The 576,716-nt window shown below is 43.3% G+C and overlaps 10 protein-coding genes and 1 long non-coding RNA gene across 18 annotated transcripts; 4 read left to right on the top strand and 7 right to left on the bottom strand.

The window, feature by feature from the left end:
• Positions 1 to 49,312: 49,312 nt before the first annotated feature.
• Positions 49,313 to 63,243, bottom strand: SSR1 (signal sequence receptor subunit 1). Of its 2 annotated transcripts, XM_028737779.2 has the most exons (9): positions 63,053 to 63,243; positions 58,737 to 58,855; positions 57,114 to 57,201; positions 56,719 to 56,981; positions 55,606 to 55,682; positions 54,619 to 54,697; positions 53,567 to 53,660; positions 52,892 to 52,906; positions 49,313 to 50,732 (listed from the first exon to the last, which is right to left on the bottom strand). In XM_028737779.2, the coding sequence occupies exons 1-9, from the start codon at positions 63,138 to 63,140 to the stop codon at positions 50,665 to 50,667; spliced, it is 891 nt and encodes a 296-aa protein (XP_028593612.1). In that variant the 5' UTR covers positions 63,141 to 63,243; the 3' UTR covers positions 49,313 to 50,664. The 2 variants fall into 2 exon arrangements, with proteins under 2 accessions (XP_028593612.1, XP_028593613.1); XM_028737780.2 differs by lacking the exon at positions 52,892 to 52,906 and having other exon boundaries at positions 63,053 to 63,242.
• A 1,536-nt stretch (positions 63,244 to 64,779) lies between these two features.
• CAGE1 (cancer antigen 1) lies at positions 64,780 to 84,683 on the bottom strand. Its single transcript, XM_028737766.2, is given in 18 exon segments — positions 64,780 to 65,045; positions 65,739 to 65,781; positions 66,930 to 66,998; positions 68,961 to 69,031; positions 69,915 to 70,019; positions 70,550 to 70,657; positions 71,344 to 71,424; positions 73,598 to 73,708; positions 76,612 to 76,761; positions 77,543 to 77,665; positions 78,695 to 79,906; positions 80,732 to 80,935; positions 81,452 to 81,900; positions 82,811 to 82,907; positions 84,104 to 84,216; positions 84,219 to 84,241; positions 84,464 to 84,494; positions 84,497 to 84,683. Coding segments are annotated over 18 exon segments (3,291 nt in total). The 3' UTR covers positions 64,780 to 64,931.
• Positions 84,684 to 85,432: 749 nt separating this feature from the next.
• Positions 85,433 to 106,316, top strand: RIOK1 (RIO kinase 1). 2 transcript variants are annotated; one of them, XM_028737777.2, is made up of 18 exons: positions 85,433 to 85,556; positions 86,782 to 86,898; positions 88,490 to 88,688; positions 89,167 to 89,257; positions 91,379 to 91,448; positions 91,533 to 91,575; positions 92,033 to 92,125; positions 93,765 to 93,877; positions 93,996 to 94,076; positions 94,535 to 94,621; positions 95,992 to 96,129; positions 97,708 to 97,811; positions 98,446 to 98,552; positions 99,588 to 99,653; positions 101,815 to 101,934; positions 103,391 to 103,444; positions 104,966 to 105,115; positions 105,781 to 106,316. In XM_028737777.2, exons 2-18 carry the CDS (start codon positions 86,828 to 86,830, stop codon positions 105,889 to 105,891), a joined length of 1,698 nt encoding a protein of 565 aa, XP_028593610.2. In that variant the 5' UTR covers positions 85,433 to 85,556; positions 86,782 to 86,827; the 3' UTR covers positions 105,892 to 106,316. The 2 variants fall into 2 exon arrangements, with proteins under 2 accessions (XP_028593610.2, XP_028593611.2); XM_028737778.2 differs by lacking the exon at positions 85,433 to 85,556 and adding an exon at positions 85,620 to 85,800.
• Positions 106,317 to 134,414: 28,098 nt separating this feature from the next.
• On the top strand, positions 134,415 to 183,543 carry DSP (desmoplakin). 3 transcript variants are annotated; one of them, XM_077933300.1, is made up of 24 exons: positions 134,415 to 135,205; positions 151,193 to 151,295; positions 153,247 to 153,395; positions 154,236 to 154,407; positions 156,785 to 156,913; positions 157,666 to 157,716; positions 158,433 to 158,594; positions 159,369 to 159,473; positions 159,944 to 160,039; positions 160,773 to 160,898; positions 161,491 to 161,643; positions 163,618 to 163,772; positions 164,613 to 164,739; positions 165,170 to 165,386; positions 166,700 to 166,911; positions 167,772 to 167,938; positions 168,571 to 168,709; positions 169,079 to 169,272; positions 170,624 to 170,786; positions 171,131 to 171,214; positions 172,380 to 172,487; positions 173,497 to 173,595; positions 175,311 to 177,605; positions 179,635 to 183,543. In XM_077933300.1, the coding sequence occupies exons 1-24, from the start codon at positions 134,985 to 134,987 to the stop codon at positions 182,845 to 182,847; spliced, it is 8,640 nt and encodes a 2,879-aa protein (XP_077789426.1). In that variant the 5' UTR covers positions 134,415 to 134,984; the 3' UTR covers positions 182,848 to 183,543. The 3 variants fall into 3 exon arrangements, with proteins under 3 accessions (XP_077789426.1, XP_077789427.1, XP_077789428.1); XM_077933301.1 differs by having other exon boundaries at positions 134,417 to 135,205; positions 175,311 to 176,276; XM_077933302.1 differs by having other exon boundaries at positions 134,418 to 135,205; positions 175,311 to 175,808.
• Positions 172,009 to 185,667, bottom strand: LOC144328728 (uncharacterized). The gene is made up of 2 exons (XR_013394017.1): positions 185,410 to 185,667; positions 172,009 to 172,478 (listed from the first exon to the last, which is right to left on the bottom strand). It is a non-coding gene; the product is annotated as an uncharacterized LOC144328728 (long non-coding RNA).
• A 2,568-nt stretch (positions 185,668 to 188,235) lies between these two features.
• Positions 188,236 to 213,221, top strand: LOC114600920 (enoyl-CoA hydratase EchA19-like). The gene is made up of 6 exons (XM_028737760.2): positions 188,236 to 188,566; positions 192,920 to 193,087; positions 197,203 to 197,300; positions 199,282 to 199,426; positions 201,927 to 202,076; positions 211,523 to 213,221. The coding sequence occupies exons 1-6, from the start codon at positions 188,518 to 188,520 to the stop codon at positions 211,744 to 211,746; spliced, it is 834 nt and encodes a 277-aa protein (XP_028593593.2). The 5' UTR covers positions 188,236 to 188,517; the 3' UTR covers positions 211,747 to 213,221.
• Positions 213,222 to 219,649: 6,428 nt separating this feature from the next.
• Positions 219,650 to 307,254, top strand: BMP6 (bone morphogenetic protein 6). Its single transcript, XM_077933299.1, has 7 exons — positions 219,650 to 221,257; positions 283,050 to 283,242; positions 295,599 to 295,747; positions 297,698 to 297,895; positions 302,163 to 302,239; positions 303,422 to 303,532; positions 305,212 to 307,254. Exons 1-7 carry the CDS (start codon positions 220,615 to 220,617, stop codon positions 305,359 to 305,361), a joined length of 1,521 nt encoding a protein of 506 aa, XP_077789425.1. The 5' UTR covers positions 219,650 to 220,614; the 3' UTR covers positions 305,362 to 307,254.
• Positions 307,255 to 307,688: 434 nt separating this feature from the next.
• On the bottom strand, positions 307,689 to 334,623 carry TXNDC5 (thioredoxin domain containing 5). Its single transcript, XM_028737759.2, has 10 exons — positions 334,305 to 334,623; positions 329,891 to 330,040; positions 327,279 to 327,384; positions 326,281 to 326,377; positions 324,321 to 324,436; positions 318,726 to 318,812; positions 317,461 to 317,604; positions 316,136 to 316,218; positions 312,072 to 312,201; positions 307,689 to 308,078 (listed from the first exon to the last, which is right to left on the bottom strand). The coding sequence occupies exons 1-10, from the start codon at positions 334,508 to 334,510 to the stop codon at positions 307,956 to 307,958; spliced, it is 1,242 nt and encodes a 413-aa protein (XP_028593592.2). The 5' UTR covers positions 334,511 to 334,623; the 3' UTR covers positions 307,689 to 307,955.
• Positions 334,624 to 344,679: 10,056 nt separating this feature from the next.
• Positions 344,680 to 374,302, bottom strand: BLOC1S5 (biogenesis of lysosomal organelles complex 1 subunit 5). 3 transcript variants are annotated; one of them, XR_013394016.1, is made up of 7 exons: positions 374,113 to 374,302; positions 370,700 to 370,782; positions 367,928 to 368,057; positions 366,781 to 366,839; positions 362,447 to 362,639; positions 352,708 to 352,873; positions 344,680 to 346,015 (listed from the first exon to the last, which is right to left on the bottom strand). XR_013394016.1 is itself a non-coding variant. In XM_028737758.2 (6 exons), the coding sequence occupies exons 1-5, from the start codon at positions 374,231 to 374,233 to the stop codon at positions 362,463 to 362,465; spliced, it is 570 nt and encodes a 189-aa protein (XP_028593591.2). In that variant the 5' UTR covers positions 374,234 to 374,302; the 3' UTR covers positions 361,519 to 361,714; positions 362,447 to 362,462. The 3 variants fall into 3 exon arrangements, 2 of the variants coding, with proteins under 2 accessions (XP_028593591.2, XP_028593590.2); XM_028737758.2 differs by lacking the exons at positions 344,680 to 346,015; positions 352,708 to 352,873 and adding an exon at positions 361,519 to 361,714; XM_028737757.2 differs by lacking the exons at positions 344,680 to 346,015; positions 352,708 to 352,873 and having other exon boundaries at positions 361,519 to 362,639; positions 374,113 to 374,301.
• Positions 374,303 to 380,691: 6,389 nt separating this feature from the next.
• EEF1E1 (eukaryotic translation elongation factor 1 epsilon 1) lies at positions 380,692 to 385,390 on the bottom strand. Its single transcript, XM_028737756.2, has 4 exons — positions 385,239 to 385,390; positions 382,777 to 382,977; positions 382,011 to 382,106; positions 380,692 to 381,309 (listed from the first exon to the last, which is right to left on the bottom strand). The coding sequence occupies exons 1-4, from the start codon at positions 385,347 to 385,349 to the stop codon at positions 381,172 to 381,174; spliced, it is 546 nt and encodes a 181-aa protein (XP_028593589.2). The 5' UTR covers positions 385,350 to 385,390; the 3' UTR covers positions 380,692 to 381,171.
• A 118,752-nt stretch (positions 385,391 to 504,142) lies between these two features.
• SLC35B3 (solute carrier family 35 member B3) lies at positions 504,143 to 529,161 on the bottom strand. Of its 2 annotated transcripts, XM_028737754.2 has the most exons (10): positions 529,014 to 529,161; positions 523,168 to 523,423; positions 521,196 to 521,317; positions 519,953 to 520,107; positions 517,727 to 517,834; positions 513,692 to 513,789; positions 512,813 to 512,905; positions 512,209 to 512,320; positions 506,876 to 506,945; positions 504,143 to 505,234 (listed from the first exon to the last, which is right to left on the bottom strand). In XM_028737754.2, exons 2-10 carry the CDS (start codon positions 523,366 to 523,368, stop codon positions 505,084 to 505,086), a joined length of 1,110 nt encoding a protein of 369 aa, XP_028593587.2. In that variant the 5' UTR covers positions 523,369 to 523,423; positions 529,014 to 529,161; the 3' UTR covers positions 504,143 to 505,083. The 2 variants fall into 2 exon arrangements, with proteins under 2 accessions (XP_028593587.2, XP_028593588.2); XM_028737755.2 differs by lacking the exon at positions 517,727 to 517,834.
• Between the last annotated feature and the right edge of the window lie 47,555 nt (positions 529,162 to 576,716).

Genomic DNA, 576,716 nt, shown 5'->3' with positions numbered 1-576,716 from the left:
GAGTTGTGTAGAGGCTCAGTGTGGCTTTTAAAGATTAGACTTTTTTATTATAAAAAAAATTGAGAGGAAAAAATCCATGCAAAAATCTTTGTTCCTCCAGCTATGTTAATTTAACTTTCAGAAAGTTATGGTTATTCTTAGGCTGATCTGGACCTTTGTGCTGCTGGTCCCCTTCTCAGCTCTTCCTCGGTTCAGTTTTACCCAGAGTAACATGATAGTGAGCAGCTGCTCCTCTGCATCTCCCATAGTGACATCCCTTCCTTTTCATTTTCGGCTGAGCATTCCAAACCTAAAGCCAGCCTTTGTCCAGAATCCCAGAAATCTCAGCACATGTTACAAAATAACCCCTCTGCTCCCAACTCCCTTGCTCCTATAAGGTTATCCATGACTGTATATATAGTAGATGGCGATTCAAAATTTCTTATCTCCAATCTGGGTTTCCTATGCACGTCCCCCTACCCACCCCATCTCTTTCCTGTGTATCTCCTCCTCCTCCTCCTCCTTCTCCTCTTCCTCCTCCTCCAAGGAACCGCTGTCTTCTCTGCAGAAAAACCTTGCGCTCTGTGTTTTTCTGGCTGCTGCAAAACTCTGGTGAGTTTGAGAAGTTCCCGTTAATCTGCTCTGCAGATGGATGTTTCTGGATAGGGCTCAGCAGCCAGACCCTCCCTTCTTTGTGCTTATCAAGTGAAGCAGGAAAAAAAACAGCACTAATTTAAATATGCTGACTGAATAGCCAGCAAGACAAGATTGATTTGGATCTCACCCATGAGTAGTAAAAAAAGCAAACGGACCAGCCTGGATGTGGCCTCCTCCTTGCAGTAATTCATTACCAATAAGGTCCGTAATCAGTTTTAACAGAGAGGCAGTAGGGAAGCGTGGGTTAATTATACGCAGGGAGAGGTGCCATTGACTAACCTACAACTATTGAAAGCCAACGCCTTCTTGTTGCTGGCACTATTGTGCATGGGCTATGGAAACCTGACTTTAGGTCCCCACAGGGTGACCTTGGGCCGGTCAGCATCTCAGCCTGACCTATTCGCATGGTTGTTTTGGAGATCAAATGGGCTAATCCCGTGTGTGACCTTGGAGGAAGGATTGGATACAAACGCAATGAAAAGATTCCAAAGTCTTGCATCACTTTATCCTTATGCTAGGAAACTGCTCCACCTGTTACATGTCTGTGTTTCAGGCTGCTGTTAAAGGCACAGAAGCAAGGTCCTTCAGAAAAGGCTATGCAGTGGTACCTCGGGTTATGAACTTAATCCGTTCTGGAGGTCTGTTCTTAACCTGAAACTGTTCTTAACCTGAGCCACCACTTTAGCTAATGGCTGCCGCCACGCAATGTTTGTTCTCGTCCTGAAGCAAAGTTCTTAACCCGAGGTACTATTTCTGGGTTGGTGGAGTCTGTAACCGGAAGCGTCTGTAACCCGAGGTACCTCACCATTTTTGCATTATTGTTATTGTTACTGTTAATTGATTGATTGATTTTTACCCACCCTTCCCCATAAGGCTCCAGGGTGAGATGCAATGCTATAAAGAATACAAGGAGGAATTCAACATAGCTCTATGGCTATTGTTCCATTGGCACAAGTTTTTCAGTGTGCCAGAGGGGATGGTCCTTCCCATTCCCCCCTGCTCAGTATTCTGGGTGTTCTTGTGACCCACCCCACACCAATTTCAAGGGTCATGGGGGGAGAGACAGGGGAAGCTTTGTTGCGTTAGCAGAAGTCCTTCCACTGGCTTCCGCTAGCAGGATCTGATTAGCTGAGCCCCAACCACAATATAAAAATCAGTTAAACCCAGGCCTTTTTTAACACCAGAATTGTTCCAGCACCTCTCAGGTGGGCATCATCGCTATTATAAGAAGGAAGGCGTTCATGGTGAGTCCTGGTGTCTCTTTTTCTAGGAAAATAGCATTGGTTGAACCAGATTACATGCTTTATAGCTCAACTGGGGATTTGAAATTATGTTTGCCGAGCTATGCACTAGTTTGTTCCGGAGCAGCACAGTCTTGTGGCACTTTAAAGTCCAACAGATGTATTAAGGCATACACTTTTGTGAATTGCAATCCAAATCCCATAGACCTGGGAGTAAGCCCCATTAAATTAAACAGAACGGCCTTTCAGCTAGAGGCTATTTTACTTCTAGATTGCACTGTAAATTAGTCTTTAAGGTGCCACAAGGCTCAGTGTTATTTTGGCTGCAAGAGACTAAAGCGGCTGCCCCTCTGGAAATAGTTATTCTCTCAGAACTAGCCAGGATACATTTATGTTCCTTTCAGGGACATAGAACTTGCCCTTGACAAAAGTTACCTTGGTCCGCTAACGTTGTTGTTGTGGTTAGGAGACATTTTCACACACTGGCTGTGATGTAATCTCATGGAATGTGAGCCATGAAAAGGTACATATGATGTAACGATTTAAAAACGACGACTACATACCAGACGATTTAAAAGCCTGAAGGAAAACAGAGGAGAGCAGAGATGAGAACGGTAATAAAGCGTGGACTTTTGGACTTTGGCCAAGGTAAGGCTTTCCAGGGAGCTTTGAGGATGCTCTGAAGACGTGCTCCAGTTGGCATTTGCCTGCTGTCCAAGTGTTTATAAGGAAAAACAAGACGGATGAGGCTGTTTTCAGTTTCCCACATTGGCAGGAGCAACACGCTGCGAGATTGCCGCAGTCATCTGAGTGACTAACACCAACATGTGGTGCTTCAGATGGGTACATTCAAATCTCATGCCAAAGCACAAAAATACCCCCCCCCCATGTTGCGCTGGCACCATCAAGCTTTTATTGCCCCCCCCCCCCCGCCTCTCCCCTACCACATCTGGTCCTAATCTAAAGTGTGCCTCTCGTCTCCCGTCTCCCCACCCTGCTACATCTTTTGAATAAGGGCACACTAGAAACAAAGGAAGCCTCGTATTTCTACATTTGATCCAGCAAAGGAGTTCTGCACACTGAATGAGGGAATCTCTGATATCACTGCGATTTCTTTCCCTCAGTTGTAGCCCCGTCCTTTCTGCACCATTACAGAGAGTCTTCTGAAGTACAGTGGTACCTCGGGTTACGTACGCTTCAGGTTACATACGCTTCAGGTTACAGACTCCGCTAACCCAGAAATATTACCTCAGGTTGAGAACGTTGCTTCAGGATGAGAACAGAAATCGTGCTCCGGCGGTGCGGCGGCAGCAGAGGCCCCATTAGCTAAAGTGGTGCTTCAGGTTAAGAACAGTTTCAGGTTAAGTACGGACCTCTGGAACGGATTAAGTACTTAACCTGAGGTACCACTGTAGTGGTGGGGGCACTCAAGGGACCGAAGCAGGAAGTGGAGAACCCCAAAACGCTGCTAGCCCTTCTCTGACTCCAAGCCAGAGTTTACTTTCTTCATCCAAAGGATGCCAGAAATGTTGGTTTTATTCTCACAAGCTTTCCTCTCAGAGTTTTGTGGAATGGGGACAGCTGCTCATGAAGAAACTTGGATTTGTTCTTGGCATCCTCCTCTCCCTCCCCAGCCCTGCTTTTCAGTTATTCCATTTCTTCTCATCCCCACCCTGCTTCTTCTTTTCTATTTATAACATGGTTATTGCCGCGTCATGAGGTTGTACGGTCCCATGATGTGGTTCTGTGCCTGCGTTGTATCACAAGGTAAAAGAAGGCTACAAGAAGAGACCGTCCTCAGAAAAGGGAATGCAAACAACTTGCTTCTTGACTCAGGAGTGCTGCAGGCATATTGGCTTCCGCCTAGATAGTTTCCTCACGATCCTTCACTTCATATCCTCCTCTTTCCTTGCCCCACCCAACCAAAGGAATGTATCCATGTTAAAAAAAACTGAGAGCTGAGAAGATCGCCTGGTCTAACAGACTGCCTCCACCAGCACCTCTGAGAGAGGGACTGAAAATGCCCTTTTGACAACAACATCTGTGAGCTGTCAGTACAAGATTTGTCCAGGCTGAGGAGACTTTCTGAGACATTTTTGACCTTTCCAATGGGTCCAGCTTTTAGCAATTATAGTGTATGAGTTTAGTATGCAACGCTGTGTGAGTGCATGAGTTTGTGCATGTTTGTACACACACACAAACACACACCCAGAAGCGACAGTATTACTCCTGCTATTGGGAGTGGGCCATTTAAGTTGCAATCCTATACCTGCTTACCTGAGAGTAAACACACTGAACTCAACGGGTTGTACTTCCGAGTAGACATGTATATAACATAGCTGTCAACATTTTCCTTTTTTTAAAGGAAATTCCCTTATTCTGAATAGGATTCCTCGCAAGAAAAGGGAAAAGTTGACAGCTATGGTATATAATTCAATTGCCCTGTGACTATCAACATTCCACTGCCATCCTTTTAATTTCCTGCTCGGTACAGTTTTCAATTCCCCCTCTCCCCAAGAATGGATGGCAGCATTCCACTTAAATATGGGTGAAAGGGTGTTCTTGGGGATGCTACTGGCATAAAGTTAAACTGCCCCTGACCTTGGTAACACCAGCTGCTAAGAATCTTATCTACGTAGGCCTACATCCTGGGTTTACATTTTTATCACAAAGTGGGGTGGGATATTTATTTAATTTATTATTAAATTTATAGCTGGCACCTGCCTAGATAATGGATTTTGGCTGCTGGAGCTTATATAGAAATTAGATAAGCATCAATTACGTGTTGAGAAGTCCCTTGTGAAATCTCGGCCACAAATTCCGTAGGTGGCATTAGGCAATTTGTTGACTTCACCTCTGCAATTTTATATACAGTATCAGAGTTGGAAAGCCTTCCAGTATCTCTGGCGATGAGCCATGCTAACTGGGACTGATATCTTCCTGAAGTCAAATGATGATGAGGATTTTATTATTTGTACCTCGCCCATCTGACTGAGTGGCCCCAGCCACTCTTGGCGGCTTCCGACACGTATAAAAATATAATAAAACATTACACCAACAAGATCCCAAGGGCCACAGGTTCTCCATTCCTGATGTATTCTAACAACGAACTCATTCTTAAGTGCAAATCTTTAGGTAACCAAAAAAATGGGAGCATTCACGCTTAAGAGGGAGGTGTCAGCAGGCTTAGGGAATCCTAAGGCTTGTAGAACTACAAATCATATTTTGGCAGAGGAAAGGACCCTAATGGAAGAGAATATCAAAACAACCCAATTTCAATGGGTAGAGTGGGGCCGCCCCTACCGTTGGTCAATAGACTGTGTGTGCCTGCCCTCCACCCCCTAAGCCAGCCTGCTGCCCTCAGGTACAGTGGAATTGCCAGGGTTTAAGTAAGTTTCAGTCTTGTTGGCTGGTGCATGGGATGGGGGGAAGCACCGTTGCTTCAGGCAATGAGATGCCTTGGGCTAGACCTGGGGGACAGAATGGCCAAACAGGTGTTTAAATGAGGAAAAACCACAACCACAATGCCGTGATTATGGATTTTGTACCCGACTGAGGTGCTAAAACATTTCGAGGACTTTGGCAAGTTCGGTATAAATTCTCAAGAGTTATCATGCTGCTGTGAATCCAACAGTGAAAGGAAAATGGCGGATAATTACTTTTCACCCTGAAAGCATCCATTATAAAACCTTCAGCTGCCGTCAGTTTTTTCAGAATTTATGAGGGGGGAATATCATTGCCTTACTGTGTTACAGTCTCTAATCTCCCTTCCCCCATATAGAAAGCGCAAGGTTGTTGCCTGCAGTCTGTTTTCCATCGCTGTGCTCAATTTATTTTTAAGTGAATCAAGATGGGCCCAATTTTAATGCTCCGAATCACCTGTTCCCTTCTGCTGTTTAAGCAACTCTGTTAATGCTCCCATAAAACACACATCCATATTTTATTATTTCTGCAGTATTTTCCCAGGGCTTTAATTATATTCTAATAAATTGACTGTTGAAATTTAACAGCTATTGGCTTTTGGCAGCAGGCCCTGTGGGCAACACCTTTGGTGTGTGAGAGCAGCAGACAGTAGCAGCCCTTTCAGGTGTAAATATAAGAGGCAGCCACACAATTTACACTCTTCAGATTTTATTGCACTATTGTTTGGACTATATTTAAAGTTACTAAAATCTTGTTTGGGGCAGGGGAGTACAAATGAATTGGAAATCAGAACGATTTGAGTTTGTGGGCTGGAAACTGGAGTGACCAGGTACAAAAAAAGGGGGGGCAATTTTTGTGCGTGTGCCTTTCAGTGAATTTTGGCAGGTGCAATTTTCCTCAGTCTCTGTGACAAGCTGCACCTGCTGAAATCTCCTCTTCTACTTGACAATTAAAGACAACACTGACTCCCACAGCACCTCACAAACTCGCCCGTTTATTGTGACAGAAACTTTCATGAGAGAAGGCCCACTTTGTCATATATCTCATTCAGAGATGCTTACCACACTATAAATGTGTTAGTTTTTAAGGATTCTCTGTTGTTCTTCGTAAAGCACATTAACACAGCTGTTCCTCTGGAATTTACATCTATTAAAGATCAAGAACTATGTCCTCCTTTGCCTCTAGTTACACCGACCCACAGCGCTGGCCAAATTTCGCTGCCTGAAGCACAGGACCAGCCCAAGCTTCAGGATTCTTTGCAGTCATCACCCTCTGGTCAGAGTTATTTGTTGTAGCAGCCAATACCTTAGAACTTAAGCTCATCTGGAACGTTGTCCTCATTTTTATATTTGCTTTTTCACTCTCTACTCATAATAGAAGCGATAAACAAATCCTTTTTATTCAAATCTTCCTCCTGCATCTCGCTGGCATTTGGTTTTTCCTTCCCGTGCCTCCCAGAACGACAGCGTAAGTGACTTTTTAAAAGGATTAAGCCAACTGAAAGAAGACAGATCTGTCAATGGCTATTAGTCGCGGCAGCGAATTAGGACCTCCACATTCAGGAACAATATACCTGTGTGTGTGCATACACGCTGAGGACAAAACAACAGAGAATGGCTATCATACAATGCTTTGTTTGTGAGCGTCCAGAGGCATTTGACTTGGAATTGATAGAAACAGTGAGCAGAACCTGCCAGACCGTGCAAGGCGATTGCGACGTTCTTATTTTTATTTTTGCTAAGATAACGTTTGCTGGTGAAAGAACCAAGATGCTTGGATGACACAAAGTGTCTCTTTTTTTATTGGCATTCTGAACCCATCTGAGGAGTAGCTCAAAGCTATAATTTGAGACAGCCAGAACCTGTTGCATTCCATTATTCAATTGAAAACATAGAGCTCTAGGCATTTCAAACTGGTTTAGTCTGATTATTATTAACTGTCTTAAAGCAATTTTCGGAGAACAGAAATAACAAGCATTCAAAGCAAACATACAAGCACCAATAGAACAATAATGTAAAATTCTCATCCATAAATATATATAAAGGACAACTTCACCCCACCAAAAGGATGAGCACAAAATAGGCTACAAATATAACTAATTGCAGTTCAAATGAAGGACTGAGGACCTGGGTGAATAAAAATGTTTTTGCCTACCACTTCAAAGCAGACAAGAGGAAAGCATTCTACACACGAGGAGCCTTCACCGAAAAGGCCCTTTTCGTTCATCTGAATGAAGCAATTAATACGTTGGGGCCAAAGTAAATGCAGAAGATTTGCAGTAAGGTAGGCAGTTTTGCATCACACTCAGACAAAAGAGAACAGATTTCCATAACATATGCAGGTGCTAATTTGTATGCCCAGTAATTTACCCAAAAAGAAAATATTATAATTCAGATTTTATTATTTTTATTTTTATACTGCCCTTAAAGAGGGAAAAACCCCAAGACGGTTTGCACAACAGAACATTGAAATACAGTAAATACAAGAAAAGTCACGGTGAAATCTAAATGTAAGACATTTCACTGTAATGAGGAAGGCCATGTCAAGCTGACCTGTGTTCCTGTTCAGTCTGCTCTTCAGTTGCTGTTGATGGGAAACTTCAAGGCTGTTGCTATCCTTTCTTACGGTTTAACCCAGGATTGGACCAGACGGCCCCTCAAACAGGCTCGGAAACAGAGCAACTGGAACTGGAAAACTACCAATCACAAAACATTTTATTCCTTCTCCTGCATATCTTTTCCTCTCCAATAATTACATGGTCTCTTTTGTCTGTTTTTCTAAGATTGGAGGAGAGAGAGAGAGAGAGAGAGATGTGCTTTTCTTTTGTTGTTTAGTCGTTTAGTCGTGTCCGACTCTTCGTGACCCCATGGACCAGAGCACGCCAGGCACCTCTGTCCTCCACTACCTCCCGCAGTTTGGTCAAACTCATGCTGGTAACCTTGAACCTAGGGTGCTTTTCTACCACCCTACAAAAAAAGTAAATCTCCTGAGTTTTTTGTTCATTAAACCACTTATTTTGAACAGTGCCCCCCCCATTTTTTTGTTCATTTATAACTTTGTTATATAACTTTTGTTCATTTATAACATTTATAACTTTGGTTCCACTTCAGCAGAAAGGCAACCATGAGATTATGGTTGCAGTTCACTAGGGGGGAAACCCCTCTCTAAGCTGCGTTCAGTTTGACCCCCTCGTTCTTTCAGTCCGTCCTGCAGCTTTCCTGCATTCCTGGTCCCCTATCTGGAATTCCTCCTTCTGCCTGCTGCCTGAGTTAAGTTATTGCTCTGCTTCCAGTCTTGTCTGCTTATCTGCTTCCTGCCTTCAGTTCCTGGGCCTTCCTGATGCTGGTTGCCACCCTGCTGGCCTTCCCAGAACAATCTGTCCGGCATCTTATACCGGCCGGTCATCATAAACCTCAAGGGGTGGGGGGAGACACTTTGTGTATAGTTCTTTGAACTAATAATGAAATCTGATTCTGTTCCTTTGGGCCAGTAGCTTTCGGACCTTCCGCAGATGTTGGTTGATTCAGCACTGGTAAGACGATTCTGCTGTAACCAATTACAGTGGTACCTCGGGTTACATACACTTCAGGTTACATATGCTTCAAGTTACAGACTCCGCTAACCCAGAAATAGTGCTTCAGGTTAAGAACTTTGCTTCAGGATGAGAACAGAAATCGTGCCCCAGCAGTGTGGCAACAGCAGGAGGCCCCATTAGCTAAAGTGGTGCTTCAGGTTAAGAACAGTTTCAGGTTAAGTACGCACCTCCGGAATGAATTAAGTACTTAACCTGAGGTACCACTGTTCTATACTGCTGTTGTGAATGGTCACTTGTACTTACTTTGCAGACATCTAAGCTGCCACTGAATTGTCACAGGCTGTCCTGTTTGCATGCTGTTACCATTTCACCTGACCTTTTCTAGTTTTCCAGCCCTTGGCACAAATACGTATAGCTGACACCAACTGACATTCTGTGCATCTGATAAAAGTGGTTGGCGCTGCTCCACAAAAAGCTTATTCCGGTCAGTCTTTAAAATAATTTTGTTGCTTTCATTGCAGCAGGTTTAATACCGCTACCCTCTGGAAGTTTTTGTAACTGTGGTTTCCCCCTCTGTCGCCTGGAGTCAGTCCTGCGTTCAAAAGGAACTCTGGTTCAACCTGATTATCTTCAGTACCTTTTTAACCTGCATTCTTAAAAGACATTTCCTTATTTTCTCTGGTTCTTTCACTATGCATAAACCATCCCGCAAAGGCTAAACTGTCATGGTGTCATGTTTTGATTGATCACCAGGAAAAACTCTTAGGTATGAAGTATTTTAAGTAGCAGCAGGTACATGGAAGAAGAAAAAAACAGATTCTGTACCTAGCTGCAATAGAGAGGGTGTGCTGTATTTCTGCAGCACGGCAGTAAAGGTAAAGGTACCCCTGACCATTAGGTCTAGTCGCAGACGACTCTGAGGTAGCAGCGCTCATCTCGCTTTACTGGCCGAGGGAGCCGGCGTTTGTCCGCAGACAGTTTTTCTGGGTCATGGGCCAGCATGACAAAGCCGCTTCTGGCTAGCCAGAGCAGCGCACAGAAACGCCGTTTACCATCCCGCCAGAGTGGTACCTATTTATCTATTTGCACTTTGATGTGTTTTCGAACTGCTAGGTGGGCAGGAGCTGGGACCGAGCAATGGGAGCTCACCCCATCGTGGGGATTCGAACCGCCGACCTTCTGATCGGCAAGTCCTAGGCTCTGTGGTTTAACCCACAGCGCCACCCGCATCCCCAGGCAGTACTAGTGATTAAATCAAACCAGGAAAAGCGAACCAGAGGTAAATGAACAAGGCTCATGCGGTGTGCTTTAAGTTCGCTGAGATGCACAGAGTGACCAGCTGCCAAGAGAGGACACCCAAAAGGCACAAGCACTGTCAGTCATCTAAGGAAATCCTCACTGTTAGATGTGGAGGGTGAGAAACTTAGCTACTGGCAGGACATGCCTTCTGGCTGATCTGAGCTGCCTGGCTGGGCACAGAGGGGAATTAGCATCTCAGGAGGAACTGCGCTTCAAAACCATGTGGGGCCTTAAGCAGCATTTGTAACATCTTGGGCTGAGCCCAGAAGTGAATGCAATAAATGTACAGGATTTGCTATCATGCACACACTATGTACTCGCATCCCGTTGGGCATTGGCCGACCCACCGCTACTACTATTCTGTAATAATGTCATGACTAAGGTTACCAGATTTTTTTTTCAATGAATCCGGGGACACTTTTCAACTTCAATGGATTTCGTATGGGGACTGATTTGTAAATCCGGGCACTGTCCCTGGGAAACAGGGACGTCTGGTAACCTTAGTCATGACATTATTTAGCTTCTTAAGGAGCTCAACATACATGGGCAGGAAATGGCCGGAGCTGTCATTTAGAGAAGGCCAGGGAGGATATCTGAGTTTCAGACCATGCATGGTCGTTTCTCAGAAGCGCCACAATATTCATTATTCACTTATTTGTCAAGCAAATCTGTAGACCGGTCGGCAGCATAAAGCCATCGATATGATGGTGTACAAGGTAAAGCCAGAATAAAGAGAAGAAGCACAAGCACCAAGAAAAAGAAAATGAATTCAGTGATCTCTAAAACACTACAGCTCTGTAAACAATGACAGCATTTCACCAAATACACCCCCCCCGAACTTCCATAAATGACTGGGGAAATCTTCCTAAACAGATAGCTACAGTGGTACCTCGGGTTACAGACGCTTCAGGTTACAGATGCTTCAGGTTACAGACTCCGCTAGCCCAGAAATAGTACCTCAGGTTAAGAACTTTGCTTCAGGATGAGAACAGAAATGGCGTGGCGGCAGCGGGAGGCCCCATTAGCTAAAGTGGTACCTCAGGTTAAGAACAGTTTCAGGTTAAGAACGGACCTCTAGAACGAATTAAGTTCTTAACCCAAGGCGCCACTGTATTCAGTAGGTGCCTAAGCATCACCGGACAAAGCACCAGTCTGATTTTGGCCAATATGCATTTGCTGGTTTTGTTTATTTATATTTATTTCCCACTAGAATGTCTAAAAAAATAAATAAATGTAAAGCGACCACCTAAGTGGGCCTGTGCCCTAATAGGATTACAAATCCCTTTGTGAAGGAAAGAAGGGTGACAAAAGTTGCTGTATAGCAACTAAAAAGGTGAGCAATAAGTTGGGAAGACCCTTGTCCAAATCTTGCTCCTTATAAAAATCCCTGTGGGTTTAGGCTTATCTACACTTCACTTTTGCCCTGGGCTTTCTAGGTTCTAGAGCAGGTTTCTGCAGGGGGAAAGCCCAGACCTGTACCTAGAAATGCAGAGCCCTTAGACAAATCATTTCCTCAAGCTGAGCATGCCATTCGCAGAGTGGGAGTAATAATAATTTCCACTGGCCGACCTTGCAGGGCTGTTGTAAGAATTTACTGAGATTGTGCATGTAAAAGTGTCTGAAACAGGCTACATAAAGTCACTAGTATTATTTTTCATCTCACAAAGCTTTAAAAATTCACAGACACAATCTAAGCTCTCGAAATATGTGTGTGTGTTTCTTTTTGAAATTTAATGTTAACTACCGTATATCCAGAAGGGACGCAGGTGGTGCTGTGGGTTAAACCACAGAGCCTAGGACTTGCTGATCAGAAGGTTGGCTGTTCGAATCCCCGCGACGGGGTGAGCTCCCGTTGCTTGGTCCCTGCTCCTGCCAACCTAGCAGTTTGAAAGCACGTCAAAGTGCAAGTAGATAAATATGTACCGCTCCAGCGGGAAGGTAAACGGCGTTTCCATGCGCTGCTCTGGTTCGCCAGAAGCGGTTTAGTCATGCTGGCCACATGACCCGGAAGCTGTACGCCGGCTCCCTCGGCCAATAAAGCAAGGTGAGTGCCGCAACCCCAGAGTCGGTCATGACTGGACCTAATGGTCAGGGGTCCCTTTACCTTTACCTTTTACCGTGTATCCAAGAACAGGTTTTTGTTTGTATTGCTGTGAATTGTTCTTCCCCACTGAAATATCTTTGCACTCCTCTTCTGAAAGTGAAATGGGTGTGTTACAGGTGCTGCTTTTTATATTTTTATTTTTTGTTATTAGCATTTTATTGCAAGATGCATTTTTTTATTGCACATGTTACTGCTTACGCACGCAACATTAGCCATTACACCCCTCCCTCCATCGCCCCATCAATGCCACGCAACAAAGTGTGGACACTGGGCCAGTGTAGGGTTAGGATGGTCCTTAAAAACCTGTGGTAAATTGCTGCTGCCCTTACGTGACCCACGGTGGGGGCCCTGTGTGCTGGGGTGAAAAGCAGGTGTTATCCAAGGCACCTCATGTAGACTGATTTACTGGGTGGACTTGAGGGATGAATAGAGGGCACGGAAATAGCCGAACACAGTGAGATGAAAGGGGCAGGCGAAGTTTGCGAATACCAACCGGGATGGATAGGAATAGCTTTGTGAAGTTGGTGGAACTCTGGGAAGACAACAAGCACACAAGGATATCGAGTGGCTGCTGGCAGCCCAGTGCCCTGGCCCTCGTAGCACCATTGGCTTAGGGGAAAGAAGATAACACATAGACAAGTTGGACAAGTATGGGTTTCATGGGCACATTCTTCCCATTTCACTGTCAGTGTGTGAAAGGTCTTGAAGGCTATGGTTGCCTGCAGTGCCCCAGGGGCTACAGAACTCATTGGGCTTTCTTTTTTCTAATGGAAAATTAAAGCCCTCTAAATACACAAGGACAAATTCTCTTGAATTTTTTGCAAGCTTGATGAATTTTCACTTGTTTTCTAGGAAAACAGAATGCGTGATACCTGGGGGGTTTGCTTTTCCTTTCGCCCTTTCTATTTCTTCGACCACTTGCTTCGTTCCGCTCCTCTTTTTTTAATTTCTTTTTTTAACGGCACCTCTAAAGTATTGCACATCCTGGCCAGACATCTACACTATCTGGAAAAGCCAGTTTGAATATACAGGAATGTTGTTAGATGGGCTGCATGGGGGTCATAGAGCCAGGTGGGTGACCCGGTGAGTTTCTGAATATCTAATAGCCTGACCACCTGTCTCAAACCATCTCACACGAGGGTTTAGGTGGGGGGAAAGGGAGGCGGAACTGCACATTAAAGGCACAAGGCAGACCAATGCAAGCATTTTAATGGCACAGATAAATACGCACTTAATGATTTTTTGTTTTGTTTTAAGTGTCCAACTCAATCATGCCTTAAGATGCTATGAGGGGTGTGCAGGAACTGCTGCCACTACCACTGCTGCAGTTCAGACCTGCGGCTCCTCATGCCCCAATTTTCAGCATTTTGCACCATCATAATGATGCGGGTGGCGCTGTGGTCTAAACCACTGAGCCTTGGGCTTGCCAATCAAAAGGTTGGCGGTTCGAATCCCCGCGATGGGGTGAGCTCCCGTTGCTCGGTCCCAGCTCCTACCAACCTAGCTGTTTGAAAGCATCCCAAAAAGTGCAAGTAGATTAATAGGTACCACTCCGGCGGGAAGGTAAACAGAGTTTCCGTGTGCTGCTCTGGTGTCAGTGTTCTGTTGCGCCAGATGTGGCTTAGTCATGCTGGCCACGTGACCCAGAAAAACTGTCTGCGGAGCGGACAAACGCCAGCTCCCTCGGCCTGTAAAGCGAGACGAGCGCTGCAACCCCAGAGTCGTTTGTGACTGGACTGAACTGTCAGGGGTCCCTTTACCTTTCTAATGACATGAAGCAACTTCAGGACTCAGAAATGAAAGGCATCTCACCCCTTTCGTTCGTTTCTGTCTCATCCACAATCTCTGCTAGTATAAATATCTATACTGGTACAGGGAAACAGCAGAGCAAGTCAAGGAATTCGACATTAAAGATCGATCCACATCAGTCAAGGTTTCAGGCTTTATGTTGCCATGGAAGCATATTTCTAGTTTCTAGAGGTGGCCAAAGCAGGATATAACTCCACCAAGTCTTTCTGACTTTTCAGCTGCTTAGCTACCTGAGCTAACACCTTGGCGTTTGCAGGTAGCCCTGGATGAAAAGAAAGCAAAGAAACTCCAATGGCCAAGACAAAATCCCATTTTGAAGAAGAAAAGCTGGTGATGATCTGAAACCCCCCCCCCCATCCCCTATAAACAAAAAACTCAGGCAAACCATCTACGTACCCTCAAACAAATAAAACCCAGGCCAAACAGGCAATATCACGCCCCAACCCAGCAATGTAGCATTTCAATGGTTAAAACCTGACTTTTTGGGAAGGCACATAGTACTGACTGTAGGTGTCTGGATCTCGTTCTTTTTTCCACTGCTGAAGTTGTGGATGCTTTTATAGACATTTTAATTGCAGTGTTTTAATGGCTGTTATTAGCATTTTAAGTTTAATTTTATGGCTATGATTGTATTGGCATTTTAATTTGTTCCACATGGCTCTGGTTAGCATTTTGCGAACACAATTTGGACGTTTTAGCAAAAAGCGATTACAGTGATGTAAATAAATTGCTCTATTGTAAACCCTTGATTACAAAATGGGCACGGCTATGAAAGCAGGAGTCAGCATATCTAAAGGCCGATGACATTACCATAGTAGTATCAAATGCTGACTTCTCAAATGAAATATCTCTGTGAAGGGAACAAGATTGGAACAGAGAAACCTTGGAGAATCACTGAAGGCAATCTTAATTTCATTTTCACACTGTCATCTGTAAACAGTTGTTGCAGGCTCTGCAAGGAGAGTTGGCTCTATGACCTATTATTTCAGTGTGTCTGTGTGTTATTGAATTGCTAAGCCATTGCTGAAAGATGATATAATGTCAACTGCTTGTGTTGTTGTAACTAGCAGTGCCCGTTACTTCAGGCATAGCCCTTCTTTTTGGACTAAGTTTGCGAAATCTCTGGACCTGCTGCTGTAGCTTCAGAATCTCCAAGCAAAACAGTAAAATCTTATGATGGGATCCAGAAGCAAAGGGGGCAGATGATTATCCTCACAGTCCATCCTTATCCTTTTTCAGCATTTTAACTGAAGTCCTCCTGTTCCAGATTCCAACACATCAGCCACACCTTCTAGAATACTCTGTTCTATCCTACTTCACCATCGGGTTTTTCCCTGTTCCACCACCCACTGAGTGTGTTTGGTCTTCACTGGGCTATTTTTGCAATTCCTCCCCCTGAGGATTCCACCCCCATAAAGAATTGCCTGCTGATACTCCCTTTTGTGCGGGCTGTTTTGGCTACATAAGGATCAACATTCAGAGATGGAGTTTACTGTTAGTATATAGGACAGACAGACATGTGAGCAGAGTACTTTATATCTTCAAGAAGATTAGAAGCCCCCCTTTTTTTGTTCCCTCTAAATCCCTCTAGGTGTGCATCTCTCACTTCTTCACTCTCGATTTACGCTTTTGAAAAATAATATTTTATTAGAAGAATTTCAATTGCAAAAATAAAGTGGTAAAAGAAAAGAGAAAAAGAAAAAGAAAAAGAAGGAAAAAGTGTGAAAATATGATTAAATGCTATAATGCAATAAGTATACACAGTGCAAGGCTATAACTGTTTATGTAGGAGTAAGTTCTGCTGAACTCAGTGGGGCTTTTTCTTAGTAACACCAGATATTGAAAGTGTATGGCTTCCCCCAAACAGTCTTTGGAACTCTAGTTTATCTCTTACAGGGTTACAATTCCCAGTACCCTTGTTGTTTAGTCGTTTAGTCGTTTAGTCGTGTCCGACGCTTCGTGACCCCATGGACCAGAGCACGCCAGGCACCTCTGTCCTCCACTACCTCCTGCAGTTTGGTCAAACTCATGCTGGTAACCTCGAAAACACTATCCAACCATCTCGTCCTCTGTCGCCCCCTTCTCCTTATGCCCTCCATCTTTCCCAACATCAGGGTCTTTTCCAGGGAGTCTTCTCTTCTCATGAGGTGGCCAAAGTATTGGAGCCTCAGCTTCACGATCTGTCCTTCCAGTGAGCACTCAGGGCTGATTTCCTTCAGAATGGATAGGTTTGATCTTGCAGTTCATGGGACTCTCAGTTCCCAGGATTCTTTGGGGAAAAGTCATGTGCTTTACATGTATGGCATAGATGGTAGTTGTGTTTAGGGTTGCACTGCCTAAACACTGTATTGTGCTTTCATTTGCTGGAAGCCACCCAGAGCAGCTGGGTAACCCTCAGCTCAGTGCCCTATGTGGGAGAACCGCTTGCACTGCCCTAAATCCAACACTACGCTGAGTAAACCACAAACATGCAGGATGAGCTGGGGCTGCAGGAATAAGTGGGAGGGTGCCAGCAGCAGCAACCACTGGACTCTAAGACCCACTGGCAGCACTGCAGGGCTGTTGTGTTGCGGTTGGGCAACGAAGGGAGTGAGGGAAGCTCTCTTCCCTACAACCCGCCGCTGCTTCGTCACAGGGACCACGTTGGCTACTTCTGCCCCAGGCCTTCCTGCTCCATCCCCACCTCCCACCCCATTTTGGGGTTTGAACTACAGAGACTTGGCCAACTCTATTTCATCACTGTACTGTGTGGTTTGTACAGATCCGTAGCTGGGAAAGACTTTAAAACGAGAAAGGGCATGCCGGAGACCTTTTAAACAGGCAGCTGCCTCAAGATACCTGTTTCCCAATCAAACACCTGTGTGGGCCTGCAGCAAAGCTTTTGACTAAATAGGAGTGACAGGAGGTTTGCATACATTATTTATTTCTAAAGATGTGTAGGTCATCCTTCAGGTTGTTTTTTTTAAATCTGGAGTAGCTTATCAGTAAAACAACAAAAAGAGGAATAAAATATATAATAAACTAGAATAAGGTCAAAAGACAGCAGATATTGTCATTGGCCTCCTTCTGTCTCGAGAGACAATGGAGTCCACCTCCGGGGGTGAAGTCAAACTGCTGAGTTAGCAGCACGAAAGTGACCTCTCTGGGCAGTGTGCATGGAGGTCCTGGGCTGCCCAGACGACAAGACCCCCCTCTCAACCTCACTGATATGGTCCAAAGGAAAGGAAAGCAATAGGCTGGGCACCAGGTTGGCTGCAGGAGTTGCCAGAAGGAGGTGTACAAGGCACCATCCAACCATCTTAGAGACTCCTCTCTGGATTTGTGTAGGGTTTACTTTTTCTTTTCCCAAAGGTGTCCCACAAGACAGCAGAGGGTTCGGATCAGAGCGGTCCTTCTCATAGATGGGCTACCTTCCCAGGTTGACAAGTCCCATCTGCGGATATAAGCAGTGTAAAACAGAACAGATGAATCAAATGGTATCAGAGCAGGCACAAGGGAAAACTCACTGAGAACACTCCACTCCACCACCAGGAAGGCCTTTGTAAGCCTCTCATCACCCACTTCACCTAAGACAGTAAGTGCACCGCAATGGCCTTGGGCAGGCTTACAATAGAGAAGCCAATTCATTTGAGCATCATCTGTGTCAGGTAGTGGAGAATCCGTATCTCTCCAAATACTGGAATCCCATCACTCCCAGCAACCACAACCAATGGTTAGGACAACAGCATCTGCATGGCCAAAAGTTCCCTGGCCCCAATATACGTGCTTGTATTTGCAATGTAAAACCCACCCAATGGATTAAAGTTTATCAGTTCTGGAATGGATTGTCGAAAGCCCTTGTGACATGCGCATGGCTAATATTTAGATTCCCAACCTAGCAACAGGAGTGGAAGTACCCTTCTGCCTTTACTAAGCATGAATAAACTGTCCAGATTCTCTCCCCCTTTGTATACAATAGTCATAGAATCATAGAATCATAGAGTTGGAATAGACCACAAGGGCCATCGAGTCCAACCCCCTGCCAAGCAGGAAACACCATCAGAGCACTCCTGACATATGGTTGTCAAGCCTCTGCTTAAAGACCTCCAAAGAAGGAGACTCCACCACACTCCTTGGCAGCAAATTCCACTGTCGAACAGCTCTTACTGTCAGGAAGTTCTTCCTAATGTTTAGGTGGAATCTTCTTTCTTGTAGTTTGGATCCATTGCTCCGTGTCCACTTCTCTGGAGCAGCAGAAAACAACCTTTCTCCCTCCTCTATATGACATCCTTTTATATATTTGAACATGGCTATCATATCACCCCTTAACCTCCTCTTCTCCAGGCTAAACATGCCCAGCTCCCTTAGCCGTTCCTCATAAGGCATCGTTTCCAGGCCTTTGACCATTTTGGTTGCCCTCCTCTGGACACGTTCCAGTTTGTCAGTGTCCTTCTTGAACACTGGGCCTGTTCGTTTTCTCCACTGGTTGATTCATTGGTACAAGGCCTTCATGTTTCTGCACCCTTGGCAATGTTCCCTAAATCACACACCCATCATGCCTTTGCAGCTGCGCATTGCAGGGCAAGGGGAGCAGTGGACAAGCAAACTTTCTGGAGTGCTTTTCAACTGGCTGCCACTGAAAAAACATCAAAGAATTCCCAAGAACACAGTCTGTAAAACAGCTTCTTCTTTATCAAGCTTTCTTTTCCCCCTTTATGCTATCTGCCTTACTCAGTTTGTTAGCCTGAGTTATTCTGTGCATCATTTGCCATGATGCGAGCGTGCCCTTGCGCGTGAAGCATGTGCAGAGTGCTCTGCTCAACGATTTACTAGAAATCACCCACATTGCAGGTCAGAATGTGTGACTTTCCACTGGCCTCTCATAATTCTCCAACAGTTGCTTGGAGTTTATCTAGACAGCCTCCCAGGTGGCTGGAATAAAAGCAAGATGCGCATAAGCATCATGGCGCAGCCATAGCATCAGCTCACACGACAGAGAGGGGCTATTGTGTGGTTACCGGATCCTTGCATTACACCTCTAACAACAAATATAAATAAAGCAAGCAACGACAGCATGCACAGAGAGACAAGAGACCAAATTTGTCCGACAAGTGTGGTCGGACCAGGGGTCTGAGGGTGAGGAAGCAGGGAGTCACAAAGTCAAGGGTCCGAGGGTCGAGAAGCAAGGAGTCACGAAGTCAAGGGTCTGAGGATCAAGAAGCAAGGAGTCAAGAAGCTGAGGTCCGAGGATCAGGAAGCAAGAAGCCAAACGCAGCAAGGCAGGAAAAGTGTTGCTGTGGCAAAGAGCCGAAGGGAAATGCTGACCTTATATCCCTTCCCAGCTCTTGCCACTAGGTGCAGTGAGTTACCAAGCCTTGCCTCTCCAGAACAAACTTAGGAAGGCCCCAGTCCTGCAAAGCTCTATTGGTCACAGGGGCTGGCTCCTGCATGCACTCCTGACAGTGGGAATGCTAAGGAAGGTAGAAGAGGATATATTGTTTTGATATTATCTCTACTCACGCTAGTGAGTGAACAGCAGAGCACATTCCCTTTGCAACTTATTGGAAGCAAGTTGATGATTCGTTAGAATCCTTTAATTGTCTCTCTGTGCCCTTTTACCTGGTCAGTTTGGGTCACACCCATCTACCTGGTCACACACAAGGGGAGGAAATTTCAGAGCAGGTATGAAATGAAGTCCTCCCTGTCTGGAGCCACATTCCTCTATGTGCCCATTCCAGACAACAGGAAAATGTTGTACTTGACTGCTCTAGTAATAAATACATCCCACGAAAGCACACTGCCAAGAGAACGCAGCTTTGCTCTGGCTCCTTGACCCTCATTTCCACAAAGAATGCGAGGTCTTAAAAGAGCACATCTGTGGCTCAAACTTTACAGTTTGAGGGAACTCTGTCCTTGGAAGTGCTGAGACGTGTGAAAGGGCCCCCTCGGAGGAGGAGACGTGATCCAAGCCGCTTCCTGCCTGGCAGGAAACGGTGACAGAGCCCTGATGAGCTTAGTGGTTCTCCATCTCTGCGGCGAAAACAAACAGGCAGACAAAAAAGCTGGACCAGCTCATCCTCCAGGCTGCTTTGTGAGTAAGAGGGGAGTCTTTATTGTCCTTTCAGTTGGGAAGCGTTTAGCAGAGAATCCCTCTGCAAACTCCCACAGCGTGAGCTGGCCTGTCACTTATAATCACAGGGCTTGTGAAGTGGTAATTAAATTGTGCAACGTGTCTGAGTAGCTCTGATTGGGATGTTCTAGCAAAGCAGGCAGGCAGGGCGGAGTTCCCCCGGCTTTCTCTTCCCCCACCCGAATGGAAAGGTTCCAGGGAGGGAAGGGAGTGCAGCATGTGAAAGGCTATTACTGAATTAACTGGGCACCTGCTGTTGCCATTCTTCCAGGGCTGTAAAAAAACACAAACCACCATGTAAGCAGTTTGCGGCGCACTGAGAATACCCATCGGGGGATGCTGCAGCTACAGAGGGAGAAGCTGCAACTTGGCTGGCAGGCTCAGGCTCAAACTTCACAAGGGCCTGGGTCATCTATGGTCATGATCCCAAAATAGATCCAGTTTACTGACCATCGATAGTCAAGGCCAGGGTGACTGAGTGAGCACGCACCAGAAGACTCATTCATGTTGGCAGGTGTTATCAGCACCCAAGATATACTCCCCTTTGACTCAAAGGCAGAAGCATCTATGATTTCAGCTCCCACACAAGAAACTATGCCATCTTTTGTGACGGGCAACACTGCTGTGTGTGCGGGACTGTAGCAGACGCCCCCCCCCCCATCTTCATATAATTGCAAAGTTGGAAGGGAAACCCCCCCCCCCGGGGCCATTCCTGCAATGCAGGAATCTCAGCTAAATCATATCTGCGAAACCTGCGTTCTCATTTTCTCGATTCTCGTAATTTGTTTATTCCTTATTTCGTTTGTTGTGAAAAGCATCGCCTGACAGGGGATGGAAAATTGCAAGAAGTAGGGGAACTCTAAAGAGCATCTGCTCCCCTTCATTTTGTCCATTTTGCATACACACTTTGTCTCCATCCATGGCAGGCAGCAGGCAAGGGCTGACTGGTGCAAGAAGCTATGCAAGGCTAGCTGCCCAGTCACCACCCTCTATTGACATGGAAAAGAGAAAATCCTGACACTCTGTGCCTCAGGCCAAGTAGCTTTCGGATGTGCAGAGTCCCCCACCCTAATACAATCAAAGACAAACCTTAGACCCCACCTGCATTATAAAACAGTATCATACACGTTTAACGGCTTCCCCAAATAATCTTGGGAACTGTAGCTCGTTAAGGGTGCTGAGAGACACACACACCCCGCTCCCCTCACAGAGCTGCTATTCCCAGAGCTCCTTGGGAAGAGAGATTTACTCTGGGAATTGTAGCTCAATGAGGGGAATCGGGGTCACCCGGCAATTCTTGCTACCTTTAAACTACGGTTCCCAGACTGCAGCCATGGCTGTTTAAAGTGCTGTAACATTACATTTATAGTGCAGGTGGGGCTTGAGAGCCTGGAATTATTCTTTGAATTCCAGCTACCCATCACCAAAACACACCAACACACCAAGCCTCTCTTATGCTAGCCTGTTTCCTCTGCTGCGTTACAGGAGTCTATCCCATCAGCAGTGGGATATAAATAAATATAAATATAATAATAATTTTGGGCATTGGGGAGGTTGTTGCTTTCAGTGCAAGCTTGAATGTTAAAACGTGGTGAGAACTTGGAAGAGGTATTAAGCTGCCCACTTTTCGTCTTACAATAAGGAAGGAAGGGGGCAGAAAAAGAATGGGAAATTTCTTCATGCCCAGGCTTTTGTAGTGTTCCTGGTTCTGCAAGGGGATGAGGCAGAGGGGGAAGAAGAATCTAAATGCATAATAAATAAGAGCGTACTTTGAAGATCAAGGGGGAAAGGAGGAGAGAGGCAGCTTGCTTTCATCTACTTTGGGGGTTCTCACACGGTCTGCGTTCCTTGAATCCTTTGTCAAGCCCCTCTCCTCTCCCCACCCCCAGTCTACAGATTATGAAGCGGTCCAGTGTGTCTGTAGCTCTCTGACACCCTGCAAACTGGTCTTGCTCTACCTCAGGCTGCCCTAAAAGCTAAGAGGGAGGTTTTACTGCAATACACGAGCCAACCAGATTGCAAGCAACCCTTGTCCGTGCTTCTTTTCCTCTATGCGAGAGCAGGGAATGAGCCAAAGTTGTGAGATTACGGCTGCAGTCCTGGCAACGCACACTTGGGAGTAAACCCCATTGATTTCAGCAGGACTTAACTTGCTTCTGCGGAGCTGTGGTTAGGGATGGCACTGCGAATCTGTAGCCAAGCAGCCCTGAGAGAGCAAGGCGCAGGCATGGTGATGCCAAATGCTAAAAGAAATGCAAAAGGGGAAGCATATAGAAATGGACTCTTCCCAGGCTGTGCCCTTTCCCAGACCACAGCTGCCCCCCACCCTGCCCCAAGGCTATACGCAGCCTTGATTGCATTGCCTGGCTGGAATGCGTCCCTGAACTTCTGCATGCCTGGAAGCAAGGATGGAAAACTCAGAGAATCGTCTAATTGGCGGTGGTGTGAGAGGCAATAGAGAAAACTGTTGTTAAGTCCAAGTGCTAATTTTTCTCCAAATCACATTTGATGTCAAAATATATCATAGTACTTCTTTATTACATAAAATGATTACTCGCCCTATAGGATGCACCAGCCCATAGGCGCACCTAGTTTTGGAGGGGGGAAATAAAGAAAAAAAATTATTTCCCCCCCCAGGTGCGGGGCTGGGGCTGGGGAAGCCCGAGCTTCCCCCGACCCCAGCCCACAGAACAGGCAGCTCTCCGCAAGCCTTGGGAGACCGTCGCGACTTCCCGCCGGGCTCCCACTGCTTGCGGATATCTGCCTGAAGCCCAAACCAGGTCGGGGAACAGCGGGATGGCGGCGCTGTGCCTCCCCGCTGTCCCCTGAGCTTGTGGGGCTGGCGGCGGGGAGAAGCGCGCTTCTCCCCGCCGCCAGCCTCCAAACCAGGTCAGGGAACCGAAGCCCGGGGCGCGCTATGCAGCGCGTCCCGGGCTTCGAGATGCAGGCTGCTATCCGCAAGCCTAGGGAGACCGACGCGGTCTCCCAAGGCTTGCTGAGAGCTTCCTGAAGCCTGCATTCACCCCATAGGATGCACACACATTTCCCCTTCATTTTTGGAGGGGGGAAAGTGCGTCCTATAGGGCGAAAAATACGGTAATTTTTTTAAATGAAAGTTTGAGTTCATTCCCTATCGGGGAACATTCCTTTTAGAGCCAGTGTGGTGTAGTGGTTAAGAGCAGTAGACTCGTAATCTGGTGAACTGGGTTCACGTCTCCGCTCCTCCACATGCAGCTGCTGGGTGACCTTGGGCCAGTCACACTTCTCTGAAGTCTCTCAGCCCCACTCACCTCACAGAGTGTTTGTTGTGGGGGAGGAAGGGAAAGGAGATTGTTAGCCGCTTTGAGACTCCTTAAAGGGAGTGAAAGGCGGGATATCAAATCCAAACTCTTATTCTTCTTCCTTTTATAACGCACATTCTGAGCAGCATTGGTGAAATGGGTATTTTGTGGTTCCTGCAACAGATTTCCAAATGCGCCAAAGACTGTGGACCCCTGGCCCGTGGTGACATTTAGCGAGGGTTGCCAACTTTTCAGTTAGTCTCTGAAGTCAAGCCTTTCACAACAGCAGACATAAGCGCATGATACCTTTTATCTCCATAATGTGAAAAGCACCATCTATTTATTACTACGTATCAAGCTGCTCCTAAAAGCATGCATGTAAAGCCCGGATTGAAAAATTGGCACAGCTAGGCTTATGAAACTGACTGGGAAAGTGGCCTGGCTTGCTTGTGTGCCTTGAACAGTACATTGATCTGCAGAGAATAAGCAGCAGAATATTTTCCCCAACATGGAGGCTTCCCCTTCACTGAAGCATTGTACTGTCATGAGAAAAGGGGGACTGGTGAAATTCTTGCTTCCATGCAACTATTTAGAGGTATAGGAGTCTTCCAAGGCTCTGGAGCTGGCAACTGTGTAAGTTTCTGGTTATAGCATTAGAGAAGGACCAAGTATGCCTAGGTTCGAAATAACTGTTCAGAGCAACCTACATCACAGGGTTGTTTTTTGACTAAAATGAGGAAGGAGAACTGTATGCTCTACCTCTGATAATAAACAAACAAACAAACAAAAATGAAGTGACAAATAGTCTTTCAGAACAGCTGTAAGCTTCTTCTGTCTAGTCTTGCTTTTGCAAATGCAAACCAGATGTAGATTTGGGTTGTGCCTGTGTTATGTGCAACAGGATTTCAGCTAGATTTATCAGTAGCATGGCCAGTTATGCATTTGCTAAAGAAGAAATACAATTTCCCCCAAAATTGGACAAAATAGGGCACAGATTTGCATAAAATGCGCACATGCTAATTTATGCCTATTTAGAAATGATTACAGGCAACTCCCCATGTAGGTGGAGGTTACATTTCTGGGTACCGTGCATAAATGTGAAATTGCATATAGTGGGGAACACCATCTAAGAAGCCTATGAACACCCTCTAACCTTGGTGCAAGGGCTCCTGGGATTGCTAGCCATTTCTCTGCTTTTTCCACACCATTTTTTTTTTTTTTTTTGCAGTTTTCCTACTCTTTTTGGGCCATTCCCCACCACCACCTTTTTGTACAAGTCAAATATGCATTAAGGGGAGACATATTGTATTTCTATTTAAATGGTAGTAGAGGTGTTGGGGGAGACAGTGAAGCTGTGGGTTTTTCCAATCTGCTGTTCAGATGCTGTCAACTCCAAGGCCCCTGCTGTGCTTTCCTGTAGTTATCTTTAAACTGGATTAGACCTTCAATAGATGCCTCCTTCAGATAAGAGGACTGCCCTTTTATAAATTAGGACAAATGGCCTCACTGCGGTTGGCATGTTCAGTTTAGATCACAGTTCCTGAACAGTGATCAGTTCAAAAGGCGAAACTGAGACCACACAAAAAGTGCTGTTTTTGCAGAAAAGTATTTCCTTAAAGGACTCCCTTTAAATGCTTATCTGAAGCAGTTAATTTCATCATTGTCATTATGGTGAACTGGGTTGAACGGAAGCAATGGAGGAGGGGGTTCCTATATCTTCCACGGTTGCACAGAAGAGGAAATTTCAGCCAGAGGAGAACTAATATATTTCTGTGCCTGAGGCAGAAAGTCCAAGTGGCCTCCAGCAATGATACAATCCCATTAAACAGCTGACAAATGGTCCTCTAATGTTATCACAATATCTGCCATTTGAGACAGGCTGAATGACAAACAGCTTTTGACAAGATTCCTCCTTCTGGACAACTTTTAGAAGTACAGATCTGTGTCCTTCTTTGCCTGATGCACAGGAAAGAAAAATATAAAGGTGGGGAGGGTAACTTAAAGGCAGCAAGCTTCGAGAACACTGTCCAACCATCTCGTCCTCTGTTGTCCCCTTCTCCTTGTGCCCTCCATCTTTCCCAACATCAGAGTCTTTTCCAGAGAGTCTTCTCTTCTCGTGAGGTGGCCAAAGTATTGGAGCCTCAGCTTCACGATCTGTCCTTCCAGTGAGCACTCAGGGCTGATTTCCTTAAGAATGGATGCGTTTGATCTTCTTGCAGTCCATGGGACTCTCAAGAGTCTCCTCCAGCACCAGAATTCAAAAGCATCAATTCTTCGGCGATCAGCCTTCTTTATGGTCCAGCTCTCACTTCCATACATCACTACTGGGAAAACCATGGCTTTAACTATACGGACCTTTGTTGGCAAGGTGACGTCTCTACTTCTCAAGATGCTGTCTAGGCCTGTCATTGCCCTTCTCCCAAGAAGCAGGCGTCTTTTAATTTCGTGGCTGCTGTCACCATCTGAATTATCTCTTACTGTTCTGCTCCAGAAGAGCACCAGGGCAAACTAATCTCGTTGAACTGAAAGAAAGCATGTTTTTCGCAGAAGCAAAGAGGTTTATATTTTGCAGGTGCCTACGACACCCTTGGAAAGATAAGAGCAGCAGGCAGGGATCCTATGATTTGCCCTCTGGGTCTAATTATATTATATATTCATGACAAAGACACTAATTGCTTAATCATAATTAATTGTTATTATAGGTTTGATCTGGAACCCAAAGCAAGAGTGTTTAGGATTGGGGAAAAACAAACATCAAGCTAGTTGTCTTCTTTGAAAAATCCAGGCTAAATCATTAATTGATGTCACAAGCCTGCCTGAGGGCTCTGTGGAGGCTCACGACTTTAAGAATAAATGTAGTCTTCTTGGCTCATAAGAAAAATTCCAAAGGAATAACAACAACAAGGTCAATGCACAGTTAGGGAAAAATATTTGACAGCAAACATAGCTTATTGGCTGATTTTCAATACTTATATTTATATCCTGCACATTTGGTCCAGTGTAGCTTAACACAGCATATTTGAAATAGCAAATCATATTAAAATAATAGTGGTGATGATGCAAAAAGCAATTCAGCTTTGGAAAACCAGGTGACAATTTAAAGCAGGTCGGCATTCAAACTATTCCCAAAATTCTAGACCCAGAGAGGGCCTAGTAGGCCATTCAGTTCTGCACTCACCCTGCTGCAACAGATGTGCTCTCCAGCTTCAGCTTAAAGATGGACAGTCCACTCTGTTTCTGGGTAATAGTTCCATTGTCAAACTGCTCTTACTATCAATACGTTTCTCCTAACGTTTCACCAAAATCTACCCTCCATTAGATCTAGTCCTCCTGCCCTCTGGGGGCAGCAGAGGTCAACTCTTTGCCCCCTTCCATATGACAGATCCAATAGCCCTTGCAGCATTCAACTGGCCATCTCCAGAAAGCAAGCAGGGAGGAAAAGACTTGAAATATACACCATTGTAACTTCTTCCTTAGACATGTTGAAGACATGGGGACTTCCCAACGCGGTGAATTTCATAACCCGGACACTGCTACCAAGAAGGCTACAAAGAGGAAGGTACATCTCCTGGAAGGAAGAAGATGGCCCATTGGAAAGCCTGGTCCCAAGCAGTTGAGGTCTTAAGGCAATAACCAGTGTCTTGAAATACAGTGCATTTCCTCTTGCATAAAATGGGTCTTGGTTTAAATTGTTACCTGGTATTTCAAAGCAATAAGGGCCCTTTAAGGGTCTGAACACCCAAACCTCAGCATATAAATATTTACCCAAACACATCTGCCTGAAGACTGCTCTAAAAACGGCCAGCTTTGTGGCCTAATGTCGGCATGCTTCATCTCTGGGGACTTCAGTGTGACATGGAAAGTATGCACATACAGATGCATGCACGCTGCTCTGAACACACACACACCATCCAATTTCTTTTTTTTTTTTAAAAAAGGATTGGGTGTAATTCAACATCACCAGGGGTAGACAACCTAAGGCCCATGGGCCACAAGCAGCCCACAGGGGTCGTTTAACCGGCCCATGAGCCGTGCCCAAACAGAGCTGCCTGCTCGGCGAGTTCCCGCATGCTGCGCTAAACCGGCGCGGCGCGGCACCGGGACTCGCTTCTGCAGTGCCGGAAATCGTGTCTGTGCAGACACAGACGCTGGAAATCACGGGTGCGTGCACTCACGCACGTGATTCAGCTCACAGAGGGGGCTCCAGGGCAGTGAACTGGCCCAGGCAAGGTAAACCTTGCCGACCCCTGAACATCAGCTAAGATGGCCAGTCCGTCAGCACAAGCCTTTCTGGTTGTCAGACAGGATAATTTCTCCTCTCCTCCACTCCATGCCATGTTTTCGGGGTTTTCCTGACCTTCCCAAGCAGAATTGGGGAGGGCGGGGGGGAGGTGGGTGTAGGGGGAAAGTCCCATTGAACTAGCAGGACTCATTGTACTGACTTCCGGTAACAAGGATTGCGGATATGCATCAAATACAGGGTTGCCATATTTCAAAAAGTGAAAATCAGGACACATAAAATTGTTGAGCTCCCCCCGCCCCCAGCAAATCTCAAAAGAAGAAGAAAAAGAAGAAGAAGTAGTAGAAGTAGAAGAAGAAGAAGCAGCAGCAGCTCTTGAGCTATTTTTAGGGGAAATCGCCAAAATTTAGACTTCTGACATGGATTAGCCATACATCCGGATTTTCCCAGACATTTCAGCGATTTCCGCCCGGACAGTGTTTCTGACTGCCATATTCTGGATTTGTCCGGGAAATTTCAGACGTATGGCAACCCTAATACTACAGCATACATACCATGGTAGGCCTGTGTATTTTGGACTGGTAAATGCATGGATTTGAGCTTCAGACACAACTTAATCAATGTTTTTAACAGCTACCAGACAGTGAACATACATAGATGGATATTTACTATTCCCAACTAATGAATCGCTTTATATATAAATTTCAAGGGCATTTGCGATAAGAACAATTTAAGAAAAAGACAAGGAACAGCTAAAGATATGAATTACAGATCCATACCCAAAGCAGCTGGAACAGCTTGTTGAAACAAAAATTTTCCCCCAATTGTTTCCAAAAAATACACGTAGTAGGTGCAAGTTGTATCTCAATGGGAATTCCTGCTCTACAAAATATTCTCTGTCAGGGATGTAGCTGAGCATTGCTGCCTCTTTCTATGAAGAAGAAGAGTTTGGATTTGATATCCCGCTTTATCACTCCCCTTCAGGAGTCTCAAAGCAGCTAACATTCTCCTTTCCCTTCCTCCCCCACAACAAACACTCTGTGAGGTGAGTGGGGCTGAGAGACTTCAGAGAAGTGTGACTAGCCCAAGGTCACCCAGCAGCTGCATGTGGAGGAGCGGGGAAGCGAACCCAGTTCACCAGATTACGAGTCCACCGCTCTTAACCACTATACCACGCTGGCTCTCTATGAGCAGCGATGTCACCTGCTAGAACACATGGGGAAGTGCAGAATGTTGAATGAGCTACCGAATTCTTCCTGAGAATTTTAGCCTCTTTTTTACTTTTTTTTAAAGTAGGTTTCCAGCACTTAAGACTAGAAAAATATGCATGGAAGTGAACGAGCAATGCCTCTTTCCATGATTAGCTAAAGCAGATTAAATTATGCAAAGTGAGGAATTCGTCCCTTGAAATATAAAGCAGCTGCTTCCAAGACTGAAAATTCATTAGTGTTTCATCCTAGAAAATAATGGCTTTTTAATGAAAACAGAATAAGAAACAGAGGGCTCTTGGCTGATTTGCTATAGCATACAATATAGCATACAATAAAGTTATTGTTTTGCTTCCTCCTCATCTAGGGGGCCTTTCTCCATAAAGCAAACATGAATTGGGACATTGCTTGCTTGCTTCCTGTAGCAGATCTTAAAAAGGCACCACATGTCTTCATATGCAGCGCAAGGAGTTTTCTGTCCATTCAACAGCTTTCTTTTGAATGGTATCTTTATAATTCATCTGATTGCTTAGTAACTTAAAATGCTGGCTGCATTATTGGTCAGATATCGGGATTTGATTTCGGGCTGCTCTTGCCAATAATTGGCCAGAAGGAAAAAGAAACCCGCCGCAACCTGGTCTGCTTCTGAGCCCAGTGAACAGAGTTTCGATATGCAGAAATAAGCAGGTGAAGCTTTTCCCAGCTCAGAGGATGATCACCCACCAAATAGAGGCCGTAGATCAAATGACAGGGACAGCTTTAAGAGTTGGCACCCTAACTACATATAGGCTGTATAATATTATACAGGATTAGGGCTGGATCTAGACACATCAAATAAGTGTTTCCGTTTAAAGCGTTGTAAATTTAAACAGGGAAAACAGGTGGAGAAAAACAGGGCTTCACGTTGCCATCTGGTGGCACAATATTATATTGCACATGCAACGCATATGCTGTGGTACCTCAGGTTAAGTACTTAATTTGTTCCGGAGGTCCGTACTTAATCTGAAACTGTTCTTAACCTGAAGCACCACTTTAGCTAATGGGGCCTCCTGCTGCTGCCGCCACGCCGCCGGAGCACGATTTCTGTTCTCATCCTGAAGCAAAGTTCTTAACCTGAAGCACTATTTCTGGGTTAGTGGAGTCTGTAACCTGAAGCGTATGCAACCCGAGGTACCACTGTAAATGACTTTTTCTTTGCCAGTCAATATATCTGAAGGAGTGAGGAATGGAAAGAAGAACTCTTTTGAAGCACCAACACCAAGAACTCCCTAATTGTGCTTTCAAGATGACTAATGCAAATTAATAAAATGCTGCAATGTTTATTTAATTTAAAACAATGGGTTTTTGATGTTGTTGTTGTTTTTAGATTTGTGTGTGTGGGTAGAGTTAGCCTAGAAAGTCGGACTTGGAGACCAAAGACTGTCAAGAAAATATATCGGAATCAAGAGAGAGGAGGGGACTGTTCAGGCTACAGAAGTTGCCAGGTCACACAATCCAAAGATTCTTGTCACTTTCTCAAGTCCTCAGCTGCTGAGAAAGATACAGCTTCTGCAGTTCTGCTTCTCCCTCCCATCCTTGTGAAGGCTAAAACAACAAGAGTTTTCCATGTTCTAGCACAGGGTGGAAAGGTCCTCAAGAAGGTCCTCAAGAAGTTGAAGGACTCCAAACTCCCACCATCCCCAGACAGCATAGGCCAGTGTGGTGTAGTGGTTAAGAGCGGTGGACCTGTAATCTGGTGAACCGGGTTCGATTTCCCACTCCTCCACATGCAGCTGCTGGGTGACCTTGGGCTAGTTACACTTCTCTGAAGTCTCTCAGCCCCACTCACCTCACAGCGTGTTTGTTGTGGGGGAGGAAGGGAAAGGAGAATGTTAGCTGCTTTGAGACTCCTGAAGGGGAGTGAAAGGCGGGATATCAAATTCAAACTACTCCTTCTCCTCCTCCTCCTCCTCTTCTTCTTCTTCTTCTTCTTCTTCTTCTTCTTCTTCTTCTTCTTCTTCTTCTAGGCCAATGGCATACCTTCCAACATTTCTCCAATGAAAATAGGGATGTCCCATTCTATAATGATAATTTTACTATCTAAACCCCACATATCTTATTGGGTTGCTCCAGTCACTCTGGGCAGCTTCCAACATATAAAAAAAATAAAAAACATTAAACATTTTTTTAAAAAAAACATTTCCCTGTACAGGGCTGCCTTCAGATGGCTCGTGGGTTGGATAATTTCCATACCCTCCAACATTTTTCCGATGAAAATAGGGACATTCTAAGGAAAAGTGGGACATTCCGGGATCAAATCAGGAACCGGGATGGCTTCTCTAAATCAGGGACATCCCTGGAAAATAGGGACACTTGGAGGGTCTGCAATGGTCAGGGTTGATGAGCACTGCAGCCTAGCAACATCTGAAGGGCTCAATCCTGACCTAGAAAAGTGGTGGGGAGGTGTGGGTGTGGTGAGAGAAATAAAAATTTGGGTGAGACAGAAGAAGCTGTAGCTTTATCCTCTTCCACAGCCCCCTGTTTTAAGACACCGCAGGTTCTCCAGGTTGTCATCTGCACTAGCTCTAAATACTATTTCTGTAGCAAAATCTTTTTGTCAGTATTGGAAGAGTAAGGTTGCTGGTAATTTCCTCTGCCAGCTCTAGAGTAATGGAGGGGAAATTTATTACCCAAGTTGTGTTGTTTCCTAACAAACCTCTGATAAACCCAGATCAGGCACAGCGATTACAGCTACCATCCTACCTCTGTTACGAAATAGCTCCATTGAATACAATGGGACTGACTTCTAAGAAAACACGCATGAGGCTGTTGGTCTAGAACAGGGGTAGGCAACCTAAGGCCCATGGGCTGGATGCGGCCCAATCGCCTTCTCAATCCGGCCCACGGATAGTCCAGGAATCAGCGTGTTTTTACCTGAGTAGAATGTGTCCTTTTATTTAAAATGCATCTCTGGGTTATTTGTGAGGCATAGGAATTCGTTCATTCCCCCAAAAAAATATAGTCCAGCCCACCACATGGTCTGAGGGACGGTCGACTGGCCCATGGCTGAAAAAGGTTGCTGACCCCTGGGCTAGAATATACTCCTTCAGGAACTAATTTTGAATGGCTCTCGGGTATTTTACCTTTCTGAGCTGCAGTCCAGTGTTTTTGCTTGATCTCAGCTGAATCCAAAACATGTGAAAAAGTACTTTTGATGGAATTCCCTAAGCCGGTGGGCAGGGGGGAATCCAGTTATCCTCTCTCCGTTTTGCTTGTGGTGGGTTGTGGGGTCTGTGTGTATCACAGGAGCCAGCAGTGCTGTGTCTGATCATGCTTATCAACCCCATACATGCAATTGCTGTTGAAAGGAATGGGAATTATGTGTGTTTTGATGTGATAACTGGAGTTGACAGATGCCAGGCTAGAAGGGGCCTCTCTCTCTCTCTCTCTCTCTCTCTCTCTCTCTCTCTCTCTTTTTACCTTTAAGACCTCAGGAGCAAAGACTTCCTGCCCCCGCCTTCCCCAACCAGCTGTTGCTGCTGCTGCTGCATTCTCTACACTCACCTCTCTGGGTACAGGCTCTGCAATTCACAACCTCTGTGGTTTCAACAGTCTTATTTTTCTCGAACTCCTTTAAGGAACCTGGAAAGCAAAGACCTTGAAAAGTGTTGCTATTTGTTTATGAGGATTCAGCTGAACCCAGTCAGGACAAGCTATTGGAATTTCTGCTCTGGGCGGGAAAGGAGGAAAGGGCAGAGGGCCTGGCTTTCCAAAGGATGCTATCACTTAGCGCAGGGGGTAAGGGGTATCTTTTTATAGCCTGAGGACCACATTCACTACTGGACAATGTTCAGGGCCTTTGCCTCTTTTTATTCCCCCCCAATCTTGTTTGACGCACCTGAGCTTGCTCCAGCTGAGTAGCTGTGTCTCGCCCCTTAACAAAGCGTGTGATCGTCACCTGCCCCCCCAGCTTAAAAAAGCTGAGTGACTGCAAACCTCCTCCTGGACCCAACAAGTCTCATGATCTCCACCTGATTGGCTAGTAAGCTGGACTGTGTTCTCTCGCCTGCCTCAAACACCTCAGAGCCCATCGTGTTCACGGAGAGAGGGGCACCTCTGGTTCTGGTGATGTGTCAACTTTCCTTGGATCCTGCGAACTGTCAGTTGCGACTTTGATGTCCTCTGATGTCCACTGAGAACCTCTTCAATCCCCAACTTCCCTTTCTGCTTCTGCATCTTCAGCTTGTCCCGGTTTGTACCAATCTTGGCTACACCCCGCGTGTTTGCTCTAGTAACGGAAGAAGGCTTTGTGGCGCTGGGTGTTTCATTAGAGCATTAGTTAACTAGAGCAGGGGTAAGCAACCTAAGGCCCGTGGGCCAGATGTGGCCCAATTGCCTTCTCATTCTGACCCACGGACGGTCTGGGAATCAGTGTGTTTTTACATGAGTAGAATGTGTGCTTTTATTTAAAATGCATCTCTGGGATATTTGTGGGGCATAGGAATTTGTTCAATTCCCCCCCCCCCCCAAAAAAAAAATATAGTCCAGCCCACCACATGATCTGAGGGATGGTGGACCGGCCCACAGCTGAAAAAGGTTGTTGATCCCTGAACAAGAGCATTTGTGATTTCAGGATTGGAACTTGCTGGCTGACTGGGGAATGGGTCCGTGGGAGCCATTTCACATCATGCAAGGCAATGCAGATGCCTTAGTGCTTCCCAGGTTTTTGCTCAAGTGCCGCTGTGTAGCACAGTAGGTTTGCAAATTCACATGACCAAGAGCAGCTGCTGCTCCGTCTTCCGCTCTGCCAGGGAATGTAAAGACACACCTCAGATTACTGGGTAGATGCAGACTAGCACCTAGGGCGCTTCAAAACTGTCGCTATTTTCATCTGGGATTCAATCACATCCTGGCAAATTCAGGTTGCACAATTGTTGCTGACTGGGAGGCCTTGTATGATGAACTCACTTCCCAAAATAAATAAAAAATCAAAAAAGTTGTCCAGTAGCACCTTAGAGACCAACTAAGTTTGTTCTGGGTATAAGCTTTCGTACGCATGCACACTTCTTCAGATACTTCCCAAAATACTGGGCTTTCCAATCAGCTCAGAGGAAACAAAGTAATTCTTTGGAGACTTGAGGGTGGAAGGGAAGAGAGTGAGAAGGAATTTGGTTTAAGATCTCAGTTGAACTTTTGCAACAAGGGAAGGAGCAAGAAAATGCACCGGAATGTGTGGGATAACACTGGCTTTGATGCAATGTCATCTAACCTCCCCACAATAAAATCAGGATGAATGCTCGGTCTACAAGTTGCCTGGAGGCGCCCATCACCAAAGTGTGGAGCTCCCCTGCAAACAGTGGTGAACCTACATTTTGGGGGGTCCCGAAGCTTGAACTGTCATGGCCCCCCCTTTGCATCCAGCCACGATGTCTGTTATCTTCTTCAACGGAGTTCTTCCACAACAGATGACCACAAATTTATTACACCTGTGCTACTGACTCTCAAACTTTGGGATTGCTGAAATATATCCAACAACAACAACAACAAATCAATTGATTTGAGTTCTTCAACTCAAATTGGGTCTGCTTGCTAGACCCAAATTTGTTAAACAATGGGGACTAAAGTCACTTCTGGGGCCCCTCCAGGATTAGAGGCCCTGAAGCTTAAACGCCATTACTTTCCTACTAGAGCCTTCCCTGCCTGAAAGTGCTTACATGGCAAACAGCACATTGGAAAGTGATGGCATGCTCAGGTTGCCACACATGTCAGCTCATAGGGAGCTGCTTTATGTGCATTTCGTTTAGTATTATCTACTCAACACAGGTGGCGCTGTGGTCTAAACCACTGAGCCTCTTGGGCTTGCCAATCAGAAGGTTGGCGGTTCAAATCCCTACAACGGGGTGAGCTCCCATTGCTCTGTCCCAGCTCCTGCCAACCTAGAGATTCAAAAGCAGGCCAGTGCAAATAGATAAATAGGTACCGCTGCAGCAGGAAGGTAAACAGCGTTTCCGTGCGCTGCTCTGGTTCACCAGAAGCAGCTTAGTCATGTTGGCCACATGACCTGGAAAGCTGTCTGTGGACAAATACCAGCTTCCTCGGCCTGAAAGTGAGATGAGCGCCACGACCCCATAGTCATCTTTGACTGGACTTAATCATCCAGGGGTCCTTTACCTTACTCTGCACTGATTGGCAGCAGCTCTCCAGGGTTTCAGACGAGCCAGCTGGAGATGGCAGGGATTGAACCTGGCACCTTTTATAATATTATTATTATTATTATTATTATTATTATTATTATTATTATTATTATATTTATTTATTTATACCCCGCTCATCTGGCTGTGTTTCCCCAGCCACTCTGGGTGACTTCCAATCAAGTGTTAAAAACAATACAGCATTAAATATTAAAAACTTCCCTAAACAGGGCTGCCTTCAGATGTCTTTTAAAGAGAGGATAGCTGCTTATTTCCTTCACATCTGAAGGGAGGGCGTTCCACATGGCGGGCGCCACTACCGAGAAGGCCCTCTGCCTGGTTCCCTGTAACCTCACTTCTCACAATGAGGGAGCTGCCAGAAGGCCCTCGGTGCTGGATCTCAGTGTCCGGGCTGGACGATGGGCGTGGAGACACTCCTTCAGGTATACAGGACCGAGGCCGTTTTGCATGCAAGCAAGTGCCCTGACACTGAGTTATGCCCCCCCCCATGTCCCCACTCACTGTGTCAGTGAGTGAATATGAGAAGCCACCCTCTTTTGTGTGCAACCAGCAGGATCAGACATGTGACACTTTCTATTGAAATGGTTAGCATGTTTTATTACCTGGTGGGAGCAAAACAAAATAATGGCTCCCAATCTTGTGTAGAAACTCCAGATGTGGCAATCCCTCTGCTGGCAAGCAGACCTGTTTGTCCCCATGCACTAAATTAGCCCCTGCTACTAAAACAAGCTGAAACTTCCTTCCACCCCATGTAGCCAGATGTGTATAAAATAAGCTCTTTCCCCCCGCCATTCATTCCCCAACTCCTTAACCGCCCTGCTGCTGTATCTAAAATGCACTTTCTATATAACACAAGGCAGAAAACTGGAACATTTGCTTTCAGAACTTGGTTGTTGCTATGAAAAGATTTAAGTCAGGATGACAACAAAGTCTGAACAGACATGATGTTTAGGAACAGTTCTTCCCACGATTTTGCTGGCGCTATAGAAGAGCAGCTTTTGCATTCTGTTCTTGTGTATCACTTTGATCCGACAAGCTTTGACCTGATAATAAATCCCACTGAATGAAATGGGAATTGCTTCTGAGCGGACATGCGTAGGATTGCAGGCTAAGTTGTCCTTATTTAAAGAGTTGTCTCTTATTTCAAAACTCCAGGACCTAACAGACACAAAATGGTGAAGCAAGGTTTCTGCACGTTGGCTGACATGGAAGGGCGAGTCAGGAGGATGGAGGAGATGGGGGTGAAGATCCTGGTGCGCCCTGGGAGAAGACTTGCAAGCTGACCTGGAGCATGAATTTTTGAAAGACCCTGAACATCAAGGCAGCCCTCAGTGGGTCCCTGATGAAGGAGCACTGCAAAGTCAGTTGCAAGCTCTGCCACAGCTACTGCCACCATTGAAGGAGCTGCAGGCAACTTCTCCTTCAAAGGCAGCCTCTGGGATGAACCAGGACACACTGAAGAGTCTTGTGGGCAGGCTCCAGAAGACCATGCCCACCACTGAAGAGAGGGTGCAAGTCATTGAGCAAAAGAGGAGACATCCTTTCTCAGCTCACCCAAGAACTCACCCAAGTGTGGAATGAAGCTAACTGGATTTGAATGGTCTCATCCAAGTAGCTGAATAACTGTCATGGTTGCCATCCAAAGTACCTGATTCGTACCTGACTTTTCTATTTGAAGTTTCGGCTTAGCCGCAATGCTCCCATCACCTAGAGAGAGAATTCACTGTATAACGCAAAAGCAAAAGATTCTCAGAAAGAAAATGAGAAAACAGATCCAAAACCACAGAGCTACTGTTCCTTATAAGAATATTATCGCACCATGCAAAATCCATGGGAAGGGCTCCTTCTGTGCAATCCTATGCACCCCACCCATCCCATGATTGCAGATATGTGCATGATATTCCTGCTTGCGCAGCCTTCCCTTTGATCACAAGGCAGCACACAGGGAAATTCCGCCAGTGTTTTCCGCCTCCCCTCCTTGCAATCCTTCTGAAACACAGACCCCAGTTATTGGGGATTAGATAGAACAGATGCATGTAAGATGCTTAGCGCTTTGGTCCAGACAAGGCCACTTTCCAATCAGCTCAGAGGAAACAAGGTAATTAGATGGAATCTTGGCCAGAGAGAGAGAAGGAATTTGGTTGTTACTAGACCATAAGATTCCTGTTCCTGCCCCTTCCCTCTTTTCCCCGTGTTTCTCATTTCCCTCCCCTTGTACACAGCAGCTGATGTCAGCTAAGAGCTGCTAAACAGGTCGGGTCTCTGCTGAAGAAACTTGTGTCACTTAAGCAGGGCAATGAATCAAGAGTGTCCTTTTAAAAAGCAACAGCTTTTGGATCGGAGACAAACGGCGCTGTGTGTCCCTCTAGCTGTTTCTGGGATGGCAGGGAAGTTGGCAGGAAAGCTTCTCGATACAATTTAAGCTTTGTCTGACGGTCTCATCGTTAAAGAAATACACTCTGCTAATAAAGACAAAGAACATCAGTGCTGGGGAAGTGGTAGCATGCGGAGGGGAGATGAGCCACAATGACTGAGTTTCTGGTTATTACCAGATAAAATGGGTTGGGAGCATGTGAATCAGACAGACTGAGATGGTTTGAGTTGATTGGCCAAACTTTTGAAGACTTGTAGCAGAGAGAGAAAATGCTGTTTTGGTCGCATGTAACTTTGACCCTCTGAAAGCCCAGCTCTGCACATGTTTAGTTTTTTCACTCAGAAGTAAGTCCCACTATGTTTCCTGGGTGGCAGGATGGTCTAAACATGTCTCTGTCAGTGATGAATACCTATGAACCTGAAGCAAGCTTCCCTTGTTGAGTAACAGAAGTAGAGAATTCCCATTTCTCTTGCCTTCCCTGCAGAGCTATTGATCGAAAGAGTGAAATAGTAATAGTCTGAATGTGAGTGAGGGAAAGAGAGGAGTAGGAGACTGAGGTTTGGTGGGGCAGATCCTTCAAAGAAGTTTCTCCACGAAATGTTGCATCTGATAATAATAATAATAATAATAATAATAATAATAATAATAATACTAATAATAATAATAATAATAATTTGGGCGGCTTCCAACAGAATATTAAAATACAATAACCTATTAAACATTAAAAACTTCCCTAAACAAGGCTGCCTTCATACGCCTTCTAAAAGTCTGATAGTTTTTCTCTTTGACATCTGGTGGGAGGGCATTCTACAGGGTGGGTGCCACTACTGAGAAGGCCCTCTGCCTGGTTCCCTGTAACTTGACTTTTTGCAGTGAGGGAACCGCCAGAAGGCCCTTGGCACTGGACCTCAGTGTCCGGGTAGAACGATGGAGGTGGAGACACTCCTTCAGGTATACTGGACCGAGGCCGTTTAGGGCTTTAAAGGTCAGCACCAAAACTTTGAGTTAGGCTGGGGGGGGGGACCAAAAACATTCAAGTCTACTTTGGGAAACGTGTGTGCTCTGCCTTCACTTATTTTATTATATGAGATGGACAAAGAAAACTAACAACCCCGCCTCACCCCTCCAATTAATTTTCAATTAATTGTGCATAGCTCTATGGATGCTTACCACACTTCCAGTGCCTCTGGCAGAGGCTTTCCAGCAAACAAGTGCTCATCATAATCTGCAAGCATCCTCCTATGGCCAAGAATGGACAAGCTATCTATTTGTTTTGGGTATCCAGTGTTACCTTGCAGGAGAAATTGACTTTCTGGAAGTAATTAATTATTTTGTATTGAATGAGGGCAGGAAAGAAAGTTTTAATTTGAATGGGTTTGTTTATGAAATGCTTGCAGCTGTGTTGGAAACATTAGAATAAAAATAAGCAGAACCACTGACAAGATAATGCCTTTATTAGGACCAAAAAAAGGTGCAAAATGACCAGCAAGCTTTATAGAGCTCTTCTCCAGGGTTGGATGCTCGTTAAATAAAAGCAGGAGGGGGGAAAAAAAAAGGGGGGGGGGAAACGACATAGTAGAAAGCCCCCAATGTGGGCTATGATGTAATTTCAGAAATGTAGAAAATGCAAATCCGGAATTAAAATAGAAACTTTCCTGACATTATTCACAGTATTGTGTGTGAGAGATAGGAACTTGATGCAGAGGGGAAGCCCATGTTACAAGTTTATGCTGGTCTGAAAAAATGAAGCTAGGCCCCTGAGTGCATTTGATTTTCTCACCCCCATCCCACTGCCCGCCATGATCCAAGTGAGCCAACTTTATCACAGTGCTGCACTATACTGAATAAAAAATTATATTGTGCCTTCTGTAGGCACCCACTCCTTTTTCCTTCCTTTGTCACTTTGTATAGCCCCCTTTCTTAAGTATGTGAGACCTTGCTCTCCGCTCCTGCACAAATAGGCTTGTTTCCTTTCACTTCTGAAAGGCAGATTCTGCTGCAAGGTTCAAGGTTGCAACCAGCCAGCCTTCCCTTTTTACATGGATCCCCTCTCCCAACATTCAGGAGTTGCTGGTCACAGGCCATGTTCGGGTCCTCATTGGGCTGGGGTGGTTTTTGGGGGGCAGAGGGTCTCCTTTGGGTTTTACCCTTCAATATTTTTGCACTTCTGTAAACTTTAGGGTTTCCTGAAGCTTGAGACTGTGCTCCCCCTCATGTTTCGATGTACATAACCCTGTTTTGGCTTCATCGTTGCTGGTACTTGAGCTATTAGTGATGATGGATTGCATCATCATAGTTCTTTCAAGTGGTCAAAGCTCTTTAGGTTGATTTATGGAGTTATAATCCTTACAGTGGGACGCGGGTGGCGCTGTGGGTAAAAGCCTCAGCGCCTAGGGCTTGCCGATCGAAAGGTCGGTGGTTCGAATCCCCGCGGTGGAGTGCGCTCCCATTGTTCGGTCCCAGCGCCTGCCAACCTAGCAGTTCGAAAGCACCATCGGGTGCAAGTAGATAAATAGGGACCGCTTACTAGTGGGAAGGTAAACGGCGTTTCTGTGTGCGGCTCTGGCTTGCCAGAGCAGCGATGTCACGCTGGCCACGTGACCCGGAAGTGTCTCCGGACAGCGCTGGCCCCTGGCCTCTTGAGTGAGATGGGCGCACAACCCTAGAGTCTGTCATACGGGCAGGGGTACCTTTACCTTTTAATCCTTACAGTAAACCTGAACATGAATATTAACCCACATTGTTGGAATTAGCATTTTTATATTGCAGATGAGGGCTGAGTCTGAGACTGCTTTGGCCTTTCTTTCTTTCTTTCTTTCTTTCTTTCTTTCTTTCTTTCTTTCTTTCTTTCCTACTTACTTACTTACTTAGGGACCCCTGACCATTAGGTCCAGTCGTGGCCAATTCTGGGGTTGTGATGCTCATCTCGCTTTACTGGCCGAGGGAGCCGGTGTATAGCTTCCGGGTCATGTGACCAGCATGACTAAGCCGCTTCTGGCGAACCAGAGCAGCGCATGGAAACGCCGTTTACCTTCCCGCCAGAGCGGTACCTATTTATCTACTTGTACTGCGTGCTGTTGAACTGCTAGGTTGGCAGGAGCAGGGACCGAGCAATGGGAGCTCACCCCGTCGTGGGGATTTGAACTGCCGACCTTCTGATTGGCAAGCCCTAGGCTCTGTGGTTTAACCCACAGCGCCACCCGAATCCCTTACTTACTTACTCACTCACTTACCTATCTACTAAATGTGTGGCAGGAGTTTTGAACCACTCCCTCATATGTATCTGAGTCGATTCAACCCTCTACACCAGAATATCCGGGTACCAAAGCAACAGTCCCATGAAGAACTATTGCAATTTATCAGGGATGCATCTACAGAAACAGAGCAAAGGGACATTTATGGACATCATTTACAATACTACATCTGAATCGAGCCTCTGTCTGGGTCTGTGGATACTTTCATTGAGGCCTAGGCATGTGTGTCCATCCCCCTCCCCCGGTCCACTTCAGTTTCTGCCAAAATCTGCAACCAGCTGTCATCTGGTAAATGCAGCTACTTGTAGAGGAAAATAAAGTTAATTCTTTTGAACCAGCAGCTTCTCTATTGTGAAGGCTCAGGCTGGCAGCATTTCTCAAGCTGCCACTTGGAGAGTACTTAACAGTGGCTCGTTGTGGCAGAGTTTTGACAAACAGCTGCAGCAGCAGAGTCCGTGTGTGATTTTTCTTAACACCCTGTTTTAGTGCTGGCACCAAGGGTCTCTTATGCCCCCGTGTAGGAGTAGGAAACTGTAGAAGAAGTGTACATAATAAAGCTTTAAGAACCTTTGAAGATATAAAGTACTGGGAGTTTAAGGCTGCAGGATTAGTTGGTGCTGCACTGGGCTTTAACCCCGACTTAGATCTAGGTATAAATGTCACAACTCTTTGAAATCACCATCTTCACCATCTTAGTCCATGTTGTGGATCTGAATATGCACTTGTCTAAAACAGAAAAATATGCTAAAATTAGTAATTTTAGTAATTAGTAATACATGTCCTGCAATCCTAACCAACCTGATTCTGGGAAGACACACTCCTGTCACGCCACTTTCATCATGGCCACAGGCAGAACCTGCAGGAGAATGTTTGAGCTCACGCCTTGCAAGTTTAGGCTTTCTGGTTTATGAAGAACCTAAGACCAATGTAGGCCTGAGCGCCTAGGCTGGGTCTTCTTAGGGTCAGGCTGCTTTGAAGTGCAGCTCAGTGTGTTTTTAGGGTGACATAGTTTGTTTTATTCTATTTCGCTACTGCAGGTGCTCTTTCTGAATTTGCCCCTTTCCTGAACTATAATTTGCTTCCAGATGGCGCCACTGTGTGGCAACCTCTGATAATTTACTGTTTTCTAATCGCTTCTGCAAAATGCTGTTCGCAAGCCTTTTTGCCACTTCCTGTGGCCTCTTTTTAGTGTTGGAGGCGCTATTTCTATTCTGCTAGTAGAGCTGTCCCTCTCCACTCTGGGAAATACAATGCTGTCGATCCCACTGCTTAGTGTCTATGGCCGAAATTGAGAAAACCTAATCCGCGACTGGACTTAACGCTCAGGGGACCCTTTACCTTTTAATCAGTACAGTGGTACCTCGGGTTACATACGCTTTAGGTTACATACGCTTCAGGTTACAGACTCCGCTAACCCAGAATAAGTACCTCGGGTTAAGAACTTTGCTTCAAGATGAGAACAGAAATCGTGCTCCGGTGGCAGCAGGAGGCCCCATTAGCTAAAGTGGTGCTTCAGGTTAAGAACAGTTTCAGGTTAAGAACGGACCTCCGGAACGAATTAGTTCTTAACCCGAGGTACCACTGTATTAGGGGAACTTCTGCATGTTTCTCCTCTGCATTTCTGCCTTACTGCTACAGTACAAAACAGTGGTTTGTTTTTTTTTTCTGATCCTGAACCCGCACAGGAGTATTTGCACAGTGAATAGGTGTCTTCTTTTTCGCCCTTTCTCTACAGCAGAGGTCACCAACTTTTTGGGTATGTGTGCACATATAAAAATGTGATGAGTGAACAACCACCAGCTGCTCTCCTTGTACAGTGGTACCTCAGGTTAAGAATTTAATTCGTTCTGTGCAACTTGCTGAAATGACTGGCAGAATCCGAGATTTAGGAGAATAAACAATTGAAGAGGATTGGAGGAAATTTAAAGATTATTTACAAAAATATTTTAAGTTATATGAATGTTAAGAGTTTGCATGATCCAGAAAATCTAGCTTCAGCAACAAGATTCGGAGATTTGGAAATTAAGTTTATAATTATGAAAGGACCAACGTTTAAAGTAACATGATCTTTATTCGAAGGTAAAGTAATTAGACAATGAGTTTTAAACATAAAGTATAACTATTGGAAAGTACAAAGGAATGCATGAAACAAGGTAATAATTTGCTGATATCTTTATTGTAAAGAATGCAGGGTGGGGGAGATGTGGGGAAGTCCAGTTGGTTTTGAGAAAAATATCTTGGAAAGTTGATTTTTTTTCTTTCCTCTGTTATTTTATTTTCCTTTCTTTTTCTGTCTTTTTTTTCTGTAATCTGTATCTGGAAAAACCAATAAAATATTGTTGGAAGAAAAAAAAAAGAATTTAATTCGTTCTGGAGGTCCGTTCTTAACCTGAAACTGTTCTTAACCTGAGGTACCACTTTAGCTAATGGGGCCTGCCGCCGCGCAATTTCTGTTCCCATCCATTCTGTTCCCATCCCTAACCCAAGGTACTATTTCTGGGTTAGCGGAGTCTGTAACCTGAAGCGTCTGTAACCTGAGGTACCACTGTACCCTGAATCAATTCCTCTCATCCCACAACCCTGGTATTAAAAGTTGTCTGGATACACACACTTCCAAGGGATCTGAGTCAGATCCAGCAGAATTAAAATGGATCCTCTTGAATTTGCATCATTTTACACAGCGTTTCCCCCCCCCCTCGCCCCTTACCACCTGCAGATTAACACTTGCAGTGGTAGACTACATAATAAAAATCGCAGATCCAGTGCTTGCTAACACCACAAAAACACGTGATTCAAAGCACAGATCCTCCTGATTTTCACATAGGCCAACAACAAAACTGCCAACAAATTACAGAAAGCACTCACGAGTACAGGTGATCTGTGATTTGATGGTGCTTTTTGGGGGGATTCGTAAGAATCCACGCTGCAGTGTTGGGAAGGATTGGTTTCTTTCCAGAAGCATGGCCTTGAAGAAAGGACATCTGGATCTTATGAAAACAATGGCATAGCATCTGTGCAATTATGGCAGGATGGGGGAGAAAAATCATCTGGAAAAGGTCTCAGCATTTAAGGGAATTAGATGGCAAGTGTCAGCAGATCAAAAGACCCAGCTGGCCAGTAGCTCATATGCAACAACGGCCAGAGGATGTATGTTGCAAAAGAGGCATTGCAAAATGAAGCAAGTCAGGCTTGCAAGTCAAACCAGCATTTGCGCCTCCAGCTTAAATATACTTGCACTATTGTTATGTACTCCAGTTTACCTTCTACAGATTTCAAGTGAAATGTGAGCCAGAAAGTCCCTTGAAGTCACCAGGAAGCCTTATACTTTTCCACATCTACACTACTTACTGTAGACCTGCCTCACAGGTCAATGTTTTCAGAATTACTGGGAAAATCTCCACAAATCTTTACAAATGCAAAAGCATCAAAATAAAAAAATGAAGTCTCTACTTTCCCCAGTGCTTGTCCAATGTTTATTAGAATTCATATGGAGCGGATTATTTCCAGGATTTGAGCAAATCATCATCATCACATACTACCATGGCAAATATAAAAGTGACGGATTCCAGAGGAATAGTGGTGTTAATTTCTAACAGAGGCGACAGACCTGTGGCTCATTAAAACCCAAAGTACCAAGAGATTGCTCCCCCAGCAATTAAATTCAATAGTTCCAAAGTACAGCAATGTTACAGAAAGGCTGTTTTTAAAACCAGCACTAACCATCAAAATTACAATTATTCTGTGGGTTCAACACTACCGTTGTGTAGTATTTTTCTCTCCAAATAAGCATGTCACCATTTGACCTGCAGTGTATATAGAAGCTTTTCCTATATATATTTGGCCGGCCTTTTGAGTGGTCTGGTTCAGGGGTTTGCATTATTTGATATCCAATGTCAAGCTCTTTGTTTACTAAGATTTACTGGAGTCTATGATTTCTATCACTGACAAGAACTTCAGAATCTACTTTTAATGTGTTCTGGGGCCATTTGCAGTAGATACAGCCTGATGTTGCAGAGAAGATGCTTACAGTGGTGGGTCCAGCCATGTGAGCCCTTCCCTTCCTGGCTGGTTAGAAAGTCAGCTGAAATGAGGTGACCAGTAAACACTTTTGTGTGAGGGTGTGGTGCCAGCCACACTTAAAAGAGGTAGTGGTGAGGCTGCTGCTTAAAAAGCCCACCTTGGACCCAATGGTGTGCCATCAGCCAGCCATCAAACACCCTTTGGGGGGGGGGGCGCAGGAAGGTGGTGGCAGAACAATTAGTAGAGTTCCTGGATGACACTGATTTTCTGCATCTTAGTTTAGGCCTGGTTGACCAGATGGATGGACCAGTAAACTGAATCCTTGGAAGATGTAGATTCTTGAGGCTAGGTGGTTCCCATGTTTGGAAGACAGGCTAGTTGCTTGTTCTGAATGGGGCACACCCTCTAAGACTTAGAGGAGGGGGAGTACTCCTGGATATACCAGTCAGTGGAGGATCAAATGGTCTCTGTTACTAGGAGTGCCTTTTACCAGCTTTGTCTGGTACTCCAGCTATGGTGGCATCTGGATTGGGGTCATTTGGCAACTACAGTTCGTGCCCTGGTTAACCTCAAGCCTGGATGGCTGCTCTACATTCTGCGTGGGACTGCCCTTGGGCTTGGACCAGAACACAGTGGTGAGACAGCTAAAAGGGCATGCAACAGCTCTGCTAAAACATCAGCACTGACTGCCCATTATACTAGGTCAAGGTTCTTGAGCTGATATACAAAGCCCTGAACCTGAGCCCAAGTTGCTTCAAGCGCCACCTGAGCCTTTCTATCGGGTCATCGAAATTATCCAGGAGTGCTGTAAGTTGTCTCCCGTGCCACAGATGCCCAACTGGCCTCAACTAGAAGCCAGGTAATTAGTGTCAATGATCCCATGCTGTGGAAAACTCTTCCAACAGAGATTTGGCAGACATCCTCGCTTCTGACTTTCAGTTGTCTCTTGAAGACTTTTTCATGGCAATAGACCTATGCAGCTGTTTAAACTTTTATTTTTAATTAGCCAGTCACCACGCTACCCAGATATGATGATATAGGGGTATAAAAAACTATCCCAAAAGCTCATTATATATAAATGGTCTTTTGAACAGTATTGCTCCTCTCCCCCTGCCGTTTACATATATTACCAGCTGAGACGTTAGCTTCACATGCAATTATGAATTGTAATACTTTCAGCTTCAGCGTCGCTGCAAAAACTTAAGCATTTACTGTGACTTACAACATAACTGGCACAGTAACACAGCATTCTAATTATATACCAATGCTTTATTGGAAAAACTTAACTGAACAGGGCATGCTTTTCAGTTGCAGCAGAATTCAGGTTATCAGATATCCAAACTAATGAGAGCACAGTCTGCACTTCTGGCAAGAAATCCCACCAACCTGGCATTATAAATTACCTTAGGATGATACTAGCAAGAGCTAGAAGACAATTTAACACAGAATATCATAGCTTAGTAAATGACAGGGAAGGTGGATCTACCTCATCAAACCAAGTTTTACAATGCCATTGACATCAAGATTGCTGTAAACAATGTATTCTACTTCAGTGCAGCACACATTAGTAAATGGCTAATTTGTGTCAACAGAAGTGGAATTTCAATGATCAGTACACCTGGAAATTTGGTTACATTGATGAAGACCACTGTCCCCTCATGCCAGGTTTGGCAACAGTATCTTGAGAAGTGACCAAACCTGTTCTTAAAAAGTGACGCTGAAGTTGTGTTTCGATCCACAACCTTGATATAAGAGGGAAGAACTCAGAATTCAAATTGTGATGAAGTCTGATGCTCCCACCTCAGGAACCTTCATGCCAAGTTTGCCAACAATATCTCAAGAGGTAGCAGAACTGATGCCAAAAGATGTGTGAAAGTGACATCTTGATTCAAAATGGCAGCTACCATCCAAATCTTGACTGCCACCCCCTTATGCAAAATTTAGCGAGGATATATTGAGAGCAGCCAAACCTATAGAGAACAGATGGCACAGACAAATCACTCCCCCCAACTAGATTTTGATGTGAATTATTTGTGAAATAGGATTTTTTCATTTCTTCCCTCTACTCTCCAAAAGTAGAGATTGACACTTTTTGTCAGTTATTAACAAAAATACATTACTAGTAATGGAGCAAATCCTGAGTTTCAGAACCTCATTTTTAACAGCCGACAAAAAGCCTCAGCGCCTAGGGCTTGCCGATCGAAAGGTTGGTGGTTCAAATTCCCGCGGCGGGGTGCGCTCCCGTTGCTCGGTCCCAGCGCCTGCCAACCTAGCAGTTCGAAAGCACCCCCGGGTGCAAGTAGATAAATAGGGACCGCTTTCTAGCGGGAAGGTAAACGGCGTTTCCGTGTGCGGCTCTGGCTCACCAGAGCAGCGATGTCACGCTGGCCACGTGACCCGGAAGTGTCTTCGGACAGCGCTGGCCGCCGGCCTCTTGAGTGAGATGGGCGCACAACCCCAGAGTCTGGCAAGACTGGCCCGTACGGGCAGGGGTACATTTACCTTTTACCTTTAACGTTCCAGGAATCTTACAACTTTGCACATGTTCCTAGTACTCTAAGGCAAGAGGAGTTGCCATCTTCTTCAGAAGGAACCCAATCCCTTGGTATGTGATGTTTCACAATACAGCTATTATATACAAAGATTCTATGATAGGAGTATAGATGTGGTTTCTGCCCTGAGGGTATTAAAATACTGTGGCTGAACGTAGCTTTTTGCTGGTTCAGCATCTTTCTTTCTTTCTTTCTTTCTTTCTTTCTTTCTTTCTTTCTTTCTTAAAAGGAGTAACAGAACAAAATAGGTTAGACTTCATTTTCACTTTGGCAAAAGTATTTTTAATAATGCACTTTTTGACATTCCTGCAAGCTGCAAGGTACTTCAGCTCAACTTCCCTCAGAATGTTGTTTTTATTCTCTTAAACTTTGTGGAGTCTTTCCTCAAAACAGTAGATGAAGTAAACCTGTGTCTGCATGTATTACTTCTGAGTGCAATGAAGGCTGAGTGTTTTCTTCTTCACCCCTCAAAATCTCTATAAATAGAAAGCAAGCACATCAAGGAAAAAGGCTCTGTTACATTCTTCCCAACTTGTTTTTCTATGTGCAGATCTCTTTCTTTCTTTTTTTTAAAAAGCAGCATCCAAAATCAATGGGGGAAACAAAATTGAGGTAAATACTCAAGCTACAATAAAGTTAGTTTGAAATAATTGTCATTTGTGCTTTATATTAAGTCCATACAAGTTTAGGCCTCATCCACAATTCTGAGTCACCATACTATTAACAGGAATTGTGCTGTTCACACATTTATTTGATTTGCCTTGCAGTGGGGCGATTGTGCTTTAAAAAGTTAATACGGAAAAAAGTTACCAGCTTTTTTGTGTGACATGCGGCTCATTCACTGAATGGGCTCATTCACTGAATGGATGGAAGACAACAGAAGTAGTTCTGAGCAACTTCAGCAAGACTCATTTGGACAGAATGTCAAACTGACTTTCAGAGTTCTGAACAACATTCCCACTTGCAGTAGCAGGGTAATGTACAAAACCAGAATAAAGCTTCCTAGGATTCCAATCTCTTGGGTAGGAAGGAAAACATGAAGTCAAATACTATAGGCAATTAGAGTGTAATCAACAACAATAGAGTAAAATACCTGTCATAAGGCCCAAGTTAGAATGCAAAGGTGACGTGTATAGCTATTAATCCAGTCACAGATTCCTCTCTTCCCCCCATCCCAATGTTGAGAGATTAAACACATCCTTAACTCTGTCAACCTCCGTTACCTGTTTGCTGAATGTGACAAGCATGAATAATCCAAATTAGAAGATTGCCAATTGATGTTTTCAATGTTTAATAAAACTTTGTAACAGGATATTTGAGCCACATGTATTTTTTTTGGGGGGGGGAATACCATATTAATTACTAATGCATAATAATTAAAATATAATGGTTTCCCATTTAAAGCTCCATTTAATAAGCTGAAAGGAGCAAAATGATACTGCCAAATGTAAACACTATTTAAAAGTTATCCCTTCCATGTCTACTATTTCAGTGAAGGGGAACCCTAAATGTAAATGGCAGCACATGACTTTACCTTTTTTTTTAATATAAAAAACAACTTTAAACTTAAGCAGTAAGGTGACGTGCAAGTATTCCAAGGACTTTGGCTTAGATATGCATCACAGGTGATCAAGCTATAATTATTTTCTGATGCAAGGCGGAAAGACAACTGAAAATGACAGTTGAATTTCATGTACGAATGAGCCCTTTGAAGGTATACAGAAGGTATACAGAAGATTTGTTTCCAATCTTCTAGTCCACTTTCAGCTGCTGCATTTCAGGCTACCACAGGATGTACATTATTAACAATTGCAAGTTAAGCCAAAGAGATCAACATGACTTTAAATTATGAAATTAGCATACTTTTAGTTTCTCATCAAGTCAAGCTTACTGAGGTTAATAATGGAATTGATCCTAGTTGGGGGGTTCCCTTCTGAGCAAAATGCAGAGCTGAATTTATCGCTAGTCATTTCTTTAAACAGGTAAGATACCAATAAGAGTTCAAAAAGGGAAAAAGGCACAAGACTAAAAAAAACCAAACTTAATTTATGTTTTTACTGTCATTTTAGAACTTATTCTTTTGTATACAATCAAATATGGGAACAGAAGAGCACAATTCCACTGTACAGGTTGTAAGTTGTTGCCCAAAGACATGTTCATGAAAGTCAAACCTTGTATCCAGCTTTATCTAAGAAATTCAATGCATTTTTCTATCCATGATTGGGTTTCAAATGGTGGAAGAGTCCCATCAATTATAATGGCCTGGTCTGCATGACACGCCAAGCCAAATTATAGCTTAATGGGACTGGAGGAACATGCAGGCTCCTGGAGAGGAGCTTACAGGCTCTTTGCTCCTCCTGCATCTTTTTCACTCACATATTGCGCTCAACTAGGCTTAGCTTATTGTCTGAACCAAGCCTTGTGGGTAAGCTTTCTTCCTGCCAAGGCAAACTATGGCCAAGAACATACCTGCCTGTGGGGTGGGTGGGTGCTACAAGTTACTTTCTAGGAGCCTGCCTGTTCCACTGCTCCTAGTAAGCTGTATTTTGACTTAAGAGTGTCATGCAATCCAGGCCAATGGTGAGGACCAATTTGCAACCATTTGAACTAGGCATTCTAAAGTTACCCAACTTGCTATATTCACCAGATCTGCTGACCAAGTCAAACTACTAACAATTTATACAGATGTACAGTTATATCGCAATCAAAAAAAGGGGGTGATGAATGCCAAAGTGAGCACACAATTCATATTTCACAAGTGCAGCTGCTGTAGAAATCCCTTATTTGACACACATGTAAGAACATTTGGGATCTCAGACTCAGTGTGCGCTTTATGTCAAACAGCAGCAGCAATATTGTAAAAAAACAAACACTATACTGCTAAAAGCAGTTACACCGGCTTGTGCCTTTAGAATACTAGCTACACAAAAATGCGACTCAGTGCTTCATGAGAGGTTCCAACATGCGTACCAAAAAGGAGCTGCATACATGTAGCAAAGAATATGATAGATGACTCTGAGTAACAGATAGGAAAATGCATAAAGACCTTCTTTTATGACAGGATACAATCAGAACAGGGTAGGAAATGACACATTTGCATTTCTGACGTCAGAAACAAAAGGTGTGCAGATGACAGATCAGCATAATGAAGAGACTCTAAAGGCACATTTCAGATAGCACAATGATTCTTAATTGTTTCTTTAAAAGGAATGAGAAGTGCATTGTTAGCAGTGTTCTCTGAACACAGCCAAATGCTTATAGTCCAAATGTTTTTCATAGTATTCTCCTCAGTCGATATGGCTTCTCAGCACAACTCCCAATTCAAGCAAAAACAAAAGGGAGGGGGTTGGATGGCTGGGTTAATAAAGGCTGACTGTACTAACAGTATTTACTCATCAGATCCTACTGATCTCTTCTGCGCCCTCTTCCGGGGCAGCCGTCTTGGGGAAGCTTTGTCTGAAGGAAAAGAAGAAGAAGAAAGGTTACTCAATGGGATAAGTTAAATGAAATATTTTGGGGGCGAGGGGGAGAAAATTATTTTCTAATTTATTCCCTCAAAGAACGATCATGCAAAAGGCAGATCTGAGAAGCATCTTATATACGTTCTTCAGTTATGGACATGCAACTAGTAGCCTATTAGCGAGATGTTCCTAAAACAATGCAGGATCAAAGCATTCAATCTCAGCTCTGTGATGACAATGGGTGGCTTGAGCAAGATTATTTTGCTCTATTTCAGTTTCTAAATATAGAACAGGTGTGTATCTGTTCTAAGGATGAAGGAAACATCATGCCCTACTTCCCTCTATGCTCAAGGACAGCCAAATCAAAAACTAATCTTTACATTCACAAGCTCAAGTTTCAGTATCTGTAGAATTCTAAATCATACAAAGTAGAAAGAATGCTAAGTATTCAGGCAGCAAATCCCCCCCAAAGGTAACAATATCAGTGTCTTATGGGCAAACAAAAAGAGAACTATGGCACCTTACACTAACATTTTAGCAAAAGCCACAATAAGTAATAAGCCACAATAAACGTGTTAATCTTCAATATTTAATTAGTATTCAGTTTTCTAGATGGTTTACAAGTAATTGGCTGATTAGTTGTGGTGACTGAATTTTGTACACTGATTCAAACCACCTTTTGGTCTTGATTGCATACAGACAACCTTAACGAGGCAAAGCAGAAGTGAATGAATGTAATTGTGGGGTTCCAACTCTAGACCTAGAAACCTTACATCTTTTCTCAGCTCCCTGGCCATCCTCTAAACCTCCCTTGCTTCTCTAATGACTTCCTACCTATTCACACAGCCCCTTCTACGTATACAACCTTTGTTTTGCCTGAGTCCTACTTTCCCCTGGGCTCATTTCTTGAACTCGATGTCTCCACCATCTATTGTTTTCTCACATTCCTGTTTTTCGGGCCTCTGCCCACTTTGCAACATTTCCTCTAGCTAGTTTCTTGTTGAGCCTCCCTCTGCCCCCTTCCCTCACCTCCATAGCAGGCAGCCCTTCTGCACTTTAAGTGGTATAATGTTTCTTTTTTTATAAAAAAGATCCCCTTCTCCATCTAGCTATCTTGGCTCAGCTCCCTGTCACCTTTATCCTTTAAGCCTCATTCTCCAGACATTTTGGTTCTGCTTCTCAGTCAGCTCCCTACTCTGCAATCTTTCTTCAGCATCCTTCTTTCTCAGCAATCCGTCACCTATCTTCCCAGAATATAGCCTGTCCCTGTGTGGCCTTTTATTTCCCATGCACACTTGCAACTTCCTTGGCACTCACACAGGTTGGCCTAACTTTTTAGCTCCTACAGCAGCTGGATATTGCACTCCACCACATCAACTCAGTCAATGTCAGAGGCTTCACTGCCACAAACACAGTACAATATATATTAGTAACTATTTGCCGCTTTATCAGTTAAAGCACCATGATCATGAAGTCCAAGCAAGCAGCAATCTTAATGCATTTTAAAAGCCCTCTAATGTGTTAATACTTATTTTCCTATGCAAAGTGCTGTTTAGCATCAATAGTTAGTATTCTATGCTATGGAACAAGTGATGTGACAATTAAACTTTTCTATCACGTGTTCTGAAAATTGTCGGTGGTCTATTTTGTTTCTGGCAATCTGAAGAATGTAGCCACGGTTTCCTTTGGGAAATCAGGCATGTGAATAATAATAATAATAAAAAATTTTATTTATATCCCACCCTCCCCAGCCGAAGCCGGGCTCAGGGCGGCTAACAACAATAAAACAGTACAAAAGTACAGCATAAACAACATTCTAAAATCATTCATTATAAAATTAATTAAGTAGATGACATCCCAGTAAGTGCAGATACCACTGAGTTCTGGTGACTGAACCATGTTAACAGTGTAACTAAGTTAGTATCTGAACATCAGCTCCCCCAAGATATGCAACAGTAAATGTACCAAGTGGGATTAACTCCAGACTTCTGTTGCATCTTTCAGATACTGGTGAAATCCTACAAACCTTATTACTTTAACACCGCATGCAATTATGTGAAGTGTACCAACTAAGCAGAAATGGGTTCAATGTATAAGAACCTAATTAGTGCACAATATACATTTCAGAAGCCTCAACCCAATAAAGTGTCTCACCTCTTCTACTTTGCACTGAAGCCACAGGAAAAGCAAAACAGAAGAGACAGTAAAGATATTAGAAAAGTCCACAAGCATTTAAAAGATCTAAGAACATATTTGGACTAATTTTTGAAATCAGAAGTCACCCAAACATACAGCTAAAGCTCCACAGCTCCCAACCCAACAAAAAACCCTGTACACTAGTCACAGAATTACAGTTTTGTCCTCACCTAATGCTGTACAGATTCAGCAAGCATGCTTTTAACCAGTATAAGAAACAGTCAGTGATTTCACTATTGACTTCACCACTGATTTCAATATTATTGAATACTATTATCTTCTTCAAATTCATATGCATTCTCAATTTTTGGTTAGAGTCTCATTGAAGTTTATAAAACAATCTAACAGTAAAGGAATAATTCTTTCTGGAAATAATTTCAAGTGAATCTGGCAGAGTAAAAAAAGGAACATTTAGAACAATCCCTTTTCTAGACAGTTAGAGGCAGGCATATTCAACACTGCAGTTAACATTGTTCCTCCAGATGTTGCAGACTACAACTCCCATATTTCTGACCACTGACATTCTGACTAGTGCTGATGGGAGTTGGAATCCAAACATCTGGAAAATGTTGGTTATCCTTTTATAAGAAATTCATTAATGGACTAACAACCTATGGTAATATGTATACTTACTTATCTGGTTTAAAGTTTCTTGAGGAATCCAACTCATGTCAACATCATTCTGATTCGATGTCCCCATCTCTACTTTTTGAGCTGGTCTTTTCCTCTGGAAACATTAAGCACGAGATATAATAAGGGAAAGAACTCCACTGAACTCCACTTAAGCCATTCAACTTGTAGCATGTTTTTGTGATCACAACAGCAGTTAACTTCAAACCCAAAGCTGCTGGCTTTACATTCTAGCAGCAGTTCTAATACATGGTGGCAGGAGCATCATTAATTTCTTAAAACAGTGTGCATATTTTACAAACATTTAAAGGTAAAAATCCTAATTTGTGATAAATTTCAACATAACACAGATAATTTCAACTTAATTGATTGAATCAGTATTAGGGTGAGCCATAATCTATGAACCATTTTTGAAGTTATATTCCTGTATTCGTGGCAAATATAGTTGGTTAAACTAAGCCAGTATGAAAAACGCATGTTGGGAGGATCAAATATAGGCCTGACATGTGGAACTCTTGCAAGACGTCAAGCGTTACATGCTGCACTTGTATCTGATCTTTATGATGAAATGAAAAATGGCATTTTAGCCACTTTTCACTCTCAACTGTGGCTAAGATTTGCAAATGTAGTCTTCTATTACAGCAACTCAACATCTGAGCACATTTTACAACATTCTGTTTATAAGGAAGTGTGTGCAGATGCAATCCAGTTACCTCCCAGGTGCAAAGAGAATACCACTGCATGAAAAAAATCATTTAAACAAACAGGAATTGGCCTACGGTCTCTAAAGCAAATATTAGCTACACTTCTACTGCATGGTAGCTTGATCTTTGTGTAAAATTGCCTTGGATTAAGGCTTGCCTCAAGAAAAGCAATGTTCTAATATATGACATGATCTTTCCTTCCAGGTAGCCTATAGCAGTGTGTACAGGTTTCAGTCACCAGCCCATCCACATATTAAAGAGAGCCAGTTAGTTTAACACAGTGTCTTGAGACCACCGTCTGGGTCCAGAGTAGTATCTATAACCGGAAATATGACCTGCAGAGTTTCTTACCTTCCTAGATTCCAACAGCTGGTGTAGACCAACAATGACAAGCAGGCTAAGTCCACCAAGGAACATATACATAAAAATCCTTGTTTAGAAAAAGAAAAAGAGAGGTCCAGTAAGCTTTCATTTCTTTAAATAGAAGAAAACTAAACAAATCATCCCTGAATACCTTTACCAGATTAAGTAGACAGTTGCTGTCCTAAAAATGAACACGCTCATATGCCCATCCCAACATCAACCCCAACTATACTTTGTAGAACACCTTATGAAGGACTCATCTCTTGATAGGAGATTAGCCAACCAAGGGACACCAGTTTCAACTCAGTAACTTTGGTGGGACAGCTAAGTGCTCAATCTAGATAAATTCTCCCCACCCAAAGCCAAGGTGACAAAAAGAAATTAAGAATGATCCAAATTACTGCTAAATCTTAAATCCTGCAAATAAAACATGTACCTAATGGAGCTATGTGTGGGAAACAAAAAAAAATCCTTGTCTTTCATAGCACTGCAAAGCACCTATGAGTTACTACTCTAAAATCAACAAAGGAGATTATATAGACCTGCCTCGGTGTTGAGATGCCTTGCTGGTTACAGCATGGTGATGATAATGCCAAGGTTGCATGTTCAATCCCTGAGCGGACAGCTGCATATTCCTGCATTGCAGATGGTTCAACTATATGATCCTCAGGGACCCCTCCAACTCTATGATTCTATTAGAAGTTAGTGGGACAGTGGTGCTTGAAAGGGCATTTTCTCTGGTGGCTCCTCTGAGGTATGCTCACCCTCATTACTATACATGTTTTGTTTTTAGGTCAAAACACATCTTCCAAAGGCCCTTGGGGGTGGAAGATGCTACACAGTTTAATTGAAGATTAACAGTAGATAACCTGCTCTAGGACTGCATGATGAAGGGGGGCAATAAAAGCCTATGAAAGAATTCATAAATAAATAAATAAATAAATAAATAAATAGGTTATTTAAATTAAGTCTTACGTTTCACCATCTAATCCATCTTCCTTTTCAATAATGGTAACAGTCTGGTTGAAAACAGCATCTTGAAAGAAGTTTCCCTAAAATGAAAAATACAGTAACATTAAAGGCTGCCCAAGATAACAGATTCAAGCCAGTATGTGGCAGCAATGTTAAGACAGTGGAACCTTGGTTCTTGAATGGCTTAGTTGACAAACAAATCTGCTCCAAAACGCTGAAAATCCATAAATAACTGTTCTGGTTTTCAAACGTTTTTCAGAAGCCGAATGTCCGATGTGGCTGTCAGCTATTGTTTCCGGGGTGTCTGCACCAATCGGAAGCCACACCTTGGTTTTCAAACATTTTGGGAGTCGAACACACCTCCAGAACGGATTAAGTTCGAGAACCAAGGTTCCACTGTATATACCTCCAGGGATGAACTGCTCCTCAGCGCTTCGTTCTTGTCTATAATTTCCATTCACATTGCAAATCACAATAAACAAAAAGCTAGCTTACAGGACTCAGTGTCTTGTAGGCCTCAGGTTGTCAACACACATTTTCAAAGCTTTACTAGCAGAAAATGTCCACAACAAAGGGTTGAAAAGTGACCACTCAAAGTGGAGTTGGTCTAGAACTTTTGAAAAGGACAAATAAAGTTACATTTGGAGATTGATGAAGCTTTTTTTACCTGGGATTGGGAAGGTGAGGGGAGAGAGAGGAGGAGGCAAAATCATAACGATAGCTTATGTTGACCAAAACAACAAGAACAAAAAAGACCTACTCAGATTCAGAAAGTGTCAGAACAGTCAGATATTGAGGAGTGTATAATGTTGTTGTGAAGAGTTACAAAAAGTAAAGGCAGTATTTTAAAAAGCAAGACTGCACCAGTTCAAATCAGGCTCCAAGACATGAACTCTAATGTCCCCTTCCAAAACCACTCATCACAAACCTTAGACTATCATATTGGAATACTATCAAGGATTTGGCTATACCACAACTTGCAGAATAGATACCCAAGCCTAAGCCAGATAAAAATGGCACACTTGGATAAACATCACTCAATACTCCTGGATAACATCAGCAAATGCCTAGTTTAACACTAAGGAAACTTTGCCAAGCTTCCAGGCTGTCACTCACATTTTGGTCTTTGTAGTTCAGATTGATAACCAGTCCAAAGGGGCGACCACCCATAGGCTCTGCAGGAATGAAGGAGTATTCAAATGTGGCCTGTCTCTGTGGTGGAACAACCGTGTTCAGAGGAAGAGCAGTGAAATTCTGAATGAAAAACTGGTAATCTTGAGGGTACCGGAACGAAGCATCTAGAGACTCCACAATGAAGTCTTCTGTACCCTTGTTAGTAAAGCCAACTAAAAACTTTACAATGTTGTTTGCTGGAAAATCTAGGAGGAAATTAGAAAACTGGTTAAGCTGAAATTGTGTGCACAACTCAAAACTTGCATAATGTTGCACTATAATTAGACTAAACTGATAAAAGTGTGCTGGTCTGAGGTAAAAAGGAGGCCATTTTTTACCTTCTCCTTTCACAAACAAGATGGTTGTATCAGCGCTAGGGGATGCTTTCGGTTCTCCCGATAGATCTTCTTCCTCTTTCTCTTCTGTCTAATACAAGAGAATGTTTTTGAAAAGCCTATGACGAACAGTGAAGCAATGAATATCTGAAGTAAGACCACTATTGCAAAATCCCACATTAAAGCATTTCCAGGCAAAAACATTAATGTTGCAATAAATATTTGGAATTTCTTGAAAACAATTATTAAGAGCACAATCCTTTGTGTGTCTGTTTGGAAGCAAGTCCCATAAGAAAGCAGAAGCCCCATGTGCTGCCTCTGTCTAACAGGGCTCCTTTGGAAAGATGCTTGCTTGCAAGCTGGATTCATGTTTCTTTCTGTTTAGTTGAGAGAAGCAGAAAGAAGTGCAACCACTGAATGCAACATGACTGCTTAGACCTGGTTTCTCCATCTTTGTCCATGACAATTATGTATTTTTTCATGTTGTGAGCTGCCTTGAGTATGGTGTGAAATATGGAAGTGCGACATACAAATAAAATTATGTATGCATGTATTATGTACTCCAGGAATGGAGAGGGAAAAGGGTGGGGAAGGTGAACAAATCAGAGGTGAGCAACTTACCTTTTGTAAATAGAGTAGGTATCAGAAAGCTAATGTTCATATTATCATGTAACAAGAGGAGGCCAATAGACAACCTTACAAAACAGCTACCAAAACACCAAAATAGGTACTTGTACACCAAACCACAACTAAGAACAGCCAGCTTCATGAAAAGCAGAAGCGGTCAAATGTACAAAGTATAGAAAAGCTTAGAGTTACTAAGTAAATTATCAAATACACTTTTGATAATTGTGTCTAGGAAGTGATATTATACATAATCAAAATCAGCCTTCTGCTGTTGTAATATTTACTAGGATTAATGGCAATACAGCCATCAGTAAGATTTGCATACCACTTGGTGGCAAACTGTGGCCATCAAGCATTGTACTTCCCTTTGGGCTTTTGATATACAAGAGGGAACCGTTCTGGAGGAGGGAGACCTGTTGTGGCAGGCTTAGGAAAGAGAACACCATAAGCCTAATGCAGATATTTCAAAGTGTGACTCTTCCCTCCACAACTGACCATGTGGTCATTCTAACCACTCAAAAGATATTCCCTCTCCCCAATATACTGCTGCATTTCTATCCCTGCTGCACATTTTTTTGACCAGCAGTACAGCTCCTTGGGTTTAGCAAAGGTCTATTTTTACTATATCCTACTTACAGTGGGAGCAACTCAAGCATTATGATTTGTGGATGTTCACTATGGCAATTAACAGGGCTAGCCCAATGTCTCAGCATGGCAGCCTAAGGACAGCTTGGAGGAACAGCAGAACTGGCCTCCAAGGAGCATGCCACATGCCCCCCTCTTCCCAGCCTCCTTTTCATCCCACCCACTGTGAGTGGGCTATGGCAGGTATGCAGATGAGGAGAGGGAGGAGTGGCATTTTATGCTTTACCTCAAGAGCAAAACATCCTGGGCAGACTCTGACAATTGAGTACTCTTGATAACAGGTTATCTGCTGTAAAAATAGTAATAATGGACAACATAAGCTTGTGAAACAGAAACAAACACTTGTAGATGTACCAATTCTGTGGGTTCATCTTCTTCAACTTCAGCTTCATCATCTTCATCTTCAACGACTGTATCTTCCATAGCTTCTTCATCTTCTGTGGCATCTTGAGCAGCCACCAGCAAACTAGAACCTAAAGACAAGGTAAATGAAAAATTATTTTAAATGTAGGCAAAGTTATTCTCGTGTTTAACTTTGCTTTTGAAAGCTTTCATTACACTTACTAAGTTATCAGTTTAGATAAGTTGTGTGTTGCATTCATGTCTCTAGTGAAAAGCATCACTAGAAGTTCAGTGTAAGAAGATACAGAGTTTACTTTGATATTTATAAAGCAGTTGTCAACATTAATTTTATATACCACCTAATATTGCACTAGGCACCATACAGATTAGAAACATAAAGGCCAATGACACTGGCTTAAATCCTACCAAAATAAATTATAGAAGGGACAGAAATAATTAAAATAAAGATTTCCTCACAAAGGTCTTTTTTAAAAAAAAAAACTATTATTGCAAACACACAGAAGTCATCCCACAACTAACACCCCGAACAGAACTTTAAAATATGGGCATGTTAGTCCAGCTAAAAAGTAGCAAGTATCCACTTGGCAAGGAAAAGGACCTCTAGTGAGCAGCTTAGGAGCATGCAGAATATTTTCTACCCCACAGTGGGGTATATCTTGGCAGAAGCTACAACTGAAGTTGCACTATGGCAAGCTAGCAACTTTGATTTATTAAGGTTAAGTACTCTGGAATGTGGAGGTATGCTAGTTTGTATCAGCCCACACCAAGTTACACAATCACAGCACATAAAGAGCTATTTGCTAAAATAGAGCATGACAATGCATGAAAGAGCTTGAAATAAAGGATTTTAGGACACCTCCTCCAAATGTATGGCAAAAGCAACCCCTCTTTTTTTGGTCACGGGGGAGACTCCAAATAAAATTTCCCTTCCTTTCAGAATGTTACAAAAGGAAAGGTCTTAGTGCCATCAAGCAACCACAGCTCAAAAGTTTCATTACAACTCAGTTCAAGTGACTTGAAGAGAGCTTAAGATCAACATACTGGTTTAATTTAGCTGTCTGTTGAGCAGAAGCGTTAAACTAAATCTCTTAAATTGTGATAGTAGACTTTTATAACTAGGATTTGATACAGATTCTTTAGTGATTTCCTTGAAATGTTCATTATGCTAAAAGCACTATGGCAGACCACACAAACTTTTCCAAGCAGTAGCATGCTTTCAAGATTTCATGATCTCTCCTATATATTTGAGAAAGAATGATGATGTGGCATTATAGTGGAGAGGAGGGAGTGTATTCAACATCTGTTATCGCAGCCAGGAACTAACTACCAAGAATTGAGAAGTGTAATTTTCCTGTTATCTTAAACTACTAATGCTGAAAGAGAGCTACCCTGAATTTATTTAAATATTTTGAATGGGGAACAAAAGTGGAAATGCACAGCAATTAATTTGTGGAACCAGCTCTCAATCAGAACACTTTGCTAAAAACACTAAGCACATGCTATTGCAACTGCATAAATTCTCTCCCATTCATCAAGGAATGCAGGTATTTGACTTTGTTCCAGAACGAAGAACACTAACTAGAGGTTCAAGAAAACTGAATTGGAGCCAAGAGAAGAGACATGCAAAATCTCCAGAAGAGCTACGTTATAACTGATTAGGTCACAAAACGAAAGAGAAAACACACATGTATCTATGATATTGTACAAGAAAAAATAGTAATACAAAATCACTGCAAATGAAATTAAAAGAGTGCTAGCTTTAATCTGAAACTAATAAGCCTATGCCAGTAAGCCCAAATGATATCTGTGTTGTTACTATGAGAAGGGTCATCCATAAAACTATAAGGATCTTTCCATTGAGGCAAATATAATTCAAAGTGTAAAGTGATGCACAATGAGACAACCCCCCACCCTTTCAAATGAACACTGGTGGGGTCTGAACTAGCCGTTACTAAGAAGGAAACATCTTGGGTCTGTGGTGGACAGCTCAAAGAAAATGCTGACCCAATGTATGACAGCTGTGGAAGGTACTTGGTATGTGAGGGACCGCTGGGGAAATAAATGAAAATAACTGGCAGCATTGTAATGTGGCATTATACATTACAGTGGTACCTCGGGTTACATACGCTTCAGGTTACAGACTCCGCTAACCCAGAAATATTACCTCGGGTTAAGAACTTTGCTTCAGGATGAGAACAGAAATTGTGCTCTGGCGGCAGCAGCAGGAGGCCCCATTAGCTAAAGTGGTGCTTCAGGTTAAGAACAGTTTCAGGTTAAGAACAGACCTCCGGAACGAATTAAGTACTTAACCCAAGGTACCACTGTATATGGGTGGAATCAATCCACCCCCTCCCACAGTTCTGATATGCAAGTTCATGCTGTTTTAAGGTGGATTCACCTTGTGGTTGGTGCATAAGGCATATATCAGAATACATATATATGCATAAGGCATATATAACACCCATCCTTTATGGTATCTGCATATGATACCAGCAATGTTTTATTTCATGTATGAGCTTTATAATTTATGTGATTTTGTTCCAGAATGTTTAACAATTCAAATACCCAATATTTCTGGATTTATGTTTTAAATGGAAATAATGCCAGTGGTCTGCCAGGAGTAGGCTTCGTGCTGGGAGGTTTGAAGAGACAAGTGTTACTGGCAAATACAGCATACCTTTTAAACACATAACCCTCACCTAGACGTCCAGCTGTGTTACCGCACCCTGTATAATTAACCTTGGAAAGCACGTGCAATATTTTCTGCGAAGTATACCTACCCCATAACCTTGATCACACCTGCATATCAATAATAGCCCTACATAAGATCACAAACTTGTATTCTACACTAGCTGCCCCTGTATTCCTTCATTTTGTACTCAACCACATGAGACTACAACCCCAACCACAAACATTGTTTCAAAAATCAAAAACAATCTACGTTTATACCATCTGGTTGAGTTAAGAATATGTTAATTAACTACCTAATTAAACATTAATTGAACTCATTTGCTGGTATGACACACAAAATCAAATCTATGCTGGTCTCAATTTATACTGATAAGCTTCTTAAGCTTCTTGAGCAAGGCCTTCCCAAAACTTACTTGACCTTGGCTTGTACTGCTGCAGAAACATCCAAGAAATTGCAAGTAATTTGTATGATAATGCAATTTAAATGCTTTTATTGGTTTTACTCAGCAAAAACATGAAGGTCTCAACCCTGACCGTGGACAACCACACTGATATGTTCTTAGTTGTCAAATGAATTCAGGAAAGTAATTTGATTCAATTCACACAGTTCAGCAGACCTCTACCAGTTCAGACACCCAACCTTTGAGATCAGTAATCTCCAAGCTCTCCACAATTTTATTAGCTGTAAAATCACTACTGAACAGAACCCAACAGGTTTGGGGAAAACTGTCTTCAGTTACAGACTTCCAAGGTTCCTTCAATCTGGCACAAGTTTCCTCTGGGCACGAGTTTGCTCTTTCTTTACCATTCAAAGCAAGGATCTCAAAGCTGCAGCTTGTACACTAGTGCAACAAGTTGATCACGAGAACCTGAAATGTTATGCTTCCGTGTGAGTTGCCTGCACTTCAACTCTCCCTCTCCTCTCTTTAAAGGGAACAAGAGAAACGGGTTTCCCGATAGCTGTCCATTTGGCAAAGGTTGCCAAAGCGTACCGAGCTTTTTGGCTCGCACGTCTCCAGGTGGGGTCAGAGGCCGAACCTGAACGCTGTGCTGAAATAAGAGGAACTATGTGTGATTTTCCTCTCTTTCTTCCCCTTCAGCAGCAGCCAGAAGGAATCACAGCTGCACCGAAGGAGACACATGAGCAACGTGAAGAGCTGCGCGCTCCATTCCCACCGAAGGTAGAGTTTGCAGGGGGGAAAGCGAAACTCCTCGCACAACCTCGGGCTGCTGACACGTGTCAGCTTTCGAGTCCCTCAAAAAGGAGGTTAACGAGAAACGTAGAAGTCAACGAAGCTACGACCTGCCAGACCATGTGGCTATCGGAGGTCTGGACTGACACGTCAGCCTAGCGAATAGGGGAGGGGGGAGAGAGAGCAGAGGAAAAGGAGCCCCCCGCCCCACTCAGAAGCCTCCGCCCCCGCCTTTCAGAATTCACCAGCCGAAACGGCACGCGCGAAGCCGCCTCACGCGCTGCTTCCATTTCAAAAAAGCACAGGAACGTTCCTCCCGCCCCCCACCCCCACGCCCGGCCCCTCAACCGCCGCCTCGCGTACGCGCGCGAGGCGGAGATAAAGCGGGGCTCCCCCCGCTCGTTCTCTGTCGGCCAGCCTCACCTGGGCCGCTGCGGGCGCCGCCCAGAAGCAAGGCGGCGGGGAAAGCCAGGAGCACGAGCAGCAGCAGTTGGGGAACGGACCTCCTCATGGTAGCGGGCCGACTAAACGCCCTCGGCGGCAGTTACTACTTTTTCCTGCCGCGACGCAATGGCGAAAGGAGCTCATCCGGCCCAGGTCCCGCCCACCGTAACCCCGCGGCGCCCTCACGTCACCGCCCTGTCACGCAAGGCCCGCGGAACTCCGCCCCTCTCCTGCCCCGCCCCCTCCCCACCGCCCAGCTTTGCACGGAGGACGTGGCTTCCCCTGGAAGGAGGAAGGAGGGGCACGTGACTGCAACTTGGCTGGTTTCAAGCGCGCATGCTCCGCGCGGCCAACAAGCTCCTTACGTTCCTTTTCCTCAAAACAAAAAAATTTCCTTCCAGTAGCACCTTAAAGACCAACTAAGTTAGTTCTTGGTATGAGCTTTCGTGTGCATGCACACTTCTTCAGATACACATTCCTTTTCCTCGTCAGGCTTGCTTGCCAGAGCGCAGGCGCGAAAAGTTTTTACCGCGTGGAGCGCCTCAACCACGGGCTCTCTGGAGCGCATGCGTGGAATCCTATCGCTCGCTACAGACGAGCGGAATCGTGCAGTACCTTTGAGTCTACATGCGGACGGTAGCGTGTCTCGTTGCGTGTCAGTACGAAAGGGATACAACCCTCAACCGGCGACCTTTTAAAGACACGGCCGTGGGAATGCCTCTTTCAAGATCCGCAATAATCAAAACCATTGTTCTTCCGCAACGTTTTGACACGCAATGCCCCTCATGACACAATGCATTGGATGTGTACACCCCAAAATAATACTTGAAGATTCCCTCCCACGCAAAAAAATTATAAAAAATCATGCTCCTTAGGGTTTCGTCGTGGCAACCACATTAACAATGGCCAGGGGTAGATTTTGGGATTGACTCATGGCCCCTGCTTGGTCCGATTGCAGTGGTACTTTTAATTAATTGATCACAGTCAGTTACAGGTTTCTTTGTCCGTTCTCCACTCCCACTGCTTCACTTGAGCATTCTTTTTAAAAAGAGAGACTTGTGGCCCCTGTCAGCATTTAAATTTCCCTGATGTGGAGGTGAGCAATGCACGTGGGACAAGCAGGAAAACAAGCTCCTTCCAGTGATGAGAGTCCGGGGAGTGAGATAATGGGGTTGCTCCAGTAGGTGCCTCCTTACCCCACAGAAGCTCCCATATGAGCGGAAATGAGATTCCCCCTTTCCCCCCTGTAAACCGAGTGGTTTATTGCACCCGGGAATGAGGAAAATATCCACTACTGCCATCACACAATCCTCTTCAGTATGACAGGACACAGAAGCATCTTCCTCTTACGAAGTGAGAATCACTTAAACAGGTTGTGGGGCTCAAAGGTGTGGTTTCGTTAACAGTGTCTTGTGCCAAAATGAAGTGCTGGGCCAGACAGACTATTATTATTATTATTATTATTATGGCAACAAAGTAAATGCATTACTTGTTTTTCTAACTAGGTATTACAGTATTTCTAGCACTGGAACTTATTGGACAGCAGAATCTATGTGGATATAATACTGCATATTGGAAAACAGATCTTGGTGTCTGGGAAGTAGAAGGTGTAAAACTTCAATGTACTTGGGTAGGTTAAAAATCAGAAATTTTGGGATCAAACAAGGTTAGATATCTCAACCTGAATTATGTGTTAAGACATGAAAGAGGGTTCATTCTTTAATTCACTTAGCAGCATCTTTGGAAAAGAATTCACTGTATTCAAACATACTTCAAACTGTTGTCTCCTAATAATAAGAAAAGAAAATTATACTCACAAACCAATAAAAAAATGAAGGTTTCTATTTTTTAATCAACTTTAATATGTCATTTGTAAACCTACTTTGCTGCAGTGACAATGACAATCATACTTGGTATATTTAATTGTTTGTCCTTTAGTAACTAAATGGGTTCCACTCAGTTTTTGAAAATCCTGAAAATGGAAGGAAAAAGATTAAAGTTCAGATTTTCCTTCAATTTTAAGTCACTAAAGGTGATATCCAACTATGTTGCATGCAGAGTAAACCCAGTGAAATTAATGGAGTAACTTAACCCCGGTTATTTCAGTGGGTATACTCTGAGAAGGCCTAACAGTGCAATCGTACAAGCTTACTCAAAAGAGAGAGCCCCACTGTTTTCAATGGAACTTACTCCCAGGAAAATTACACAGGATTACAGACTTAATGTTATATCTCTCTCTGTTTATATAATTTTGATATGTAATGCTGAAAATTGCAACATGAGATTACAGATAATGATCCAAAGGAACTTAAAGTGCTTTGTTTTGTCTTATGCTGTTAACAGAATTACGGTAAGTATGTTTTTGATTCTTCTATGGAAATCAATGAAAGAGAAGTGCTTAACTTTGGACTGTGTCCAATACAACCACACATAATATGCTATATTTTCTTAAAACATCTGAATAAAAATGATAATTTTTTATTTAAACATTTGCAGTCTGCCTTACACTAAAGCAAAGTAGTTTACAACAGTGCTGTTCGGGGAACAGATGGCATTAAAAACCTAGTTGGCCTGATAAGGGACCAGCATTACCCTTTCAGGAGCAAAATTTGGACCCCAGTCTCCAGTTGCTGATCCTTATTTAGGGCAATATATCTTGACTTACCCCCTGAATCCACATTTTTGGGAAAAATGAAGACCACCCTTGCCTGTGGAAACATAAAGAAAGTGCTCACTAAATGCTTCCCCACTTGAAAATGTAACTTCTGGCCATGTAAGTTTGGGGAGTGAGACAGCAGAGAGTAAAGTTACTGCCCAAGATTGAATCAATACCCACAAGTACACAGGGCTAACAGCACTGAGGACTAGACTAGATGTTACAGGCAAATGCAGGCAATATAATCTCAGATATATATTTTTAACAGGAAACAGAAAGTGCAGAAGGTTCATTCCCCCTTCCTCTATTTTCCCTAGTCCGATTGTCCTCCTGGCAGCATCTTTTCCTGTTTAAAACGGCTGTCATGGTACTGCTATGTGCAAGTATATGGCCACTATGGGTTTAATGGGCAACTTCAGGCAACATAATCATAGGTGCATTTTTCATGACATATATATGCACAGTAACAGTAACGGTCTCGGTCCAGTATACCTGAAGGAGCGTCTCCACCTCCATCATTCTGCCTGGACACTGAGGTCCAGCGCCAAGGGCCTTCTGGTGGTTCCCTCACTATGAGAAGCCAAGTTACAGGGAACCAGGCAGTGGGCCTTCTCGGTAGTGGCACCCGCCCTGTGGAACACCCTCCCACCAGATGTCAAAGAGAAAAATAACTACCAAACTTTTAGAAGACATCTGAAGGCAGCCCTGTTTAGGGAAGCTTTTAATGTTTAATAGGTTATTGTATTTTAGTGTTCTGTTGGAAGCCGCCCAGAGTGGCTGGGGAAACCCAGCTAGATGGGTGGGGTATGTATGTATGTATGTATGTATGAATGAATAAATAAATATTATTACTACAGAACAAATGCAGGCATTTTAGCCACCTGATAGTTGAAGCCTGAAATTTATGTGATGGTACTGGGACTCAACATTTTGGAAGGTATGCGTAACTGTCCCAATACCCTCCTGAGCAAAAATTATGAGAATACGATTTTTTGTGCTCTGGAGGGCCCCCCAATATTAGCAGATGGGAGCTATAGTTAGGTGGTGGCCACATTTTATTATTTTATAAGAAGCACTTCAAGATTATGTTTACCTGTCTATGCAAGTTGTATGTAAAGGAAGACATTCATAAGTTTGATAATAATGTGAGCACTTTCAGAACCCTCCTCTTCTTGAATGTGAAATATATATGAAGTTTACCTCAGCTTTCTGGTATTCATTTTGAACTTCTTAATTAAATCTTCCAAATCCTGGTTTCTTTTCTCTAAACTGCCAGTAAGAGACAATTTAACCAATTGGTACATTTGTTCCAGTTATATGCAGTATGTTCTCATAGAATTTATCAAGATATAGGCTGTGTACTATGTCACCGCAATGATGACTTGCAAACTGCTATTCCAGTCTGAAACACATTTACTTGGAAATAAGTCCAATTGATGACAATGCAGTTTGCTTCCAAGAAAAATAAAAAATGTTTCGAGACTCGGGATACAAATGCACTTTTAAAAAAACAGGCAGCTAAAGTTATTGGTTTGTAGATAGATTTGCAATTTCACTTTTACAATCCAAAAAGAGTTTCTTCATATGTGTCTGAAATTTGTATCTGAAATAATAATGGAATTGTCATAATTTTGATTTCTTACCCGCCCTTTCCTAAGGGCTGAAAGCAACATCACATTTAAAAAATGATCACACAGCAAACCCCAATAGAAAATATAAACTACTGCAATAAATGTATGAAAACTCCAAATGCGTGCCTTGAAAGCCGGTCTACAGAAGAAGGTGTTGCAACATTTCCTGAAAGTCCTTTATGTTCAAGTTTCAAAGATTCCCCAAGAGAAGTGAATTTGGGACAGTCATAAGATCACCTCTACATGCCTTCGCTGTTTTGATTTAATGCTGCGGATTGTACATGTATAAAGTTCACTCTCCCCCCCCCCCCCAGACTCTTGATTTGCCTGTGACCATTCACAAAATACCTGACTTTGCCACTTTCTTTTGGGTAGGAAGAAATAAGCTTGAGTATACTGAAATTAATGAATAACTCCCATTTACTATTTATTTATCAGTCAGCATTTGTATGTCTTCATAGAACATAAACTTCTCTGGCAGTTTAACAAATAAATAAATATGGAAGCCACGTAAAGGCGAAATAAGGCACGAAGCCACAAAATCAAAAGCAGCATAAAGAAAACAAAAATGAAACCACATCCCCAAAGTTAAAACACAGATTTAAAAACTGAGAGGCTCTTTCTCTGTCTTCTCTGGTTCTTTCTCGGTCATAAAGCACCCTTAGTGTGGGGCACTGTTGTGTGAGAGAAGGAACAGGGCAAGCATCTTTTTGCCACACAAAAGCACCTGAGGATGACGTGAAGTGCGACCCAGGACAGTGCGGCTACGGGAAAGTCCTGAGGGACAATTATTCTGTCTATTATGTTTCTTCCTGTCGCTCAATCCCAAAATCAATCCCTGGCCATTGCTAATGTGACTGCAGACAGAGGGGCCTGGAGAGCGACCTTTGGCCCTCAGGCCTGAAGTTTCCAACCCTCCAATATAGGGAAATGGCCTGCTGAATGCTGCTTCTTCCATTTTGTTTCCCCCTGACACTACCCGACACTTGTTTTCCTGTGGGATTCCAGACCCCCCATTTGAGAGGTTAATAAAATTCCAAAACAGTGGCAGAATTAAAAAAAGGGGGGGCGAAGGAAGCATTGATCTATCTGTAGCTCTACTTTGGTGAAAGGCACCCCCCTTCTTACTGAGGCTTCTTTACACATGGATGTCGTGCCATGCATCATTTGCCACTGAAAATAGTGGTGTGGTCAGGTGTGAACCTGGAATAGACTAAGCCCTGAGACTGCATCTTTAGGCTGCTTTCACACCAAAACAGCCCAAGTTAATTTGCAACCCCAGAGAACATTGAGCTGAACACACTTCCAAGAAGCAGAGCAGCTATTTGATTTAGCTAGAGAGCAGTGACACCACACGTCTCTCTAGTGGCTGCCAAAACTGTATCTAATGGGTGCAGCCATGTGCTTTAATATCAGCCCAGCATTTGGTTTGAGAGTTCCTAATCTGAAGTGGCTCTATGAAATACTGCAGTGCTAAAACACCTGATTACAAAATTTCATTTAGGTTTCACTCAGTTTTCCAAGTGCAGGAATTGTCTCTTACTATGTGTTTCTGGAACATATACAACAGAAAAGAATCCAGAAGCAGTGCTATACCTACTCAGATATTTCTGAATTGGCTTGTTCAAGCCTTTTGTCAGCGCATTCAATAATTTCCTCATATGATGTCACCTTTTAAAATAAAATCAGAAAATGATTTAGCATAGTACAAAAGAGAACACAGCCAGTGAAATCTCAATTAAAGCACATTATCACATCTTTGATTGTATATGATATTTTATTAATTGTGATCTGCCTTGAGTACACTTGTAAATCCTGCCCTTTTGCAACATTATAGCAATATATAAATATCAGCATTATCACTGATCTATGGAACTTCATCCACATGAGCACTGCATACAGAAATAATTTTTTTTTAAATCACTGCATATAATCCCAGTGAATCCACTGGGGTAATTAAATGAGTTAAATGGGCTGAAGGTGGATCTTACTGGTATGTTTACACTATCACTCTGCACTATGACAAGGGTGGAGCGCATCTGATCCTGCAAGTGAACTGCATCTCTCCAAAAAGAGATTTTTACAGCCTGCATCTTTGCCATTCTTTTTGTAATGAAAACAAGTTCTTTCATTTTAAGTCATTTGCAACATTTTATTCTTTATTTTACTGCCAATAGATGGAGAGTTGCTTGCTCTTACTTCTGAAAACTCTGTGAGTAAAATCTTTGCAAAGTTAAGTGTCTGTGATTTATTCTAGCCTAGGCATTTTTTGTGGGGAATGTTTGTTCAAAGGTGGATGAAGCTAGGTGTAAATCTAACCAAGTTTCAATGTGTTTGAAGCTTTGTTTCAGGGATGTCAGTAGATCAGTAAAGAGCTTCCAGACACATCTGGCCATGGTTGGTAGCAGAATGCTGGGCAAGATAAACCTGCACCCAATCTAGCAATGGAGTTAGTACTACTGGAGTTAGGACAACTCCAGATTACAGTTACTATGTTTTGAAAGTGAATTGAGTTTTTCAACCTTGTCAGAGTAACATCAGCTCATGCTCATACCTTGCATGTCAAGCTGCCCAAGTCCTTCTGAAGCTTGACAATTTCTCCAGTGAGCTTCTTGCATACTTCTTCTTTGGATGCCAGATTAGCTTCCAGTGCTTTAATCTTTCCAAAGAAAGATGTCTCATTAAAATTAATGGATATAACTTGACCAGGTTGACTCATTTTAATGGGTCTACTCTGAGTAAAAATACCACCCATTATTTTTGTGTTCTCCAAAGTGCCTAGCACATTACTAGTGCTAGTCATGTTCAGCCATAGATTAAGCCTGTCAACACCAACTATTTTTCCTGGGATACATCCTGGGAGTAGCTGGTATAATCGACACTTCGACACATGGGGATTGAACCCATGACCGTGGCGTTATCAGCTTCACACTCTAATCAATGGAGTTGTCCATTATGAGGGCTAATTCCTTTGTTGCTGTTTTGGGCTAAAACTGATCCCTTTGGACAACCATGGGGGGCAACCATCCGGCATGTAACAGAATCGGGAACAGAATTCCCACAGATGTCTTCTGAAAACCTTGCAAGGATTTAGGTCTTGCCAACGATAACAGGAATCCCAGTTTTCTGGAAATGGAAGCAATTTCATGGAAATGATTCCTGAGCCCTCTTTCTCTCATATCTACTCACCTCAGCTTGGAGCTCATCAGTTTGCTTGTGGTATTCACTCAGCTTTGTTCTCAGAAGATCAGGCAGGTCTCCGCCATTTTCTGATTCCTCTTCGCCAGCTTCTGTAGCCTGTGAATAAGTACACATTCAGAAAAAGGCGTTAGCCTTTTAACAGCATAACCCTAGTATGTTTACTTGGAAGTAAGTCCTGCTTACTTCCATTTGGCCCATATTTGTTACTTTTCTTAGCAACAGTTGGCCTTTATTATGTATACATAGCAAGTCTACAGTATTTACTCCATGGTTAATTACCCCCAAGTAAGTATATAGGTAAAGGTAAAGGGACCCCTGACCATTAGGTCCAGTCGTGACCGACTCTGGGGTTGCGGCGCTCATCTCGCTTTATTGGCCGAGGGAGCCGGTGTACAGCTTCCGGGTCATGTGGCCAGCATGACTAAGCTGCTTTTGGCGAACCAGAGCAGCGCACGGAAACGCCGTTTACCTTCCCGCCGGAGCAGTACCTATTTATCTACTTGCACTTTGACGTGCTTTCGAAGTGCTAGGTTGGCAGGAGCTGGGACCGAGCAACGGGAGCTCACCCCGTCACGGGGATTCAAACCGCCAACTTTCTGATCGGCAAGTCCTAGGCTCTGTGGTTTAACCCACAGCGCCACCCGCGTCCCTTTTAAGTATATAGGACTGCAGCCATATTAATGGAACTTCTTGTTTTAAATTAATGCTCAATAATACACGAAATCCAATTCTCCTTCAGATTTTCTTTTAATTTCTGTTCTTTTTCATAATATTGAACTCACCTCAGTATCGGGGTCTTCAGACGCTTTCTCATTAATTATCAACTCCCTCATGGCTGCAATGTTTTCCTTGTGTTTCCTCAACTAAATATTTATAGTGATGAATTATAGGCAAGAGAGAGGGAGAGGTAAAATTGAACATATTTCATTCAGTTGTGTTTTGTTTCTCCCCAGACTTTGTTATATGCTATACATATATCCCAAAGCAAAACTGACATATTCAAGAAGTGGTAAATTTTATTCATGTTAAATCACTATCCATTTTGCTATGGCACATTAATTGATCCCAGCAGACTGCTCCTGTACTTGTGGCAGGGCATGTAGTTCAGTTTATCGCTTATTTTGTAAGAAATATGGGAGTTGATGGTTGAAATGTGTTGTTTTTGTCTGTATGACAGAATGTAGAGGATCCTTATGAAGTTCACCTGCCATTGCACAGCATTCTCATGAACAAGACTCAGACGTGCAAACCAACCTCCCATCGAGAATAGCTGTATGTGCCCTGAATTCATAAGTGGTACTTTATGGATTTACTGTATATATTCTCTATCGTATGCAGACCACAGAGCTTTTTCTGAGAACATAACTATCAATCTCAGAGTGGTTCCAAGGAGCACACTGCAGCCGTCTCTGCCATTGCTACAGCGGCAGCAGCAGCAGCAGCAGCAGGTGATTTATTCCTTGGAAGCTGAATCTGCTGCCCTGGTGGATCCTGCTGCCTGAGGTGGTTGCCTCACATTACCTCATGAATGGGCCGGCCCTGCAGAGGGGGCATCTGGTGAAGGACCTCGAGTGATGAACACAGGGTCTGGATACAGTGGTACCTCGCAAGACGAATGCCTCGCAAGACGGAAAACTCGCAAGACGAAAGGGTTTTTTGTTTTTTGAGCTTGTGCTGGTCCCAGGGGGAATAAGGTACTATTACCGTAGCCCAAGATCAGTCCAGAGTCTCTAGCAGGGTAGACGATCACTAGATGAGACGCGAGGTCCGAGACAGGGAGCCGGGCGGGGTAACAGGAACGCTGGTAGAGCAGAAGCAGGAAGCCAGGCGAGGAACAGGAACACTGGTAGGGCAGAAGCAGGAGTCCAGGCGAGGAACAGGAACACTGGTAGGGCAGAAGCAGGAGTCCAGGCGAGGAACAGGAACACCGGATAGTCAGGAACAGGAAGCCGGGCGAGGAACAGGCACACTGGGAGTGCAGATCAAGGACTGGGTAAAGCAGGTACTCCACAACGACGTTGCTCCCGCAACCTGGGACCGGGCTGCCTGACCTTTATCTTCTTCTAAGGCCGGGGGCGGTCCCGGCCCCCAGAAGCCCCGCCTCTCTTGGCCTTAAGGCGAGCACTCCTCCTGGGAGACACCAGTTCCCTTCGCCTCTCTGCCCTAAGCCTCTGCAGATCAGGAGAGGCCGAAGGGTTACTGGGCCCCGGGGGAGGCTCACCTGTAGCCACTGAGTCTTCCAGCACCTCTGGGGCCAGAATGGTTTCATCTGGTGCCTGCTCTTGAGGTTCCTCAGCATCTAGGCCTTGCCCCAGTTCAGCCGGCCCTGGAGGCAGGGACTCCTGTGCCGGCTGGGATTCCTCCAGATCGCTCTCAGACTCGGAATCCCAGGCCATCACAGAGCTGCTTCGCAAGACGATTTTCCCTATGGGCTTGCTTCGCAAGACGGAAACGTCTTGCAAGTTTGTTTCCTTTTTCTTAACACCGTTAATACAGTTGCGACTTGACTTCGAGGAGCAACTCATAGCATGCGGTGTGGTAGCCTTTTTTGAGGTTTTTGAAGACTTTGGTGATTTTTGAAGCTTTTCCAAAACTTTTCCGACACCGTGCTTCACAAGACGAAAAAAATCGCAAGACGACAAAACTCGTGGAACGAATTAATTTTGCCTTGCGAGGCACCACTGTATATTCAAGTTAGGGGAAGCATTCTGTTAGATATTGGGGTCCTGAGCCATATAGAGCTTTGCAGGTTAAAACCAACACTTTGTTCCTGTCAGCAGTCTTGCCGCTATATTCTGTACCAGCTGCAGTTTCCAAGCTGTCTTATGGTTTTATTATTCTTTATTAGATTTATATACCCTTCATCAAAAGAACTGAGGGTGGTTCACAAAACAAAAATACAAAGTCTCACAATACAGCACGTTTAGAAGATAATTAGCTATTTTGACATGAGGGTTAAGGACGATAGGAGTGTTCTTACATATGCAAACACAAAAGCAGGATGTAACTGGGAGGGAAAACAACCAGTGCCCCTACCTCTTTCTCCAAGCTTTTCTTTTTAAATAACAAGCGCTGCATTTTCCCCTTCACTTCAATAACGGTTTCACTTTCCGTGGAACACTCAGCAATTGCCTGATTATCTGTGTCCTATCAAACAACAGTGACATAAAACGAACATTGTTTAAACTCCAAATGGACGCCAATTAGTTTCCTAAGAATTAATGCATCACTTGTAATAAAGTGAATTTCTAAACATGATGGTTGTAGAGCAGCAATTCCCCGATTGCGTGCTGGAGAGGAAGCCATTAGACTGTGCGAAAATGGTTTGCACGTTTCAAGAAGTAAGTCAATCCAAATAATTCAAGTTTGACCCCACAGGAAGCTGTTCTGCACACAAATCGCTCCCCTGGTCTTGCCTCCTTCCTGGTAGGAGACATGGCTAGATGCTCATGCAGAAACAGACAAAACGGGCTCTTTTGAGTAAAGTGATTCTTACTCATAGACAGACTAAAGGGATGCCCATATGAACCCGCTCCTGCATTTACTGGACACATGAAGGAGTAGTGGGAATGCAACTACCGGCCACATCCCTCCCAAATCATTGAGCATTGACATTAACCAGAAGCGGGACATACATGTGTACACCTGTATACATGTTCAATTGACCAGCTGTCCTGGACAATCAGGGCTCACAATTGCACAGAGAAGCCCAACACAATTGGTCCTGCACAGGGTCCCTTTTTTCGTAATGCAGAAGACACAGCTGCTGGAGAGGCTTGGCCAGCAGGCATATTAAGTTCAGGGGAGGATAGCCAGTGAGGGCCTTCCTTGTATTCCCCTCAAGCATTCACTGAATGCTTGAAGGAATTTGTAGGGACACCTCTTTAAAAAAAAAAAAGCCCTTTTGCGGGCAAGGAAGAAGCGCAGCTCACGGTTTGAATCAGACTTGAAGTGGGCCTCAGGTATCGGAAATTTAGGTAAAAGGTAAAAAAACAACCAGAGGAAAGCTTATAAACATCACTGAAAACAGTAGGGAAATAAAAGGTGAGATTCAGAGAAAAGGAGGCACATTTCAGCCACTGGTTTCAACAGAAGAGTTTTATTGAGTAGTGAATTTGCTCCGTAGCAAACATTCTTAGGATGGCTTAACACACGCACAAAACCAAGGCAAGACTGGGTAGCCATTTCCATCAGGGAGAAGCAGCAAGCGGCCTTGTCTTTAGAAGGAAGGCGGTTGTTCTTTCCCCACTGCTTTTCAGACTCGCTCACTCATCAGTTGTTTCCTTAGCGTACTTTCAGATGTACTTGGCCTGGCAATCCACATATGGATTATGGTGATCCCCATTCTGACTACTGGGAATCCAAATCAACTAGCAAGATATACACAATGGACACATCAACCATTATGCATAACCAGCAATGGCAACTCTAACCTTAACAGGTGAGAGTGCACCTCTTTGTGAAGTACATCTTCTCTCACTTCCTGTTTAGTGCTACCAGTCCTAGGGGAGGTGACTCTCTAGAAGCACTCTGAGGAGTTACATAGATCCACATAACCCGATGGAAAAGCACTTCGTATTTTCCACTGGTTCCTTCATGAGACTGAAGAATGTAGCCACATGTGAACCAGGGTGTATATTCATTGGAAGGAATCAGATTCATTGACTGCTGAGGCATGGGTGGTCTACTATGTAAGGAACACTATTTCCTATAGAGAAATGCTACTGAACATTACATCACGGTACAACATGGCACTCTTCTTAACCAAGTATCTCCAACAGAACTCGAGAGTTGTTACTCAGGTTGCTTCGAGTTGTGATTCCATTCTTTTCAGAGCTGGAAAAAATTCTTACTCAGCTGGTTTAGAACAGGGATTTGATGTTTTCTGAAGCTGTTTTGTTTTGTTTTGTTTAAAAAAAAAAAGATGGCAAAATGTCAGGATGCACCCTGCCATTTGAATATGTCACCAAAGACGCTAATAAGCAACTGATGCTCTGCATTAACAAATACTTCCCCTTGTTTAGTCCTGTGGGAAATGTGAATTGTAAAGACTTTCCCATACACTTGACTTCGATGCTCATGGAAATTTAATGTAATTTTAACGCAAGCTATCGCTTTGTGTACTATATAACTCTTCCTGTACCTTTGCAGGCAAAATAATATAAAAGCGCACCCATGCCCAGTCCACACCAGAGATTACGCTACACATTTGAAGAAAGTACCATACACTGCACTAACAAAGATACCTTGTCATGATTGCCTGAACTCTGCCTGCAAAGGTATTTTCGTAAAAATGAGGGATGGAACCTTGGCATTTACGAAGCACAAAAAGTTAGTGGGTAGTATACAAAAAGGATGGGGAAACTCACAAGTACACATGCAGACATTTAATTAAAGCTTGTGTATACCTTGCTAGTTATTTGTTCAAAGTGCACCACTGGCCACGGAGAGAGCAAGAGGAGATAACTGGGTGTTTCCTATGTGATCCATAGGTGTCCAACTTTTTAAAATTGGGAGGCACATTTAAATGTACCACAATCACTGTGTAGGCACTATCCAAGGACTCAAGGAAGAGCACACAATAAAATACAAAAGTAGTCAGTACTGTTTCTGTCTGATGTACTTGTGTGAACAAAATCATGGTTGGTTTGGGCAGGCTACCCCTGCAGGCCACTGTTCAGTTTCCCACCCTCTCTGAACCCCTGAAACAAAACAAAACAACAAAAACAACAACCCAGGCAGAGAATGCTGCACTTGTGTCATGTCTGATAGTTAATGATTTAGGAGCCAGAGAAGTGCTACTTCCTAAATAGCAACATCTATGTGATCTGCCTGCATAATGGTGATGGAAGAAAAGCTGGAGGGAAGGGAAACATAATAAAGACTGATTTGTTTTACTGGCAGAGTTGAAAGATCCTTTATTTCAATCTTGTTGGAAATATACAGTACAGAGTATACTGGGTGATGGGCCGCTCTGGAAGGACCATAGAATTCATCTTTTAGGTGCTATCAAGGTGGCTATTGAAAAGGGCTGTGGTATTTTGCATTACCTGGCAGGTAAGTAATCCTTCTGCAAGAGCCAGAAGACTGCAGATTTTTGACAAGAGGTGAGATGCTTTCTGGACATAAGGAGAATTGAAATGGTCTTCTTCACTGTGGAGATCTCTGATGGACAAAGCTGAATGCACTGACTTCATGTTCTGTTTTGACAGAGGATACAGTGAGGTACATTAGATTATAATAAAAGAAATGAGAAAACAGGTTGAACATAGAATATCGGCACTGTAAACCTATTAAAAAGCACTATGGAAGCAAAATATATCATGGGGTTTTGATTGCCTGCAGCAGGCTTCCTCAACCTCAGCCCTCCAGATGTTTTGAGACTACAATTCCCATCATCCCTGACAACTGGTCCTGCTAGCTAGGGATCATGGGAGTTGTAGGCCAAAAACATCTGGAGGGCTGAAGTTGAGGAAGCCTGGCCTACAGCTATGGATGGGGGGACGGGGACTTAAGCTTAAAACTTGTGTTTCCTCCTACCCTAAGTTCAATATTTTATTTAAAACAAACACCAGAACAAGAAAAAATATATATAAAGATCTCTGCAATAAGTATTTTTAATACAATAAGCTACTCCAAAATCATTGCCATCTTTTGTCCAACTGCCGCTTACTGTTCATAATTGTATGAACATTTCCAAAAGTATGTTTTGCTTAAAAGTAAACATTCCAGGAGCTTAAAAAGACATTCCAGTTTAAATGCATGTTTGTGATTTTTTAAAAGAGAAAATAGGCTAATATCTCATCCTTTTTTCCTTCTTCTTTCTTTTAAAATGGAATGCAATTCTTATTACTTCCATTTGGTGCAGTTTTGACAGAAACTGAAGGCTGAAAGCACCCACACGTGCACTCAGACAAAAATTCAAAATAGTAATGCTAAAGCTCAGGGGTGTTGCCCTTAATGGTATAAAACTGAGCATACCAAAAGAAACCTTCCCAGAATGTGCATGCTCCACTCGATTATTTCTTCTTTCTTTCTCAACTCTTCCCTCTTTAATCCAAGTTCATATCTGAGAATCTGGATCATTTGGGAATGCAGCTGCTCCTAATATGAAGAGAGTGCAAGAACATTAGCTTAGGTTATTTGAATATCCCTGAAAACAAACACTCATAATTTGTCAATCTTCACATTCAGAGTTACTGTTAGGAATCAAACTAGATGTGACCTGGGGGGGGGGGGGACCTCTTCCCTACAGAGGAGAATAAAAGCAGGTTTGTGTTGTACCTGAATTTTCCCTATGGCCAACATCCTTCTATAATGTTTACTCACAGCTAAGTCCCATTCTGTAATGGTTCCTTTCCAATGTTATTTAAACATTTCCTGTTTTCTAGTCCCATTCATTTCGTTGCCTTTTATTGGTGACACTCAGGGAATTAAGTTATATTCTCTTGACTACTCTAATGTTAGTTTCTGATCCTGGAGTTGGGAAGGCTTTAATTTCCCTGCACTGGAATAATGAGAGGAAATCACTAATTAACCTTTCTCTTGTGACACTGTGGCCATTCAGACATGTTAAAGGGGGCGATTCATTACTGATCTTGGCAATTAACAGGAAGCAATTAAGTACAACAAACAGATACAAAACTGTTAACTTAAGGTACAAGAACTCTGAAGAAAAAAAATTAATATGCTTTGACCAATTGCCCACATTAACGCTGCAATTGCATTTGATTAAAAAAAACAAAAGATCAGATCTGGGAAGGAAAACCAAGGACGGTGCAGAAAACACTGGACTGCAATCATAGCTGGATAATAATGGCAACATTAATTGGATCTCTGTGAGTGAACAAAGGATGATAATTCCATAGTAAAAGGCTGGTGTGGAAGCATCTGTAATTTTGAGCTAAGAGCAAATCAAGACCATCAGCATTTTGGAATACCTACTTCTCATATTAGCAGTGTACTTCCACTAGCCCTGATCCTGTAACAGGAACAAGATGGAGCAGGGAATCTTGCCACAGGGAATGGAGAAAGAGAAAGCCTGTTTGCTCCTTTAAAAGTATGTGCAAACCTTTAAAAACACACACACAAAAGCTATGTGCTACTCAATGATTTCGAGATAGCCTTGTATACCTTCAGCATTTGTGGCTCTCTAATTTGTCTGCACTGCTCTTTCCACCTGGCAGACTCCAGCTGCAAGAAGCGATTCTCCTCTCTGTTCTTTGCCATCTCCTCCTGCAGCCCGCTCGCCTCTGTTCTGAATGCACAGACCTGCTGTTGCATTTTCTCCATCTCGGCCGTCTCCTTCTCAAATTCCGCCTGCAGGAGTTTAATCTGAGCAAGCAGCGTATTGTACCTGCAGCCCAGCCCCTCCCTTTCTGCCAGCCTCTCGTCCTTCTGCCTCTGCAGTTCTGCCTCCAAGGACAAGGAACGCTTCTGAGCGTCCTCGCTTTCTCCCCTCAGTTTGTGCAGAGCCAGCGTGGTGCTGCTGGCTTCACGCTCCAATTTTTGTACGGCGCGATTCAGTTCTTGTATCTCTTGCTCTTTCTTGCGGAGAGTGCAGTCCAGCTCCTTACACTGAGCCATATATTTGACCTTCTCTTCTACCTCTGCCTGGTGCTTTTCTTGAAGAACTCTGTAGTCTGCACTGAGCTTTTCCAACTGCAGCACCAGAGCTTTCTTCTCAGACCCAAAGTCCTGGAGGTCATCCTTAGGGTTTCCTGAAGCTCCCCTCATGCACTTTGGGCATCCCTCTGCCTCTTCCTTCTTCCCTGTGACTTTGCTCATTGCTTCTATGAGACCAGCAGTGTTCTCCTTCAGCTTCCTGATGGTGTCAATGAAGTCGTGCTTCATGAAAAAGTCCACCTCCTGCTCTTTAAACCTTTTCGCCAAAGAAACATCACAATGATAAAGGTCCATTATTTGGATCTGTTGCCTCTTTTGGCCTTGCTCTAGTGCTTGGATGATTATGTTCAAATCCGTATCTCCTTCTTCAAGAAGGAGTTTCTCAATTTCTTTGGTCTTCTCAGAAAATATACTGCCATACTGAAGACCCAAGATATGGGGCAGGTGCTTCTGCTGGTCCAGTTCTAAGTCCTTCATGGCCTTGCTGAAGTCCATATCGCCTTCCTGAAGCAGCAACTGCTTTGGACTAAATTCCGGGGTGTTCCAGAGTTTGTCTGAAGCTCCATAAGGACTCAAGCAGCAGCTCTTTGTTGAATGGGTTGAGGAAAGAGCTTTGTCGCCTCTGTCCCCTTGTGTAACTTCTTCTGCCATGAAGGAGGACTTCTCTGAATGGAGAGGTGAAGGCTCAGTGTTATGTTCTCCTTCCGACACATTTTCAACCTGTATTAAAACAGATCACGTGATAAGCAAAGATTTAAGTCAAAACGTTGTGGGTGAAAAGTAATTTCTATGAGATCTGCTTTCTGTAACAAGCGGACTGACGTACTTTAAACTGTTGTAGATGCTATACACAAGGTATACAAGGTATACAAGCTGGGCAATTGTACAGATTGTTTGTGGTGGACATGATCTAAAGTCCACCAACAGATTTATACTTAATTTCTTGGCAGTGCCTTAGTATTAAAAGGTGCTTCACAAATGTTTTACATATCATAATTTAGACCTGGGATGGGGAATGTTTCTCCCCCTGGGTGCTTGCTGCCTTGACTTACAACACATGAAGGTGTTTTGCAGAGTCAGTCTATGAATCCATTTAGCGCAGTATTGTCTACTCCGACTGTCAATGGCTCATCAAGGTTTCAAATGTAGTTCTTTCCGAGCCCTGCTTCCTGACATCCTTTTGCAGGGGGCATTTTAAGTGAGAGTGAAACTGAGACTTTCTGAATGCAAATCATCCCCTCTGGTATTAAACTACGGCCACAACCCAATCATGTGTACATGACTCCACTGAAAGCCATAATATTTGATGTAATCATCTGTGGGGTCACATCAGCTATTGCTCACTCGTACTTTCAAGTCATCAAGTGGTGAACGTCAATATAGAACCAATTCTCATTTAAATTAGATAAAACTATAATTTTTTATTTTTTATTTTTACTGATGGAACAGATTGATGCATTATGATAGTACAGCCACTTCTCATGGTTGCTTTTACTATGATCAATTTCTACAATATTTATTACGTTATAAATTTTAAAACCTTACATTTTCTGGTAGAAGTATGCTATCGTCCACTTTCTCTTCGCTGATGCAACATGCTATATTGCTCTTGAGACGTTCTTTTAAATGTCTGTTTGACTGCACCAGAGTGCGAATGTAATCTAGGTTTTCATCCACAGCATTTGGCAAAACCGTGAGCTCAGAGTCCTGGAAATCTTTCGTTGATTCGTTGTGGTGCCCAGTCTCCATCTGTCAACAAGAGGGATTCAAAACTGGTTCATTGTATCAGAATGAAAATATACTACTACAACCATATCTTTGCCAGACACAAAGTTCCAAGTAAAAAAATTTAGTCAAACCTCAGTTTTCAAATACCTTGGCTGCCGAACAATTCGGAAGCCGAACGCTGAAAACCCAGAAGTGAATGGTTCCGTTTTCAAATGCACCTCGGAAGTCAAACGGCTTCTGCAGCACATTTTTTCATTTTCACCATTCACTTTGCCAACAGCCCTTTGATTTTTGGTTTTTGAACATTTCAGAAGTTGAATGGACTTCCAGAATGGATTTTGTTCAAAAACCGAGGTTCCACTGTATGTACATCCCATATTTCTCATTATAAAATATCATAGAAACAGCACAGAGCTTAGACCTCCTGGAAATCTGACAGCATTCTTTGAAAAGGGTAGTTAGGGTATCTACTTTTTTGGACTTAAGAATTGACACCACCATCCTTCCCATCTACAGCCCAGCTAAAGGAAGGCGTACCGTATTTCCGTCATCTGATGCTTTTTCAATCGCATTTGAGCCATTCCATTGGACAATTAAGTCTTCATTAGCCGCACACACATCTGTCTTCAATAAGGAACCTCTGGGCTGTGTGAGAAAACTTGACACAATGGGCGATTCCTTAACAATACAGTCCAATAAGGACTCTCCCATGATAGGCACATCTGATGTGTCCACCAGTAACTCCTCCGCTCGCATGGCATTTTCGGCTGTGACTTCCAGTGAATCTTCTGGATCAGATTCTTCCCCCGTTCTGTACCATTCCTCCGGCCAACTCTGCATCCTGCACTGTTGCTCTGATTCTCCTTGGTCCAATAATCCCTCGTTGCATTCCTTCCACTCAGTGATAAAGGAGGAATCTTTCATTATAGGGCAAGGTCTTAGCATGCTCAATGGCGACATTTGTTTCTCCGAAGCATCTTCAAAATCTGCACAATTAAAACAAAAAATACAGTCAAATTCACGGAGAGAACTGGTGGTACTTTTCAGGTGTGCAGGATTAAAGGTGGTTCTCCTGCTTTCTGTAAGGCAGCTTCTAAAGTGAGACAGCAGTTTGAAATTCTCAATCCAGTGATTTAATCCAATATTGCCTCTCATCTTTTTGGGGGCCCCATTTGTGATTTTTAATTTTTTTAAAAAAATAATAGTGCTAGGTTGAGCAATGTGGACTAGTAACAAACTACTGAGGCTTTGCAGTACTAGTGCCTCTTTAATTAGAAGCTTTTTCACAGCTTGTACAATTGTAATTATTTCCTTTCCATGAAAGGATGCAGCATTTCTGAATTGTCCTTAATTGGCCTTTAATTGCTCTATTTTCTTTCCCTGCCGAAGAAGGATAATTATTGGTTTTCTCTTTGGAGCCAAAACAATTGCTTTTTGCTTTTTTTAATTCAACTTTTTATGAGCTAAACCGATGGGCAATTTAGAGCCTACACTGGAAGACTTCTAAAATATAGGACACTATAGTAGGATCTTGGTTGTGAGGAGATATATTGCCAAGTAAGACGGTGGTATTATTTGGGTTGCCAACAGCAATCTTACATTAGATGCTCGAGCTACTCTTGCCAACAGGAGGACTATCTTAACAGAGCAATGCTTTGCAATCATTTTTGAGACAGTACAGTTCAGCACTGTGGTACATATCAGGAATTTTTACATGACCAAGCCTCACCTCTTGTATTAGCCATGCTAATAATCACTGTCATGTATAAGAGAATATTTCCATAACCAAAAGTGCTCATGTACCTGCTGTGTCATGTGAAAGAAGGGATCAGGCTAGTCATTCAAGAGTTCAAGCACCTATTGCTTCATTTGATCTAGTTAAAAAAGGGCACATACCATATGTGAAATCTTCAAACATCAGCTCAGAATGATGGTCTTCTTTGTAGTGTGTGCAGTCAAGTCCACTTTTCCTCACTGAATCCTGCACTTCATTCTGGAATAATTATTTTTTTAAGAGTCATTAATAACCTTTGCAAGTGACACGAGGTTTAGGACATCAGGACCTCAACAGCAATAAAATGAGCTGCCCTTGAAAACTGTTCAGAATCTTCAACTAGTTCATAATGCACTGGCCAGATTAAAAAAAAACTTTATTAAATCATACACATGCATACACACTTACATAAAATAGCATAATGCATACATAATAAATATAGATAATAAAGAAACAACGGCAGAAGTTGAGAGTAAAGATGATGTGAAGAGTCACTGAGAGGAAAAATAGCGGCAGTTTTAAACAATGGCAGAGGTTTGGGTAGAGTGAGGAGGGTGTGACACTGAGGGGAGTGTGGAAGCTTGAAACAAAGTTTGAATACAGCAAGAAAGAAGATGCTGTGCTGCATTATCCTTTTGATGTCAGCTTCTGAGTTGTACTCGTCTCTGCTACTTCTACTGGTTAAAAGTTATTTGTTTTTCAAACCAAAACCAGACCCAGTGTTCCATCCCTGCTTTACTCAAACCTCTGTTGTTTAAAACCAGCATTTTCATCTCAGTGAGCCTTCACCAGGGGCGAACGAAGGCGTCGTGACACCCAGGGCGGGGCGTCGCTACGTAGGGCACATGTGTGGCATCGCTATGTACGACACATGCGCCGTACGTAACAACGCCGCACACGCGCTGTACATAGCAGTTTGCCAATGGCGGCGCTCCAGCACCGTACAGACAGTGCCGGGATCCTCCGTTCGTGGCTGTAGCGGCGACGGAGTGTTCCCACCGCCGTCCGTACGGCACTCAAGCGGCGCCAGTGGCAAACCGGTATGTACAGCGCATGTGTGTGACATGCGCTGTACATAATGGTTTGCCACCAGTGCTGGGATCCTCTGCTGGCAGCTGCAACGGAGGGTCCTCCACATGTGACGGCACGATGGCTGCTCGCGCCTTCTTGTCACCCCCGCAGACATGGCACCCAGGGCGCACCACCCCCTGTTGCAACGCCACTGGCCTTCACCCCGCTTTACTCAAACTTGAGACCTGCTCAGTTGGTTTTCATACATGTGCCAACCCCCCCCCCCGTCTCCTCTCCTCATAGACTTCTAGCATATCAACGGCAATAATGGTGGCTACAGCCAAAACAACTACATTCCTAAGCTGCCAAGACAGAGTACAAGCGATGATTCAAAGAGCACATACTTGGGAGATCTCTGAAGCTGTGCTGCAGCTTTCTAGGTCCAAATAAATGTTGCTGGTGGAAACAGGGTTTACTACTTCACTCATGATAGTTAAAGGCTCCCAGGTGCAAAAAGAAATCCTCCTCTGATGTGCCGATTCCTAAAGAAACATAAGATTATTTTCAGTACCTTAGACACGGTTAAAGCATCACACGCAGCCTAAAACCTATGCATGTCTACTAAGGCATAAAACAAAGCAGAGGCGATTGTACGATTGCACAACCGGTTCATTCGCACTGGGCTGCGCCACCACAACAATGCAGGACAGGCAGAAGTAGTTAGAAATCAACCAAAGCAAAGGTCTAAATGCCAAATTGCTCACAGTTTTCCGGATCCATGGAGATCGCCCCAAGTTTCGCCCGAGAGGAGGCTGCAACTTGCTTCCTCGATGCCCCGATCTCCTCTGAAGGGGCTGTTGACAGTTTCTTGTTCGTAAAAGCGCACGTGGCCAAAGGCGCGCCTACGTCACAAAGAATCTTAAGCCCCCGCTCCATTTGCAAAGAGGAGAGGAGAGCGCGCAGTTTTAAGAATAAACACCGCATAATGTATGCAAGCGCAACCCGATCCTCCTTATGCTTCCGTGGAAGTCCTCAAGTTAGGCTCCCCCCCCCCCATGTGTAAAGTGTGCAAACGGACCTAGTGAACTCCATGAAAACGTGGAAAGGACCAAGCTGTCAGTTCCGGAAAAATAACGAAGCATGGGATCCCCTGCCAGTCCCTGTGCTCAGACGAGCCGCCTAGGATAGACACAGGGCTTTGGGTGCCGAGAAAGGGTAGAGACCGAACATATAGCGGAATAATAAGAACATAAACCGAGCCTGTTGGATCAATGGCACATCTAAGTCCAACATGGATGCATGCGGCAAACCTGCAAGCAGTCGGCCAGCAGTCTCAGGTTATTGTTGTTGTGGTTGTTGTTGTTCCGCCTTTCATCAAAAGATTTCAGGGCGCTTGCAATCCCAACCCCATTTACCAGGGAGTAAGTCCCACTGAATTCGCCCTGGCTGGCAGATTCCGAGCAGACACGTGCAGAAAAAATCTTGAGTTCAGAAAAGAAATTAAAAGATTCAACCCGGAGCCGGACTGGGTCTGATCAGAGTGCGCATCTTCCTAACTCCGGATGCGTTTAATGCATCGAAGTGCATCTCGCGCAAATGGTTCAGGGGCCGGGGGCGCAATGCTATGCAATGCGCGCGCCCGCCCGGCTCTCCATCCACCCCTCTCCGCGCCGAAGCGAAACTCCTTCCCTCCCTCCGTGGCTGGCTCCGATCCTCTTCGCGATCCTCCCCTTCCCCTCGATTGGGCAGGCGCCGGCAGCGACGGGCGCCCGGATTGGCGCGAGGGAGAAGGGGAGGAGGAGAAAGAGGGCTGGACTGAGCCCTGCGGAGCCGGGCAGCGTGTCGGCGGAAGGAAAGGTAGGCCTGGGCAGCAGGAAACGGGCGGCGGGGTGGGAAGAAACAGCGGCTAGGGCGCCGGGGGAAAGGGAGAGGAGGCCTGGCCAAAGGGGAGACGCAAAACCGGAGCGGGGCTTGGCGTGGACCTTTGTCCGAAAGCAGCGCTCGCTGCAAGAGGCCTGGGCGGCGAGTGCGCTTTTGCGCATCTTCCCTTGCTGGCTGCTGCGGGCGCCGCGTTGGGGACCCCGGAATAGAGCGTACAGAGGTTAGGGGCGTACATTTTCGGACCTGGTTAAAAGGCAGGCTGCCTCCTATAGTTTGTGCTACCTCCTGAGTAGCCGGAGGTGAAGTCTAGCCTGGCGCGATCTTCTGTAGGATGTACACGCAGGATGTTGCTCTGTTGAGACGTATAATTTCCACGCTCCGTGCGAGTCCCCAGGCGGGGTTGTAGTCAAGTGTGCTGTGTGAAATGATCTGGAATAGTTGCACTCCTGGTTCTGTGCTCTATAGACTTAGTTGAGCAGTGTTTCTCAAACTTGGGTTCCTAGCAGTTGTTGGGTGGTGGGTAAGGGTTCTAATCTTCAGCCTGCCAAACCCTGGAGATGGGTATTTGACTGGTTAAAAAGGGTTATGGTCAAATAATGGTCAAGTTCGTTAATGGCACCACCTCCAGATGACCTGTTTATACTGATTTGCTTGCGCAAATATTATTCCGAGTTATGGAGTATTTGCTCTGGCTTCTTAACAGTTCTGCAACGATGAGCATTCACTCTAATTTGCTTCTGGAGTACTTACACGTCTTCCCATTGAATTGGTTCATCTCACACTTCCCAGTGTAATTTCACCATCCTTTTCCTAATCTCAGAAAATCTTGTTTTTGTTTTTAGGGGATTGGACGGAGCACTTCAATCCGCTTTAATTGTTCAAGTCTAAATTCCCAGTATGTGCTTGAATCCTTCCTTCCAGAACAAGAACAATTGTTTTTATTTCATTTATTTACTATTTCATCATTCTTATAACCAACCCTTCCTCCCATAGGGAGGATGGCTTACAAGAATAGTAAAAAAGCTAGCAATGCTAAAATCGTAATAAAACAGCCTTAACACAACAATCGGACAACAATCAGTTATGGAATATTGTAACAGGTTGAGCCTACTACTTGGATGAGTACAGCACGCACACCACCCACCCACTCGCAATATATAGTGTGTAAAACATTGTCTTATTGTCCAATAATATTTTACAGGAAGTGGATCAGGGTTGTGTGCATTGGAGATCTTCTACTAGCCGCAATGAATTACAGGGTGAAAATTATGAGCAAAATAGTTCCGGGGCAATTTGATGATGCGGAATCTTCAGACAGGTAATGGAACAATAGAATTGTCAAAGTGATTTTCAGATGGTGTGAAAGAACAGAGCTCCACAGAGTCATCTTTCCGGAGAGGCTGCTTGAAGAATGGGGAGAAAAAGAGTAGCAATGTGATGTTGACACAGAAGAGCAACAGAACATTTGGGGGTATTTTTTCCTTCCTTTTCCTAACCTGCCGTAGGTTGGGCCCAGTTATGAAATGTGATTTTGTCAAGAGTATGTTTCTGGTATGGACTTGCTGGGTTGGCTTCAGTTATAGGCAGTTTTTACAAAAGCTGCCATATCTTGTTTACAGTATCCAAGGCCTAATAATCAATCGTGCTTGTACTTTCGTTCCCAGTTCTTCTTGCTGGATTTCTCGTGCATCTCCATTCATACAGAGAGGGGTATCTATGATCCGATAATGTTATTTATAAGACTTTCAGCTAATTCACTTATCAATAAGGAAGATGCACAGAAATTTAGACCGGCATGGATAAGTAGCCGAAATATGTAACTGCCACCAATGCTGTCCTTCCCAGTAGTCAAGTGCCAACCTAGATAACTTCACAGTAGCACTTTCTTTTAAAACGCAGATCAAATGAGAGGAAGGGAGGGGATGAAATCCAACAACCAAAGAAACACTGAATCGTATTACAGTAAAAAAAAAAAAAAGTTTCAAAGCTGTATTTCTCTTTTATTGTCTACGATATCTGTAATAATAATATACAGGATAAATCTATTTTGTTTCTGCCTACTTGCAAACTAAATTGAGTTATAGTAAAAGTTCAGAACTAATACACCCTACCTCAAAATTTCATCGGTTTCAACACCACCAATAGCCCTTTTCAGAAGTTGCTCGTGCACATACAGCCTGCAGAAGAGGTTGTTGGGTCATGCTGCCTGACCCTGACACCCATGTGCTCAGTGTGGGTGTCTGCAAAAGAAAAGCATGGACACATTGCTGCAAGACTGAGAACCCTCTTCATGTAGGGTTTCCAATCATGTGAAAGCATATTCGCATAGTAGATGTGCCTACGCCCATCTTTTACAGATGTGGGCATTGGAGGCATGGATATAGGAAGCTGCCACATACTGAACAGGATCATTCGTTCCTCTAGCGCAGTATTTTCTGCACTGAACAGCAACAGCTCTCCAGGGTTTTAAACTGGGACGTTTTCTGGAGATGCCTGGGATTGAACCGCAAAGCGGATGCTGTACCACTGAGCCTTAGAGTCCTTGCAGACGCATTCCCCCACAGTCTTCCAGGGGCAGGGTTTGCTGAGCATGAACCTTGGAAAGGCTTGCAAGTCGCCTTGATCCTTGTCACCCTTCTTGTACACAAGAGGGGCAAGGGGGAATCTCCCAGGTGTGACACTGAGCCTCAAGGAAGCTGGGAAGGTAGTCAGTCAACTTACCTGGGACGGCTAACAGCAAAGCAGCAATTAATCTGTGGTCCAAGGTACTATTTCAGTATAATAATAATAATAATAATACTGATGATGATTATGACAGGGAGCTAGTTGTACTGTGTTGCAGGCTTTGTGCAACTTGATGTGTTTATCATGATTTTACTAAATACGTGCTTTTAAAATACATACGTTAGCGAACGCACACAGGCTTCGAAAGCAGCTGAAGAGGAGAAGGCGGTCTTTATAACGCAGCAGCCACGTTTATGTGAGGAAGCAGACGAGGGTGAATTGGATGAGAGTGGCGAGGAGGAGGAGGACAGCGATTGGGACTGGGACGATGCCATGGGGAAGCTCACGAAGCGAAATCCGTTATCTGCAGGCAGAAACCCTCAGGTATGTTCAAGGAATGTGGGGCTTGAGGGTGCCAACTTGTTGTTGCTCTTAAGTGAGATTTAGACGGCCTCAGGTTTAGATCCTAGCTACACCTGCAGGGATGATAGGAATTGTAGTCCAACAACCTTTGGAGGGAAGCAGGTTTCCTATGCCTGGACTGGATAACCTCCAAGGTTCCTTTCAACCCTGTTTTCTGTAACTCTTTAATGAAGGATCTGGAGTGAGTTGCAGCATCGCACGCTCCCTCTTCCTCTGGTGCAAATATACCCCTCCCTCCCAGGCATAACCATGGTTAAAGTGTTTATCAGAGCTTGACTTCACATGCTGATTGGGCTTTTGTACCCAGGTGGATGGTCTGTGAAATTTGCATGAGAAGGGATGGGTTGTGCAAGCATGATGTCCAGATTGTATAGCTCTGGTTATGAGATAGGGAGTATCCTTGTGTGACAGGGTTTCTTTTTTTGTGTTTTTGTTTCAGGCCAATAAGCAAATTCCTAGCTGCAACGCGGCCAAAATGTCCACTCCTACAGATAAGGCCCTAAGAAAGTTTGAGAATAAAATCAATCTAGGTAAGAGCAGTCATTCTTGTTTTCTAGAAATAGGTATTTGCTAAGGACCGTGCCGTACAGCCATATTTGCTGGGTTGAAGTTGGTGAATCCGTGTGTGTCACACTTCCTAATGTAACTCATCAGCATGAGTTTAAGAACTGCAGACAGGCACACAGAGCCTGAAAATGTGTTTCTCAGGCTCTGTGCTCCTACCTGCCTACACCTTTGAGGACACCCCCCCTCCAGCTCATGCAAGGGGCACAGGACTTGATCAGCTGTAGGGCTGGCCGATGTATCTCGGCGGGGAGAAAGAAACGGTCGAGATACATTGCAGAATCAGAAATATATCAGCATATCATGGTATTTAGCTGCTGATATATCACAATGCTGAAAACCAGCCCTGCTTGAAAAGACTATACAGTGGTACCTCGGGTTACAGAGGCTTCAGGTTACATACGCTTCAGGTTACAGACTCCGCTAACCCAGAAATAGTACCTCGGGTTAAGAACTTTGCTTCAGGATGATAACAGAAATTGTGCTCCGGCAGCGCGGCAGCAGCAGGAGGCCCCATTAGCTAAAGTGGTGCTTCAGGTTAAGAACGGACCTCCGGAACGAATTAAGTTTCAGGTTAAGAACGGACCTCCGGAACGAATTAAGTTCTTAACCCGAGGTACCACTGTACCGTAATGGTAACCATTGGGTGGCCGCGGTGGGGGGGGGGGATTAACTTGATATTTTTCTTTTTAAGCTATTCTTTTTTAATCATATTTTCTGTGTCGCACATGGCACACTATGGTTTTCATAGGACAGGGATGCTGTGGCCCTCCAGATGTTACTTGACTACAACTGCCGTCATCCCTGATGATTGGTTACACTGGATAGGGTAGATCAATGTTGCGAGTCCAACAACATTGGGAGAGCTACAAGTTCTCTCATTCTGATACAGCCCATTCTCTGTCTGCATGACAGCAGGTATCACTGAACCCTCCTCCATTTGCAGGTCCCGCATCCCACAGCACACCCTTAGTTACTTCTGGAGCAAACCTTAAGTTCCTTTGGCCACAGGGAGAGAGAAGGAAGTTATTTGTACCAGATTTCTTCAACACCCCAGTATATTCATGGCTATGTGAGAGCAATGTAATAGACATCTCTTTTGTGTGCCATTGTCTGAAACCTTAGGAGGGTGTTGAAGGAGTCTCTGAGAGTCTGGCCTAGTTCTCTGTATTGTTCACTTCCTGCCAAAATAGCAGGCCTGAAACTACAGTGGTACCTCTGGTTACTTATTAATTTGTTCTGGAGGTCCATTCTTAACCTGAAACTGTTCCTGAACGTAGTACCTTGGTTGTGGGTAATGGCTTTATTTTACAAACATTGCAACAACGCCATTTTTCTTGATGTGTCTTGGATAAAAAAGCCAATGCAATTCTGGGCTGCATCAATAGGAGTATAGCATCTAGATCAAGGGAAGTAATAGTGCCACTGTATTCTGCTCTGGTCAGACCTCACCTGGAGTACTGTGTCCAGTTCTGGGCACCACAGTTCAAGAAGGACACTGACAAACTGGAACGTGTCCAGAGGAGGGCAACCAAAATGGTCAAAGGCCTGGAAACGATGCCTTATGAGGAACGGCTATGGGAGCTGGGCATATTTAGCCTGGAGAAGAGGAGGTTAAGGGGTGATAGATAGCCATGTTCAAATATATAAAAGGATGTCATATAGAGGAGGGAGAAAGGTTGTTTTCTGCTGCTCCAGAGAAGCGGACACGGAGCAATGGATCCAAACTACAAGAAAGAAGATTCCACCTAAACATTAGGAAGAACTTCCTGACAGTAAGAGCTGTTCGACAGTGGAATTTGCTGCCAAGGAGTGTGGTGGAGTCTCCTTCTTTGGAGGTCTTTAAGCAGAGGCTTGACAACCATATGTCAGGAGTGCTCTGATGGTGTTTCCTGCTTGGCAGGGGGTTGGACTCGATGGCCCTTGTGGTCTATTCCAACTCTATGATTCTATGATTCTATAAGGAGCATGATGCATTTTCAGGGTGCAGAGTCAGAAGCTAGTTTTAAATTGAGAGGTGCAGGTAGATGAAAGAGGAATGTATTGGTGTTAATTTCCTTATATGTGTGTGTTTTCCCCTCTTCAAGACAGGCTACACTTTGCTGACTCTGTTATAAATAAAGTTACTGAGAAGTCCAGGCAGAGAGACGCAGAAATGTAAGTAGTGAGGATGACACATTTGTATTTCAGTATTATCCAAATGAAGTGTAGTGGATCATGAAATTCCTTTGTTTCCACTAGGTACCGGGTGAAAGACAAGTCAGACCGAGCGACAGTGGAACAAGTAAGTCACACAAAGTATCAGACAGTTGCAAAAAAAATCTCCATTTAAATAAAAATCAAGAGTCCTCACCTTTTTAAAAAAGCTAACTGACGTAATAAAATGATTCAACCACATTTACTCAGAAGTAAGTCCTGAAGAATTCTGTAGTGGGTGTCCATAGCTAAGTAGATTTTAGTGTGCTATTGTCTTCCACTTTTGCTTAATCTTGGTATTTATCCATTTTAATCAATCATTTTTACTGTGATTTATTGTTCTAATTCTTGGCTTGGACCAACCTAAAACTTAGCTCCTAAAAACCCCCAATGCTCTTAGCTCTCTTTGTGTTTTTATTATTTTATATATATATAATCTCTTATATGCAAGAATTTAGACGGGACCAATAAATGCAAGAGAAAAGTTTCTGGGCAGCAGTTCTAAGTAATGCCATTTCATAAGGCTGTTTTGTTGCTTTCCTGAGGTTCTGGATCCAAGGACTAGAATGATTCTGTTCAAGATGCTAACCAGAGGTGTCATATCGGAGATCAATGGCTGCATCAGCACAGGAAAAGAGGTTGGTTTCACAGCAAAAAGAGCCAGCTATAGTAAGCTGTTTAATCTAATGGTTTTAGACCAAAAAGAGGGCCCCAATTAAACACACAACACATTTTCAAAATATAAATAAAAACCAAATTAGTTCAAACTCAAGTTATTATATAAGCGGCAGACAATTATACAGTATAAGCATGCAAAGACAATGGAGAGGTTGTACACTACACTAAACAATGTTTTAGTGTTACGATGGTGAGCTGCAGTTGTGTGATTTCTTCCTTCTACTTTCAATCAATGCTGTGAGAAGATTAGAAGCTGAATCCTGGTAATTGTAATACAGAACATAATGTAATCCAGCCTATGAATTCTGAACTTTAAAAATAATTACCTTTTGGAGGGTCAGATCCAGCTTGCAAGCTGCCAGTTAGAAGTCCCTGTGCTAGATGATTGATCTTATTTACCGTATTTTTCCGTGTGTAAGACTAGGTTTTTTTTCCTTCAAAAAAATGTCAAAAATTAGGGGGTGTCTTATACACGGGGCCATCTCCCCCCATTTTCTTAAATCTGAGTCCCCCAAAATAGGGGGCGTCTTATACATGGGGGCGTCTTATAGACGGAAAAATACGGTAATAAGTGGTCTTGGTATGTGCAACAGTGTAGTAGAACAGGATTCATTTTGTGAGAACTTTACATCCATCTTTATTATTTTCATGAGAGGAATCTTGTTCTGTGTGCTTCATGCAAATTGTGTGCATCATTGGCGCCATGGTTTGCACATTCATGCAGAAGTATGCAGGTATGCCCCCACCTGCCTCTCCTGTTTATGATCCAAGTGTTTGGGGACTGAAAATGTAAACAGAAATGTGGTTCTACGCAGGTGCCTTCTGGAATAGGGCTGTACAGGTACAGTGGAACCTCGTGTTACGCACTGTCCTCCTTGCGAACACTTTGGGTTACGAGCTCCGCTAACCTGGAAGCAGATGCTCCAGGTTGTGAACTTTGCCCTGGGATGCGAGCGCAAGTCACGTGGCGGCGGCAGCAGGAGGCGCCATTATCAAAAGTGCTCCTCACTTTAAGAACGGTTTTGGCTTAAGAACGGACCCCGAAACGAATTACGTTCGTAACCGGAGGTACCACTGTACTGACCTGTTAGCCTTGTATTTTGGCCAGCTTAGTCCTTAATAACCTGGTTTTTGTAGACCAGGTAGGCACTAGAACCTATTGGTTTCTTGGGCTGCCTTTAGCTTGGTGGATTAAGTAGACTTTTGTAGTATAGGATCTCCTTGGATTGTACAGTGGTACCTCAGGTTAAGTACTTAATTCGTTCCAGAGGTCCGTTCTTAACCTGAAACTGTTCTTAACCTGAAGCAGCACTTTAGCTAATGGGGCCTCCTGCTGCCACCATGCTGCCAGAGCACGATTTCTGTTCTCATCCTGTAGTAAAGTTCTTAACCTGAGGTACTATTTCTGGGTTAGTGGAGTCTGTAACCTGAAGCGTATGTAACCTGAAGCGTATGTAACCTGAAGCGTATGTAACCCGAGGTACCACTGTAATCTTAAAACTGTGGGGGGTTTTTAGCAACAGGGTCTTTATCCTTGAATAAAGATCAGATGATACAGAACTTGATACATTTTTGTTTTGCCCATTTGCAATTTGCTAGGCTAATGTATATCATGCCAACACAGCAAATGGAGAGAACAGAGCCATAAAGATTTATAAAACGTCTATACTGATGTTTAAAGATCGGGATAAGTATGTGAGTGGAGAGTTCAGGTGAGTCTGAGATTTAAATTTTTACTTATGTGTGCAGGCTTACTTGACGTTTTCCATAACAATAATTTCCATGCTGGGTTTTTTTATAATTACATTTGCCTGTTGTTGTTATCTCAAGGTTTCGCCATGGCTACTGTAAAGGAAACCCAAGAAAAATGGTCAAGACGTGGGCAGAGAAAGAAATGAGGAATTTAACAAGGTGAGCTTTTTTCAAACATTTGGCCAAGACTTTGTTCCCATACGCCAGCTTTCATCAGCCTGGTGCCCTCCAGCTGTTCCAGCCCACAACAGCCATCAGGCACACAGAGTTGTAGCCCAGAACACCTTTGCAAAGGCTGCTATGCTCCATTTTGTAGTGGATCAAATGAAGATTTTAATGGGCTTCCTTGGGAAATTAAAATAGAATCCTAGGGTTTGAAGAGACGAGAATTTTGCTAACCCCAGTCCCTTCTCCCATAGAGGAACATTCCCATTTCCCCCAAAGTCATGCTTACCTTTCTGACAGATAAATGGAGTCTTTTCTGTGCTATAACTATTAATGGGCCTTTATTTTTTTACACTTAGAACATTTTAGTAAGTGTTACAAGTGTTGTTTTTTTAAAAAACCCTTCATGCTGGATAATATCATTTGGGGGGGGCCTTTTTTTTTTTTTGTAGGTTACATACAGCCCAAATTCCATGCCCAGAACCTATTATGCTCAGAAGTCACGTTCTTGTTATGAGCTTTATTGGCAAAAATGACATGTAAGTATACTCAGAAACTTTGTTTGTGTATTTCTTTATATAAAGAAATCACTTTATTAGCAATTCAGTCCTGTATCTAGTCAGAAGCAAGTCCATAGCTCTGTTACTGAGTTTTCTCATCTATCTATCTATCTCAAAAAAATGCTCTTGTATTGTCATGTAGTTCAGACAGGGCTGTCTCATCATTGCTTGGGGGGGGGAGCCTAAATAATAAAAATCTGAAAGCAAACGGGGAGAAAAATAATATAATTTGTTAGATGCAAATAACTGATACAATTCATTAGATGTGAATACAGTGGTACCTTGGTTTTCTAATGTAATCTGTTCCGGAAGACCGTTCAAGTTCTGAAATGTTCAAATACCGGGGCGCAACGGGTGGTCTGCAAATTTAATAAACAAATATGAGAAAAATAACATATGCACTCAGCGGGAGCCGCGTGGCATGTTCGACTTCCGAGGCGGGTTAGAAAACCAAAGCGTTTACTTCCGGGTTTACGGCGTTCGAAAACCGAAACATTTGTCAACAGAGATGTTCGAAAACCGAGGTACTACTGTACATACTTGATTAGCTTACCCCACCCGTTAGAAATTACATTAGTATAAGCAAATACAAAAAACACATGTGCAAAGGAAATGAGAGAGATGTCTACTGAAATAAAACAAATAGTGATAATAATAGTAACTGTGATAGATAGATAGAAGATGCCATAGAAGGGAAAAAAGGAAAGAAGAAGAAAAAAATAGAGGAAGGGAGGGGAATAGGTGTGTGTTTGTGTGTGCATGTGTGTATAATGCAGTGGAGAGTTATTCAGAAGTCAGGTGCAGTGGTACCTCGGGTTAAGTACTTAATTCGTTCCAGAGGTCCGTTCTTAACCTGAAACTGTTCTTAACCTGAAGCACCACTTTAGCTAATGGGGCCTCCTGCTGCTGCCGCGCCGCCGGAGCCCGATTTCTGTTCTTATCCTGAAGCAAAGTTCTTAACCTGAAGCACTATTTCTGGGTTAGCGGAGTCTGTAACCTGAAGCGTATGTAACCTGAAGCGTATGTAACCTGAGGTACCACTGTATTTGAAAATAGGTTACAAGGGGAGGTGTTTGACCCTTTCTTCCAATAGCTTATGCCTCCGAATACCAGTCTCTGAGAATTGGGGAGAGTGCTGTAACACTCTGGTCCTGTTTATGAGCTTCCCATGGACATTTGGTTGGCCATTGTGGGAAATGGGACATTGGACTCGATGGGCCTTTGGCCTGACTCAGCAGAGCTCACATTCTGTTAGCCAAAGTGGGTATGGTATTGGAGAAGGAGGAGGACAGCTGTTGATTATATTCTTGTGTTTTTTGTTCTCTCTCCCCCTTTCCTTTTGATCCAAGGCCTGCTCCATTGTTGAAAAATGCCCAGTTGTCGGAATCCAAAGCTCGGGAGTTGTATCTGCAAGTCATACAATACATGAGAAGAATGTACCAAGATGCCAAGCTTGTTCATGCAGATCTCAGTGAATTTAACATGCTGTACGTTTTAAAGAAGCTGAACGTTGATACTTCTTTCATCCGTATATGTTACCTTGCACAACTCTGCCCTGGAGCTAGGGTGTTGTCCTCCTGGCTTCACAGCCTGTGAATTTGATAGATGCTTTGTGTCATTGTTACACAAGAGCTCTTTAAAAATTGGTGCAGTTTCCAAGAAACAAAATAAAAAATGAAAAGCTGAATTTATCCTACAATATGGGGTCAAATGTAAATGAGCTTCTATTCTCCTTTTTTCCTAAAACCATTTTGGGGGTTCAGTGAAGGTTGGCTATCTTTCTGCAGTACAGTGGTGCCCCGCAAGATGAACGCCTCGCAAGACGGAAAACCCGCTAGACGAAAGGGTTTTCCGTTTTGGAGGCGCTTCGCAAAACGAATTTCCCTATGGGCTTCCTTCGCAAGACGAAAGCCCATAGGGAAATCTCCGGGACAGCAGGGAAGCGCAGCGCGTCTTCCCCACTGTCCTCGGACCTCCTCCGAAGCCTGGCGGCGGGGCGGGGGCACCTCCTCCCGCCGCCCGGCTTTGGAAGGATGCTCCGAAGCCGGGCGGCCGGGCGGGAACACCGCCTCCCGCCGCCCGGCTTCGGAAGGCTGCTCCGAAGCCTGGCGGGGGGGCGGAGAGACCTTCTCCCCGCGCCAGCCTTCGGATGGCTGTCCTGAAGACTTTGGGTGGGAGGAGGGTTTTCCTTCCCACCGCCAACATTCAGAATGCTGTTCTGAATGTTGGCGGTGGGGAGGAAAAACCCTCCTCCCACGCAAGCCCCGGGAACAGAGGAAAAGCGCTGCGCGCCTTCCCCTCTGTTCCCGTACCTGTCCTGAAGGCTTGCGGTGGGGAGAAAAGCCCTTCTCCCCACCGCCAGCCTGGCAAGCGGTTTCCATAGGAACACATTAATTGATTTTCAATGCATTCCTATGGGAAACCGTGCTTCGCAAGACGAAAAACTCGCAAGAAGATAAAACTTGCGGAACGAATTAATTTCGTCTTGCGAGGCACCACTGTATAAAAATAAATATGTAGAGCAAGAGATGCAATTGGACTTAGATCAAGCATCTTTTGCCATCCTAAGATTCAGGTGTTTGACATGCCCCTTCGTCTCTGTTTCCAAGGTTTCCCTAAAGTTAAAACCTTGGTCAAGTATCTTTCATAAGTCTATATCCAGCTTTTCATGGATCTTAAAGACACCTCTGGCACCTGCGTTTAGATTCTTCTGCCTCGCCTTCCTTGGTACGCATGCTTATGGCGAGAAATAAGAATTGAGATTAAGAAAATAGCTAAAACACATTGATCAGCCTTGTATCTTCTGATCTGCCCTCAGCTTTCAAGTAGAAAAAAATAATAAAATAATAATCATTAAATGCATTTTAATTTAAGTAAACAAAACAGTCGTAGGGCATACAGTGGCCTTATTTTGCAGAAATGACTTGTGCTTTACATTAGCTGAAATTCTAATGACCTCCCTCTTTCACCCTAAGTGGTAGAACGTTCCGTGAAAAGTCTCTAGTAAACTTTCAGAAACAGCAGTACTAACGATAGCATCATGTTGCTTATTCCCACTTCTCCAGGTATCACAGTGGTGAGGTATACATCATAGACGTGTCCCAGTCTGTGGAACACGACCACCCACATGCTTTAGAATTCCTGAGGAAAGATTGCTCTAACATCAATGGTGAGTTCCAGCTAAGGAACATCAACATCCTGGATATCTTGAATATTTTTGTGCGCATGATTTAATCCCCTGTCACTTGACAGATTTGCATGCATGGATCTGATCCCGATTGCTCATACATACAATGTTGAATGGGCGCTGGTGTAAATTTTCCTGCAAATTAAAAATGTTATTGAGTTATCTCGAATGATATTTTGACTCGGATATGCTTTGGAGATTGGTTGCTTCAACATCCACTGTCCAGGATAACTCTTGAGGACTCCACCAAATAACAGAGTTATTCTAGTAATAAAAAATAATAATAAATTTTATTTATATCCCGCCCTCCCCAGCCGAAGCTGGGCTCAAAGCGGCTAACAACAGTAAAACGATAAAACATTCTAAAATCATTTCATTCTAAAATTAATTCCAGTCAAATTAATGGCAACCATTGGGCTAGAAGTTCTGTGAGGATTGCCAAAGGAGGGAGTCAGGCTGTGCCCTGGCCAAAGGCCTGATGGAACAGCTCTGTCTTGCAGGCCCTGCGGAAAGATGTAATTTTTTTTTTTTTTTTTACAAAAGTTCAGATATTCCACACTGCATTTGGTTTGCATAGGTGCTAATATCTTATGTTGCCTTTGGTCCTTTCTGGCAGATTTTTTCCGGAAGTACAATGTTGCAGTGATGACGGTGAGAGAACTCTTTGAATTCGTTACAGATCCATCTATTACAAACGAGAACATGGATGCTTACCTTGAAAAGGTAAAGCTTTAGAGATTTTGCCTCTATGGGAAAGCATTAGGAGGGAAGATAGAGGTTCAGCTTTCTTACAATTCTCTTTTTATAAATGAAAGCTGATTTAGCTATTGTGAATAGCAACGATGTTGTTTTTGCAAAGGTTTCTGCATCCTGCTATAGATACGGAAGTGCACATGCACTGCTAATCAAATATGAAGGGTGAAAAAAAGTGTGTCCGTTTTGGTCATTTCCCACAAACTCATAATGCCTGCATTCTTGGTCTAGTACTCTACACTAATTCTCTAACCTTCCCCAACCTGGTGCCCTCCTGTTATTTTGGACTACAGCTCCAATTATCTCTGACCTGGCTGCTATTGGTTGGAGCTATATAAGGTTGAAGACTTAACCACTCGATTCAGTCAGTTGCTTATTTGTACTGTATTCTTCTACTCATATGGCATATGGAGTGGCTGTACAACATAAAATGCACAACAGAAGTACAGCATGTACATTAAAAATGCTAATAATAAAGTTTTAAAAAAACACAAATGTAATATGAAGGCAGCAATAGTCAAACCTTTAAAGGATTATAATTCTTTAATTAGAATAGGTTTTAAGAGGCAATGAAAAGAAGGCACAGAGAATAATGTGTTTCCACAGGACATGTATTAAGACATCCAAAGCTGATTTTAAAGCATGGGAAGTTCTGTATCAGATGTGAGAGTTGTTAAGGTAACCAGAACCTGGACAATTTAGAGCTTTGAAGGGCAAAATTAGCAGTTTTAATTGAGCCCAGACGAAACAGGCATCCAGTGAATTTGAGAAAGAATAAAGAGTTACATGCTCTGGACAAAAGTCTGGCCTGCACGTTTTGGACCGGTTCAAATTTCCCGTCTGTTCTTAAAGGCAGTCCCTTGTAGAAAGCCTATTCTGGGAGAGGGACAGCCCCTCTGGGAGAGGTAGGAAATAGGAAGAGCTATTTCTGAGGGCTACGAGGAGAGCATTTAGGTCTTGGCGGCCTTTGAGTCACTGTTAAAAGTCTTGCATTATATCCTGTAGGCAATGGAAATATCGTGTGAGAGGACAGAGGATGAAAGGTCCAATCAGGATAATGTGGATGAAGAGGTAAGCCAGAGCTTGGATTTCTTCCCTGGCTTCTGTATCTGTTGTGTCTCTTCTGTGAAATGTTCCTCAGTAATTTGACAATGTTCTGCAGTGTCTTTATTATAAATGTTTTTACAGTATCTAAATGCCCGTGAGATTATTGGCCTTGCAGTCTTTCTCTTTCTATACTTGAGTGTTTCCACCTGTTCCTAAGTGGCCCCTCATGTGGACTACACGATGGCAGTGTTCCCGCATCATGCCAAACCATGGTTTCTCATGTTGTTGTCTGTATGGCAAAGTGGTTAACACTAACCATGGCTGGTTTCACAAAAGCCAGCATTAACCACAGGTTGGGTCATCAAAACGAACCATACTTTGTGTTACTCACAGTTCTGGGTCCAGATAACACTACAAGCTGTCATTAACTGGAGGTGAAAGCTTCTGAACTCCCCCAGGAGAAGGAGAGGGAATGGGGCACACGAGTCCAGGGTTTGCTGCAGCTTGTGGTAAACCATGGCTTAGCATGATGTGGTAATGTCCATTTGGATCCCTTCCCATTGGATCCCGGACCATTTGGATCCCTTCCAATTGGGATTCAGGCCTCACCATGGGACTGAAACTGCCTTGGTTGCGCTGGTTGATGATCTCCGGCGGGCTAGGGACAAAGGTGAGAGCTGTTTCCTAGTTCTGCTGGATCTCTCAGCGGCCTTTGACACCATCGACCATAACATCCTTCTGGACCGTCTAGAGGGGCTGGGAGTTGGGGGCACTGTCATACAGTGGTTCCGCTCCTTCCTCCTGGGCCGTGTCCAGAAAGTGGTGGTGGGGGATGAGTGTTCAGACCCCTGGGATCTCACATGTGGGGTGCCTCAGGGTTCTGTCCTCTCCCCCATGCTTTTTAATATCTATATGAAGCCGTTGGGAGAGATCATCAGGGGGTTTGGACTGGGTGTTCATCAGTATGCAGATGACACCCAGCTCTACCTCTCCTTTAAATCAGAAACAGTGAAGGCGGTGAAGGTCCTGTGTGAGTGCCTGGAGGCGGTTGGAGGATGGATGGCGGCTAACAGATTGAGGTTGAATCCTGACAAGACAGAAGTACTGTTTTTGGGGGACAGGGAGCGGGTTGGTGTGGAGGATTCCCTGGTCTTGAATGGGGTAACTGTGCCCCTGAAGGACCAGGTGCGCAGCCTGGGAGTCATTTTGGACTCACAGCTGTCCATGGAGGCGCAGGTTAACTCTGTGTCCAGGGCAGCTGTCTACCAGCTCCACCTGGTACGCAGGCTAAGACCCTACCTGCCCGCGAACTGTCTCGCCAGAGTGGTGCATGCTCTAGTTATCTCACGCTTGGACTACTGCAACGCGCTCTACGTGGGGCTACCTTTGAAGGTGACCCGGAAACTGCAATTAATCCAGAATGCGGCAGCTAGACTAGTGACTGGGAGTGGCCGCCGGGACCACATAACACCGGTTCTGAGAGATTTGCATTGGCTCCCAGTACGTTTCCGAGCACGATTCAAAGTGTTGGTGCTGACCTTTAAAGCCCTAAACGGCCTCGGTCCTGTATACCTGAAGGAGCGTCTCCACCCCCATCGTTCAGCCCGGACACTGAGATCCAGCGCCGAGGGCCTTCTGGCGGTTCCCTCATTGCGAGAAGTGAGGCTACAGGGAACCAGACAGAGGGCCTTCTCGGTAGTGGCGCCCGCCCTGTGGAACGCCCTGCCATCAGATGTCAAAGAGATAAATAATTACCTGACATTCAGAAGACATCTTAAGGCAGCCCTGTTCAGGGAAGTTTTTAATATGTAACGCTGTACTGTTTTTAACACTGATTGGGAGCCACCCAGAGTGGCTGGGGAAACTCAGCCAGATGGGCGGGGTATAAATAATAAATTATTATTATTATTATTATAATGTGACCAGTGTAGGAACACAGTGATCACAGATAAGGTTTCTAATCACGCCAGCTGCTAAATGTGTTGACATAATTACAACAATTGCTACTGGCCAAATCTAGGCCATCTGATTTCCATGTTGCTTGTCCACGTAAACATATTCCTGAGAACCAAACTAGACATAATGTAAGAGGTCGACGATTTTTGCTGATCTAGTCATATACTATTTATTAAAACTTCGGCATTGCAGAACTGGATGAATGTTTGTGGTTATTTCATCTTGTTAGGTGTTCAAGAAAGCATATATCCCAAGAACTCTGACTGAAGTTAAGAACTACGAGAGGGATGTTGACACAATGATGAAGCTGAAGGAGGAAGAGACGGCCTTAAATGTGCAGCAAGATAATGTAAGTATCCTTGGACTATGTGGAATTTGAGGTTGCACATACAGTGGTACCTTGGGTTAAGTACTTAATTCGTTCTGGAGGTCCGTTCTTAACCTGAAACTGTTCTTAACCTGAAGCACCACTTTAGCTAATGGGGCCTCCTGCTGCTGCTGCTCCGCCGGAGCACGATTTCTGTTCTCATCCTGAAGCAAAGTTCTTAACCTGAGGTAATATTTCTAAGTTAGCGGAGTCTGTAACCTGAAGCGTATGTAACCTGAAGCGTATGTAACCTGAAGCGTATGTAACCCAAGGTACCACTGTACTGACCAGAACATGGCACGATACACTGTAACAATGGTAGCAAGCTTGTAATAAAACAATGTTCCTAAAGGAAACCTCTCAGTCTTTTCTTCCTCTATTTAAAGTTCCACAATTACAGCCTCAGCTGGTCTCAGAAATGGTAGATTATTACTATAAAAGGGATGGTCATGATGTAAATACTGGGGCAGGTTACCTAAGGGACAGCTTCATACTATATATCCCTGCCTGTTATCATATTTTTTGCTTTATAAGACTCACTTTTTCCCTCCTAAAAAGTAAGGGGAAATGTGTGTGCATCTTATGGAGCGAATGTAGGCTGCGCAGCTATCACAGAAGCCAGAACAGCAAGAGGGATCGCTGCTTTCGCTGCGCAGCGATCCCTCTTGCTGTTCTGGCTTCTGGGATTCGGAATATTTTTTTTCTTGTTTTCCTCCTCCAAAAACTAGGTGCGTCTTGTGGTCTGGTGTGTCTTATAGAGTGAAAAATACGGTAATTGCTGCTCAGATAAGGCACTGCTGAGAGTAGCGTGTGCCCCAGAGCTATGCTTAGTTTGTACTAGAAACTGGGGCTTTTAGCATTCCCGCTGCATTCCCTCTGGAATAAGTGACCAATTGAAATCGGACAAGCGCCTAGCATCTTTACCTTCAGACATCTACTGCAAACGTGTGTGTTTTTTGTCTACGAAAGCATTCCCTGAAGGGGTGACACAATCATTCTATCAAATATTATTTGTTTCTCTTGTAAAAAGGTTTTTCGTTGTTTGTAGAAATTGCTTTAGTTTTCGTAAAGACTTTGTGATTTTTGTGTCTGTTTTATCTCATTTGGACACTGCTTCAATGGCTTGAGGCTATGAATCAGTTTATAAATCTGTATGCCTGCATGAATAAATGCCTGTATTCACAGAACAGCACACTGTTAATGGACACAGTGAGTACTTGACGCAGTGATCAGTGCTTTGTGTCAACTGAGCCAATGTAATGTAATGGGTAGGCTGAGGGACATAGACTGGAGACACCCAGCTTCATATTGCTGCTTCCCCAAAAGGCTCATTGAGAAGGATTACCAGGATAATATATATGAAGCCCTTGGACATTTGAAACGTGCTATATAAATGCAAACGTTTATTCCAGGTTTCTTATATTTATTTCCTATGCAGATTCTCTACCAGACTGTGACAGGGTTAAAGAAGGATTTATCAGGTGTCCAGAAGGTAAGTCTGAGATTGTATTCTTCCGTGTGTAAAAATCACTTTGTCTGAAGCTTCTCAGAAGATTAAATTTGCATTGTATGTATGTATTAGGTAAATATGGAAATATGGAATGTTTTGTTTCTAAATGCTGAAATATCTAGCTGATTCCTAGTCTATGGAATCATAAGCTCATGTCAAACATCATACCAAACAATAGACAATCAGCAGATGATGGCTTAGATCTGTTTGTCTGCCTTCATTTTCCCAACCCTCGGTTTCATAAATCCATACTTTCCTCTCCATAGTGCAGCAGCCTCTGGAGGTAGGGCTGTGGTTTGTGATTAGTCACAAATGAGTGACACTGACTAGCAGTGGTTTACAAACCCATTTCAAGCCGTAGTTTGTAAATTCAGGCATCTTTCCAAACCATAGCAAACCTCCCTTTTACCATGAATTGGCATGCCATTGTAGAACTGGAAGAAACCTTGTGGGTTAACTAGCCTCTTCCTCTGTAGAAAGCAGGATTCCCTAGTTTGATATTGGAATTGTTCTTCCAAATCTCCAGCTTTTCCTGAGCAGGTTGTACCCTTGCCTAATTAATCTCCGAGTTTAGAAATGGTTACCTAGTATCCATCCTAAGGCTGCTTTGCTGTCACCAGAATCAAATTGCATATTGTCTTTACAGTGACCTTTTAGCTACTAGAACAGTTCTTCTTGTGATGATATACAATACCTAGTTTGCTTGTTCACGTTTATTGCTTGATTACTTTATGCTTGATGATGCAACTGACTTCACAGGGGGGGGGGAATCATTGTGTTTGAGGCAATGTGAGTGGATACAAAAACTTAGCTGTGAGGGTAGATTTGTGATGGTTCATTGATGCTCCATGTGTTCAACCAGCTGTTGAGGCAAGAATAGGGGACCTGAGGCTCTCCAGATGTTGTTGGACTCCCAGTTCCCATCATCCCTGACCATTGGCCATGATGGCTGGGGCTTATGGGAATCGTAGCCCAACAAGCTCTGGAGGGCCACAGATTCTTCATTCCTGGCTTAAGAGTTATCTTAGAGCAGGGTTTCCCAATCATGGGTCTCCAGCTAGTTTTGAAATACAACTCCCATCAATCCTAGCTTGCAGCTGGAGACCCAAGTTTGGGAAACCCTGGCTTAGAGTACCCTTCCCCAATGTAATACTCTCCAGATATTTTAGATTACAATTCCCATCAGCCCCTGCTAGCATGGCTAGGGATAATGAGCGTTTTGGTCCAAAATATCTAGAGGGCTCCAGGTCATTCAGGCTGTATATATATATATTTTCTCTGAGGGAAAAGTACAGCAATTGTATAAATAGGTATGTGAAGAAAGAGAGAGTTCAGCAATGTATATTGACTCCTTTGTGAACTTTCAAAAACAATTAGATTTAAGTGAGAACAAAAGAGAATTCTCTAGAATTGTGGCGCGTCCAGTGTTATTTCCTATGGAGCTTTTCTTGACACTTTGAAGTCCAGAACTAGAACGACACAATTATGTTGTCTGCCTTTTAGGTGCCTGCTCTCCTTGAAAACAGAGAGGAGGCAGATTCTGATTCAGAGGACAATGACAGTTCTGACCATTCAGAGTTGGGCTGCAAAGAGCAGGAAGAAGAATCTGTGCATCCTAAAGATCGACCTGCTGAAACCAGCGTGGATAAAAAGGTTAGTTGTTCAGATGCATCCTCCGTGGCAGAGTGTGTGCTTTGTGTGTGCTAAAGATTTCAGGTTCAGTCTTTGGGATCTGTAGCCAGGGCGAGGGAGAAACCTCGTCTCAATGCCTGGAGAGCCATTGCTGAGACAGTACTGGGCTAGATGGGGCCAGTGGCTTTAAAAACCCAATTTTAAAAAAAGGTAAAGGTACCCCTGCCCGTACGGGCCAGTCGTGTCCGACTCTAGGGTTGTGCGCCCATCTCACTTAAGAGGCCGGGGGCCAGCGCTGTCCGGAGACACTTCCAGGTCACGTGACCAGCGTGACGAAGCTGCTCTGGCGAGCCGGCACCAGCGCAGCACACGGAAACGCCGTGTACCTTCCTGCTATAAAGCGGTACCTATTTATCTACTTGCACTTAGGGGTGCTTTCGAACTGCTAGGTGGGCAGGAGCTGGGACCGAAAGACGGGAGCTCACCCCGCCGTGGGTATTCGAACCGCCGACCATGCGATCGGCAAGTCCTAGGCACTGAGGTTTTACCCATAGCGCACCCGCGTCCCTTTCCAAAAACCCAATTACGCAGCATTAAAACATAAACATTCATAAATAAAACCTGTAATATTCTATGTGTCCACTTGGTCACTTAGGCCTATTATTCACAATACTATCTTTTTCCAGGAACGGAAGAAGATAGCCAAAGAGGCTCAGAGAGAAAAGAGGAAAAACAAGACCCCAAAGCACGTGAAGAAACGGAAAGAGAAGACTGCAAAGATGAAAAAGGGCAAATAAATCATGGCTGCCATTTCTAATGGGCAGCTTTAGCCATTTGTGATTTAATGGGTTGCTGTTTTGATATTAAAATAAACCCCATCGGCCATTTATTGTGGTGGCCACCAAAGGAACAATGTGAAAGGGACATACTGTTACCAGTCACCGAGATTTGCTTGTGTACCCGTGCATATAGTCTATAGCTCACACCAGGAATGTCTTCTTGGTGGATAAATAAAAACAAATGGAATTCCTTTAAGGCAGTTGGCCAGTCCAGAGAAATTTACGCAAGTTGTATTTTGCAGTTTAGTAGTGTGAACAGCCAGAGCGATGCCAGGTTCTTTTTTCATGCTCCAAAGCAGATGCACATGCATATGTAAATAATAATAATGTGTATAGGGAGGAATATGCATACTCACGAATTAAAACTATCCGTTACATTGGAACTGCTGCAGTTTGTCTCGTGCACAGCGATGAAAATTCTCTACCCATTCATCATAATCCACAGTATTGATGGTGTGCTGGAAGAAGGTAGGGAAGGAAAACAGCCAGACTTGGAAAGGTGGTTGATCATCCTCACTCTTGGCTGTGTCTGGATTTGTGTTGGCCTAGAATGGGATGGACTATGGGAAGGAACAGCAGCGCTTATTGCAGTACCTCGTTCCTGTCGTTCATCAGCAAGTGAAGGGTTAGAGATCCTCCTCCTGCCTGACGGGAGAAAACCAGCAGAGCTCTACTAACTGGACAGCTAAATTAAATCCTCGCCTTCTCTTTTGGAAATGTGTCATTTATTTCTCGATTGGCTTGTGACACTTCAGTGACCTTATTCGGACATAACAGTAAGCCAGCTTACAGTAGGTAGCATAAGCAAATAAGGTGTGCTGATGCAGTGAGAAAATAATGGCATCTCCCATTCTCCTGCTGCACTACCAGGAAGTAAGCCATGGTTTGGCTTAGTGTTACATAGGAACTTTTGGTTTGTTTGAGTAAATACCATGAGTTCAGGCTTGAATATAATGCTATGGCAAACCATGGCTTTGCTTCTGATAGCAAGGCAGCTGTACAGGAGGCCAAATGGCCAGCATTTTCTGACTTGATCATTCATGGTGAAGCATTTGTGCTAATCTGGCTTAGCATTATGTACAAACTGGACCAGTGATACTTGCTTTTGTGTTCCATTCTTCTGTGATAAATTTTTGTTCCTTCGGCTTCCTGGTTGTTAGAAGTACAGCCGTGCCTTGGTTTTCAAATGCCTTGGGAGTCGAATGTATTGACTCCTGAACGATCGAAAACCGGAAGTGGTTGTTCTGGTTTTTGAAAGTTCTTTGGAACCTGAATGTGCAGCATGACTTCTGCAGCTTCCAATTGGCTGCAGGAGCTTCATGCAACCAATTGGAAGCTGTGCCTTGGTTCCCGAACGTTTTGGAAGTCGAACAGACTTCCGGAATGGATTCCATTCGACTTCCAAGGTACCACTGTACTTGTTCAAATGGTAAAACTTGGAAGAGCAGCTTTTCCCATCTTCAGTGAGAGTGGATACTTGCAGACTGAAGATCTGTGATACGTAAGAGCAATAATCTATTGTGCAAGTGTTACTATTTGTTTTCAAAATATTTGAAATCAGAGTTCAGATGTTATGTTGTTTGGGGCACAATTCTGCAGATGTGCCTACAGTGTTTAGGCTAAACAAATGCAATGCAAACTATAACTTCAGTAGTATATTTATTTGGTTTGGCCTTTTAAGGAGCCAGAGTGCTCAAACCAGCTGCACACAGTAATGTTTTATATACCTTATCGATGGTGCCCTTCTGTTTTAAAATAAACCTGAAAATATTCTCTGTATGGGTACTGAGTCTATAAGTAGAGGGCTACTTTTTTGTCAGAACGTTCTCAGAGGGTTAGAGTAGGGTCACATATGTCCACAGCCCTTAGCCTTAACACCGGCTCACCACAGGGTTGTGTGTTGAGTCCCCTGCTCTATGCTCTCTATACGTATGACTGTACAGCCATCTATTCCAGCAACAAAATCATCAAGTTTGCTGATGACACTACGGTGGTAGGGCTCATTTCAGGAGGGGATGAGTCCGCCTATCGGGACGAGGTGGAGCGGCTCTGTGTTTGGTGTGGAGAGAACAATCTGGCTCTTAATACGGCTAAGACCAAGGAATTGGTGGTGGATTACAGGAAAAAAAGGCGGACATTCAGCCCTTGTATATCAACGGGGAACGGGTGGAGAGGGTGGCGGAATTCAGGTTTTTGGGAGTAACTATCGATCAGGGCATGACTTGGAGCGCAAACACCACTGCTCTGGTGAAGAAGGCCCAGCAGAGAATTTATTTCCTCAGACTTTTGAAGAAGAACAATCTGAGTGAGAGACTGCTGGTGTCCTTCTACCGAGGCTCCATAGAGAGCATTCTTACATACTGTATTTGTGCTTGGTTCTCCAGTTGTACAGCTAGGGAGAGGAAGGTGCTCCAGAAGGTCATAACCACAGCCCAAAGGATTATTGGTCATCCTCTCCCATCTTTGGAAGAACTGTACGGTTCCCGTTGTCTTAGGAAAGCAAACAACATCCTGCAGGATTCATCTCACCCGGGACACAGTCTGTTTGCACTACTGCCTTCTGGCAGGAGATATAGAAACATCAAGTCAAGGACAAATAGACTGAAAAACAGTTTCTATCCAAGAGCTGTGGCCTTTTTGAATGCTGTAACTCGATAGTGTGACCTGGGAGTTTGATGGGTGTTGGTGTGGGTGTGGCTGGAATGTGGTTTGTTTGGTTGTTGTTGTTGTTTTGCTTTTGTTGTTTTTAAGGGATGGCATCCAATTTCGTTGCACTTGTGCAATGTTGCACTTGTGTAATGACAATAAAGAATCTATTCTATTCTATTCTAAATAAATTCATGGGCTAACAGTTGCACTGTGGATTCCAATAACGAATTCAATCCCAAAAAATGTTCATTTTTTTAAAAAACAACAACACCTCTTTGTTTTGCTGTAAAATCTGAATAACACTGCAGTTGTGAAGTCAAACAAAATAATGAATAATGCCAGTACCACCATGGACTAGATTGTTCACATATTCCAGAACAGTTGCAGTGTTTTCAATGAGACTGTCCTGAAGTAAAATTGATTGTGTTACAGTCTACAGTTTCATGCATATTTGGAGTGATATTCCAATTCATAGGTGCCAGAAGCAAATTTGCAGTCATTTCCCAACAGTAAAAGAAGCTTATCCTTTTTAAGGTAGCATTCATTCATCAAAATATTGCATCGTCACCAGCTTCTGCACAAAAAGCTAGCTTTGCTGGCTTTTGAATAAAAATCTAGCATTTGCTTTAATGCTAATGACACACGTGTCAGTGGTCTTAAATCAGTATTTCTCAAACTTGGAGATATACACACACATACTATTTTAGTCTTGGGTGTACTGAGCCTTTTCAGAGAAATGTGCCTCTGTATGATGTACAGCTGACAATTGGTATGCAATTCACCTGCAATCAGCAGAGACTTGCCTTCTGAGCCAGTAATAGATGGTGACAGGACTGTTTATTGCCCTTCTAAATCAGGCTTTTGGAGGAAAAGCACTATTACCGGTAATTGCAGAGAGTGGAGATAAAAATGTCAGGAGCATCTCTTGATTCTTTTGAATACTCGCAGAACTGTGTGTAGAAAAACAAAGCTCAGGTCATGTTCCTGGAATCCACCGTCTTCTAACGTGTGTTTTGCGGAGTGCCATTGATCCTATATACAGTGGTACCTCGGGTTACAGACTCTTCAGGTTACAGACTCCACCAACCCAGAAATAGTACCTCGGGTTAAGAACTTTGCTTCAGGATGAGAACAGAAATCGTGCGGTGGCGGCGTGGCAGCAGTGGGAGGCCCCATTGGCTAAAGTGGTACCTCAGGTTAAGAACAGTTTCAGGTTAAGAATGGACCTCCAGAATGAATTAAGTTCTTAACCCAAGGTACCACTGTATTTCCGTGTTGCTAAGCCTCACTTCATTCGATGGGATGTGTGCACTGAATTGTACACAGCGTTGCAACCAGTTTGCATCATTTGAATGTTCAGTCCCGTCTTAGAATTAAACTCTATGTTTTTATTCACTCTTCCTCTTCACCTCAGCAACCACAACTTTTTAACAATGTACCTGATTGCCATAGGCTACAGGGAATGCATTGCAGAGGAGTACAGTGGTACCTCGGGTTAAGAACTTAATTCGTTCTGGAGGTCCGTTCTTAACCTGAAACTTCTTAACCTGAGGTACCACTTTAGCTAATGGGGCCTCGCGCTCCTGCTGCTCAATTTCTGTTCCCATCCTGAGGTAAAGTTCTTAACCCGAGGTACTATTTCTGGGTTAGCGGAGTCTGTAACCTGAAGCGTCTATAACCCGAGGTACCACTGTATAGGAATGTCCTCTAGATAAGTAGGTCTGGTGGAAGAGGAGTAGTTCTCTCTATCCCACTTCAGGAAAACTGCCTGATTTGTATGTTGGCCATGGAGGGAGTATAAAGTTCCCTCCAACCAGGCTGACATGGAAATACTGTGGGCAAAGAAAAGGGGGGTTTGTTGTTTTTCTCTGCCAGCCTGCTTTGCGTTTCCGCACTGGAGAAACATAAAGTTTCCTCAGCTGCCGGCACAGAAACTAAGCCTGCTGCTGCTGCTGCAGGAGGAGGGACAGAGCGAGCTGTTCCTTTGCTGCAGCCAAGCACAAAAACCGGGCTAGCGAATGAGGGGGAAAGTGACTCACCCCTCCAAGCCATGCTTGGAAGACATTTTAATTCTCAGCTATACTTTTCACAGCCTCTAGAGGGAGCCTCAACTTCAACCTCATAGGACAAAAAGGACTAGAAATAGATACGTACTGAGATTAGTAAGTTTTTTGAAAAATAATATATAAAAAGGTACCAAATAAGGAGGGCATAAAAGATGGTTGCTTTTAATGTAAATAACATTTGACGTGGCACGTCCTTTGTAGAAAGAAAGGAAAAGAATATATAACCATTTGCCCCACCATATTTGATAGGGCTTACTCCTTAGTGTGTTTTAAGATTTCAGGCTTAGTATTTTATTTTATTTTTTAAAACTGGCCTTCTATCCTGTACTTGGAGTCTCCACAACACCCTCCCAAGGGACCCAAGCTGCAACTTCTGCTGTGAAACTTTGGTTCCTACTTGGAAGAGTCTACATGGCAATATTTAATGGGAAAGACTACAATTGTCTTGATTACAGTTTCCTTATTAATTAGTACAGTATCCGCTACTACTAATCTAACGGCAGGATTCAATAGCTATTTTATTCGGCCTTCGCCCAGAATTGTTGCCTCTACGTGCGAGAGCCCTGAGGTACCATAACAAGATGGCGGATGTGTGGCCTCATGCTCTGCATCTTTGCTAATCCCCTTGCCTGCATTTCTTTGCTCTCCTGATGTGGCTGACATGATTCTCTATTGTTTACTGGGTAGGCCAGGCTTTAAATCAGACAAAAGTTTCAACACCTTCCAGCATTAGAGTCTGGGGTCCTGCGACAGCTATCGACTTGTGTCACGTGGCCCAGCTCCAAAACGGCTGAAGGCAACTTAAACAACTTAGGCCAGTTCACGTACGGTATTTCTCCATGTTGCCAGTGCAGCACCATGCCCACCAGTGCCTACAAAAAGGTCTCACTAAATAGCCCCTTGGTCACTCACAACGTATGGGAGACTGTTTGCTTTTTCTGCTCGGTTCCTGTTTGCGCTGGCTCAACATTGAACGTGGCCCCGTAAACAGGCCCACATTTCAATGGATGCCAGAATTCAGCAACCACCATCCCGTCTGTTTGGAACAAGGAGAGGTTCTCTGCAACTCTGGCTGCTGGGTGGGGGTGCTTGCACAGTTTTGTGGCCCTCTCTCTCTTTCCACTCTTATGTGGCAGTCGCTTGGTGTTATTACACATCCCCACAGCAGCCATTTTATGTTATAGCATATCCTCGCACCAGCCCATTTGGGACTGGTGTCCTCAAAAGCCCTAATGCGCCCATTGCCCAGAAAGGTTGGTGACCCCCCTGGACATTGTAAACCAATTACTTTATACTTTCTAAATGAATGTATTAGGGTGTGTCGCTTGAAATTGGTTACCTGGTTTCTGGAAGGCCGCATTTTAATACCCATAGATTTCAATTGTTTGATTTAAAGCCACCTTTTACTTATAGAGGAAGCAGGCATGAGAAGCAAAGCAATACTCCAAAATAAGCAGAGTTGCAATGGTACTGATACCTGTTGGATATTTCATATATATAATGTGTTAATTCCTCATCCTTTTTTATTTATTTTTTATTTTTTAGCCTAAGACATTGCAAGGCTCACACCATCCCATGACAGTTGGCAACTAACTGCAGAGATTATAAAAACCGGACAAAAAGTAAGTTATTTGTTGGCATATGAAAAAGCTGTTGCCCCACGGCAATGACAGCACATGCTTTGGCTGAGTTATTTTTTTCATTGATCTATGCATCTGTGATGAACATCTGTTTGCTCCTCTCATTTCTCTCTCTCAGGTCTTCTGTCTTCTCCTTTCTCTCTCAGGTCTTCTGTCCTGTTTGTTTTGGTTTATTAAAAGGGCTGGTCTTAAGAAGACCTGACTTCTGCGGTTTAAATAACAGTAAAGAATAGAAATGAATACTGATGAATGCCAGGATAGGTTAATATTTTCAGATGATACCACTCTATGCTGGAGGAAGAGAATCAAAATGAAAGTGTGAGCAGATCATTGGTTCATTTCTAAAATTAGTGATGTTGGAGCAATTTGAGAAGCTGCAGCCTCTGAGCTACATGTGCCTCTCCCAAGCCTGAGGAAATGTTGTGATATTTTTGCACCCAGCATGGCTCTTATGCCTACAACATTTGTATGGGTGGCATAACTTCAGCAGGTAGATTTATCTCTTTGCTGTCAACTATATATTTTGAGAATTGGTTTATCTGCCCATCTGAACCCTATGAGTTTAGACGCCTATTGGGATATCATCACCAAACTCAGCACGATGGTTCCTGAGGTAGGAGCAGTAGTCTTAAATGGCATTTTGAATCAAGATGGTGGATCGAAACATGACTTTGATGTGACAGATCCAAACTCACAAACTGCATTATCCATTTAAAAATCACAATATTTGTTGGTTTCTATGAATTCCCAGCCAGCACCGGGCACTGCTGCTAGTATCTCTAGGACATGAAAACTTTCACCTACCTAATTTCTCTTGTCAGGGAAAACTGCTCAATTTGTGTTTGTTGTGCTCAGGAGCCCTGCCAGGAAAAGGTGGCAACTCTCACCAGAGGACACATACCCTTTATGACTTCCTTTCTTCATTCAACTTCTGCCAAACACAATACAAAGTCCAAGTTTTGTAGACTGGAGATAAGACCGCTTCATTTGTTTGTCATCTCTTTCTTTATGGCTGCTGCACCTTTAATGGCGCCCAGGCACACAGAAACATAGCAGGTGGCACCTCTACATTTCTGTTTGTTAGACCTGCTGTTGAACCCCAAGGAGCAGAGATGGTGCCAAAGATGACAGCCCTAACCCTGTGTTGTGGGGGGGGGGATGTGTGTGGGGATCCAGGTTGCAGTCCTCTACTCACTTGACCTGGGACTGCAAGACCCACGGCCAGTGCAGTGGGGCTTAAAAGGGACCCCTGACCATTAGGTCCACTCATGGCCGACTCTGGGGTTGCGGCGCTCATCTCACTTTATAGGCCGAGGGAGCCGGCGTACAGCTTTCAGGTCATGTGGCCAGCATGACTAAGCCGCTTCTGACGAACTAGAGCAGCACACGGAAATGCTGTTTACCTTTCCGCCAGAGCGGTACCTATTTATCTACTTGCACTTTGAAGTGCTTTCGAACTGCTAGGTTGGCAGGAGCAGGAACTAAGCAACGGGAGCTCACCCCGTCGTGGGGATCTGAACCGCCGACCTTCTGATCGGCAAGTCCTAGGCTCTGTGGTTTAACACACAGCGCCCCCCGGATCCCTTGCAGTGGGGCTTAGAAGCATATAAATACAGTGTTAGAATGTGATCCTGTACACCACACGTGGGAAATATTTTTCAGCCCAAGGGTTGTATTTCCTTTCCAAGGGCCACGTGCCAGGGGTGAGCATAGTCAGAGGCAAAGGTGGACATAGCAACAAATGCAAAATTGACCTTTGTACAATACACTAGTTTCTACACCATGTTTAGCCAACATGGTGCCTTCCAGATGTTTTAAGCTACAACTCCAACCATCTCTGGCTATTGGCCATGCTGTCTGAGGCTGATGGGAGGTGTAGGCCGCAAAATCTGGAAGGCTACCATTTTGTCTTCCTCTGTTCTACATACACTCAAATGCCCCACTCCATCTACCACTCAGACAGAGAGTCCTGGATCCCCACTGTATAGCTTATATGGGAGTAAGACCCACTGAACTTGGTGTAACTGACTTCTGAGTGGATATTCATAGGATTGCATCATTAGTGGGGAGTCATTGTTAAGCTGAGGGCTTTTTTCTTTCTTCAGCCGGAGCTCACCGGAGCTCAGCTCTGGCACCTCTCAGGTGGGAGTCAGTGCCACTTTAGGAGAACAAGGGAGAAGTTCATGGTGAGCCCTGGCACCTCTTTTCCTAGAAAAATAGCACTGGTTAAGCTGTTCAGTAATTTCCCTCCTCATATTTCTTTGAAAGGAATACAGTGGTACCTCAGGTTACAGACACTTCAGGTTACAGACGCTTCAGCTAACCAAGAAATAGTACCTTGAGTTAAGAACTTTGCTTCAGGATGAGAACAGAAATCGTGCGGCGGCAGCAGGAGGCCCCATTAGCTAAAGTGGTACCTCAGGTTAAGAACAGTTTCAGGTTAAGAACGGACCTCCAGAACGAATTAAGTTCTTAACCCGAGGTACCACTGTACTCTGGTGGAACACTGAGATTGTCTAATAAACTGTTCCCTCCATGTGAGAAACTGAAGAATCATCACATTCCTTACACGATAGGCAAGAGAGGAAGTTGGAACTGAATCAGAGGAATTAGATTTCTTGTCTCAGCTAGCAGGCGTATCTGCCGAGATAGTAAGATTATGTGTTCCTCCCTCCTCTTTTTCTCACATGGAGTGGACTCTGACTGTAGCCGCAAATGCAGAAAAAGTGGACTTGTAAAAAAGAAAGAAAGAGATGCTTCACCTTTGCCACACTCCTTTTGTGATTAAACAACATCTAGCTATATCCCGTTTGGCTGTGCGTGTATGAAAACCTTGTCTTTGCTCAGCTCCATTCTGAAAGTTAGAAATGGAGGCTAAGGTGTTTTCCTCTTTAGCTGACATAGCACACTCAGGATTACACAAGAGCAAACAGTAGAGACTAGCCTGCTCTGGCAAATGAGGTAGTGCTCCAACAAGCCCCAGTCTGCCCTTAGTGGCCTCCATATTTCTGCCTTCTTACCTGCCTTCAATCCAGGAGGTGGCACTGGTTATCGGCTTCCTCCTTCTAAGTCTCAGCCTTTGCCACTATAGAACTCAGTAGAGAGGACTGGGCAAAACTAACATTAGACAGCTTTGCCTGTCATTGGCTCTGGCTGCACCTACAATTGGCCCCTCCGTTTTGTGCCCTACCAGTCTCAATATGTAAAAGCATACTGGTAACTAAATGGGACTAAGTCATCCTGAGTATGAACTCTTCTTGAAGGATGTAAGCGCTTTGGTGGATCAGCCCAGGGTCCAGCATTGGTTCGCAATACCCCCAGCAACCAGTAGACTGTAGGTGGTCCACTGGAACCAGCAAGTATTCCGAAATGTTTTCCGACTCCCTCAGATCTGGGTGTGAGCTACGATCTTGGACCGCTTTCCAGATCTTCGTGTTCCCAGCAGGTTGTTAGTTTCTTCAGACAGGCACAGGCAAGTCTGAGGGAGGGAAATGTATTCCTATATAAAGTGAAACCTATTTTTCCAACAACGCTTTGGTGTAGCTCCGTACTTGGGTGATATGAACGGAACGTTTTCATAATTCGCAACGGTGGCTTTACACTAATCTGGCAAATTTCTTCCCAAATATATAATCACAAGTGGAAGAATTCCACCTAGGAATTCTATTCAAACAAATTTTTACTCAGAGTAGACTCATTAAAATTAACAAGTCCATTCATGTTACGGTATTAGGTGACTACAACCCCCAGTATGGAAGCATCTACTGGAATGTATTTGGGATCCAACTGTTCAGTGTTTTGAGATTTGCCAAGACCTGTCAGTTCTACAAAGAATACACAAACACACACACACAATTTGTTGTGAAAAGATACCTGACAGTCTCTGTTCATTTATTCATTGACTTTTTCTGATTGCAACGGAAGGAGCTGGTGCAATGCAGCTCTTAATAGGGATGGATGGATCTGCCAAAGTTTGTTTCTCCCAGTTTCTGGTTTCCCCAGCCTTGAATTCAGTCCTCCGCAGTTTCACAACAATTTGTGATAATAATAAAAACCCTTATCAAAACTTGACACCATTTTAGTGCAGATGTCTTTTATACACTTTTTTCCCCATGCAGTTTTGACTAACGCATGCATTTTTGTAAGCAATATTTCATAATACAATGCAATTTTTAATATTATTATTTGTGTTGCTGGATTCCATCTCCCAGCCACCATGGCCAATGAACAAGGATGATGGGATCTGTAGTTCAACGGCATCTGCAAAACCATAGGCTCCTCCTCCTAGTTTTATAGTCACCATCCCAGGCTTAGAGAGGCTGTTTCAAACTCCTGGGTTGCAAAAGTCACCATAACGTGAGCTTGCAGGAATATCATGTTAGTAATAGGTTTCCCCTCTGCAATGCTTTAGCCACATACTCATCAGAATAACCCAAAACTGTGCAGAGCTCCAGGCCTAGGCGTGCCCCCAGCTATGTTAATTGCTGAAATGAAAGTTGCCGCCTAACTGCTTTTGGGCAACACTGGATGAGCAGGTAAGGCAGCCTGAGCACCCGTGGAAGGTGTATCCCGCACCACACTCCTTATGTGGCTTGCAAAGACTTTGATTTATGAAAAGCACTCAAATGCACCATAGCTAGGTTTGGAAACCACTGGGTGCTTATGAAGTTATTGCACATAACAATATTTATATGCCGCCCAAATTATCTGAGTGACTTAACCATAAAAGAATACACAAATATATATCAAGCAGAAAATAAGTACAGTGGTACCTCGGAAGTGGAACAGAATCCGTTCCGGAAGTCTGGGTTTCAAAACATTTGGAAACCAAGGCGTGGCCTCCTGCAGCCAATTGGAAGCCACACAAGTTGCGTTGGACGTTCGCATTCCAAAAAAACGTTCACAAACCAGAACACTCACTTCTGAGTGTTTGCAAAATTTGGGAGCCAAAGTGTTCAACTCGCAAGGCGTTCAGGATCCAAGGTATGACTGTATAGCAAGAACAAAACCTTTCAACAACAGCAATAAATAGATTGAACAGGTCTTTGATTTAAAACTAAGGGTTAAGAAGGTTTGGGGAAAATATAAAGGTCTGTGCATGGTACCCAAAGACTGCCAAGTGGGTTCTTCCTTAGGGTAGATTATTCCACAGATGGGGTGCCACTACTGGGAATATTTTTATTCCCCAGACATTTTCTGCACCTTAGACATATGTAAAGAACTGAGTTACTAAACAGTTAGTCCGTATTTCTAATGCAGATTTCCTACCTTGTTATGTTGCCACCAAATATAGCTAACATGCTTGTTTTCCTTATGATCTTCCTGATTTAAATGTATAAAACTGTAAAAATAACATTTCTAAAAAGTAAGCCATTTTACTTGTTTCTATAAAATGCCAGCAGGCCTGTTTCCATACCTATGTTTCTAACAAGTGCACCTACCAGGCAGCTAGATTTGGCTTCCGTTCCATACTGGTGACAAAAGCACATGCTGTTTGACATGCAACATGTCAAGCAGTCCTAGGAGAGAGATTTGAAAGTGTGGGCTTTCCGTGAACAGCCACCGTTCTTGACGTTTGCTACATGAACATGTTGTCCCCATAAATAAAGTTTATAGTTCTCCATAAGTAATAAACAAGCCTATTATAGCAGGAAATCTACACATTAGGTTTTTTATCACACATCTAAATGGATGCCAGTTCATTTATCGACAGGGGAGCCAAATGACAGCAAAAGCTGTTTCCTTGAGAGTGCAGCACCAGCTAGCTTTTGTGTACTTGTTTGTACAGTGGCTGAGGCCGACACAGTAAGACTATGCTGGGAAAAATTGGTGACTGCAGTAAATATGGGTGTATGGGATGCTACTCCCACATTGACACAGAGCCCAGTACGTGAGGCAGGCGTAGGAAACAGCACCAAGGTCTTTTGCAAGCCCAAATGCATCGGATTTTTAAAAAGTGTCATTTGTCAAAAATGAAGTATGGGCACAATCAGTGTTTGTCATTGCTCTAAAAACAACTGGAGCAAACTAGGAAGTTAGTTCTGCGCAAGTCACATTATGCTAAATAGATTGCAGCAACCCGTTTTGTAAAAAGTTGGGTGCTGTGAGATTAGTGTATGCTGTTGCATGCTACCCCAAACGTCGAGCTATACAGGGGTTCCAGGCATGCTTATCCAGTTTTCATATTTCCTCTTGGAAAATGAGGAGACTGTGGTGTTGTTATGATAGCTGGTTTATTTACACAGATATACAACCTGAGCCCACGATGGAGGTGCTCACAGCATTAGCACTCCAAGAGCATCCTGTTTCTCCCATAGCTGCAGCCCTGGATTTTTATTCTTATTTTTTTAATCAGCCATAGCTCTGACCCTCTCTCTAGCTTGTGCGTTTTACAGACTGTCAGCTTTACAAAATTGCAACCTTCCCCCCCATCCCATCCCAGCTCACCATTCACAGGATTCTATGGAGAAGTCATGTCTGTTAGTGCGATAAGAGTGCTTTAAAAATATGGTGTGGATTAGGCCTAGACGAAGGCAAACTTCTTGAATAAAAATGTAGAAAACCAAGTGGGAACTGTAGTTTGTTAAGGGTACTGGAAATTGTTGCTCTCTGAGGGGGAACTACAGTTCCCAGGATTCTTTGGAAGACGTCTTTGTGCTTTAAATATGTGTTGGATGTTTTTTAAAATTATGTTATTGGAGCAGCCCTAAGAGGAGAGCTTAGAAGAAGCTAAAGGCAGAGAGTAAAAGGGTGTGTTCTGTCACCTTAATGACTAACAGATCTGCAATGCAGTCCTGGACATGTCTACTCAGAAGTAAGCCCAGTTGTCTTCAGTGGGGCTTACCGGCAGGTGGTCTAGATAAAGTGGACTCTAGCATCTGAAAACTTAAGCCATAATAAATATTTTAGTCTTCAAAGTGGCACAAAACTCTTCCTGGTTTTTTTTAACCAGCTATCTATTTGTATAGCTAATTGCTCCTTTCTGTCTGTGAAAACTGTGTCTAGGTCCAGTCATGCTCTGATTCCCCAACCCCTATTTTTCATTTTGACCACAGAAACTGATCCCCCATTCACCCCGTGAAACATCAGTCCATCACCCTAAATTTCAGCTTTCTGAGTAGCCACTGTGTCTTGATTTGAGACCGTTAACTAGAATGGGCTATGGTTTTAATCTCATTCTCAGGCTCTCCTGTGTTTATGTAGGAAAGGTCACAGAGAGCAGGCAGTGCCGAGGCAGAAGAGATTAAGCAGACTACTTCATGGGTGCATCAAAGGAATCCTTAACACATCTTTCTGTTTGCAGACTGACATATATATTACTCATTTGGATTACAGCTACTCCCACTATTGACCAGAGAAAGCCTGGGTCTTTAAACACATTTTTCAAAGAACGGAACTAATTGCAAACACTTCACTTTAAAAAAATATATAAGTTCTCTGTACTATTCTGTCTGGTGGTCAATATGCAAGAGTGTGCATGGGACTTTTGGTCCTTTTGCATGAGCACAGAATATTAGAACCAGTGGTTTGATTTTATTGTCAACCATATAAAAAACTGCTCTCTCCCATCTTTCTTCCCTCCGAACCCTGCTGGGTGCTCTGCTCACAATATGTGTTGTCAGGTATGATCATTGCTGCCAGGGGCCCCTCCATGAAATCATCTGAATGTGAGTTGGTTATGAGATCCTCACCTCACCAACCTGAAATGCCGAGTGCCTGAGCCAAGTGCCTTGGGAAGATTTCATTTTAAAGATGAGATGTGATAGCATCAGCAAGCAGGCACCTCCTGGTGCCACCTTTCCCCAGCCTCTTACCAGTACCAGTGTTTGCAGGTGCTGAACAGAACACACAAATGACACTGTGAGGGTTGCAATTTCCCCGCTTGGCCCTGCCCTTTTGCTTTTAGCAACAGCTTGACACACCCACAATTAGCAGGTGAAACTCTCCCCACCACTTATCTCCATGCTACCAACAACTTTGCTTGGATATTCAGTCTATGCATGTTGGTCTCCCACTAAAGGCACAACTAAAGGCTTAGGACCTAGGTATTTGCTAGGCTGCCACCACCTACTCCCCTTTACATCAGCCTCATCCTTGAGACAAAGGGAAGACTCCCTCTTAGCTGTGCTGCACTTGCGGATGGTGGTGACATGCGAGATGGAATTCTCTGCAATGGCACCCCAATTGTGTAACACCTTCACTGATTTGGTTGATGCCAACATTGATGGGTTTTAACTGTCTGAAAAAGCTACTGTCATTTTTTGGCTAAGTTGACTGGAGGAGATGTTTTGTTGCTCTCTGGCGCTGCGATGCAACTTTGATTTATTGTTGTCACTGTGGTTTGAGTTTATTTTTTAAAGATTGCTTTTTTTTATTAATGCATTATATTGTACTCCACTCTCGGATTAATTTTAATGAAGAGTGGGTTATAAATCACCCCCCAAAATAAATGAAACTTTAGCAACCTTGTTTATTGGACAGACACAATCCAGGGTCTGGGGAATAGTTAAGAATGAGCACATTGAGAATGAGCAGAGGAAATGGGAGCAATGCTCTTCATATAACAACCAGGAAGCATTGAAGCAAGACAAAGGGGGAGCATGGGAGGGTACATGCTTTGCATGCATAATGTCCTGGGTTCTATCTTGCCATATCTTGTTGAAAGGACTGGATAGGGAAGGTGATTTGATGTGAAAAAAACACTGCCTGAAACCCTGGAGAGTGGACAGTATTGAACTACATGGCCTAACAGAGCAATCCAGACCTCTGATCTGTTGTGCCAAAGGGATTTGGATGGAGAGGAGGTGTCTCTGCTCAGTTTTCTCCAGCCCCACAAGCCTTTGGTGGCAGGGGAGCTCTACCATAGGTAGGGAAGCCCTGCCACCAAAGAGCACCCCAATGAGCCTGCCCTAACAGTGGGGAAAAACTACTGCCTGTGGCATTCTTGCTGGCAGTTCAGGCACCAAAGGACTTGCTGGATCCTTGACAGATCCTAATGGCATCCTACAATGACAGTGAGTCTGTTCCATGTCTCCTCACTGTGTCAGCTTGGGAGTTAGTGCAGCAACAGGGCATTTTCCCCAGTCCCTCCACAGTCTGCCTTGACCCGCACAAGTGCCGGGGGCGTAGGTGTGGCATTGCCTGCACTGCTCCATCAAGCTCCACTGCTGCCAGCCAGGGGTTGGCACCCTAACAGCTTGACCTGTTGGAATCCAGCTTCCTATGATGTAAAAAGCAGAGTTCCCAAACTGTGATCCACAGAGGTGGAGCCATCAAACGTCTCCCTGCGATGCAGCTATTAAGGATACAGGAGTACCTTGTGGTCAAAAAAGTTGGCACATCTCTATGGAATGCAGGGATCATCTGCCTTGCCTCTGCTTCAGGCTGAGCATCAACACATACTATAACTTGGAAACCTGCAAGATGAGTCGGAGTGACTATTCAGACACCCTCAGGGAGAAGGAAGATGAAAGGTACAAGTGAACAAGCACCGATTGGTTTAATTTCACATTTACCTACCCCATACTTTCCCGAGCAATTCCTCTCACTTTAAATTACATGAAAGAATGAACAGTATACAAGGTCACAATATACAAGGTCCTTTATTAAATGCTTAATTTTATATCCTGCTCAGCCAGGATCTCACCAACATAAACAGACTTTGTTGTTAGCATCCATCTATCTCAAGAGAAAAAGGAGTGCCCTCCTGGGGGCAAGTCAAACCACTGTGTTAGCAGCACCAAAGTGATTTCCCAGGGGCGCAAACCAGGGCAATGTGTATGGAGGTCCTGGGCTGCCCAGGAGACAAGACTCCTCTCTCGACCTTGCTGATGTGGTCTAAAGGAAAGCAGAGCAATATGTTTGGCACCAGCTTCGTTGCAGGAGTTGCAGGAGTTGCTGGAAGAAGGCATACAAGGCACTCTGGATTTATGTAGGTTTTACTCTTTAGCCTTTTCTTCTCCAGAAGATAGCAGGCCACTCAAAGCCATTCCTGGGGTGTGGCTGCTCTCGCATGCTGAATGAACTCAGGAAGCACCTCTGGAAAGTCAGTGAATCCAGGTGTGGAATTTCAGTGTGAAATTCATCTAAGTGACTGAGGAACCCTTACCCTGATCCAGCAAAATTTCCTGGTGGCCAAACCTCACCAGACCTGGAAAATCCACGATTAAATCTTCAGTGATGTTGTTTTTCATTTGCTTAATTTAAAGCCGCTTCAAGGGGCTTCAGTTTTGACTGAAGAAGTGGCTCTGAGGAGTACTTAACCCATTTCCCTGATGTAAATTACACTCCCCAAAATCATGATTTGCTCTGAAACAGAGGGGGGAATGCAGGTACCTATACCATGTCTTTATTTTCCACCCACCCCATTTTTAAAATAGCTATTTCAGAGTGGGAGGTTTTGATACGGGAAATGGCAAAGGGCATCATTGCTCTGATCAAAATCCAGCACAGCTGCTTTAAAATGGGGAAGAAAACTCCCAAATATCTGATCATCTTGTGTGGTTGGCCCTTAAGCCTTTCATGGCACATCTTTTGCCCCAGAGGGAAGGGCAGTGGGAAAGAAAAGCAGCTGTACCAACTGCAGCTGCTGTACTACCGGTGTTGAATTTGAGGCTAGGGTGGGGCCTGCTGCTTAATTTCCAAAACCAGAGGTGCTGATGGGGGAAGAAGGCGCAAGACTTCCTGGAATGAAGGATCTCTGCTAGGGTAGCTATTCTTTTTCAGTGTGGAATGGCTGCTGTGTTTACACAGTAGTGCTGGAAAAGAAGCCACATGTGCTCAGATATATTTCACTTTTTTAGTCATCACAGTGATACCTCGGGTTACATACGCTTCAGGTTACATACGCATCAGGTTACAGACTCCGCTAACCCAGAAATAGTGCTTCAGGTTAAGAACTTTGCTTCAGGATGAGAACAGAAATCGTGCTTCGGCGGCGCGGCGGCAGCAGGAGGCCCCATTAGCTAAAGTGGTACCTCAGGTTAAGAACAGTTTCAGGTTAAGTATGGACCTCCGGAACAAATTAAGTACTTAACCCGAGGTACCACTGTATGTATACGCTTTAGAGCTGAGCTCAGACCCGAAAAGCAGCATCAGGGGCAAGCCAGTCAGGACTTTGAAAGCAGGTGGTTTTATCCTTAAGGCTCTATTACTAAGACCCTTTTGATTTTCATGGAGGAGATCCCCACTAGAGAAGCGGGAATAGAGACCTTCTTTTTGATGCAACACTTAAGTACAGTCACCCTGTCCATGTTGGCTTCCTATGGGCAGATGCACACCATGCATTTAAACTGTATTCAAAGTGCATTACTCCCCCCCTCCCCCAATAATCCTGGGAACTATAGTTCCCCCCTTCACAAAACTACTATTTGCAATGCCCTCAATAAGTTACAGGTCCCAGGATTCTTTGGAGAAAGTCACGCCCTTTAAATGTGTGTTGAATATGCTTTAAATGTAGAGCATGCATCTGCCTGAAATGAGAGGCAAATCATTTATTGATCGTGCACATCCATGTTTACTCTGTCTGTGCTCCAGAGCCACATGTGCTTGCACATTTCTGAGTAATGCAATTGATGGAATATAAGACAAAGCTGGACCCATAGGGCATAAACTGTATTTGCACTTTTTATTTAGAGGTTCTGTTGCTCACAGAGAGTCATGCTGTCATCAAGGGCAAATGTTTGTTTTCTGATGTCAGCACAGATAAAATGACATATGCTGATCTAAGTGTCTGCTGAATCTAGACTGTCTGAAACTCATGAATGAATGTTCCTGGCTTTGTTACTCTCTGGTAAACCAAACAGGAAATAATAATAATAATAATAATTAATAAACTTTTATTTGTATCCTGCCCTCCCTGGCCGAAACCAGGCTCAGGACGGCTAACATCAAATATATAACATTAGTATAATAAGTGCATGGCCAAGATCTGTGTTTGGACCAGACAACAGGTGATGGATAAGGGATGTGTTTCTGTTCCCACAAGTGCAGATCATGCTGAGCTGCAACCAAATTTATTTTAACTGCCGGTGCTGAAAAGGGTGACTATATATTGTGCATACAGTCATATCTTAAAGAGAGGATTCAGTGAAGTCCCCCTCACCCCAGTGGGGCTAACCTGGCTTCTTAATGTCTTTTTCACCTGGCTTCTTAATGTCTACACAATTATTTGGCAGACATAATTATTGGCACTGACAGAAAGCATATGTATCCAGCCTTCTGCCATCCTTCAGGCGGAGTTGTCTGAAATATAACTTCTCAAAGTACTGCTTGCACCTTTTTGCAATTTAATGGTTTGGGTACATCATCGTTATAACAACAACAACAACAATTGAAAGGCTATGTGCATACTATACTGGCTGAAAATGCACCTGAGGTGTTCTTTTTCTTACGGTAATTTGGATCGAGGCTGGTTTGGGGGGAAATGCATAGAAGCACAGTATTTGATAAAGAAATTACAGGATAGATGTGGGTTGTAGCGTTGTGTGTCCCCTGCTTCCCAAACGAGCAGTGGCAATGTGATGGCTGCAAACAGGACTGTGCATTCAGCTTCCATTTTTGAACAATGTAAAAAAAACCAACTTGCTTTTGGGGAATGAGTTGAGGTCATCAAACATACATCATGGCATAAAAGTAATCAGTACAGTGCACAGCTGGTTTCTGCCCCAAAGATGTGGAACTGTTTTTCCCCAGGCTCAGTCCTGAGGAGAAGATGGCATGTATGAGTGAATGTAATGAGTGCGACCCTCACAGAAGCGCCACTGCTGAAAAGTATGTAGCATGTGCGCACCTTTGTCACGATGTCGACACCCTGCCTCAAACCTTCAGGGGGAAGCAACTTTTATTTTATTTTGGTGATCTCCTATTTAGCCTAATCCCATAAATTTACCCTCCACATTTTTGCTGGAACCTTGGTGTCACTGTAAATCATGCCTCTCCCATTCTGCTTGTACCTTTATTAGCTTTTTCACACTTTCCACTTTTAATTGCAGAGGCTGATCTCCAAGGCATTTGGGGATCCACTCACAACTCCACCCTGCTTAATTGTTTGGTGTTATCTAATTTCTTCCTTTTCATTTGTGTTTCCCAAAATTGGTGGGGATTTTTTTTTTTAGGGGGGGGAGGAGCGGGGTGTCTGGAGTTGGTTGTGTTTTTCCTTTTAACAACAACAACAAAGATGTTTTCATCTTTATACTTTTTCCCAAGCTTTTTTATTTGACTTTTCTCCATGTCCCTTTGGTTAACACAGTACTTCGGTAAATTTTACAGATTAGTGCCGGGATCCCTATGGGTGGAGAACCTTTTCCAGTGGAAGGGACACATTCCTTCAGAGCAGTCTTCTACGAGTGGTGGTGGGGCCAGAGGCAAAAGTGAGCAGAGCAATATCTTGTTAATTTTTACCTTTGCAAAGTAGGTTAGTTTCTTCACACTTGCAACATCCCTCTCTGTCTTCCATCTAAGCAAGCAGGGGTCAAGTACACATTCCTACCAGGCGGAAACACTAAAGGGGGGTGGGGTCCATGCAAAGTGTTGGGTGTGGCTTTGGTGGGGGGGGTGGCCTGGGGAGACTCCTGACTCCTGGGTAGGGATGGGCAAATATATCAACTTGGTTCTTTCTGTTTCTCATCTTTCCAGTCTTAAGCTTCTAGGGTTTTTTAAGTGCTCATGAAAATTCAATATCATTTCAGTGTGGATTTCTCATGATAGACACGTTTGTATACAATGTTACCCAATACTCACGTGTTTGCAAATCAATTTTCCATAACAGAATTAATTTTTGTACAGTATATCCACTAATACAGCGCTTTCCATACTTTTCATGTTGGTGACACACTTTTTTAGTCATGGATCATTTCGCGACACAGTAATTCAGTTTTACTAGCAAACTGGAGGTTAAACTAACCCCTTTCCAGCCCTGAGAGGAACATGGGGAGCGTTTGTGTGACACACCTACACACTGCAGCTGACACACTAATGTGTCACAACACATGGTTGGGAAAGCTCTGCACTAATATATGCATTTATACGCAAACTTCACACTAGCATATACATTTTTTTTTGTACACATTACTTGGCTAGAGAACTACACTGCAAATTTCAGAGATGTGCAAATTTCAAAGGATGCATGTATTTCATTCAGCGTGCAACTTGTTTCAGGATGTGCAAATTAGGTAAGTTCACCTTTAAATGTGAACTGAATCAGATTTCTTTCCCATCCTTATTCCTGAGTGTCAGATAGGAAGTCCTGGAGGGCCCGAGGTCCCCCCCCCCCCCAGTTTACCTCTCACTCTCAATCTACCTCTTGTGTTTTCTTTTTTCACCCTTGTTTGGGCGTAGCTTCATAGACTTCTTGGATGCTCTTCAAGGCTCCTTTGGATCTGAAAGCTCAAGTTTGGGCTGTACTGAGGATTCCATTTCTGGCTTAGTTGTTTCAAACTCCCTGCTGTTTTATCAATACAAAAAGGCACACCCAATGTCTAATTAAAACTGGAGCAATGCCATAGATCAATTGGTAGACCAGTGTTACTTAAGACCAGGTGTTATCTCACACTTCTTTGTAGCTGCGCATCTCTTTGATCTTAAAATGAAACCCTTTGGGCAATGGCAGCAACAAATTCAGAGAGTATTCACACTTTCAACCAAAACAACAAGAAGGATAGTGAAACTATGGGCAGTGTGCTGGGTAGGATATATGTTTAAGTGTTCGTGTCTTGGGCATGATTTCTTAGCTGAAGAGTTAAGGCCTGTGAGAGGCAAGAAAGGAAGAAAAAACAGGAGCATTGACACTCCTTAGGGTAGGTCCCACAGCTTGAGTATTAAAATGGGTGTGACTCATCCAAGTCTTTTTGTTCCAGAAGAAGCCACACCTCTTGGAAAAAAGTTCTGAGTGCCAGACAGAAAATTGCTTGTGCGAAAGATACTAAGGTCATGTTTGAACAAGCAGCTTTGTGGATTTCTGCCAGTAGAAAACACACACACACACACACACACACACACACACACACACACACATTTTGTTGTTTGATTAATGTGAATGGGTCAATTGCTCTCTTTCTGCTAGTGGCCAGACCGCAAGTGACACCCAGGAGGAGGCGGCAGAGACTTGGACAACATTAATATTTCTTAATGACTGTTGTTTTCTGACGAGGCAATTCACCCGTAAGGGTGGAGCAGAGACCCAGCAGATGAGTGATGGGAAACAGTAGTTAATGCTGTCAAAATAAGAGAGAGGGAGGGAGGGAGGAACGGAATTGTGAGTTGGCAGAAAGAGAAGCATATTGAGCTACAGGGCCTCTCACTGGGGATCTGTTGCCTGTTTGCCTCCATATGCACTGGCTCCGTATTTGTAAATAAAATACAAATATGCCCAAAGTCACCAGTGTATTTTTGGACATTCTGCAAACAGAGGCAGTCCAAAATGGGAAGGCAAACAACACTGAGAGAGAAAATGACATTGTCACAAACTGATCCCACTTAATTGAAGACATAGATAGGCTGTTGTCTTGATGCCCTGCTTCTGAGCTTTCCAGAGGCATCTGCCTGGTGGCTGTCAGAAACAGAATGCTGAACCTGATGGATGCTTGGTTCAATTCAGCAAGTCTTTTCTTAACTTCTTATGAAACAAGTCATGGACGCTGTTCGTGGGAGCCAACTCCTAGGGGCCGAGTTCCCTTCAAACCCCCCCCAAATATCTGACACCCCCCCCAAGTTGCTGGGCATTGCCATTCAAATTGTGTGCATGTGCCATGTCTTGTGATCAATTGTGCAGGGTGGAGCTTTTATTCAAGTTGGCACCCCAGCGCTGTTTAATTTTCCAGTGGCGACCGGGAATCGGAAGATCCCAACTTTGCAAAGCAGTTCTCAAAGTAGAGTAGTCCAGATTTTCCTCTTTGTAAAAGCAATCATTTCTACACATCTATCCACTAACAACTTGGTTAGCCTGCAATAGGTCTATACCTTCCCATACATACACACTTCGCTTTAATTAAAAGCTACACAAGGAAGGCGTATACACATGCCTTTGATGTTAATGAAGATAAGGATTTAGGCCAGGCAATCCTTGGATTTTCTTAGGGAAGCCTCTCACTATGGCTCCAGCATGAGTACAAGCCTCTTAGGCAGGACTGATTCACAATTCTTCTTATTCACTAGGAACACTTTTTTGCAGTATTGCATGCATCTTCTCCAAACCTACTGATCTTCCCGAATGGAAAGCACCATGCTGCGCCCACACACACACCCTGTTGTGTTGGCACCATCTCTGCAGTCTCTGATCCACATAGGTGTTGCAAGAGGTTGTGCATAGATGGGAAAATTCCACCCCCTAGACAAGAATTGCCAGGAATCCAGTACAGGCAGGAAGAAAGAAGAGTGAAATGAAACTGTCAGCTAAAAAGCATCTAGAGAGCCTATGCATGCATGAAATGGCCAAACTAAGCACCAAGTGGTATATCTGTGATCAGATTATTTTTCTTTCTTTTCTTTAAAGTATTTGCAGAGCCTGCTAGCTTGGACAGTGGAAGGGAGTTAACCATTTCCTTAGGTCATTGCTTTGATCTATCGGGGCCACTCCAAGACACCACCACTGGAGAAAGCCACATAGCTACCTATGGCAGCAGTATATTCTTGCGTGTCTATTTATTATTATATTTTAGATTTTACAGCACAGAAATTCATCCTTTGTCAAACAATTTAGTAAATATATCTGAGGGTTAGCACTTGCCCAGAAATGGAACCGACTCAGGGTGCATTGGGTCACACCATACCAAGGGAATAGCTGCAGAATGGTGCACTCTCTCCTTAAGTGGGCTTTTTTGCACCCAGAAGTGCCCTGTGGCGATCATCTCTTCATTGGGCAAGATGCTGGCAGTCTAGCTTCAAGCACGCTTGGAGGAAAGTGCTTATCTGAAGTCTGGACCTAATCAAGTCTGGCTTGAGGCCCAGTCATGGCACTGAAAGGGCTTTGGTCATCCTGGCTGATGACATTTGTTGGGGAAAGATGGCGGGAGAGTGACTTTGCTCATTCACCTAGACATCTCAATGGCTTTCAATACGTGGTTCTGCTCCTGCCTCCATTTACGGAAGAGGTAGTTATGGCTTGTCTAAGAACAGAAAGTAAGGTCCTGACAGAAAGAAGATTTTTGAATGGGGGACTTTCTAGTTCAAAGCTTATAAAGCTACAGCCCTGTGCACCCATACTTGGGAGAAAGCCTGAGTGAAGACAGTGGGTCTCAACTTCCAAATAAGCATGCTTAGGATTGGACCAGCTATTACTGCCAGTACAGGTAATGTTTATAATAAAGGAGGGTTTCAGAAAGCCCCCTTCAAAGGGAAGGAAGAAAGCATAGCTTCAGTGGAAGGAGAAATTACTTCAAGCTTCCCCTTCCGCAGCCACATGCTTGAACTGAAGCACTCCCTCCTAATCGGTCAGATCCGCAAACAGTATTTATGGTAATATGCCACAGCCTCCTTCACACACACAGCCACATGGCCAAGTGATGGCTCCAACTCCCCTAATTTCCTTTGTTTTGTACATTTTTATGAGGTAGACCACAGCTTATCTTGTCTAATTCTCAGTAGCCTGTGGCCTGTACCACAGTGATTTGACAAGCATTTATCGCAATGTTTCTAAGTGTGTTTTTTTTTTCACTGACTGTGACAGAGTCCAGCATTTATAATGCAGGGAATTGTTCAAGAAAATGTCAAGGACAGCAAGTAATTAAGCCTGCTATTTCACTGTCAGAAAAGCCTTGTGTGAGGCGAGTAACATGATCCACTCTTGTCTATTGTCTGTGGTGCCAGCTGAGCTGCCTTACTCCACCTGAAGCAAAACTGCATTTTAGGCATTTCGAGTTTTTCGGCTGAGCTGTCCATCAGGTCTGACAAGACTGAAACTTCACTCACCACACCCTCTGTGAGAAACATTCTGGGCGCTTCATGGAAGCAGGCATGCAGTCCTATAAAGGCTTTTGAAATGCGCTTTGTCTTGTGCGGAATAACTCATAACTGAAGACATCCTGTGCAAAGTACTTAGAATAGTTCTGTCAAGAATGACGTATTTGGGAGGGAGCTATGGACAGAGCCACCTCGCTGAACATGCTCAAGATGTAGAAGGACTGGATGAAGTCTTAATTTGCTCGCTTATCTGACTTGGACCCTGACACCCAAATTTATTCCACAGGGGGATCAGAAAGACTTGTTCTGAGGTGGTCTGGGCGAGGAAGATCAGCATTGTTTAGTAAAGTTGTTAGGCCTTTCTCACCACGCCTTCCGCTCTGTGAACCTGACAAATGACAAGTTATTTCAGCTGTATCTACTAGAACAAAAACACATGTAATGAAATGGCAGGATTTTTCTTTAAAAAAAGACACACTTTTGACTCCCATTGATTTCAGTGGGAGAGATTACATCCTTAAGTCTCCTCCGTTGAAATTCAGTGTTGTGTTTAACAGGGTTGTATTGAAAGTATGATTTACTATTTTTCAGTCCTGAGCACATTATGTAATTGCGGCACCACCACTGAAAGGGCCTTCTCCGTGGTGGCCACCTTTCTAGTCTAATCTAGTCTAACCAATGAACCTGGAATAGGACAGGTATATAGAAGAGGGGGTAAGAGGTAGTCGTGGAACTAGTAGAAGATAACTTCCCATGTAAGTAGAGGTCTTCATGAAAATAGAGCAATGCTATTTGTGAAATTTCCCCTCTTAAAAATGAGTGTAAGCGGGAACATTGCACATTTCCCCATCCATTGTGCTTTCTCAATGCTCCCCTTCTTCCAGCGGCAAATGTATGAACTAATGAACAGAGTGGAAGCACATATGAAGGCAGTTAGTGACTGAAAGGATGCTCAACTTTACAGAGGACAGCCCTCTATCTGAAGGGTCATCCTGTCCAATTTAAAGAACCATAAGAAGGGAAAACGGAGACCTCGAAGATGTCTGTCAATAATCAGCATATGGCAGGTATCCAGGCCACCTTGTTATAGTGATCCACATGGTAGTGAGATGCACTGTATTTTTATTTGAATTTTAGTTACCGGTATTTGTTCTACAAGCGCATCTATCCATATAAATCTGTGCATGCAAATTTTATTTAAATTTGTGTAATGCACTGCCTCTTTTTGGAGCGAAAAGTTGAACCTTCCCTTATCCTAATTGAATCCTCCCTCTCCCAGTGTCTGCCATTAATGTCTATGGGTTAATGGATCAACTACATTATGTCTACTTTAGCTTGTAGCCTTAACATTTAAATTACATAATCAGCATTCACACACTTTATCAGCCGTTTTAGCTAACTTGTTTCTCCACTGACACTCTGATTTCTTTGTACTCTTACTGATACTCCTACTTGAAAATGTAATTAGTCAGATGCAAGTGATGCTACATGGTATTCATAGTGGGCAATTAGCTCACTGATTAAAAGATGTTATTATCATTTCATTTACATATCAAATTACCATAGAGGCATTTCACATCTACGGATGCAAAAGTGGCATTCGGAATTTAATTTCTAAAATGAGACTTGTCTATTCTCAAACTCAAATTAGAAGTAATCCCTATTCTCAGATTTAAGTTAGAAGTAACCCCTTCTCATTTTGCCTAATTTCAGATGTGAGTGAGGCAGGCTGAAGTCTGTCACAGGAAAGCAGTTTGCACATGCTTTCTGCGTTTTAAATTGCAGTGCCGGTCTGGTCCTTACACCTATCTTCAAGGAGTCGAGGAAGAATGCCAAATAGAATGCCAGATTCCTTTGGCTCTTCACTTTGATGCACCTTAACTACTACCTTTCTAGTCAGTGTCACACAATTTAAAACAAACATTAAAATATTAATGCAATAGCAATCGTGCTTAAATTTTAGCACAATTTTAAAAACTTAAAAAACCCCACACTGATGAAACTGTGTCCATAGGCAAAATGGTTAATGTCTCACTAGGGTGGACAGAACATAGGATGGAACACACACACACAGAATTGCTATCCTGGCTGAAATGTGACGTCAGCTGCAATTCTGTATGTAGCTTAAGAGTGGAAGAGTTAGGACTGGCCAGCATTCAAAGCTCAGTCTGGAAGAACCCTTGTTTGTAAACACCAGCTCAGCCTCTGCAGTCATTTTACCTCTATTGTGAAGCAAGACCTCTTGAACATTGCGCTTTAGTAATTCAGTTTTTTAATACGGTCCTTGCCTAAGGGGTCAAGGGAGGTAACACCAGCAGAAAACAAAGCAAAATAAACCACACACAACAAAGGCAGTTACCCAATTAAATGAACATTATTCACTTAGAATTAAGCCTAGGATTTGGATGCCAGTATAAAGAGAAAAGTTTAACAGCTCTTCCACAAAGGTTCAAAAATCTGACAGTCTTCTCAGGAAAGGGAATCTGTTACAATATTATCGGCAGCCACAAAGAATGACTTTTTTTGAGCCCATTCGGCTTTAACCTGGTGTGCTCAGACTTACTTGGCCTTAAAGGTCTTTAAGAGATCTTTAACAGTTGGTATAAGAAAATGTGTCCATCGGTTCATAGGAAGTAATTGTTTTTTGACTGATTGTACTGTGTTTTTTATGGGACGCAGGTGGCACTGTGGGTTAAACACAGAGCCTAGGACTTGCCGATCAGAAGGTTGGCGGTTTGAATCCCCGCGACGGGGTGAGCTCCCATTGCTCGGTCCCTGCTCCTGCCCACCTAGCAGTTTGAAAGCATGTCATAGTGCAAGTAGATAAATAGGTACCGCTTTGGCGGGAAGGTAAACAGCGTTTCCGTGCGCTGTTCTGGTTCGCCAGAAGCGGCTTAGTCATGCTGGCCACATGACCCGGAAGCTGTACGCCGGCTTCCTCGGCCAATAAAGCGAGATGAGCGCCACAACCCTAGAGTCGGCCACGACTGGACCTAATGGTCAGGGGTCTCTTTACCTTTAAAGGCTGTGGGGCATCCCTGGTCAAGCATACCATTTTAAAACAAATCACACACTCCATACATATATCCCCAACACAACCTGGCAATCTGCATTATTTCATCTAGAATAACCAGGGCTGGTTCAAGACCCTTAGCTGCCTGATCCGGAACAGTAAATGGTATTTGGTCAAGGTCAAGGTACATATTCCCCTCCTTTTGAAGGACTGGATAGACATGTAATAAATAAAGTATTGGGGTAGGGGCCAGGTAAGCCCCAACCTGCACAATTGATCACATGACATGGCACATGTGCACCATCATCAACTTTGTGATGATATATAATGAAAAGATGTTCAAAATAACATTCGTAAAAAACCCCAGAAGCTTTTCTGTTGGGAATTATAGGGACAGAACTACCCAAAATGTATAGAAACATATTCATGTATGTGACCACAGTTGCAAGAATGTTACTTTCCCCAAAATGGAAAGAAAAAGAAGTCAGATACAAAAACCTATGGAATACGCAGAAATGGCAAAACTTGCCAGAGGAATAAGAAATCAAGACAACAAACTTTTTATAAAAGAATGGAAGCGGTTTATTGAACGTTTACAGATAATTTGTAAACAGATAAAAACATTGGCAGGATTACTGCAATAACCTGCAGCTTCATAAGAAGATGAATAAATGAACAAATTAAGTTAATTTGGATATGCAGAAGATATGAAAAATAAATTTAAGGAACCGCAGAAAGCGGGGAAAGGAAGTTTTGAAATGTCAAAAGGATTGTAAAATCGGTGAAATGTATAAATTCGAAAAGGATAAATAGAATTAAAAAAAACTTTGTGGGGGGGGGTCCCCTCGAATATTCGACCCCTAGGAGTTGGCTTCCTACGCCGACCGGTCGAGAAAGAGGGAGGTTTTCTCCCACGGAGCTGCCGGGCGCAGCCCAGCCCCTCCGCGCGCCTTCCCCAGGCTCCTCGCCGCCCAGGGTGCGGCCAGCCGAGCCTCGGCGCTTTGCTTTCCTCCTGCGCGCTAAGGACGCCTGAGCGAGCCGGGCGTCGGCTCCCTCGCTTCTGGGTTGGGCCCAGGTAAAGGCGGAGAGAGAGATGTCAGGAGGGAGGGCGGCCCGACACGCAGCGCTGTTATGAGTGTCCCACAGTCGCCGGGCGAGGGCTGGGGGGGTGGGGTGGAGGGTGGCGGCGGCTCCACGCCCAGGCTTGCAAGTTGAGCAAAGCATCCCCCAAGGTGCGGCTCGGCCTCTCCGGTGCCAGCAGGGAGGGGACTGGCCGGTCTCCTCCTCTTCCCCAGTCCCCGCCCGCCGCCACCATCTCCAGCAGCGCCGCGCCTTCGGCTGCCTCCTCACCTGGACGCCGCCGCTGTAGCTCAGCACCACGAACACCTGCCTCTCTCTCTCTCTCTCTTTCTTTCTGTTTTCCTTTAAAAGTTCCTACCTTGCTCTTCATTCGACCCCTCCCTTCCCCTTCAGATCCCCTTCCCCTCTTTAACGCCCACCCCCTGCCTTTGACCTCCATTTTGCCTCACCACCTTTGCACGCTTTCTCTTTTTTGGGACTCTGTCGCTTTTGGGGTTGCCTGCCCGGAACTAACTCCTTGAGGACTTGCGCCTTGCGAAGGCCGCTTGCTGCCGGGCGTTGGAGGGAGGGGAAGAAAGCGCACGAGAGAGAGAGCCGCAGAGGGGAGCAGCCTTTCGCCCGCCAGAGAAGTTCATGCTTTTGCTCTCATCTGTGGGTTTCCTTTTCTGATTCTGAGGCACCCAAGTCTGAGCCAGCCCAGCCGCCAAGATGAGCATCAACGGATCCCACCCCAGGATCAACACGGTGGGGAGGATGGTCAGAACCGACTCCGGGCCGGATATGCGCTATGATATTAACAACCATGCGATGCTGAGCGGCGGCGGAGGTGGAGGAGGAGGAGGAGGAGGAGGGGGAAGCAGCCATACCCACACTCATAAGATGTATTACATCCAGAAAAACTACGGGGACATGAGCTCCGAAGGCTACACGTAAGTGCAACCAGTCTAGACATCTTCAATCCTGGTTTTTGTATTTTCCAGTTGCGCACGCGTTAAGGCGCGCATTTGTAGCTCGCTGTTGCTATCCCGAAGCGGTTTATGGAATGGTTCCCACCCTTGATTGTGATCAAAGCTCTCTGAATGTAAATAAATCCAACCAATTTATTTGACGCCGCCCCTCGACACTTTCCACATTGCACTTAATTTATTGGTGGAGAAGATAGTGGTTGCATTTGGAGTATTGGCAAAGCTATTTCCTCGGGGGCCTTTAAAAAAAAGTGAGCGCGCGGCGAAGTTCAGAACTTTTTGTTGCTGGTTCTCTGCAGGTTCTGTGTTTTGAAGTCTGGCTCAGTTGCTGTTTGTTGTTGGATTTTAGAGCTGGGGGGAGGGGAGAGAAGGGGCTGATGAGAACTCCTTGCAAGTGGGGGGGAATGCTGGGGGGTTTCCACCAGTTATCTCAGCCCCATTGAAAATGTAAAGTTTCATGGCGGCTCTTGTCCTTATCTCTTACATTCCTTTGGCTGATAACCTCCTGGATATGAGCTCCAGCTAAGTTTCCCCAGATAAGGATTCTTTGCAGTAAAAGAGACTTCCTTTGTGAGTGGGAGTTGCCAGAAATTGAGGCTGAGAACGTCTTCATCCTTACCCAGTTCTTTAAAGTGATAAAACTGCTGAAGGATAATTAAATGTTGCTAGCTCTCCCATGAGAAAGACTTTCGATTTATTGCCCCGAGAAAGAAAAATGTACTATGTTTTCCTGTTCAGAAGGCACTGCTGTTTACAAGATAACATGCACCTGTGAACCACTTCACACATTACATTTCCTATGAAGCTTTAAGTGCACCCAAAAGGTATGCCACAAATGTTTATCAGGGAGCAGTGACTGGCCTCAGCGTCTTGTGAATTGCGCAGTCCTTCACATGTGTAGTTCAGTGAACATGCATGTAGTGGGAAGCTGTAGACATTTGTAACTCGACGGTGCACATACATGCAGATTGTGTTATTTCTAACGTGGAAGTGTATTCTGTAGAAGGAAAACATTGACATATGAAACATTCTTTTGTTTTGCTTTATTATTTACATTTGATTGGTTTTCATTTAACTGTGGCTCATAAAGTGGTTTCAGTGGTGTGGTTCAGCTGTGGAAGAGGTGGACTAACTGTGATGGGAGTGCTCTTCTGAGCATTGCTCTTTTTACTGAGTCTGATACCGTCCCACACATTTTACTTGCAGATTAGAAGTTACCAACTTCTGAGGAATGTGTTTTGCAGTTCAAGTTCGCAGAAATTTCTTCCTCCTTTTCTTTTAACAAAGGCCAACTGCTTTGCTTAATGAGTTTCAGCATTTTTTTTATTTTTACTAGCTGGGTTGTAGTTTGTTAGCCCGGACACTGAGATCCAGCGCCGAGGGCCTTCTGGCGGTTCCCTCATTGCGAGAAGTGAGGCTACAGGGAACCAGACAGAGGGCCTTCTCGGTAGTGGCGCCCGCCCTGTGGAACGCCCTCCCATCAGATGTCAAAGAGATAAATAATTACCTGATATTCAGAAGACATCTTAAGGTAGCCCTGTTCAGGGAAGTTTTTAATATGTAACGCTGTACTGTTTTTAACACTGATTGAGAGCCGCCCAGAGTGGCTGGGGAAACTCAGCCAGATGGGCGGGGTATAAATAATAAATTATTATTATTATTATAGAAAGGGCTTTTCCTCTGCACCATGGACACCTCCAGATCCGTGTTTTACTACTGAATTGTTGCTCTTGACACAATCATCATGCACTACTCATGGATTGATCCTACTTTATTAGTTGTTCCGGAGTGCTTGCTCAAATGCTACCACTTAATGCTCTCAGCAGGAGCTAAAGTTCCACAAAAGGTGTGGGGGGGGGGGAGGACTCTCTTTGCTACGCTAAATTAGGGGGTTTCAGCAGAAAGTTACTGGATAAGCAGGATGACCATGGCAAAACTTTCCCAGGTACAAATCCGGGTTGCATATGGCTGCTCTGATTAACACCATGAGCTGAAATAATCATGAATGCGCAGTAAAAATGACACCTGGAAGCTATTCCAGTAATGGTGCCACATTGGTGTGTGGTGTTCTAGGAATGTAAAAATTCCCAGAGGAATGTAGATAAGCTGCTATAGGAAACGAAGGACAAGTTGATCTGTCGGCATGAACGATAAAAATACAAGTTCACAGTCCACCTTGCAACGCAGCTGTTTACTTTTTCGGAACTTGGGCTGCACTTTCTGTGTGGGCGTGTATCCACAGGCAGCTGGTAAAACAGCATGCTTGTTTTCAAGTCCCCCTAATGTGTTCTGTGTTTGAAGAATCATTCCATTCTCATCCCCACCCTGCCTCATAACCCTCGGCACTTTATTTCTTCTGCTTTGTTTATATTGCTTCTCCCCCGAGAAATTGGGTGTAGGCAGCTTCATATATATTTTACCTATTTATTTGCAATATTTACCGTATATACCACCCAATGACAAAAAAAGTTTTCTGCATGGCTTATAAGCAAAATTAAAACAGTAACATACAATAATGCAAAGTGACAACAAATCCAAAACAGACTATAGCAGCAGAGGATAACTTCAGTACAAGTGATCTGAAAAGGACTAAAATTATATTTCAGATTGAAAAGCCTGGGAAAATAAAGTATTCACCTGATGCCGAAAAGACCATAATGGAGATTTTACATACATTGTTCATGTGCAATATATCGAGTTTGAACCATGTCATACATCAAAACAGTTGCAGTAGTGTATTTTTGCGTGGAAGCAAATCGAATCAGCATTTGTGGGTCTTGTAAAAACTCCAGCAGAAGTGTTGTCTCAGTGGTATACACTCAGAATGTATTTGCTTAAGGCTAGAAACCTAAACTCTTCTTCAAGTTGGGATACATAATCTAATTCATCCTAAATTGTTAATCCCCATTTTACAGATGGGGAATGGAGGTTGAAAGAGATCTGCCTTAAAAGTACTCACTGAGTGAGTTAAAAGTACTGTGTGAGGGTTAAGTTCCCAGTCTATTGAAGAATGCTTCATGCAATCATGCCTGTCTCTTGATAACAGCAGCATCTAGTGGGAGATATGCCTGTGTGAATGAAATCTCACAAATGAACACACGGGTAGAGCTTTCATATGTTACATCACCACAAACGCGATGTTTTTCAGTTGAATCAGTTCATACATTAAGTACATAATGTATGTGCACCAGTTCTAGTGGTACAATTCTGGAGCATTCTGGGCCCAGTTCTTCCCTTCTAGAAAGTAAGCCTTAATGACCTTGGAAAACGTGATTAGGATTCCCTATATATCTGGACATTCAACCACCCCAGGCTTGCTCAGCAACAGCTATGCAGAGGCAAGATAGTATTTAGCATATGCAGTACAATCTGTGATCGTGGGCAGGCACTCTTGTGGATGTGGAAAATGGCAGCAATGCAGTAGGTTAAATACTGTATTTTGCCAGGCGGATGTATTTCACCTGTTGGATTTTTACCTGTCATGTAGCTGTTAAGTGCACAGGAGCCCTGAAGGAATTAAACCTGGCAACCATACATAGGATTCCAGGAACTTTTCCTCTCCATTGGAATTAATACCATGGAGTGTTGAAAAGTTCAGGGCTCTATAAGTATAGGTTGACTTTAGCAGTCACGGTTCTTCATCTCATTATTACTCCTTCTTTTGTGTAGGACTGAACAACTGAAGGAGCTCTGAGCTGTTCCATCATTTTTTCCAGTGTGCTGCTGTTGCGTATCTTCTCCTTTGTGCTTGTGTGGCTGAACAGGGCCACCATACAAGCCTGTTGATAAATAAGACTTCAGTCCTAACTCCACATACCGTGGAATAAGCTCTGTTGAATTCAGTAGAACTTGCTTCTGAATAGACATGGTTAGGACTGCAGCCTAACTGAAGGTATGCAATAGATGTGCCTGGTTTATTATGACCCTGGTTTGAATCCCTGTATAAAATGCTGTACAAGTAGATATGCTAAACTATTTATATAATTTTGTACTTTTTCTGTTGCAGAACTGGAGGCTAAGTTTAGGGCTGGTTTCCACAAATTTAGTGTCTTGCAGAACTTTATTACAGAAAGTTGAGTTACTTGTGAGGATAATTTGGTGCCTAAATTCATAAAGGAATGCTGTCTCTGTATTGTTTCTGCCCACTTGTTTGTTAATCAGTGATTTACTAGTTAGAACTGCACATAGTATTGCACGTTTCGCAATGCCTTCTTTTCTTGTATTTCACAGGTTAAACCTTATCTGGGCCCAAATTGGAGTCTGATTACATGGCAGATTTACACCCTTGTCAGCCCAGCAAAAGCTGCCAGCAATTTAATTACTATCCTATGTAACCTCAGAAGAATGTTTCAAGATAGACCCAGGACTAGAAACCTTGCATTTGTCTTTAGTGACAGCATAGCTTATCCATGAATTCATCCCATGAGTTCCCTTGCTGAAATTAGTTCAGATTAGATTAGTAAACCTGGTAGCAGAGGAAGTTGCATTAGGCAATAGAAGGCTGTAAAAACAGTAACTCCTATCCTTCCAACAACTAGTGACTTTCCTGAAAAGCATGCAGCATTTGAGAGGACCACTTGTTAAACACAGAATTCAGTGCATTTTTTCTTTATTTCTCTTTGTTCCCTTTTCGCCTGCAAAAACTTCCGAAACTTTGCACACTTCTCGGAAATTAGTCTTCAGGATAAGGCGTTTAGCCCATTTATTCTTTTTTTATGAACAGCATCCAAACAGAAATACTGCTCTCTGTGTGTGAGTGAGAGAGAAATATGGAAATTTAAATGCAAAAGTGACGATACTTCCATCTGAGTTTCAGCATAGTTACCTTGGGGGCGGAGTCTTTGTCCTGCTGAGGCTTATTCTGTCGCCCTTTGTTCATTTTATTAACTAGTACCTTGCTCAGGTAGCATTGCCAGCCTCTCCCTGCCCTGAGGGCTTGAGCAAGCTGTCTCTGTAATGTTCCCAGCTTCTGTAACCCTGGGAACTGAGGAAGAGGGTGGTTTCTGTGGAACCTCAATTGACAGGGAATTACACTGCTGCCCTCAACTGCCAGCCTGTTTCTGCAATTCAGTTAAAAAAAATTTTTTTATAACACCCTCAGCACTGTTTTAAACCAGCAATCCCTTTGAATTGTGTACACTGCAGAGCACAATAGTTAAAGCTACTCCCAGTAGGTTTGAGATAAACCAAAGGTCTTTATAGACCTCTAGCGCAGGCATAGGCAACCTCGGCCCTCCAGATGTTTTGGGATACAACTCCCATCATCCCTGACCACTGGTCCTGTTAGCTAGGGATGGTGGCAGTTGTAGTCCCAAAACATCTGGAGGGTCGAGTTTGGCTATGCCTGCTCTAGTGGTGTTAGCTTCTGTAACTAAAGGGGGGTGGTTGCCTCCTGTTGACACACAGTCTTTGCAAGTATTTACTCCACGAACATCAGCAGCACTGTGCTATTTGTACAGGTGTGTGTTGACGGGGGGGACGGGACTGTCCACATATTTATTTTGCTCACATCTTTAGTCAGTTTGATGTAGGATCCACAACAGTGATGCTGAATGAGATACAAATGATGGCGCACCATGTGGTAGAGCAGTGTGGGTTCCCAAATTGTGGTCCATGGATGGGTCACAAGCCTCATTGAGGAAGTCTGTGGCACGTCCTCATTCAATGTCCGTATTGTTTTTTAATTGTATTTCTCCCTCTGCTCTGCAACATCTTCCGTTTCTTAATGTTGCATGCGTTTTAAAGGTGTTAGAATTCTATGGAACGCAAATTGCAATACAATAAAATGCAAGGAGCAATAAAAAGACAATTTTAAAAAATGTACGGCATCTGGCACAGCACATTACATTTGTGACAAACACCATTGTAATAATTAAGAGGTCCACTAAGACCATCAACAATTTCCAGGCCTCCGTTGGGGGGGAAACTTTGGGAACCACTGTGATAGAGCATTGGATAATCATGATGATAAAACATCTCTGCTGAAAATATTATGATTCTGTACTTATTACTTTTTTAAAAAAAATCCTGCCCTGCCCCAGGTAGTTGAGTACTCACCTATTTTCTCTGAACTACAACCCTGCAAGGTAAGCTAAGAGATAGTAACCAGCCTAATGTCACCTATTAGTTTTGCTGGCTGTCTGGAAATTTGAACCTGGGTCTCTCTAGTCCAAACTCTTAACCACTACATCCCTCTCACAGCACCCCCTCCTCACCACCCCAGACCCCCATTTAGGCTTGAAAACATCTGTCTACTGACACCAGCAGAAGGTTATTTTCAAGCCTAATTCCAGCATGTAGCTTCTTGATCTCTTTATCTGGTGCTTTTATAACAGGATGGCCATCTTCAGCCAGGGGGTTTTCTCCATTATGCTGTTTGGAGGTACAGAGGTTTACAGAATAATTTGCATGCGTTATTTCAGAAATCCTACCAGTGACATATACAGAGGTCAAGGTTATTAAGTAGCTTGCATCAGGTTACCTAGAGAGTTCGTGGCAATATTTACCTGGGGATTTCCTGCCTCACAATTCGCACTCTCCGTCACCATGTTACCACTGTTCAATACTCCCCACTCCCCCGTAACTGTTTCCTTTAAAGTTGGCCTGCATAAGGTTTCCAAGTGTATGGTACCTGCATCATAACAGATCATAACAGCCGCTTCAAAATCTGCTGTAGCAAATGTCCTTCCGATGTAACTTGCACAGGCAAGTCGGAATAGCAGACTGAACAGTCATGCAAAGACCAGAATTGCAGCTTAATTTTTTAAAAAAGAAATTGGGATCTCCCTATGTCTCCGTTTTCAGAGCCCTGCCCTGTGTGAATAAATACACCAAGTCTCTTCTTTGCTAATAAAGGAAGGCTGCCACCCCATCACGTTATCCCAAGTTGTGTGTTAGGAGTGTCCTGTATATGCCGTGACTAATGAAATGATCACACAATAAAAAGCAGAGAGCAGAATCTGCTTGCCAAGTACTCTTCAACTGTACAGAACTAATTATCGCAGGTGGGTTAGCTCAAGAGCGGGAGAGAGAAATGATAATAATAAAATAAACCCACTAGAAGCAAAGAGTGCTGCAACACAGTGAATCTTTAGTCATGAGGAACTGCAAGAGGGATAAGCCTTTCATTAGAAAAATGGGCGAGGCCTCTTTGCCACAGACTCTGGGAGAGCTGCACATGAAGCATTGTCAAAAAGTTGGGTGTGCTGAGGCAGCAAGCTTGATGCCCAACTATTGTGTCATTAGCTGTGTGATGATTCTCTTTTAAGTCAAATGATATGGGGTACACAGTCCTAAAGGAGTGAAGCCAATGTGTCATAGTGGAAAGGCTGCAACACAAAGAAGTCCTGTGTTCAAATCCCTATTCGGGCCCAGTGCAGATTTTGTCTGCCACTCTCTTAACCATGGATCAGAAGTAGGTTGTGAGCTTGTATAATCCTCCTCTTAATCACCATTCAGTATTACTTATGTACCATTGCTAACCATGGTGAATACGTAACAAGGTTGTTTCTTGATCAAGGTCTTGCGTGCCGACTTCAACTCTCATTTCAAGAATTGGTTGAAAGAATTGGGAACCATAGTTAGCGATGGTTTGCATGTAATGCTGAACCATGGTTAAGGAGAACAAAGCAAGGGGAATTAATGCTGGAGAGTGACTATGCTGGGAAAGTGCAGGGAACTACAGTGGGGGATAACGTCACTGGATAATCCCTGGGAAGATTAATGTTTTGTTTTGCTGTTACGATTCTCCAAAGCTAAGAATGGGCAGTGTTTTGTGTGACCTCAGGCTGTCGTTAGCATTTTAAAAAGGAAATAAAGTTCTTTACGATTGCAGAGACAGGTTTGACTTATTTATTTATTGGAGCAATTTATTAATTGCTTCATTATTTTTTTAAAGTGGTATGCAATGTATAAAAGGTATAAAATTTGCAATTATCCAAATAGCCTTCAACCTATTAAAAAAACCAAGCAAACAGGCTGCTTGGCACATTTCTGGGTTAGTTTTGAAAGGGACAGACATTGGATCTGTCTTATTTGTGCCATTTAACCTTTTAAAGGTTTAAGAAACACAACCAATGGAAACCTGATGCGGAATGGGTGTGTGAACTCTTTCAAAATAGTAATTACTAGTGGCGTAGATTTACACCTGATTTTCATTTCTGTGCAAGTTGCATTCAACCATAGTTGTAAATGCCAACAAATTTTTATTCTGGGGTTTAAACTTTTCGGTGGGGGAGTATCCAATCTTGTGGGGGCAGTGAAGTTCACAGTTGTGTATGTTTAAGGTCGCTTTGGGATTTAAAAAAGGATAATAGGTGTGTGATGGATCATGGCTGTGTGAACAATTGATAACTGGGACTCTTTCAGAACATCTCCACCAGTAGATGTTTTGAAGTTGGCATCACGGGTGATTTAGACTGGTGGAGTGTGGGTAGGAAACGTGGCAAAAATAGGGATTGATTGAAATAGGATTTGCTTTATTCCATAGCACAGAATCATAGCGTTGGAAGGGACCTGAGGATTGCCTAGTTCAACCTCTTTGAATGCTGGAATTCCAACTAAAGAACCCCTGACAGATGGCCATTCTACCTCTGCTTGAGAGTCCACCACCTTCTGAGGCAGTCTGCTCCAGTGTCGAATATCTCTTACCATCAGAAGATAATTTTTAATCAGATGTGTCTGACAGGTACTTTAGAGGAGAATCTTGGCAGACCTTAGAGCAGGTATAGGCAAACTCCGGCCCTCCAGAAGTTTGGGACTACAATTCCCATCATCCCTGACCACTGGTCCTGTTAGCTAGGGTTGATGGGAATTGTAGTCTCAAACATTTGGAGGGCCAAGTTTGCTTATGCCTGCCTTAGAGCCCCACAGTGGGACAGAGCACATTGTATGATACATTTGACAGAGTGAGGAGTCCTGTCCTCAGTGATCCATGGCGTTTCCCCCAGCTCTTTCTATTCATTTTGGAATTAGAGTATCTCCTGAAATGTTCTGTACCTCTGATCTCATATATTTACCCACCTCAAGACAGTGGTAATACGTTGCATCAATATACAGAAAAATCAATGCACATAATAACTGCTTAACTCCCTTTTTCTCTACGCCTCGTAGGCTACATTATTTCTTTAAGGGTTACCATGTGTAATTAATGTCAGAAGTTACTGTTGCCTGCATTATCTCCAAGTGATGCATCAGTGACTGTACAAAGTCCTTCAATGATTTAATCATGGCATACAGTATTCCCTCCCCCCTCCCTTGCATCTGACTTCTTTTATCCAGGCTGCCGTTCATTGTAATCCCATGCTTGTTCAGACAGGTTGGTTGGGAGGTGAAAATAGAAAGCACAGTTCCTTTTTTCACATGGGAGAATTGCTTAATTATTTAAATATGAGCAATAAGAAGTCGCAACTAATTCTTGTTATGCACGTGCTCACACACACACACACACACACACGTACGTAGCTTATCTAAAAGCAACACTTAAAAGAAGTTTTTAACCATTCCTAAAATTTAATAGTAGTCAAGAGTTTTGCTTGTGGGGCCCCACCTGAGTAATACTGCTCTGAGGTTTCTTCCTAGGGTGGTGTAGAGTTGTCTGCCCACCCCACCCACATCCAAGGAAGGGTGTGTGTCTAGGTAGGGCTCATAGGCAGCCATTTAAGAGTTTACAATCTAAATAATAATAATTAGGGCCAGCTACTGATCAGCCTTTGTGTGAAAGCTTAAAAAATGAGAGGAGTCCTTATTCTCATTTACCTCAAACTCAAACGGACTCCACTCAGGGTGGAGCAACTGTATCACATCTGTGCGTACCTGGGCATGCATTCTCACATGCACACACTTTCCATACAAGTTGGACAACTTCTGTACATACAGTTGAATGAATTGGGCTATGCACACTCATGTTAGCTGCCTCATGCAGTAAGCCCAAAGCACTTTGCTGAGTTAGGCCCAAGTGTGGAGCAAAAAACAGTCCTTTTTTGTGATACTCTTTCTCTGTGACACTTGGGATGCATGGTCCGTTTACAAAGGGGGACATGAAAAATCTGACAGGTGGCTGTTGCTGAAAGTATGCAAAAGTTGTTGATTTGCAAACAAAAAATGACACCTGGCAGTTCGAAAACGCATGCAGGGAGAACGGTAGGAAATGAATATTGTCATTATTTCAGCAGAGATGTTTCATTTACTCTCTCCCCCCCCCACTGTGCAGGATACTGTTGGCTCCTCCGTGTATTCAAGGAGGGGACGTACACAAAATGAATTGAAAGCTTCCTTTGCTTTCTTCCAGTCCCTCACCTGAATTCTGGGCCAGTAAACGGCAGTCCCTTATCTGAATGCTGGATCAACAAATATAGGTGGTCCTTCCCAGAATGCCCTTGCTTTCTGAGCCGGAGGGAACACAATCTCCTCAACAATATTTGCGAGCAATCTACTTGCAAAACCTCCTGTCACCCCTTGATTGATTTCTACCTACCCTTTAGGAAGCATGCCTATACGTAAACTTCACTTTATGGCTCAGAGTGGCATCAAGGTGCATTATGGATGCTGGTAGGGTTTACGTTTCCATGGGAGAAAATAGGTGGCCACTTGTACTTCTTTGGGGGTTCACAGACTTCTTTGGGGGTCCGCCTCTCTGCTTTTTCTCTTCTGCCTACTTCAAGGGTTTTGTCTAAAGTGGGAGGATGGGCATGAGAAGCATATAGACTGCAGAAGGCATCAGCAGGAACTCTGTGTACATGAGGTCACATAGGTGCCATGTTTCTCCTTAGAAGTCTTCTCCATTTGGCCTGGAAGGCAGACTTGACAGGGACATGCCCACCTGTGCTTCACCTGGCATCTTACGATGCCATGCGCTGAACAGGTGAAGCCACAGCACCCAATTCCAAAAGAAGAATCTGGAAGATTTGGGAACCCTGCTTGAATATGTTGTTTCTGAGTTTGGTTCCTTTTTCTGTCGCCATGCATGGCAACAATGCAGCAGTGTTAGAAATTGGCATGGAAAAGCTAGGAGCCAGAGGGCTTCTGGGACCTGGGTTGTGGGCACCGAAACAGAATGTCAAGTCGCCATGGAGGGCAGGGGGGCGGTTGGGTAGCAACACTTTTTATTTATTATTTTGATACACATGAACTAGTACGCAATTCACGTGACACCTTGTTAATATCACATTTTTAGCAGAAACTGTTAGTGTTTTTAGCAGAAATTTGGTGTTTGCAATAAAAATATTGGTAAGGTACTTCAGTTTCAAAATACTCTGCTCTTTATTGTTGAACTCTTTAACATGTTGTCTATCCTTAACATTTACTTCGAGACTTCGAAGCACATACATTTCAGTAATCCTTGAGTGCTAGCCAGGCGCAAAAAATGGCACCCAGACTTTTTGAGGTGCTCGCAAATGGAGAATCTTTAGGCGCAAAATGCTAATTTCGAAGCCTGAGTGCAAGTGTCAAACTTAGCAGGTGCTCAAACATCACCTATTCACTTTCCCCCAACCTTATTTATTCTTTCTATAGCTGTCCATACTTGATTTTACAATCTATGCTGGCTAGTTCTGGAAACACACAGCGCACACCCAACAGACTCATAGTGGTTTTCGAATTACAGTCGTGCCTTGGTTCTCAAACGGAATCCGTTCCGGAAGTCTGTTCAACTTCCAAAAACGTACGAAAACCAAGGCGAGAGAGAGCTTCCTGCACTCAATCGGAAGCTGTGTCAGACGTTTGGCTTCCAAAAAATGTTCGCAAATCGGAACACTCATTTCCAGATTTGCGGTGTTTGGGAGCCAAAACGTTTGAGTCTTGAGGCGTTCAAGAACCAAGGTACAACTGCAGTAATGGCTAACTGTGGCAACAGAAATAAGCCGCTGTGAACTTCAAATAAATGTACTCCTCCGCTCTTCTCTCTTCCTGCTAAGAGGAGATCAGAAGCTTTCACTTGTGTATTTGATTAGCTGCAGTTTAGTGCTTTGTCCAAACCGTAAAAGTCAGTCACTCAAAACTATGGTTTGTTGAAACTTGGCAGCTTTGTTGCCCAAGATGTGAACTGACGTGTTTCAGCAAACCAGATTTTTCCTGGATTCAAACATTATGACAAATTGTGTTTAATAAAAAATGCAAGTGGAAGCTTCTATCTTTTCATGGTTGTACCAGAGGAGGAAAGGGGAGGAGGCCTGTGCTAGCCTGGGGCTCTTGAAGGTTTTTTCCTGTAGTTTATTGCTATGTCTGAAAGCAAGCAGTATCACTGGCGTCTGTGACAGTAGTTCAGAACACAGTTCTTTTCATATGATTCACACCCTTTTTTTTTTTGATGTAGTGACTTTGCTGTATCGGTTCTCTGTGTCGCGGGTTTCATTTGCACACACCCATGTGTGGTTAAATCTGGAACTTGCCACATGAGAGAAATCTATTGAAAAATACCCCCATAGCAACATAGTAAATGCTAGAGTTCCACTGGTAAAGGGCACATCCCGCTGAAAAGGTCACGGTGCAAAACTCATGTAGAAGAGCCAGGCCTTGGGAAAAGTGACTTTAAACATCTTTCGAAGTTCAAGCTGGAATCACACATTCACGTGTAACAGCACGTGAAAATGATTTTGGGTTGCACTCAATGCTAGTTGTAGCCATAGTTAGGGTGGATTTGATTTAAATCACGATTTAAGTCAATAGTCAGTAAGACTTGATTTAAATCACTAGTCAGTAAGACTTGATTTAAATCATTTTTTTTACAGAAAGACTCATTCTTGCTGGTATAATCTTAATAATTACAACCAGATGAAGGTTTCATTTTTGGAATAATAAATTTTCAGAGTAGTTTTTACAGTTATTGGTTATACTATTAGAAATACATAGACAGATAATTATGTAATTATTGTGAGATTTAATAAGTTAACTGTTTGGACAACTTTTCAGCTGTACTTTATTAGAAGGAGAAAAATAATCATTTCCTTAATAACAATTTAAACAATTTATTTAACTAAAACAATAACATTATAGCATATGTATCCATGTTTGTTAACTGATGTGGTTAAATGTTTTTGTTTGTTTTTTTAAACTTAGACTGAGTTTTAGCACACATGGAATACTTAAAGCAAATCCTTATTTGCTGATGAAAAGCCTTTGGACTATAATGTAACTTAAATAGAAAACTATCTTTAGAAAGATTTTTCCTCCAAAAGCATTTTATTTTAAAATCCAATTTAAATAAAAAAATCCAATTTAAATCAAAACTGATTTAAATTTTTAAAAACCTGATTTCATTTTTTTAGAAAATCATTTATTTTTATCCACCCTGGTTAAAGTAGACCTGATGACATTAATGAACATGGCTCACTTAATTTCTGTTTCTTTTTTCCTACTCCTTTACTTCGTTTGATCATACATAAGTGCCTACTTTAAATTTGGAGGAGCAGCCCTTGCTGTCATACGAAGAAAGTCATTTACAGGCTGCAAAGTTTGGCAGATATTAAAAGTATTGTGCATTTGAACTGCAGTGGCTGTTTTGCATGTGCCAGTTGTCACTTGATGTTTAATTCATTGCTTTATGAACTTCCATGTAAATCCATAATCGCATTGCAGTCACTAGGTGAGCAATGCACATGCTGACTGTAATAATTCACTTGTTAAATTATTATTATTATTGTTATTGTTGTTATGAGAGAGCTCTTGAATCTGAGTGCCCAGGATAGAATTTAGCTTACGCTGCAGAAAATAATCAGCACAAGTGAATGTACTTAGCCAGCTGGATTAGGCTTGGAAGTTTGTTGGTTTACTAAAGTATCTGTTTTAATAGAGCTGCTTCGATTTGGGAAATGCCTGAGCTTGTTGGGAGAGCTCTGATGCCATCAGCGAGGTGTGGCTCCGAGTTTGCAGCACCTCACCCATAGACAACTAGTGCAGGCTTGCACCTGTGGCTGGATGCAGCATGACCAAACCCTTGCAAAGCAGCCTCTCTCACACAGCTATCCTTTGTGTATATTATATATAAAGCGGCCTTTGAAGCAGAACACCCCTTCCTTTAACAGGGAGGTTGTTTCAATTTGCACTTTGCTTTTCTTCTCCTATTAGCAGGCTGCAGCAGTGGCGGGGTGGGAGTTGAGGAAGCCCCCATCTCCCAACTGCTGCCCCTAAAAGAAGTAGGCTCATCAGTTGATGACCAAAGATGAAATCCTGTTGCCTAGGCTTTGTGATCCTGTTCGCTGCTGGGAACAGAGGAGTGAAGGATTAAACCCTATCCTTCCACCCATCAGCTGACAGAACCAGTGACATCAGCTGGTGGGTGTTTGGGGGAAATGGCCTGGTGGGCTACATTACACAAGCCAGAGGTTTCCCAACCTGATAGCATACACTTTTTAAAAAATAGTTATCCAAAGCTAGTAGTCTCTTCTCTACTGTACTGGTACATTTTACCTACCTACATAAAAGGAGATTTTCTAAGCAGGCTACATTACTAAGCTGTTCCTGTTAGAAGCACGGTTTCCAGAATGTATTTTTCTGCCTTGAAAGTAATAGAATCATAGAATTGAAGAGTTATTTAGTCCCACTCCCTGCAGCAATGCAGGAATCTATTGCCCAGCATGGGGCTCAAACACATGAACCTGAGATTAAGAGTCTCCTGCTCTATTGACGGAGCTATCCCAGTTCAGTCTTCCAGTTGACAATACAGAATTCCAAAAGATGGTTCTCTTAGACTGTTATCACTATGGAATCATTGTGTCTGAAAAGACAGATTAAGTCTCAGGTACGGAAATCCTCTGATTATACTGAATGTGTTTTGAGCTCTTGGGAATACTTACAAATGGAAAGAACCACATTATTGGGTTCCAAACAGGGTTTCTGAATCCACTCTGATCCCTTCTCCTTGGACGTATATAATCCCAAGCTCCCAAACTGTTTCTGAATATCTTGTTCAGGATAGGTTCAGTTTACTTGGGAATGCTGTTCTGGATAAAACTTCCGTAGTGGCAGAAGTTTATGTTATGTGTTGGCTTTCTTCTTCTTTCTTATTACAAAACCTTGTCATGCCTGGGCCCTTAGGCTCTGTTACATAAAAGCTGGTTGGCAATACCCTCACCAAGATGCCACATACATGAATCTGGAATAGTATCTTGTTTTGTAGATTGGTTGAGAAAGCAAGGTCTGTATTCTCTGTCTGGTTAAATATCCGTAACAGGTTCAGAAAATCAGGTACAGGTTTCAGCTTGAGCATTTATCATCACCACCATCAGTGCTCTTAATGCTTTGTAGTGTAATGTAAGTGAACCCCTGTCCTAAGGTTCTTTTAGCCTAAATTTAGACAATTCAGAGAGGAGGTAACAGAGGAGTTGGCCAAGGATAACAAGGGATGGGTATAAAATCAAACACAGTGGTGTGTGCTTTGGCTTCATTTGAAATGAGATCTTAGTCCAGATTTCACAGAAGAAGGAGGGATTTGAAGGAAGACAGCTGGTGTCATATATAATTCTGGAGGAATTTACAGAATGATGGGTTAGAAGGGAGAATGGACTGAGCAGTTTTGCATTTGAGTATTCCGGCTGTCCTGGTCTTTCTGTGTGTTTCTAGGCTAGGCTAAGAATGTCTGTTTCATACACCATTCATCCTTGTGTTTGTTTCATTGGCAGAATGGTAATCACAAGCCAGTATTTATTTATTTTTTACTTAGCTCACATTCCCACCGTGGTTTTTATGAGACTGCAGACTCAGCGTAACTCTTTTGTCTCTCTCTCTCTCTCTCTCTCTCTCTCTCTCTCTCTCTCTCTCTCTCTCACACACACACACACACACACACACACACACAGGAGGGGCAAGTGTATCAAGGAGAATCTCTGTGAAGCTGCACAGGTTACAACACTTTAATTTGAATAAGGTGTGCTGCTTGCCTTTGGGAAATTCATTTAAAATCCGTAATTAATTACATCTGTGTGATTAATTCTCGGCCTCTCTTTCTCCTTCCCTTAGCCACAATGGAACCGGCACAATGTCCAGGCGTCAAAACACCATTCAAGACCTTCTGCAAAATTGCTCCGATTGCCTCATGCGTGCCGAACTCATAGTGCAGCCTGTAAGTCTTGTTCCATTGCTGAACCTATATGAATGCTAACCTGGGAGATGCTGTTTCCCCATTCTGAATGAGCAAGCGAGAACGCAGAACTCAGAAAAAGTGCTGCGGAACTGTTTATTACAGAGGTTGCCGCTTTTTAAGACTTGTGTGCACTTCTGGCTTTTTTGAATAAGTTCTGTGGGTACCGGTCCTTCTGGTCACTTCTTTCCCTGCTCCCCCGGATCAGCTGCACTCTCGTGAGATGGAAAAAGATAGTGAGTGCGCACAAACGTCGTTTCATTTTTCCAAGGTAGAATTCAGTAGAATTAACCAGAGTAGAAAGAGTGTCGTCCTCCAGTTCAAGGAGAAAAAGTATGATCTTATGATCAAATGAGTAGTTGGGGGTCAGGGAGCTCGGGGCTTTGTAGTCACCAAGAGGATGCTTCAAGGGTTCTGTTGCACCCATGTTGGTGACCCCTGGTTTATTAGGAAGGAAGGAAGAGAGGTTCTGTAGCTTAGTGGTGCAGCACCTGCTCTGCAAACTCAAAGGTTCTAGGTCAGCCTTTCTCAACCTGTGGGTCCCCAGATGTTGTTGAACTACAACTCCCATCACCCCTAGCTAGCAAGGCCAGAGCTCAGGGATGATGGGAGTTGTAGTCCAACAACATCTGGGGACCCATAGGTTGCGAACCGCTGTTCTAGGTTCAATCCTTGGTCTCTCCAGTAACGAGGGATTAGCTGGCAGGAGATGTAGAAGACTTTGGCTAAAGACCCTTGAGAGCTGATACCTATCAGATTAGGCAGTGCTGTGCTAGGTGGAGAAACAGTATGGTCTGGTGTAAGGCAGCTTCCTGTACAAAACATACCTAACTGTCTGAATATGAGAGAGAGAGGGAGAGAGAGAGAGAGAGAGAAGGCAGTATGACTATAATAGCAAGTACATTTATTTACACCCTCTCCCAGTTCATCCCAAGGAAGAGCATATTAATGCCTGCTGGTTCCTGTATACACACAAATCTTACTAATAAACAGAGTTATAGCTCCATGTTGAGGTCTGCCTCCTTGCTTGCTCCTCTGCTGCTGGTGCTCTGCCTCTTCTTTTTTGGGATTCACTGTTTTGACAGCTAGGTTTCTAGGACAGCTTTCTAGGTTGCTTGCAGAAATGCCTATTAAGAAAACGCCCTCTCAGCTGGTAGAACATAATCTCAGAAACAAATCTAGGAGGAATGAAGTGGCCATCCAAGCGGCCACTTACCAGGGAATAAGGTTGGGATTGACTTGGTATATAAAACATAACCCAATCTTGCAGGTGACTCTTCAGGGGGAATGATTGCCACTTATCCATCTGGCGAATTGCTCTCTACTTGGATAGGCCTCAATTCTCCAAGGAGGTCATGTCCTGCTCTGCCTTAGCCAAGCTGCTTTTGAGTGGCTATTACCACTGGCCTGTAGTGCGACCTTATTTAACAGAGAGCCTTGCTATGAAACCTGCAAGTGCAAATTGTTCATTCTCCTTCCTGGCCTCAGATGTTGCAAGGCCTTTAACAAATGACGTTTCCCTGCAATGCTACCATCCTGGTGTTGAAATTAAGGCAGGAATGAACAAAGAGTTAATGGGCAAAAGCTCCCAAGCACCTGAGTGGCTCACACAGGACAGCTTCCCAGGAGATTGTACCCAGCAGATCCTTCTTTAGACCACGCTTGACACTTGTTTCTGTACCTGGTGTAGTTTAGGCATAGTCATAATGATAATGGATAACAGCAACGATAAATAACACACCACATATATTTCAAATATTAGCTGTTTCATGGGTTTCAGTGCATTACCGACAGAAAACTTGCAGCATTAAAAAACCCCAGAGTTTAGAACATCCTGCACACATTGCCTCTTGGTATCACATTATTTTTGTGGTGGTGGTGGGGCTTTTGAACTAAATATGGTGATTTTGTTTGTTTGTTTCCTTTCACTTAGGAACTGAAGTATGGGGATGGTATCCAGATTAGCAGGAACCGAGAGCTGGAAGATTGCTTTGCTCAGGCAAACGAGCACATGGACATCCTCGATGGGCTGATCAGAGAGATGAGGCAAATGGGGCAGCCTTGTGAGCTGTACCAGAAAAGGTACCGCTAATCTGTTTTTGTCTCCTGGCCTTTTCCCACAGACTTCTAGTTATTATATGTGGGCTTACTTCAGTTTACACTTAGCATAGTCCAGGCGCTTGACTCTGCCTTGTGTTGAATCAATAAATAGATGCCCATGAATTATACGAGGAGGTTTGTACCAGGTATGTGCTCTCATGGAGCCAAGTGGTCCTTTTCATCAGGTGTACCAAATGGCAAGCCATTCAGTACTACAGTAAATAGTGGTGCTGCATACCTGTATTGGGAAATTTTTTATGTTTGATGTTTTATTGTGCTTTTTATGTTCTGGAAGCCACCCAGAGTGGCTGGGGAAACGCAGCCAGATGGGCGAGGTATAAATAATAAAATTCTTCTTCTTCTTCTTCTTCTTCTTCTTCTTCCTCTCCTCCTCCTCCTCCTCCTCCTCCAGGACTCTTTCTCATCTAATGAGACTGTGTACCTTGAATTTTTAATACTATTTCATTCTGTGGAACACAAAGCATGGATTTCCCCCTTCCATTCGTAACGTTTTCAAGCCAGGAATGTCACGTTCATTGCACTTATTTATTTGTCTTTAAAAAATAAAACCAAACCAAAACTGCAGCGAACAATCTTAGTGGATCAGGCATCTAGTGCATTACCCCCATATTCCACCATTGCTATTACTGGATGTTACCCAGTAAGTTTATAGTGCTGGGGGGAAATGGAGGAATTTATCCCATATTTTTCATTACAGGCTTATGGTGGCTCAGAGCCTGCAAATGTATTCCCCCTCCTCCTTTGCTCCATCTCTTCTGTCTTATAGCCCCTTGACATTGTTCTCCTTTGTTGTCCTTTCAGATTGCTTCAGCTTCAAGAGCAGATGCGCGCCCTCTACAAAGCGATCAGTGTACCTCGTGCCCGTAGGGCTAGCTCCAAAGGTGGTGCGTTTACCTCCCAGAGTGGATCAGGATGGGACGAATACACCAGGCGTTGCACCACAGAATGTCTGAACTGGATGAGGCAGCAGAAGGTAAAGCGTGCTTCGTGTTCTGGCTTTTGTTGAGAAAATGGAACTGCATTTTTTCCCCCTCCACCAACACCACACCAGCCAGTTCTTGTCCTGACAATTCAGGGAGTGGTGTCTCCCTGGTTTCCCGTTGCTGGCGTTACTGTGGCATGCTGGGAAGGGTGAGGTGGGGAGGTTGGTGCAGTGCAGACGCAGTGACAGAGCCAATTCTGTGCTCCTGCCAAGGTGTCCCTCCTGGTAAGCCACAGCGACAGGACTGCGGAGAGGGAGTCCCCTTCCCATTGTCTGCTTCTGGGCACGGCACTTTCCAGCCTCAAAATAAAATATCAGCAGGAGTCAAGGGAAAGTAAGCCAGCCCCTTTCTCTTGAGTCTGTGTTGTTTTAGAACCTTCTGGACGCACCTATTGCAAGCTCAGAACATTCACCCAAGCACGGCAAAGATTAACTCTATGTACACAGTGCATTGCTGCAGTCATCCTATTTCTGCATAAGGAAAAGGGGTGGGGGAAAATAATGGTTCAGACAATAACTGAAGAAAAAAAAAGAATACGGTGGACAGAAAAAGAAACGAATGAAAGATCTCATGTGGCTGGCAAATTGGAAAATGGAAAGGAAAACAAGAGACCTGCAGATACGGCAATAAGTCATTTGCGAAAGGGGCTTGCAGTTGGTTTTTATGGAGTGGTTTTCTTTAAGATGACTATTTGAATGGCAGCGTAATTTCCCTACCTGTTCTGCAAGGGAACAGGCATCCCTCCTATAGCAGCAGCCGCCGCCTAGGAAGCCTTTGCAGCGTTTCAGCTGTGCCAGAGTCCAACTATGGTCACAGTTTACCTACCATAAATGTGAAATGCTCTTTCCAAACAAAGCAACGTCACCAGCATAGGGCAGGAAGCAGGAGAGGATGACACACACAATCACACTATTGCTACATACTCTGCAGGTACAGAAGGGGAGATGGGGCCCCCTTTTAAGTCCCTCCCCAAATACCTGCCGTGTTGTCAGCCCGATATAAATAGGCTTCCTTACCTAGTTGCCTTCCAACTTTCTTATCTTACCTTGACCTTCTCTGGCTTTGCATTCTGTCTGCAGAGCCCAAGTTACAGCATGCCAAAGAAATGTGATACGTAGGGAAGCCCCGCCGGTAGCTTTTGTTTTCTTGCAAGTGTTTTGTTTTACTTCCCTGTCATTTTGGAGATAGGAAAGCCGTGGGCTTTGGACCTGGGTTGGTTTTCTCTGGTGGGGCCGGGAGCTGGAAATGAGTCACCTTTTTCGTTCACACACATTGACAAACGTTCATTCTTGCTGCTGCTTTGATGGCTTTGGCTCACGGTGAGCTGAAACAAAGAAGGAATAAAGTTCTTTTTTTCAGATGGCCGACAGCCTAAAATGGCTTCACTCGCTGGAGCCATTCCAGCTTCGCTTAAGCACAGGTGTGGCTCAGGGTGGTGTCTGTGGTAGCGTTATTGCTGTGCTGAATCATAATTAGTTGTTTTAAAAAAATAGCAGCTGATACCTGATTTTGAAGGTGGAAGAGAAATATCCTACACCATTCGAACGGGCAGAGCATTTTCTGGAACGAAGCTCAGCTCTCCCAAGGCTGCTTAGTGTCTCCCTTCCTCAGTCCAGTGTCTGCAAAATGGGAATCTGAAAGAATTGGCATATGAAAGAACAGGATAGGGCACACTTCTTAATACTTCACATGTTATCAGTACTTACATATTGGCTGGTCATCTTAATTTTCACATGTTAAAAGCAACGGTAACACATGCTAGCAAGGACTGTGTGTGTGTGTGTGTGTGTGTGTGTGTGTGTGTGTAGAAAGAGCTAGTTTCAAGTTCAAATTATTACAGACTTTCTCAACTTTACCATTTAGAAAATATGAAAGTTTTTTTGTCATGGTGTGCATGGATCTGAGGGCTGCAGAGCAACAAGACATGGTGCACAAATTTAATAGTATTTGGGCAATTGCTTCACTAATGTGGCTGGGTGGAAATTAATCTTCTCTGTAGAAGGGTGGCATGATAACTTGGCTCCTGCTGGTCTATAGCTACCTGTAGATGCCTTCTGAAGTTCTTTGGTGCCTGTTCTACTGTGGCACCTAAGGTGGTTTTATTCTGTTACCTTCTCCCCTGCTTTGTGGAGCAGAAAGGGACATTGGGGAAGGCTTTAGTCTTTTCCGATTTGCACAACTCCTGTGAAATAGTAGCCCTAAGCAACTATATCCCAAGCAAGGATAACCACCTGGTAGCTGCCGAACCATGTCTTCCTTGCAAAGCAGCTCTATATACCTTTGCTTCTGCACCATTGTTTTAATTTTGCTTCACATCGGCACCTATATAAACAAACCACTAAAGAAGATGCTCATTCTTCCTTTCAGTCTGAAATGGAGCTAGTAAAATGGGGATTTGATGCGGCAGCTATTGAGCAACAAATTGCCGACCACAGGAGATTCCATAATTCCATTGGAGACTATCGCTGGCACTTGGACAAAGTCAAAACTGACCTGGTAAGATACTGATTCTGCTTCCTTGATTTTTTTGCATCACTGCCTGTTTTAAATTGCTAACCGGCGGTTTCACATCTGGTGAAATATTTGAAAGAGCCCTGTTTTAGCACTGCTGTGTTTTGTTTATTCAGAAGTATTGGTGCATGAAAGAGCATTCTTCCCCCCCCTCCCCCAAACACACTTTGTGTGGTTGTAAATGAGTCTAACTTGGGGTCAGCAGCAATGTATCTAGGGGCCTCCATTGCACATTTTGGTATTCTATCAAAATATTTAAGTATCTACACCCACTCCTTTCTACACCCTTTCTGCCTCTGTTATCTTATGGACACTTCCTTGGTTGGGGACCCTTTGGCCCTCCAGATGTTGTTGAAATTCAGCTTGCATCGGCTCCAACCAGCATGGCCAGTGGTGAGGGATGATGGAAGCTGGAGTCCTTCAACACCTGGAGTGTCACAGGTTCCCCATCCCTGATCTAAAGCACCCTGTGTTTCCCACTCAGGTTGGCATCAAGCCCCAACATGGTCTCCTTTGCCACTTCTGCTTGTCCTTTGGTTGCCAGCATTCCCTTGCCCCTTCTTGCTGAGGCATGTGGTCATTGATTGTGGCTATTTGTGATGTAAAGAGGCTCCGCAGGAACCTGACTGTACAAATTCATCCATCTTAAATTTTGTTTCTGCAGAGGCCCCCTTGGTAAATGGGTCAAATTTGTAAGCTGTAGAAGTTCTTTATTCTTTTTATTCTTTTGTCCGCAGCGTGAGAAGGCTGCTGTTCATCAGCTGGAGGAGGAATATGAATATCTTCTGGTAAGCTAAAGAACAACTAAATTTCCGACGGCCTTGTTTATGTGTGCTTTGCCTTCTTAGCAGTGGAGCATCCTTTGAGTCAGGGAGGACAACTATGGATCCCACGAGGATGAAAAGTGCAGGTTCAGCCCAGTCATGGTGGAACTTGTCCGTTCTTAGCTTTTATCTCAACAATTAATCCTTAATTATAAAGTTGCATCTAGAAACTTGTGGGCAATACTTGCTGAAGTATCTCTGCATGGCAACCCATGTCCATTACAGTCGTACATTGGAAGCTGAATGGAATCCTTTCTGGAAGTCCATTCGACTTCCAAAACTTTCGGAAACCAAAGTGTGGCTTCTAATTGGCTGCAGGAAGCTCCTGCAGCCAATCGGAAGCCGCGCCAGACGTTCGGCTCCCAAAAGAATGTTGGAAAACCAGAATACTCACTCGTTTGGGAGCCAATTTGTAAGGGAGCCAAGGCATTTGAGATCCAAGGTACAACTGCATTTGCATTTTTTAAAAATGTTGCCATGGAGCAGAATACAGATTTTCCCTCTTTCTTTTTTTTAAAGTGCAAAGTATCCCCAGCCCAAATGGGGGCAAAAGAGTGTTGGGTGTGTAGCCATTTGCTTTCCAGAGCTCTGTCTTGATCCCTCTGTTTTGTTCCACAGTTTTGTTTGCACAATAAGCTTTGATCCTTAAGTCTGAAGCTCATTACTTTGATGTTTTGTAGAGATTCTCCTTTGAGAGAATGGATCAGTTGCGCCAGCTGCAAAATATCATCCAGGCCACTAGCAGAGAAATCATGTGGATCAATGACTGTGAGGAGGAGGAGCTTCTCTACGACTGGAGTGACAGGAACACCGATATTGCCCGGAAGCAGGAGGCCTTCTCTGTAAGTTACGCTAAGACGTCTTTGTTCCGACCGGCTTTCCCAGCTGGATAAAGGGGTCATTACCATAAATGTAATAAATAAAATAAAATTTGCCATGAGTGTCTACCTTGTTAGTTTCAGTCTTTTTTAAAAATGTATTTGCTGGCCTGGGGTTTGAACTGTTTTTAATTATCTTCGGTGTAATTCTCCTTGAGACAGTTGTTCAGAAGGCAATTAATGAATCAGTGATGATGATAATACTTTGTGTGGTAGGAAAATGGTATGAAGGATCTTTTGAGTGCTTAAGTCAGTAAGGCTGTTTTTGCTAATATAAAGCAAAAGGTTTGCAGGCCTATAAATGTTAGAAATATGCTTGATTGTACTCGGTATTAGTCCCAATGAAATTAATGGGCTTGATTAGTTTAGCTTCATTCAGTTACAAACCCACTAATCTTACTAAACAGTGGTACCTCGGGTTACATACACTTCAGGTTACATACGCTTCAGGTTACAGACTCCACTAACCCAGAAATAGTGCTTCAGGTTAAGAACTTTGCTTTAGGATGAGAACAGAAATCGTGCTCTGGCAGCACGGCAGCAACAGGCGGCCGCATTAGCTAAAGTGGAGCTTCAGGTTAAGAACAGTTTAAGGTTAAGAACGGACCTCCGGAACGAATTAAGTACTTAACCCGAGGTACCACTGTATGCTGGTGATATGACCTTACATGCATTGAACTTTTACCGTCATTATTATTTTAAGGTTGGCTTTAATTCTTGTTCCTTTTCTGTATACAGAAACGCATGAGCCAACTGGAGGTTAAGGAAAAAGAACTCAACAAGCTGAAGCAAGAATGTGACCAACTGGTGGTCAACCAGCATCCTGCCTCAGACAAAATCGAGGTATATCTTAAACTTCCTACGTTCTTGCTCTGCTATTTTTTCTGGAGGGTGAGATACAAAGGTTCCACAGAAGTGAAAGGTATTGCAAGTCAGATCTTGAACCTTGACATTTTTAGTTGATCAACAAGAGTCAGTGTTAGAAGCAACGCAGGACGACTTGCATGCTGATCACGCCACAGGTGTGATGATTCAAAGGCTGGTTGCTCTGGTTGTGTAAGTGACCGTTTTATAGCCCTGGTTTACAACTACGCTTAATGATGGGCCACTCTTGGTGTTTGAAGTGGAGGGCCAAGTTTTCCTCTCGGTTTTCCTTTAAGCAAGTCCAGTTCCTTTAAGCCAAGTCCTGTTTATCGTCTCTTCCTCCCTCCAAAGCTGTTTTAGGAAGTTTTGAGAGGTGTCGTTGCTAGCTAGGTAAAAGAAATGAATGAGTGGAGGATGAACTGTGATTTATTTACTCTTTAAATATATAGGCCTACATGGATACACTGCAAACTCAGTGGAGCTGGATTCTCCAGATCACCAAGTGCATTGATGTTCATCTCAAGGAGAATGCGGCATACTTTCAGGTGTGTGCAGTCATAATGGATATTAGAAGTTGAATCCCAAGCAACAGCATTTAAACTCTATGTTTGGTTGTATAATTTTTTGGGGGAGGGGGGGAGAGGATTCACAAACATGCAGTATCTTGCACTCCCAACTGTTAGTAAGTAAGAAACAGCAGATTGTGAGTTTAGCTTGTAGTAAGGAAGGCTTGCTAAATAAAGCATCCGAAATTGGATTGAAGGTAATAAGCTGTCTTTAGTTTCCTTCATTTATTCTTCATATAGCCGTGCTCTTGAAAGGGGATTGTATTCATATGTTCAAGTGCTGCATTTCTTATTAATGCCTGTTAGTCCAGTGTAGATTTTACGAGTTCAGCATTACTAATCTCTTAAAAGTCTGTTGGATCCTACAAGGCTATACTGAAATCACATTCAGGGCCCACTGTTATCATTATGTACAAAAAATACACTTCACACCTGCAATTTATTTTACAACATTTGTGTTCTGGCTTTTCCTCCAAGGAGCTTAAGGCAACATAGAGGGTTTCCCCCACTTCATTTTTATCCCCACAACAAACCCTGTGAGTTAAGTTAGACTAAGAGAAAGTGACTGGCCCAAAGTCACCCAGTGACCTTCATGACTGAGTAGGGATTTGAGTCCTGGTCTCTCAAGTGCTAGTACCACACTCTAACCACTATGCCCCACTAGTGTGATTAGGTAAAGACAATCATATGTCTGTTTGCTTTTTATGCATAGTTTTTTGAGGAAGCCCAGTCAACGGAGAGCTATTTGAAGAATCTACAGGATTCCATCAGAAAGAAGTTCATCTGTGATAAGAATATGTCCCTGCAAGTTCTATTGGAGCAGATCAAAGAGTTGGAGGTATGGTTGCCACTTTGTTTTGAGATCCCACAGCTTCTTTCAACTTCAGCAGGACTAAGCCCATAAGGGCAGATTTCCTTGTATATGAAAGATACTGTGTTTGAAAGACAGGCGACATGAAATCTCATTGTGGCTGTTTGAAGCCATTGGGTGAGGAAAATGAGAGGTGTTAAGGAGAAGGTCTGGGGGAAATTGCAATTTCCAGGCTTTCTTGTCACGTTGATGCGATTAAAAATGAGCAGCCACTTCTCTGGTCTATTTCACCGAGTATATTATACTTCATATATTTGGGACTGCTGCAGCATTTTATGTACTCAAACAGAGCTTCAGATGGATTTTTTAGTTTTCTTTTCCTCTGTTATTGATTGCAGAACCCCTAATTTTAGAGTTTATAACTCTTAAGACTTTATAGAACTCTAAAATATAAACTCTGATTTTCTCAAACTGTTACCACTGAAGTCTACCAAGATACTTGTCTTAAATTTGAAGAGAATCTGGATTTGACCGATAGCAAATGCAGGTCTGTGTTGGTAATGCGGTTCCTTGTTTATAAGTATTTTTTTGCCATGACAAACTTTCTCTGCCTTTCTAGAGTGAGCGAGAGAAAATTTTGGAATACAAGAGACAAGTGCAAAATTTGGTGAATAAGTCTAAGAAGATTGTCCAGCTAAAGCCACGGAACCCTGATTACAAGAGCAATAAGCCAATCATTCTCAAGGCTCTGTGTGACTACAAACAAGATCTGGTAAGAATCATGCCATTGATTAATTACTCAATCGTTGATCGTGTATATTTTAGATTTATTGGCAATCCCATCCCAAGCACCTGAGGCAGGCTACTGTGTAGCTTCAGCTAAAATCTGCTTAAAATGGACCAAATGTATTGGATGATAAATAACCTGTTCTAGTTTCTTTTTTACTGCAGCTGCTAAGCAGGTGCTCAGGTAGAAATGTCTTCAAATGTTTCCAAAGATGCATTTGAACTCCATTCAAATCTATTGCTTGGTGTAGCCCTCGTAGGACTATGCCATTCCTGAAGGTTGAGGAAACTGCATGCTTGAATGAAGTATGATGTGTTCTAAGCGCTACAGAGAACACCCTGTGATTGACCCATCACATGGTAGATTACGGTGTTCTGCATCCGCTGGGCACAGAGGGCAACCCCAGGGTATTGCAGTAGTTTAGCCTAACAATTTTTACATGAGGTTATTTTATGCATACATACAGTGGTGCCTCGCAAGACGAAATTAATTCGTTCCGCAAGTCTCTTCGTCTTGCGAATTTTTCGTCTTGCGATGCACAGTTTCCCATAGGAATGCATTGAAAATCAATTAATGCGTTCCTAGGGAAACCGCCTTTAGACCAGGTCCGGGGACAGTCTGTCCCCGGACCTCTTCTGAAGGCTGGGGGGGGGGGAACAAGGGCTTTTCTTCCCACCCCCAGCATTTTAAAAAACCCCGGGACAGCGGAGGACATCTCCGCTGTCCGGGGCGATCTTAAAATGCTGGCAGGCGGCATTTTAAAATCGCCCCGGGACAGCGGAGGACTTCTCCGCTGTCCGGGGCGATTTAAAAGCCCCTGGGAAGGCAGGCAGGGGGGACAAAGACTTTTGCCCCCCGCCCGCCTTCAGAAGAGGTCCTGGACCTCTTCTGAAGGCGGGCGGGGGGCGAAAGTCTTTGCTCCCCCCGCCTGCCTTCAAAAGCCCTCCGGGACAGGCAGGCAGGGGGGAGCAAAGACTTTCGCCCCCCGCCCGCCTTCAGAAGAGGTCCAGGACCTCTTCTGAAGGCGGGCGGGGGGCGAAAGTCTTTGCTCCCCCCCGCCTGCCTTCAAAAGCCGTCCGGGACAGCGGAGAAACACGCTGTGTTTCTCCGCTCTCCCGGGAAGGCAGGCAGGAGGGAGCAAAGACTTTCGCCCCCCGCCTGCCTTCAAAAGCCGTCCGGGACAGCGGAGAAACATGCTGTGTTTCTCCGCTCTCCCGGGAAGGCAGGCAGGGGGGAACAAAGACTTTCGCCCCCCGCCCGCCTTCAGAAGGTGTTCCCTCCCCGCCGCCCGGCTTCGGAGCATCGTTCCGAAGCCCGGCGGCGGGGGCAGGTGTTCCCTCCCCGCCGCCCGGCTTCGGGGCATCGTTCCGAAGCCGGGCGGCGGGGGCAGGTGTTCCCTCCCCGCCGCCCGGCTTCGGAGCATCGTTCCGAAGCCCGGCGGCGGCGGGAGGAGGTGTTCCCGCCCCACCGCCCGGCTTCGGAGGAGCCTTCCGAAGCCCGGCGGCGGGAGGAGGTGTTCCCGCCCCGCCGCCAGGCTTCGGAGGAGGTCCGAGGACAGTGGGGAAGACGCGCTGCGCTTCCCCGCTGTCCCGGATATTTCCCTATGGGCTGTCGTCTTGCGAAGCAAGCCCATAGGGAAATTCGTCTTGCGAAGCGCCTCCAAAACGGAAAACCCTTTCGTCTAGCGGGTTTTCCGTCTTGCGAGGCGTTCGTCTTGCGAGGTACCACTGTATATAAAAAGTTGCATGTTAATAGGAATGCATGCCAGCTTCAATCCCGTACATCTTGGCCTCTGGGTATCCAAGCCTTTTTTATACGTGTATTCAGACCTATGACTAAAAGTTGTCTAGTCTTAGGGAGGATTCCAACTAATTACATCAACTGAAAACTACATCATAAGTATTTACGTTGTCCCAGTGTGTTAATGCCTACAATTGTTTTTTCCTGCCTTTTCCACAGAAAACCATGCGCAAAGGAGACGAGTGCATTTTGAAAGACAACAGCGAACGTAGCAAGTGGCATGTGACTGGGCCAGGAGGAGTCGATATGCTGGTGCCATCTGTCAGTCTCATTATCCCTCCCCCTAATCCATTAGCTGTGGATCTGGCGACCAAGTGAGTTATTTATAAAACCTGAAGCCATATTGCTTGGGAAAAAAGTGTGTGTTCTTCCCTGGCTCTGTATGTTGTATATCTTTGATTGGGTCAGAAAAGGGCCCAGTTGCGTATAACACTGTGACTGGGTGGACTCTGTGCACCTATCTATATATTATGTACGGAACTCAAGGGCAGCGAGCAAAAATTTAATTTTGTGTTTTGAGTGGGAAGTGCTGGCTGTGAGCAAGTCTATAGGGAAAGGGGAACCTCTAGGTGTTGTGGGACTCCAGCTCCCATCATCCAGGAGCATTTGCCATGTTGGCTGATGGGAATGAGTGTTCAAGAACACCTGGTATAGAACGTCAGTCTCCATTGTGTTGCAACAGGAAACCTTTCTAGAGAGTGGGCTTTCCCTACCCCTCAAGAGCCCGTTTTGCAGCCTTTCTCCCAGATTCTAAGCAAAGCTAATTCTGACTGGAAACAAAAATTTTGGTTTAATTCCGATTTGTTTTAATTTGTGGTTATTCGGTACAGATTAAATATGAATAGGGTTCTTTCATATTTATTTATGTATTCTTTGGGTTTAAATGAGGCCACATCATTAGTTGAAGGTATCCAATATGGTATCCAATACACTTTAACCCTGCAGCACCTAGTTTAGGAATCATTGCCCAAGGAGCAGACTTCTAGCTCTCAATGTGCTGCATCGGAAAAAGTCCACATTTATATTGAAAACATTTGCATTTTCGTATTTGGGGTTTTGAGCCCTTTTCTGCTCAGGACGCTCGTCTTCTGGTTGACTAGGAGACACTGATGTTGCTTTTCGAACCTGAGTTAACATCATTCATTGCCCCTTAGGATTGAGCAATACTATGAGGCCATTATGGCTCTCTGGAATCAACTCTACATCAACATGAAAAGCCTGGTGTCTTGGCATTACTGCATGATTGACATTGAGAAGATAAAGGCTCTGACTATTGCTAAGGTGGGTGTTGAAATGACTTCTATAAAGTTTGACCAGGAGCTTTTTTCATAGTCTTCGCAAATGTGCGCTTTTCCTAACTTTTGAGCACATATATAAGAAGACTTGGGTATATGCCTTCTAGACTTTACAGGGGCTGTCTGCCTTTTCTCAAGCCTTGTTTGTACTGATAACGTGACTGGCAATTCTGCAGTCGACTCCTGCTTTTGCTGACCAAGACTCTCCCTGTTTCCTTTTATTGGCTCATCCCATTGCCTGCAACTGTAGGCTCTTCATTCTAACGTAAACCACGGTTAGCTCATTTTGTCATTGTTAATCCTACAAATATAAATAACTCTCCAGAATACCCCTCTTCTGTAGTCATCATTCCGGAGGATTGCATCAGCTTTCTTTGGCTGCTTTTCCTTAAATTGTTTCTGCCTCTTCATTTCAGCTGAAGACCATGCGCAGAGAGGATTACCAGAGAGTAATAGCTGACCTGGAGATTCATTATCAAGAATTCATCAGGAACAGCCAGGGCTCGGAGATGTTCGCAGATGAGGATAAGAGGAAAATCCAGACTCAGTTCTCCGACGCTCAGAAGCACTACCAAACATTGGTCATCCAGCTGCCAGGCCAACACCAGCAGCGTCCGCAGCAACCAAATCAAGGTCAGCTTTTCACAAGAGTGGTAGTAACCGCACCGTCTGTTGCAGGGTGTAGTCGTGCTTCACCTTGGAAGCTTGCACAACTTGCGACCCACTGAGCCAAATGCAGCCCACCAACCATGCATACAATTCACCAAGGGTGCAGTCAATTGTGTGTCCCTCTTCCATGTCTGGGACTGCAGAAATACAGGAATGTCAAATACATGCTGGGCCGACAGGTACTTGGTGAACTGCATTCAGCCTGACACATAGTAACTTGACAGACAATTAGTCCGTGGTGCCTGAGTTTGCTTGTTGTCCTCTTCCCTCCTCACTGCTTCTTCCTTTTGTGCCATGCCTTTTAGACTGAGGGCCTTGTTCATTACTGAGTTTATGCAAGCTACTCTGGGAGCTTCAAATCTAGCTCAGTATGGTCTGCGCTGACTGGCAGGAACCCCAGGGTTTCTGAGACTGTTCTCCTCCAGCCTTACCTGGAGATGTCAGTGATTGAACCTGGGTTCTTTTGTACACAAAGCATGTGATTCACCACTGAACCATAGCCCTTCCCCATAGCTCCCTCATAGGTAGGCCTCCGCTTCACCAAAAGGCTCAATGGGTACACTTAACCAAATAATAGCACACTTGATGTCTGTGTGTAGGTAATTGGGTGCTGACCGCTGACCGCTATAGGCAAGCACATTTTAATCACCTAGAACAGCCTTTCTCAACCTGTGGGTCCCCAGATGTTGTTGAACTACAACTCCCATCACCCCTAGCTAGCAAGGCCAGAGCTCAGGGATGATGGGAGTTGTAGTCCAAGAACATCTGGGAACCCACAGGTTGAGAACGGCAGATCTGGAACATGGGTAGGCAAACTAAGGCCCGGGGGCCGGATCCGGCCCAATCGCCTTCTAAATCTGGCCCACGGATGGTCCAGGAATCAGCGTGTTTTTACATAAGTAGAATGTGTCCCTTTGTTTAAAATGCACCTATGGGTTATTTGTGGGGTATAGGAATTCATTCATCCCCCCCCAAAAAAAATAGTCTGGCGCCCCACAAGGTCTGAGGGACAGTGGACCGACCCCTGCTGAAAAAGTTTGTTGTCCTCTGATCTAGAACCTTACCTGGCACATGCCCAATCGCTTGCATGTTGCTTTGCCAGGTGATGGGGCAGGAGAAATGAAGGCAGACTTACTCAGCAGTGCATACAAGTTCCCTATCCACAGTGCATTGTTTGCCATGACGTCACACCACCTCGATTCACAGGGGTTAATTTTCCCAAAACCGAAAACTGACCCACTGATTGTTTTCCCTTTTTTTCTTTTTTTTTAAACCAGTTGTGACAACTGAAGTCACTCACCTGGGCTCATCCCAGCAAGTCCAGAATCAGAAGCAGGAGCTAGAGAAGCACGAAGCCTGGATGCTTATGGAACTCCAGAAGCTCCGTCGCCAGATCGAGAACTGTGAGCTCCGCATGGCGCAGAGAACCATCCTTCAGCCAGACCAAGGGGCCTCCCAGAATTTGTCCGTCAGAATCAACGAATTAGAGGTATGTGTTGACTTGCACCGGACAGGCGTAGCATGGTTGCGTGTGGTTCAGACTGAATGAAACACAACTATCCCAAATCCTCTTGATTCCGTCTTTCTCCACTCTTCATATTCTTAAGAAGCACCAGCGGTGCCAAGATGAATTGATATCACTAGTATAATAACACTGGTGGCATTTGTGGCCAATCTGTTGTGCAGTGAGGTCATGAGATGACGTCTATCTACACTAGAGCAGGTATTATAGCAGCTACTAGGAGAGAGATCGTAGCTCAGTGGTAGAGAGCCAAGGATCAGCTAATATGTGACACGAGAGATATGCCTGAGACCTGGAGAGCAGTTGCCCATCACTAGAAAATACTTAGCTGGATGGACACAACATTATCACAATAAAACACCCATCAACTCCACTTGTTTATAAGCAGCGCAGCACATTTAATATCAGTCAAGGCCACCACTGAGAAGACCCTGCTCCTTTTGGTCCTAACAACTCTTTCTGGCAGACTTTTTAAAAATACGCATTTATCTCATACAGTCAGAATTTCTTAGCTTGCAAAGATGGCCATCTTTCACAGCTGGTGGATCTGGTCCCTGAACAGTATGTGTGAGCAGAGAGCTTGGAAGGATAGTAGAAAGTTTTGGGGGATTTGTACTAGAAGTTGCTTATTATGGGATTGCATACCAAAGAGAAAAGTGTCTGAACATCTCTTTCAGTCCTTTTATTTTCTTAACATTAGCTGAAACACACGTTCTGTGTGATAGATGATACGTCAATTGCAGGTTGTTAATGTGATCTTAAGAAGTGTGTGAGAGTAAATAACATCTCTCTCTCTCTCTCTCTCTCTCTCTCTCTCTCTCTCTTAGGGTATACAAAACGATTCTCAGGCAATAGCGGTCGCTCTCAATGGGCAGAAAGATTATCTCCCCAGGTTCAGAGGCTCTGAAAAGTATCTCTATTTGCAGTCTGAAATAAGTACCTTGTTTCAGAAACTGGAAAATATTAATGGGGTCTCTGCTGGTTATTTGGACAGGTAAGGAAACAGACAAGCATGGTTATCCATATTATAGGTGTGCTTTGTGGTTATTTTTTAGTGATTAGTGCTTTTATTTAATCAGCTGCATGTTTTAAGGATTTCAATCCAACATACACCCGTAGCTGTTAATATTTTAAACTAAGGGAACTCTAACCAAGGAGGTCCAACTTCTTCAGCAAAATAAGCTGTACAAAGCAGCGTCATTTATGCAGATGCCTAGTTTTCTATACTGTTGTTGACATCCATCCATCTCCAGAGACAATGGGAAAGTGTGCCATTGGGGGTGAAGTCAAACCGTAACAACGCCTGCTGTAGTTGTGGAGACTGATAGGAAAGAGACATGTTTTATTGCAGCTGGGGCAGATGAAGGCGTCCAGTTTCGTTTTCTATACATATTACTCAGTTTGCATGTGGAACAGTTTGCATGTGGGCTCGAATTTCCTTAGAATCGACTGGCGACCAAAACCAACTTCATAGAGCAATGCTATGCCTATTACTCAGAATTAAGTTCTGCTGTGTCCAGTGGCACTTACTCCCGAGCAATGAGGGGTGGAGAGAAAAGAGACTGAAAGCAAACGATCTTTTCCCAACCCTGCATTTGACTTTCTGATGGCATTGTTTTGCTACAGCTTGAATGCGCTGAGGTCCTTGCTCCAGGCAATTCTCCAAACAGAAGATGTGATCCGAGTGTTCGAAGTCAGACTTACAGAAGAGGATACTCTTTCTTTGGACCCAGATAAAGTGGAAGCTTATCGAGCCTGCCTGAAGGTAAGAGAGAGGGTTTTATGTATATATCGGAGATTGAGCCATGAATTGGTTACTCATAATGTCTTAAAGACTTTGTGCTGTTTTTAAATATGGGGCGGGGGGGAAGCTTAATGTTATAATATATTTGTATATTACGATTCATAATTTGGTCTTGCTTCCATAAATTAACACATTCTATTTCCTATGAAAAAATAATCCAGTTTATGATTGTTTGCATTCTCAAAATATTGCCAGATATGTTAAGTTTGATCATATGCAACCTATTCTGCCCTTTCTTGCAGCTGTCTGGATTATGTTGTGGTTGTGTTTACTTTCTGGCGAGATCTGGGATACCGAAGATAGATTATTCTGTTGCTTATTTTTTTCCAGAAAATGAAAGGAGACCTTAGTATGAAGAAGTCGCTGCTTAGTACCATGGAGGCAGAGCTGCAGAGGGCTCACCAGGTCCACTCGCAGTCTTGCCAGTCGTATCCTCTCCACGATTTAGATCTTGGAAAGTTCACTGAAAAAGTCGGGCACCTCACAGACCGTTGGCAAAGGGTGGATAAGCAGATTGATGACAGGTTTGTTTGTGATTTCTAAAGAGTAAACTTCAAATCAGGTGTTCAGTAAGCTGTAGACCTCATGCACACATCGATGCTAACCATAGTTAATAGTTAAAGCTGAAGCATCTGGCAAAAAAGAAAACCATTTAAAACTTGACTTTCTAGTTCCTGTAATAGTTAAAGGCACCGGGGAGATCAGCTGAGCCTTGAGAGTGGTTTGCATTTTTGCTGCTGTAGACTCATAACTCTGTAGAGCCAGTGTGGTGTAGTGGTTAAGAGCGGTAGTCTCGTAATCTGGGGAACCGGGTTCGTGTCCCCGCTCCTCCACATGCAGCTGCTGGGTGACCTTGGGCCAGTCACACTTCTCTGAAGTCTCTCAGCCTCACTCACCTCATGGTGTGTTTGTTGTGGGGAAGGAAGGGAAAGGAGATTGTTAGCCACTTTGAGACTCCTTAAAGGGAGTGAAAGGCGGGATATCAAATCTTCTGTGCCAGCTCTTTAGCCATAGTTAAGGAGGTCCAGGTTAACATTAGCTATGGTTTGTAAACCAGCTACAGACCTTGGTTGATGAGTGACTTTTCACCATACTTAATAAGCCAAAGTTAAGCTGCTGGGCTGGGTTCATACATAACGCCAAGTCATTTCCAGACTGAACTGATGAGTATTTGACTTAAGATCGTGGTAGCTGAAAACGTCCTTCCCTAGGAAACTACAACTACTTCGATGAAGATTACAGTTTATATGTTATGTTTAGAATGGAATGTCACACAGAATGTTGGAGGAGGTAACACTTCCCTGATCTTCCAGCAACTGAGTTGCCACTGTTTACGGGAAAGGAGAGGGGTTGAGGTAGCATGCAGGTCAGTGTGGAGCAAACACACTGGCAGGAGCGCTGGATTGGCTCTGCCAGTGTGTTTGCACAATTCTGACTTCCCTGCAACTTCACCCTTCACATTCTCCCTCCCGGTAAGCAGCAGCAATTCAGCTGGTGGGAGGTCAGCTGAGTGCCATTGCTTCACTGAGCTATCCACTACTGGCTGGTGGCTTTTAAAGCAGAAGGCTTTTATGTTGCCATATGTTAATCTATATTGCAGATGTTGCATGGTATGCAGATATTGCATGATACGTACATTAACTTGGGGCTTTTTGAAGTAGCAAAGTGGATCTCTTTCTGTTCTTAGGAAGAGGCCGTGTCTCAGTGGAGGCCATATGCTTTGTGTATTGGTCCTAGGATTAATTCTGCTTGCAAAGACCTCTCTCTCACATCTGGAAAGATTGCGTTTAATCATAGTGGGCAGCACTGGGCTGCATAGGCTAGTGGTGTGAATTAGTTTAAGGCAGCTTCATGTGTTGCTACTTTGTCTTACAGGACCTGGGATTTAGAAAAACAGGTGAAGCAGCTGAAAACCTATCGGGATCTTTACCAGGCTCTGAATAAATGGATTTGTGATGCCAGGCGCCGGCAGGAAACTATTGAAGCCATGAAGTTGGGAGATGTTAGCACCGTCATGAGATATCTGCAGGAGCAAAAGGTATTGTCTTGCACTCAGTGTTGCAAAGTGTTTCCCCTAAGTAATTTGGCTGATGTGAAACCAACTTAGATTCGGCGAAGTATTAGGAGTTTGTGTCAGAATCCCTGCTAATGCAATAATGATTAACGGTGCAAGTTATGAGCTTGATGTCCTGATTTCAAATCCCATCTCAGCTAAGCTTGCTTTATACATCTTTGTCACCACAATTGTCTCTTGGGATCACCATGAGAGATATAGTATCATCAGTGGAGTGGTTGACAAGTGTCGCCATTCTCCTGAACCAAAAGAAGACTTGACAGCTAGAAATCTGATAAAATTAATATTGTGGGGTTGTTTTTTTGCAGAACTTACATGCTGAAATCACAAGCAAGCGAGACAGAGTGGAAGATGTGATGAAGAATGCAGAGGTGTGCTCAGCTGCAATCAAGGTACTGTTATTTTTGAACATTCCCCTAAGAATATATCTTTTCCTACAAGAGCTTAATCCTGCAAGGCTCCCCTCTCTCTTCTTAATTCTAGACTAAATCCTTCTCACCCCTCACACACTCACATTTCTCAGCACCATAGGCTTAGTTACTGGACAAACCAAAGTTTACAAGATACAGATTCACTGACAGCCTCTGTATTTCTGGAAGTGTATCCATGGTAGTCTGGCTGGTCCAAAACTTCCAGGGCATATTTGGAAAATCACAAATACTGACAACAATCTGAGGTGGCTACGCCAAGGGAAAGAAAATATGCACAGGATTATCTTGTGATTTTGTTTTTATTTTTGTGTTTCTAGTAGTTCTGTTCAGATTGCAGTAGAAAGCATTTGAAAAAGAAAAAATCAGTGGGTCTTATTCCCAAATCATTCTGTCATACCCCTGTCTGGGTTAATCATGGGGCTGATTTTTGGAAGTTTAAGACATGTTATTTAAACTCCATTGATCTGCTTGTACAATAAATCCTTTTCTGTTGCCTTTCATTCAGAGATTTTTTAATGCAAGTTGTGGGGGAAAGTTTCTCTATCTTTCCACCATGTCTGGTTTTAAATGCTTTTCTTATTACCGTATTTTTCGCTCTATAACACGCATCCGACCATAACACGCACGTAGTTTTTAGAAGAGGAAAATCCGTAGGCATGCCACCCGTGGGCATTCCTTCCATAACACGCACGGACATTTCCCCTTACTTTCTAGGAGGAAAAAAGTGAGTGTTATGGTGCAAAAAATACGGTATGTTTTTAGCAACTACTTTCTCTTCCGACCTTCTACTGTACTGATTCTTAAAATCAGGATTTGGGGTTTTATTTATTATCTGTCTGTCTAAAACACACTCTTCATTACAAGTGTAGTTCCAGAGCAGCTTGCAAATTTAATACATCACACAGGGACTAAAAACAAGGGAGCTATTTACGACCAGCCAGCTAAAATAAACATCAACACTGGCACCAAAATTCCACCAGAAACCTAGGCAGATAACCAGGTCTTCAGCTGATGTCAAAAGGTTGAAAGAGTACGTTATTGCCTCCCTGCAGTCTGAAAATCCAGGTCAGGAGGCATACGGTGGCTGTCTTTACAAATTGAATTGTGTTTTCTTCTCCTTCTGCAGGATTACGAACTGCAGGCTGCAGCTTATTGCTCAGGACTGGAGACTTTGCTGAACATTCCTATTAAGCGCAGCATGCTCCAGTCTCCTTCGGGGCTAATTCTGAAAGAGGTAAGAGACAATAAAGTACATTTTCATGATTATTTTGCACTAGCTAAAGTCAGCCAAGGGTACAAAACATCCGAAAAGGGAACCACCGCAGACCAGGAAAAGTTGGAAATTCAACAGGTGCGGGAGACAGGTTCATTGACGCCAACGTTATTAAGCATAATGTATTTCAAGCAAATCAGAATCCGAAATTAAAGAATTAAAAGAATCAGAAATTGCTTGCATCTCTTGTAACTTCTTTAGGTACTCAAAAGGAGCTACTAACTCCTATTATGGTAATGTATCTTTTTGTCGATGCGGGTGGCTCTGTGGGTTAAACCACAGAGCCTAGGGCTTGCCGATCAGAAGGTCGGTGGTTCGAATCCCCGCGACGGGGTGAGCTCCCTTTGCTCGGTCCCAGCTTCATAAATAATTACCTGACATTCAGAAGACATCTTAAGGCAGCCCTGTTCAGGGAAGTTTTTAATATGTAACGCTGTACTGTTTTTAACACTGATTGGGAGCCGCCCATAGTGGCTGGGGAAACTCAGCCAGATGGGCGGGGTATAAATAATAAATTATTATTATTATTATTATTATTATTATTATTATTATTATTATTATTATTTTATTATTCTGCCAACCTAGCAGTTCGAAAGCATGCCAGTGCAAGTAGATAAATAGGTACTGCTCCGGCGGGAAGGTAAATGGCATTTCCGTGCACTGCTCTGGTTTCACCAGAAGCGGCTTAGTCATGCTGGCCACATGACCCTGAAAAACTGTCTGCGGACAAGTGTTGGCTCCCTTGGCCAGTAAAGCGAGATGAGCGCCGCAACCCCAGAGTCGTTTGCGACTGGACTTAACTGTCAGGGGTCTTTTACCTTTATATTTACATCCGAGTCAATCTAGAATTAGGCTGAAATTTTATGTTAAAATAATAACAACACAAAACTTCAGGCCTGTTGATGCAGACGAAACATAGCGTTTGGGATAGGTTGACAATAGATTGCTTTTTCCCTCCCTCTCCACGCAGGCTGCCGAGATCCAGTCTCGTTACATTGAACTTCTTACAAAATCAGGAGACTATTACAAGTTTTTGAGTGAAATGTTAAAGAGCTTGGAAGATTTAAAGGTAATATCCCTCTTCCTTCATGTATTGTGAATTGTCCAGTTCCTGGGGTTTTTGCAAATATTTTTGATGCTGTTAATAATACCTTCATGCAATAATAAATAACATTCTAAGACTACACTTCTACAATGGAAACCAAATTTTCTTGATATACACGATTCAGCTTTTTTAGTCTTAAATTTGAGGCGAGCATTCAGCAGATTCGTACAATACAGCTTTTTGTGGACTAGACCAATTTAGACTGCAGATAGAGCCGATTCCTTGTTTGAACACTGTTTCCTGTAAAACAAATGCTGCTCCCTCCACATTAAAAAATGGGCATATTAGGAAGATTTTAGAGTAGGTTTCCTGGATATGTTAGTTGTTTAGATGCATGAGGCTTTTTTCCCCCATGAAGCATCCTTCAATCAAGTGATGGGCTCATCTGTAGTTTGAAGTTCTAATAGCTTAGAATGAGCTACTATCAGATGATTTGTTGCCTGTGTAGATTGATTCCTAGTTATTCCTGTTACAGTACATGCAGGGTGGATAAAAAAATGATTTTAAAAAAAATATGGAAAAAATTGGATTTTTAAAAATTTTAATCAGATTTTTTTGATTTAAATAATTGGATTTTTAAAATAAAATGTTTTTTGAGGAAAAAAATCTTTCTAAATATAGTTTTCTATTTAAGTTACATTATACGCCAAAGGCTATTCATCAGGAAATAAGGATTTGTTTTAAGTTTTTCATGAAACCTTCCTCTGGTTGTAAATATTAAGATTATACCAGCAAGAATGAGTCTTTCTGTAAAAAAAATGATTTAAATCAAGTCTTACTGACTAGTGATTTAAGGCAAGTCTTATTGACTAGTGATTTAAATCAATTTGATTTAAATCAAATCCACCCTGAGTAGATGTGATTTTTCATTTTAGCTTCAGTCGTCACTCCCTCAAGTTCGGGACCCCTGAATTTGGTTTTGCACCAGCTTTGCATGGGGCACAACCTGAATTTAAGCATGGCTTTGGATGCCCAGTCTTGGCCATTGAACACATGAAGCAATAAAAACAGGATCCTGAGAATGTACAGAGTAATGTTCAGTTGCTGTTAAGGAACCAGTTTTCCTTCACATATTGAGATTAGCGTGCAGGGCATCCAAGAGGGAGAATAGTATTTAGTGGCCACTGTGAGCATTAGTGCCTTCCCCTCTTTCCTTTTTGTATAAATTAGCCTGTTTGCGGACACCTGGTTTCCGTACAGTTGTTTTCTATTTGGTTCAATATTGGTTCAGACATGATATGCGATCAACAAGTTTCTTTATTTCAAAAAAACATTTTATATCACGCCTTTAAAAATGTTTTCCTAGGCTAACAAATGTGTAAAAACCAGAAAATGAACCCCAGAGCTCTGGTTTAAGTCTGCTTTCAGAGCTTGACATAGAGTAGCATATATTCCTCGAGATCCAATGTTTTCTGGTGCATTAGGACTTTTGCACTGAAAACCACGACATATTAAAAAGGCCTCATTGAGAATGTCAAGAGTCTTGTCCATTATGGTTAATAAGAGAATGTGAAGTTTTTTTTAAAAAAAATAAAACAACCAAACAGCAAAAAAGGCATTTTATTAAAATTAGCTGTGGAGTGGTGTTTTTTTGGGGGGTGTGTGAATGAGGAGCATGCTGTTGGTCAAAAATGGTTACGAGAGGTAATTTTTATCTTTCATGCTTTCTGAATCTGCAGATGAAAAGCACCAAAATAGAACTATTGGAAGAAGAGCTGAGACTAGCCAGGGATGCCAATTCCGATAACAGCAATAAGCACAAATTCCTGGAGCAAAACCTACAGAAGTACCAGTTGGAAATTTCCCAGCTGAAGGCCAAACTGATGGGTTTGGAAGAGATGAAGAGGCAAGCAGAGTTGGATGGTGGCTCTGCCAAACAAAACTTGGACAAGTGCTATGCTCAAATAAAAGATCTGAATGACAGAATAACAAGGCTGACTTATGAGATTGAAGACGAGAAGAGGAAAAGGAAGCTATTGGAGGACAGATATGACCAGCAGAAGACTGACTTTGACCAACTGCAGAAGACAAGGCAGAATGAGAAAGAAAGCCTTGGTTGGCAAAAGATAGAATCTGAGAAAGTCATCAAGGAGAAGGAGTACGAGATAGAAAGGTTAAGGGTGCTTCTCCAGGACGAGGGGAATCGGAAGAGAGAATATGAGAATGAGCTGGCTAAGGTAAGAAACCAGTTTAATGAGGAGATGAGTAATATAAAGAACAAGTATGAAACCGAGATTAACATTAAGAAGACCACCATCCACCAGATAGCATCCCAGAAAGAAGACGATGCCAAAAACCTCCGAGCCCAGATCGATAAGCTGCAGAGAGAGAACAGAGATCTGAAGGATGAGATCATCAGGCTGAATGACAGCATTTTGGATGCTACAGAGCAGCGGAGGAGAGCAGAAGAAAATATTCTTCAGCAGAAGGCTTGCGGCTCGGAGGTGGCGCAGCAGAAGCAGCAGATCGAGCTGGAGCTGAAACAGATCATTCATCTGCGCAACGAAGACAACGCGAGGTACAAGCAAGCGCTTGAAGATGCTGCTTTGACCATCCAGGACAAAACCAAGGAGCTTGAAAGAGTAAAGATTCAGCTGCAGGAAGAGGCTAAAAGCCGATGGGAACTTGAGAATGAATTGGCTAAGGTAAGGAACAGTTATGACGAGGAAATTATTAGTTTAAAGAACAAGTATGAGACTGAGATTAATATCACAAAGACCACAATAAATCAGGTGACACTGCAGAAGGAAGAGGAGTCCGGTAATTACCGAGCACAGCTCGACAATGTCGTGAGAGAAAATAGGAGCTTATGTGAGGAAATTAGGAGACTGAAGAACACTATAAGTCAGACATCGGAGAACCTTAGACAAGTGGAAGAAAATGCTCACCAGCAAAAAGCCATTGGCTCTGAGATCTCGCAAAAGAAGCAGCAGCTTGAGATTGAGTTAAAACAGACTGTCCAGAAATACTCTGAGGAGACCATGCGTTACAAGCAGTCTCTTGACGATGCTGGGAGGACCATTAAGGACAAAAACAAAGAGATTGAAAAGCTGAGAAAGTTGCTAGAAGCAGAAACAAACCAGAGGAAGTCTATGGAGGAGGAGAATATCCGACTGCAAAGAGTCCAGTACGATTTGGAGAAAGTGAACATCAACGCCACAGAGACCATCAGCAGGTTGAAAGTCCAAGAGCAGGAACTGGGGCGGCTAAAAAGCGAATACGAGAGGCTTGCCCAGGACAAAAAAGGGAAAGATCAAGAAAGCACAAGGCTGCAGGGCACAATGAAAGAGCTGCAGCAGCAGAAACGCAAGCTGGAGGAGGAGCTTAGTAGGCAGGCTAGAGCCATAGGAGAAGAAACTGCCAAGAGGAAGGAAGTGGAAGCAGAGTTAGAATCTATGAGGAGGTCTTACAGAGAGCAATCTGTCAAGATCACAAACCTGACTCAGCAGATAGAGGAGGTCTCGATGGTCAAGAAAAGGAGTGAAGATGACTTGAAGCACCAGAGAGAGGTGCTAGATGGTCAGATGAGGGAAAAGCAGAGATACTTGGAGGAGATAAGGAAGTACACTTCAGAAATCGAAACCTTGCGCCGCCAGGTAGTCCAAGAGCAAGAGAATCTAAAGCAAGCTCACATGCGCAACGAGCACTTGCAAAAGGCTATTGAGGACAAGAGCAAAAGCCTCAATGAGTGCAAGATAGAAATCGAAAGACTTCAGTCTCTTACCGAGAACCTTACCAAAGAACACTTGATGTTAGAGGAAGAGCTGCGTAATGTGAGATTGGAGTATGATGATCTAAGAAGGGGCAGAAGTGAAGTGGATGAGGAAAAAAATGCCACAATTATTGAACTTAAGAGTCAACTACAGACAAGCAGCAAGCATACCCTGGAACTTCAGGGTCTGATAAATGGTTTACAGAAAGAAAGGGACAATTTGAGACAGGAAATTGAAAAATTCCAAAAGCAGGCTATGGAGGTATTCACAAATATTTGATCACAACTTTACTGTCCCTCAAATAATTCAACACCAAATGCATTTCCAACCAATCATTGGACCCTAAATTTATGTATATTGATTTTAATTGATTCGTTTTAAAAATTGATATAACAATTCCAACTGGCTTCTAAGTTTAGGTCTCCTACAGGCATTTGATTGGCCACTGTGAGAACAGGATGCTGGACTAGATTGGCCATTGGCCTGATCCTGCAGGCTGTTCTTATGTTCTTAGCTGTAGGCCCAGATTTGGGTCGCTTCTAGACTAGTGCAAAGGAGATATAAATCTTACCTAGCATCTGCTTTTGTTACCTTTGGTGCTTAAAAAAATCTTTGGGTGATATGTCATTCCAATAGAATTTTTTTTCCCCTATGGTCAACTCTTCATCATCCTTAGAAAGGAGCAGGACTTTGAAGACCAGGCCATATTTCCAAAACCTGTTCTTACAGAAGCTACCCCCTGAAGTTCGGTTACTCTGACATCTCAACCCCCAAAGAGGGGTATACAATATGTTATTCATGAAGTTGCATATTGGAGCTTATCCTTATCTCCTTTGCTCTTCTCATTTTTTATTTTGCTGTAGGGTAGTATATGTATTTACATAAATACATACATGTATACCTTAAAAAGTGTACATATGCAAAAGTGTATACATAGTTATACTGGTGTTGTATATTTGGTATACATTTTATTGCTGCTTATGTACCTGTATATCGTCTAAAATGCACATTATACATAATTATATATGTGTGTGTGCATGTGTGCATGCTATATATGTCACTGCTTTCATTTCTTTCTTAAAAAAAGAAAGAAATCTATGAGTCACAATCCTGCACAGAGTAGAGCATACTTAAGCCTATTGACATTGCCTCAAGTGTGCTTTCTTCTGTGTTGGAGTCTGGCCATTTTGCCTAGTAGCTTGGGCTCATAATTTTCAAGTAAAATGATAGTTATGTTTCCCTGTCTTTGTTTACTAGGAGCAACCCATCAGGCATTGCTACAGTTCAGCCTCAATTCATATCAATTCACTCATTGAAATGAATGGAGAGCCTTACCTTAAGCAATGTTTGCTGAACTATATTGGTTTGCTAGTGCAAGATTGGTCCAAAAGCAGTATTTTCCTCAGTGGGGCATCTGTTTGCTCTCATTGTCCGTCCCCCCCGCAACACCTGTAATTCATACGCACATTATTATCTACGCACTTTTATTCACTCAGATTCATCACATAAGATACGTGATGGAACTTTATCCATTAGTCTAGTTGTAGTCTCAAAATAACCGCTTTCTTGAAAGAAGAATCAGATTGTGGAATTAAATAATTAGTTTTTTTTGTTAATGTGGGTAAATCGGCTCCAGGTAAGACCAGTCTGGATTTGATGTCGTGATACATATGTTTTGTAAACAGAGCAAGATGAAGGTCCCCTTTCAGTAGACACAAGATTTTATCAGAGGCAGTACTGAAGTGCAGCCATCCCAAATTACTTAGCTTCTGCTAGACTGCTGTCAAAATTAAGACTGTATGTCGTATATATGTACAGGTGGGAAAGGGAAAATATTAAGCACGGACAGTACAATCCACCCCAAGCTAAGTATTTTTAATTCCTGTTGATTTCAAAGGGAAGAGATAGGATTGTGCTGTGTGCACAAGGCTGTATGCACGCTTGCCTGGGAGTAATCCCCATTTAATTCTGTGGGTCTTACTTCTGAGTAGACTTGTATAGGACTGCGCTGTTAAACACATGCTTAATCTTTCCACTGAAACTGGCAGGACCCCAGTGTGCTGGGTCATGCCCCAGACTCTCTTGTTAGAATTCTTTTTAGCCCATTTCTATCAGTGTGCTATCCTGTATTAATAAAACAAATCCACAGCTGCATCCAAAACATCAGATTTATTACTCAGGGCCACAGTTACCCAGTACTCCTTACAGGATAGTTTGAAATATAGGGAATATAAGATGTTAAGAAGAGGCACTAATTTTCTTTTTCTTTTCTTTTTTAAAAAAACCATAGACATCCCATAGGATCCAAGAATCCAAATCCCAGTATACTCATATTATGCAGGAACGAGAAGCGCTGCTGATAAAAATTAATGCCTTGGAACAAGACAAAGCAAGGTTGCTGAGGTTGGAGGAAGAGCTGAATCGGGCCAAAGGTACACTGGAGTCAGAATCCCGCTTGAAAATGCGGCTGGAGAATGAGAAGCAGCAAATCCTGAACGACTTAAATCAGTGGAAGAGCCAGTATTCCCGGAAGGAAGAGACAATCAGGAAGATTGAGTCCGAGCGAGATAAGAGCGAGAGGGAGAAGAGTGCCTTGCTGATAGAAATTGAGAGACTGCAGGCAGAGATGAAGAGAATCGAAGAAAGGTACCGCAGCCGCTTGGAAGAGACAAGCAGAAAGAGCCAGTCGGAGATGGAGGCTGAGCGCCTGAGGCTGCAAAGGGAAATTGAGAAACTGAAGCAGCGCCCATATGTGGCCAACAGAGTCACCCAGACAGAAGATGACTTTGCCATTGACCCTTCCAAATTACTCTTCAATGGCCTGCGGAAAAAAATAACTGCTGTCCAGCTGTACGAATGCCAGCTGATAGACAAGTCCACCCTGGATAAGCTGCTGAGAGGGCAGAAGTCCGTGGAGGAAGTTGCTGCTGATCTCGAACCTTATCTCAGAGGAGCTGGGGCTATAGCCGGGGCTTCTCTTAGCCCTAAGGACAAGTATTCCCTGGTGGAGGCTAAACGGAAGCAGCTTCTCAGCCCAGAGAACACCGTCTTCCTTCTGGAAGCCCAGGCAGCCACCGGAGGTGTGATTGACCCCCACCGCAACGAACTTCTCAGCGTGGACAGTGCAGTTGCTAGAGACCTGATCGATTTTGATGACCGGGAGCAAATCTACACCGCTGAAAAGGCCATCACCGGATTTAAAGATCCCTTCTCAGGGAAAACCGTGCCTGTGGCACAAGCCATCGGTAAACAGCTTATCGACAGGGAGACCGGGATACGTCTCCTTGAAGCTCAGCTGGCTGCGGGAGGAATCGTTGACCCCATCAACAGTGTGTTCTTGCCGAAAGACATCGCTTTAGCTCGTGGGCTGATTGATCGAGACCTGGTCAGATCCTTGAACCAACCTCAGAGTTTAAATAACTTAATTGACCCGATCACCAAGAAGGCCACAAGTTACACGAAGCTGAGGGCGAAATGCAGAATTGAACCACACACTGGTTTGCTCCTCCTTCCCGTGCAGAAGAGAAGCATGTCATTCCAAGGCATCAGGAAGCCCATTGACATTTCTGAGTTAGTAGACTCTGGCATCATTCGGGAGTCGACAGCAAATGATCTGGAAAGTGGAGTAATCACGGTTGAAGAAGTCAGCGACCGAATCAAAGATTTCCTCCAGGGCTCCAGCTGCATAGCTGGCATTTATAACGAGGCCACCAGAGAGAAGCTTGGCATTTACCAGGCCATGAAAATAGGTTTGGTTAGACCAGGAACAGCTCTTGAGCTTCTGGAAGCCCAGGCAGCCACTGGATTTGTCGTGGACCCTGTCAGCAATTCACGACACACTGTGGAAGAAGCTTACAAAAGAGGCCTAGTTGGAATAGAATTTAAAGAAAAACTCCTGTCTGCTGAAAGAGCAGTCACTGGGTACAAAGATCCAGAAACAGGAAACATCATCTCCTTGTTCCAAGCAATGAACAAGGAACTCATTGAGAGAGGCCACGGGATTCGTTTGCTGGAGGCCCAGATAGCCACTGGTGGGATCATCGACCCAAAGGAAAGTCATCGGTTGCCAGTCGGCACAGCATACCAACGTGGCTACTTCGACAAAGAGCTGAATAACATTCTCTCCGATCCCAGTGACGATACCAAAGGCTTTTTTGACCCCAACACAGAAGAAAACCTGACCTACTTGCAGTTGAAAGAAAGGTGCATAGTCGATGAAGGAAGTGGGCTCTGTCTCCTGCCCCTGAGAGAGAAGAAGAAAGTGGTGCAGACTTCGCAGAAAAACACCCTCAGGAAGCGCAGGGTCGTCATCGTAGATCCAGACACAAACAAGGAAATGTCCGTCCAGGAAGCGTACAATAAAGGTCTCATAGACTATGACACTTACCTGGAGCTTTCTGACCAGGAATGCGAATGGGAAGAAATCACTATCACAGGTTCAGATGGGAGCACAAGAGTAGTGCTTGTTGACAGGAAAACAGGCCACCAGTATGACATCCAGGACGCCATTGACAAAGGCCTTGTGGACAAGAAATTTTTTGAGCAATACCGTTCCGGGTCATTAAGCCTCACTCAGTTTGCAGACATGATTGCTTGCAGGAATGGCGGTGATGAAGTTTTCAGGCACGAGTCCATTCGTTCCCCTACGGTACTGAGTATCAAGAGTTCATCTATCAAGCTAAAGAGCAGCTCCGGCTCCGGCTCCGGCTCCGGCTCCTTTTCTGAGTCCCTTGAGGAAACGACTCCAATTGCAGCCATATTTGACACAGAAAATTTGGAGAAGATCTCCATTTCAGAAGCCGTGCAACGGGGCATTGTTGACACCATTACCGCCCAGCGTTTGCTGGAAGCCCAAGCTTGCACTGGAGGCATAATATGCCCCGTCACAGGACAGCGGCTTTCCCTTCAGGAAGCGGTCGCCCAAGGCCTCATTGACCACGAGATGTCGACACGGCTGAAGCCAGCTCATAAAGCCTTCATAGGGTTTGAAGGCATCAAGGGCCGAAACAGAATGTCAGCCGCAGAGGCTGTGAAGGAAAAGTGGCTCCCTTACGAGGCTGGCCAGCGCTTCCTTGAGTTTCAGTTTATCACCGGAGGTCTCATTGACCCCGAAGTCCGTGGGAGAATAAGTACCGAAGAAGCCATTCGAAAAGGGCTGATTGATGGCCGGACAGCCCAGAGGTTACAAGACACCAGCAACTATGCGAAGATTTTGACCTGTCCCAAAACAAAGCTGAAAATCTCCTTCAGAGATGCAATGAATCGTTCGATGGTGGAAGATATAACTGGGCTCCGGTTACTGGAAGCTTCTTCGGTTTCATCCAAAGGCATCTCCAGCCCATACAATGTCTCTTCGGCACCAGGCTCGCGCAGTGGATCCCGCAGTGGATCCCGCTCAGGCTCGCGGAGTGGATCCAGGAGAGGAAGCTTTGATGCAAACACGAATGCCTCGTATTCTTATTCCTATACAACCGTCAGCAGCAGCAGCTCGCTTGGGCGCTAGTCATTAGCTAGCTAGCCTATCTGAATTTTGCAGGGGAAGCATCTGCTGGGATCTGTATTCCTTCTTTGTTTTAACAAACAGAAAGGACTGGTTGTTGGTGATATTAGCACTTGCTTGGGTGAAATAGTTAAGCTGCAGAATAGAAGCCAAACCCAAATGCCAATAAAATAAATCTTTCTGGATGGGATGCTGTGCTTCTCCATACATGTATATATATATACAACTCACATGCATGTGTGCATGCTTTCTAAATGTCTTGGGTGCAGACTTCTCATAGTAAATGGAGGAGGCAAGTTCTCTCTCTCATGTTGGTGTGCAAGCATCTTTCCTCATGTATTTAGCATTTGCTTTTGTTCCCTTCAAATAGTCATGCATGGCCACAAACTATTATCCCAGGCTTCTTATTGTTTTTTTTATCAGTGTTGATGTTTTTAAAGCCACCTTTTTATCAATGTGGATGTTGCACTGCACAACGGTGATGGTCTGAATATCCTCTCCAACAAATGTTATACCCAATTGTGCTATGCTATATTCTCATTTGGTCACACTGCTTTTATTAGGGCAGATTTATTAGAATGTGCTTTTTCTTTTGCTGTGGCCAAACATTCATTTTTTGCTTGCTTGTAACCCGGGTAATACCATGCAGGCCCATCTGTGTAACATTTACTATTCTGGCAATAAAAAAATAATAATTAACCACCTTTGATTCCTTTGTGGTAAATATCTTGACATTAAGTGTTTGTTTTGCTTGCATTCTTGGCAGTGGCTAAACTTGCTGCAGTAGTTGACTGCATATTGAGTACTGCGAATTGGAGGTTCCCTTAGTCTCACATTTAACAGCTGCTTCAAATCTCAGCTCTAAATATCTGTGGTTGTCAAGGAGGCTAGGCATTAGAGATGCACTTTAAATTCATGGTGGGAATATGATCACTAGAAACCATGGAAGTGGATGGGAAGCCATTGCCAAGTACATTCCAAATTGCTTCTGGTTTCCTGTCGGAAGTAACTAGTGAGCACTTTTCTAGATCTACACCTCCATTGCTAAATGCTGAAGTACAGATGTGGAGAACTGCATCCATCCATTTAAAACATACTTGATCATAGGAACATAGAAAGCCGCCTTATATCAGACCAGAGTATTTGTTCTATCTAACCCAATACTGACCTGACTGGCTGAAGTGTCTTTTCCATCACCAGAGTCTTAGGCAGAGGTCTTCTCCATTATCTGCCATCTGATACTTCAAAAACAAGGGATTTGAATCTAGGACCTGCTACATCATGTGCTCTACAACTGAGCTATGGTGTCTCTCTACTTTTAGCTCTCTTCCGTGGCAAACCATCAGCATGGGAATAAATTTCTTTTCTCTTGAAAAAGCAAGACAGGGGTGGCTTATATCGTAGCCACCATTTAAAGCATCCTTTATGTATCCATCTATTGCAAGAACTTCTACTCAAAAAACATTGCTGGAAAGAGCAGGGGAACAAAGCACAGGAACCCTGGTTAGCTTGGCTGTTTTATAGTGGTTCCTTATCTATATTTGATAGGGATACACCTGTGATTTGGGGAGACCGCACACTTCGACAATACGCAAATTAGACAAGGATGCATATAGTAGAAAAGAGGGGAAATGACACTTGCCATTTTTACTTACAAATTATCATAATCTCCTGTTGCAGTGTTCCAACGCATGTCAGCAGAATCTTCCAACTGAATGTTCTATAAATAGGCAACCCCTTTACTAATCCAGGATGGGAGGGTGGGTGCCATAGTCTTACTTCTCACAGTCCAGAAACACCCGGGGGACCACTATATCCAGGGGAGCCTAGTGGAATAGCCAATTTTGGAACAGCCAAATTGCAGAATAGCCAAGAAATCCTGGATGAAGAAACAGAAATTAACAGGGTCATCCTTCCTGCTACCTGGTTTCTGAGTGCGAAGTGAAAGAATATTCAGCCATTTATTTACGTTAGTAAAATATGGCATATGCAATCATCCTTGGCTCCTTTGGTAGGGTGGGATATAAATGAAATAAATAAAACAGTTATCTTAATTTTATCCTTGCAACAGCCTTGGAGGTTTGGGATGGAATGCCATCAGGCATTCGATTTATTACCTCAGTGAGAACTAACCTGTATTCTTGGCCACAATACGCCTTTGTGTAGAAACTGATGCACCTCTGTCCAGGCTACATACCCCAAGACAGACCTGCTACGTATCAGCCAGTATACAAATATACAAAGGATGCTTTGGGAAACAATGGCCAAAATGGTTGGCTCAGCTGCCTGCATAAAACAGCTGTGGTTAGGTCTGGTTGCTTTATTCTAAAGTGGATGCAGAGTATCACAGAAGGCAGTTGAACATAATGGGGAAATGGAGTAGCACACTTAGATATTTGCCTCGCAAACTCTGGAATCTTACCAGGTCCAGGGAGGCCTGAACCTAGTTTTCTCCATTCACTTTTCTTCCCATTTCCTCCTAGATAGCAAAAGCATATCACGCAAAGTTCCATGAGTTGAAATAGATGATTTAAATGGTTAAGTAAAAAGCTTTGGGGTCCTTACCTTTGTCTGCATCAGCCCCTTTAGCTCCAGGATGGCCAGTAAGTCCCACTAGTTCAGTCAATCAACACAGAGTTTGCCCTGTTTGCAGAGTAACTGCATTTATTTTTTTCCAAATATTAACCCAATGCAGCACGTTAGTGGTGCCTGTTCAGATGGCAATAATAGGAGAACTGCACTGCTAAAGGAGTCTAAACTCCGCTATAAGGGTCTGCCTTATACTCTGCTAATGTGTGTGCATGCACATCATTTGACGACTTCAGTATCGAGTGATAACCTGCCTGTGTGGATACACTGATAGAGGTTTCATATCACATTGCCTTTAAAAAGTCTGTTTTTCAGTGGAGTTGGTTCATTTATTCAGCTGCTCATGATCAAGAGTAGAGATATCAAGTGAGATGCATGCAAGCATTTAGCCAATGGGCTACATTGTCTCATGGGGACCACATGCCAGTGGTGGCTGGACAAAAACCGAGCAGAGCAACAGATACAGGACTCTCTTCATTTAGTGGGCTACATTCCAGCCAAGCAAACAAGGTTTCTTGAGTGCACACAACACATCTCTTCATCCAGACAAGCGAGGTCCATTATCACAGTTCAAGAACACATTCCAGCCATGCAACATTCAAGAAGGTTGTGCAATAGGACCAGCAAGAGTCTGCGGACTGCACAACCACACAAGCAGGCTGCTTACACTCTCAAGTGCCTTGCGCCGCCTGAATGAAAAAGAGAAGGGACGGACTGCAACTACACTGGTGGGAACCCAAAAGCATCTTTCTAGTTGTTGCCATCAAGGGTGAAGGGGTCCTCTTGATTATTCACTGGAAGCTATGTCCACATATTCAAACAGCAGCAGGGCTGTGCCTACAGCACCATCATCACAGCCTTCCTGTGTACAGCTCCATGCACAGAGGCCTCCCTCAATAGCCTACTTCAGACAACACGAGATATCGGAGGGCAGGGCAGCGAGGTCTAGCTCCCCATTCATGCACTGACTAAACTCAAGACTTTAAGGTTTTCTGCACTAAGCTCTAGCAAACATGGTCCCTACACAGACTCTCAAGGCTGCTGCTCTATCATCACCCTAGTAGTTGTGCAATGCATCACACACATTACAAGAATGCAGAGCTGTGTCACACTTTCCTATTTAGCCATTTAAACATCACTCGAGACTTGAAAGTGCTATCATCTCATTGACCAGGAATCAATTGGGCTAACACTGAATATAAAACAGCAGTACATCACCCACTGAGGGCTGCATGCCAAGAAAACAGAGGTGTCGACTTAAATATGTAGGAGGCAGGTAAGCCCCGCCCCACATAATCACATGACACAGGACACACACATTATTTGAATGGCAATGCCCATCAACTGGGCATGCAGGTGGCACTGTGGGTTAAACCACAGAGCCTAGGACTTGTCGATCAGAAGGTCGGCGGTTCGAATTCCCGCGACAGGGTGAGCTCCCATTTCTTGGTCCCTGCTTCTGCCAACCTAGCAGTTCGAAAGCACATCAAAGTGCAAGTAGATAAATAGGTACCGCTCTGGCGGGAAGGTAAACGGCGTTTCCGTGCGCCGCCTTTACCAGAAGCGTCACCAGAAGCGGCTTAGTCATGCTGGCCACATGACCCGGAAGCTGTACGCCGGCTCCCTCGGCCTATAGAGCAGGATGAGCGCTGCAACCCCAGAGTCGGCCACGACTGCACCTAATGGTCAGGGGTCCCTTTACCTTACCCATCAACTGGGGGTTGGGTGGGCTACTGGTCCCCTCAGATGTTTTATTGGTTCCTATGCAAGAAAATAGCCCCTTGAGATCTTCCAACTCCGGGACGATTTGCTCGCTATTAGTTGCCACCACAGCCCTAAAACTATGGAGGCGTAGGCGATGGTTGGGAAACCAAGGGGAGGGCGTGTCCCCTGTCATTGCCTTTGGGAACAGAGAAGCAGATTTCCACATGGCTAACCCTCCAAGTGTCCCTATTTTCCAGAGACAGTCCCGGATTTACAGAAGCTTCCCCGGTTTCTGATTTGAATGTCCAGCTTTTCCTTAGCACGTCCCTGTTTTCACTGGATAAATGTTGGAGGGTATGGAGTTATCCGACCCCCTGAGCCATCTGAAGGCAGCCCTGGATAGGGAAAGTTTACTTTTTTATATATTGTTTTTATATATGTTGGAAGCTGCCCAGAGTGGCTGGGGCAATCCAGTCAGGTTGGCAGGGGATAAAGAGGAAAACAGCAGCAGCAGCAGCAACAACGGAGTAAAAGTAAAGGTAAAGGTAAAGGTACCCCTGCCCGTACGGGCCAGTCGTGTCCGACTCTAGGGTTGTGCGCTCATCTCACTCTATAGGCCGGGGGCCAGCGCTGTCCGCAGACACTTCCGGGTCATGTGGCCAGCATGACAAGCTGCATCTGGCGAGCCAGCGCAGCACACGGAAACACCGTTTACCTTCCCGCTAGTAAGCGGTCCCTATTTATCTACTTGCACCCGGAGGTGCTTTCGAACTGCTAGGTTGGCAGGCGCTGGGACCGAGCAACGGGAGCGCACCCCGCCACGGAGTAGGACACCCCTATTTTCATGAGAGAAATGTTGGAGGGTATGGAGTTATCCAACCCCCTAAGCCATCTGAAGGCAGCCCTGGATAGGAAAGTTTTTGTAATGTTTACTTTTTATTATGTTTTTATATATGTTGGAAGCCACCCAAAGTGGGCAGGGGACAAAGAGTAAAACAGCAGCAGCAGCAACAACGGAATAATAGGACACCCATATTTTCATGAGAGAAATGTTGGAGAGTATGGCTTTCCTCTCTTCCCAACTAGGCTTCGTGGTCCCCAGCCACGTATGCAAAGCAGGAGGAGAGGCTTTCTTTGTGCAAATAAAGGGGCTGACAGCAGCTCCGCGGTGCCATCCGAGTAGGACTTCGGGGCCGAGTAAACAACGCTCATTCCGCTTCGACGCCACAGCGGGCGCCGTCGAGCCCTGCCGTCACTGGAGCCCCGCTGACCTTTCCAACTGCGCGCTCTGGAGAAATGGTCCAGCGGCTCTAGTGCGCGCTCCTCCTCAGCCGAGGCCTCCGGAGGCCGAGAGCAACCGCGGGGACCCCCGCCGTCGTTATGCAGGCGAGCTCGGCCAGCTCGAGTGCCGGAGAGCCGCCCGGAGAAGGTTAGTAGTTCTCCGGTTTTGGGGAGCGAAGACGAAGAGCCCTTTGGAAAGCAGGGGGGCGCACGTAACTTTTTCGTTTCGGCGCAAAGGCGAGCCTTGTGGTGGGCTGGGTGTTTTATTCTGCAGCCGCGCGGCGACGCCTGCAGGTCAAGCTCCGGCGCTGCAGAAAGGAAAGGAAAATGCGCCAAGCAGAAAATCAGCAGGTCGAGTCCCCCAATCCCCACCCCCCACCAGCTGCTGGCTTGGCAGAAGTCCTTCTGATTTTCGACTTGTATGCAGCACAAGGCTGTGGTTTTTAAATGCATCTATTCATTTGAACACACACACACACACACACACACCCCTTCACCTTACAATCACAGGGTGGTGTACAGAAACAAAGCAAATTAAACTTAATGGAAACTGGACCAGATTAAAATTACAACAAGAGAAGAAAACATCAGAAACATGAACAGGGCAACATGGGGACACTCATCAAAGTCGTTGTTGTATATTTGTTTATATCCCATCTTTTTCTCTGACAGGGACTCAAGGTGGCTTGCTGATAAAATAACTGCTGAAAACATCAGGGGAACCACTTATTAAAAACAATTAAACATTAATAGGATTAAAACTATCTAGCTACCTAGTTATAGGATCTATTAAAAGCAAATTCATCCAAGCCAACTGCCACCTAAGGATGTGCAACGTTTGTTGTTGTCTGAAATAATGGTGTCAAGTAGTAAGATGGACCTCAGTAGGCAGGGAGCTCCATGGGTGTGGAGCCACCACAGAAATGGCCCTTCCCTGTCCCCCGTGTGTTGGATCTCCTCCAACACAGGGACCATTAGGAGTGCCTCATTTGCTGATCTCAGTTTGATATAGGAAAAGGTGCTCTTTCAAGTGCTTGGAATTAGGTGCAGTACTGCCAGAAAAAAGATTGCACCCTTTATCGCTGTCATGAACAACTAAGGACACAATCCTAACCCTAGATTGGCAGAGATGAGGGAGTTAGTGTTAAGTTGTGGGTAGACATAGCAGACGACACAGCGATTCTTCCAAAGAAGCTCCTTATTTGTAAGCTGGAACAGAACTGACTGAGGAGCTCAGTCAGGCTGCTTATATAGAGCTCCAGAACAATGTAACTGTTGCCATTTTCTAAAACTAGCCAATCACTGAATGTCACTTTCGATCCTTCATTTGCATACAAACTATCCAATCACTGAATGTCACTTTCGATCCTTCATTTGCATAACTATCTACAGTATCCCCCTGCTGGCCCAGGGTGAGAACTTCAGTACGTAACAGTTAGGATGTGGCAAACTTCCAGTTCAGCTAAGAGGTTCCCATGCTCAGGCCATGTAGTGAGTTTGTGGCTCTTTGGGGATCTGAACATAAGGAACCTTCTGGTATGAAAATCCACATTGGGTTAGAATGTTAAGTTTGCACCCTTGCCCAGCTATAAAGCTCACTGGGTGACCAAAGATTTTTGCCCGTAACCTTGAGGCCTAGAAGCATTAAACGTGAAAGCCAACATTCTCATGGCTTCATATAAATTGGGTCATGTTCCCCTTCCTCTTTAAAAATATGAAACGAGGTAAACTAGACTAGGTATACACATCCTAGGGCCAACTGTGCCTCCTTGCAGACTGTATAGGCAGTCCAATAAAAGATGTCGCACATTGCCAATACATGGTGGAGTTAATTTCACAGGATGCAAAGCGGCTCTAATTGTGCTGTGGTTAAGCATGCTCTTGTGTGCAGTGAGAAGGAACTTGTTCAGAGACTGAAGTCCTTCACGTTTGAGTAGGCCGAGTAAACAGCTGTGATACACATAGACTTTGATCCATCAAGCCACCTCGTGCCTACATTTAAATGAAAGGCATTTCAGGAGTAACTAAGCATTACTAAAGACCTTTCATACTGTAGCCTCCTGGTTTTTGAAAAATATTTTATTTTCTGGTGGTCTTTCTTACCAATTCATGTGGTAGTAGTACCTATTGCGCATGATGAGACCAATTATAAGCCGGCTTGTGAGCGTTATGTTATTTATGCGGCTGAACATCAGCAAAGAAATATGCCATTAAAAACTTGCTTACCCTGGCTGTTTAAAACAAGACAATGAAATGAATTTAGTTATGCAACTTGCAGTGTTACAAATTATGTTTGTAAGCATGAAAATAACAACTGGCTTTAAAATACTCATCACATGAATTAATTCTCTTTGTTCTTTGAAGGAGAAAGAAGTGTCTCATAATTAGGGTTGCCATATTTCAAAAAGTAAAATTCCTGACACCTGCAAAGTTGTTGAGGTTTTTTGGGGGAAACCATCCCCCAAAATAGTGGTTTTAAGCTTTTGGAGCTGTTTCTGCTGCTTTTTCCATCGTGTTGCCATACATCTGGGTTTTCCCTGACATTATTTTGCCGATTCTGCAAAATTCCCCCCTGACACCATTTTTATACTCGAAAACCAGGACATGTCGGGAATTTTCTTGACATATGGCAAGCCTACTCATAATTAGCTAAGGTCAGTAATGTAAGAGCAAGTTCTGTCTTCCTTAGGGTTACTGATATTGAGAGATGACTCATTAAACAACCGAACATCTATTTTCCATTTTAATAATTTATAATAACTCCAATGTTAGTTAATTTGTATTGTGGGTATTTCAGTAAAAACAAGGGGTTGTAGTACATGCATTCAAAGCAGGCCTAGCTCAGGGAGAACTTTCCACCTGAGTTCTTGGATTCTCCTGAGAGTTGGGGAGGGACTTTGGGGAAGGTGTGGGACAGGGGAATGGAAAATATGAGTTAATTGCCTCTAGCTAATTTCCCCGAATTTTCTCCCCAAGGGGAGGAAGCAACAAAGAATTTGTTATTTGCATAAGTAGCACTGTGGGTTAAACCACAAAGTCTAGGACTTGCTGATCAGAAGGTCGCCGGTTTGAATCCCTGTGATGGGGTGAGCTCCCATTGCTCTGGCTCAGCTCCTGCCCACCTAGCAGTTCAAAAGCATTTCAAAGTGCAAGTAGATAAATAGGTACCACTCCGGCGGGAAGGTAAACGCTGTTTCCGTGCGCTGCTCTGGTTTGCCAGAAGTGGCTTAGTCATCCTGGCCACATGACCCAGAAGCTGTACGCCGGCTCCCTCGGCCAGTAAAGGGAGATGAGCGCCACAATCCCAGAGTCGGCTACGACTGGACCTAATGGTCAAGGGTCTCTTTACCTTTACTATACTTTGGATGGAAACCAGCTTTTGAATGTTATGAAACACTTGTTTGGAGAGCCATTGCCCAAGATTTGGAATCATGGAATCATAGAATGATAGAATTGTAGAGTTGGAAGGGACCCCAAGGATCATCTAGTCTAACCCCCTGTAATGTAGGAATCTCCGCTAAAGCACCCATGACAGATGGCCATCCAGCTTCTGCTTAAAAGCCTCCAAGGAAGAAGAGCTCACAGCTTCCTGAGGGAGACCGTTCCACTGTTGAACAGCTCTTACAATGGAGAACTATTGTGGTCCATTAGACAGAGATTTCTATCTGGAGTACTAAATTAAAATAACTCCGCTGCCTCATATGTCCTGGAAACGAAATGCATGGCTTATTTGAGCTGTTTCTGGTCCTTTGTTGATTTAAAGTGGAATTTGTGCTCCCCCCACCCTTGTTTGTGAGATGCGCAGGCTGTTCATGTTGGAAGCATGCACATCTTGCTGCAGGTGGCATGCACCCATGTTCCATTTTGGACATCGAAAAGAGGTGTGAAAGAGACCGGTTGCTTTGCCTTCAGTGTAATTAAGGCAACATTGCTCAGCTCCCAAAATTTTGGAGTTCGTGGGCTGAAGAAAAGAGATTCATAGCAAGAAAAGTGAGGAATTTGGAATCTGGGGGCTAACAGTTTGGGTCGAGAACAAAGTTTTAAAATGATTCCTCTAAAACATTTTTCAACCTAAGACATTCCTTCTCAATTCAGTTATTTCTTGCTGTGCTTCAGCCCATTTTTAAAATAAAAAAACCCAGCTGTTCATTATTATTAATTTCCAGGAAATGCCCAGTGTCTTAATTTTATTCCTTGTATCCAAGCCTGATGATGAACTGCCTCACATTCTGTCTCTGGCTATTGTCTTTTTTTAAGGGAGTGGACAGGGAACGACAAGCCGCAAACAGATTGAATCCAGCCCAACGTGTTAGTTGTGTTCATGATGACATTGTAAACGTGATACAGTATTAGCTTTACCTAGTAACCGTTTCACGTGTCAACCCCTTCAGCCAGTCTTCCAAAATGTAGTTTACTATATTAATGGATGACTCTAAAAAGGAAAAGAAAGAATTAATAACCACACACCAGGATTTCTGTTTGACCTGTTCTGTTTTCTCAGGAAGAAGGAATGTAATTACTGAAATCCGAGGGACCATAATGACAATTGGCATCAACAGGCCGGAAGCCAGGAATGCTGTGAACCAGGAGACTGCAGGATTGCTGGTGGAGGCTTTCAGATCGTTTGAAGAGAACAGCACGTTGACTGTGGCTGTGCTTCATGGGTTGGGTGAGGCCTTTATACTGTATTCCTGGGCCATTCCTGAGCCTATGCAATGGCCATTCAGGGCCATTGGCAATGCAAGAGAACTGTCCTTTCTCCCTGCCCAGAAACTGGGTGTAACTGTGTGTGAGGTGACAGGTAAACAGTGTCTTTAGCAAGGTGTGCTGGGAAGAAGTAGGGGGAGAACACAAAGGCGGAGATCCATCTTGGGGCAGGCTGGCTGAAGGCGGGCTGGGAAAGATGCCTGGCTCTCTCCAATGCTGCACTGCTATGGGGAAACAAGTGCCACTTGAGATGACCATGCTGTAAGATCTGGACTCCCTCCCTCCAAACTCAGATGTAAATATGTGAATAAATCATATTCTTAAAGCTACAGCAACCTCTGCCGCTTCTTCAATTTTCCAGAGGAGCAGAGACCCTGGAATCTGCAGGTTTTGGGGTGGCCTGTAACAATACTCTTCAGTCATGCTCTCATTCGAAACCCAGCCCCTTTCCATCCAGCGTCCAATGTTTTGCATATACAGTAAGCCCAGAACTTCCACACATTTAATTTGTGAACATTCAGCTTTAGGCACATAGCAAAAGAAATAAATGAATGAAAAGTGGGCAGGGTTCTGGGGAAAATAACCTTGGCAATCCCACCAGCCATTGAACCCAATGGGCTTTGACTAGACGTGGCTTTGACTTTTAGCACAATCCAAGGAACATAACCCCTGCACAAATTGCGGGCCTACTGTACACTTAAAAACTGTAATATTTGAATAGACACAAGAGCAAATTGATGCAAAAGGTATGAAGGGTGTGTGTGTGTCATAAAAGCCTTAAAATAAGTTATCTGCCATGGCTCGGGATACTTGCGCCAGCAACCAGAACTCATACATGCCTACAAAATGACTTGTATGTGCCTCACTTCAGGTAAGGCTCACTTTGGGCACGTTGAAGTTTCAGGCTTCCTTTTGCTCTCTGTCAAGGATGGAGCCAGGTATGTAATAGTTAGGGATTGTGTTTCCACGTCATAGTAAACTATGGTTCGTGGTTTACGGCGAACGTGTGGACTACTCCCACTTCGTTTTTCCCTGGTAGTGAGTAGGAGCAACTAAGATCCTTGGCTTAGCGTTCCATCTGAGCTGCAGGTTGTGGTTTGCTTCACTTCAAGAAACCATGGTTGATAAGCATGGAATAAACATTGGCTTCTGATTGTGGTTTGTTTGGAGAGAAACAAACCATGACCCCCAGTTTAGATGCAGCACTAAGCCAAGCATTCTGGTTTGTAGCTCCCATTTGCTTTAGTGGAGGGGAGTGAAGTGGGAGCAGTCTGCGTGTTCATGGTTTAACCATGGCTTCCCGTGATGTGCGAACACAACCACGATGTCATCTCATTCATAACATGAACCCTGATTGGCTAGAATCACATTGTGAAGGATAAGTTAAGTTTTTAACCAAGGAAAACAGAGCTAGCAATGGCAACCGCCACAAACAGGCACCCAGAAAAATGAATGTTCTTAATGGGAACAGTGGTTATTTGGAGTGAGGCTTAAATTTTTCCAGGCCTTCTGAAAGCAGTTCTTTGAACCAAAAAACTGAAATGGGCAACCCACTCAGCGCAACCTTTAGAAAATTGGCCATTGTGATATGTGATAATGAATCACACATTTAAATAAGCGAGTGATAGTTGCAGCTATCAGCATGACAGCATAACAAGCTTTCAGAGAAAAGCAAAACAGAGCCCTGGTTTTCTCTTCCTCATCTCTCCTTCCTCAGTAGATGGTCTACTTAACAATTCTGCTCTATAATTACAATATTTACTTTGCTGAGATAAAGAAAAACAGTATTTAGTGGAATCAGAAGCAGCTGCATTATTGGTAGTCTTGAGGGGAAAGGATAGAGATTACAGTTGGAAACTTTAAAACAAGAAAGATTTATGTATATTTATGTTTTTTTAAGGGCTTTGTCCCCCAAGGGTGTGTATACATAAGGTTATTTTTAGACCATCAATTTGATTGAGAAAATTATAGTGTTGGGACTTGAGCCGAGAACAGTGGTCCCATCTGTTAAGCTCCTATCTGGGTGATGCCTGCTTTGTGGCCTTTAATGTGCTGGGCTCAGCAAGTGGGTGATTCCCCTCCTCCCCTCGCTGTACAGTTGCAGAGCTGGATCTTAAAGTAAATACTGCGGGCACTCGTGCTTTGGTTTTCATCATGGTGGTACAGTCAACAGCAGCTCTTTCTTCTGCTTCCAACGCACACAAGAAGTCATGGTTCCCCCGCCGCACAAGAAAAGGCTTGAATTAGCTGCCTCTGCGGTAGAGGAAGAGTAGGGAGACACGGTTTTGCTGATGACGTGGAGGATGTGCTGGCTGGTATACATGCCATCAGGAACCCTTTGAATGAAATTCTTGGCTGTGGTTAAAATGCTTCTTCGGGGACAGGGGGGGGGGGGAATGATGTGCCCTTTTTAGGTTTTTGTACTGGAAGTTATTAAAATGCCATTCTAAAAGGGAGCGAATTTGATACACTTACGTCCCCCCACCCCAATTTCAGGTTTTGGCTGTTCTAATTTAAGATTCAGGATGAAAAGCAATTTTGATTATTTTAATTCTGTGCTTTGTGCTTTGTATACTGTAACTTTGTGTTGTGAACCGCCCTGAGACCTATGGGTATAGGGCGGTATACAACTTTAATAAAGAAGAAGAAGAAGAAGCTGGTTGATTTGGCCTGAAAAGTTTAATTTAGTTGATCACAAGCTGCAGACCAGCCAGCAAAAAAGGGCAAAAGCAATTTTAGACTGCATTAACAGGCACATTGTGTCCAAATTATGAGAAGTGATCGTTCCACTCTATACTGCATTTGGTCAGACTGCATCTGATGCAGGTGGCGCTATGGTTTAAACCACTGAGCCTCTTGGGCTTGCCGATTGGAAGGTCGGCAGTTCGAATCCCCACGACAGGGTGAGCTCCCGTTGTTCTGTCCCTAGCAGTTTGAATGCATGCCAGTGCAAGTAGATAAATAGGTACTGCTGCGGCGGGAAGATAAATGGCATTTCCATGTACTCTGGTTTCTGTCATGGTGTCCTGTTGCGCCAGAATCGGTTTGGTGATTCTGGCCACATGACCCAGAAAGCTGTCTGTGGACAAACAGCCTGAAAGTGAGATGAGCGCTGCAACCCCATAGTCGCCTTTGACTGGACTTAGCCGTCCATAATAATAATAATAATAATAATAATAATAATAATAATAATTTATTATTTGTACCTCGCCCATCTGGCTGCGTTTCCCCAGCCACTCTGGGTGGCTTCCATAGAAACCAAAAATATACTAAAATGTATTTAGTGTCCAGGGATCCTTACCCTTTTTATTTGGTCAGACTGCATCTGGAGTATTGTATCCAATTATGGACACCACGTTTTAAGAAGGACATCACCAAACTGAAGTGCACCCAACGGGGGTCAACCAGGATAGTCAGAGTTCATCAGAAACATAGTCCCATGAGAGACTGTTGAAAAACCACCATGGGTAGTATTCATCTAAGTGTTACTCAGAGGAGACCCATTGAAATTAATGGACATGATTATTTCAGTAGGTCTGTTCTGACTAAAACTCAGTTTTACCACCCAGTGTGTTTAGCCTAGGGAAGATAAGAGTAAGTGTGGGACATAATAGTGGTCTTCAAACAGCTGAAGAGCTAACATGCAGAAGATGGAGTGGACTTATTTTCTGTGGTTCCATAAAGCAGGTCTAGAACCAATGAGGGGAAATTGCAGGGAATCAGCTTTTGCCTAAGCATTAGCAGAAACTTCCTGATGGTAGGTGCTGTTAGACCGTGGGAAAGGCTGCCTTGGGCGGTGGTTTGCTTGAGATATGTACATGGAGACTACATGGGCATATGTCAAGGATGCTGTAGTTTCATCCCGCTCTGCAGGTCTTGGATGATATCAGAGGTTGCTTCCAACTCTGCCATTCCATGAAAATGCCTCTATCCCATTGAAGAGCATCTAGAATGGCTCAAATAACCAAGAGCCTAGCCAAACAATAAAGAAGGTTGAATAGAAACCAAACTTTTTTCTTCATTCCATAATCTTAACTTTTGTGTGTGTCTTTCTTCTTCTATGTGTGTGTCTTTTAGGTGGCAATTTTTGTGCTGGTTATGATTTGAAGGAGTTGGCGCACGCCCCAGCCTCTATCAAATTGGAACAAGATGTCACCCAAATGCCTGGCCCCATGGTATGTTCCGGAGGGAAATCCTGACGATTTTCTGAAAAACTGATGCCCTTTTCCATGGTAGTGTTTCGTTTCGCTATGGAAACCACAGCGCTTTTCAGTTAAAGTTACAGCCATTAAAAAAAAAAGCGGGATAGAAAAGAGGAATCTTCCCTTCTCAGAAAGTAACTCAAACCAAATGGGATTGTTTTCCCAAAAGAAAAGTTGTAAGTTGTCTACTCCCTGCAAACGTGGGAATCAAGTACACTGTGCCCTGTGTTTTATATAATGTGAACTAGGTGTTTGAGTGTTCTATTGTGGTGCCTATGGAAGCAGAGGTAAATTATGCAGTGTGGATGGGAAAGCTGTGATCCAGCCTAAAGGTAAAGGTACCCCTGCCCGTACGGGCCAGTCTTGACAGACTCTAGGGTTGTGCGCCCATCTCACTCAAGAGCCCGGGGGCCAGCGCTGTCCGGAGACACTTCCGGGTCACGTGGCCAGCGTGACATCGCTGCTCTGGCGAGCCAGAGCCACACACGGAAACGCCGTTTACCTTCCCGCTAGTAAGCGGTCCCTATTTATCTACTTGCACCCGGGGGTGCTTTCGAACTGCTAGGTTGGCAGGCGCTGGGACCGAGCAACGGGAGCGCACCCCGCCGTGGGGATTCGAACCGCCGACCTTTCGATCGGCAAGCCCTAGGCGCTGAGGCTTTTACCCACAGCGCCACCCGCGTCCCTATGTGATACAGCCTACATCAGCATTAATTTGTGGTGCTGCTTCTTGCTTGCTCATGAGTCACACAACACATTGTGCTTCCTTCGTGTATTTCTGGCCTCAGTGGACAAGACTGAGTAACTCATGACCCTCCACATGTGGTTTGACTACAGCTCCCCTGACCATTGGCCCCACAGCCTGGGGCTGATGGGAACATCTGGATTAGCCACTAATCCAGACACTAAAGGCGTAGACTTTGAACTGATTCATCAGGATTATATTCTTAAATGACTTCAGAGGAGACAAAAGAGATGTGAGAAGAGGTGCCATGAAGTATGGGTTTCTGTTACTTTTGAAATACGTTTAAAAACCCTGTCATGATAAGGGTCGCTTACCCAAATTCTGGGTGGGCAGTGGTTGTGGCCTGGCATGGCTCCCCCGGGATGCGGGAAATATTTTCTCCCTTGCGGCCGGCTATTGGGATCCTCCTCAGCTGGCTGTGAGGGATGACGGGATTGCCAGCCAAAAATTTGAATTTGACAAGGCCAATGATGGCCTTTGTGGGGGGTGGGCCATAACCCAGGCACAACCCTTTCCGATTATCAGCCTTCAGCCAGAAGGCTAATACAGGTTACATGCTCAATGCCTGAGCCAAAGCTTACCTACACCTGTAATCCGAATGGACAGTATAGGACGCTAACTTCTAGAGATGCCTCAGAAGTCTATTTGGGTGTTTATTTAGCTGAATGTGTGAAGGGGCTGTGGGGGTCATTGTGTGTGCCCCTTCGTTCCTCTGAAGCTGGATTTTAACTGAGCGTGACCAAATGTTCTCCTCCCAGTGGTTGGGAACACCATGTGAATATGGTTTCCAGTTACAGGAAGGACTGTAACCACTTCCACCCAAATGCCTACAAGCCCCTATCAGACCTTACCCCTCAACATGGGAAGAAGGGCAGCATACACAACTCCTCCATGGACACAATCAACAAATGCCTGAATATATTTTTCGGTTTATGAAGACTTGGACATAAAGGGCTGCCCTCAGTAATCCTAGATGGCGGGCCTCTTGCTTAAGGGATGGGCGAAACTCAATCAACTTCTTTTTCCTTGGCATTGAACATGGTAACGCCCTGTAATTTCCAGCTAACCTGGGCACACTTCGCACGTTAGTTTTGACTATATCACCATGAATGTTATTAATGCATTGTCTCTGGGTCAATACTGATTGGAATATATTCTAGTCCTATTGGAGCTAGTCTAGTTCTAACACAATTCCAATACCTGTTATAGGGTCCTTCACGGATGAAGTTTTCTAAGCCAGTGATTGCTGCGGTGAGTGGATATGCTGTGGCTGGTGGGCTTGAGCTGTCCCTCTTGGCTGACTTGCGTGTGGTAGAAGAAAGCGCTATCTTCGGAGTGTTCTGTAGGCGTTTCGGTATGTTTTGTGAATTGCATGGAGTTTGGTTTCGAATGGGTATAAAAAGTTTGTGTGCCCTGTATCTTTATGGTCAGCACAGCACATGGCCTCTGATTAGTTGATTAAGCAGCTAATTAAGGCTTACAGCGCAGACTTAAAAAGGGATAGGCTATAAAAGTATAAAATATCAAGAGATTTTTTTTTTAAAAAAAACTTTTTTACGTGAACAGTCTACGATACCTGCTCAAAAGACTTGTGAGCAGATCTGCACAGCTGACTTACTGAGTATATGTAATAAATACATAGTAGGGCCAGTTTGGCTCAGTGGAGAGAGCAAAGCCATTTCGTCTTCAAATTGAATATATTTTTGCAGCGCACGTCGTGTTCATTAATTTCAATGTGTTTACTCTGAGCAGAGCAGAGCTGAATCCCACCCAATGGATTCATGGAGACTTAGGGAGGAATGCCCTGATGGTTCCGTCAGGGAAAGCATTTTGGCTTGACAGATGAAACGACGTCTCCTCTCCACCACCAACCCACACACTGTTCCAGGGTTTATCGTAGCCCCTCCAGAGCCAATTTCAGAGAAGGTGGGGAGTGGGGTTAGAGGAAATTCCCATAGAACTGTAGAGTTGGAAGGGACCACGAGGAATATCTAGTCTAGTCCAACTCGCTGCAATTTAAGGATCTTTTGCCCTGACTTTAAGTGTCTCATGCTGTATTGACTGAGCTATCCCTCAGGACAGTTGAATCCTGCCCTTACTCTCCGGCCACTATTCTCTGGCATTTCAGACAAATTGCTGACTTGAGCTGTTTCCTTGCTCACTACACTCATTTTGCGCTAGCTAAAGTTAGCCAGGGGTACAAAACATCCGAAAAGGGAACCACCGCAGACCAGGAAAAGATGGAAATTCAACAGGTGTGGGAGACAGGTTCATTGACGCCAACGTTATTAAGCATAATGTATTTCAAGCAAATCAGAATCAGAACTTGAAGAATTAAAAGAACCAGAAATTGCTTGCATCTCTTGTAACTTCTTTAGGTACTCAAAAGGAGCTACTAACTCCTACTATGGTAATGTATCTTTTTGTTGACGTGGGTGGTGCTGTGGTCTAAACCACTGAGCCTAGGGCTGGCCGATCGGAAGGTCGGCGGTTCGAATCCCTGTGACGGGGTGAGTTCCCATTGCTCTTTCCGAGCTCCTGCTAACCTAGCAGTTCAAAAGCACGTCAAAGTGCAAGTAGATAAATAGGTACTGCTCCAGCGGGAAGGTAAACAGCGTTTCCATGCACTGCTCTGTTTTCGCCAGAAGTGGCTTAGTCATGCTGGCCACGTGACCTGGAAGCTGTCTGCGGGCAAATGCTGGCTCCCTCGGCCAGTAAAGCGAGATGAGCGCCGCAACCCCAGAGTTGTTTGCAACTGGACTTAACTGTCAGGGGTCCTTTACCTTTTTTAAAAAAGAGGCATTTGCTCAAATTGCACTGGGATCAATACGACTGATATCAGTACATTTGTCTCCTGCGCTTGTTGGATTTTCAGAGTGTTGGAAGTAGCCGTGTTGTTTGCACATCACAGTAAGCCAGAAGCCGCACAAGGGCTGATTGTGCCCTGCTCTTGCTGCGGAGAAACAATCCTTGACATTGCATGATGTCTGCTCAAACAGATAATGAAAGTGCAAACCTTGGCTTAGGGTGGTTTGCTAGGAGTGAAGCAAATCACTGTGCTTGGCTTGCACACGACCCTAAGCTCAAATATCACAATTTGCTTCTCCCCAGGGAGGAACAAAGTGCATGTAATTGGCTTGTGCACAGTAAACCATGGTTTATGGCTTACTGCGATTGTGAACATAGCCAGAGTCTCTGTAGGACACATCTCGTTGCTTACCTTTTGGCCATGTGTTTCATGATAAGAAGGCAGTTGGATGGTAGATGAGGATTATACATGCCTTTATCCCAGGTCCAGTTGTGGATGACTCTGGAATTGCGGCGCTCATCTCGCTTTATTGGCTGAGGGAGCCGGCGTACAGCTTCATGTGGTCATGTGGCCAGCATGACTAAGCCGCTTCTGGCGAACCAGAGCAGCGCACGGAAATGCCATTTACCTTCCCGCCGGAGCGGCACCTATTTATCTACTTGCACTTTGAGGTGCTTTCAAACTGCTAGGTTGGTAGGAGCAGCGACCGAGCAACAGGAGCTCATCCCGTCACGGGGATTCGAACCGCCGACCTTCTGATCAACAAGTCCTAGGCTCAGTGGTTTAACCCACAGCGCCACCCGCGTCCCTGTATAATGTGTTAGAGTTGCCATATTTTGAAGAGCAAAAAAAGAGGACACATTTGCCGACTTTTACATTTGATGAGTCTCATTTTGCATACCCATGAAAAAATGAACGTGTCCTAGAAAAAGAGGACACATGGCAACCCTAGTTTCAGAGACATTAACATTCCAGTTTGCTTAAAACATGGTTATTTGAGTGGGGGTCCCCCCTTTAACTATTGTTGGTTGTGGTTTTTTTTTAGGTGTTCCGCTGATAGATGGTGGCACTGTTAGACTACCAAAGCTAATTGGCCTTTCACGTGCGCTGGATCTCATTCTTACTGGGCGGCCTGTTGGTGCGCAGGAAGCATTTCAGCTTGGACTGGCTAATCGAATAGTTCCCAGCGGCCAAGGTAGGTGGCTTACGCAGCATATCATTATTAATTGGGTTCAAAACCAGTCACAGTCTCACAACATAACCTACCTCACAGAGTTTGTTGTGAGGATAAACTGGGGAGCGGGAGAATCACGTGTACCTTCTTGTAGAAAAGGTGGGGTATAAATCAAGTAAATAAATAAGATTGGACAAATCCAATGTATTATTGGGCTGCTACAGCCCTGCGCCTTTCAGTTTCATTCAACCTGAATGGAATTAAATGCACCGAGTGGGATGCAAGACTACAGCCTTTGTTGTGCTGAGTCATGTTTTTAGATAGGGAGATGACTTTTGGTCAAGATTGGACCAACAAGCTGGTGCAGCACAAAGGTCTAATCCAGGCACCCCCAAACTTGGCCCTCCAGCTGTTTTGGGACTACAATTCTCATCATCCCTGACCACTGGTCCTGTTAGCTAGGGCTGATGGGAGTTGTAGTCCCAAAACAGCTGGAGGGTTGAGTTTGGGGATGCCTGCTCTAATCTGTTGCAGGGCCCTGTTGGCATCTGCTGTAGTGAAGCCTTCGCTGACCTGGTGTGCACCAGGAGTTTTGGACTACACCCCCCATCAGCCCCAGCCAGCATGGCCAATGGAAGTTGTAGTCCGAAGTGTTCAGAGGGTGCCGGGTTTGCAAAGGCTGCTTTAGAGAAGTTCTCACTGGCCATAGACTAGCAGGCAGAAAGCAATTTGGAAGCCTAGCTTTCCAGCATTTCCCCCCTTTTCCCCATGGGATGGGTGGGAGAGGCTAGGCAGGAAGCCCTCCCCCCTTTCTCAGAGCCATGTAGAACACATATGTCGCATGTGAACGTATAGCATCCTTTCTGTAGCCAGCAACTGGCAGCTCTTTGCGAACTTTCATTCCATTCAGAAGGCAGAACCCTGATTTCTGTTTAATTTAGAGCGCGGGTTTGACAACATGGAAATACATTTCTTCCAATAACAAGGGTGTGTCCCATCGCGAAAACACATTCCTGCTGCTAACCTTTGACCACCGAGGGGGAGCTACCTCCGTTAAGGTGAATGCACACAGCAGCTCTTCTCTTGACTAGACTCCGGAGGTTTCCTGCAGAAGGAAAAAGGAAGACCCTTTGGAATCAGGCTTTACCTCATTCCGAATTGGCATGGAAGCTGGCTTAAAAAAATGACCAGCAACAGCTGCTTTGATTCAGCTTAAGCTGGTGGGGCTGCTGTTCTCCTTCCCACCCCGACTTGTTAACAAAACGATGACAGCATGTATGTATCTGAATGCAAAGCAGGCTTTGGAAATTGCTGGTGGGGTGAGGCATCCGTATTGTAGCAGAGTTTTAGAAAGGAAATAAGCCAGGAGTCAACTAGCCATAACAAAAAAGGTACAGATTCAGATGTTTCCCTCTTTCTCTTTTTAAGGCTTTCTGTGCATGCGGGTGTGTTAAAATTTAGATTATTTTGATCGTGGAAGTGTAATGGTGGGGTGGGGTGAGGGAGATCATTAATAACACAGTACGTTATTCAATCCCTCCTGAAGCTGCCGCCATTCTACAGGTCCAAGAAGTGACTAACGTCTCCACAGACTTTCTGCCCATGTGCTCTGTGCGTCCTGATATCCGGATTCCTTTTTAAAAATATGGCTGTTTTGGTTGGCATCTGGAGACGTATCTTTTGAGACAAACATGAATGAAACCCTGTTTTGTTTACCGTAAGCCAGGGGTGTCCAAGTGGGAGCCCCCCTGCGGACCAGATCCACACCTCCTCCAACAATTTTACCTGTCTCCCTCTAGCAGCCCTTCCAAACCTAAATGGAGATGTCTTTTCATACTGTTTCACTTGTAAGAAACAGAGTAAATGTTTTCAGGTACAAAAAACTGAGAATGTGGTTCTCACCCACATGTACCTGGGGCTGGAATGGGAGCAAGTCCTGCTGAACTCAGCGGGAATTCGTTTTGATCAGACAAGCATAGACATGCACTAAATGTGGCATCGCTTTTGGATTTTATAAATATATGTATGTTTGAAATATACTCGGAGTCGAGTGTGAATTTCATGCTCTTTATTCAGCTCATAGGAGTAATGAATGAAACTTTCCCCAAAATGTCTAGCTATATATACATTATTTACACAATGGGCCCCGCGTGTTTGGCTAATTGCGGGCTGCTCCTGTAGGTTGCCGATTCACCTCCTCCAGAAGCCTGATTGGCTGCTCCTGCAGGCCAATCAGGTCGCTGATTCACTTCCACCTGGGGCTGTATTGGGTGGCTCCTGCGGACCAATCAGACTGCTGCATTATGGATCCTATTGTTCTAGAATTCAGCTCAGTAGATAACAATGTTAAATAAAATAATAATAATAATAATAATAATAATAATAATAATAATAATAATAATGTAAGTAAAGCACGCACTGTATATAACTGGAAATTGCTTTACTGCTTAGGAGCAACAGTTGCAGGGGCGTTGGGCATCTGTCTGTCTCGAGAGACAGTGGGATGTGTCTCTGGGGGTGAAGTCAAACTGCTGCATTAGCAGCAACAAAGTGACCTCTCTGGGATGCAAGCCTGGGCAGTGTGTATGGAGGTCCTGGGCTACCCAGATGACAACACACACACACCCTGGCTATGCTCATGTGTTCCAAAGGAGAGCAGAGCAATACGTTTGGCCACCAGCTTGGCTGCAGGAATTGCCGGAAGGAGCCGTACAAGGCACCATCCAATTGTCTTAGGGAGTCCGCTCTGGATTTGTGTTGGGTTTACTCCTTAGCCTTTTCTGCTCCCAAAGGTGTCCCACAAGGCAAGGCAGCAGAGGTGTAGGATCAGAGTTTCCCTTCTCCTAGATGGGCTACTTTCCCAGGTTGACGAGCCCCATCTGCCCCTCACTTCCCTCTATGGCACATGCAGAAACTGCCTTCTTGACCATTGGACTCACTATTGGTCTTGTCTGCTCAAATCACCAGAGCCTGTCTTTGCATCCAGGGAAAGTCCCTAACTCACCAAGCATTTGAGACCCATCAGCTACCCTCACCTGGTTTGGCCAGCTTCACAAACAATTGTTGGCATACAGAGTGGCTGCCAAGGAAATAGAAGTCTGCCAGCTCCTTTCTAAAGCCATAGGATAGGGAACATGTTGAACTTCAGCTTCTGTAAGCCCCAGCCAGCATGGAAGATGGTCAGGGATGATGGAAGTTGCTGTTGAACAACTGGAAGGCCATAGGACTTTTTACTTTGCCATGGTGGGCCTTCCAAAGTCTGCTTCCTGGAATCACCAGAAAGCAAAATTAGGGCTTTGTTCAGGCTTAAATTTATTAAATGTAATATCCTGTGATTACTCCTATTCTCCGTTTTTATAATTGTGGTATGTGTGTACTGAAAATCAAAACACTTTTTAAAAAATTAACTCATAGCCACATGTAAAAAGCCACATGTTCTTAGTGAGAGAATTTGTATGTACAGTTCTTGATTACAACATAGACCAAGAACAGACTTGTGCTTCTGTGTTCCTTATTTATTTATTATTTTAAATAAAAAATAGCATAGGCGACGGGTTGCACCTAAGCATGTGCCTCGACTGCCCCTATTTCCTAAGGTGAATTCTTATTTCTTGTTGCTTTGTCCATGGCAAAGCCCATATTTTTGTATTTGGGGAGGCTTTTGAGAATTTGCTCTAAATAATATTTGCACATTGACCTAAGTTGCTGTTCCAGCTCCCAAAAGTTAAATACCCCTGAGGATTGAGGGTGGGTGAACAGATGCTCTGTGCCTGGACACAGAGTCACTAAGCAGGGGTACAACTTGACATTTGTACACACTGTAGCTGGTTGTGCTTTTGAACTTGCTAAGTGTAACCATATTTTGGGAGAATTTTTAATAAAATGCATTTATTTTTTTTTGCTTTTTAAAAGTCATCTGAGTCCCAGGCTGTGGTTGTTAACTTAATTCTTTTCTGGTTGTCTAAAGACAGTGTGGCTACTTCCTCTCTAGCCCTTTGTAGACATTGCCAAAATAAGTGTAAAAAAGTTAACCACAAGGGCCTGGGCAGTCCGGGGACCAGTGTCTTAGTTCTGCTACCACCACTTGCGTTCTCATCCCTCTCCAACTTGCAGAAGACTGTCTTCTGAAATGGGGAGGCACCAGTATTTGTGGAGGCTTCCTGTGTGTTCTAGAATCCTGGAAAATCCAGGTTCTAGAACCCCAGGGGTGTTCCAGAAGTACAGGAGCCCCCCCCCTACTTCAAATGGTCAGCTCCACCAACTCATGATAATGGTGAAGTGTTTGGGGGGGGAGCAGAGCTGGCACTCTTGTCCTCACTGTGCCTGAATAGGGCTTTAGTCTGTCCCACAATTCCTTACTCATCAAGATGATGATGATGATATTATTATTATTATTATTATTATTATTATTATTATTATTATTATTTATACCCTGCCTATCTGGCTGGGTTTCCCCAGCCACTCTGGGCGGCTTCCACAGAGACCAAAAATACACTAAAATGCCACACATTAAAAACTTCCCTGAACAGGGCTGCCTTAAGATGTCTTCTGATTGTCAGGTAATTGTTTATCGCTTTGACATCTGATGGGAGGGTGTTCCACAGGGCGGGCGCCACTACTGAGAAGGCCCTCTGCCTGGTTCCCTGTAGATACTAAATGTTACAGAATGTATTTCATCTATTCCATAATAGGTATAACTGTATCAATTAGAAAATCCTTAAGTTTTGTTGTTGTTGTTGTTGTTGTTGTTGTTGTTGTTTAAGAATCCTTAAATTTGGGGTTGTTTTCCAGTTCGTTATAAAGGAAAGTGTCGTGGCTATTTTATTAGCACACTGCATCAGAAACTATTGCATGACAGGCTCAGTTACAGAACTTAAATAAAGCTCTGTACAATCGTTGGAGAAGAAGAGCCTTCCGTAATGCATAATAATAGTTCCAGTAAACAACTTCTTTTATTTTGTCTTGCTTGTCCATGGAAATCACTGTCTCTATTTTGGTGACGGCATGTGGTGAGAGAAAAAGGGTAAATATATGAGAGTCCCTGTTTTTGTCTGTGACGTTTTGGGGGCCTGTCTGTTGTTTTAGCTGCATTTTATTGTTTTATTGGTGAAGCGGCGGCAGCAGGTTCCAGTGAGATCTCATCAAAATCTCATGAGATATCGTCAAAATCTTGCATAATATCTTGTTGGGATGTGGCACTGCCTCTTTGCAGGTGCTGCTGTGCAGCCCAGGTAAAGAGGTGGCAGTAGCAGAATGGCACCTTCATGTTTCATTGATGCACTGCCCCTGGCTGTAGGGCCGTCTTCTCTGCCTCTCGTTCTTTCCCTTCCCGTTCATGTCCTCTGCCCTTTGCCCGCTATCTTGTTTTAGGTGGTAAAGATTCCATCCCTTTTATACAGTATATAATTCCTACATGGTGCCTAGCACTAGTTTAAGCACATACTATTTCTTTTCAGAAGAGGCCAGGGGTGGTCTAACAACTGAACCTTATTAAAGGTAAAGGGACCCCTGACCTAGGTCCAGTCGTGGCTGACTCTGGGGTTGCGGCACTCATCTCGCTTTACTGGCCGAGGGAGCCGGCGTACAGCTTCTGGGTCATGTGGCCAGCATGACTAAGCCGCTTCTGGCAAACCAGAGCAGCACACGGAAATGCCGTTTACCTTCCCGCCGGAGCAGTACCTATTTATCTACTTGCACTATGACGTGCTTTTGAACTGCTAGGTTGGCAGGAGCAGGGACCGAGCAACTGGATCTCACCCCGTCGCGGGGATTCGAACTGCCAACCTTCTAGGCAAGTCCTAGACTCTGTGGTTTAACCCACAGTGCCACCCGTGTCCCTATCTTGTTAAGCACATACTATTTCTTTTTAGAAGAGGCAGGGGGTTTTCTAACAACTGAACCTTATTAGGAATTACTTAATTAGAAGGTGAGTAACAGTGGATAAATTTCCCCTTTTCAATATGGTTTCCCATCACTCCTTATCCTCTCATGCAGCTGCCAGTGGACAAGTGGACGCATTCAGTTCACATCAGGTAATGGCCAGGCCTATGAAACGTAGTCTGTGCACTGCACATGAGAACGGAACATGCGCCTCAAAACATACCCCCATAATTCTTTGTGACGCATGGGGTCCCATGGCAGATGTCCGGAGATTCAATGATAGACGTTGACACAGAAAATATTTCTCAGACACTTGATCGCACAGAAGGAGGAGATGAGGGGTGAATTCTAACTCTAACTTTAACAGTAAAAGGATAAGGAGTACAGAACCCTCTCCCCAAGTGCTTCTCAGCCGAGTACAGAAAAAAATAATAACTTCAATTGGGTGGAAAGCACTAGAGGAGATGGCTCTGGAGAAGTAAAAAATTGTTATCAGCTCCCCAACCCATGCCTTGCCTGCTTGGTTAAAATCAGACCACCACCTCACGCCTGTCTTTCTGCATGTTTGAGGCAGTTCTATATATAAATACACAGTACTACTGCTATCTAGCTTGACACTTAGCTTTTCGCGCATATGTGTACATTTCTATATTGGGATGTATTGGAAGTACAAATAAAGTTACACAGGGTTAAGCGTGGACATGGATATTCAAACAAAGTTGTGATTATGTGCAGAATTGTAAGTATGAGGTTTTTGTGTGTGTGTTTTTAAATCGCTTTCAAATGTTTATATAAACAAACAATATTGGTTTCTTAGTGATGTTGTTATTGAATTAATCAGTGTTTATTCACCACAGCCATTGCTCTCTCTCTCTCTCAAAGATTTTGATCTGGGAGATCCGTGCGATATTTTTGGAAAAATATTTCTGGGCAAAGAAAAGGAGCGGTTGCTAGTTGTGTGAATTAGCAAGGTGTTGCTGTTTCTCATTAAATGCCCACAGCTTGATGTCTTCCATTAAAATATGCATTCACTTGAAAAAGATAGAAAGAAAATGGGGCAAAGACATCAAATTTTGTTTTTAGATGGCTCTTCCCATGCTCTTCCATAGATGCAGAGTTCTTGGCCCTGCCAATATTGCCCAGAGATGGTATCTTCTTCCAGGCTCTCCTTCTTCCCAGCTATCACGGGATCAGTTGATCTGTATTTCACAGCCTTGTTTATTGTATTTCACAGCCTTGTTTATTGTGACCCAGCAGATTATCAGAGAGGCATTGATCCTCTTAACGCCACTATGCATTGCTGTTGGTCTTCTTCTCTGGACTGAGGTCACAGTATTGGGCAGAGGGGTGGGGCCTGTTTCTTGCAGTTTGGAATCTTCAGCTTTGAAATGTGTTTACTTGTCTTCAGCCAGATTTGTTTTGCAATGTGTTCAGCAAATGTTCTTGCAGAAAGATATGCAGGCAGCTGTGAAACAGAAAGTCTTGTGCCAAAGCTCCTGGCATCTGTTGTGTCTTCCTCGGTAGCAGAATATTCTTTTCTAAGCCAAGCATTCATCCCTCCCTTTTACTCTTTGCAATTGATTCCTGTTACATTGAGGGTGTTTAGAGACTGGCATTACCTTGAGGAAATGAAAGGTTCCAGGTTATGGAAATGTAAAGGCAGTTTATATATAAAAATATAGCACTAGTACTTAGAGGCTTGACTGAAGGCATTACATGAAATGTAGAACACGTGTGAATTCGTTTTAATGAGTTGTCTGGAAAGAATGAAGATGATACACACATCATAAAGGCCTATCTAAGTTACTGAAAAGCATAACACGTATAGAGCAGGAAGTTAGTGATCTAATGGGTGAGCTTTGACTCACTGTTTTGGAATTACTGGATTAATTCATAGGAATCACTGCACCAATAAAGTGGTACAAAGCAGAATGAGAACGAAGAGTAGACAGGAAATAATAATTGAAGCAAAGTCTCCACGGGATTAGAGATGGCAATAAAAATTTCTGTGATCAAGGACTTCCACTCCACCAGGACTTCCTGCTCATGGAAGTTGCCGCTGTGATTTTTGCATGAAGATTATACTTTTCCTCTCATAAGTTAAGCAACAAATCTGGGTCAGCGGATCATGATAGTGTTCCCATAACTTCTGATAGCTGAAGTTCACCTACCTTCTGAATTAAAATGAGAACCTCTTTTTGCTCTTACGACTCAAAGAGGTTTGCTTTTAGAGTCTGGGAGAATTATTTACTTTATGATGAGAAGCCGGCTTGCTGTATTTCTGCAGAAGTATATAAGTATAGAAGATTTCCACCTCCCCTTTCTTCCTGACCTTATATTGTACTCAACACTAATGTCATATTTAATAATAATAATAATAATAATAATAATAATAAAGATTTGAAAGGAGGCAAACCCAGAGCTGGGACTTAGATATAGAACAGGCCACATCCTGGAAGAAAATGCAATTCCTCCGCTTTGGAAATGACCTTAAGGTCCATAAATAACAACACTTTGGAAGTCCTGAGCCCCAAGGAGGTTAGATTGGCTTCAACCAGGGCCACGGCCTTTTCAGCTCTGGCCCCGGCCTGGTGGAACGCCCTACCGCAGGAGATCAGGACCCTGTGGGATATGATATCTTTCTGCAGGGCCTGCAAGACGGAGCTGTTCCGCCTGGCCTTTGGGCTGGACTCAGTTCAAACCGCCCCCCCATTTATTTTTTTGATGGAACCCCTTATATGGGATTTGTATATAAATTTTACCTCGGCTCTTTTTGATAGCCCATGTAGGACCAGCATGGATAGTTGGCCCTGGTGAATATTTGCCGTTTTCTCCCCTTATGACTTTGATCTATTTGTTGTTTAGTCGTTTAGTCGTGTCCGACTTTTCGTGACCCCATGGACCAGAGCATGCCAGGCACTCCTGTCTTCCACTGCCTCCCGCAGTTTGGTCAAACTCATGCTGGTAGCTTCAAGAACACTGTCCAACCATCTCGTCCTCTGTTGTCCCCTTCTCCTTGTGCCCTCATCTTTCCCAACATCAGAGTCTTTTCCAGGGAGTCTTCTCTTCTCATGAGGTGGCCAAAGTATTGGAGCCTCAGCTTCACGACCTGTCCTTCCAGTGATTACTCAGGGCTGATTTCCTTCAGAATGGATAGGTTTGATCTTCTTGCAGTCCATGGGACTCTCAAGAGTCTCCTCCAGCACCATAATTCAAAAGCACCCATTCTTCGGCAATCAGCCTTCTTTATGGTCCAGCTCTCACTTCCGTACATCACTACTGGGAAAACCATGGCTTTTACTATACGGACCTTTGTTGGCAAAGTGATGTCTCTACTTTTTGATCTATAGGCTACCACTAAAATGAAGCTGCATTTTAAACTGTATTCGAACATATATTTTAATCAACTGCTTTTGGGGGGGGGGTTTGTTTGTTTTTAATGTTTTTACTGTATTTATATTCAGTGTTAGCCACCCTGAGCCTGGTCTTGGCCGGGGATGGCGGGGTATAAATAAAAAATGATTATTATTGTGGCCCGCTTTCCCTAATTTTAATATATGGTTGTTTTCCCCTTTTCTTTCTTCCAGCCCTCCAGCATGCCATTGAATTAGCAGAACAAATTTCAGCATTTCCCCAGCACTGCATGCGCACAGACAGAAATTCTGCTTACTATAGTGCGTTTGATGCCTCTTCTTTCACAGAAGCCATGCAGTTTGAGTTCGACACTGGAGTACAGGTGGTATTAGAAGAATCTGTTCCTGGTGCTAACAAGTTCAGCTTGGGGCATGGGCGTGGTGGGGCAAAGTTGTAGCAGTTGCCTATAACGGCTCTTTGCTTTGAACGCCCGCTTTATAATAGAAATAAATCTATGTTGCACTTGCAAAATAAGAAAAGCCACATGCTGTATATATGCATATCCCACTGGAATGCAGCCTTTAAAATGTTTTATAGAAAATCCACACTATTTCTCAAAGAATGTAAATGCAGCTAAGAATCGCCAGCTATTTGTATTTTTAAGGCCTAAAATGGTCACAGAATCACTGCAATTCTTACCCGGAAGTCCCATTGAACTCAATAGGATTTATTCTGAGCAGACAAATATAGGACTGCTCTATTAGTGTTTTTAAATGTGCCCATAACAATATGTGTTAATTATTGCTTCTGAACTCATATATATAATATCTATCTATCTATCTATCTATCTATCTATCTATCTATCTATCTATCTCATTTTCATTGAAAATGTTTCCTCCTATAAATATTTACATTATTTGTTGTTGACAAAATACTACTGATCCCTAATATTGGTCACTAATGTGTATCTGAAATCCTAAGGAAATAGGTTCCAAAATCGTCAGCTAATGAAGCTGCAATCCTGTACTTAGTTGCCTGGTAGTTAAGTTCTAATGTTACTTTTTTCTGAGAACATCTGTACTGTATTACGCTGGAAGTCTCTTTAGTTTAATAGTCCAAAGGTGGGCACTGCTGTTCTCGTATGTAAGCTCATTGTCTTCAAACACAGTAGCTTCTGCGTTTGTTCCTCTAGGGAGGTGCTTCCCCTTGTTAAATTAAAGTGGTCGAAGAGCGTGCAAACACAGGGCCTTGATATGTGCACTTGGGTGCACCACAGTGCTGTACATGCAAACAAGTGTGCTTTCTAAAGATTCAAATATCTGTTATGTGGGTCAGGAATGAGTTATACAACTTTAATTACCTATGACCTAGGACTCAGCTATACAGCTGCAAGGAGAACGTTTTAAGTGTGTTTTAAGTGCATTATACAAATGTGATACTAGATGGCGCAGGTGGGCTTAGAATTAGATGATAGATAGATGATAGATAGATAGATAGATAGATAGATAGATAGATAGATTAGATTTATGGTGTGTGTGTGTGTGTGTGTGTGTGTGTGTGTAAAGCATTTTCACAGCATTTTTAAATATATGTGTAGATTTAGCCCTAGATCCGTCCTACCCAACTTGAAAATTGCTGAAGGTTTCGGTGGGGCACTTAAAATATTTTTCTGCCTCTTGTTGGGACTTGCAATATTCAATGCTAAATGCTGTATGTTTTTTCATTGTGTTTTCCTTGATTCTTTTCTTTCTTGCAATGTATTTTATTGTCTTATTCGGTGGGGAAAATTCCATTCTATTGGAATAAGTCCGTTGCAATTACTGAATTACCGTATTTTTCGCCCTATAGGACGCACTTTTTCCCCTCCAAAAATGAAGGGGAAATCTGTGTGCATCCTATGGGGCGAATGCAGGCTTTCGCTGAAGCCTGGAGAGCGAGAGGGGTCGGTGCGCACCGACCCCTCTCGCTCTCCAGGCTTCAGGAAGCTATCAGCAAGCCTGGGGAGCCCGCGGGAGTTCCCGCAGGGCTCCCTGGCTGTGGATAGCAGCCTGCTGCCCAGAGCGTGGGGCATGCTGAAGCCACGGCTTGGGGGGGGGATAATTTCCCCCCCTTTATTCCCCCCCCAAAAAAAACTAGGTGCGTCCTATGGGCCGGTGCGTCCTATAGGGCGAAAAATACGGTACCTAGAGTTCAAATGGTGATGTAATAAAATACAGCCTAAGAAATAAAAGAAGCAATAAAAATACAATTAAAAATCAAAATGGCTATATAATGTGGGCTTGCTGCGGGTCACCTGAATGAAGTTTGCTGTCCACTGGTGGTCCATGGACCACAGTTTGGGAACCTTTGTCCTACTCATTAAAGCTGCCAGAGGAAATCTTCATGATAGGGAACAGAGTTTGGCTACGCGTTCAAAAGGCCAGATTGAAATCCTGAGGCAATAACGACACTAGGTGGTCTTGAAAAAGACATTTTTGCAATACAACCCTACATCATTGGGTTCTTATGTAGATGAAATAACTTCAATTATACCACCCTGAGCTCTTTGCAGGAAAGATGAGATTATAAGGTGACAGATAAATTATACATTTAAGTGCAGCGTTTTAGTTTTTTTCCCTCCCTGATAAATGCTTTTATATCTTAAATTCCTCTGGTGATGATTTCATGAGCGTATTTACAGTACATCACTGACAAAGAGGTGACACACCTTCTGAGTACTAGCACAGACAGTACCTTGGCTTTAGGGCAAGAATTTAAAGGAGCTAATTCAAAAAGCAAACTTGCCATTTTTCCTGTATGGAATCATTTCTAGAAAGCTAACTCAGGTTCGCCACCAGGTGTCCTTCATGAGTAGGAAAATATGATATTCTGTATTCTGCATTCATAACATTCTAAGACAGGACAGTGAAAGGAAAGTTTGAGAGTGAGAGAGAGCAAATATTAGGAGGTGAAACATTCTTTTAATAGTATTGGTGTTTTAATTCTGTAGACCTCATGGAACACCTTTACGTTTTGTTCAGCAAGGAATAATTTTCTGTACCCTTTTTTAAAAAAACCTTTAAAATTTCAAATGGAAAAAATGTTCGTTTTACATATATGTACGTATAAATTCACATTTCCTCTCATCAGTTCCTTGACAGTTGTAGAGCATCCAGAGGTTGTTGGGTTTTTAAAATTAAAGTAACATGACCTGAATCCAAATGGAAACATTGCAATATTGAGCTCTGACTCCCCAGGGTCATACTTCTCCAAATGTGCAAGTGTAAATAAGGTCTGGCTGAAGATATATTGGTTTGCCTCTAAGCAAATATTGCTCTGCCTCTTAATAAATGGGTATGCTCCATGCAGATTTGAACGGTGCCCAGCTAAATGGGGACTAGGGAGAAAGCTGGGAGAAGGTGCCCCAACTTATGTGCGTGACTTCTTTGAGGTCTGCAATACATTGGTCGGGGAAAAGCCAGCAAACCGCCTGGAGTCATGCAACCTGCCCTCATGATGCCATGGAATTCGGACAGCAGAGAGCAGGATCCAGGGCCCATTCCTCACTGGCTAAGTAGTCAATTGCCTGGAGTACAGCATTAAGCCTGATGCCATTGTTAGTGGAAGAAGACATGCATTCAGTGTTGCGGGCCAAAGTCCGTGGAACTCCCTCCCAACTGAAATTAGACAGGCGTTCTTCAAGCTGAACTTCAGGAGCATGTCAAAAATTATCTTACTCCACCAGCCATTTTAAGGTAGCGTTCAGGTTTCTGTTTGGTTGCATGATGGTTTTATTCTGTATGGTTTTATTTTACGTAAACCGCTTGGAAATGCTTGCAGTAAAAACGAATGATATGCATCCCTGTAAATAAAATAAAGAACTGGCCCTTTGGGATGCAGATGATCAAGCATATATTCGCAGAGCTCGGTTTCTGAATCCCCTTGTGCTCATGGCGATACTTCCATCCCCCTTGACAGCTTGGGAGGGGAACTTGGTCAAAGAGGTGTGCAGGCACGAAATCCAGTGGCAGCTTTCAGCCAGGAGGAAGGCAGGAGGGGGGGAGGTTAAGGGAGGAGGACTGAGTGACCGATGGAATGAGGAGCTGGCTAAGAAGAGGGGTGCACTGCGTTTGAACCCCCCCCCCTCAAATGATCAGCTATATTATGCAGAACAAGTTTCCTGCCACACTCCCACAGTTTTTGCCTCAGATGCTGTCGCGTAAGCCTGACTACCATAAGCTCAGAGGAAGTTTTGTGTTCTTCCCCAGAGACCTCTCATTGGCTTCAGAGTAAAAAGACAACAGCAAAGTTAACATTCCCAGGTCAACTCTAGGAGTGACTTAGGCTGCAGAACCAGAAAGTATGGGTAGAGAGAGGGAGAAGAGAGAGAATCTTACCCTTTGCGATGTTTTGTTGTGGGACCTCACCTGTAGCAATTAATTTTTAGTTATGCTAATATGTTATAGCCTATATATTTATACAGACCCTGTTTCTTCTATAGCTGATCTCTAGGGAATGCTGTCACAATATGATTTTTTTTTAGGACTGTTGTGTCAACTTTGCATCAGTGGAGACCTCCTCAAAATCCCTCTGGGTTCCCTGCAGGTGATAGGAGGGGAGATAATAAGATGAAGAGGTTTCTGTACATTCCTCCCTCTTCCTTTACTAATGTCCTGCAATGGTGAAAACACTTTACATTTAAACAGGGATGGGGTAGCTGTGCAGCTCTCCAGACATGGTTGGACTCCAACTCCCATCAGCCTTAGCGTGCATTGCTATGCATGGTGGGAATTGTAGTCCAGCAACATCTGGAGGACCATATGTTCCTCACATGGGTGTAGCTGCCCACCAATCAATAAAAATCAGTAAAAATACTTAACTAACTGAGGTTCCGCACCCTAACATAAAGCTTGCCCCCCCATATAAATCGTGGCTATGCCCATGGTTCCCCATCCCTACCTTAAAGGTGAACACATTGAAAAGAATTCTGTTTTTATAGGTGGCGAGAGAGAATTTTGTCTGAGCCATAATGTTTCGGTTTGCCTTAGACAAGCCCGTGTTTCCCAGGCTCAGTGCTGGCCTTTTCCCATCTGCAACACGGGAGCTATAACAGTGCTGTGCCTTTGTATGGTTGTAAAAATGCTGAATAATACATTGGGCTGTGTGGTGGTTTTTTTTGCAGCACTTAATTATGTAGTGCTCTAAGTAGTATTGTTTTTATTAAAACATGTAAAATTTAATACGCAACCCACTTTTTTTTAATAGCTTGGATTGTTTGTCAGGCAAAACAAAAAGCAACTATGCCTGTTATCTTAAAGGATCTTTTGGAATGAACAAAGATTAGCTGCTTAGTTTATAAAAAACAACAACAACAACCCTGTTCTAAGTTCATGGACTTCCTGTTAAAGTTACTCACAGGTTATTATACTTCCTGTTAACCACTCTCCTTGTGTAATAAGATACGTTGTTTTCGGTTTGAAGGCCTCCATAAATAAGTCGTGGAAGGGAGGAGGAAACACATGGGAGTATATAAACTTGCATCTGATCATCTGTGAACTTCTTTTCCATTGCATGCTCGGCAGCCAGCAAGGGTACCCGTTCTTGTGACCCCTTTTCAAATGGACTTGGATCCTTAAGATCCCTACAGATCCATTTAAAAAAACACCATAATCATCGTCCCAATGTAAGTCAGTGTACTGACCTGGAAAGTTAGGACGGCCACGTGTGAAGGAGGACAGGGCTGCTCTGCCTTTCGATAGCTGTATAGATGAGGAGGGAATTTCAGCAGGTGCAACTTCTCTCTTGTAGCACTATGCTGTGAAGCAGCTATGTTGAACGTCCCATCGCTGCACATTTTGGGATGGTGAACTTAGGGCCCTCCCAGATTCTGTTTGGGTGGCGACTCTCCTTAATTCCTGACCATGCTTGCTAGTACTTATGGGAGTCTGAGTCCATCATCTGGAGGGCCACAGTTTTTCCCCACTCCTGCTTTAAAAGCCCATCAGCCTTCATCTGTTGCAGCTGGTTCGTTACCCTGTTTGCAATGGACAATTCTAAACAAGACCCACTGAACTTAAGAGAATTTATTCTGAAAAGCTGCATTCCCTAAGCCATTCACTCCAAAGCAGCTTCAAGTAAGAACCTTTGTACAAAGTATGGCATAGGGTGGGAGGTTAAACTCGCTGTTAAAAAGGATGAGAAAATTTTTCAAGTTGAGATTATCAAGTTTTTTATTTAAATAGAATCTATCTCGATCCAGACGGATGCGGGTGGTGCTGTGGGTTAAACCACAGAGCGTAGGACTTGCTGATCAGAAGGTTGGTAGTTTGAATCCCCGCGATGGGGTGAGCTCCCGTTGCTCGGTCCTTGCTCCTGCAAACCTAGCAGTTCGAAAGCACGTCAAAGTTCAAGTAGATAAATAGGTATTGCTCCGGAGTCGGCCACGACTGGACCTAATGGTCAGGGGTCCCTTTACCTGTACCTATCTTGATCCAGATAAGTGTTTAGCTCAGCTGATATGGTATCAGGGGATAGGAAGAATGGTGGATGAAGACAAGTTCATATCCTAAACCAAGGGTGGTGGAATCTGTGGCCTTTGAGATGCTGTTTGACTCCAATTCTATTAGTCCCAGCCAGCACAGTCTATGCCTGAGGATAATTGGAGTTGTAGTCCAGTAGTATCAGGGTGGGGGGCAACAGGTTCCCCACCCCGTGAAACTCTCTGGCTTCCATGGAGTTAGTGTGATCAGATTTTGTGGAAGCAAGACTTTGGAACAATTTCTAACGCAGTTCTCTAGTGAAAAGTGCCTTTTGCATATGTTTGGACTTCTTAGATAGGAGGTGTTTTATATTAGGGTGGTTTTTTGGTGGTTTCTTTCTTTAGAAAGGGTAGAATTTGTTATAGAACCTCGTTAATTTACATCAGTGGTGTGTTTATGTCCCACTCTTCCTACCAAAGGAGCTCAGGGTGATGTTAAAATTTAATATCTATACTTGGCACCTGCTTTCTGAAGAAGAAGAAGAAGAAGAAGAAGAAGAAGAAGAAGAAGAAGAAGAAGAAGAGCTACTGTCCTGTAGAATAACAGGAAAAGAACTGATAATGGATACGACGACTGAGCCTGTCATGTGGTGGACATCTTCATTCTGAAACACAAGGCCAAGCAAATAAGGTTAGAATAGCTGCTGATCTAAATAGTTTCTAGGTGGGTTTCCATATGCCCTCATCTCATAACAGAAAAGTCACGGGCATAAGCACACATGGATAGGGTGTAAATTATAATATTGTATGTGCCGTTACAAGGAGGCTTCCTTCCGATGATCTGGAGATGAAGAGGACCATGCTGCTATTCCAAGTCCACCTTGCATATTCTCCAGAGTACTGGTCTTCAGCTGGTGGTGGGACCCACTAGCAGGTCGTGGCCTGATCCAAGGTGGGTCACTTCAAGAGTGCAAATACATAGTAAAATATATATTTGACCATACAGATATATAGTAAAATATTAATAAATTGGTCCCCAAATGCTTGTTTTGATTAAAAGTGGGTTCTGGGTCTGAAAAGGTTGGAAATACCTATTCTAGGTAATGTTCTGGGGTCCCAAATGCCCTTTATTTGCTTGTGAACCTTAGATTAGACAAACTGTAAGCATAGGTGTGCAAGTAGCTGAGATGTGCCATTACAGAACTCATGCTAGTGCACCTGATTGTATCCTTCAGCACTATGTTTCTCGGTTTAAGGAATGAGGCTTCCATGGCCACACCTACAGTAGAAGAGGTTTTTTGTTTTAAATAGCTCTTTGAAATCCGGAAGTCTGCACAGAGTTGCTCAGTGGAGTTTAGCCCAGTACCACATGTCTTTCTTCAGAACTAAGCCATTATACTGGATAGGGAGGTACACAAAAGGAAAGCATGCACAGAATTAGCCTGTGCTTCAAGAAAGGGATGGTATCTGAATAAGCTACCAATTCCTACACAGAACTTAACTTCTGTTCCAAATTATCTCTCTCATTTTGCGTCCTTGATCTTTCCCCTCCACTTCTTCCTTTTTTCTCTTTCACCATAAGAAACATTAACAAACTTTAATACCGTGCAGAAACCTCGCTAGGAAAAAATAAAAACCCTCTCGCCTACGTTCCGTCGAAGGCATTATTTTATTGCAGCTTTCTCCAAGCTGGTGCCCTCCAGATGTTTCAAACAACAGCCTATAGTCAGGTATGATAGGAAACGCATGGTCCAAAACATCTGGATTTTATCCTGGAAGGGACTCCCTCCTTCCCCGCCCGCACCAAACGCTTGAGAACCAATCTTTAGCTCGGGGTCAGCAAGAAAACCAAATGCATTCCTCCCTCGTCCTTTGCACATGCATGTTTCCATTCCGGCAATGTCCTTTCTCTGTTTTAATCCTTATCCGCCTATATCTTATTCTGGGAAACGAGCAGAGAAGTCGAGCTCTGGAGTTTGGGGGAGGGAACGCCCCCTCCCGGGGAGGAGAGGCTTCGCCCATGACAGACAGGGACCCGGAGCCTCTTTAATCGTCGCCTCCGCTGCCCATCAAGGAGAGGAGGAGGAGGCGGGCGCTTCCCTCGGCTGGGTCGTGGTACCTGCGAGCAACTTGCCGCCGCTCACATGAGTGACTCGAGGCTGCCCGAGCGGGCGAGAGGAGAGCGCGCGCAATTGGGATTGCCTTGAAAAGCGCCCTCAGGCTTTCGCGCAAGGCTCTGAGAGGGAAGAATTTGACAGGGAACCCGGCTGGCAATTGGGCTGCTTTGCTTTTTTAATTATTATTTTTGCAAAGAATTTGATTCCTGGGGAGAAAGCAAGGACGTGGGAGGAACGCTTCTTTTCCCCATTTTTTTTTTTACTTTCTGCATTTTAGGTCGGGGTCCCTCTTCTTGGGTCCTTCCCACCCCTCGCCCAGCTCTGTCAAGAAGCGCATCTTCTTTTCCTGGCCCGAATTGCGAGGGAATTTCTCTGGGAAACGGGGGCGAGGCGCCTTTGCTCTCCCCCCCCCCCCCGCGCGCTGCTTTCCATTCTCACTTTGCTCTTCGACGCGCAAGCAAACGGCCGGCTGAGGAGGCAAAAAAAAAACAGACGCCGGGCGCAACTGAGACCCGCTGGGCGGGCGCGGAACTTCCGCGAGCCTTTCTTCGCTTTATATAGAGGGGAATTCGCACCTGACCAGGGAGAGGAATGAGGCTAACGACTATAAAGGAGTCTCCCAACCCTCCCCGTCCCCTTTCAATGAATTAAGCCCCCGAGGGGGCGGTAGATAAAGCGAGGAGACTCCGGGCGCGCTCGAGAAGCGCTTGCGAGGGCGAAGAAGCGAGCAGGTTAGGCGGGCGGAGGAGCGATGCCTCCGAGGCTGCGCTGGCTTTGGTGGTGGGCGCTGGTGTGCAGTAGCGGCTGCTCGCCGCCGCCTGCGCTGCCTCTGCCGCCCGTCGCGGGGGCGCTGCTGGCGGGCGGCGGCGGCGGCGAGGGCGCGAGCAGAAGCCAAGAGCAGCCCCAGGCGCCAGTCTCCACCTCCTCGGCGTCCCCGGCGGCGGCGGGCTTCCTCTACCGGCGCCTCAAGTCTCACGAAAAGCGCGAGATGCAGAAGGAGATCCTCTCGGTGCTGGGCTTGCCGCACCGGCCCCGGCCGGCGCACGGCTTGGCGCGGCAAGAGGAGCAAGGAGCGGCGGCGCCCCTGCCGCCGGCGCACCACCAGCGGAGGCAGCAGCAGTTGGTGCCCCCTCCGGCCAGGCTGAACTCGGCGCCGCTCTTCATGCTGGATCTGTACAATACCCTCTCCAGCGAGGAGGAGGAGGACGAAGAGGGGGCGCAGGAACAGCAGCAGCAGCAGCAGCGCGCAAGCGGCCGGGAACCCCCGACGGCGCACCCGCTGCAGCGGAAGACGCTCCTCAGCCACCACCCGGGATCCTCCCCAGCCTTGGCCACCTCGCAGGATAGCGCCTTCCTCAGTGACGCGGACATGGTCATGAGCTTCGTCAACCTGGGTGAGTGTGAGGAGGAGGAGGAGGAGGAGGAAAGGGGTGGAGCCTTTGCGGAGCCCTCGCTAACACCTGGCGGCGTGTGCGCGTGTGGCGCGCGCGCGCGCTAGAAACTTGTCGTGCAAACAAGAAGTGCGCGCGTGGGGTGGGCTGGGGGTGCATTTATGGTTCTCGCTTGCTCTATCTACCCCCGCCTTGATTCTCCCCTCTCTCTCTCTCTCTCTCTCTCTCTCTCTCTCTCTCGTTTTCTTGGAAAGTTGCAATCTCGGTTTAGCGTCGCGCCAAAAAAGTGCCACCCACTTGCAACCGCCCCTCGCCAATTTCACGTGCTAAACGAGCTCCCAAATCTTCAGTCGCATAGTTGAGTTGCGTTCAGATGACATGATTTGCATGATGCCGTTTTATGAAGTTGGCAGGTGCATACGAAGCCCGAGAAGCGATCCTACTGGAGCATGGGTGCAGCCAGGATTTATGGGGAGGGGGTGGGGAACAGGACACCCATCTGTCATCATCCCCTGTCTGGCAGATTCGGAATGAAATGTCTCAACAAGAGTTGCTTTAAATTACTTTTCTTTTGGCCCCAGGTGCTCAGAAAAACCTGTCAAAATCTTTCTACGATTTTTACTTTTTAGTCAAGGCTTTATTTATTTACAGTGGTACCTCGGGTTAAGTACTTAATTCGTTCCGGAGGTCTGTGCTTAACCTGAAACTGTTCTTAACCTGAAGCACCACTTTAGCTAATGGGGCCTCCTGCTGCCGGAGCACGATTTCTGTTCTTATCCTGAAGCAAAGTTCTTAACCTGAAGCACTATTTCTGGGTTAGTGGAGTTGGTAACCTGAAGCGTATGTAACCTGAAGCGTATGTAACCCGAGATACCACTGTATTTACTTGATGGGGGGGCTACACCCATTTACTGAATTATTGCCAGCTTCTCTGCATGTATGTATGTACTGTACCTATTTATGTAGATGTGTGTCTCTCTCTGTGTGTACCCATCTCTTGGGATGGTGGAAGTGTCTAAAAAGCACATTTGGGTGTGCAGGCCAAACAGCCAATTTGGTAGTTATGAATGGACCACTCAAAAGCAGCAGGAGCCTTTCACCTCTCCATCTGTACAATCAATATTAATTGATTAAAGCAGGCATAGGCAAACTAGGTCCTCCAGATGTTTTCGGACTACAACTCCCATCATCCCTAGCTAACAGGACCAGTGGTCAGGGATGATGGGAATTGTAGTCTCAAAACATCTGGAGGGCCGAGTTTGCCTATGACTGGGATTAAAGCCTCCTTTCATATCAGAGGAGCTTTTAGCTGTATGGGACATAAACAAATATTTTGAATACTTCAAAAGTTTCCTAATTCCATACATTGGAAATTTACTTGCATGTAGAAGATCCTGGGTTCAGTCCCTGGTATCGAAGATTCACATAAGCCCAGGAACATCTCTGCCTAATGCTTTAGCGAGCAGCCGATGACTAGAGTAAGCTCTGGGCTAGATGGAGTAGTGGTTGTGACATATGAAATCACACCTATTGGGTGCAACATAAATAAAGGGCTTGTTTCTACAATCCAGTGAAGTTATATTGTTAATTTGGTTGGCACCCATCTGTTTTAGGAGACAACGGAGGAGCGCTCCAACCATTAAAGTCCAACCATTAAATTGGCCATTGTTAATTCAGGATTGTGCTAATAAGGACTTTGAATAGCATCATGCACTTTGCACAGTTTCGTTGCTGCACATCCCTTGCTCATTAGTCACCCCAAGTAGCCACTGACTGTCCCCAGGCTTTCACTACTTTTGTGGATGGGATTCAGTCACATACCAGCAGAATCAACTTACACAATTAAAGTGAATCTGGTGTTCTTGTGCCGCAAACACACTTCCAAAATAATTGAACTTATTGCAGTAAGGAAAGTGATGAGAAAATGCTCTGGAAAGTATGGTATAACAGTTGATTGACACTGCATCTCCCTGCAGGCAAATCCGAATGCATGCTCAATAAATAGGTCATCTGGAAGAGATCACTGTCTATGCCTATTGCAACGCTGTGTTCAGGTTCCATGAATATATGGTACTGACCATGGTACTGTTTCCATAGGTCTTTGGCTGGCTTAGGATAGCTGACTCTAAGTATGATACCAGAGGTCTGTTTCCTTCAAACATATATTGCATTTAGGTCATGAGCATGTATGCCTATCCAATATTGAAAACAAACCCAAAGGCTTGTTCACTGGAATAAGCACCTGTGCTGTAATGAAACACTTAGGGTTGTATGCAACTTAGTTGTACTCAGAGTAAACCCATTAAAATTAATGAACGGAAGTTATCTACGTCTCTTAATTTCACTGAGCCACTTGGGCTTGCTGATCAGAAGGTTGGCGGTTCGAATACCCACGATGGGGTGAGCTCCCGTTGCTCTGTCCCAGCTCCTACCAACCTAGCAGTTCTAAAGCACGTCAATGTACATAAGTAGATAAATAGGTACCACTGCGACGGGAAGTTAAATGGTGCTTCCATGCACTCTGGTTTCCGTCACGGTGTTCCATTGTGCCAGAAGCGGTTTAGTCCTGCTGGCCACATGACTCAGAAATCTGTCTGTGGACAAACGCCGGCTCCCTCGGCCTGAACGCGAGATGAGTGCTGCTACGTCATAGTCGCCTTTGACTGGACTTAACCGTCCAGGGGTCCTTTACCTTTTCTAACCTTAATTTCAATCGTCTATTTTCTAACTAAGACTAAGATTGGCTACAACTCTTAGGCTAAAATTTTATAGCACTAAGATCCATTGAACTTAGTGGGACTTCCTTCTGAATAAATGTGCATAGTATTGCTCTTGTTAAACTTTTGCGTTATCTTGGAAGGTTGATGAGTGCCACCTATACCATTAACCTCTGCTTCTTTGAACAAACGAAGCTGATTTGTACCGCTGCAGGTTTGGGGTTGTGCTAGATGCCGTCTTGGGGTCCCTGGTAGCAGAGGCTTAGGAAGGGGGGTGCGGCCTGCCCCGGGTGTTATGACTGAGGAGGGTGACAAAATGGCAGGTGAGCCACCTTGCGCACCTTGCGCCCGACAGCAACAGCTCTTCTGACCTGGCGGCAGAGAGCAGCCGTCCCCTGCTGTGGTGAGGTGTGTGTCTGATCCAGCTGCGGAGAGCAGGAGGAGAGTGAGAAACAGCTTCCCCGCCCCTCTCCTACCCTGAACTGTGGCGCGTGGGAGGGCACACTCTGCGTCCTGCCCCCTCGCCGCTGCCTGGTAGCCGTTGGATTTTCTAATGGTAATATTAGTGTTTGCCAGAAGAGGACTGCAGAAAATGGTTAATATCAGTCGGACACGTTCTCTTTTGTTGTGGAACGGGCCTTTACCGATACTTAGCCATCTATTTAGTTATGCAGTGTGCTGCCAGAGAAACAAAATACAGTGGTGCCTCGCAAGACGAAATTAATCCGTTCCGCGAGTCTCTTTGTCTTGCAGTTTTTTCGTCTTGCGAAGCACGGCTATTAGCGGCTTAGCGGCTCTTAGCGGCTTAGTGGCTTTAAGAAAAAGGAAACAAACTCGCAAAAACTCACAAGACGTTTTGTCTTGCGAAGCAAGCCCATAGGGAAATTCGTCTTGTGGAACGACTCAAAAAACGGAAAACCCTTTCGTCTAGCGAGTTTTTCGTCTTGCGAGGCATTCGTCTTGCGGGGCACCACTGTAGCTGAAGATGCTTCTGGAAGGGGGCATTTCTTTTTCCTGCCCCCACTTCCCTGGCTGGAGGTGATGTCATTAAGGTCTGTGTGTGAGAGAACAACAGCAATGCAGTCTTGAAACTGAGTCTGAAAGAAAGACCTGATGGGGAACAGGATCTGTTGGAGTGATAACTCTGAGACCCTTCTATCTTACCTTGTGTGTGTGTGTGTGTGTGTGTGTGTGTGTGTGTGTGTGTAAAATAAACACCTTATATCACAGAAACTGCAGCAGTCTTCAGTAATTTTCACTGAAAGGAAGTAAAACTTAAGGGATGTTATGGGACCTGCAAAACTTCTAGTCACTCAGAGACTCTTTCTCTGTGTATGTTTGTGTGAATGTGTGTGTGCAATACAGTAGTACCTTGGTTCTCAAACGCCTTGGTAATCAAATACCTTGGTTCCCAAACACCAAAAACCCGCAATTAAGTGTTCCGGTTAGCGAACGTTTTTCGGAAGCCGATCGTCCAACGCAACTTCCATTTGAGTGCAGGAAGCTCCTGCAGCCAATTGAAAGCTGCACCTTGGTTTTTGAACATTTTGGAAGGCAAATGGACTTCCGGAATGGATTAAGTTTGGCACTTTTGTTCTTGCTATTTATTTTGCGTTTTTGTTTTTGAGGCTTTTTCGGTTAATTTGTTTTTGTGACTGTGTGGAACCCAATTCAGCTACTGATTGATTTATCGTGTGACTGCGGAAATGGATAAAAGCCCCCCATCCAAATAATGACTATCATCAGTGCAGGTAAGAAAAAATAATAATTTTAATTTTTATCATCTACAATACTGTCTTATTTATTTTATAGTACAGTACATTGATTATTCCTTTCATTTTATGGATCAATGGTTTCGTTAGTAAAATTCATGTTAAACTGCTGTTTTAGGGGTTGTTTTTAAAAGTCTGGAACGGATTAATCCGTTTTGCATTACTTTCTATGGGAAAGCGCATCTTGGTTTTCGAATGCTTTGGTTTTGGAACAGACTTCCGGAACAGATTAAGTTTGAGAACCAAGGTACCACTGCAATATCAGATCACTGTTCCATCTTGCCCAGTCATGTCTCTCCTCACCCTAGGTTTCAAGCAGGTATACAGCCCAAAACCCTTTTCATGCCAGGAATTGTACCTGATACCTCCAGCATGTAAAACACATTCTCTACTACCAAAATTATGACCTCTTTCCAGACGTCCTATCTTCCTAGGTAAGCCACGTGCCAGCATATTCCAGAGCATTTTATACTTTCCAGTCCCTTAATTTATGTTGGATATTAAAAGCACTAAAAACTTCAGCGGCTGTGAGTTTGTGTGGTTAAAGTCTGACATACCGTCTAGGAAAACAGGGTCTGTCTTTTCCTGTGTATGGATGGACGCAGGTTAGCGACTCGTTCCCTAAATACCCCTCCCAAATGCACATGATTCCTCTGATCCTTTGAGAGTTGCTTTTTGGTGTATATGCTGATGAAAGGCATCGCTAGGTGCAGACACAAACATTAACTGTACGGTAATCAAATAAAAAAGCCGCCCCTTTTCTGATTTAGGAAAGGGAGGTACTTAAAGCCCTTACAGAACATGCTGATTTTCCTCTTCAACTGTTTATCATCGGAAAGAGAGAATATAGCTTACTACTTGCTCCCCCCTCCCCCAAAAAGTGGCAGTTCCTTAGGGCTTGTCCACACTGTCTGCTTGGCCCATGCTTTCCAATAACGAGTCTGAACAGTTTTCCCCTTGCCTGCTTCTTTTCTAGGGAAAACGTGTTCTTTAGCAGGAGAAAACCAGAGTTGCCATTTGCTTCAATTGAGCACCGAAGAGCAGTTTTCCCGGAGGGGAGAAGCAGTAAGACAAGAGGAAGTGTGGCTAAACCCTTAGAGCTAGTTTAAATATTGCGGATAAGTGAAACAAAACCAAACCAGAAGCACACATAACTTGTGTTGTGCAGAAGCAAATACTTTAAGAGATGCCACGCGTACGTTGAGCAGAAATATCTGGGGCCCATGGGTTGGGGAAAAGCTTTGGTGAACCCTGTGTCAGTGGCGTAGCGTGGGTTGTCAGCACCCAGGGCAAGGCAAGTAATTTGCGCCCCCTAACCCGTGGATTTGCGCCCCCTAACCTGTGGATTTGCCCTAACCCCAGATGTTGCGCCCGGTGCGGCCGGCCCCCCCTGCACCCCCCACGCTACGCCACTGCCCTGTGTTGTGTGTAGAGCATTTTGGTGAGGCGATTTCAAAAGACGAATTGTGCTTTGATAGTTGGGTGTATATATATATAGGTATATATAGGTCCGTATAGTTAAAGCATGAGTTTGACCAAGCTGCAGGAAGTAGTGGAGGACAGAGGTGCCTGGCGTGCTCTGGTCCATGGGGTCACGAAGAGTCGGACACGACTAAACGACTAAACAACAACAACAAGTTGGGTGTAATGGTCTCCTGTGAGTGCAATGAATGTTTGCAACCATTGGCGATGTAAAGACTCAGGTGGAATCTACACACGTATAAAAACCGGTCTGAAAATACTTTTTAAAAAAGTGTTTTTAAAAATACACGGAATTTTCCATAAGGCTCACCATCGCCATCTAGCACCACATTGTATATTGCACTTAGAACGATTTATTTGCAGCTGTGTAGCTGAGTCCTAAGCTGCAGTATTGGGGACTGGACATTGCTGTTCCTGCAATTCTAGGCTACACAGCATGGATGTGCTCAGTGTTCTCATCTCATTCTTGTCCCTCTTAGTCATTGTGAAGTGGTGCACGCACTTCAGAGTTGTTTAGGTTGTGTGTGTGTGTGTGTAAGTACATGGTCTTGCTATAAATGCACTTCATCCTTCTGGTAGTCCATTAACACAGAGAATGAGGGAAAGCCCATAAAAATTGTTTCCAGCTATAGGGAATGTGCTTAACTTGGATGAAAGTACATTGCACAATTGTGATTCTTATCTCAGAGAATAATGCAGAATGGATGAGAATTATCATTTCTCTCTTCTCTAAGGAATACTGACTGACAGCTGGAATGCAGTAGAAAGATGAGTACAGAAGAATAAAGTATTAAAGCAGGCTTGATTAAAATGTTGATAGTTCTTTTTAAAAAAAAGATGATGGCATTTGAAGAGTATTTTTGGAACTGAAATATTATGCCATTTGAGATGGGGGAATAATGAAAATGAACTTGCATGCACAACGAAATTCTGAGATCGTGAGAGAATTTTGGTGTGTTGAGTTCATTGTGGATTTTTATATATATATATATAAATAGATGTTTTGATAAATGATGTTGATCATTAAGCTAAGCAGTAGAACTACGATAACTATGCAGGAAATGGTTTCTTTAATGATTGCGCTGTTGAAATACCCTGCTGAACATTTTTCATGTTTTCAGTTCTAGTCCAACGATATGTTTACATCAATTTTCAGAACACTCCCAGTTGGCAACAGAAGTATGGGAACCAGAATGAACACTTTGCTAAGACATATTTTAAAAGCAGCCTGGTTAATTAATTTCATTAAATGATATTGGATAAGTTTCTTCAAAAGAACCTAAACACTAGAGACTGCATTTTGCTATATGGAATCTTAAGCCCCCCACCCCTCCCCAAATTTACACACAAAAAGCAGGCAAGAAGTTTCATTGTATCCTAACCTAGTTCTGCTGATGGTGGTGGCATCTATATGTAAGGCAAACTCCTCCATTTCAGATTCTGTAGGGAAGGAAACTTCACTGGGGGAAGAATTGTAGAAAGATTCAAAGGACTGAATCTTTCATAAAGGAAATCCTTTAATGAAGGATATTCTTTCCTAGAGGATAAAGCTAACAGTGGCTACTAACCATGATGGTTATGAAACAAACAAACAAACAAACAAACCAACAACAACAACAACAACAACAATTTTATTATTTATACCCCACCCATCTGGCTGGGTTTCCTCAGCCACTCTGGGCGGTTCCCAACAGAATATTAAAAACACCAAACATAAAAAACTTCCCTAAACAGGGTTGCCTTGAGATGTCTTCTAAAAGTCAGATAGTTCTTTATTTCTTTGACATCTGGTGTAAGGGCTTTCCACAGGTTGGGCGCCACCACTGAGAAGGCCATCTACCCGGTCTTACCTCTTCTGTAAACTGGGCAGCCCAGGACCTCCATGTACCTCAGGGAGGTCACTTCAGTTCTGCTAATGCAACAATTTGTCATGGGACAGGAGTTAGCTTCGCCTGCTGAACAGCAGCCTGAAGGGTGAGAAGGCAGAGTGACTCCACCTGCAGCTGATCAGCCTTCAGGAGAGAAGGCACTGATGAGAACCAGCTGGCTTTGGCCTTAAGCAGAGCTTCCAGCACCAGTCAGATGCTGGTACCCATGCTTATTGTTTCTAGTCCTACCTTGCTGCTTCCTGCTTGTCTTGACCCTTGACCCTCGGATTCCCTGACCCCTGGATTGCCGCTCGCCTGACCATAGGACTGGACCTGACTTCGCATGCTGACTCCGCCTCCAGGCAAGTACGCCTCAGATAATCTTCTGGCCTCCGACTCCACTGAGCTCTGCAGGTTGTTGCTCAGCGAAGAGACTACAACAGTTTGTTACCAGCCCCTTGCCTGGGGTTGTGCAGCCAGGAGTAAGAATGAGGGTAGATAGTATGTTAATTTGCCTTTGTGTTCCGTGTTTAAAGTGCATGTGAGTTAAAGCCATGCTTAGAGATGTCCAGTCACCCATGGCAAATAAGAGCTGGGCCTTACTTCAATCTGCATGGTGGGACGTTGCTTCATATGCCACTGCAGAACAATTAAAACAATCCTTGCCACCTGTTTTGTTGGATGTTTGGAATATGTGACTCTTTTTCAGAACATCTGAGCACACTGTAATTCATCTGATGTTTGTTGACACCCTTGATAGATATAAAAGCTGGACAATATGTTTATGAGCTCTCTTTCTGTTACATTGTTTTATTTTGCATTTTACTTTTGGGGATCTTTTGCTTTTCTAAACTTTTTATTTATCTGAAAACTATTTTTTTTAAAAAAAAGCCTTTGTGCTGGGCAGATAAATCACCTGAAAGAGATTTGAATCTATTTTCTTTGTAGTCCATTACTGTAACATAAGTGGAGGTTTGTGTTTGTAGATTACTTGGTGCAGGGGAAACCCTTTGAAAGGCTGGTTTAAGGTCTTCGTTTTGGGGGACAATGAGAAGTATAATTCCCAAGAGAGAGACAGACAGACACAGACAGCAGAAGAATTCTGAATCATGTCATGTCATGGATAAAGTACCAGGAAATATGAATCAACACCAGAAACCTCTCACTAGCACCCAGCTTGCAAGCCTCAATGATGCATTTCAATTCTTTAACTGGAACTAGGTTTTAACCAGATGTAGTTAATTGCTGCTTTCACTTCTGTCTTCTCCCCCCTACTATTCCTAGTGTAGTGTACTGTGGTATCTCGGGTTAAATACTTAATTCGTTCTGGAGGTCCGTTCTTAACCTGAAACTGTTCTTCACCTGAAGCACCACTTTAGCTAACGGGGCCTCCAGCTGCCGCCACGCCACCAGAGCACGATTTGTGTTCTCATCCTGAAGCAAAGTTCTTAACCTGAGGTACTATTTCTGGGTTAGCGGAGTCTGTAACCTGGAGCGTCTGTAACCTGAAGCGTATGTAACCCGAGGTACCACTGTACTACAGTTCTTTTCTTAAAAAATGAAACTTTACAAAGCAGCAGAACAATATGACATGAAATTGAGAATTCGGCCTTAAATAGGCAGTATGCTTTTGGCAAGGATAGGCTTCTCTGTCCTATTCTGAAAAGGTAGAGAGCATGGCCTGTTTGTAAAGACCACCCCACCCCAATATTCCAAATACGCATGGTACTGACAAAATTTCAGGGTACCTATATTTTGCCCCCCACCCATAAATCAGAATGTGATGGAATTTTATCAATCATATGTTACAAAGAAATACAGTGGCACCTCAGGTTAAGAACTTTAATTCGTTCCGGAGGTCTGTTCTTAACCTGAAACTGTTCTTAACCTGAAGCATCACTTTAGCTAATGGGGCCTCCTGTTGCCACTGTTCCACCGGAGCACAATTTCTGTTCTTATCCTGAAGCAAAGTTCTTAACCTGAAGCACTATTTCTGGGTTAGCGGAGTGTGTAACCTGAAGCGCATGTAACCCGAGGTACCACTGTACAAGTCTGAATTAAGCAACATACTTTTAACACACCATGCTAGTTCATAGTTCTTTTGGTCTAGTGTAACTGCCTGTGTACACACTCCTGTTTACTCTGTACCCAGTACACTCCCACTGCTGGTTTGAGAAGCAGAGTACACATGATGCCAGCCACAACCCATATCCTGTATCTATCCTGTCATTTCTTTTGAAATACTGCATTTTGATGTGTTCCACCACCACCCCCCAGCTTTGCTCCAAATTGAAAGAACTGAAATTGGGGGAAAAGAAAGTCCTTGCAGTACTTTTTTTTTTTTTTAAAGCTGGTGATGTTTTCAGGGTAGTTTTGAAATTGCAGATCAAAAGGAGACTCCTACATAGAAGGTGATATGGTGTCTAAGGAATTTGTGAATTTGTGTTTCTGGCTTCGTGCAGTGCTTTAGCATGTTCTTGGTACTAAATATTTGAATGATCACTTTATGCAGTCTTTCTTAAAGTGGTCATGCAAAAGTATTTTTTATGGTGCATGTAAGAGATCACAATACTGTACTTGGAATGCTTTGAGGGGGTTGCATGAAGCAAAAACTGCTGAGGCACTAAGTTCTCTAACTTATGATCTAAGCAGGAATGTATAATACTTTTTATTTCCCCCAGTCCATGGTCCGCACTTCCACAGCCTCCCACTTTGAGCTACCTAAATACCAGTGTAAAAGGTAAAGGGACCCCTGACCATTAGGTCCAGTCATGACCGACTCTGGGGTTGCGGTGCTCATCTCACTTCATTGGCCGAGGGAGCCGGCGTACAGCTTCTGGGTCATGTGGCCAGCATGACTAAGCAGCTTCTGGCGAACCAGAGCAGCGCACGGAAACGCCATTTACCTTCCTGCCGGAGCGGCACCTATTTATCTACTTGCACTTTGAGGTGCTTTCGAACTGCTAGGTTGGCAGGAGCAGGGACCGAGCAACAGGAGCTCACCTCGTCATGGGGATTACAACCACCGACCTTCTGATCGGCAAGCCCTAGGCTCTCTGGTTTAACCCACAGTGCCACCCGCGTCCCTAAATACCAGTGTAGCAGTGGCTAAATGTTGAACTCTTAATGCCTGTCATCCCTGGTCAGCATGGCCAATGGGTCAGGGGTGATAGGAGCTTTACTCCAGCAGTATCCGGATGGCCAAAGCTTAGCCACCCCTACAGTAATCTCCTGGCCTAGTATATGCCAACTGGCTCCTCCTCTGCACTAGACTGTATCAAGTTCACAAGGTGGTGCAAAAGGGCCAGGAGTAGTTTCCCAGAAGTAGCAATATATTTTAAAAAACCTCATATTAGTAAATCAGAATCTCTTGTTTCTATTGCTGGTGCCAGAGATTAAAAAAATAAATAAATTATGTATTACATAGTGGCTAAGTGACATTGCAAGAATGTTAATCTTCACATTTAACGCAACTGCTCTATGTAGTATACTGATGCCCAGCGGATCAGTAACTCAGTTTCCCTCTAGAATTTTCAAACATTTGTTTATAGTATATACGTACTGGAACATTCGATACTTCACACTTATTTATTTATGCAAACATTTTAGAATTCCTTAGAGTTCTAGAATTGCATTTTATTAGACAGCAGCAAAGTCAAGTTTGCTACACTTGATGGGGAGCAGCCAGATGACAAATATATTGTTGCAAGCCACCCCATTCTCTGAGCAGTGCAAGGCTCCAGGTGCTTAAATATTTCCTTTTGGAAATTAGGCACATCGGACACTTTGGTACCTTTAGACTATATGGTTTATTTACACATATATACAACCTGAGCCAACGATGGAGGGTTCACAGCATCAACAACCCCAAGAGAGTCTCGCTTCTCCCATAGCCACAGCCTTGGATTCCAAGAGAAGTCAGGCATGGCTCTGGCTTTTCAGCTTGCTGTCTTTACCAGCCTGTAACTCCCCCCTTCCCCTCACATCAGGGTCAACTCTCAGCTCTTAACTCTGGCTTTTGTTCTAACTATCTCAGACCTGGAGAAGGAACCTCACCCATTTGTTATCCGGCACAGAGCCTTTGCTTTCTTAATGGCTCATTACCTTTCCTTTGTTTTCTTAATGGCCCATCTCCCAGGTGATCTCCTGAACATGGAAAGCTGGGTCCAAGGATTAGAAGCCTGGCATATAATTTAACACCCCAAGTCTTGATTAAATTCTAACACCTGCTGGACCCAGGAATTTAGGGGGAGTCTGGCATGCACAAATTCATAACACCATATAGCAAGTCAACATACTGGACAGATTGAGCAGCTGTGAAAATCATCCAGGCGATCATGATGATGGTTTTTTTTTGTTGCCAAAGCATGTTAGGAGTCAGTCCTTCAATTCTTTTTAAGCAAACAAAATAAATGTTTTGTTTAAGATTTTTCAATCATTTCATTATTAAAGAATCATGATTTGCAGTTTTCTGTTGCTTCATCATTTAAATCCTCAGCCATAAAAGCATATGTTTTTAGTGAACTGCCCCACACAGGTGCATATGCAAAAAATACTTATCTTGTCATTTTCAATATTATGGTTGCTTAGAGGGTATTGCTTGTAAAGAGGTTAGATGTTCTGTTTACCCAACGGCGAAAGAGTGACATAACGTCTATTTGAAGCAAAGGCACCTTTCCCATTAGGCAACAAGGATTAATTGAGCAAGGCTTCTTGGGCATATTGGGATGTTTATATTTTAGCATGGAGATACTGGGGGCAGGGGGAACATTGCTGGAGGCACATCAGCACAGCGTTTGAATTTAGGGATTGCTCGTCTCTGCAGTTCATACTTGTTGGCAAGGCCCCCAATCCCACATCCAGCTAGAGAGCAAGTGTGGGCAAAACGTTACATCCATTTATGAAAACTATAACATACACAGTAATATAGAGTTTCCCCCTAAATGTCAGTGTAACTGAGAATGTTTTATGCAGGGTGAAAAGGCAGGGAGGGAGGTAATTTGCAAGCAGTGAGTGGGGCCAGAAATTAAGATCAGAGGTACTTCTCACGCTTTCTCTCCCAGTCCTCTTTTCCCTGCTGAGCAACCCACTCCTCAGCTAGATAAACTGTACCTCCTCTGCAGTGTTCTCATGATAATTGGGACTGTGCTGTTATTAAGCTTCTTCCTGTGAATGAATGAATCTTTATTTGCATCAGCCATTGGCCATAGCAATAAAACAACAATATGATATACAAAGAATAGAAATTAAAAAATCGATTATATAAAATACATTTTAGGGTTTTGAATCAATAGTCAAATAGTGGATCTTTGGATTTGGATTTGATATCCCGCTTTATCACTACTGAAAGGAGTCTCAAAGCGGCTAACAATTCTCCTTTCCCTTCCTCCCCCACAACAAACACTCTGTGAGGTGAGTGGGGCTGAGAGACTTCAAAGAAGTGTGACTGGCCCAAGGTCACCCAGCAGCTGCATGTGGAGGAGCAGGGAAGCAAACCCGCTTCACCAGATTACGAGTCTACCGCTCTTAACCACTACACCACACTGGCTCCCTATACACCACACTGGCTCCCTAGAATATTTCTTATTCTAATTGCCCCAGCTAATTCTTCCTATGCTTAATAGATAATGGGAGGGATTTCCATCAGCGTTGTAAGAGGGAGAGGGGAGGTTTTTTTTAAAAAAATAAAAAAAAACCCTCTCCTTGCAGTCTTCCTTGTGCTGTTGAACTGGTTGGCTCTTGGTGGAAAGGGGGCTGGACTGAAGAAAAAAGGGCTCCTTTGGAGAAACTGTTTAAAAATAAATTATTTTGATCCACTTCTTCCTGCTGCTTGGCTGGTGGGCCAGTAGCAGCCCAGGGAGCACAGATTGCACACTGCTTAACAACAACAATAATATAAACAGAAAAAATAGATAAGGGGGCATGCTTCTGAGAGACTGTGTGTACTGATTGGAGAAAGCACATGCTGCCCAGACAATATGCAAAATTCACTTGATATAGGTTCATGCCCCAATATTTGTTGAGGGTTATGTATATTAGCTGGTTAATGTGCATAATTCTCTCTTCATGGGAGAGGCCTGGTAAATGTGCACAATTGCTGGTTGTTGTGCATACTAACCACTGAATATATATAATCAATCTGCCATTAATCTTTGTTTCATGAGCACATTTGAAAGTGATGGAAATCCCAGTTTTAACTGAGAACTGGAATTCTTAACTTCAAAGGTAATGGTTGAATACCAGATTTTCTGCAATCTGCACTCCACCCCCTCTTCCTCAGCCTTTTCCACAATTCCTTTTTTGGGGGTGGAGATTAAGCAAATTGTTAGCCTTTTATTTGTCCCACATCTTGATTTGAGGAAGGGGAAATAGGGAAGCCAGCCTAGCCACATGGCAGTCGTGGAAATCTCTCTTACCCCACCAACCATTCTTCACCTCCCAGTGCAAGACAGATATTCAGTTTCTTAATTGTTGAGGTGGGAGGAACCCTTTCATTTTACTTCAAAGCAAATGAGCAGTGGCTATAGAGATAATGATTTGTTTAAGTTATTGTTATAAACAGTGCAAGGAAAGCATAAACATGGATGTCATGCCAACATTCAGTATTGCATACTGAATAAGCTCTAGTGAATGTCTTTCCCTTGCCTTTTTCATTTTCTTCAACAAGAGATGTTCCTATTTTTTAACTGGATTTCCTATTTTTAAACTGGATACCCTTTTGCTTACTGGGATTGTTAAGATGAAAGACTACAACCGTTTACTACAAGGAAAGAGGGCTCAAAGTACAGGAATATTGCTCTTTTGATCCTTATTTTAAATACTTAGGCTGTGATCCTATGCACATTTGCTTGAGAGTAAGTCTGAACACAACAGGGCTTACTTATGAGTTGTCACGTCACTGCACTGCACTGCTAATGACTGCAATAGCGGCTTAGGTAAAACATTCCATTCTATGGTGCACAGGTTGTTTACCAACTGGAAAATGTAAATTATATACCTTTTCATGATACTTTTTTGTAAAGTTGTTTTTCAAACACTTATATCTGACAACAAACAGTATGAAAATCGCACATTTAGAAGCATATATTCTTCAGTGATGAACAGGAGAGACACAATACTATACTACAGAATAGTGTAGCATTAACTATACAGTACATCTAAAATTACAATGGATAAAATGTTAATTTCCTGTGGATGCCAGGGAAGTTGGGCTTGAAATCATGTAGGAAATTCTTTAAAATCACGTCTTCAACAGCCTTGTTCTATGAACCCACAATTGTCATTAGCTTTACTAATTTACCCAATGGAGCAGAACTGCATTTAAAAAAACACACAAAAAAACACATCTCTGATCTGGAAGTCATGCCCAAGAGAGAGACATGGATGTTTGAAGGGCCTTGTCATCCAGGGTAGATCCAAATACCTTCTTCTGTCTGTTGACTGGGAAGAAGTATATAGGATTGGAATAGTGATACTGCTGCTGACTCACTTGAAGGACAGATCGTGAAGCTGAGGCTCCAATACTTTGGCCACCTCATGAGAAGAGAAGACTCCCTGGAAAAGACCCTGATGTTGGGAAAGATGGAGGGCACAAGGAGAAGGGGATGACAGAGGACGAGATGGTTGGACAGTGTTCTCGAAGCTACCAGCATGAGTTTGACCAAACTGCGGGAGGCAGTGGAAGACAGGAGTGTCTGGCGTGCTCTGGTCCATGGGGTCACGAAGAGTTGGACACGACTAAACGACTAAACAACAACAACAACTGCTGCTGAGCAATGCCTTTGGTGCAACGCTCCACTTTCCCCTCCTCCTGTGTGAATCCATTGCTTTCATTGCTTCCCTTGCGGTATGATCCCTATCAGGAGTGTCAGCTTGGCCCCGTGACAAGAGTTGCCCAGGGCCAAGTGTGCCATGCAGCGTACATTGCCCACAAACTGAAATTTGTGGGTGCCTGGCCCCTTCATGGGGAATTTTGTGGGTGCTTGGGAACCCAGGGAGTTGGCACCTATGAGCCGTATTATACTTTTCCTGCTGCTCTCCAAATACCTTTCTGGAAGGGTGCATCACCCATTGCAGATTTCTTATGTGGGTGTGCACAAAAATCTGTAGCTGGCCCTGCAAGTGCCTGGGGTGTGGGTCTCCTGGCAGCACTATTAACTTAATAAAAATTGACTTGCAATTCTGCTCCAAGGAGTGCTCGATTCAACATGCAATCATAAAATAAAGCCATAACAATCCAATAAAACTAAACAGTCTGCAGTAGCAGCAGCATCCAACTAAGATGATGTGGCTTCTACACAGCTTTAGCATGTGATGCCTACATAAATTGGTGTTTTTAGTCAGAAAAATGCACAGAGTGGGGGATAGGATTTGCTCTGGTAGGCAGGAGGTACAGAGGGAGCTCTGCTCTGCTCCCATGCAGATGTCACTGTGGAAAAAGAAAGGATGCAAAACAGGCCCCCGTTGCCTGACCTTAATACCCAACTTGGGACATTCAGGGAAACAGTGGTGGGAGGTATGCTGCACCAGTTGAACCTGGTCCAGAAACCAATTGGCAACCAATGCAAGGAAGCCAGTAGCTTTTTCTAAGAAGAGATAAAGCTGGTAGCTGAGCTGTTCCCATGTTACAGTGTTCCTATGTTTCTGGAGAAATGCTTTTAAGACGAGAAGACTGATACTTCAGAGTTATATTCAAAGCCAGGAGCCCTGTTTTTAGCAGGGCTATAGGCTTTTGTTAGGGACCGGGTGACACTGTGGTTTAAACCACAGAGCCTAGGGCTTGCCAATCGGAAGGTTGGAAGTTTGAATCCCCGCAACAGGGTGAGCTCCCATTGTTTGGTCCCAGCTCCTGCCAACCTAGCAGTTCGAAAGCACATCAAGTGCAAGTAGATAAATAGGTACCACTCTGGTGGGAAGGTAAACGGCGTTTCTGTGCACTGCTCTGGTTCGCCAGAAGTGGCTTAGTCATGCTGGCCACATGACCCAGAAGCTGTCTGCGGACAAACGCCGGCTCCCTCGGTCAGTAAAGCGAGATGAGCGCCGCAACCCCAGAGTCGTCTGCAACTGGACCTAATGGTCAGGGGTACCTTTACCTTTACCTTATAGGCTTTTGTTAATCACACTTGGTGGTCTTGCGACTGACAGCCTTGAGCATAGATTCTCATTCTTCGTGGGAGTGAAGGTCCTTGTTGGAAAAAAGTTCTGACTGCCAGCGGTCTAGCTGTTGTTGGCCTTGTGGGCAATATGCTGTGCAACGCTAATAGTAGTCGATTTGGAATTAACAGCCACAGTTTGCAAATATTGCCAATTTAATAATAAAACACCTAGCAATTTATTTCTGGAGCAGTATTACAAAATGGGTGGGTTGGTACAGTGTGTGCTCACAACATTTCTTATTTACACAACCAGGCATGGACCACAGTTGTAAGCAATGTGCATGGGAGCTTTAAATATGGCTGGTGTCCTTTGCCATAACTGTGTGCAATAGGAACAACAATGAAAACACAATAATGCAGACCCTTTTTCGGGTTAAAGTAGTGAATAGATTTTGTACAGTGCCTGTCTTAATTCAGATCATTCCAAAGAGATGCTTCAGGCCAAACAAAATAGCAAGAGGTAGACATGGGAGTTTGGGGGAGTAAATTCCTAACAAATTATTTACATAATTGTTGAGTCAATAATTCATATTTCATTCACTACCGCAAGAGGCTAAGGTCACATTGAGATGTATCATGAGCTGGAAGGTCCACTGATAATTTACATTTGTAATTCTACTCATAACCTCCACGTACCTTGAGGATACGACCGCTGGCAGACTGATTCTATTTCAGCCACTGCCTTAAAGAAGACTGGAAGCGCTAGCTTTTAAGGAAGTTGCAGAAATGAACATCGGTTAGCTTGAGTCTTCCAGTTACTCTTAGCAACGCTCTTTTGGAGAGAGAGGGTTCCCTTGGCCAGGGAAGGGCTCAAAGAGAGAGAAACTGAGTGCGATGCTCAGAAACGTAAAGGACCAAAAGATAAAGCTGGCTTAGTTCTTTGTGTTGGAGTTGGGTGAAAGGCAGTTCCAAGAGATGTAAGAAATAGAGGGAGGGTTGCAGTGCACCTGATGCAAGCAAAACTGAAGCAACTTTCACCTGACATAAAAAGGAGATGTGAATGATACGCTTGTTAGACATGATCGTGTTTGCTTCCCCCCTCCCCCCATGGGTGTGATCCTTCTGCACCAGCTGGCCGAAGCCTGTTAGAAGTGTGGTCTGCCCAGAATGTGGGAAAGAATGGAGAAAATGTGGAAAACTTGATCATTTTGCTGAAATGAGTAAAACCCGATGGAGAAAATCTCAAGGCACAACTATGATGTTTACACTGGCAGAAGCAGATGAAAGCATGATTTCTTCATTGGTATCATAAATTCTTCAGTTTTGGAATATGAGAGGTATCTGGATTTTCTCATAAATGATAGCAAAACTGAACTTCGACATTTATGGGGGCACAAAAACAAATCCAGTGGGTGGGATTCAGCAGAAGCTTTGTGCACGAACTTCCACTTGTGCAGTAGGGCTTCCCCCCTCCCCCTGCACACCCCCAAAACTAGCTGGGGGGGGGAGTCAGGAGAGCCCCCGGCACAGCCAGAGAGGGGTAGAGGGGGGGGGGGAATCATTCCATCTGGCAAACAGAAGTTTTGTGCAGCTGGAATGTTCATCATAGTGCAATGTTTAATTCTACCCAGTGTCTAAAAATAAATAAATTACAAATCATTGCATGCTGAAAAACTTCCATATTAATAGTATACTCCAACAACAGACTAGAGAGGGTTGGATAAATTAGTTTCAGGGCGTAAGTTGCTATACTCTGTAAAAATAAACCTAGAACCTTTCTAATTTGCATGGCTTACAGGCAATGCCTGTAATTCATGCACCAGGTGTATGCTGTTTATGCATGGTAAATGTGGGAACATGGCCATTGTTCATCAGTTTCCCATCCCAATTAAGGCACATGGTCTAACTTATTCTACTGGCCATGTGCTTTTGCCTACAGATGCGCTCACATCTAAAGGAAGCATGAAGCAACAACACACACACACACACACACACACACACACAGCCATCACAGTGGAGTAAGCCATCGCTAAAATCAACTGGGCTGCTCCAGTGTTCAAGCTGAGAGGTTGTTGTTGTATGTTTAGTGTTTTAAGTCGTTGTCCCCCCCCCCCCCCCCACATCTTCAGCTCTTTAGCCCTCCTTAAAATTTCCACCCATTTCTCAAGAAAAATATATATTCATATTTTGGGAAGTAAGGGCAAGGAGAAGGCAAAGGGTCAGGAGAATTGAGTCTGAAGACTGAATTAGGTAAGACAACAAGACTGAATTAGGTAAGACGACAATTGCAATTAGCAATTCCATGAGTGGCTTTTACAAAACAAATGTCAAGTGTGTGCACAATCCAGACCAACTCCATCTAAACTAAATGTGATTTATAGAAAGTATACTTTCAGATCCAAAGAGGGATTTAATCCAAATCTTGGAAATAGCTGCTCACCTGGTCACCTGCAGAAAGAACGAATAACCTTAAGGCCAACTAGGCAGGGAAACTTTACAAAATGTTCTTTTTTTTCTTTCAGGCCACATGTATATGGACTGGAAGACTAGGGTTTATGAGGGGCTAGTAACTGCGGGTTTATTCTGTATCGGGGAAATAATAATAATAATAATAATAATAATAATAATAATAATAATAATAATATATTATTTGTACCCCGCCCATCTAGCTGGGTTTCCCAAGCCACTCTGGGCGGCTTCCAACAAAGATTAAAAATACATTAAATTAAATTAAATGGGCCTATCCAGCTACATTTACTTTTCGTAAGGCAACAACTTAACAATTCCATTCTGAGAAGTACGGTAGTTAAACCCATCTCTGACTTCATACTGTAGCATTGAACCTGAAGCGGCATGGATGCTGTGAGGAAGACTGGGTTTCGCACTGCAGTCATTGCTCTGTGTTTTGCTATGCTTTGCTAAATCATGGACAGACTTTTGAGAACAATCGACACATTCCACTGTGTGGCCTGTGTGTTGGACCAGATATGTTTAAGTGGGTGCCTCTGGCACTTGGGGTGTTTTGAGACAGAGTTCCTCACCCCCCCCCCAAGTAACATTAAATTTGATTGGAACAAAGTCAGTGATGTAGCTGAGGTCCTCAGACCTTCTCAAGAATAATGGCTGAAAACCACCCTTTCCTTCTCCACCCCATCCCCACCCCTTCACTCGATTTTGCTGTGCAATATTTATTAAGGCTTGTTACAAGTTTGGAATACTTGTAGCGCACAGATGTTTTGTGAGGCTTGTTATTTTCTATGCTGGAGGTTATGAGTCAGATTACTGTTAAGCAAAATGTTTATGTGAAATCATTTCTGAGTCATATATTTGCATCATATACAACCTGTCTGACAATCAAAACATTCACCACTCTGCTAATGATTATACGAACTTTTCCAGTGCTCTGCTCCAACATAACATAATTACACAGAAAAGCACAATAAATTACTTTGACAGCGTTCTCCATGTGCCTTATTGTGATCTCTTGACATTATCTCACCACTACTCAGAACTGCAAGACTAATATGCAGCTCAACTGTTTGCATGTCTTTGGGAAAGACCTTTCTTAACCTATTGTGTACACATTCATCAAAATCCTGATTAATAGATGGTGTAAAGGTAAAGGTAAAGGTACCCCTGCCCGTACGGGCCAGTCTTGACAGACTCTGGGGTTGTGCGCCCATCTCACTTAAGAGGCCAGGGGCCAGCGCTGTCCGAAGACACTTCCGGGTCACGTGGCCAGCGTGACAAGCTGCATCTGGCGAGCCAGCGCAGCACACGGAACGCCATTTACCTTCCCGCTGGTAAGCGGTCCCTATTTATCTACTTGCACCCGAAGGTGCTTTCGAACTGCTAGGTTGGCAGGCGCTGGGACCGAACGACGGGAGCGCACCCCGCCGCGGGGATTCGAACCGCCGACCTTTCGATCGGCAAGTCCTAGGCGCTGAGGCTTTAACCCACAGCGCCACCCGCGTCCCTAATAGATGGTGTAGATGTTCCAAATAAATATTTTGGGGAGGTGCACAGGGGTATAATTTACATATATGTACAGTACCTATTTATTGCAACTGAGGAATGCATTTGCAAGGTTTATAAGCTAATCTCTGATATATGTCAGGTCTTCTGTGCTTGTGTAGGTGATAGGTGCAAATATATTTGTGGCGTGGAAATGAGGAGTTGTGATCAGGAAGGATACCTACAAATGTTACCTCAATGGCTTGGAAGCCTCTTAGGCATGTCCACTTCTTGCATTGCTTTGGTAACATTGAAGGTCATGTGGGAAGAGCTGGCATCATAGCTATTTCCAATGCCAACATTAGTCTTCCCAAAAGCTGAGGCAATGCTTTTCTAAAAAGGACAACATCATGCCATTCTCCCGCATTAATAGGGCTTCTGTTGATTGGAATGACATGACTGCTGACTGGAAGTGGCCCTATGCTGGTTTAATAGGCTATAACGGCTGGCACAATTAGTTTTAAAGGACTTTGATGACTTTTGCCCAGATCCTATCAGCTCATATGTGCAAAAGGCAGCTCTGATGTATATGCATAATTGTCATGTTCACTCAAGTGTTCCCATTCACCTTAGTTGTGTGGGTAGCCTTCGTGGTCATGTCATTCTGCAGCCTTCGTGGTCATGTCATTTTGCATGTGGATTGTCCTGCATATAAGAAAACCCTACCTCACAGCTTTTGGATTTGAGCCATTCTGTAAATCTTGCAAGAGCATACACTATATATCTCACAACAGTATGTACACAAGATTGGTCTACCATTCAGTAGAGTGAGGTGAATGCTTTAGGTTAGGTGACAGATGCTGTAAGGTAAAAAGGTAAAGGTAAAGAACCTCTGGACAGTTAAGTCCAGTCAAAGGTGATTATGGGGTTGTGGCGCTCATCTTGCTTTCAGGCCAAAGGAGCTGGCATTTGTCCACAGACAGCTTTCCGGGTTATGTGGCCAGCATGACTAAACCGCTTCTGGCGCAACGTAACACCCTGGCGGAAACCAGAGTGCATGGAAATGCCATTTACCTTCCCGCCACAGTGGTACCTATTTATCTACTTATGTACATTGATGTGCTTTCGAACTGCTAGGTTGGCAGGAGCTGGGACAGAGCAACGGGAGCTCACCCTGTTGTGGGCATTCTAACTGCCAACTTTCTGATCAGCAGACCCCAACCCTGCTGTTCCTCCTGCTAAAATGTTTGCACTCTCATAATTCTGAAAGATGTACTGAAAGAGGTTATCAGAATACATGAATGAAACAGGTCCATTATTGAAGAGACATGCTCCACTATTATGAACATGCCAGAATCTGGTGAAGTTAGTGTGAGAAGATAAATGCAGGTGGACAGTGTGTTGGAGAAGAGCATATAACTCCCAAAAGCTATTAGCTATGAAAATTGCTATTTTGAAAAACAAAACACTTTTCAATTAGTAGACTGAGCACAGGTTTTTTTTGGCAAATCTTGGTGTGTGTTTGTATACAAACATACATACATACTGTACACACACACACACACACACACACACACACACACCTTTAAAAAACAACAACCCACAGGTTGTCTTAAGCTGACCTTCATTTTTTAAATTTAGATGTTTTATTACCCAGATTCTACTTCAAACCCGTGTGGAGACTTTAAATGGCAAGCTTTTTAAAGAGCTGACATGTCACAGTGTGAAAGTTTGGTTTATGGTCTTTCAGCATTCGCTTTTCTGAGCTGGATTATAATATGTGTGGAGCATACTGGCAGACTCTGAAACTATAAAATACTGCTGGATTTCATCACTTTTACTAGACTGGCACTGTGCAGGCTGCAGGATGGACTCTGATGACATTCTTTATGTCTGTGGTGAAAAAGTCAAGTGTGGACAATACCATAATGGCTTTTCCGAAAGTAAGTTAGCTAGGCCTTACGTTAATTGTTAACGAGCCTGTGAGTGTGTGTGTGTGTGTGTGTGTGTGTGTTTTGAAGCCATAAAAAAAGCTTCCGCACATAATGTTGGAGAGCCTTTCCTTAACCGAGGTCTCTGACTAGTGCGAGTGACGAATGCCTAATTGGACTACGAGGACCAATATATTGTGAAGTGTAGTGGAAAATGCCCCAAAAATCTGCTGGATGAAGGCCATTTATCCTGAGTCAGTTCCTAGCCCTGTAAACAAACACAGCTGCTTGAGTGTAGAATCGGTGAATAAGAGCGGTAAAAATGGTGATGCGTTGCTAGTGAGATCACGGCAGAAAAAAATATGTAACGCACGAGGCTGCGTCAGGACTAGAGGCTATCTTCGGCTGAGATTGGCCATTTCTGTTTATATAGCTCATATATTTATGGCACTGTAGGGTAACATTAACATGAGTAAGTCGTTCTCATTCCCCAACAGCTCATGTAACAAGCCAGCCAGAATGTTAAGCGCTGTTGAGCTGATAATGCTAAACTTTGAGAAATAGTCTACAAGCATTTGGTCAGATGTATCTTCATATAACGTCCAATGTTTTCCCAATGGAAATAGGGACGTCCTATTCCATAATTTTATAATTTATACCCTGCCCATCTAACAGGGTTGCCCTAGCCACTCTGGGAGGCTTCCAACATATAGAAAAACATAATATAACAAACAGTTTTTTATATATAGAAAACCCCCTTCCCTATACAGGGCTGCCTTGTCTTCTAAAGGTTGTGTAGTTACTTATCTCCTTGGTTCGGGGGGGTCGTATAACTCCATACCCTCCAACACTTCTCTGAAGTAAACTGGGACTCCTGAAAATAGGGGCGCCCTAAGGAAAAGTGGAACATTCCCGGATCAAATCAGAAACTGGGACAGCTTCTGTAAATCTGGCCCTGCCCCTGGAAAATAAGGACACTTGAAGGGTTTGTGTTCATATGTGCTCTCCCTTTTTGGAAGGCAGGTGCCTTCCTAATATGTCCCTGATGCAATATTTATTTATGCCAGCGGAGAGTTGGTAACTGTTCCTTTAAATCTTTGCAAATATGTGGTTTAAAAACCACTGCACATTGCTAGATTCATGACACAAGAAGAGAGTCATTGGTAAAACTTCTTCAGCACCAGTTTATCTTACAGCAGCCCATTTGACATGTTTTGACACCCTTGAGGATAGTTGGTTCACAGAGCCACACTGCCACAAGGTATATGTTCTGTACTGTAAGTTCTACACTCCTCTTTTAATAACAGGAATAGTTCCTATGGTCTAAGTGGCAGGAGGCACTGCTTTCATTTATCCCATCGCATTTAATATTTAAAAAGAGAGAGAATGTCCCTTGGACTCTTCTTTTATGTTTACCTTTACCTTTACCTTTTTAAGCAAAGGACCCCTGACAGTTAAGTCCAGTCGCAGACAACTCTGGGGTTGCGGCGCTCATCTCGCTTTACAGGTCGAGGGAGCTGGCGTTTGTCCGCAGACAGTTTTTCCAGGTCATGTGGTCAGCATGACTAAGCCACTTCTGGTGCAAAGGAATACTGAAACCAGAGCAGCGCACGGAAACACCGTTTACCCTCCCACCAGATCAGTGCCTATTTATCTACTTGCCCTGGTGTGCTTTCGAACTGCTAGGTTGGCAGGAGCTGGGACCGAGCAACGGGAGCTCACCCTGTTGCAGGGATTCGAACCACCGACCTTCTGATCAGCAAGCCCAAGAGCAGGCATAGGCAACCTCGGCCCTCCAGATGTTTTGGGACTACAACTCCCACCATCCCTAGCTATCAGAACCCAGTGGTCAGGGATGATGGGAGTTGTAGTCCCAAAACATCTGGAGGGCCGAGGTTGCCTATGCCTGCCCAAGAGGCTCAGTGGTTTAGACCACAGCGCCACCCGTGTCCCTTCATTTGCTTAAGAGAGAGCTTAAGAAAGTAGAAATATTTTTTTCAGACATTATCAGGATGGTGACTGCTTTAAATTGTTTTTAACACTGTAAGCCACCACACCAGCTAATTAACACCAACTAATAAATCACAAATAAGCAAAGTACTTTGTACTCAACTTATATGGCACTTCTTCAGTGCTTGAATTTTGACTTTCGGATTCAGTGTCCTCAGCTAGTACTTGGTCTTTCAGTATACAGAATGAATTTTATCACTCCGAAGATTGCATTTGAGTACTGCCATGACTTGCAATGGATAGTGGTCACTAAGCGGGTTTCCATTGTGGAAGTAAACATGTTGGTTAAGAAGACATTTTGTACTAACACCGTGAAACCCTGGAATGGAGTGAAAACAACAACCAAGTTTTAACAGATGCTGCTGGTATAGTTCCACAGTCCTGAACCACCCCCAGCAAGGAATGGACATAGTCCTGTGAAGTTCACAGCAAGTTGACAAATTGAACCATACGTGCTCAACCATGTTGTTATTTAACTGGGAAACATTTGCACGATGGAGGGTTATTAAAATGTTTTTAGGATTAGTTATCCAGACAGGTATGTTGTATTCCCACCACATAGTGATGTAACAGCTGTCTCATTCAGACTAATGAACCTGTATCATGGAGATGGAACTGGGGGTAATGTCCCTTCATGTTTTCTGGTCTATTCCGTGAGCAGCTGATGAATGGACTCTCTTCTGAGGTGTCTGGGAGGGAAGTCTGACACAACTGCCTGGAAGGAAATGATGTTCATATGCTTCTCTTGTTATGACCTTATTAAAAGAAGCTTACCACCAGAATATTGCTTGTTCTCTTGTTAAATAAGTATTTCAGGGAACAAACTGGAATACTCCATGTGTGTTAAAAGAAGATTTAAGAGAAGCCAGGTCTGGACTGGATATAAATACAGAGGCAAAAAACTCTGGGAACCAATAGCTAAATAATATTCAATATATTTGGTAGCTCTTGCTTAAATGTACACAGACACTCCAAGTATCCCTGCTTTCCAGGGACAGTCTCGGATTTGCAGAAGCCGTCCCAGTTTCTGATTTGATCCTGGAATGTCCCACTTTTCCTTGTTGTTTAGTCGTTTAGTCGTGTCCGACTCTTCGTGACACCATCGACCAGAGCACGCCAGGCACTTTTGTCTTCCACTGTCTCCCGCAGTTTAGTCAAACTCAGGTTAGTAGCTTCGAGAACACTATCCAGCCATCTTGTCCTCTGTCGTCCCCTTCTCCTTGTGCCCTCCATCTTTCCCAACATCAGGGTCTTTTCCAGGGAGTCTTCTCTTCTCATGAGGTGGCCAAAGTATTGATGCCTCAGCTTCACGATCTGTCCTTCCAGTGAGCACTCAGGGCTGATTTCCTTAAGAATGGATAGGTTTGATCTTCTTGCAGTCCATGGGACTCTCAAGAGTCTCCTCCAGCACCATAATTCAAAACACTTTCCCTTAGGATGTCCCTATTTTCATTGGAGAAATGTTGGAGGGGGTGGAGTTTTGCAACCCCCTGAGCCAAGGAGATAAGTAACTATACAACGTTTAGAAGACATCTGAAGGCAGCCCTGTGTAAGGAAGGTTGTTTTTTTTAAAAAAATGTTTAATGTTTTTTTATATTTTTATATATGTTGGAAGCCACCCAGAGTGGCTGGGGCAACCCAGTCAGATGGGTGGGGTATAAATAATAAAATTGTTGTTATTATGATGGAATAGGTAAAGGTAAAGGGACCCCTGACCATTAGGTCCAGTCGTGGCCGACTCTGGGGTTGAGGCGCTCATCTTACTTTATTGGCCGAGGGAGCCGGCGTACAGCTTCCGAGTCATGTGGCCAGCATGACTAAGCCGTTTATGGCGAACCAGAGCAGCGCACGGAAACGCCGTTTATCTTCCCGCCAGAGTGGTACCTATTTATCTACTTGCACTTTGACATGCTTTCGAACTGCTAGGTTGGCAGGAGCAGGGACCGAGCAACGGGAGCTCACCCCGTCGTGGGGATTCGAACCGCCAACCTTCTGATCGGCAAGTCCTAGGCTCTGTGATTTAACCCACAGCGCCACCTGCGCCCCTATAGGAGGTTGCTATTTTCATCAGAGAAATGTTGGAGGGTATGCATTTATGCAAGTTGCAGTATACCTTGCCCAGAATGCATTGCTCTGAGAAAGGGCCTCTCAAGGGAGGTTGTGCTGCTCCCTGGGCAAGTATCAAGGCAAGCAAGTGGGGCGCCTGGAGGGTGCTAATTTGCCAACCGCCAAGCCCACCAACTGAGGAAATTGTCACCACATAATTCAGCCAGGCATGTATGTGCTACCCAAGCATAGATAAACACTATAACATTAGAGTTCGATAACAAGCTTCTATTTTTTGAGTCCAAAACGGAGCTCGATGTCAAATTTTTCTGGAATTTCTATCCAGTAAACTCAACATCCATCAACACTCCAAACGTCAGTTAGTGCAAAGCTTTCTATATCTAATGCAGAATTTAAATTTTCTAGCTGAGTAGAATATTTACAGCTTGAAAGAATTAATAAAAAATAACTGAGCTGGTTAATTTTATTTATTTTTTTGCGACCAGCCAATATTTCTTTAGTCGGCAAGTGCAACCACCAGTTAAACAATATTCAGGTGTTTATTCACCCACGAAATTTCAGTTCCTCAGAAATGGAAAGATATTCAGGCTGCAATCCTATAGCCACCTGTGAGTATGTGCTGTTGAGCTCAGTGGTACTTTCTTCTGAGTAAACATGTATAGTATTGCACTGTAACAGTGGAGTCCTAAACTTACACCCTAGAGAGGGACAGAGCAATCCACAAACACCCTTCACCTGCTAGTGTCCCCCACCCAAAGCCTTACAGAGAGAGAAATGCTCCTGTCCTCCCTGATCCCATGCAAGGAGTTGGCACCAGTAGCAGCCAATGTGGGACACTGCTGCTCTCCTGGCTGCCAAACACAATATATCACTAGTGCTTTTCACAGGGGGAGGTGCAAGGTGCGCCGAACTTGCTGCAACAGCAAGAGCGTTGGATTGGCTTTGCCATACTGCACAGCCCTGAGCTCCCCATGCCTTGCACCTCTCACTCTAGTAAGCGCCAGCGATGCACAGTCTTTGGAAGGCAGCGGAGCGGTCATGCCCTCCCTATGCTCCTGCATGGGTCACCGCTGGATGGGGAGCCAGGATCTCATCGCTGTCAACTTCAGCTTTTTGTACTCATTGGGAGAAGTGGAGGGAGTGGGGACAGGCGCTCGCCATGGAGACTGCAGCAAAATAATTTGCAGGTCTTCATGAAGGTCTGGTTTTGTGTACGTTCGACCTAAGATGTGACATAAGAAGCTTCTGTCCTCATCGTTTTTCATTTACGTTATTCTGTGTATGTCACCGGTCCTCTGTTGTTGGGCCAGAATTTCTGAGTAATCTGCAAGACTGAGGAAAAGGGGGGGGAGAGTCTTGGGCAAAAGCTCTGCTGTGTGGCATTTAAAAATATACAGCAATTTTAAATGCCGGTTTAACACAGTTCTTGCCATACAGCATCATTCTTTAATAACAGACAGTGTGTGTGTGTGTGTGTGTGTGTGTGTGTGTGTGTGTGTGTATAAGTATGTGTATGTATATATATATATATATATATATATATATATATATATATATGACATGACTAAACTTGGGTGTGGAAGACTACTTTGTCCATTGAGACTATTTGGGAATTTTTATGGGCCTCCCAGCATTCCTCCTAGAGAATGCTGGAGGTCTGCGAAGGAGAAGGGGGGTGGGGAAGCCAACACAATAGGAGAACTCTGCCAAGAAAAGGGCCAAAATGTCCGCAAACGTTTACAGAGTTCATTATGGGAGCCAGTCTCAGCTTGCGGCTTTCCCCAACTGGAATAGTTTGAATAACTCTATAATTTTTACTGGTGCAGTTAGTACATGTGGCTGGCCACACACGGCTGTCAGCCAGATGTCTTATTCTGTGTAAATGTAAAAGGATGTTTTGGGCTGGTTATTTGTGTCATATTTATCGGGTGTGTGTGTGTCTGTTCACTCCACCTCACATTTCATTGGCACAGGAGCCCAAGGTTTCATGGAACTATTTAAGCCAGAATGTCCCCAAACTTGCCATAACTGAGGCACACTTACTTTCTGAATTAAAATAGGTTGTGTGTATATATAAAAAAGCATTTCTTTCAGCCAAGGTAAGGGTAAGTGTGACCTGCCCTCAGAAGAGTCAGCCCCCTATTTTACTGCATGAGTCAATGTTCTGGGCATGCCTTCTAATTGGAAAGAGGTGAACCCGAGACTGTAATCCAGAGACACCATTGGCAAATACCTCTCGGAACAGGGCAATTCTGCTGTGACTTTCCAGAGCAGTGAATCATGTATGGAGATGGCAAGTAGGCCTCTCCAAGCCTTTGATTATTCAGCTCATTGCACATTAGCAGTTCTCTCGGGGCACACATGATAGGAGCTGGTGATTTAAGGAAAAAGGGAAATGTGTGGACGTTCCACATTTTTATGGATCCTGTTATTTATTATCCATGTATGTACCAAATGGGACGCAGGTGGTGCTGTGGGTCAAACCACAGAGCGTAGGACTTGCCGATCAGAAGGTCGGCGGTTCAAATCCCTGCAACGGGGTGAGCTCCCATTGCTCGGTCCTGCCAACCTAGCAGTTCGAAAGCACTTCAAAGTGCAAGTAGATAAATAGGTACCGCTCCGGTGGGAAGGTAAACGGCGTTTCCGTGGGCTGATCTGGTTCACCAGAAGTGGTTTATCATGCTGGCCACATGACCCGGAAGCTGTACGCCGGCTCCCTCAGCCAATAAAGCAAGATGATCGCCACAACCCCAGAGTCGGCCATGACTGGACCTAATGGTCAGGGGTCCCTTTACTTTTACCTTTCTGTACCAAATATGGATGATTCTATCTCCCTTTTATCCTCTTCCTGCTTATCTTGGATCTTCATGCTTTCGCCAGTATATAGAAAGGGATAGAAACTCCCAAATTGGGTCAGCTTATTGTGGAAGGGGTGATATGTGGGGAAGTGAGATGTAGCTGAAAAGCAGGTGGTTATATCTCCTCTCTATCTCCCTTCCCCACATCTTCCCTCTTCTTCCCTTTTTTTTTTGTATGGCTAGGATCCTGAGGTTCATCTTTTGCAGTCAGATGTAGAATAATGGCCGATACACTCTCTCTCTCTCTCTCTCTCTCTCTCTGTGTGTGTGTGTGTGTGTGTGTGTGTACCTGTGTATACACACATATGCCAAAGCTGAGGGGGAAGCACTGGTGGAGGAAGAGGAGTGCGGGGGGAGTGCACTGCCCCCGGCAGCATGATCCCAGTGGGGTGCAATCGTGGCTGCCCCCCTGCCCTGAATTTTAAGGGTGTGGCTTATATGTGGGTGCGACTTATATTTGGGCCAATACGGTACTTGAGTAAGACACAGGCTGAGAGGATATGTGTATCTGGACATGCAATACTTGGGATTATTAGGATGCTGACAAGTTATTCTACTCCCTGCCTGTTCATAACATCCACTACTTCGTGGTCATGTTCGCTACTGCCTTGACAATGAGCACCATCGTAGTGTCTTAAAGCTTATAAAATCAATGATGCTAACGCAGAGGGAAAACCAGTGGAGTCCTTTTCGTATCATACCAGTGCCCCTTAAGCAAAAGCAAGCCTGCATTGCTTTGTAATTTTCTGTGTTATTATTATTATTATTATTATTATTATTATTATTATTATTTAAACCCAGGGAGAGAAATGTAACGTTTAGAGACAAAACTTCATTCCTTTCTTTTGTTGGGATGTGTCTGAAAAAGCAACAAGCAGCTGTTTTTGTGAACGGGTACATAGTTGTGGGTAAGTGTGGGAGGTTGGGTAGCACAATAAATCAGAAGTCGGTGTTTTAAGAAGCCAGGCTGGTTTAGTCACCTGTGTTATTCTTAACTCTAAATGCTGACTCAAAGGAAGAGGTGAACTCGAGGGAGCAAAGGTTTCTTTTATTTAGGTGCTGCCAGGCCAGGCCTATGCATGAGGCGAGGTGAAGCAGTTGCCTCAGGCAGCACAGCGCCCCCTGCAGGTGAAACACCCACCCTGGAGAAGCACAGCACCAGCATAGCCTTGTGGACAAAGATCTGTGTCATAGTTCAGCCTATTATGTGCAGCTAAAAGGGGAGCTGGTGGGGCTAGCTCAGCTGAACTACATGACTAACTTCCTTGGATCTGTGCAGAGTCACTCTGGAGGGGAAAGAGACTTGACCCTTTTCAGGGTTGCTTCCTGCCCTCCCAGTTGTGCACTACCATACTAAACTGCCCACGCAGGAAACTTCCATACAGATGTTGTCCTTAGAAACACAAGCAGGGTTCCCTTTCCTTATAAGAATAAGGGAAAACTATGACCAGCCAGGACAAGGGCATCATTGTCCTAGAAGCTTGGATCTGGAGCCCAGGTGGGTGACTGGGAAATCTCTCTCTGTGTGTTATATGTTTGAGTTGGCAGGAGTGGTAAACAGATGAGTAAAATGAGTAGGAGACACAAGAATGCAGAATGGATGAATAGCTGAGCCTGAGCAGATGAGTAATGATGTGGAAGAATTAATAAGGAGCATTGAATGAGTGATGTCTAGGCAAGTCCTGTGTCTGCTTGTGTGTTTTGGCAATGTGTTTGGGGTGATGGGTACCAGGGGGTGTGGTCAAAGTTGCATTGTATGTACATGATATTAACAAAACATCAGAGGAGCCATTTTCCTGTTTTTCTCAGTCTAACCCTCCCTTGTATAATAAACTCAATATTGCACATATAGGATTAAGTTATGTCACTAATACTTGGGTTCTGGTGATTTGAAAAGATTTCACAGCACAGAAAATGGTTTGTGTCACCACTGCTCAGAATGACTTCCTGTGAGCCTGAACAAAACAAGAATTGCCATGCTGTATTGTGTCAGTCCTAGTACATCATTCTGCTTCCAATGGTGATCAGCCAGATGCTTTTCAAAATAATGAAGGCAGAGTGTCTGGTATTTAAACCATAGTTTATATAACTGACTTGTTTCAACAAACCATAGTTAATCTTGTACAACCATTTTGAGTTCAGCATAACACCAAACTGTGGTTAATCTAAAAACAGAAATGGCAACTAATCCAAGGCTTTTACAGTCACATTCTTGTCATGATAAACCATGGCTTACCATGATGCCCAGACACTGTTGTTTCATGGGTTGTCCTATAGAAGGACAAACCATATGACAGTAACAAGAGGAACCATACAATTAGTAGCAATAAAAGATCAACTGCTACAATCACTACAATTAATACTAAAGATGAAGTTAGTTATAAGCTACAGAGTGAGTTAGCTACGTGAATGGAAGCTAATGGACGAATTAGAACATTTGTATCATCTCAGGTTGGTTGGTACCTTCCTTGATTTATGGCATACATTTTAGCTAATCACTGTGGTTCTGAACAACCTTTTTCATGGGCTGTGCAGATCAACTTCAATAAAATATTGTGGGGTCCCAGGTAAGCCCCGCCCTGCATAATTGATCACATGACACAGTGCACACACACACACCATTTGAATAATAGGAATGCCCATTCCTCTTCAAATACTTTATTGTGGGGGCCAAAGCCCCCACAGCCCCTAGGAATTGGCTCGTTTGAGCTGAATAGTGGAAGGTTTGGGATAAACAAAAGGGCACATGGCACATAGTTAAACTATGGAAATCACTACCATAAGATGCCAACCTTAAAAAGGACATTAAATGAAATTAAGTTCTAACTTTGTGGTGGAATCTCAAAACGATCTACATCTACTGGGGGAGATAATCCACAAGGAAGGCTGCTACAACAGAGAAGGTACTGTCTCATCTCACCAAATAGTGGCCTATACCTGCTGGCTGGATGATGGCTTTATACTGCTTCCAGGAACAGGAAGCAACAGCAGGAGTTGCCTTCATATCTTGTTTCTTGACTTTTCATAGGTGTCAGGTTGGCCATTGTTGGAAACAAGATACTGAAGTAGATGGGCCTTTGGTCTAAATCAGAATGGATGGTTTTATGCTTTTATGAAAACTGGATAAAAGCGGCTGGATATGCTGTTGCAGCACATAAAATATTCAAGAGTGTAATGTGTTGTAAATATCATAGCTTAATGACATTTTTAATTTAAAAAAACGGATGGAATTTTTGTTTTAATATTCCGAAGGTTTACTTTATACATTTTTTGAGCCTTTTGCTTAAATAACAAATGATGCTGTTGATGGATGATTAAGAAAATGCAATAATATTTGCCAGTGTCCAGTTCTGGTGAAGTGGAACTTATAGGTGGATTGGGAGGGTGCAGGTGCTGGAAGAGGTGAAAAGACAGTCTGAAACAGATCAGGATTCTAGCACCAAGGGTGACCAAAGGCAGGTTTTCAGGACCCTGGACAGAGCCCCGGAAACAGGAGAGTTGTTCCAATGAGAGCTCAGTCTCAGCTGAGCACTTTTGTGTGTCCTGGGCCTGACTACTCCTTTCTGGTCTGCAGGGGTGGAGAGATCCTTAAAAAAGCAGCTGTCTGCCTTGGAATCTGACACTCTTTATCAGGTCCCCAGTCTGTTACTGGTCCTGTTGCCTTTGTTGGCAGGCAGGCTCAGTGCTCTTGGAGGTGAGAATGCCAACCTCTCAACAAAATCAGGTTCAAGGACTGCAGAATCAGGAACTCTGTTCTTTCTGGCTCAGGCTTGGTGCCTCTTCAGTCTGCCACTGGCTCCCCACCCTTTGTGCCTGCAAGTCCGAGTCAAGCTACTGGTGATTTTGTAGTCTTTGCTACAAGGATCCAAGGATTCTGGGAGCTTTCCAGGGGTTCATCAATATGGTTAGGTCATTTGAATTGTAATTCCAGACCACAGGTTGGAACTGGATGAACAAACCAAGCACTCATATGTTCCCAATTCTCCCAATTTGTGCTCAGATCTGAAATAATGGAAAATGATAGTTTGCTGCTAGCACCTGAACTGGCAAGTTATGGCTTGAACAAATCATATTTGCCCTGTTTGAATGTAATGCTGAACTGGATGTGAGAAGGGAAATTGGAATGCATGAGGGCTGAGGGAGTGAGTGTGTGAGCACAGGATTCATTTTTGTAGTTACAAACAGTAGTTTGGTGGTACATCTGAACTGACCTAATGTTACTAACAGCTGGCATGCAACCCGGAATAATAATAATAATAATAATAATAATAATAATAATAATAATACATTTCATTTCTATACCACTTTATATTTTTAAGAGGGGAAAAAATACCAAAGCAGTTTACAATAAACATCAAAGCATCAAATAAAACAATCCAGATTAAACATGATAGAAGGAAGTAAAACATAGTTATCCATTCGAAAAACCACAATTAACAGGAAACTAAAGCTTTCAAAATGAAAAATTACAAAGGAGGGTCAATTACAGAATGCACATTTAAAGCAGCCAAGTTAACAAAAACAAAGACCTTAAACTTTGTGGTGGTGGGAGCAGAGGAGGGGAGCGTAAGCAAGGGGGCTCACAGAAAATTGGGTGGTTCTTTTTAAGAATATGGAGCAAAGGAAGAGGCAAGAGAATAGGCGTTGGCCAGCAAATGCCTCCAGTATTGATACCCATCTCTGATGGGGGGACCATAGGAGAGTTTTAGACTTGTTCTAGGATTTGCTTTCAGTTCACGCAGGGTAGCAGGGAAGCTCAACAAAGCAGATGGGCGAGTGGCCCACCTATCAGAATATTCTGCAAAGCACTGCAGTTCCGTCGCAGACGGTTTTGTTGGCAGACCCGCTGCAGCAGATGGATTGGCATGGAAAAGGTCCCCCAAAAGTCTGAGATGTTATTGGGTTTCTTTTTCATTCCTGCTTCCACAGTCTCTATTCCTAAGCCCATTTTTAAAGGGGCAGCTGAATGATTTTAAACAATACCAGAACATAAATTCCACAGTAAGTGCAACAGACAAACCAGATGTGTCTTGGCATACACCATGTCCATGCAGATGGTATGCAAATTATGCCACGTATGCAAATATAAGTATAAAAATTAGTTGCAGCCTTCCATTGCTTAATAGGTGGCCCTCAGCGAGCATTACGTAGGTTTCCCTCCCATGTTTGTAGTGCAAAGGGTGTTTATGACAGTAGAATTTGTGCTTGCAAAAGTGTTTTGGAAAGTATAAGTGAAGTAAACTTAATGGCTAACAGTGTAACACTTGTACAGCTTGCTTCTTTCCTCAGCCATGTAGAGTAATTGGCAGCAAAAGAAGTTTGTTAGAGTAGCACAAGGTTAATTGGTGTGTGTGTGTGTGATTGATCACACACACACACACAGATGGAAGTGTAGCCTTTAGGCATTTTGCATCTTTCAGCATTATGGAAAACACACATTTTATAATACGGCCCATACTTTCTACAAGAGCAGAAGAGAAGATTTGTAGCAGTTTGTTTTAATTCCATTTTTATTTTTTAAATGGATTTGGACCCTCCCCGCCCCCCCTTTCCCTTTTTAATCTGTTTATGGGGCAGGAGTTTGTGCCTGAAAAAACACTTGTACATAAAACAGCTGTTAAATGAATCTCCACACACTGAGATCAAGAGAACGTGAAGAAATATGTACTTCCAAAGACCTCTTTGCCAACTTGGATACTCCTTCAGAAAATAAATACAATCTTGCTACAAGTTTTTGGTAACTTAGTTACTGAAAAATAAATTGTGCTACTTAGACCTTAGAAGTTAGCCTGTCCTCCGATCCAAAGTCTTTAGCTCATAGGCAGAACCAAGTTTAAAAGATACCCTTGAATATAGCTAATTGGGTCACACATAATTATATTATCTGTTCTTTGAGTAGCACGGCAGTTTCTGCACAGTAGTCTTGAGAGTTCTCAAAACTTTTTCCAGATCAGCACTCTCCTGGTCAGGTGTGAACTAAAACACAGAATCGTAGAATTGAAGAGCTGGGAGGCATCCCAAGGACCATCTAGTACTACTTCCTGCAATGCAGAAGTCTAAACTAAAGCATCCATGACGGATGGCCATCCAAATTCTGCTTAAAAACGACCAAGGAAGGAGAGTCCACAACCTTCAAAGGGATACCGTTACAGTGTTGAACAGCTCTTACTGTCAGAAAATTCTTCCTGAAGTTTGGTCGGAATTTCCTTTCTAATATGGTTTTTCATTACCCAGTGCCCCCCCCCCCAAAAAATATTGGGCACGCAAATTACAGCGCGGCCAATGACTGGCTATAGGAAGCCTTTTAGCAGCAACAAACTGGGATCTGGGCAAATAATGAAGGAATAATGTATTGTGCATTATGGTGTTCATTGTAAGGTAAAGGGACCCCTGACCATTAGGTCCAGTCGTGACCGACTCTGGGGTTGTGGCGCTCATCTCGCTTTATTGGCTGAGGGAGCTGGCGTACAACTTCTGGGTCATGTGGCCAGCATGACTAAGCTGCTTCTGGCGAACCAGAGCAGTGCACGGAAACGCCGTTTACCTTCCAGCCAGAGCAGTACCTATTTATCTACTTGCACTTTGACGTGCTTTCGAACTGCTAGGTTGGCAGGAGCTGGGACAGAGCAACGGGAGCTCACCCCGTCGCGGGGATTCGAACCGCCGACCTTCTGATCAGCAAGTCTTAGGCTCTGTGGTTTAACCCACAGCGCCACCCGCGTCCCGGTGTTCATTGTGCATTTAGGTTAATCCCACATAAGGAATTTACCGCTTTATCAGTGCATATACAAGTACTGGGTATTGTTAGTACATGGTGAAATGGGGGAAGTGTTTTGAGTTTTCCTTAGATAATAACTAAGGAAAAGAAGACCACTCATTGGTGTTCACTCAACTCCCAACTCCAAGCAGCCTAAAAGTGGTGGAATAAGGCCACACACAAGTGACCCCAGTATATTTTAAGTGTTCCGTAGGGAACAGGTCCAGAGAATAATTGGAAGAATAGGAGGCTGGTCCCAGTGGTGCCAATCAGCATTAAGTTGACTAGCACATGTTATGTGGCTCACACAGACAGCTGTGCTCTGAAGGATGGGGAAGACGTTCACATCTCTCGAACTGATCGCACCTCCTAGAGGATGTCCTCCCTGCCTTTGAGAAATCTGCTTCAAGGCATGTAAAATGTGAGGCTTTTTCTAGAAGGGAGGCACTGTCTGTAGCTCCCAGGACATAGTCTGAAGGCGCATCATGCCACAACTTTGCAGGAGCCAAGTTGGTCAGGCTCTGGTCAAGCCATCTGCATGGGAGACCGCCTGGGGTTCTAATGTACATCTTGCCTTGGAGTCCATAGAGAAAAGTCAGAATAGAAATGTAAGAAATAAGCAAAACTCTCTCTGTGGTTTTTTTTTTTTTTTTTTTTTACATTCCCACCTGGGACATGAAACGGAATACTGTCTTTTCACATTCTGCGCTGCCTTTCATGCTCACCTGTACAAAGAGCAGCATAGGAATTACTTGAAAATAAACTCCCCAGGTCACCTTTTCTAGCAGTAGACTTACAGAAGAGTTCACAATCTGGTTGGGGGCAGTGCGGCCTTCAGCATACTTTGTCCTTCCTTTGATGTTTTTATAATAATAATTTATTATTTATACCCTGCCCATCTGACTGGGTTTTGGAAGCTGTAATCTATATTGGCACCCATGAATTTCACAGCACCTTTCCACATCCCCCTTGGCATCTACCAAGGCCACTTGATTCTCTTCCTCCTTTTCCCTCTTCCTCCTGTCCTTCCCTGTTGTTTGGCTGTGGAATTTTCCTATGCTTTGGAAACCTGAATAGGAGAGCTACATCTATTGCATAAGGAGTCTCCGGATTTTTGGAGGAGAGATTGTGGAACAACATCAGTTGGAGGAGAACCATGCATGGGCGAGGGGGAATTAAAGGGAGGGCAAGGGGTTGATGCGGGTGGCGCTGTGGGTTAAACCACAGAGCCTAGGACTTGCCAATCAGAAGCTCGGTGGTTGGAATCCCTGCGATGGGGTGAGCTCCCGTTGCTTGGTCCCTGCTCCTGCCAACCTAGCAGTTCGAAAGAACATCAAAGTTCAAGTAGATAAATAGGTTCCGCTCTGGCGGGAAGGTAAACAGAGTTTCCGTGCGCTGCTCTGGTTTGCCAGAAGCGGTTTAGTCATGCTGGCCACATGACCCGGAAGCTGTACACCGGCTCCCTCGGCCAATAAAGCGAGATGAGCGCCGCAACCCCAGAGTCTGTCACGACTGGACCTAATGGTCAGGGCTCCCTTTACCTTTTTTTAAGGGGTTGACAATCCGTGTTAAGCTGAGGTGTGGATGGGCCCATTAATAGCTTTCCCAATTTCAGTTTGCTAATCAGGTTCAAGTTGCTAGTCCACAGCCCTTCAGATTGCAAAAAACCCAAAACAAACCCAAATACTTTATTACATGTAACAAGGGGGAAAGAACCTAAAAACGTTCAAGGACACTCATTAAGAATACTCCAGTCTGTATATTTCAGTGCCTGTAAAAGAAGCTTTTCAGTGTGGGCACACTTCTGCATCAGACCTCCTTCCTGCAAGTTTGTTTCATGTCTGAGTGTGTCCTTTCCAGTAGACTGAAATTCGTTGTAAAGCCATATCCCTTTAAAGTTCCTCAGGAGCGCAGTACAGATGTTTTTGCAGTTCGTTTCCAAACAGCTGCCTTTCCTTTCTTTCGTCTGTTTTCCCTTATTTATCAAATCCCTTGGGGAAGGCTCCCTTGGCTTGGAGCTCTGGCAATTGTTTCCTCGGCCGAAAGTATTTGAGAGCTGCACAGAGATATTGCTTCACAAGTAGCACCTGTTACTACAGTAGGTTTATAGATTTAACAGGTTGTTTTTGTTGGGCGCGTAGGGGGGTTTGTGTGCGTGTGAGCGAGGGAGCATATGTGTGAAGACTCTGTAGGTTCCATCAGCCTCGGAGAGCTGTCATCCCCCGGCGACACGCCTGACATATCTAGCATTCCATAAAACAACGCGGGAGGAGATGGAAAAGAACTCACTCGCAAATGGAGAAAATGCTTCTTGGTCTGTGGAGCAACGGCTGAGGCCCCAAACCCCTGCGCAGGGAAATCGAAGCCAAGGTTTTCCTTAAGGGCAGTCCATCTTAAAAGCTTTTAACTAGGTGGCTTATCTCACAAGTTCCCTTAACTTTTGATACCTGGGCCCCTGCTTTCCTGGATTAAAAATGGAGATGCACTTCGCCAAAGCATTCCAGGAATAAATATAATCATTCCTTGTAACTGACCAGAACAATGGGCAGTGGGGGAAGGGGAGGGGAGAGAGAGAGAGAGAGAGAGAGAGAGACTGTGTGTATGTCTGTGTGTTGAGCTGCTTCTTTGGAGAACTGTGAAAAACTATGGATTTGCTGCTTGTAGGAAGTGCTACGCTCTCTGTTTCTTCATATTCTAAAATTTGCATGTGTGCAAGTAAATGCAAATAGCACAAGCTTCAAGTCATCTGTCCTTATGGTAAGCAATCAGGTAAGCACTGCTCCTGGAACTCATTCAATAGGAAAACTTGTGACGGATGACATGCAGTTGATTAAAGTCCACTTCTCACCCTGGTGATAAACCTGTGTGTTGACTGCGCCAGGTGCTTGGAGGGGGCTGCATAACTGGATTCTCCTGTATACAAAAACCTTGCACATAGAAAACCTGCTATCAGGGAGAAGGTTTCTACCGTAGGCTTCTCCCTGATATGCTAGTATTCTGTATGCAGGGATTAATGTTTTTAAATATATATATAGATATATTCAATGGCATTGTCTCCATTTTGCTCTTCCCACAGAGCTTTTGTTCACCCTATTGAGATAAACAGCAGCTTGGGATGGAGGTGGGGATTATAGACTCATAGAACACAGAAGGGACTCTGAGGATCATCTAGTCCACCCCCCTGCATTGCATGAATCTGCAGCTGTCCCATGTGGGGATCGAACCTGCAACCTTGGTGTTATCAGCACAAATGCTCTAAGCAATGGGGCTATGGAGAATACTGAGTGTGGGGAAATGGTTAACCCACCCACTCTTCCAATGCCATTGTGGCTCCCATCTTATCCCGAGAACCCTGCAGCTTCTTCTGAATTATTATTTTTTGTTAATATTTGTTTTTGGGCCAATCACAGTTGTCTTGCATCTCATGTAGATCAGCTCTGAGAACTAGGCAAAAGTACTGCCTGTTTTCCAAGTGCTGAGAGGTTGAAAAAGCTGAGAAGTGTTGAGTTGTTGTGGGCTGCTTTTAAAAACAACCTGGTTTGGAATAAGACTTCTGCTCCCTTCATGTGAGGAGAAAACAGCACAACCATTTTAACCCAATAATTACAGAAGAGCTGGTGTGGGGGGGGGGCAAGGGCGATTTTATATTGTTCCCACATTCTTAGAGAGCCAAAGAGGTGGGGAAGGGGCAGGTTAGCTGCTCAGCTATGAAGTTTACTGACTGGCCTTGCACCCAGTCACTGTTCCAGCAAGCATGGGATTCTGCTGCAATTGACCTCTCTGACATGTTTAATGATATAATTAGAAAAGCTGTTGAGGAACAGGAGTAGAGTAACTTGCTAAGTCGATCATGTCAGGAGAACCATCTTTTCTTAATTCAAAAGAGTTTACTTTGGAAAAGCTGGTTGCTTTTACCATTAGACAGATATATAATTCTGCTCATGTTGAAACGCTTGCGTTGCATTTAAAACTAAACCTAACAGATTTTTCAGGTACGCCCGGGGCCACTCTGCTTTTTGCTGTACTGCTGAGGGAAGCTGTTTAGCTGGAGATGGATTTTGAACTTTTGTCCGGAATTCCATTGAATTCCTGTTCGGAGTCAAGTATCCGTGCAGACCTTGAAAACCCAGGCTGTAAACTGATGGCAGTAACTAGAGACAGGCTTTGTCTGGAGTTGGAAAGCGCCTGACATAAACCCTTGCCGCTCTCCAATAAATAATGCTCTTGGCACTTCTTGGAATGTTTCTCTTGTATCATCTTTAAGGCTCTACTTGTGACTTTCTGTCACCTCATTGTTGGCATAACTTTTTTTTTATTGTTGAGCTCAAATGAAAGGGGGTGAGGAACCAGCTACAGGAAAACACCCATGACGTGAAGCTTGACCCTCAAGAGTTCCGATTTAAGTACAAACTTCACTAAAACCTACGAATCTTCCACTGTGAGCTACAGATAATTGTGCAAAGGCTTTGCCCATCTTGCCTTGCTGTTATTTCCATAAACTGACACCCCCTCCCACCCCAATATCCTTTATTCGTACACAGCAAGCCTGATAAGGAACTGGGTAGCTCAGTCGGTAGAGCACGAGACAATTAACCTCAGGGCCGTGGGATCGAGTCTCACACTGGGCAAAATATTCTATCATTACAGGGGGTTGGGCTAGATGGCCCTCGTGGTCCCTTCCATTTCTACAATTCTATGAAGTTTCAGGGAATATCACCTGACCTGTTCAATTGGTGAAAAAATGTTTCCTTGCCAGCGTGGCTGGTCTTGCTGCAGTTTCTTTTGGGGCCAAAAATATGCGCTGGGGCACAGGCCGAATCCCCTGGGCTGCCACTTGAAGGCCCACTCTGAGCATTCGCTGACATGCTTTCACTCCTGCCTCCAGCAACCACACACTGTTCTTACTGCTTTATTTCCAATAACTTTGGCTTTGGCTGCCTGGCGTCTTCTGCACACTTTTTGTTATATTTTATTATGAATAATAACAATATAAGTGCTTTTTGAATAAACTGCCTAATATTTCCAAGTGCTGTGCAGATATCTAAAGGTAGTCCCTGTTTGCTGGCATACAATCTAATGAGACACAGCACAAAAGGAAAAAGGAATGGGGAGGGAAGAGGAAAGCAAACATTGAAGCAGCTGCTCGTTTATTGGCTGATAGATGTGGCTGTCTTGGTTTCTGCCTCATCGTTATGTTCCTCCTGGAAGGCAGTGGGTGCAGCCTCTTACCTTCCCAGAAGCCCTTGGTCTCCTGACCAGTGGCAGAAGCCAGTGTGCCTCCTTTCCCTTCTTCAGTCCCATGGAAACCTTCTGTTGGAGCAGAGTGCTCTTTCTGGCAGAAGCAAGAAGTTGCTCGCCCTCTGTCCAGTGGATGGAACCAGGCTAGTCTCTCTCTCATGTTTTATGTGCTATTGTTAGATGTTTTGGATGCTTAGAGAGGAAACTAAATAAGAAATATGACTACATAAGTATGTCTACATATGAAATAATTTGAGAGCACATGCAACAAAATATTTGTTGCTTTTAGTAAGGTTTTTTTAATATTAAAAAATGAATGAATGAATGAATTTACAGAATGGACTCTTAGACTAACATGCCACATTATCATAGACTCTACCCCATTGCCCTAAATAAAAAATGCAATTGAAGTGGTTACACACAAGTTTGCTGTACTGTGGCCCCAAGTTCCAAATTTAGTGCAGAATTGGAAATGTTTGAAAAATGGAGAACTGAGCATGTAATGGGGCATTCTGATCACTGCTTCAGTACTGCAGTATTTCTGCCTACTGTGACCTCAGGGTTGGCAGTGGAGAACAGTCTCCAAAGAGGGAAAACCGGACTCCAATCTGGTGGTGTGGGTTGGCCTTCAAAAAGATTTTAACCTGTCTTCTCTACAAAATTTTCTTGCAACTAGGACTCCCAACCCTAACCATGTCCAATCGGAAGCAAGTACTTACACCCAGGTTAAGCGAGGTCAGGATTGAAGCCTTGAGCAAGAAATGGGAGCCCTGCTCCTATCATCCCCCTCAGACATTGCTCTTTATTTCTGGTTTCTCCTGCTTCTGGGTAGGCAGTGAAGATTTAGAATCTAGATGAGTTATTTTCCTGACAGTGAAACAAGTAAACACTGGTTTTGAGGTTTTATTGCTGAAGCCTGGATTTGTTGTTTGCAATACGCACATAACAACTGTCCTTGTTTTCGAGCAGGAACAGGCAGTAAACAGGAAAGCTTACAGCTTAGAATTCCAGAAAAGCAGATGTGCTCAAACCAACTAATAGGTTTTTCTCTCTCCTACCAGTGGTGACCCAATTCTGTGTGACAAATACTCACAGTTGCCAACTCTGAATTTTTGTTAAGAGCTGCCCAGTTTATCCAATTAGCTTAAAATGAGATGAAAGTCGAAGGTAATACTACTTGTTTTAGAACATTTACTGTGCATTTGTATACCACTCTGTGGCTTAGAATGAAACATACACTACAGTGAGTAAATATTATGATTAATTACATTATCCGTCCCTTTCCTAATATACATGCAAAGGACAGCTTTATTGGTAAAACAGAAAGAGAGTGGGGAGCAGGGGAATCCACAAAATATGAGCAATTTTGAAAATAGAAGGGGAATTAGAATTCTAACTTCTCTATTTTGCTTTTTTGTGTATTATCTTCACAAATACATGCATTTTCTGCATATAATTCCCATTAATATGCACATACTTGTATGCATTCTTTACTGCGAGAAAAGCACCATTAATTTGGAGAATTGAAGTCTTTGAATGAGAGGTGTGGTTCGGTTCACTTATTGGTTCCAGAAGTGCAAATTTGATTCACATTGAAATGTAAACCAGATGAATTCCCCCCCACAAAAAAATCTCTAGTTCATAGGCACTGTTAACACAAAGCACAAAATGATACTGATGGTAGTCACCTGCAGCCAACCCAAGACATTTTGCTGCTTGAGGCGAAGGAGAAGTTGATATCACCCCTGTCCCATTACAGATATAGAAGCCAATGTGGCTGGCAGCTGAATATTACGTCAGCATCCTCTGGTCACATCTGAAAGTTGCAGGTTAGCTTAGGGGCCACAGGGCTGGCCATGTGTCACACATAAGGTAAAGGTAAAGGGACCCCTGACCATTAGGTCCAGTCGTGGCCGACTCTGGGGTTGCGGTGCTCATCTCGCTTTATTGGCTGAGGGAGCCGGTGTACAGCTTCCGGGTCACGTGGCCAGCATGACTAAACCGCTTCTGGCGAACCAGAGCAGTGCACAGAAACGCTGTTTACCTTCCCGCCGGAGCAATACCTATTTATCTACTTGCACTTCGTGCTTTCGAACTGCTAGGTTGGCAGGAGCAGGGACTGAGCAGCAGGAGCTCACCCCTCCACGGGGATTCGAACCGCCGACCTTCCAATGGGCAAGTCCTAGGCTCTGTGGTTTAACCCACAGTGCCACCCGCGTCCCTCAGTGTCACACATAACTCTCTGCAAATATCTCTTCTCCTCCCTGCATTGACTGTCTGAGACAGCTGCCGTACTCTCCCTAATGGTAGGGCCAGCCCTGGCTGATTCCTTTGTTTCTTCATCAGCATAATATTGTGTACTATCAAGGCAAGGTTTTTAATGTATAGATAGGTGGGATTTCAAAATGTAGCCAGAAAGGGGATTATTCATTGCAGCGATATAGAAGATTTTCATTAAGATAAGGAGACAGAAGCACCTTGCAAACTAACTTGTCTGATGTTGCAAGGACCTTTTGTAGGCAGGAGTCTGATGAATGAGGGAAGCTGAACAGGTGGTAGGCTGAACAGTGATATATAATACACCTACTGTCTGCCAGTTTACCTACCTCTTGCTAATTAATTAGTGATGGACATTTAGCATATCGCTTAATCCCCTTCCATAGTTCTCCTTCCATTCTAATTACTCCCTAAAGCAATGGTATCTGTTAATAATTTCCACCAAAGCAATGACAAAAGAGAAGAAATAATGAACGAATAAGCGAAAACATCAAACTCCTGCTCCCACTGACATTAATTTAAAGAGGAAATTTTCAGTGTTTCTTAAAAAAAAAAAAATCTCCAGTTTCCAAGAATATTGATCATTTAATTTGACAAATACTTAACACTTGCTGAACAGTTTGATCAAAGCTGTACAGTTTGCACAAATGGTCGAATGCCTACATTTAGTTTATCAGTAAGCAAACAGCAAGAACTTAAAAGTTTCTCTTTAATTTTGGCAGGATGTTTGTAATGCTTCGCTTAAAATAAAGAAAAGAAAGAGAAACACATAACCCTGTTTTGGAAAACAAAATGCTTTTAATGTTCTACTTGTGGAATTCCCCCAACCTGGACAGCTGGTCGGCGGCAGTTCTGCACACTCTCATCCCATAGCCCTCAATATTTACTTTTCATGAATTTATAAAAATACTACCACATGTAAACTTGCAATTTAATTTTACTTCAGTTGGGGTTATTTTGGCCAAGCCTTAAACCATAACAGAATTAGTCTGAGAATACCAAGTATGAAAACTTAGCAGTGAATTACTTCTGGCCTAGCAGCATAAAAAGTGTTCTGTAGGTTTTTTTTCTGGAAAAGTATTATTTTTATTATTTTTTAAAATTAAATATATAAATTGGAACAGAAAAATATTATTCCCTCTTGAATCCACTGCAACTTGTTAAATACTGCCTTGGAAGATCCTTCTCTAAACATTTTGATTCCAAAATCTCATTAAAGTCAGATTTATAGCCGAATACCTTTTTTATGTTGGGTTGTATCCATCCCAATTAGTTAAGAAAACCTTAGGTGTCAACTATAAAAAATCTGAATGTGCAAACTGCTGCTCCCAAATGTTCAAGACACTCTAAGGAATATATAGACTTTTATGAAGCGTACAATTGAATAGGCAGAGATTTCTGGCTTGTAAGTGTAAGGGTAAAAATATATGTGCCTATGAAACTTGAGAGGTTTGCTCACTATTTCTCATAATGGTGTGATGATGGAGGTGTCATTTCAACGTGGAGGGTAAGCTTCTTCCAGGAGTTTGGATGTAAAGGTAAAGGGACCCCTGACCATTAGGTCCAGTCGTGGCTGGCTCTGGGGTTGCGGCACTCATCTCTCTTGATTGGCCGAGGGAGCTGGCGTACAGCTTCCGGGTCATGTGGCCAGCATGACTAAGCCGCTTCTGGCGAACCAGAGCAGCGCGTGAAAACGCCGTTTACCTTCCTGCCAGAGGTATTTATCTACTTGCACTTTGATGTGCTTTCGAACTGCTAGGTTGGCAGGAGCAGGAACTGAGCAACAGGAGCTCACCCCGTCGCGGGGATTCGAACTGCCGACCTTCTGATTGGCAAGTCCTGGGCTCTGTGGTTTAACCCACAGCACCACCTGCGTCCCACTATTTTGGATGTACTCAGGATTAAATAACAGCACTTATTGTTTCAGTTTGTTTTATATACCTCAGAATGTGATGGCTGTTGACACAGGTCAACATGGCTTAGGCCCAAGCTATCTGAAAGACTATTCTCTCATATGAACCTGCCTGGGATCTTCAGGGAGGCCCTTCTCTCAGTCCCACCACCCTCACAAACATGCTGGGTGGGGATGTGAGAAAGGGCTTTCTTAGTGGTTGCTCCCAGACTCGGAAACTCCCTCCCTGGAGAAGCCAAACTGGCTCCCTCCTTGTTTTGTTTTTTTTTAATTGGGTTTCATAAACAAGAATAATGTTACACAGATAAGTATACCAAGTTTTCTCATGTCATATGTATATCACAAAAATAGCGTAATAAATGTGGAAAAATATGTACAACATAAGTTTCATAATTAGTGGTCAATGTATGGGTTCTTGGTTTATGAATTGGTTTAAATAGGAAGGAGGAAGAGGGGGAGGAGGAGGGGGAGTGGCGGGTGGGGTTGGGTGGTTATGCTTCTATTATTCTACTTAGTGTGTGTGAGGGGTTGTGTCAGTGTTACTTGTATGGGTTCTCTTACTTGTTGTATTTCCTTGGTGGTGAGAGAGGTTGGGTGTGGTTGGTTGTCTTTGGTTGGCTGTAGTGAGAATTGTTTTTGTGTGTGAGCGGGTGTGAGTGTGTATTTTTGAATCAGGTTAGCCAGATTGATTCGTATGCTGTCGCCGGTTTCTTCTTGTTGTCTTGTTGGGTTGTGTATGTGATAAAAGAGAACCAAACCGGGGTGAAGGCGTCTTCTTCTGTTTGTTCCCGTTGGTTAGTTTTTCTAATAAGGCTGTTCCCATACTATTTGATACCAACAGTCCAGGCTTACTCCTGACAGGTCTCTCCAGTGTTGGTTCATTCCTTGTTATTGACCTGTTGGCAGGTGAAGGCTTTCTTGTTCCACCAGGATTTTGGGAATTAACCTTTATTGTAATTATTTGTAGGTTTTAAACAGATTTTATACATGTATATAGTTTTAATTCTAGTAATATTTAATTGTTTTTAAAAAATAATAATAATAGTTTTTTCAGTTTTAAGAGATTTTTAAAAATCTGTAAGCAACCTTGAATCCAGCCAGGAAAAAAGGCAGGGTATAAAGAAATAGATGAACAATAACAATAACCAGCCAGCCATTTTTTGTTGAGCATATGAGCCATATATCCCTAGTACCTGGTGTCCATTTAATTGTTTACAGAAGTGAACACGCACAATGTATATAGAACCAGTAAGTTGACCAGAAAACTAGGAGCTCCTAAGTGATCATGTGTGGTCTGAAACATGGGGAGCATGGGGTACATTTCTTCTCCCTGTCCTCACTAAATGGCAGCCCTGGTAATAAGCATTTATACCAGGCATGGCCAAACTTGGCCCTCCAGCTGTTTTGGGACTACACTTCCCATCATCCCTGAACACTGGTCCTGTTAGCTAGGGATGATGGGAGTTGTAGTCCCAAAACAGCTGGAAGGCCAAGTTTGGCCATGCCTGATTTATAGTCAGCCGGTACCGTAACTTATGTGCATTTAACTTGTGCATGTTTAGCTTTACGCTCTTAGCAAAATAATTTTTAAAAGGGGGTGAGCGTCTGACTTTGGCAATCCTACCCGCCACTGCACACATTGTGTTTTGACTGTACATGGTTTTGGCTTTAGGCGCAGTCCCCGAAATGTAACCCCCGTGTAGGTTGCAGGCTTAGTGTACTTCAAAACCATTCATACTATAGCTCTGGTGGCTAGAATGTCATGACTACTGCTGGGCAGTAAATTTTCCTGTGTCTGGTGCATCATACATGCCTTTGCAGCACTAGAAAATGTGTGATGTTGAGCAACTGAGTTACCAGAACAGAACTGGTTGGAGGCTAGAAGTTTTTAGTGAAGGGGGAACTTTGCAGGGGGCAAAGTTCTTCTGACACATATTAATCTTTTTTTTGGTTGCTTGGAGCCATGTCCTGAATTGGTTCTCTAGTTTTAAATGTTTGTACCCACACATTCCCATGAAGGTGATGGTGTGTACTGTGGAATCAATGGTCTCTGTCCGGTTTCAAGGAGAACTGCCAACATGGTCAAGAAACCACTGTTCCTGGGAAGTTTTGTTGCCAGTCTAAGCAGGAGGACCGTGGTATAGAATAGAAGAAGAATGAATAGAAAAAAGCATGTAGAATTGTCAAAGGAGCAGTGTGGAGAAGCTGTCCCTACGTCACCCTGATTTGTGTGTGATTAGGTAATTCCACATGTAGGTGGGCGAGTTGGGGGGGGGGAGGCATAGGACTGCCAACTTAAGTAGTTTTCCTGTCTAATTATATCCAAGCAGTCACTTAGATTTGGATTAAATGTTGGCCTGTAGTAATAAATAAGAATAATTTGCCTTAGTACCCAGAGGAGGATGCTATAATCAAAAGCACTGGAAATGAAGGATTTTTTAAAAAACATTGCTAGTTCAATTTGTAAGGTAAAGGTAAAGGGACCCCTGACCATTAGGTCCAGTCGTGACCGACTCTGGGGTTGCGGTGCTCATCTTGCTTTATTGACCGAGGGAGCCGGCGTACAGCTTCCGGGTCATGTGGCCAGCATGACTAAGCCACTTCTGGCGAACCAGAGCAACACACGGAAATGCCGTTTACCTTTCCGCCATGCATTTTGATGTGCTTTCAAACTGCTAGGTTGGCAGGAGCAGGGACCGAGCAACGGGAGCTCACCCTGTCGCAGGGATTCGAACCGTCAACCTTCTGATCGGCAAGCCCTAGGCTCAGTGGTTTAACACACAGCGCCACTCGCGTCTCAGTTCAATTTGTACATTGTTCTAATTATGCAGTATGTTTATTTTATTATATCTTTTATCATTGTCCTGTTTTCTTTAATAAAAAAATTGCATTCCAAACCACCCTGAGATAAATATTATGAAAGGTACTATATAAATCACCTTAAATAAATTAACGAAAAAAATGGATTGTGGAAAAATGACCTCTCTGCTTCCGTGTTGCAAATGCCGTGAGCGCCGCTGTGTTTTGCTGTTCTTAAAGCTTCAATAACCCCCTCCTATTCTTCTCCTCCCTCCTCGAATTGTAACAACTTGTGCACTTAAATCAAGTTCTTCATAACTAGCATCTGACTCACTGAAACCTGATAGAGACAGTCCTGCAAGAAAGAAGTGATGTTTCAGCTATGGACCACGCCTGTCTGGATCCACATGAATCTTAATTAGAAACAAATTTCAGTGAATAGGGAATCATTTCCTTTTTGGATTAAATTATACCCTCTTCTGTGCGTAGGCGACTCTCCTGAAGCCAGTGTGAGGTGTTTTTTTTTTTTTTGTGTGTGTGTGTATTGACAGGAGAGAATCTGGCCTTCTTAACTTAAGATCCAGGATGAGAGTATTCTAAGATGGAGTGCAGATAGCTGGTGCCAGCTCACGCTTCTCTCACAGGTTTGGCTTGCTTTTAATGCGCTCGTCTGGTTTCTAGAAATGTTTGAGGAGCTCCATCAGAATTGGGGTTGGGGGTGGAGAATCTCCTCTCTCTCTCCTCTCTCTTTACAAGCGTTGGTTTAGTTTGTTGAATCAGATGAAATAGTTTCTACCCAAACATGAGATGTAATCTGGAAAAAATCTCGGAGGAGCAGCTTCAGCCTTAAATTGTCTGCACGTGTGCCTTTCACATCAGCTGCACCTGCTTGGCAGTTACCAAGAGAAATCTTTTCACTGGTGGCCTCTATGATAAATGACAGGCACATAACTCTCACAGCACTGCAGCTCCGTTAGGAATTGCAAACAGTGAGGCAACTTTAGTGCCAGCTTTGATCATTCGGAATTATAGTAAAATATGATATGATTATTGAGATGAAGAAACGGGGTTGTTGAAAATGACTCAAATATCTATTAAAACTTCAGTATACAGTGGTACCTCGGGTTACATACGCTTCAGGTTACAGACGCATCAGGTTACAGACTCTGCTAATAGTACCTCAGGTTAAGAACTTTGCTTCAGGATGAGAACAGAAATCGTGCTCCGGCGGCACGGCAGCAACAGGAGGCCCCATTAGCTAAAGTGGTGCTTCAGGTTAAGAACAGTTTCAGGTTAAGTACGGACCTCCGGAATGAATTAAGTACTTAATCCGAGGTACCACTGTATATATTTTGGGGGGGGGGCGGACGGACAGAGAGACAGCTAGCCACTTTTCTGATTTCTTGGTGAAAGCAATATATTTTAAGCATGTATTCTCTGTTTTAATGCTTGTTTAATATGTGTTCAGGGTAGGTAATTTATTAATATGTGTTCACTCTTAAAATATTACCTGCCATAAATACTTGAGAAGGGAGTGTGTCTGAATTTCAAATATGGCAGGATGCCAAGGTAGAGTACTGGTTAAATTGTTGGAGAATGACCTGGGAGACCTGGGTGCAAATCTGTACTCAGCCATGAAGCTCACTGGGTGACCTTGGGCCAGTCACACATCCTCAGCCAAACCTACCTCATGAGATTTTTCAGGAAGATAAAATGAGAGGGAACAATCCATGCCTCACTGAACTTCTTGGAAGAAGGGCAGGATAAAAATGCCACAAATAAATATGGTTCTGCTTTGTGAATAATCTTCCCCCCACCCCCTAAAATCATTGTGATGGATAATCCAAAACAAGAAACATATGGCCTCAGGCAGTGGCTTGTCTGCTCCTAGTTCCCTGAGTGCTTGATGCTCCCAAGAGTTCCCTGCAACGAAAATTTCATTTCTCTTGGCTTCAGGTGTCTAGGTGATCATGTGGTAAGTACAAGCATTGCAGAAACAATTTGGTCATGCATGTTAACCCTAGAGAAGTTCTCGAATCAAGTTAAGATAGCCGTCCTGCATCAAAAAACCCAATGATTTGAGCCATTGTAAGAATAATTTGGGATGCGGGTGGCGCTGTGGTCTAAACCACTGAGCCTAGGGCTTGTCGATCGGAAGGTCGGCAGCTCGAATCCCCGCGATGGAGTGATCCCCCGTTGCTCGGTCCCTGCTCCTGCCAACCTAGCAGTTTGAAAGCACGCCAGTGCAAGTAGGTATGTAGGTACCACTCTGGCAGGAAGGTAAACGGCGTTTCCATGTGCTTCTCTGGTTTCGCCAGAAGCATGCTGGCCACATGACCCGGAAAAACTCTGCGGACAAATGTCGGCTCCCTCGGCCATTAAAGTGAGATGAGCACCGCAACCCCAGAGTCTTTCGTGACTGGACTTAGCTGTCAGGGGTCCTTTACCTTTACAAAGAATAATTTAGAACTGACAAGGCAGTGGTTATCCTCTTGTCTTTTGCTGTCTCCAGCAAAACATCAGTGTGTTGAATTGAGTCCTCAGAATCAATGCAAAGTTTCCAACTTAGAAAGGCAAGGCAGCTGGTCTTCACTTACAGCATGGGAGGGGAACCTCTGGTACACAGGCCACACTTGGCTCACCTGGTATTCAAATTTGGTGCATGGCTGCCAATGCCCAATCAGGAACCTTAGAGTACACTCCTATTCATTGGCAAGGGGAAGCAGGCTTTGACTCTGCCCTGTATTGGCTGATGGGTGCTAGAGCTGAAGCCTGTTAGAACAGCTGCATTAGAGCTTTGTCTAGCTGTTAATCCACTTTTCCTCCATTTACATGAGACCGGAGTAGTAATTCACACTCATATGTAATTGTATCTGTATATGAGGAGCAGCTTGAGTCTTTCCTGTTCATTACTAGTAGGTTCCCTTTTGTGTTTTCCCCAGCTTCTAATTGGTTGATTCTGATATGCCAATTAAGTACTGACAGGGCATGCACACAGATAGCTGAATGCTTCATCTCACTATAACTGGTAAATGGCTGCCGACCTCATACAAATGTGCCTTTCCTTTTTTGGACCCAGCTAACCTCATGCATAGAACACATTTCATCATGCAGTTGAGCAAGCAGGGAGTGCAAAGGAAGCGTTTAGAAACTGCTTTTTTAGAGGAATGTGTTAAAAGCTGGGATTTCAGGAAATGAATAACTCACTTTTTCCCTCCTAAAAAGTAAGGGGAAATGTGTGTGCGTCTTATGGAGCAAATGCAGGCTGCGCAGCTATCACAGAAGTCAGAGCAGCAAGAGGGATTGCTGCTTTCACTGTGCAGCGATCCCTCTTGTCGTTCTGGCTTCTGAGATTCAGAATATTTTTTTCTTGTTTCCCCCCTCCAAAAACTAGGTGCGTCTTGTGGTCTGGTGCTTCTTATAGAGCGAAAAATACTGTAATTCCGGGGATATGTAGCATCAACACATTAAAAAGAAGAACCTGGGCAGGGATATTGGATGTGAAGCATCCTTGTCAGTACTGATAAGCTTCAGTTTGCAAATGCATGCGAGAGTTTATTTGTTTTACTTGCAAAGAATATTCTTAATGCTGTGGTTGAATCAGTTTGGTCTAGGGCAGATGAAATATCTGACTGCTTTGGAAACTTGTTTTGAAGGTGGAGTTTGGAAATAAACTTGCAACTGTTCTTAAGAAGAGCATTTTAAGAGTTATCAGTAAGTTTGTAAGGCCAGGTTTTTTAAAAAAAGTCTCACAGTGTACGAATATTTCAGCGAGCTGTTGATTTCCTTATTGAGTCATGTTAATAAGCATGGCTAACCACCGATGAAAGAGTGATGAAGACTAAATGAAAGTAGTCTGGTAATATTGTGGGGAAAACATTCGAAAACATACACGCCGCCGTCATTCCACAATCTGAGCTAATTGTAAAAACATTTGCTGAAAGCTCCGAGTTACCATCTTTTCCCTATAAAACAATAAGCCTGCAACATTTCAAAACACAATATGGAGGGAACAGGGAAGTTACCATCCACAGAGATTCCTACAGTAAGAAGCATAAATAGCTCTAGTTTACTGTCCTGGGCCAAGAAGACTCTTGGGGAGAGATAGTACCTCTCTAGTGGTACCTAGCTTTTATGTTGCATAGGTAGAGCCTATGCTTGGCTCTTTAAAATGACCTAGGAATTGCCTTGGAGCTGATAGCCCACGGTTCCAAACAAGTGGTCGCAAAAATCTGATCCCAAACTCAGTGTCTTTGCTCACAGCTCACTACCTCAAATGTCAAATACAGTTTCTAAAATACAGTTTTGTTTAAGATCCTGAAACGGCATGCATTTACATCTCCCATGCTTGAGAGAGGCTGTCCAGTATCATGCTGCTGTGTTATGTGGTGCAAGATGTAGTCTTAAACTTCTTCAGACCTGGGACCCAGCTTTAACCCAAACATGCATTTTTGGACCTGTTTTTTCATCCCACCGTATATATCTGCATGGTGGTCGTGCTGCTGTTGCGACCCACCATAGATCAGACCTTGACGTGGTAGAGGGTTCCCCAACAGACCAGTTGAAGACCTATGATTGAACGAAAGGCTTGCAAAGTCAAACACAGCAATAGCACTGAGATTAGTCCTAGTTTCTAGGACACTTGTTTTGGTAAAACAGCATTTCTAGTGCTGACACTGACCAAAGAGTTGTTAATGTTGTAAGTCAGTCTCGTCTTTGCTGAGTGAAGGTTGTGCCTCATAAGCCATGATCTAGTGTGTGATCACAGAGATCTGTACAAGTCGTGGCTCCCTCATTTATATTAGTGCCAAGGAATGCTTCACTTGGTGCTCGTTACAAGTTCACAGCATTCCTAGACACGAAAATGGGGTTGGGAGAGAAGCCCCTGCTTACATGAAGCTTTGAGCTACTCCTTTTTTATTTTTATAATAATTTATTATTAGTTTTCAATTACGGTCCACTAATAGCCTCATTATAACAATGCCAATTTATAAATACAGTTGTTAATACCAGTCATTCAAATACTGAATTATATAATTTAGTTAAGTGGCCCCCTGATTTTCTTTATTTCTGCATTCCAGAATCTTACTAGTTTCAATTACATTCCGATCATAATAATAATCCCTTTAACAACAACTACAATATTAATAACTTCTATTCGTGTTGACACATTAAATGATTCATAAAACTTCAAGTGAGGAACTCAAACTATATCCTTGTTCTTCCTGTGTGTGGCAATTATTCTGCCCATGGAGTTTCTTCCTGTTCTTGTAAGAGGTCTTTCTTTTCCCCGATTGTTGCTATTATCCACCATGCCTTGGGTGGTGCTGATATCCCATTGTTTCCATAAATTTATCCATTGCTCCGTCCTGTGCTTCGTTGTTTTGCACCGATAACTTTAACAACAGCTGCAAAAGTCGCTCTCTCCCAGTAAATAAACTGCTGTCACCATTTTTCCTCTCAGCCTGGGAAGAAGAGTGGTCTGTCGAACTGCAGATGACTCAATAAAGAACCTTGTTAGTTCTTTGGCAGCTCCCAAACTTCTTTAATCCTTCCTTCCAGCCTAAGATATATGGCCAATTATCCTTCCAATTAAATTCCAAGTCCTCTTAGCATTATTCAGTTCACTTCATAGATAATAAAGGATGGGGAAGACTCAGCTCTAAGTTTCCATTGTAAACCTTTCGCAAAATAGAGCTTCCCTCCCTTTTTCCTTTTTTTTTTACACACACAGTTCCATTTGATGTTATATTCCATATTTATAATCCAATTTCTTCCATCCTCACTTGTACGAATATAATTTGAACTAACATTCAGAGGAGGGTTGCCGAATCATAAATGTAGAGAGTAGAACTTTAAATAAAGAAACCGTCTTTTGCACCAAATGCAGTCTTATCTCAAATTCAAACCTTAAAGTCCTTGCAGTTGGTTTGTTCCATGGTTTGTGATTTCATCTCTTCTAGCACGTGCCTGTACTTTAGTCCAATTAAGCTCTAATTAACGGGAGAACCTCTGCTTCTTAATGGCGGCGTTGGAGGGTTTTTGGCAGGCAAAGTGCATTTGCACTCAGCACCTCCCTGCACCCTGTCCCCGTATTCCATGCTGGAGTGAGAGTCAGGTACAGAGACAAACTGTGGATGAAGCCTGTTCTCCCACCACCACCCCGTCCCTGGGGGGAATTTGCAAGGATGATTTACACTCAATCATCCTTGTTTTTCCTTCGTCAACGATCTTCCACTGTCGTGGGGACTGCCTCCATTAAGGCAGAGCAGAACTGGAAGCCTCAAGCTTTGAGCTGCTCCTGATGACCTGATTATCAAGCATTTACTTGTAAAGTGCTTTACACAGAGATTGGATTGCCCCTGGTATTCAATGAGTTTGTCTGCAGGGAGTTTATCTTACAATGTGCATTCATGCTGATTTGCCTTCACAGTCTTTATATGTCTTCTTGCTAATCCTTTTGTTTGTTCCACACTTTTCTGTGTGTTTCCCCATCATTTTCCTGACTCTGAATTTGTTGTGCTCTGGTGACAGAGCGCTTTAATGGTGGGATTCTGAATTTCTAGTTTGCTTGGGTATCCCTCCTGCAAACTGCTGACAGTCTGGAGGCGACTTCTGTCCAGAGTTGGATTTCAGGCTGAAATCTCCTTTATTTCTTTCATATCTGTTCTCTATAACTCTCATATATAGGGAAAGGCCTCCACGCAGGGATTCTTTAAAAATGTCAGCTATTTTGTTCAGCACCATTTCCCACAACCCAGAAGGTGAAACCCAAGTTCAGAAGCTGACTTGTTCTCCTCTTTGGTAGACTCAGTATCACAAATGAGTTCATTGTGCTATTATCTCTTAACAATGTATAGTTCATAACTGATAGCATATTTTGGAGGGTTGTGAAATCATGCAATGACATACAGGTATGAGAAAAGACCTCCCTCTATTCATGCCATGCAGATTGTTATCAGGGTGGCAATTCGCCCTGGTGACAGGTGGTATCTCATTAGAATTCCACGTATAATGGAATATTTATAGCATTCTGATTCCTTAAGCATTCTCTCGCTGGAGGCCTTCCTTGTTTTTTAAATACTTCAAAATGCATGGAAGCACTAAGGAGCATGGATATCAGTGCTCTGTTATGTACATCCCATCACAATCTTTTCAGAAGAGCCTGCCACTTAATTGTACCGAATGTTTAAGGTATCAAGAACATTTTTTGGCTCACAGCTTTTGATCACTGGAACGCTGTACCTCCAGAGGTTTGGCAAAGTCTGAACCATAACAGATTACTTTTAACTGAGCAGTCATGTAGTAGTTGGGGATAGTTAATTTGCTTGTAAGTAGCTGTTTTCCTGCCAGTTGAACAACTTATTTTCCACTTTGTAGTATCTTTCCCCCCTTCTTTTTAAAATGCTAAATACCCTTGGAACTTGAGAAACAGAGCGAGTTTATGTAATATAACCTAATGAACTATTTTAGGATAGAAAGGCTAGACCAAAGAAGTAGAATAGAAATGGAAGAATGCTGACATGTTGAAAATCAAATGATTTTACCCAGCGGTGACGACTGGAAAGCACATTTTCTTCTCCAAATTCCTTTTTAAAAGCATAGGCAGACCTCCATGGATATAGTTGTTTTTTGTTTTGTTTTTTAAATCAAAGCTTGAAGTTCATTCTTTTTGATTATATTAAAGTAGCATAAAATAGCCAAAAAATCTGTGGTCTAGACTAGTTTGTTCTGCTAATTTTTCCTTGGGTATTTAAAAACCACAAGGATTTGGAATGGCTCAGAAATGGCTGTTTGTTTATACACCTACTCGTTGGAGGCTTCAAATTTTTGTTCTCCATTTCAAATCTTGTTAATATAAATGTGAGTATGAAATTACAGAATAAGTGTTTTGTGCCTGAATAGGAAACATTTGTAATGTGATATGCCTTGTATTATTTACAGTCCTGAGGGGCTTTTCATATTAACATGCTCTGGGAGAGTGCAATTACGATACAGCGAACTTTTTCCAAGAGTAGATTATCACTGTCCTCCAGCAGCAAAAGCATCTTTCGAATGTTTCCAGAGCATTTCAGGACTGATGCTTCTAACAGTGACTGGTGTTGACATAAATTCCATTTTGTAATAAGTTCGTTTCCTGCAGTGTTAGCTATGAAATGTTTGCTGATACATGTGTTGAATCCTGACTGTGGGCACTCAGTGCCTTTTTTTTATAGAGACCTTTTCATAATGTATTAAAGCCATGGATCTGCTCTACATCAATAAGGTTTTACAAATATATTGCATTTCGCTTAGCAAAATCAAACCAACCAACATGCTCTTAACTTTCCTGGGAAACTTCTGACTGACCATTGTTAGAAACTGGACTTGGTGAACGCCTTTGTTGTTGTTTAGTCATTTAGTTGTGTCCGACTCTTCGTGACCCCATGGACCAGAGCACGCCAGGCTCTCCTGTCTTCCGCTGCCTCCCACAATTGGGTCAAATTCATGTTAGTAGCTTCGAGAACACTGTCCAACCATCTCGTCCTCTGTCGTCCCTTCTCCTTCTGCCCTCCATCTTTCCCAACATCAGGGTCTTTTCCAGGGAGTCTTCTCTTCTCATGAGGTGGCCAAAGTATTGGAGCCTCAGCTTCAGGATCTGTCCTTCCAGTGAGCACGCAGGGCTGATTTCCTTAAGAATGGATAGGTTTGATCTTCTTGCAGTCCATGGGACTCTCAAGAGTCTCCTCCAGCACCATAATTCAAAAGCATCAATTCTTTGGCGATCAGGCTTCTTTATGGTCCAGCTCTCACTTCCATACATCACTACTGGGAAAACCATAGCTTTAACTATACAGGCCTTTGTTGGCAAGGTGATGTCTCTGCTTTTTAAGATGCTGTCTAGGTGAACCCCTAGGTCTGGTTTAGTAGAGCTTTGCTTATGAATGATTTGTTCTTACCGCAAGGTTCCAAGTGTCCTTTACTGTATTGCTATGGTATTTGTTCAGAGCTACGTGAATATGGTTTCTGGGCAGTCCCGCCTGCAAGTAGCTTAGCTCAGGGGTGGCCCATCCCTTTTTGCTGCCCAAGACAAAAGGTGCTGCCCTGCACTATCCGCCGCCCTCCACTCTCCCCCCATTGCAAGCCCCACTGAAGCCCCGCTTACTGGGGTTTTGCTGCTGCAGGTTCCAGGTTCCGGTGAGATGTCGTGGGATCTTGCGGGACTCTCGTGCGATGTCATGGGGCTCTTGTATGATCTTGTTGGAATCCAGAAGCTGTGCTTCATGGATGGGCCAGCCCTGGCTTAGCTGCACCAGTAAGCTAACCTGACATTCTCCAGTTAATTTTGCATACTGATATTATTCAAATCCATACCCTATGCAAAAGCTTTTGAGTTTAGTCTTCTGAGTTCTGAATAGAAATATGGGGGTGGGGGTAGAATTCAGTGTCTGTAAGGCCTGGCATGACTTGGCAAGAGATCCTCTCCACTTAACAGTGAGGAGGGGTTGCGATGGACCATGTGGCCACCAACTCTCCTCCGGGGGTGGGGGACAGATTCCATCGTCACCCAGAGGCTCCCAGCCATGCCATCACCCAGCCAGCCAATTCACTGGCTGGGGAGGTGTGGCCAGGCCCCATTTAAACAGAGGTGCAAGCCTAAGCCAATACCGCTTACATTCTGTAATCAATAAAGTTGTGGCCAAAATTTGCCCAATAACATTAACCTAATATCCGTGTCCTTATATCTCATTCACTGACGAGAGTGTGGTTTCGGGGTCTCAGTGCACAACTGATTTTGCCTCTGTCTCATATTTTGTTAAGCTGGTCTATCCATCTGTACTACTGTGTCAGAATTAAGCCAACTCTTTTGACTCTTCAGATCTTGTTTATTCATATTTCAGTTGCTGTCCCCTCCCACTGGAACAATCTTTTTCACTAGCTTCCCCCCCCCCCCAGGATTGTTGGTTAATTCCCAGTGTATTGTTTCCCTGACTTTTGCACCCTCCTGTTTAAAATTACAGCAAGTTTTCATGCAGAAATGGAAGCTACATATTTTAAGAGTAAGACTATCTGCAACTGAACTGCAGCATCCAATCTCTTTATCAGATGGACAGAGGCATTCCAAGTATGTTCTAAACCATCAGGGGATATTAATTTTAAAACCGTATGTGTAGAGCTAGAATTTAGAAACTGGGTTTTAAAAAAACCAAACCCTCTGTGCAGATGGTCAGAGCTTGCCCTGCAACGTTCAGGTTCATAACCATTTATCTCAGATTTGCTGATCTGGAATTACCATTACCTCCTGCTTTTCTACTCATCATCAGGAACGGGGAGTAGAATCTCCCAGTGATGTTACTGTGCATTGTAAACTACATGGCAGAATCACTGAATTTGTATCTGTTGTCATCAACTGAATTGATAATTCATTGTCACCTGCAACATTAAATCAATTCTAAGCACTATTTCCAGAAGGAAAGTGGCAGGTGGAGAAATAACATTTATATATTGCACCGTTTTTGTTGTTGTTACCAAAGATACATTGGTGTGTACTAACTAATTAGGGTTGCCATTCCCCTCTCCCCCGCTCTGCAAGATAACTGGCCGGCGGAAATTTGACATGTGTGGCTTTGACCAGCATTGGATTTCCATACCGTTAAAAGCTGTGGTTGTATTCAGCTTATTGTACGGCTGTAAGAGACATAGGAGCCCTGTCACAGAAGGCAACAATAAAATGGATTCCAGCACTTCTAGCTCAGGCCAACATGGGTATTCTAGTCTTGATTGTTATTAATTCAAGTAGTGGCATAAGCCTGTCTTAAGACGCGGGGCAAGAACTTGTTCCCAGTAGACCCTGATAAGTACAGGGAGCATGTGAATCTGTGGTCCACTCACAAGCTCTTAGCTGGTTATATCTGTAATGGACGTCTGCTTAGCTAGAAACACCTATTAGTGTATATCAGCTATTACAACAGGTAGATGTTAAAGTTATTAGCCACTGATCAAAGTGCTGCTAGATAAGGAGTAGCCAATATGGCGCCCTCCAGATGTTGAACTACAGTTCCCAGTCAGGGGTGATGGGAGTTGTAGCCCAACAACACCTGGAAGGTGTTCACTATGGAAAGGTGGCATACCAAAGAAAAGAGAGATGTATATATAGCAGCAGCAGTTGGAGGCAAGTGTCAGGGATTCTTTGAAATCATGGAAATTTGAGAAATAATTTGTCATATTTATTAATAGAAGCAGCCACTGAACACCGTCATGTTCTTCTGCATTAGGAAAACGTTGGCCAAGCATGTTTGAGAAAAGCGTAGCCCCACACTGCTTGATTGCCTCATCCCTCCCTACATGCCATTGGTTTGTAAAATTAGGAGGTGTACACAGATACATTTGGTTATAGCTTAGTACTGGTTTTCATAAGCTAGCACTCAGACCAGCCTGAACCAAGTCACATTGCAGGTTGGTGGGGAAAGACTGGAAGGTACAATGAGAAAGGACCCTCTCCTTAACATGGCTGCTTTTCATTTTTGCACACACTGTCTGTTCTTTCAATAATAAGGTCACTTATTGCAGTGTAACATGAGAACAGTGCAAGCTGGTTATGTCCTGGAAATGAACAGAAAGGGGTTTTGCCTGTCCAAGTCTGCCAAGGTTTCTAAGAAGCCGGATCTTTTAATAAGAAGAAAATTTGCAAAACAAAGTATTTAGACAGAAAGAAGTGCATAGGGAACTGCACCACTGTACAGTGGTGCCCCGCAAGACGAATGCCTCGCAAGACAAAAAACTCGCTAGACAAAAGGGTTTTCCGTTTTTTGACTCGTTCCGCAAGACGAATTTTCCTATGGGCTTGCTTCGCAAGACGAAACGTCTTGCGAGTTCTTGCGAGTTTGTTTCCTTTTTCTTAAAGCCGCTAAGCCGTTAATAGCCGCTAAGCTGCTAAGCCGCTAATAGCCGTGCTTCGCAAGACGAAAAAACCGCAAGACGAAGAGACTTGCGGAACGGATTAATTTCGTCTTGCGAGGCACCACTGTACACGTGTTTATTGGTATGGGGTTGCAGCCAGTGTCAGCTTTCTGAAACGTGTTTTGTTGTAGAGAATAGTTTGAAAATGGAAGAGAACATGAAATTTATAAGTGCATTATGGTGGGTGACATAAAGCAAAACCCAGAATAATATTGAGTTTACCTCCTTGGTTTAAGGTATCTTGTGCTGTGTTGTAGCCAAGCTCAGTAAGATGCATTGCCTTAGATTTTGGCTTTCCCTGGTAAATAATTGCCTGATATGATAAGCAATGAAGTATGATTGGCAGGATTAGTTTTAAGTATTTGAGTGACTGCAGTGGAGTACTTCCAACTAGGGATGGACAAATCCATCCCAGCCCGTTCTCTCCAATTTCTGAATGTGGACACCTTAAAGTACAGTACATCCCACCCTGTTCATGTGTGGCTTTTCTAGGATAATTCTGGGGAAATCCTGAAGAGCCTGTGCATAAGAAGTGTCACAAAAACAACGGCAAAAATGAGGAGTGCTTATGGGATTATGAGATGTACTCGGAGCTTGGTCTCTTTCTTTTTCTTCCTGTAATATTGTGAAGCTGCTTGGAGGTGCTGGAAGAGGCTACACATGGTTTGCTGTGAAAATTTAGGTCTAAAGAGCCATTGAATATACAGAAATATAGCTTATTTGGTCCTGAGAGCTGGTTTGATGGGACAGGTGGTGGCCATGGCAGACGGAGGCTCTGGGCGTGGCGCTGCTTTGGCACGGCATGGTGGAGGCGGACGAGGCTGTCAAGCTGATGCCGGGAGGTGCCGCATCCAGCCTCTGCCTCTTCCCTGGCGCCCTCCAGAACTTGGCGCCCTGGCACCAGCCTCTATGGGTAAGACGCCCCTGAATGGGTGAATGAAAGATCTCACTTGCTTCAATTCCATACAGGCTGTCTTGTGAAATTTCAGTTGCTTTTTAATTTGAAATACTTGAAGCCTGAACATTTTCTGGGGCACTTTTTGAAACAAAATAGAGTGAGAAGTGGGGGATGTGGAGAAATCACAGTTGAATTGAATTGTCTTGTTTGTTTTAAACAGTTGAATATGACAAGGAGTTCACACCTTACCAGCGACACCACAAGGAATTCAAGTTTAATTTGTCTCGGATTCCAGAAGGAGAGGCTGTTACCGCTGCCGAGTTCCGAATCTACAAGGATTGTGTTTTCGGAGGCTTTAAAAACCAAACCTTTCTGATTAGCATCTATCAAGTATTGAAAGAACATCAGAACAGGTTTGTGCCTTTCAGTGCTAAAACTGTAAAACCTGGAGGGAGGGAGACTGTGACTTAATTTCCACCCCTTTTGTTGGCAGGAATCATTTACTGGATACACTTAAGTTGGCTGGGAAAATAAGTCCCATTTAACTTATTTGGACTGGCTTCAGAGTAGACGTATATAGGATTGTACTGTTTAATATGGTTCTCTTTTTTTGTAACATCTTTATTGAAAGTTCAAAAAGCACATAACTATATGTGCACCAAACATGGCGAAACGCAAACAAAAAAGAGAAAGAGTGAAACAAAACCATGTAGAAGGAAAAACAAAGAGGGGAGGGGGGAAACCCAAAATTGTATATTTTACAAGGTTGTTGTTCTTCACCAGATCTTAACCTATTACAGTATTTGTAACAATGGATTCCAAATACCATTTAATTTGTCCATGGCAAGTCTGCGTTTATGTGCAAGTTGTTCATATGTTGCGAGTTGGTATAAGTCTTTAATCCAATCGTAGAAGGGAGACGCATTTTTATTTTTCCAATTCATCAGTATCAGTCTTTTTGCTGTGGTAAGGGCACAGAGAGTCCAGTCATATTGTCCTTTTGTAAGGTTCCATGTGCTGGGTATATAATTCAAGAGGATATTTTGCTCTATAAATGTAAGGTGGTTCCATACAGTTCTGTTGATGGTTTCGGTTACCTTCTGCCATAAATCTTTCAATATAGGACAGAGAAGCATTATCCCTGTTGCATCTCCAACATCTCCGTACCTTAGATAGCCCCTTTTTTAAACAAACGTAATGGGGTCCAGTATATTCTAAATATTATTTTTTGTTGCATGAGAGATTGTACTGTTTAATATGTTCCATCCCAATAGGTTGGACCTGGCTAAATAAAGGTAATTAAAAGCACCACCCTAAAATTCCAAACTCCTCCTGGCTAAAAATCCAAAGCCCATCATTCACTCAGAGTCAGCCCAGATAAGGAGGTTTTAGGGGGCTTCTGAAATAGGTTCCAGCTGGGATTTCAGTGAGTCTCTGGAGGGAAGCTGTTCCATAGCTGATATCTATGATTTGTATTTCAATAGCAATGATTGGATATGAACAACATTAACACAACTGCATGAAGAAAGTTGCTCAGGGAGCTGCACTGTGGTGCCTAAAATAAAGACTGAGCAAGCCAGGTATTTGGAAAGCAAAGTTTTGTGTACTTCTAACTAAATTAGAACTGCCATTATAAGAATCTATGTAGCATTCTTGGACAATTGCATTGCTTTAGATTATACCATGAATATGCTTATGTATGGTGGTACTGATAAAGTGAACAAATGAGATTTTGTAAGTTAAAGGGCTGAACAGGGCTGAATATGAAGGAGGACTTGCAGATGAGATGTGTCAAGCTGCGTGTGTCGAGTTGTGAGGAAGCTAGTCTGCTTGCATATGGAGGAAAGAGTGCCGAGTTCATGTATATTGTGGTGTGTGTGTGTGTTTGTGTAATATCTAATTATAGGTATAGAAAGGGTATGATGGAGGGGGGAAATGCCCTTGTGTTTTTATGGGTTCCCTATATACAAAAAAACCCTCCAATTCATGAAAAACTTTCAGTCGCGCTTTGTAACAGAATTGCATTCTAACTGGTGTGCGTCTGATCTCTTCTGATTACTGGATAATTTGACACTTTCTTCCATGGACCCTTCCATTTTGGCTAGCTAAGAAGGCATGAAAGCCCATCTGCAAGTTGTGCCAAACGGAGTCGTCTGTGTGTAGATATTCCAAGCATCATTGCAACACTATTTAATATACAGGCAATTCCCAGTTTAGGAGCATCTGAATGGCACACAGCCGCACACACATGCACAGCACTGAACCTGTGGGAAATAGCCCCAGAATGTCACGAAAAGGGGCTGGTCTGGGCTTACGTGTGCTCTGTGGACGCTCGTGGAGGTTGGAACCCCCGTGCAAAACAAAGATTGCCCTGTATATACAGTCGTACCTCGCAAGACGAATGCCTCGCAAGACAAACAACTCGCAAGACGAAAGGGTTTTTTGAGTTGCTTCACAAGACGATTTTCCCTATGGGCTTGCTTCGCAAGACGGAAACGTCTTGCAAGTTTGTTTCCTTTTTTTAACACCGTTAATACAGTTGCGACTTGACTTCGAGGAGCAAGTCATAGAACGCGGTGTGGTAGCCTTTTTTGAGGTTTTTGAAGACTTTGGTGATTTTTGAAGCTTTTCAAAAACTTTTCCGAAACCGTGCTTCGCAAGACGAAAAAAATTGCAAGACGAAAAAACTCGCGGAATGAATTAATTTCGTCTTGCGAGGCACCACTGTATGTATATGGTATTAAACACCTGCTGGGCTAACTCTGAGATTATTTCATGAAAATTCCACAAACTGCAAGCTCTGTGAAACTGTCAGGCTTTAAAATAGGCATTGTGACCAAATGCATAAACTCAGGTTGGTTTGATCTCAAATGTGTGCTGTGCATTGGTCTCATTGTGGCTGCATTTTAGATCTCATACAAACACTCCAGCAATCACCAGGGAAGAAGCCTTGGCTCTTCTGAAGCCAGTGGGAGACTTGCCATTCACTTCAGTGGTGCCAGAATCACACCCTAGGGACATGTTCTTGGGCCATGCAGTAGTAGCAACCATATCCAAGAAAGCCCAAAGTATGAATCCATACACGATCTCATAAGCATGGTTTAAAAAAAATAAAAATTAAAAAAATTCACTGTAGCTTCTTTGAATAATTTGGACCCAAATTTGCTTGGAACAATTCTGTCCCCTTATTATCTCTTTATCATTCTCCCTGCCCCATCTGCTAATTTAAAATGAGAACTTCTGCACAAGTTGTAGCTAACATGTTTTTCTTAATTTTTTGCTTCTTTTGTGTTGATGATTCATTTGGAATATATTGCTTTCCTATTGGGAACAGTCTTTTAAGGCTCAAGAGTGGAGGGAAGGACAAAATTACTTAAAAGAAAAGAAAAGAAAAAAAGAACACAAGCCAGCAACAGTTTCTAAGACACCGAGTTCCAGAAAATGTTCCATATAAGCCAAAAGTGAACAGCTGCCTTTTACTTAAACTGCAGACTTCTCATTCTTTTCTTTGAGACTAATGATGTGAGCAAATATGTCATGTTCCTTAACATTTGATGAGATGGTTTTCAATAACTATGAATCTATAGAGTTCGTGAAGCTGAAGCAAAGAGAGATTGCTCTGTTGTCCGCTTGGAAGTAGGATGAGCACTTTTGAGTTGGGTTTGTTTGTTTAGTTTGAGGGCAAAGTCAATACAGCATTGACATGGTAAATCCCAGACTGTTTATGTCAGGCCTCACAATAGTTTTAAAAATTAGAGGCTGTGAGCGTGAATTGAACCTAAAACCATACGATAGTTTTTGGAGACTTCGGTAGTAGAATCCTGGATTTTACTAATTCAGACTACAGATCTTCCCACATAAACAATGACCTGCATGTAGCAAAGCAGTACATCAGAGAACATGTGTAGCACGGCCACTTCCCTAATGTGTCCAGTTTGTTACACACAAAGGAAAATTTAAGTTGGGGAACATTAAAAAAAAAAAAAGACCTCTTTTGCCAAACCCTTCTCTGCCATGTTGTAGAGATGGCCAAGAGTCAGGAACCCTTGAATTGTATTTACTTATTTATCACATTGGTACTTGATACTTAATTTATTTTATGAGGTATCATAAAAAAGATTAAATTTTGCATATAGATTGGGGCTTGTCAGGCAAAACCTTGACTTGTAATGATTTTGCAGAGATAGAATTGCCTAATGGGGAAGTGGCAAATAGATAAGGTCATCTAATCCAGCGTTTCCCAAACTTTGGTCTCCAGCTGTTTTTGGACTACAACTCCCATCATCCCTAGCTAGCAGGACCTAGTGGTCAGGGTTAATAGGAATTGTAGTCCAAAAACAGATGGAGTTGGGCAAAATGTTGATCTAACCCATTACCTTAACGAACTGCTGCATTGTTTGAATTACTTGAATATAACTTTTGAATGTATCGTCATTTAAATGCATGCCCAAAGTACTTCTTAAATTAGCAAGGTGTCTTAGGGGAACATTATTTTATTGCTACCATTTAAGGTAACACAAAAGTAGAAATGGTGCTTGTGGAATTGTTACAGTATTATAAAAGTCATTCAGCCTAATGTAATTTAGGCACATCTTTTCTTTTTTTAAAAAGGAGGGTTTTAAAAGTCTTAATGAATAGTCAGAATGAAGCTTCCTTTTCTATCTTTTAGGGCTCTTAAAAATAATAATAATAATACAGGGGGAAAGTTGTGGTAGTGGTTTTAAATCACATCATCATTGCAGACCACATTTTATCATTACGAAAACCGCTGGCATTGTTAACAAAACATAATGGAAAGATTAATGATATTCTTGTAAGGTAGGTCAGGTTTCTGGCCAACCTTAGCATCCCTTGGAGAAAATTACACAGCTTTTCTTCAATTGTTTGTGAAGGCAATAACCCTAGTAAAAGAAAATGATGGTAACATTTGACCTTATTTCAAGAGGAACCATCTAAGTTGAAACCACAACATTCTCTTACCTCTTTCCCCATGAGTTATTTCTTCCCTGATTTAATGACAGTTCTTAAATCATTAGGGCACAGGAATTTGTTGAAATAATATAGTTTTTTAAAAAAATTCTTTCTTGCCTGAAGACTGTTGAAAATGCACCAGTGTAAGCGCAGATAATGGCTTATCAAACACCTGCCAAGCTCATATTGGAAGTTTTTCCATGATACAGCAAGTTGTGAGTAGTTTGGAGGATGTGTAAGACTGTATCAAATTACAATGTTGTTATATTTATAACGTATAAGAGAAAATAGTTTAAAAATAATTAAACTGTAATATAATTACTTCTTGGTGGTAACATGCTCCCTGTGGAACGCCCTCCCATCAGATGTCAAGGAGATAAAGAACAACACAACTTTTAGAAGACATCTGAAGGCAGCCCTATATCGGGAAGTTTTTAATGTTTGATGTTGTATTCTGTTTTTATATTCTTCTGGAAGCTGCCCAGAGTGACCGGGGAAAGCCAACTTTTATTATTATTATTATGAAAACAATCTAGTAAAGAAGAGCACAGCACTATTAAAGGCTAACTTCCAGCTTCTTGTGCCTAAATCTTGTCAGCACCACATCAAAAATCTGTTTGAATTTGCCAATAATTAAAGGTAAAATTGCTAGGAAAGGAAACACACCTGTGACAGCCCAGTGAACTTAGCGGGAAGTTGTGCAAGAGTATACATTCACAAGGATATAAGGTCAATGCAGACTTAGAAGCACCAGTCGTAAAAGAGTCCAAAGGATGAGCTACCATGTTTTCTGAAGCATCTGCAAATAGTAACCCTGCCATTAGGTAGTGTAAATTGTTTCACATAGAAAATGCAGGAATCTGGAGATGTAGAAGGAAGTTTGGCAGAATGACTAGGAGGAGGGAAAGCAAAAGATATTGCATCTCTGGCTCTTATCAACTAGAGAGGCACTGATCCAAATTAGGCAGATGGAGTCTACACACTCCATCTGCCTAATGTGAAAGAGCAACAACGCAGAAGCCTCAAGACTGGCCTGTGGTTGGGCTGAAATTTTGAAAACAGTAATATAGATCACCTGTGTGAATGGCTCATCTAGGGAATCCAGTCACCAGCTGTTCAAGATCTCATTCACCCTGCAAATCCTTGCCTTAAGGGACAACAGATCCACCTGTAAGCTGCTGACCACCGTAGGAATGTGAGGCTACAGACAAAAGTATGGTCCCTCTCAAGCCACCAAGGGTTGAAACTTGGAACAGTTACTAGGATCTGTAGCAAATTATAAGGGAAGTATGTTGGCCTTTGGTATCTCCTCTCCTTGGAAGTGACCATAGCCTGGCAGATCCCGGGTCTGCCTTGACAGACAGCCAAAATGGGGCTCCATCTCTCTCTCTCTCTCTTTCTCCAAAGTCATATCTGGTTCATTATCAAATGCAAAGGTTTGTAGTAGATTTTCCAGACATGATTGTCAAGAAGCTAGTATCCCTGTGACTAGAAGATTAAAAAAAAGTGTTGAGTTTGTGGTAATGATGGCAGCTGAATGTTAGATCTCTCTGGAAACGAGGTAATTCATTTGGAAGGAGGCCTTTAAAGTGAGAGGAAAGTAAATGGAATTTATTTTTAGAAAACGGTTGTTTACATAATATAGAAAGAAACTTTGAAATTTTCTTTACCCCCTTGAGGTGTCAGGTCAGAAGCACAGGACTGAAGCTTTGTGGCTGATCAAATATATAAAGCCTTGGGCTTGATTATTTTTTTCAAAGATAAATATCCTGTTAACTCACCCCTCCTCAACCCTTCCCCCCCCCTCAAATCCTCCTACACTGTCCAAACAAGTAGTCTATTAAAAACCACAAGTCTGTGGCATGAGATGATGATCAAAGGGAGATACTCCATCTCAATGGGTAGTGTTTGTCTTGCTCTTTTTGCAAGGGAACTGTTTATTAAAGGCGGCCTGGTGCTTGTGTATAGGTTATTGCAGAAGTAATTATAGAAGAAAGGGGTGGTACTCCACTGTTGATATTCCTTTACTCTAGTGCACCACATATTAACTATAATTATATTTATTATATTTAATGCTGATTAACGGTATTAAGGGGATGCAGATGGCGCTGTGGGTTAAACCACAGAGCCTAGGAGTTGCCGATCAGAAGGTCGGCGGTTCGAATCCCCGCGACAGGGTGAGCTCCCGTTGCTCAGTCCCTGCTCCTGCCAACCTAGCAGTTCAAAAGCACGTCGAAGTGCAAGAGTAGATAAATAGGTACCGCTCTGGCAGGAAGGTAAACGGTGTTTCCGTGCGCTGCTCTGGTTTGCCAGAAGCGGCTTAGTCATGTACGCTGGCTCCCTCGGCCAGTAAAGCGAGATGAGCGCCGCAACTCCAGAGTCGGCCACGACTGGACCTAATGGTCAGGGGTCCCTTTACCCTTACCTTCAACAGTATTAAATCCCCCCCATCCCAACAGGAAATTGAGCCAAACCAGTGCCTGAGTTCCCAATCCAAAATAGGGTTGCAGTACGTCCAGGATTTCCCAGATATATCCAGAATACCGCAGTCGGCAGCAGTGTCCGTGCTGAAATCGGTAAAACGTCCAGGAAAATCCGGGCGCATGGCAGCCCATAGCTGCTGGAGTTAGCAGGTCAAAGATTTCGCCCAACGCAGGAAGGATATACTAATATATACGGCTTGCATTTAAATGCAGAGTAGTAGCCTGTGCCCACAAACACTCTCATAACTTAAGTTTAAAAAAATATCCTTCCTGTGGTGACCACTGTGCCCAGTCTAGACTGCTATGTCAACGTGTTGTTGAAGAATAGTAAACAAACGAAAAAAGAAGTTCGGCATGAAGTACCTTTTAGTGAGTTTGGGATAATTAATGGCTCAGTAAATGGCTGCTGATGTGTAATAGTCCTGTTAAGAACCTGAGTAATGCTGACCTTTGAAGACAGGCCAAAAACTGTGGTCCTTAGAACCATAATTAAAATAAGAGGACCCTGTCTGAAATTCAATGGCTTGAAGAAAGTGTTCTGTTTGTTCTCACTGCATTTTCAGGGATATTTCTGCCTGGTTGAAAAAATACATAACTGAAGGGCTGGATAGAGAGTGTAGGAAAGTAGGCAATGTTGAGAAAAAAACACGCATATATGAAATATAGCTTTTTATAGCTCTGATGTTTTGCTGTGGCAGTGCTCCATGGTGTGATGTGTGCTCAAGGAAGAGAGGAAAAATTATTTTAATCTGGCTGCCTCAGTAATATAGAAGCAAAACCAGGAGCTACTTCACCAATTACGTAAATTTCTATAATATAATCGGTGCTGAGATAAATGATTAGAATGAATTAAAATCTTCCAGCTTCTTGCCCAAAGAAAGAAGTTTTAGTTTTATAGTAAAAGAAATGTTTAGATTTCATGGGAAATGTCATTTTCAGTTGCAAAAGTGCTTGTCCTGCAAATGCTCTAAATAGGTGTCAGGATGTATCTGTTTAAGAATAGTAGCTCAGAGGCGATATTTATAAAATAGCAAATGGACATTTTCCCTCGAAAAGCTGAAGCTAATTTTTCCGTTCTCAAGAGCCTTGTGGGATAGAAATTCCAGAAATAAATGATTTCTGTGTCAGCAACAGAGTCCATATTGCTGAGGTAGTCCTGGTCACTGCTTTCTTTTTTTCTAGCTCATGTGTTTGATGACCTTATTTATTCTTGAAGGGGTTTACTGAAGAGTAAAAACAGTGTGTGTATTGTGTGTACACACACAAATACATACGTACATAAACATACGTATGTAGGCAATCCCCAAGAAGCTGTGCTCCCATATTCTCTTTGATTGAGTAGTATAGCAGCATTAAAATGCCCAGGCTAGAACTGAAGAGATCTGGTTCACATCCTGAGTCAGCCATGGAGCTCAGCAGATGACATTGGGCTAGTCGCGCTCTCTCTCTCTCTCTCTCTCTCTCTCTCTCTCTGTTTTACAGTGGTACCTCGGGTTACATACACTTCAGGTTACAAACGCTTCAGGTTACAGACTCCGCTAACCCAGAAATAGCACCTCGGGTTAAGAACTTTGCTTCAGGATGAGAACAGAAATGGTTCTCCAGCGGCGCGGCGGCAGCAGGAGGCCCCATTAGCTAAAGTGGTGCTTCAGGTTAAGAACAGTTTCAGGTTAAGAACGGACCTCCGGAACGAATTAAGTACTTAACCCAAGGTACCACTGTATTAAAATTTTCCAATCAAACCAAATTATATATTCAAAATTATCCAAAATATCCAATAATCAAACAATCCCAATATTATGCCTAATTATAAATTATTATTATTTTTTAGCTGACTTCCCATGCTTCAAGATTGGAGGGAATCCTAATCATCTCATAGTTCTACTGCATTTCAAAGTATTACAATAATTCCCTTAATACATTCTGATGTTAATCCTTCATTATTTTCAACAGCCTCTGCATTCATTCTGCAAGTGAGTTTAAGTCCAATTAAAATGTTTCTGTGTGGATTTTATGTCTTTACTCTTCTTCTTTATAGTCCAAATCCTGTAGTCCAGGATTCCCCTCTGTAAATTCACATCCTCTCTTCACTAAATGGGGTTTCTGCCGAATCATTCCAGGAGACTTCCACTGCAGGTAGCTGCCATATCGACAAACAGTCCAGATAAAATCAAATTGTGGCGTCTGCCCAATGTTGTTCCTCAACCAGCTGCTATTCAAACATTAGCTTTTCCCAGGCGGGCAGTGGCGGGCGGGGGTGTGTGTGTTACCAAGTAAACTGGAAGTACAAGTATCGAAGAGTAAAATGTTAGAGGTTTACCCCCCGCCCCCCATAGCAATATAATTTGATTCAGCTAGCTGGTCAGTCTACTTTTGGTTTCACTCCTGGCTCCTTGCTGAATTAATACTGTGTCAGAAACCTCCCAAGCAGATATCCAACGCTCATTGGTGTTTCTCCAGTCGTTAATGAGATGTCTCTTCTACTCCAATATAATAAATCGGGGAAGGCTAGTGGCACACTCTTATCGCTACAACAACCCTGTAAAGTAGGTTAGGCTAAGATTGCATGCGAAGGGGATGTGAAAATGTATATGCTGCGAACAGCTCCTGGCGAGCAAAATCTGAATTGTGTTTCTTTGTGAATGGAGATGGCTCAGATTTAAGACTCTTAAATCTCATGGTTGTGGATTTGAGTCCCGTGTTGGGCCAAAGACTCCTGCGTTGCAGGGGGTTGGTCTTGATGACCCTTGGGGTCCCTTCCAACTCTACGGTTTGCCGTCTAAACATGTCACCTCAACACAATGTGTTTAAATTAGATGGCTTCCCCCAAAGAATCCTGGGAACTGTAGTTTAAGGGTGTTGGAGATTGAAGCTCTTTGAGGTGTAAAATGACAGTTCCTAGGATTATTATTTTTTTGAGGAGGAACCATGTTAAGTTGTGGGTGAACATATCAGACGACACAGTGATTCTTCAAACAGCTCTTGTTTATTCACAGGCCAGAAAAGAACTGAACTGAAGGGTTCAGCCAGCCTGCTTATATAGAGCTCCACTAGAACGCAACAGTAACCATTTTCTGTAACTATCCAATCACTGAACGTCAGTTTCAATCCCTTATTTGCATATGTGGACCTGAGTGAAAACTATCTACAGTATTCCCCTGCTGGCCCAGGGTGAGAACTTCAGTACATAACAAACCAAGACAAGGTTCTATGAATGGATGGATCTTTCTTAGCAAGAGGGCAATTCTTCTGTATTGCAGGTGATGAAGAAAGGTTAGGCCAGGTCGTCATGAGGAGTGGAAATCGGGCATGAAAAACACAGCATGCTGCCAGCTGTTTCAGAAAAGAGCTGCATAGTTTTTAGAGTATGTGTGGTCCGGTTTCTCCTCTAGTTTGTATTCTACTGCAAACAAACAGGTGTGGGTCTCGGGGGTGGGGGTTGTGTTTCTGCTTGGGGACCTACTTGCAGAATGTGTGTATTTACACCTGAATTGGGAAGGAGTCAGTGTACTTAAGAAAGTTTACCGCCAGTCCCTCAGGGACCTGTTTGCTTTTTTGGAAATCAGTTTGGAAACTGTGCATCTGCACCTGACTTGAAAAGGCAGAGCTTTCAGTCACTTTGTAAATACATAGCAGCTGCTCTTGTGGCTAAAGTGGTGGAGTTTCGAACTGAAGGTCTAAATATGCAGAGCTGCTGAAAGGTGGTTCAAAGTGCAGAACGGACTTTGCTGTGTGAAGATTTCTATGAGTCATCTCTATTGGTGATTTAAATGTTAATTTAATCCACCTGGCTTTTAGTGGCAAGCCAGTGAACAGGGAATAACACATTTTGTGCGAATTAATGTTTGAAAACCGTAAATATTAGTGGGACAGGTTGTGGCATTCCTGTACGTATAGGATTTCCCAATGCCATCATGTAAGTCCACTGAATTTGGGCTAACAGACTCAAACAGCAGATTGATGTGTCAGGCCATTGACACATTGCTCCCGATAAGCTGTATGCTTGTGTGAATGGACGTAGAAACAATGACTTTGGGTAAAAAAAGAAGAAGTTTTTATCAAGTTCTATCTTCCCATGAGGAAAAAATGTTCCCTCCATTTCAGAGACTCCCTTATCGCCCCTTTGTATAAACATTTCGTCATTTTGCAGAGTGGCTCTTAAACTAGGGTCATTGTCTTCACTGTAGGGCTTAGCTTCACATTTCTAAAACAAAACACGCATACGTAACAAAAGTGTGGTTGCTCCTTGATCTGGCGAGGAGAATTTGCTTGTGTGTGTGAGCGTAACACTTTTTCCATGTGCCATTTCTATGCTTTGTTTTTTAAAAAATAAATCATAACCTCCTCAGTTCCAAATATGTTTCCCTCTGCAAACACACATTTCAAACTCCTGAAGAGCAAGCAACAGGCTGGAATATGCAAGTGTCGTTCAGTTCTGCAAATGGTTCAGTTCTCTCTCAGTGGTTCCCACTGAGTTTTGTACGGTGGTGTATTGGTAGGGGAGAGCAGGAAAGCACAGGTCTGTGGTGCTTAGTTTGGGGATAAGAGATCCTTTTAACTGTCCCGTGCCTGGCATCTGATTACATCAGGTGATTGGCCAGGTGTGTATGGTTTCCCCAAACAGCCTTGTGGGACAACTTAAGAGGGCTGGCAGGCCCAACTAGGCCCATGGCTTGGTGTAGAGCAGGGGTCTGCAACCTTTAAGACAAAAAGAGCCACTTGGACCCGTTTCTGAAGGGAAAAAAAACTGGGAGCCGCAAAACCATTGCGACATTTAAAACAAATAAATCTCCGGAGCCGTGATCTGACAGCGGGCGGGAAGGTGATGTCGGGACGGGACTAACACACGTACTGCCCCCATGCGACGTCACAGCCAGTACAGCACCCGCCACAGTGGGGAGTGTCGGGGCGTACAATGCGCCTCCTCCCCTCGCTAGTATCCACCCCGGAGCCGCGGCAAAGGTGTAAAAGAGCCACATGCGGCTCCGGAGCCGTGGGTTGCAGACCCCTGGTGTAGAGGAAGTCAGAGAATGAGGAAACGAATTAATAAGAGACTGGATACTTCTTTCGTTTGAGGGGTGGCATAGTAATAATATGATGATGATGATGATGATGATTGTGCAGGGAACAGTTGAATGCATGTAAAATCAGGATTTAAGGCTGTGTTTAAATTTATAGTGACAGCTGAGAAGCGTTTCTAACATTGCCTCCTGCTAGCGAAGAAGCTGTGAAAGCAAATGGGAAATTTGGACCAGAACAATAGTAAAATGCTCTCTCTGCTCCTCCCTCCTTCCCTCCCCTTTCTTCTTCTTCAGAGATTCGGATCTGTTTTTGCTGGACACCAGAGCAGTATGGGCCTCCGAAGAAGGCTGGCTGGAGTTTGACATCACTGCCACCAGCAACATGTGGGTGATAAACCCTCAGCATAACTTGGGACTCCAGATGAGCGTGGTGACCAGGGACGGTAGGTAACAGGCCAACATACTTTAAACATCTGGCCAATGTCCTAGTCATTAATTGGAAGCTCTGTTTATAGTGTTCAGCTGTGATGTGATGATCTGGCTAATGTAGCCAAGCGCACAGCTGTGATGTGATGGCCGGGCTCTGGATCCAACTGCACATATTGGAAAGCTGCGCTCTCTAGGCTGCATGCCCTATGTCTGTGGCTGTGAAATTTTGGGAATGCCTGACTTCTGGATGCGGGGGGTTGGGGGTTATGGAAGGTACTTACAGCAAGGTCTTTCTTAAATATAAATAATACCCACAGGTCTCTGTGTGGGGCTGTGGAAGTGTCTTCTGGGAGGGTGATGTGAGCTCCTCAATTTTTGTGTATCTTTCAACTGGACCAAGAGGCCTTCTGTTTACTCGTCTGCTGATGAAATGCCACAGTGCATAACATTCCCTCGGTGTTTCAACCTCTTTTCCTGATGCAGCTACGGAGAGGAACTTGTGCTAAGTTTTTAGGAGTTCTCCTCTCATGCTTCCCTTTTGCAACATGCCACAGATAATTTGGGGCCATTGGAGACCCAGAGATTGACATGATATATTTCGCCTTCTGGTGGAATTCAATAGAGCATATGAAGCTGCAAGGGTACCAACTTGAATCAAATATTGGAAGTGGGGGGTGGGTAAGCCCTGTGAAGTGTAGGTGGGTTGCCATGACGCAAGACACAGCGATAACAGCAAGAACCTTTATTGAACTACATAACTGGGAAACAGGGGCAAAGCAACTGCTTATATACATTCCTGAAAGCCTGGGCCACACTACCACTCCCACCGTGATTGGCTGTCTAAACTTCCAAGCTGCGAATCAAGACTCAGAGTTCAAGGGCCAATGGCAGAGGCCCTAATCCTGAAATGTTCTGTGATTGAACACCATGTATTGAAACAGAACACAGAAGCTCAGAATCCTTAGTTCAGACTCAAGCTCAGGCAAACACAGACCACTGAATACATAACCCTTTGCCCCACATAATCAATCACAAGACACAGCACACACACCATTTGAATGGCATTGCCCATTAACTGGGGGGGGGGGAAGGGGGGCTCAAATGTTTTACTTGGGGCATGCAAAGGGACCTCAGCCCTTAGGATTTGGCTCCTATGCAAAGCTGCCTTATACTCAGTGTTATGTACTGAAGTTCTCACCCTGGGCCAGCAGGGGGATACTGTAGATAGATATGCAAATGAAGGATCGAAAGTGACGTTCAGTGATTGGATAGTTTTAGAAAGTTGTTACAGTAACGTTGTACTGGAGCTCTATATAAGCAGGCTGACTGAACCCTTCAGCTCAGTTCTGTTCTGGCCTGTGAATAAACAAGAGCTGTTTGAAGAATCGCTGTGTCGTCTGATAGGTTCACCCACAACCTAACACTCAGCATCTAGTCTGGCTCACAGCTGCTTTCTGAAGCCTGGTAATTGGAGAGTGGAGAAGAATCATTGCTCATCCCCATTGCTAAAGCAATTAGAACAGATGGTTCAAAATAATAAACCCTCCAGAATAAACGCTACGAGATAAGAAGAGCTGTGAGATAAAATAATTTTTGTTGAATTTGATTAATTTGCCATTTTTGCCCAGGTCCCAGAGTTGTCATTATTTTTAATATGGAGTACACATAACCCTGACCTGTTCCTTAATATTGTCCACTCGTTTCCTCCTAAATTAGCAAATTAGCAGAGTGAAGTACCTCTTACAGCACTTGTGTATACTTGTGGCCTTAAAGAAGCTTGTGAAGTTTCACTGAAAATTAGAGTATCCTATGGTATCAGCTATAGAGGAGGAGGAGAGAGGGGGAAAGTAAAGAGGGGGGTCAGAAGAACATTAGTTGTAGGAAAGCAGCTGCGTTGCTCAAAAGAGCTATTCAGAAACACTGTGCTCTTTATATGACACACCACTTTTTTTTTTAATTTATAGGTCTCGGTATAAACCCTAGAGAAGCAGGACTAATAGGTCGGGATGGCCCTTATGACAAACAGCCTTTCATGGTGGCTTTTTTCAAAGTGAGTGAGGTTCACGTTCGGACGGCTAGGTCAGCCTCCAACAGGCGGAGGGAACAGAGTCGAAACCGCTCTACCCAGCCTCAAGATGTTTCCAGGGTATCCAGTATCACAGGTAACCTCTTTTCATTGCCTCCTGGATTATGTGAAAATGAAAAGGGGGAAAAAATACTATTTTTCAGCTATCGTTTCCCAAGCACTTTACATCATCGTTCGAGTGTTTCATTTCTTCTTCTTTTTTATTTCTTTCTCATGGTCACAAAAGTTTAGATGACCCTCCAAGGGAGGATCTGTTCCCTGGATAGCAGGAACTCATTGTTCTGCAAGTTTGTGTAGAGTGGGACATCACTCAAAATCATGATGGTTTATCCAAGGCAAAGTTGATAGAGGAGCCCTACCATTAGGCAGGGTGAGGTAGCTGACCAAACTTATCCTGCTGCCTTGTGATAAAAAACTGAAACGTGTGAAAAACTGAAAAATGGTTTGCTTAATTGCTTTTGTTGTTTTTATTACAGTGGTGCCCCGCAAGACGAATGCCTCGCAAGACGGAAAACCCGCTAGACGAAAGGGTTTTCCATTTCTGAGTTGCTTTGCAAGACGAAACGTCTTGCTAGTCTTGCGATTCCCCCCCACCGCTTCCCCCCCTTTTTCTAAGCCGCTAAGCCACTAATAGCCTTTTAGCAGCTTAGCCGCTAATCCTTTAATAGCCGCTAAGACGCTAAACCGCTAAACGCGCTAATCTGCTTAGCCGCTAATAGGGTTGCTTCGCAAGACGAAAAAACCACTAGACGAAGAGAATCGCGGAACGGATTCTTTTCGTCTGGCGAGGTACCACTGTATTTTAGTATCTGCTCTGATCTACAAAAAACAAACCAAGCATTGCTCAATATGTCTTTCAGTCAGCTCATTTTCTTTTGTCCTTAAAGTCCAGAACTTACTGTCCTTCTAAACAAATGCCTTAAAAACACATTTTAATTACCTGCCTAGTAATGATTGTTTGAGAGATGCGGGTGGCGCTGTAGGTTAAACCACAGAGCCTAGGGCTTGCTGATCAGAAGGTTGGTGGTTCGAATCCCCGTGACGGGGTGAGTGCCCGTTGCTTGGTCCCTGCTTCTGCCAACCTAGCAGTTCGAAAGCACGTCAAAGTGCAAGTAGATAAAGAGGTACCGCTCCGGCAGGAAGGTAAACGGGGTTTCCGTGCGCTGCTCTGGTTCGCCAGAAGCGGCTTAGTCATGCTGGCCACATGACCCGGAAGCTGTGCGCTGGCTCCCTCGGCCAATAAAGCGAGATGAGCACCGCAACCCCAGAGTCGGTCACGACTGGACCTAATGGTCAGGGGCCCCTTTACCTTAATGACTGTTTAATGCTATTCCACTTGACAAGTAAGTAATAAGCCATGTATACAAGTCCAGGCCCAAAGTGGCAAACTAAGCATTTGTCCAGGGTGCTAACCTGCTTCACTTATGCAATTGTCTTGTGAAGAGAGAATGAGCTGCTGTCTGAACTGTTCAGAGGAGATACCCAGGGACGGCTTAGGAGTGCCTTGCTTTAAACCTATCCCACTGTCAGAGGAGCTTCCTTTAGCTGAGGTCACAGCAGTTGAGCTCCAACTCATTTGTAACGGGGAGGAAATAAAGACGTGGCAGGCAGTAAAAACATCCTACTCAGTTATTTATTGTGCTATTGTTAACACTACTCAGTGGATCATTGAGAGCCGGCACAGAGTTTTAATTTGTCTAAGGCAACAACAACGAAAAAGCCCTGTGCCACTCCTACACACACAACAGTGAATTGTTATGCTTTTAAGACAGTTAAGTTTCCTTTGCTGCAATGGCTTATTTAAGCATTGGCCTTGATTCAACTGCATATGCTACACAAACGGCTGTTTGGTATACCTTTGCAACCGGTTATCTGACAACAGGTACGTAGCCGTGTTGGTCTGCCGTAGTCGAAACAAAATAAAATAATTCCTTCCAGTAGCACCTTAGAGACCAACTACGTTTGTTATTGGTATGAAGTGGTATGAAGTGAAGTTACGATGCTTTGAGAAAGAAGAAGTGGTATCTGAAGAAGTGTGCATGCACATGAAAGCTCATATCAATAAAAAACTTAGTTGGTCTCTAAGATGCTACTGGAAGGAATTTTATTATTTTGTTTTGGTTATCTGACAGCGCAGGTCAGTTTGCTTATTCAGTAACTATAGCCATAGATTCGTGCTCTCAGTATGGATGCCTACTCCTTTCTCAAAGCATTGGTGTAAAAGATGTTCAGTCAACGTGTATATCAGTCCAGGGTTTTATGACAGAACTGTAACTTGACTGACATCTTGTGTTGGAGATGTCTGAGGCAGCACAGATTCCTTTTGAGTTAACTGCAAACTGTTGGTGAACTGATAATGCCATGGTACGATCACACATTTCAGGATATTAAGGCCTTGTGCCCATTCCAAAACCTTCAGCGGCCCTCTGTGGTTTTCATCAGAGGAATTTGAAAGTGACGTAAGTTTTTCTCCACCATTGGCCAGAGAACTTGGGAAAGAAGACACAGCAGGAACAGGCGTCTAAAGTTGCGTGCATCTTGCTTCTTTGTGTATACTGTCAAAGTACAGCATATGAGAGTATACTGAAGCATTATCTCTCCTAAGCTGACTCCTTTTATGTTAAGTGGGTTAATCAGTTTACAACAGCTGTATCCTTCAAAACAATCGCCTGCTAAAGCAAACCCTGAGAAAAGGAGAGTCGTAGAGATCTCTTTCAAAACAATGTTGATGTATCCTGGATATTAATTACATTGTGGAATCTGGTGAATGGGCTCATTAGGAGCAGTTCATGTGTTTTGGAAGGATCAGCTCCAATATAGCTTACCTACTTTCAGTGGAGAGAAGCTTTCAAAAATTTTAAGTCCAGCCCACGAAAATGCCAAATTTCACACTAGAACAAACCTTTCTTGTGGTTCAGTTTCGAGGGACGTTCGCTCCAAGGTGCTCCCCACATCTTGGGAGGAATGGCACCTATTTATATTTGTGTAAACTTCTAATATTTAGTTTTTATGCAAATTTAAACTTTCCCATTAACTGACATTGAAACTAAAGTTAAAAACTAGTTCAGAACCAACCACATCCGAATTATTAGGTACCAATACAGTACTTAATCCTGTCTTTTGCACAAATGAATTCCAGTGCTGAGTACAGGGGTCTGCAGTGCTTTGTTAACAGTGCAAAATGTAAAAAAATCTGTTTTCTAGGTTGATAGTTACCAACCGAATTTTTGCTCATTTCCACCCTTTTATTTCTGCTACAACTTGCTGCCTAATTGCTGCTTTTTTATATATACAAGTTGTTTTCCTTGTTGTTCTTTTTAATGTGGACGAGTGTTGGGTGTGGATGGTGGAAGTTGTTATCCAAAACATCTGGAAGGCTCCAGGTTGGCCAAAACTGTAAAATGTGGCCTGAAACTGCACCACACGATTCTCCTGATTGTTTTCCAGCTGCTAGCTTGGACTGGAAGTACAAGAAGCAGGCATTTAACCATGCTTTCCACTTTTGGTCAAGCACAAGTGGCCTTGGTTTGAAAGCCAATGGCTTGTCGAAAAACCTCTAGTGATGGGGAGTGCATTCTTATACTAGCTAACCATCTTTTGCCAAGTTGATTAAATTTGTGATTCAAGCAGAGTCAATCTGAAGATCTGAAATTGAAATTCTTAAGATTTAATATATTTTTTAAAAAAAGAAACACTCCCCAAGCTCTTACACTATTCTCTTTTTAAAACAACTCCCAATCTCTTGTGGTTTCTAGGTTAGGTTTATTTTGAGGCAGAGGGATGCCAAAACACTGTGCCCCAGCTGGATTCTATGATCGCTTGATGTGCTTTTAGCATTGTACTTTCCCCTTTAAGTAAATACTGGATTTTTTAAAAAAGAAGTTTCCTTCGAGACCCTGAGGAATTGCAAACAACTTCAATAGGAAGATGGTATCTAGAAAGCTGCCCATGTCCTCCTCTCTGCGGTCTGGTGGCACTGAGTCAGTTAACAAAGGGCCTCTATATCTGCAGCCTTGCAGATTACAGGTGTCAAGAGGCTGCAACAAAATTTTGTAAGCATCCGACTAGTAGTAATGAGGATGATGGCACCATCACGACTTAGGTTGTGATAACTGAAGCACTGTACCCTATATGATGTAAACCTCTGTGGCCAGGTTGGTGCTGGCAAAAACCTTGTGCGTGTTCGTTTAATTTCAAATAACAGTTTGAAAAGTGAGAGAGAATTTTGCTTTGGGTCTGCATTAGGCTTTAAAGCCACAAAATGTCTCTGCCATGTTATGGTGATACGTTTTTTTTATTTGTTGTTTCAAATATATCCCCCTCCCCTTTATACTTCCTCATAGATTACAACAGCAGTGACCTAAAAACAGCTTGCAGAAAGCATGAACTTTATGTTAGCTTCCAGGACTTGGGATGGCAGGTATGTGGTGTTTCTATGTCCATAAACATGCTCTGAAAACAATGCTCAGAACACAAAAGTAGATTTTTCTCACCACCAGACTGAGTTCTGTGTTAGCATATCTTGGAAGAAAGAGGGGTGAAGGTCTACTTCCACTGTGTTACCTTTTCTTTCAGATGTTTATTTTGTATTCAGCTTTAAGTAGATAATCACATTTTAGTATGTAGAGCACGATTCCATAGGCTCACCATCAGTGCTTTTAAGCTTCACACAATTGTCACTAAAGATGGCTTCCACCATTTTAAATTACCTTTTTTAAAAAAATGTTTCTATTTATGTGGCTTGTGTTGCTGGTTCCTTTAACTTTAGCAGCCAAAATCACTATAGCAGTCATGAAGAATGAGATCTCTTTCTTCTATCCTCTTTGCTCTATTGAACCCATGTGTCTTCTAATGTATATAATTATGGTACAATGTTTAACACAACGTGTGTTAGCTAGTCCAGTCATAAGGCTTTTTTGAACATAGCTTATAAGTGCTGCATGGTTCTTGCTAAAAATGCGGGGGGTTTTACATGCTAGTATCAACCAGTGGTTGACTGTCACTGGTTTCACATGTTAAATGGTTCCAACTCTTTAAAACACTTGGAAGCTTCAGTAGATTAACACACAATTTTGTGCAAGCCCAGATTGCCCACACCTTTAAAAAGGGGGTTGAAGCATAATGTATTGCATCATGAGCTAAACCCAAGTGTATAACCCACCGCAACCATGGTTTAGTGTGTATTAACTAGCTACTGTAACCGTAGACTTTTATTATAAAATATAATGTCAGGTAAACATGTTAAGAGTATGTTCTGGTTTATGTCTGCTTTTGGCATGCACAGCTCTCTACACATGGGAAAGGAGCTGGCAGATATGAACATATGTGTAGGAGGGTGCAGAGAGAATTAAACAGGGCATTGATACATGCTCCATAGATATTTATAATACTCTGTACCTACAGGCAATACTTGAATACTGAAGCCAGGACATAAGAAGCTTGTGTATAAGGAAGTGGTACGACTCTTCTAACAAGTATTCTGTAACAGATAGGTAGCCGTGTTGGTCTGCCACAGGGAGGGTTCTGATAAGCGATGAACTGGACCAACCTGTATGCTTTTGCAATAGTTATGCTTCATAGATGTAATATTATTCTTATAAAGGACTGGATAATTGCACCCAAGGGCTATCCTGCAAACTACTGCGATGGAGAATGTTCTTTCCCACTCAATGCTCATATGAATGCCACCAATCATGCCATTGTGCAGACTTTGGTAAGTAGAGGCCTTGGCTTAGCTCACAGATGCTGTAAAACAGTTCGCCCTGCCTGGTTTCCTCCCCGCCTCCCACTAACATGGTGGTTTTGAGGAGTAGAGAAGCTCCAATTTGTCTCTTTCATATCAGTGGCACAATGTAAGACTGGGTTGTGGGGGTGGGCAATTCATCCAGCATTTTTTGGTTGGGCCTTGGGTGAGTGAGGATGACCAAGGAATTGCACTTGCAGGATGGGAGAGGAAAGCAACTCCAGGATTAGAAATTAGCCCCATTACCTTTTCTATCCAACCTTTGGATAGAGAGCAGCTGCTTTAGTCTAATACACTTGGCTAACTGAGTTGGAATTTGATCTGGGATTCTCATGCTGGTGAGAGGAGGCAGAGTTTTTTAAGAGACCTTTGACATACAATGTACAGTGGTGCCTCGCAAGACAAAAATAATCCGTTCCGCAAGTCTCTTCGTCTAGCGGTTTTTTCGGCTCGCGAAGCAACCCTATTAGCGGCTTAGCGCTATTAGCGGTTTAGCGGCTATTAAAGGCTTAGCGGCTTAAAGGCTATTAGCGGCTTAGCGGCTTAGAAAAGGGGGGGGGCGGAAAAAAATCGCAAGACTTGCAAGACGTTTTCGTCTTGCGAAGCAAGCCCATATGGAAAATCGTCTTGCGAAGCAGCTCAAAAACGGAAAACCCTTTCGTCTAGCGGGTTTTCCGTCTTGCGAGGCATTCGTCTTGCGGGGCACCACTGTAATTTCACTTTTCAAAATACTGCCTTCATGCAGCTTATGGGCACAGTACACCTTTGATGCTTAAAAATACCACTTCCAAGTCCCAATAAATATTTATCTCTAACAGGTAGGAGGCAACTAGGATCACGTTGCACGTGGGGGGATTTAATATTTCCTTGCCCTACCACAGTGCCAAGAAAAACTGCTTAACCTTCCCTAGGTTGCAGGGAAGTTGCCATTGGCATCAGTGGAAATCTACCATGAGACAAAGGGATAAGGAGGATTACCGTATTTTTCACTCTATAGGACGCACCTTGTTTTAGAGGGGGGGGGGGAACAAGGAAAAAAATTTCTCCCCCTCTCTGCTCAGCGCCCCTTCAGCGAAGCGGCAGGAGAAACGGAGCCCCTTCCATTTTTCCTCCCGCTTGGCTGAGGGGGCACTGCGCAGCACTCCCTCTCTGCTGAAGCCAGGAGAGTCTTGCTCTCCCAGCTTCAGCAAAAGGAACCTGAAGCCTCCGGAGCGAAGGGAACTCGTGCTGCGCTCCAAAGACTTCAGGAGGCTATCCCTGAAGCCTGGAGAGTGAGAGGGGTCAGTGCGCACCAACCCCTCTCGCTCTCCAGGCTTCAGCGAAAGCAATGCGAAGCCTCTGGAGCGCGGAGGGAGGCTTCAGAGGCTTCACATTGCTATCGCTGAAGCCAAGGAGCCTGCATTCACTCCATAGGACGCACACACATTTCCCCTTAATTTTTGGAGGGGGAAAAGTGCGTCCTATAGAGCGAAAAATACGGTAATTGAACAATACATTGAGAAGTCTAACCTTTAGGGCACAGAGTTGGCCATGGAGATAAAAAAGAGCTAAGACACTGCCCCAAGCTGCTTGGAGTAAGGCTCAGAAATGTGATAGATTAACAAGTTGGGCTGAAGTTACAAATATGTTTGTCAATTTACTTAAAACAGGTTCACCTTATGAATCCAGAGAACGTTCCTAAGCCATGTTGTGCCCCTACGAAGCTGAATGCAATATCAGTTCTCTACTTCGATGACAATTCCAATGTCATTTTGAAAAAATACAGGAACATGGTGGTAAGAGCTTGTGGATGTCACTGACAAAAAGTTATCTTCAGAAAGATCTGGTGCGCCTTTCTAAATAACTTCCATCCAGTGCCTCAAAGGGAAAAACCTGAAGCTCCTAAGACTGTATTTGTGCCTTAAGGAGGATTTTTTTGGGTGTTGTTTGTTTTTAAGCAGAAGCAGGGGACTCCAATGCTACTTGCCCTTTTAAAGTATTTGCACAATGGTAGCCTTTGGTTCTTCTAATTTCTAAGTACACCAAAGAGGATTATAAAGTATGGACCATGGCTGAAGCAGCAAAGGTACAGACAAAAACCTGCGCGCTATTTCAGTCTTCAATTCTGTTTCTCTAAGCAGGCACCTGCCAAATCCTGGTGGCGATGCCCACAAGGAAAAAACAGAGGCTGTAGCTAAGAAATGAAATGCACTATTCATGGCAAAAATCTCCATTCTTACATGTAGCCAAACCAAGCTCTCCTTGCTTAACTTTAAAGGCCTGCAAACTGTAGGTGAGAACGTTGATTGGCAAGGTAAGTGCCTTGTATGAACTGCAGCACTTAGGTTTCTGCAACACACACTGTGTTAAAAGCAAGTTTTGTTCCTTGCCCTTCAACAGGGACATAACTGGCAATGTGCCCCTATAGCTATCACAAAAGGAAGTGTTCTAGAGGTTAAATTGTCCCATCAGGCTAACAGGAAGAAGCTTGTACATTTGTTCTAAAGGCAATTTCTATGCTTACATTCCACAGTTCTCCCTCTTGCTAGTTTTGATCCTTCCCCTCCTTTTGAAAGCCTGACTAAAGAGGAAAAAGAAGTGTGTGGGGAGGGGGGGGTAGAGGTTGTAGGGCAGACCATGCAGGAGAACTGGCAGGTGGCAAGTTACTCAGTCTCACTGACCCAATTAAAAGCACTCTTCAGATTCTGATCTGGTTGGTCAGGAATAAACTTGCACCTCTCACTTCTGAAAAACATGCATTTAAAATGTATATACAATACTTACATTCTAATGTAAGAGAAAGGTTTCCCCAAGGCAAGGAAAAGTGCACTTCCCTTTGACTACTTTGCTCTTGTAAATAAATGAAAATGATAATTTATTGCAACTGTCAGATATAGTAATTTTGATGTACTATTAGCAAGACCAAGATTTTCTTTTTTTGTAAAAAAAAGATTTATTCAGAAATTGTGTGTGTAAACAATTGTACCACTTGATTTTTACAGGAGTCATGACTTGCAGTTCAGCCTGTTCATGAGATTGTGCTTCATTAGGTTTTTAAAAGTCACCATGTTGAATAAAGGCTCCCTTTAAGGCAGAAACATGTGTGTTGATCTGATACATCTGCCATATCTCAATTAGCCATTTCCATTCTTCCTATCTGTTATGTACCCCCTGACTCTACACCTCCTCCCCCACCCCCAATTTGTGCTGGACACATTTTCTGGCCTTCAATAGGAAGGGCAAAAGTACAGTACAAAAATTAGAAATGTAGATATGGCTAATGAAAGTTGCATTGCTCCATCTGCAACAAACAAATGGCAACAGCATCTTTCTACAGAGAAAACATCTAGCCTATGTACATACCTGAAAACTCCCCCAATAAAATGGCAATAAATGTTTATATATAAACCAGATTTTTTCCCCCAGCATCTAGTTTGCTGCTGTAGTTTAAGTGTCTATCAGTACCTGCACTAGAAATTCTTTGGCTTTAAGTCTGTCATATTGAATACCAAACTGGAAAGGAGGGGGACTGGCTGGAGAGAAGCTACTCAGAATGAAAGACCACCTGGAAAAACTTATAGGTAGGTTTTGTTCCTCTGTCTATATTACCTGGAAAGAGGCTCTTTAACCATGATTAATAAACTACAGCCCCTGAAGTAACAAAAATAACCCATCTCTAGGTTTTAAAAGAATTTAAAAAAAATTTTTTTTTTTTTAAAAAGGGATGGCCGGTCATGATCTGGGTCTGCACAAAAGGAGCCAAATCTCTTTGCAAATGGCTGAGCAGAACTATTGTGTCTTTGAGCTGTCAAAAACTACCTGACAAATGGCATGGTTCAATAATAAATGCAGGCACACATAGTGCCATTGCTTTTTGTTGTACATCCCTCATGATTAGAGAGCACAAAATGACAGCAGTGGTCAGGGGCGTCTTTCCAAAGTGTGTGTGTGTTTGTTTTCCTTTGACGTTTCTATTGATGAGACATTTAAAAAGCACTGATTTGCCTCAAATATGGTTTACAATGTGCAGTTTTGCAAAGGTCCAGGCATGTAGTAAGTTCGTAACTGATGTAAACTGCCATCATCTACCAGGCCCCCTTAATTTTAACCTTTCCTTACTGGTTTTAGATACAAATAGGCAACTGACTACCAGGACAAAATGGAAGTTCATTAACACAACTAATAATGAAAACTGTTTCCAATTTGAACTATGATTGCTTGTTGTAAGCTTCCCTTAAGCTCAGCACAGTAGGGCTTTAGAGGAAACAAACACACACAGGGATACCACATTTTAGTACATTCAGTTTCCCAAATGACCACTATTGGAAATCTGGTACCAGCACACCTTGATTCAACTCCCTTGTTTACTGGACAGACACAGCTTGAGGAGCAGTATCCAAACAGATGATGTTTTCTACAGTTCATCCTTTGCTTGCCCCAGGACAAAGTTGTGCAGTGTTTCAAGATCTCTGGCTCCAGTGTGCTCAGTGACTTTTTCCCCACCACGGAAAAGCATCAGTGTTGGGTAGCCACGAACCTTCATAAGGAGAGAAAAGAATGTAGGTGAGAAAGCAACTGCAATCCTGTATGTCCTGACTCAAAAGTAGAAGGCTCTTCCATATGGCCAGTTTATAGTGGGCATGGCACTGCTTGGAATCTCTCTTTTTTTTTTTTTGTGGTGCCCACATATTATCTTTGCCAACCTGTACTTCCCCCACCCCCTCCAGATTTCCTCTTTAGAAAAGCTCAGAACTTAAAACAATCTGTTATATATATTATGTCATTGCTGGACGGAAGGGAGTTTCAACAGGTGGCCTCATGTTCATAACATGAGCAAATTAGCAGAAGGCCTGTAATAAGACAGAGTACCGTATTTTTCGCCCTATAAGACGCACTTTTCCCCCTCCAAAAATGAAGGGGAAATGTGTGTGCGTCCTATGGAGCGAATACAGGCTTTCGCTGAAGCCTGGAGAGGGAGAGGGGTCGGTGCGCACCGACCCCTCTCGCTCTCCAGGCTTCAGGAGAACCCCAGCGCCAGCCCCACAAGGTCGGGGGACAGAGGGAGGCGGAACGCCGCCATCCCGCTGTCTCCCGAAGTGGTTTGGAGGCTGACGGCGGGGAGACCCCACCGCGAGCCCCACAAGCTCCGGGGACAGTGGGGAGGCGCAGCGCGTCTTCCCGCTGTCCCCGGACCTGATCTGAAGGCGGGCGGCGGGGAGAAGAGCGCTTCTCCCCACTGCCTGCCCCGCAAGATCCGGGGACAGCTGGGAGGCGCAGCGCGTCTTCCCGCTGTCCCTGGACCTGATCTGAAGGCGGGCTGCGGGGAGAAGAGCGCTTCTCCCCACTGCCTGCCCCACAAGCTCCGGGGACAGCTGGGAGGCGCAGCGCGTCTTCCCGCTGTCCCCGGACCTGGTCTGAAGGCGGGCGGCGGGGAGAAGAGCGCTTCTCCCTGCTGCCGGCCCCACAAGCGCCTGGGGGGAAATAATTTTTTTTTCTTTATTTCCCCCCAAAAAACTTGGTGCGTCCTATGGGGTGAAAAATACAGTAAGTAGTTGGGGTTGCTTAATCTCCTGAGTGGAAGGTACGCTTATGCCAATTGTTCTGTAAATTAAGATAATCTCTCTCTTCAAACGTTCTCCAACTTTAGCTTAAAGCACCTCAAGAACTGCTCGTATTGCTGAGGAGTATTAAATTGGGCTTTAGTCTCTTCCTTCTGTTTTTCAAGCTTCGCCAAAGGCCACACTATATGTATATATATGTATATGTATATATATGTGTGTGTGTGTGTGTGTGTGTGTACACACACACACACACACACACACACACATATATACACACATTTAAACCACTCTGATACCACTTCAAACCTTTAATGGCTTCCCCCAAAGAATTCTGGGAGGTGCTGAGAGAGACGCTGCTGGGCACCCATAATCTGGGGCCCAATTCAGTGCCAGTGCTGGTTTAAATGTGTAGTGTGCATGTGGCCCAAGAGTCTCCTCCCTCCTCCGGCAGGAGGAAGCCCCTGGTGCATGGAGCTGTCAGAGATTTGTGAAAAGAAAAAAGCAGCAAGAGGCAGTAGGTATCTCCATACAGCAGGAAGGCACCCCCTTCCTTGTTGCTTCCTGCTTCCCTTCCCACAAACTTCTCATCAGGACTGATTTGATTCCCTCCTCCTCATCTCTCAGCAACACAACTGGATTGCAAGGTGCTTTAAGTTGAAGTTAAACAACAGCTGGAGATAGCCAGGAGAGGGCAAATACCTTTAACATACAGAGAACATATTCAACTCCCCCAGCCCTGCCAGAAAAGTGGTCCCCATCAGTATGTAGTTTAATTAGGAAAAGGTTTCTGGTCAAGCACGGTCAGAATGAAGGAGCTTGGTCATGATCAAGGCTACACTGAGAACTCTGTATGTGCAGTGGGGCTTTGGAGATTACCTCCTCCATTTTCAAAGCGTCCCCACAGCCACACCCTAAATTCAGTACAGTACAGTGGTGCCTTGCAAGACGAAATTAATTCGTTCCGCAAGTTTTTTCTTCTTGCGAGTTTTTCGTCTTGCGAAGCACGGTTTTCCATAGGAATGCATTGAAAATCAATTAATGCGTTCCTATGGAAACCGCCTTCAGACCAGGTCCGGGGACAGTCTATCCCCCGACCTCTTCTGAAGGCTGGGGGGGGGGGGGACAAGGGCTTTTCTTCCCACCCCCAGCATTTTAAAAAAACCCGGGACAGCGGAGGACTTCTCCGCTGTCCGGGGCGATTTAAAAGCCCCTGGGAAGGCAGGCAGGGGGGACAAAGACTTTTGCCCCCCGCCAGCCTTCAGAAGAGGTCCTGGACCTCTTCTGAAGGTGGGCGGGGGGCGAAAGTCTTTGCTCCCCCCCGCCTGCCTTCAAAAGCCGTCCGGGACAGCGGAGAAACGCGCTGCCTTTCTCCGCTCTCCCGGGAAGGCAGGCGGGGGGAGCAAAGGCTTTCGCCCCCCCGCCCGCCTTCAGAAGAGGTCCAGGACCTCTTCTGAAGGTGGGCGGGGGGCGAAAATTTTTGCTCCCCCCCGCCTGCCTTCAAAAGCCATCCGGGACAGCGGAGAAACACGCTGCCTTTCTCCGCTCTCCCGGGAAGGCAGGCAGGGGGGAGCAAAGACCTTCGCCCCCCACCCGCCTTCAGAAGAGGTCCAGGACCTCTTCTGAAGGCGGGCGGGGGGCGAAAGTCTTTGCTCCCCCCCCGCCTGCCTTCAAAAGCTGTCCGGGACAGGCTTCGCGGACCTCTCTGCAAGCAGCGGGAGTGCTCCCGCTGCTTGCGGAGAGTTGCCAGCATGCCGAAGCCTGCGTGCGCTGAGATCAGCGCGACCAGGCTTCGCGGACCTCTCCGCAAGCAGCGGGAGCGCTCCCGCTGCTTGCGGGGAGTTGCCAGCATGCGAAGCCTGCGCGCGCTGAGATCAGGGGGGATCAAAGACTTTTGCCCCCCACCGGCCTTCAGAAGAGGTCCCTCTTCTGAAGGCCGGCGGGGGGGGCAAAAGTCTTTGCTCCCCCCCCCCGCCTGCCTTCAAAAGCCGTCCGGGATAGCGGGAAGCGTTTCCCTGCTATCCCGGACTGCTTTTAAAATGCTGGCGGTGGGGAGCAAATCCTTTCGGCCCCCGCCGCCTTCCTGGACCTCTTCTGAAGGCCGGAGGGGGGGGGGGAAAGGCTTTGCTCCCCACCACTAGCATTTAAAAGAGGTCCCCGGAGATTTCCCTATGGGCTTTCTTCTTGCGAAGCAAGCCCATAGGGAAATTCGTCTTGCGAAGCAACTCGCAAACAGAAAACCCTTTCGTCTTGCGGGTTTTCCGTCTTGCGAGGCATTCGTCTTGCGGGGCACCACTGTAGTACCTCCGGTTATGTAACCCTCTGGTTACGTAAACTTCGGGATGCGAAAGTGGCAAACCCGGGTTTTGCTTCATGCACAGCAGCAGTCCTCAGGTTGCGGAAACCTTGGGATCCGACCATACCTCCGGAACGGACCCTTTCTGCAACTGGAGGTACCACTGTAGTTTCAGAACCACATCTGACCACACATAGTGCGGTTAAGCAGGTACAACAAGCACATTATGTAGAAACTCCTCAGCTTTAGCTCATGTCTTTTCACACAAGCCATAGTGAAAAGAGTCTGTACACATTCTTCCCTGTAGCAGACACTAGTTACCGTATTTTTCACTCTATAAGACGCACCAGACCACAAGACGCACCTAGTTTTTGGAGTAGGAAAACAAGAAAAAATAAATCTGAATCTCAGAAGCCAGAACAGCAAGAGGGATCGCTGTGCAGTGAAAGCAGCAATCCCTCTTGCTGTTCTGGCTTCTGGGATAGCTGCGCAGCCTGCATTTGCTCCATAAGACGCACACACATTTCCCCTTACTTTTTAGGAGGGAAAAAGTGAGTCTTATAGAGCAAAAAAAATGGTACTTTGGAATGTTAACTGTAAACCAAGCAGCCACACACTTGCAATTTCAACAATTAAGCAGAAACACAGTATAAAGTCATCTAGCTTCCATACTTACGGAAAATCTATTGCAGACATTGCGTTCCATGGTGCAGTCAACTTCTGCTATCTTGACATCTACTGGTCCTGGAAAGTTCTTTTTTGAGAGATTCTCCCAAGTGGGAGCCAGGTTTTTACAATGACCGCACCTGGGGGGAGGGATTAGCATGAAAGCATATATCATTTTTTAAATAAATAAAAAATCCCTATGTTGATTTCAATATATAACAAAGGTTTGTTTCTTTTAAGTAGCATTTTTAAAGTACGAAACAATACTTTTCAAGCCAGAATCTCAAATAAAAAGCACAAATTAAGAAAAATCATGAGACATTGGATCATTTTCAATAGTCATACGACACCAAAAAACACTGAGTTGTATCTACTTCAACCATGCTTAGGCAGCACTCGTTCATCCAAAAATTACAAATAACACTTTGTCCCACATTTGATGAGGCAAGGCTCGGCAAAAGGTCAGGAAGAGCCCCTGCCCTCCTCATTCCTTAGGAGGGTGCAGGTCTCCTTGAAGAGCAGCACGAGACTCTACTGCTTTCCAAGGGCTTTGTGAAAGGGACGGAGACAGCAATAAACTTAATTTTGGCTACCAATTTAAAGGGGGGAAACCCCACTGATAATTCATCTTTTTCTGTTGTGATGTAAATGTGCCCTCCTCTAACAACCTAGGTTTCCTTAAAGTTGGGGAGATGATGTCTCATAGTCATCAAATTAGGAAATAACGTACCATTTGAGCAAACAATTCTGAAGCCACAGCCCTAAACCCACCTATTGCTAAGTAGGTTCTTGCTGAATTCAATGAAGCAAATGTCCTCAGAAACTCAGAAAGCAATAAAGCAAGGTTTCCACCTCTGACGTGTTGTTTATACAACAGTGAGGCTAAAATTCAAAATATGCTACTATCCATCACTTCTCAAAAAAGCTCAAAAAAGATGGTGGTGTTTTTTAGAGGAGGAGTAGGAGTGTCTTTGTTATTCTAGAAGTAGGTCTATTTCAAAATCACAACTCTAGCACAGCTAGTGCCCCAACCCTTTAAGTTACCTCGCCAGAAAAACCTAAGATTTATTCCTCTGTTGCTGGTCCATTCTTGTTGTAACAGATTCATAAATTTAAAAATTGCCTCCATAAACCAAAGAGGGTCCAAATATTGTGAGGTTATATATGAGGAAGTGGCTAGGTTACCGCTTTCCTCATTTCCTCCCTGCATCCCATAACTTGCCTGGCAAGCAACAGAATTATCTTAAGATGCAGCAGAGTAACCGGGCAAGTAGTGGGATGGTTAATGTTTTCTGCCAATCCAAATGCCCATCTAATGTTCCAGTCACATTTGCATAGGGGCAGATGCAGGATTGTGTTTTGCAACAGACCTGCTTCCCGTGGAACACCCAGTCTGTGTTATGTAACAACATGGCATGCAATCCAGTCACAAGCGAAGCACTTTGATGCTCCACTGATGCTCCACTGCAAAGAGTCTAAACACTTACTAAATTGTGGCCACAGCATGTCCACAGTAAGCTGCTCTGGAATAAACCTGCAAACCAACTCGGTGCATGAATATACTATCCCTGTTATTATAGCAAACTGGCAGCCATCAAGCTGAAATCAGCCTATGCACATAAATCAATTTTTGATCTATCACTGCTGTGACATTAAGTTCCGCACTACTTTCCCAGTCAGTAGCTGATTCAAGGCACTGCTTATAAAAATTTTAAAAACCTGCTCCCTGCCTTAGGAAACAAAAGGAATCATTTTTAAGGTCTCTTACTATATACAGGGTGTGTATTAAGAGGGCTACTGACCATATGTACTGAAAACTATTAAGATGAGATGGGCTTTTTACTTGTCGTTCAGTTTAATGTTAATATTTACTTAAAACAAAGTAAAGGGCAAAAGGAGACCTCAGAGAACTAGCGGTTGCTTAGCCAAACATAAAACAGCTGACATGCAAGAGAAAAAGGTCAATTTGTATACAATGAACTATAATTGTGTACACAATTTAGCTGGCCAGGAATAGGCTACTGGCTATTTGTGTAGTAAACATTAGCCTGAGCTGAAGCTTTTCATGGAAACAACTTGTTGCCAAATGAGAGTGGATTTGGTCAGGTGGCATTTAGAATATCTTTAACGCAGCCCTCACTTTTGGATATTTAGCATCCTTGTGGCATGGCTCTTTTTAGAATGAAGTCAGGAGAGAATGGAAGCTATATTTGGAATGCAGCTCTGCTCTAAGATTTGCAGAAGAGCTCAGTGAATTCTACAGGTATCTCCTCTCTTTCACATGTATTCTTCTCACCTGTAAATAATTAAGACCAGACCAGTTTCCCCTAATGCCATTCATCTAAGTGCCACCTGCTAAGTGGCAGGCTTGGTGGGTGAATTGCACAGGGACAACCTACGTGTCATATTGCTAACAACTTTCCCAAACTCCAGGGTTCCCTACTATCAGCAATAGCATAGGATAAGAAGACGGGAAGTCTCCAGGAGCCAGCAAAGACACCACAGGACAGTATGGTGGAGCTAGCACTGCATGAGATCAAGAACCGAACCACTTCCATAGTTAAATAAATTTTCACATCCATGCTTGGCCATCAAGTCACTAGGTGGTCTTCAGCCAGTCTCTGGGCCGATCCACACACCATATTTATCACGCAACGACTACAGCAAGCACACATCTGTCAGTAAGTCACCACCGATCTAACAGAACTTTTGCCTGGCAATTTTGTTTGCTGTGATGTGAGTGGAGAAGTGGGGTATAACTCTAACAACTGAACTTTAGTCCATCAGACAGAACGGGTTGGTTCTTGACTGTGTCATTCTTAGACTGGGTGAAATCAGTTGAGGAACCAACTCAATGTTTTTCAATATAAGCAATTCATATTTCAGTGTAATGAAGCTCTGCGAAACTGACTTACATGTATGTGAACCAGACCCCAACCTCATAGTACTGATTGTGTACCTATGGCAATTAAATCAGATCTGATACCCCTCCCCCCCAATAAAACATGCTTAAACCTCTGGGGTTCTATGTAGCATGAACAGAAGAATTCTTTTTTAGCATCAGCTTAGGCAGGATCGTATGTTATAAAGCAAGACGTACAAAATGTCATACATGCAAAATCTTGAGACTGTTATGGCCTGAAATCAAATACATCCAATGCAAAGGCCTGGGAACGAGTACATTAGGAGGACAATCTCAGGAGGATTTGGGCATGTGTAAAATGTATTTTTAAAGATTTGAGACACGAATCAAAGTAGAAGAGGAAGAAGGGCAAGGAAAGTAGAACTTTCCTCTCCACCACAGCATAACACAGTAGAGAGGAAAGGGAGGAAAACAACTTCCTCTCTGGCAATCACTACGGTGCTAAGGCAGCCATTTCTCTGACCACTGCAACACTGCGCTAGCAGGAGAGGAATATCTCTGTCCTCTCCAGTGGAAACACAGTGCTTTCTCTGCATTTCAGGGAGCCATCTCTGAAGAGCAGAGAGAGTGGTTTTCCTGTGCAACTGCAGGAGGGGAGGATCTTCGCAGCACGGCATTGCGATAGAGAAGATACCCCCTTGCTTAACTTTCAAAGGCACCTCTCTTTCCTCTTGCGCACCACCACTGCTAGACGCAAAGTCCTTTCCGTTTCCTGACCGGTAAGACCTCCCAGCAGTTGCAGCATGAAAGAAAGAGGAGAAGCCCTTCTGCAACAGGTAGAGGTGCTGCCATTGGCTAATCTGACAGGGGTAGGCGGACCTCTTCATGCAGTTTGCTAGGCCTGATTTAGCATGTAGACTCTAAACAGCCAGCAAATTAACGGTCTGCCAGGGGTACCTCCAGCTCATCTCTAACAAGACAAGGAGGCAAAGAATACCTCCCAGATGGAATCTAGTTTACACTTCTGGATAAATGCTACCAACAGGTAAATAAGGTCACAATTATTCTACTCTAAAGGCGGAAATAAGTAAGCGAGGAGAACGACGGCAGCAACAGCACAGAAACAAAAAGTTCAAATGCCTGCAATCTATTGTCTATTCACTTCATTTGTTGATCTAGCAATCAATAAAATCCTCATGCAGAAAACTTACCATGGAGCGTAGAACTTAATGAAGGTGATCCCCTGAGACACTTCTTTATCAAAGTCTTTTTCAGAGAGGGAAAGGACTTTGCCCTGTCAAAGGAAAGGGAGGTGAAAGTCAAGCGGCTTCAAACATACTTGGAAGTGATACAAGTCTCTCGCCACTGCTATGATGTTGTATTAAGAAAAAGGGGTGCATAGAGGAAGCCATGCCACACATATATGACAAATGCCACAGTGTGGAGATTTCCCAATCTCTACCCAATACATGAGGCTTTTCAATACATCCCGAGTTTGCTTCCCCCTCCACAAAGCACCCTTGGTGGGCCAGGCCAATTGTTTTCCCTGCAGTTCATCTACCATCAGGTGAGAGCCATTGGAAGGGGGAAAAGGGTGGCACTCAGAGACACAAATGCAGCTACAGTCACTGAGGAGCTAATTAAAAGCAATCTGCGCAAGCACTCCTTGAAAATCCCTCATATGAGTACTGCAGCCTAAATGGACATCACTATCATTTTAATTTTCTGGATTCAAATTCCTTGTTCAGCACCTCCTGTTTTATTTTAGTCCCATCGTCCCCCTCCATTTGCTCCCTGCCTTCTTGCTGTGCCAACCCAAAACAGGGCAGAATCTGATCATGACTACCTCTGTCCTGGCAACAAGCTGTGATGTCACAAGGATGGTGACTTAAGTGAGAAAGGGGCTACAGGAAATGTAACATATACCATCCAATAGGAAGGGAACACCTCTCTATTTAGCTACATATATTATCTATCCATATATTATCCTTAAACACAAAAGGATGAGAGGCCAGGAACCATTTCATTCAGAAACGAACCTGATATACACAGTATAGCGACATATGTACGTATGTTTGTGCACGTTTACATGAATGCACAGCTCCCTGTGCACAGCAGTCAACACACACTTTTTAAAAAGCAACAACAGCTTTATTGCAAATTCTGATCAAGTGTTATAACCAGAACCCTAGTGGAGGCATGACAGCAAAATCGCAAGAATAATTTTTAGAGTTTGGGAAAAACATTTAAGAGGTATTATTTAGGACATGGGTAGGCAACCTAAGGCCTGGGGGCCGGATGTGGCCCGATTGCCTTCTCAATCCAGCCTGCAGACGGTCCGTGAATCAGTGTGTTTTTACATGAGTAGAATGTGTGCTTTTATTTAAAAGGCATCTCTGGGTTATTTGTGGGGCATAGGAATTCGTTCATTTATTATTATTATTTTCAAAATATAGTCCAGCCCCCCACAAGGTCTGAGGAACAGTGGACTGGCGCCCTGCTGGAAAAGTGTGCTGATCCCTGATTTAGGACTTACCTCTTCTTCTGGAGTTGCTTCTCTAGGTGGTGACGGTGCTTCTGTAGGTTTAGCATCTCCTGAGGCTTCTTTGGCGTCTTTTAGCTGGGATTCTACATATTCTTTCAAAGAGTCCAAATCTCTCTTTCCTTTATATTGGTCAACCTACAAAACAACAACGACAACATGTGAATTATTTAGTTTAGCAAACCTTTCTTGAATTCCCGTTTGAAGATGTTCACGTTTAAGCACTCATTGCTACATATCTATATCATCCTACCAATTCATTAGCTTGGTTTATTGAATTCCACAGCTTAAGTTTTTTGCTTTTTGCCAAGAAAGAGATCCTTGCAAATCTTAATGCATCTTGAGTAACAAAGTGAGAGTTTCAGTAAGTTAAGAGTTCCTTATAAAAAGAATATAAAACTTTGCATTTCCCCTATTCCCCCCCCCAAAAAAAAATTTCCACCTACCTGTCCACAAAAAAACAAAACAAAACAAAACAAAACCACCCTGTGAGGAAAAAGCAGCTTCAAAATTTCTGGAAATTTCACATCTCTGTCTAGAACCCTGAGTTAGCAGGATTCTAAAAGGTGTGAGGAGCTTCAGTGAGTATAGGAGGCCCTGAACACAAGGGAACTTGAAAGGAGCTGTGCAACTACTGGGGGAGCGCTAAAGGCACGATCCATGCAATAATAATATTCTTTATACCCCACCCATCTGGTTGGGTTTCTCCAGTCACTCTGGGCAGCTCCCAACAAAATATTAAAAACACGATAAAACATCAAACATTAAAACCTTTCCTTAACAGGGCTGCCTTCAGGTGTCTTCTAAAAGTCAGATAGTTGTTTATTTCCTTGACATCTGGCAGGAGGGCGTTCCACAGGGCGGGCGCCACTACCAAGAAGGCCCTCTGCCTTCAGCTCCTTTTAAAACTTGTGTCGCCCCTTCAAATGAGCAATAACTGAACAGGAAGGGCCAGGAATTAAGGCAAGTGCTCTGAAACACCTCCTCTGTGAAAACGGGAGCTCAGTAGTGGAGGCTGGAGGTATTTTATATATGTGTGTGTTTGCATTATATTTGTGTGTGTGCATAAAACGACATGTTTGTTCTACTCGGCATTTCCCAGCTCCTATGACCTGTGGCTACATTAAGATTCACTTTCACAAATTACACCATCGGGCGTTCACAGTCCATTCCAGGGCAGGCCTGAAAGTGACGTAATCAATCCCATCACATAAACATAGGAAACGGAATAAAAGGGGCAAGTTTCATAATAACCTCACCTTCTCTCCTCCTCTGAACCAAAGGAGGGTTGGGTAACCGCGCACTTGGTTTTCCGAGCAGACTTCATTATGTTGTGTGCAATCCACCTGAAACACCACACAAGTATCAAGTAAAAAGGCCATTGTGAATTTCACAAAGTAAAGGTATAAGCTGTCAGCAGGTGCGCTGAAATATTTAACTCTCGCTGCTGTGCAAAAAAGAGAGAGAGAACTGCTGAAGGGTGTCACCATGATTACATATATAAAGAAGCTAAACATACTGGGCCCATTTCCCTGCCCATGGGGTTGCATCTAAAAAACCACAGAACGAAAGAAGAGGAGACCTGGGACGAAGGGATGAAAACATGCTATAAACTAAAACGAAGTAAAAGGAGTGATAATAAAACCTGAAAAATATAATCAAAGGAAATGAATTTGGGGGAGGGGAATGCAAGAAAACATATGAGGTCATATATGTAATGGGGAAGGAGTTCCATGCCTTAGAAGCTGCAAGAGAGACAAAGTGCATAGCTAGAACGGACAGCTTAATAGGTTCGATGAATGGAAGGACCCAGGAGGAAAACAGAAAGCAGGAGTAGAAATGTGGAGAGACGCAAAAAAGACTTGTGGGGCCAATAGACGACGCCAGTGAAGATAAAAACACAGAAGAGGAATATACAGAGGTGTAACATGATTGAAACACAACCAAACAAAAAGTTAAATGAGCAGAAGAGCTGGGAATGGAGGGTAGAGTTTTGAGAAGAGTTTTAAGTAGAGAGACGGGGAGATTGGTGAGGGAAGCATTACAATAACCCTTGCAGCATAAAAGGGAGAGTATAAGGGCTTAGGTAGAACCAATTGATCAGTGTGTGTGTGTGTGTGTGTGTGTGTGTGTGGTGCTTTTAAAAAAAGTATTATAAAAGAGAGAACCGACAGACCTCAGCTAGAGCAGTAATGTGAGCCAAGCAAGAGAAAGAAGGATCAAAGACAATGCCCAGCCTCTTAACTTGCTGAGAAGACTGAAGAGTGAAGTTGCTGACTGAAAGAGAAAGAGAAGGGGAAAGGTGATTTAAGGGGAAACATGACAAATTCCATCCTTTGTATACAGTGTTTGCGATAATGATCCAACATCCCAGTAGAAGACAGTTGGAAGCATTAGACAGACTGGTGTTAGGAGGCAGTATTGGCTCTGAAAAGCAGGTGCTGGAAGCACAAAACAGGGGAGGGTCCTTGCCTTCATGGCCAGCTTTAGGTTTCCTGAAGGCACCTGGCGGGTCTCCCTTGGAAACAGGGCTGCTGGGCTAATGAACACTCAGGCTGACCCAGCAAGGCTCTTGAGATGTTTTTTTGTAAGGGGGAAGAAAGGAACACAGCGAGAAAGGAAGAGAAAGGCAGAGTTGGACTGCACCGTGTAACAAAAGAATTTCAAGAGTAAGAGTAAATAGGCCAAGGAAAGGACTTAAGGACTGAGCTCAGCAGACACCAGTTCAGAGAGGAAACTGAGAAAGAAGAGTGCCATTAAAGGAAGCTTTAAAAGGACAAGTCACGATGGGAGGGAAGCCAAGAAAGGAGAGTTATCAACAAACCCCCAAATAACGCCGAGGACTAAGGAGCAGAGAGGGATCAACTGTATCAAAACATGAGGCAAGATCAATGAGAGCAAGAGGGTTTTATATAGGGCCGTCTCAATAGAATGCAGATGTTGAATACCAGCCTGGAAAAGGAACTGTTGTAAAAAGAAAACGTGGGTGCTGTTGTTCAAGTACTTTGGATAACAAAAGAAAGATAGAAATGGAAAGGAGGTGAGGGGTTCAAAGGGGGGTTAAAATAAAAATGGGGAACCACAGGGCAGGATTTACCTAACAAGCCGTGTCAGTGGAAGCCCTGAGCAAGGAAGCAACAGGGCACTTGTGCAACTGGGCTCCCCACTCCTGCCCTGCCCTCAAATAGGCTCTGGGGGCATTGGGAGAAGACAGAGCAAGTTTAAAGCACAACAGGGAATGGTGAGAAGAAAGTTAAAGGCTGAAAATGGAACAAGATTCAAACGATACTCTGGTTTCTCTTCAGATCGTATAAATAGAATTAGAGAGGAAAGAACAGATGGAGTATTTGTTGTGGAAAAAAGGAAGGAAGGAAGGAAGGAAGGAAGGAAGGAAGGAAGGGGGGTACTGGGTCAAAAGGACTGAAGGAAGAAGAAAAGCAACAGAAGGAAATGAAAGCAGAGAAGATGGGTAAAAAACAGTGATGATGATAATGATGATGATGATGATGATGATGAAGAATACAGGCAGAACTAGAGTGTAATGAACAGCAGAAATCGATAAACTATTGGACAAAATTATTACAAGAAACTGATGAAGGGACAGCAGAGGAGAAGGATAATGATGAGCATGAAGTAGGAAACCGATGCTAGAAGGATGGAGAAGTTGAAGACTGAAGAAAGTGAAAGAAGTAAGCTTGGTTAGCAGAAGGATAAGATGAAAGCATTAAATTAGAATTAAGTCAAATTTGGTCCAGGGGCATCCAGGAGCTCTGACCCAGAAGCAAAAGGAGCATGAGAAGGAAGAGAAGAAAGGCTAAGGTGCCTGGGGTAAACGTTGCAGAAAGAAGAGCTCCTGTTCACTGCTCCATTCAGCCAGCCCCTCTTCCACTCTGTTCCCTCATCTCAGTTTTCTCCCAGCTTTCAGTCAGCATTTGTTGCCTGCTAAGCAACAAATGAAAGCTGTTAGTCCCCTCTTAGGGTTCCCCACCACCATCATTTTTTGGGTGCTTCTGCAAAAACTGGGGGGTTTCCTAAACCTGCAGCTATTGCAGGGTGGTTTATGTATTTATTTAAACCCCTTGTTTACCTGCCTTTCCTCATCAAAAGCTGTGCATGAGTGGCACTGCTTTGGCGGCATAAGCAATGGCATGCACAGCCATTCGTAGGGAATGATTAGACAAGGTCTAAGATGCAAACAGCAGAATGGATGGGAGATGCGAGAAGTGAGAGTGGCAGAATGAGGGAATCAGAGAAAATGCCGAGCACAAATTTATCAGAATGAGGGTTAATTTGTAAAGTGAAACCAACAGGAATAAGAATTGGAAGGGAAGAAAGGAGGAAAGTAAGCCAGTACTGTACTCAAAAGTCGGACGGGGATGAACAGGATGGTGATAGATCACAGCAGCCCACAAAGTAAAAGGAGCAGTGAAAAGAACACACACAATTAAACTACGGAACTCACTGCCACAGGAGACAGTGCTGGCCACCAACCTTAGATGGCTTTAAAAGAGGATTAGGCAAATTCAGGGAGGATATCAAAGGCTACTAATGATGGCAATGCTCTGCCTCTGTTGCTGGAAACCAGGGGAGGGGAGAGTGCTCCTGTGCTCAAATTCTGCTTGTGGGTTTATCACGGGCATCTGGTTGACAATTATAAGAACAGGATTCTGGATTAAATGGGCCATTGGCCTGATCCAGCAGGCTCTTCTTATGTTGGAAACAATAGATAAAGGTAAAGGGTAAAGGGACCCCTAACCATTAGGTCCAGTCGTGACCGACTCTGGGGTTGCGGCGCTCATCTCGCTTTATTGGCCGAGGGAGCTGGCGTACAGCTTCCGGGTCATGTGGCCAGCATGACTAAGCCACTTCTGGCGAACCAGAGCAGTGCACAGAAACGCCTTTACCTTCCCGCCGGAGCGGTACCTATTTATCTACTTGCACTTTGACGTGCTTTTGAACTGCTAGGTTGGTAGGAGCAGGGACCGAGCAATGGGAGCTCACTCCGTTGCAGGGATTTGAACCGCCGACCTTCTGATTGGCAAATCCTAGGCTTTGTGGTTTAACCCACAGCGCCACCCAAGAGATAGAAGAGGGGGAATCAAGAATCTGGAACAAGCAAGAAGATGAGAACAGATGACTTGCCACTACAACCTTCAAGGTGGGAGGAGTGAGAAAAGGCTAGTGAATGACTTAAGAAAGAGCATCCACGGCAGCAGTCAACTGGAGAGACTGGAAGAGCAAGAAGAGAGAGAGAAAATTCAGAGGAAGAAACCAAGTAGTGTGGCTTATTCGATAGCTGCAGGAAAGTAAATGAGAATGAGAATCAAGGCAAACCAACACCAACATGACAAAGAACTTAAACTAAATTGGGATGACGAGGACAATGTGCAGTAGGGCCAGCACTGAGAGCAACACTACCAGCTAACCAGCGTGAAATAAGGGGTGGGGAAACGGAGACGTCAGAGAACAGCAGTCCAAACACCTTTGAAAAGCAAAATTGCAAACACTTCGCACAGTGGCCTGGTTCCAGAGGAACAGCACAATCCTAGCCCGGACTTTACCCAGAAGTAAGTCCAATGGAACTCAATGGGGCCTATTCCCAGGTAAACGGGGTTAGGATTACATCCGAAATCCATTACACTTTGTAGCTCCATTGAAATCAATGAGGAAAGTTAAGTTTCGGCAAGTTTAGATCCAATTGATTTCAGTGGGTTTAAAGTGTAACAGGCTTGGTGTGGATCCATCTCAATATTTTTGAAGGCAGGCAGAACACTTGTCTGCGTTGCTTTCAACAAGCATTTATTTGCCCCCTTCCAAACTTGCTCTTGGTTTAGAAATACAAAATGAAAATATTGATTTTTTTTTTAAAAAACCCCACACAAAATAAGTATCAGACTTTCCTTCCAATGTCATGTGCAGTTTGTCTCCCAAAAGACCCCGAATACTTTATTTCGTCTAAACTATTAACCGTGCACCCAGTTGAACATTTCAGGCTGGGAGAGCAATCTTTTCCACCAGAAAGCTAACAATATGACTACACTCCTGTTTTTATAGTTAGCTGAAGTTGTTCCAACACCCACACACATCTGCCTGAAGATGGAAAGAAGGGCTCCATCATCATAAAAGTAAGCTGTAGGGACCCTGCCTTTTCCTTCTTTAAAATAACAAGGCCCTGGTATGGCTATATTCCTATTAACCACTCATTCACTTGCCCACGAAGAGTAAGAATCCGTCCTGTGTAAGCAGTTTGCTACTTACTGTTTCTGTAACAGATAATTTGTTTGATTTTGCTGTTAACTGTCCTGATTTTTACAGTGGTACCTCGGGTTACATACACTTCAGGTTACATACGCTTCAGGTTACAGACTCCCGCTAACCCAGAAATAGTACCTCGGGTTAAGAACTTTGCTTCAGGATGAGAACAGAAACTGTGCTCCAGCGGCACGGCAGCAGCGGGAGGCCCCATTAGCTAAAGTGGTGTCTCAGGTTAAGAACAGTTTCAGGTTAAGAACGGACCTCCGGAACGAATTAAGTACATAACCAGAGGTACCACTGTATTTTTATGTTATTTTTTAAAATGTGGAAAGGCCGGGTACAAATGTTTTAAATGAGTAAGCTGCCCTGTGACATACACACAGGTAAGATAAATATTTTGTGGGCAGGTTCCAGCAAAACAAGCAAGGCACCAGATTTTTTTTTAAAAACCGAGATGTTCAAATGGACTGCCAGGAGTATTATACCGCAGAGTAAATGAAGTTAATTGCAGGTTAATGGAGCAAACAGCGTTCTCCCATCATAGATGTTACTGTCCAAGTACATAATGTTCAATTTAAGGCCTTGTAAACGAAGCCTACCTTGCCGATCTTGGCAGTCCCCGAATTTTCAAGGTGCTGGGCCAACTGCTCCCAAGTTGGCGCCAGGGCCTTGCAGTGGCCACACCAGGGGGCAAAGAATTTGATAAAGTGATTGCCTAAAAACAAAACAAAACAAGGCGTATGTAAATAAACAGGGCTCAGTTCACTCATTTCAGCAGTGATTAAGTATCTGTCTTTATGCAGACAAACAACACTTGAAGGTGTACTGCTACTCTTTGCCATGACTGGGTTTCCAATCTCAAGAGGTGGGGATCCTGATCCCAGCATCACACAGCTGCCCTGTGTGAAACAGGGGGCTCGCTCCCACCTGTAGCTCCCAGTCACTTCCTCCATACGTCCCCAAGCATAACCACTTAGAAACCTTGGTAAGATAAGCAAGGTAACCTTGCCTGACCTTCTTCCCCAATCCCCTCTCTACTACACTGTAGTCAAAAACTTCATGCAGCACTTTCCTTTTTTTACACAAGGCTACTAAAGGTAAAAGGTAAAGGACACCTGGAAGGTTAAGTCCAGTCAAAGGTGATTGTGGGGTTGTGGTGCTCATCTCACTTTCAGGCTGAGGGAGCTGGCGTTTGTCCACAGACAGCTTTCTGGGTCATGTGGCCAGCATGACTAAACTGCTTCGGGTGCAACGGAACACCGTGACAGAAGCCAGAACGCATGGAAACGCCATTCACTTTCCTGCCACTGTGGTACCTATTTATCTACTTGCACTGCCATGCTTTTGAACTGCTAGGTTAGCAGGAGCTGGGACAGAGCAACGGGAGCTCACTCCGTCGTGGGGATTCGAACCACCAACCTTCTGACCGGCAAGCCCAAGAGGCTCAGTGGTGTAGACCACAGCGCCACCCATGGCACAAGGCTGCTAAAGCATCTTGATTCCAAAATGTTTCCTCTAAAACGTCATCTCCTCTGAGTCTTGCAAGCCTCGAGGTTATCAGCAGGTGAAAGGTTATCAGATGGACTTTTTGGAGTTCTCAGTGGAGAAAGTTTGTTGGAGGTGCCAGAACAACAAGGATGGGAAAAGGCCTTTCCTTGAACCACTGGGTCTGAAGAAGGCTCAGAGCAATCTCCACCTGCCCTGGACGTATGTTGGCAAGCATCAGGTCCTGGGTAGCAACAGGTTAACAGCCGAGTTCTGAGGATTACAGTTCATCTTAGTAAGCTGAACGTAGGCCTTCTGCCTCCATAAGGACACAAAAGGAGCCACGCTGGATCATCCCAAAGACCCATCTAGTCCAGCATTCTTTTCTTACAGTGGCCAACCAGATGCCTATAGAAAGCTTGCAAGGAGGACCTGGCTGCTCACAGCCTCTTCGCTTTCCCCTTCACACAAACCAGTGAACAAGTCAGGAAGTCTTCAGTTGCATCCGAACTGGGAAACTATGGTTTATAGCTTTGGAACAATGCAGGGCACGATGCCAACATCCAACCACGGTTTCAGGCTTGCTCTGAAACCATTAACTAAAACCTTCCTGATTTCATAGAAACACAGAATTGTAGAGTTGGAAGGGACTACGAGGGTCATCTAGCCCAACCCCCCCTGCAGTGCAGGGATCTTTTTGCCCAATGTGGGGATCAAACGCATGGCCCCAAGATTAAGAATCTCATGCTCTACCAATTGAGCTGTCCTTTGTTCACTTGCCTACGTGAAATGAGCTGTTGTAGTGGCTACATGCAGAGGGCATGAGGTTGATTTGTAACTTGGCTTCAAAACTTGGGATATGAACATTCAAAACATGGCAAGTGTCATTAGTTTGCAATGTTTGAGCTGTGACCCAGGAACTCTCAAGATGAAATCTCATTTCTGCTACACAGATTCATTAGATAGCCTATTCATTATGGGATACTGTACCACTGTTACATAAATTTATTAAATATAAAGAGCATTTTTTTTTTTTTAAAAAGGAAGGATTTGCAGCAATAACTATCAAGTTACCTTCTGCAACATGCGTTTTGAAATTAGCTGATGTGAGCTCATATAGACCCTGCTTCGATTCCGGGTCTTTGGGAGACTCTGGTTCAGACTTCTTCTCCTATCATACAAAGGAAAATTACATTAACAACGCTATTGTATCTCAAGACAGACACAGCTGGTTATATAGCTGCATGCATAATGAAACCGCAAGTATAAGTTTGTGGTTATACTCACAACTGCAAACATGACAACACTCGTTCGCATTTTCAGATAAAAGTACACACCTATAAGCTAAAGTGCTATATACACATTCGTAACAAAACTCATGCAACCCATCCAAATGTAACTACTTCTTGCATGGAATTATTCCCCCCCCCCCCACACACTGTATGTTATGTCTGCAGATCAATAAATTTTATTTTCCTAGAGCAACAAATGAGAGGCAGCCAACTTTCAAAGAAAAAAACAAAGCAATGCTGGCAGCAGAAGCAGCAGCACTGAGGGCATGTTGTGGGGCTGCAGGGTGAGAGTGTGTGTGTGTGTGTGTGTGTGTGTGTAAAGCTCTAAGTTCAACCACTTTACTTCCTTAGCCCACACCTAACCAGGAGAGCTTGCATTTGGTTCAGTGTAGGAATGAAGGATAAAAAAATAATAATACCCACATTCAGCTACCATTTCCCTTCAATGTGAATGGCATTGGTTTTTAAAAACATGGACATTATTGATGGCTGTTCATCACTGCCCAGCTCAAATCATTAAAGGAAGAGGTAGGATAACACAAGGCCCCAGACCTTCATCTTGTCCAATTTTAGACACATCACATCCGTTCTTTATTTTCTAACACATTCTCTAAGGGGGGAAATGCAAAACGTATGGCCTTCTGGCCTTCTATGGGCTCCCCTTATAATTCAGCAACTGATATGCTGTATTTGCACTCTTTTAAAAACAAACAAAAAACAATTTGAATGGCATTTTATTTTGTGTCTCCTGAAAGAAGGAAGGACTCTTTGATCACTTACAGCAGGTTCTTCTTTTAGTGTCTTCAGCATCCAGTTCTCCAGCGACTGAAAGTCTCTAGGTCCCTGGTATTTTGCAGCTTCTTGGCCTGGTCTAAGCAGTTTCAGGCTGCAAATGCAAGACAACAAATGCAAATGTTTTAAAGGTCATGCGATGTCGAAACATTCTGAAAACGACTGTACTTTTCCCGTCATGTCCCAGCTCAGAGAACCTTCCTCAGGGTGGTCTCTTTAATCCTAATTTTTCACAGTTGTGTTGATTTCAGTAGCATGGCACTAGGCTTTCCAAGGTCACAATTTCTCTGCAAAAACTGAAGACAGCTTCAAATCTAACTGTGATGCAGATAGTTTGAATGCCCTTTCACTGCTGTGAAAACGTAACAGTATCACCTTCTGTACCCAAAACAAACTATAGATTAGCGCCTGTGACGTCACTAGCATATTTGCACCTCCACCCAAACAATTCATGGAGCAGTTCTGCAACTGCTTTAAAATTGCTTGTGTTGCTTTTTCTTGGTAATGTCAAGGGCAAAAAAAGGTAAAGGACCCCTGACTCTGAGGTTGCGGTGCTCATCTCGCTTTACAAGCCGAGGGAGCCAGCATTTGTCCACTGACAGTTTTTCCGGGTCATGTGGCCAGCATGACTAAGCCGCTTCTGGCCAATCAGAGCAGCGCACGGAAACGCCATTTACCTTCCCGCCGGAGCGGTACCTATTTATCTACTTGCACTTTGTTTGGCATGCTTTCGAACTGCTAGGTTGGCAAGAGCTGGGACTGAGCAACGGGAGCTCACCCTGTCACGGGGATCCGAACTGCTGACCTTCTGATCAGCAAGCCCAAGAGGCTCAGTGGTTTAGACCACAGCACCACCTGCGTTTACTGATATAAACTCTGCTTATAAACACACACACACGTATATATTTGAGGACAGCATGCCTGAAACATAAAGCGACAGAGCCAATCGCATGTTTAAACTTGCAAGATATGTATTACAAGCCCAACTGCAAGGCTAGATTCTCACACTACAAGTAAAGAGCCCATTATGACTACTGTTGAATGTTACACCTGTCTTCTTATGAAACCTTTGATATCAGCATATTAAGAAATCTAAAGTGAAAAAAACGTTAAGAAACTTAGGCCAGAGGCTCATCACTATCTGCCCATACACGTCGAGTGAGGAGTCCTGGTTACCTGCCGTTTGCCAATAAAGCGTTGGATAATTCACGGCAAGTATGAAATCAAGAACCTGCCGACCTCATGCAAATTCAGCCTGCCCAGGCTGTGGGTATATACGCCCCACAACAGGGAAGAGCTCATCAAAGAGAGGCTATATCTGCAGAATCATCTAACAGGCTACCCTTGCCAAGAAGCTTCCAGGGTGTCGTCAATTAGTTTCTTCCTGGTTTAGCAAATGAACACAGGCCTTGGAAAAGGAAATGCTCAGTAATTACTATACCAGATGAGGTGTGGTCCTCTCGCCCCAACCTACCGGAGCAATTCAACCACCTTCTGCTAGCTATAAGACCTTTGCATCACCTTGGCACATTTGCACAGCTGTTCCTCTTATCCATGCACAGGCAAACATATGGGTGTGCTCACTGCACTTTTCATTAAAACCCAAGAGGAGCAAGGAGGAAACAGAAACAGAATGTTGGAAGGTTTTCAGTGCTAGTACTCCTCAGTCTAGATCCACTGAAGTTAATGAGCATGGCTAACGTAGGTTTATCAATTTAAATGGGTCTACTCTGAGCAGAAGCTAGTTGAATACAGCCCATTGCTTTTATTTCCTTGTGCAAATATGTATGTACATAATCCCATGGTACAGTCCAATGGCACATAAGCCCACCAACCACGCTGAAGCTAAGCAGGTCTGGGCAGTGCCTAGGAGAGGCATTTTCTGGCTTCGCGGTTTTTCCTGCATCATGATTTTTGCCATTGCCTGCTCTTGTGGTTCGCTGTCCCCTGAATGAGGCAGGTGAGAGCTGAGCCAGCAGAGTTAACAAGGGCTGCAGGAATCGAGAGAAGCACTGGCTGACTTCAGTGTTCCCCACATAGTGATTTTTGAATAGCACACAGACACAGACACAGACAGAGAGACACATCATGATTCAAGATATATTGCCAGGGTCAAAAATTATGAAACTGATGTCACGATATGGACATCAAACCAGTTTTGGATGATATATTGATATTATCACCTAGCCTAAGTGCCTAGATGGAAGATTTCCCAAGAACCTCATAAATGCTGCCTTGAGTTCCATAACAGAACAAAGGCAGGATATTAATTTAAGAAAATAAAGCAACAATATTAAGAGGGCTTTTTTAAAACAATGACTGTGATTGCTACATGGGCTGCTGCTAGGTAGAAGGTCTGTTCACAAAACAGGGGAAAAGAGGATTCTGGTCCTTCCCAGAAACAGAATCTAATGTATAATACACAATACAGTACATTCCATGCACTTGGCAAAAAAGACGAGCCTGCTGACATTTAGCATTTCACCACAATGCTACACTATAAGCACTCAAAAGCAACCGCCCCCCTCATGCTGGCATGGGCCTTAAGGAGATACGCAGAACAATTAACGGATGCAACGTTAATGCAACTTTAAACGTACGTTGGGTACCCTCTGACACTATACTCAGAGCACAGTGGCGTATCCGCAGTGCAGTCCACTTTGACGACATAGACCTGTGGATCTTCCATGCTGTTGTACTTGTCTGCAAGATCGTTCCATGTTGGCTGCAGGCGCTGGCAGTGCCCACACCTGGGGTAAAAAAAGAAGAAGATTAATGAATTCATTTTCCTTTGTTACAGGGAATACTGAAATCATCTGCATATGGTTTAGAATCTCCATTTTCAACCACGCAGAAGCCCGGGAGCTGGGCTTTGGTCCGATTTCAGGTTTCACAGTTGATGTTTTTCAAACCGTGTTCTGGGGAAGCACTCAGGTTCCTTGGAAGCTTATAGGTATTTTCAATAATGGCCGGAAAGATTCTCTAAAAGATTTCTCATCTCCTGTTACTGATGGGGTGCCACCAAGGGAGTGTACTTGATGCAATCTTAGTTCACGCGAGTTAACAGTGTTGAGAAATGATATATAGCCTAGAACATCCCAGAAACCTCAGCATCTTGCAAGAATTCCATGAGAGACAGCAGTTTTCCTGCACAAAACTTGATACAATGGAAAGGACTCCCAAAATGTGCAAACCGCTGTATCTAGCAACTAATGTGCCTCAAACATTTATTATTACTACTATTATTAATAATTACTTTTGACAAACACTCAGCAGTTTTAAGCATTTGTTCTGACATTAGTTAGTTACTTGTTCAAAGAGATGAAGAGTGTGTCTAAAGTACTTCTTTGGATCCCAAACATAATAATGCTGCTTTGAATAAGAATGCATTTCAACAGCAAACAGTGTGAATGTTGAAGAAAATCATCAAGTTGATGTGAAGTTCAATCAAGACCAGGCTTCCTCAACCTCGGCCCTCCAGGTGCTTTTGGCCTACAACTCCCATGATCCCTAGCTAGCAGGACCAGTGGTCATGGATGCTAGGAATTGTAGTGTCAAAACATCTGGAGGGCAGAGGTTGAGGAAGCCTGATCAACACCATCACTGGACAAGAAGCATCAGGTATACTCTGTAAAACCTCCCAATGTAGTGTAGGAAAGGCACTTTTCTTTAACCTCACAATATGTGTCACCCTGACCTTAATCCAGGATATCTATAAGTGGTTAGGAGCTCAAGCAGACCAATTCCATCTCCCTCCATTTTCTTCTATTTTTTTTAAACCGATACTGTCAACATTCCACAGGTCCTAGAAATCAAAATTGAGCTGCTTTAGGGCTTCCCAACATTTCTTTTTATTTTACAAAGTAGTATCCATTTTCAAAGACTTCCCCCAAGTGTGCAGAAATCATCCCTTTATTTATAGTCGGCCTGTTTTACTTCCACACTGATTGGTGCAAGACCACACAAGTCTGGCATTACTGTATTGTGCATTAGAGAGATGTATAGTCCACTCATTCCTTTCCCAGGGTTCCTTTGTCCCCGTCAGAGCAATTTTGCAAAGGCCAAAGCTCACATTATGATTTACCCTCTAGCAAGCCAGCTTGAATGAATTGATCAATTATGGTCACAGACCTAGATGTGTACCCAGAAGCATCTTGGAAAACGAGGGAAGACCATGAACTCAATGACTGGGGTGTGTGTGAGTATGTGTGTCACATAATGACTATTTGCAAATGTTACAACCAGTACGGGATCACTTGCACACATAGGGAAATTCCACCCCCACCCCACCAAGTGTCCCTCTGGCTACCACAAGGCATGTGTGGAGAAAGACAAAGGATAATTAATCTTTTCATGCCTCAAGTATAACACATAATGCAGGTGTGCAACACCTGTGGCCTTCCAGGTGTTGCTAAACTCAAATCCTAGCATCCTTGACCACTGGCTATGATAGCTGGGGCTGATAGGACTTGGAAGTCCAACAACTCCCTGGTTTCCCATGATAAAGGGAAATTTCCCTGTTATGAAGGTGGGGAAACCCAGATTGCACATCTCATGGCAGAAGAAATGCTCAAGTTCTGCCTTTATAACAATGAGCTGTATATGTGAAGACACCCACAGAAGACGCCTATTTGTATTGCAGAAAGAGGAATTGAAAACCTCTGGATTACAGTGGTACCTCAGGTTACATACGCTTCAGGTTACAGACTCCGCTAACCCAGAAATAGTGCTTCAGGTTAAGAACTTTGCTTCAGGATGAGAGCAGAAATTGTGCTCCGGTGGCGCGGCGGCAGCAGGAGGCCCTATTAGCTAAAGTGGTGCTTCAGGTTAAGAACAGTTTCAGGTTAAGTATGGACCTCCAGAACGAATTAAGTACTTTACCTGAGGACTCAACACAGTCCTCATTTGGATGAAGGGGGCAGGGGTGGGAACACCAGGAGAAAGCCTGTGCTAATGTTTCATGTTTCCCCCGTTTATCTTTCTAGCTATAAACTCACATTTGAAGTGGGGACACACAGGAGACCAGAGATACTACTGGAGCTAAAGGGGGCAACCTGACTAGGCCATTGCTAGCTACTTGAAATTGCCCCCCACATAACCCAAGTGGTGACTAAGCTCCTGATCTGCAGCGCAATTCCTACTAGGAGTCTACCCCTTTAAAAATAAAAATTTAAAGTCAGTTCAGTGCTGATTGAAGACTTCTCAATTATTAAGATGGTTGGGTGACGCCAGAAGTCTCCTGCTTTGCCTTGCCAGGAGCTCTGTACAGATCAACACTTCCTATATTAACATCTCAGAGCAAGATTATCTGTGCATATAGACTCTGTCTCAGAAGGAGCTCTTTCTATTTACCTTTTTCTTTGCCCTGAGGCACAGACCTAGGAAAGATGTGAATTCTTAATTAGCTGTTTGCATTTACTGCAGAAGCTTCAGCTGCCTTAAGAGAAAGTAGCTTGGAAACCACTTTTGCATGGGCTTTATTTGAGGCCTATGCAACACTGCTTATGAATTTTCAGTGAGTAAAAAAATTAATTTTATTAATGATAGAGCTGAGACCTGCCAGTAAAACAAGTTCTGGCCCGAATTCTAGTAGAGCTAGGCTCAAATTAAAGGAGGGGAGGAGAGGGGAAAGAGGTTAAATGCTATGTCCTGCCGTTTTGTTTAGATTCCGGGTGGGTGTGGGTGTATTTTGCTTTGTCTTTGGTCAGTTAGGACCTGTGAATGGCATCCAGCAATGACAGACTTATCTGCAACAATGGAAATGATTTTTCTATGGGTCCTTTGTATGCCTATGAAAAGTTGAACAAAAAAAGTATAAAAGGCACAAATACTTCCCTCCATTAGTTTTCCCTTTACTCTCTATTTAATGTTAGGCCAGATACATATTTTTTCAGTTTCTTTTTTAAGACACTTGAAAAACAGCAAAGCTTTTTTAAAAAAATAATGTAGGCAAAATACTAAAACTTTCTGTAGGCTGGCAATGTGTGAACGAATCTGCAACCCTGAAGTTGCCATTTTTCTATTCACAGAAGTTGTCTCTGCAATCTTCTGCGTGCCTCCACTCCAGAATGTACACTTCTCACATGCATAGCTCATTTGTGTGCGCAGTTACCCGACTTCTGTGCTGGTCATCGCGTGAGCAAACCTGCACTTAAAATGCACGCACAGATAAGTGATGAGCTACTTCGGGTATTACAGCTACCAATCGATCCGACATAACTTGCCCCATGAACTTCTTCATTTAGCAACCTAAGAGCCCTGCCCACCTCGTCTCAACATCCTGTTCTTCTTACCAACCAGATGCCTGTGGGAAGCCCAAAAGCAAGACCTGAGCGCTGATAGCCCTCTCCTGACTTGCCCATCCACCCCAACGACCCACTTTCAGAGGCACACTGCCTCAAGACAGGTACCAACATGGCTAGTATTTATACCCTGCCGGGTCCCACGGGCGAAGGGCAGCTTACGGTAATGCCATTAAACTCTCTCTGGGGACAGAGGGTAAAAGTCACAAGTGGGGGCAGGCTGCAGCAGCTACTTCTGCAGGGAAAGAAAACCTCCTTGCGGGTTTCCTGCCCCTGAGGTGGTAGAGCACCTGCTCTCTCCCCAACCGCACCCAGGAATAATGATAGGGCGCAGAGGCAGCACAGCTAGATTAACAGAATCATAGGACTGTAGAGTTGGAAGGGGGCCCAGGGGGGTCATCTAGTCCAACCCGCTGCCGTGCAGGAAGATGCAGCTGTTCCAAAAAGAGGGGGCTGCTGCTGCGAGATCCCGCCAACTTCTCCACAAATAGAGACTTTTTAAAAGACCCCTTTGGACGCGTGTGCGCGTTTGGGGAGGCAGTGGGTGGAGGGTGATGATGGAGGAGGAGGAGGAGCTTCCGCCGCCCCCCACCCCAGCCGGCTGGACCCCCCGCCCCAGCCGCCCTCCGGCCCGCCACGTCAGCGGGAGGAGCAGACCTGGGCGCGCGCCCACCCCCTTCCCTTTCCCCAGGCCGCCGCCGCCGCCGCTCACCACGGGGCGAAGAACATGACGAAGTGCGGCGCGCTCTGGGCGCCATGGCGCAGCATCTCGGCGCTGTAGAGGTGCCGCGCGTGGGGGTCCGCCTCGCCGCCCGCCTCCGCCCCCTCGGCCCGAGCGGGGCCCGCGCCTAAGGAGAGGCAGCCGAGCAGCAGGGCCAGGCAGGCCGTGGAGTGGTGGGAGGAGGAGGAGGCGGCCATGGCGGCGGTGCAAACGGAAAGAGAGCGAGGAAAGAAGGAAGGAAGAAAGAAGCCGGCCCAGGCCACGTCTCCCCTCCCGGCCAACTCCGCCTGCTGCTGCTGCTGCTGCTCCCGCTGCGAGGGCGGCGTCTCCTCAGCCTCCGCCCCCGCTCCGCCTGCCTCGGAGGAGTCAAAGGGCGACGGGGAGGGGCCGGCAGGGAAAGGCCGGCGACGCCGAAGCGCGCTTCTTTTCCCCTCGCGGCTCGGCGCAAAGCTGCGCCTGTGAGGAAGCTGCCCGCTAAGTTTCGAAAGAGAAGCGGTTCGAGGGCGCGGAAGAGGAGGAGGAGGAGGGGAACCCCCTTCAGGGCCGCTGCTGTTGGGCAGCGCGTTTAACTCAACTTAGTCGCCTTAAGCACGTGCACGTGTATCCCGCTCCGAGGTCTCTAATGAGGAATAGCGCTCTTAAGGAACTGTTGTTTAGTCGTGTCCGACTCTTCGTGACCCCATGAACCAGAGCACGCCAGGCACTCCGTCTTCCACTGCCTCCCGCAGTTTGGTCAAACTCATGTTTGTAGCTTCGAGAACTCTGTCCAACCATCTCGTCCTCTGTCTTCCCCTTCTCCTGGTGCCCTCAATCTTTCCCAGCATCAGGGTCTTTTCCAGGGAGTCTTCTCTTCTCATGAGGTGGCCAAAGTATTGGTGCCTCAGCTTCACGATCTGTCCTTCCAGTGAGCACTCAGGGCTGATTTCCTTAAGAATGGATAGGTTTGATCTTCTTGCAGTCCATGGGACTCTCAAGAGTCTCCTCCAGCACCATAATTCAAAAGCATCAATTCTTCGGCGATCAGCCTTCTTTATGGTCCAGCTCTCCCTTCCATACATCACTACTGGGAAAGCCATAGCTTTAACTAGGGGTACTTATTTACAACGCAATTCTAGACATGCCTAGACCACACGAAGTAGTAGGGGAGGGGGGTTGTTCCCAGGCATAGGAACCAATTTAATATAATATTGAAAGGTGTGCGCGCACAGGTAAGCCCTGCCTCGCATAATCAATCACAAGATTGCAATTGTTGCAAGGTGCGTGTTCTTTAACACTGAAGAACTTAACCACTCGCATCCAGTATTGGAAGCAGAGCTGAACCTGAGCCACGTGCCTTTGAATAGCGATACAGTATTGGGATTCACACGCAGAGAGAGTACTATTGCTTGCAGAATTCCCACAGGCATCTGGTTGACTACTATGAAAACAGGGGGTTGGAATAGATGGCCCTTTGATCCAGCAGGGCTCTTACGTTCTTAAGACAAATTAGATAGTTTTGCTCTTGTATTATTCTTCCATTCCTAGCTTGATGACACAAGACGACCTAACCGTGTCATAAAGGCATTGCACAGCTAATCACTATGTTAACAAAGATAGATATAAATTTGGGGAGTACCATATGTAGAATGTAAGTTTAGGACAAATTAGAAAGGGACCTAGTGAACACAGGGCTTTGTGTTCCTGTGTCTATCATACCTAAAAGCTGAGCTATGCTTTCATGACACTCATCTAGCCTGTTTTATAGCTAAGGATAAAATAGCTAGGCAAAACCTGTAACCAGAGCTGACTTTGTAAGACAGAAATACACCAGTTAGTTGAATCAAGGGAACCGCTATTTGCCACAGGCCTAACTTTGACACACACACACACACACACACACACACACACACACAACTCTTAACAAATACTACCAATGTTAATGTAACATTTGTTAGACAGCTGACATATAACAAGCCAATTGAATGAACAATTTCAATTGAGAATTTGCTATTAATTTGTCCTACAATTCAGAGAGTCTTCAAAAGGACACAGATTCTTCGAGTCTCCCAAATATAGTAGTTTTTTTATTTTGACAGCTGTCTGACTGAAATGCTGGTCTCTCCAGGGAGATAATGTGATGTAATTTTCATGACAGCCCAATTGTCATTGGTTAGGAAGGATATTATAATCTCATTGGAGAGGGAAAAAGTGATTCTGCCATCTATAAGCGTCTATCCCAATTACTTCAATGATTTGTACCTCTCATGTAGGGCTGGGAGTGGAAACTTCTACAAGCTGTTGAATAAAATGACATAATTTTGCCACCCACAAAACATTATGCAGTATGACAGTTTAAGAGATGGTAAGAGCAGTCAGAAAGTACAATCTCGTAACAAGTGGATACTTTTTTGCTTTCCTGCCCCACTCCAGAACAGTTTTACAATCCTAAGAATGGTTAGGTCAATCTGCTTTGTACCCCTACTCTACTTTTTGCCCTCGACTCAGTGTGTGTGTGGGGGGGTGGAGATACGTGGGTGGCACTGTGGGTTAAACCACAGAGCCTAGGACTTGCCGATCAGAAGGTCGGCGGTTCAAATCCCCGCGACGGGGTGAGCTCCTGTTGCTCGGTCCCTGCTCCTGCCCACCTAGCAGTTCGAAAGCACATCAAAGTGCAAGTAGATAAATAGGTACCGCTCCGGCGGGAAGGTAAACGGCATTTCCGTGCGCTGCTCTGGTTCGCCAGAAGCGGCTTAGTCATGCTGGCCACATGACCCGGAAGCTGTACACCAGCTCCCTCAGCCAATAAAGCGAGATGAGCACCACAACCCCAGAGTCGGTCACGACTGGACCTAATGGTCAGGGGTCCCTTTACCCTTTACTGCCTCCACTAATTGCTGTCTAGCCAAACCTTGAACTTCAGGAGCTCACTGCTACAGCTTCTATAGCCATGCCCCCAAAGGGAGTCCAAAGATGTTGGCAGATGTGTTGGTTTATTATTATGCACAGAGGTACCAAAGAGCAGTTTGAAACAAACTTTATTAAGATCAGTCCTGTTTCCTAGGACTAATTTCACTGAACTCATGTTGAAAGCCTTGTTAGCGTCTCTTTCACTTGCCAGAGCAAGAAGGCTCTGACCTGGCATTCCTGCAGATTCTGTCCCTCATTCCTGCACTGAAAAAAGACCCAAAGCTGCCCATCCCTGCATGACCCCCCCCACTGCTGCATCTTAGCCATCTAAAAAGTAACCTGATCCCCATGACCTGTCTAGTCTAGTGCTTCCAATGCTTGAAACTCGTCCAGAATAACTACCTGTGCCATCTTTTCTCCTTTAAAACCCCTCCTCAAAACACTCCATTCCTGTGAAGTCTATCACTCAACTGAAACAAAGCTGTGCTAAGTATTGACAATTGCATTTGCTCATATCCATCTCATTACCCAAGCTTCTCCCTCCCCATCCTTTGAATTTGGCTGGTCAGCTCCCAGAGGCAGGGCTTTGTGTGTTTCAGTTATGTTGTGCTGGCAGAGTACCCATATCCTACTTGGCTTTCGATAGGCACCAGGTAGGTCACTGTGAGAACAGAATGCTGGACTCAACAAATGTTGGGTTTGATCCAGCAAAGCTCTTATGAAAGTACTGTGTATATTGATGGATTGTATCATCGTCACCACCATCCTCTCAGGTCTTCAACAATCCAGTAGACCAGGTAAGCTTACAAGAACAGCTGCATGGTGACAGGCGCCCCATAATATTTCCCTCCTTGGTTCCTGTCAGCCATGTGCATGGATGGGCAAGAGAGCAATGGAGTTCTAGGCATTTTAACTGGGGGCTTCAGTTGTGCAGGAATAGCACAGTTCCTTAAAAAAAGAAACACTGCATACTAATTCTACTTTGCACAGAAGAACCTGCAACTTCCACAGGTCTATTATTAGTGGATTCCTGACCACCCTGATTATGCAGTTTCAGAGACCAGTTTCAACAGTTACTTCCCTTCACTAGCTGCTTGGGCGGAATTGGCTCAAGGTGCTGTTCTGTTGGTTTCCTATCTTGAAAGAGATCATCTCTCATTGAACCAACTTTGGGGAAGTGTAAAACAAATGAAAAAATGCTGCTTGGTTACTTTCGTAACTTTTTGAGATATGATCATCTCTGCTCTTAAGCTAGAGGTTGCTGACAGTCAACAGAACTCTTTTGTTTTCTTTTGCACTAGTAGTTTGTCCTGTGAAAACTATGACACAGATCTATTCACTCTGCTTGGAATGTGGGTATTGGTGGAATATCTCAGGCTTCTCTGTAACATAGGATATGTCCTGCAAAGTTCTGAGGCCATGACATTAGCACTTCAGTCAATAGACTTCCAGGCTTATCCAGCCTCCACTTAGCTAGCGCAAACATTAGCCATTAATAGATCGATCCTCCATGAATTTGTCTTATCCCTTTTTAAAACCATCTCAGTCAATGGTTATCACATTTTGTGGCAGTGAATTCCATAAATGATGTGTATGAAGAAATCTTCTCTTTTATCTGTCCTGAATCTACTGCCTGCCAGCTCCCTTGGGTGACCACAAGTTAACAGTATTACGGGAATGGACGAAAAACCTCTATCCACTCTCCACATAATTGGGTAAATCTATATCATATTCCCCATTAATTGTCCTTTCCTAAGCTAAAACCCTTTAGCCTTTTCATGCAGGCAATGTGCACCAACCCCTTCATCACTTTGTTGTTTTCAAAAGTAATTTTTCTATGACATCTTTTCTGAGATGGGCTAACCAAAAAATGCACACGGTGTTCCAAATGCATCCAAAGCATAGGTTTGTATGAGGGCGTTACAGCACTGGAATTTTTATTTCTGATTCCCAATAATCCCTAGCAAGGAATTTGCCATTTTTACAACTGCCACACACAGTTTGACATTTCCATTAAGCTATTAACTGAGGGCCAGATTCCATTAAGTAAATGTGCTTGCAGGAGAGCCAGCGTGATGAGTTCTGCTAGGCTATTGCACAGATGGAAGAGTGGGTAGGACATTTTCTTCTTCCGGAAACAGCTTGGTCCCACGAATCCTGTGGATCAGTCGCTGTACGGTGCTGTGCTGGGGTGAGGATGCAACAGCAGAGCTGGAAGCTTTACTCTCTTAATGAGAAATCTCTGGTGCATATTTTTCAATACAACTCCGATGGGCTTAATGCTTGCAATGAAAGAAGAAAACAAATTTTCTGTGTCATGGGTACGTTGCTGCTGCTGTTACAAAACACAACACACTTGTTGCGGTTCTCTCCCATTAAAAACACTGGGTCATACGAAGACTGCTGTTGGACCAGGCCAAATCCCTATCTAACCCAGCATTCTGTTTCCACAGTGGCTAACAAGATGTCTATGTGGGATGTTTGCACTGGCATCCGCATTGCCTGTTGGCCTGCTGCCAAGAAAATGCAGCACTAGAAGGCCCTTAGTTACCAGCAAAATGTCCAGGAGTGGAAGCTGTACTAACCCATTAAGCTCATATAAAGGCCCCCAGACAGTTGGAAGGCCATGCTGGGAACTAGTTGAGAGCCTGGGAAATATCTGAATCAAGAACAGGGGGAGGTAGAAATACTATGCTGCTTCCTAGTCCTCCTAAAGTGGCTGGGTGGCCGATAGCTTTGCTCTAGATTGGTATTCTGATACTGGTTTCTGAATATATGCAGTTGACTTGCAATGCAATCGTGTGCATGTCTACTCAGAAGTGAGTCCCGCTGAGTTCAGGACTGCAGTCCCAAGGGCTCTTATGTCAAACACTTAAACTGAAGATAACGGTAGTATACATACTACCACTTAACTTGGCTGCACTAGTTGACAAATAGCACATTCTCTTGCACAGTTCTTGTCATTAAAATTAATGGGAGCTGTACAATAACAAGTGTCCTCTTCACAGCAGTGGAAGACAAACGGTAAAAGCAGACATTTGATCTGATTAGCCTTTGGAGGAAGAAAGAAAACTGGTCTATAAAAAGAATAATCCAAGGACTGTATAGTGTTACTTCAGCCTTGTAAATGGAATGCATATTTGTGACATTTAGCCCTTTCATACATCTTAATCATTTTAAATCCAAGTACTTTGACTTAACAGGATTGCTGATTGCACAGTAAGCCACAATTTGCTATAAATAACGGGAGGTGAGTTCCAGGATCAGCTCGTTCAAAGTGATTAAGTATTTGGAGTGTAATGTCTGTGGTGGGCAAAAACGCTTGTTATAAATCTACTAAATGTACCAACAAAATAATAAATTTACTGAAGTGACAGCTTTAAACCCCAAACCTGCCTTAGTATTCAGAAAACACACGATTGGAACAATGAGATCATGTGAAAGGATTCTTTAACATTAGCAGATAGTGCTTGATTTAAAATATTTGTACTTAATTTGTTCCGGAGGTCCGTTCTTAACCTGAAACTGTTCTTAACCTGAAGCACCACTTTAGCTAATGGGGCCTCCTGCTGCCGCTGCGCCGCCAGAGCACGATTTCTGTTCTCAACCTGAAGCAAAGTTCTTAACCTGAAGCACTATTTCTAGGTTAGCAGAGTCTGTAACCTGAAGCGTATGTAACTTGAGGCACCACTGTATAACCAATTGTACTAATCACAAATGACACTGAGTTTAATAAGAACAATAAACTCAGATATATAAAATAGCACCAAATATACAACACACCCAAACAATCTTTATTTCAGCTAAGTATGTTTTTAACCATTTGGCAGATTTAAGCTCTGTCCTGCTTGGCCAGGTTAACACAGGACCTCGATCAATGGGACAGAGGTCATGACCCCAACAGCACTGCCAGATCCCAACCAGCACAAGGTAGCATGTCAGTCAGTACCCTGGAGAGCTCACTGTACCCAGAGCTGGCCAAGACTCACACAGGAAGAGCTGTTGCTTCAGCAACATGCTGAAACCTTCTGAGCTTCTATGAAGGCTGGTTGACCTGATACTCCTATTGGCCCTGCTCTCTCTGTTCTTTTAAAGGGCCAGTGCCCTATTCTGTAACTGCTGATTCCTATGGCACGGCTGCATGTATTGGAGGGATGTCCTCTGAGCTAGACAAGTCTAGAGATGTGTGTGGAGAAACTCTCCTACAAAAGAGGGTAAAATTTACATTAGTCGCCCAATTTTGCCTCCAGCCCCATCTACTGCACCTCGGAAAGTTGCTTAGAAGGGAATGTGGCCCCCTCCAGGGTTAAAAAGGTAGCCTGCCCCTGTTATAATAGGTGAAAAGTTAGAATATGCATCTTTTAATTTGGAATATGTTAACAAAGTGGCTGGGCGGCCGATAGCTTTGCTCTAGATTGGTATTCTGATACCAATTGGTATTCTGATTGGTATTCTGATACGAAATTTATATTTATATGCAGAATTCATCATGCGAAAAGCTGGGCTGGATGAATCCCAAGCCGGAATTAAGATTGCCGGAAGAAATATCAACAACCTCAGATATGCAGATGACACAACCTTGATGGCAGAAAGTGAGGAGGAATTAAAGAATCTTTTAATGAGGGTGAAAGAGGAGAGCGCAAAATATGGTCTGAAGCTCAACATCAAAAAAACGAAGATCATGGCCACTGGTCCCATCACCTTCTGGCAAATAGAAGGGGAAGAAATGGAGGCAGTGAGAGATTTTACTTTCTTGGGCTCCATGATCACTGCAGATGGTGACAGCAGCCACGAAATTAAAAGACGCCTGCTTCTTGGGAGAAGGGCAATGACAGGCCTAGACAGCATCTTGAGAAGTAGAGACGTCACCTTGCCAACAAAGGTCCGTATAGTTAAAGCTATGGTTTTCCCAGTAGTGATGTATGGAAGTGAGAGCTGGACCATAAAGAAGGCTGATCGCCGAAGAATTGATGCTTTTGAATTATGGTGCTGGAGGAGACTCTTGAGAGTCCCATGGACTGCAAGAAGATCAAACGCATCCATTCTGAAGGAAATCAGCCCTGAGTGCTCACTGGAAGGACAGATTGTGAAGCTGAGGCTCCAGTACTTTGGCCACCTCATGAGAAGAGAAGACTCCCTGGAGAAGACACTGATGTTGGGAAAGATGGAGGGCACAAGGAGAAGGGGGCGACAGAGGACGAGATGGTTGGATAGTGTTTTCGAGGTTACCAGCATGAGTCTGACCAAACTGCGGGAAGTAGTGGAGGACAGAGGTGCCTGGCGTGCTCTGGTCCATGGGGTCACGAAGAGTCGGACACGACTAAACAACATGTTAACAAGGACTCTGCACCACAGCATAACTATTGATGGTTGTGTTTTCTGGTGCTGAGAGCAGTGCACACTGGAAAATATATGACTGCTTTTGTGACAATTACTGAATATAGAAAAACCATTGTGGACCACATAGTGATAAACCACATGATGATTGTATTTCTTTTATCTGCCATCCTAGTATGCTGCTTTGTTCTTCCACTTGTGATGCTTCTTTTAGCAATACGCCATAAGTTATTGTGGAAAGAGGCTACATGTTTTCCACCTGTAATTTGAAAGTGCCTCGCACACAAAAATATGTGACAATAACACTGCCAGAAACCCCAGGGATTAAAAAAACAAAAAAACCCATCACAGTAGATCTGAAGACAACAACATCGTTTTCAATATTAGACACAGCCATTCAAAACTCAGAGGACTGCAGAGCAGGTCTCTGCCAAGACAGTAATAACCCATAAACAATCAGATGGTTTTTCCAGACCACCAATCCACTGACATTTTTCTTTACTACTGGTCTAAATTTATTTTTTCCATTTATACCCCTTCATTCTTGCTACAATATGGCAGCTCAAAACAGCTTGTAAAAAGGAGTAAAATTTCAAAAGCAAACATTTGTAAACTAAATTAAAGCAAACCTAGTTAAAAACAAAAAACAAAATATAAACTCCCTGCTCCCCATGCCTCTGAGATAATTTTTTTTAATAGTATAACCCTATGAATATATTTGTGGGAGCCCTGCCTCACTGCATTCAAGATGGTTGCAGTGCAAAACTTACTTACATGTGAGTAACTCCCACTTACTTACTTCTGAGTGGACATGTTTAGGATCGCACTGTGTGTGTTTAGAAGCCTCGATCTGTGTTCTGAAAAAGGACCGCACTCCAGAAAACACTCCCAGTGCCTATTCTCTTAGTATTTGCTTTTTGATATTTGAACTTGTTCTATAATCTTCTGTCTTAACCCTGTAGAAATGCAAAGGGTGACTCAAGGTTGGTGGCTCAAGGTTTTAGTTTTGGGGGCAGAGACTAATTTCAGAGAGGAACTGGGCAAATGGTTTGGGTTGCCATATATCCAGATCCAAGTTCGTTTTAAAGACGAATCATAAGAAGAGAGAAGACAGAGGCCTTGACAGTGGACTGAGCAGGCACACAGGTCACCTAGTCTTTCTGAACTGTAGCATGTGCGCATTTCATGCAAATCTGTGAGAAAGTGCTGTTGCACTTGGGTTCTGCTTACTGGCTTCGCACAGGCACCAGGTTGGCCACTGTGAAAACAGGATGCTAGAGTAGGTGGTCCCTTGTCCAGGGAGTAGGGAGTAAGATCAGCACAGTGGAGGGATGAAACAGTAAACAGAATTTGTGCAAGGGAAGGGATTCCCATGGGAACAGAGGGAAATGAGGGTGGGGGGTAGATAAGAAAACATTTGGTTGAATTTTGTTTTGACAAAACACTTCAAAAAATTTAATTGAAAAGAGAAGGGATGGAATAGGCAATGAATCAGTGGTCCTCCAGATGTTGTTGGACTCCAATTCCCACCAGCCCTGGAGGCACGGAAGTCCAAAAAACACCTGGAGGACCACAAGTTCCTCATCTCTGATCGAATGGGCTGCATCTTGCTTACCAAGATGTTTGTCTGGATTGTTACTGTACAGCCACATACTAGCAGGCTGGTCAGTCAAAGGATTTCCCCATCCTGGAGAAAGACTCTGGCAATCCAAATGCAGCCTATGGGATCATTCATAGCCTACTACTGGCACTGAGGGTTGTTAAGATCCTAGAATGAGGATAGTCCAGGGTACACATTTGCAAACATAAACAAACAACTTTAATGGTGAGACGTGGAAACTCAGGTAAGAATGGTCCCTTGTGTGAGCCTGCCTCTTCCTTGTATCCTACAAGTTATCTGTGTTCTTCCAGAACTCCAGAGCCCTCACCGCACTGAGTGATAAGTTAGAAGGCAAGCCTTTTCTGCCAATTGTTTTTGGCAAATGGACCAAGGAAGACTATTGTTGTTGCTGACTGTTATCTCTGCCTCCAATCCCACTTGGCAGAAATTCAAACCTATCTCACTGGTGTTGGAAACTAGGCTTTTGAAAATCTGGATGAGTCAACTCATTAACAAACAAGGAAATGGGAACCAGTCTTAACAAAATATGTACATAAAATAGTTTATTGGATGCTATGCTGTTTGTCCTCATAGCTGTGACACTGTTTTTTATCTTGCTTCACAGTCTTCCTAACAATGGAGTGGGGAGGTCAATGGTTATCAAATTTTAATCAGCCTCAGTGTTGATGTATTACTTACATAGCACAGAAAATATTTTAAGCATTTTCACGGATGGGGGTGGTGGAGCTCAGGAATGCCCATTTAATATTTTTACCATTGTTTAATGCCAGCCGTTGCTCTACAGCAGAGATGGGGAAACCTGAGGCCTTCCAGCTATTGTTGGACCTCAACTTCCATCAGCCCCAGCCAGCAGAACCAATGGTAAGGAATGATGGGAGTTGTATCCCAACAATATCTGGAGGGCCCCATCCCTGCACTACACCAAGGATGGCCAGTATCTTTGGTCTTGGGACGTTCTCCAAATACTAGTTTATGGACAGTAACATCTAACCTCCTTATGCATGGCCACATTCACTCTGTAAAAAATGTACACAATCACCTACAATAATAGCTTCACAGGTTTAGACACTTGCATCCTGATGGCACAAAGTTATCCTGTGTGAGTGTGTGTTGTTAGGGGAACAAAAGTGCTTCCTGTAAGAAACCTTCAAGAAGGAGGTCAGGGGGTTTCTAAAACCTACTTCATTTCAAGGTTTTTCAGTGACAGAAGAACTTTAACCAACATCTGATTTCAAACACAGCTTAATGATTTTCACCTACATGTGCCCTTTTCAGTTACCAGAGATCAAATCACAACTGAAAATATAACACATAATATATTACAGATTTCTATCATGTCACCCATCTTCTAAACCTGATCGTTTTAAAAAAATAAAAGGTTTTTGTTGGCATCATAATATAAATTTAAGATGGGAGTCTAGTAAGCCTTTTATGCATCTTAATTTTATAGTCAATTATTATACTAGAGGTGAGTACCATTTTAAAGAATGTATGGTGAGCCCTCCTGATTTAGGCCAAAGGCCCATACAATTCAGCATCATGTTCTCTCTAACTGGATACCTATGGGAAACCTAACGCAGGACGCACGCAATAGCAGTCTCCCATTTGCCTTCCCTAGCAGCTGGTATTCATACTGCCTCCAATATAGAGGTAATAATATAAAGACATTGTGACTAGTACCAGTCAATATAATGGTATTCTCCATGGCTTTGGTCTAATCCACTTTTCAAGTCATCCAAATTAGTGGCTATCACCGCATCTTGCAGGAGCAAATTCCATAGTTTTAAGTATGCCCTGTGTGAAGAACAACTTCCTTTTGTCTGTCCTGGATCTCCCAGCATTCAGCTTCACTGACATTCTGGTATTATGAAAGAGGGGACAATCTATTAACTAAGGAAATACTGGAACAAACAATTTAAACATTCCCATCTACATATTGGTGTATCTTGCTGTGACGAAGGCATAAACTCTCACAAGAAAAGGGAAAGCCAAGAGTGATTGAGCTGTTCTGCCAATCTTTGAATCTCCATGATATATCTGAGTAGTCCTGCCTCCATTCAACGAACACTAGAAAAGACAAGCTGCAAAACTACTCAGGCTACTCATTGTCTCCTTAGTCACTGTATCATTTGAGGATCGGATGCTATGTGACATTAAAGTTACATTGCTCAGCACTGTGTCAGTCTGAAGATGCTAGCTTGAACTTTGCACCCAAACTGTTGTCATCAAGTCCTCAAAGCACAGGATATCACCCAAAGATCAACATTGGAAGAAAACCTCCAAGACCTGTTCTCTCTCTGTCAATCTTGCAAAACTGTTTGACCTTATAAACTGGAACACTCTCTTGAATTCTTCATGAACCTGGCCACTATTTTTCATATTGGTTCCAGCATCATGACTCATGCTGTTGACAAATGGCAAACAATGGAGAAATTTTATATCAAGACTGGCACCTGCCAGAGCTGTGTGTTGGCACCTTTCCTTTTTGACGTCCTATTTGCTGGTTTAACAGATACACTGGGGGCTGTTGACCATGAGGTTTATGTTGTATGCATATTCAACATAATTCAAAAAAATTTCATATGCTGAAATAGAAAACTGAGGATGCCAACCAGTGACTGTGTGCTAGCATGTGGTATTTTGTTGACTTTTGCTATTCTGACAGCATGCTGTTGTAGAAACAGCAGCCAATGCATATATAACAACCCATGTAGATCAAGCAAATATTTCATTTTAAAAATCGCTTTACTTTTTTAAATATACCAACTACTGAATAGGCCAAACTGAGAAACTGCTGTGTGATTGGTTATTTCCCCATTTGCCCGAGAAGCAGTTAATTGTAAGCTTCCTTTCAAGGACAGAACATTGGAAATGTGTGCTGTTTCCATAATTCATTTACAGGCAAAACAGGTCCTAGAGGAGTATAGAAACAGTAATACAAATGGGCAGTGCTGATCCCAAAAGTAACACCAGCACCTCAAAACCCCAAATTGGCAGCCTGTAGTCAAAATCCCAACTGCTTCAAAAGCCTATGCTTTTTGCCCAGCAAGGCAAAACCTCTCTGAACCCTACCTTAAATAGATGGCTCTGATCTCATTTCTTTGCTCAGAGACCTGTTAGCATTCAGGACCAAGTTTAGGACGCCTGGTGGGAGAGTATTTTTGTGTAGTTAGATAATGGGTATAAAAATACTCAGTCCTTCTGAGTTAAGATTCTGGACTGTTTTTGCATTCATTTCTTGAGAAGAATCTTCTATACCAGTGTTTCCCAACCTTGGGCCTCCAGCTGTTTTTGGACTACAACTCCCATCATCCCTAGCTAGCAAGACCAGTGGTCAGGGATGATGGGAATTGTAGTTCAAAAACAGCTGGAGGCCCAAGGTTGGGAAACACTGTTCTATACAATCTTAAGGCCTTTCCACAAACCCATTTTTCCATGCAACAAATGCACAGCTGTTGCTCATTCGTTGTACAATCTCAAAATATCTTTCTTTTACGGTAGTGCTTCCATTGCGGGGATATCTATTTTTCTCAGCAGTCCACTATTCTTCGCTTAGATGGTGCAAACATATTACAACTGCTGTGTGGAATGTGGTTCTGCCATGATCATGATACAAATTGGGATGAGAATGGCCATGCTGTCTTACAGTGTTTCATGATCTTCTCTTTGCCCTTTTAAGGGAGTAGCAAGTCCTGAGCTATGAGGTCCAGCATAGGGAAGAAGAAGAAGATGATGATTTTACAAAGACCCACCTTCTTGAAATGAAGGGTGTTGCTGTGGGGCTTATGCAACCCTGATAATATTTTTTGCTTTTTAAAGGAATCTAGATTTTCATGTGGGCAAACAGAGATACACACATCATCCACTTATTTACCCCCCCCCCCAAAAAAAAAATTAGAAGAAAAATGAAGAACCGCATGATGTGTGTCTTAGGTTTGCCATACAGCAGAGGTGAGTGGGCTGATGTTCAAGAAAAACAAGACTAAAACCTCCTTGGGCTCACAGAACTAGTTTATGATTCTTTGGATCCACGCCCATTCTCTGAATTTATAGGGCTGTAAATGTCCTCCTTACTTTATTATCTTGTAGTGCTCTTCAAACACTCCTCACAAATGGCAGGACCGTCGTCACTCAACTAAGGAAATACTAATAGGTCGATTGTGAATTAATTCCAGTCAATGAACAGATCTACCCACAGAACCTGCAAACAAGATGCATTCGGATAAAATAGTCCGCCTGGAGACAAAAGGATTCGTTGTTTGTAGATTATACATTGTGCACATGCCAGTGACAGCAGGCACCATTTTAGAAGAGGCATTCCCTTGTGCATGAGAGACTTGGCATTTACCCTCCTTCCAAGATGATGCTTGCCACTCTATGCTTCTGCATGTTCTTGCATAAAAAACAATTAACAATACTTTTTTAAAAAAACAAAGTTGCTGGATCCTCCAGATGCATCGTTTTCATCTATCAACAAGTTTTTAAATCAACCCCTGCCGCCTCCTGTCTTTATAAAGAAATGCCACCAACACACCCCACACACCCCAAGCAATAAAAGATGGTGGCAACCCTGCTGCTAAACTGCTGAGCCTCATACTCACAGCAATTTACACAGACATACAGTCTGTTTCTTCTGTGCTAACTATGGGAATCTATTCTTCATTAATTTGGAAGCGTGGAGGGGATGACCATGGGCCAGTAGTCCCGTCAGAGTAGTATTCTGGGGCAAAAGTCCAGGGCCCAAATTCAGGAGCAAGAGTGGCAAGGTTGGCTTGCCGCCATGTTTTGAAATAAGTGAAGTAATACCCATCACCACCTAAAGAGGGCGTGTGGAGGGGGAGCGCAAAGTAAGTCTAATATCACCTCAATTACAATATTGCTGTGGGCTCTTTTTTCTAGCTTCTCCTCTACCCTGAATTGAATCAATTCAGCTCAGATTCTGTGAGTTTTATTGAGGGTAGGGGGAAAGAATGGCAGCTTTTCAAGTATGCAGGGGGATAGCATGTCATTTCAGGGGGATTTTGGCACTCAACGCAAGGTGCTAAAATGTCTCGAGGCTGGCACTGTTGATAGGTGTGATAGGATGACAAACTCTGGAACGATGGGGGAGAAGGAAGGCAGGGGTGGAAAAACAAAAAATACCCTTTTAATTTTAGTTTCTCCCTTGCCCAAGATATATGTGGCTCCTTCAGTTAAGGTCAGTGGTTCATTTGGTGGCGACAATTTCAAGGAGGCTGTGCTCGACGGGGGCTGCTGCGCCTGTCGTCCGGTGGCCGGACATGGGAGCAGACTGAGCCCAATTAGCGGACAGCAGGCCCATCCGGTTGGCTGGTTCCACTGACTTGTGCGTCCTACACGTTACCGCAATTGAGGCTCCAAAACAGAAAACTCCCCAGGGCACCAAAAGTGCCAGCAGCAGCCAACTTGTTTCAGTTATTTAGTTTAATTGCACCTAGGTGGGCTGGGGTGTTCTTAAGCCTTTCCTTTTTCTGCCTTTACGGCTTGGTTTGAACGCAAGCCGTTGGCAGGGGCTACAACTGCAGCCTCTGCCCTGGGAGAATATGAAACCTCCTTTAGGACACCTTTGGTTCATGACTGTGGTTGGCTTCCTATTTCGCCAGAAGGCATGATATTGGTATGGGCAAGAAAATGGCTGAGAGTACTACAGCCGTCTTTGTGTGCTCACTCCTGGGACATCTTACCGTAAGCGCTTATTGATCCAGGCCTTTAACCTGGCTTCATTCACTTCAGTTTCCAACTGCCCTTCAGGCTAAACAACGTAGCCTTCTGAGTCCTGACATTCCTCATTTACTCTGACTGCCTCCGCCTGTGTTTTCTTTCAGCATGTCCTAAATCAGAGCTTGAACAGCTGAGTTCTTTTAAAGGAAACGAAAAAGATCTGTTCACTTCTTTTGCATGATAATGGAAGACTCTAAAGGGGAAGGCTGGAAATGGAGTATTCTTTGACTTGCCTCACCGCCTTCCTGCCATTTACTGCTGAATTGGAGCAAATGTCAACTGAGTTTTCTCTGGATTGACATTTGCTCCCATTTAGCACTAAAGAGTGGGTTTTCTAGGTCAAAGCAGCGGGGCAAAGACAAAACTGCTTGGGCCCATGCCTTGAAAGCATGGGGACAAACAGAAAACCACTTGGACCCCTGCTTTCTAGGCACAGGAAAAGTGGAAGTTAATTGGGTTTAAACACAGTTAATTAAGGAGTATTCCTCGCCTCTCAAATGTTTATAGCAGTAGTTCTCAACCTGTGTCCTAGGGCTCTTGGAAGCTTGTCAAGGGCCCTTCATTGAGGAGACCAGTAATGATGGAAAGGCTTCTGTGAAACAGCCCACCATTAGCAATCACACCCCCAAAACATGCAGCCACAGGACAATATTGGGTGCAGTCCAAAGTGGAGCAATGGTGAGGCGGAGTATGAACTGATTGTGCATCCCCAAATACGCCTCTGAATCCTCTGCAACATGCAAAGTGCCTATGGCAAAATGATGCATGTTATATATAGTTATAGATAGATGATAGATAGATAGATAGATAGATAGATAGATAGATAGATATAGATATTATGACCAATGTGTATATCCTTGGCAAAGAAATCAATGTGGAAAGGGTTCATTGAAGCTAGAAAGTTTGCAGTTGCTGGCCTGCAGTAAGGCTGGTAGTGTCTCCAATGTTTACTAATGGATTTTGCATGAGGTTAGACTGGTGGGAGTGCTTAAATATTTGGATAAACAACAACAAAAATATTTCGTTAGTTTGCAAAAGGGTTTATGAGGATTGGAGGGCACTGCAAAAATTTGGAAAAGAAGACTATCAGGGTTGAAGTGCAGAATAGTGGAAAGCAATTATTTTATTACCAAGATTATTATCTAGTGTGTAGATAATGTAACTGTAAATGGGTTTTTTTAAAGCCATTGTAGATAATTCAATGGAAACCTCTCCACCCGAGCTAACCAGGAAGTTGGTATTAATAAAAGGGTGGGGAACAGTACTGTTCAATAAAAAGACTGCTCTATTAATAAATACTCTGAATATTTTAAATTATTGCTACTTGTGGTGGCGCCCGTGCCAAAGACTGGCCACCCATGTCCCATATTGAAGTGCTTTCCATGTAGGAAAAGCAAAAGGTTTGAAGCAACGCTAATGAGTCAAACATGACCTTAAAAAACCATCTGCAGCAAACAAGGTGTTCAGTCTTTCAGACTTCATTTGCCTAACTCTCTACCAGGAATCTGCCAGCCAAAAGGACCAACTGGTGCCAACTACAGTGGCAAGTTCTAGAGCTGCACATGGCCTGCAAACAAAGCGTTAAGCAAAACTCAGCAACGCAACCCACAAAAGCCAAATACTGTAACCAGTAAACTAATCTGACCTTCTCCTTCTCTTGGATGTCAGTCTAGCAAGGGCATGTTCCACAGATACCAAAAGGAAGTTGTTAATAAGGAAACAGAGAAGCTGAGCTTGAAGCAGACGTCTTTGCAAATCACCCTTGCATTCCCTTTGAATGTCCATTGTAGAAGAGCGTCACTCAAAATACTATTGCAGTTTCAATTAATAGCTAATGATTTCTAAAGACTGAGAATACACACCATATGTGAGACTGTAAAAGCAGTATTTATACCATGCTGTCCTATTTTACTTTCTAACAAGGCTGAGGAATTTGTAATCCAACAATTTTGGGCCTGTCACAACTCCCATCACCCATGACCACCCCAACCACAGATGGAGGGCCACATTTATAATATCACAAAGGGAATGCTGTTGAACTGCTAGAAAGGAAACATAAAGAAAACCATCTGTCTTCTTAATGTTGTCTCCCCAAATTATTTCCCACTATATTCAGTTTATTTAGTAATTTTACTTTATGGTAAGGTAAAAGTAAAGGGACCCCTGACCATTAGGTCCAGTCGTGGCCGACTCTGGGGTTGCAGTGCTCATCTTGCTTTATTGGCAGAGGGAGCCGGCGTACAGCTTCCGGGTCATGTGGCCAGTATGACCAAGCCGCTTCTGGCAAACCAGAGCAGCGCATGGAAACACTGTTTACCTTCCCGCCGGAGCGGTACCTATTTATCTACTAGCACTTTGTGCTTTCGAACTGCTAGGTTGGCAGGAGCAGGGACCGAGCAACGGGAGCTCACCCCGTTGCGGGGATTCAAACCGCCGACCTTCTGATCGGCAAGTCCTAGGCTCTGTGGTTTAACCCACAGCGCCACGCGTGTCCCTTACTTTGTGGAGATACAAACAAAAGATGGGTGTCTATTGCTACTGAACTATTTCATCATGTGGTTCCTGTTTCTCTTGCTGGCGGTTCAGATGATGTTGCTCAAAGGCCACCAAGAAAGAAGCTATATGCCTGTGACTGTAAGAGAGAAACATACAAACGGTTCATTGTTCCTGTACAGAAGAAAAATAACGTGTCATTTGCAGTCACTCTGCCCACACCTCACTTGATATCTTCTCCCTCACCAGTGCCAAATACACAGTAATCTATTGCCCTGAGATGTCAAATTCCAAGCGAAGGAAACTGAAATGTCATACCTTCGTTCATAGCACCATCTCATGGAACTATTTTTTCCGGATTCTTGGGAAGTTGAAATATTTCAGAAGAATATCAGGAACTGTTGTTTTAGCTTGTTTGGTAAGTAGATAATTGCCTTCCAACTCTACACGTTTTTCAGGAAATGATGTGAGTGTTGTATTGTTCCTAGATGGGGGCAGCAGTGTTTTTTAACAAGGCGCACATACATATATGTATTCTTTTTTTAAAAAGAAACAAACACAACAAGACCATGTAGTCTTAAGTCTCTGAAGCTGAATCAGACTTTCTGTAGATAAGACTTTGTCCCAGACAAATTGTTCATGCGACTGAAAGTATTTCAGACGGCATGCAAGCAACAGGAAAAACAAGAAAAGAAAAAGCACCCCCAAAACAAAACCTATTATATTAAACTAAAAAAGGTCGTTTATACAATGGGATATCAGCTACAACCAGAACGTGCCTCTGGGACAAATCAGAACTTTTCTATGTGATCCTAACAAACAAGACATTATGAGTAATAAGAATGACAATTGTGCAAAATCGTTTTCATGGGTAGTTCAAAGGAAAATAATTTCAGTAGGGACATTAGGACAATTATAGTTCAACAACTCAATTCTAGCTGATTAACTTTGTATGGCATGCCAGCTGGTCATCTAAATCAGAAAACTGATTTCGCTCAGTCTTGTGATGTTATTCTTGTGGTACAGGGGCTACTGAATTCTTCCTGTACCAGATAATGCGAGGAGCCCCAAGTCACATGGAAAGAGCCCACACTGCAGCTCTTTGCCATGCCAGCATTGCCTTACTTTCTGGTACAGTATGATACTGCGGTGCTAACACCCAGCTCCATTTCTCCATTCCACACATAAAGCATTATGCCATGCACTCAGTGAAGCTTATTGATCCACTACAGTGGTACCTCGGGTTAAGTACTTAATTCATTCTGCAAGTCCGTTTTTAACCTGAAACTGTTCTTAACACTGAAGCACCACTTTAGCTAATGGGGCTTCCCGCTGCCACCGTGTGATTTCTGTTCTCATCCTGAAGCAAAGTTCTTAACCCGAGGTACTATTTCTGGGTTAGCAGAGTCTGTAACCTGAGGTTCCACTGTATATGTAGGACTGTATCCAATAAAGTCTTCCCATCAATCCAAGAACTTCTGCTAGTGCAATAGAACTTCCCCTTCTTCTCCTCTACCTGTTGCCCCCCCCCAACTGCTTTGGAGGGTTGGGGGAACTCTCAGAACATACTTGAGGGGTGTACGGGGTGGGATAGAAGTAGGGGAATGTCTGCTGCACAAGTGGAAATCCTTCTGCTAATGGGATAACTTGACTGAATACAACCCAAAGGTTTTTTTTTTCAGATTAGAAACTGGATGATCTGGCCCTGTGACAGGAGTCACCGCAAGAACAGTGCATGAATATGCGGGGGATGTTAAAGAGGAGTAGTAACCAAACTCTTGCATTATTTTCTCAATGTTGCTGAAGCAGGTCTAAGCGATCAGTAAATCCCCCTCAAGAAGCAAGCAGCATTCTTTAGTGTTGAATTGGTAGAATCTTAAATGTGGGTTAAAGTGAAGTAAACTGTGATGTGTCTAACCCTGGTCTCCTGTGGTCCTGTGAACAAATGACTACTTAACATCCTGCTCCTGTACATTTTTATCCAGAAGGAAGCCCCATTGGTTTCACTAAGACCCACTCCCAAATAAGTTGGCAGAGAATTGCAGCCTCTCCGCAATTGCAATTTTTTTGGGTTTTTTTTCCAGAGCCCTTAAGGATGTCACAGATCCCTGACTGAAAAACAGATATTGAAAGATGGGGAACACATATTTTACCGAGCCTTCCATTGCAAACAATGTAGGAATGAAAACAGATATTGTAGGAAAGGGACAAGGAAAACAATTATTTGAAAACAGCTCATGCAGAGTAAGGAGGAGGAGCCAGTTGGCAAAGTCCATAGACTTTACCACTTCAGACTGTAGGTGAGTGATTGCTCTACGTAGAGTAACAGTCAGATGTACAAACAAGCAAATCCCCTCTCAGTGACATTCTTCACTGGCCAGAGGCTACCAATCCATACCATCAAAGACACTTGAGTTCTGGTTCTTTATGCTGGTTTTAGTAAGCAGAACCCCTTCTTTCTTCACATGTTGCTTCTCTAGGGTCTCTCATTCAAGGTCAAGAAAGCAGGCTGCACAATATCCCCAAATAACTGAAGACTAAAGTTAGCAACAACAGGCAAACTTAACCTTATCCTAGATTACTTTTAAGGGGTTATATGATAGCCATGTTCAAATATATAAAAGGATGTCAGATAGAGGAGTGAGAAAGGTTGTTTTCTGCTGCTCCAGAGAAGCGGACACGGAGCAATGGTCCAAACTACAAGAAAGAAGATTCCACCTAAACATTAGGAAGAACTTCCTGACAGTAAGAGCTGTTCGACAGTGGAATTTGCTGCCAAGGAGTGTGGTGGAGTCTCCTTCTTTGGAGGTCTTTAAGCAGAGGCTTGACAACCATATGTCAGGAGTGCTCTGATGGTGTTTCCTGCTTGGCAGGGGGTTGGACTCGATGGCCCTTGTGGTCTATTCCAACTCTATGATTCTATGATTCTACTTCAAGACAAAAAAGCACCAAAAAAAATAGTATAAAGATGTCCTTAAAAGGAAGCTGAAATGGGACTTCCTTCTAAGCAGTGCTTTTTTCCTGGGGTACCTACACCTTTTTCATTTTCTAGAAGAGAAGCACTGCTTCTAAGTAATGTTTGAAGGCTGGGATGTTAGAACTGGTGTGAATGCAGATAAGTACATCTCAGATGTGCATAGTACCTTCAATGCTCATACTGACATCTGCTGGTGAGCAACAAATCATATAACAATGATATCAAGTGGCTGACTATTATGTCAGCAGGCTAAGCAGTTTTCACAAGCAGATTGATCACAGTCTATTTTCTTCATAATTTTTCCTTTTTTTGCATAAAAGTGTTGAGCAAACAATAAGAAAACAAGAAACAGCTTCCTTTACATTGCCAGTAAAAGTCACAATGAAATACCAGACTTTATTGACAGAATACAAGGACATGGTTCACCTAGGGTCATTTGCCCAGTAGAAGCATCACTCCCTCCCACAACAAATGCAGAGGGGAGTGATGGTGAAACAGGACCACTGAAAAACAAACATGGTCCTGGGAAATCCCAACATCTTATGAATAATAATAGGGGGATGGGACAAAACCTTGAGAGTTTTGACCACTGAATGCTGAGTTTCAAGGGGTGGAAAACTTAAAACCAGGGGAGAAGAAATGGAATATTGTGGCATGGCTGGTTGGACAAAACAGAGCAGCACTCTATTTTGCTAAAGGTTCCACTTGTCAGCTATAACACTGAATTATAACTGTGTGCCAATCCATATCCCAAATTGTTGTATTCTGTATTTGTCTAGCACGAAGTATCTGTATAGACAGCAAATAGAGCACAAATGAAGAATGATGTGTATAACATATAATGCTTATTGCCCTTGATTCATATTTGCTGGCAGAAGAGCTCATTCACATATTTTCTCCTCTTTCATTTCTCTTTTTTCAGTATATGTTAACAGTCTACTTATCTAAACAGTGTAACATGTGAGCAGACAATTCACGGCATTCAGGGGCAGTAACTTCCATATAAGCTACGATACAGTGTTTCATCCAACCTTCTTGAGGACTTTAGTTTAGCATGAATTTTGCAATAACCCTGGAACCAGTATAAAAGGTTGTTATGAATGTTTATCAGCTTTTGTGAGCTTTCACGCAACTCACATACTCTTTTATATTTGTAGTATACCAATACTTCAATAAAGGCAAGAGATCATTTATATAAAAGGCTTAATACTTATTTATCAAAGATGTGTACAGCCGAATTTTAAAAATGTCAGCATGTATATTCTATTTGGGTTTTTTAAAAGCCTACATAAGGTAAATATTATGTAAAAAAGAATGATACTAGTTTATTAAAACAAAAACAAAAAACTTGTTTGCCTTTACAATAATCTTGAAAGATAGGTAGACCTGTCACCTCTATAAATTTTGGATAAGAAACTAAAGCTGAGACAGAGATGTGCCCAAAGCCTAATAGCAAATCTGTGGTGGAGCAGGGATAAAGCCCAGCAATGTTTAAAGTCTCTTTCCTTGAAAACAAAATATAAGATCAAAATACCTATCACCAAAATAGGCTACATATCTGTACTAGTTGATATTTTAAAGCAGAAGTAGCTAACACAAGTCCTATGAATGAATCTGTTTTGCAAGTGTTAATATTGCCTACTTGTGTCTAAATGATTTTAGGAATCAAACTATGTATCAGGGTGGATAAAAATCAATGATTTTTTAAATAAAAAAAATCAGTTTTTTAAATGTGAATTGGATTGTTTTTATATAAATTGGATTTTTTTAAATAAAATGCTTTTGGAGGAAAAATCATTCTGAAGATAGTTTTCTATTTAAGTTACATTATAGTCCAAAGGCTTTTCATCAGGAAATAAGGATTTGCTTTAAGTATTTCATGTGTGCTAAAAACTCAGTCTAAGGTTGTTGGTTTTTGTTTTTTTAAATGTTTAACCACATCAGTTAACAAACATGGATACATATGCTACAATGTTATTGGTTTAGTTAAATAAATTGTTTAAATTGTTATTAAGGAAATGATTATTTTTCTCCTTCCAATAAAGTACAGCAGAAAAGTTGTCCAAATATAAACAGTTAACTTATTAAACCTCACAATGATTTCATAATTATCTGTCAATGTATTTCTAATAGTATAACCAAATCAGAAATTTTTGATATAACTGTAAAAACTACTCTGAAAATTGATTATTCCAAAAACAAAACTTTCATATGGTTGTAAATACTAAGATTATACCAGCAAGAATGCGTCTTTCTGTAAAAAAAAAATTAAAAATTAAATCAAGTCTTACTGACTAGTGATTTAAATCGATTTGATTTAAATCAAATCCACCCTGCTATTTATATTTTAGGGTGCAGTATCAAACACTCTTTGAAGTTATATCAGGTACTGAGTTCAAAGAACCTGTGTTAACACTAAGAAATGAGGACAGAGAACCTTGTCTGTTAGGTTCCTTTGAAAATTCTACCAACCATGGGTGGTCAATTTTGACCCACTTTAAATGATGTCTGTTAAGTTGTGGGTGAACATATCAGACGACACAGCGATTCTTCAAACAGCTCTTGTTTATTCACAGGCCAAGACAAAACTGAACTGAAGGGTTCAGCCAGCCTGCTTATATAGAGCTCCACTAGAACGCAACTGTAACACTTTCTGTAACTATCCAATCACTGAACATCAGTTTCAATCCCTTATTTGCATATATGGACCTGAGTGAAAACTATCTACAGTATCCCCCTGCTGGCCCAGGGTGAGAACTTCAATACATAACATTGGCCTCTTCATCCTAACATTTTAACATGACTGCTGCTACCAAAGATGTTGCCGGCATAAGAACTCTTGCCAGTTTGCACATACATATTGTAATGTGCTGTGAGATCTCATGGCAGTTAAAATCTCTGCCAATGGTTGGCTGAGCTGCTGTGCTGTCGCTGAATGTCCACAAGCATTTTAAGTACTGAGGGGACGAAAATGCAGACAACAGAATTTTCAAAAACTGTCTGGCTTTTGTGAGGGAAGTGAAAGACTGTTTTGGCTATTCTTGAACAAAATCCCTTTGGAGACAGGATGAACTTTATTTCTGGTACGGGCAGACTAAGGGGAATGATGAGAAGAGGTTCTAGGAAGTTTGAAAGACATGAAGCAGGAAGCACAAAGGCCAAGGCAGCATATGCTAGAAAAACCGGACTCATTTTGGCAACTGATTAAAAATTGAAATACAAGATAAATGCCAAATGAATTCCAAATTGGCACATATTAATTTGTTACTCATTTATTTTTGTTTTTCTCTAAACTCGGAATACATGCTGGTGGAGGTTACCTAAGGAGGGAAGGGTGAAAAAAGCAAATGAGCAGCTCTTAGTTAAATCTGTTTTCAGTCGAAGTCAATTGTTGCTCACATAAAGCAAACTAAAATCTCATCACAAGCCCCAAACTGTACAGCTTATTTCCTGTAATACATGGAGTGTCCCTAGGCTTGTTCATTGGTTCCTAGAGCCTTAATATTCACTGGGAGTGGAGGAATTAGTTTGCTGTATATGAGCAGCTATTAAGTGTCCAGGACCTGGACTAAAAATAAATGCCACTTTAGACAGACATAGACATAGCCTAACAATGGGGGCCCTTTTTCCTATTTGTCTGAAATCTGGCAGGTCTGATCCCTTGGAGGGGTAGCAGAATGTCTGAAAATTCAATGCCAATTGGACAGAGAACACAGCACTTACAGGCAGAAGAAAAGCAGCTTGGACTCCCATTGAGAGTAACAGGGGGAGCAAAGGAAACAAATGAAACAGCAAATTAATAACAAACACGATTGTAACAAATGACTAATGAAATGAACGAGGTTCCTAAAGAACAACCATGGATGGAGTAACTTTTTTTTTCCTTGCAAGAAGCAGGAATATGACGTAGGTAGAAAAAAATGCATATATCATTGATTTAGGTTGGGAAAATGCATGTATCAGGCATGGAGACCCTCCAATCTGTGGAATAAATGATGCGTGGAAGGGGTCCTAATGGGGCACACCTTGGGCACATCATATATACCTGCTTTTATATATGATGTCAGGTAAATTTGCAGCTGCCAAGGAACAATAGGGAGCATTAAAGTGCCCTCCAGTTGTTCCTTGAAAGCAGGGCTTTTATATGGCGCTTTTAAAATGTGACCTTCATCTACCCAGGAACTCTAAAGTACAACTGATCCATGCCAAAAAGTAGGTTCAGCTGAGTTTTCTTGCAGGTGTGATTTGAATCCAACTTGGGCATGCAAAGGGGGGGGGGGGAGGTCATCTGATGTCATGGTAATGTCAGAATATTGATGGGTGGGCAACCACACCTACCTGTCAAAGTGCCCAGGGCAGGAGTGAGGGGGAAGCTCAAGATTTGAACTCACTGTCCTCCAACCCCTGGTGTATATTACTGACACGAAATATGAAAGTACTATGCAGGTAAGGAAACTGGATGGTTAATAATTAGAGTGGCTGAAGGAGGCAGGATGGAGAAGGCAAAGGGGTGAAATCAACAATGAAAAGCATGGATAAGCAAACTAAGGACCGGGGACCGGATCCGGCCCAATTGCCTTCTAAATCCGGCCCGTGGATGGTCCAGGAATCAGCGTGTTTTTACATGTGCCCTTTTATTTAAAACGAATCTCTGGGTTATTTGTGAGGCCTGCTGGTGTTTTTACATGAATAGAATGTGTGCTTTTATTTAAAATGCATCTCAGGGTTATTTGTGGGGCATAGGAATTCATTCATATATTTTTTTCAAAATATAGTCCGGCCCCCACAAGGTTTGTGGGACACAGTGGACCAGCCCTCCCTGCTGAAAAAGTTTGCTGACCCCTGGTGAAAAGCAATGAGCAGTGGAAGGGGTCATGAAGAAAGTAGGACAAGGGAAACACTCAAATTAGGCACAAGAGGGGCTGTGAGCTTTTAGCAGACAAGGAGTGGAAGGAAAAGGAGGCTCTGGGTGTTAGAGAATTGTAAAGCCGAGATGTAAGGCAGCCATTTCCAAACAATGAGAGACTAGCAGCTACATCTTCTGGGAAGTACTGCTGCTTCTGCTGAACCCAGATGTGCACAGCGCTAGGCATTTCCTTCGATCCCTGCCTCAGAGCTATAAAACCCATGAAAGGGTCACACAGGTGGCGTCATACCTTAAGTTAACTTCAACAGAAGAAATTATTATTTTAAAAAACCACACCAATATCCGAGTTACAAAAAGTTGGCATTTGCTCTGAAGACCAACACAGAGTTAAAAACCAAGAGCGACCTTCTGAACTGCCTCAAATTCAATTCTATAATAAGCCATGCAGATTCTTAATTTACTTCACCACATCAGTGAGTTCACAGACATCTGAAAAACTGCTTTGCATCAATTTCGTTAGAGGTTCTCCCTGCCCCCCTCGCAGCGTGTGAAATGCTTTAAAGTCATCCATTTCCCCTCCTGCCCCCCCACCCCCAATCCACAAGAGAATTCACAACATTCCAGCATGCCTCAGTTGCTGGCAAGTGCTCTTTTCAGCCCAGGTACCTGATGATGATTGATGAAGCTGTCAGCCCTACGGTAGTGGATAGAGCAGCTTGGCAGAAGTTCAGTGTTATTGAAAGAAATCACAAATACTTATTCCATCTCCTCTGCTCACTTTAATCACATTATCAACAGGCTGCCAGGATGGAGCCTTGACACTAAGCCATACATTCACACAGGCAACCATTGTTGGCCATCTGCAGTTGCAACACTGATAATGAGTAATTTTGTTTTACATGTTCCTATTTTATGCACTGCCTAGCTGTTAAAATAACACTTGATCTTCCTGTTCCTCACTTAGCCTGCCTTGGCTTTCATCCTGTTATTAATGAATTCTTTGAAAGTTAGGTTACAAAGGACTAATCAAGGAGCTTTCCCTCCGTTATTCTAATACTTAATGCAGATTAATCACAGTGAAGACAGGAGCTCATCACGCTCCATAATACCATCTCCTTGTAAGAACACAAATTGATATGTGAGATTGTTCATCTCGAGCAAAAGTTGTTCACATGCAGTGCTCAAAAAAAGTAGTAGTTGTCCCCTATAATGCTGGATTATAGGAGGAATAATACTTTTGAAAATCTCAGGTTGTCACCCATTCTTGCTATTCTATTCATTAAAAAAAAAAAAATCAGTTCTTCTGAGAGATCTTTCAGATTTCTTTGTGGTGAGCTATCTAGCAAAAAGTCTGTCCATAAAACTCAGGGCATTGTACTTCCATAACTTTGTAGCTTTGGATGATTTCTCAAATTAAATTTTCACCATCTTCCTTGTTCTGAAAGCCAAGGTATAATTGTGAAAGAGCTCATTTGAATTCCCTGTATGAAGAATAGGATGAATTTACAAGATGAATGGTTGTACATAGAAACAGAGAAACTAATTCAGATTATCAAGGGAGAATACTTTTATGTTCCTACATAGACTTGTTTTGTTTTTTTAAAAAAATAACACTTAACATAAATACCTGCCTCAGACAATCAAATCCTATCTTAGTTTAGTAACTCCAGTTTATGTTCCATGTACCTGTATAGCGCCCCTTCACTCCTCCCTTCATGAGTTGGGAAACAAGCCAGGAAATTTCAGTTAACCATAAACTTCCAGCTATGTCTGGACCAGGAAACTATGGTTAATGGCTTCCAAGCAAGCCAGGCCACAATAAACCATGTCCATGGAGTTAAAGCTGGCTTACAAATTCTCACTTATTTGAGAGCTATTAAGCATGGTTTCCCAGTTCAGACACAACAGGAAGCTATGCTTAACTGTGGCTTCCTGGTTTGTTTCTCCACTGAAAGGAAATGGGGAGCAAAGGGAGTGTGTGTGATGGCACTGAGCTTGTGAATATCCTGGCTTATTAAGCAAAGGCTTGATCATCTGAATGCTGCCAGTATCAGTGCCAAAGAATAATTACAGTCGTTATAGAGCCCCTCCCTCCCCAATTCCTTGTTATTCCTGCTATGCTATTTGAATTCTGGTACTTCCTTGGTAACCCTGAAATTGGAAGATGCTGGAATAAGAAGAAAAGCAATACTGCAAATGAGGAGGAGTCTTACTGAGCACGTGAGTTTCTTAAAGAGTGTGTTTGGCGAGGTCTTTTTCCATTGCGGCATATTGCTCTTTGAGGCGCTCCATCGCTTTGATGTGCTCTTCGTCCACGACTGCTTTTGCGTTCTGCTGCTCCTTCACAAACTCCTCCCACAGAGCTCTGCGTCGTGTTTCACCAGCCATTAGCTTCTCAGTCTGAAGCTGAGAAGGAAAAGGACATCACAAAAGAAAACATCCATGCAGTTTAGGTTTTGTGGTACAAAAATATAACAAAAAAGATGGCAAGCAGTTTACAGGGCAGACCTGTTCTCACTGTTAACAAGGAAAGAATGGAAACCAGCTTTCACTGTAACAGGGTCCCTTATACTTTGCCACCATCATGGGTGAGAAAACAACTGCCCAACCATGCTTTTGCTTCAGTTTCTCCCCGCTGTGGCTTGCTTTCATTCTGATTTATCCCCTCCTCACCACAACTGCTATTTGCTAAATCTAGTTTGTGGCTTCCCCTTGCACTATTGCCTTTTTTCTTACACTGCTGCTATTTGTAAATTGGATGGTACTGTTTCTAGTGCTTTCCCTGTAGAATGTGCAATTGTATACAGGCAACAACTAACTAACATATGACTGTGCATGCACACATCGCCGTAACCCAGAAGTGGTTGGAAAAGGGGGCAGGGGGTGAAAGGGGCTTCCACGTACTGCGCCAACACATGGGAGGGTCAGGAATGTAACCCCTGTGCAAAATGGTTGTTGCCTGTTCTACAGTGCTGCGGACAAATTGCTTTGGGTACGGTTGCAGAACAAGGAAAATTTAAGTAAATGAACAAAGCAAAATCTGTCTTTTTAAAATCATCCTATCAGACACTTTGTTTTTGTTTTAACATAAATACCCAGACAGACACAGTAAGTGCTTGGCTATACTCTGGACTGGCAACACTCAATATTTAACTTGAAACTTTAATAAGCAGTGCCAACTCCATTTAATAACCTCTCTTATCCAGTTCTGATAGCTAACTTCAGCAAAATGCATGAAATACAGCATTGCAACCACTGATTTTGATATGCTCCTTTAAAAAATAAAAAGTGACCCTCTATCACAGGAACCTTGTATTTAGTATTTGTCGCCCTCCATCTTAAGATATGCTCACATAAGAAATGTGAAGTGTAGCCAGGACACAGGACTGTCTTGTTCATGTAGAATTAACCTGCCCAATGACGCACATAAACTAGGGAAAGCCATCAATTAAAAAATAATAATTTTCAGCTTTCCCAGGATGGTGCAAAGGCTGGAAGGGAAATCTGGTGAGCAAACTAAAGCTGGTTCTAAAGAATTTTTCAGCAGTCCTTTCCAATTAAGGCATAAAGCGATACAAGATAAGACTGGCATAAGAGTATGGTCAATTCTATGGTTTGGGGCATTATGTTCAACATACATTTACCCCAGCCAATACTAACGCCTCACTATTGCACTATTTCTGAACATTATACACAAACATTATAAATCTTGCTGGCTGTGGATCTCCTATAGTCTTCACACAGCCGTCACCATGCTAAATCTAACAGATATATGAATAAATTGCTACCACATGTATTGACAGAAAGTGTCTGCAATCATGTCTGAAATAAGGATGGGGCTATGTAGAGGCATTGGCTGGCTTCTCGTTTTCCCCCACATTGTGGTTTTTGCATAGCACACACATGCGCATCATGATTTGTGATATATTGCCAGGTCAAAAACTATGAAATTGATATCACCACATGGACTTCCAACCGAGATTACATATCAATACATTGCCTAGCTCTACCTGAAACCACCTCTTTGGGGCTTTCTTACCATGGTACAGTATTACATCTGCACCAATATTAACTTTAACTGTGGTTAGGTTCAAACTAGTGGCTGACGCCAGCGCTTGAAGTGGGTAAAGGTATACATTGGTGCAGATGCATCATGGCTAAAGGAAAGAATTCGTGTGTAAGCGAAGGGGAGGGAATGTGTGTACCTGTGGTAGACTCCCAATATTTTAGCCAAGTTGAATAAATTGGGAATTTTACATCCATATTACGTATGATATCGTTTAACTGTTATCCATCATTTTCATATACAAATAGAAACATTGACTGTAGCTGCAGCCATCTTACAATGCAGCTCTATTACAGCCTAAAGAGCTGAACAGGTTGCCTATAATAGTGAAGTACAGAACTAACATGGAGAATTAACTTCTTGCACAGTTTTTCCTAATCCTGAGGTTTTAGAATATCTGTATTACAAACAAGCAATGTGCAGCCATGTGAGAGATTCCAGTGAGTCACATGTTCTTATAATATGGCCTTTCATTAAATAACATCCACAAGTATGAAACACTTCCATTTCAATAAGCTGTATTCATAATATGTTCAGTGTTTTCAACTAAGCAGGAAAGATTTACATTTCCATTCTGTTGGATATTTTTTGTTCCACGAAAAATAGGGATTTGGGTTTCTTTAACCATCTCTTTCCCCTTTCTCAAGCTGTGAAGGAAATTCTAAGAAAAACTTTCCACATACTGAGAAAGTGGAAGAGGATCTAGTAACTCCCGTTATTTTTATAGTGCTTCTTGAAGACTTACTAATGGCGGCTCTCCTCAACCTCTTTCTACATTTTTTGAAGCTATTCTGAAGGAAAGTGAGCTTCTAGAACCAACTTTTGTTTTACTGAAGGCACTGCAGGAATCTGCAAATTTCTTGCACATTACCGTTTGGCAGTGTGGCATTTGCCCGTTCTTTTGGAAATGTCTGTACGGGGGAGAGAAAGGGTTAATAGGTAGACCAATAGAAAAGCCCAGAGGCGGAGCCTACCTGTTTTTAAAAGGCTTAGCCAGAGGTTTAGACAGTTGGGAAAATGCAGTTGAAAATAGAGAGACAGTTAGTGCAATTGGTTCTTGTGTGAGGGGAGGTAGAAGAGTTAGAGTGAGTTAGAGACAGGATACAATAAGACTAAGAGGGTAAAGGGTAACAGTGTTTTGAATGCATTTAAAGTTTAGTTGTGTTTGCAATAAACTACAATCTTCGTTGTTAACTTGAGAACCCGACTGAGACGAAGTGTTTTACCGGAGAGAACCTGATTGGTGGCAGCAGATTAGTGGTGTATGGGTCAATAGCCCGTGAAACAACCGGGGGCTCCGTATGAACACCACAGGCAGTCTCAGGGATCATCAGTTTCAACACATGGAACATATCAGAAGTCTGCAGAATGCAAACTATGGATTGGCATTACAGTCATACCTCATGTTACGTCTGCTTCATGTTACGTTATTTCAGGTTACGTCCTGCGGCGACCCGGAAGTACCAGAAAGGGTTACTTCCGGGTTTCGCCTCTCGCGCAGACGCGCAAAATGACATCATGCGCAGAAGTGGTGAATCGCAACCCACACATGTGCAGATGCGCCGCTGTGGGTTGTGCTCTTTTCACGTTGTGAACAGGCCTCCGGAACGGATCCCGTTTGCAACCAGAGGTACTCCTAAATAGCTTTACTTAAAAGCCATACTGGGTTACAAAGTGGCGAAGTCAACATGTTGCCGAAGTTTATGGATTAATAGTAGCACCCTTCAGTCATCTGGAAAGTGTGTTACACATGCGAGGAGGATGTGGGGACTAGGGTGCTAGCTCCCCCCATTGCTGTCTCCTTCCACCTTACATAGGGTGACCTAGAGAAAAAGCAAGCCTCTTGTGGTCATGGAGGCTCTCTGAAACTTTTGGAACCCAAGAAAATCTCAAGGTCCAGAATTGGAGGGTGGGGGGAGCTTCCACAAATACAAGAGGTTCCTTTTCTTCACTGAGTAGCCCTTAACAAGCTGAAAGGCAGAATGGTGGTCGGGGCAGAGGTAGCATAGCTCCCCTTGTGTGTTAGCATGATTTTTCAGTGACAAGAGAGCCGGTATGTACCTAGACAAAAATATTGTATTTAACCGTAAGGCATCCACTACTAAGCATATGCTAAAGCATTCATTAATTGGTTCACAGCTAGTTGTTTCCTCGCTGGCTTATATGCTGTGTTGAATGCAGTATTATAATATAAAGTAAAGACTCAGCAGCGGAACACTTGCTGCTGAGATAGTAAGAACGAACAAACAAATGAACAAAAGAAACCACAAAATCCCGTTTACCATAGCAAAACCTAACTTGCTGTAGGTGTAGGGAAGGAAAAAGTAGAGAAGGAAAGATTGAAGGCGCAGAACAATCATTCTGAAACCATACAGTGTTTTGGTGCAAGGAAAAAACGACATAAAAACTACGCAGACTATCACCAGAATACCTTGCAGGTTAGACCCGGCATTAGTTCTTAACTAGTTTATTAATCCTTACCTTTCTTTCTTCCTGCTCTCTCCCCTGGAGTCTGTTGATCATTTCATTGGCTACCTGTACTGAAATGTATAGGTTACAAATTGTTTCATTGGCTCATCTTAAGGGACACATTTCTGACAGGGGTTATTTAATCTCACTGCACAGAGAAGCTGTGGATCTTAACCATCCTGTGATCTAGTTTCAGTCAGGATGCCCTTGTCAGGATGCCTTTTGACATGACTGGGTAAACTTTAAAAGCCACTGAGATTTTTGAATCAAGGTAGTCTAAATTCTGTGCCTACACATATTCTATTAATTTAAATATTCACTTATGCTGCATAACACTTTTTCTGCTAGTCATTGAGACATTTGGACCTATGCAGGATGCTGAAAAACACTATGTAAAAATGTAATATCCGCAACTATTTTCTGCTTTAAACATGATAACTTATAAATATATGGCTAAAGAGGAATAGAATTATCTCCCAAGTTTTGCTGCCTGTGTATATCTGTGTATATTTTATTTTCCTACATTTATATCCTGCTTTCTTTCCATTATGGGACCCAGGGTGGCATACACATGGTTCCCAGGTGGTCACCCATCCAAACACTAAGCAGATCCAGACTGCTTAGCTTCAGTAAGGTAGTGTACCTTTCAACCATACCATGGGATGTGTGTGTGTTGGATGGTTCCTCCCAGATCCCATCTTGCTGCCTTAGAGCCATGCAGGCCTAACTATGATGCACCGAATTCATGCATCATTTGACATGCCCACCCACTGCTAGCCTTGCTCAGAATGGAATGTTGTTGTTGTTTTTACAGGAAATGGAAGGGTTAACAGCCATAACAAGGAGGGGATAGGGAGGACAATTTGTAAAGTCAGAGACTTCTTTTCATGGTAGTATCTCCTACTGCTGAAAAGGCAAAGTGCTTTTAAAACTAAATAGCAGTTTCCCTCTACAATTAAAACATCAGGGAAAGCTCAGGATGAAAATACTCACATCTTTATCTCCTTTTGAATATGGCTCATAATGATGTGAATAAAAGGGCCACCAGATGGCTACTTTACATAAAGACTCCAACTTTATGTGGAGCTGTTTAGTGTCTGTCTAAGAATCCAAACACTTTGTAAAAGGCATAGAAGAAAACCAATAATTTCTAGCTTACATCTCCCGAGAGCTTCATTTAGGTTCCCCTGCATCATTTGTTCACACTTTGGCAGAGTTTGGTCATTTGTCTCAAAAGTTGTGTTCTTCAAGTTTTCAAGAACCCGCACTTCTCGGAAACCACGCTTTTCCTATAGAGAAAGTTAAAAAGAGGGAATTTCTATATATTCCACGAGGTTCATTTGCTGTTATTTAGATGCTACCTTGAAGTTGGTAAATGGACCCCCCCTTTAAAAATGTTTTTAAACAGTACAGAATATCTAGACCTTTCTCACTTAATGCTTCTAAACGTTTATGGAGCACAACCTCATTATCAACACACCTCATTTTTCAAAAACGAAAAATATACCCAAAGTTTTGCTTTTGCTCATTTCATCAACAATTCTTAACAGAAACCAACTGGAAGCTATCACTAAATTCAGGGTCCACACACACCTCTGCTCTGGCCATTCAGCTTGAAGTTTTGCTGCCATCTTGTGGAAAATATATTCAACATTTAAAAACAAGAAAACCCCAAAGGTATCTAGTTAATATGGGAAAATATAGGTTTGATTACATTATAGGTAATTTTAAAAGATGCTTTCATTTTTCAGACAGGTTATGAAAATCAAGAACTTAGTATTATTTCCTTGGGATAATTTTAAATGTTGCAGGTATGGGAAGGAGATTCCCCATGAATGCTCTCAAATGCCTATTTCTTTGCACCAGTTCCTCCTCCTCCCCTGCTGGCCTTTTCCTGCTACTGCTATCATTTGTTCCTTCATGAAAACATGGAGAGAGAGAAAACTAATGTGGTAGTTTCTTCTATTAGAAACAGCAGCAGTGACAGTATTAAAGACAGTGGCAAGAGACAAGGAGAGGTGTGTCTTTTCATCTGGATGGATCTTAAAGGGCAGATAAACAGTAAGGCCAGAAGCCGTACAATCTGATCTTTTATTAAAAAGTAAAAAAACAAAGAAAAATCACACCAATAGTCTTTGTGGTGGTAAATGAAACTACAAGTTTTAGATGCTTTGAAACACTGCTAAATTATTATTTTCATGCTTTTAAAGATCTGGTCCCCAAATGTCAGCAGCTGGCATTTTCAAGAGACAGAGTCATGAGCAATGCAAACATCCAAAAGCTGCAGATAATCTGTTCCATATTTACTTGTCAAAAAAGTTCATACGAAAGAAAGATAAGAGGGCAGAAAAAAACAAGAAAATTTGCAAGAAATAAAAAGGAAAGGAAAAGAATGAATAAATTCCCCTCGAAAAGAGATAATGAAACAGGATATCAAGATGTTGCAAACACAATCTTCAATGATAATAAACCAGGAAATAGAGTGGGAAATTAAATATTTAAAGCAGAAACAATTTGAACAAGCCAGGGAAATTATTGGCTTGGAAAATAAAGAAGAAACAAGAAAAACCCTGCATTAATGGAATAAATGTAGGAGGCGGAGTTGTGGAAAATCTGAAAGAAATAAGAAATCTTCAATGGTATATTGGGCAAGAGATATTGGTAATAATATAGAAATGGATGGGAATATTTATGGAATGTGGATATAAAATTTACAGCAGGTTATAGTTTAAGAGAAAGCTATATGAAAATGCTATATAGATAGTACCTAACACCTAGTAGATTGGCAGTAATGTATAAATCCAAATCAAATATGTGTTGGAGAAAGAGAAAGAAGGTACAGTACCTTTTTTCTTTTGTGGTGGTCTTGTAATAAGGTTAAAGTTTACTGAAAAAGATGTTTAAGCTAACATTTATTTAAAAAAACAGAACCTTTTCTTTCAGGAATTATAGGATCAGAACTACCTAAACAGTATAGAAATTTATTTATGTATGCAACCACAGCTGCAAGAATGTTAAGGTAAAGGTACCCCTGCCCATACGGGCCAGTCGTGTCCGACTCTAGGGTTGTGCGCCCATCTCACTTAAGAGGCTGGGGGCCAGCGCTGTCCGGAGACACTTCCGGGTCACGTGGCCAGCGTGACAAAGCTGCATCTGGTGAGCCAGAGCCGCACACGGAAACGCCGTTTACCTTCCCGCTAGAAAGCGGTCCCTATTTATCTACTTGCACCCGAGGGTGCTTTCGAACTGCTAGGTTGGCAGGCGCTGGGACCGAACAACAGGAGCTCACCCCGCCACGGGGATTCGAACTGCCGACCTTTCGATCGGCAAGTTCTAGGCACTGAGGCTTTAACCCACAGCGCCACCCGCGTCCCCCCGCAAGAATGTTATTTGCCCAAAAATGGAAAAAAGAAAAGGTCCTGATGAGAAAGGAATGGATACAGAAGTTAAGGACTATGCAGAAACAGCAAAACTTACCAGAAGAATAAGAAATCAAGATAACAATATTTTTTTAAGGAATTGCAATGGTTTATTGAGTATTTACAAACAAACTGTAAACAGATTAAGACACTGGCAGGATCAATGTAAAAACCTGCAGTTTCAAGATATATATGAGATATATACGAGAATATATAACAGAATATGTTGAGATAATTTGGAGCATGCAGGAAGATGGAAAGCAATGTAAAGAACCACAGAAAGAGGGGGAAGGAGTCGGGAGTATGAAATGTTAACATGATGATTGAATAACTGTTGTAATTTATAAAAATATTTACTTGTCAGAATGATGGGTATATTATTTATAAAAAAGATTAACAGCCATTCATGAAACATTTCTCTGAAATCTTAAGATGACTGTACTTTAGAACTATCCCTCCCCCATTTACAAGGTACAGGTACATTATTTGAAAATATAGAATATCAAACCTACTTCAAATTCTTTAATGAAATAACGAATTTCTCCTTGAATAACCGGTCTGTGATCCAAAAGTCTGGAATATATTTCTCCAACATCTATAAGAAAAGTAACAAGACATGTTCATGATAAATAAAAACATGTATGCATTATCAAGGACCTGCAAAAAATCATGGTGGTTCTTGCCTCTCCGATATTCCCTCTCTTCCAACCCCCAAACTCCATCTCCTCTTTTGGCAGGCCACTTCTTCCTTTCTATTGTACTTTATCTTTTTCACTCTTTTTCCATTAGCTACATGGAGGGAACAGCCTTCAGGATGACGTTGAAATAGTTTTGCTAGACTTGCTGCCTTATAGTGAAATAATATCAATCATCACGGTCTGCCCCTAATATCAGTCCTGGGTGATATATGGATATATCGCCCAGGTCTAGTTCCAAGTTTGAATGCAGTAAAACAGCCAATGAATTACAGTGGTACCTCGGGTTACATATGCTTCAGGTTACAGACTTCGCTAACCCAGAAATAGTACCTCAGGTTAAGAACTTTGCTTCAGGATGAGAACAGAAATCGTGCTCCGGCGGCACGGCAGCAGCGGGAGGCCCCATTAGCTAAAGTGGTGCTTCAGGTTAAGAACAGTTTCAGGTTAAGAACGGACCTCTGGAATGAATTAAGTACTTAACCCGAGGTACCACTGTATACGAAGCCTGGGCTGTATCACCCTTAAAATGCCGTCCCCTTGGCTAACAGAGGAGGCAGCCATACATGTAAAGGGCCTTTTAAATATGAAAGGATAGGCACATAACTTTGCAACATTAAGTTGTACTTTGCTTCCTAAAGAAAGAAAAAAGGCAATTAGAACTGTAGACAGAATAATATTCAACAGAAATAACTGAGCTTTTTAAAGCTTGTACACAGAGATTAATGAAAATTTTTCAAATGTTTTCTAAAATAGTTGGAGTAGCACATTTTTAAAGAAATAAAAGAGGCCTTACTAACTTTATTATTATTCAACTCATTGGGGTTTTTATGCTCAGTCTGTACCCTTTCCATCTTTGACATTGTCAAGCCTCTCAACATTTGCCACCACTCTCCAAGCTGAAAGGTCTTGCAGTTCAATCATAACTTTTGGGATTTTAAAAACCTGATCTATGTAGAATTAGTTGTACCTAAACCCATGTATAGGGACGCAGGTGGCGCTGTGGGTTAAACCACAGAGCCTAGGACTTGCCGATCAGAAGGTTGGCGGTTTGAATCCCCATGACGGGGTGAGCTCTCGTTGCTCGGTCCCTGCTCCTGCCAACATAGCAGTTCAAAAGCACGTCAAAATGCAAGTAGATAAATAGGTATTGCTCTGGCGGGAAGGTAAACGGCGTTTCTATGCGCTGCTCTGGTTCGCCGGAAGCGGCTTAGTAATGCTGGCCACATGACCCGGAAGCTGTACAACGGCTCCCTCGGCCAATAAAGTGAGATGAGTGCCGCAACCCCAGAGTCAGTCACAACTGGACCTAATGGTCAGGAGTACCTTTACCTTTAAACCCATGTATAATCTAGCATAGGACTGGATTGTTAGGAATTTTTCAGAGCAATTAGAGGATCCCAGCGCTAATCTCTAAGCAATTTCCAAAGATCTGAAATCAGGCATGTAACAAGGAGTAACAATTTTTGTGGACTTTTATATGCAAAGGAAATATTTGCAGGGAATATTGTACCCAAACACTGTTCTGACTATGGCTGAATCCACATTACAGCTCCTTATTTGTAAGGCAGCACTATACTAATCCTACCCCCACCACTCAATTGCTGCTCAAGCAGCACACTGTATAGAATACCATGCCAAAAGTCCCTTGTTAATAATATGAGTCTGCATTACACAGCACTGGGAAGCACAGTAAAAAGTGGAATGATCTGCATGGCATTTGAAAGGTATCCCACCTGTCTAAGTTGCATTCCCTTTCCTTTGCCACCAATGTTGTGGTGTATCTGCAGCAACACAACCAGACGCCTTCATCTGCCCATAGCTGTCAACTTTCTCCTTTTCTTGTGAGGAATCCTATTCGGAATAAGGGGATTTCCCTTAAAAAAAAGGGAAACGTTGACAGCTCTGCATCTGCCCCAGCTGCAACAAAGCATGTCTTTCTCAAATCACAGTCACAGCAGGTGCTGCAACTTTCCAACAGTTTGACTTCCCCCCCAAAGCTGCACTCCTCTATTGTCTCCCGCGGCAGACAGATGCCAACAAAATTAACGATAAAACCTGTATTTATCCGGGCAGGGGGCGTTGCCAATTTTTGTCCTCGCTCAGAGTGCCATATTACCAAAGTATGCCCTGTTCTCAGGCCAGAAAAGTGCTGGAGGTTCCAGGGGGGGTGAGCTGTTCCAGGTCTGGCTTTGCAGCAAAGCCTTCCAAATCCATGGATCCTCAGAGTCAAACACTTGGCAACTTTTAAACGTTTTAAGAAAATGGAATAATTTGCAGTACAAACACCGCTGGATACTCAAAAGGACGTTCAGTGGGACTTACTCTCAGGCATAGTATTGCAACCTAAGAACGAGGCACAATGGTTGGCTATTGTTGCTGTTAGGTGCTTAACACTGTTAGAACTGGAAGAATTTAGAAAATACAAGGCCATGACTTGCTAGTTACTCTTAAAAGTCAGGCAGAGGAATCTCGGCTGGCTTGCCAGCATGTATGTTGGCCTGTTTTGTTTTATTTGTTTTGTCATTCGCTCCACTCACCCTCGGAATGTGGCCCTTGGAAAACGGTCCACGTTAAAATTTCCTCTCAGGCTGAATGAGATTCCCATCCCTGGAATATCACTCTTATTTTATACTCAACTTTTAGTAACCTTTTAGAAAAGGGTGGGCAACAACCCATTTAAAAGTATATTCTCTCAATGATTATCTGGAAGAGAGCAGATAAGGAGTTTCTTATGAATATGCTCTTATTTGTTTCCACTGTTCATACTAACAGAGTAGATCTCCTCTTCAAATAAAACTCTTCCTTCCACAGAATTTTTTCACAGTGAGATGCATAACTTACCTAGGATCCAAATTATCAAATGTTATGCAAGTTACACGGCCATGGCCATTTTTTTTGGAGTCTGCAATCCCATTTACACACCTCTTTAAAAAGCACCGCGGAACTCGGTTTCACGAGTTCCTCACGAGTTATCCAATTTCCCCAGGTCTAGCGCCCCTTTCCGTTTGTAAGTAAAACCTTTGCAACAGCCGCCTAAACTAGAGAAGCCCATTCAAACAAGACATGTTTACACGCATGCGCTCCAGGAGGAGCCTTTCCAACTTGAGAACCTATGCCGCGCATGCGCTCTAGGAAACTTTTCAGACTGAGGAAACCGATGCTGCGCATGCGCACCACCCGCGTTTGTTATTCTCTCACTGAGGGTTAAAAATCCGAGCCCTTCTTACCCTTTAATATAGGATGTGAGGACGACGCCCCCAGGGAGCCTCGCTTCTTACTAGCGCCGCCGGACAGGGGCGGCTCTCCAGATTTACTTGGGCTGAGGGTCACGGGACCCCCACCGTTCATCTCGTTCCTTACTGCCAGCAACCGCCACGGTGGGGCTGACTTTGGGCTCAATGCTTGGACAGCGCATGCGCAGCTGCCATAGTGTGTGTGAGGGAGCAGGGCGGGGAAGCCTTGCGAGTTCAGCGCATGCACAAGGAGCGCGCTTTCGTTTTGCAGGGAAGTTCGCAGCCCGAGTGCGGGAGGGGGAGGGGTCGATCGCTGTGACGTCACCCAAGCCTATCTCCTCGTTCAATGCTGTCATGATGGTTAGTGTTAAAGAGTTTAAAAGAAATCAGCCTCCAGTTGGGATAAGATAGCTAGATCCCTTTGTGTTTGTGTGCGAGCGTGTTCTTATTTTTTTACTTTTACATTCTTGTACTCATTTATCTCCCGCCCCTGGACTTTATAATGTAAAAATGCTGCTTTTAATTTGGAGGGGCTGTATTTTTCATTTTTTAAATGCAAGTTTTCTAACTGTTTGGATGCCTGACAGTGCAATCCTAACTCTGTCTACTCAGAAGTGGCACTGACTTCAATGCAATATACCCCCTGGTAATCCATAGGGCGGGTGGCGCTGTGGGTTAAACTACAGAGCCTAGGACTTGCCGATCAGAAGGTCGGCGGTTCAGATCCCCGTGACGGGGTGAGCTCCCGTTGCTTAGTCCCTGCTCCTGCCAACCTAGCAGTTCAAAAGCACAGCAAAGTGCAAGTAGACAAATAGGTACCACTCCGGTGGGAAGGTAAACAGCGTTTCTGTGTGCTGCTCTGGTTCGCCAGAAGCGGCTTAGTCATGCTGGCCACATGACCCGGAAGCTGTACGCCGGCTCCCTCGGCCAATAAAGCAAGATAAGCGCCGCAACCCCAGAGTCGGCCACGACTGGAACTAATGGTCAGGGGTCCCTTTACCTTTAGGATTGCAGCCTTTGTTGATGGGTGATTGGTTTTGTATTTTAAATTTTTACCGTTTTTTTATTTTAAGCAGCTTGAAAGCCTTTTAAGAGGGTTTTAAACTCAATGCACATTGAATGCCCATTTACAATGTGCAACTTCTCCTGGGAACTGTAGTTTATTAGGAGTACTGGAAATTGTAGGTCTGTGAGGGAAAAACTATAGGGTTCTAGAATGATTTGTGGTAATTCATGTGCTTTAAATGTGCTCTGAGTGCCCTCTGAATGTATGGTGTGAATCTGCCCTCGATAGACGGTAAAAACATGTCATAAAATAAAAAGCATTGTTGATTGTTTTGATTGTTGCTCAAAACATTTAAGGTGTAGACTGATTGCCTAGCCACCTCCTTCTCCATCTTTCCTCAGGCACACCGGGACACCAGAACCATAAAGAGAGAGCATCAAGAACAGCTGTAGAAAAAGCCAAATACTGTACAGCCATACCTCGGGTTACAGACGCTTCAGGTTGTGCGTTTTCAGGTTGTGCACCGCGCCGAACCCGGAGGTACCGGAATGGGTTACTTCTGTGTTTCAGCGCATGCGCAGAAGCGCCAAATCGCAACCCGCGTGTGCGCAGATGCGGCACTGTGGGTTGCGAACGTGCCTCCCGCATGGATCACGTTCGCAACCCAAGCGTCCACTGTACACACAAACACCAATATTGCACCAACTTCCCTTTCACCTAACCCAATGAGCTGTACAGAGGAAGCATGGTTAATGTAGATAGCATCTCTTTAGGTTGTGGGTAGTGAAATTCTGATGGTGAGGGCAGTGCAATAGGAAGCAAGAAAATTTGGGGCTGGTGTTGTCTTGGACACTTGCATGGACTGCACAGAAGGCCCTTGTAAACTGTATTATACCCATATTTTTCCCTCCATGGAGGGAGCACCAAGGTGTAAAGGCAGCTGTCAGAAAGATACAGTAGAGTCAGCTGTGAAGTGATTTAGCAAAAACAGGCTTTGGAGGGGAGTGGTAGGCAGGTGGTATTTGCTACTTGCCCACAACTACGGCTATTCTGTAGTGTGCTTTTGTGGCAGCACTATCCACTGGGTTATTCATAATGTTGTTGATCAATAATATAGTGTCAATAATTTTCCAGGTGTTGCTTTGAGAATTTCCTTCCTATCTGCTCCAATCACCAAATAAGATTTTAGCACCAGTTCATATCCAAAGACAGGACTTTCACCTTGCAACCAATTGTCAGATGTCGAGGTGCCTCATATCTGTTTCCCTACCCCTTGCACAGAGATAATTTTTCCTACAGGAAAGAGCACATATGTTTCTGATAGCGAAACAGCTATTTTGGCACAAGTGTATGACTCCTGCAGTCATACAGCCAAACATGCAGGCTACATTTCATACACGATAGTCTAAATGCCTTGTTCTATAGAGATATTTCTATGCAGTGGGGGGAAATGCAATGTATGAATTACAGAACTGAACTGAATGGCAGCCAGTTTTGTAACAGGTGGCCTTCAAAGCCAAAAATTTTGCTTTCATAAAATAGGGTCTGGTGCACAGGTGCACAATTCAGGTTGTTGCTTTTTTGCATTGTATGCTCACATAATTTTGTCACAGTTTAGTCACTGAAGCGGTTTTTTCTTTCTAATGGAAAGGAAAGCAGGCAGTAGTTATAAAAAGGCAGCGTTTGCAGATCCTGTACCTGTCAGTTCATACGATAGAGTCATCAAGTCATAAAGCTCTGGGAATATTTATGGCTCTGAGCATGAAAATCAACATATGTAGTCATCATATAGAGTTTTGGGGAAGATTTACTAAACAAATTGTGTCACTTTTGCCTTGCTAGGGAACCCGCTTTCTCTTTTAGGGATCATCTTGCCATTTATGATTAGTGTTAGCGGCTTTCTGGATTGTAAAATCTTCGGATTAACATGCCGAGTCCTGTCATTTTTCCCACAGGCTGTCTAGCAATGATAATCCACTAAAGGATTGTTTCATCCAAGTGGCGGTGTTTGAGTCAAATGCTGGCAACAGGCAGGGAAACCCAAACCTGTTGAGGCAGACTTCTCATGACACACAAAGATTTGGAATGACAGCCTTTAAGAGAGGGGTTGGGGGGGGTGAGCAGAAAGGGAGACATACATTGCGTGAGCAGAATAAGTCCATGGGCAGCATCTGTGATGGAAGACTGAGACCGTGGTCGTGATTGTTGGAAGTTTGTGGGCTGTGATGATGATCCTGGTCAGAGCAGGCCTGGGGCTGCACTCTTTGGAGTAGTTGCCTTGTCAGATTAGTCATACAGTTACCATATTTGATGCTCAACCTGGACAGACAGGCCTGCCAGGCAGGAACTGCTCAGGCAGATGATGTTAGGGGGAGCACAAAAATTATCCACTGCAAGACTAAGAAGACAGATGACACCCAGCAGGAACAGCAAGCCAAATCCACGGAATCCACAATACAGCTGGCTGGCCCTAGGCTACCTGCCTCTTTGAAGTGGAATAGACATCACCGACGAGCTGTCACGTTAGATCATGAGACTGGAAAAAGCTGAAAGAGATTTAGTTCATCCAATAAAATGGAAAGTTTAATGGCTCCATATCTTCCTAAAGGGGGCCAAGGTAACACAGGAATGGAAAAGGGGGAATCCTTAAGATGCAACCACAATAAAAAATTACCAACCTCCCCCCTTTTTTATGGGGAGTGAAGGATGAGCCAGGCTCTCTTCAGCAGCAGCTGAAATGATTACAGTCACTACCCATACAGGAAATAAAAGTTACGCCTGCAGAAACGCTAGGCAAAGCGGTAACAAGCAATCACTACAAAATCAAGCTCCCTCTCCAATCTTTAACTTCTTTCTACATTTCTCTAAAGCTTGGGGGCTATAGCTAATGATATAAATCCACCACACATGACACAGAATGCTAGAATGCGAAGGTTGTGTACGTGAGAGTGCGTGCAAGAATCTGTATATTCAAAAAGCATACGAATATACAACAGGGGTACTTTCTTATAAATGCTTTGTGATAAAGATTTGACCAGATTTATTTGAAAGCGAAAGGACATAATTTCATTTCACTACATCAGAAGTATAGCACTATGGTTTCTAATGCACAGAAAAGTGTTTAAAGTGTAGGGAGGATATATGAAATGGAATGTTCTGATAATGGAGAACAGCAGGCTTGTCTAATTATGGATGCCGAGAAGAAATATTGCTCTCCAAAGGGCAAAAGTTAAAAAGCCACCAATCTATTAAACTGCCACATTTCTACAAGTTTTAGATTGATGGTTAGAAGTCCATAGAAACAGGGGAGGCAGTTTTTCTTTTATTTTTAAAAATGTAAATGAGATAGGATTGAATATGTATTTAATTCTATGACAAAAAAAAGATAAAAAGTGAAATATGGCCAGTCCAGAGTAAGGACAGTTTAAAGCAGGATAATAGATCCCTATAAATTTAATGGAAACTATCACTAGAAAAGATAAGAGATAGCAGCTGTCCTACCTGCAGGCAGAAACCTTTTAAAACTTTTCTTCCCAATCTTTTGTTTTCTGACGACTTAACTCCTATGAGTGATGGTATAGGGCAAAGTTGTATCCGTACTGCTTAAGTCAAAGAAATAGTATTATCTTACTAACGGTAATAGTAGCTAACCTGTTTTGAGACTGCATGGCTATAAATGCATATTTAAGTTTATTATATTCCCCCCCCCCCCACACACCTTTCTCCCCAAGGAGCTCAAGATGGTGCACATAGTTCTCTCCCTCATTTAATCTCCAGAACTCTGAGAGTTAGGTTAGGCTGAAAGGAGGCGCAGGTTAACTCTGTGTCCAGGGCAGCTGTCTACCAGCTCCACCTGGTACGCAGGCTAAGACCCTACCTGCCAGCGAACTGTCTTACCAGAGTGGTGCATGCTCTAGTTATCTCACGCTTGGACTACTGCAACGCGCTCTACGTGGGGCTACCTTTGAAGGTGACCCGGAAACTGCAATTAATCCAGAATGCGGCAGCTAGACTAGTGACTGGGAGTGGCCGCCAGGACCACATAACACCGGTTCTGAGAGATCTGCATTGGCTCCCAGTACGTTTCCGAGCACGATTCAAAGTGTTGGTGCTGACCTTTAAAGCCCTAAACGGCCTCGGTTCTGTATACCTGAAGGAGTGTCTCCACCCCCATCGTTCAGCCCGGACACTGAGATCCAGTGCCGAGGGCCTTCTGGTGGTTCCCTCATTGCGAGAAGTGAGGCTACAGGGAACCAGACAGAGGGCCTTCTCGGTAGTGGCGCCCACCCTGTGGAACGCCCTCCCATCAGATGTCAAAGAGATAAATAATTACCTGACATTCAGAAGACATCTTAAGGCAGCCCTGTTCAGGGAAGTTTTTAATATGTAACGCTGTACTGTTTTTAACACTGATTGGGAGCCGCCCAGAGTGGCTGGGGAAACTCAGCCAGATGGGCGGGGTATAAATAATAAATTATTATTATTATTTACCCAACAGTATGTAAATATATAAATGGTACTTTCATAGGACACCTCGAGATCACTCTTTGAATTTCGTACTTTTCCATGGCACTGCCATATCCCTTGCTGTGCATAGGAAGATTCTTATTCTTCTGCCACTTTAAAACAAAGTGTTTCATACCAGACGGAACCAAGACAGATTGCCACATGTCTGAACCCATTACAAGGTGTGGGAAATTACTGGTGTGGGAAATCACCTGACAATGGATTGAAAATCATTTCATCCCGGTGTGCATAGCAAGGATAACATTAAGGAGGAATAAATAAATACATTTCTCATCAAACGTGAACAATGATTTAAAGCCCCAGGTTAGGTTAATGCTCTTCATTCTATCCAACTATTGGGGGGGGGGTGCTCTCTCATAAAAGCAAAGCAGAATATTTGTTGTTACTTAAAATGGGGCTGGCCAATGCAATTCTTCTAAATAAAACAATAATAGCAGCTAAGAAAGAGATAAAGTGGTGGGTCTCATGCTATCTACTATATAATGATGGACACTATGTATGTAGCAGTTTCTGCAAAATGATACAGTTGGCCTCCACCTGTTAGAATGGCAGGAGATAAAGTCTGTTCCATTCAAGCAGTTCGATGCAACCCACTGTGTATATTACCCTTCTTGAGGAGGTCAGGAATGATGCACATGGAGTTTCTGGGTACCTTCCTATTCCGGTACCAGTCAGGTTACCAACAGAGATGTGTTTATTAACAAATGCCTGCAAACCATTCTGCAGGTCAACAATTCCTAAATATTCTGTAATATGTAAACACCAGCTCCTCTTACTGAACACGGAATGTGCCTAAACTAGAGAGAGGACCACCGACATTTGTTTGCACTGGGCATAAGTTGCTGCCTGAAAATAATAAGGCGCAAAAGGCAGGAGCCTGAAAATAGCAGAAAATATAACGAAGAAGTTTCTGTGGAACTAAGATAGTATGAGTTTTCTTTTTAAAAGATTAGTTCCTTATTCCATTCACCCTTGATACTTTAATATTTTGTATCAATTTCTATCTTCCCCAACCCTTAGAAATAAATAATAAAAACAAGGGCTTTTAAAATAATTTATCACATAAATATGATTTGCTACCAATACATTTGGCTTCTGCTTCAAAATTATTGGCACAATATATTTTTTCATAGTTAACTTTTTACAAAACAAGTGTAAACATTCATAGGAGAAAAATACAAGGGAGCACTATGCATGATACAATTCAGACCAATAGCACAGCTGACATATTGCAGTAAAAGTTCTATACTTTTCCATACGATAAAAGCTAAGTTCCTATGTATCTGTATGGTTAAAATAAATGTTCTACTTTAAGGAGCTTGATTCACATTTCACTTGTTGAAATTTGCCAAAACAACTGTGTTAATGAAGTCCGTATTTCTAGACAGCTACTCAATGCAACTTTATTACTTTAGGCACCAACTGTTCAGCTTCACATATGGAAATGGCAGAAACCAAGGCTTGCACATTAGTCATTCTAAAGGACGTTTTTCACTTCCTAGGAAATCCTAACACAGCACTTAATGTGTATTATAGAGTCTGTTCTTGATGAAGACTATGCTAGACAGATGTTGCCGGATACCTGGATAATGCTGAATATGATTAAACCAACGAGAGACGTTAAGGTATTTCTCCTTCTCCTGCACTGTAAGGTCGGCCTAAATAATGGAAGAAAAAGTAAGTTTCACATATTATGATTAACAGCAATATATAGTGTCCATTAACCTGTTAAATCAGGTCTCAAAATTTGAATTGTGGAAGTATGGCTCATTCATTTGATTTCATACTAAATAAGATTCTTCACTAGATCATGATCCAATCCTCTGTCCTATGCAACAAAAAAACAACCATGAGTTCTTTTATTGTTCTGGTTTCATCTGTTCTGCTATCACATAAACTTGGCCTAACCCAAGATATGTTACTTATGTTAACTTTGCCACTCCCAATATTCAAATAATACAATTTATTCTGTGCTTATTGTTCTATTTGCTGATGTAATAGCTGCAAAATATGGAAACAGCATTTTCAAAGGTTAAGGGGGGGCGGGAGTAAACTTCCAGATGGATGGCTTTGGACTGGTCCTTTGCCCCCATTCCACCCTGAAGTATTAGAGATGGAGGGAAGAACCCCAATTCGTGCTTTCACGCTCCAGATGTATAATATACAGATAACCTTGATATTATGGAAATACAGTCTGGAAAACACCAAACGTTTTTCTACTCTACACTAACATAATGGAAAAACCCTTGATACGTTATGACCCTTTTCTTCTGAAGTTACTATTGACAGAGGAACGGAAATCAAATTTTGAAAAGAGAAAGGCATCTCCCAACCAAAGCTGTAACAAGCTTGTACTCACTATGATGTGGTGCAGTCCATAGTACAGTAAAATATCTGCTAAAGTAAAATTGTGTCCTGTAATATAGACTTTGTCTTCAAGGTATGAATTCAGGTCCTAGAAAGAAACAAAATGAATGCACTTCAGAAAAAAAGTAATACTTAAAATACACTCTTCCACATACTGACACCACGACTGATAGGCTTATATGTATGCACAATCACTACAGAGTAATTGAATATGCAGTCTGGGCAAGCCTCCCAATTCCTCAACCAGTTCTTCCACTCTGCTCAGTGCTGACTCAGGGTGCTAAAGCAGATTGGGACTGAAATTACAGAGTGAAAATTGTTGTTCCATTCCTCTCCCAACAGTTCCTTATAATATATAGGAATAATGTATTTTTTTGGGGGGGGGGGGGAATAAATTATCCCCCCCCCCCGAAATGTCTCTCTTCAGACCAGGTCGGGGGAAAGCGGGAAGGCGCGCTGCGCCTCCCCACTGTCCCCGGAGCTTGTGCAGCTGGCGGCGGGGAGAAGCGCGCTTCTCCCTGCCGCCAGCCTTCAGACCAGGTCGGGGGACAGCGGGAAGGCGGCATGAATACCTTAAGAGATATTATATATGAACTGCCACTTGTTAAATTCAGTTCATATTGCCAAAAAAAAAAAAAAAAAAAAAGCACACTGCTAATTTCAGTGGGTCTACTCTGAGTAAAACTTAATTGGAAACAGCCCAGCAATTATGCTACCTTGAGATCCAAACTTTCAGTGTGAGAAATAGTTAGTCTTACCTTCAAAATTAGTCGAATATCTTCTTTACTGGACTGCTTATCTACTTGCGTTACTCTGTATTCTAACCACTGCTGAACTATTGCTTTCTCTTCTGTGGTGCTCCCAAGCAGCTGTTCCTTCTTTGCTTGTTTGACTAGATGGATGGCTATAGTTGTCAGTCCTGTCAGACTGGGGCCATTGTTCATCTGTAGTACAGGAGTCTAAGAGAAGGAATTCAAGCCAATTCAGTTATTCAGATGTAGAACAATATCTGAACTTCTGCTGCAAGGCATCTTGTCAAACTCCATTTTATAAAAGAAAAGCTACCTTGTGTGAAATAAAAATCCAATTTCTTGGAGATTAATCCCATTTAAAAATAAATGAATTAAGACTAGACTCAAGTGATTACAGGAAGAAATGCAGTTTTATAAGGCTCTACACATGGTTTTTGTTTTTATGATTTTGAGCAGAACACACCCACACAAAGAAAGCTGAAAAACTGAACAGAGAAATAACACCAAGGGGAACCAAAGCCTTGCTTCATAATATTTCAAATACAAGTGGGTCCAATATGGAGTATTTCAGCTATTGATTCCCTACAAAATAAGTAATAGGGAACCAGGCAGAGAGCCTTCTTGGTAGTGGCACCTGCCCTGTGGAACGCCCTCCCATCAGATGTCAAGGAAATAAACAACTACTGTATCTGACTTTTAGAAGACTTCTGAAGGCAGCCCTGTTTAGGGAAGTTTTTAATGTTTGATGTTTTATCGTGTTTTTAATATTCTGTTGGGAGCCACCCAGAGTGGCTGGGGAAACCCAGCCAGATGGGCAGTGTATAAATAATAAAATTATTATTGTTACTTATTATAGTTTTAGGAGCATCCATGGGTTATCAGCAAGAACCATGTTCAAGTTCATATACATCCAGCACCACCACATGGTTAAGGGTTGCCCGGAAAGGACCATTTCAGTATGCACATGAAAGTTTGAAATAATCTATTAAAAACAACCTAACATATTTTGGAGAAGGGTTCACAAAAGACCACATTTTATCCAATATAAGAAGAGTGTTCTGACATTTAAAACACACCCCCTTCAATGGAATTGTTAACTGCAGTACTCAGTTCTGATGAATGTGTATCAATAACCCACACCCGTTCACTCCCTTTTCCAAAGAAGCCAACCTGGGGAGAATCAATCCACAGACACAGCCCAAAACCAATGTTTCATTTCCAAAGTTGTAACATCAGAAGCTGAGACGTTTTCTTAAGGCCTAGCCATACAACAGAAACATATGTTGTTGTTTTTTTATGCCCCAGTGAAGAGAAGGAAGCAGTTAAGAGTAAGGTGCATGAGAAGTCATCCATTGGTGCTCATGCATAGATTTAAGATTGTGTAGATTAGTTTTTATTTAAAATGAATGGCAACGGGAGAGCGGGCAGAGCCTCTGACAACATTTCCAGCGCAACCTCATGCACATCCGGGCAGAAAGCAAGTCCCATCACGCTCAGTGAGGTGAGTGAAAATCGCAGCCCCAAAATAAACTGCTAATAAACAGCGCCTGTGTTATCATGAGACTAGCTGGGGCGCAGCCCCCAGAGGGACCTTAGAGGCTCACAGATTATTCAAAAGGATTTGTGTGCCTTAGCGTTTTCTTTCGCATTTGAGAAAGGCAATCAAATATTGTCAGGTTAACTTTGCAGAACAGGCAAAGCTGACCGGAAAAATCCGAAATCAGCATGATCAAGTATTCCCAAAAGGACTGGAGTAAATTTATACGATATCTGAAAGATTATTGTAAGCAATTAACATCATCAGCAGGATTGCCTGAAGACTTGTAATGAGAAATGTTCTACCTTTCTATATTTATTTAAAATTTGAGCCATTTTGTAATGAGTGTAATTAGAATTGGAAAACGTGCAAATTGCAATGATATATACAGTAAAGGTTAATTTTGAAAGCCATGAGCCGGGAGGGAAGGAAGTCAATAAGATTTAAAGAGCCAGGGAGGTAAAGTGGATAAGAATGATGTGAATTTATATTATTAAATGGAAAATAAATAAAAATAAAATAAAATTAAAAATAAAAATAAAAAAATATATATGTGTGTGTGTGTATATATCTCGTCGGGTTATTTATTCTTGCTAATTTAGCGGTTTCAAGCGTTATACTTTTCGGGTCGTCCCCCCCCCCCCCACGAGACACCTGCGAAGTTAGCAATTATTTTGTGCAAGCAGTTAGCTTTGCCTAGAGAGCTGCAAAACATCCTGGCACCGGCCCAGTTCATAGTACCATCTGTCAGAGGGGGCTGGACTAGATGAGCCTTGGGAATCCCCCTTCCAAGCCAGTTCTGAGGAGAATCTCCATTCAAACGCGCGTCGGTCGGTCGGTCTGCCTGGCGAAGGCAGCCAGCTCCTCCCTCCCTCCCTCCATTAACCGCCAGCCCCCTTTTCCCTCCCCGGCACCCCCGGTCCCTCTTCACCTTCCGCTCTCCTTGCCCGCTGTACTTGTTCCCCTTCTTCAATCCCAGGGACTTCTCCAGCAGGCTCAGCTCCTCGGCGGCCGGGCCAGGCCCCACGACGGCGGCCGCCATCTTTCGGCGAAAGGGAAGAAGAAGGGGGCGGGGCGCTCTCAGCCGAGCGGCCTGCACCGCGATTGGGGGAGGCTTGTTTAGTCCCGCCCCTCGCGAGGCGTGTCTCCCTTCCCGGCCGAATCGGAGAAGACGCCTGGGGAGGACTGACGTGGGCAAGGTGGCGGGCGCGTTGGCGCGCATGCGCGAGAGGGCACGCGCGCGCCCCTTGATAGCCCAGCCTGCAAGGGTTCCAAGCAGGATCTATCGCAGTCGCGTGTGCAAACGCAGCCTGCATCTCTCCAGCGAGAGGCTGCCCGATCTCCTGCAATGGAAGGAGATGCACGAAGGGGCTGGATTATGCCATAAGACCTTTCTCCTCCTCGTCCTCAGAAGATTGCTTGCTTGTTTTCGTTTTTAAAGTTGCACACATTTATAGGCATGGATTTACGTGCCCGGTCAGTGAGTAGACTGCCCCAATCTTCTCTTTCACTGACATTCTGTTTCATATTCTTTGGATCGCTGCATCCCCAAATAAATTTCCAGCCCTTCCTCTCTATTCATTTGTCTTGTCCACTGCTAGTAAGTAGTCAAGTTCATCCCGCCTGGAAATGAATCATGATACCGTCTCTTCTTAAATACTCTCCCGCTCCTTATTTTTTGCCCAATTTCTTATTTTGGCCGTTAAGCTTACCAGTTCTGCAAATTCTATTAGTTTATGCAACCATTGTTCTTTGGTCAGAGTTGCCTCCTCCTTCCAATACTTTGCATAGGCTACTCTTTGTGGCCGCTGTTGCATAAAGGAAGAGATTTTCAACTTTCTTTGGAATCTTCCCTATTTTTGCTAATAGGAAGGCTTCTAGCATCTTATGGAAGGTGAATCTAAACTTCTTTTTAATATGGAGTCTAAATGGCCAAAATATTGTGAAATTTTGGAGCAAGATGGTGAAAGGGTCAAATTACAGAGTTATGATAAATTAAGGTCTAAAGTACGAGATTGGTTGCACTACCTTCAGATAAATGAGGTATTTAAACAAGACAGGAAAATAGGTTTTCAGAAGGAGAGGTCGAAACTAGAAACAGAACTGTTAGAACCCAATACTAAGAACTTGTCAAGAATGTACAATCTGCTGCTGAAATGGAATACACAAGATGAAACAGTAAAATCGGTCATGATCAAATGGGCACAAGATATAGGTCATGATATTATGTTTGATGACTGGGAAAGGTTATGGAACACTGGTGTGAGATTTACGGCTTGTAATGCTTTAAGAGAAAACATAATGAAAATGATCTATAGATGGTACATGACCCCAGTCAAACTTGCAAAAATTTACCATTTGCCCAATAACAAATGTTGGAAATGTAATGAGACTGAGGGTACTTTCTATCATCTTTGGTGGACCTGCCCGAAGATTAAAGCCTACTGGGAAATGATCTATAATGAAATCAAAAAGGTCCTTAAATGGACATTTTCTAAAAAACCAGAGGCGTTTCTTCTGGGCATGGTGGGCCAATTGGTGCCAAGGAAGGACAGAACTTTCTTTATGTATGCTACCACAGCAGCAAGAATTCTCCTGGCAAAGTATTGGAAGACGCAGCAGCTACCTACTCTGGAAGAATGGCAAGCGAAGGTGATTGACTACATGGGAATGGCAGAAATGACCGGCAGAATCCGAGACCAGGGGAGTGAGACAGTGGAAGAAGACTGGAAGAAATTTAAAATATATCTTAAAAAATGTTGTAATATTGAGGAGTGCTGAGATGCTATGGTGTTAAGAAACAGAGAATTGCAGCTGTATACCACAAATTTAAGGGAATTACAATGAAGATGAATTAATTAATTAAATGAAGGGTTGCTGATATAAGGGAAAAATAAGGATGCAGAAAAAGGGAAGTATGGGGAAGTCCGGGAAATAAGGTGAAGGAAAATGAGTTTATGAAATTATACATGTTTATTTGTGTGTATGTTTTGTTTTGTTTTGTTGTTTGTGTATAATATATGTTTGGAAAACCAATAAAAATTATTTAAAAAAAAAAAATAAACTTCTTTTTAAAAAATTCCTTGTAAACCATTCCCCAAAATTTCTTTGCAAGCTTGCATAGCCACCACATGTGTATTAATGATTCTTCAACTTGTAGACTGTTTATTGTTTGTTTGTTAAATTTCTATACCTCCATCCGAGGATCACGGAGTGGTTTGTTCTGTTTTATTAAATTTGCATACCCTCTGGACCATGGGTGTAGCCAGGGAGGCAGCTGCCCCCTCACCAAGTAAGTAAAAAGAAAAAATACCAACTGACCAATCGCCTCACAAATAGCTCAGTTCTGCCCCCCCACCCAACATAAATCCTGCCCTCCTAACATAAATACCAACTACGCCTATGCTTCTCCCTTGGAAATGTCCTTTTTGATCCAAACAGACTACAATGTGAAGCCAAGGTTTATTCATTGTTCAATTGCTCAATATCAATTGGGGTTTGCTTGAGCAAAACATCCCTGGTTCAGATGTAACACTAGGCCAGTGATTGTGGCTTGTTGCTCTCACTTGGGCTAGGGTTTACTGTGATGATGTGAACTAGGGACTCAGCTACACAGCTGCAAATAAAATGTTTTAAATGTGTTGTAAAATGCAATACACAAATGTGAAACTAGATGGCGACAGTGAGCTATGCAAAATTCAATTTATTTTTCAAAATGTTTTTTTAAAAAAGCATTTTCACAGCGTTTTTTATATGTGTGTAGATTCCACCTAGGTCAAGGAGTGAGTGCTGACCCTGTTCAGATGCAATAATCCCAACTTGTCTTCCAAAAAGACATGATGAGCTATTGGTTATATTGTAGGTTTGTTAATATAAATTATTTTAGCTGATTTTAACACTATTTTTACACTGTAATACACCCTAGAACCTTATGGGGAATAAATTATTATTATTATTATCATTTATCATCATCATAATAATTGAAGTACACAGAAACCATGTGCAATCCAGTTTAACCAAATTCTTTTGCAGCCTTGACTGATAATGTGAGTTTTTACATGAATGCCCCATGACCCCATATTCTGGTACCAAATGCCAAAAGAACATTGCAGTCCAGCACAATTTCGTGCTATTCTGCCACCATCAAAACATGATAATATATTGTGTAGCAGATCTTTCTTTTGAATTTCAAAAATATTTGGAGCTTAGCATCTAACAGACCTGCTGATTAGTCATTTAAATACGCCTAATATTTCTAGGGACTTTTTTTTTTTTTTGCTGTTTAGATAGGAAATCTTTATAAGTGGAAATATCTATATCGATATCTATCTCATCTATCTCTATCTCTATATCATCTATATCTATATATCTATATATCTATATATCTATATCTATCTGTATCTAAATGCCAGTGCTCCTGAAGTCAGCATCAAATTCTCCACTGACTGCCATGTAGCTATCTTTTGTGAATAATCCTGCTTGTCATGTCAGTATCATGCAGTCCCCCAGGAAATAGTGCATTTGACATTTTGCTCATCATGATGTATATTGCAATGTAGACGACTTATTTCTTGGACTTCCACCTATTCATGTTAAAAGCATGCTCTCTTTGGACTGCAAAACAATGCAGGCATGCACCTGAGCTTTTTCTGGTGTGCATTTCTCCTTTGTTCCAGTAGATGGAGCTTCATGATTAAAGCATGGCGATGGCAACATGCCTCGGAGAGGGAGGGCGATGGTGCAGTTCCACTTTGCTTAGAGGGATCCGTGTTCTGTGAGCATGCTTGCTATATGGGTTCATGCGCGTGCAACACACACCCATGTCAGGACCCTCAGTCTCAGTGGAAAGAACTTGAAATATCTATTCTGTCAAACAGAGCGCAACTCTAATCTACTGTTATCATAGTCAAGTTTTAACTTGAAAGTACCTTAGGTTATAAATTAAACGTCAGAAACAATTAATTTGGCGCATGAAACATGAAGCGGATATGACTGTCCTTCGGAGAAAGCCTGACAGCTTTATGGATGTCACTGTAGGATCTGTTAAAATGAGCCTTGCTTGCCAGCGAATTTTTGAGTGTGTCATCTTGCTGTTAGCTGTACCATAATTTTTTGTCAATGTAGCTTTGAGTCTCAAACATTGCAGAAGCCTTCGCCAATTAAGGCCAAAGCTAAACAATGCAGCTAGATATTGCCTGCATGCGCTTTCGGTTTGCACTGGGTATTGGAGATTTAATTATAAATCAAGAATACAAAGTTGGATGGCATATGAAAGGAAAGTCTCTCGAAACTAATACATTAGGGCAAATCTTTTTCCTGTTGCTAATACAACCCTTGAACCTTTGGCATTGGGATGAGTTCAAGTCCCCCTATAGAAGGAAATCTTCATTTTATCTTGCTGTGATTGTGCATTCTACTCTGTGTTGTATTTTCCACAGAGAGGTGTGCATGGAGAATGCAAGTTATTTCTGGATCAGAGATTCCTAAAAAGCATCTTAGTAGTGATTTATAACCAGCATTTCAGTCTTTGCAGGGAGCCAAAGCAACCAGATATATAAATAAAATGCTGGATTTGGCAGTGGGAAAGAGCATGAATAGTACACTCTCAGCCTAACCCACCTCACAGGATAAGATGGAAGTGGGGAATAAAAATGTAATTAACAGCTGGTGCCGACTTCCAGACATTATAGCCCAGGCTGATTCTCCCATGTTCACACTGAATTTGTACCATATTTAATCTCTATTACTATAGTTAAAGGTGAATTCAAGTTTGCACAGAAGGGGCTAGAAATCAGCTTAATAAAGGGCCCGTAGCAGTTGGATGCACACAGCCCCATTCCATCCTCCCTTTTATTTGTTATTATTAATTTATTTTTTCCACAGTCCCAATGTTTATAATGCCCACCCAGAATACAGTGGTGCCCCGCAAGACGAATGCCTTGCAAGACGAAAAGCTCGCTAGACAAAAGGGTTTTCCGTTTTTTGAGTCGTTCCGCAAGACGAATGTCCCTATGGGCTTGCAAGTTTGTTTCCTTTTTCTTTAAGCCGCTAAGCCGTTAATAGCCGCTAAGCCGCTAATAGCCGTGCTTCGCAAGACGAAAAAACCGCAAGACGAAGAGACTCGCGGAACGGATTAATTTCGTCTTGCAAGGAACCACTGTAATTTGCATCTCTCGCTTCTGCTCTCCAGCCAACAAACCTCCACGCTTTAAAAACAATGTTGTGGTTGTTCCCCTCTGCATATTTACTCAAGCTTTTCATTGTGGATGAGGCTTGTGTTAGGTTAAGTCTGTGTGTGATTGCAGCCTCAACCTCCATACAATTAAACACAGAGATATTGCTGTTGCTCACTTTCATGTGGACTTCAAACTGGGGTGTGTGTGTGAAAAAGACTGCAGTTTTTGCTTGAACTGACAGAATCATTGAGGTTCCTAAGGACCTGCCGTTCTAGAACAACATTTTTGTTTAATGATTATTTATTTTAATAAATTATTTGATTTTTATGTATATTGCTGATATACATACATGCTTACTGCTTTTTAAAAATTGCTTTTATTGCCCCTTGTTTACCTTGTGAGCCACCTTGAACATGATTCCCTTTGTGGAAAGGCAGCGAATAAATTCAAGCCCCATCTAATCCGTAATGTTGAAAGGAAGGGCCTGCCAGATGACAAGACGTCTTTCACTTCCAGTTTTGTCTTACCTGAGATCCTTATCCTGAGATCAAGGCATCTTGAATGTGCACTGCATACTAGCAAACGGTCCACATCTCTCCATATAGGAAACCAGTCTATGAAGCCTCCAAAAGCCTTTTAGCCAAGAGAGAGGGAGGGAGAGACTTCTAACTAGCAAGCGGCTCGATCAGTAGCAGCTGCTGTTGTGAACGAGACTTGTGCTAGAGACGCGGATGTGTTAAAGAAGTGCTGTCAGCACCTGAGGCAGGGTCCATTGGCACATCTTCAGCAGCAAGGAGGCTCCTAGATTTGCCCCACGGGAGATGATGGCAGCTTGTCGTGAAATTTTTGCAACAAAATGTCTTTCCGATGTTCTGAATTTGCCCCAGGAAGAGGGGTGACCTCAACGCTGCCCCTTAAAATGGGGGGTTGCCTGAACATGCAAAACAAGCACCCATTCTCTAATACACTGGTCTCCCTGCCCCCATTAGGCATTAATTTAATAACAATAACTTGTAAGTGTTACAAAGAATTCAGAAGTGCTTGATATTTAAGTTTTCCTTACAGCAACCTTGTAAGTAGGGCCACCGCCGCAGCAGGGTAGAGGGAAGGAAAGGGACCTGCCCAAGGCCACTGAGCGCATGGGCGTGGACTTCCTGCTCATAGGTAAAGGTAAAGGGACCCCTGACCGTTAGGTCCAGTCGTGGCCGACTCTGGGGTTGCGGCACTCATCTCGCTTTATTGGCTGAGGGAGCCGGCGTACAGCTTCCGGGTCATGTGGCCAGCATGACTAAGCAGCTTCTGGCAAACCAGAGCAGCGCACGGAAACGCCGTTTACCTTCCCGCCGGAGCGGTACCTATTTATCTACTTGCACTTTGACGTGCTTTCGAACTGCTAGGTTGGCAGGAGCAGGGACCTAGCAACGGGAGCTCCTCCGTCGCGGAGATTCGAACCGCCGACCTTCTGAACGGCAAGTCCTAGGCTCTGTGGTTTAACCCACAGTGCCACCCGTGTCCCCTCACAACTCATCCTCTTAACTCTAAAGTGTGCCAGTTATCTTCATGTGATAGGCTTCATGTGACCACTACAGTGAGGACTGCTTGAGGATGGCTTTCAGGATACCAGCAGAGTGATTAGGTTCTGCCTCAAGTTTTGCCTTTGTTTTGTTTGAACAAGTGATTCGTTCTGCTTCAAAATCCATTTAAGGGACCTCTTCATAGCCCTAGATTTTAGGGGATCAGAAAGACACACTATTATCATTGCATCCGATCCATGTGTAGAATGAACCAGGTCGTCAACCTGTGTTGGCTGGTTTCTCCCTAGGTTCACTTCACAACCATATAGGCTGTAGCCAGGGGCTCTTTTTTTCAGCCAGAACTCACCGGAACTCAGTTTCGACATCTCTCAGGTGGGTGCCACCGCCATTATATGAGAACAAGGGAGGTGTTCATGGAGAGTTCCAGCACCTCCTTTTCTACAAAAATAACACTTGAAGAATGAGTTCCATATTGGTTTGCCCGCAAGAGCTCAGGACCAAAAAATGAGCTTCCCAGTTTTGATCAGTGGGATATTGGAGGGTATGTTGTCTATCTACACCAGCCATAATTGTCAATGGTGGTGAGGATCTGGAAAGGTATTGTATATTTGTATGAACGATACCATCATACCAAACTGGGGTAAAAAATGTCTGTCGTCTTTTGATTAGCTTCCAGTTTGAGCTGCAATATATGGGTTTCAGCCCTCATCTCCCAGGCCCAAGTCCAACGCAGTCTCATGGGAGCTCCATTTACGATGTTGCTTTTCGTAATTTACAGTTGCAGGATACAACAGGAGTTTTTGTAAATTGCTAAAGAGCAGTTTGGATTATCAAAGTAATTTTATTTTTCCACAGGGACAGGATGGTTAAAAAAACAACAACTCAAGATTTTGGCCCATGCTAGTTGTTATATAACCTCCTAGCACAACAACTCTCTCAAACCGAAAAACATCATAGTGGACATGATCGCTATGTGCAAATCTATATTTAATCTATCAGCTTGCATAAGGACAACTGAATTTGTGTCTCTCTCTATGAATTTAAGACTGTGTCTGCTTGTCAGAGCTCTTTTTCCAAGCTGACATTAACCGCAGCCAAGGAAAACATCTCTATTGACATCAGCATATGCATACAGTATGATGCATTTTGGGGACAGAATGTGATACTGCATGGCAAACTGAAAAGGGAAGCACAAGGCGAAGAAAATCCTTTATTTCTTGAGAGCCTTGCATTGCGCAGAATGGTTTCTTTGAGGATCAACTGAAGGGAAATATATAGCAGTTTGTTCCTTTACTACTATTTCCTTTCTTTTGCCATGAAATGGTGGCTCAGCAGATTATGCAAACAATGGCTTATGAACAAGGAGGTCCACAAAGGTTATGAATTCAGAGCTTAAGGGTGCAGTCCAAAAACTTGCCTGAAACCCCAGAGAACTGCTGCCAGTCTGTGTAGACAGTTGCAAGCTAGATAGACTAATGGTCTGACTTGGTGCAAGGCAGCTTCCAATGCAGTCCTAAATATGCTTACTAGTGAGCAGGCCCTGTGGAACACAATGGGACCTACTTGAGAATGAACCTGCCTAGGGTTGCACTGTGCTTCTGCCAACTGCATTTCACAGAGCAGGACTGCGTTTTTGAACAAACTGTATTGTTCTGTTTCATTATCATGCACTGCCTCGCACATCTCTTGATGGAAAAATGGTGCATACGTTTTTTAAAAAAACAGATTAAAAACAAAACTAGTGATGCAACGTGGTTGGGAGTAAAAGACTGTGTTGCAAATGGACTGGGTTTTCCATTTTGCTTAATATTTCTTAGCTTAGAATTGCTGTGTGCAATGGTAGTGAAGGGGTGTCAAGTTGAGGTTCCTCACTGAATGTGCATCCTGCTTTTCATTCTGATGCCTCCTTCCTGAAGGGAAATTTCAAATATATTCCATGTTTCACATTTCTCCAGAGCTCCTTGAAAATGGGTTTGGAGGGCTGGATTAGGATTTCTACTTGAAATGCAGAATGATCTTATTTTCTGATGTCTTACTACCAAAGCTGCAATCCTCACAATGTCTACTGAAAAGTAAGTCCTTTTGAATTCTATGGTGCTTACTCCCAGGTAAGTGGAGTTATGATGGCAGCCTAAGTGTGCACAGAACTGCAGCCTTAAGCCTACATGAAGTAGTTATGTATAAGATCGCACAATTAATATACTAGTCACTTAAAAAAAGTTATTGATAATACTTAACTATGCAGTTAACACACCAGATTGAGAAGATAACTGGTAATAGTTTAGAAAAGCAGTACAAATCAAAGCATTTTGAGATTTAGACTGATTTCTTTTTTTAAAAAAAATGTGCGTGTAGAGAAGGAACATGTCTTCAAATCCTTTTCATGCAAGTTCATTTTCTGCCAGCAAAGGGAATTTAATCTGCTCAACACACCAAATCATTGAGAGAGCAGTACATTTATTCATTAAAGTAATCAATCAGTGGAAATAGGATTTCCCCAGTATATATATTAAATGGCAGAAATGATGAGTTCATAAAAATGTCAAGAAATTTTCATCTCTGTTATCTCTTTCTTAGGTCAGCTCTCTCCAAACAGATTATCTCATTTGTGGGAGACCTCCTTATTCTATCTTTCTCATGGAAAGTAGAGTATCTAAAGTACCGCACAGACATTAAAATTAAGCAGAAATGATAGGAATTGTCAAGCACAGCAAGAATGACGATAACCTGCTCTTTTGAATGAATAGGCTGGTGTTAGGAGTTGCTCATTTCTGCAATGAATATATTAACAGTTCCCTTAGAAAAATACCAGCCTCTGTCAGTATTTGGTGACGTGGGGCAAAATCCAGCAAAAATTAAGCACCATTGAATTGTGTTTATTTCAAAAAGAGAGTCACTTTTTCCTAGCCTCACCTTCTTCACAGGATTGCTGTGGGAATAAAATGAGAGAAAATGCTATGGGTTTGTTTGTCTGCGTGTTTGCAGCTGTTTGCTTTCCCATCTAATTTTTATAGCTTTCCCCTGTAAATTTGGGTTTACTTGATATGGGGATAATCCAATAAATGGGGAAAAATTGGGCTCCAAACCGTTCCACTCGAGGTCAGCTGCCATCAACCTTGCCATCCAGCAATGTCTAGAAGGCCACAGACTCCCCAACCCTGTTAAAAAGGAAGAAAGATTCCCAGTGAAAGAGGATTCTATCCTCCCCACATCCCCTCTGGTCTCCATCTAACTGAAACTTAATACAGAGCTTCTCTGTGGTACATTCCTGGTTTTTCTGAAACGACTGATTCCTTAATTTGTCCGCCTTCTTCCATCACCTGCAGTTCCACTTGCACCCTTGGCATCTAAGACTCCACCCTTCATGAAAATAGGAAGGTTAGCATGAATCATGCCAAATTTTTTAAAGGCTGTTCTTTGAGAAAGTCTAGGTCCAGACAGAGCAACCCACATAATGCCTCATCAGGTTTATGTCACTGTCCTTTTGCTTCAACTTTGGATGGATGATACACAATAAAGCCTTAGGAAGGAAAAATACAACTGGATGATTGAATATAGCACCTTTCTATCCAATAGACCCAGATTGCTTTGGAAGAGCAAAAGCACACATAGGCTGTGTACAAATAATTCCCAAAGAATCTTGGAGACTTTAGTTTACTCCTCACAGAAATACAATTATCAGCACCCTTAGTAAACAACAGTTCCCAGGATTTTTTTGGGTGAGGGGGGAAATGTGTTTTAAATGGGTATGGTGTGTTCATAGCCTGTTATTCCAGTGTATTCTAAGGCCCTATTGATACATTACAGCACAGCTGGCTAACCACGGAGCCAGGGGACTGATCAGGCTTTCCAAGCAATTTTTTCTGCCTCTCTCTCAAGAACCCACTGATTTTGGCAGGGGTGGAGAAAAGGAAAATAAATAAATAAAGTAATGTTGCATGCCACCCCAATTTCTGAGCGCTGCGAGATCCCAGGGGTTCCTTTTGTGTTTGTGTTTCCTTTTGGAAATGAAACGCAATGGAAACTGTGGTGACTTTGTGATATATGGTTTATTTATATATACGACCTGAGCCTGAGATGGAGGGGTTCACAACAACAACACCCCAAGAGGGTGTTGCTTCTCCCATATCTACAGCTGTGGATTCAGTCAGACCTTCTTCCCAGGTTGCCGCCTTTACCAGACTGCAACCTTTTCCCTCCAGGACACATTCCAGCTGATCCTACACTCCAAACCCTGGCTTTTGTTCTTCTCACTAACTCTGAGCAGAGGGAGGGGCCTCATCCACTTGCCATCTGGCACAATCTTTGCCTTCTCAATGGCTTTCTGAATGGGACATTACCTTCCCCATTGTATTTCTTAATGGCTCGTCTCCCAGTTGATTGCCAAGGCTGGCCCAGCTATTCCAGCAATTGAATCCATGCTGGATCCAGGAATTAGAAGGGGGTGGGGTCCAGGAATTAGAAGGGGGGGGGGTTCAGGCATTCAGACTACCTCCCCCACAAAACTCGTAACAGTAGACACTGCACTTGAGGGTGAGGAAGTTTAAACATCTCTCCCACATACCCTGATGGGGAGGTAAATCACTTCCGCGCTAGTAATCAGATCTTCATATATGGGGAAGGGTGATCTCAGCTGATGGAGGGGAGTGGCTGTGTACCTGGACATATCCTGTGTACCGTATTTTTTGCCCTATAGGACGCACTTTTCCCCCTCCAAAAATGAAGGGGAAATGTGTGTGCGTCCTACGGGGCGAATGCAGGCTTTCCCTGAAGCCTGGAGAGCGAGGGGGGTCGGTGCACACCCAGACTCTCCCACGGCTAGCGGATAGCAGCCTGGGGGGAAATAATTTTTTTTCTTTATTCCCCCCCCAAAAAACTAGGTGCATTCTATGGGCCGGTGCGTCCTATGGGGCGAAAAATACGGTATGTGTTTTGTATACATGAAAGAGTGTGGGCTGACCACTCCCACTTTTGGCCACACACACCACTGGAATGCATCCCCAGGGAGCTGACGGAGGATGAATGAGTCCATTGGGCCAAAAATGGCCAGCCATTGCTCTGTTACAGGTAGCCATGTTTCCTGCTGCTGCCTTATTGGATCCCCTGCTGCACTGGAAATATGCAGATGCAATCACACAGCACTCAAGATCCATAACTTTACACCTGGATAAGCACATAAGAATAAAGATAATGCATACAATGTTACATCAGTACTAGGCTGCAACCTCAAGGAAGGGAGGGTGATTTCCCAGCTGCTGAGAATCCAGCCCATTTCTGACGGTCTTCTACCTGACAGCCCGTGTTTTGCTTTGCTGTGTCACCGCTAACTTAAGCGATGCACAAAAAACCCTCGCCAAATTGAAAAAATATTGTACACCATCCCATGTCAGGTATTCTGTACCTCAAGAGTGGTAGAGAAAGTATGTTCTTTTTGCTTATCAACGAGAGAACAGCATTGTTATTTCTACTGTTTTTATTGTCAGGGTTTTTTATTTCCACTGCCATGATTTAGACAACCTTCCCTAACCAATAACCCACGATCCAGTCCTCTGGGGGAGAAACAAGGGAGAGGGGAACTTGGCTGTTCTGAAACACATTACAGCACATGGAATGGAACTGACTCCGGGCTGCAAGTAGAATGGAAAATGTCTATTTTCTACATATAAGCAGTGGGTGGGATTTGCCTGCAAATGATTTTTTCCGACACATCAACAACCTCTGGATCCTCTCCAGTTCTCCAGATGATGTGAATACTAAAACAGTAAGTCTCTAAATGATTTTTTTTTTTAAACACACACACACAATCATGAATATGACTTGCTCATTGTACTGTGAAATTAAATACCTCAGAGCTGGACTTGGCAGACAAGAGAAAATTTATGGATACATGGAGTCAGATGCTACAAAGCTGGTATATGGAAATAAAAGTTACAGTTCTGCATGCCCATTCTTGCCATGGAGTTTCAAGACCAATTCATGCTAGAGGGCTTTGTAAGCAGTAGTTCTCCTATAAGAGTCTCTGAGCATAAGGCTGTTCCATTGATGGGGAGGGTTAAGGGCCCTGCAAAGAACATGGTATCTCTTACTAAGCAACATCCAAAGATCCCAAACCTCTCTTGCCCATTTACTACACGTAAGGATGGACAAATTAATCAATTTCGATTTCTATGAGTTTCTCATTTGTCCATTCTTCAGTCCAGTTCACTGCATTTCTGTGTCATTTGCAATTCTTTTTTTATAAAGTCCTTATGAAAATTTATCGGCCTTTGAATTTATCCTAATAGACACATTGTTGCATACAACTTTGTCACTTTATTTTGCTGGGAGAATTGCATTGCAAAATCTAGAGAAGTACGGATTTCAAAAGAGCTGCATTTCGGTTTGGGTATAGTTCCAGGAAGTGTGAATTAGGTATGTTTGTATTAAAAGGAGAACCAAAACGAATGTCTCCTCCCTCCCTAACTGCCCTCTCTCTTCCATCCGACTTCACACCAAAGTACAGACCCACTCAGGAAGGCCAGACAGTCACTGTCTTGCCAATGGGTATTGGTGCATTGATGTATCGATGTACCAACCCTCCTCTAGGGAATCCCTTCTAGGCAAGAGATAAGGTGGGGAGCAAAGCACCAGCAAGCCAATAGCTAAACCTAGCCAGGTCACCTGACACCCGTTGGTGAGCACAGCCCAGGGAGCAGCCTTCAAAGGGTGCTGTGTCAACTAGGCTTCACCAATCCCAACCAGACAAGCCACAGTGATGAGATGAAGCTGTGAAGCACAGGGGATGGTTCCAGCTTAGTCTATGCAAAAGAGTAAACAACTCAAGGCACTAAACAGACATTATGTATTTCGGTAATGTAGATAGGAAAAGTTAGACTTTGCAAAGACTACGTCTATGGCCTACGGCCAATGGAATATATCAGGGCTGTCCAACTTCCAAGAAACTGCGATCTACAAACACTATAAAAAAACTGGCAGTGATCTTCCCATTGGATTGACCAGAGTTGCTGAGCTTTTTCTAGGAAAGCTTCATTAAAGTTGTTGAGCTATTTTTAGGGAAGCCAAAGTTGTTGAGGATCCCGCGATCAACCAGGATAGAATCATAGAATCATAGAGTTGGAATAGACCACAAGGGCCATCGAGTCCAACCCCCTGCCAAGCAGGAAACACCATCAGAGCACTCCTGATATATGGTTGTCAAGCCTCTGCTTAAAGACCTCCAAAGAAGGAGACTCCACCACACTCCTTGGCAGCAAATTCCACTGTTGAACAGCTCTTACTGTCAGGAAGTTCTTCCGAATGTTTAGGTGGAATCTTCTTTCTTGTAGTTTGGATCCATTGCTCCATGTCCGCTTCTCTGGAGCAGCAGAAAACAACCTTTCTCCCTCCTCTATATGACATCCTTTTATATATTTGAACATGGCTATCATATCACCCCTTAACCTCCTCTTCTCCAGGCTAAACATGCCCAGCTCCCTTAGCCGTTCCTCATAAGGCATCGTTTCCAGGCCTTTGACCATTTTGGTTGCCCTCCTCTGGACACGTTCCAGTTTGTCAGTGTCCTTCTTGAACTGTGGTGCCCAGAACTGGACACAGTACTCCAGGTGAGGTCTGACCAGAGCAGAATACAGTGGCACTATTACTTCCCTTGATCTAGATGCTATACTCTTATTGATGCAGCCCAGAATTGCATTGGCTTTTTTAGCTGACGCGTCACACTGTTGGCTCATGTCAAGTTTGTGGTCAACCAAGACTCCTAGATCCTTTTCACATGTACTGCTCTCAAGCCAGGTGTCACCCATCTTGCATTTGTGCCTCTCATTTTTTTTGCCCAAGTGCAATACTTTACATTTCTCCCTGTTAAAGTTCATCTTGTTTGTTTTGGCCCAGTTCTCTAATCTGTCAAGGTCGTTTTGAAGTGTGATCCTGTCCTCTGGGGTGTTAGCCACCCCTCCCAGTTTGGTGTCATCTGCAAATTTGATCAGGATGCCCTTGAGTCCAAGTCGTTGATAAAGATGTTGAATAAGACCGGGCCCAAGACAGAACCCTGTGGCACCCCACTAGTCACTCTTCTCCAGGATGAAGAGGAACCATTGATGAGCACCCTTTGGGTTCGGTCAGTCAGCCAGTTACAAATCCACTGAGTGGTAGCATAGTCAAGACCGCATTTTACCAGCTTCTTTACAAGAATATCATGTGGCACCTTGTCAAATGCCTTGCTGAAATCAAGGTAGGCTACATCCACCGCGTTCCCTTCATCTACCAGGCTTGTAATTGTGTCAAAAAACGAGATCAGGTTAGTCTGACATGACTTATTTTTCAGAAATCCATGCTGACTATTGGTGATCACAGCATTCCTTTCTAGGTGCTCACAGACTGTTTGCTTAATGATCTGCTCCAGAATCTTCCCTGGTATTGATGTCAGACTGACTGGGCGATAATTATTTGGGTCCTCTCTTTCCCCCTTTTTGAAAATAGGGACAACATTTGCCCTCCTCCAGTCTGCCGGGACTTCGCCTGTTCTCCAGGAATTCTCAAAGATGACTGCCAGTGGTTCTGAGATCACATCTGCCAGTTCTTTTAATACTCTTGGATGCAGTTTATCTGCCCCTGGAGACTTGAATACATCTAAACTAGCAAAGTATTCTTGTACTATCTCCTCAGTTATTCTGGGCTGTGTTTCCTCTGCTGAATCATTTGCTCCAAATTCTTCAGGTTGGGCATTGTTTTCTTTATTGGAGAAGACTGAGGCAAAGAAGGCATTGAGGAGTTGAGCCCTTTCTGTGTCCCCTGTTTGCATTTCACCATCTTCTCCTCTGAGTGACCCCACTGTTTCTTTGTTCTTCCTTTTGCTACGGACATACCCATAAAAGCCCTTTTTGTTGCTTTTAACCTCTCTAGCAAGCCTGAGTTCATTCTGTGCTTTAGCTTTTCTGACTTTGTGTCTACATGTGCTGGCTATTTGTTTGAATTCCTCTTTGGTGGTTTCCCCCCTTTTCCATTTTTTGTACACATCTTTCTTTAATCTTAACTCAGTTAAAAGTTCTTTAGATAGCCACCCTGGCTTCTTTAGGCACCTTCCATGTTTCCGTCTCATTGGTATTGCCTGAAGTTATGCTTTTACTATCTCCTTCTTAACAAACTCCCAGCCATCATGAACTCCCTTTCCTTTTAGTATCACTGTCCATGGGATCTCACCCAGCACTTCCCTAAGTTTTATGAAGTCGGCTTTCTTAAAGTCAAGAAATTGAGTCCTAGTATGCTTGGCTGCTCCTTTCCGCTGTATAGTAAACTTCAGAAGAGCATGATCACTCGCGCCTAATGATCCTTCCACTTCTACCCCACTAACCAGGTCATCAACATTGGTTAGGACCAGATCTAAAATGGCTGTTCCTCTTGTTGCTTCTCCCACTTTCTGGACAATGAAGTTGTCTGCAAGGCCAGTGAGGAATCTGTTTGACCTTATGCTCTTGGCTGAGTTTGACATCCAACAATTATCCGGGTAATTGAAGTCCCCCATTACTACTATCTCCCTTCCTTTTGCATGCTTGGCCATCTGTTCCAGGAAGGCATCATCTATGTCCTCTGTTTGGCTTGGGGATCTATAGTAAACTCCCACAATGAGGTCTCTGTTATTCTTCTCTCCCTTAATTTTGACCCAAATGCCCTCACTTTGGCTTTGAGGTTCTAAATCTTGGATCTCTTCACAGGTATACACATCCCTGACATATAACGCCACTCCTCCTCCTTTCTTGTCTGGTCTGTTTCTCTGAAATAGATTGTATCCCTCCATTATTACATTCCAATCGTGGGACTTATCCCACCAGGTTTCAGTGATGCCTATTATGTCATATTTAGTTTGCTGTACCAAGAGCTCAAGCTCATCTTGTTTATTTCCCATGCTTTGCACATTAGTGTACAGACATTGAAGTCCATTAATCATTCCCCCGTGTCTCTTATTTAAGGATTTTTTCCTCCCACCACTAGTTCTGCGTGCTGTTTGCTCCATTTGGTCTATGACATTTGGATGATCATCATCAATTGATAGACTCCTACCTTCAGGAGCACTGTCTCCCTCCCCCACAGGATTGACCAGGGGCATCTCGTGATCGGCCAGTAGATCGTGATCGACCTGTTGGACAGCCCTGGAATATACAATAATAACCAAACCATCTTATGTGACTTCACAACACTGAAATGCGGAGAGTGTATCTAAATATCACATCAATGTATTCTGAATTGTCTATGTCCTCTGAAACAACCAGAGGGTCCCAAGCTCCCCCCAATGTATTCTGGAACACCCTGTTTTCCCCCCAAAGAACACTTGTTTTCCCCCCAAAGGAGTATTTGCCTAAGAGAAATAATGCATGCCACACAAGACTTTTGAATATATGTGCAGCAGAATGTGTTGGTGGGAGTGGAATGCACCAATACAGGGTGAAAATGAGAGGCACCTTAAAAAAAAGTTCCCTCATTTTAAAAGCAAGCTAACTTTCCTGCAAGTAAAGCACCCAGCATATCAGGGGAAAAATTTCTTTCCTGCCCCACTTGCTGCTATGGGGGCATCCTATTGTATGTGAAGAGGGAAGTCAGACAATAATAATGTGAAGCACAAACACTGTTTCATTATTATTATTTTTTTAAAATGAGCATTCATAAATGTCATCCCCTTCCTGCAGTCTGAAGTGGTACAGCCCATTCTGCCACCTTAACACCAAATCATGTAATTCCTACCTTATTCTTCTTCACATGGCAACCAGGCCCTGTTTCGAATTTGTTCTGCAATATACTGTCATTGTGACTGCTGCCATTTCATCCTTCCGCCTTCCTGATGCTGCCTGTTTGTTTAGCCACCTGAGGTCGCTGTGGGACCATATTATCTCAGAAAACACATCCTTTACAAGAAACAGAAAAAGAAACAATATAAGCAAGCGCCTTGCTAGTGGAGGAAGGAGCAATAGCAACATAATCTTTACCTCAGTTTATAAAAAAAAGAGGACTAACTGACGGTTGTAATTTTGATGGAGATTTACCTGTAGGCAATGCAGCAATCAAACTCACACTGTTAAGGGGAGGTTGATTGAGTTAATGAATACAATATAATTGTTCGGTACTACAAACTGAGGATGGATTTTCACGTGTACATGTTTGGTGGTGGTGGGGAGGAGAATTGAATTAGGAACATATACATTAGATGTGCGCACACACAAGCAACTAAAATTGAACATATTCTCTCCCTTCACCTCAATCCAACTATATTTTTCAATTCTATGTTCTATAGAAACACCCTTAGGTCTCATTTGCCCAAACAAGAAACTGTTTTAAACCCAATCTGAACAGAAGCTGCTGCTACATGAGGCAGTCAGTTCACATGTAGCTTTTTTTTTGGGGGGGGGGGGAGTTGTGGTTAAATAAAATGATCCCGGCAGCAGGGAGCAAATGATGGTGTTGATAAAGATTATACCCCACTCTTCTACCTTTGTAATCAGACCACTTAAACATGTTTAAGGAGACTTTCCCTGATGTGTAAGCCAGACGTTTTATGGAATATTAATTGCAGAATGGTAGAATTAGCTTCAATGTCTAGAAGTTCAGTAACTTCTACGGTGATGAAGCAGTTTATATATATGAAAGAATAAAATTAATAACAAAATGTTAAAAGTGCCATTCTGCAGTGCAATTAACAGGAGTCCTATAGAATCAAAGGCATCAGTTCAAAAGACAACTGAGATGATGAGAAAAGCCAGTACTGGCCCATGACATTCTGCTGGCTAGTGCAGAACCCAAATGCCAGTCAGCCCCTTTGCCTGTAGCAAAGCCCAAATGGTTCCCCTCTGCACCGTCAGAACCAAGGCCTTAATAAATTCTTGGTGTATCAGACACCAGTTCCAGCCTTCATCTATCCCCCTGCCTCCATAATCTGTGTCAGGGTTAGCCCTGACTAAAACTAAAGCAACAGCAGTATTTAAACAATGAAACGTTAACAGGCATTCTGTTTGGAAGGTATTCCACAGCTATGGCACAACCACTGAGAAGGCCCTGCAGCCTTCTCAGCAGCATAGTGGCCTCTGAGGCCAGCTTCAAGGTCTAGGCAGGTCTAAAGAAGCAAATGATTCTTAAGGTAACCTGGTCACAGAACATTGGGGGCCACTGGAAAGGCCAGTACTGTACTAACACTCAGATTCAGCCAGAAACATAGCAGTTAATAATCATATACGTATTAGGACAATAATGTTATTTATATATCTATATAATAATGTATGGAAATGTAACTGGTTACATTTAGTGCACCTTACTATATCTTTCTTTCCTAATGTATTTTTGCACTTTTTCTGCCTTCCTTCTTTTTCATCACTTTATTTTCTATAACTGAAATTATTTTAATAAAATATTAATGAAAGATACATATATTTCTAATCTCTAATTCTACTTTTAAGTATTTCTCTAGGAAATGGATGGGAAGTACAGTCAAGAACTGGGTTACGAGCTTCACTGAACTCCCTACAATAAAAAGAACTCAATTTAATTTTTATTAGATGGTTAAAAGCATGCATGAGAGAAGTGGGGTTTGTCAAGTAACACCTCATCTCTCGCATGATATCTCCAGGGAGCCTCCCCTTGTACCTACTCAGGTGTCTTTCTGGTGAAGAAAACACCTTTTAAAATTTTTTCTAGGCTTTAAAATTATTTATTTTGGGCTATTTATAAAAGAGAGTCTTAAGGTTTTTATGCTGCATAGTCTTTAGTTGTTTTAGTGCCTTTTTGGTTTTCTAAATAGTTTTTATTGACATATGGAATTACAGTGGTACCTCTGGATGCGAACGGGATCCGTTCCGGAGCCCCGTTCACATCCTGAAGCGAACGCAACCCGCGCATGCACGGGTTGCGACTCGCCGCTTCTGCGCATGCATGTGACGTCATTTTGACGTCATGCACGAGCGGCAAAACCCGGAAGTAATGCGTTCCGTTACTTCCGTGTCGCCACGGAGCGCAACCCAAAAACGCTCAACCCGAAGCTACTTCAACCCGAGGTATGACTGTACTGAATGGCAGAGTATAACTCCTTAAAATAAACAAACTTTGGCAATAATAATTGGTGCACCATTCACAGTACTATCACTTACCATTTACATCCAAAGGGACGCGGCTTCTTAACTTCCCGCGTGAGAAGTGATGAAGTTAAATGAGTTGCAGATCTGCAACAAAACTAGAATACGTGCTTAATCAAAAGGCAGAGATGGTGACCTAAGTCTTTACCTTTCACAACGGATGGGGCCATCTAATGCAACAAAAACGAGTTAAAATCCCAGCCTAAACAAAGAAGATACAGGCACAATGGAAGGGTGATGGAGGGCAAATCAAGCATAGGAAATCTCTCAGTTCTTCTACTTTAATGTTTGCGTGAGCTGTAGATGAAACATGAGAATGAAATCAAACACAAATCTGCCCTGGTTTAGCTAATTAACTACAGAAAAGAATGAACTTTCTTCATTACTGCATTTGTTATTAAAGATAAATGTTGGAAGTACTGCTAATCTGGGTCACATAATTTAATCGGTATGCAAGCCTTAAGCAAGCATTCTTTGATATCCTCGTGCCTCACTGTTGCTTATTCTCCATAGCCAAAACAGCAAAGAGACTTGTGGCACCTTAAAGCCTGACAGATTCATTATGGCATCAGCTTTTGAGGACGAGCTTGTCATTTATTGGAGCCTTGGCCTAGCTGGACTCAGCCTGGGAACTTCCTCACCTCAAGTGTCAGAGCTCAGTTCTCGAGAGTGCAAAGTAGGATGTCAACATGATTTTGTTGATCTCTGCTTTGCGTGGCTGAGGGGAGAGCTCACCTTTAAGCCAGAGCTGAAATGAATATGCTTCCAAAATTCTCCTTTGCGGATGCTGACGATGTGCATTCTCCTGATAATCCTCTGAATTCTATAATATTTGCTAAACAGTGTCTGAATATTTGGTACTTGTATTTAACACCCAACGATATTCTGTATCAATGGTTGACATTTGACAGTATTTGAGAGTTGATGTGCAGTCTGGTATTTAACTATGCTGGTACCTGATACCACTGATAAATCACCAAAGTTTTCAAACTTTCTTCCTTAACAGATCCTATTTCAATGAACTTGTCTGTCAAAGAACTGCTGCACATCTGTCATAGGTCATGTCTGAACAGGGCCAGCTGGAGGCAAAGGACAAGATGACGCCTTTCTGGTTCCATATATAGAAGCTGATTGGAATGATGGCTGACTCTTACTTCAACGCTGGAGATTGGATAGCTGACTTCAACACACCTGAAGGCAGCAGGCTAGCTTAGAGAAATGATTGCACAGGTGTGACACCTGCTGAAGTAAGTGGACTGTGTTGGCTGCATTTCTACCTACTTTCTTGGTATGGGACCTTTCTCAACAGCATTGACTGTGACATGTTGGGAGAAGGCAACTAAGCAAGACAGCTACAACCGCCAAGGCCAGCAACGAGTAGGAATCACATTCCTCAGGAGGAAGGGAAAACTGAGCGGCACAGGAGGAATGTTGGGGTGGATGCTTGCAGCATCTTCTGCCTGTGGTGGCTGTATCTCTCTGTCTAATGGTAGGGCCCTCCCCGAGTCTGAATGGTAGACTCTGGTACATGTTCCTCAGTTCACTGTTGAGCCTCACCATTGCACACTGTAAAACAAGAGTGTGCTTTAGAACACACCCAACCTTCCCTCGCACCTGTGCATTATAGGAACTTTTTAAAAAATCTGAAAGCATTTAGGCAATAACAACTGAAAGTCTCCCTTTGTGGAGTGCTTCTCCAGAGATTTCTGTGTGGCACCTTGGTTGCTGAATTTTAGATGCCAAGCTAAGATCTTCTAATTTGCCTGAGGGTTTTAATGAGCGTTTTCATTAAAATTTGAAAACCGTTTGCTAGCTATAGGACACATTGACAATTGGCAGCTCATGAAGTTTCATAGTTGAAGCCTACCAAAACATCATGATGTGCTAATCCTCTATCCACTTAACTGGGGTTACACCCCGTTGAATGAAAATAGAGTTACTTCTGAGTAGTCTTGTAAAGGATTGCGGCCACAGACATTAAAATACAAATGCTGAGGTGAGCATACCACATGGATAATGCAGAGTTGAATTATGAATTTGGAAGTGTTAATTCAAAACCTAAATTGGAAAAGTTGGAAAAATAATCTGAATTTTGAATGTTTGCAAATATATGGTAAGAATACACTGTATTATTTAATTTATCCCTGTCTTTTGGAATGGGATACAAATCACAGTGAAGCTAAACAGCGACCCAACCTTTCTAGTGCAATTTCCAGATGGAATCTGTCTATTTCAAAGATTGTTACACACTCCTGAGTCAATGATATTTCAATGCATTATTTATTTATAAATATACTTGTATACAGTAATTTCACAAAACATATCAAAACAGTTTGTAACAATTGTACATACAATAAAAATACATAAATACTATAAAAACACAGATCACCAGCTACAGTATTATGAAAAAAAATAGCTTGGATAGCTCAGTTGGTAGAACACGAGAGTCTTAATCTCAGGGTTGTGGGTTCAAGCTGCATGTTGAGCAAAATGATTCCTGCATTGCAGGGGTTGGACTAGATGACCCTTATAGTCCCTTCCCACTCCACAATTCTATGAAAAGTGTTTTCAGCAAACATTTAGAAGCCTGCTGAATCTCTGTTGGAAGAGCATTCTACAGGACTGGGCCATTGACACTGAAGGCTTGGTTTCTGGTTGACATCAGGTGGCTGACTTGGAAGACAACCAGCAATATTCTCACAGACAATCTCAAGTGATTGAGCTGGGATATAAGGGCTCAGGTGGTCCCTACGGATACATGAAATCTCTTACAGGTTTCAGTGCTGAAACTTCATCGAGCACAAAATGATGTTAGTCTCAGAAGCTATTGCATGAGTGCCAGGGAACCAGAAAGGATGTAATCTACACTGTAACTATATATAGATTTTATTCCAATTAAGCCCTGGGAATAGTATTTTGATAAGGGAATTCTGACAGAATTCTTCATCTCCACATCTGCAATTCCTAGTGTCTATAGGGGACTCTTCCAGATGAGACTTCTGTTGTGCTTTTGCCCTGCCTTATTCACTGAATTTTTCAGAGAGTCCAATTCTCTGAAAACTCCTGTTCTTAAAGCAAGCTGCTATTGTTTAAATGGAGGCTGTCATTGTCTGTCATGTCACAAGGTGTTTGTATTTTTTTTTAAAAGAAATACAAAACTGGTGTTAGGGTTTGGTGGCGTGAAGCAGAGCCTGGGGGAGCCAGTGCACCCATTTGCCCCACCTTGACTACAGGGCTGGTTCCCCATCCTTGCACTAGACCAAGGAATTGTGGGGCAGTTGGCCCAAAATAAGGATATGACCCACACAATTCAATATGACTGTGCAACACACCAGCTTTGAGATTATGTCACTGGAGTGCAGGAAGCACCTCTATGGACACTCCAAAAATTCCCTTGCTGTAATACAGGGATAACAATGCTGTCACCTCTGCATAGTTCTCTTGAGATTCAAGGGTGAAAAATTATGGATAAGTAACATCTGACATCACCTTGCCAACAAAGGTCCTTATAGTTAAAGCTATGGTTTTCCCAGTAGTGATGTATGGAAGTGAGAGCTGGATCATAAAGAAGGCTGATCGCCGAAGAATTGATGCTTTTGAATTATGGTGCTGGAGGAGACTCTTGAGAGTCCCATGGACTGCAAGAAGATCAAACCTATCCATTTTGAATGAAATCAGCCCTGAGTACTCACTGGAAGGACAGATCCTGAAGCTGAGACTCCAATACTTTGGCCACCTCATGAGAAGAGAAGACTCCCTGGAAAAGACCCTGATGTTGGGAAAGATGGAGGGCACAAGGAGAAGGGGACGACAGAGGACGAGATGGTTGGACAGTGTTCTCGAAGCTACCAGCATGAGTTTGACCAAACTGCGGGAGGCAGTAGAAGACAGGAGTTCCTGGCATGCTCTGGTCCATGGGGTCACGAAGAGTCGGACACGACTAAACGACTACAACACAGCAACACAACATCTGATGACTATCCTGTTACAATCATCACATTGAGGCATGCCAGGGGATCAGCATAACATAACCCAAGAAGCATCTGTGGACCCCCAGCAATGGCAAATCGTGTTTCATACCTTCCTTGCTCATTCCCCCTGCTTTTTATACAGAAATGTGTCTAAAAAGTGAGTTTCTTTTTCCATATTAAGATCACAACACAGGCCGTTCCTTTGAGCAAAACGCTTGCTAAAAACATTTTTGGTTTATGCAGAGGCACAAAGTGGTATTACCTGTGGGGTTGAGGGCTAAGAGGGCCTCCAGGCAAAAAATAAAATAAAATAAAAAAATAAATACTCCATGTGTTGAGGAGAAAATGCAGTTACCCAAGTCAAGTTTATGTTTTTTAACCTATTTTTCTTGAGATAACTTTGTCAGATTGTCAAACAAACTCTCCAATGGGATTTGAGCCGCAGCCACATTAAACTAGAATTGAATCTTGTTATGCTGGCCTCAGCTAGCAGATAGTCCCTCTGAGCAAAACTGCTCTGTATTAGCTTGCCTCCTGTTTCTTCAACCCAAACTGTGAATGTATAATCATATTTCTTTTTGGAAAATGACTTGTTTTTCTTCATTACAGAAGCAGGATTGATTTTCCTGCCGAGTGTTACACTTGTAGAAGCAGGTCATAATCAGATTCAACCACAATGTTCCTTGGCTAGTAAATCCCCACAATTAAAACTGTAACTGATTCACAGGCCGATCAGGCTGGGATTTTAATATGACTCAACACCGGTGGGCGGGAGTGTGGACAAACACCATCAGATTCATGAGCCTAATCTTCAGGTGGTATACATGACAGTCAATACCACTTATGTGGATTTACACCAAAGTAGAAGCCTGCAGCCAGAGAATTGGCTGGTTAGGTCAAATCAATACGAGGCATTCAGCACCTACTGACACTTTTTGGCCCTTGTCCCCACAGAATTGTTAAGAGAAGCTTCAGTTGACAGAACTCCCTTGTTTGGGTCTAGGATCAAGACCTACCAATGCTGTTTCCTTTGCTCTGTGACCCATCTCCCAAACCTTCATTGCCTATTCATTTCATTTCTGTCAATAAAGATTATCCCTTCTTACTTTGAGCCTTACGTGAACTTCATAGCCGCCAACATTTCTCCGATGAAAATAGGGACTTCTCATTCTATAATGATAATTTTACTATTTATATCTCACACCACCAGATTCCCCACCAGATTTGCTCTTCCGCATCTTCTTGCCCAAAAGGCCTCTCAAGACCACCATTCATTTTGGACAGTGGCCCAACCTGATGCCTTTGGGAAGCTCAGAAGCATACCTTGCAACATTTCTCTGATGAAAATAGGGACATCCATACCCTCCAGCATTTCTCTGATGAAAATAGAGACGTCCTAAGGAAAAGTGGGGATGCGGGTGGCGCTGTGGTCTAAGCCACTGAGCCTCTTGGGCTTGCCAATCAGAAGGTCAGCAGTTCGAATCCCCACGTTGGGGTGAGCTCCCGTTGCTCGGTCCCAGCTCCTGCCAACCTAGCAGTCTGAAAGCCCATCAAAATGCAAGTAGATAAACAGGTACCGCTCCAGCGGGAAGGTAAACGGAGTTTCCATGCACTGCTCTGGTTTCACCAGAAGCGGCTTAGTCATGCTGGCCACATGACCCAGAAAAATTGTCTGCAGACAAACGTCGGCTCCCTTGGCCAGTAAAATGAGATGAACGCCACAACCCCAGAGTTGTTCGCGACTGGACTTAACTGTCAGGGGTCCTTTACCTTTTTAAGGAAAGGTGGGACATTCCAGGATGAAATCATAAACTGGGACGGCTTCTATAAATATGGGATTGTTCCTGGAAAATAGGGACGCTTGGAGGGCCACAATAGTATTCTCTCATTTTGATAGTTTCCCTGTCTCATTTGCCTCTTGCCTGAAACCTTAGTCTCCCAACCTTCCTACAATTTCCTTTTTATCAATATACAGTTTGTCCTGCACTCTTTCTTTAGGTTGCTTGCCTTCGAATTCCATTCTCCCTTACATTCCTTATGTCCTTCGACCACTTCCTTGTCCCCACAAGCTTGCTTCTTGTGGTGCTTTACTTGCAACTCAACTGAGAACTTTCCCTCCCATCACAGAAGTTGACCCTCAAATGGCTTAGCATCCCTGAGAACAGAACATTCTGTGCCACCGTGTGCCACCTCAGCGAATCATCATCATAAGATTTGTGCCACAAGCCCCAATATAGACTGTGCTTGTCATGATACTTTATATTGTCACTTAAATGGATTTACTAGACATTTATCCCAGCGTGAATGAATCAGAACTTGATAGATCTGGTGTAAAAAATGACATTTATTCTCCCTCATCAGTTCAATAAAAATGTAGCACAAGTCTAAATATTTATTGCAGCATTACAAATCTCATATTTTATTCCCCAAAATATGATTCACTTGGCTTGTTGTTGTTGCCAGCTGAATGAAAGTTTTGTGTTGTTTTGTGTCTCTGATGTGCCCACATCATTGAAAAGGTTGGGTATTTCACCTATTTGTTCATAGTCACAGTTCATTAGAAGCAGACTTCATTTCAATTGGAAGACTAGACCGCTCACGTGTGAGACTGGTGGCCTTGGGAAGATCAGTTCTGGCTGAAGAGTCGTTTTAGTAGGATAAAGATAAACAGAGAGCAGGCAATATTGGCAACCCACAGGGTCACTCTATTACTGTGTCAGGTTCCAGGACAAAATTCCACCCATAGGCAGATGAAAGCAGAGTTCAGATTTCTCTTTGCCATATCTAAAGAAACAGAGTAAGAAAACATGCAAGCATCTGTAGCAAGAAGTTTTTACATTAATCCGCACCCCCAAAAAACACACATACAGGGTGGAACAATATCCATTTGAACTAATAGTCCTGTCTCTTTTCGTCTGCTTGACAAACTTACTCTGATAGGCATCATGTGCGAATTGCCCAATATTTTCCCCTTAACCTGTGGAGCACTTTGCCAAAGAAAAATGCAGAAGGAGCCAAGCTAAGACATGAGAGCATTTTCACTCTCGGTTGCCATTACAGTAGTGCAGTGATTCTTCCCGGTAGTCTGCAAATGCTCTTCTTAGCCTCAGTAAAATGCATGTCAATTTCATTTATCCTAGTTTAACTTTTCCTTGTAACAATTCTGATGGAAGGCAATTGCAACTTGTCTCCCAGTTGCATAACACCTTGTTCTCTCACAGGTGATGCTGGCACTGTTGGCAGTGGATGCTTTCTGCCTCTCCGTCTTTCCCCTTCCTCTGAAGGCTGCCTGATTCCAACTGAGAACAGAAAATGTTTGCAAGTACTGGACTTGCAAGCCCTATTCATGCTTTGCTCACGTGTCGAGATGGGGGAGACATTTGATCAGTTCACATTTAAAGGCAAAGGTACCTAGATTCACACATTCTGAAACCTGGTCAGCCATCCTTTCAAATTCGCACTTCTCCGAATTCTGCAATGCAGTTCCCCAGCCAAGTAACGTGTACAAACTGTTGGGATTCCATTCCACTCTTTGCTGCAGACATGGGATTGTTGCGTGTCACATGTCTGTTTACATTCCAGCACAGATTGCTGGCGTAAGCAGAACTTCTGCTCTGTATCGCTGGTTTTTTTCTGTTTTTACTCTCTCTCTGAGAAGACGGCAAGGAGAGACGACATGTTTCTTTGTCTTGATTTATGTAAAATAAATGTGTAGTTTAGTATGTATCTACAGCCTCAAGCCTCTTCTGTTGTGCAGTATATACTGCTGAGTAAAGTAAGCTTGAGTCGTTGATGTACATCCGAGCAGAGGTCGATGAACCTTCATAGCGGCAAGGCTGAGAGGGAGATGTTGCAGCTGGGGCCGAGCCAGCTGGGCCTTTCGACCCCCTAGATGCCGGCACAAACATGCATACACTAAGGGGAAGTGTGCATATAAATGCATACATTAGCGAAAATGGACATAGAAAAATGTGTTGTATTAAGGGAAATGGTGTTGCAAAACAGTGTATATCAGGCACAATTGCATATAAAAATGAGGAGAAATGAGGAGAAAAAAGGAGGAGGTGGGCTGCTGGTGGTGGCAGCCAGTCCAATGCAGTTAACCCAATGCCATGCTGAACTCACTGACATCTGAAATCGATAAAGCTGTGACCTAACAGTAATGTCATGATGGGGTGGGTTCACAGCACCTGGGCACACAACCAGTTAGTGATCCTTAAGATGGCCTGTCCTTTTATCCCATGACTTTGAAAGTCCAGGTATACAGCTTAAATCATATCAGCTGCATCCACATGTTTAGTAACATGCTTGAAGAACTCTAAAAGATTGTTGAGACCTGGCTTAGCTTTGAAGAAGTCATGCTGATTTTTCTTTATGCTGATTTTTCTTTAGCAAGTCTAGCTCTTCTATATGCATATTTAATAATGTTTTCCAATTTACCTGGAACGTAATTGCATTTTGGCTTATATTCCTGTGCCAATTCTTCCTACGTTTGTGAAATGAAACATTGAGGAGTAGAGTATTCCAGCAAGGAAAATGTTTCTTTTCTTCATCAAGTGAGTGAGTAATAAAGAGAGAAGTCTTGGGGCAGAAATTTGAGTTTATCAACGAGTTAACATGCCTGCCATTTTCAACAAAGTATAGAGGGTATTCAGCATGCTTTTATCTCTTTTTGCTCCAGAACCAACCTATGTTTTTGCAAGTGGGCTATGCTCAGATTTTGCAGGATCCTTTAGTCACCAAACAATACTGCCATAAAGGCAATGCTAAACTTAAAACCTCCATTAGTGTTTCAATAGTGAGGAAGAAACAGAAACATTACAAGGCCATCGGGCCACTTTTTGTCCCTTTTCCAGCGACGACAGGAGATCTTAATTTTTAAAAAATGTTGATGGTATCAGAAGGCAGCATGTTAAGACACAGGAGGAAATTGAATGAATGAAAGGGAAATAGCAAATTAGGGTGAAATGGGCTCCCCCCCCCATTGTGCTTACTTGCAAGAACAATTGGGTAACTCAAAAGTGGCGTGCAGTTTGGAAGAACCGCTCCTACCGTGGTTTGCTTTAAGTAGATTTGACTGTGTCTCATTTAAACTGGATGCGTCGCCCTATTGACATGAAAGTTTTGAAGACACACCATCCTAATTGTTGCTCCTCTCCAGGAGCTGGGAAACGGCAGCCGATTCCGTCTGACATGCTTTTGCATTTCTCATTGTTATCGCAACTCTCCACCAACTGATCGCCACAGCAAGTCAACCTGCAAATAAGCACCCCTGTGCAATTTAATGAGGCCCTTATCTTTGGTTAACGTAGGAGGGGACTCGCCGGGTCCCTGCTCATCTCTCCTTCTGTGGGGATGGCAGTAACTCTGACTAACCCTCCCATTAAGATCAAAGCGCTGCTGTCAAAGATGTCAGGTTGAGGGGGTGGCTATCCTCTGATTCCATTTACTGCATCTTTCTTTTGCTTGGCCAAGGTACAGTGCCTACTAGAATGATTATAGCAATTACTAAGCACTGTCTGTCACAGTCAATCAAATTTGTAGAGCCCAGATACAGAAATGACCTAGACCTGCCTTTTTAGCAAACATTATTATTGGTTGTCATCTCTGCCTTTATGTATGTGCTCAAGTTGAGAGTAATACTCAGAAAAACTTACTTCCTAGCAATTATTGTGGACTCTCCATCCCCATCTCTCAACTTGATTTTTCTCTTTTTTTATCACACTTAGTTGCCTAGCAGTAATTTTGCCCTTCCCCACCCAGTGTGAAACGCTTTATAATTTTGCAGCAACATTCTGAATCTATCTTCTCACATCCCTCTACCACCGAAAGGTGAACATACAGTACCTATAATTAAGGAAGCTTTAACAGAAGACAACGTCAATCAGTTTTTTAAAACGGTATCCAAATGTGAGAGAAATGCCACAACAACTCACACTTTGATCCAGTATGAACATTTTTGTTATTTCGGAAGAATGATACTAGGCCCACCATTCTTCTATTCTGGGTGAAGCTCCTTCCTGAGGTCTGGATGAAAATAATAATAATAATGGCAGAAGTTATAGTAAAAAAGGTAAAGGACCCCTGGGCGGTTAAGTCCAGTCAAAGGTGACTATGGGGTGTGGCGCTCATCTCGCTTTTCAGGCTGAGGGAGCTGGTGTTTGTCCACAGACAGCTTTCCGGGTCATGTGGCCAGCATGACTAAACCACTACTGGCGCACAGAGGACTGTGACAGAAGCCAGAGTGCATGGAAATACTGTTTACCTTCCCACCGCAATGGTACTTGTTTATCTACTTGCACTGGTGTGCTTTTGAACTGCTAGGTTGGCAGGAGGTGGCACAGAGCAATGGGAGCTCACCCCGTCGCGGTGATTCAAACCGCTGACCTTCTGATCGGCAAGCCCAAGGGGCTCAGTGGTTTAGACCACAGCGCCACCCGCTCCCTTTTGGCAGAAGTTATGACACATACTGCACACCTTAAAGATGGCATATATATGACACAGATGTTTATGGCACAATAAGCATCTTTAAGGTGCCACATGATTCTTCATTGGTTTTGCTGCAACAGATTAACACTGCAACCCCTCTGGAAAGTGATTGTGTGTATGAAGATATATGCATATGTGTGTGTACATATGTGTGTGAGTGTATAATATGCGTGAACAAAAAGTTTTTCACCTGCCCCACAAAGATGATGTGAGCCTCTTTGAGAAGGCTATTCCATACCTGGGATGCCACTACCAAAAAGGTCCTCTCCTGCTGGTGTTGCTTCATTTGATGTGTGTGTGTGTGTTAACTTTCCTACATGCAGGGTTTCCGTAGCAAAAAGCATAGAGGAACATTTTTTTACTGGGCATTTGCAAGTGTTTATAAGTTAACAGCAAGACAGATAAATAAATAAATAAATCTAAGAGCTAAGTTTGGATTTTTCTATAAGATGACAAGCGGAGACCTCTGCCAAAATAAATACACCCTAAAATGCTCCGTAGAAATGAACCTGTCATCTCAATTTACCTGTTCCCATGATGCGGAGGACCTGAAGGGCGCTTGCCACAGGAAGTTTAATAGTTTTTAAAAGATGCTTATTTACTTGCTAGAGGCATTTTGTTAGATAAAGGCCTGTTTTGTTTTGCTTTCAAAGTAAAAGTAGATTTGTAGCTACCCAGTATGCAACAGATGAAGGGAATGTGGGGCTACGAGAATGTCTTTCAGACTGATTTAAATGTTTGCTTCAATGATTGGTGAATACTTCAGTGATTGTTGAATTTTCTAAAAGCTGAGCGTTGCAGCACTACACTACAAATACAAATGCTGGCAACTCCATCACAAAACAAAACATTATTCCATTTAAACTTTACAAATTTAAGTGAACATCTCCACAATATGTTTGTGTATATAGGAGCACTTCACTTCCCCTTTCAAAATGAAAACTATGCAAGGTATCATTTTCATGTTAACCCCTCCCCTCCTGTTGTGTGTCGAGGTCCCCAAGCCACCCCTCAAATAACTCACAACACACGCATAATTTTTGTTTAAGGTTTTTGGCATAATTTTGGCCACTACTTTATTGAAATACATAAAATGTGAGTAGTTGTTTAGGCACTGGTTAATACTATCTGTCCCCCCGCCTGGGGACAGAACTGACTTCCGGACACCAACGAAAGTCAGTAAGGGAAAACAATATTGGGGAGAAATGGAGTTGAGACATACCCTCACCTCTCCCCGCATGCTCCCCAGGGCTTGCCGGCCCTAGCCCCATTCCAGGGATTCGGACAAAAAGATGGCAAGCCCCTGGATTCCTTTAACGGAATTTCCCTTTCCGCAGCAACCTTGGAGGGGCAGGCCCAGCCTATCCTAACCCCTCCACCAACCAATTGATAACCAATGCCTAACCGCAACCATACAAGTTGTGACGATTTGCTACGCAGTAGGCAAAACCCAAATGGCCTAGCCAATCAACCAGATGGACAAAATTCCTACTAGGCCCCTGCCCCAATGGCAGACAACCCCATGACAGGCATAGCAAGGTCAGAGCAACCTAAAATTAGGGCGGGCAGGCGTTGCACACAGCGAAAGAGACCGTCCAAGCTGCGAGCATAGGATTTAAAACCTCTGATCCCTCCCACCAAATTGCAACATAGAATTTACCCCAGCAACTCAGCCATCCAATCGTTGCCACAGGCTTCCATAGGAATCCTGCCTGGCAACAGAGGGGTGGCCAGGTAGACCCCCCTGCAACACGTGCTCTCCATGAGGGAGAACACGCTTTGTGGTCCTGACAAAAAAAAAACTCTCCCTCCCAGCAGCTGCTAATTGCTTTGAAAGGAACAATCCATTGGGGAGGGTGAACATTATTTGCAGCCTGCATTTTCTCAAAGGAAACCTTCTGTAACGTGTGACCATGCATGCCAGTGGCAGATGAATCCTGAGGCAGCAAGTGGCTGGAGCAACAGATGTGGCTCTAAAACTTTTGATCAGTTGCCTACATTCCAGCTGCACAAAAATTTTCTATAGCTTAAAACAAATACACAGAACAAGAGCGAGACAGCAGACAATACTTTGAAAATGGACTAAAACATGCACAACTAAATCAGAAACTCTATGAAAATGCCTGGGCATTTTTAAAAAAGTTATTGATTGGTGCCTAAGTAACTGCAGTGTTGTCACTAGATGAAGCTCTTTGGGAGTGGTCTTCCATAACTGGAATGCTACTCCTCAGAAAGTTTTGGTTCAGAGTCATCTCTGTCTTTTTCAAGCTGTCACTTCCCCCACTTATCCGCCTCACACGACATATTAGTAATGACTATCATGGACACCACTTTAAAAAACAAAACCCAGGTGGAATCTACACACACGTTAAAAACACTGTAAATATGTTCTCTTAATTTTGTTTTGTTTTGAAAAATACATTGAATTTTTCATAGCTCACTGTCGCCATCTGCTGTCACATATGTATATTGCACTTTACAACACATTTAAAACGTTTTATTTGCAGCTGTGTAGATGAACCCCCCAAATCGAACACTGAATGCAACAGATTATTCAAGGCATTTGTTCTGCTTTCATGATTGTCAAGAAGATGTGACTGTTGCTGTGAGATCTGTTGCTTCCCACAAGGTCAAGGCTTCAGAGTCATATTCTGAAGTGCAAGCAACATTATGGTATCAGTCAGCTGGGAGGGATTCTGGACTGGAGGTCTTTGTTTTGGTTGAATAGAGGCAATGACAATATCTTGGAATAAAAAAAAAACTTAGCTTGGATCATTCTCCCCCAACTTGATGGACTCCAGATGTTTGTGACTCCAGCTCCCATTTTCCTTGTCATTGGCTATACTGGGTTGTGGCTGATGGGAGTTGTAGTCCAAAATAGCTTGAGGGCGTCAGGTTGAGGAAATCTGGGGCTAGACAATGTTTAAAAAGGATTAGACAAATTCACAAGCTACAGGGACAAGAAGCTACAGTTAGAACTGGATATGGAACAACTGATTGGTTCAAAATTGGGAAAGGTGTACGACAAGGCTGTATATTGTCTCCCTGCTTATTTAACTTATATGCAGAATTCATCATGTGAAAGGCTGGGCTGGATGAATCCCAAATCGGAATTAAGATTGCCGGAAGAAACATCAACAACCTCAGATATGCAGATGACACAACCTTGATGGCAGAAAGTGAGGAGGAGTTAAAGAACCTTTTATTGAGGGTGAAAGAGGAGAGCGCAAAATATGGTCTGAAGCTCAACATCAAAATAACGAAGATCATGGCCACTGGTCCCATCACCTCCTGGCAAATAGAAGGGGAAGAAATGGAGGCAGTGAGAGATTTTACTTTCTTGGGCTCCATGATCACTGCAGGTGGTGACAGCAGTCACAAAATTAAAAGACGCCTGCTTCTTGGGAGAAAAGCAATGGCAAACCTAGATAGCATCTTAAAAAAAAGAGACATCACCTTGCTGACAAAGGTCCGTATAGTTAAAGCTATGGTTTTCCCAGCAGTGATGTATGGAAGTGAGATCTGCACCGAAGAATTGATGCTTTTGAATTATGGTATTGGAGGAGACTCTTGAGAGTCCCATGGATTGCAAGAAGATCAAACCTATCCATTCTGAAGGAAATCAGCCCTGAGTGCTCACTGGAAGGACAGATCCTGAAGCTTAGGCTCTAATACTTTGGCCACCTCATGAGAAGACTCCCTGGAAAAGACCCTGCTGATGGGAAAGATGGAGGGCACAAGGAGAAGGGGACGACAGAGGACGAGATGGTTGGACAGTGTTCTCGAAGCTACTAACATGAATTTGACCCAACTGTGGGAGGCAGCGGAAGACAGGAGTGCCTGGCGTGCTCTAGTCCATGGGGTCATGAAGAGTCGGACACAACTAAACGACTAAACAACAACAACAACAACAGGCCTGTATTTGCTATTATAATATATAATTATCAACTCTTGGCCACAAACAGCTCAGACAGTAGCTTGTTTCCTTCTTGTAATTTCCCTATAGCAGGGATGAGGAGCTTTGTGGCCCTTCAGATATCGTTCGGCACAAGCTTCCATCTGCTCCAGCCAACATGGTCAGTGTTCAGGGGTGATCGGAGTGGTAGTCTAACGACACTTGGAGGGCTATAGGCTCCCTATCCCTGCCCTAGAGGGATCTGGTTATAGGCACAGTTGCAAACACAATGCTGAGTGGATGGACACGTGGTTTGATCTTACAGGGCTTTTGGAGACACCATTGCTTCTGTTTCTCCTCTATGTTTTGCTGTCACTTGACACACCCAGGATTTTGTGCTGGAGCGACCCCTCCCACCCTCTAAACACAGGTCTAGGCTCAGCTTCCAAGTGAAACAGCATGGAGGCCTGCGCTGGGAAAAGCCATTCTCCCTTCTTTGCCACTCACAGCTCTTTCCCTCTCCTCCCCCAGGCTTCAAAGTGGAGTTGAGCATGAACCCCATCAGGGATGAATCAAGTGATAGCTTGGGAAGAGTGAAGTAAACACTGTTGTAGCCAATCTGTTTCCCCACCAAGCCATTTCTGCGTGTGGCTTATCCAGATCCGGACAACTGACAGTAAGTCTTCGATTCTCATATTGCCTGGATGAAAATCAGGCAGGTGAGAACTCTGTTTTCAGGAAGTCAAATTTTGTAATAGGTTCCAGATTTTGGACACATACACAAGAATGCACAGTGCATTCTCTCAGTGTCCCAAACATTGTCCTGGACATTTTCTGTGGATGCAACACTTCATTAGTGGTATCTGCAGCAACTTAATGAGTACACGGTGACTGGGCTCAGCATGCAAGATGACTGATCTTTTTTTGGGGGGAGAAACTCTTAATTGTGCTTCCCTTAGGGCTTCAGGACCTCAAACTAATCAAACTCATTTGATCGCTATTTGTTCATGAATGTATGCCTATACATTTGTAGAGCAGGAAAATGAAGTACACTGCTTTAAAAGAGCCGTCCTTTTTTGTGCATGTTATGTTCCAGTAAATAAACAATCCAGAGTTAGCTTGTTTAGCTAGTCTTTTGTAGCTGGCTGTATGTTGTGTCACACTGATCTAGTGTTGTCCTCTTATTCTTTCTAAAGCTTTTGACATACTGCATTCAAGATCAGTTGGAATTAGCGGGAATTATACACCTCAACTTTTGATCACCAGGGACATCCTTCGTTTGGCTCTCTCACATGTACCAAATGCATGGTATCTTCTAATGGGAGCTTCACCCCTGCTACATCACTTGGAGAGATTAAAAAATGCACATGCATGCACACACTCCCATTCAGTTCATGCAAGCACACATTTACGCTCACATGAGTCTGGATCTCTAACTACAAGCACAGCAGAGCAGCAACACTTGGGTCTCTAACTGGAAGTGGCATTGTTTAAGCCTGGGGCACACAAATTAAAGCACCTACTAGCTGGTGTAATTTGCTTGGTCAAAATATCAAGCCAATTCTTCCACCAGCTCTGTCGAAGGGAAGGAAATAACTTTTGAAAACAGCCTATATTTTAAAAGAACACAGCGAGCAAAAACATTTCAAATCACTTATAGCAGTGGGGTATAAAACCGTTGGGTGCTTTATAACAAATTGCAATCAAGCAAGCGCATGTAATATACAAATACTACACATAGGGTATTTCTGATGTTTGAAAGCACAGAAGAGTAACGAAAGGGAGAAAATACATCTAACAGGACGACATAGCATATTGTGCTGGAGGTGCTTAGAAAAGCAGTATTTTTTTTAAAAAAAGAGAAGTCACATTGCATTAGGCGGGAGATATCTGTTGTTAACTATGCTAACCTTACATTCAGACACTGTGATCCAGTGTCTTTGTGGGCTGCCATACTTATATCTAGACCTGAAGGACTGGAACAGAAAGCCTGGAGTGATGCTAGCAGAAGGTACCGATTGTTAACTCTGATAGTTTCAGTTCACACAGAAATGAAAAATGTATGTGTATTAATGAAGGTTTAAAATGAAAATGGCTATCTTTTCCAGCCCTTGCGTGGAAATGCCAGGGATGGAACCTGGAAACTTTAGCTTGCAATGTACATGCACAACCACTGAGCTATGATTCCCCACTTATCAGTTTTCTTCTTCTTAAAAGTTGGTGGTTTGTGGACACGCCATAAGCTGACATGGGGCTGTGGGAATAGGAAGGAGGACTGAGCAGGGTTGGCCCTACCCTTGTGAGGTGGGATGGGGTGAGGTCAGCCATGACGTGAAGGCTAAAGCAGACTGCCTTGTGACTCCTCAGCTAGCTTACTACCCTCAGATGCAGTGAAAGATGCAGTGTTGATGTAAGATTAGATTTCCAGTCTGTACATGGAGCCAGGGTGGGGTGGGAGGAGCATCTTGTCCTTCACCTCAGGCAGCAAAATGTCTTGGACTGGTTATGGTCCTGCTGTAAAATGGCTGGCTGATCTGCAGATTAAACTTTATTGGATTTTCCTTCCTGCCAGTCCTTGTGGTACGATTTATATTCATGGACCCCCCAAATCTGCACAGTTGCTGCCAGGTGAATGTCACTTCATGCTAGTTGTCAACCACCGGTGGGTTTCCTCACCCCTTGCTAATGGTTCACTGAAGCGGAACAGATTTTATTTACAAAATCATTTATGAACCACCTCATAAAATATCAGGGTAGGGTGCAGCAATATAAACCACTGAAATTTTTTTTAAAAAATCATTTGAAGCATCACAAAACAATCGTCAAAATGACTGGCCGTTCAAGAAAGTCGTAAACAACTTCATGGGCCTTGTCAGCGTAACAAAGTTTACAAGAAGATGCCTGCCAAATCTCTGCTGAAAGAATCTTCCGAAACATGGGACCACTGACACTAAATGCTTGGTTTCAGTGCTATTTTTCACCACGAACGCCTTCCCTATTCTCTTATAATTTCAATGGTGCCCACCTGAGATGTGCCAGAACTGAGTTCCGGAGAGTTCCGGCTGGAAAAAAGCCCAGCTTGGTTTCTAGTTGAGGCCAGCTGGGTTTCTGTAATATGGGGGGCAACTAACAGCCCTCTACCAAATGTTTTCCGTGATTGGGCTGGGATATCTGGAGGTCCTTAAGGTATCTTGGACCCAAGTTGCTCACAGCTTCATATATTAACATGGAAGCCTTTTCCCTGTGGCTTTATAACAGCTCTCCCACTTGTACACATACCTCAACAGAGCCCATATGTCTGTCACTGCCTGGGGAAAATGTCCTGGTCTGTATGAGGAGTTATTGCATACAAATGACTACCCACAAGGGACATGTGGTCTGGAAAGGAAGTCTCCCAATGGTTGTATGTATTGGTCTAAGAAGGAAACTTGCTATTTTTTTGTTTTTTAATAAAGGATTAAAGAAACATATAGGGGAAGTACATATGGAATATGGCTCTTTTTCTTGTCAGTAAGGGACCCTGCAGGACAGATACCATGACACCTCAGTGCACATACACTAATGCTCAGGAGATTTTCTTAGCAGTGTGACCTCAGGAAAGTTTTCCTAATTGTACTATTTAACACACTGCGGGCAGAGGTGTCAGTCTCTGTAACTGTGGTATCTGAAGAAGTGTGCATGCACACGAAAGCTCATACCAAGAACTAACTTAGTTGGTCTTTAAGGTGCTACTGGAAGGAATTTTTTTTGTTTTGACTATGGCAGACCAACACGGCTACCCATCTGCAACAGTCTCTGTAACTGTCAGAGGTGCTGGCCAGTTAATATCACACGAAGTCTGTTGTTAGAATGCATGCATTTTTCAGTGCCTCTCTGAGGTGGAAATGAAATCCTTGTGGAAAATTGGAACGTGTTATTGACGGCCACAGAAATATTGCATTAAGTATGGGGTGGGGGGTTTCTTCCACCCTGAGACTTGTTATTCCTCTGCTGTGGAGATTTTGGCTCACTCTGGTGTACGTTAGCCTGACACAACATTCGCCAGTGGAGTAAATGCAGCTTGTGGTTTGCTAATTCCAAATAGATTTTAATGACAGTATCTGCTTTCACCTATTATGGTGGCAAATCCTTGGGCTAAAGGCCTGTTTGATAATTTAAAAACGTGCCCCTCAAATCCCTGTCCAATTCACCTTACGTCTTAAAGCCACAAATTACAGCTTGGCATGATATTTAAGGCCGAAAGCTGGAGATGCTGATAAAGCCCTCCCACTGTAATCACCCACTCATTCCTCATAGCATCATGTATGGTTGAGTGACATACAATATGTTTCACTGGCAACACTGAAAATGGAAATGTTAAGTATAAATCTTGGTGGAAGTTTCAGTAATTTTTAATATTTGTGTGTGTGGGTGGGTGGGTGCAGGCAGTGGTGTGCACATGTGAATGATATATTTGTCCTAGAGCAATACAAATTCATTCTCCCCCCCACATCTGTAATATCTGCAGTAAGCGAAATTAAAAATACATTTGTACTTGTACAGTTAAATGATCATATTTAATGAAATGTCGGAGATGAATCTTAGCAAATAGTCAGGAAATTATTTCAGAAAGAGCAGCATTTCATTACTGGCAGTCAGGGAAAAGCAAAGAGATTATGCAAACTGTTCGCTACTTCAACATATTAGGGAATATGTTCTGCAGAAAGGAGGGCTGTATGGCTGTCAGATGGAAACTTTTCAAAATCTGGAAGGTGTGCTAATACACACACACACACACACACACACACACACAGTGGTACCTCGGTTTAAGAACAGTACTGTTTACAAATGATTTGGTTTATGAACTCTGCAAAACCAGGAGTAGTGTCTTGGTTTGAGAACTTTACCTCAGTCTAAGGACAGAATCTGAAAGGTGGAAGGGCACCGGCAGCGAGAGGCCTCATTAGGGAAAGCACGCCTTGGTTTAAGAATGGTTTCAGTTTAAGAACGGACTTCCGGAACAGATTAAGTTGGTAAACCGAGGTACCAGTGTGTGTGTGTGTGTTCTTCTTCTTTTTTTTAAAAAAAGAATGTACCCAGTTGTAGGGGTCAGATGGGATTACCATGAGGAATTATAAAATATACATCAAGCCATCGTGTCTACGATGAAAGCATTGTGTTGACTGGGTTTGATATATTGACGATAATTTCTGATTAAATCCCATAAGATTCTACATTCATGCCCTTTTCATGCCCTTTTGCCTCTACTGCCCATTCCTCTCTTCTTCACAAGTCGCGTACACAGCAGCTCAGCAATTGCTTCGCCAGGCAGGCGTCCTGGGCCATGAAGATTGTGGGCAAGCTTATTTGAAGTAGCTCTCTAATGTATATTAATCTTAGGATGTTAATCTTAGGGCCAGGAAACAGATCTCACATGAAGGTGATACTGATTGCTATCCTCCTGGCCATCCTCCTTATCATGTGTACTGATTGTTTATGACCTCCGGGGTTGCCAGATACTCTTCTTTGTAGTTCTCAACTTATTTAGCCCAGAAATATTTGTGCTTAATTAGTTTTAGTGGTTTAACTTTCTCCCCACGTGGGTTTGTGGAAATGCTCAGAGGAAATCTGATTGGTTCTTACGAACACTCTGTAAAAAGTTCTTTTGTGAATAAAACGGCCTGGGCTGGGGGCTGCGGAGATCGGATGGACAAGCACAGAGAGACACAATTATACGCACCCTTCCCAGAGTCTTGCTGGTTCAAGCCTCTGTGTGTATTCTTATTAATCAGAGTTCAATCCTTCCTTTACTTTGCAAACGCAACACCAGTGCTTTATGCAACAACATTAACCTGTTTTTCAATTTACCAAGTAAAAGAAGCACAATAAGGCAGGTCCTTCTGGACAGTTTACAATCTATGGACAGACGACAAAAGGAGGGAAATGCATGGGTTTAAAACAGTGGGGAGAGCAGAGGAATGAGAGAGGCAGTTCTTACTTCCTTATCAACAACCATTTGTGGTAGGTTATGCTGGGAGAATGGGACGCGGGTGGCGCTGTGGGTTAAACCACAGAGCCTAGGACTTGCCGATCAGAAGGTCAGCGGTTCAAATCCCCACGACGGGGTGAGCTCCCGTTGCTTGGTCCCTGCTCCTGCCAACCTAGCAGTTCGAAAGCACGTCAAAGTGCAAGTAGATAAATAGGTACCGCTCTGGCGGGAAGGTTAATGGCGTTTCTGTGTGCTGCTCTGGTTCGCCAGAAGCGGCTTAGTCATGCCGGCCACATGACCCAGAAGCTGTACACAGGCTCCCTCGGTCAAAAAAGCGAGATGAGCGCTGCAACCCCAGAGTCGGCCATGACTGGACCTAATGGTCAGGGGTCCCTTTACCTTTTATGCTGGGAGAAAAGTTGCACAGGGCCACCTAATTAGCTTCAGGGTTGAGTGTGCACTGTCGGGGTGGACCCTTGTCTGTTTTGTCTCCCAGCCCCTGCAACTTCCCAAGTGCATGGGCTGCCAAGCACAGAGTTTGGCCACAGGCACTATAGCATGAGCACTGAATACCAACCATTTGAACTGGTATGTCAAAAGCGAAACCTTGCACATGGCAACCAACCTGCCAACAGGAGTCAATAAGTGATCCCCGCCCCCCCCCCCCCCCCTGGCTAAGAGGCCACTGAAATTTTTGGTGTGAATGGGTTTTCATCATGGAACTTTGAAGTGTCAGGCATAGCCCTATTGGCTTTAGCCCAAACGTAGCAGAGTTTTCCTGCACAGCGAAGAAGCTAGTTGCGGCAGTAATGACTAGTCAGCTAGACTCAGAATAACTATTTACAGGATTTATTAAAAAGGAAAAAATAAAACCAGCAGAGTTTCTGCATACAAATAAAAGCAAAATAAATCCTTTCTCTCTCTCTCTCAAAACCATACACAGCACTCCTACTCCTAACACACCTCACATCAAACTGTGCTAGCAATCCCTAGATAACAGAGTTGAGTGCTGGTCGTTAACCAATCAGAGTAAGTAGTTTCTAGGTCAAGCAGACCTGGGCTTTCTGCCAAGAGTAAATTGACACTGCCTTGAGTTAATTGTGAGAAGCCAGAATCTGTAAGTTTCCCATGAGAATCAATTAACAGAAACTGAACATTTCAAACCTAGGTCTTTTCTAGTTCTAAAAATGATGTGCTATCTAGTGCACCTGTTGGGAGCCGGAGCCAGTAGTAGGTCAGCGATAAAAAAACACTGGTGTCAGTGATTTTAACTCTTTATTCAAAGAAACAGCGCAGGCGAAGTGATCACAGCAACTCTTCCCAGCAGGTCTTGCCCCAATGAGGCAGTTGCGAGGACTTGAAGTCCGCACCTGAGTGTGCCATAAGTTAGACTTGTCACGTAAGTTTTTTCTCTCATTTCTCAGGGGGGAAAGCCATTTATATTGTTAAGAGTTGTCAACCAGAATCACACAGAATAGCAGGCACCTCTAATTGTTTACAAAAATCTCCCATCCAACCCTTTGGCTCAGCCCTAGCATACAATGGTTTATCCAAATCTTTTACAACTGTCTTCCAACATTGGCTGAATACATGAAACATTCCTTTTTGAAACCGGTTGGCAAAATGTATTTGCAGTTCCTTTGAGGTATGTCATGTAAGCAAGTCCTCTGGTTATTTGAACAATACAGCTATCTGCACAGATTTAACCTGTACTGTTAAATTCTGTGTGAAATGTTGGGGGGGGGGCGAGGGAAACCTTTCTAAATTAAAGTGATTGACACCATCTTCATTCCAAGTTGATGTGCCTCAACTGTTTCCTCTTAATTCAATTTTCCACACATGAATTCTGACTTCCTTTTGTGGGTGTTGCTTAGGTGAATTCCGAAGCCTTTTGTGTATTTGGTTAATTGCTAAATGGTTTTTAGCAAAAATCCCCACCACCACCACCCCATGCAAATTCCTCTGTGCACATGCAGACTGAGTTTTCCAGCTCAAGACCTGCAAACTCGCATCTAGTTTCCTGCGTGTTAAGTGTACATTGGGCTGATGTCAAAAGATTTATTGCAATTAGATGCATGACCATAGCCAGTAGGCGCAGTCCAAAGCACTAAGTGTCTGCAATATACTTATGAAATTCTATGCAAGGAGGGTGGCTGCATTCACTTCAGTGTTAGGGAATGTCATACAAAGGACTGTTCCCAACATCTGTACGTGAGCAGTTCCACTGTCTCAGAAGAAGGCCCACTTCCTACACAAGGTCTACCTAGCACATCAGGGGTGGGTGGGAATGAGTTAGCTAGTAAATGAGATTATCACACAAACGGTGTATAAATTTATGTATGCAATTTTGCCTAATGGACACAATTTTGCAAACTAATTTCCTTAATATAACTCATCTTTATGTTATTTTTCATTAATAAACACACTTTTACGTACCCTTTCCCCTAATGTATGTATTTTTTACACACATTATTTGGTTGGAAAACTGAATTACAAAATTCGGGGGAAGTGTGAATTTGAAATGAGAGCTGTGCTTCGTTTCACATACTGTTTCAGAAAGTGTGAATTAGGTAGCCCAGGTTTCCCCTGATCCCTAGTTTTGGCTCTCTGAGGATAAATCTAAACAACAAACATATATTTCACCTGCTTAACAGTCGTGACTTAGCCTAGAATGACTATTTGGTGAGAATGCTAAAAATATGTGTGGAAATCCTTACTCTTCTATGCGAACCACAGTTCCATTGAATGAGGGAATGACCCGTAAACTTGCTGAATGGACCTAGAGGTTGGGAATCCAAAGAATTGTAAATAGAGTTCCATGTGTAATGGGATTTCCCATCTTCTCCTTCCCAAAAGCCAATTCCTGAGGTTTGAAGGACTCTTTAGAGCAGCATGGAAGGTGGAGCTTGCCCTTTGTGCTAAAAGAAGTGGCTTCACCTCATTTAATTCTGCCCACCGTCACGTCTGACCTGAGAAACAGCAAACATAGCAGCGTAAGATCATGTGTACAAAAACATGATGGAGCCATGCTATGTGAGAAACCATGAGGGAGTCCGAACTGGGAAGCAGCTACATCAGCACCAGTCTAAATTGTATCTAATGGCAGCACTGCTGTGGAAATCCTATAGTACGGTTGTTTCCAAAGATTATGCTCCCTTTGCATCAAACAAGAGGGAATAAGTGCACTTGTGATCAAATTACTTCCAACCAGACTCCTGAGGAATCTATTCCATTTGTTTAGCATCTATGCCCTCATGAATTTTGTCTCCATGATCATCTTGAACAGCGCAAGAAGGAGTCCCATGCTGGGTCTTAAGAGCTGGGTCCATTTTGCCCTGTATATTGTTCTTCTGTTTTATACATGCTGTAATGAATGGTCTTTCTTTTTTCCTCCCTTCCAAATCTGATTCCATAAAGAGCCACTTGACTGCTACAAGTCATCATTTTCATTCTGCATCTAAGTTTACTCTTAAGGGCTTTTCGTTTCATCTTTTTACTGCTCTGCTAATGTACACAAATCACTTTTAGAGATAGTGTCATGGCTACGAAGGGAGCAATTTATCAATATGGATGCCTCTTTGATGAAGGATGGTTTGTCTTTACAAGTCCGGACAGCCCCAGCTGAATTTCAATTTGCTATGGCATGCAAGGGATTTAAAGGATTACGGCCAGTGAAAGGCTTTAAGCATAAACCAGCTTATTTTTTTTTTGCAGGATGCTGCAGCAACTGAACTTTTCGATTGCGCTAGATTTTTCTTTCTTTGATGTAAACAGGAATGAGCACGTCAGTAGGAAAAGCAATCCAATTCTGGATGGCCTCTGCAACATTTGTTTTCTCTTATTTTTTTCCACCGAAAGACGACAATTTTTAACAATACACCTAAAGTGCAAGCCTGATCTCTATCAAAGGCACTTTCAAAACTTAAACCGATTCTACAGGATGAACTGCACCCCTAATTTCCTGGGGCCAGGTTCAGCTTCAATAAATTGACTTCAGTGGATTAGCCATTTTGCCCTCCATGGTTTTGATTGTTTGTTTCTGAGGACCAAACATGAGAAGTTTTAGAAAGGGCTCCCTTTCAGCCATGCAAATTGCCCCTTCCTCCCACCTGGGGCATGGCTTCAATGTAGACATGGCAGATAGTTCCATGAATAAATCAACTCACAAATAGCCAATACAGTCATACCTCAGGTTGCATCTGCTTCAGGTTGCATGTTTTTGTCTTTCGTCCCACAGTAACCTGGAAGTATCGGAATGGGTTACTTCTGGGATTCACCGCTCGTGCATGCGCAGAAGTGCTAAATCATGCCACACATGTGCGCAGACGCGGCGCTTCTGGATGAGAACTCTTCGAGTTGCGGATGTGCCTCCGGGACGGATTACGTCCGCAACTCGAGGTTCCACTGTACACCCAAAGTAGGGATTTACTCCTTTGGTGCACCATCGACGCATACGTATTTTGTGGCATGGCAGGCCAGTGACCACTTCACTGTGTGCAAACATCGTATCTGGGTACAAATGGGGAGGAAAAGCAGTTTCAGTTAAACCCCAAAAGTATATTATGAATTGAGTTTGATGCACAATGAAGGAAGAAGGCTAGAATACAAAGATTAGGTGTTTAAGCGAAGGAATAAAAACTGGCTTCAGCTTACTAAGGTATGCTTTTATGTATTCAGTTATCCACCACAAAAGTTGCTAAGTTCATGTCTGGGCAAACGTGTACCCACTAAAACATAATGTTCTCACAGAACACATGTTGTCAGGGACTGGACTGAGGAGGAATGGTGGAGACCGACCCCCCTCCTCCTGAACCTTCCTGAGAAGAGGAGGACGGTATAGATTTACAATGGTGGTTTGCAGAAAGCCATGAATCTGAGACAGAAGAGGGACAAAGTTGGGAGATGATGGAAGAAGAAGAGGGGGGGGGCAGCAGAGTTGGAGCAGCTGGCTGACATGTTATCATTAGAAGGCATTCCAGACCTTCTCCTAGGACCTGGAGGGCAGTGAAAGTGGTCAAACAGAAAGCGAATAGATAAAGGGCCTTGAGCAGCCACCGTAAAGGGGGTGGAGCTGCTGACGACTAAGAGAGAAAGCAGGGAGGGAATTACTCAGAGCAATGCCATTATTCTTGAGACAGCATCCTGCGTCTCTCTCTGTGAATATTGAATAAAATACCTTGGTAAGAGCTTCTTGTCTTTCCATTACTGGAAGCTGGCTGTGAGGGAGGGAAGCAGATTCCCTGAAGCCTGACACGTGAGGCACACAGAGAAATACAACAATTAGTCCCTTTACTGCCCACTTTAGTGCTGCACTAGGGTGTCTGAAAAGGCTGCTTTTCAAACTTTGCACAGATTATTCTGCACAGATTGTTCTGTGCAAAGTTGCACGCAGTGTTTCCATTCACCCCCCCCCTTCAGTGCTGGGGTGCTGGATACATCCAAGGATAGATAACCAGTGTGGTATATTCCAGATTTTGTTGGATGCCAAATACCATGAACCGCAGCCAGCATGGCCCATGATCAGGGATAGCACAGCCCAACATCTACCAAGATTTTCTGAAAACAAGTAGTTGGCCCAGCAGGATTAGGAGATGAGAGAGGGATGGGTGGGATTGTTTCCAGGTTGGTGCTGAGAACAGACCACCAACTCAATGCTCTCATTCCCCCCCCAGGGGACCCTGCAGATGGTATTGTTGCCTACACAGCTTACCTCTCACTGCAGAAGCCCCAAAGATTTACATAAAAGTGAAAGGAGCTTTTTGAGAAACCTTTTGTAAGGAGTCGAAAGGTCATATATGAAAGAGCAACACTTAGCAAGAGGTGCCAGGATCAAGGGGGAAACTGCAGAAGCCTTTATTCACTAGCTGAGCATTGTAACTATGGAAACACGAAAAGAAGAGCCTATAAGTGACAGGACATTTGTGGGCATAAAACATACAAAACTGTCAGATCAACTTCAGTTGCATGCTGGTCTCACCTTTGCCAATGCATTAGCAAAACTAAGTAAGAAGACCTGAAACCACAATGGAACAACAGCTGGATTTTAGTCTGTTCGCCCTCTATATTACTGATAATGTGGACACAGTGAATATCAGGTATAAAATGAGAGAAAATGTAGCCAGACCAAAAGGGCAACATGACACCCCTGCACAATCAGAGTAGGTGAGACCAAGTTGTACCATCAGAACATCTAGAAAGGTGCAATAGGAAGCTTGTTTGTTTAATGGGCAACAATGCCCTCAAAAGAAATCAAATGGGGGTGATGCCACAAAATAGAGCAGGGATGGGGAATACTGGCTTTGGGTCTCAAGGTGGCCCTCCAGGGCTCACAACCTGGCCCTTGGGACTCTCCCCAAGCCACATCCCTCTCCAGCCACCTATTCTCTCCTGGCCATGGCCTACACCATTACCGTTTGGTGTCCTCCATGCGTGTTTTGCCTGGCTCATGTCTTTCCTTGAACTCTGACAATGCTTCTTGCTTGCCTGGATGCATGTTAAGAGAGTGATATGTGAGCAAATTAAAGATACAGGAAGAAATAATAGGAGGCAAAGATGAGGAGCCTATAATTAGATGAAGAGCCTCTACATCTTCAACAGAACAGGGTCTATTTTGGTATGCAAACATCAATTGAAATGTGGTTGTGTGTGTGTGGGGGGGGGAATATAGTTTAATAAAGACACAGGAACTGTTGTGATTGCAAATCCTCTGGAAAGGCTATGCCCTATATCAGCGGTTCTCAACCTGTGGGTCCCCAGATGTTGTTGGACTACAACTCCCATCATCCCTGAGCTCTGGTCTTGCTAGCTAGGGATGATGGGAGTTGTAGTCCAACAACATCTGGGGACCCACAGGTTGAGAAAGGCTGCCCTATATTGAGATGGACAATTGTAACCACCAAATAAAAGTTCTAAATGGACCCAGTAACAATACACTGAAAGGGAAGGTGAGGCGACTGCCTCAGGTGGCAGGATCCATAGGGGTAGGGGACCCCAATGCAGAACTTTATTCCTCCTTTGTTCCTGGTGTTGATTTTCACTCTCCACTTGTTCCCTGCTGGGGAGAGGGGAGCCACTTTGTGCTTCGCCTCAGTTGCCAAAATGTCTTGGGCCGGCCCTGCCTAGAGGGGTGTTGAGTGGACAAACCCTAGGCCACTATATACAATTGAAATCTTGGTCCCTAAACCTGTCAGGAAAACTGATGGCCGGTCGGGGAATTTAAACAATTAATGGATGACCACTTGAGCTGCTACTATGTGATGAACTTCACTGTAGCTTAACTGCACAAAACACTGTGCAGATACCTCAGCCATCTGGAATGTGAGGCTTGCGGAAATGTTTTTAAGATGAGAAGCAAGGAATTGAGAGTGCAGCGTCCCTTCCGAGGAGATGTAAATTTGAGAGATTGATGTGTCTAGTTAAACCTTAAGGGAAATTTGGATAGAGCTACATAATAACCAGTGGCACAAATGAAATCTCTGATTTCTATTCTGTTCCTGTCTGGGCAGCGTAAGACAAATGAAACCGATGACTGAGAAGAATCACATTTTCTATAATTATATAAATTACAGAAGGGATGACTGTAATCACCTAAAATGCCTCTAAGGGGCTGGATTACTAGAAGACAATTTCTTAAATAGATCCACACTCTTGGGCTGAAAAATGCCACTGGCAGTGTCGTTTTAGACTCAGATGGGCAAACGCAGCTAGTTAACCCTTTGGAAGCAACAGGCCAGGTGACCCTTTAGAAACCATCTGTCTACACACCTGCTGCACATACATTCCATACCTAACATAAAGTATCAGGCTTGGCTCTTGGTCATGAGGGTTTCAGTAGGCCTTGAGAGATGTGCTTGCCCCCTCCTTACCATCGAACACCTATTGGTGTGATTGCTGCTATTTTGCAAGAGCTGTGCAGGTGCAGGCTTGGCTACTGCACACCTCACAGCTGAATTGTGACCTAGATTTTTTTTTTAAAAGTCTTATGACATCATGTTGTCCGGTGCTGAAGGCATGAATTTTTTTAAAAATTACAGCAACAGTGCATACACTTTCTCCCCATATAAGTGTCTAGAAAATAGAAATCTACACGAACCATGAACGAATGAATAATTTAGCTGCAGACTTCATCTTGACTGAATTCAATACCCTGCATGCAGAGCAGCATTTATAATATGAAATGATTTCTTAAACAAGATCCATTTATTGAATTCCTAGCAATATGTATTTTGTACAGTCAGCCGATGATTACTGACTCAGCTGATTTCACCATTCATTCATCACAGATACGTTTGTAAAGGTCGAACTGTTTTCTTTCAAGCCTTCATTGAATACATGGCACAATCATTCACAAACAAGTTGTAGCTCCAGAAAATAAAATAAAAAAATACATTTGATGTGTATGTACTGTGGTGGCTCCATTTGCATTGTTCAAACACACCAGAAGTACAGATCCACTGTGAAAAGGGAAGGACCATAAACTGACTAAAGGACAAGGAATGATGTTAATGAATTGTGTTCAGGACCATAAAGAAGGCTGATCGCCGAAGAATTGATGCTTTTGAATTATGGTGCTGGAGGAGACTCTTGAGAGTCCCATGGACTGCAAGAAGATCAAACCTATCCCTTCTTAAGGAAATCAGCCCTGAGTGCTCGCTGGAAGGTCAGATCCTGAAGCTGAGGCTCCAATACTTTGGCCACCTCATGAGAAGAAAAGACTCCCTGGAAAAGACCCTGATGTTGGGAAAGATGGAGGGCACAAGGAGAAGGGGACGACAGAGGACAAGATGGTTGGATAGTGTTCTCGAAGCTACAAACATGAGTTTGACCAAACTGTGGGAGGCAGCGGAAGACAGGAGTGCCTGGCGTGCTCTGGTCCATGGGGTCACGAAGAGTCGGACATGACTAAACGACTAAACAACAACAACATGTGTACCATAGATTAGAAACTCAACTTTTTACAGGGGGAAAACCGTTTTGTTTCCAAAAAAATGCACCTTTTTTTAACCAGATGCTGACATCAAGCTTGGTGCTTAGCCAAAAAACATATCAGTATGTCAGATATGGGATATGCCATAAATGATCATGCTTCCACATGAGTGGTCCATGCACCACAAAAAAGGAGTGTGTAAACTATATATGCAAAATATGGATATAGATTGGATTGCACATGGTGTACACACAAAGAGCAGTTCACATATCTAATCCTCATACCCAGACATAGCATCATAGAAATGGGCTGCAAAAATGTCGTCCGGGTAGATTTTTATTGAATCGGCAAAATGTATGGGAAAAGCTCAACAACTTTGTCCGGTTTTTCATTTTTGAGAAAATGGAAATCCTAGTTCAGATCTACCTTTGAGAGAGGAACTTTGCATTTTCTCTTTCTTTATTTTTTGTTTTGATTTAGATTATTTGCTTTTTATTGTATTGCATTATGAAAAGGCTTCAATCATTTTTTATGAAGGAACCCCCCCCCCCCACTCTAAAACCTGTGACTGCACACCAGGAAAACATCATTAGGATAATGAGGTTACTATGACAATATTTAGGATGTGGTTCAAGAGTCTTTGTCATTCTTGTGCACCCTTTCCCTTCTCCACCTGCAGACAGCCTGTGGCTTGTCACAACTACACAGTGCAGTAGTTTCTCTTGAGTGGAACCATAGCACTGCCAATGGCTGGTGTTCCTCAGTACGCAGGAATCAGGCCAAGTTATAGCACTACAGCAAGGATACCATCACTTCCTATTCTGTTCAGCAGAGCACAATACAACCAGGCAACACAATGCCATAAATCCAAGTTCCAAGGTTTGGCAGGCTTATGGATTCCTTAGTCAAACTATTTCACCTTTACCACTGAGACCCTCATCATAGCGTCTGAAGGTCATGTCACATATAGCAAAAGGGAGCAGCAGATGGAGCCCAGGAAAACAGCTCGGCAGAGATACGGATCACCACCACACCACCCTACGATTTTTTAAAAGCTGAAGCGGCAACAAAATATTCTAATGATGCATTTAAAAATGCAGTGTTATTAAAATAGATTTTTTTCCCCTTCCTGAAGAGGGTATCAGCTTTTTAATGTTTTAATTTTATGCTTGACAAACCAACCCAAAGTGAAGGGAAATGCCAACTGTGGAATTTTCCAAATGACCACACTGCGGCTATTATCCAGGGAATCATTGGCCACGGGGGAAGTTCAGGATACAAAGCCCTCCTTGACCTCCCCCAGTGCTTACTCCCTGTGCTGGGAGAAGCAGAATCACAAAAGTACTGGCTGCCCCACAAGACAGTTTTCTACAGACGACGACAAAAAGAGAAAGCAGGTGTTGTTGGTGTCAGGCACGCCTTAGCAAAGCATTGCCAGTAGGCTGAAGAAGGAAAGGGTTTGCAAACGTCAAGTCAATAGATACTTCTGCAGAAATCTGTGAGTTATCTAAGGTTATGGATTGGGGGGGGGGCAATGTCTTGTTTTTTGGATGTATGGAAAAACCACAAAAAGTATTCTAAATAAATAAATAAATAATAAATTGTAAGTGAGCCTTGTTGTTTTCATGAGAACTTGGGTCTCCAAGTCTCAAATAGATACTCTGTACATTTCCAGACTGTCCCTGTTTTCAGGTGATATTTGATCCCATATTGGCAAATTCAGGTTGCACAATAAAGTTGCTTTGGAGCTTTTGCTCAACATATCTGCATACTCTCCAAATCAGACTTTTTGCTATAAGGAAAGAGCCAGGAAAGTGCACTAGAAAGCATGTTCCTTTGTGCAACATTATATAGCCTCCCTGCAAATAAATCAGAAATGAATGCTCAGTAAATAGACATCATCGTTTAAGCTCCGTGCAAACTTTGTGCAGACAGTTCAGGATGAATGTTCGATAAACGGGTTGTCTGGAAGTGACTTTAGATGGCTTAAGCAAGTAAGCCAAACTGCATGCTCAAGACAGAGCCAAAATCCCCCAGAGCCAGTAAACAGTCTGCCCTGAGGAGAAATTACTTCCTTTTGTTGAAATGGTGCTGACAGGAGCGTTCCTTTCCAGCTTTAAAATTATAGGTTTGGTCAGGTCTGCGGTAGAAAGAAGGTCACTGCGTTCGGGTCCTAATATTTTTGAGCAGTAAGACTTGATTTCCCCCCCATCTCCCTTTTATATTACAACTGCTTGAGTCCACTTGAATTCATTGCCATAGAAGAGAGGACGTTAGGCTAGCTTGGTTAAATAGGTAGAAACGTCTTCCTGAGTCAGTCAGCCACAGCCGCAGCCTGCATTCCAGTGAACTAAATAGTAAAACTGCCTAGGGCAAGAGACAGCGAAAGGTACACTTTGGGTTTGACATAGATTGGGCTGTTAGGATTTCACTACAGAGAACCAAGCAAAGCTCTCTGAGAGAGTGACCATTGCTAGTGACCTCAGCTCTCCCCTGAGATGCACGGGCTGCCTTTGATTTCAGCAGAACAATAATGGCAATAGCGATGATGACGATGGGTTGAATGGCAAAGGCACTTGAGGACTTCTGCCCCGGTGCTGCAATAAGTCTGGACGGAGTTCATGTGAGGCAGGAAAGAAACCTCACCTTTGGTAGATGGTGAGCTATCAGCTACGCTAAACTTCTCTGGCGGTGCTTCTTCTTCTAAAACTGCATTCCCCCATAATTGTCCCAGTTGTGACCCTTTGTTCACCAAGGTGGAAAACACAGGCATTTCTTCTAATGAAGCATTATTACAGATCAGAGAGTAAGCCACAGAAATCTCCTTGCTGTCCCCAGTCACACTCTGCCTTTAATGAGAAGTTGTATTATCTAAACATGCTGACTCCGACTCAGAGGGGAGGAAAGGAAAAGCACCTGTGGGCTTTTGTCAGGATCAGCCCCTCCTGCCACGGCTCCCCTCCCTATTTTCCAATTGTTTTGGTTCATCTCAGTGAGACCCTGCCTGGTTGTCTTCAGTTTGCAGTGCCTTCCCGTAATGAAGAGCATGATTCAATGGTACATCTGGGACAAAATAGCCTTTAAATCAAAATTACATGTTCTGCAGCAATTAGAGGTTGTTGGGGTTTTTTTTTAAAAAAAATGACAAAGAAGAAGCAAAATCCACACAGTGTAGAGAAGAGACATTGCTACAAAAGGAACATTTGGAAAGAAAACTCTGATTCTCCCCCCCCCCTCTAGGTTCTAATTATTTCAGCTGAGACCTGATCCATTTGTCTTGGAAGTCCATGAAAAGTTTACCATGGAGTTAATGGCAAACTTCAACAACAACAACAAAAAGGCTTTGATTAAAAAGTAAAGCCAAACTCCTCCTTTGCTCACACACAGGCTGGATCTAGACACATCCAAGAAGCGTTTCAGTTTAAAGCGTTGTAAACTTAAACAGGGAAAACAGGTAGAGAAAAAATGGGACTCCACATCTCCATCTGTTGGCACAATGCTATATCACACACACAATACATATGAATCGCTATTTCTTTACCAGTCTAGCTGAGTCCTTCTGGGACAAACAGGTCCCAGAAGAAACACTCCAGAAGAAGTGTTTTTGACGATGGCCCGTTATTTTATTGGTCTTAATAAAACTACATTCTGGCATGTAATTGGTGCCAGAGACTGGGGAGCTGGTAAAATTCACTTGGCACGATTTTATTGCTGCTGACCCCACCCCATAGTTCGGTTGCCCAAATCCCTGACTTCTGTGTGCGTTTTTAGAAGTTGAAACCATGGAAAGACATGGAGAGTCAAGCTAGCTAATGCCTCACCCTTGGACTCCAGCTCCCATAATCCTTGACCATGGGCCATGCTGGCTGGGGCTGATGAGAACTGGAGTCCAGCAACATGTGGAGGACTCCATATTGGCTATCCCTGAGCAAAGTTCTGAACAAGAGAGTTCCTGCTCAAATTCCTGTCTTAAAACTGGCCTGATCAGTGTGTTTGGTTTGTATGAAGGAAGTGCTAATCAAAATTCCTAATCAGTCATAAATCTGAGGAAGACATTATATCCCAGACCACCCTTCCTCGGAGCTGAAAATCTGGCATTTTAATGTGAATTTTGCTGGCATTGCAGTGCTCCTTCTTGGCCACTATAAAAAACTAAGGGTGCCAAAGCAAGTGGTTAAATTAGGATGAGAAAAAAATAAAAGTGGAAAGACAACTCTCTACAGTGCTACCTCGGGTTATATACGCTTCAGGTTACATACGCTTCAGATTACAGACTCTGCTAATCCAGAAATATTACCTCGGGTTAAGAACTTTGCTTCAGGATGAGAACAGAAATCGTGCTCCGGCGGCACAGCAGCAGCAGGAGGCCCCATTAGCTAAAGTGGTGCATCAGGTTAAGAACAGTTTCAGGTTAAGAACAGACCTCTGGAACGAATTAAGTACTTAACCTGAGGTACCACTGTATCCCCAAACAAGGGTCAGTTTTCAATGTGCATCTTTATCCCGCTTGCGTGGTAGAGTCCTAATTACTAGGGGATCTCAATCCCACAGAAATTTACCCTGGATTAACTCAAGGCTTTGAGCCAAATGCACAATGCAAAATGAAACTCCCATGAATTATGTGAAACCTGCTTCATTTGATTTCACATTTCCAAAAGGAAGGGAAAGCCATTTTTTTTCTAATGGTGTGTGCGCATGTGTGTACACATGTGTGTGTAGATTTAGAAAATAAAGCTCTCCACAATTTCTGGCATAAATCTTGACCTTAAGCTGGTCTTTCCCTTGTCTTGCCGCTTGAATCATTTATTTAAGTGGTGATAATAAAAGGTGTCAGCAATTCAGTAGTAAGCTCTCCAAGATTTTTTTGTGCGCATTGACCTTTAAGTGTTTGGAACTTGACAGGTGAGCTGTTCTTAACGTCTCCCATGAGATATGGTTGGGGCCAAAGGGTCAGGCACGCTAATGATAAAATTACCATTTACCTTTTACCTTGCCAGCCTTAGTGCCTGACATTATAAATGTAGGTAACCTTTCACCTGAAGGCTCTCTTTCTTCTGCACTGCTAAAGATTATAGTGAAAGGGCCTATACCTGCAGCTGCAGAAGATGTCTTAAGAGAGAGGGATTAAGTATTTCCACTGAATTAAGTGTACTCCCCCCTCTTCTTATTTCTTATTCAAGATACAAGTACACATTCTGGGAAAAGGCAACACACAGAGGAGCCTTTATATTTCTCAGGTGACACTTCTCTCTCTCTCTCTCTCTCTCTCTCTCTCTCTCTCTCCTCAATAGTTTCCAACTTTCTGACCACAGAGAGCTACCTCAGGCTCTGAACCTTCTGTAAAGAAATTACTGTGAAACCAACTGTACACCATACCCTGCAACATTTATCTGATGAAAATAGGGATGGCCCATTCCACAACAACAGCAACCATTTTACTACAGTGGTACCTCGGGTTACAGACACTCCAGGTTACAGACGCTTCAGGTTACAGACTCCGCTAACCCAGAAATAGTACCTCGGGTTAAAAACTTTGCTTCAGGATGAGAACAGAAATCACGCAGCGGTGGCGCAGTGACAGCGGGAGGCCCCATTAGCTAAAGTGGTGCTTCAGGTTAAGAACAGTTTCTGGTTAAGAACGGACCTCCGGAATGAATTAAGTTCTTAACCCAGGTACCACTGTATTTATACGCCACCCATCTGACTGGGTTTCCCCAGCCACTCTGAGAGGCTTCCAAAACTCTCGCTCACTCTCTCATTAAACTTTTTTTAAAAAAACTTCCCTATACAGGGCTGCCTTCAGATGTCTTCTAAAAGTTGTATAGTTACAACTTGGATAAGGGGTCAGATAACTCCATACCCTCCAACATTTCTCTGATGGAAATAGGGATGTCCTAAGGAAAACCAGGACATTCCAGGATCAAATCAGAAACCAGGACGGCTTTTTAAAATTTGGGATTGTCCCTGGAAAATAGGGTCTGTGTACTTAGGGACACCACAACACATACAAATGTGTGTATATTTATGGATTATGTCAGATCAGGGAGGTTTTCAAACCTTCTACCCCCCCAGGGCCCACTTCAGACTCCTAAAAATTACTATTGTGGAATACGACGTCCCTATTTTCATTGTAGAAATGTTATAGGGTGTGAGTACCGTATGATCCACAACTGTGAAATTTTCAGTATTGAATGGCAACAAGTTACGGGATATTTGGGCAATATCACACACCAAGCGCATTGTTCAGAGAATAGAATGCACCCTGAGAACAGTCCTTGTTCTATAGGTAAAGCTTTCCCAGGGACAAAAGCCATAGTGAACTGACTATAACTTGTGAGTATAGTGTTGCGTACCGCTATTTGACCCCAAAGTAAAGTAAAGTATTTGTCTGGTAAAGTATGTAAGTAAAATTATAACTGGGGTGGGTAGGTGGGAGAGTTAATTTTAGTCTATTTTTGCTAGATGGAGCTCTGTGTCTTTCCTACTCTGAAAAATAAAGGGGCGGTGGCAAAGCAGCAATTTAAGGCAGTGCAATTCAGTGTTCAGGAGCCAAAAGATCATTGGTATTCTGCAAAATTACCTCCCATGAAGAAGCAGCACAGTTAAGCTGAAAGGATAATTTTAATGACATTCATACAACTACTAGGGCTGCTTCATAAATCATGGCAATTTAAGACCTAAAATGCATGATCTGAACATAAATCTTTATATTAATTATTATTTTTTGAAAATTTGCAGAGCACAAATGTTATCAGTTTGTGGTTCTGGGTAAAAGGATTTGCAGCCACAAATTGTGCTGCACTTACATTGCTATAATAAGACCCTTTCCTTTAAAAAAAGAAGAAGGTAAAATTAGTATTGAACTGGATCATGGATGCAATAATAAACCCACCTCTTATAATTAAATGAGCAGAAAGAAATTGTCCTGTACAAGCTTAGTTAGAAGATTTGAGCAAGGTTTGAGTATTATCAATCCCTGGACAGCTACAGAGCTAGCAAAGCATGGACACTAAGAGGATGCATGTTTTTATTTTATATTATAGATATTTTATTTGCTGATTTTATGACCTCTTGATTGGATTAAACATGATTCCTAAAGGGACATTTTTTTGGCATAGAACAGAATACAGTACAGGAAGGATTACAGAAGCGAAATAACAGAAAAAACACTGTTTCCCTAAAAGAAAATGAATACAACCCATCTATTCCCTCCCCCTCTGCTTCTTCGACCCCTTCTCCCACCATTGAATTGTGTAGGGTAGCGAACCAGGACAGAGTGTGTAAGAAAAAGCTATCCCCTGGGAATCTTGTGCTCAAATCAGAAGTGTTGAAAGGGCACTGGCAGAGATGTCATTTGGGCTGGATGTATTGGCAGAGTCATTTCCAGGCTTATCAGATCGTGTTCCACTTGTCTGAATGCTCTTGTTTTACTTCTGTGCATCAACACAAACTCAGCTGCCAGCACTGAAAGAAAACAAGGCTCTCCTTTCCCCAGCACAAAGGGCTCAACTGTGCATTTCAAAATGCACCCCTCTCTCCTCTTACCCCTGCCCCCTCTTGGTTTTGTGGTGTTGGGTTTTTTCATTGGGTTTTTTTTAATATATATATATATATATATAAAAGAGAAAACTTGTTCTTCAATCCCATCACATGTATACTTGCTGCCCTCATCTACAGGCCAAGATTTATTCATCTTCAACTTTTTATTGTCATTCTGGCTTATCAATTTCTGTATCACTTTGGCAATCACAACTGCTGCCAAACACAACTATCCTGTGAGATAAAAACCAAGTGTGGATAACTTCTCCAATTTTGGGATGGGAGTAGATTTCTAGCACCACCCATGGGTTTATATTGTAAACTGCCCTGTGATCCTTGGATGAAAGGCAGTATAGAAATTTAATAAATCATCATCATCATCTATAACTTTAAATTGAGGAGGGTAGAAGGGAAAGATTCATTATATTTTGCCGAAGTTATTTTGGCCAATGTAACAATCAGAAAAATAGGGTGGGTCCTAAAAAATACATATCTTAGGTGTCAAAGGCCAGGGTAAAGAGGTAACTAAAAAAGAAAAGAAAAGCAAGGCTTTTCGATACAGATGTCTTCTGCTTTAGAGGCTGTTTATTGATTTTGTAAGGTTTCTAAAGAACATTAATCATGCAAAACCTCAGACATCTGACATGCGTGCTGAGGAATAGAAGGGCTTTGGCTTGTCTTTAGTTGCAAGATTTAGGTCAACAAATTTCTGAAAAGTAGTCAATAGTCTGTCATACAAACCTCCTGACACACTCACACATTGCAAGGTAGGGGCGGTAGAGGTCTTAGTACTCAGCATTTATTTATTATTTTTACAATGAAATTTTAGATAGGAAAAGAAGAAAACCAAGCTTTAAAAAGTTGGTACGGTATTTTCCGTTAGTGCTGGATAGTAAAGTACATGCTGAATGATACCTTAGCTATGATGTTTGCTTATAAAGACACACAGTAATTGGGTTATAGTTAGGAGGTAAAAGCGTTTGGGTTCATTACTGTGTAATATAATGCTTGGTTACATTATTGTGTAAAGAGAATGTTGAAAACTGACAATTCACAATAAGAAACAATGCATAAAACACAACTGATCCATATCTATCTATCATCTATCTATCTATCTATCTATCTATCTATCTATCTATCTATCTATCTATCTATCTATCTATCTATCTATATCTATCTATCATCTATCTATCTATCTATCTATCTATCTATCTATCTATCTATCTATCTATCTATCTCTATCATCTATCATCTATCTATCCATCTCCCACCCAGAATTTTTGGGTGGGATTCGCTCATATTCTGGAAAACTCAGGTTGTGTGATTATAATTGATTGGGAGGCCTTGCACAACAAACCGGCTTCCTCCCAAAGATCAGACTGTTTACCGTAAGGAAAGTAATGGGGAAATGCACAGGAAAGTGTGGGATGGCATTTGCTTTGATACAAACCTCCCAATAAACAAATAAGAATGAATGCATGTTAAATAGCCAACTGCTTCTAATCTCCCTGCAAACACATCAGGATGAATGATCAATAAACAGGTCATATGGAAGTGCCCTGGATTTACTGTTGGATTCTGAAAACTTTCGTAACTCAGGTTAGATTTCCTGATCTGACCTGGTAGATCTGTTCTGAGATTTCATTTGGAGTGGAGAATGAGTGGGAATCAGTGTCAGATTAGACAATACACCTCACTCAGCCTGGTCACATAGAGGGGAACAAATGAACATTATTCCTCTCCACCAATCTCCACCAATCTCATCCCTGCCTCTAACATCCTCTGCATTTAAGGATGCAACATATGAAGGCTACCTATGCAGCTGCAGCTCAGTAGCCATAAGAGAAAACTGCATGGTTGATTTCCTTTGTTGAAGGGGTAAATCAATACATGCAAGGAGCAACTTGATCTAATACATGCTTATTTATTTGTTTATATCAAATTTGTTTCCTTGTAAGCATTCTCACTAATTTTAGTGAGACGTTTACCCACCGATAAGTATGTCTTAGTATTGCAACATAGATTCCGCCAGGCTGATAGTTCTTTGTTTCCTACATGCTGCTGCCTTGTATTCTTACAGTGGGGGATAATCAACAGCTGTATCACCAAACTTTAAACCTTGGACTCTTTTCTTAGAAAAACAAAACGTAGCCGCAACTTTTTTCCTTGGATATGCAAAACATTCTGCTTTTGCAGATTCCCGTGTGTCTAGCAGACAGCAGTACTTTGAAAAAAGACATCGTTTGTACTGTGCAGACCTGTTAATATTTAGTCACAGAATTTGAGGAGCGCATGTGTGCAGGTTTTCCTGGACCCCTGGGGAGGATCACTCTTGTAATCAGCCCACGTTTGTTTGCTCTCTTCTTCCAGTTTCAGTGACAGTCACCTATTAAACCCAACAGGCAACATGTGTTATTCTGCTCTGAGAGGATTCAAACTGGGGCAGGAAAAGAAAACAGCTAAGTTGGCAGAACAGGAGAAGCCAAAATAGAGAAGGTAAATTGCAAAAACGGCAAAATAAAACATCCTCCCTGCCGCCCCCATCTCCTTGCCCCTAGGCGTCATAGGGCTTTTGAGCGAAAGATAGATAGGATTTGATTGCCAGGAGACCAAGTGGGAATTGTGGAGCCAATGCTGTAATATACACTCTTGCATTAACCACCGAGCTGCTCATATGTTAAGCAGCCCACACCTCTACACCTGGTGAAATCAAAGAGCGGCTTGCCACTTTGCAAATTCCTGCTCCTCCACCTCATCTCATCGTTCATATGAATGAATGGTTGGCATGGAACTGGGGAGTTGGTCAAAATGCTCATCAGAGATGCTGCATTGCAAATGGGAGGTCCCATGCTTGTTTGTTTTTGTTTTTTGAGCACAGGTACTTCCTGTGATGTTGAAGACAGAATCTGCAAGCAAGTTCAATTCCAGGATCGAGGGAGATCCGTGTTCAATTAACTTTGGAATTGTTTTGTTTGGGAGACTTCTGCCATCCAGTGAGATGAATGAGGCAGGCAGAGAGAGAGGAGATGTGCAAGCTTGAGATCTACTCCCAGTCTCGATGCTTGTAATTTACCTTGTGGTGTGCCAGGACTTTGGGCTAAGGACCAGAACAAGAGTGTGTTCTTCCTTCACTCATGTCTATTAGCAAGGACTATGTATGTGCTAAATTCCATGTAATTCTACATGTTGACCTCAATATGTTCCTGGAAAGAGACAGCTATCACCTCTTGGCTGTTCTTAATATCTGGTAATTAGAGATATACTCTCTGAGCACATGGAGGCGCTCTCTCCCCCTCTGATAGCAAAGGATCTTAAATCTATGATTAAATCTATTTTAATGGTGAGCACATCATCAAGTGGCAATGTGTACCATTAATTCATTCTGTGATTCATAGAATCTTTGTCCTGCCAGCCAGAAACTTTTTTGAAAGAAAGAAAGTAAAATATATTATTTATTACCACCACCACCTTACTAGTTGCTTGCCACCTAAACTGTATTCAAGTGACCTACATTTATATAAAAATACATAATATTATAGAGGTAGATTAAAAAAACCCATAATAACATTTCATAAAAAGGTAAAGGTAAAGGTACCCCTGCCCGTACGGGCCAGTCTTGACAGACTCTAGGGTTGTGCGCCCATCTCACTCAAGAGGCCGGGGGCCAGCGCTGTTCGGAGACACTTCTGGGTCACGTGGCCAGCGTGACAAAGCTGCATCTGGCGAGCCAGCGCAGCACACAGAAACGCCGTTTACCTTCCCGCCAGTAAGCGGTCCCTATTTATCTACTTGCACCCGGGGGTGCTTTCGAACTGCTAGGTTGGCAGGCGCTGGGACCGAACGACGGGAGCGCACCCCGCCGCGGGGATTCGAACTGCCGACCATGCGATCGGCAAGTCCTAGGCGCTGAGGTTTTACCCACAGCGCCACCCGCGTCCCTAATAACATTTCATACAACATATAAAAAACCAAAACATCAGCAATAGGAAGCTTGGCAGCAGGCTAACATTAATGCAGACTGAACTCAGTCTATCAAAGGCCTGGGAGAAGAGAGATATCAGTGAAGGCATCTCACTAGGGAGAACATTCAACAGACAGGGAGCCACTACTGAAAAGGCCCTGTCCCTTGTCATTACCCTTCAGATAATAAAGCCTGGTCTGGGTAGGTTCATATTGGGAGAGGCGTTCCAGATAGACAGAATGATTTATCTTCCATAGGTCCCTGTACACTAGTTAAAAATGAATAACTCTCCAGTATGTTCCCTTTCCCATTCCCCCCCAACCCCCCCACAAAAGATCCTAAATGTGCTAAGTATGGTTTATAAAGATGGTTTCAAACCTGTGGAGACGTTATCATAAACATTTTAATATGTTTGTCATGCCACCAAGATATTGTGCATCAATTATTGGAGAGAGTGGGACTAGTAAAGTGACAGGAAGAAAATAGCCCCTCTCCAGTCTCTTATTCACCCTTCGTCTCTATCAGTTTTTAATATGCAGGTCTCTGTGTTTTAGTTTATTTTTCCCCAAAGAGCCATTGCAGCAGCAAGTAATCCTATTGCATCCTATTCTACTAGTGAGGCTTCTCTTCCTTTAGCAAAAGCCTCTATGACTTTTCTTGACCTATGTCTGAGAATAAGCTCCCAGTTAGGGCCTAATGGTTAAATCAAATAATGGCTATAAGAAAGGGAGGGAATTGGTGTGCACTGATGATATGCCAATCAATAATGACGCGAATTACAGTTTAAAAATTAGATGTGTTAGATAGTTATTAAGTGTGTAATTATTCATAAATGTGCCTAATTTTTCATAATTATTCAGATACCTTATTACTTCCCTGATTGTCGTAAGTGATCTCCGAGGCCAATTACAGTTTGATTATGGCCATAGGACTCTTATGCTAATATTCTTCATTCTTCCCCCCTTTTGTGCTAGAAATGAATGCAGAGAAAACTGAAGGCAAGTTGTTGATGTTGACTGAAAGCAACTGTTCTCTTTGCTGGCCTGTTTTGTTTTCTTTTTTTACTTTGGTTTCCATCCTGCTCTTCAGTTTCATCTGGTTGCTGCTGCATTTGATTATTATTAATTTTTTTTTGGAAGATTAAGGCAGGCACAACCTGTTAGGCATCAAGGGGAGCTAAAAACTGAGGCTGTAGCCAGCAGGGTATGCTGGCATTGCTCATCTGCTTTCTAATGCAGAGGTCGCTGCTGGCAACTGAAAGGGAGAGGGATGGGGTATGGGGTGAGGCACCAGGGGGGTTAGCGCAGGGCAGGTGGGGTGGCAGGAGCATCAGATTGGCTCTGCTGCTGTTCCTGCACAGCACCAACCCCCCTGCTGCAGCCTTGCAGATGGCTTGTTCTGGATGGGGTTGTACTCCCTCTGATGGGACTGATCACTTTTGTCACTGGAAACCCACAGGAAGTGGGTTGGAGTGCTTATTGCTAGCTGTTCTACCGGCTCTGGAAGTTCCTGGACAGAGAGAACCCGACTTCATGCTCTTATAAGAACCATTTTTGCATGGGACTGTCCTTGAAAACAGGTTTGGAAGCAGCAGCTGGTACAGAGTATTGACTGGGCTGCTTAGCTGAGCTCACAGAGCACCAGTTTTGAAGAGCCTGAATTGGCTGCCTGTATGCTACTGAGCTTGCTTCAAGATTTTAACGCTGACTTATAAAGCCCTGCTTGACCTCAGACTCAGTTACCCGAAGGAGCATCTCTCACTGAATCATATTTTAGGAGGGAGGGCATTGAGATCAGATAGGGATGCCCTACTTATTAATCCATTGCTAAGTGAGGCTCATACTCCTACAACACTTGATAGGGCTCTCTCAATGGTGGCTCCCCAATTTTGGAATGCCCTCCCTCCTAAAAGCTCGCTGTAACCAAAATTTTGGGCACTAGCTAAACACCCTTTAGTGTAGTGGATTCTTGATGTATTAGGTCACTGATTTTTAAGGAGAGGTTATACTGGCAGATTTTATATTGTTCTGTTGTAACTATATTAGCTGACTATATTGCTTGGTTTTATATCTGACACATCCCAACTCCAGATTATTTGTCTGATGGTGGATTATAAATTAAATGAAAAGAATGAATGAATAAAGATTTTAAGAGTAGTATGAATTTCCTGTGAAATCATCCTCACAATATTAATTTATTTATCATTACATTTATATCCCAATTTTCCTCCAGGCAGCTCAAGGTGGCAATCATGACCCCCCCCCATTTTAGTCCCGCAACAACCATGTGAAGTAAGTTAGACTGAGAGACAGTAACTGGTCCAAGGTCATGAGGTGATTTTTATATATGATGTCTCTGATGTACTATCCCAATACTCTAACTACTACACCACACTGTCTGTTTTGCTACAACACTCGTATCAAGCATATACGACTTAAAATTGGCCAAAGTTTAGCTGTGGAAGGCACATACTGGCTAATGCCTGTGACATCACCGACATATGTCCTTCCACAATCACCAGAACAGGTGTATTTTTGAAAGGTGGACAGCATGTCTGACCTCTCCCCTTTGGCATTTTTAATTGCACCTCAACCCCTGCTTTGTAGGATGTATGCATGACCTGACTTCTAACAGGTACTAGACATCTTATGGCTCATTCTGCCAGAAGTAGTAAACCTGTGACCAATGTTAAAATGTCCCATCTGTTTTCACCTTAAGAGCATCAGAGTGAAGGTGGAGAAAGGACAGAGAAATAGCTAATGCACTTATTTTGTGAGGAAGCTCCAAGCTCACCCAGGTTCTGGTGCTTTGATGGGGTTGTAAAAATAGAACTAGGAGATGCTACAATCTGTGCCTTTATTAAATCAATATTTTTGTTGCCTTTCATTCCAAACACACACACACACACACACACACACACACACAGGCTTTGTAAAGTGAGGAAGCAAAATTTTCGTTTCACATTCTCCTTCCGTTAGTATCATTAAATTTCAGGGCAGTATTAGCCACTGATAAATTAGCATATAGATGAGTTTTGGGGGCAGGGAGGATGTGGTGGTGATGGGTTATGAGAACTCAGAGCTACACTGTAGGAATGTTTCCATTTTCATGTACCCCACACAAATGGCATCCTGAACTTAGGACAACCAAGAACCCTTAGCGTTTTTAGGCATTACAGATTTTATAGTACTAATAATTGCTCGGAGTAAGGTGCACCAAACTGCTGAAGAACTTAAGAGATAAAATGATGCGTTCTAATAGTTCCATTAGTAATGTAAGACAGAATGCAAAATAGCCAAAGTCCTGAAAACCCCACCATAAGCGCTTTTATTATATTGTATTCCTTTAGAATACTTATATCCTGCTTTATAGCTTTGAGAGGCTCTCAACACAGCTTATAAGAGATTTTCACATTTTCACAAGAATAACCACATTCCATCTGGTATCAGGATTGTTCTGGTGGCATTTAATGTCCAGGTCCTTCATCTTTCCTGATGTTCCCCTTTCACTTCCACCAGTGGTGTAGCATGGGTTGTCAGCGTCTGAGGTGTGGGGGCATGGGGTGGGGGCATGGGGCGCAGAGGGGGGATTGCGCCAGCCCAAGCCCACACTGCAACAGTCTGACAGGAGATGGAGGAGACCCGGCGGTGTGCACAGAGTGAGGCGAAGCAAGTGGAGGGAGAAAGAGGATCAAAGAAAACTCACAAGGAGGGCAGATTTGAAGGCTGTGGTGCGCTGTACGTGAAGGAAGCGGCAGCTGCCAGAGACCCTTGCTTCTCTTTGGGGTGGCAGTGCCAGCACCCTCCCCCTCCATCTTGTCTGGCGTGTGCCCTTTGCCAGCCACAAAGAAAAGGAGGCACCGCCACCACTCCAGCCCTGAAGGCCTGATCCAGGCATGACTTAACTTGCTTCCTCAGGGCTCCAGCCTTGATGAGGGAGCCTGCTGTCCTCACACCGCTTCAAAAATCTGCGCCTGGGGCCATGGTGTTATGTACTTAAGTTCTCACCCTGGGCCAGCAGGGGGATACTGTAGATAGTTTTCACTCAGGTCCACATATGCAAATAAGGGATTGAAAGTGACGTGCAGTGATTGGATACTTACAGAAAGTTGTTACAGTTGTGTTGTACTGGAGCTCTATCTAAGCAGGCTGGCTGAACCCTTCAGTTCAGTTCTGTTCTGGCCTGTGAATAAACAAGAGCTGTTTGAAGAATCGCCGTGTCGTCTGATATGTTCACCCACAACTTAACACATGGCCCCCTGCCCTTCCCATGCTGCACCTCTGGCTCCCACCAGTGGCAGATCTTGGGCTCTGAAATTTAAGCGGCGCCCCGTGTGATGGCAAAATCCTGCACCCCTCTGCTTCTCACGCTCCGTTCTAAATCAGAGTTGCGGAGCCCCTACTGAACCACGCCTAGTTCAACTGAACCCGTCCCACTCCTTTAAAGCCACTTCTGCTCCCACCTACTAGGCAAGAGAGACTTTGACAGTTGGATATGGGGAAGGAAAGAGCTGCGCATTCACAATGCCAGAGCTCAGCGAGATTCTTGTGAGGACTTTTTTAAAAACAACAACAACAACAAACCGACGTAGAAATGTTGCCAACTGAACCGCTTGGGAAAATGAGAAACCGAAAGAAACAGAAATAGTCCGATTGGACTGTTCCTATCCCCAAGGAGGCTTGGCTGGAGTTGACATTACAATTTTTTGGTTTTTTTCTGAGCGCCAGGATTTTTAATTTGCCCAGGCATTTTAAACTGTTTTCATAGCCTTTGTTCTGCTTAACAGTTTTATATTTTTATTGCCTCACAGTTTTAGTGTTGTTTGAAGGATGTCCTAGTATTTTCTTCTTCCTAGAATCCATGGGCTCAATGATTTTAAATAAATAAATAATTATTAATTTATAAACTGCTTTTATGCCAAAATGACTACTCACAGTGCGGGATTATTAGCAGGATCTCTCCGTTGAATTACAGTACTGTAAGAAAATAAAACCACAGTGACCTGAGTTAACTGAGCATTTGGGATTCTCTCTCTTAAAAGCCCTTACTAATGTCGATAAATAGCACTAGATTTTTATTCTGCTGTTTTCATTACCAGTGCTGCCTGGGCTACATAGACTTTTCTTGTATCATGCCTGCTGTAGTGCTGGTTTCCCCTGAACAATATTATTCTCCTGGACGAACAGTAATTTATAGTTCTGTTACCTTTCCTTTCTTATATTAATAATTGTTTTACAGATAACATTACAAGCAACTTGTAAGGAGTCCTGTACCTTACAAGCGACTGCAAAGGGAGCCAGACCAAATAGTGAAGCCGTAATTCAGTCGCAAGGCTGAGAGATTCACTACCACATACCCAAACCCGTAAGCTATATTCTTACAGTGTGGGACATTAGCAGGATCTCTCAATTGAATTACAGTATTGTGTTCCACCTGGGACTCAACATTGCAGTGTACTTAACATTGTACTACATAAAGAGGTCTGGGAGTAATGACTTTTTATAGTAATAGGGTTTCCCCCTCCCCTTTCTTTCTTAAATCAAAAGTAGGTTTAGAAAATGGTCATTTCTATGACACAAACAGAGCTTAAAAATACAGCCCTGGAAACACCCCCCCAACAATAAAAACATTTTATCATGCTCTTTGCTCAGAATTACCAGTATGCAAATGCTTTTGCTGGTGAGGAAATAAAGCTTTTTTTTTGAAATTGTTCCAGATTTCCACCTTCTGCAATTTGTTTGCTTCCAAATGTTAGAAATGAAGCCCTCTTTATTAGGCACACCCAACCATCAGTTTCTTAGAGCTATAAAAATTAAATTGGGCGATTGGGTAAGAGGTGGATTTTTTTCCTGCTTTGAGGGGAAAACAGCCTTGAGGACTTTTTTTTCTTAAAAAAACAAACTAATCCCGCAGTGTATAAATTTCATTAAATAAATAAATAAATAAATAAATAAACACCTTACAAATTAAGGGGACGAGGTTACAAAATTTTGTCACCTTAGTCATATTACCTCAGGGATCGTTCACCTCACTCTATCCTCTTGTGTTTGTGGCATTTGCCTCTGCAAACACGACTCTATAGGTTTGGATATAAACAACGAATTGCAAGCACTTTGAAAAAATAACAAACCTTAGAGAGTTTTTGGATTACATACTGAAATTTCCTCAGAGACAGAGGACAAAACATGGCACTATTCAGGGTTTCTTTTTCAGACGGAACTTGCCGGAACTCAGTTCCGGCACCTCTCAGGTGGGCGCCATTGTCATTCTAGGAGAACGAGAGAGGTGTTCATGATGAGTTCTGGCACCTCTTTTTCTAGAAAAATAGCACCAGCTCTACTTTTTTATTGGCATATGCTTAAATTCAGTTACGTCTTGCTACGTGGAGATACAATACAGCTTGATATGTGGAGACTATTCAAATATTTATAATGGGAGCGGCTAACCCTCAGTTTAGGAATCTGATTTGGTCCTCCCCCAAGCAGTTTTTTTCCTGGGCCTCAATATCCCATCAATTTTGTCAGCAGTGGGGGGAAAAGATAAATTAGAGACAGCACTGGGGTGGGGAGGGACACCAGAAACCACACTGCCAACATTATTAGAGTCCTCCTCGGACGACCATGTTGGTTTTAGGATGAGGAAAAACAGTGGTAGAGTATACATATAAGCTCATGAGGAACAAAATGGGGAAAAAAGTTATCTTCTGGTATGATAAAAGAAAAGATTTGAGGCTGGGTGGGTGGGGAGCCAGACACAACAGAAATAACTCCCTCCCATATATTTTTCTTTTTAATTAATATTTCATGATCAGTTAACCAGCAGTCTGTTATCCTCCTAATAAAGCAAAGGTATTACAGCCAATAAAAAAATATTTATGGCCACATTTTTATGTTTTAATCAAGGGCAAACCTCTCGACATATTCTTTTTTAGCTGCTTGACATTGCACATGATTAAGTAAAAAAAATAGCTTTTTATGCCGAAAAGGAAATGCTCGTTGAGGTTAGTTAATTAACACATCGTCCTTTAGAAACGCAATAAATCCAGCGTGATGAAGAAAGAGTTGAGAATAATAACTAGATAATCTTGCATGTAGAATCTGCACTGGACACAAATTCCGCTTGGTTTTGGGAGTCTTGCTTTTTTCTGGCAGAGACCTGATGGCTACACGGACAAGATGAAGTTGAACAGGTTCAGATGGAGGGTTTTTAAAAAAAATGATTTCAAAATCATGTTTTCATAAGGTCACGTCTTTGCCCTGTACAGAAATACCCCCAGTGTTGATTCTATACAGTGACTAAGGGTGAAATCCTAAATACTTACCTGGAAGGAAATCCAACTACATCCAGTGGAACTTACTTCTGAGTAGACATACATAGGACAGCAATGTTTTCCTGAGCTTTCTCTAGCACAATGTCATTGCCTCAGTCCAAAGTGGGAAATAGGTGTGTGGAAACAGCAGAGAAATCCATTTGCACCACACAATGTAGGTGGGGACCCCCGCCATCTTGGCCTGCACATCTCTTCTTGCACACAAGTATATCTGGACGTCTGGGATCTGTGTATCCTATATATAACAAATAATTTATCTAAAGTATTGCTCCGATTTCTTTTGTTGCTCTCAACTTTTGCTCCTGGACTTTACAGCTGAGAAGAGGGGCAACAGTGTGTCTGTGTGTTTTCCTTTTAAGATTTATTTACTGAAAGTTGTTCTGTGCCACCTGTCAGGGCAAAATCCTCCCAAGGCAGCTTGCAAAAGGCAATTAAACACATAAAGCAATTTCAAAGCAGGTTTTTAAAACAATGTTTAAAGCTGGTCGCTACCCAATTCACAGCATGTAAAAGTAAAGGGACCCCTGACCATTAGGTCCAGTTGTGGCTGACTCTGGGGTTGCGGCGCTCATCTCGCTTTATTGGCCGAGGGAGCCAGCGTACAGCTTCTGGGTCTTGTGGCCAGCAGGACTAAACTGCTTCTGGTGAACCAGAGCAGTGCACGAAAACGCCGTTTGCCTTCCTTCCGGAGCGGTACCTATTTATCTACTTGCACTTTGACGTGCTTTCAAACTGCTAGGTTGGCAGGAGCAGGGACCGAGCAACGGGAGCTCACCCCATCTTGGGGATTCGAACCGCCGACCTTCTGATCAGCAAGTCCTAGGCTCTGTGGTTTAACCCACAGTGCCACCCGCATCCCACATTCACAGCATGACTAAAGCTCAAAAGTTTGAAACTAATTAAGATGAAAACACCTTTACAGATACCGCTCCGAGGCGGAGTGGCAACTTCACCCTCAGGTCTTTCTGCAGATAGCGGAAGGATATGGGATGCTAGTAATGGGCCTGTTTGCAACACCCCAAAGCACCAAAATAAGCCAATTCATTTCTCGACTCTGGACTCCAGGGACACAGGGAATGGACACTCCGGCGACAAACTGACCAACTGGCGAGAGTGTGCAAGGAAGCCCGGGCAGCTGTCCTACAAATGTCCACTAGGGGAAAATCTCCTTTAAAAGCAGCTGAGGTAGCTGCCCCTCTAAGGGAATGTGTTATCAGCCCTACAGTGGATGATTTCCCTAAAGCTAGGTAGGCTTCTGAAATGGCCACTGTGAAGACACCTTCATGGTGTCTTATGGAGGAGGAAGAAACCTTGCAGCCTCTATCTTCTCCATTCTTTATTTTGTTCAATAATGGAGAAGACAGCTTCCGACTTATGGAAGGCTTTAGTCCTGTCAAGGTAGAACCTGAGGGTCCCGAGGACGTCTAGGGAATGCCAGGCCCTTTTCTTTTCTGACTTCGGATTGGGACAAAAGGACGGCAAAACAATGTCTTGAGACCTGTGGAACAGGGAGTTGACCTTTGGGATGAATGATGGGTCGGCTTGAATACCATTTTTTAAAGGGATCCTTTCACCCCGTACTTCATAGCATTGCCTTGTCTGATAAATCACACCTTCATTATTATTATTAACTTCTCCGGGAAGCCTGAGTTCATTCTGAGCTTTGGCCCACCTGACCTTCTCCCAGCAACTCTTGGCTACTTGTGTATACAGTGGCACCTCGAGTTACATACGCTTCAGGTTACATGCGCTTCAGGTTACAGACTCCGCTAATCCAGAAATAGTGCTTCAGGTTAAGCACTTTGCTTCAGGATGAGAACAGAAATCGTGCTCCGGTGGCGCGGCAGCAGCGGGAGGCCCCATTAGCTAAAGTGGTGCTTCAGGTTAAGAACAGTTTCAGGTTAAGAACGGACCTCCGGAACGAATTAAGTACTTAACCCGAGGTACCACTGTTCTTTTCTTTTTTCAGTTCCTTTTGTCCATTTCTTATACATATGCCCTTCTTAGATCTCAGCTCATCTGTAAGCTCGTGATGCAGCCATACCAGTTTCTTTAGATGCCTCCCACTTTTCTTTCTGCTTGGAATTGCCTGCATTTGGGCCTTCAGTATTTCAGCTTTAAGAAACTCCCATCCATCTTGGACTCCCTTTTCACTGAGTATTTCTGACCTCGCTCGGTAGTTCCTTAAGCTTTTAGAAATTGGCCTGTTTGGCATGTCTGACTGCACTCAGCTTTCCCTTGCCTTTGTGTAATGAATCCCAAGAGGACACAATCACTTCATCTCAAGGTTCCCAGTACTTCCACTTCGTTGATCAGTTCCTCCCTGTTGGTGAGAACCAGGCCCAAGATATATGATCCCCTTGTGGACTGTCATCTTCTCTAACAGTGCCCTGCTGCACAACTCTTTGTTTTACCCAGTAGTATTCCAGTGCAGCAGCTCAAAAGAACAGCCTGAAAACCCTTCTTTCCTAGCCTAGTTTAGGATCATGATGATCCCTTTCAAAGACCACTGATTTGAGAAATGGTCCATATAATAAGTGCTGACTGAACAATTACTATACTACCAGGCTAGTAGTGTTGATGTTTGCTCTGCTAATTGTACTTAATTTACTGTGACTTTCCCCCAGAGGTTCCTGTTGATTTGAGTGTGTTATGATACTGTGCCAAGATATTCCAGTGGGAGAATACATCAATTAAAACACCCAAGAGAATCATTACAAGAGCGATCTGTACAATGAGCTGCTGATAGGCGCAGCCCACGTTGAGGTTGGTGTGGAAATTCAGAGCCCTCGGTAGGAACTTTGCAAATCATTAAGGTTTAGAAGCTACTGCTAAGCACATAATTTCAGGGGGATTCAGTCTTACTGATTTGTGAAAACATGATTCAGTAGGCATACCCAAGCCACTGAATTATTTTGGTGAGCTAAATTTTAGCTATGGTGCAAGTAACCATGAGGAGAAGTTTATTGAGTTTGCATTTTAAGATGAACGTACCTAATTCTCACTTCCCAACCTCACAGCAAAACCAAAACACAGATAACCTATGAAAGTATCACTCTTAGGAATTTTGCAATGCAGTTCTCCAGCTGAAAATGCATACCAAAAAGTGAATATTAGGGAACAATGTACACACAAAGGTATTTATATTAATGAAAATAGCATACAAAAGTTTACGTATTACATTAGGGAAAGATCACTTGCATATGTGTGCATGCCCAGATATGTGGATAGTAATATTAAGACAATCTATTTTAGAGTTCATAGTCAATGTAGACAATATAATGAGACGTTGAGGAGGAAATTGTGTTTTAGATATGTTTGAGTCCAAGCTGTTTAAAGTTTAGTTTATTGTCCAATAAATTGGAATTGTGCTTGGACGAAAATAAGAAGCCACTGGAGTACAGTACTATAATATGTGTATATTGGCTCACTTTCATGAAGAACCAATATTCACTAGTTTCAGTTTTAACATTTTGTAAGTCATCCTTAGTGCACATGGTGATGTATAACATAACCCCATGCATATTTGCTCAGAAGTAAGGCCTGTTGTCTTAAATGGGCTTTCCTCTGGCACTGTGGGTTAAACCACTGTGCCTCTTGGGCTTGCTGATCGAAAGGTCATAGGTTCGAACCCTGGGATGGGGTGAGCTCTCGTTGTTCGATCCCATCTCCTGACAACCTAGCAGTTCGAAAGCATGCAGTGCAAGTAGATAAATAGGTACCGCTCCAGTGGGATGGTAAACGGCGTTTCTGTGCGCTGCTCTGGTTTCGCCAGAAACGGCTTAGTTATGCTGGCCACATGACCCAGAAAAACTGTCTGCGGACAAACGTCGGCTCCCTCAGCCTGCAAAGCGAGATGAGCACCACAACCCCACAGTCGTTTGCGACTGGACTTAATTGTCAGGGGTCCCTTTACCTTTACCTTTAAGGGAGTTGGATTGCAGCCACCCTTTCAACTGACAGACCTGGTGACTTTAAGCTCGTTCCATTTTAAAAATGCCATCAGGTGAAATCTAATTTATGAAATGCCTACCAACTCATAAAGGAGTGTCTCTTTTTACACTTCAAGGGAGACGTCAAAAGTATTTACTATGCTTTGCAAAGCTGCATCCTTTGCCTACTTTCTGTTTATATTGGCACCCGCTGCCCATCACTATAGAGTTTGGATCACCTGCCTGCTTGTCTTTGTCTTCGTGTCTCCATCCTTGCGACAGAGATTAGCGAAAGAAAGGGTGAGAAGGATGATGGATTTTTAGGTGGTCTTGTGAAAGGCATTTTGATGAGAAGCCAGGTGTCCTTGATGCCTGCCACAAGATTTATTACAGTCCTCTTCAAGCAACTCATGCTGAGCATTCCTGAGTAATTAGAATTCAGCCTATCAGTTGATGGGCACTGACCTCTCTTTGCAGGCCGCTCTGAAGTGTCGGAGCATCTGTGTTGCATCCTTCGAACCACTCAACCTTACCTTTACTGATGCAACCTGGTAGATATTTTATGACATGTTGCCATGGCACAAAGGCTGCACAAGCTGTACTACACAGTACTCCAAGCCCGGGGCTACTGTGGGAAATGCTTAGTGCTTGAAGTTTAAGCTAAATAATACGGTCTCTTAATGAGCTCATGCGGACTGCAGATCAAAAGCACAAAGAAAAGGTAAAAAGTTCACCTCACGTGCAGAGTATGGATGTCCGAAGCAAACCTTTGAAAGACTCTCACTTGTTGGGGCGACTGAAGAAAAGCGTTTCACTTTAAAAGGCTTTGTAGATTTAGGCCGGGGCTGTGGTGAAAGTATTCATTGTTTTTCATTATTGCTTTCAGCAGTGCTGAAAAAATGCTTCCTTTTCCTCACTAATTTATGTGTTACATACCTTGCAGAAATGGTTACTTATTTTCTTAGAGTGCCCTCACTTGTGCTTACTTTCAAATGCCCTCACGTGCCCTCAGTGAATTTCAGTCCTATGTGAATTCTGATTTGGTGGAGGCAGTGGCGTAGCGTGGGTTGTCAGCACCCGGGGCAAGGCAAGTAATTTGCGCCCCCTAACCCGTGGATTTGCGCCCCCTAACCCGTGGATTTGCCCTAACCCCAGATGTTGCGCCCGGTGCGGCCGGCCCCCCCTGCACCCCCCACGCTACGCCACTGGGTGGAGGTCACCTATATGACTAATCCAGAAACAAAATACAAAGCAGCAGCCAAGCGAAAGAATGGCATGGACAGGATTGGAAATGGAAGATCAACTTTTGTACAGTGTTAGCATACAAAGAGGATGTGAAGCAGGGCTGTGGCTTGGGGAGAGCGCCTGCAGCCTGCAGAGGGATGTGATGTTGGGGGAGTCCCAAGAGCCAAATAGAAAGATGGGGGGGGGGCACATATGATCCCAGGGCCTGAAATTCCCCATCCATGATATACGCCATGCCTCCAGCCTCAACACCAAATCTTACTTATGGTTTCCTGACATACCTTATGGTAGTGAACTGTGATTGGGTGATGAGTTAATTGATATCCTATGCTCTATCATGGAGATGGCAGCAGGGTGGGTGTTGATCTGGTTTCAGCTATTTTTGAAATTTCCTGTGTGGGTTGTGCTGTTGACAGGGGCATGACCATGGATTAAAGGAGTACAGTATAGGATATGGCATAAATGTGCATATCTCCATCCCGTTTCAGCCATTCCACCAGTTTATGTGGGATGTTTTAGTAGTAGAACTGCCATGGTGGAAGTATAACTGGAACTCAGCTGAGATTATGGGGCTTCCACCACCTAGACTCCACAACTCTTGAATCTTCAGTACTGGATTATGGCCTGAGTTTATTTTCTCTTCAATAAAGGAGAAATCGAGCTTATCTTAGAGGTAAGAAAAGTCTTGAATTCTGCAACCAGATTTCTCCCAACAGAAAGACTAGCTCCTTCAATTCAGACCCCATCAGGAAGATAGGAAATCCTGCATTTATTGATTTGATTTCAGGTCTTATTTATCAACTTGGTTTTCAGATCTCACAAGCCAAAATGTGAGATTTAACACTGTTTTCTCCTCAAGATTCTTTTAAAATCATAGCTACAGATGGAACATTCGATATACAGAAATAAAAATCAGGGACCTAAACTGGGTGAAGTAGTTGTACACCTTGACTACATTAAATCTTCTTTTGCAACTTCTGTTAACTAACCTTGAGTACGCCAAACTTGTTCCTTTTTAAACAAGGGATTTTGACATTGCTTGGTTGCTAGCAGAGTTTTTGGGAGACGCATCTTTGGTTCATTGCACAATTATAGTCATGCAAATTATTAGATCTCTGGCTCATAACAGTTTGTATAAACTGTTGATCTTGTTCAGTGCAGGAGTATCAAATAGGTAACTTAGCATAAGTAGCAGGACTTGAGGCATTTTTCCCCGTATTGTATTAACACAACTGGAAAAGGTGAAAATTGATTTCTTGAGAACTGTGAAAATATCCCCTCTGCTGCTTCTTTTTGATAGGGGTTGACCAAAAATGCTTAGTATTGTCAACTCAAAAGATTTTTTTAAATGTGCAAAATTTGCATCTCCTCAAATCATTGTATTGGTTTAAAAATGTGTAATTAAAAATCTAGGGGCTTCTCTCCCTGCAAAATTTGCATCCCTTGGACTTTAGGATGTGGAGAAGGGAAGAGAGTATGGCAAAATATTGCGAACGGAGAAGACAACCTTTCTGTGCTGAATTTTTCAAAGGCTGAATCAGTCAGTGAATCTGCGGATGCATCAATAGTTCTTAGCAAGGACAACATTACACATTGCAAGGAAGACCTTCGGTTTCCAACTCAAAGTCTGCTTCATAATGGCAATGTAGGGGGGGAGTTATTTGGAGGGAACCATCAGCTTAACAATTTCTCCCCTCTAAACATGCCTTCCTGGTCATTTTTCTGTTGATTTCTCCACAGTGGTGTGCACGTGTGTGTACTTGATGGAAGAAAACATGTGGGGGCATTTTCAGGGTAGAATCAGCAGGCAGGAGAAGAGTTAAGTATCCCTCTCCCAACCTGCTGACTGTCTTGCACAAATTCAGACCCCAGCACCTCTCCCAGATTTGCATTAGCTTGTCAAACACAGGTCTGAGGACATATGTTTTCTGAGGATACATCTACAGTAGTTATACCCTTGTGCAAGATGAAAAGGTGCAAAGAGGACACAGGCCTCCTGCACCTTTAATATTTGTGTAGAAGATGGTATTTCTGCAGCCTGAATGACAAAGCTATACATACTGAAATGTCCACTTCTACACAACTATTCGTGACAGCAGTCACGAAATTAAAAGACGCCTGCTTCTTGGGAGAAAGGCGATGACAAACCTAGACAGCATCTTAAAAAGCAGAGACGTCACCTTGCCAACAAAGGTCCGTATAGTTAAAGCCATGGTTTTCCCAGTAGTGATGTATGGAAGTGAAAGCTGGAATTGATGCTTTTGAATTATGGTGCTGGAGGAGACTCTTGAGAGTCCCATGGACTGCAAGAAGATCAAACCTATCCATTCTTAAGGAAATCAGCCCTGAGTGTTCACTGGAAGGACAGATTGTGAAGCTGAGGCTCCAGTACTTTGGCCACCTCATGAGAAGAGAAGACTCCCTGGAAAAGACCCTGATGCTGGGAAAGATTGAGGGCAGAAGGAGAAGGGGACAACAGAGCATGAGATGGTTGGACAGTGTTCTCGAAGCTACGAACATGAGTTTGACCAAACTGCGGGAGGCATTGGAAGACAGGAGGGCCTGGGGTGCTCTGGTCCATGGGGTCACGAAGAGTCGGACACGACTAAACGACTAAACAACAACAACAACACAACTATTGAAGGTGCAAGAGCACTGCCTTTTCAGGTTTTCACCCTACACTTATTAGAAATGCTTCTTCTTAGAAGAAGAAAATAAGTATTTGAAAGGGGAACTCCAAACAAGAAACATAGCATTCAAATTGTGAATTAGATTATAAACTAATTATGAACAATATTGTACTGCTTGCATTTGCCAAAGAATAGAGTCTTATCAAATAGGGCATGCCATGGTTTAAAGGCGGGACAGCTTTCCTTAACAATAATTTCGGCATGCTAAGCAAAACGTTATTGTAAGATGCAGATATACATGCAAGACATGGCAAATGCATATTAGTACAAAGTCTGTTGTTGGTAGCCGTTCATTCTTTTTCCTGTCATCTGCGAAACAGGTTTGCTAATTACTCTCTTTCTGTCTTTTGTGTGAATGTCAAAAGACATTTAATGTTGGAGGTAAAGGGGGTGCTTAAACACTTCATCAAGCTCAGGATTCTACATGGTCAGATTCAGATGTGCTAATTTACCTGCTACGACTCATTAACATTCGGTTCAGGCAGGTGTTTGATGGCTTAGCTCAAGCAGCTGAAAGGAATGGTGATGAATCCTAACTGTTCTTGTTTGCAATGAATATCATTGAACTTGCTTTGGTTGATATTTTGAAGCAAATCTGAACAGGGAAGGGGTGGAATCAGCAACAAATATGTAGATTCCCCTGTGTGCTATTTTCCTGCCCTTGGTGATCATACTTGAGGAGTATAGACTGAAGCAGCAGAAGGGTCATTCAATGTCAATGCTTTTTGGGGGGATTTGGTGGGATTCAGGGCAGACTGACGGAAGCACACAGCACACTATTACACTAAGAAATTTGCTACCACAAGGTGTAGTGAGGCTGCCAACTTTTTAGCTTTTTATAGACATTATTCTACAGATTCATGGAGGATAAAACTATTCACTAGCCATGATGGTTGTATACTGTCTCCAGGATTTTTTTTTACATATGCATCTGGTTAGCCACTGTAGGAAACTGGTTTCTGAATGGAGTAAATCTTTGGTCTGATCCAGCAGGGCTCTTCTTAGACTATCCTGAAATAAGAATGTTGTTGTTGTTTAGTCGTTTAGTCGTGTCCGACTCTTCGTGACCCCATGGACCAGAGCACGTCAGGCACCTCTGTCCTCCACTACCTCCCGCAGTTTGGTCAAAGAAATAAGAATACATTATATATTGTGATGTGTGCAGTTCTATTGTATTTTGAAATACAACAGACTACAACAAACCAAGCGGTCAATAGACAGACCTATACACAACAATTCAGAAGAGAAAGAAGACAGTGGTTATGGATTATATTACATTTCCAGCAGTTACTTCACACCATTGGATATAGTCTGCTTACTTTATATGGAGTTAAATACCATGGGTATAACATTTACTGTAAAAAAATATGATCCTTTTGCTTTAGCCCTAACTTTAAACTCTGAATGCTGCAAAATGTGAGTTTTCCCTTTATCAGGAGGGAAGAAAGAATACAAGGGTTAATAGTTTAGCCACTTGCCCATGACAATAAAAACCGTCCTTTAAAAACTATGAAGCTAAGAATTCACATCTCAGTCCTAGGACTCAAATGTAGATTAAATGTAATGAATTTACCGAGTATTTAAATGTTACTGCTCAAGCAGTGATATACACCCTTGTTCTGTGGCCTTTATTAAGTGTCGACTTTTTCCATACTTCACAATGAGGAAAGAGGGAACCAACTTCTCTCGGCTTTGACCTTTCGGAGCCATTTTGTTGCCTCAAGCCCTGTCATTAACACAGCGGCAAGCAGTAATGTTTATGATAGAATGTAAAAAAGCTTGCATAGAAAACAGCACCCTTCGCTTCCCCCTGAGTCCCTAAAAACTCTTCAGTGGTGTGTCTGTAAATTCTTCATGATGCCTACACTGGGAACTTGGAAAGTGAACTTGTCTTTTTTGCGGGAGAGTCTCAACAAAATATGCCACAGTGCCTTCAAAATAATAGCGCTTTTGCTATCTTCTTAAAAAACCATTTCCCAACCTTTCTGTGCATAGGAACTAGCAAATGGGTCTTTTCTTCTGACAAACATTTGCCTTCCTTCATAACATTGCATCTTCTGCTCCTCTTTGTATGTGTGCGGATATAAGGCCTGAAAGCAGTGACCCTGTTTCTTAGCAACAAGGATGCTTGGGCCTCAGCCTTGGTCGAGGGGGAAGAAGGTCAATTAATGTGGCAGGCCTGTCCTTAACAATATGCTATCATGGCACCAACTTTTATTTCCTTATAGTAATATATCATAATAAGTTTTGTAGCTCTTAATACTTGTGGCTCTCCTCTTTGAATAAAAGCATAACTAAGACTTGAGGGTATGTCTGATATAACAGAAAATGTAACTATAAAAAAATACCACAGAATAGAAATCATCTGACTGCTGACTATCCTGCTGAGTTGCCTGCGGCAGTTACATATTTCCATTGAGTTATTTTATGATCAGGCCAGTATGTTATTGAAATATTATCTCTTTAGCCTTTCTCATTCTGATAAGAAATGACAGGCTCTCAGAACAGTAATACACATGGAGAACAAAATATGGGGCTGTGGGGGAAATCCAGTTGAGGGGCAAAGAACAGGGGCACAACAGTGTCCCTATTACACCTCCCCAACCATACAGTTGTCTTTATTCAAACAAGAACATATTCCTTGTTTTGGTAACGTAATTAAACAGGATAGCACTCCCCATAAACTAGCCTAGAATTGTCCATCATGTGGAGATGTTATTGCTTAAGGGGGAGATTTGGCACCACACTAGAAGTTAATGGAGACTGGGCACCTAACTGTCCTATTTGTCTGTGAACATTTCTCTTTTTCATATATTGTTGCTGTCTATCTTCATTCATGTGAACAGCCTCGGGTTGAAGGCATCATCCACAACGTTGGGATGAATAAGTGCTTTGCATAGGGCTACACTGCGTAAGGATACAAGGGGGCACATCAACTCTGACTCTATTCCACTAATAAAGAGTTGGATAAAACAGCTCAAAAAAAAAAGATGCATGGGTAATCGGAAGAGTTTCCACCAACTGGTGCTTTCAGATGACAATGTCTAAACTGAGGAAAAAATTCTCATGGTTTCTAGGAACTTTGCAGGCATGTGGGGTGAAAGCATGGACCCTTTTTACAAGAGGAAGCAGCTGAGTGTAATTGCGTCGGTGCAAGCCTAAATCCATGCTTTCTCAATGCCGACAGACATTTTTACCACCCTGTTTTGAAAACTGTGTTTGCCTGTGTGGACATACTGAAATATCCATGGGCACTAGAAAAATAGGTGTACATATTTTGATAAACATAAATATTATGATATTTGATGGAACGTTATGACCATCACTTTTGGTCCATTCCAACTCTGCCTTATCTGGCAGTGGCTTTCCAGGATTTCAGGCAAGAGTTCTCTCTCAGCCCCACCTGGAGATGCTGAGGATTGAACCTGGCATGCAAAGAAGATGCTCCATCATTGAGCTATGGTCCTCCTCCTTAGACTCATTTTTGTTCCAATAGACACCTGCTTAAGTGCCAGCTACACTGCCACCAGCCTGGCCATTGTGAAACTCAGTAAAGAGCTTGCTGCTTCCTCTAGTGACCTACCGTGATGGAGCAAAGAATGTAGTGTCTGCGACCTTCTGCTAGAATTCTTTGTTTTAAGACCCATACTGCCTTAAATTGGAATTTCCCCCTATGGCTGGGATTGCTAACACGCCAACTTGCTTCCCCATCCCAATATACAAATCAAGAGTATTTCATTCTGTTCTCAATGAAGTAAATCCCCATAATTTAGCCTTTGTCTGCTGTCACTCGCATATTCTTCCATTTGTTACAGTGGAGTTGTTCTTGGTTTTATATTACAGTGAAGTAGAAAAAGAAAAGCAAACCTTGATTTGTGGCTGGTAGCCTGGGAGTAATATTTCCTGGTGTTCCCGTCAATGTCCCAAATGTACACAGTAGTGTATATACAGACCACCAAATTTGTAGGTAGCCCTTCTCGTTTGTTCAAGCTCTGATCCTCTAAAGTTATGATACTCATGTGTGTTTTGCTTCTTTTCTATATATATATAAAAAATAGCATTAACGGGGAAGCAGATGTTCCCATCCTCCCTGCAAATGCTATACAGTGAATCATCTTAGCCTCTCCGTAAAATTTTAACTTAATGGAGTCCTGGCATTTGTGATGAGCTGAGGAACTTAATTTTATAGAACAACCTATTGAACAAGCTGTTCTTGGACATTCCCATCTCAACTAAATGTTAAAAGTATTAAAATTCACATTAGCGCGAGAGGAAATTTTGCATGGGTAATCCTTTAATACAGTGTTTTATGGCTCTATTAGCTGCACAGCAGCTGGTGACATGATGAATTTAATCCATTAAAAAATTCAGTAAGAGGTTTAAAAGTCAGCTTTTTTAAAACATAATCTTGCTGCAAGGAAAGAGAACTTCTCCTCGGGGCCAGAGACATGGTGGGTTCACAGTGTGGCAGGTATAGCTATGAAAGACACCTGCATGACTGGGTTCCATATGCTCATGGCTTCACACCTAGCCGAGAGAGGTTATGGTGATGAGAGGGAACTCAGTGGAACAAGCAAATTCTAAAGGGGGCAGGCAGGCAGACATCTGCAGATAGCTTTCCCTAGCTTTCTAGCAGGAAAAAAAAATCAGTTGTACTAAATAAAAATGTTTTATCTCTGGGTCAGGCCTGCAACAGCTTGTGATCCACTAAACTGAATGCAGACCACCACCTTTATATTGTAACCTGCTCTGTGATGGACAGCCCCTCAGATTTTGGAGCCCCAAGGATGAAGCAAATGAAAAAAAAGAAAGGTAGGAAGGGATGTTGTGAGCTCTTTGTGGACTTACATATGGTTGATAGGCCAATTCATTGAACGCATCACAACTTGCACAGACCTACTGTAGCAACTCTTCCTCCTCCGACCCATTCCATGGTGACTTTGGGAATTTCCCCTGCCAGATGAGCTCTGACACTTTCAACAAACATTTTTGTAGCTTGTTCGAAGTAAAATAGCACCGGAGACCATTAGATACTGAATCCACTGCCCCCCCCCCACATGGGTCCCACTATAGTGTTATGTTCCTAACCCAGAATGGGGTAAAAACACACACAACTTCTTTTGTATTCCTTTTGGGAATTATAGGGTCAGAACTATTCAAACTGTATAGAAATTTATTCATCTATGTGACTACAGCAGCAAGAATGTTAGCTGCCCAAAAATGGGAAGGAGAAGAAGTCCTAGCAAAAGAAGAATGGATACAAAAACCTATGGAATATGCAGAAATGGCTAAACTCATTGGGTAAATAAGAAATGAAGATTTTTTTAAATAAAAGAATGGAAATGGTTTATTCACAAATAAACTGTAAACAGATAAGAACATTGGCAGGGTTATTGTCATAACCTGCAGTTTTACAAGAGTATATATTTAAAGTAGATGGAATAAATGAGCAAATTAAGTTAATTTGGATATGCAGAAAATATTAAAAATAAATTTAAGGAACCGCAGAAAGAGGGGGAAGGAAGTCAAGTTTTGAAATGTTAAAATGATTGTAAAATTATTGAAATGTATAAAATTGAAAATCATTTAAAAAATCTACAACTCAGTAATCCACCACAAATAATCTGTAAATGGACTTGAGTGACAGTGTACGGAACCAAGGTCTGCATATATGACGGAATGTAAAGGGGATCTCTGTTTCATGGCATACCACATGGGCAGCCAATATGGTGCCCTTGAGACGTTACTAGACTCCACTTCTCATCAGCCTCAACCAGCATGGCCAATGCATTATGCATCCGCCATATTGATTTTATTTCAGAGTGTCTATACAAATTATTTGTGTGGCCTGATCCTATATGCACATTTTCTTAGAAGCAAATCTCATTAACTTTAATGGGACTAATTTCAAAATAGATGTCCTAAGGGAGAACTTTCTTTGAAAGGCAAAAATGGTGAAGAAAGGTAGGATGGTGATTTTGACTTCAGGTATCAAAATATTTCACATAAAAAGCAACAGCTTTTCCCCCTCCCCTGTCTTCCACTAGGGTGAATGGTACTCACAATTAAATATATAGGAATGAGTTATTTGTGCCTTTTAAAGCTTTATTAATATAAGCCAACTAACCTCCACTATGTCTGTTTAGCGTGTAAAAATCCACACCCACATACTCGGGAGTAAGCCCCTAGAAAGCAATAGTACTTCCAAGTAAAAATGATAGTATAGCATTGTAAAATAAGCATTGTTGTTGGACTCAGAATGCATTAAAGAAAATCTAACAGCAAATAAAAGAGAAGCACCACCCCGTTCTTAATTATTGATACACATGATTTTAAATGCTTACTGTATACTATAAAATACGTGCCTTTAAGCACTGTCTGGAAAGCATGCATTGTCTTTATTGTTATAATAATAATAAATGTTACTGCCTTTTATTTTATGTCTGGAAAGAGCTTTATATAAATAGATACTGCACTTTTAAAGACTTTCTTCAAGAGACATCATTTAAAATAACTTTTTTAAAAACAAAAACACTGTGCATGTTAGAGCCTACTATGCTTTAAATATGGCCTTGGGCATTCTGCTGGAGGTAGTTTGGAATCACTCGTGATTTTATTCTTAAAAGGATTGCCTGAGAACAATTTTTTCAAGAAATGCCAACGTAAACCACCCCACCACAAAATTCAGAGGAGGGTAATTGAGCCTTCGCTAGTGGGTTGTGGTTGCCTTGGTGGGGTCAAGTTGTCGAAACCCAATGAGATGATCCTCTGACCCTCAGGATGTATATAGTAGCTGCACAAAAGTTAACCAGCTCTTGAAAGCAGAATAGCGATTCAGTTAACACTCTTACCAGCAACATGGCCGCTTCTGTGAGCTATGAAGAGGACGAGACTCTCCTGGATTTCATTAAACTAGATGGTGAAATACAGTAGAACAGACCTTTAATAATCTGTGTTTTCTAAGCACTTCTTTTCAGCAGTAAGGGATAGCAATACAATTATTTCAGTGTAGTTTTCAAGGAAGCTGTGGTGGTATTTTCATAGCTTTGACCTTTTCAAGTGGGGATGAGATATTTATCTTCCCTAACCTCAACTGCCGTCAGCAAGGTGTCCCTCAGCTTTGAAACTTTTTTTTTTTTTTTTGCATTCTGACAAAGGCTCTTTCTCGACATGTCAGTTCTTGTTATCTACTTCATCTTCTTGACATATGACACATTTGTCAGCTCACATTCTTTTCAGGCCTCCCTTTGTCCGCCCTGTTATAGGTGGAATATTATAGCAGCTTGCAGGGTACATAATTTATATTTTCTAGTGTTTTAGCGGCTTTTCTTGCTTAATAATCTCATTCTCGTGACACGCCTACACTTCAGTCCAAACACAACCATTCTAATAAATTCTGGTGGGCGGAATCGGAACAAAATTGGTTTTCTAAAATTTCATTTGTATCCCATAAATGTGCCTCTTGGGAGCCAATGGGAGATTTCCACCCCAGTGCAAAAAATAGCTGCAGAACAGAGATCACCCCCCCCCCCCCGCTTTGGACTGCAGCATTGTAGCAAATGTTAAATCCACCCTCCCCAAAATGTTCTAATCCCATTAATTATTTCTATTTTGCTTATTTTATTTCAACAATCTATATATCACTTCATTACAATCGTTTCTAAGCAAGTGGCTCAATACAATAAGGATAAAAGTCAGTTAAAAATATAAAATCAAAATTTAGTTAAAATGCCTACTGAACTTTGTAAAGAAGTCTTCAGTAGGGGCTGGACGTTCAGTAGGGAAGGGGCCTGTCTGACCTCGGAGGGAAAGGAATGCCATAAAATTGGGCCCACAATACTGAACCTGGTGGACACGAGCAGTTTATCTGATCTATGTAGTCCCATTAACAGTGACTTCCCCCAAGACCTCAGTGGTTGGGTAAGGATATAAGTCAAGTGGTCCATTTTCAGCCACCCCCTCCCCTCCCCATCTGTTGTATTCTGCATTTTTAAGAACTCTGTGTGATAGATGCAAAGGTGTACAGTGGTACCTCTGGTTACGTATTTAATTCATTCCGGAGGTCAGTTCTTAACCTGAAGCACCACTTTAGCTAATGGGGCCTCCCACTGCTGCCGCACCACCGCCGCACGATTTCTGTTCTCATCCTGAAGCAAAGTTCTTAACCTGAGGTAATATTTCTGGGTTAGCGGCGTCTGTAACCTGAAGCGTATGTAACCTGAGGTACCACTGTATTTAATGGCATGCGTAGTGCAGTCCTTAAGACACATGTCTATAAACATATTGAGAGATATTCCTGTAATAGAAGAAAACTTGTTATGTTTTGGTTTTTGAGCTTAGCACACTCACCTTAATGGAGTTTACTACATTCAGTGGGTATCTGATCAATCTCCAGTAAAAGACGGTTAACATTTAAATAAAGAATTTCCCCACTTGTTTCCCTCTAACCTGGTCTTGGTGATTATATTGCATTGAGCTGGTAATATGATGTTAGCCGAAGGTGGTACTGCTTTATAATAATTCAGTGCAGGCTCCATGGCTGGTGTGTGTGTGTGTGTGTGTGTGTGTGTGTGTGTGTGTGTGATCTCTCCATCTTCACCAACAGAAAGCTCCTTTTTCTCAAGGAGTCTTGTAAGGCAAGGTGGACAAAATAGGAAAGGACAATGTCACACTTGTGAAACATGACAGTGCCATCTGGAAAGCGACAGAGGGAGAAGAAAAACAACTAACTCATCATTACAGCACAGGCTTTCCCTCTGCACTGATGATGGACTGCTAATATTTCACATTTCAGCGAATGCAACAGAAGATGAAAGAGGCAACTGCTAAGTTAATAGCAATGGCAAAGAGTAGGCAACACATTTAGCTCGAGTAGTTTTTAATTTTATGCTGCAAAGGAGAGGAAAGGAACAAGAAGGTTTTGTTCTGTGTGTGATTCAGCAACATGACCAGTGGCCATTGGCAACTGAGCTAAAGAAAAAGAGTCCACTTCCTCATGATTACATTAATTACTATAGACCATAGGTGCTACCTCCTTACTCTTCCTTTTCTCCCTTCTCCATATAACCTACTGTTGGTACCTTCAGTCTGCAATTCTTCTCCTTAATCTTCTGCTAGCTGTAGTAGACTCTCTAGAACGTCACCACCATACATGCAGCGTCAGCCTCTGCAACATCATACTTGTAGCTACGGACAGTGCTTTTTTCTAAAAATAATGTTTAGGGGTACTCTCATTTTCCTACTCATATTGAAATACTGCCCCTCAATGAGGCCAAACTTAGATTCACAAAATGTTTAGGGGTATGCATACCCCTGCGTCCCCCCAGAAAAAAGGACTGGCTACAGACAAATGTTGAGAGTATTTTAGAGTAGCATCTTAGAGCTTCTCTGCCATATGGGGGTGGAGACTGGCTAAGACAGAGACACGTCACCATAGCATAGCTGGGCAGTCTCAATGTGCATTGTAGCATTGCTAATCTATCTATGAGGCATGGTAAGCACGGCTGGTTGGTAGCTACAGCACAATAAACAGCTTGCTCCAATAGAGGCTGGGGGTGGAGGCCCCTGTCTTCAGTCCACCTCTCGTAAGCTCCACTCCTTTGCTTGGAGAATATAGTTTCTTAAAGGGCCAACTCCCAGGCCTAAAGACCAGTGATTCTTCTCTCTGTGGCCTGCTCCCTGCGAAGTTGAACAGGAACAGAAGTGGAGGAGGCACTTGATTCTTTGATCTCAGGAGAAAGTGCTCATGAGGGTCATGGCTGTGGTTTGCTGGGCCAGTGTGGTGCAGTGGTTAAGAGCGGTAGACTCGTAATCTGGTGAACTGGGTTCGTGTCCCCGCTCCTCCACATGCAGCTGCTGGGTGACCTTGGGCCAGTCACACTTCTTTGAAGTCTCTCAGCCCCACTCACCTCACAGAGTGTTTGTTGTGGGGGAGGGAGGGAAAGGGGAATGTTAGCCGCTTTGAGACTCCTTAGGGAAGTGATGAAGCAGGACATCAAATCCAAACTCCTCCTCCTCCTCCTCCTCCTCTTCTTCCTGTCTGCCAATTCGAAGCTCAGCCAGTTCCTGACCTCCAGCTGCAGGCTAGCCCCCAGGAGCCCAGTCCAGTTCACCAGCCACTTGCCCACCAGCCATGTGCCCGGCTGACTTCTGCTCCTCATCTGAGCTTGAAACTGGGGGGTCATGAGACCCTAATGGCAGCCAGTTGTGTGCAATGCATATGATACAGTTCCTGGCAAGCCACAACAAAGGACACATTTGCTGACGTGCTCAAAGCTGAATCCTGATTAGCAAATGATACAACCACTTAGTAACATGTGAAAAGGCAGCACATGCAAAATTTTCAAACAGCTTTCCTGCAACTAACTCTTACCTAGAGCAGTATGAATTGGACTTCAGCATCAAGCATTGCTGGGAATAACCATGTAACGGATGTTTCTTCCCCTGTCAAGGACATTTCTTCCATTTCATGAACATGAAGGGACTAATACAAAGTTGCTCGGTGTTCGCAGAGTTTCATGAACATGGAGGAACACGTACAAGGTTGCTCAGTGTTCACAGAGAGTCACAAATCACATTTCATTTATCAGGCCTACGGATGACAGGATATCATCTAATCTCCAGAGAGTCGTATTCATTAAAAAGAAATCTTAAGTAATTACAACAATTAATTGACTTGAAACAGTTTCAGATGGTGAAGGTTTACATAATTCATTTTCCAGACAAAACAAGCCTGATGAAGTCAGAAAAGCATGTTACTTATAGCATTACAGTAAACCATCCCAACCATAATCTTGGTAGTGGATTTGCAATAATTACATTCAAGTAGGTAGGACTGGAAATAGGTTTCACTGTACTGTGATCACAGCAAAAATGATGCTAGACAATCCATGTTTTAATTGTTATAAAAAACACTACTGTGCAATCTTATGCCTTTCTATTTAGAAGTCAGTCCCACTGAGTTCAATGGGGTAAGTGGGCTTAAGACTACAGCCTCAAATACTTTCTTCAAAGCTATAACCAAACATGTCATTACTTCAGGTGTTTCCCATGTGAAAGTGTATCATTCAAAAACATAATGCAATGTTTCATCACTTGATGGTGTGTATAACATGTATATTGTCTTTGTCAAACAATAATATTTCCACATGACTTCAGTCAATAGCCATTATACCCATTTGTCACAATTCAGAGCAAAGACTTCAGGCATGCTGAAACCTGTTGATTTCAGTACAGTCAATCACGCCTGATTCAGTGTTGGATTGTGACCAATGTGTCTAAAACCAGGGACATCAAACTTGGTTTAATGGTCAGCTAAACAGAAATACTGGGAAATGAGTAGGACATTCAACTATGTCCTACTCATGGTAAACGCGTTGAAATCAATAAACCTAAGTGAGTCATGTTTATTACCTTCAATGGGTCTACTCTGAGTAGGACTAACATTAAATACCAACCACAGTGCAGTAGTTTCAAAATGTTTAAGGTGAAGTAATGTGAAAGTTCTGTCTGTGGCATATAATCTGTAATGGTTTCTCAGTAGATGTAAATTCTCACTTTTTCTCACAAGTGCAAATTCTCTGTGTGTATGACGTATCAGGTCCAGAAACGGGAGAGTTTGAAATCAGTTCTTTTTCTTGTCTTTTACTTTGGATGCTACCCATTTTTTATGTGTGTGGACTACAGCTCCTATCATCTTTGACCTTTGGATGAGAGTTGATGAGAGCTGGAGTCTGGCAACATCTGGAGGGCTACAGGCTCCCCACCCCTGCTTCTCCTATTGTGCCCCTGTGTGTTATTTGTCCATGTATGTGAGTGGCTTTTCTATGCTATGTATAGATTCATTGTAGAACCTCAAGGACAACGTTCCTCAGCCTTGAAGTCCCCACATGCTACTGGATTACTGCTCTTAATGCCTGTGGCCATTATCTAAGGTCAAAGAATAATGCTTTAGAATGAGGCGTTTGTGTGTAAATGGTTATGAGAAAGGTCCTTGTTCACATTACTCCATGCAAAAATGGGGAAGCTGGGCCATGACATTTCTGAGTGTTGGCCCTGGCTATTATTTGTTCATTAACATCATTTGTATACCACCAATTAACAATATCTTCTGGGCAGACAACAATAAAACACAACCATGAAAAAGCCGAACTCTAAAAATCAAACAGAATAAAACTACAGTTCAGTTTGAAGCTAGCTAAATAAAACAATCAGCAGCAAGAGCTAAACAAAAGGACTTAAAACAGTAGAGTTAATAAAAGAAGAAAAAACATGCTGAAGATCTTAAAAGGATCTTGAAACACTTAGGGAAATGAAAAGGTCTGCATCTGGCGATGAAAAGACGATAACATCAGTACAAGGGGAGCCTCTCTGTAGAGGTACCACTGCTGAAAAGCCCCTGTCTCTGGTGGCTACCCAATATACAGTGGTACCTCGGGTTACATACACTTCAGGTTACATATGCTTCAGGTTACACACTCCACTAACCCAGAAATAGTACCTCAGGTTAAGAACTTTGCTTCAGGATGAGAACAGAAATCATGCAGTGGCGGCGCAGTGGCAGCAGGAGGCCCCATTAGCTAAAGTGGTGCTTCAGGTTAAGAACAGTTTCAGGTTAAGAACGGACCTCCAGAACGAATTAAGTACGTAACCTGAGGTACCACTGTACCTCATTTGGTGGGGGACCTTGAGAAGGGTCTCTGAAGCACATCTTAGTGTGGCAACCCGGCTCCAAACTGTTTGGGGCTTCAAAGGTTAGAAGCAGCACTTTGAGTAGGTTCACACTGGAGGTTCTGTTTATGGTAGCGGAAAATGGGCAACCTCTCAGCCATGGTATGTAAAGGTGGTTAGATGGACATGCCAGGTCCTAGCTACAGAACTGACACCTTGAGGGGTGGGTGGGTTTCCATTTCTGTGGGGAAGGACCCATATGACCAGTTCCCTACTTGCACTGCTAAGCAATTTAAACATTGCCGCAGCAGTTGCTCGAGGAAAAGCAGATCCCACCACACAGCTGAAGTGATGTTTAGAAGAACTTGTTTGGGAGACCCTAAACCACAGCTGGGTTAACAGCCACCCCTGTGATGTAGTAAATAAGGTGAATGGGTTCTTCTTATCTCATTTCACAGCTGAGCAGCGTACGGCAAGATAAATCAAATCAGGGTAAATGGCTTCATCTAATAAACTGGGTCAACATATAATGTATTTGTTCAAGTTTACACATTCATTGATTCTCATTTGATTTAAGAAGTGATATTTCAGTTTATGTCTGCAACATTTTTAGTATCGTCTTGGAGAGAGGTGGAAGGAGGGAGGGAGAAACTGCATGAACTGGTGACATGAACTGGAGAGAGAAAGTTTCCTTGCGCTTAGTTCCTTTTCATCTTTATATGATGAGGAAGGAATTGGTAGGCTGGACTTGGGGGTGGGGAGAGGAATCAGAGAGTTACGGCTATCTCTTCATCTGCATTTTCCCAATAATGTTTTAGTGATGTTTGCTAATGTATCATTCATTAACCATCAGCCACTATAAAAAACATAATCTGTCTCACAAAGTGGACATTATTATCACATTAAATCATTTCACAATATACCTGAACGGTTCCACATGATGGGCCTGGCCTGACTGCGCTCAGTTGCCTTGGGGGCAAACTCTTCAACAGTAATGAGATACGAGGTCTGTCTGTGATGAATACGATATTACTCGTGTCAGTGGCTGTGGACTGCACCCAGAATATTTCTTCCTACAGGTCCCTCCTCCTCCCTCCACCCCCCTGACTATCGCAAAGGAACTCAGGCAAAGCACTATTAACCCAGTAAATGAAGCTCTAAAGATCACAGAGTGTGTTCATTAGTTGACAAGATTGTGACTAATCCAATTTTTCTTGCAGGGAAAAATACGCATACATCTGCAGCATCCGGGTTATCGCAGGCTCGGCAATATTTCAGAGATATACATGCAGAGGATGTTGTTTCATTTTTTTAAAAAAACAAGCAAACAATGTCTCTTTTCACCCTCTGTATAGGCCATTATTATTTTATTCTTCTGCTGTTATTAATATTTTATTCTTCAGAGGAGATTAAAATGTTTGTAGATGGCAGCAGAAATGTGAAGATAAAAGCCAAGGAAGGAATGGATTTGTAAGCTTATTTTTGTTATTAACGTTTACTTTTGTTATTAAATACATTTCATTGAATTCAGTGCAGGTTCATAAGCCAAAGTCTAAAGGGCTTAGCAGTAGTTCTCCTGTACTGCCTTTTGGGACCTACTCTCTAGAGACAATTGTAGCTACATTAGTATAGCAGAATGCTGGTTCCAAAAGGCGGTGGAGGAAAATGCCTAAAAGATCATTCTACTCCCTTATATGCCCAGACAATCACTGTTCTGTGCAGGTTAGGGCCTACTGTAAGTCCATGCCATACAATATAGGAGTCTTTAGTGTGGTGGCACAAACCCCATACACTTCAACTGTTCCGATAAAATTGGGGCACCCTGTTTTTTCATGTGAGAGCATGGTACCCAAAACCATGCATCTCTGGGGACCACAATCTCACATGGGTCGTGTAGCTCACACAGGAATGTAGCCCTGGAAGACACATGTCCCAGTTTTTCGTCTTGACATGTTGGAGGGTATTCTAGCCTACGGAAATTCTTCTGGGTACATCTCAGGTTCCATCTCTGTTTTGGTTTCTTGGGCCTCTATTGAAGACCATCCTCTTCCAGTGAGCTGTGAAGTGGAGATCTTTATCCAAGTCTCCCACCACCACTGTCCTGGGTCTAAGTCTTCTCCCTCTGTGCCATCCCTGGGGGGGGGGGGGTTCTTGGGCTGGTGTCTCCCACCACTCTTTATCATCCAGCCAGACCCTGACAAATAATAATAATATAATAATAGTTTATTATTTGTACCCCGCCCATCTGGCTGGGTTTCCCCAGCCACTCTGGGCGGCTTCCAACAAAGACCAAAAATACACTAAAATGTCACACATTAAAAACTTTCCTTCAGATGTCTTCTTATTGCCAGGTAGTTGTTTATCTCTTTGACATCTGATGGGAGGGCGTTCCACAGGGCAGGCGCCACTACTGAGAAGGCCCTCTGGCTGGTTCCCTGTAGCTTTGCTTCTCGCAATGAGGGAACCGCCAGAAGGCCCTCGGCACTGGACTTCAGCGTCCAGGCAGAACGTTGGGGATGGAGACGCTCCTTCAGGTATACTGGCTGCATAATAGGCAGCTTCCTATGTTCCTGTAATTATTTTTACAGTTTTCTTGTTTTACAGCTGTTGTTGTTTTATAATTGTGTATTTCATGGTTGTTACCCACAATGGGACCTTATGGTAAAGGGTGGGGAAGGTATTGAGCGAACAAACAAATGCTGACCCAAAAAACTCATTTCCACATGGAACCTCAGAAGTATGCATCCATGCTGACATCAGGGGTCAGCAAACTTTTTCAGCAGGGGGCCGGTCCACTGTCCACCAGACCTTCTGGGGGGCAGACTATATATTTTTTTTTTGGGGGGGGGGGGAGAATGAACAAATTCTTTTTTTAAAAAAATGAATATTTATTAGCATTTTCAAAAAAAAAATACAACAACAAACATAAAAACAATAAAAAACAACAACACACACACAAAAAATACTAAAATCCCAAACTTAAAAAAAGAACAATTAAAAACACCTAATAGTTCAGATACTTATTTTCTTTTAACCTGTTTCTCAGACCTCCTCACACCTCCCCTTCTTGTATTCCAATTTAAATTATTGGTTCAGCAAATCCTTAGTTTACTTCTCCATTTTAACTTAATTCAAATTAATCTGACATATTATTATTTAACTTTTCTTCTTTCCTCCATTTCCTCAATTTATATTTACAAACCTTATTTTCATTTAATTTAGACCATTTAAAAAAATCTATTTTCACTTAATCAAATTTACACATCATTTTCCTAAAGTCGACCAAAGGTTTCCCTTCCACGTCTTTCCCCATTTCCATGCCAATGGCAAAGCAAAATAAAGATAAAATAAACTATATTTATATACCCTTTGGATTCCCAAACTCCACCCACCCTTTTCCCGGTTTAGTCCCCAACAAAAACCCATCAGTCCCAATATACTGTTTAGCCTGGCGATCTCACGTCCGAGGCTCTCAATTCTCTCTCAGTTCCTCTCTGCCGGTCTTTTTGGTAGTCTTTAATGTTAAACTCCAAATCTCGAAGAAGCTCCGGCCCAACAGGATCCATATTTCTACCAGCCAGACCTCCATCTTCAGCAATGGAGCTTACGAGGTTCTTCAAATCTTGTTTTATATTCCTTTCAGGTCCAAATGTCCCCCAAGCTCCAGCTTCCACCTCCCATTCAGGCCAGGCTCTCCTCATCAGATTTTTATTTTCCTTTTTTCTCATCATGTCAGGCTTCAAAATGCTGCTCTCCTTTAACTTCTGCAAAATTTCTGCTTCTCCTTCCTTTTCTTCAGGGACAACATCTGTCATCTGCTCCATATTGTCAAAGCTCTCCATTTTCTGTTTGTTCAATTGGATAGGCTCCTTGTTTCAATTCCTTATCAGGTTCAACAATGTTTCTTGCTGTTAAGCCCAGAGCTGTAACATTTGTAGCCAAAACATCATATTGGCCTTGTAACTTTCCCAAGAGAACAAATACTCTGTCCAATTCAGCCGGGATTTTCTTTCCTCCAGCCATTCCTGTAATGTCACTAAACCCCTCTAGGGGGATTTTAGTTCCTTAGTATTCCTTTCAGCTCAAGTCCAAAAGTCAAATTGTTTTGTATCAGCCCTTTCTTATTTTCAACAAATTATTACAAATTAACCAGCAGAAACAACAAAGACAAAGTTCTCCTTTTCCATCTCAACAGCCAACTTGACAGCTGTCAAATTTTCCAGTCTTTCATCAGCAGGCTATCTCGTGGGACATTCCCGGATCCAGGGTGGGGGGGGTGGGGGTGAAACTTCAGCTCCCAGCAAAAATTCTTTTATCCTCCAGCAAAAATTATTGTAATGTCAAAATCGTGAAATTAAAGTCTTTTTCCAAAAAAAAGAAAAGATTCTCTTGACCTTAGCTAGCAGGTCCTTCGCTTTAAGTTGTTTACAAAGAGGGGGGAGGTGGACTTCCTTTTTAACCCTTCCCTGCTCGTTCCTAATCCGCAAAATTTTTTCTTTAAAATTCCAATTTCTGTATTTACTCATGGGTTGATGTTTCAGAGTCCGAATGTTCCAAGGAAAAAATCAGCGCTCTCCGCTAATGGCTTGCGGCTTCACTCCGCAGATGCAGGAGTACTCTCAGCACCACGCCACACCCCGTCCCCGTTCCGAAGCCTTTAAAAAGGCTCCTTCACGGATTGGGGGGGGCGCAAATGGTGCCCGCCGAGTCACTATGCTCACAGGCTTCTACGCCTGTGATTTTAAGGGTCCCCGCGTCGTCGTCGCAGCGGCAAGACCCAGTCTCTGCAGAGCCGATTCCCTCCGGAGCCCGGAGGGAATCCGCCATTAAGTGATGGCGCCAACCCGGAAGTCCGAGAATGAACAAATTCCTATGCCCCACAAATAACCTAGAGATGCATTTTAAATAAAAGGACACATTCTACTCATGTAAAAACACCCTGATTCCCGGAGCGTCCATGGGCCGGATTTAGAAGGCGATTGGGCCAGATCCGGCCCCCGGGCCTTAGTTTGCCTACCCATGGTCTACTTTATCAAATGCTGCTGAGAGGTCTGGGAGAATCAATAGAGTCACATTGCTGTTCATCCATTTTCAAGCATAAGCTGTCCTCAAAGGTGACCAAGGTAGACTCCAGCCACTGCTCTAGGCCTAACCCATTTTAGGTACTTTCTTTTCAGATGGACCCCAACATGTAAACATGGAAGCAAGAGATGATCAGTGGGGCTTGTTTTGCTTTGGTACCAACTTCTCCTCACTTAACCATGTTGATATATTAAAATATCATGACAGCAACCCTGGAAGAAAGGTGAGGATTGCTCTCACACTGGATGTGAGAGACTAAGGTAGCAGCTAGCGTGAAACCACATGGCTGAGAGAAAAGATTTGTAGCGGGACTTCACAACTCATTCTCTGGGGATTAAATAAAACCATAAGAACTTTTTAAAAAACCAGAGAGAAAGTGAAAGCTTCCCTTGCACACAGCAGGTATATAGGGAAGGGGGAAAAAAAAGCTTAAAACACTTCAAGTAGAGAGCTGAAATAAATAAATAAATGCAATAGTGACAATAAAAACCCCAAAAGAAAACCTCATCAGACTTCTTTTCTCCCTCTGAAACTAGAAATAAAGATCCCACTATAGTACTTCTATGCCCTTCCTGGAATATGAAGATATCTATACTGCTCCAAGAGATCTTTCTCTTATGAAAGATTTCTGAACTATATATAACTCTAGAAGCTAGACTCCATGAGGCTGAATGAAAAAAATAGAAATGAAAAGGGGAAGTCTGTGCAAGGTATATTTCTTAATTATTACTTCCATTAGGTTTTTGTGAGACAAGTAAATATTATTGATAGCTGTTCATGTTGCATACAGGTCAATTTACAAATAAAAATGAAGAAGGGAAAATTATAATTCTGACCTTAGCGACTCTGATAAGATCAGTTCTTTACTGATTTAATATTGTTTCATAGTTTGTGCTGCTAAATCAAAAGGTTATCCATAATACATAATGTGAGGATCAGGGGTATTCAACAGACATTTATTCATTATTAATATAGATAATAAAGGATCATTTATGAGGCTACAGATGAGATTTTTATCCTCAAAAGCTTAAAAAGGGAAATTTATTTTTGCTCCAGGACAAAGATGAAAAGAGTCAGTAATGGGAAAATATAAGCACCAACACAAAACTGTCAGACTCATTTTGTTCCCAAAGATGACTCGCACTTTACATCGACAGATTAAAACCAAAATAAAATGTCTGCAATGTAAGAAAATATTTTTAAAATCTTAATTGATGGGGAATTTGGGAGCTTGTTCTGCTTTTGTCCTTTTGTCTCTCTTGGAGTAGAGATCTTGAGTGCCTTATGGAAAGACTTACCAGGCAGAAAATACATCACTGTCTGAAGAGCTTTGGGACATTTTTGACAGATGCTTTCTGAGGCGCCAATGTCAGTCATTGGACCATTTAATACACAAATACCAGAATCTGAAAAAGTGCGGTCGCACACACACAGTAGCTTTCTCATTAACCTGATAGGACCAGCCCTCCCTGCTATTAATATTCCTTCATAGTTTATGTTCTTAAATCAAATGGTTCATATAAAATAGACTGGAAGCTGAATAGTAGGGCTGGTTCAACATATTTTTAAGTTCGAGGTGCAATCACTACAAGTTTCTTTGGTTTTTCCATTCAACAGGAGTGCCCCAGGACCCCTTGCAATTTATGCTGTGATACAACTCCCCAATTTGAACTCTTTCATTGATGCCCCCTGTCAAGCTATGACGTGGTAGCTTGGGTGACTTAATATAGGTACCATTCGGGTACCAATTTTTGTCTTTGTTTATGCTCCACCATCTCCACCACCAGCCTTAAGCTTGTTGCTGAATGGTAGGGCTGTCTCCTCTTTTCTGCAGCACCAGAACTGCAATATTACCTAAGTTGAGCCCTTGGAGAGTTGCTGGTGGTGAGGGAAATCTTCCCTCTGGGACTAGGGTGGTGATTTTTACATGTGATTGCCTTCTGTCTTTAGCCCTAATGTTGCTGTGATCGCGGATTTCTCAAGTCACTGAGAAAGCGGTTCATACTCTATATACCATCTATTTCCTGAAGCAAGGAAAACCCTATCTTATAAATTGGCCATATTTTTACGTGTGTGTGTGTGTGTGTGTGTGTGTGTGTGTTTTGACAAGCTGCAAAAAAATCCCTGCTATCACATCTGGCTCCACACTAGTCCTTGTACGCCGAGAAGGTGAATTTAACATTTGATTAACCAGAACAGTTTATAATAAGAAAAGAGGCCTTTAAATTAGAAGTTAATTTAGATAATTTGTCATCGCCTACCAGTGTCCTCCTCTGCCTTTCCCTACCAGCAATATGCTAATGCATCACGTAAAGTAATTGTCAGTCACAATTGCATATCATTCTGCCACTGGAACAGCCCAAGATCTAATTAAAGCCACAGCGGCAGCAACATCTGGGGTTTCTCCTGGATACTGATTAGGGACACCTAGGAAGAGGCAGCGGCAACCTTGAAACTGCAGTGAACCTTGAGAAAGCATGGGAAAGGCAGAAACCTGATAGCAACATTACCCCCCCCCCCGCCCCCAAGCATAATGGTTGTGATTTGTGATATACTTTGCCACTGTCGGCTCACTCCTTATTTTCCAGCCTGGTCAGATGAGCTTTTGACTACAGCCAAGTCACCAGCTAATGTTTAACTTGGGCCACACTAGCAAGTGCTGAAGCACCAACCACTTTGGCTCTGCCAGACTTCGATTCATTCTCATGAGAGCCAAGAGATGCAAAGGGCACTCCTCTCTGGTGCGAATTCTTTGATATACCTCAATAGTTCACTATTATTGCATTTATTTATGACATTCATGAGGGAACCGGGCGGCGCTGTGGGTTAAACCACAGAGCCTAGGGCTTGCCGATCAGAAGGTCGGCGGTTCGAATCCCCATGTCGGGGTGAGCTCCCGTTGCTCGGTCCCTGCTCCTGCCAACCTAGCAGTTCGAAAGCACGTCAAAGTGCAAGTAGATAAATAGGTACCGCTCCAGCGGGAAGGTAAATGGCATTTCTGTGCGCTGCTCTGGTTCGCCAGAAGTGGCTTAGTCATGCTGGCCACATGACCCGGAAGCTGTACGCCGGCTCCCTCGGCCAATAAAGCGAGATGAGCGCCACAACCCCAGAGTCAGTCATGACTAATGACCTAATGGTCAGGAGTCCCTTTACCTTTACCTATGACATTCATATCCTGCCTTTCCTCATAGCAACTTAGGGTCACGTACAGCGGTTTCCCCTTTTCCATTTCTGTCCTAACCAAAACCCTGTGAGATGGGTTGTGCTGACAGACAGTGACCAGTCCAAGGTCAACCAGTGGACTTCATTGCTGAGTGAGGATTCAATCAGGGTTTCCTCAAACTTATTCTGACACTTGAAACATCACTTTACAGTGGCTCCGCTGCCCTGTGTCTTTGCTTGTGTAGTCAGCCACTGCTGAGATGCTTCTGACAGAGCTTCTGTCCATGCCGGAGAGCGAAGGGGATCAATGAGTTCTTTGCCTAAGGCGAGCTGACTTGTGGGGTGCATAATATCAGAGATTCCTAGAGCTAGAATGGACCACAAATGTCTAGACCAGCCCCCTTGTCAATGTAGGAAACACACTGGGGAAGAGGGTCCATTAAGGCAAACAGGGCACTGCCCCACCAACCTCAGTCTGTCCTTAACCAGTCCAGGGAGTGGCACTAGCTGCTCGCTTCCTTTTCCACCATCTTGATGTTGCACTTGCAGAAGTCAGCAAGGAGGAGGATGGGGACAAAACTAGAATTATTTGGCTGCCACTGGTTCCAGCTATGCATACTGGTGGCCTCCCTGCCTGCCAATAGACAACAGCCACCACTGAAACCCACTACTACAGCATCCTCGAAAGATGTATCAAATATCATGTTTCTTCTTGAAAACCTCAAATGAATGAGAGTCTACCACCTTCCAAGGCAGTCCATTCCATTATCAAACAGCTTATACTGTGAATAGGTTTTTCCCTTATGTTCAGTCCAAATCCTTTTTCTTGACGAATGTAGCCAAGAACATTCCCAATAGCCTTTTTCTTATTAGTAACCCAATCAAGCAATGATTTTCCCAGGCCTAGGTTTCTTTCTTCCAGAGGGATCTTCATATTGAATATTATAGATAGATTAGATAGATGATAGATAGATAGATAGATAGATAGATAAATAGATAGATTAGATAGATAGATAGATAGATGATAGATAGATGATAGATAGATAGATAGATAGATAGATAGATAGATAGATAGATAGATGATAGATAGATGATACTGTAGATAGATTCATAGTCTTCATTGCCCTTCATCAATCAGATTAATTTATACAGAGGGCATGTAATTAATTAACACTTATAAATTTTGAAATGAAACGACCTTTGCAGAGATTATCCCTGATTTTTGTTTGTCCCATTAAAAATAGAAGAGGCAGAAAGACATAAAAAGGGGACAGGGAGAACTCTGGAGCTGGGCTTTTTGAAGCAAGTGTTCCCTCTCTCACTTCTATGATCTCCAGGCAAATGAAAACAGCAAATGTTGCCCCACATTGAGGAAACTGCTCTAGATGGCTGCCATTCTATTAACTGATTATTAAGCAGTATATATATATTATTCAGAATGACCTTTAAATAGTTGGAAATTAAATTATAATTTACAGAGAGAGATAGCTAAAGCCATGTAGCTATTGCAAAACAACTAGCTTTTTGGTAAGTTGCATAAAAAAATGTGTGTGTTAATTTAATAAAATCTACAACTAGAGTGGGGATTTTGACAGTACAAAGAAAAACAACTTTCTGACTTTATTAGGCATGATTTCAAACAATTATATTTCTCCCCTTTACCAAACGATCCAGGCAGCCTGAAGTTGCATGAAAACAAAACCTGCAATGACTTGAGGCTGCACCCAGGATTTTGATATGAAGGTATTGTCAGATATCAGGGTTTAGATAACAAAAGGGCAGTGCTACTATATTTAATGCTAGTGGCACCATATGTGGTCTTGCTCCAGGATAATAAAAATACATAGATCTGTGCTGTTTTGAAAAGTTCAGAGCACCATCTTGATTCAAAATGGCATCCAATTGAATCCAAACAGTCAGTCCAGTGTCCTATTGCCTGCCTTTCTCATCTGGTTAGCATAACAGCTTCCTTCTGAGGGGTTGCTGAGGATGTTACTTTAATCACACTTCCTATCCCTATTAACTTTTATTTCAGCTTTTCCCCTTCCTCCCTTACTGATAAGTATAGCATCCGATATACACATATTCAATGATACAGTGGTACCTATGGTTACGTACTTAATTCGTTCTGGAGGTCCGTTCTTAACCTGAAACTGTTCTTAACCTGAAGCACCACTTTAGCTAATGGGGCCTCCTGCTGCTGCCGTGCCGCCACCGCATGATTTCGGTTCTCATCCTGAAGCAAAGTTCTTAACCCAAGGTACTATTTCTGGGTTAGCAGAGTCTGTAACCTGAAGCGTCTGTAACCTGAAGCATATGTAACCCAAGGTACCACTGTGTATGATTATATGTGGTATCATGAAGCTAAAAAATGTAGGGGGGAAAAAGATTTTCTTCAGAAACTAGTTAACTCGTTTTGATGTCAATAGAACTGGCAATCCAATTCTGCGTAAGTCCTACTGAGTTGAAAGGATTTGCTCTGAAGGAAGTGCTGACACCATTGTTTATTCTACCTTTATATTTCCAGGTGATGTCTGAATCTTCAACTATAGACACATCTGAATCTCTGTACGTGTACCTCTCCAAATTCCTGGACTAGATGACCCTGTAGGTCCCTTCCAGCTCTATGATTCTTTGAATTCAGTTTGGGTGACTGCCTAGGAATGAGAGCACACAACTCAACCCCTAAATTGTGTTTAATTGCCTGTTTCTTTCCACTGAATCATCATAACCATTGAAGAGCCTCCAGGCAACCTAATTACTATGTCACACGGGACTGCATACATTAATGTTGCTCTTATTTCTTCACTGCACTGGAAACCTATGGCGATTTTGGGAGATGGTGGCTGCGGATGTCGAAGGGGTCAGGGGTTCGCATCAAGTGCAAAGTGTCTGATATTCACAAGGCTTGGCTGGTTGACTGCTTTGCTCTCCAGAACCAGTAAAAGGAGACTAAATCACAATTATTTGGCAGTGTAATTGTTGCAACCAGGGCTTTCAAATGATTTGGGATGAAGGATGCTGAAAGGTTCTCTGGCTCCCACCCCACACCTCATGATAATCTTCTGGTTCCAATTGTAGATCTGCAGCTTCTATACATGTGGTACAAAACAAAGGAACAAACAGCAGAATTGGCCATGATCGAAGAATGTGCAATGGTTGAATACAGATGAGCTCTCAACCACATGGAGAGCTGGTATTCTCAGTGGGGTTATTGGTGCAGACCTTTGGGGCAAACATTCAGGTCCTCAGCAGAATGTGCAGTAGGGTTCCTAGACAGCCATGTTTTGAAGTAACTGAAGCAATAAAGACACATTGCCATCTAAATCCATCTGCTTAAAACTTTTTTTTTTACCACACACCCATATTGAATGAAAACTCCTGGCAATCACAAGCGTGCTGATAAGATTCTGCTCAGAGCACTGTGGATTCTACTTTGGATTCTACTTGGCCATTGCAAAAAAGGTTACCCATTGGGAAATGGCTATATTCACCCAGTTTTAAGACAGCTTCATTCATACAACAGGACCAGTTCCACAGCTCCCATTAGCATTCCACAAGTGACAGTAGTTTCTCCATTTCATTGCTCTGCTGTCCCTGATCTAAATCATGCCGGATGCTTTTCTGCTACAAATCAAACTCAATAAAAATCTAATCCTCAAAGGCAGTGACGGGGAGGATAAAAATTCCACAATATGTATTTATGAAGTTGATTGAGCATGGCAATCTCAGTTTAATAACCTTATATGAATTGGTTTTGAGCTGTAGGGTATTATTTCAGCAGTTAAGCGCAAGTATCCAAGGCTATATACTAGTTAGGGAGATCAAAGTCCATTTTTGCAGATGGTCCTCAATGCTGATCACAAGATATTAGTGGCACTAATTAAGGTTGGAGGAGGGGCAAAGAGAGAGGAATGCCGTAATAGGAAGTGCTATTTCCCAGGGAAACAGAGACACTCACAATTAGAATAATAGCATTTCCTTTGTCTGCACTTTCTATTAACGTATTGCTACAGAAGTAACTTTTTGTTTGCTACTGAAAAGCGACCCATGGCAGTAGGAAATGTCACTTATTAGTAGGGATAGATATACCTGCCAACTTTTCTTTCTTTCATTTTCTCCTTTTCCCAGTCTGTTTGCCCCTAATCTGCATGAAAAATCATATGCATGTCTTTGGTTGCACCTTTGCCTAATACATGCTCCCTCACAAGTCAGTTTCTCCTAATATAACACATTTAGTATGTTATTTTAATTCATGTACACGTTCAAACAAATGTGGATTTCAGAAGATCACAGTGTTTCCATTTGCATATTGGTTCAGAAAATGCAGATTAGGCAGGTTTTCATTAAAATGTTTACTGAACGCATTTCTCATTCATCCCTACTTACATTTTTTTTAAAAAAGTTTGAAGTTCTTTTACAAGGTCTGGTCTAGAGCAGAATGATGAAGCAGTAGAATCCTGAGGTTGCGGAGTGGACTGTGCCATTTTGGGTTGTAAGTGACCATTGTATTTTAAATATTTCCCCATATTAATGTTCTTTTATATGTTCCTCTAGCAGAGAGAGGTATTATAGTCCAGTCTATTGCTTGTTGTCCTGGTTTCTATCAAGAGGGAACTTTTAATCCTATGGGATGTGGTGTGCATTCGTTACCTCGCTTATTTATAGATCATCTTTTTCCAATAGGCATTCAAGGTGAGTCAGCTGATTTTCATTGCTAAAGTCCATGTGACCGTCTCCTTCTTCCCACCAACAATTCTGCTGATCTGGAATTTCATGTGCTATTGCTGAGGAGATAAGGAATGGGGGTAGAGCCATAATGAAGATGGAGGGATGTGTGTTTTCAACAGGGTGGGCGAGTTCCAATTTCAAGGGCTTCTCCTCCTATCTGGGGTGATCCCAGCTAATCAGAGATCACATAGTGAGCATGACACCATGCAAGTATGGCTGTGTGATGATGTCACTAAGGCCAACAAAGGCAAACCTCACCCTGAAACCTCATCCTGGCTGTTGTCTACTCTGTTGTCAAGAGAACCAGGTCAGGGATTCTCTGCCTGCTGCACCCATTTCTAAATAACCTTGCTTTTTCTACAGGGTACTGAAAAATTACTTGGAAAAATTACTGGAAGGGAAGTACTATTTTTAACCTCTGTTTAATATGCTAATGCCCCTATCCTATTTTTAGTATCTTATCAGTAGCACAATGGAGGGTAGGGGTTTGACCCTCCAAGCTTGCCTTCATCATGTTGTGCACGGGACCACACAGCAATCAGTCTTGAATAAAAAAGGTATACTTTTGATATTTTTAATGCATATAAATGCAGGGCAGTTGGAAGTCTCCAATTTTGGCAGCCCCAATAGGCCTGTGAGCACATATTTCAGGGCTTACTGGAAAGCTACCAAATTAAGGGTGCACCATGGCCTTTGGAGGGTGGCCTTTTCAACTACATTATTAGCCTTTTGCTGGTGCCTAGTGTATAGGACACACTGCCCACCCTAATAGCTATTTAAAAGGTCTGTGCATCCCAGCACAGTTGCATTGCAGCTTTATCACGACTCTTTGCTAGCAGGGCTACATGGCGTTGGAACATTATAGCAGGGGTGTCCATTAATCTTTAACTAATGAGAGCAGACTAGTTAAGATGTTAAGATTCACAGGAGTAACAACACCAGAAACCTCTCCAGGTGATTTATCAGAGCCTGCAAGGTACTATAAGAAGAGGTAGAAACCCTGATGAACGGAATCAGGATTTGCATCTTAACAACGTCACGTAAGAGCGTTACATGACATGACATTCTGCCCGTAGCCACTTCAACATTACTCATGTTGACACCGCTCCATGTTATGACAAAGGGAACAAACCAAATCACAGCTGCACTTACTGTTTGGAATTGGGCTGAGGGGGGAAGGAGAGAATCAAACACCTGTCGTTATTTATTGGCTGTCTACTTGATAACAGCCGCTGCAGTTCCGGCCAATTGTGACTAGAATCAGAATATTGGAATTCCATCCTACAGTGTTTGAAACTAAAAGCCAATTTGCTACGCCGTGCAGAATGGTAAGCATAAACGTAGCGGTAAACATAAGCAATATTGATAGCAGGAAACATACAGCAATTAGGTAATTAACAGAATAAATGTTAATAATTTCCAATAATGCAAAACAGTTTTCTAAGTCTGGTCTACAACCTACATATGAGACTTACATGCCTGAAACATCCTGCTACCCTCTATCGCAGGGATGAAGCCCTGCAGATGTTGTTGGATTGCAAATCCCATAATACAGTGGTACCTCAGGTTACATACGCTTCAGGTTACAGACTCCACTAACCCAGAAATAGTGCTTCAGGTTAAGAACTTTGCTTCAGGATGAGAACAGAAATTGGGCTCCAGCGGCGCGGCAGCAGCAGGAGGCCCCATTAGCTAAAGTGGTGCTTCAGGTTAAGCACAGTTTCAGGTTAAGTACGGACCTCCAGAACAAATTAAGTACTTAACCTGAGGTACCACTGTACCTGGACATTGGCTGTGCTGGATGGAGCTGTTGGGAGTCCAACAAAACCTGGAGTGCCACAGCTTCCCAATTGCAACTGCTACCTGAATCCTACAGACCTTTTGAAATGAGTAAACCAAATCATGGTATGGGGTGCTTCTACTAAATGGAGGTAGGGTGGGTTGGATTTTCACCTTTTTGGTGGTGGCGCCCTGGTTGTGGAGTGCCCTCCTCAGAGAGGCTCATCCGGTTAGTGCAACTGGGCATCAGTGGTCCCCTTAACTCCTTAGATTAAAGAAAAAGAAATGAAAAGAGTAACAGTGGATTGTCTGCAAATGGACATTGCATGAGTGTCTCTAGTCAGTGCATATTAGAAGAGGATGTTCAGAGCAGTCCCCAGACTTGCAGTTAACCAGATTTCTGTCCCTGTCAAGAACGGCAGTGCTTCATTATCTATCTATCTATCTATCTATCTATCTATCTATCTATCTATCTATCTATCATCTATCTATCTATCTATCATCTATCATCTATCTATCTATCTATCTATCTATCTATCTATCTATCTATCTATCTATCTATCTATCTATCATCTATCTATCTATCTATCTATCATCTATCTATATCTATCTATATCTATCTATCTATCATCTATCTATCATCTATCTATCATCTATCTATCATCTATCTATCTATCTATCTATCTAGCTATCATCTATCTATCTATCATTTCATTTCATTTCTATGCCACTTTATATTTTTAAGAAAAACTAATAATCTCCAAGCAGTTTACAGCCTACATTAAAATATCAAATAAAACAATTGAGAATAAAACATTACAGAAGAAAGTCAAGGCAACATAACTGACAGGAAACTAAAATATTAAAGATTTCAAAAAACAAACAAACCCATTGCTAAAGGAAGTCAAATATAAAATGCCAATGGTGGTCATGGCAGATGGTGGCTGTGGAAGCACAGGCTCAATGACCTGGGTCTGCACTTAGAGATAGCTAAGACGTAGCTAGGGTCTCCTCAGCAGCTTCAGCTTCTGTCGGTGGAGTCAGTCAGGGCCCAATCCTTCCAGGCCAGGTGGAAATAAGGCCTACAAGGCAGGGAGCAGGTCTTCCAGGACCAAGATGCTTAGGTCTTGAGGACCAAGCTGAGGAGCCCTAGCCTAGTGAGGCTTCATTTGTACACCACTTTAGATCATAATTTAATGTGAACGTGTAGCATACTGGTGCGCTCTGCTGAAATCTTGGGTGTGCTTTGCTTCTCTTTTGTTGCAGCAGCACTGTGAGGAAACAAGCATGGTCTGGCTTAGCACTATGACTGAACCCTGGCTCACAGCTTATTTCTCTCCAAACAAGTGATGAGTGGTAACAATCCTAGATTGTTCTTGGCTTACTCCTTGTGGTTTGTTTGGGGGGGGAAAACAAGCCACGAGTCTAGGTTTAGACATAATGCTAAGCCAGACTGGCTGCATGGCAGCAAATAAGACTGGGAGAGGAGAGAAGAACCAATGATTTATCAGCATAGTTTAAGCTATGGTTTAAAGTTACGTGCAAAGCAAAGCAGGCCTTTGTCTGTATGCTCAAAATACAGAGTCCTCTTTAGATGCAGAAGAGGAGTCTGCAGGGGTGCCAATAAAATATAAATATTGGTAATAAAATATTGGTAAGCCCTGCCCTGCATAATCGATCACATGATGCGGTGCACACACATCATTTGAATGGCAGTGCCCATCAACTTTGCCCTCCCCCCCGCCATCTCAAATATTTTATGGGGGGGGGGAGGGAGAGCGAAGCTCCTTTGGCCCCTTGGAGTTGGCTCCTATGGGAGTCTGCAACATTAGGCAGGTAGCATGAACCTATTGATTAGCCAGGCCTGATACAAATATTGCCAGGAAGGCTACCCTTTAGCAGTTGCCTGGACCTCAGGCTCAAAGCTTTTGATCTTCAGGGTCAAAGCTTCAGCTACTGACTTCAAGTTTCCTGAAATGGAGAGCACGTGCTCAAGGTCTGTGTTTTGTGACACTGCCTCCAGCCCCTAGTGTCACCCAGACAGGACCTGTAGGAATGTATAATACACAACCACACACATATATACTAGAAGGCAGTATTCTCCAGGCATATACTCCACACACACCCCACCCCCAAGGGCAGCAAATGTAAAAATAACATGATAGCAAAGTCTGTGATAACAGTAGCAACATCCATTAGCCGAGTCTATGGTGACGACGATGCCACCAATAATGTTCCATCTCAGGCAAGGCAACAGGAGGGTTAAAGCTGTTTGTACCAATTATTGACTCCAAGATCTACAAACGATTGCATAAAATTTTCCAAAATATGCCTGCAAGCTTTTATTATTGATGTTGTGCCTTAAGATGTGCACATATGGGTTTAATTGTCTAAATGGTTTTATTAATTAAATTGCTATGATTTACTTCTCCCATGCTAGCATTTACGGTGTATGAAATAGCCCTGTAATTAGAAAATGACTACATGGATGTTGCTTGTTTACTTTGCAAGCAACACATAATAGCACTGTCTCCTGTGTTTGAAGCCGCCCTCCTAGACTCCTGTCCCCCCCCCCTTTCCTGAATAATAGGCAAATGCTGCTGGTGCGTTAAATTGCTTTTTGGGTGACGAGGAGAAGATAACTGTGCAGGGTATTTCTCCCCCTGTTGAAACGCATCCATTTGTTCAGGCAGAGTTTGATCCAGAACATACATACTTTTAGTATTTTCTGCTAAAATAAGACTGAGTCCATAAAGGAGGGATTACACAAATTTCTTTCATGAAGACAAGCTAGCCTTAGGCTGAAACTACAGATGACGGCAATAGACTCACGTCTTTAAACCTGAACGCGTACCAATCACTGCGTCTGTGTGTCCAATTTTAAAAGCAAAAGGGCACATAAGCAGTGTGCGCTGAATCTCCCCCACTTGCACCTTATCCTCCCATAGACTATGTACACGTTAGCGGCTTTAGCTGCATGGAGGTGATTTCCCCGCAACTGTGTTTCAAGTCACATGTGCATGTTGCTGTACACACCAGAGAGGGGATGGGATTGTCTTCACCTGATTTGGTTTCCCCACATCTGTACCCCCGTTCCTCCCAACTCCTCTCACCTGAGCATGTGCAATGGCTGTCTCAAATGTACACCCCTCAGATTAACTGCAAAGTGAATGCAGCCTACGTTTTCAAATGTGGTGGAAGCAGGTTTTTTTTTGGGGGGGGGGAACCACCAAATAGCTGCATTTCTCAAGGATTAAAAATCAGAGACATCACCTTGCCAAGAAAGGTCTGTATAGTTAAAGCCATGGTTTTCCCAGTAGTGATGTATGGAAGTGAGAGCTGGACCATAAAGAAGGCTGATCGCCGAAGAATTGATGCTTTTGAATTATGGTGCTGGAGGAGACTCTTGAGAGTCCCATGGACTGCAAGAAGATCAAACCTCTCCATTCAGAAGGAAATCAGCCCTGAGTGCTCACTGGAAGGACAGAGCATGAAGCTGAGGCTCCAATACTTTGGCCACCTCATGAGAAGAGAAGACTCCCTGGAAAAGACCCTGATGTTGGGAAAGACTGAGGGCACAAGGAGAAGGGGATGACAGAGGACGAGATGGTTGGACAGTGTTCTCGAAACTACGAACATGAGTTTGACCAAACTGTGGGAGGCAGTAGAAGACAGGAATGCCTGGCGTGCTCTGGTCCATGGGGTCACGAAGAGTCAAACACAACTAAATGGCTAAACAACAACAAAGGTAAAGGTAAAGGTAAAGGGACCCCTGACCATTAGGTCCAGTCATGACCGACTCTGGGGTTGCAGCGCTCATCTCGCTTTATTGGCCTAGGGAGCTGGTGTACAGCTTCCGGGTCATGTGGCCAGCATGACTAAGCCGCTTCTGGTGAACCAGAGCAGTGCACAGAAACACCGTTTACCTTCCCGCCAGAGCGGTACCTCTGCTTGCACTTTGACGTGCTTTTGAACTACTAGGTTGGCAGGAGCAGAGACCGAGCAATGGGAGCTCACCCCGTCGCAGGGATTCAAACCGCCGATCTTCTGATCGACAAGTCCTAGGCTCTGTGGTTTAACCCACAGCGCCACCCGCGTCCCATAATCAAGTGTACATGGTTGCAAACACCAATGGTGTGCGTGCACTGCAGACAAAGTAAAGGGTAATGTTTACACAGCCATAGTCTATACAATGAAATCACTATTCTCTCAGCTGGGCTTTAATAGAAAGTGTTAGATTGGCTGGGACAATGGTGCCTGGGCAGTTTAGGGGTCTTGTTGGGGGTAGAGGGTCTGGATGGGCATGCAAGCCTGAACACTCAGCGGAGCACCTTTTTTTGCTCTTTAAATTAGAACCTAATCCTTGCTTCAGACATGACTGTAATAGATCTTTAAGCATATGGCTCTGCCTCTACGACACGTAGTTTGAGCCTAATAGCGTGAAGTCAAAATTCTGCTCAAAGAACCTTTTTATGTTACAGCTAATGGTGTTTTGATTTTTCTTTCTTTAATGAGTCATTTCATCATTTGTTTAAAAAACGTTACAGATGTCTGCCTCGAAGTCATGCACATCTGGATTTACTGGATTTCTAAACTAGTGCAGAGCTTTCGGTATATGTGAAAATCATCTGACTGGACCTTGTGATTTATAAGTAGATGTCTTACTGGCATAGGCTGTTAATGCTCTTGTTCAAATAGCCATTTCCCCGCCTTCTTGATTGTTATTTCTAGCGAGCTTCTAATTAGGTTTAGATTGGTACATTTTTCCTCTGTTGTAGCGCTCGTGCATTATTATTTTATTAAATCCCCCATTAAGATTATAAGGCGAGGCAATTTTTTTGAAAACGATCAACCATAATCCTATGCTTTTCAAACCAGATAGTTTGTAATGTTTTAGTTTGCATGTTAGGACAATGACTGAAGACAAAAACCAGCTCCTCCCCAGAGACCGCAAAGCTGCTCGATGCCCAATCAGGGCAAGTTCGTTCTGCCTACCCACAAGAAGCAGCAGCAGTGGCGGCGGCGGCGGCAGCAGCCCCTGGCTGGGACTGGGGTTGGTGGTGGGTGGGGAGGAGGACTACTTGCCCCCCTCGCCTCTTCTTCCAGCTCCCCCCCCCCGGTGCTGCTTCTCCGGCCCGCCACAAGGTCTGAGGGACAGTGGACCAGCCCGTGGCTAAATTTTTTTGCTGACCCCTGGACTAGGAGGAGTTAACAAGGGAAGCAGTGGAAGTGAAGGAAACTAGCACGGGGCTGTCTGAGATGACATTTCCTGGAGTTTTGTTGGCGAGGAGGGAGCCAGCAGCGGACATTTTGCCAAAACCCAGACATTTTGACAAATTTTAAAAATCCACCTGGACAGACATTTTAGCCCTGAAAAAGAGAGCATGCTCAGGAAAATCCAGGCACATAGCAACCCTAGCGTATCTAGGAAACATGCGTTGTTGGTTTGATTGCATTGTAAATATTCCACAGTTGCATGCAGTGGCAGAGCTTCATGCAGGCGGGGGTGGGGCTGGCGCATGTCCTGGGGGCGGGGCGCACTGCCCACAGGGGGGTGGCGCATGTCCTGGGGGTGGGGCGCCCAGTGCAGGTGGGGGGGGGGGCAGCCGCGAGGGCACCCTGCTGGGCTCACGCTGCTGGGGGCAGTGCGCTCCCCCCACATGCCTCTTCCTCCGCCAGTGGTTGCATGGTACTGATATGTCTTCCCTTTGCTCAAAGATTGTGAATATATTTCTATGAGGGGGAAAACCGGGCACCTATGGTGCTTTCACCAAGCTGTTTCCCTTTCATATTTAATATCGCTCCATTTATATTATGCATGGACACTGCTTCTTTGAGTGGCCTATATTTGGTTATTATACATGAGTGTATAAGAGTGAAAAGGGGAAAAAAATCAGGCTCCCAACTATGGTGCAAATAGTTAACCTTTATTAATTGCCACCAATGAAAAGGTGAGTCCATGTACATTGTCTCTTTGATACTATCCCTTGTGCCAATATTAATCTTACATTTCAATCTATGACTTTTGTGTCGCCACTTTCCTTCTCATTAAGTGCTATCCAAATCCTATATTACTTCTGAGAACAAAAAGAGCCACTGGTGTGAATTCGTCATTAACATGCTAAAGAGTTCTGCTCTAATAACAGTGTGACCTGCTCCTTTGTATGTTAATACAGCTTGTGTCTAGGAATCTCGAATGCAGCCCTTTGCTAAACACAGGGAGACCACTTGAAGACACAAAGGGGAAAGAGAGGAGGGGATTTATGTGAACCAATAATAATGGTAAATGGTTAATGCATTGCTTTCCACCAACACACACTCTACTGAATGCTTCTGCAAATTAATTATACATGCCATAAAGGAAGTTGTTTGCAACAAGAAGGTTAAGGGATGGGAGGGAGAGAATTTTGTTGCCCGCTGGAAACAGAAACCACTCTCCCCGGACACATGACTTTTCACATTTAAGCAGCACCATTTTGCAGGAGCTTGTGCTGTAGCTGGAGCAGCAACCTTGGAATTTCCAGCCCCAATTCCATGCATAGGTTTCAAGGATCCTCCTTCCAGGGCAACAAGGGGCAAAGGATAAGGTACCTCGGGTTACAAACACCTCTGGTTACAAACACTTCGGGTTACAGACTCCGCTAACCCGGAAGTAGTACCTCAGGTTAAGAACAGTTTCAGGTTAAGAATGGACCTCCGGACCGAATTAAGTTCGTAACCAGAGGTACCACTGTACATAAATGCTGACATGGGAGTAAACATGCATGCTTGGCCTTAAGAGAGAGGCAAATGATCTCCCGTGTGGGCATTTCCAGTGGTGGCCCATGGGTGGGGCAGGGCTGCCCTCCCAACACCATTTCTGCTAACCTAGAAGGGGGGGGGGAGCAGGGTGGTGGGATCAATGCGCAGGTACACCGCTGGGGCTGCCCGATTGGCCAGTGGTGGCCCCTCTGGTGGCCCCAACCTCATTGCCACCACAGCCCAACCTCATCCGGGGAAGCTGCACCAATGTTGTGTAGGGAGGGCAGCTCTGCCCCACCACCCACACCAGTTCTGCGTCAGGCCCTGCTTGAGGGCTTGCCGTAGGCATCCAGTTGGCCAATGAACGAACAGGATGTTGGCCTAGGTGGGCCTTTGGCCTCATCCAGCAGGGCTCAGCTTGTGTCGTTAAGAGGAGGAGGAGCAGCTCCACTCATTCAAATGAAAACTAGCTATTTATAAATTATTATTACAGTGGTACCTCAGGTTGCATACGCTTCAGGTTACGTACGCTTCAGGTTACAGACTCTGCTAACCCAGAAATAGTACCTCGGGTTAAGAACTTTCCTTCAGGATGAGAGCAGAAATCGTGCTTCAGAGGTGTGGTGGCAGCAGGAGGACCCATTAGCTAAAGTGGTGCTTCAGGTTAAGAACAGTTTCAGGTTAAGAACGGACTGCCAGAACTGTGATGGCCTGGGAATCTGATTCAGAAGCGGAATCTGAGGAGTCTCAGCCTGCACAGGAGTCCCCGCCTCCAGGGCCGGCCGAGCTGGGGCAGGGGCTTGAATCTGAAGGGCCTGCACCTGTGCCGGATCCTCAGGAGCAGACACCAGATACATCCACTCTGGCTCCGGAGCTGATTGAGGACCCATTGCCTGCAGGTGCACCTCTCCCAGCCCTGTCAGGGGAAGGTGAAGCTGCCCCTGGGTCCAGTAACTCTCCAGCCTCTTCTGAGCTGCAGAGGCTGAGGGCAGAGAGGCGGAGGGAACTGGGTTCTCTCAGGAGGAGTGCTCTCCTTAAGGCCAGGGGAGGCGGGTCACCTGTGGGCCGGGACCGCCCCTGGCCTCGGAGGAGATAAAGGCCAGTCAGCCCAGTCCCAGGTTGCGGGAGCAACAACGTTGGAAACCTGTTTCTGCCAGCACCCGGACCTGTTTCTCCGGAGTTCCCGACCACGCCCGGCTTCTTGCTTTGGACCCCGCTTCCCCCTTGGTGGACAGTCTCCAGACCCTCGGTCTAGGACCGGACTTTGACCACGCCTCACGGTAACCCCCCCGGGACCAACACAAGAACGAATTAAATACTTAACCCGAGGTTCCACTGTATTCCAGAAGAGACCTGAAGGCAGGGAAGTTTTATTGTTATATTGTGTTTTTATATGTGTTGGAGTGTGGCTATCAAGAAATAGTTGAGAACTTTCTGCCCTTAAAATCCTACAGAGGAGCCTTCCTCCCGGTTGTGCCTGTTTGTGTTTGGCAGGAACTCCAGAAAGTCCCAGATTTTGGCACTCCCTACTAAGGGAGACTTGTTTCACTGCTGGATTTCCACTAGGAGGCAAAAAACTCAGTTTTTCTCTACCGCTCTGTGTTTTAATCTCCATTTTTAAAATTCTGTTTTTAACTGGCTGACATTTGCAGTAAAGCATATTAATCAGCTCATACCTCATTTTTATACAGGTTGATTGTGGAAATGTCTTATTATTTCACTGGATTGGCTTGCTGCTGAGGATTTTATTGTTGTTAGCCATCTAGAGCTTTATTAATAGAAAGATGAGGTAGAAATATCATAAAGAAATGAGAGCGTACTGGACATTTACCAAACACTCCCTTGCCTGCCCAATTAGAAGCACAACAGTGTGAAAATTTAGGGAGGCCCCAGCACGGATGTGGAAGACCCAGTTTAAAGCTCCATTCAGTAATGGAGTTACTGGGTGGTGTGGGGCAAATCACTGCAAGGAAGCCTAACTTACCCTGCAGATGTAATGCGAATAAAAAATAGCATAACTCCATGTATCAGAGTCCGAGCTGCTTTGAGGAAAGACAGGTTACAAATGTGACAAATACTTTGAATTGGGAATGAAAGGATCTGTCAATTTTCAGGTTTTTTTTTCAGTTTCTCATCTTTTCAGTCTTAAATTCAGTTCCCCACCTTTCTGTAGCAATTTGCCATTATTATTATTAAGAAAAATCCTCATGAAAATCACTCAGCATTGTAGTGTAGTTGTTTTCCTGAGAAACACGTTTTTGTATGCAGCTTTGACTAACGTACACATTTTTGCAGGAAATTTCTTTTAATATAATTCATTTTGGCATGTTATTGTCACTAACATTTTCATTTCTTATGTCCACTTTTGCCTAGCACATATATTATTGAAAACACTGTCTGGAAAACTGCGTTGCAAAATTCAGATAACTACGAATTTTGAAGGATGCCTGTGTTTCAATTCTCATTGTTTTTGGAAGATAAAAAATTTGCCTTTAAAGGAGAACTGAATCAAATTCTTTTTTTTTTTTTTTTGCCCCATCCCTTTTCTCTATTATAATCTGTCATAATTTTGAATTCTGATTCCATAGAAAAGTCACACCTGAGGGGAGCAGGATGTATGTATTACAGCCAAGCAAAGAAGCTATGAGATGCGAGAACAAAGCAACACGAAGCATCCGTTGCATGCCAGTAATCCACAGTAAATAATTGTGAGAACAAACCCAGGATGTGTGAAGCGTATGAGAAAAGAAGGGAGACTTCACTCACCCCCTCCCCTTTTGCCCTGGGAAAAGCTGCTGAGGTAAATATACAACAAGATTCCCCACCTTCCCCCTGTCAGCAGGAAGCTAGGAGTCTATGACAACAGCAAGAAGAACAGCAGGATGAAGGGAGGGAGAGAGGGAAAAAAAAAAAGACTACCTGCAGCTAAGTTCAAAAAAAGGTAAATCTTGTTCCTGGACTTTCAAATTGTTACTGTATGTATTTATTTTTACAGAAATACAAATGCCCTTTTACATTATTTAAATGGCATGTAATTAAGTCGCAAGGTTCTTGGCTGCTGGAGAGGGAAATCCAGCTTGTGCTATGATTCCAAGCCCAGAGGGCTACAGCGAAGCACGAGAGGAAGAGAAAGAAAAAAGAGGGAGGAAGGGGGGAGGGAGGAGGGAGGGGAGAGGGAGAGAGAGAGAGAGAGAGAGAGAGAGAACAGAGTGTTTAACATTCAGAATTTGTCCACCGCCGATAATTTATTGGAACTCATCTGTAACAAGGCCTGGCACTGATTTATAAGTTGATTTGAAAAATAAATAAAAGTGATAGAAACCTGCATTCGGTTTTAATGATAGACTGTTGCAGCGTGAAAAGTAAGGATATGAGACATTGCAAGGAAATTAGATATTATGCCCTCAAGACAACTGCAGCTACCAGCCCATTAATTGTTAGATATTTATTATTAAAAATTTCTTTTCATGACTGACTGCAGAATATTTGCGCTGTTAAAGTTGTTGAGTTCTGACATGAATGAACTGCATGGAGGAACTCATTCTCTCTTCCTCTCTCTCTCCCCCCCCCACCCCCCGCCTCGCCTTCAGCCCTTTTTGTCTGTGGGCTTGTATTGTGCGCGCCTGACAAGGCAACTGACCTGAAAGAGAGAAAGGATGTTTTATTTATTTATTTTTACTGCGCAAACATGAAAAAGAACATATACTGTTTCCAAACCTCTTGGTATATCTTCAAGGGCAGGAAGGTATCCTGAGAAAGTCCCATTCATTTCAGTGGGGCTTGTGCAGAAGGACATAACAGGTGGATTGGGCCCTCGTTGTGTGTGGTATGTTTAAACTTGAAGTCATATTTCCGCTAACACTCAAGTCTAAGATGCTGGCCCTGGTGTAGTCAATGGCAAAATATTACACCTGCTATTCTGACAGAAGTGTGTTTCTAGACCCAACAGAAACTCCACAAACTAAACAGATGGGCAGCATTTGAAGCTACTCAAAACCACATTATTCTTTTTGATAGTGCCCTTTCTGAATTTTCTTGGACCACAGCTTTCATCATCCCTTTCCATTGGACTTCCCAAGCTGGGGCTGAGGGGAGTTGGGGGTCCAATAATGTCTGAAAGGTCACAGGTTCCTCACTCCTGAATTATCAGAATAAGGAGAGCCGGTGCTCTAGAATCACGTTTTTAAAAAATGTCCCGTTTCTGCAACCAACACAACTTTCGTGACTGAAATACAGTTCACAGACTCAGTAAAGTTACTTAAACAGCTTTTTATTTAGTCAGCTTGTTCTGCTGCACAGTTCTATTTTCCAAAACCAAAATAATCGGCTGTCTTTAGTGCAAGAACTGCACCAGCGTTTCAGTGGACATTTTGTGGGCAAAAGTCATCTGGAGCTAATGGTCTGTAAGGAGCCCTTGTCTTTACAGACCACCAGAGGTGAGGGATCTGAGGCATTCCTGATCATGCCGAACTCCACTTCCACCAGCCTCAGCCAGCATGGTCAATGGTAAAGGATGATGAGGCCTGGAGACTAGCAACAAAGTCTTCTGGGTGGAACACGACACATCAATGGACAAACTTTAGCACACTCTTTCAATGCAACTGATGGTCAATACTTGTAGTGACACAGAGGCAGTCCTTTCCACTTCTGGCACCAGTGTTATGGGATACACTCCCTGAGGAAGTAACAGAGGCCTCATCTGCATAGGCATCCCGCCGGGTTTTGACAATGGTCCTGTTTACATTCCCTTGACTCTTGATCTGACTCTCTTAATTGCTATGTCCCCCCCCCCCAATCTTTACAGGGCTTGTTTTATTATGTGTTTTAATTAGTGATGAATATACTTTCATGCTTGCATCATTGGATTTCACACATGTCAACCACTTAAAAGCCTGTTTTAGTAGTACTCAGTATATTAATTAGTTATTAAGTAACAGTAAAGGTAAAGGGTAAAGGGACCCCTGGCCATTAGGTCCAGTCGTGACTGACTCTGGGGTTGCGGTGCTCATCTCGCTTTATTGGCCGAGGGAGCTGATGTACAGCTTCCGGGTCATGTGGCCAGCACGACTGAGCTGCTTCTGGCGAACCAGAGCAGCGCACGGAAACGCCGTTTACCTTCCTGCCGGAGCGGTGCCTATTTATCTACTTGCACATTGACATGCTTTCGAACTGCTAGGTTGGCAGGAGCAGGGACCAAGCAACGGGAGCTCACCCCGTTGCGGGGATTCGAACCGCCAACCTTCTGATCGGCAAGTCCTAGGCTCAGTGGTTTAACCCACACCGTCACCAGCATCTCTATTAAGTAACAGTAGGATATGCTATATATATTTATCGAGAAAACACAAATCATTGGCAAGTCTTACCACAGTTTCTGCTTCAACACTCAAAACTTTGAGCCTCTTTAGATTTGGATGCTAAACATTTTTTCACAAATTTGTCACATGTACTTTGCTGTGTTTTTAGTTGCAATACAACTCCTTTGCCACCACGGAGGCCACCTTTGGATTTCTTGATACCCAGCCTCATTGTGGATCCAAAGTTATTAGTGGAAATGAAAAATGGTGTCTGTGTCTCCAACTGTGAATATTCATATTCATTCATCTTTCGTGCATGAAAGCCTCCACTTAAAGCAAGAGGAACATAACATTTCTCATCAGTTCTGATCTGTTTAAACTTCATGGCATGTATAGTCAAACTGCTGACAGGGAGAAGGTACTGTTCTTCCCCCTGCCAATAAATTGTCTCTTAATGGCATGAGCTGCCAAATGCTAAGTGTTATCTTTTGGCTTAGCAAAAAATAAAAGCTTTCTCTCTTTGGATAAAGCAGTAGAATACCCCGCCCCCAGGACCATCAGCACCATAGCCAAGAATCGACACAGGAAAAATCAAGATATCTATAGAAACTGGATTTCTAACATTTGGAAAACTACCGGTATCTCCCCTCACAGATGAGTGTGATATGTTTCTTTTATTTCAATCATCATAAAAACAATGAGGGGGCTGAATTCAATGCTCACCAGCTGCTCCTTTGCACAGTATGGGCTGAGTTCCACAGAACAGGGGTAGCCAATGCTGTACTCGCCTAAAACTATGGACTATCTGCCATCATCCAAGATCGGTGGCCATGCTGGCTGGAGCTGATACCTCTAGTCCACAAATACACGTTGGCTACCCTTGCCACAGGGGACGCGGGTGGCGCTGTGGGTAAAAGCCTCAGCGCCTAGGGCTTGCCGATCGAAAGGTCGGTGGTTCGAATCCCCGCAGCGGGGTGCGCTCCCGTTGCTCGGTCCCAGCGCCTGCCAACTTAGCAGTTCGAAAGCACCCCCGGGTGCAAGTATATAAATAGGGACCGCTTACTAGCGGGAAGGTAAACGGCGTTTCTGTGTGCAGCTCTGGCTCGCCAGAGCAGCGATGTCACGCTGGCCACGTGACCCGGAAGTGTCTCCGGACAGCGCTGGCCCCCGGCCTCTTGAGTGAGATGGGCGCACAACCCCAGAGTCTGGCAAGACTGGCCCGTACGGGCAGGGTTACCTTTACCTTTACCTTACCCTTGCCACAGAACCACCACAAGGAATCCAGCCCACCATGGAATGGCCAAAGGGTCTAGTAATCAGTGTAACAAGTAGTTGAGCCCACTGCAGAAGGCTTTCTTACTTCAATTGCTGCAGACCCAAACCTGATTCACAGCTGAACAATTCACAAGGTATTAGTGACTTGTGATGGGGGGGGGGGGGAAGTGTAGAAGAATCCTGTGGCAAACACTTAGCAATTCGAGCTGTACTTGTATATATATTTATTCCAGGAGTTAAATTCCATCTATAGCAACATTAACTGGATGTTTCTCTGCATGTGTGTACATCACTTGTGGGTTTTGTTTTTTTGAAACTTCTTAACTGTACACACTCTGGCTGCTATTTGAGATGGTTTCAGTAAAAAGCATCATTAGGAAAGGTCTGTGATAATAGATTTACAATGAACAATAGGTTTACAGTGGACCACTCACACTTGTAAGACATCAGCCCAGACTATGTTGCCGAGCTAGACCTGGATACAGGTAAGTAAACTGTCAGAGAACGATGGACTTCATACCATCTACTCCATATAAAAACAAAAAGGAAGCTACTCCCGTCTCCCACACCCCGCCAGCAAGCAGCCCATTTCCCTACTCTTTATTTTAAAAAGCTACATTGATTGGGGTCAAACTTCTGTTTCACCAGTTCCTCTGTTCAAAATTCTAAAGAGCACACCTTGGCAGGTGGGCAGGGTATCTGCTGCAGGAAAGATAATTAAAGATCCTTCTCATCTTAAAAAGAACTTTTAAGAGACAGTGGTGCAACGTTATGATTTTAATCTATTAATCTATTTCTTTCCCCTCACTTTTTAGCCCGTTATTGAAAATACCCGATATTCTTCGTCTCTCTCTTCTCCCATTTGCCCCTTCATCTGATTTGGGTGACCTCTACTATTTCCTCCGTCTTGTGCAATAAATAATGGGAGACGTCTAAAGCTCATCACAACAGCAAATAAGGTGCTGTATAACACATCATCCTCTCAAAATTGCCACAGCAGGAAGGACTGGCAGCCCATCCATTACCTACATTATTTCAGGAACAAGCTTTCCCTATTTGTCCTTGGACATGGTAAGGCAGCAACTAAGGGATGGAATAAAGAGAGTGTTTTAATGTAGCAGTCTGAATCTTCTTCACAAGGACCTAGTCTTATTTGCCATTTTAAAGATGACCCCCCCCCCCACCTTTTTCTAGGTAAAGAAAATAGTAAGGGTTATATCACACATTCAATATTCAGCATGTATTGTCCACTGTAGGTAGGCATCCCAGTGAACTGCAGTCATTCCTGGCTCTCTGCTACTACAAGTCTACGTGTGTTGGGAATTACAATTCGGGAACGAACATCTTACATTTTTATATGTAAAGAAGTAGGCCATTCAGTGACAGCTGAGGCTAAAGGCCTAAGACCTATATAATGATAAGTACTGCAGAGAGAATGCACAGTGGCGAGTACTTCTTATCTGTGTATATTTAGAGATTTCTGGCTGTTTCACTTTGCAAATACATACATATCAATCCCTTTTGAAGGCAGGAGACAGATCAATAAAAGGTTACAATATATGTGCTTGTTTTGGTACATCATACTTCAAATGTCTACCTTTTCTAGGGTCTGTTCTGAATACATCTTTCTATTTTGTTCCTCTTTTGTGGAGTTTTTGGGGGTGCCTTGTAAAACCTTTTGTTAGTTTGCCCACACCTCCAGTTGAGTTCTTCAGGTTTCAGAGTCTCCCACTTCTCTCTAAGAGTTTAAAAAAACTCTCAAGATGGTTAATGCACCTCAATACGAATGCACATCTATGTAAATAGCTTCACGTGGCTTCATGCAGACACAAAATGTCATCTTCTCCTTTTGGAGTTGGAGAATCTGTGGCTTTCCATTTTTCCTGGCCTCCATCTCCCATCAGCCCCTGCCAGCATGGCTAATGGTGAGGGATTATGTGATCTGTAGTTGAACAACTGAAGAGCCATAGGTTCCTCATCTCTGGCATAAGCGAAGAAGAAAAGAATCTGGTAAAAGACAAAGCCATACCTGTTTTGAATATCTGGATACAGTACAGAAGTGACTGTAACAACTCATGAGATTATAAACCAATGTCAGGATTGCCTAGATTTTTCAGTTGCAAGTGAAAACCGGGATTATGTGCAGCATTCAGCACCCTGACAATTTTCATATTTGTTTAAAAGAAACTTCTAGCTCCTAAGTCTATATATAGGCTTAAATGTGTTAAGAAGTTAAAAGGGAAAGCTAAGTAACAGGTAAAAGTTTGGCATGAACAGTTTACACAACTATAGTTCCCCATGATTTGCAGAAGCAAAAGGAAGAATGTAAAACAAGCAAATACACACATGTGCAGAATTTATTCACGTTGCGGAATTCAGCTTTTCATGGCACAGAATTTGTTAAAGTGCACAGTATAGAAAGCGCTCCACTGAACGAGCCCATTTCTAAGCTAATTACAATATGCAATAATCAAAGTAATCCATCCTCCACTCTTTTAGCTACTTTCCTAGGTCCCACTCATTTCATTACAATATGGAGAGGTAGCAAGGAAATGAGTTGTCTGGTCATTAAGACCTTCTTGATACTTTAATGTGAAGGATCATTCCTTACGAATCAACGAGAGAGAGAAAATGCATAGACAGGAGGCTGGTTCCTTTAAACGTCTCTCAAAGCCATCCACTTGAAGAGAATTTCATTTTGCTTTTTCCTTCAGAAGAAAACCTTCAATACCAAAAACAATGGGAATAGAAGCTTTAAGACTTTTTTTTTTTAAAAAATAAAAAATAAAAAAGTTATGGCATAATAATTAAAACCTCGCCGGCTTAACCTTTCAGTTTAGTCAATCAGGTTCTGATTAGTTTCTATCTTGTTTCAAAACAGTGTTACATTTAAATAAACTGATCCCAACAATAAAACACAAAGACCCACTTGATTTCAAGAGCAGCAGCAATTAAAATGCCCAAATTAATCACACACGCCCTCTCCTATGTGCCCTATTTGGAGTGAAGATTTCAACAGCTCACACAAGAACCACTGTCCCTCAGAGCCCGTCGTCAAATGCCATTATCCAGACCGGGCCCCCACACAGGATGAGACCTGAGCGCTTCCAAGAGAGGGTTTTCACAGAGACGCTGATGTCCGCCATCTGCAAGTCGACAAAATGCCTTTGACTCCTTTGGTTTTAGTGTCATTCCCTTTGGAAAACGAGTCAGCTGGAGACTATTGCAATGAAGTAACAGATACAAACAGTCCAGCACAACACATGGCGCAAGCCACTGTCTACACCGTTTGAGACAACGTCCTTGTCTGTTTTTCTTCGGTACATTTATTCCAGAGACTGCGCACTGAAGGGAGTCTGAGTTTATCCATGTTCTTGCTGTAAACATTGAGGAATATACCAAGGACAACCAGCAAGCCTGACCACACGTACCTAAAATGGAGAAAGAGGGGTGGAGCAACACATTAGAAACTGTATGTATGTATGGCAAGGGTCTTGAAGCAAGCAAAGCGGTAGTCCCAGAATTTAAAATTGAATTTGTAAAGGGGTGGAGGAATATGGTAGACCTAAAAAATTAACTTCCGTAAGTATTCATGTGCCTCGGTAGCTCAAGTCGGTAGAGCTGAGACTCTTAATGTCAGGGCTGTGGGTTCAAGCCACATGTTGGGCAAAAGATTCCTGCATTGCCGAGGATTGGACCAGATGACTCTTGTGGTCCCTTCCAACCTATGATTCTAAGATTTATAATGCATCTTCTAATTTCCATATAGCAAGACAGATTTGTATTCTCTCCGAAACCAAGGTTTCCATTTATTTCACACGTCAGTTCACTGCTATTACAAAATGTGCATAGTTTTCCAAATTATGTGAGAGCTAGGACATGTTTTTGCTCTAAAAATTGGGTGCACACTTTGCTGCTATACCTATAAAGGTTTATTCTTAGTGACAATAAGCAGTGCCTGCCTTCTGAGCATCCCAACTGCTGTGTATGGGTCCTGGAAGGAAGGATGCCACACACAAAAAAAGAGGCGGCTCCCTATGGGGGGGCGGCCTCTTCAGCTACATTTCTGTATGGAGAGCGACTGAGCGCCCCCCCCCCAATCATACCTGGTGGAGAGGTGGGGCAACATTATCAACCCTGGTGAAGACTGATTAGGAGATAAGAAGACTTGATACCCCACCTTTCACTCCCTTTGAGGAGTCTCAAAGCACACAACTGGCTGCCATCAGGGTCTCATGACCTGCTTCATCACTACCTGAAGGAGTCTCAAAGCGGCTAACATTCTCTTTTCCCTTCCTCTCCCACAACAAACACTCTTTGAGGTGAGTGGGGCTGAGAGACTTCAGAGAAGTGTGACTAGTCCAAGGTCACCCAGCAGCTGCATGTGGAGGAGCGGGGAAGCGAACCCAGTTCACCAGATTACGAGTCCACCGCTCTTTACCACTACACCACACTGGCTCCCGAACACATAACAAAGCACACATCTTCTTTGGGTGGGGCCTTAATTCATTTTAAAAGTCTGTTTGCTTTTGTGATAGCATATAATTTTGGGGTTTCTGGCAAACAATTAACAACCTCCCACTTATAGCCATGTATCAAATTAATTTATCCAAGTGCCCCTTAGTTCTGTTCTTGCTTCTGTTCTTCATGTCTTAAGCTCATGCACCCCACACGAGTCAAGGACGGAACAAAAACAGAAATCCCACTGTGCGTGTAGCAAAGCATAGGCTTGCTTATGGGGTGTAGTGGTTAGAATGCAGGATTAGGACTTGGGAGACCAGAGTTCAAATCCCCACTTGACCAGGAAGTTCAGTGACCTTGGGCCAGTCACTAACCCTCAACATCGTTGTGAGGACAATATGGAGAATGGGAGCGCCATCTATGCTGCCTTGGGCTCCATGGAGGAAAGGTGGAATACAAGTGGAAAATAATTAATAAATAAACAATCCCTGCAGGTGGGCCATAAATTATCAAAAAAAATTATAGGATGCGTTCGGTGATTACATTTAAATCACAACATTATATACATTAGGTGTATTAATTAAAGTCAATACATGTAGATGGATACTTACTGGAATGTAAATGGCTTTGCAAAAAACAGAAAAGAAAGTACAATTGTCATTGCTTTTCTTCCTGTTGTGACTGAAGGAAAACAAGTCCATTAAAACATTAGTTCCATCCCAACTAAAATACAGTTTCAATGCACCAGAATAGAAGCATCATGCAAAGGATGGCAAACGCGGTAATCACAACCTCACGCCTTACTGCAGCTTGCATTTACTTGCAATAGACTGACATCATGGCCCCCAATACAGAGAAAGTTAGCTGCACTTCAGCTCCATCAGAATGAATGGCATTTAAGTTAGGTATCACCAACTTATTCTACTGTTTTCACATCTGGTTTATTACTAATCTTCTCTGGATTTAGAGGGCTGGTGGCCACATGGGTGGTGCTTTACATCTGCCACAGTGTGCGGTCTATGTAATGGCAAAGCATCAAGGTAAAGTTATTCCAAGAATAACTTTATCAACATTCAACAGGCTGCAGACACAATATAAAAACCATAACCCTCTTTTAAAAAAGAGAGACACAAAAAATCTGCTTGATCTAGAGCTCTGATCCAATGCTGGAAGAAAGCTCCCATGGCAGGCTCTCTCAGCTGGCATGATGATGTGCAATGCTTGAAGGTGCTTCTAAAGGGGTCCCAAAATTTTTTGATACATGGTTGCCCAGAGGTGGTGAAGAAAAGGAACCAGAGAGACCAAAATCATTGCATGAGATCTCTTGCGTCTAACTACGTAATAAGGGCTTTAAATTTGTAGATCAGTCAGCAAAAGGTTTAGTCGCTTAATCAACGGGGAACCAATTTTAATTGACAAGAGTACATTTTCATCAGCAAGGTTTCCAGTTATGCTTTACGCTTGTTTTGGTCATGATTCATAATTGCAATAGGGATTTTTTTTAAAAAAAAAATGCATTAAAGGTAGTTTGCCTAACTGTGAGTGGTAAGGTTTGGTTCTTTAACAAACTGCAAGTCTCTTCCTTCCTTCGGTATCTCAAAATGGCACCTACTGTCTAACCCAGTGTTTCCCAACCTTTTTTGGGCAAAGGCACACTTGTTTCATGAAAAAAATCTCGAGGCACACCACCATTACAGCCCCGTGACGTCAGCGCGCAGCGTCACGCCGGGAGGGACGCACGAAAGTGTAAGTTTCAATTTTTCCCCCTCCCCCTTGCCTTCCTTCTGTGCCAACCGCCAAAAAGCCAAGAAAAAAGCCAAGACTTTAGGGCAGCAGGTCGACACGGAAGAAGCTCCTACCTAAGGACAGGTGTGACGGCCGTGTCCTCTTCTGCCACACTTGGCAGCCCTGCCTCACGGTCGTGACTCCCACCCTGATTTCTCCCCGCAGGTCGAGCGGCACAGGCAGCCCAATGTGTCCAGCCCAGACACAAGCCCCGCTTCCCCACTCTAGATCCTGAATGCGACCAAGTGCTCTGGACTCCCAAGCAGGGTGGGAAAGAGGACTCGCATCTGGTAGCCTCCGGGCTCCTCGCCTGCTCGAGGGATGGCATTGCAGGCAAGCTGCCGGCCGTCGCCATCGCCGCCCCCTCATGCGAGTGGACCTGCCCGGAGTGGTGGGACGGGGGAGGCTCGCTCTCTGTGGGGATGTGGCCCGCACGCGCATCCCCGCTTCCTCCTGCCCAGGGCTGAGCTCCTTACCCGCAATCTCGGTCTCGTGCACGCGGATCCCACTTATTCTGAAGCTCGCGCCACTAGCCGGGGCTCTCACACCGTGCCAGGGCGAGGCGGCGCGGCCCACTGACATCATCGCGGCTCGCCGCCGCCCTCGACTTCCCTGTTCCCTCCCCTCCCTCGGGTCGCCGTGGTTACCAAGGACTGCAAGCTGCTCGGGCGAGCGTGGGGCATTAAGTGGGAGAAGGAAAATTAAAAGTAAAACTCGCCTGAAGGCCGCCTCTCCGGATACAGTGGTGCCTTGCAAGACGAAATTAATTCGTTCCGCAAGTCTCTTCGTCTTGCGAGTTTTTCGTCTTGCGATGCACGGTTTCCCATAGGAATGCATTGAAAATCAATTAATGCGTTCCTAGGGAAACCGCCTTCAGACCAGGTCCGGGGACAGTCTGTCCCCCGACCTCTTCTGAAGGCTGCGGGGGGGGGGACAAGGGCTTTTCTTCCCACCCCCAGCATTTTAAAAAACCCCGGGACAGCGGAGGACTTCTCCGCTGTCCGGGGCAATCTTAAAATGCTAGCGGGCGGCATTTTAAAATCGCCCGGGACAGTGGAGGACTTCTCCGCTGTCCGGGGCGATTTAAAAGCCCCTGGGAAGGCAGGCAGGGGGGACAAAGATTTTCGCCCCCCGCCCGCCTTCAGAAGAGGTCCAGGACCTCTTCTGAAGGCCGGCGGGGGTCAAAAGTCTTTGCTCCCCCCTGCCTGCCTTCCTGGGAGAGCGGAGAAAGGCAGTGCGTTTCTCCGCTCTCCCGGGAAGGCAGGCAGGGGTGAAAGTCTTTGCTCCCCCCCCCGCCTGCCTTCAAAAGCCGTCGGGGACAGCGGAGAAACGCGCTGCCTTTCTCCGCTCTCCCGGGAAGGCAGGCGGGGGGAGCAAAGAGGTCCTGGACCTCTTCTGAAGGTGGGCGGGGGTGAAAGTCTTTGCTCCCCCCTGCCTGCCTTCCCGGGAGAGCGGAGAAAGGCAGCGCGTTTCTCCGCTGTCCCGGACGGCTTTTGAAGGCAGGCTTTTGAAAGCCATCCGGGACAGCGGAGAAACCCAGCGCGCCCTTGCCGCTGCCCCCCGACTTGGCTGGAAGGCTGGCGGGGGGAGAAGCCTGCTCCTCCCCGTCGCCAGCCCCGCAAACTCGGGGGACAGCGGGAGAGGCGCAGCGCGCCCTTGCCGCTGCCCCCCGACTTGGCTGGAAGGCTGGCGGGGGGAGAAGCCTGCTCCTCCCCATCGCCAGCCCTGCAAACTCGGGGGACAGCGGGAGAGGCGCAGCGCGCCATCCCGCTGTCTCCCGACATGGTTTGGAGGCTGGCGGAGGGCTTCCTCCTCCCCCAGCCCCGCAAGCTCCCAGAGCGATGCCAAAGCTGCGCGCAGCTTCGGCATGGCTCTGGGTCCCGTTCTGGGGGAGGGGGAAGCTCGGGCTTCCCCCGCCCCAGCCCCACGCCTGGCGGTGGGGGAATAATTTTTTTCCCCTTTATTCCCCCCCCCCCCGCCAATTTTTCCCGCGGCACACCAGGCAACGTATCGCGGCACACTAGTGTGCCGCGGAACACCGGTTGGGAAACACTGGTCTAACCGATTCAACTGATTAACTGGGAAAAAGGCAGATGATCAATCTATCAACTGGATCGGTTGCTTTAATAAATCTTGCAGCATTGCTGGCTGGTTACTGCAGCTCCGGCCCATGGCAAGCTCCTCATCCCCAGCACCTTTAGGCATCTATACACCCAAGCAGACTTCACAGGGTCTATGACTGTGCATGCTGGAATTCCCCTGCAGGCACAACAAGGTCAGCAAATTATGTTGCTCAGGCTGCCTGTCAGTCTTCGGCTTGAGCAGAAGATTTTGTAGTTATGAAGCCTTTTTTATAGGGCGTCTTATCAGCCTTTCACCATACCGTATATCTGTCTCATTCTGCCACAATCCCCTGCAATGAAATAATACGCAGCAGTAACACAGAACTTTCCCCCCCTTCTTCTTCAATGGATAGCCAAAGCACTTCTTTATGGCTGTGTTAAATATTTTATTCCCATTTTATAAAACATGAAAAATGGAGGCATGAGAAGGTGAAGTGATTTGTCCAAGGTTATTCGGGTGTTTGTTGCTAGAACGAAAAGGGGAGCCCGGCTTTAATTGGGGAGGAGGAGACGGTTCCTCCAATTTATGCAATTTTTAAAAATAAAAAAGCATTGTTTTTCCAGGTCTCTTAACTGCATTTACCTAATGGCAGGGCTCAATGAAGGCCGACAACCGGGCAGCCTAATCCCACACTTTAGCTGCTGTGGTATAAAAGTGGAGACTTGTATAGCTGCCAAAACTGCATCCTCTGCTGGACAAATGGAGCAGTAATATGCAGCCCTGGCCTGTGTGCCATTTAACAACTATACTGCAGCATGCTTGGCGCTGGCACCAGTCAAAGGGACTGCAACAGCTTTCAGAAACCATCAGGCAGATGGAAATCCTTTCTATCGTTGCTTACACACTCCTCTCTAAATGGGTTTGCATATACAGCTGCTTCCAGGGAAGGCTTAATGGCCCTTCAATTAGAGATCCTGTGGCTCTTCTAGATGTGTCTGGACCTCACCTCCCATGAGCCCTGACCAAGGGGCTGATGGGGGCTTGGAGCCCAACATCTTGGAGGGGGGGGGGATGATTCTTTTCACCTTCTCTGTCCTAGTGCAGACACAGACTCCTTGCCTGTTGGACCTAAAGACACCTGGAAATGTTTCCAGGGGAGTGGAAACATCCCCCCCCCCCCCCGCTGGACTATAGGGTACAAGGCTGAATGACCCATCTCCTCACCAGTGCAATCTGGTCCAATGTGGGTCATTTGATCATTCTCTCCAAGTCTATTACGCTGTCAGGGAAAATTCTTGGATATGGATTTAAAGTAAGGCAACATGTGCTTTTAATATATAAAGACTAGCCCCAGAAGTCTGTTTGATGTATTTTTCTAAAATAAATTTTTATTAAAGTTTATAGAGAAAAAGATAAAGCTTAATATCTTATCCCCCCCTTTTTTTAACCAAACCAAGACTTTTATCTGCTTGATAGATGGGTCTAGGATCCTTCTAGAGCTTCTCAGCCCACCCCCTTTCTAAGGTTAATATTTGGTCCCACCCACCACCAAATTATTTCCAGTATTGATTCTGAGAACATATTTGTCATGCCTGTATAACTGAGCAGTGAATGTAATGCTTTAATGCTACTGAATTGACAGAATTCTTATTCGTATATAATTGGAATCCTGTTGAAGTAAGGAAAAATGAAAGACACTCCCCCCCTCCCCCAATTTACAGTCAAGGAGCTTAGAGATGTTATAATTTAATCATTTCTTTTTCTCTACCTCATTTGCTTTTATACACATTTCTTTTCCATTTAATACATATCTGCTGTGCATTTTTGAATTGCAAATGTGTGGAAGGTGACATTTACCTCTGCTGCAATGATCTATGTATTTGCGCAAGCAGCCTTGTAGGTGGAAGCATTGGATCAAAACAAAAAAAGCGGTACGTATCTAAGACACGCTACCCCTCACCACATGAACCCATTAAACCATTCGCAGAACAAAAGAACAGGAGACGGAGCAGAAATAATGTACAAGCTTTATCCCAAATCAGGATTTTTTATTCAATTCTTCTATTTAAAAATGAACTAAAAAAATGAACTGTACCTGTCACAGCTAAAAGAGCTCCAAAGATTTTAATCAGGGCTAGGACAAAAGAGATTCCAAAATAGCCAGTCAAGGAGAACAAGAATGCGTAGCCGTATGTTTGAACTGGGTGCTGCAGGAACAAGACAAAATATTAAACGGAGGAAGATGCAAAACAAACCCCGAGGTACCGCAGAATGAAATAAATGCCTTTAATCAACTGCCCGAACCAAAGTAACAAAATCTTAAATCAGTCACGATTTTATTTATTCCCATTGGAAAATTGAGAAAAGTCATAATGAAGTGATAAAAAAATTACTCCTGGACTTTTTGAAGAATAAAAGTAATTTCTGATGAGGCTGGGTACATATACCCAAGTCAGTGGATCACAGAAACAACTTTAATGCACATTTGTTTGTTTGTTTGTTTATGACAGTATTTATAAACCACCAACTCATAAGAAAAGTATCAAGTGCAGTGAAAATCATCAAAGCATCATAAAAAAAAAGTTCAAGCAGGAATGCAAAGCCTAGTAATGTGATTTGGTCAAAAATAATCCAGCAGCACATGAATTGGGGGGGGGGGGAGGAAATCACACTTTTTTAAATGGAAAAAAATTATTTACCTTTGAGCAAAATGTTACTGCAGGGGTTAAGCCACTAGTGCATGTCAGTCCCAATAAAATATACAGGAAACCTATTGAATAGGAATACAAAACCTGGAATAGTTACAAAAACAAATTATTTTAATCTTATGGTATTTTTAAAACGCCATATATATTGTGTGCTCTATCAGCACATCTCTTTGCCGGAAGAATGTAATCTCTTTTGAAAGTTACGTTTTTCAAGTATAATACAGGCAATAACCTCAGATATTAGCTTCTGAGTGACTTGCTTGATAAACACGCCTCAACTGGCAATTGATATACACTTACAAGGTGATTCTCTGGTTAACAGATCTGCCGTTTTATACAGCCTTATTCTGAGTGATAGTTACAGTTATCATGAATTAAATGGCAACTGCGTGCATTGGCCTTACCGAATTTACACAGCAGTAGTTGCTGGCTGTGAAGACAAATCTTTTAATTTTTAATAAAACTCTGTCTGAAGTTGCGCTCCGGTCTCTTATTTTTAAATTCACAATTTCTCTTGCCATTAACTTACGCCAGAGCAACAAATGTTTACTATTGGCAACAACCAGACAGGACTATTCCTGTACAGGCAACCCTCCATTTACGTGGGAGGTTATGTTCCGAGGCACCGCACGCTAAAGTGAAATCACGTATATTTGAAACACCGTTAACAAAGCCCAAAAACACTCTGTTCCACCCCTGCCCCACCCCATTCCTCAACCTTTTTGTGATGTTTTCAGGTCACTTCTGGGTTCAGTGCAATGCACATTTTTTAATCATGGCTGACTGACTTAAAATAGTAGACAGAAATAGAACAAAACGCCGCCCCACAGCTCCCATAACTGAATGAAATTATAGAAGGGGAACATTTACCATTTCAGAGTTGGAGCCATTGTGCAACTTCATAGCCTTTTCCTGCACGTTTCCTATAACGGCGTCTGCACAGAGGGCAAGGGATATAAGGACCACACCTTCAAGGAATCAGAAAAGGACATAACATAAAATAAAGCAATGGGCACATACTCTAACATTATGGATAAAACTCACTGTTGCACTAAGGCAATTTTTCTGTCAGTGCAAACATTTTTGCTTGTCAGATCGAACTCTCTCTCCTCACCAAAACTGGAATTGTCTCATTTGTGCAAGTGGGATGCCACAAATAAATATCGCTCATGGTTCTTCCGATGTGGACCTATTGGAGTCATAGGTGCCAACTTCCTGGGGCCCTGGGTGCCTGAGCACCCACAAAGCTCCCCATGAAGGAGCCGGGCACCCACAAAATTCTGTGCCAGGGCCATGGCATGGCCAATTTGGCACTCCTGACTGGAGTTTAGAAAACAAGGGATATATATTCTCTTATTATCTGCACTTTTAAAATCTGTGTAAGACCTGCTTTTTACATATGATGCAAAGAACAACACAAAAGCAACCATATTCTCCATTTTGAGGGGGGAAGAGCAGAAGGGAAGACAAACATTTAGAGGGATAAACTTTGCAATATATATTCTTTCCGGATAGCAAAGAAAGCAACAACTGCTTGACGTGCAACAACATTTTAAACATGTTAAATCAATCAAATCAATTAATTAATAAAATTAACACAATTTGTATTGCTGCATATTTAGGCTTATTGCATTTCCCCCATTTTTACACAACATCGCTTACCATGTTCTTCAATACTATTAAAAGAGCCTTAAATCTAATTTTCCAGTCTTTGATGGACACAATATGGGTGATACTGTTCACACAGCCAATACTTTAAATTCACTCAGTTTTTATGTTTCTAACATTTGTATCAGCAAAAATTACAAGTTCCGTTTAACCTCAAAGCTCAGTTTTGTCTCCTTGGGCAAAAGCTGTCACATGTAAATAGATTTGCCCTTGACAATGTGAATGTTTAAAGAATTTTGATTAAATTATGCAACTCAAAAAATGCTTCAGCTAAGAATAATACAAGCTTGAGTGTAAATGCTTCCACAACAATTTGATTATAAACTAGTGAAAGGAAATCTAATATTATTTAGTGACCAGGAATAGGGCTGCATGCACTGCAAGGCAAGTTAAGAACTTGACATTGTGACTGACTTATGGAAACTTTATTTCAGCACAATGACAGCACAACATTTTGCTTGAGACACATAATTTTTTAGCAGGACCCAAGGCAAATTTGAACACAACGGCCGTACTGGGATGTCAACAAAACCATAGCGTAGTGATTAGATCAAGCTGCCTTCTGTGCTCCTTGCTCACACAATTACAAGGAAGAGTTTTGAAGTGTTTGCTTAGGTTTGATGTTGACTTGTGATGTTAACATTAGCCACCGTTGACAATGCAATAAGCCACAGTTAAGCAGAAACAAAATTGAACAGTTCTGAATTCCTTGTGGAGCAGGGACAAGGGGCAGAGTTTAACCTCAAGGCTTGTTTTGATTTGTTCATATCATGCTAAACTATAAGTCAGTGCAAGGGTGGATAACCTTTAGGTTCTTCATATTCCCCCACTTTTGACAAGTGGGCATCGCCACCCATCATAATGACATCAGGTGAGTTATCCCACACACCTGTTAAAGGTGGTCCACAGGGTTGTGGGAAAATAGTGACTTCACGGCACTACACAAGGTTTGCACAGTGTTTCAAAGTGCGGCCGATCAGCAGGCTTAAACTCCATCACCCATCAGCTGAGAGGGAGGGAATTCAAGGCGGCTTTCTGTGGGGATCAGTTGCATGCACAGGTTCCCAGTGGATAACTTCTGCAGCCAAACCAAGCAGGCTTGAACTCACCACCTATCAGCCGAGGAACTTGGTCAAGTAGCTGAATCAGCTGCCACTCTACCTGCTCCACATATGATGCCGGGGGGGGGGGCAGGTAAGGTGGTGGCATTTAGGGGGAATGATCTGGTGGGTCATATTTGGCCCACAGACTGGTGGTTGCCCAACCCTGGTTTTACTGTGACATCTGAACAGGCAGACTGAATTTCCTGCTGTAGTGTAAACATTATTTGTTCTACACCAGGGGTCAGCAAACTTTCTCAGCAGGGGGCCAGACCACTGTCCCTCTGACCTTGTGGGGGGGGGCAGACTATATTTTGAAAAAAAAATGAACAAATTCCTATGCCCCACAAATAACCCAGAGATGCATTTTAAATAAAAGCACACATTCTACTCATGTAAAAGCACCAGGCAGGCCCCACAAATAACCCAGAGATGAGTTTTAGATAAAAGGGCACATTCTACTCATGTACTAACACGCTGATTCCCAGATCATCCGTGGGCCAGATTTAGAAGGCGATTGGGCCAGATCCGGCCCCCGGGCCTTAGTTTGCCTACCCATGTTCTATACCCTACCATCCATATACACAATACTCCCTATCTCAAGGGAATTTACATTTAAATTTGGACAGTGGCAAAACAGATGAAGGGGGAACCCAAGGTCAACATAAGAAATATGAGCAAATGCAGTTTACATAAACTTCATTGCAGCTGGGCATGAAGACTGGGGGTTAAAGCAAAAACTTCAGAGAAAAGGGAGGACACCTGGCACCATCCCTACACATTCAGGCTACTTTATTGTACGGATCCATGGATTATATGTTCCTCCTTCCATCTCCTAATGGGTTGACAATTCATTTCTCTTAAAATAATAATAATAATCCTGATAAAAGTAGAAATATACAAGCCTGTTGAATTACATGCCCAAATTTTGGTAGTAAAGTAAAACCTTGGTTATAATTACTCAAGAGTTCTAAACACCATCTCTTTTTTTGTACAGCAAATACACACATGTAGAAACCAGCGGTAATATTAAGCATTGAAGGAAAGTGATGGCTTTACATTTTTTTATTTTTTTTTGAAACAGACATATGGGATCAGCTTTGCCCTCAAAGTGCATAGTCTCCTGCTTCATTAAGTATGCATCTTGTAAAGGTCGTGGAGTTCGACTGCTATTCAGCAAAGGGTTCTGCTTTGCAGAACTCATTTTCCTGTCTTTTTAGTTTTTATTTTCCACATAGAAAACTGCATGCAGAAGTATATTCCCAGGCTGACTGCAAGTGAAGTATTGAACAATCAGGAAAAGTCTAATTTAAAATTGAAATTTTAATTAAGAAATAAAGCTAGGATGCAATATGGAAAAGTACAGCATTCTGTTGTATTGCGAGCAGAATCCAAAGGGTATATGGCTGGCTGGCATTCCTTCTGGGGAATGGGTTCCAAACCTAACCTCTTCAACCATTATGAAAACAGCTTTTTCTTTTTCTTTGGTAAAATCAACAAGGAATTTCTCCTTCACAATACTACTACTACTACTACTACTACTACTACTACTAATTTATTTATACCCTGCCCATCTGGCTGGGCTTCCCCAGCCACTCTGGGCGGCTTCCAACCAAATATTAAAATACAGTAAAGCCTCAAACATTAAAAGCTTCCCTAAACAGGGCTGCCTTCAGATGTCGTCTAAAAGTGTGGTAGTTGTTGTTCTCTTTGACATCTGGTGGGAGGGCGTTCCACAGGGCGGGTGCCACCACCCAGAAGGCCCTCTGCCTGGTTCCCTGTAACCTGGCTTCTCGCAGTGAGGGAACCACCAGAAGGCCCTCGACGCTGGACCTGTGTCCGGGTAGAACGATGCGGGTGGAGACGCTCCTTCAGATATATTGGACCGAGAAGCTCTACAGAAATTTTCTCAGTGGCTCTTACGGCACAGTCCTAATCCTAGATCCATAATCCTAGATCCACTGGGATGAGAGCGTTAGGACATGGCAGATCTCTAGCTCAGCCAAGCAGGTTCCCAGCTCAGGTGGCCTACGCCAGTGTACGTCCCCCAGCCTGGCTCAGCTGGAGATACGCCAGTTTTCTTCTCCAAAAACACATTAATTCCTATCAGAGTACGAACTTCCATTAAAGATTTTACCTGTTAAGTCAAAATTCGGTGCAATGGTGCTGTCAGCTAGAGTAAACCATATTAAGCCCAAGCTCATACACACTGCAGCAGAAACGTCCGCAATATTGTAACGTTTTCCTGTGCAGGAAAAAAGGGAGAAGTTGACACCATGCGATGATGGAAGAGTTAATTCTTCAGTTCATTTGGTACTGAGTACACAGCAAGTAAACAAATATTCAATTCACTGCCTAACTCAAGATCTTGGGGCCAAATCATAAATCTCATTATCAACCTTGTTGCTGCTGGAGTGTGGTCTTTTTCCACACTGGTGCAGTAACATATATAATAAAAAGAACCAATGGAAGGCATGGATGGAGTTACACTCTGCGTCAGTGCACCCCCTCCCTGGGAGCCCAGAGTACAGTCACACCTTGGATCCAGAATGCCCTGGAACACAGACGTTTTGGTTCCCAAACGCCGCAAACCTGGAAGTGATTGTTCCAGTTTTCGAACCTTCTTTTGGAATCCGAACGTCCAACGGGGATTCCGATTGGCTGCAGGAGCTTCCTGCAGCCAATCAGAAGCTGCACTTTGGTTTCCAAACGTTTTGGAAGTCGAATGGACTTCTGGAACAGATTCCATTCGACTTCCAAGGTGCAACTGTACTGGCATGAGAAACATCCTTTGTCTCCATGGTACGTTCATTTGCTGGACTGTTGTGTGACGTAGCAATGAAGAGACAGCAACCATGCCAATGGAGGAACATATGAACCAGCCCTCGGTGGCAATATCCTGACACCTAGTATCAAAATAGGTGGCCTACAGATACATTTTCTGCCAGACTTGAAACATTTTAACATATAGTTTTGTAAAGATGTCTAAAATCTTGGGGCATGTGGATACTGAAATTTTGCAGGTGGTATGTTTCACCTCCCATTCTAGATGCTTCAAAGGTATTAAGAAGTGTTGAGCCTAGAATGTTTAGTTTAACAGGTAAAGAGAATTTCAAGTCTGAAATCAATCTCTGAAATCTAACTTCATTAAAGGTAAAGGTACCCCTGCCCGTACGGGCCAGTCTTGACAGACTCTGGGGTTGTGCGCCCATCTCACTCAAGAGGCCGGGGGCCAGCGCTGTCTGCAGACACTTCCGGGTCACGTGGCCAGCGTGACAAAGCTGCATCTGGTGAGCCAGCGCAGCACACGGAACGCCGTTTACCTTCCCGCTAGTAAGCGGTCCCTATTTATCTACTTGCACCCGGGGGTGCTTTCGAACTGCTAGGTTGGCAGGCGCTGGGTCCGAGCAGCGGGAGCACACCCCGCCGCGGGGATTCGAACCGCCGACCTTTTGATCGGCAAGCCCTAGGCGCTGAGGCTTTTACCCACAGCGCCACCCGTGTCCCCTCCTCACTTCACCATAACCAAATTAAAAAAAACTAGCCAGCTGCACTAAAAGCAGCAAGAATGCCAATTCAAAGGGCAGTTTTCCTAGGTTTCCCATACAGTAAAAATAACCCATATAAGTGAGTCTCTCTCCATCAAATGAAAGCAGCAGCACCTTGGGGATTTCATGAACGGAGTTAGTAGATAAATTATTCTAGGCTCAGGCAAGAAATGTCAAACTTTTTCAAAGTGAAGCCACCACCACGAGCCTCCCTAAAAGCATTAACAAGACTCAACCCTGCAGTGTTAACCTTTATTCAGTGGCTGAGGTGTAGCATGATCAACACAAAAAATGAAGGCTCTGGTCATATCCTTAAAGAAACAAAAAGACTGCCTTACTTGCCTCTCCTCCCCAAAAATAATTCAACACAATAGAATTACACCCACTTTCACCAAACGGGGTGTGTGTGTGTGTGAGAGAGAGAGAGAGAGAGAGAGAGAGAGAGAGAGTGTAGTGGAGGAATATAGGTCTCAAGAGACACTCAATGCAAGTTCAGATAATAATTCTGCCTCAATTACCAGCTATTTACATTTTGGACAGTCTAAATCAGGAATGCATCAAAAATACTTTCCCAATCACATTCTAAGATTCTCCACCCTACAGGTTGCTTCTAGGCCTCCTTTGCAGTTTTGTTTTGATTCATTTTGGTTATTGACTCAAATTCAAAATCAATCCAGGATTTCAAAGTAACTTAAGACCTCTACAGTGAGGCAATGGATAGAGAGGGTTAAGGGAAGAGAAAATAAACCACTGCTGGGTCTTTACAAGTTTATTTTCTGAAATGAACAGCATTCAATAGCAAGAATAAGGCATACCTTGTATAAAGACTCCTCCTATCATAACTGGGATCAGTTTACAGCACTTGAAGATGACTTGTGTAGGATAATTCAGATATCCTAAGGAGGTATTTGATAAACCCATTGTCCCCACTGTTAGAAAAGCTATTATCATGTAGGTTTTGCCTGGGATCCTGGAAAATATAAATGAAGCTCTGTATTGGGGAGCAAATGTCAACACTAAAAGAGAGGCTTTAATATTGTGGCAAGTAAAGATTAATAATCAAACTGGTGACTTTTCATGGAATTCAAAATAGTGCTGAAATCTGAATTTATTTTTTATTTAATTAGATATAATAAACCAGAAAACTTAACTACTGTATTATCACTTACTGCCACTATGTTGGCGATTTATTCTATTTTAAAATGGAAGATATAAAAGCATGCTATTTCATGCCTTTCATTCATTGCCCTACACAGACATGCAGAATACAACATATTCTGTACCAATCAGTGGGATTAATCCAAAATAACTGTCCTGAGAATACTGGCTTTCCTGTAGGTTTCAGATAATATAAAACCTCAAACCCCTGATCTCTACTTACTATACAGCTCTAGAAAAAAAAAATGCCCAAAGAAGAGTTGGGATATCAACAGCTGACTTTCTTTTCTGAGCGACCTTGGGAACGAACTGGAAGGCTGCTCTTACAGGTCTTCCATATTTCAGGAGTAACTTCTCAAGAGTTACTGGATGGGAGATCTGTGATCAGTAAGGTCTGTTTCATGCATGGAAGCTCCCCATACGGTCCGTTGGATCCTAGCCTTTTTGCTGGAGTTTCCATTGTAACACTACTCAAATATTTCAGAAACTCTCGAATCAGCTGACATCTAGCATGTGATGTGAACAGATTATAAAAGCCACAAAGAAAAATGATTCTCTTTTTCAGTATAAAATAAATGAGAAATGTATGCATCTGTTGCTATGTTTTTATTAATTTTAAAATTTGTGCCAATTAAGTGATCTTAAAGTAACTCCCCACATTAAGTGGGGAGGGAGAGAAATTCTACTTCATGTTCATTTTTTCATTGGGCTGACAACTCCACAAGTCAACACCATGGGCATTGTTATGGAATCTTACTAAATCAGACAAAATGTTTAGAAACAATATTTGACTGATTCCCGCCCCAATTCAACTTCACAAATCATTTCTGGTTAAATAGTTAATCAAATTTAACCCACATAACAATCTGAAAAAGTAAGGCTATATAGATAATATCATACCGTCTCCTTTTGTCCTGAATAAGCTGTAGTTCTATGAGTCCAAAAATGGAATAAAACCCAAATTGCACTAATGTAAGATACCACCCAAAGGGTTTAAAACCTTCCACTGAAAATATCAGTTCCTGGAAGAGGGAAAACAGAGAAGCATTATATTTAAAACATGGCCTATGTGACCATGTTGTATATTTTTAACTTTTAAAATTAGACTTACTCAGAAATTTGCTTTAACATTTTTTGCCTCCCAGCTTAAAAACATTGAACAGAATTATCATTAGCTTAATGAATCTGGCTAACCATCCTGTCAAGTTATTGGTATTAATTTGAATACTCTTTCTGACTTGTTTTTAATTCATGTACTTTGTTTTTGAACATCAGTGTGAAAAGCAAGCACCAGCATTAGATATCCTATTTTGTTGGCCCATTGAGTGGGTTTTAAATTCAGAGAAATGTACTCTTCATCTATTCACCTCTTATGCAAGACTCCAGCATCACATAAGTACATAAGAAAAACCCTACTTGATGAGTCCATCCATTTCTAAAACTGATGAGACAAATAAGGCTCACTCACTCTCAACTCTTTGCTCCTCAGCATCTAGATTCAGACTGCTTCCTAACATGGAGCTTCCATTTGGCTATCATTTATGTCTCTGGATTTGTCTAAACTCCTTTTAAAGACTTCTAAGTTACTGGCTATCGCCATCATTGCTGTAGAGAATTCCCTATATGATTTATGCATTGTGTGAAGAAGTTCTTTGTTTAGTCCGTCCTGACTCTTATCCTTGGGTGATCCCAAGTTCTAGTGTTATAAGAGAATTTTCTTTGTCCTTCCTCTTCATCATTCATAACATTATAAACTCCTATCATGCCCTCCATCCCCTCGTCATATTTCCCCCCTCAACTACAAAGCATTAAATCATTTTAAACTTTACTAAGATGTTAAGGCCATCTGAGGGCCTTCTTAGTAGTGGCGCCCGTGCTGTGGAATGCCCTCCATTCAGATATCAAAACCCAATTATATTACTTTCCGTAGACCTCTGAAGGCAGTCCTGTATCAGGAAGCTTTTAATGCCATAGGTCTCGTGTGTTCTTTTATATTCTGTTGGAAGCTGCCCAGAGTGGTGGGGCAACCCAGTTAAATGGGTGGGGTAAAAGTAATAAATTATTATTATTTTCATTACCCTTTGCTCCACCTTTTCCAGCTGATGGTATATTTTTAGAGATGTGGCAACCAGAACCGTACACATTATTCGGTGTGTTATCTCTGTTATGGGCACATTTTACTGGTGTTTTCTTTTAAATCTCTTTCCCTAATTATCTCAGACATGACCTTGGGAGATTTTACTGAAGCTGCACACCAATTTGATGTTTCCATTCCATACACCAAGATTCCCAAGTTAATTCTTGTTACTCATGGCCGGTTCAGACCCCATCACTGTGTATGTGAAGACAGGACAAGAGGTCCCAAGTTGTGTCTTGCCAGCTGAAGCTAAGATCTGGCTGGGTCTGGCTAGATGGAAGACATCTCGTGGTTCTATTGCCCTCAAGACATTCAGGATGATGTTAGTGTGGGAGAGGACATTCTCACCAACAGCGCTTAAATTGTGGAACTGCCTCCCTGAAGAGGTGTGTGTGTGGCATCTCCACTATATTGTTTATATGCTTTCTGTTGAATGATGAAGACATACCTTTTCACCGTGGACTTTGACAACTGACACTGACATTTTTAGGACCCACCCTATTCTTGTGGCTGTAATTTGTTTTAAGCGGTTTTCGATAATTGCATTTTCAAAGTGCTGTGGCCTACCATGAAACCTTTGGTTGATGGACAGGTAATAAATTAAGTAACAGTAGAAAATAAGCCCTCATATCTGCATCAAGCCACTACAGATTACAATAGAATTTTATTGAGTAATACATTATTCTGAAGAAGAAAACACAAACATTACCATAAGCAGTGAATTACAACACTTACCTGCAGATATCCATAAATAAGATAAAACAGAAAGACTCCAGAAACGCAAATGAAAAACTGGGTAGCCTTGTTAAATTTGCTGAGATTAATGCCAAGGACAACTACATCATCTACTGATTTGATGTGTGGCGACATAGCTTGGGACTTTGAAGGTACGCTGATAGAAACATACTTCCGAGAGGAATTGAATTTCAGATCCATGATTCCTAGCTTGCTGCATTCGGTGGCGATGAAATCTTTGATGTTTGTTTGAAAGCTGGAAGAAACAAGTTTAGACTGAATCATGACAGCATTCAAATGAAAACCACGACAGTCCCATATTCCAAGCACAATTTTAATTTTAATTGAATCAATCTTCTTAGATTGATATCCTTGTAGAAGGATTTTTAAAATTCCATTATTATGGAAACCACCACGCCAACCAAGTAAACAACCATGCACCATTCTTTCTATATGACTAAAATCTCTGATCCTGGTTCTACAGAGGCAGCAGAATTAACATAAGACTGACTATAGGCAGGAAATTTGACAATTCCCAATTTTGTTGGCTAAACTTGACACAGCTGCTTAAAAATCAAGCTTCAACAAATGTGAAACCAGCACACTTCCTTCTTCTTGAAAGCACACCCACCTTGGATTCGCTAAAAAGGTGGGGGTAGATTTAAGATCAGTTATAATTTTTGCTGCGTCAGCCCTCTTTCTGCTAAAATACACTTGCAGCAGGGGCACCCCATGTGCCTCCATAGATGCTGGATAGAGAGAGTTCCCTGCTCTGCTACTATAAAATAGTAATCTTAATTTGTGAAACCAAAACGATGTGTGCATTCTCATCTCTGAGTACAGGATAAACAATGAGAATTTAAACATTGTTGTATGCTACCTTTCTTGCAAGGTGTCTTGAGTAAAAGAAACAGGTTAGAAAGCAAGGAACTATATATGCAATAAAAAATGTATTTATTAAACAGAATGCCTAGCTGGATTTGTCAGTCATACACTGCTTCAAAACACTTAATACAGTAATTGCTAACTGTGTTACACGACAGTTTTTTTTTTCTGTTTTGCACCTTCAGGCTAAACATACTGTTCAGTCAATGCTCTCTAAAAGTTCCTATCAGCAGCTTAACTAGAAGTTAGTAATTAATTTTCATTTGCCTGGATATACTAGTAAAATGCAACTTTATGCATTTGGGGATTATCTATGGAAGTATCCCCTTTATAGTTCTTTGTGGTAAGCGTTTCTCCACCTGAGAGAGCCTTCCTCCAATAAAATGGATCCAAGTGGAGACTGTGTGTCTTCAGCGTGTGTTGACATCACAATGCTTACAAACTGAATGCATTACCGCTCTACTTATTCCTCCCCATGCTTTTTTCCTTTCTTGTTTTCCAGAGTTAAGATCACAAGTTGCCAGAAAAATCCTCAGCTGTTCTTTCAAAAACAAGGAACACCGAGCTTTTCATTTGCAGATGTGTTAAACTGACAGCTGCCATTGATGATTAAATAATGGATCTCTTGAAATGAACACACATCTTAATAGAACATGTATCAACACATTTACTCTCCCCCCCCCCCAAATCTTTTTTCACTTGTCTCCTTTGTCCTTGTCACAAGCATGCTTACTGAAGTCTGGCTAGCAGCTCTTCAAAAACAGATAAATTCTCTGTATGTGCCAAACTGGGCATAGCTTCAGATTGAAAAAATCAGAATACCTGTCATCTTGGATGGAGGGTTAAAAATCTTCCAAGTCTGATCACATATTTTTTATAAAAAGTAGAGAATACATGTTTGGAGATGTGTGTGATAGGAACATACGAAGTTGCCTTAACTGAGTCAGACTGTTGGTACATCTAGCTTGGCAATGTCTACACTGGCAGCAGGTTTTCAGGCTTTCAGAAAGGGTTCTCTTCCAGTCCTATCTAGAAATGTAATCTGGGCCCTTTTGCAAGCAAAGCAGGTGCTCTACCACTGACCGAGGACCCTTGCCCAAGAAGGGTCAACTAATTTATTATGGAAAAGGCGTCTGGCATAGGAATGAACACTTTTCCCTGTGAGAGTTGACCACAAATCACTTCTGTGGCAGGGACTCTGCACAAACTCTGCACCACCTGTTGACAACACGTTTTGGTCACCCTCCTTGGTCACACACATTCCAACTTGTCAACATCCTTCTTAGATTGTGGTGTCCATAACTGGACACAGTATTCCAGGTGTGGTTTGGCCATGGCAGAAGAGAGTGGCGCTATTGCTTCCCTTTATCTGGACGCTAGAGTTCTGTTGATGCAGCCTAGAATAGCATTACCTTTTTTTTGCTGCTGAATCAAATATCTAAAGGGCTGTCATGGAAGATGGATCAAACTTGTTTTTTCTTGCTCCAGAGGGTAGGACCCAAACCAGTGGATTCATGTTACAAAAAAGGAGATTCTGACTAAACATCAAGAAGAACCTTATGACACTAAGAACTGTTTGACAGTGGAATGGACTTCCTCAGCACGTGGTATACTCTCTTTTGCTGGAGATTTTAAAGCAGATGTTGGATGGCCATATGTCTTGGATTCCTGCAACTGAGATTCCTGCATTGAAGGGAGTCCCTTCCAACTTTATAATTTTAAGTTTCTATGAAGAGGATGCTAGCTCGTTGTATACTTTGTGTTCTGTCTCTCAACAACAATGAAACATGTTTAAACAGAGATACAATTTTAACAAGTTTTTTTTGTAATATTGTTTCTTTTTGTCTTTTGTTGCTTTTGTCGTATGCTGTTTTGGATGGGTATTTGCCCAGAAAAGTGGCAAGAAAATGTTTTGATTAAAAAAAAATACATTCTAAAGAAAACAGAGAGGCATGCAGCTCAGTGGCAACATAAAACTTATTGTCCCAATGTTTTCCCATATACATATAACAGTCGTTGGTAAGAATGTAAATGTAAGTACAAATGGGTAGTGTAAAGTGCACAAGGGCGAAGAAATCAATACTGGGCTACAATTCTTACTTATCTGAAAGTAATTCTCATAAAACTCAATCTCACAGGTCATTTCTTAGTGTCTAGGATTGGGCTGCAAGCAAATCTTGAATATGCATTTTCCATTAAAGGTAATTTGGAATGAATGTTTTCACCAAAATATCCTCCACCATCACATTAAGAGTTTTATACACACATAGTTCTTATTGTCCTTCCATTATTACAGGAACGTCTCAGTCTGGTGTGGCTATACTGTGGCGAGGCAGAAATGGCTCTAGGATTGCCAAACACATCAACCATGACACAATTCCTTGCTTTAACAGCCGAAAAGAATGTGCCCTTTCCCAACAATAATATGTAGCAGTGGGAATATTTCATTCTGTTACAGTGTTGTTAAAAGGCACAATGGACTGGTTCACAGGTCATGCAATGCCAAACCATGACTTCATTTGAATGCGTGTGTGTATGTGTGTATGTCCCAGGGAGGAGATCAGAGGAATTTCATTCCTTCAACACTAATGGATCCTGGTGGATCACACACACTTTGCAAAGGAGCAAACTGTTTTTCTCTTGTCTCCGCATCCCCCCCCCCCTCCAATCTTGCTTTGGCACTGTGATTTCAGGTAGAAATTTCAGGGCAAATGCATGGGTGGAAGGATGCAATAAAATAACTGGAAGGAAACAGGTTGTTTTCCTCCCCACTTCTTCAACCCACAAAATGTGTGTGGCCCAAGAATGGCAGATGAAGGTAATGGACTATATGGAACTGGCAGAAATGACCGGCAGAATCCGAGACCAGGGAGAAGAGTTGGTGGAAGAAGATTGGAAGAAATTTAAAGACTATCTACAGAAATATTGTAAAATTAATGAATGTTAGAATGATGTTGGATAAAAAGTTAAGTGGTTTCTAGCTATAACGCTATAAGGAATATGAAAAAATGGATTACTAACAGGTTAAAATTTAAGGTTATAATATTTTAAGATTGAAGACTAGGATAAACAAAGAGGGAAAGGATTTGCTGAACTAATAAATTGAATTGGAATACAAAAAAGGGAGGTGAGAGGAGGTCCGGGAAACAAGCATATGAAAAATAAGTGATGGAAAGATGGAATTGTTTTTTAACTATTTTTACTTTGTATTTTTCTTTTTTCTTTTTTCATTTTGTAAAATCTTAATAAATACTTTTAAAAAAACAAAAACAAAATGTGTGTGGCCCATTCAGAATCAGCTGGCGGTGGTGCAAACCCAGTTATGCAACAACAGTGACTTCTAAGCGTATCTGCCACTGCTTTGCATCCCGTCTTTTCAAAGAAAGAGAAGCTTATTGGTGCTACCTGCTGCTCTCCTGCCCACTGCACCACCCCAGTCCACTTTGACTAGCCCACTTCTCCTTTGACATCTTGCCTTGCCTTCTGCAGCTGCCATACAGCAAGGGTGAGGGAATGAAAGTCCAATTCTCCCCCAACCCATTCAGAAAGAAAAAAGGCACACCTGAATGGGTGGCTGAGGGATGGAGCCCAGGAACCCCCTCCACCTTTGCAGAGAGGACATTGCTGCCATGTGGCAGACAGGTGGAGGATAGGGCCCCGCGGTCTCTCCACCCCTCACAAAAAAAAAAAAAAGCTAGTTGGCCTGCACCATCTTTTATGCGCTTTGCAATTTCCTCTCCTTGCACCAGCTTTGGGAAGGGAATGAATTTCTGTCATGAAATTATGAAACAGGAAATGTTAAGTGTTGCATAGAAGGCAATATGCACCCTAGTTTCAGAAGTGGCTGCAGAGCTGGCCCAAGACATTTTGCTGCCTGAGGCAAAGCGGCAAATGGTGTCTCCGTGGCCATCCTTGCACAGCCAGCCAAGTTATTTTGGTGCCAAGGCAATAATAATAATAATGGTGACAATCACTTTCCCACTCAGTAAGAACACAACAACGAATCACAAACCAATTTGCTACCTTTTCATTAAGGCAACTGAAAGCAGCTTCCTCAACTCTTCCCCATAGAAGGGGCAGCCCAGAGCAATTTGGCGCAAGTTACTCTGAGCGTAAGCTACTTATGGGTCAGTGCACCTAGCTGTTTGCCAGGTGGATGGCTTGAGCGCACCTGGGGGTTGGATTAGATGACCCTAGGGATCCCTTCCAACTCAACAATACTATGATTTTACTTTCCTAACTCCAACACTAAATCTAGAATTCCTGATCAGCCAACCTCCTTTTAAGCCCAAAAGGGAAGGTTCACAGAGGCAGCAGCTGGAGAAACCATCTCCAGACTGAAGCCACCCACTCCCCACCTGCCCTTCTCCCCCTTTCCAAATCTGTCCGTGGGAAACAGGACTGCAGGGAGGGAGAGGAGCCGCGCCGGAGCAAGACCCGTTTTGTTTCCGTTTCCTTCGGAGCATTAGCCTGAAAATGCAATGCTAAATCCTTTTACACCTTCAAGCAAACAGAATAAACGCGACTCACACTTTGTAAATAGAGAAATCGCTTCTGTTTCTTTCAGAGCTGAAGCCTAAAAATGCAATGTTTTTAAATGGTTAAAAACAAATGCTGTTTGCAAATAAAAGGTGTGGAAAGGGAGGAAAGCCTCTGGCTGTTAAAGCAGAAGGTTGGTGGTTCGAGGCCACCCAGGGTCGGCGGTGGGAAGGATTCCTGGGTCGCAGGGGGGTTGGACTAGATGACCCTTGGAGGTCCCTTCTGTGATTCTAGGGCAGCCGCGGGAGGAGGAAGCCGCAAGAAGAAACAGCCGCGGACCACCCGCCCCCCCCCCCCCCCCAGCCAGGCGTGGCTCAGCCTCTCCCTTCCCCGCCCAACTTCGGGAGATGCCCTCCCGGAAGCGGCCCTCCCTCTCACCCCGCCGCCGCCGCCGCCTCCTCCCCCCGCGCCCATGCCAGTACCTGAACCCGCAGAGGCGGGCTGGATGGGGCCGCGGCGGGGAAGAGGAGCGCAGGCAGCCGGACACCGTCGCTCCGGCCCCCGCCGCTCCCCCTCAAGCGGGCAAAATGGCGGGGAGCGCCGAGCTCATCGAGCCGCCGCCGCCGCGCGTCGGGTTGGTTGCTCGGCGCTCTTGTGGCTCCGCCTGGCGCCGCTCGCCGCGGCTTGGAAGCGGCCTTTCAAAGCGGGAGCTGGCGGCGCTGGCGCTGCCTTTGCCCTGCGCGGGCGGGGCAGGCGCGAGCCACGTCGGCCCTGCTGCGCGCGTCGAGCTAGAGACCTTTCCAGGGATCCAGGCGCTGCTCTGGGATCCTCATCCTTTTCCACCACCTTGTTGTCTAGACTTCTTCCTCTTCCTCCTCCTCCTCTTCCTCTTCTTCTTCAATTTTTTTAATGCCTTATGTTTTACTACACACACACATACGCATAAAAATAATTTTTATTAAATTTTCTGTTTTACAATTTAAAATGCTCATTTTAATATCCTTAAAATACCAGTGATTTCCCTTCTCTTTCCATGGTTCTTTTTGCACATCATAAATCCCTGCATAATTTACAAAAACCAAACCGTTCAATATTCCATTAAAATCCATCCATCAAAACTTATTTACACTGCTGGATTTAGCTTAATGCTGCCAACGTTTTCAGGTGTACACAATTATTTCTTCTCTGAAAGTATGTTCTTGTTGTTCTCTTATGCTATATGTTAAGTCTGCAAGCTTAAGTTGCATTTTCTGTCAGCTTAAGTTGCCATTCTTTGGTTGGGACCTCACTTGTTTTTGGGCTAACAAAAAAAAAAGTTTTTACAACTTTTTATCTGCTGTAAACTGCCCAGAATGGGTAGGGAAACCCAGCCAGATGGGTGGGGGATAAATATCATCATCATCATCAACAACAACAATTCAGCCTAGCTCAGTTGGTAGAGTATGAGACTCATAATTTAAGCCCCAAATTGGGCAAAAGTTTCCTGCATTGCAGGGGTTTGGACTAGATGGTCCTTATGGTTCCTTCCAACTCCAGGATTCGATTATTATTATTATTCACGTCCCTGGGGCTAAACGGTTTGTTTCCACTTATGCAGGTTGCCCAACCCTGGCTCCTGTGCCTCCTGTCCTGGGAGTAAGTCTTGTTGAACCCGGGCTCATTTCTTTCTCCTGGGACACCTTTCAGGTCACTTGCCATTCTGGATAAAGTGAGGGGCAGTCGGTGGTTTTATATCATTCATAGTTTTGAACTTTTCATCCAGGTCACTTGTCATTCTGGACAAATCATTGTTTATTATTATTAGTTTTATTTATTAAATCTCCAGGCCGCCTGTCATTGGTAGATCTCAGGGCAGTTCGCAGCATAAAATTACACCATGAAAAGCACAAAATACATAATGAAAACAAAGCCAGACCTATAGTCCCCTCCCTCCCACATCACATTTAAACGGGCATCAGATGTCAATTGGCCAAAGGCCTGGTTGAAGGTCACCTGGGACCTAAAGGTGTATAACGATGGCGCCAGGCAAACCTCCCTGTGGAGAACATTCCACAAATGGAGCCAAATAAGTGAATTTATATGATTTGTTCAATCACTGTGCAGCCCTGATTAACAACTGGGAAAACCGTTGCACTGAATTTGAAGCGCCATCTTACAGGGCAAGCGTATGCATTAAGAAATAAGTCCCGTTGTACAATTATTCCATGCAGCCTTCGCCAGCATGCTGTCCCCTGCATCCCACAGCTCTGGGGTACAGTATGGTTTCAATTTGGACAGGGGACCGTATGTTGAGATTGCAGAAGGATGGACTAGATGACTCTCAGGTGACCCTCAGGGTCCCTTCCAACTCTACAGTTCGGTAATTCTGTGATTCTATGCAGCTTTGCTAGATAGCAGCAAAACGGCGAATTCAAAGTTATGTGCAGCTTGAAAATGGCGTAGCATTGAATGGGCTGGGAGTTAATGGAATTGATGGCATACTTGGAAGGGAAAGAAGAAATAACTTTCTCTGGATTCAGACTCCACATTTGTCATATTACCCTTCCTTCAGCGAGCTTCAAGATGTATAGTTGAGATTCCTAGCAATTCGCCGATTTGTGTATTCCATGTTGGAAAAGGAACTAAACTAAGCATTCAGTCCATTCTCTGGCTCTTCAGTAGAAGAACTAGATAAAGCTATTAGCAGTCGAGTCTTCGCTTCCATGGGTGTCTATGTCTGCACCCTCCAGGCAGAGTCTTGTTTGTTTTCAAACAATGAAGAATGGGATTCTCTGAATGTAAGCCAAAGTTTGCAATATGAGGTGTAACTGAAACCCTGCAAAAGTCTGATGTTTCTGGATCTAGATATTTTGCAGAGACTGAAAAGGAAGTAAACATTTCTAGGCCAGAAAGCAAATATACGATGGGATTATGAGTGACTCTCTTGTCCTTGGATGCTCCAGAACAGGTGGGAAGTAGATAGTATAAAAATATGTTATGTGACAATATGAAAGTCAAGGTCTGGTTTGGTAGGTGATAAACATATCTGAAAGTGAATAAGGAACTTGGGACTGATGATACTATATTGGTTCTGATTTGAGAGGACAGCTGATAATATTCATAATCTCCTTTGAAGAAATCTTTATGCGCCATAGGCTCTTTTCCCCCACCATCGACCAAGTCTCTTTCCCCCATAATTCCAAAAGCAATCTATCGGGAAGAGAAGTAACTCCTCAGGTTTTCACCTCTCAAGAGTTATTCCATCAGCTAAGGGAGGTGTCATAGTGTATTCATGTAGGAATTTGACCCAGTCAAATTCCTATTTCCTGCATGCCAGCCTCCCCCACCTTTCTGGAACTCCTGGCATAAAATAAATAGCTTTGAAGATGCTTTTGTTTCCGTTCACCTTTCACCTTATGTTGGTTTCAGAAATATATCCCAAGTTCCACATTTGTCAGTGGGGGCTCTGCTATGTAAATTTATTGACTAGCTAGGATCATCTGTTGACTATGGTCACCAAACCATCATGCAGACCTTAGGAAAATCACTCATTTATTTTCTTTAACCGCTCTCACTTTACTCCTTACTCTTGAACGGCTGGCATCCATCTGTCTTCGGAGACAGTAGCGAAGTGTACCTTTGGAGGTGAAGTCAAACTGTTGGAAGGTTACAGCACCTGCTGTGGCTGTAGAGACTGATAAAGGAGAGGCATGTTTTGTTGCAGCAGGGGCAGATGAAGGCATCTGCTTGTGCTGTTGCAGGTGCACCATGGCCTTTCTTCTCTCTTCGCTCCTCCCAGCGGTCATTTCTCCTCTGGTCACTGCACATTTGAACCACATTTTTTCTCTAAAAGTATTATGGACACTAGTTCACCCCTCGCAGAGTTATAATTCCCAACAATGCCTAACTACCATGCCCAGAATTCTTTGAGGTGCAAAATGTGCTTTAAAGCTATCTCTGTGTGTACAGCCTGACTCATTTGTCCAACCAGCTGGGGTCCATGCTATAAATGTGAAAGGCAGAAAGCTTGGGAATAACGGTTAAGTTCATCTGGCAGTAACCAGCCATTTTGGGTGTTATGATCTTGCACAATTTTGCACCAAGATCTGGCCTCCCCCAAAAGCACATTCTTTTTCGGGGCAGCGATCTCGCATGGTGCCCCAAAATGTATGACCCTGAAAAAGTGTATCTTTTGGGGTACATGATTTCACGTGGGTCACGTGACCTCCACAGCAGCACAGCCGGGAATACTCGTGCCCTGGTTTGGGGACTCAACATGTTAGAGTTGTACACAGGAGAGGGGCTCTTGCTGATACCATCTGATGAGAAGGACCATTCCGTACGATACAGGAATAAGACTGCCAGTTAGATACCAAGCTAAGTTCAAGGTGCTGTCACCGGTGTACAAAGCCCTATACAGCTTGGGCACACCTAAAAGTTCCTTTACCTAAAATATTGTATCATCCTTTACATATCCAACTGATCAGTGTGCTCTGCAGATTAGTGCCTCCTGCAGATAGCATGTTATTGGGAGGTCTGTTCCATATTGTTATGTTGTGGGTGAACATATCAGACGACACAGTGATTCTTCAAACAGCTCTTGTTTATTCAGAGGCCAGAACAGAACTGAACTGAAGGGCTCAGTCAGCCTGCTTATATAGAGCTCCAGTATCACGTTGCTGTATCAACTTTCTAAAACTATCCAATCACTGAACGTCACTTTCAATTCTTCATTTGCATAACTATCTACAGTATCCCCCTGCTGGCCCAGGGTGAGAACTTAACACATATGGCATATGAATCGGGCCTTTTGCGTGTTGGTACCTCCCCTTTGGGGATTCCCTCTCATTAGACAAGTGCTGCCTCTGTTGCCTTTTGGCAACTCAAGTCCTTCCTTTCCCAACAAAGCTTTTAAGTGGAGATCTTTATCCGAGCCTGCTTCTGTATTGGACCTGTTTTAACTGTTTTTATATATGCAATTGATTTGAATTGTTTCATATATGGAACTGATGTCTTTATTGCTTTTACCTTGTTTTATGGTTGGAATTGTTTTCTAGTTATGCATGTCATGGTTGTAACCTGCCTTGGGACATTATGGTAAAGGAAGAGTAAGAAATTTCACACATAAATAAGTATTAATGAGCTGACATCTGAATGCATATCCTTATTTGTTTATCAAGCTTGGCTTCATCTTACTTGTTTTGCAGAAGCGCCAAAACTGATTCCGTGTCACAGGGTTGAGTTGTGAACATTGCTCCTCCTGATACAGCTCTCAAATAAAGATTTATCAAATAAATCACAGTAATGGCCCTTTAGGATTTATTGCCAGGAGAGGTGGACATGGAGAGCAATGTTGCCTACAAACCTGGATTAAATCCTCTGGTATGATAGGCTAATGAATTCACATTTTTATTCTGTACATAATTCTTTCATTCATCATGGAGTATTAATTGTCCCCCATAGAATGCCTACTGCGGTCTTTTCAAGGTTTTTTTTCTTCTTCTAAAAAAAAAAGATAAACTGTTTGTTGAAATTAATGTGTTACGGGTGTACAACAGCAGGACCCCTTAAGAACTTAAAAAGCATGAATAAATGGATTCCAATTACCACCTAATGTAGGTAATAGGTTTATGGTACTTAGAGGATTGGATCTGTTCTCCGAGAGCCTGCAGACATTAGGAGCCCCTGATGGCCAGCTTGCAATGTCGACATTATGGAGTGATTTTTACTTTACTGCCTTTTCCATCAGATCATCCCCTTTCCTTCCACACACAAGGTTAATTCACTTCTTGATCACATTATTTCCTCGCTGCTCTTTGACAATATAAAAATTCTGAGTGGACAGCTCAATCCCTCTTCCATCTCAGATTTGATTGTTATGGTATTGCCTGGCATCCCTCTGAGGCCTCTAGCAGCCCTCGCTGCACTTTATGACACTTAAATGGCTGGGCTACAATTTCTCCATCTATTCACAAAATGCTGTTAATAACTCATTTCCAAAGAGGCCCTTCTTTATGTCGTGGCATTAAAGGATTTTTTATTAGGTGCCAGGATAGGTGACACACAGCCCCAGTAACCAAAGAGTTAATTAATCTGTTGAAATTTATAGCCTTTTATACTGCACTCAGTGTGACAGTCCCTAAGAGAAACAGATACTATATTTACAACCCAGCTGAAATATTCAGTAATATAGTCTGCATACTGACCCACTCCATCAGTGTATGCCTGTTGCTGGAGCAGCCATTAATCAAGCGAGATGGATTTGTGTAATCTGTCTTCTTTCTTATTCTGGGATTCCAATAAATATTGAAATAATAATTTATTGATTACCCTGCAATATAAATGTGTAGTAAAGGGACCCAAGATATTTGCATGGTAATGCATTTTGAAAGCTCTTGGCATTCTGTAGGTATGAGAAAAGGAGAGCCGTAACACAAAGCAAGGGAATGTTTCTTCCGTCAGCCACGGAGGCCTCCCCCCCCCCCCCCAGAATCATAGAACTGGAAGGGAGGACCTCTTGGATACGGCAAAGCATAAAGTCTTAACAGCAGCACTGTTACCCTCAGCTAAAGCCGAATGTCAGCAATAAAGCAGAACTGTCCAATAATTTGTCTACTGTACAAATATAGAAGAGTTTGAATCACTCGCCACCCCTCCCGTAGTTCTCTGTGGGGGCATTTTAGTATTTCGCTGCTCGTATCAAAAAATGGCAAAGACTTAACTGAGTGCTCAGTGACTATGCTGCTCTGGAATCCTTCCCTTCATAACTCCACCTTCCTGTACTGTGCCCACCTCCCTCCTTCTCTCTCTCACACAGCCTAGTGGTCAGATAAATGTCCGTAAAAATTCAGCACGCCTTCAGGGAAGGGAAACGAATGCATCTTTTTACCATATCATTGCTTCACCAGATTCCGAGACTTGCCTCGCTTGCGGCAAAAGCTAGAGTTGTCCTTGGGGCTTGAACGCATTTCTTTAAGCAATGATGACAGATATTCATTGCACCTCCCAAGCACAGTAGCCCTTTGTTATTTGGCCAGCGGTGGCTCCTCATTTGGATTTTGCATTGCACCAATATCCAATATCTTTTGACAAAGAGGGACGAGGAAAAAGCCCTTGCCAAAAATAGCGGGCGTCAGTTCAGACTCTTAAAAACGTGTGCGCACACAACTACCACACAAAAGGAAGCACAGTGAAGCTCTACTCTGAGACAGTGTTGGTACAAAAAAAGGCATCGCAGGATTTGCCCCTGCTGGTGCCCATAGGAAAGTGATTAAGAGGTGCCTAGACTGAAAAATGTAGAGAAGGGGCAGTGTTGGAGGTGGGCTAGCTAGCAAGGACTGGGGCAGCTTGAATACACACATCACAGGTTTAGGGCTAATCTGAAGTGCATTCAACACATATTTAAAGCCTATGATTTACCCCCAAAGAATCCTGGGATTTGTGGTTCCCTTCCTCACAGACCTACAGTTCATAATATCCTTAACTAACTGCAGTTCCCAAGGTTCTTTAGGAGAGAGTCCTGTGCTTCAGATGTGTGTTGGATGTGCTTTAAATGTTGGGATGTGTTGCCAGTGTACCTTAGGACACAGCTAATTGAGCCGGCAGGCTGGACAGCTTCGGAGCTCCTCAGTTTTTAGATTTTTAAATTGCTATACTATACATCATCTGAATATCTAAGAAAGAAAGAATACAGGATAAAAACATAAATAAATAGTTAGAACAAAGCAAAGCAAAACAAAAAACCCAACCCCCAACACATTTAAAAGGTTTGTAGAATATCAATCAGCCAAAGGTCCGGTTGAAGAGGAACATTGTTGCCTGGTGCCTAAAGATGTTTAATGAAGGTGCCAGGCAAACCGCCCTGGGGAGTGCATTCCACAAATGGGGAGCCACTGCAGAAAAGGCCTGTTCTCATGTTGCCACTCTCCAAAACCTCTGGTGGAGGAGGCACATGAAGAAGGGCCTCTGATGATGATCACAGAGTCTAGCTTGATTTATATGGAGAGAAGTGGTCCTTAAGGGATTGTGGTCATGAGGCGTTTAACTGGAATAGCTCAGGTTGCTGTTAAAGGTTTAAAGTGTCACAAAAGGGGTCACCAGGCAGAACAGAAAGGAAACCAAATACATGTTCCACTTGGCTCCCAGGACTACTTGGACTACAGCAATGAACACTACGTGGGGCTACCTTTGAAGGTGACTCGAAAATTACAACTAATACAGAATTGGCGGGTAGACTGGTGAATGGGAGCAGCCGTCAAGACCATATAACACCGGTCCTGAAATACAGTGGTACCTTGGGTTACAGATGCTTCAGTTTACAGACGCTTCAGGTTACAGACTCCGCTAACCCAGAAATAGTACCTTGGGTTAAGAACTTTACTTCAGGATGAGAACAGATATTGCATGGCAGCGGCACAGCGGCAGCAGGAGGCCCCATTAGCTAAAGTGGTACCTCAGGTTAAGAACAGTTTCAGGTTAAGAACGGACCTCCAGAATGAATTAAGTTCTTAACTCGAGGTACCACTGTACCTACATTGACTCCCAGTATTTCCCCAAGGACAATTCAAAGTGTTGGTGCTGACCTTCAAAGCCCTAAAAGGTCTTGGCCCAGTATACCTGAAGGAGCGTCTCCACCCCCCATCGTTCAGCCAGGACACTGAGATCCAGCACTGACGGCCTTCTGATGGTTTCCACACTGCAAGAAGGGAAGCTACAGGGAGCCAGGCAGAGGGCCGTCTCAGTAGTGGCGCCCTCCCAGTGGAACACCCTCCCATCAGATGTTAAGGAGATGAGTAATTATATAATGTTTAGGAAGGCAGCCCTGTATAGGGGAGCTCTTTAAAGTTTAATGTTTTATTATGTTTTTATATATACTGGAAGCCGCTCAGAGTGGTTGGGGCAACCCAGTCAGATGGATGGGATACAATTATTATTATTATTATTATCATTATTATTATTATTATTATTATTACTACTACTACTACTACTACTACTATTAGGGCTGAAAGCGTGTCTTCAGAGAATGCTTCTGACCTGCAGATTGGCAGTTGCAGCAACCTTCTTCCAAAAACTTACGGTGAAATATCCCTACAAGAAAACTCATAATGCAGAACAACTCTCAGCCAGAAACATATGCAAGGATTACAGACAACTCCCCATTTCCCTGGGGGTTGCGTTCTGAGTCAAGGCCTGCATCGGTGGGGCGTTCATAAGCCAACCCCCATCTTGCCCCCATTCCTCCCTCTTCCGGGTCAAAAAGGACCTGCACGTTGGCACTCATGCGTCAATCGGATGCATTTAAAATGGTTGCCACCAGTACGCGTTACCAGTACAAACCTGATGAAACTCAGAAAGTCTAATCAAACGATAATGTTTTGTTTGTTTGTTTGGCATAATAACCTTACAGCTCCACCAGCCTTACAGCTTCTCTAAGATCTGTTATCTTAAAACATGCACACAGGATTTCTGTCAGCTACTGTCTGTGTCTCTTGCTTCACCACCAGTCCTACAAAAATGCACTTTGTTGCAAAGTGCAGCTACCGCCGTTCTATCCAATCACAAATCATTGATGCAGTGTATTTTGAAGTTCCATAACAACCCATCATAGTTTTCAGTAAATGCCTCTGATCTGGATAACTCTGAGGTATAGATATGGTGTACCGAGAAAATTGCCCTGCACACATCTTTTCTTCTAGTGTCTTGCTGATAAGGTTAAAAAGATGGTGAAATGAAATCTCCTAAGGAACACAATAGATCATTTTAATATGACTTTGGAGGAGAGGGAGGGTGCTGGTGTTTCCTGCCCCATCTGCAAACGGAAAAGTCAAAACAGTTCATTTCCTTTAGGACGTGTACCTCCAAGTCTCCCACAGAAATGGTTATGAAAGGAAGCTGAGTGACTGCTTTAAGACGCCTTAGAAATAGACATAAGGGGTATGTATCATATGTTAATCCAATTCACATTTTAAATCGTTTTGTACAAGTGAGACCTACGGCACAATGTAGCAGTGCGGCATGCTTCTGTTTCTAGAATTCTTCATTTCGCTTTCTCCCCACTCTTAAACTCCAAATACTCAGCATTTAGTATATATGTAAACCACTTTGAGGATGTGTTCCTGTTTTTTAAAGCAACCAAGTGACATATAAATTTTATGAAATAATAATAACAGTAATAAAGACAGTTTTCATGGTATCTTAATTTTTTATTCAGGTACCCAAACTGAATGATGATTTCTGTAACATAATTAATACTAATTAATACGAAAACCTAATCAGATCTAGGCCTTATTTTGGTCCAATTTCCAGTGTCAGCATATATGTTGCATACATCCTTTCTGTGCGATGTTGCTAATCTCCCTCTGTCCAATCTGGAATATAGTTAACCAGAAAAGGGTGACTCTTCGCATGAGTTGTCCACAGCTATCCATGCTCGCTCATATTGAGATGCTCTTTGCACTTCTCACTTCAGAAAGGAAGAGAGTGGGTGTTCAACTCTGGCACCCAGTGAAATTTGGATATGTTTAAGGCAGGGGTCAGCAAACTTTTTCAGCAGGGGGGCGGTTCACTGTCCCTCAGACCTTGTGGGGGGCCGGACTATGTTTTTTTGGGAAAAAGAAGAACAAATTTCTATGCCCCACAAATAACCCAGAGATGCATTTTAAATAAAAGCACACGTTCTACTCATGTAAAAACACGCTGATTCCCGGACCGTCCGTGGGCCAGATTTAGAAGGTGATTGGGCCAGATCTGGCCCCCGGGCCTTAGTTTGCCTACCCATGGTTTAAGGGTTGTGTGTGTGTTCAGTGTAGGAGAGGCTGATCCCCATACAAACAGGAAATGAGAAGGAGCAGCAAAAAAAATCTCCCATGCATTGGAATTTTTGAGGGATTGTTTACTGTGATGTTTTGCGGACGCCATTTGAGGTACTGGTACTCTGCTGGACCCAGGGTGCATGGACTACACACTTCTTGAACATTACTTGTGATTAACATTGTAATCGTTACAACTGCTCAGCTGTTTGTGTACAGATGCACAGACTGTACACACATCAAATGAAACATGTGATGGACATGCTTTGAAGTCTCATGGATGTATAGCTGTGTTTCTGGCTCGTAGGCTAGGGTTGTCGGTTCGAGGCGAGTGACACTATTGCTTTAGCATCTCTGGCCCAGCTGTGCACTATTTATCTGCTTGCTTCCTATGTTTTTATCCTACTTTTCAGACCATTATTGTTTGCCAATAGTGGCTCACATGCATAATAAAAAGAGAGCATGAGAGAGAGAGAGAGAGAATGGTTCTGCCATTAAGCTTACAAATTAAAAAGGCAAGACACAGAAAGGAAAGGGAGGGGATACGCAGAGGAGAAAGAGCAGTTGTTCAAGGGCAGTATGAAGTAGTAAGTCATGAGCAGGAGTTATTGTTTGAGTAGCAGCTGGTGGCTATTGTTCTCTTGGCCAGTGGACAGAGCCGGAATGTGCTTTCCCCTTGCTTCTGCAGTTCTAGGGCAGCTAGAAGTTCAGGCAGGGAGAAAGAAGCTGCTCCTTCTTTGGCTGACGGCCGGAGCCAGGTTGATCTCTCCCTTGCTATCATGGGTTCCAACTACCTGGGGGAAGCACCCCCAGATAGCACCCACAAAATTCCCCACGAAGGGGCCGGGCACACACAAATTTCAGTGCCAGGGCCATGCATGCTGCATGGCACGCACGGCCCCAGGCACCCACGGTCACGGGACCAAGCTGTCACTCCTGCTTGCGTGTGTGTGTGTGTGTGTGTGTGAACTTCCAGTGGTTCTTGGTCCTCTGTTCTTGTGCTAGAATGCTTCAGTCTCCTATCTTCTTTCCCCATGCTTGTTTCAAGTAGAGCTGGAGTGCTGGTTAATACTGTGAATAGTGGTAGGGGCATAGATGAATAGGCTGCTGCAGAAGTTGGGTGATGTTTCCTTCAGAAAAAAATTAATAAATCCCGTCACAATGGTAAAATGGATTGGATTTGTGTTTGTTCAGTTGACTTTATATAAACTAAGGCTGTGTCCTAAAGCTTTAAATTCATTCAAAGCACACACCTTCTGTCAAAAAATTATGGGCACCATAGTTTACCCCTCACAGAGTTACAATTCCAAACAACCTTTAACAAACTACAGTGCCAACTACAAACTACAATATCTGACCTTTGTTATAAAGCACTAATTACTTTTCTTTTAGTAGCGACACACCTACGGGTGGCATAGAATTAGAAAATATTGGAACGTCTGCATATCTCTCATTGGAAACAGAATGTATGGTCTATTGCTATATAAGAAAAAATTAACTAGGAGATTACATGCATTTAAAAATACAAATGATGTAGATGATTTTGTTGAAATACGGCATCTTCTTATAAAACACTTTATTGATAACCCTGAAGAATTGGCAACTACTGAAATCACAGATTGGACTTGGGCAAACTTAACTAGATAGATCCATCGTGGAGAGGAGAGCAGGGGAGTTGGGATTTTGATTTTGTATCTTTTCCTCTCTCTTTTGTAATTGTTATATATTGGAAATCAACAAAACTTTATTTGTAAGCAAGCAAGCAAGCCAACTACAATGCCCAGGATTCCTTGAGGAAAATTATATTCTTTGAAAGTGCTTTCAGATTTCCTCAGCCATAGAGAAGATGGCAGCCTTTTCCAGCTTTGACCAGAAGAGGGAGGCACCTCCACTACATCGACATCTACAGGTTTTTGCAACTTGGACAGGTCTTTGAATTTCAGCTCAACATTACAAACTCTTAGCTGGACGTACAACAAAGCAAAGAAATATAAGGCTTAGAAGATGGGCTGCTCTAATAGGTGATGTTTTGAAATATACTCAGAGTCGCAAAGTGATTTCATGCTCTTTATTCAGCTCATAGTGGTGAGGAGGAATGAATGAATGTCTGAGGGGTCTGCTTTATATACATTATTTACACAATGGGCTGCACATGATTGGCTAATTCTGGAATTCTACTGTAAGCCAATCAGGTTGTGGATTCACTTCTATCTGGAGCATGATTGGGTGGTTCCTGCCAACCAATCATACTGCTGCATTGTTCTAAGACCAATCAGACTGCTGCATTCTGAATCCTATTGTTCTAGGACCAATCTGACTGCTGCCTTTTGGATCCTATTGTTCTAGGACCAATCAGACTGCTGCAGTTTGGATCCTATTCAATTCAGTACATAACATGTTTAAACTGGGATTTGTGTTTCCCAGGCTCGTATTAGCAAAGGACACATCTACACTGACAACAATTATAAGGAATTAAAGGTTGTGTACACATCACCGTTTCCTATGGCTCCAGTGCTTGCATTTAAAGCCTAGTACACATGACATTAGCCACAATCCAGTTTCCGGTGATTGCAGGCGCAGGAAAACAACCAGGCAATGTGCATCAAGCGAAGACTCTCTCTCTGGTGTGTACAGCAGAGTAATTATACGACCTGAAATGTGGGTGGTGGAGGTGGAGGGATGAGCTTGCTGCATTTTAAGCCACAAATATGTACTTACCCCCAAAATGTACATGCACCACAGCAAAGTGTGAGCAATGCCATCCAAAGGCATTTTGCTTTTGCAAGGGATGCGCCCAGTGTCCCCCCCCCCAAATGTTCAGGGGGTACTCTCATTTTCCTGCTCATATTGAAATAGTAAAGGTAAAGGTACCCCTGCCCGTACGGGCCAGTCTTGACAGACTCTGGGGTTGTGCACCCATCTCACTCAAGAGGCCGGGGGCCAGCGCTGTCCGGAGACACTTTTGGGTCACGTGGCCAGCGTGACAAAGCTGCATCTGGCGAGCCAGAGCCGCACACTGAAACGCCGTTTACCTTCCCGCCAGTAAGCGGTCCCTATTTATCTACTTGCACCCGGGGGTGCTTTCGAACTGCTAGGTTGGCAGGCGCTGGGACTGAGCAGCGGGAGCGCACCCCGCCGCGGGGATTCGAACCGCCGACCTTTCGATCGGCAAGCGCTAGGCGCTGAGGCTTTTACCCACAGCGCCACCCGCGTCCCCCATATTGAAATATTGCCCCTCAATTAGGCCAAACTTAGTTTCACAAAATGTTTAGGGGTATGCTTCTTCCCAGAAAAAAAAGCACCGGATGCGCCAGTGAGTAGTGCCAGTTTTCAAAAAGGGATGCTCACACATGATAGCCAACGGCTGTATGATTTGTGTGCTTAGACAGCTGAGCTGTACCGTGATACAGTTACACATGCGACGTTCAACAACTGTGTGGTCTATGTACCTGTGCACTCCCCAGCCGAGCTGTACAAAACAACTGTGTATGCTCCTTTGCACAAACACTTGTGCACGTGCAGAGAGACAACTTCTGCCTGTGCTCAGAGTATGTGTGTACAAGCCGAAAACCTTGCAATACTTTTACCAGATCAATCCTAACTTAAATCACAACAGCTTAAGTTACCTCAGGAGGAAATTGACTTATACTGCCTATTTTGCAGGATTGCTAGATAATGTGACTGAGCTGAAAAGGGGTTTGGAATATGTGCCACCACACCCCTAAAACATCCCTTTCGGGGTGCATAAGGTAAAGGTAAAGGGACCCCTGACCATTAGGTCCAGTCGTGGCTGACTCTGGGGTTGCGGTGCTCATCTCGCTTTATTGGCTGAGGGAGCCGGCATACAGCTTCCGGGTCATGTGGCCAGCATGACTAAGCCGCTTCTGGCGAACCAGAGCAGCGCACATAAATGCCGTTTACCTTCCCACTGGAGCGGTACCTATTTATCTACTTGCACTTTGATGTGCATACTCTGGCATAAATTCTGATGGCTTAATTTCCGTTGGCTGAGTTCTGGCTAAGCTGGGGAGAGAGACTTATCTCACTGTATCTCCAGCTAAGCTGAGAAAGCCCAACAGGAGGTTGTGGAAGGCAATGTTCCAGTTATACTAAGAAGCACCTCATTTTCTCACCACTTGATTGCAGGCTGCTTTTGCATAACAAAAGCAACACAAAATGGCGTGCAGATTTGACCCTGGGGTGGATAAAATAGTATCTCGCTGAAGACCACATCCTAAGTTTGCATCTGAGGGACAGAGAGGAGGAGGAGGGTCTGTAGATCTTCTTCTTCTTCTTTGGTGATCACTCGTAGCCAAGATTGTCTTTCATAAACATGACACAATGGAGAAAGGATTCTTGGTTTGCATGCCCCACTTATTCCAGGTCAAAAGTGCCGAAGGACTGGATCCCCCAAATTACCACAATCATCATGTATTTATTTTTACAGGGATTTTTATCCTGCACTTCAAATGAGTTCCTGAGGCAGCTTACAAAAGTGGTATAAAATATAGTAAAACTCACATGATAAAAGAAGAACGAAAACCTCCAGCAGACAAGTGTAATTGAAAGCCTGAGGTGCAGGGGGGAGGGGAGTTTTCACTTGGCACCAATATGACAGCAAAGTTGGTGCCAGGTGAGTTTCCCTGAGGGGAAGATCTCATAATCACCACACAAACGTCTTGGAGATGACACCAGGCAGACAGAGAGATGTAAATAAAAGGGCCCCCAACAAGTACTGTGATTTCTTTTATTCTATCTCACTCAATCTAGGAAGGGAACCAACAGTTAAATGTGGTGTGCGGAGGATACAAATATATTTCAAGACAATGAACTGAGATAAACAGCTCTGCAATACAAATTAAGCATCTCTCAAAGCGAGGAAAATGAGCAGTAAAATGGCTGGTAAAACCCAATTATTATAGGTAAAAAGAAAATTCATTCCAAAAATCCTCATCCAAATTCTGTTTTAGGCTGCAATTCTATGGGAGTAAGTTTTGCTGAATTTAACGGGAGTTAATTCTGAGTAGGAATGCATAAGGAAATTAGGGTTGCCATATTTTGAAGAGCAAAAAAGAGGACACATTTGCCGACTTCTACTTTTAGCTATGGATTGCTTATCATGACTCTCATTTTACATACCCATGAAGAAGAGGACATGTCCTGGAAAAAGAGGACATATGGCAACCCATATTTGAGCTGTTGGTATGGAAATTAAAAGTTTACACAATCAAAGTGTGATGAATTTCCTGTATTTATAACGATTGCATTTAAAGTAGATATAGATTATGTGCACATTATTGGCCTAAAATGCAGTTAGGTCATTCTTTTTCATAATTTGGATATCTATCAATCATCTATCTATCTGATGTGTTTTATATATTCTGTAATTTTGTGAGTGCTTGTTTAATAAGCTGCTTTAAGTTTATAAAGAAAAGTGGGACATACATTTCTAATTTAAGAATACAATAATAACCCTCTCTTTTGTATGCCTTTCTCAAAGAATAACTGCTTTTGCGTTTCTAGCATTCTTCCAAAACTATGAATTCTCCCTTGAGGACCAAAGGGCATTTATGATGGCATCCGTCTCTGTCATGCGGCAATGAAGTGTGCCTCTGGGGGTAGAGTCAAACCACTGGAGAATCAAAGCGCCTGCTGTGGCTACAGAGACTGGAAACTCATAACTGCTACCTCCTGCGTTGTTTTTGCTGCGTTAGCAGCCCCAAAGTGAACTCCCTGGGGTACAAGCTTGGGCAGTGTATATGGAGGTCCTGGTCTGCCCAGATGACAAGACCCCCTTCTTGGCCTCACTGATGTGGTCCAAAAGAAAGCACCAGCTTGGCTGCAGAAGTTGCCAGAAGGAGGCATACAAAACACCATCCAACTGCCTTAAGGACTCCATTCCAGATTTGTGTCATGCTTACGCCATAGCCTTTTCTTCCACCAAAGATGTCCCACAAGCCTTTTCCTTTGGGTTTACTCCTGAACGAAGCCTTTCTTACAAATGGCTGCAAAGCAGCAGAGGCTTAGGACCAGAGTTTTCCTACTAGATGGGCTCCCTTCCCCGGTTGACAAGCCCAATCTGCCCCACTCTTCCCTCTACAGTACGTGTAGAAACCACCTTCTTGCTGTTGGATGCACTGTTGGTCTTGTTATGTACTGAAGTTCTCACCCTGGGCCAGCAGGGGGATACTGTAGATAGTTTTCACTCAGGTCCACATATGCAAATAAGGAATTGAAAGTGACGTTCAGTGATTGGCTAGTTACAGAAAGTTGTTACTGTTTCTTTGTAGTTGAGCTCTATCTAAGCAGGTTGGCTGAACCCTTCAGTTCAGTTCTGTTCTGGCCTGTGAATAAACAAGAGCTGTCTGAAGAATCGCTGTGTCGTCTGATATGTTCAGCCATAACTTAACAGGTCTCATCCGCTCAATCTGCTGGAGCCTGTTTTCACATTCGGGGGAAGTCCCTAACTTGATGGGAAGACCCATTGGCTACCCTCACCTGGTTTAGCTGGCCAGTCGAAGCCAGTTCCTGGGGTGTGTCTGCTGTTGCATGCTGACAGCTTCTAGGAGCCACAGGTGAGAGCTTCCTGTTCATTCTCACTTTTCCATACTCTTTCCTTTACTGGATTTCTTCTAGAAATTGAGGAGTGAGCGAGGCCACATTCACTGCCTATCATAATACTAGGAGTGTGGAAAGAATAGTTAGTTCTCCTATTCCTCCTTATCTCTTACCGTGTGATGCCTGAACACCCCCTAGTAAGGAAAACAAGACACCAAGGAGCAGACTGAAATAACAACAAGCATTTAAACAACACATTTCAAGTGTTGCAAGTTTGGTTTTTTACACCTTCTCTGGTTGCAAGCCTTATAACAGCCCTGCAAGGTAAATCAGCATTCTTTTTTGCACACTGTGAAGGAGGAAGTGAGTGAGGCAGAGAGAAAATGGCTTGCTCAAAGCCAGCTGTTGGATTAATGGCAAGGGCAACATTCAAACCAAGCCTGATCACCACACAGTATCCTTGAACAACTATGGAGGCTCAACTCTGGGCCCCCTATAAACAAGTAGTTTCCTAGCGTTACAAGGCTTTGATGAACACCAGGCCCCAGTTGCATTTTGATTTCCCACAATGCCCCAGAACAGTGCTATGGGTAGTTTAAAAGGTGACCCACTACCCAGTGTTGTTCAGGGCTCCCACTGTCACCAAAATGTCTAGCTTATGAGGCAGCCCACCAGATGGAAGTTGGTTGATGGTCTCTAAAAGTTGGATCACCCTTGTTTTAACAAGAGACTTCCAGATACATAGCTTAATTCCTTAGCGACTATAAATTACTACCAGGCATTCTTGAACACAGAGATTTTGGAACGTATTGTGCAATATGGGTTGCAATATCCCAACATATAATACCTTAAGGGGAACAGCCAAGGGTATACTCTTTATCCTGTTCAGTGAAGATGTTCAGCAGATAGCAGCTCTGGGAAATACAGTAGGTCTTTTATTCTGTCATGTGCATAGGAGGCAAAATGCTTGTTCTGATTTTGGTGTTATCTCAAAGTAACACCAGAATATTTTTCTTTCTTTTTGAGGTTCTAGTCCAGGGTTTCCCAAACTTGGGTCTCTCTCCAGCTGCTTTTGGACTACAATTCTCATCATCCCTGGGGATGATGGGTTTTGTAGTCCAAAAACAACTGGAGACCCAAGCTTGGGAAACCCTGTTCGAGTCCATGGGCACTGTACAATTCATCTTCCTGCGATGCATAACTAACCTGTGAAATACACTACCACAGGATGTTGTGATGACGACCAGCATTTAAACAGTATTGTAGATAATAGTTTTATTAATGGTGACTGGCTGTGAAATGTCAAAACAGAACCCCTGTGTTCAGAAATGGAATACTTCTGTTTACCAGATGCTTCTGACAAACAATGCAGAATGGCCATTGACATCTTGCTCTACTTATGGCTTTCCTCAGGGTATCCAGCCAGCTGCCATCAGAGGCTGGGTGCTGGGCTGGATGAATTATTTATCGGTCTGATCCAGCTCGGCAGGTCCCAGATTCTTAAAAATCACAGTATGTGCAGCTTTCACTTTGATTTTGGACCGAATCAGGCAATGCTCTAAATTGGAGGCGGGCAGACTTCCTCTTTGTTTTCATTTTACTACAGCCCTATGATCTATCAAACAGAGCCTATGATCTACCAACCAGAGCCAGCTTTCACACAAAAGTCTAATCCCAGTTAGCTTTCTTCATTTCACGTGGGGAAAATAATTTTGATGCTATTGTTAAACCATTGCAGAAACCTTTGCCAATTGACTGTACATCACCCATAGATCTATTAGTTGATCCCATTCTAACTTCTGCCCATTTGCACTCTAAATACCTTCTTTAAATAATGTGTTTGATACCATGGCAGCCACACCTTGTCCCTGTGCTTTAGGGGGCCCGGGGCCACGCGACGTCAGCTTGCCCCACAAAAAAGGGTAGATTGTAATCTTTAAAAGGGAGAAATAGAATATTGCACTCAATATTATGATAATTTCAAAATGTCGTACTGAGCGTGTTTAATTGTCTGCATGTTTTTCAGGCGAACAATTAATTGCAGTGGAAATGTTTAAATGCTCAGTTGCTCGTAACTTTGCAAAATTCCCTTTGGGCTTCTGAAACAATACATTCTTAGTCACACCCTAACGGAACATTTTCTCGGAAAGTTCAGCATTTTTTTTTTTATTTATGTAAGAGGGAATCAAATCACTTTTTGGAAGGGTTAAGTAAACAACAACAACAGCACACCACTTCTTTCTGTGATCATGTTAAAATCGTGCAAAATTCCTTGCTCCAGGTAAGTGAGACCAGGATTCTTTCTTTGGGCAAAACCAGTGATTTGGGCACCCAGGCTGGTTCCTATTGTACTCAACTGGGGGGAAAGGGATCACAATCTGAATACAGCTCATTTATTTCATTTCATTTATTATTCTTTTCCTAGAAAACATTGACAGTAAAAATGCCTGTGTAACTATCTCATTTGGTGGTACCTTGGTTCTCAAAAGCCTTGGTGCTCAAACGCCTTGGTTCCCAAACACTGAAAACCCGGAAGTGTTCCGGTTTTTGAATGTTTTTCAGAAGCTGAACGTCCGATGCAGCTGTCAGCTATTGTTTCCGGGGCACCGGCACCAATCAGAAGCTGTGCCTTGGTTTTCAAAGATTTCGGAAGTCAAACGGAGTTCCGGAGCAAATTAAGTTTGGCGCTTTTGTTCTTGCTATTTATTTTGTGTTTTTGTTTTTGAGGCTTTTTCGGTTAATTTGTTTTTGTGACTGTGTGGAACCCAGTTCAGCTACTGACTGATTTATTGTGTGACTGCAGAAATGGATAAAAGCCCCCCATCCAAACAATGACTATCATCAGTGCAGGTAAGAAAAATAATAATAATTAATTTTTATCTCCTACAATATATGGGGGCGTCTTATAGATGGAAAAGTACGGTATTTAATTTTGCCACAGTGGACAGTGAGATGAGTAATGCCTTTTTTTGGCAGAAAACGTGCTGCAGCGGAACTGGAACAATGTTGCATGTCAGCAGAATCACAGAATTGTAGAATTAGAAGGGACCACGAGTCAAATATCAGACAGAGTGGAAAAATGATGCCTTCTTCCATTCCTTACCTGGGAGTGGAGGCAGCTCCAGTCTACCTAGAAGCCCGGCAGCTGCATGGATTTCACCAGTCTGTGAACTGCATTAGCCTGCCAACAATTCATTCTGACTTTTGACACTTACCCTGCTGCTCAGCATAAAAGTCAGATTCTGATAGCTTTGCTTCTCTTGAGAACCATCAACTCCCAGGTGTAGTCCCATTCATTTCAAGAAGAAACCTGAGGGGCACTGGAGGAAAGAAGATAGAATCTGACCCTGCAAGGAACAAGGCAGAAACCAAATTTGTTAAATTCAATCATAGCTTATGACAAAGAGCCTTTACGTGTTCATATGGACAGCCATTAAGATGTTAGACAGGAGCAAGCAAAAAGTTTGCAATCATAAAACAACTTTTTCCGGGTCTCCCCCCCCCCCCGTTTTTGTTTTGTTTTTACTCCTCAGACGCCGTTATGTTGGATAGCCAGCTCATTTTATTATTGCAAATGCCGTGGCAGTAATCTTTTACTGCTTCCAGTATAGGCCTACAGCATTAAGTTAGTATAAAATTACATATAGTTTAATATATCTGTACAACACCTTTAAACAAGCTTCTCTAGGCAGGAAGGTTATCCGTCTTATAAATCTATTATTCCATTGTACATCTTGATAGCCTAGCATTGCTCCTAGCCATGTTTAAGCATTAAATAGTGCATTATTATTTCACATAAATCAACCAGAGATGTGTGAATTCATAAATTTTGCATTTGCACAGACAGTATTTTAAACGTTTTACAGCTTCGTGGGAACTTGGAGTGGGAGCTCATACACAAATCAGAGCCGGGGAAATTTCAATAAAATTTAATATCACGATTACTTCTTGCCAAAGTCATTGCTTGCACAGTTTAGAAGTGTTATAACAGGGTCTAAAAATAAAAACAAAAATTTGCAGCAAGGGCTGTACATTGGCAGAAGTTGGATACATACATGTGGGGAGTTCCAAGACCTTTATTTTCTTTTTTTAAGGTGATGGATACAGTTGGTACCTGATAGCCTTGCCATTAAAAACGCCAGACCATAGCTGTCAACTTTCCCCTTTTTTAAAGGGAAATTCCCTTATTCTGAATAGGATTCCTCGCAAGAAAAGGGAAAATTTGACAGCTATGCGCCAGACTGGCATGGTTTGTAATAGACATTTTCTTAAAGTATACACAAGCAGTAGTGATTCATTGAGAAGAAAGATTGCAGATAACCACATTCAAATGGTTATCAGCCAACATTCTGAGGCAGGGAAATGTGCTCTTTATATGCTCAGAGAAACTCCTGTAGGCTCTACTCTAACCCCATTAAACCGCCCTTAACTTCTGAGTAGACGTGATTTTAGGATCCCACTGTTTCTTCGTATTACTTTCTGAGTTCCTGGTCTAGATTCCAAAGCTGAGTTCCTAGGTTTTGGAACTGGGTGCTTGCTCAAATTAAACCCTCCAGAAGTGAGCATCAGATTATTACAGAGGCTCCTTACAGAGTTGTGCCCTCATAAAAGTGCTGTGCTTATGGACTTAGTCCATTTTATATTAGCTTGAATTAGGTTGTTAAAATGATTAGACCACTGACATCTCTTTAATGTAGATTTGCTACTTTATGGAGTAAAATGAAGAGTAATCGCTGCACTTCTCCATATTCTTTAAGCCACATGTGATGAAGCGCACACTGATGTTTGCCCGTATGGGTCAAAGAGACACAAAAAACTGAGGCACAAGTAGCCTGTGGATGCAGGAAAATACTGGACCATTCCATGTCATGATCGGTGATGTGCATGGACTTCAGTTTTAGGTAAGGACTGGAATGCTGCAGCACCTGTAGAAGCGGCAAATGGCTGTTGGGGAATGGAGAATTCAGGTGAATAGGTGTTCTGAAATGTGTTCATTAGCTAAACTTGGAGTTTTGAACAATTTTTAAAAAATTGGATGGGATGCAAAACAAAGGAAAAGCAAAGAAACAACGAATGCTGTCTTAAAGTAGGCCTGACGGCAGTTCTCATTCAAGAGCCTGTGCAGGTTTTAACTATAAGATGCAAGCATCCTTGAGTATCTCCAGGAAATGGGACAGAGCAATAAACACTTCTGCCCTTTAATCAGATAGAGCTCACTGCAGTCAAGCAGGTTTACAAACAAGTAGTTCCTGGACTGAACAGGATTTGCATTCCGTCTTCCAGCTACATTTTTCTATCTAGCCATTCAGTTATATTTCTAACAAATTTTTAAGAACACATCTTTTATGCATCAAGGTTCCAATCTAGTTACCTCCTAATGCTTGTTAGCATCATATGGAAATTGCACTGGAGAGTGGGGATGGGGGATAAATTGGGTTCAGTTAGCATTTGAAGTCAAATTCTTCAAATTCACACTTTGCAAAACAATCCAAAACCTGAAACACCATCATCCTTCGCAATGCAGACTTATCTGAATTTTGTGTTGCAGTTCTCCAACCAACCAATCCAATGATATAAAGATATATTACGTAACCAACAACAAAAAAGATATATTACGCAAAAGTGTGAATAAAAATGAATATCTTAGTAAAAACAATCTTAAAGCATTATATTAGGACAAATTGCTTACAGAAATGTGTACGCTAATCAAAACTGCATATGAAAATATGTTTATTAGGAGAAATTTGCGCTAAAATGCGGAAGAGTTTTCATGTGAAATTTTTTAAAAAAGGAAATTCTCAACTTGCTGCAGAAACGAGAAGCGAATGTAAGGCTGGAAAAATGAGAACTTGAGAGAATTGAAATGGACAGATCCTTTCATGCCTACTGGAGAGCGCATTCACTCTCATTTAAAGAAAAAGAAGTTATGTGAAACTTAAAATATTGCTGTGTTGTTTCCATCTCAGCATGTTTAAAATTATAACCATGGATTTATCCCATAAAAGAAATCCTTCAACCGTGCAATTCTGTGCATATCTACTCAGATTCAAGTCCTATTACTCATAGGTAAACGTGCATAGGATTGCAGCCTAATCAGATTACGGTAAATTAGACAGTATGATAAGCAAGGGACAGCAACCCACTAAGATTGGAGCCTTCATAGTTTTCATATTTGAGATTTTAAAAAATAAATAAATCCAAATGAAGGCCTTTTAAGCCCCACCCATGCCTTCCTCAATTCATTATGAAAGTAAAGCCCTGGGCTGTACGTATTTAATATACTTTATCTGTTTTTAACTATGGGATGTTTGAAATTGGTTTTTATTGTAGTTAGTTGTTTGCTTGTTTGTTTTAAATGAATCTCGTCCTGTGTGTGCATCATTGTGTGCTTCTTGTCGAGGCAGTAAGTCTAAATAAATAAATAAATAATTGTTTTTGTTTTTTGAAAATCACAGCAGCATCTAGGAACTCTTGTGTGCGTTAGGAAGTACCTCCCCCCCCTTGTCCAGCAGGATTATAAAAGGAAGAACATGGCTAAGGACCCTTGCTTCAAAACATCGTATGAACAGGGAACTCATGCCCAAATGTGTAATACTGGATCTATAACATGGTGAGCAAATTGCCAGTTATGACAGGGTTAGTTCGTCCGCCACTAGTTGTAAAGAGCTGCTCCGAAAGGCTAGGAAGTGTGGCTCCTTTCAACACAGGGCTGCAAAATGTCCCTGGAGAGAAACAAGAGGATTTCCCCTCCTCACATCTTCACATGGGGGTAGCCTTCTTCTCCCCCTCCCACAATCAGCTCTGGAAATAGTTCACTACACGAACCCCCTTTTCAAGGACATCTTCCCGTCTCTGCTTTGAAGCATGTGGCAGGAGCTGCTCTTTTGAGCCTTTCAGAGAGGCCTTAACCGTTTTAAAGAAGTCAAGAGAAAGAAGGAAATGGTATCGAAAAGCCCCAGACTCCCTCATAACGCTAGGCTTGCAAGCATCTTTCCCTTTCACCCACACAAACTGCACATACAGGTGCAGAAAACACAGGTGATCTCTTAGACTTAGACAACCTGGGCTTGAATTGTGATTCGAGTACCCGCCCCCTTAGCTTGGGGATAAGAAAGACACATGGACACAGTATTTTAGGTCAATGGGCTAGAAAAGGCCACAACTTTATTGATTACAGCATGTGAGAGGTATTGGTTTGGCATTGGAATAACAGCAAAGTTGACTCCACCCACTCAGGGAGGGGTGAGTCTGACGAGGGTTAACCACCAGTAGGGGGAGCCTGTTGATGCAAATACAACTGTAAGCTCTCCCCTGATGTCACCGGGGGTCGTGCCATGGCCACCAGCCCTAGCAGGGCATCGGACAGGATCCACGACTGCCGGATTCCATTAACGGAATACCCATAAGTGAAGGGGTAGGTGACGGCCACACCCTGCCCTTCCATACACCAACCACACGTTCCAATGCCTAACCGCCAATACCAGAAAAGTGGTGACGAATTGCTACGAGGTAGGCGAAAAACCAAGCAGCCGGTGCCAACCTGCCAATTGGGGAAAACTCCTACCAGGCCCCCTAGGCAACCAGGGCGACCAACCATAGGTCCATAGCAAGGTCAAGCGCAAAAGGATGACTAGAGGGAAGGGTGGGTGACCCGATGAAAAACCGGCAGCGCAATGAGGAAAGGAGCTGCCGGGGCCGCATTTCAGCGGCTGAACCCCGCTCCCGAGCTTCCTACTGATAGGAAGGCTGACTGGGGAGCGTGGTGCGTCAGCAGTGACGTTGAGCAGGGGCCGGAACGCCCCCTGCTAAGCGCGGGAACGGTTCCCGATCACAACACCTCCCCTCCGTGAGGAGGAGAGGATTTATGGAAATGCCCTTTTGAAATGTGTGGGGGAGGGGGTTTATTGGGCGGTTTTAGTTTTCATTATGGTTTTTTGTGTTTTTATATTGTGGTTTTATGTTGAAACCGCCCTGAGGCCTGCGGATATAGGGTGGTATACAAATTTAATAAATAATAATATTAACATCCATGTGCCACAATCGGGTCTGCTTCACGATGTGGAACCAGCTTCTGCATAGCAGAGAGTTCACATTTCAGGCTGCCTCTAGAGGTAACTTTCCAACCCATTGAGTGGGTGCCGTGATCCTTGATTTCCACACCCTCCAACATTTCTCCAGTGAAAATAGGGACACCCTATTCCATACCTTCCAACATTACTCCAATGAAAACAGAGACATCCTACTGAATATTTATCTGATGAAAATAGGGGTGTCCTAAGGAAAAGCCGGACATTCTGGGACCAAATCAGAAACTGGGACTGCTTCTGTAAATCTGGGACTGTCGTTCGAAAATAGGAACACTTGGAGACATGATTTTCTACCCACTTTGCCTCAGTCTCCCAGATACCAAGTTTGAAGTCAGTCAGCACTGAAAGTGGCCCTTTGTCTCCATCTCCCGTGGGGCAGCCTCCCCCCACCCCAAACACTCTTGTGATTACTGTGCAAGAACAACAAACAAGTCCGAGACCAAGATTAATGGTATTTGGAGATCATTGTCTAAAGATTAATCTTTTTAAAATGATGATATAAGGGCTAAGACATACGAGGCTTTCATCAGCCTAAAGCTACAAAGTGTAATAATAAACATTAGCATTGCAGGGCAAGCTTAGGATTACTAACGGAAGCATATCTCGTTATCATCAATAAAAACTAATGGCTGTTTTGTTGTGGTTCTTTTCTTCTTTTTTTGGGCTACTGATGAGCATTGAAAATGGTGTGGTGTGTTGTTTTTTAAAGCAACAATTGTGTGCCTTCGTTGTATGCTGGACTATATAACACTCATTTGTTTGGGGGGGTCTGCATTCCCTTGCTAATGATATGACCACTGTCCCAGTTTCTTTTACAAAACTTCTGCATAACTGCTTTGGTCTAAGGTATTAAGGATACAAACCATTCATTATAGAAATTACTTTTTCCCAGTTAAGCCAGAAGGCACTGTCTTCCCCTTAGTTCTCATATAACTAAGACTTACTGCCTATATATATATATATATATATATATATATATATATATATATATATATATTTGTGGATGTGTGCTGCTGTATATTTAACAGTATGTATATTTATACCACACAAGTGGCCCAGGCTGCCATGACAATAAATCCATTTCTTTTTCAAAGGCTGTATATCACTCACTGATGGTGCACAAATGGTATGCATAAACAATGGGACATAAATAGTCTTTCTTTCTAGTTAGCTCTATTTATACATCTCCTTTCTGTGCAGGAAACAATGTTATTTGAAAGGTAAACAGGTGCTCACATAAAACCTGAGGGGGTTGGTTGGCATGTGGGACGATTAGCCCAATGCGAATAAGCTGTCCTCTCCTCTTCAGAATTTAATTTTTCTAGATAAGTTTAAATCAGAATCCTAGAAGCATCAGGTTGGTCATTTTGTTCAAATTAGATGCTGGACTATTGGCCTAAACTGGCAGGATTCATCTTGTCTTCCTAAGAGATTGGGGAATCAAAATGACCCAGACATAATGCAGACACCCATTTCACAACACAGTAGCCATTTTTGAAGCAGGAATGGGAGACTTGTGGACCTCAACTTAATTTCAGGATTCCTCAGCACGCAATCAGTTCAAACCATTGGCAAGAGTGATCTGTCTCCCAGCCGCCACAGTTCGCTTGTTTTGTCAGATGATCATTGGGCATATATGCAAAGGTTTAGCCATCCTAGATCTTCTTGTGGATCCACAGGTTAATTAAAAGAGCTACTTCCACTTATGTGATCAATTCTGGACTTTTGATGAAGCAGAATTCTTTCACGCGTTGCAAAAACTCAGTGGAATAGAAGTGAACATTTGTGCTGAACCCTAACCGATATGGAGTTCTTCATTTTTAAAGCAGACAATTTATAAGCTACAAATTAATTGGTGTCTACTTGACCCCCAGCAAAATGTTTACGCAAGTGTTGGAAGGTTAAAGCTAGGAAACAACAATGTTTTGAAACCATCCATCACTGGTAACGTGGATATTTTCACAGATCGTGCCTTCCTCATTCTTTAAAATACCAACTGAAGCAACTGAGAGGCATGCTTGTCAAAAGAAAGTCTTAAGCACTTATTTAAGAAAGTGTTGTTAAATAATTGAAATGACTGTGATAAAGTTGTCTTATTTTAAACAGACCAGTTTTATCAGACTGCTTAATGAATTGTGCTTTTATAGGATGAGATAAATCTAATGCGAATTCAAGTGGTTGCACCAGAAATACAGCTCTTCGTGGGATCGCTTTATGGGATGTGGCAGTAAAAGCTAGGAGGCAGAAATCGGGAGTGCTGGCATATTTCATTCTGATATAATTAACCCAGAAATGATTGGGTTGCTCTAAATAGAGACATTTCAAATGATAATTGACCCTAGCGTATACATTTTTGTGCACATTACTTGTTCCGAGAACTACATTGCAAAATTCAGGGAAGTGCAAATTTCAAAGGATGGCTGTGTCTGGGTCTGCATATTGCTTCTCTGTCTGTGAACACACGACGCGGCTTAAAAGGTTAAAAGCAATTAGGCTAGAAAGAAGAAAAGAGAACAGGGTCACCGCGCTCCTGAGAGTTGTGCAAAAGAGCAAGCTGTACAGCTGAAGTTCTCTTTTCTACACATCTATTTAAGGTGCAGAAACTTCATTCTTTACAATAACTTCAGTAAAACAACCGATGAGATTTGCAATCTGCTGCAGCTCCCATCATCCCTGACCATACTGGCTGGGGCACATAGTCCCTCTCTCTCCTCTAACTGTGCTTACGTTCTGCTACCTGCCCCTGGTTAGACGAAATTTTCGTCTTCTTTTTGGAGAGATCATGAAGACGACTTTTTTTTTTAAAAAAAGTCTTATTGCGTACACATGTGGCACAGATTTAAAAAGACATTGCTGCCAAAGTAGATACGACTCCCAAAGCATTTTATAGAAACTCTTTAGCAAATTTTTAATCTGTTTGGGACAAGTTTTCTGCTGCAACAAACCGGTAGTTGTAATCAATCCTGTGTGTGTATTCATATACATACGTATGCACAAAATTCCCCATTCATCACTGCCCTTAACAGTTTCTATAATTGCCAGTCTGTAAATGCAAATGTCCCAGTAAAAATCCCTGTATGTGCTTGCGTTTCAGTTATTCATAACATAGATGAGTGGAAGGTAGATGGGAACCTATAGATTTGCTCAGTGATTTGCAGTATATTGGCAGGGGTTTAATATATAATATAATATAATAATAATAATAATAATTTATTATTTAGATCCCGCCCATCTGGCTGGGTTTCCCCAGCCACTCTGGGCGGCTTCCAACAAAATATTAAAACACAATAATCTGTTAAACATTAAAAGCTTCCCTAAACAGCGCTGCCTTCAGACGTCTTCTAAAAGTCTGGTAGTTGTTTTTTCTCTTTGACATCTGGTGGGAGGGCGTTCCACAGGGTGGGTGCCACTACTGAGAAGGCCCTCTGCCTGGAACCTGGCTCTGGTGGGCGGCCCTTGGTGTTCTAGTGAAAAACAAACAGATCCTGCAAACCTGAAGCCTGCTCATTCCTGTTCCACAATCCTGTAGGAAGCTCCCTTATGCAAGGCCTGATCATGCCGACATAATTCAGTGTTGCCATCAGCTCACCTGGGTTTAGCAGAGGTCTTCCTATCATGTGCAGTACGTGGTAATTGGTAGAAGTGGGCACACTGCAGGAGACAAAATGGGCTGTGCTCAGGTGAGGAGCAGATGGAAAAAGGCTCGCGGCGGCAGAGGTCACTCACTGAAATATCACCCTACATGTGTTAAATGGCTCTCACACAAAAAGGTGCTGGTGATCTTCCACACCATTGCTGACCAGGTCATTCTTGCTTAACAGCTTTTCCATGGAAAGAGGAAATCCAACTTGAATGTTAAAAAAGCACATGCTGGCATCTTCATTAGGGCTGCCATATATCTGGAATTGGGGACACGGGTGGCGCTGTGGGTTAAACCACAGAGCCTAGGACTTGCCAATCAGAAGGTCGGCGGTTTGAATCCCTGCGATGGGGCGAGCTCCTGTTGCTTGGTCCCAGCTCCTGTCAACCTAGCAGTTTGAAAGCACGTCAAAGTGGAAGTAGATAAATAGGTACCACTCCGGCGGGAAGGTAAATGGCGTTTCCATGCGCTGCTCTGGTTCGCCAGAAGCGGCTTAGTCATGCTGGCCACATGACCCGGAAGCTGTACGCTGGCTCCCTCGGCCAATAACGCGAGTTGAGTCCCGCAACCCCAGAGTCGGCCACGACTGGACCTAATGGTCAGGGGTCCCTTTACCTTTACCTTTATATCTGGAATTTCCTAGACATAGCCGGGATTCAGGGCTGGGGGAGGAATTTCTCTCTTTTTTTACACCCTCCCCCAAGAAAAGAAAAGCTCAACAGCTTTGCCAAAAAAAGCTCTTCAACCTTTTTGTCCGAATTTTCACCTTTGTGCATGACCAGCAATGATTCCACCATAAGCCCCTATCTGAAAGTCTCTTGAATGAGGAGGAGGAGACTGGATTTTACTGAAATATACTCTAAAAAGACACAGGTGATTCTACTATTTTCCCCCTTAGTTCTTTTCATTTTTCTGTTCAGGATCTTCAGTAGCAGAGAGATATTAAATATGATGGGAAATTGTTTTTAAAAGCTATTTTAAAAAATTAATTTAAACTTACATAGCCATAGCATTTTAGCACTAAGGTGCCCCGGGGTTTTTTTATTGCTCCATTAATACTCACCTCGAGTAGCTGAACACACCTGAGGCAAGGTTTAATGAAGCAATGTAAAATATGCCTCTTATTGTTATACAGCTAACCATTTCTATTACACAAATGTTCCCTTTGCCTATTGCATTCATACATTTGAGAAAATCTTCAATTATTTAAATCATAATATTGATTTTTATTGAATTTTTTTTGTGTGTGTGAAGGAGAAAACTAGTGAAACTATGAAAATTACTTAATTGTTATCATTTTTTGAATGTTCTTGTGCTTGGGACTGTTTCAAAAGAAAAGAGGGGGAGGGCACAAAAAACGTAATAACCAAGACGGATCCCCCAAAGGTTTAGATCCTAACAAGCTAACTCATTCTCTAAGCAGTTTCACACCACTTTAAACAGTCACTCATGGCTTCCATCAAATAATCCTAGGAACTGTAGTTTGCTAAGGGTGCTGAGATTTGTTAGGAGACCTCTATTCCCCTCATAGCACTGCAATTCCCAGAGTTACCTGGAAAGAGAGATTGACTGCTAAACTGCTCTGGAAATTGTAATAGCCCTTGAAAGCCATTTTCCCAACATGGAACACAGAATAATTCATCCTGGATTCAAAAATTATTGAGCTTAAAAGGTTGCTGATTTTTCAGTGGCAGTGGGCTTTTGACAAGGTAGCCATCTTCTCTGGTGCCCCAGCATTTAAACAATGACACCAATGGTTTCAAAGATGGAGTGTTTCAAAAACATGCCTAGAGTGGTCGTCAACTGGAGGGGCATTCGTGGTGACAGAAACCATAATTACAGCAACAGTAAATGACAGTATCTTACCAAGTTCCCTATTTTCTGACAATTATGTACAAGGGATCACACTGACCGATTTCTTGACTCTACTTTGATCCCAGCAACTTAATTAACTGTAGCATTGTTGCTTAACCAAGCTGTAGATCTGTCCTCCATTTTCTTCTATCTCTTTTTTATGTACATTCGTTTCCATATTTGGAGCATAGATTTCAGACAGGATCAGATGCTTTTTACATTTTTTCATAGAGCAGTAAACACTTAAAAAACCCCCATCCGCTCATCATCATCATTTTGCATCCTTAGAGCTTAATTCAAAAACTTGTTAAGCTACAATAGCATGATTTAAACCAGTTGAGGACCCTCGATGTCTGTTGTAACAATCAACCCAAGTTATCAATTTTTAGCGAATTATGGACTGGACTGGACTGTTAACAATTTATCCACAGCTATCTTTAATTCTTTTTCAGCTGTATTTTTCAAATAACCTCCTTGGTTTATATAGGTGACTTGCCTCTTCTGGGGTTATTTAGGAGCAGCCATACAAAAATGACAATGGGACACAAATGCTAGGGCTCAGTAGGTTGTGTGTGTGTGTGTATTGAGTTGCCCAACCTATTACAACAGGAGATGGAATTCACTGAAGGCAAATGCACCACACAGTCTTTTAAGTGGAGTTCAGCTGTAATTCCTGTGACTTTCGTGCGGTATTTCGGAAACATGAGTAACCCAAACACTGAAATGCAAACCAGAATCGCCCCATTTCCCCTGTAATGCTTCTCCTTAAACTTGGCCAAGAAAGAGATCACCACAAACCATTTGCAGTTGTTCGTGATCTAACATTGCTTAAGGACATTGTGCACCTGGCAGCAAGCAGTGCAGTCCCTCTAAATACGTTTTGGGAGGAGAGAGACCACCGCGAAAACACAGACCAGGGAACGGTAGAGTAACCCTTTCGGTGCTTTAGGCTGAACGAGAGAAGATGGGCAAGATGCACAAAGCCGGCCATGGATAATCTGGTACATTGTTCCTGGTTGTACACTGCTTTTTTGCAATAATTTTGGGCGGATGGGAGCTTCAGTCACTTTTATCTAGGTTTAAAACAGGGGCGGGGAATCTTTCTTAGGCTTTCTTCATAGGCAACCTTCCAGGGGCTGCATTCCAGGGGTGGAAGTGGCCAGAGGCAAAAATGGTGGAACAATTAATGTGACTTTTACCATTCCACAGCAGGCCATGCAGGGATATCTGAGGTACCTCACCCTTGGGTTTAGAAGCTGCTAAGACCTGTGTGAGCGGACCAAGCAAATATTCTTTGTTTAAAGGTAAAGGTACCTCTGACCATTAGGTCCAGTCGTGGACGACTCTGGGTTTGCGGCACTCATCTCACTTTATTGGCCGAGGGAGCCAGCGTACAGCTTCCAGGTCATGTGGCCTGCATGACTAAGCCACTTCTGGTGAACCAGAGCAGCGCACAGAAACACCATTTACCTTCCCACTGGAGCGATACCTATTTATCTACTTGCACTTTGACGTGCTTTCGAACTACTAGGTGGGCAGGAGCTGGGACGGAGCAACAGGAGCTCACCCCATCATGGGGATTTGAATTGCCGACCTTCTGATTGGCAAGCTCTAGGCTCTTTGGTATAGACCACAGCACCACCCACGTCCCTATTCTTTGTTTACCTGAACAGAAATAGGGAAGGAGCAGTAGCGTGTGATCAGTGGACTAGGGCCCCCCTAAATGTTCACTGTAAATTAGAGTATTAAGGTATTTAAGTGCAGCACCGCAAGACCAAGAATGCTTCTGCCCAGCTCAGGGAGGGAGGTGCGATGCTCACACGCTTGATGTCAGGACGTCCCACACATGACGTCGCCCCCCCCATTGCCCTTACAAGCTGGCGCCTCTGCCCCTAAGAAGAGTAGAAGAGTTTGGATTTGATATCCCACTTTATCACTACCCGAAGGAGTCTCAAAGCGGCTAACATTCTCCTTTCCCTTCCTCCCCCACAACAAACACTCTGTGAGGTGAGTGGGGCTGAGAGACTTCAGAGAATGCTGTGCATTACATCATTCTGTTTTACCCTCACAGTAACTCTGCGGAGTCTGGTTAGGTCAACCGAGAGTGACTTTCCCAAGGCCACCTGGGGAACTTGACAACTAAATGAGGATTTGAACTTGGGTCTTCACTAGTCTTGTCTAATTCTCTGCCCACTATCCACCCAGCATCAGTCAGGACCCACAACAGGGTGACAGCCTGACCTAAGGTGGGTTTTTACAGCAGCTCTACCACCACACAAATATACCATTTCTAAAAATGTTGATCCCCGAAAGCATGTTTGGGCTGAAGAAGCACGTTTGCACTTCTTGAGAATGGAAACATTTTATTAGAAGAGAAGCTTATAGTGGCTTCGCCTTGCACCTATACAGTGGTACCTCTGGTTGCGAACGGGATCCGTTCTGGAGGCCCGTTCACAACATGAAAAGAGCGCAACTCGCAGCGGCGCATCTGCACACACGCAGGTTGCGATTCGCCACTTCTGCGCATGTGCGTGATGCCATTTTGCGCTTCTGCGAGCGGCAAAACCCAGAAGTAACCCTTTCCAGTACTTCCGGGTTGCCGCGGGACGTAACCTGAAAGAACATAACATGAAGCAAACGTAACAGGAGGTATGACTGTATTTAGCCCACATCAGTCCATCACGTGCCATTCTGTGCTTTCTTCCACTTCTGCAGATACCAAAATAGGAACCTTGAAAAACAGAGCAGCCATCTTTAACAGCCACTCTGTATTAGGAAGATACAGAGGGACCTCAGTTTTCGAACGTCTCCGTTGATGAGCATTTCAGAACTCAGACGCTGAAAACCCTGAAGTAAATGCTCCCATTTTCGATGTGCCTTGGAAATTGAATGGCTTCCGCTGAGGTACCATTGTATTTTTCTCAATTTCCCCTGTAAATTTGCAGACCGGCCTTTGTGCCTCGGTTTTCAAACGTTTCAGAAGTCAAACAGTCTTCTGGAACGGATTACGTTCGAAAACCAAGGTTCCACTGTACTGCAATCAGGATTTTTCCTTTCCTTGTTCCTTTTTTTGTACCAGCTCAGTATACATCAGCAGGACTTAAACCTGTTTAAAATTACAGCCTGGCTTTTCTGGCTCATGGATTTGACTGATTAGCCTTTTCTAATAACTACGGCCAACATTTGTATTCTCCCCTCTATATTTAAAATGAAGCCCAAACCCTCTCTAACACATTGTAGGGTTCCCTCCCTGCTCCATCCAGCACTTTTGCCTGTGATGCTAGAAATGTTTTGCATGTTTGAGTCTTTTGTTTTCTCAGGACTTAAATTTTTAACAAGGAATTGCTCTCAGCATGTTTTTGACACTTTAGAGATGGTGTTAAAATGGGCTTTCCCTTGTCTGATTTCCTGGGATACAAATAATATTTCATTTATGTGTGTGCATGTGTGTGTGTGAAAAACCCATTAACTCTTAAAATGATGTGTACATTTGCAGGAGCCCTAGGAATCAGACACTCATTCCTTTTCTTCTATTTTAAAATGGTAACCATTCAGCTTTTTCAATTCAAAGAAACAGGGAACTTGGAGGGATTTTTAACAGCATGAATTTAATCTCTTTTGGCGGGCAATGTGGCCAAGAGTTTAGTGGTTGGTCAACTGCAGGCATTCCTGGATAAAGCAGATTATCTAGACCCATTTCAGTCTGAATTGATATGATGGTTATTTTTTGGTTTAGCTGAGGAGTCCATTGAGCTTGGCAGTAGTTTCTTCCAGCTGGCATTATAATCTGACTTGCCACCTGGGGACAGCACTGGAACAGCTTGGGTTGCCCTTGTTGATGACCTTCATGAGGAAAGGCCTTGGGAATGCTATCCTGTTGATTCTGCTCAACCTCCTGACATCATTTGATACTATTGATCATGGAGCTGGGTTGGAAGCACTGTGTTTCAGTGCTTCCATTCTTGCCTACAGAACCACTATGAAAGAGCATCATTGTGGCCTTCTGTCTGACCTCATGACATTTAGGTTGCACATTTTAACAGTTTCTTCTTCACTGTATTTTTTTTTGGAAGAGTGCTATTCATCTGTTGAGAATTTTAATTACTGATTTATGATACATGTATAGTGTTTTAATATTGTATAACTGCCCTGCATGAGCAAGAGCAGGGTATATGAACAATTAATAATTATGGGGTTTTTTTTCTTTCCAAAACTGACTAATAATAATAATAATTTATTGTTATTATTTATACCCCACCCATCTGGCTAGGTTTCCCCAGCCACTCTGGGCGGCTCCGAACAGAATATTAAAAACACATCAAACATTAAAAACTTCCCTAAACAGGGCTGCCTTCAGATGTCTTCTAAAAGTCAGATAGTTGTTTATTTCCCTGACATCTGATGGGAGAGCATTCCACAGGGCGGGCGCCACTACCAAGAAGGCCCTCTGCCTGGTTCCCTGTAACCTCACTTCTTGCAGGGAGGGAACCGCCAGAAGGCCCTCAGAGCTGGACCTCAGTGTCCAGGCTGAATGATGGGGGTGGAAACACTCCTTCAGGTATTACTTCCCTCCTCTTTCTGTATAGTTTCAGAACAACTGAAAGGTGGAAGTTTTTATTTTATAAAAAATAAATTGATGTTGTTTTCTACTCTTTCCTGGCGGGATGGGACCAGACTTCCCACCCTACTGTTTGAGAACAGATTTGTTGGCTTATGCCTTGTGTTTTACAACCTATTTACATCTTTCCAAATCCGTAACAGTTCTTTCAGGAAGGGTTTGGCAGATTTGCAGACTTGCTAATTTAACATTTTGCTAATAACTGCTTGACCCAATGAAAAGAATCGGCAACAGTGTCTAAACTAGCTCATCACATTTCACAGTGACTGACAGCTAGATGTCTGTGTCAGAGCCAGTTACAAATCATCTGATGGTCTTGACAATAGGTTAGGGATAGTTTCTATCACATTAGTTTGTTTCTATGGCAATGCTATGGCAATAATAAAGGTATTTGTTGGTACTTGAATAGATTGCCAGAATCAATCCACTTCTTAGAGGTGTCACCTCCTCCACTGTAATGTGAATACTCAAATCCTGCCGTATAAGAAACTCATATATTTGAGCCCATCACACCCCTTCCTAATAAGGTTGTATAGGCCTTATTGACAGTCTCATTTATCATTAAGGCATTGAAAAAGGAGCATTTCTGTCCCAAACCACCTCTCAAAGCATCTACGATGAAGTGATTTTATGGCATTACTTTTCCCAGGATACAGCTTGTATCACCTGAGCCCATAATTTTTTTTAAAAAAACTATTAAATAAATGATTGTCCAGGTAGTCTTGAGAGAGCGTTCTTGGTCTTGAAGTTTTCTGTGATAAAAATTTAAAAAATACTCTTAGTTTTCATTTGGGAGGGGATGGAACAAGATTAGTTATGGGACACATAACATTCCTGCAAAATCTCTCTCTCTCTCTCTCTCTCTCTCTCTCTCTCACACACACACACACACACACACACACACACACAGACATCTAAAAGTTTAATCTCATAAGTAATCTTGTAACTGAAATTTCCAAATGTGACCATTTTGCAAGCATGTCAAATCTTCAAGCTCTCTGGCATTTCTTTCTTACTCTCTCTCTCCATGTTGTGACAGCTAAATAATGAATTAATGTCTTGATGTCTGCAGCAGCCCCAGATTTTCTAAAATATAAATTTAGTCAAAACAATAGGTGTTCTAATCATCCTTTTGTGCACCAATTATACTCTTTAGTTTTTCAGGAGGAGTGGCAAGCAGAATATAGATCCCTGTATGTTAGGGAGTTGGGGAGAAATTCTACTAAGTTCACGTTCAAAGGCGAACCTACCAAAACTTGTGCTTTCTGAAGCAATAAGTGAACTGAAACATAAGCATTTCAAATTTGCATTTCTCTGAATTTTGCAATGCAGCTCTTCAGCCAAGTAAAGCGTGCAAAAGTTCACATAGTAGTGTGAAATGTGCATGTATTAGTGAAGAAAGCATGTGAAAATGTGCTATATTGAGACTAACTGCTTTGCAAAAATGTGTGTATTAGGTAAAATTAAATCCAAATTTGTTTGTTAAGAGAAATTTGCACTAAATGCTCACAAGGATTTTTTTTTTAAAAAATCACAATTTGCTGAAGAAATGTGGATAACCAAAGTTAAGAAAATGGAGAATCAGAGAACTGAAACTGGAAGAGCCACCCATCCTTACTGCGTGGATCTGCATGGCTTTGTGCGCCTTCAAACTTCTTACATTGGGAAGCTGGACTTCATTATGACGCTATCCCCTTCTTAAGAAAGCCTTCTCTGGTATGTTGTAAAAGCTGCTTGTGTCCCTATGCACTTTGGGATCTTGGAGAGAGAGAGAGAGAGACCCTAGGGACCAATTCACACCCATTATACAACAACAAAGTTGGGCTTGCTATTGTGCAGATCAAGTGTGCAGATCTTTAAAGTGTGTGCAGATCCTTACAAGTTACCCTGCATGATGAATTCCCCCTCCCTTAGTTTTGTCTATCACATTCACAATTTTGCTTCTCAGTGTTTGCTTAAAAATCTTAGGCACAGTCAATATAGCATTAGACTGGCCAAGGCGGTCATCCTCTTATATACCTGCTGGGTATATTGGCAAGGCATCTGACCCTCACCTGAATCTCATAACTCTCCTGACAGGTGATTTGGTCTGCAGCCACAGTGTGAAAATAAAGGATGAGATTGCCCACCAGATACCAGGCACTCTACTATTCAAATTAGGCCCCAGTGTTTTTCTTACAATCCCCTTCTCAATGAAGTAATCAATTTTAATCTAGCCTGTAAATTCTCAAAACTTCCTCATTTGTTTATTCGAGCAAGTAAACTACTGCTCTCACTTCATTACAAACAGTAAAAATACACTTCAGCAAACCTGCTCCTCTTCCTTTCACAGATATTTTGTTGCCATTTGCAATCGTAAAAAGGTAAAGCTTAAAAGACCCCTGGCAGTTAAGTCCAGTCGTAAACGACTCTGGAGTTGCGGCGCTCATCTTGCTTTACTGGCTGAGGGAGTCAACATTTGTCCACAGACAGTTTTTCCAGGTCATGTGGCCAGCATGATTAAACTGCTTCTGGCGAAACCAGAGCAGTGCACAGAAACGCCGTTTACCTTCTCGCCGGAATGGTACCTATTTATCTAGTTGCACTTTGATGTGCTTTCGAACTGCTAGGTTGGCAGGAGCTGGGACCGAGCAACAGGAGCTCACCCTATCGTGGGGATTTGAACCACTGACCTTCCGATTGGCAAGCCCTAAGCATCACACATTATGTGCATGGAAGTTGCCGAACCATAGATAAATAATTTATTACGGTCAAAGACCAGCTCACATAACATAGCACAATAAAAACAGCGTTCATAAAGATAAAATATACAATCGGAGCAGATTGCAGCAATAGCTCATGAGTTAAAATTGAGATATATACATACACCCATACAACTGAGATTTGGGCTACCATAAAAAATTGATCCTGAGGCGACCCAAAGGGCGACTTCAGCATTTCCCTAGTAAGCTATTTTATTCTAGAGGATGATCTGTGCCTACAAATCTGGATGCAGAATCTGGCTACCAGCCAGGTCGTCTCCTGATCTTTGCCTAAGAGGAGAGAATTAAGTTTAGACTTGTCTGAAAGATCGGTGAGCCTCTTCAGCAAAGGATCCATGGTGTCTCTACGAATCTCAACTTAAAAAGGACATCTAAAAAATATATGTTCGGAGCTTCCTATTTCACCTAATGGGCAGGCACAAAGTCTCTGTGCATACGGGACTCTTCCATAGGAGCCTTCCAGAACTGGTGAGGGCAAGGCCGAGCTTCTAGCAAGAGTAAAACCCCTTCATGCATTTCTGGATGTGAGGAAATAGAGATATGTTGCTGGAGTGGCTACATATCACCCGTTTTCTAATATTTTATAATCGGGGACCCTTGTACGATACGATATATCTTTATTGTCATTGTCCCATGCAGGACAATGAAATTGAAAAACTACATAAAACTACATAAGACTACATAAAACTACCACAAAACTACATAAAACTACATAAAAACTACATAAAACTGCTACAAAACTACATAAAACATTCAAAACCCCCTAAAAACTCTAAAACCCCATTTTAAAATACACTATACTATAGAAACCCCTTATACTGTGCTTAGAACCAGAACTGTATTAGTGTAGAAACTGTTTTTCAGGCGGCTAGTCCTGGCCTTTATAACCCTATACCTTCTTCCAGAAGGCAGAAGCTGAAAGAGATCATTTCCGGGGTGCATACTATCCTGTGCTATCTCTGCCGCTTTCTTATGGCACCTGGCAGCATAGATTGCTCTAAGGTGGGAAGAGTGCACCCAATAATTCTCTCTGCAGTCTTTACAACCCTGGATAGCATTGTTTTTCCCCTGGCCGTGCAGCTCCCAAACCACACACACAGACCATAAGTTAGTACACTCTCCACAGTGCAATGGTACAATGGTACAGTCCTGTTGTCTCTCTATGTCCATGATTCTTTGCCTAACCACGGATCTAGCTTGGCCCAGGCCCATAGTTATGAAGGTTTGGGGAGCAAGGCCCAGTTTCTGAAGAGTGTTTAAGACTGCTGTCTGCCAGCCAGACTGAAACTGGTCGCTCAGAATCAATGGGGCTATTCCTCAGGGAATCAGTTTCAGAGTTAGCCACTTATATATTGAAGTTGCCAAACCAATTAACCAACTAGAAGGATTAGTGTTAATGGCACCAGTTTCCCTATAACTTGATACTGCTGGATAGTTTTGATGAACTGCAAAAGCATTTTTAGTTTGCTTTCTGTTGCCACCTGTCAGAGAGGTTCCCTCACTGACAAGGGTAGATCAAGCAGGCAGAAAGGTGGAGGGAACAGAATGCCTCAGAGAGAAGGGAGCAGCGGGCAGTAGCAGGAATGTGACTTTTGTGCCAACAGAGTCCCACTGGGTAGCCCTGAGTCTCTTAGTTGCTGGGCCTGAGTTGCCCTGCCCTTGCATGAAGTCTTGGGTTTGCAATTTTGGGAGAGGGGAGACTGCAGCACTGGGGAGTGGGCGGGCTGGCGAGGCCCCCTAGATTTAGAGGCCCTAGGTTTCAGCCTACTTAGCCTATATATAAATCTGGCAGTGAGCCTGACTCATCTCTACCTCTTGGCCCCGCTCTGGCCTTCGCTTCTGCCTCTGATTCTGAACCGCTCTCTGCCACAGCTTCCTTCCTGCTCATTAAACCCCGTTACCTCTTCACCTTCCTACATCTCCTCCTCCCAGTCTTCTCCCTCTGACTGCTCATGGTTGTCCCAGCACCAGTCCCCAGGCTCTGAACCTTCACCAAGGGAAGAAGGATGCCAGTTTGTCATTCTAACCCCTACACATCACTTTCTCCACCTGCTTTCTTCCAGTATTTTTTCTCCCATGCACGGGGAGAGGGGGCATCTGAAGGCAGCAATTCTGCATGGGAAAATGGCCAGATTGGGGAGTGTTAAGTAACCTCCTCTGCCTAACAGCACAGTTTCCCAAGGCTGCTTTCAATGGGAGCATTACATATCTTCTTTGGTCTCTTCCATTGAAATAAGCAGGAGTTAGAAGTGTTTAACTTCATCTGAATCTTGATAAGGCTTACCTCTACACCCAGGGATCCCCTAGTTTTATGGAACTTACTTCAATAGGAATGTCAAGATAGGATTTCCCTTCCTGGTTTGCTCTGCAAATTGCCCATTTACAATGGCATGAAAGTACAAAAACCCTCAGGTAGGATGGGGATGGGGTTTTCTGAACATTTCCCATGGAAATCGACTTTCCACGCCATTGTTTGGACATATTTTTTAAAAAGTCAAATCTCCTGAACCAAGAGGGGGAAAACACACACACACACACACACACACACACACACACACACACACACCCCAGTGGGAATGGCTTCAAAATATAATTAATTTCTTGGGACTAGGGAGAAAATGCATAATGTGTAGCAGACTTCTTCCTATTTGGATAGCGTGACCGTAGCCAATTAAAAAGGAACCCTTTGCAGAAGTTTCACATCCTGCTTTGGAGTGGGGGCTCCGAGTTGTATTTCCACCCCCTCTTTGTGTCTGAGAACCAGGGAAACATGGCAATAGTGCTAGATACACACATATCAGTCTGCAACGATGACAAGGGAAGCAAAGTTGTTTCCAAAGGGTCAGATGCAAACAGAGCTTAACTAGCTGGCTCACGTAAAACTTGTTTTTTTCAAGCTGCTGGTCAAAATTACCTCAGTATTTTTTTGAAGCTTTTCTTGTATTTAATACAGTGGTGCCTTGGGTTACAGACACTTCAGGTTACATACGCTTCAGGTTACAGACTCCGCTAATCCAGAAATAGTACCTTGGGCTAAGAACTTTGCTTCAGGATGAGAACAGAAATCGTGCAGCGGCGGCGTGGCAGCAGCACAGGAGGCCCCATTAGCTAAAGTGGTACCTCAGGTTAAGAACAATTTCAGGTTAAGAACGGACCTCCAGGACGAATTAAGTTCTTAACCCGAAGTACCACTGTACTGAGTAATAATCAAAGTATAACTTCTAGACCGCTCCCAACTGTTGTTCAAGAGGAAGGCTTTTTGGGGTGAGGTGGGGAGCAGAAACAATACAGATTACCTCTCTTTATTTTCTAGAAAGGTGTTAAGGACCTATGGGTGAAGCTGCCCTTAGGTTACAATGCAGGGATGCTTTTGAATATAGCAGCACCAAGCATACCCTCCAACATTTCTCTGATGAAAATAGGGATGTCCTATTCAACAACAACAACAACAACAACAACAACAACAACAACAACTTTTATTTATTTATACCCCACCCATCTGACTGGGTTGCCTCAGCCACTCTAGGCAGCTTCCAACACATATAAAAACATAATAAAACATTAAACATTTAAAAACCTTCTGTATACGGGGCACCTTCAGATGTCTTCTAAAGGTTGTATAGTTATTTATCTCTTTGGCTCGGGGGTCACATAACTCTGTACCCTCCAACTTTTTTTGATAAAATGGGGACATCCTAAGGGAAAGCGGGACATTCTGGGATCAAATCAGAAATTGGGACTGCTTCTGTAAATCCAGGACTGTCCCTGGAAAATAGCCTGCGTACCAGGTGGAGCTGGTAGACAGCTGCCCTGGACACAGAGTTAACCTGCGCCTCCATGGACAGCTGTGAGTCCAAAATGACTCCCAGGCTGCGCACCTGGTCCTTTAGGGGCACAGTTACCCCATTCAAGACCAGGGAATCCCCACACCAACCCGCTCCCTGTCCCCCAAAAACAGTACTTCTGTCTTGTCAGGATTCAACCTCAATCTGTTAGTCGCCATCCATCCTCCAACCGCCTCCAGGCACTCACACAGGACCTTCACCGCCTTCACTGGTTCTGATTTAAAGGAGAGGTAGAGCTGGGTGTCATCTGCGTACTGATGAACACCCAGTCCAAACCCCCTGATGATCTCTTCCAGCGGCTTCATATAGATATTAAAAAGCATAGGGGAGAGGACAGAACCCTGAGGCACCCCACAAGTGAGAGCCCAGGGGTCTGAACACTCATCCCCCACCACCACTTTCTGGACACGACCCAGGAGGAAGGAGCGGAACCACTGTATGACAGTGCCCCCAGCTCCCAGCCCCTCTAGACGGTCCAGAAGGATGTTATGGTCGATGGTGTCAAAGGCCGCTGAGAGATCCAGCAGAACTAGGAAACAGCTCTCACCTTTGTCCCTAGCCCGCCGGAGATCATCAACCAGCGCGACCAAGGCAGTTTCAGTCCCATGGTGAGACCTGAATCCCGATTGGAAGGGATCCAAATGGTCCGTTTCCTCCAGGCGTGCTTGGAGTTGTTCAGCAACCACCCGCTCAATCACCTTGCCCAAGAATGGCAGATTTGAGACTGGGCGATAGTTGGCCAAATTGGCCGGGTCTAACGATGTTTTTTTAAGAAGCGGTTTAATGACCGCCTCTTTCAGCGGGTCTGGGAAGGCTCCCTCACAGAGGGAAGCATTCACCACCCCGCAGAGCCCATTGCCCAGCCCTTCCCGGCTCGCTTTTATCAGCCAGGATGGGCAAGGATCTAGGAGACAGGTGGTCGGTTTCACTTGTCCAAGCAGCCTGGCCACATCCTCAGAGGTAACAGATTGGAATTGATCCCATGTAACAGGACCAGACAGAACTCTAGCACTCTCCCGCCCTGGCCCTGCTCCCACGGTGGAGTCTACCTCCTTCTGAATCTGAGCGATTTTATCTGCAAAAAATTTTGCAAAAGCATTGCAGGAGATCTTGGGGTCCCTACCAGGCCCCGGTGGTACAGGTGGTTCCGATAGATTGCGAACCACCTGAAAAAGTCTCCTGTTGCTGTTTTCTGCAGATGCAATGGAGGCGGCGAAGAAGGCCCTCTTCGCCGTCGCCATTGCCACTTGGTAGGCTTGACGTTGAGCTCTAACCTGTGTCCGGTCAGATTCGGAATGAGTTATCCGCCACCGGCGCTCTAGCCGTCTCAACGATTGTTTCATCACCCTCAGCTCCGGGGAAAACCACGGGGCTGTCCGGGCTCCATGCAATCGGAGAGGGCGCTTCGGAGCCAGACAGTCAATAGCCCTGGTTAACTCCGCATTCCAGCGTGCCACCAGGGAATCAGCTGAAAGGCCATCAACATGGGATAAAGCATCCCCTACCACTCTCTGGAAGCCAAGAAGAAGAAGAAGAAGAAGAAGAGTAGTAGTAGTAGTAGTAGTAGTAGTTTGGATTTGATATCCCGCTTTATCATTACCCGAAGGAGTCTCAAAGCGGCTAACATTCTCCTTTCCCTTCCTCCCCCACAACAAACACTCTGTGAGGTGACTGAGGCTGAGAGACTTCAGGGAAGTGTGACTGGCCCAAGGTCACCCAGCAGCTGCATGTGGAGGAGTCTACCGCTCTTAACCACTACACCACACTGGCTGAGAACTTTTATTTTCAGAATGAAACCAGTTCCCCAAGTAGCGCTTTTCATGGGCAATAGATTGACTGTTACATTGACTAAAAAAAGGTAAAGGACCCCTGACAATTGAGTCCAGTCATGAACGACTCTGGGATTGCGGCGCTCATCTCGCTTTACTGGCTGAGGGAGCCAACGTTTGTCCGCAGGCAGCTTTTCCAGGTCATGTGGCCAGCTTGACTAAGCCGCTTCTGGCAAAACCAGAGCAGCGCATGGAAACGCCATTTACCTTCCTGCTGGAGCAGTACCTATTTATCTACTTGCACTTTGACGTGCTTTCGGACTGCTAGGTGGGCAGGAGCTGGGACCGAACAACGGGAGCTCACTCCGTCGCGGGGATTCAAACCACCGACCTTCTGATCTGCAAGCCCAAAGCTCAGTGGTTTACACCACAGCGCCACCCACATCCCGTTGCATTGACTACACAGGGGGCAAAAACAAGTAAAAATGTTGTGTGTATGCAGCCATAGGGCTTTAAAGGCATGGAACTGGGAGGCAGACTGGGAAGGCTTTAAGGAGAAGCAAAGATTCAGCCGTGCCCCAGGCACAACCAAGGTGTTTTAGGCAGGACCACGTGACAGATTACTTACATTCCCTTCCTCCTCTCTTTCTAAGGGAGTTCTGGGAAGGTGGAACCAGGAAAATCAAGTTGCCTAACTTGAGCTGGAACTCAAGTAGCCTAAGGTGGAGCAGGCTGGAACTGAAAAGATTTTCCTGAGGGAGTAGACCAATCTTCGACTTTCCCCATATATATTTTATGTGACTTTTCTCATGGATATTTCCCCCTATAAATATTTTCTGAGTCTTACATCCAACTCCAAGCTTATTGCCAAAGTAGAGAGCACTCAGACGAACTTTTAAATTCATTCTTTCATTTGCAAAGGATGTAGATAGATGATAGATAGTTAGACAGAAATAGAAATAGATATTGTATTATTATATCGCTTCTGCAAATGTATGAACCGTATGTGAAAGCAGACAAGTTGATCTTTACTGATAAACACAATCAATTAGCGATTTTTTTCCTTCGGGACTGGAAAGTTTGCTCTATTGGATTGTTCTTTCCAAATGATTGTTTGATTAAGTTTTCTGCAGCAGAAAGGAAATACAGTGACGGGGAATTAAATTACGGAAAAGTTAGTAAATCTTCGCAAGTATTTTACAAAATACCACTCTTTACTTAATAAAGGGCACGCAACATATTTTATGATTTCCGCATTCATTCGACAAAGCTATGGTGTTTGTAATTGGGTATATAAAGTCATTCGTCTTCCAGCGCCGTCTTTAGCTGAGCGAGCCCCAAAGCATCGTCCATTCTGCTGCTGCTGAGATCTGATCAGCATCTTTATAGTTTATCAGCCTTGGGGTTCAATTTTGTTTTGGATGCTTTTATAAATGAGCACAATCACTGGTGAATCTGTTCTTTCCAGATTGCAAAGAGAAAAATTGTGAGAGGAACTTTAGTAGATTACTGTGTCAGTGAGGATAAAGTACAAGCGCAAGGCATCAAAAGTCGTATTACAGATTATTCTAGTGGATGTACATTTTCAGTTTTTATTTCACTAAAATTAGATGATTTGCCTTAGTTATTATTGTTTTTGAAGCTATACTCTCTCCCCAGGCTAGGTGTATGATCAATGCACTATTCAGAAAAATCAATTGTTTCCAAAGCACCATTTATTTAAAAGAGCGGGGGGGGGGGGGGCGGAGACAGGAGGGGAAAACAGGAGCAATACATAGCAATATGAAGTTGATTTTGGGATTTTTAAAATCTTGTTAGAAGGAGAATCTTATAGTAAAGGCATTCAGATGGCCCGGAAGCTGCCCAGTAGTATGGAATTCTTTGTGCTTTGCATGGTGCATTGTGGATTCTTGTACTGGGATGTGGGTTCAAATACTCATTGAGCCACAAAACTGGTTGGCTGGCCTTGCAGCAGCTGCTATTATGCCTACTCCAGCACACAGATCTGGCTTGGTCAATCCCAAGTTGTGCAAGTCTTGCTTAGACAAAAGATGAAAAATAACTGGGGGAGGAGCCAAAAATCTGCCATTTGCAGGGGAAGGGGGTTTTAGAATACAGTGGTGCCTCGCAAGACGGAATTAATTCGTTCCGCGAGTTTTGTCGTCTTGCGATTTTTTTCGTCTTGTGACGTTTTTGAAGACTTTGGTGATTTTTGAAGCTTTCCCAAAACTTTTCCGACACCGTGCTACTTTTGTGGGATGTAGGATGTACAATCAATGTAGATCAAAAACTGTATGTTGAGGATGAGTGGGAATATTTTGGGTGGAGAAATGGAATGGGGCACAATGGAGCAGAACAGGGTGGGGAAAGCTTAAGCGTGTGCCCCTGGATATGCGTGGTACCTCGGAATGCAACTCCTGCATAAATAGGGAGTTGCCTGCATCCTATTGTTTTTTACATCCCCTAGAGGAAAATTTACTCTCTTTTTTATTGAATTTATATACCGCCCTATACCCAGAGGTCTCACCAGCCTCTACCAATCTAGATTATTGGTTCTATGTTCTTGTGAATTGTGCAAAGACAGCAAAATAGGTTGTGTGACTCTGCTTCCTCCTCCACTGTACAAACCTCAGTGTAATCTGACAATCTATGACATACCTTCCAGCATTCCTCCGATGAAAATGGAGAATAATAATAATAATTTTATTATTTACACCACACTCATCTGACTGGGTTGCCCCAGCCACTCTGGGCAGCTTCCAACATAATAGAACATTAAGCATTAAAAAACTTCTCTATACAGCCCTGCCTTCAGATATTTTCTAAAGGTTGCATAGCTACTTACCTCCTTGGCCGGGGGTCACATAACTCCGAACTCAGCTATGCAGCTGCAAATATAACGTTTTAAGTGTGTTTTAAGTGCCTTATACAAATGAGACACTAGATGGCGATGGTGAGCTTAATGACAAATTCAATATATATTTTAAAATGTTTTTTTAAAAGCATTTTCACAGAGTTTTTTTTTAAATATGTGTCTAGATTCAACCTCCATATCCACCATACATCTCCAATGAAAATAGGAATGTCCTAAGGAAAAGTGGGACTTTCCAGGATCAAATCAGAAACCAGGCTGATTTCTATAAATCCAGGTCTGTGCCTGGAAAAATAGGGACATTTGGAGGGTCTGCTATGAGCTAAAGAAAATGTAAGTCCTGGGCTGGTAGTGTAGCCTTTATGCTTCTGCTCTTGACTGTTGTAGTCCTAAGCACACATACCAGAGAGCAAGGGAGGGGTCCTAGCTCCTGATCAGATAAAGCAGGTCTGAACAGAGGAGCGGAGCTACTGCCACCAGCCAAGACCCTGACACTTGCATTGACCAGGGTGGAAGGGAGGCAGCTGGTGCAGCAGAGAAGGTCCAGCTCTGGCTGCTTGACCAGCTTAGGCTACAGCAGATTCTTGGCTACTACCACCTCTCCTGATTTGAAGGCCTGTTGTGGTGGATACAGGGCCAGCTGTAGCCTGTCAACAGACTGTGCTGCCCACAAGCACAGCAGGGCCTTTGCGGTGGTGGAGCCCTCTCTCCTCAGCAGAGCTGGACGGAAGGAAACCTCTGGAGCATCCAAACCCCTCCACTTGCACAGATTGTTCCCTAAGTTTCATTGACCTCTGTAGGACTCCTCAGAACATGTCCTTAATAGTCCGATATAAAAGTTGAGTCTAAAGATGCCTGTTGCTGCTATATATTCATTTGAGTTGATGGCGGTGGCATTTCAGCAGCAACAAACTTGTTCCAAATGCAATGGATTTAAACAAGCGCTCTTCCTATCTTCGTATTTTTCTTCCTTCCTTTCTTTCCCCCCAAAACTGATCTAGCTTTAATTCATAATTACAAGCTTATTCCAATCTCTGCATAATGAAACCACATTTTAGACCAACAGCTGTTATCTAGTTTCATTGACAGCCTCGGGGCATGCATATTTTAATATTCATTTACTATGTGCCGATAAACTAAATACTTCCTACTGGAAGTCTATCAAATTAATCACAATATCTTACTTGCTGTTCTGTCTTCCGTGTAGCATTCCCTTCTCTCCCCCCCCCCCCCGCCCCACAGCCTCCAAAGTTGTTGTGTTATATGGACTTCCATTATAAAATAAGTCACTGAGAGAATATTTTGCCTGCAAAATGGTTTTTTTTTTTAAAAAAACAAGCAAACGAAAAACGTGTGATCCCACATGCGATAAAAGGAATGAAATGCATTCATT

Source organism: Podarcis muralis, chromosome 8 (assembly GCF_964188315.1).
Source record: "Podarcis muralis chromosome 8, rPodMur119.hap1.1, whole genome shotgun sequence".
Lineage (NCBI taxonomy): Eukaryota > Metazoa > Chordata > Lepidosauria > Squamata > Lacertidae > Podarcis > Podarcis muralis.
The sequence above is the reverse complement of the archived record's forward strand: the minus strand, read 5'-3'. Positions and strand labels throughout refer to the sequence as shown.

Coding starts and splice junctions, on each gene's coding strand:
- LOC114600920 (XM_028737760.2), top strand. CDS start 188,518: ATGCAGGCGAGCTCGGCCAGCTCGAGTGCCGGAGAGCCGCCCGGAGAA. Junction 188,567..192,919: donor CGGAGAGCCGCCCGGAGAAG/GTTAGTAGTTCT, acceptor CTGTTTTCTCAG/GAAGAAGGAATGTAATTACT. Junction 199,427..201,926: donor AGTGTTCTGTAGGCGTTTCG/GTATGTTTTGTG, acceptor GTTTTTTTTTAG/GTGTTCCGCTGATAGATGGT.
- DSP (XM_077933300.1), top strand. CDS start 134,985: ATGAGCATCAACGGATCCCACCCCAGGATCAACACGGTGGGGAGGATG. Junction 159,474..159,943: donor CTGCCTCAGACAAAATCGAG/GTATATCTTAAA, acceptor TTAAATATATAG/GCCTACATGGATACACTGCA. Junction 163,773..164,612: donor GCTGTGGATCTGGCGACCAA/GTGAGTTATTTA, acceptor ATTGCCCCTTAG/GATTGAGCAATACTATGAGG.
- BMP6 (XM_077933299.1), top strand. CDS start 220,615: ATGCCTCCGAGGCTGCGCTGGCTTTGGTGGTGGGCGCTGGTGTGCAGT. Junction 297,896..302,162: donor CAGGGTATCCAGTATCACAG/GTAACCTCTTTT, acceptor ACTTCCTCATAG/ATTACAACAGCAGTGACCTA. Junction 302,240..303,421: donor TCCAGGACTTGGGATGGCAG/GTATGTGGTGTT, acceptor ATTCTTATAAAG/GACTGGATAATTGCACCCAA.
- BLOC1S5 (XM_028737758.2), bottom strand. CDS start 374,233: ATGAACGGTGGGGGTCCCGTGACCCTCAGCCCAAGTAAATCTGGAGAG. Junction 370,783..374,112: donor CTCACATCCTATATTAAAGG/GTAAGAAGGGCT, acceptor CTTTTCTTATAG/ATGTTGGAGAAATATATTCC. Junction 366,840..367,927: donor AAATGAAGCTCTCGGGAGAT/GTAAGCTAGAAA, acceptor TATACATTTCAG/TACAGGTAGCCAATGAAATG.
- SLC35B3 (XM_028737754.2), bottom strand. CDS start 523,368: ATGGATCTGAAATTCAATTCCTCTCGGAAGTATGTTTCTATCAGCGTA. Junction 512,906..513,691: donor ATGGCTCCAACTCTGAAATG/GTAAATGTTCCC, acceptor TAACTATTCCAG/GTTTTGTATTCCTATTCAAT. Junction 512,321..512,812: donor CAGTAACATTTTGCTCAAAG/GTAAATAATTTT, acceptor TTGTTCCTGCAG/CACCCAGTTCAAACATACGG.
- SSR1 (XM_028737779.2), bottom strand. CDS start 63,140: ATGAGGAGGTCCGTTCCCCAACTGCTGCTGCTCGTGCTCCTGGCTTTC. Junction 57,202..58,736: donor AAGATGAACCCACAGAATTG/GTACATCTACAA, acceptor CTCTTGTATTAG/ACAGAAGAGAAAGAGGAAGA. Junction 54,698..55,605: donor GATGGATTAGATGGTGAAAC/GTAAGACTTAAT, acceptor TTTCTAAACAAG/GATTTTTATGTATATGTTCC.
- TXNDC5 (XM_028737759.2), bottom strand. CDS start 334,510: ATGGCCGCCTCCTCCTCCTCCCACCACTCCACGGCCTGCCTGGCCCTG. Junction 327,385..329,890: donor AGTGTCAGAGGGTACCCAAC/GTACGTTTAAAG, acceptor TTGCATTTGCAG/CCTGAAACTGCTTAGACCAG. Junction 318,813..324,320: donor GGACTGCCAAGATCGGCAAG/GTAGGCTTCGTT, acceptor GTGGTGTTTCAG/GTGGATTGCACACAACATAA.
- EEF1E1 (XM_028737756.2), bottom strand. CDS start 385,349: ATGGCGGCCGCCGTCGTGGGGCCTGGCCCGGCCGCCGAGGAGCTGAGC. Junction 382,107..382,776: donor ATATTCGACTAATTTTGAAG/GTAAGACTAACT, acceptor GTTTCTTTCTAG/GACCTGAATTCATACCTTGA. Junction 381,310..382,010: donor ATGGACTGCACCACATCATA/GTGAGTACAAGC, acceptor TCCATTATTTAG/GCCGACCTTACAGTGCAGGA.
- RIOK1 (XM_028737777.2), top strand. CDS start 86,828: ATGAATTACAGGGTGAAAATTATGAGCAAAATAGTTCCGGGGCAATTT. Junction 88,689..89,166: donor CTGCAGGCAGAAACCCTCAG/GTATGTTCAAGG, acceptor TTTTTGTTTCAG/GCCAATAAGCAAATTCCTAG. Junction 92,126..93,764: donor GCATCAGCACAGGAAAAGAG/GTTGGTTTCACA, acceptor GCAATTTGCTAG/GCTAATGTATATCATGCCAA.